Source organism: Saccoglossus kowalevskii, chromosome 8, assembly GCF_978046115.1.
Source record: "Saccoglossus kowalevskii chromosome 8, keSacKowa6.1, whole genome shotgun sequence".
NCBI classification, from domain to species: Eukaryota; Metazoa; Hemichordata; class Enteropneusta; family Harrimaniidae; genus Saccoglossus; species Saccoglossus kowalevskii.
In genome coordinates this window covers 39921670-40483043 of record NC_140648.1, presented here as the reverse complement: position 1 = coordinate 40483043, position 561374 = coordinate 39921670, and the positions used below count along the sequence as shown (strand labels likewise).

The window sequence follows — 561374 nt, the reverse complement described above, 5'->3', positions numbered from 1 at the left end:
GTAAGACTGTTTTGTAGTCCTACTAGGCTGTACAGTGTATGCCATGCAGTAAGACTGGTATGTAGCCCTACTGGGCTGTACAGTGTATGCCATGCAGTAAGACTGGTTTGACGCCCGACTGGGCTGTACAATGTATGCAATGCAGTAAGACTGGTTTGTAGCTCTACTGGGCAGTACAGTGTATGCCATGCAGTAAGATTGGTATGTAGCCCAACTGGGCTGTACAGCGTATGTCATGCAGTAAGACTGGTTTGTAGTCCTACTGGGCTGTACAGTGTATACCATGCAGTAAGACTAGTTTGTAGCCCAACTGGGCTGTACAGCGTTTGCCATGCAGTACGACCTACTGGGCTTTACAGTGTATGTCATGCTGTGAGACTGGTTTGTAGTCCTAGTGGGCTGTACAGTGTATGTCATGTAGTAAGACTAGTTTGTATCCCAACTGGAATGTACAGCGTATGCCATGAAGTAAGATTGGTATGTAGCCCAACTGGGCTGTACAGCGTATGTCATGCAGTAAGACTGGTTTGTAGTCCTACTGGGCTGTACAGTGTATACCATGCAGTAAGACTAGTTTGTAGCCCTACTGGGCTGTACAGTGTATTCCATGCAGTAAGCCTGGTATGTAGCCCTACTGGGCTGTACAGTGTATGCCATGCAGTAAGACAGGTTTGTAGCCCAACTGGGCTGTACAGTGTATGCCAAGCAGTAAAACTGATTTGTAGCCCTACTGGGCTGTACAGTGTATACCATGCAGTAAGACTAGTTTGTAGCCCAACTGGGCTGTACAGAGTATGCCATGCAGTAAGACTAGTTTGTAGCCCAACTGGGCTGTACATTGTATGCCATGCAGTAAGACTGTTTTGTAGTCCTACTGGGCTGTACAGTGTATGCCATGCAGTAAGACTGGTTTGTAGCCCTACTGGGCTGTACAGTGTATGCCATGCAGTGAGACTAGTTTGTAGCCCTACTGGGCTGTACAGTGTATGCCATGCAGTGAGACTGGTATGTAGCCCTGCTAGGCTGTACAGTGTATGCCATGCAGTAAGACTGTTTTGTAGTCCTACTAGGCTGTACAGTGTATGCCATGCAGTAAGACTGGTATGTAGCCCTACTGGGCTGTACAGTGTATGCCATGCAGTAAGACTGGTTTGTAGTCCTACGGGGTTATACAATGTATGCAATGCAGTAAGACTGGTTTGTAAGCCCTACTGGGCTGTACAGAGTATCCCATGCAGTAAGAATGGTTTATAGCCCAACTTGGATGTACCAAATATGTCGAACAGTTAGGTAAGGCCAGTTTGTAGCCCAACTGTGCTGTACAGTGTATACCATGCAGTACGACTAGTTTGTAGCCCAACTGGGCTGTACAGTGTATGCCATGCAGTAAGACTGGTGTGTAGCCCAACTGGGCTGTACAGTGTATGCCATGAGGTAGGACTGGTGTGTCGCACAACTGGGATGTACAGAGTATGCCATGCAGTAAGACTGGTGTGTAGCCCAACTGGGCTGTACAGTGTATTCCATGCAGTAAGACTGGTTTGTAGCCCTACTGGGCTGTACAGTGTATGCCATGCAGTTAGACTGGTTTGTAGCTCTACTGGGCAGTACAGTGTATACCATGCAGTAAGACTGATTTGTAGCTCTACTGGGCTGTACAGTGTATGCCATGCAGTGAGACTGGTTTTTAGCCCTACTGGGCTGTACAGATTATGCCATGCAGTAAAACTAGTTTGTAGCCGAACTGGGCTGTACTGAGTATGCCATGCAATAAGACTGTTTTGTAGCCATACTGGGCTGTACAGTGTATGCCATGCAGTAAAACTGGTTTGTAGTTCTACTGGGCTGTACAGTGTATGCCATGCAGTACGACTAGTTTGTAGCCCAACTGGGCTGTACAGTGTATGCCATGAGGTAAGACTGGTGTGTAGCCCAACTGGGCTGTACAGAGTATGCCATGCAGTATGACTGGTGTGTAACCCTACTGGGCTGTACAGTGTATACCATGCAGTAAGACTGGTTTGTAGCTCTACTGGGCAGTACAGTGTATGCCATGCAGTAAGACTGGTTTGTAGCTCTACTGGGCTGTACAGTGTATGCCATGCAGTAAGACTGGTTTTTAGCCATACTGGGCTGTACAGAGTATGCCATGCAGTAAGACTAGTTTGTAGCCATACTGGGCTGTACAGAGTATGCCATTCAGTAAGACTAGTTTGTAGCCCAACTGACTGTACAGTGTATGCCCTGCAGTAATATTGGTATGTAGCCCAACTGGGCTATACAGTGTATGCCACGCAGTAAGACTGGTTTGTAGCCCTACTTGGCTGTACAGTGTATGCCATGCAGTGAGACTAGTTTGTAGCCCAACTGGGCTGTACAGCGTTTGCCATGAAGTAAGACTGGTATGTAGCCCTACTGGGCTGTACAGAGTATGCCATGCAGTAAGACTGGTTTGTAGCCCTACTGGGCTGTACAGTGTATGCCATGCAGTGAGACTAGTTTGTAGCCCAACTGGGCTGTACAGCGTTTGCCATGAAGTAAGACTGGTATATAGCCCTTCTGGGCTGTACAGTGTATGCCATGCAGTACGACCTACTGGGCTCTACAGTGTATGTCATGCTGTGAGACTGGTTTGTAGTCCTAGTGGGCTATACAGTGTATGTCATGTAGTAAGACTAGTTTGAATCCCAACTGGAATGTACAGCGTATGCCATGAAGTAAGATTGGTATGTAGCCCAACTGGGCTGTACAGCGTATGTCATGCAGTAAGACTGGTTTGTAGTCCTACTGGGCTGTACAGTGTATACCATGCAGTAAGACTAGTTTGTAGCCCTACTGGGCTGTACAGTGTATTCCATGCAGTAAGCCTGGTATGTAGCCCTACTGGGCTGTACAGTGTATGCCATGCAGTAAGACAGGTTTGTAGCCCAACTGGGCTGTACAGTGTATGCCAAGCAGTAAAACTGATTTGTAGCCCTACTGGGCTGTACAGTGTATGCCATGCAGTAAGACTGGTTTGTAGCTCTACTGGGCAGTACAGTGTATGCCATGCAGTAAGACTGGTTTGACGCCCGACTGGGCTGTACAATGTATGCAATGCAGTAAGACTGGTTTGTAGCTCTACTGGGCAGTACAGTGTATGCCATGCAGTAAGACTGGTTTGTAGCCCTACTGGGCTGTACAGTGTATGCCATGCAGTGAGACTAGTTTGTAGCCCAACTGGGCTGTACAGCGTTTGCCATGAAGTAAGACTGGTATGTAGCCCTACTGGGCTGTACAGAGTATGCCATGCAGTAAGACTGGTTTGTAGCCCTACTGGGCTGTACAGTGTATGCCATGCAGTGAGACTAGTTTGTAGCCCAACTGGGCTGTACAGCGTTTGCCATGAAGTAAGACTGGTATATAGCCCTTCTGGGCTGTACAGTGTATGCCATGCAGTACGACCTACTGGGCTCTACAGTGTATGTCATGCTGTGAGACTGGTTTGTAGTCCTAGTGGGCTGTACAGTGTATGTCATGTAGTAAGACTAGTTTGTATCCCAACTGGAATGTACAGCGTATGCCATGAAGTAAGATTGGTATGTAGCCCAACTGGGCTGTACAGTGTATGCCATGCAGTAAGACTGGTTTGTAAGCCCTACTGGGCTGTACAGAGTATCCCATGCAGTAAGAATGGTTTATAGCCCAACTTGGATGTACCAAATATGTCGAACAGTTAGGTAAGGCCAGTTTGTAGCCCAACTGGGCTGTACAGTGTATACCATGCAGTACGACTAGTTTGTAGCCCAACTGGGCTGTACAGTGTATGCCATGCAGTAAGACTGGTGTGTAGCCCAACTGGGCTGTACAGTGTATGCCATGAGGTAGGACTGGTGTGTCGCACAACTGGGATGTACAGAGTATGCCATGCAGTAAGACTGGTGTGTAGCCCAACTGGGCTGTACAGTGTATTCCATGCAGTAAGACTGGTTTGTAGTCCTACTGGGCTGTACAGTGTATGCCATGCAGTAAGACTGATTTGTAGCCCTACTGGGCTGTACAGTGTATGCCATGCAGTTAGACTGGTTTGTAGCTCTACTGGGCAGTACAGTGTATACCATGCAGTAAGACTGATTTGTAGCTCTACTGGGCTGTACAGTGTATGCCATGCAGTGAGACTGGTTTTTAGCCCTACTGGGCTGTACAGATTATGCCATGCAGTAAGACTAGTTTGTAGCCGAACTGGGCTGTACTGAGTATGCCATGCAATAAGACTGTTTTGTAGCCATACTGGGCTGTACAGTGTATGCCATGCAGTAAAACTGGTTTGTAGTTCTACTGGGCTGTACAGTGTATGCCATGCAGTACGACTAGTTTGTAGCCCAACTGGGCTGTACAGTGTATGCCATGAGGTAAGACTGGTGTGTAGCCCAACTGGGCTGTACAGAGTATGCCATGCAGTAAGACTGGTGTGTAACCCTACTGGGCTGTACAGTGTATACCATGCAGTAAGACTGGTTTGTAGCTCTACTGGGCAGTACAGTGTATGCCATGCAGTAAGACTGGTTTGTAGCTCTACTGGGCTGTACAGTGTATGCCATGCAGTAAGACTGGTTTTTAGCCATACTGGGCTGTACAGAGTATGCCATGCAGTAAGACTAGTTTGTAGCCATACTGGGCTGTACAGAGTATGCCATGCAGTAAGACTAGTTTGTAGCCATACTGGGCTGTACAGAGTATGCCATGCAGTAAGACTAGTTTGTAGCCCAACTGACTGTACAGTGTATGCCCTGCAGTAATATTGGTATGTAGCCCAACTGGGCTTTACAGTGTATGCCACGCAGTAAGACTGGTTTGTAGCCCTACTTGGCTGTACAGTGTATGCCATGCAGTGAGACTAGTTTGTAGCCCAACTGGGCTGTACAGCGTTTGCCATGAAGTAAGACTGGTATGTAGCCCTACTGGGCTGTACAGAGTATGCCATGCAGTAAGACTGGTTTGTAGCCCTACTGGGCTGTACAGTGTATGCCATGCAGTGAGACTAGTTTGTAGCCCAACTGGGCTGTACAGCGTTTGCCATGAAGTAAGACTGGTATATAGCCCTTCTGGGCTGTACAGTGTATGCCATGCAGTACGACCTACTGGGCTGTACAGAGTATGCCATGCAGTAAGACTAGTTTGTAGCCATACTGGGCTGTACAGAGTATGCCATGCAGTAAGACTAGTTTGTAGCCCAACTGACTGTACAGTGTATGCCCTGCAGTAATATTGGTATGTAGCCCAACTGGGCTTTACAGTGTATGCCACGCAGTAAGATTGGTATGTAGCCCAACTGGGCTGTACAGCGTATGTCATGCAGTAAGACTGGTTTGTAGTCCTACTGGGCTGTACAGTGTATACCATGCAGTAAGACTAGTTTGTAGCCCTACTGGGCTGTACAGTGTATTCCATGCAGTAAGCCTGGTATGTAGCCCTACTGGGCTGTACAGTGTATGCCATGCAGTAAGACAGGTTTGTAGCCCAACTGGGCTGTACAGTGTATGCCAAGCAGTAAAACTGATTTGTAGCCCTACTGGGCTGTACAGTGTATGCCATGCAGTAAGACTGGTTTGTAGCTCTACTGGGCAGTACAGTGTATGCCATGCAGTAAGACTGGTTTGACGCCCGACTGGGCTGTACAATGTATGCAATGCAGTAAGACTGGTTTGTAGCTCTACTGGGCAGTACAGTGTATGCCATGCAGTAAGACTGGTTTGTAGCCCTACTGGGCTGTACAGTGTATGCCATGCAGTGAGACTAGTTTGTAGCCCAACTGGGCTGTACAGCGTTTGCCATGAAGTAAGACTGGTATGTAGCCCTACTGGGCTGTACAGAGTATGCCATGCAGTAAGACTGGTTTCTAGCCCTACTGGGCTGTACAGTGTATGCCATGCAGTGAGACTAGTTTGTAGCCCAACTGGGCTGTACAGCGTTTGCCATGAAGTAAGACTGGTATATAGCCCTTCTGGGCTGTACAGTGTATGCCATGCAGTACGACCTACTGGGCTCTACAGTGTATGTCATGCTGTGAGACTGGTTTGTAGTCCTAGTGGGCTGTACAGTGTATGTCATGTAGTAAGACTAGTTTGTATCCCAACTGGAATGTACAGCGTATGCCATGAAGTAAGATTGGTATGTAGCCCAACTGGGCTGTACAGTGTATGCCATGCAGTGAGACTAGTTTGTAGCCCAACTGGGCTGTACAGCGTTTGCCATGAAGTAAGACTGGTATGTAGCCCTACTGGGCTGTACAGAGTATGCCATGCAGTAAGACTGGTTTGTAGCCCTACTGGGCTGTACAGTGTATGCCATGCAGTGAGACTAGTTTGTAGCCCAACTGGGCTGTACAGCGTTTGCCATGAAGTAAGACTGGTATATAGCCCTTCTGGGCTGTACAGTGTATGCCATGCAGTACGACCTACTGGGCTCTACAGTGTATGTCATGCTGTGAGACTGGTTTGTAGTCCTAGTGGGCTGTACAGTGTATGTCATGTAGTAAGACTAGTTTGTATCCCAACTGGAATGTACAGCGTATGCCATGAAGTAAGATTGGTATGTAGCCCAACTGGGCTGTACAGCGTATGTCATGCAGTAAGACTGGTTTGTAGTCCTACTGGGCTGTACAGTGTATACCATGCAGTAAGACTAGTTTGTAGCCATACTGGGCTGTACAGTGTATTCCATGCAGTAAGCCTGGTATGTAGCCCTACTGGGCTGTACAGTGTATGCCATGCAGTAAGACAGGTTTGTAGCCCAACTGGGCTGTACAGTGTATGCCAAGCAGTAAAACTGATTTGTAGCCCTACTGGGCTGTACAGTGTATGCCATGCAGTAAGACTGGTTTGTAGCTCTACTGGGCAGTACAGTGTATGCCATGCAGTAAGACTGGTTTGACGCCCGACTGGGCTGTACAATGTATGCAATGCAGTAAGACTGGTTTGTAGCTCTACTGGGCAGTACAGTGTATGCAATGCAGTAAGACTGGTTTGTAAGCACTACTGGGCAGTACAGAATATCCCATGCTGTAAGAATGGTTTATAGCCCAACTTGGATGTACCAAATATGTCGAACAGTTAGGTAAGGCCATTTTGTAGCCCAACTGGGCTGTACAGTGTATACCATGCAGTACGACTAGTTTGTAGCCCAACTGGGCTGTACAGTGTATGCCATGCAGTAAGACTGGTGTGTAGCCCAACTGGGCTGTACAGTGTATGCCATGAGGTAGGACTGGTGTGTCGCACAACTGGGCTGTACAGAGTATGCCATGCAGTAAGACTGGTGTGTAGCCCAACTGGGCTGTACAGTGTATTCCATGCAGTAAGACTGGTTTGTAGCCCTACTGGGCTGTACAGTGTATGCCATGCAGTTAGACTGGTTTGTAGCTCTACTGGGCAGTACAGTGTATGCCATGCAGTAAGACTGATTTGTAGCTCTACTGAGCTGTACAGTGTATGCCATGCAGTGAGACTGGTTTTTAGCCCTACTGGGCTGTACAGATTATGCCATGCAGTAAGACTAGTTTGTAGCCGAACTGGGCTGTACTGAGTATGCCATGCAATAAGACTGTTTTGTAGCCATACTGGGCTGTACAGTGTATGCCATGCAGTAAAACTGGTTTGTAGTCCTACTGGGCTGTACAGTGTATGCCATGCAGTACGACTAGTTTGTAGCCCAACTGGGCTGTACAGTGTATGCCATGAGGTAAGACTGGTGTGTAGCCCAACTGGGCTGTACAGAGTATGCCATGCAGTAAGACTGGTGTGTAGCCCTACTGGGCTGTACAGTGTATACCATGCAGTAAGACTGGTTTGTAGCTCTACTGGGCAGTACAGTGTATGCCATGCAGTAAGACTGGTTTGTAGCTCTACTGGGCTGTACAGTGTATGCCATGCAGTAAGACTGGTTTTTAGCCATACTGGGCTGTACAGAGTATGCCATGCAGTAAGACTAGTTTGTAGCCATACTGGGCTGTACAGAGTATGCCATGCAGTAAGACTAATTTGTAGCCCAACTGACTGTACAGTGTATGCCCTGCAGTAATATTGGTATGTAGCCCAACTGGGCTATACAGTGTATGCCACGCAGTAAGACTGGTTTGTAGCCCAACTGGGCTGTACAGAGTTTGCCATGAAGTAAGACTGGTATGTAGCCCTACTGGGCTGTACAGAGTATGCCATGCAGTAAGACTGGTTTGTAGCCCTACTGGGCTGTACAGTGTATGCCATGCAGTGAGACTAGTTTGTAGCCCAACTGGGCTGTACAGCGTTTGCCATGAAGTAAGACTGGTATATAGCCCTTCTGGGCTGTACAGTGTATGCCATGCAGTACGACCTACTGGGCTCTACAGTGTATGTCATGCTGTGAGACTGGTTTGTAGTCCTAGTGGGCTGTACAGTGTATGCCATGTAGTAAGACTAGTTTGTATCCCAACTGGAATGTACAGCGTATGCCATGAAGTAAGATTGGTATGTAGCCCAACTGGGCTGTACAGCGTATGTCATGCAGTAAGACTGGTTTGTAGTCCTACTGGGCTGTACAGTGTATACCATGCAGTAAGACTAGTTTGTAGCCCTACTGGGCTGTACAGTGTATTCCATGCAGTAAGCCTGGTATGTAGCCCTACTGGGCTGTACAGTGTATCCCATGCAGTAAGACAGGTTTGTAGCCCAACTGGGCTGTACAGTGTATGCCAAGCAGTAAAACTGATTTGTAGCCCTACTGGGCTGTACAGTGTATGCCAAGCAGTAAAACTGATTTGTAGCCCTACTGGGCTGTACAGTGTATGCCATGTAGTAAGACTGGTTTGTAGCTCTACTGGGCAGTACAGTGTATGCCATGCAGTAAGACTGGTTTGACGCCCGACTGGGCTGTACAATGTATGCAATGCAGTAAGACTGGTTTGTAGCTCTACTGGGCAGTACAGTGTATGCCATGCAGTAAGACTGGTTTGTAGCCCTACTGGGCTGTACAGTGTATGCCATGCAGTGAGACTAGTTTGTAGCCCAACTGGGCTGTACAGCGTTTGCCATGAAGTAAGACTGGTATGTAGCCCTACTGGGCTGTACAGAGTATGCCATGCAGTAAGACTGGTTTGTAGCCCTACTGGGCTGTACAGTGTATGCCATGCAGTGAGACTAGTTTGTAGCCCAACTGGGCTGTACAGCGTTTGCCATGAAGTAAGACTGGTATATAGCCCTTCTGGGCTGTACAGTGTATGCCATGCAGTACGACCTACTGGGCTCTACAGTGTATGTCATGCTGTGAGACTGGTTTGTAGTCCTAGTGGGCTGTACAGTGTATGTCATGTAGTAAGACTAGTTTGTATCCCAACTGGAATGTACAGCGTATGCCATGAAGTAAGATTGGTATGTAGCCCAACTGGGCTGTACAGTGTATGCCATGCAGTGAGACTAGTTTGTAGCCCAACTGGGCTGTAGAGCGTTTGCCATGAAGTAAGACTGGTATGTAGCCCTACTGGGCTGTACTGAGTATGCCATGCAGTAAGACTGGTTTGTAGCCCTACTGGGCTGTACAGTGTATGCCATGCAGTGAGACTAGTTTGTAGCCCAACTGGGCTGTACAGCGTTTGCCATGAAGTAAGACTGGTATATAGCCCTTCTGGGCTGTACAGTGTATGCCATGCAGTACGACCTACTGGGCTCTACAGTGTATGTCATGCTGTGAGACTGGTTTGTAGTCCTAGTGGGCTGTACAGTGTATGTCATGTAGTAAGACTAGTTTGTATCCCAACTGGAATGTACAGCGTATGCCATGAAGTAAGATTGGTATGTAGCCCAACTGGGCTGTACAGCGTATGTCATGCAGTAAGACTGGTTTGTAGTCCTACTGGGCTGTACAGTGTATACCATACAGTAAGACTAGTTTGTAGCCATACTGGGCTGTACAGTGTATTCCATGCAGTACGCCTGGTATGTAGCCCTACTGGGCTGTACAGTGTATGCCATGCAGTAAGACTGGTTTGTAGCCCAACTGGGCTGTACAGTGTATGCCAAGCAGTAAAACTGATTTGTAGCCCTACTGGGCTGTACAGTGTATGCCATGCAGTAAGACTGGTTTGTAGCTCTACTGGGCAGTACAGTGTATGCCATGCAGTAAGACTAGTTTGTAGCCCAACTGTGCTGTACAGTGTATGCCATGCAGTAAGACTGGTTTGACGCCCGACTGGGCTGTACAATGTATGCAATGCAGTAAGACTGGTTTGTAGCTCTACTGGGCAGTACAGTGTATGTCATGCAGTAAGACTGGTTTGTAGCCCTACTGGGCTGTACAGTGTATGCCATGCAGTGAGACTAGTTTGTAGCCGAACTGGGCTGTACAGCGTTTGCCATGAAGTAAGACTGGTATGTAGCCCTACTGGGCTGTACAGAGTATGCCATGCAGTAAGACTGGTTTGTAGCCCTACTGGGCTGTACAGTGTATGCCATGCAGTGAGACTAGTTTGTAGCCCAACTGGGCTGTACAGCGTTTGCCATGAAGTAAGACTGGTATATAGCCCTTCTGGGCTGTACAGTGTATGCCATGCAGTACGACCTACTGGGCTCTACAGTGTATGTCATGCTGTGAGACTGGTTTGTAGTCCTAGTGGGCTGTACAGTGTATGTCATGTAGTAAGACTAGTTTGTATCCCAACTGGAATGTACAGCGTATGCCATGAAGTAAGATTGGTATGTAGCCCAACTGGGCTGTACAGCGTATGTCATGCAGTAAGACTGGTTTGTAGTCCTACTGGGCTGTACAGTGTATACCATGCAGTAAGACTAGTTTGTAGCCATACTGGGCTGTACAGTGTATTCCATGCAGTAAGCCTGGTATGTAGCCCTACTGGGCTGTACAGTGTATGCCATGCAGTAAGATAGGTTTGTAGCCCAACTGGGCTGTACAGTTTATGCCAAGCAGTAAAACTGATTTGTAGCCCTACTGGGCTGTACAGTGTATGCCATGCAGTAAGACTGGTTTGTAGCTCTACTGGACAGTACAGTGTATGCCATGCAGTAAGACTGGTTTGACGCCCGACTGGGCTGTACAATGTATGCAATGCAGTAAGACTGGTTTGTAGCTCGACTGGGCAGTACAGTGTATGCCATGCAGTAAGATTGGTATGTAGCCCAACTGGGCTGTACAGCGCATGTCATGCAGTAAGACTGGTTTGTAGTCCTACTTGGCTGTACAGTGTATACCATGCAGTAAGACTAGTTTGTAGCCCTACTGGGCTGTACAGTGTATTCCATGCAGTAAGCCTGGTATGTAGCCCTACTGGGCTGTACAGTGTATGCCATGCAGTAAGGCAGGTTTGTAGCCCAACTGGGCTGTACAGTGTATGCCAAGCAGTAAAACTGATTTGTAGCCCTTCTGGGCTGTACAGTGTATTCCATGCAGTAAGCCTGGTATGTAGCCCTACTGGGCTGTACAGTGTATGCCATGCAGTAAGACAGGTTTGTAGCCCAACTGGGCTGTACAGTGTATGCCAAGCAGTAAGACTGGTTTGTAGCTCTACTGGGCAGTACAGTGTATGCCATGCAGTAAGATTGGTATGTAGCCCAACTGGGCTGTACAGCGTATGTCATGCAGTAAGACTGGTTTGTAGTCCTACTGGGCTGTACAGTGTATACCATGCAGTAAGACTAGTTTGTAGCCCTACTGGGCTGTACAGTGTATTCCATGCAGTAAGCCTGGTATGTAGCCCTACTGGGCTGTACAGTGTATGCCATGCAGTAAGACAGGTTTGTAGCCCAACTGGGCTGTACAGTGTATGCCAAGCAGTAAAACTGATTTGTAGCCCTACTGGGCTGTACAGTGTATGCCATGCAGTAAGACTGGTTTGTAGCTCTACTGGACAGTACAGTATATGCCATGCAGTAAGACTGGTTTGTAGCTCTACTGGGCAGTACAGTGTATGCCATGCAGTAAGATTGGTATGTAGCCCAACTGGGCTGTACAGCGTATGTCATGCAGTAAGACTGGTTTGTAGTCCTACTGGGCTGTACAGTGTATACCATGCAGTAAGACTGGTTTGTAGCTCTACTGGGCAGTACAGTGTATGCCGACAGTAAGACTGGTTTGTAGCTCTACTGGGCTGTACAGTGTATGCCATGCAGTAAGACTGGTTTTTAGCCATACTGGGCTGTACAGAGTATGCCATGCAGTAAGACTAGTTTGTAGCCATACTGGGCTGTACAGAGTATGCCATGCAGTAAGACTAGTTTGTAGCCCAACTGACTGTACAGTGTATGCCCTGCAGTAATATTGGTTTGTAGCCCTACTGGGCTGTACAGTGTATTCCATGCAGTAAGCCTGGTATGTAGCCCTACTGGGCTGTACAGTGTATGCCATGCAGTAAGACAGGTTTGTAGCCCAACTGGGCTGTACAGTGTATGCCAAGCAGTAAAACTGATTTGTAGCCCTACTGGGCTGTACAGTGTATGCCATGCAGTAAGACTGGTTTGTAGCTCTACTGGACAGTACAGTATATGCCATGCAGTAAGACTGGTTTGTAGCTCTACTGGGCAGTACAGTGTATGCCATGCAGTAAGATTGGTATGTAGCCCAACTGGGCTGTACAGCGTATGTCATGCAGTAAGACTGGTTTGTAGTCCTACTGGGCTGTACAGTGTATACCATGCAGTAAGACTGGTTTGTAGCTCTACTGGGCAGTACAGTGTATGCCGACAGTAAGACTGGTTTGTAGCTCTACTGGGCTGTACAGTGTATGCCATGCAGTAAGACTGGTTTTTAGCCATACTGGGCTGTACAGAGTATGCCATGCAGTAAGACTGGTTTGTAGCCCTAATGGGCTGTACAGAGTATGCCATGCAGTAAGACTGGTTTGTAGCCCTACTGGGCTGTACAGTGTATGCCATGCAGTGAGACTAGTTTGTAGCCCAACTGGGCTGTACAGCGTTTGCCATGAAGTAAGACTGGTATATAGCCCTTCTGGGCTGTACAGTGTATGCCATGCAGTACGACCTACTGGGCTCTACAGTGTATGTCATGCTGTGAGACTGGTTTGTAGTCCTAGTGGGCTGTACAGTGTATGTCATGTAGTAAGACTAGTTTGTATCCCAACTGGAATGTACAGCGTATGCCATGAAGTAAGATTGGTATGTAGCCCAACTGGGCTGTACAGCGTATGTCATGCAGTAAGACTGGTTTGTAGTCCTACTTGGCTGTACAGTGTATACCATGCAGTAAGACTAGTTTGTAGCCCTACTGGGCTGTACAGTGTATTCCATGCAGTAAGCCTGGTATGTAGCCCTACTGGGCTGTACAGTGTATCCCATGCAGTAAGACAGGTTTGTAGCCCAACTGGGCTGTACAGTGTATGCCAAGCAGTAAAACTGATTTGTAGCCCTACTGGGCTGTACAGTGTATGCCAAGCAGTAAAACTGATTTGTAGCCCTACTGGGCTGTACAGTGTATGCAATGCAGTAAGACTGGTTTGTAGCTCTACTGGGCAGTACAGTGTATGCCATGCAGTAAGACTGGTTTGTAGCCCTACTGGGCTGTACAGTGTATGCCATGCAGTGAGACTAGTTTGTAGCCCAACTGGGCTGTACAGCGTTTGCCATGAAGTAAGACTGGTATGTAGCCCTACTGGGCTGTACAGAGTATGCCATGCAGTAAGACTGGTTTGTAGCCCTACTGGGCTGTGCAGTGTATGCCATGCAGTGAGACTAGTTTGTAGCCCAACTGGGCTGTACAGCGTTTGCCATGAAGTAAGACTGGTATATAGCCCTTCTGGGCTGTACAGTGTATGCCATGCAGTACGACCTACTGGGCTCTACAGTGTATGTCATGCTGTGAGACTGGTGTGTAGTCCTAGTGGGCTGTACAGTGTATGTCATGTAGTAAGACTAGTTTGTATCCCAACTGGAATGTACAGCGTATGCCATGAAGTAAGATTGGTATGTAGCCCAACTGGGCTGTACAGTGTATGCCATGCAGTGAGACTAGTTTGTAGCCCAACTGGGCTGTACAGCGTTTGCCATGAAGTAAGACTGGTATGTAGCCCTACTGGGCTGTACAGAGTATGCCATGCAGTAAGACTGGTTTGTAGCCCTACTGCGCTGTACAGTGTATGCCATGCAGTGAGACTAGTTTGTAGCCCAACTGGGCTGTACAGCGTTTGCCATGAAGTAAGACTGGTATATAGCCCTTCTGGGCTGTACAGTGTATGCCATGCAGTACGACCTACTGGGCTCTACAGTGTATGTCATGCTGTGAGACTGGTGTGTAGTCCTAGTGGGCTGTACAGTGTATGTCATGTAGTAAGACTAGTTTGTATCCCAACTGGAATGTACAGCGTATGCCATGAAGTAAGATTGGTATGTAGCCCAACTGGGCTGTACAGCGTATGTCATGCAGTAAGACTGGTTTGTAGTCCTACTGGGCTGTACAGTGTATACCATGCAGTAAGACTAGTTTGTAGCCCTACTGGGCTGTACAGTGTATTCCATGCAGTAAGCCTGGTATGTAGCCCTACTGGGCTGTACAGTGTATCCCATGCAGTAAGACAGGTTTGTAGCCCAACTGGGCTGTACAGTGTATGCCAAGCAGTAAAACTGATTTGTAGCCCTACTGGGCTGTACAGTGTATGCCAAGCAGTAAAACTGATTTGTAGCCCTACTGGGCTGTACAGTGTATGCAATGCAGTAAGACTGGTTTGTAGCCCTACTGGGCTGTACAGTGTATGCCATGCAGTGAGACTAGTTTGTAGCCGAACTGGGCTGTACAGCGTTTGCCATGAAGTAAGACTGGTATGTAGCCCTACTGGGCTGTACAGAGTATGCCATGCAGTAAGACTGGTTTGTAGCCCTACTGGGCTGTACAGTGTATGCCATGCAGTGAGACTAGTTTGTAGCCCAACTGGGCTGTACAGCGTTTGCCATGAAGTAAGACTGGTATATAGCCCTTCTGGGCTGTACAGTGTATGCCATGCAGTACGACCTACTGGGCTCTACAGTGTATGTCATGCTGTGAGACTGGTTTGTAGTCCTAGTGGGCTGTACAGTGTATGTCATGTAGTAAGACTAGTTTGTATCCCAACTGGAATGTACAGCGTATGCCATGAAGTAAGATTGGTATGTAGCCCAACTGGGCTGTACAGCGTATGTCATGCAGTAAGACTGGTATGTAGCCCTACTGGGCTGTACAGAGTATGCCATGCAGTAAGACTGGTTTGTAGCCCTACTGGGCTGTGCAGTGTATGCCATGCAGTAAAACTGCTTTAGTCCTACTGGGCTGTACAATGTATGCCATGCAGTGAGACAGGTATGTAGCCCTACTGGGCTGTACAGTGTATGCCAAGCAGTAAAACTGGTTTGTAGCCCTACTGGGCTGTACAGTGTATGCCATGCAGTAAGACTGGTTTGTAGCTCTACTGGGCAGTACAGTGTATACCATGCAGTGAGACTGGTATGTAGCCCTACTGGGCTGTACAGTGTATGCCAAGCAGTAAAACTGATTTGTAGCCCTACTGGGCTGTACAGTGTATGCCATGCAGTAAGACTGGTTTGTAGCTCTACTGGGCAGTACAGTGTATGCCATGCAGTAAGACTGGTTTGACGCCCGACTGGGCTGTACAATGTATGCAATGCAGTAAGACTGGTTTGTAGCTCTACTGGGCAGTACAGTGTATGCCATGCAGTAAGATTGGTATGTAGCCCAACTGGGCTGTACAGTGTATGCCAAGCAGTAAAACTGATTTGTAGCCCTACTGGGCTGTACAGTGTATGCCATGCAGTAAGACTGGTTTGTAGCTCTACTGGGCAGTACAGTGTATGCCATGCAGTAAGACTGGTTTGACGCCCGACTGGGCTGTACAGTGTATGCCAAGCAGTAAAACTGATTTGTAGCCCTACTGGGCTGTACAGTGTATGCCATGCAGTAAGACTGGTTTGTAGCTCTACTGGGCAGTACAGTGTATGCCATGCAGTAAGACTGGTTTGACGCCCGACTGGGCTGTACAATGTATGCAATGCAGTAAGACTGGTTTGTAGCCCTGCTGGGCTGTACAGTGTATGCCATGCAGTGAGACTAGTTTGTAGCCCAACTGGGCTGTACAGCGTTTGCCATGAAGTAAGACTGGTATGTAGCCCTATTGGGCTGTACAGTGTATGCCATGCAGTGAGACTAGTTTGTAGCCCAACTGGGCTGTACAGCGTTTGCCATGAAGTAAGACTGGTATATAGCCCTTCTGGGCTGTACAGTGTATGCCATGCAGTACGACCTACTGGGCTCTACAGTGTATGTCATGCTGTGAGACTTGTTTGTAGTCCTAGTGGGCTGTACAGTGTATGTCATGTAGTAAGACTAGTTTGTATCCCAACTGGAATGTACAGCGTATGCCATGAAGTAAGATTGGTATGTAGCCCAACTGGGCTGTACAGCGTATGTCATGCAGTAAGACTGGTTTGTAGTCCTACTGGGCTGTACAGAGTATGCCATGCAGTAAGACTGGTTTGTAGTCCTACTGGGCTGTACAGAGTATGCCATGCAGTAAGACTGATTTGTAGCCCTACTGGGCTGTACAGTGTATACCATGCAGTAAGACTAGTTTGTAGCCATACTGGGCTGTACAGTGTATTCCATGCAGTACGCCTGGTATGTAGCCCTACTGGGCTGTACAGTGTATGCCATGCAGTAAGATAGGTTTGTAGCCCAACTGGGCTGTACAGTTTATGCCAAGCAGTAAAACTGATTTGTAGCCCTACTGGGCTGTACAGTGTATGCCATGCAGTAAGACTGGTTTGTAGCTCTACTGGACAGTACAGTGTATGCCATGCAGTAAGACTGGTTTGACGCCCGACTGGGCTGTACAATGTATGCAATGCAGTAAGACTGGTTTGTAGCTCTACTGGGCAGTACAGTGTATGCCATGCAGTAAGATTGGTATGTAGCCCAACTGGGCTGTACAGCGCATGTCATGCAGTAAGACTGGTTTGTAGTCCTACTGGGCTGTACAGTGTATGCCATGCAGTAAGACAGGTTTGTAGCCCAACTGGGCTGTACAGTGTATGCCAAGCAGTAAAACTGATTTGTAGCCCTACTGGGCTGTACAGTGTATGCCATGCAGTAAGACTGGTTTGTAGCTCTACTGGGCAGTACAGTGTATGCCATGCAGTAAGACTGGTTTGACGCCCGACTGGGCTGTACAATGTATGCAATGCAGTAAGACTGGTTTGTAGCTCTACTGGGCAGTACAGTGTATGTCATGCAGTAAGACTGGTTTGTAGCCCTACTGGGCTGTACAGTGTATGCCATGCAGTGAGACTAGTTTGTAGCCGAACTGGGCTGTACAGCGTTTGCCATGAAGTAAGACTGGTATGTAGCCCTACTGTGCTGTACAGAGTATGCCATGCAGTAAGACTGGTTTGTAGCCCTACTGGGCTGTACAGTGTATGCCATGCAGTGAGACTAGTTTGTAGCCCAACTGGGCTGTACAGCGTTTGCCATGAAGTAAGACTGGTATATAGCCCTTCTGGGCTGTACAGTGTATGCCATGCAGTACGACCTACTGGGCTCTACAGTGTATGTCATGCTGTGAGACTGGTTTGTAGTCCTAGTGGGCTGTACAGTGTATGTCATGTAGTAAGACTAGTTTGAATCCCAACTGGAATGTACAGCGTATGCCATGAAGTAAGATTGGTATGTAGCCCAACTGGGCTGTACAGCGTATGTCATGCAGTAAGACTGGTATGTAGCCCTACTGGGCTGTACAGAGTATGCCATGCAGTAAGACTGGTTTGTAGCCCTAATGGGCTGTGCAGTGTATGCCATGCAGTAAAACTGCTTTAGTCCTACTGGGCTGTACAATGTATGCCATGCAGTAAGACTGGTTTGTAGCCCTACTGGGCTGTACAGTGTATGCCAAGCAGTAAAACTGATTTGTAGCCCTACTGGGCTGTACACTGTATGCCATGCAGTAAGACTGGTTTGTAGCTCTACTGGGCAGTACAGTGTATGCCATGCAGTAAGACTGGTTTGACGCCCGACTGGGCTGTACAATGTATGCAATGCAGTAAGACTGGTTTGTAGCTCTACTGGGCAGTACAGTGTATGCCATGCAGTAAGACTGGTTTGTAGCCCTGCTGGGCTGTACAGTGTATGCCATGCAGTGAGACTAGTTTGTAGCCCAACTGGGCTGTACAGCGTTTGCCATGAAGTAAGACTGGTATGTAGCCCTACTGGGCTGTACAGAGTATGCCATGCAGTAAGACTGGTTTCTAGCCCTACTGGGCTGTACAGTGTATGCCATGCAGTGAGACTAGTTTGTAGCCCAACTGGGCTGTACAGCGTTTGCCATGAAGTAAGACTGGTATATAGCCCTTCTGGGCTGTACAGTGTATGCCATGCAGTACGACCTACTGGGCTCTACAGTGTATGTCATGCTGTGAGACTGGTTTGTAGTCCTAGTGGGCTGTACAGTGTATGTCATGTAGTAAGACTAGTTTGTATCCCAACTGGAATGTACAGCGTATGCCATGAAGTAAGATTGGTATGTAGCCCAACTGGGCTGTACAGCGTATGTCATGCAGTAAGACTGGTTTGTAGTCCTACTGGGCTGTACAGTGTATACCATGCAGTAAGACTAGTTTGTAGCCATACTGGGCTGTACAGTGTATTCCATGCAGTAAGCCTGGTATGTAGCCCTACTGGGCTGTACAGTGTATGCCATGCAGTAAGATAGGTTTGTAGCCCAACTGGGCTGTACAGTTTATGCCAAGCAGTAAAACTGATTTGTAGCCCTACTGGGCTGTACAATGTATGCAATGCAGTAAGACTGGTTTGTAGCTCTACTGGGCAGTACAGTGTATGCCATGCAGTAAGATTGGTATGTAGCCCAACTGGGCTGTACAGCGCATGTCATGCAGTAAGACTGGTTTGTAGTCCTACTTGGCTGTACAGTGTATACCATGCAGTAAGACTAGTTTGTAGCCCTACTGGGCTGTACAGTGTATTCCATGCAGTAAGCCTGGTATGTAGCCCTACTGGGCTGTACAGTGTATGCCATGCAGTAAGGCAGGTTTGTAGCCCAACTGGGCGGTACAGTGTATGCCAAGCAGTAAAACTGATTTGTAGCCCTTCTGGGCTGTACAGTGTATTCCATGCAGTAAGCCTGGTATGTAGCCCTACTGGGCTGTACAGTGTATGCCATGCAGTAAGACAGGTTTGTAGCCCAACTGGGCTGTACAGTGTATGCCAAGCAGTAAAACTGATTTGTAGCCCTACTGGGCTGTACAGTGTATGCCATGCAGTAAGACTGGTTTGTAGCTCTACTGGACAGTACAGTATATGCCATGCAGTAAGACTGGTTTGTAGCTCTACTGGGCAGTACAGTGTATGCCATGCAGTAAGATTGGTATGTAGCCCAACTGGGCTGTACAGCGTATGTCATGCAGTAAGACTGGTTTGTAGTCCTACTGGGCTGTACAGTGTATACCATGCAGTAAGACTGGTTTGTAGCTCTACTGGGCAGTACAGTGTATGCCGACAGTAAGACTGGTTTGTAGCTCTACTGGGCTGTACAGTGTATGCCATGCAGTAAGACTGGTTTTTAGCCATACTGGGCTGTACAGAGTATGCCATGCAGTAAGACTAGTTTGTAGCCATACTGGGCTGTACAGAGTATGCCATGCAGTAAGACTAGTTTGTAGCCCAACTGACTGTACAGTGTATGCCCTGCAGTAATATTGGTATGTAGCCCAACTGGGCTATACAGTGTATGCCACGCAGTAAGACTGGTTTGTAGCCCCACTTGACTGTACAGTGTATGCCATGCAGTGAGACTAGTTTGTAGCCCAACTGGGCTGTACAGCGTTTGCCATGAAGTAAGACTGGTATGTAGCCCTACTGGGCTGTACAGAGTATGCCATGCAGTAAGACTGGTTTGTAGCCCTACTGGGCTGTACAGTGTATGCCATGCAGTGAGACTAGTTTGTAGCCCAACTGGGCTGTACAGCGTTTGCCATGAAGTAAGACTGGTATATAGCCCTTCTGGGCTGTACAGTGTATGCCATGCAGTACGACCTACTGGGCTCTACAGTGTATGTCATGCTGTGAGACTGGTTTGTAGTCCTAGTGGGCTGTACAGTGTATGTCATGTAGTAAGACTAGTTTGTATCCCAACTGGAATGTACAGCGTATGCCATGAAGTAAGATTGGTATGTAGCCCAACTGGGCTGTACAGCGTATGTCATGCAGTAAAACTGGTTTGTAGTCCTACTGGGCTGTACAGTGTATACCATGCAGTAAGACTAGTTTGTAGCCCTACTGGGCTGTACAGTGTATTCCATGCAGTAAGCCTGGTATGTAGTCCTACTGGGCTGTACAGTGTATCCCATGCAGTAAGACAGGTTTGTAGCCCAACTGGGCTGTACAGTGTATGCCAAGCAGTAAAACTGATTTGTAGCCCTACTGGGCTGTACAGTGTATGCCAAGCAGTAAAACTGATTTGTAGCCCTACTGGGCTGTACAGTGTATGCAATGCAGTAAGACTGGTTTGTAGCTCTACTGGGCAGTACAGTGTATGCCATGCAGTAAGACTGGTTTGTAGCCCTACTGGGCTGTACAGTGTATGCCATGCAGTGAGACTAGTTTGTAGCCCAACTGGGCTGTACAGCGTTTGCCATGAAGTAAGACTGGTATGTAGCCCTACTGGGCTGTACAGAGTATGCCATGCAGTAAGACTGGTTTGTAGCCCTACTGGGCTGTACAGTGTATGCCATGCAGTGAGACTAGTTTGTAGCCCAACTGGGCTGTACAGCGTTTGCCATGAAGTAAGACTGGTATATAGCCCTTCTGGGCTGTACAGTGTATGCCATGCAGTACGACCTACTGGGCTCTACAGTGTATGTCATGCTGTGAGACTGGTTTGTAGTCCTAGTGGGCTGTACAGTGTATGTCATGTAGTAAGACTAGTTTGTATCCCAACTGGAATGTACAGCGTATGCCATGAAGTAAGATTGGTATGTAGCCCAACTGGGCTGTACAGTGTATGCCATGCAGTGAGACTAGTTTGTAGCCCAACTGGGCTGTACAGCGTTTGCCATGAAGTAAGACTGGTATGTAGCCCTACTGGGCTGTACAGAGTATGCCATGCAGTAAGACTGGTTTGTAGCCCTACTGCGCTGTACAGTGTATGCCATACAGTGAGACTAGTTTGTAGCCCAACTGGGCTGTACAGCGTTTGCCATGAAGTAAGACTGGTATATAGCCCTTCTGGGCTGTACAGTGTATGCCATGCAGTACGACCTACTGGGCTCTACAGTGTATGTCATGCTGTGAGACTGGTTTGTAGTCCTAGTGGGCTGTACAGCGTATGTCATGTAGTAAGACTAGTTTGTATCCCAACTGGAATGTACAGCGTATGCCATGAAGTAAGATTGGTATGTAGCCCAACTGGGCTGTACAGCGTATGTCATGCAGTAAGACTGGTTTGTAGTCCTACTGGGCTGTACAGTGTATACCATGCAGTAAGACTAGTTTGTAGCCATACTGGGCTGTACAGTGTATTCCATGCAGTAAGCCTGGTATGTAGCCCTACTGGGCTGTACAGTGTATGCCATGCAGTAAGACAGGTTTGTAGCCCAACTGGGCTGTACAGTGTATGCCAAGCAGTAAAACTGATTTGTAGCCCTACTGGGCTGTACAGTGTATGCCATGCCGTAAGACTGGTTTGTAGCTCTACTGGGCAGTACAGTGTATGCCATGCAGTAAGACTGGTTTGACGCCCGACTGGGCTGTACAATGTATGCAATGCAGTAAGACTGGTTTGTAGCTCTACTGGGCAGTACAGTGTATGTCATGCAGTAAGACTGGTTTGTAGCCCTACTGGGCTGTACAGTGTATGCCATGCAGTGAGACTAGTTTGTAGCCCAACTGGGCTGTACAGCGTTTGCCATGAAGTAAGACTGGTATGTAGCCCTACTGGGCTGTACAGTGTATGCCATGCAGTGAGACTAGTTTGTAGCCCAACTGGGCTGTACAGCGTTTGCCATGAAGTAAGACTGGTATATAGCCCTTCTGGGCTGTACAGTGTATGCCATGCAGTACGACCTACTGGGCTCTACAGTGTATGTCATGCTGTGAGACTTGTTTGTAGTCCTAGTGGGCTGTACAGTGTATGTCATGTAGTAAGACTAGTTTGTATCCCAACTGGAATGTACAGCGTATGCCATGAAGTAAGATTGGTATGTAGCCCAACTGGGCTGTACAGCGTATGTCATGCAGTAAGACTGGTTTGTAGTCCTACTGGGCTGTACAGAGTATGCCATGCAGTAAGACTGGTTTGTAGTCCTACTGGGCTGTACAGAGTATGCCATGCAGTAAGACTGATTTGTAGCCCTACTGGGCTGTACAGTGTATACCATGCAGTAAGACTAGTTTGTAGCCATACTGGGCTGTACAGTGTATTCCATGCAGTACGCCTGGTATGTAGCCCTACTGGGCTGTACAGTGTATGCCATGCAGTAAGATAGGTTTGTAGCCCAACTGGGCTGTACAGTTTATGCCAAGCAGTAAAACTGATTTGTAGCCCTACTGGGCTGTACAGTGTATGCCATGCAGTAAGACTGGTTTGTAGCTCTACTGGACAGTACAGTGTATGCCATGCAGTAAGACTGGTTTGACGCCCGACTGGGCTGTACAATGTATGCAATGCAGTAAGACTGGTTTGTAGCTCTACTGGGCAGTACAGTGTATGCCATGCAGTAAGATTGGTATGTAGCCCAACTGGGCTGTACAGCGCATGTCATGCAGTAAGACTGGTTTGTAGTCCTACTGGGCTGTACAGTGTATGCCATGCAGTAAGACAGGTTTGTAGCCCAACTGGGCTGTACAGTGTATGCCAAGCAGTAAAACTGATTTGTAGCCCTACTGGGCTGTACAGTGTATGCCATGCAGTAAGACTGGTTTGTAGCTCTACTGGGCAGTACAGTGTATGCCATGCAGTAAGACTGGTTTGACGCCCGACTGGGCTGTACAATGTATGCAATGCAGTAAGACTGGTTTGTAGCTCTACTGGGCAGTACAGTGTATGTCATGCAGTAAGACTGGTTTGTAGCCCTACTGGGCTGTACAGTGTATGCCATGCAGTGAGACTAGTTTGTAGCCGAACTGGGCTGTACAGCGTTTGCCATGAAGTAAGACTGGTATGTAGCCCTACTGTGCTGTACAGAGTATGCCATGCAGTAAGACTGGTTTGTAGCCCTACTGGGCTGTACAGTGTATGCCATGCAGTGAGACTAGTTTGTAGCCCAACTGGGCTGTACAGCGTTTGCCATGAAGTAAGACTGGTATATAGCCCTTCTGGGCTGTACAGTGTATGCCATGCAGTACGACCTACTGGGCTCTACAGTGTATGTCATGCTGTGAGACTGGTTTGTAGTCCTAGTGGGCTGTACAGTGTATGTCATGTAGTAAGACTAGTTTGAATCCCAACTGGAATGTACAGCGTATGCCATGAAGTAAGATTGGTATGTAGCCCAACTGGGCTGTACAGCGTATGTCATGCAGTAAGACTGGTATGTAGCCCTACTGGGCTGTACAGAGTATGCCATGCAGTAAGACTGGTTTGTAGCCCTAATGGGCTGTGCAGTGTATGCCATGCAGTAAAACTGCTTTAGTCCTACTGGGCTGTACAATGTATGCCATGCAGTAAGACTGGTTTGTAGCCCTACTGGGCTGTACAGTGTATGCCAAGCAGTAAAACTGATTTGTAGCCCTACTGGGCTGTACACTGTATGCCATGCAGTAAGACTGGTTTGTAGCTCTACTGGGCAGTACAGTGTATGCCATGCAGTAAGACTGGTTTGACGCCCGACTGGGCTGTACAATGTATGCAATGCAGTAAGACTGGTTTGTAGCTCTACTGGGCAGTACAGTGTATGCCATGCAGTAAGACTGGTTTGTAGCCCTGCTGGGCTGTACAGTGTATGCCATGCAGTGAGACTAGTTTGTAGCCCAACTGGGCTGTACAGCGTTTGCCATGAAGTAAGACTGGTATGTAGCCCTACTGGGCTGTACAGAGTATGCCATGCAGTAAGACTGGTTTCTAGCCCTACTGGGCTGTACAGTGTATGCCATGCAGTGAGACTAGTTTGTAGCCCAACTGGGCTGTACAGCGTTTGCCATGAAGTAAGACTGGTATATAGCCCTTCTGGGCTGTACAGTGTATGCCATGCAGTACGACCTACTGGGCTCTACAGTGTATGTCATGCTGTGAGACTGGTTTGTAGTCCTAGTGGGCTGTACAGTGTATGTCATGTAGTAAGACTAGTTTGTATCCCAACTGGAATGTACAGCGTATGCCATGAAGTAAGATTGGTATGTAGCCCAACTGGGCTGTACAGCGTATGTCATGCAGTAAGACTGGTTTGTAGTCCTACTGGGCTGTACAGTGTATACCATGCAGTAAGACTAGTTTGTAGCCATACTGGGCTGTACAGTGTATTCCATGCAGTAAGCCTGGTATGTAGCCCTACTGGGCTGTACAGTGTATGCCATGCAGTAAGATAGGTTTGTAGCCCAACTGGGCTGTACAGTTTATGCCAAGCAGTAAAACTGATTTGTAGCCCTACTGGGCTGTACAATGTATGCAATGCAGTAAGACTGGTTTGTAGCTCTACTGGGCAGTACAGTGTATGCCATGCAGTAAGATTGGTATGTAGCCCAACTGGGCTGTACAGCGCATGTCATGCAGTAAGACTGGTTTGTAGTCCTACTTGGCTGTACAGTGTATACCATGCAGTAAGACTAGTTTGTAGCCCTACTGGGCTGTACAGTGTATTCCATGCAGTAAGCCTGGTATGTAGCCCTACTGGGCTGTACAGTGTATGCCATGCAGTAAGGCAGGTTTGTAGCCCAACTGGGCGGTACAGTGTATGCCAAGCAGTAAAACTGATTTGTAGCCCTTCTGGGCTGTACAGTGTATTCCATGCAGTAAGCCTGGTATGTAGCCCTACTGGGCTGTACAGTGTATGCCATGCAGTAAGACAGGTTTGTAGCCCAACTGGGCTGTACAGTGTATGCCAAGCAGTAAAACTGATTTGTAGCCCTACTGGGCTGTACAGTGTATGCCATGCAGTAAGACTGGTTTGTAGCTCTACTGGACAGTACAGTATATGCCATGCAGTAAGACTGGTTTGTAGCTCTACTGGGCAGTACAGTGTATGCCATGCAGTAAGATTGGTATGTAGCCCAACTGGGCTGTACAGCGTATGTCATGCAGTAAGACTGGTTTGTAGTCCTACTGGGCTGTACAGTGTATACCATGCAGTAAGACTGGTTTGTAGCTCTACTGGGCAGTACAGTGTATGCCGACAGTAAGACTGGTTTGTAGCTCTACTGGGCTGTACAGTGTATGCCATGCAGTAAGACTGGTTTTTAGCCATACTGGGCTGTACAGAGTATGCCATGCAGTAAGACTAGTTTGTAGCCATACTGGGCTGTACAGAGTATGCCATGCAGTAAGACTAGTTTGTAGCCCAACTGACTGTACAGTGTATGCCCTGCAGTAATATTGGTATGTAGCCCAACTGGGCTATACAGAGTATGCCACGCAGTAAGACTGGTTTGTAGCCCCACTTGACTGTACAGTGTATGCCATGCAGTGAGACTAGTTTGTAGCCCAACTGGGCTGTACAGCGTTTGCCATGAAGTAAGACTGGTATGTAGCCCTACTGGGCTGTACAGAGTATGCCATGCAGTAAGACTGGTTTGTAGCCCTACTGGGCTGTACAGTGTATGCCATGCAGTGAGACTAGTTTGTAGCCCAACTGGGCTGTACAGCGTTTGCCATGAAGTAAGACTGGTATATAGCCCTTCTGGGCTGTACAGTGTATGCCATGCAGTACGACCTACTGGGCTCTACAGTGTATGTCATGCTGTGAGACTGGTTTGTAGTCCTAGTGGGCTGTACAGTGTATGTCATGTAGTAAGACTAGTTTGTATCCCAACTGGAATGTACAGCGTATGCCATGAAGTAAGATTGGTATGTAGCCCAACTGGGCTGTACAGCGTATGTCATGCAGTAAAACTGGTTTGTAGTCCTACTGGGCTGTACAGTGTATACCATGCAGTAAGACTAGTTTGTAGCCCTACTGGGCTGTACAGTGTATTCCATGCAGTAAGCCTGGTATGTAGTCCTACTGGGCTGTACAGTGTATCCCATGCAGTAAGACAGGTTTGTAGCCCAACTGGGCTGTACAGTGTATGCCAAGCAGTAAAACTGATTTGTAGCCCTACTGGGCTGTACAGTGTATGCCAAGCAGTAAAACTGATTTGTAGCCCTACTGGGCTGTACAGTGTATGCAATGCAGTAAGACTGGTTTGTAGCTCTACTGGGCAGTACAGTGTATGCCATGCAGTAAGACTGGTTTGTAGCCCTACTGGGCTGTACAGTGTATGCCATGCAGTGAGACTAGTTTGTAGCCCAACTGGGCTGTACAGCGTTTGCCATGAAGTAAGACTGGTATGTAGCCCTACTGGGCTGTACAGAGTATGCCATGCAGTAAGACTGGTTTGTAGCCCTACTGGGCTGTACAGTGTATGCCATGCAGTGAGACTAGTTTGTAGCCCAACTGGGCTGTACAGCGTTTGCCATGAAGTAAGACTGGTATATAGCCCTTCTGGGCTGTACAGTGTATGCCATGCAGTACGACCTACTGGGCTCTACAGTGTATGTCATGCTGTGAGACTGGTTTGTAGTCCTAGTGGGCTGTACAGTGTATGTCATGTAGTAAGACTAGTTTGTATCCCAACTGGAATGTACAGCGTATGCCATGAAGTAAGATTGGTATGTAGCCCAACTGGGCTGTACAGTGTATGCCATGCAGTGAGACTAGTTTGTAGCCCAACTGGGCTGTACAGCGTTTGCCATGAAGTAAGACTGGTATGTAGCCCTACTGGGCTGTACAGAGTATGCCATGCAGTAAGACTGGTTTGTAGCCCTACTGCGCTGTACAGTGTATGCCATGCAGTGAGACTAGTTTGTAGCCCAACTGGGCTGTACAGCGTTTGCCATGAAGTAAGACTGGTATATAGCCCTTCTGGGCTGTACAGTGTATGCCATGCAGTACGACCTACTGGGCTCTACAGTGTATGTCATGCTGTGAGACTGGTTTGTAGTCCTAGTGGGCTGTACAGCGTATGTCATGTAGTAAGACTAGTTTGTATCCCAACTGGAATGTACAGCGTATGCCATGAAGTAAGATTGGTATGTAGCCCAACTGGGCTGTACAGCGTATGTCATGCAGTAAGACTGGTTTGTAGTCCTACTGGGCTGTACAGTGTATACCATGCAGTAAGACTAGTTTGTAGCCATACTGGGCTGTACAGTGTATTCCATGCAGTAAGCCTGGTATGTAGCCCTACTGGGCTGTACAGTGTATGCCATGCAGTAAGACAGGTTTGTAGCCCAACTGGGCTGTACAGTGTATGCCAAGCAGTAAAACTGATTTGTAGCCCTACTGGGCTGTACAGTGTATGCCATGCCGTAAGACTGGTTTGTAGCTCTACTGGGCAGTACAGTGTATGCCATGCAGTAAGACTGGTTTGACGCCCGACTGGGCTGTACAATGTATGCAATGCAATAAGACTGGTTTGTAGCTCTACTGGGCAGTACAGTGTATGTCATGCAGTAAGACTGGTTTGTAGCCCTACTGGGCTGTACAGTGTATGCCATGCAGTGAGACTAGTTTGTAGCCGAACTGGGCTGTACAGCGTTTGCCATGAAGTAAGACTGGTATGTAGCCCTACTGGGCTGTACAGAGTATGCCATGCAGTAAGACTGGTTTGTAGCCCTACTGGGCTGTACAGTGTATGCCATGCAGTGAGACTAGTTTGTAGCCCAACTGGGCTGTACAGCGTTTGCCATGAAGTAAGACTGGTATATAGCCCTTCTGGGCTGTACAGTGTATGCCATGCAGTACGACCTACTGGGCTCTACAGTGTATGTCATGCTGTGGAACTGGTTTGTAGTCCTAGTGGGCTGTACAGTGTATGTCATGTAGTAAGACTAGTTTGTATCCCAACTGGAATGTACAGCGTATGCCATGAAGTAAGATTGGTATGTAGCCCAACTGGGCTGTACAGCGTATGTCATGCAGTAAGACTGGTTTGTAGTCCTACTGGGCTGTACAGTGTATACCATGCAGTAAGACTAGTTTGTAGCCATACTGGGCTGTACAGTGTATTCCATGCAGTAAGCCTGGTATGTAGCCCTACTGGGCTGTACAGTGTATGCCATGCAGTAAGACAGGTTTGTAGCCCAACTGGGCTGTACAGTTTATGCCAAGCAGTAAAACTGATTTGTAGCCCTACTGGGCTGTACAGTGTATGCCATGCAGTAAGACTGGTTTGTAGCTCTACTGGACAGTACAGTGTATGCCATGCAGTAAGACTGGTTTGACGCCCGACTGGGCTGTACAATGTATGCAATGCAGTAAGACTGGTTTGTAGCTCTACTGGGCAGTACAGTGTATGCCATGCAGTAAGATTGGTATGTAGCCCAACTGGGCTGTACAGCGCATGTCATGCAGTAAGACTGGTTTGTAGTCCTACTTGGCTGTACAGTGTATACCATGCAGTAAGACTAGTTTGTAGCCCTACTGGGCTGTACAGTGTATTCCATGCAGTAAGCCTGGTATGTAGCCCTACTGGGCTGTACAGTGTATGCCATGCAGTAAGGCAGGTTTGTAGCCCAACTGGGCTGTACAGTGTATGCCAAGCAGTAAAACTGATTTGTAGCCCTACTGGGCTGTACAGTGTATTCCATGCAGTAAGCCTGGTATGTAGCCCTACTGGGCTGTACAGTGTATGCCATGCAGTAAGACAGGTTTGTAGCCCAACTGGGCTGTACAGTGTATGCCAAGCAGTAAGACTGGTTTGTAGCTCTACTGGGCAGTACAGTGTATGCCATGCAGTAAGATTGGTATGTAGCCCAACTGGGCTGTACAGCGTATGTCATGCAGTAAGACTGGTTTGTAGTCCTACTGGGCTGTACAGTGTATACCATGCAGTAAGACTAGTTTGTAGCCCTACTGGGCTGTACAGTGTATTCCATGCTGTAAGCCTGGTATGTAGCCCTACTGGGCTGTACAGTGTATGCCATGCAGTAAGACAGGTTTGTAGCCCAACTGGGCTGTACAGTGTATGCCAAGCAGTAAAACTGATTTGTAGCCCTACTGGGCTGTACAGTGTATGCCATGCAGTAAGACTGGTTTGTAGCTCTACTGGACAGTACAGTATATGCCATGCAGTAAGACTGGTTTGACGCCCGACTGGGCTGTACAATGTATGCAATGCAGTAAGACTGGTTTGTAGCTCTACTGGGCAGTACAGTGTATGCCATGCAGTAAGACTAGTTTGTAGCCCAACTGGGCTGTACAGCGTTTGCCATGAAGTAAGACTGGTATGTAGCCCTACTGGGCTGTACAGAGTATGCCATGTAGTAAGACTGGTTTGTAGCCCTACTGGGCTGTACAGTGTATGCCATGCAGTGAGACTAGTTTGTAGCCCAACTGGGCTGTACAGCGTTTGCCATGAAGTAAGACTGGTATGTAGCCCTTCTGGGCTGTACAGTGTATGCCATGCAGTACGACCTACTGGGCTTTACAGTGTATGTCATGCTGTGAGACTGGTTTGTAGTCCTAGTGGGCTGTACAGTGTATGTCATGTAGTAAGACTAGTTTGTATCCCAACTGGAATGTACAGCGTATGCCATGAAGTAAGATTGGTATGTAGCCCAACTGGGCTGTACAGCGTATGTCATGCAGTAAGACTGGTTTGTAGTCCTACTGGGCTGTACAGTGTATACCATGCAGTAAGACTAGTTTGTAGCCCTACTGGGCTGTACAGTGTATTCCATGCAGTAAGCCTGGTATGTAGCCCTACTGGGCTGTACAGTGTATGCCATGCAGTAAGACAGGTTTGTAGCCCAACTGGGCTGTACAGTGTATGCCAAGCAGTAAAACTGATTTGTAGCCCTACTGGGCTGTACAGTGTATACCATGCAGTAAGACTAGTTTGTAGCCCAACTGGGCTGTACAGAGTATGCCATGCAGTAAGACTAGTTTGTAGCCCAACTGGGCTGTACAGTGTATGCCAAGCAGTAAGACTGGTAGGTAGCCCTACTGGGCTGTACATAGTATGCCATGCAGTAAGACTGGTTTGTAGCCCTACTGGGCTGTACAGTGTATGCCATGCAGTAAGACTGGTTTGTTATCCTACTGGGCAGTACAGTGTATACCATGCAGTAAGACAAGTTTGTAGCCCTACTGGGCTGTACAGTGTATTCCATGCAGTAAGCCTGGTATGTAGCCCTACTGGGCTGTACAGTGTATGCCATGCAGTAAGACAGGTTTGTAGCCCAACTGGGCTATACAGTGTATGCCAAGCAGTAAAACTGATTTGTAGCCCTACTGGGCTGTACAGTGTATACCATGCAGTAAGACAGGTTTGTAGCCCAACTGGGCTGTACAGTGTATGCCAAGCAGTAAAACTGATTTGTAGCCCAACTGAGCTGTACAGTGTATGCCATAAAGTAAGACTGGTTTGTAGTCCTACTGGGCTGTACAGAGTATGCCATACAGTAAGACTGGTTTGTAGCCCAACTGAGCTGTACAGTGTATGCCATGCAGTAAGACTGGTTTGTAGTCCTACTGGGCTGTACAGAGTATGCCATACAGTAAGACTGGTTTGTAGCCCAACTGAGCTGTACAGTGTATGCCATGCAGTAAGACTGGTTTGTAGTTCTACTGCGCTGTACAGTGTATGCCATGCAGTAAAACTGGTTTGTAGTCCTACTGGGCTGTACAGAGTATGCCATGCAGTAAGACTGGTTTGTAGTCCTACTGGCGTGTACAGAGTATGCCATGCAGTAAGACTGGTTTGTAGTCCTACTGGGCTGTACAGTGTATGCCATGAGGTAAGACTGGTTTGTAGTCCTACTGGGCTGCACAGAGTATGCCATGCAGTAAGACTGGTTTGTAGCCCAACTGGGCTGTACAGAGTATGCTATGCAGTAAAACTGGTTTTAGTCCTACTGGGCTGTACAGTGTATGCCATGCAGTAAGACTGGTTTGTAGCTCTACTGGGCAGTACAGTGTATGCCATGCAGTAAGACTGGTTTGACGCCCGACTGGGCTGTACAATGTATGCAATGCAGTAAGACTGGTTTGTAGCTCTACTGGGCAGTACAGTGTATGCCATGCAGTAAGACTGGTTTGTAGCCCTACTGGGCTGTACAGTGTATGCCATGCAGTGAGACTAGTTTGTAGCCCAACTGGGCTGTACAGCGTTTGCCATGAAGTAAGACTGGTATGTAGCCCTACTGGGCTGTACAGAGTATGCCATGCAGTAAGACTGGTTTGTAGCCCTACTGGGCTGTGCAGTGTATGCCATGCAGTAAAACTGCTTTAGTCCTACTGGGCTGTACAATGTATGCCATGCAGTGAGACTGGTATGTAGCCCTACTGGGCTGTACAGTGTATGCCAAGCAGTAAAACTGATTTGTAGCCCTACTGGGCTGTACAGTGTATGCCATGCAGTAAAACTGATTTGTAGCCCTACTGGGCTGTACAGTGTATACCATGCAGTAAGACTAGTGTGTAGCCCAACTGGGCTGTACAGAGTATGCCATGCAGTAAGACTAGTTTGTAGCCCAACTGGGCTGTACAGTGTATGCCAAGCAGTAAGACTGGTAGGTAGCCCTACTGGGCTGTACATAGTATGCCATGCAGTAAGACTGGTTTGTAGCCCTACTGGGCTGTACAGTGTATGCCATGCAGTGAGACTAGTTTGTAGCCCAACTGGGCTGTACAGCGTTTGCCATGAAGTAAGACTGGTATGTAGCCCTTCTGGGCTGTACAGTGTATGCCATGCAGTACGACCTACTGGGCTTTACAGTGTATGTCATGCTGTGAGACTGGTTTGTAGTCCTACTGGGCTGTACAGTGTATGTCATGTAGTAAGACTAGTTTGTATCCCAACTGGAATGTACAGCGTATGCCATGAAGTAAGATTGGTATGTAGCCCAACTGGGCTGTACAGCGTATGTCATGCAGTAAGACTGGTTTGTTATCCTACTGGGCAGTACAGTGTATACCATGCAGTAAGACTAGTTTGTAGCCCTACTGGGCTGTACAGTGTATTCCATGCAGTAAGCCTGGTATGTAGCCCTACTGGGCTGTACAGTGTATGCCATGCAGTAAGACAGGTTTGTAGCCCAACTGGGCTGTACAGTGTATGCCAAGCAGTAAAACTGATTTGTAGCCCTACTGGGCTGTACAGTGTATACCATGCAGTAAGACAGGTTTGTAGCCCAACTGGGCTGTACAGTGTATGCCAAGCAGTAAAACTGATTTGTAGCCCAACTGAGCTGTACAGTGTATGCCATAAAGTAAGACTGGTTTGTAGTCCTACTGGGCTGTACAGAGTATGCCATACAGTAAGACTGGTTTGTAGCCCAACTGAGCTGTACAGTGTATGCCATGCAGTAAGACTGGTTTGTAGTCCTACTGGGCTGTACAGAGTATGCCATACAGTAAGACTGGTTTGTAGCCCAACTGAGCTGTACAGTGTATGCCATGCAGTAAGACTGGTTTGTAGTTCTACTGCGCTGTACAGTGTATGCCATGCAGTAAAACTGGTTTGTAGTCCTACTGGGCTGTACAGAGTATGCCATGCAGTAAGACTGGTTTGTAGTCCTACTGGGCTGTACAGAGTATGCCATGCAGTAAGACTGGTTTGTAGTCCTACTGGGCTGTACAGTGTATGCCATGAGGTAAGACTGGTTTGTAGTCCTACTGGGCTGTACAGAGTATGCCATGCAGTAAGACTGGTTTGTAGCCCAACTGGGCTGTACAGAGTATGCTATGCAGTAAAACTGGTTTTAGTCCTACTGGGCTGTACAGTGTATGCCATGCAGTAAGACTGGTTTGTAGCTCTACTGGGCAGTACAGTGTATGCCATGCAGTAAGACTGGTTTGACGCCCGACTGGGCTGTACAATGTATGCAATGCAGTAAGACTGGTTTGTAGCTCTACTGGACAGTACAGTGTATGTCATGCAGTAAGACTGGTTTGTAGCCCTACTGGGCTGTACAGTGTATGCCATGCAGTGAGACTAGTTTGTAGCCCAACTGGGCTGTACAGCGTTTGCCATGAAGTAAGACTGGTATGTAGCCCTACTGGGCTGTACAGAGTATGCCATGCAGTAAGACTGGTTTGTAGCCCTACTGGGCTGTGCAGTGTATGCCATGCAGTAAAACTGCTTTAGTCCTACTGGGCTGTACAATGTATGCCATGCAGTGAGACTGGTATGTAGCCCTACTGGGCTGTACAGTGTATGCCAAGCAGTAAAACTGATTTGTAGCCCTACTGGGCTGTACAGTGTATGCCATGCAGTAAGACTGGTTTGTAGCTCTACTGGGCAGTACAGTGTATGCCATGCAGTAAGACTGGTTTGACGCCCGACTGGGCTGTACAATGTATGCAATGCAGTAAGACTGGTTTGTAGCTCTACTGGGCAGTACAGTGTATGCCATGCAGTAAGACTGGTTTGTAGCCCTGCTGGGCTGTACAGTGTATGCCATGCAGTGAGACTAGTTTGTAGCCCAACTGGGCTGTACAGCGTTTGCCATGAAGTAAGACTGGTATGTAGCCCTACTGGGCTGTACAGAGTATGCCATGCAGTAAGACTGGTTTGTAGCCCTACTGGGCTGTACAGTGTATGCCATGCAGTGAGACTAGTTTGTAGCCCAACTGGGCTGTACAGCGTTTGCCATGAAGTAAGACTGGTATATAGCCCTTCTGGGCTGTACAGTGTATGCCATGCAGTACGACCTACTGGGCTCTACAGTGTATGTCATGCTGTGAGACTGGTTTGTAGTCCTAGTGGGCTGTACAGTGTATGTCATGTAGTAAGACTAGTTTGTATCCCAACTGGAATGTACAGCGTATGCCATGAAGTAAGATTGGTATGTAGCCCAACTGGGCTGTACAGCGTATGTCATGCAGTAAGACTGGTTTGTAGTCCTACTGGGCTGTACAGTGTATACCATGCAGTAAGACTAGTTTGTAGCCATACTGGGCTGTACAGTGTATTCCATGCAGTAAGCCAGGTATGTAGCCCTACTGGGCTGTACAGTGTATGCCATGCAGTAAGACAGGTTTGTAGCCCAACTGGGCTGTACAGTGTATGCCAAGCAGTAAAACTGATTTGTAGCCCTACTGGGCTGTACAGTGTACGCCATGCAGTAAGACTGGTTTGTAGCTCTACTGGGCAGTACAGTGTATGCCATGCAGTAAGACTGGTTTGACGCCCGACTGGGCTGTACAATGTATGCAATGCAGGAAGACTGGTTTGTAGCTCTACTGGGCAGTACAGTGTATGTCATGCAGTAAGACTGGTTTGTAGCCCTACTGGGCTGTACAGTGTATGCCATGCAGTTAGACTAGTTTGTAGCCCAACTGGGCTGTACAGCGTTTGCCATGAAGTAAGACTGGTATGTAGCCCTACTGGGCTGTACAGAGTATGCCATGCAGTAAGACTGGTTTGTAGCCCTACTGGGCTGTACAGTGTATGCCATGCAGTGAGACTAGTTTGTAGCCCAACTGGGCTGTACAGCGTTTGCCATGAAGTAAGACTGGTATATAGCCCTTCTGGGCTGTACAGTGTATGCCATGCAGTACGACCTACTGGGCTCTACAGTGTATGTCATGCTGTGAGACTGGTTAGTAGTCCTAGTGGGCTGTACAGTGTATGTCATGTTGTAAGACTAGTTTGTATCCCAACTGGAATGTACAGTGTATGCCATGCAGTAAGATTGGTATGTAGCCCAACTGGGCTGTACAGCGTATGTCATGCAGTAAGACTGGTTTGTAGTCCTACTTGGATGTACAGTGTATACCATGCAGTAAGACTAGTTTGTAGCCCTACTGGGCTGTACAGTGTATTCCATGCAGTAAGCCTGGTATGTAGCCCTACTGGGCTGTACAGTGTATGCCATGCAGTAAGACAGGTTTGTAGCCCAACTGGGCTGTACAGTGTATGCCAAGCAGTAAAACTGATTTGTAGCCCTACTGGGCTGTACAGTGTATGCCATGCCCTAAGACTGGTTTGTAGCTCTACTGGACAGTACAGTATATGCCATGCAGTAAGACTGGTTTGACGCCCGACTGGGCTGTACAATGTATGCAATGCAGTAAGACTGGTTTGTAGCTCTACTGGGCAGTACAGTGTATGCCATGCAGTAAGACTAGTTTGTAGCCCAACTGGGCTGTACAGCGTTTGCCATGAAGTAAGACTGGTATGTAGCCCTACTGGGCTGTACAGTGTATGCCATGCAGTACGACCTACTGGGCTCTACAGTGTATGTCATGCTGTGAGACTGGTTTGTAGTCCTAGTGGGCTGTACAGTGTATGTCATGTAGTAAGACTAGTTTGTATCCCAACTGGAATGTACAGCGTATGCCATGAAGTAAGATTGGTATGTAGCCCAACTGGGCTGTACAGCGTATGTCATGCAGTAAGACTGGTTTGTAGTCCTACTGGGCTGTACAGTGTATACCATGCAGTAAGACTAGTTTGTAGCCATACTGGGCTGTACAGTGTATTCCATGCAGTAAGCCAGGTATGTAGCCCTACTGGGCTGTACAGTGTATGCCATGCAGTAAGACAGGTTTGTAGCCCAACTGGGCTGTACAGTGTATGCCAAGCAGTAAAACTGATTTGTAGCCCTACTGGGCTGTACAGTGTACGCCATGCAGTAAGACTGGTTTGTAGCTCTACTGGGCAGTACAGTGTATGCCATGCAGTAAGACTGGTTTGACGCCCGACTGGGCTGTACAATGTATGCAATGCAGGAAGACTGGTTTGTAGCTCTACTGGGCAGTACAGTGTATGTCATGCAGTAAGACTGGTTTGTAGCCCTACTGGGCTGTACAGTGTATGCCATGCAGTGAGACTAGTTTGTAGCCCAACTGGGCTGTACAGCGTTTGCCATGAAGTAAGACTGGTATGTAGCCCTACTGGGCTGTACAGAGTATGCCATGCAGTAAGACTGGTTTGTAGCCCTACTGGGCTGTACAGTGTATGCCATGCAGTGAGACTAGTTTGTAGCCCAACTGGGCTGTACAGCGTTTGCCATGAAGTAAGACTGGTATATAGCCCTTCTGGGCTGTACAGTGTATGCCATGCAGTACGACCTACTGGGCTCTACAGTGTATGTCATGCTGTGAGACTGGTTAGTAGTCCTAGTGGGCTGTACAGTGTATGTCATGTTGTAAGACTAGTTTGTATCCCAACTGGAATGTACAGTGTATGCCATGCAGTAAGATTGGTATGTAGCCCAACTGGGCTGTACAGCGTATGTCATGCAGTAAGACTGGTTTGTAGTCCTACTTGGATGTACAGTGTATACCATGCAGTAAGACTAGTTTGTAGCCCTACTGGGCTGTACAGTGTATTCCATGCAGTAAGCCTGGTATGTAGCCCTACTGGGCTGTACAGTGTATGCCATGCAGTAAGACAGGTTTGTAGCCCAACTGGGCTGTACAGTGTATGCCAAGCAGTAAAACTGATTTGTAGCCCTACTGGGCTGTACAGTGTATGCCATGCCCTAAGACTGGTTTGTAGCTCTACTGGACAGTACAGTATATGCCATGCAGTAAGACTGGTTTGACGCCCGACTGGGCTGTACAATGTATGCAATGCAGTAAGACTGGTTTGTAGCTCTACTGGGCAGTACAGTGTATGCCATGCAGTAAGACTAGTTTGTAGCCCAACTGGGCTGTACAGCGTTTGCCATGAAGTAAGACTGGTATGTAGCCCTACTGGGCTGTACAGTGTATGCCATGCAGTACGACCTACTGGGCTCTACAGTGTATGTCATGCTGTGAGACTAGTTTGTAGCCCTACTGGGCTGTACAGTGTATTCCATGCAGTAAGCCTGGTATGTAGCCCTACTGGGCTGTACAGTGTATGCCATGCAGTAAGACTGGTTTGTAGTCCTACTTGGCTGTACAGTGTATACCATGCAGTAAGACTAGTTTGTAGCCCTACTGGGCTGTACAGTGTATTCCATGCAGTAAGCCTGGTATGTAGCCCTACTGGGCTGTACAGTGTATGCCATGCAGTAAGACAGGTTTGTAGCCCAACTGGGCTGTACAGTGTATGCCAAGCAGTAAAACTGATTTGTAGCCCTACTGGGCTGTACAGTGTATTCCATGCAGTAAGCCTGGTATGTAGCCCTACTGGGCTGTACAGTGTATGCCATGCAGTAAGACAGGTTTGTAGCCCAACTGGGCTGTACAGTGTATGCCAAGCAGTAAGACTGGTTTGTAGCTCTACTGGGCAGTACAGTGTATGCCATGCAGTAAGATTGGTATGTAGCCCTACTGGGCTGTACAGTGTATGTCATGCAGTAAAACTGATTTGTAGCCCTACTGGGCTGTACAGTGTATACCATGCAGTAAGACAGGTTTGTAGCCCTACTGGGCTGTACAGTGTATACCATGCAGTAAGACTGGTTTGTAGCCCAACTGGGCTGTACAGTGTATGCCAAGCAGTAAAACTGATTTGTAGCCCTACTGGGCTGTACAGTGTATGCAATGCAGTAAGACTGGTTTGTAGCCCAACTGGGCTGTACAGTGTATGCCAAGCAGTAAAACTGATTTGTAGCCCTACTGGGCTGTACAGTGTATACCATGCAGTAAGACAGGTTTGTAGCCCAACTGGGCTGTACAGTGTATGCCAAGCAGTAAAACTGATTTGTAGCCCAACTGAGCTGTACAGTGTATGCCATAAAGTAAGACTGGTTTGTAGTCCTACTGGGCTGTACAGAGTATGCCATACAGTAAGACTGGTTTGTAGCCCAACTGAGCTGTACAGTGTATGCCATGCAGTAAGACTGGTTTGTAGTCCTACTGGGCTGTACAGAGTATGCCATACAGTAAGACTGGTTTGTAGCCCAACTGAGCTGTACAGTGTATGCCATGCAGTAAGACTGGTTTGTAGTTCTACTGCGCTGTACAGTGTATGCCATGCAGTAAAACTGGTTTGTAGTCCTACTGGGCTGTACAGAGTATGCCATGCAGTAAGACTGGTTTGTAGTCATACTGGGCTGTACACAGTATGCCATGCAGTAAGACTGGTTTGTAGTCCTACTGGGCTGTACAGTGTATGCCATGAGGTAAGACTGGTTTGTAGTCCTACTGGGCTGTACAGAGTATGCCATGCAGTAAGACTGGTTTGTAGCCCAACTGGGCTGTACAGAGTATGCTATGCAGTAAAACTGGTTTTAGTCCTACTGGGCTGTACAGTGTATACCATGCAGTAAGACTGGTTTGTAGCCCAACTGGGCTGTACAGTGTATGCCATGCAGTAAGACTGGTTTGTAGCTCTACTGGGCAGTACAGTGTATGCCATGCAGTAAGACTGGTTTGACGCCCGACTGGGCTGTACAATGTATGCAATGCAGTAAGACTGGTTTGTAGCTCTACTGGGCAGTACAGTGTATGCCATGCAGTAAGACTGGTTTGTAGCCCTACTGGGCTGTACAGTGTATGCCATGCAGTGAGACTAGTTTGTAGCCCAACTGGGCTGTACAGCGTTTGCCATGAAGTAAGACTGGTATGTAGCCCTACTGGGCTGTACAGAGTATGCCATGCAGTAAGACTGGTTTGTAGCCCTACTGGGCTGTGCAGTGTATGCCATGCAGTAAAACTGCTTTAGTCCTACTGGGCTGTACAATGTATGCCATGCAGTAAGACTGGTATGTAGCCCTACTGGGCTGTACAGTGTATGCCAAGCAGTAAAACTGATTTGTAGCCCTACTGGGCTGTACAGTGTATGCCATGCAGTAAGACTGGTTTGTAGCTCTACTGGGCAGTACAGTGTATGCCATGCAGTAAGACTGGTTTGACGCCCGACTGGGCTGTACAATGTATGCAATGCAGTAAGACTGGTTTGTAGCTCTACTGGGCAGTACAGTGTATGCCATGCAGTAAGACTGGTTTGTAGCCCTGCTGGGCTGTACAGTGTATGCCATGCAGTGAGACTAGTTTGTAGCCCAACTGGGCTGTACAGCGTTTGCCATGAAGTAAGACTGGTATGTAGCCCTACTGGGCTGTACAGAGTATGCCATGCAGTAAGACTGGTTTGTAGCCCTACTGGGCTGTACAGTGTATGCCATGCAGTGAGACTAGTTTGTAGCCCAACTGGGCTGTACAGCGTTTGCCATGAAGTAAGACTGGTATATAGCCCTTCTGGGCTGTACAGTGTATGCCATGCAGTACGACCTACTGGGCTCTACAGTGTATGTCATGCTGTGAGACTGGTTTGTAGTCCTAGTGGGCTGTACAGTGTATGTCATGTAGTAAGACTAGTTTGTATCCCAACTGGAATGTACAGCGTATGCCATGAAGTAAGATTGGTATGTAGCCCAACTGGGCTGTACAGCGTATGTCATGCAGTAAGACTGGTTTGTAGTCCTACTGGGCTGCACAGTGTATACCATGCAGTAAGACTAGTTTGTAGCCATACTGGGCTGTACAGTGTATGCCATGCAGTAAGACTGGTTTGTAGCTCTACTGGGCAGTACAGTGTATGCCATGCAGTAAGACTGGTTTGACGCCCGACTGGGCTGTACAATGTATGCAATGCAGTAAGACTGGTTTGTAGCTCTACTGGGCAGTACAGTGTATGCCATGCAGTAAGACTGGTTTGTAGCCCTACTGGGCTGTACAGTGTATGCCATGCAGTGAGACTAGTTTGTAGCCCAACTGGGCTGTACAGCATTTGCCATGAAGTAACACTGGTATGTAGCCCTACTGGGCTGTACAGTGTATGCCATGCAGTACGACCTACTGGGCTCTACAGTGTATGTCATGCTGTGAGACTGGTTTGTAGTCCTAGTGGGCTGTACAGTGTATGTCATGTAGTAAGACTAGTTTGTATCCCAACAGGAATGTACAGCGTATGCCATGAAGTAAGATTGGTATGTAGCCCAACTGGGCTGTACAGTGTATGCCATGCAGTGAGACTAGTTTGTAGCCCAACTGGGCTGTACAGCGTTTGCCATGAAGTAAGACTGGTATGTAGCCCTACTGGGCTGTACAGAGTACGCCATGCAGTAAGACTGGTTTGTAGCCCTACTGGGCTGTACAGTGTATGCCATGCAGTGAGACTAGTTTGTAGCCCAACTGGGCTGTACAGCGTTTGCCATGAAGTAAGACTGGTATACAGCCCAACTGGGCTGTACAGCGTATGTCATGCAGTAAGACTGGTTTGTAGTCCTACTGGGCTGTACAGTGTATACCATGCAGTAAGACTAGTTTGTAGCCATACTGGGCTGTACAGTGTATTCCATGCAGTAAGCCAGGTATGTAGCCCTACTGGGCTGTACAGTGTATGCCATGCAGTAAGACAGGTTTGTAGCCCAACTGGGCTGTACAGTGTATGCCAAGCAGTAAAACTGATTTGTAGCCCTACTGGGCTGTACAGTGTATGCCATGCAGTAAGACTGGTTTGTAGCTCTACTGGGCAGTACAGTGTATGCCATGCAGTAAGACTGGTTTGACGCCCGACTGGGCTGTACAATGTATGCAATGCAGTAAGACTGGTTTGTAGCTCTACTGGGCAGTACAGTGTATGTCATGCAGTAAGACTGGTTTGTAGCCCTACTGGGCTGTACAGTGTATGCCATGCAGTGAGACTAGTTTGTAGCCCAACTGGGCTGTACAGCGTTTGCCATGAAGTAAGACTGGTATGTAGCCCTACTGGGCTGTACAGAGTATGCCATGCAGTAAGACTGGTTTGTAGCCCTACTGGGCTGTACAGTGTATGCCATGCAGTGAGACTAGTTTGTAGCCCAACTGGGCTGTACAGCGTTTACCATGAAGTAAGACTGGTATATAGCCCTTCTGGGCTGTACAGTGTATGCCATGCAGTACGACCTACTGGGCTCTACAGTGTATGTCATGCTGTGAGACTGGTTTGTAGTCCTAGTGGGCTGTACAGTGTATGTCATGTAGTAAGACTAGTTTGTATCCCAACTGGAATGTACAGCGTATGCCATGAAGTAAGATTGGTATGTAGCCCAACTGGGCTGTACAGCGTATGTCATGCAGTAAGACTGGTTTGTAGTCCTACTGGGCTGTACAGTGTATACCATGCAGTAAGACTAGTTTGTAGCCATACTGGGCTGTACAGTGTATTCCATGCAGTAAGCCTGGTATGTAGCCCTACTGGGCTGTACAGTGTATGCCATGCAGTAAGACAGGTTTGTAGCCCAACTGGGCTGTACAGTTTATGCCAAGCAGTAAAACTGATTTGTAGCCCTACTGGGCTGTACAGTGTATGCCATGCAGTAAGACTGGTTTGTAGCTCTACTGGACAGTACAGTGTATGCCGTGCAGTAAGACTGGTTTGACGCCCGACTGGGCTGTACAATGTATGCAATGAAGTAAGACTGGTTTGTAGCTCTACTGGGCAGTAGAGTGTATGCCATGCAGTAAGATTGGTATGTAGCCCAACTGGGCTGTACAGCGTATGTCATGCAGAAAGACTGGTTTGTAGTCCTACTTGGCTGTACAGTGTATACCATGCAGTAAGACTAGTTTGTAGCCCTACTGGGCTGTACAGTGTATCCCATGCAGTAAGCCTGGTATGTAGCCCTACTGGGCTGTACAGTGTATGCCATGCAGTAAGACAGGTTTATAGCCCAACTGGGCTGTACAGTGTATGCCAAGCAGTAAAACTGATTTGTAGCCCTACTGGGCTGTACAGTGTATTCCATGCAGTAAGCCTGGTATGTAGCCCTACTGGGCTGTACAGTGTATGCCATGCAGTAAGACAGGTTTGTAGCCCAACTGGGCTGTACAGTGTATGCCAAGCAGTAAGACTGGTTTGTAGCTCTACTGGGCAGTACAGTGTATGCCATGCAGTAAGATTGGTATGTAGCCCAACTGGGCTGTACAGCGTATGTCATGCAGTAAGACTGGTTTGTAGTCCTACTGGGCTGTACAGTGTATACCATGCAGTAAGACTAGTTTGTAGCCCTACTGGGCTGTACAGTGTATTCCATGCAGTAAGCCTGGTATGTAGCCCTACTGGGCTGTACAGTGTATGCCATGTAGTAAGACAGGTTTGTAGCCCAACTGGGCTGTACAGTGTATGCCAAGCAGTAAAACTGATTTGTAGCCCTACTGGGCTGTACAGTGTATGCCATGCCGTAAGACTGGTTTGTAGCTCTATTGGACAGTACAGTATATGCCATGCAGTAAGACTGGTTTGACGCCCGACTGGGCTGTACAATGTATGCAATGCAGTAAGACTGGTTTGTAGCTCTACTGGGCAGTACAGTGTATGCCATGCAGTAAGACTAGTTTGTAGCCCAACTGGGCTGTACAGCGTTTGCCATGAAGTAAGACTGGTATGTAGCCCAACTGGGCTGTACAGTGTATGCCATGCAGTACGACCTACTGGGCTCTACAGTGTATGTCATGCTGTGAGACTGGTTTGTAGTCCTAGTGGGCTGTACAGTGTATGTCATGTAGTAAGACTAGTTTGTATCCCAACAGGAATGTACAGCGTATGCCATGAAGTAAGATTGGTATGTAGCCCAACTGGGCTGTACAGTGTATGCCATGCAGTGAGACCAGTTTGTAGCCCAACTGGGCTGTACAGCGTTTGCCATGAAGTAAGACTGGTATGTAGCCCTACTGGGCTGTACAGAGTATGCCATGCAGTAAGACTGGTTTGTAGCCCTACTGGGCTGTACAGTGTATGCCATGCAGTGAGACTAGTTTGTAGCCCAACTGGGCTGTACAGCGTTTGCCATGAAGTAAGACTGGTATATAGCCCAACTGGGCTGTACAGCGTATGTCATGCAGTAAGACTGGTTTGTAGTCCTACTGGGCTGTACAGTGTATACCATGCAGTAAGACTAGTTTGTAGCCATACTGGGCTGTACAGTGTATTCCATGCAGTAAGCCAGGTATGTAGCCCTACTGGGCTGTACAGTGTATGCCATGCAGTAAGACAGGTTTGTAGCCCAACTGGGCTGTACAGTGTATGCCAAGCAGTAAAACTGATTTGTAGCCCTACTGGGCTGTACAGTGTATGCCATGCAGTAAGACAGGTTTGTAGCCCAACTGGGCTGTACAGTGTATGCCAAGCAGTAAGACTGGTTTGTAGCTCTACTGGGCAGTACAGTGTATGCCATGCAGTAAGATTGGTATGTAGCCCAACTGGGCTGTACAGCGTATGTCATGCAGTAAGACTGGTTTGTAGTCCTACTGGGCTGTACAGTGTATACCATGCAGTAAGACTAGTTTGTAGCCATACTGGGCTGTACAGTGTATTCCATGCAGTAAGCCTGGTATGTAGCCCTACTGGGCTGTACAGTGTATGTCATGCAGTAAGACAGGTTTGTAGCCCAACTGGGCTGTACAGTGTATGCCAAGCAGTAAAACTGATTTGTAGCCCTACTGGGCTGTACAGTGTATACCATGCAGTAAGACAGGTTTGTAGCCCAACTGGGCTGTACAGTGTATGCCAAGCAGTAAAACTGATTTGTAGCCCAACTGAGCTGTACAGTGTATGCCATAAAGTAAGACTGGTTTGTAGTCCTACTGGGCTGTACAGAGTATGCCATACAGTAAGACTGGTTTGTAGCCCAACTGAGCTGTACAGTGTATGCCATGCAGTAAGACTGGTTTGTAGTCCTACTGGGCTGTACAGAGTATGCCATACAGTAAGACTGGTTTGTAGCCCAACTGAGCTGTACAGTGTATGCCATGCAGTAAGACTGGTTTGTAGTTCTACTGCGCTGTACAGTGTATGCCATGCAGTAAAACTGGTTTGTAGTCCTACTGGGCTGTACAGAGTATGCCATGCAGTAAGACTGGTTTGTAGTCCTACTGGGCTGTACAGAGTATGCCATGCAGTAAGACTGGTTTGTAGTCCTACTGGGCTGTACAGTGTATGCCATGAGGTAAGACTGGTTTGTAGTCCTACTGGGCTGTACAGAGTATGCCATGCAGTAAGACTGGTTTGTAGCCCAACTGGGCTGTACAGAGTATGCTATGCAGTAAAACTGGTTTTAGTCCTACTGGGCTGTACAGTGTATGCCATGCAGTAAGACTGGTTTGTAGCTCTACTGGGCAGTACAGTGTATGCCATGCAGTAAGACTGGTTTGACGCCCTACTGGGCTGTACAATGTATGCAATGCAGTAAGACTGGTTTGTAGCTCTACTGGGCAGTACAGTGTATGCCATGCAGTAAGACTGGTTTGTAGCCCTACTGGGCTGTACAGTGTATGCCATGCAGTGAGACTAGTTTGTAGCCCAACTGGGCTGTACAGCGTTTGCCATGAAGTAAGACTGGTATGTAGCCCTACTGGGCTGTACAGAGTATGCCATGCAGTAAGACTGGTTTGTAGCCCTACTGGGCTGTGCAGTGTATGCCATGCAGTAAAACTGCTTTAGTCCTACTGGGCTGTACAATGTATGCCATGCAGTGAGACTGGTATGTAGCCCTACTGGGCTGTACAGTGTATGCCAAGCAGTAAAACTGATTTGTAGCCCTACTGGGCTGTACAGTGTATGCCATGCAGTAAGACTGGTTTGTAGCTCTACTGGGCAGTACAGTGTATGCCATGCAGTAAGACTGGTTTGACGCCCGACTGGGCTGTACAATGTATGCAATGCAGTAAGACTGGTTTGTAGCTCTACTGGGCAGTACAGTGTATGCCATGCAGTAAGACTGGTTTGTAGCCCTGCTGGGCTGTACAGTGTATGCCATGCAGTGAGACTAGTTTGTAGCCCAACTGGGCTGTACAGCGTTTGCCATGAAGTAAGACTGGTATGTAGCCCTACTGGGCTGTACAGAGTATGCCATGCAGTAAGACTGGTTTGTAGCCCTACTGGGCTGTACAGTGTATGCCATGCAGTGAGACTAGTTTGTAGCCCAACTGGGCTGTACAGCGTTTGCCATGAAGTAAGACTGGTATATAGCCCTTCTGGGCTGTACAGTGTATGCCATGCAGTACGACCTACTGGGCTCTACAGTGTATGTCATGCTGTGAGACTGGTTTGTAGTCCTAGTGGGCTGTACAGTGTATGTCATGTAGTAAGACTAGTTTGTATCCCAACTGGAATGTACAGCGTATGCCATGAAGTAAGATTGGTATGTAGCCCAACTGGGCTGTACAGCGTATGTCATGCAGTAAGACTGGTTTGTAGTCCTACTGGGCTGTACAGTGTATACCATGCAGTAAGACTAGTTTGTAGCCATACTGGGCTGTACAGTGTATTCCATGCAGTAAGCCTGGTATGTAGCCCTACTGGGCAGTACAGTGTATGCCATGCAGTAAGACAGGTTTGTAGCCCAACTGGGCTGTACAGTGTATGCCAAGCAGTAAAACTGATTTGTAGCCCTACTGGGCTGTACAGTGTATGCCATGCAGTAAGACTGGTTTGTAGCTCTACTGGGCAGTACAGTGTATGCCAAGCAGTAAGACTGGTTTGACGCCCGACTGGGCTGTACAATGTATGCAATGCAGTAAGACTGGTTTGTAGCTCTACTGGGCAGTACAGTGTATGCCATGCAGTAAGACTGGTTTGTAGCCCTACTGGGCTGTACAGTGTATGCCATGCAGTGAGACTAGTTTGTAGCCCAACTGGGCTGTACAGCGTTTGCCATGAAGTAACACTGGTATGTAGCCCTACTGGGCTGTACAGTGTATGCCATGCAGTACGACCTACTGGGCTCTACAGTGTATGTCATGCTGTGAGACTGGTTTGTAGTCCTAGTGGGCTGTACAGTGTATGTCATGTAGTAAGACTTGTTTGTATCCCAACAGGAATGTACAGCGTATGCCATGAAGTAAGATTGGTATGTAGCCCAACTGGGCTGTACAGTGTATGCCATGCAGTGAGACTAGTTTGTAGCCCAACTGGGCTGTACAGCGTTTGCCATGAAGTAAGACTGGTATGTAGCCCTACTGGGCTGTACAGAGTACGCCATGCAGTAAGACTGGTTTGTAGCCCTACTGGGCTGTACAGTGTATGCCATGCAGTGAGACTAGTTTGTAGCCCAACTGGGCTGTACAGCGTTTGCCATGAAGTAAGACTGGTATATAGCCCAACTGGGCTGTACAGCGTATGTCATGCAGTAAGACTGGTTTGTAGTCCTACTGGGCTGTACAGTGTATACCATGCAGTAAGACTAGTTTGTAGCCATACTGGGCTGTACAGTGTATTCCATGCAGTAAGCCAGGTATGTAGCCCTACTGGGCTGTACAGTGTATGCCATGCAGTAAGACAGGTTTGTAGCCCAACTGGGCTGTACAGTGTATGCCAAGCAGTAAAACTGATTTGTAGCCCTACTGGGCTGTACAGTGTATGCCATGCAGTAAGACTGGTTTGTAGCTCTACTGGGCAGTACAGTGTATGCCATGCAGTAAGACTGGTTTGACGCCCGACTGGGCTGTACAATGTATGCAATGCAGTAAGACTGGTTTGTAGCTCTACTGGGCAGTACAGTGTATGTCATGCAGTAAGACTGGTTTGTAGCCCTACTGGGCTGTACAGTGTATGCCATGCAGTGAGACTAGTTTGTATCCCAACTGGAATGTACAGCGTATGCCATGAAGTAAGATTGGTATGTAGCCCAACTGGGCTGAACAGCGTATGTCATGCAGTAAGACTGGTTTGTAGTCCTACTGGGCTGTACAGTGTATACCATGCAGTAAGACTAGTTTGTAGCCATACTGGGCTGTACAGTGTATTCCATGCAGTAAGCCTGGTATGTAGCCCTACTGGGCTGTACAGTGTATGCCATGCAGTAAGACAGGTTTGTAGCCCAACTGGGCTGTACAGTGTATGCCAAGCAGTAAAACTGATTTGTAGCCCTACTGGGCTGTACAGTGTATGCCATGCAGTAAGACTGGTTTGTAGCTCTACTGGGCAGTACAGTGTATGCCAAGCAGTAAGACTGGTTTGACGCCCGACTGGGCTGTACAATGTATGCAATGCAGTAAGACTGGTTTGTAGCTCTACTGGGCAGTACAGTGTATGCCATGCAGTAAGACTGGTTTGTAGCCCTACTGGGCTGTACAGTGTATGCCATGCAGTGAGACTAGTTTGTAGCCCAACTGGGCTGTACAGCGTTTGCCATGAAGTAACACTGGTATGTAGCCCTACTGGGCTGTACAGTGTATGCCATGCAGTACGACCTACTGGGCTCTACAGTGTATGTCATGCTGTGAGACTGGTTTGTAGTCCTAGTGGGCTGTACAGTGTATGTCATGTAGTAAGACTAGTTTGTATCCCAACAGGAATGTACAGCGTATGCCATGAAGTAAGATTGGTATGTAGCCCAACTGGGCTGTACAGTGTATGCCATGCAGTGAGACTAGTTTGTAGCCCAACTGGGCTGTACAGCGTTTGCCATGAAGTAAGACTGGTATGTAGCCCTACTGGGCTGTACAGAGTACGCCATGCAGTAAGACTGGTTTGTAGCCCTACTGGGCTGTACAGTGTATGCCATGCAGTGAGACTAGTTTGTAGCCCAACTGGGCTGTACAGCGTTTGCCATGAAGTAAGACTGGTATATAGCCCAACTGGGCTGTACAGCGTATGTCATGCAGTAAGACTAGTTTGTAGCCATACTGGGCTGTACAGTGTATTCCATGCAGTAAGCCAGGTATGTAGCCCTACTGGGCTGTACAGTGTATGCCATGCAGTAAGACAGGTTTGTAGCCCAACTGGGCTGTACAGTGTATGCCAAGCAGTAAAACTGATTTGTAGCCCTACTGGGCTGTACAGTGTATGCCATGCAGTAAGACTGGTTTGTAGCTCTACTGGGCAGTACAGTGTATGCCATGCAGTAAGACTGGTTTGACGCCCGACTGGGCTGTACAATGTATGCAATGCAGTAAGACTGGTTTGTAGCTCTACTGGGCAGTACAGTGTATGTCATGCAGTAAGACTGGTTTGTAGCCCTACTGGGCTGTACAGTGTATGCCATGCAGTGAGACTAGTTTGTAGCCCAACTGGGCTGTACAGCGTTTGCCATGAAGTAAGACTGGTAGGTAGCCCTACTGGGCTGTACAGAGTATGCCATGCAGTAAGACTGGTTTGTAGCCCTACTGGGCTGTACAGTGTATGCCATGCAGTGAGACTAGTTTGTAGCCCAACTGGGCTGTACAGCGTTTACCATGAAGTAAGACTGGTATATAGCCCTTCTGGGCTGTACAGTGTATGCCATGCAGTACGACCTACTGGGCTCTACAGTGTATGTCATGCTGTGAGACTGGTTTGTAGTCCTAGTGGGCTGTACAGTGTATGTCATGTAGTAAGACTAGTTTGTATCCCAACTGGAATGTACAGCGTATGCCATGAAGTAAGATTGGTATGTAGCCCAACTGGGCTGTACAGCGTATGTCATGCAGTAAGACTGGTTTGTAGTCCTACTGGGCTGTACAGTGTATACCATGCAGTAAGACTAGTTTGTAGCCATACTGGGCTGTACAGTGTATTCCATGCAGTAAGCCTGGTATGTAGCCCTACTGGGCTGTACAGTGTATGCCATGCAGTAAGACAGGTTTGTAGCCCAGCTGGGCTGTACAGTTTATGCCAAGCAGTAAAACTGATTTGTAGCCCTACTGGGCTGTACAGTGTATGCCATGCAGTAAGACTGGTTTGTAGCTCTACTGGACAGTACAGTGTATGCCGTGCAGTAAGACTGGTTTGACGCCCGACTGGGCTGTACAATGTATGCAATGCAGTAAGACTGGTTTGTAGCTCTACTGGGCAGTACAGTGTATGCCATGCAGTAAGATTGGTATGTAGCCCAACTGGGCTGTACAGCGTATGTCATGCAGTAAGACTGGTTTGTAGTCCTACTTGGCTGTACAGTGTATACCATGCAGTAAGACTAGTTTGTAGCCCTACTGGGCTGTACAGTGTATCCCATGCAGTAAGCCTGGTATGTAGCCCTACTGGGCTGTACAGTGTATGCCATGCAGTAAGACAGGTTTGTAGCCCAACTGGGCTGTACAGTGTATGCCAAGCAGTAAAACTGATTTGTAGCCCTACTGGGCTGTACAGTGTATGCCATGCAGTGAGACTAGTTTGTAGTCCTACTTGGCTGTACAGTGTATACCATGCAGTAAGACTAGTTTGTAGCCCTACTGGGCTGTACAGTGTATGCCATGCAGTAAGCCTGGTATGTAGCCCTACTGGGCTGTACAGTGTATGCCATGCAGTAAGACAGGTTTGTAGCCCAACTGGGCTGTACAGTGTATGCCAAGCAGTAAGACTGGTTTGTAGCTCTACTGGGCAGTACAGTGTACGCCATGCAGTAAGATTGGTATGTAGCCCAACTGGGCTGTACAGCGTATGTCATGCAGTAAGACTGGTTTGTAGTCCTACTGGGCTGTACAGTGTATACCATGCAGTAAGACTAGTTTGTAGCCCTACTGGGCTGTACAGTGTATTCCATGCAGTAAGCCTGGTATGTAGCCCTACTGGTCTGTACAGTGTATGCCATGTAGTAAGACAGGTTTGTAGCCCAACTGGGCTGTACAGTGTATGCCAAGCAGTAAAACTGATTTGTAGCCCTACTGGGCTGTACAGTGTATGCCATGCCGTAAGACTGGTTTGTAGCTCTACTGGACAGTACAGTATATGCCATGCAGTAAGACTGGTTTGACGCCCGACTGGGCTGTACAATGTATGCAATGCAGTAAGACTGGTTTGTAGCTCTACTGGGCAGTACAGTGTATGCCATGCAGTAAGACTAGTTTGTAGCCCAACTGGGCTGTACAGCGTTTGCCATGAAGTAAGACTGGTATGTAGCCCAACTGGGCTGTACAGTGTATGCCATGCAGTACGACCTACTGGGCTCTACAGTGTATGTCATGCTGTGAGACTGGTTTGTAGTCCTAGTGGGCTGTACAGTGTATGTCATGTAGTAAGACTAGTTTGTATCCCAACAGGAATGTACAGCGTATGCCATGAAGTAAGATTGGTATGTAGCCCAACTGGGCTGTACAGTGTATGCCATGCAGTGAGACCAGTTTGTAGCCCAACTGGGCTGTACAGCGTTTGCCATGAAGTAAGACTGGTATGTAGCCCTACTGGGCTGTACAGAGTATGCCATGCAGTAAGACTGGTTTGTAGCCCTACTGGGCTGTACAGTGTATGCCATGCAGTGAGACTAGTTTGTAGCCCAACTGGGCTGTACAGCGTTTGCCATGAAGTAAGACTGGTATATAGCCCAACTGGGCTGTACAGCGTATGTCATGCAGTAAGACTGGTTTGTAGTCCTACTGGGCTGTACAGTGTATACCATGCAGTAAGACTAGTTTGTAGCCATACTGGGCTGTACAGTGTATTCCATGCAGTAAGCCAGGTATGTAGCCCTACTGGGCTGTACAGTGTATGCCATGCAGTAAGACAGGTTTGTAGCCCAACTGGGCTGTACAGTGTATGCCAAGCAGTAAAACTGATTTGTAGCCCTACTGGGCTGTACAGTGTATGCCATGCAGTAAGACTGGTTTGACGCCCGACTGGGCTGTACAATGTATGCAATGCAGTAAGACTGGTTTGTAGCTCTACTGGGCAGTACAGTGTATGTCATGCAGTAAGACTGGTTTGTAGCCCTATTGGGCTGTACAGTGTATGCCATGCAGTGAGACTAGTTTGTAGCCGAACTGGGCTGTACAGCGTTTGCCATGAAGTAAGACTGGTATGTAGCCCTACTGGGCTGTACAGAGTATGCCATGCAGTAAGACTGGTTTGTAGCCCTACTGGGCTGTACAGTGTATGCCATGCAGTGAGACTAGTTTGTAGCCCAACTGGGCTGTACAGCGTTTGCCATGAAGTAAGACTGGTATATAGCCCTTCTGGGCTGTACAGTGTATGCCATGCAGTACGACCTACTGGGCTCTACAGTGTATGTCATGCTGTGAGACTGGTTTGTAGTCCTAGTGGGCTGTACAGTGTATGTCATGTAGTAAGACTAGTTTGTATCCCAACTGGAATGTACAGCGTATGCCATGAAGTAAGATTGGTATGTAGCCCAACTGGGCTGTACAGCGTATGTCATGCAGTAAGACTGGTTTGTAGTCCTACTGGGCTGTACAGTGTATACCATGCAGTAAGACTAGTTTGTAGCCATACTGGGCTGTACAGTGTATTCCATGCAGTAAGCCTGGTATGTAGCCCTACTGGGCTGTACAGTGTATGCCATGCAGTAAGACAGGTTTGTAGCCCAACTGGGCTGTACAGTTTATGCCAAGCAGTAAAACTGATTTGTAGCCCTACTGGGCTGTACAGTGTATGCCATGCAGTAAGACTGGTTTGTAGCTCTACTGGACAGTACAGTGTATGCCGTGCAGTAAGACTGGTTTGACGCCCGACTGGGCTGTACAATGTATGCAATGCAGTAAGACTGGTTTGTAGCTCTACTGGGCAGTACAGTGTATGCCATGCAGTAAGATTGGTATGTAGCCCAACTGGGCTGTACAGCGTATGTCATGCAGTAAGACTGGTTTGTAGTCCTACTTGGCTGTACAGTGTATACCATGCAGTAAGACTAGTTTGTAGCCCTACTGGGCTGTACAGTGTATTCCATGCAGTAAGCCTGGTATGTAGCCCTATTGGGCTGTACAGTGTATGCCATGCAGTAAGACAGGTTTGTAGCCCAACTGGGCTGTACAGTGTATGCCAAGCAGTAAAACTGATTTGTAGCCCTACTGGGCTGTACAGTGTATTCCATGCAGTAAGCCTGGTATGTAGCCCTACTGGGCTGTACAGTGTATGCCATGCAGTAAGACAGGTTTGTAGCCCAACTGGGCTGTACAGTGTATGCCAAGCAGTAAGACTGGTTTGTAGCTCTACTGGGCAGTACAGTGTATGCCATGCAGTAAGATTGGTATGTAGCCCAACTGGGCTGTACAGCGTATGTCATGCAGTAAGACTGGTTTGTAGTCCTACTGGGCTGTACAGTGTATACCATGCAGTAAGACTAGTTTGTAGCCCTACTGGGCTGTACAGTGTATTTCATGCAGTAAGCCTGGTATGTAGCCCTACTGGGCTGTACAGTGTATGCCATGCAGTAAGACAGGTTTGTAGCCCAACTGGGCTGTACAGTGTATGCCAAGCAGTAAAACTGATTTGTAGCCCTACTGGGCTGTACAGTGTATGCCATGCCGTAAGACTGGTTTGTATCTCTACTGGACAGTACAGTATATGCCATGCAGTAAGACTGGTTTGACGCCCGACTGGGCTGTACAATGTATGCAATGCAGTAAGACTGGTTTGTAGCTCTACTGGGCAGTACAGTGTATGCCATGCAGTAAGACTAGTTTGTAGCCCAACTGGGCTGTACAGCGTTTGCCATGAAGTAAGACTGGTATGTAGCCCAACTGGGCTGTACAGTGTATGCCATGCAGTACGACCTACTGGGCTCTACAGTGTATGTCATGCTGTGAGACTGGTTTGTAGTCCTAGTGGGCTGTACAGTGTATGTCATGTAGTAAGACTAGTTTGTATCCCAACAGGAATGTACAGCGTATGCCATGAAGTAAGATTGGTATGTAGCCCAACTGGGCTGTACAGTGTATGCCATGCAGTGAGACCAGTTTGTAGCCCAACTGGGCTGTACAGCGTTTGCCATGAAGTAAGACTGGTATGTAGCCCTACTGGGCTGTACAGAGTATGCCATGCAGTAAGACTGGTTTGTAGCCCTACTGGGCTGTACAGTGTATGCCATGCAGTGAGACTAGTTTGTAGCCCAACTGGGCTGTACAGCGTTTGCCATGAAGTAAGACTGGTATATAGCCCAACTGGGCTGTACAGCGTATGTCATGCAGTAAGACTGGTTTGTAGTCCTACTGGGCTGTACAGTGTATACCATGCAGTAAGACTAGTTTGTAGCCATACTGGGCTGTACAGTGTATTCCATGCAGTAAGCCAGGTATGTAGCCCTACTGGGCTGTACAGTGTATGCCATGCAGTAAGACAGGTTTGTAGCCCAACTGGGCTGTACAGTGTATGCCAAGCAGTAAAACTGATTTGTAGCCCTACTGGGCTGTACAGTGTATGCCATGCAGTAAGACTGGTTTGTAGCTCTACTGGGCAGTACAGTGTATGCCATGCAGTAAGACTGGTTTGACGCCCGACTGGGCTGTACAATGTATGCAATGCAGTAAGACTGGTTTGTAGCTCTACTGGGCAGTACAGTGTATGTCATGCAGTAAGACTGGTTTGTAGCCCTATTGGGCTGTACAGTGTATGCCATGCAGTGAGACTAGTTTGTAGCCGAACTGGGCTGTACAGCGTTTGCCATGAAGTAAGACTGGTATGTAGCCCTACTGGGCTGTACAGAGTATGCCATGCAGTAAGACTGGTTTGTAGCCCTACTGGGCTGTACAGTGTATGCCATGCAGTGAGACTAGTTTGTAGCCCAACTGGGCTGTACAGCGTTTGCCATGAAGTAAGACTGGTATATAGCCCTTCTGGGCTGTACAGTGTATGCCATGCAGTACGACCTACTGGGCTCTACAGTGTATGTCATGCTGTGAGACTGGTTTGTAGTCCTAGTGGGCTGTACAGTGTATGTCATGTAGTAAGACTAGTTTGTATCCCAACTGGAATGTACAGCGTATGCCATGAAGTAAGATTGGTATGTAGCCCAACTGGGCTGTACAGCGTATGTCATGCAGTAAGACTGGTTTGTAGTCCTACTGGGCTGTACAGTGTATACCATGCAGTAAGACTAGTTTGTAGCCATACTGGGCTGTACAGTGTATTCCATGCAGTAAGCCTGGTATGTAGCCCTACTGGGCTGTACAGTGTATGCCATGCAGTAAGACAGGTTTGTAGCCCAACTGGGCTGTACAGTTTATGCCAAGCAGTAAAACTGATTTGTAGCCCTACTGGGCTGTACAGTGTATGCCATGCAGTAAGACTGGTTTGTAGCTCTACTGGACAGTACAGTGTATGCCGTGCAGTAAGACTGGTTTGACGCCCGACTGGGCTGTACAATGTATGCAATGCAGTAAGACTGGTTTGTAGCTCTACTGGGCAGTACAGTGTATGCCATGCAGTAAGATTGGTATGTAGCCCAACTGGGCTGTACAGCGTATGTCATGCAGTAAGACTGGTTTGTAGTCCTACTTGGCTGTAAAGTGTATACCATGCAGTAAGACTAGTTTGTAGCCCTACTGGGCTGTACAGTGTATTCCATGCAGTAAGCCTGGTATGTAGCCCTATTGGGCTGTACAGTGTATGCCATGCAGTAAGACAGGTTTGTAGCCCAACTGGGCTGTACAGTGTATGCCAAGCAGTAAAACTGATTTGTAGCCCTACTGGGCTGTACAGTGTATTCCATGCAGTAAGCCTGGTATGTAGCCCTACTGGGCTGTACAGTGTATGCCATGCAGTAAGACAGGTTTGTAGCCCAACTGGGCTGTACAGTGTATGCCAAGCAGTAAGACTGGTTTGTAGCTCTACTGGGCAGTACAGTGTATGCCATGCAGTAAGATTGGTATGTAGCCCAACTGGGCTGTACAGCGTATGTCATGCAGTAAGACTGGTTTGTAGTCCTACTGGGCTGTACAGTGTATACCATGCAGTAAGACTAGTTTGTAGCCCTACTGGGCTGTACAGTGTATTCCATGCAGTAAGCCTGGTATGTAGCCCTACTGGGCTGTACAGTGTATGCCATGCAGTAAGACAGGTTTGTAGCCCAACTGGGCTGTACAGTGTATGCCAAGCAGTAAAACTGATTTGTAGCCCTACTGGGCTGTACAGTGTATGCCATGCCGTAAGACTGGTTTGTATCTCTACTGGACAGTACAGTATATGCCATGCAGTAAGACTGGTTTGACGCCCGACTGGGCTGTACAATGTATGCAATGCAGTAAGACTGGTTTGTAGCTCTACTGGGCAGTACAGTGTATGCCATGCAGTAAGACTAGTTTGTAGCCCAACTGGGCTGTACAGCGTTTGCATTGAAGTAAGACTGGTATGTAGCCCTACTGGGCTGTACAGAGTATGCCATGCAGTAAGACTGGTTTGTAGCCCTACTGGGCTGTACAGTGTATGCCATGCAGTGAGACTAGTTTGTAGCCCAACTGGGCTGTACAGCGTTTGCCATGAAGTAAGACTGGTATGTAGCCCTTCTGGGCTGTACAGTGTATGCCATGCAGTACGACCTACTGGGCTTTACAGTGTATGTCATGCTGTGAGACTGGTTTGTAGTCCTAGTGGGCTGTACAGTGTATGTCATGTAGTAAGACTAGTTTGTATCCCAACTGGAATGTACAGCGTATGCCATGAAGTAAGATTGGTATGTAGCCCAACTGGGCTGTACAGCGTATGTCATGCAGTAAGACTGGTTTGTAGTCCTACTGGGCTGTACAGTGTATACCATGCAGTAAGACTAGTTTGTAGCCCTACTGGGCTGTACAGTGTATTCCATGCAGTAAGCCTGGTATGTAGCCCTACTGGGCTGTACAGTGTATGCCATGCAGTGAGACTAGTTTGTAGCCCAACTGGGCTGTACAGTGTATGCCATGCAGTAAGACTAGTTTGTAGCCCTACTGGGCTGTACAGTGTATGCCATGCAGTGAGACTAGTTTGTAGCCCAACTGGGCTGTACAGTGTATACCATGCAGTAAGACTAGTTTGTAGCCCTACTGGGCTGTACAGTGTATTCCATGCAGTAAGCCTGGTATGTAGCTCTACTGGGCAGTACAGTGTATGCCATGCAGTAAGACAGGTTTGTAGCCCAACTGGGCTGTACAGTGTATGCCAAGCAGTAAAACTGATTTGTAGCCCTACTGGGCTGTACAGTGTATACCATGCAGTAAGACTGGTTTGTAGCCCTACTGGGCTGTACAGTGTATTCCATGCAGTAAGACTGGTTTGTAGCTCTACTGGGCAGTACAGTGTATGCCATGCAGTAAGACAGGTTTGTAGCCCAACTGGGCTGTACAGTGTATGCCAAGCAGTAAAACTGATTTGTAGCCCTACTGGGCTGTACAGTGTATACCATGCAGTAAGACTAGTTTGTAGCCCAACTGGGCTGTACAGAGTATGCCATGCAGTAAGACTAGTTTGTAGCCCAACTGGGCTGTACAGTGTATGCCAAGCAGTAAGACTGGTATGTAGCCCTACTGGGCTGTACAGAGTATGCCATGCAGTAAGACTGGTTTGTAGCCCTACTGGGCTGTACAGTGTATGCCATGCAGTGAGACTAGTTTGTAGCCCGACTGGGCTGTACAGCGTTTGCCATGAAGTAAGACTGGTATGTAGCCCTTCTGGGCTGTACAGTGTATGCTATGCAGTACGACCTACTGGGCTTTACAGTGTATGTCATGCTGTGAGACTGGTTTGTAGTCCTAGTGGGCTGTACAGTGTATGTCATGTAGTAAGACTAGTTTGTATCCCAACTGGAATGTACAGCGTATGCCATGAAGTAAGATTGGTATGTAGCCCAACTGGGCTGTACAGCGTATGTCATGCAGTAAGACTGGTTTGTAGTCCTACTGGGCTGTACAGTGTATACCATGCAGTAAGACTAGTTTGTAGCCCTACTGGGCTGTACAGTGTATTCCATGCAGTAAGCCTGGTATGTAGCCCTACTGGGCTGTACAGTGTATGCCATGCAGTAAGACATGTTTGTAGCCCAACTGGGCTGTACAGTGTATGCCAAGCAGTAAAACTGATTTGTAGCCCTACTGGGCTGTACAGTGTATACCATGCAGTAAGACAGGTTTGTAGCCCAACTGGGCTGTACAGTGTATGCCAAGCAGTAAAACTGGTTTGTAGCCCAACTGAGCTGTACAGTGTATGCCATAAAGTAAGACTGGTTTGTAGTCCTACTGGGCTGTACAGAGTATGCCATACAGTAAGACTGGTTTGTAGCCCAACTGAGCTGTACAGTTTATGCCATGCAGTAAGACTGGTTTGTAGTCCTACTGGGCTGTACAGAGTATGCCATGCAGTAAGACTGGTTTGTAGCCCTACTGGGCTGTACAGTGTATGCCATGCAGTGAGACTAGTTTGTAGCCCAACTGGGCTGTACAGCGTTTGCCATGAAGTAAGACTGGTATGTAGCCCTTCTGGGCTGTACAGTGTATGCCATGCAGTACGACCTACTGGGCTTTACAGTGTATGTCATGCTGTGAGACTGGTTTGTAGTCCTAGTGGGCTGTACAGTGTATGTCATGTAGTAAGACTAGTTTGTATCCCAACTGGAATGTACAGCGTATGCCATGAAGTAAGATTGGTATGTAGCCCAACTGGGCTGTACAGCGTATGTCATGCAGTAAGACTGGTTTGTAGTCCTACTGGGCTGTACAGTGTATACCATGCAGTAAGACTAGTTTGTAGCCCTACTGGGCTGTACAGTGTATTCCATGCAGTAAGCCTGGTATGTAGCCCTACTGGGCTGTACAGTGTATGCCATGCAGTAAGACAGGTTTGTAGCCCAACTGGGCTGTACAGTGTATGCCAAGCAGTAAAACTGATTTGTAGCCCTACTGGGCTGTACAGTGTATACCATGCAGTAAGACTAGTTTGTAGCCCAACTGGGCTGTACAGAGTATGCCATGCAGTAAGACTAGTTTGTAGCCCAACTGGGCTGTACAGTGTATGCCAAGCAGTAAGACTGGTATGTAGCCCTACTGGGCTGTACAGAGTATGCCATGCAGTAAGACTGGTTTGTAGCCCTACTGGGCTGTACAGTGTATGCCATGCAGTGAGACTAGTTTGTAGCCCGACTGGGCTGTACAGCGTTTGCCATGAAGTAAGACTGGTATGTAGCCCTTCTGGGCTGTACAGTGTATGCTATGCAGTACGACCTACTGGGCTTTACAGTGTATGTCATGCTGTGAGACTGGTTTGTAGTCCTAGTGGGCTGTACAGTGTATGTCATGTAGTAAGACTAGTTTGTTTCCCAACTGGAATGTACAGCGTATGCCATGAAGTAAGATTGGTATGTAGCCCAACTGGGCTGTACAGCGTATGTCATGCAGTAAGACTGGTTTGTAGTCCTACTGGGCTGTACAGTGTATACCATGCAGTAAGACTAGTTTGTAGCCCTACTGGGCTGTACAGTGTATTCCATGCAGTAAGCCTGGTATGTAGCCCTACTGGGCTGTACAGTGTATGCCATGCAGTAAGACAGGTTTGTAGCCCAACTGGGCTGTACAGTGTATGCCAAGCAGTAAAACTGATTTGTAGCCCTACTGGGCTGTACAGTGTATGCCATGCAGTATGACAGGTTTGTAGCCCAACTGGGCTGTACAGTGTATGCCAAGCAGTAAAACTGGTTTGTAGCCCAACTGAGCTGTACAGTGTATGCCATAAAGTAAGACTGGTTTGTAGTCCTACTGGGCTGTACAGAGTATGCCATACAGTAAGACTGGTTTGTAGCCCAACTGAGCTGTACAGTTTATGCCATGCAGTAAGACTGGTTTGTAGTCCTACTGGGCTGTACAGAGTATGCCATACAGTAAGACTGGTTTGTAGCCCAACTGAGCTGTACAGTGTATGCCATGCAGTAAGACTGGTTTGTAGTTCTACTGCGCTGTACAGTGTATGCCATGCAGTAAAACTGGTTTGTAGTCCTACTGGGCTGTACAGAGTTTGCCATGCAGTAAGACTGGTTTGTAGTCCTACTGGGCTGTACAGAGTATGCCATGCAGTAAGACTGGTTTGTAGTCCTACTGGGCTGTACAGAGTATGCCATGCAGTAAGACTGGTGTGTAGCCCAACTGGGCTGTACAGTGTATTCCATGCAGTAAGACTGGATTGTAGCCCTACTGGGCTGTACAGTGTATGCCATGCAGTTAGACTGGTTTGTAGCTCTACTGGGCTGTACAGTGTATGCCATGCAGTGAGACTGGTTTTTAGCCCTACTGGGCTGTACAGAGTATGCCATGCAGTAAGACTAGTTTGTAGCCGAACTGGGCTGTACAGTGTATGCCATGCAGTAAAACTGGTTTGTAGTCCTACTGGGCTGTACAGTGTATGCCATGCTGTACGACCTACTGGGCTGTACAGTGTATGTCATGCTGTAAGACTGGTTTGTAGTCCTAGTGGGCTGTACAGTGTATGTCATGTAGTAAGACTAGTTTGTATCCCAACTGGAATGTACAGCGTATGCCAAGAAGTAAGACTGGAATGTAGCCCAACTTGGCTGTACAGCGTATGCCATGCAGTAAGACTGGTTTGTAGTCCTACTGGGCTGTACAGTGTATACCATGCAGTAAGACTAGTTTGTAGCCCTACTGGGCTGTACAGTGTATTCCATGCAGTAAGCCTGGTATGTAGCCCTACTGGGCTGTACAGTGTATGCCATGCAGTAAGACCGGTTTGTAGCCCAACTGGGCTGTACAGTGTATGCCAAGCAGTGAAACTGATTTGTAGCCCTACTGGGCTGTACAGTGTATGCCAAGCAGTAAGACTGGTTTGTAGCTCTACTGGGCAGTACAGTGTATGCCATGCAGTAAGACTGGTTTGACGCCCGACTGGGCTGTACAATGTATGCAATGCAGTAAGACTGGTTTGTAAGCCCTACTGGGCAGTACAGAATATGCCATGCAGTAAGAATGGTTTATAGCCCAACTTGGATGTACTAAATATGTCGAACAGTTAGGTAAGGCCAGTTTGTAGCCCAACTGGGCTGTACAGTGTATACCATGCAGTACGACTAGTTTGTAGCCCAACTGGGCTGTACAGTGTATGCCATGAGGTAAGACTGGTGTGTAGCCCAACTGGGCTGTACAGAGTATGCCATGCAGTAAGACAGGTTTGTAGCCCAACTGGGCTGTACAGTGTATGCCAAGCAGTAAAACTGATTTGTAGCACTACTGGGCTGTACAGTGTATGCCATGCAGTAAGACTGGTTTGTAGCTCTACTGGACAGTACAGTGTATGCCATGCAGTAAGACTGGTTTGACGCCCGACTGGGCTGTACAATGTATGCAATGCAGTAAAACTGGTTTGTAGCTCTACTGGGCAGTACAGTGTATGCCATGCAGTAAGATTGGTATGTAGCCCAACTGGGCTGTACAGCGTATGTCATGCAGTAAGACTGGTTTGTAGTCCTACTGGGCTGTACAGTGTATACCATGCAGTAAGACTAGTTTGTAGCCCTACTGGGCTGTACAGTGTATTCCATGCAGTAAGCCTGGTATGTAGCCCTACTGGGCTGTACAGTGTATGCCATGCAGTAAGACAGGTTTGTAGCCCAACTGGGCTGTACAGTGTATGCCAAGAAGTAAAACTGATTTGTAGCCCTACTGGGCTGTACAGTGTATGCCATGCAGTAAGACTGGTTTGTAGCTCTACTGGACAGTACAGTGTATGCCATGCAGTAAGACTGGTTTGACGCCCGACTGGGCTGTACAATGTATGCAATGCAGTAAGACTGGTTTGTAGCTCTACTGGGCAGTACAGTGTGTGCCATGCAGTAAGATTGGTATGTAGCCCAACTGGGCTGTACAGCGTATGTCATGCAGTAAGACTGGTTTGTAGTCCTACTGGGCTGTACAGTGTATACCATGCAGTAAGACTAGTTTGTAGCCCTACTGGGCTGTACAGTGTATTCCATGCAGAAAGCCTGGTATGTAGCCCTACTGGGCTGTACAGTGTATGCCATGCAGTAAGACAGGTTTGTAGCCCAACTGGGCTGTACAGTGTATGCCATGCAGTAAGACTGGTTTGTAGCTCTACTGGACAGTACAGTGTATGCCATGCAGTAAGACTGGTTTGACGCCCGACTGGGCTGTACAATGTATGCAATGCAGTAAGACTGGTTTGTAGCTCTACTGGGCAGCACAGTGTATGCCATGCAGTAAGACTAGTTTGTAGCCCAACTGGGCTGTACAGCGTTTGCCATGAAGTAAGACTGGTATGTAGCCCTACTGGGCTGTACAGAGTATGCCATGCAGTAAGACTGGTTTGTAGCCCTACTGGGCTGTACAGTGTATGCCATGCAGTGAGACTAGTTTGTAGCCCAACTGGGCTGTACAGCGTTTGCCATGAAGTAAGACTGGTATGTAGCCCTTCTGGGCTGTACAGTGTATGCCATGCAGTACGACCTACTGGGCTTTACAGTGTATGTCATGCTGTGAGACTGGTTTGTAGTCCTAGTGGGCTGTACAGTGTATGTCATGTAGTAAGACTAGTTTGTATCCCAACTGGGCTGTACAGCGTATGTCATGCAGTAAGACTGGTTTGTAGTCCTACTGGGCTGTACAGTGTATACCATGCAGTAAGACTAGTTTGTAGCCCTACTGGGCTGTACAGTGCATTCCACGCAGTAAGCCTGGTATGTAGCCCTACTGGGCTGTACAGTGTATGCCATGCAGTAAGACTGGTTTGTAGCCCAACTGGGCTGTACAGTGTATTCCATGCAGTAAGACTGGTTTGTAGTCCTACTGGGCTGTACAGTGTATGCCATGCAGTAAGACAGGTTTGTAGCCCAACTGGGCTGTACAGTGTATGCCAAGCAGTAAAACTGATTTGTAGCCCTACTGGGCTGTACAGTGTATACCATGCAGTAAGACTAGTTTGTAGCCCAACTGGGCTGTACAGAGTATGCCATGCAGTAAGACTAGTTTGTAGCCCAACTGGGCTGTACATTGTATGCCATGCAGTAAGACTGTTTTGTAGTCCTACTGGGCTGTACAGTGTATGCCATGCAGTAAGACTGGTTTGTAGCCCTACTGGGCTGTACAGTGTATGCCATGCAGTGAGACTAGTTTGTAGCCCAACTGGGCTGTACAGCGTTTGCCATGAAGTAATGACTGGTATGTAGCCCTACTGGGCTGTACAGAGTATGCCATGCAGTAAGACTGGTTTGTAGCCCTACTGGGCTGTACAGTGTATGCCATGCAGTGAGACTAGTTTGTAGCCCAACTGGGCTGTACAGCGTTTGCCATGAAGTAAGACTGGTATGTAGCCCTTCTGGGCTGTACAGTGTATGCCATGCAGTACGACCTACTGGGCTTTACAGTGTATGTCATGCTGTGAGACTGGTTTGTAGTCCTAGTGGGCTGTACAGTGTATGTCATGTAGTAAGACTAGTTTGTATCCCAACTGGGCTGTACAGCGTATGTCATGCAGTAAGACTGGTTTGTAGTCCTACTGGGCTGTACAGTGTATACCATGCAGTAAGACTAGTTTGTAGCCCTACTGGGCTGTACAGTGCATTCCACGCAGTAAGCCTGGTATGTAGCCCTACTGGGCTGTACAGTGTATGCCATGCAGTAAGACTGGTTTGTAGCCCAACTGGGCTGTACAGTGTATTCCATGCAGTAAGACTGGTTTGTAGTCCTACTGGGCTGTACAGTGTATGCCATGCAGTAAGACAGGTTTGTAGCCCAATTGGGCTGTACAGTGTATGCCAAGCAGTAAAACTGATTTGTAGCCCTACTGGGCTGTACAGTGTATACCATGCAGTAAGACTAGTTTGTAGCCCAACTGGGCTGTACAGAGTATGCCATGCAGTAAGACTAGTTTGTAGCCCAACTGGGCTGTACATTGTATGCCATGCAGTAAGACTGTTTTGTAGTCCTACTGGGCTGTACAGTGTATGCCATGCAGTAAGACTGGTTTGTAGCCCTACTGGGCTGTACAGTGTATGCCATGCAGTGAGACTAGTTTGTAGCCCAACTGGGCTGTACAGCGTTTGCCATGAAGTAATGACTGGTATATAGCCCTACTGGGCTGTACAGAGCATGCCATGCAGTAAGACTGGTTTGTAGCCCTACTGGGCTGTACAGTGTATGCCATGCAGTAAAACTGGTTTAGTCCTACTGGGCTGTACAGTGTATGCCATGCAGTGAGACTGGTATGTAGCCCTGCTAGGCTGTACAGTGTATGCCATGCAGTAAGACTGTTTTGTAGTCCTACTAGGCTGTACAGTGTATGCCATGCAGTAAGACTGGTATGTAGCCCTACTGGGCTGTACAGTGTATGCCATGCAGTAAGACTGGTTTGACGCCCGACTGGGCTGTACAATGTATGCAATGCAGTAAGACTGGTTTGTAGCTCTACTGGGCAGTACAGTGTATGCCATGCAGTAAGATTGGTATGTAGCCCAACTGGGCTGTACAGCGTATGTCATGCAGTAAGACTGGTTTGTAGTCCTACTGGGCTGTACAGTGTATTCCATGCAGTAAGCCTGGTATGTAGCCCTACTGGGCTGTACAGTGTATGCCATGCAGTAAGACAGGTTTGTAGCCCAACTGGGCTGTACAGTGTATGCCAAGCAATAAAACTGATTTGTAGCCCTACTGGGCTGTACAGTGTATGCCATGCAGTAAGACTGGTTTGACGCCCGACTGGGCTGTACAATGTATGCAATGCAGTAAGACTGGTTTGTAGCTCTACTGGGCAGTACAGTGTATGCCATGCAGTAAGACTAGTTTGTTGCCCAACTGGGCTGTACAGCGTTTGCCATGAAGTAAGACTGGTATGTAGCCCTACTGGGCTGTACAGAGTATGCCATGCAGTAAGACTGGTTTGTAGCCCTACTGGGCTGTATAGTGTATGCCATGCAGTGAGACTAGTTTGTAGCCCAACTGGGCTGTACAGCGTTTGCCATGAAGTAAGACTGGTATGTAGCCCTTCTGGGCTGAACAGTGTATGCCATGCAGTACGACCTACTGGGCTTTACAGTGTATGTCATACTGTGAGACTGGTTTGTAGTCCTAGTGGGCTGTACAGTGTATGTCATGTAGTAAGACTAGTTTGTATCCCAACTGGAATGTACAGCGTATGCCATTAAGTAAGATTGGTATGTAGCCCAACTGGGCTGTACAGCGTATGTCATGCAGTAAGACTGGTTTGTAGTCTTACTGGGTGGGCTGTACAGTGTATACATGCAGTAAGACTAGTTTGTAGCCCTACTGGGCTGTACAGTGTATTCCATGCAGTAAGCCTGGTATGTAGCCCTACTGGGCTGTACAGTGTATGCCATGCAGTAAGACAGGTTTGTAGCCCAACTGGGCTGTACAGTGTATGCCAAGCAGTAAAACTGATTTGTAGCCCTACTGGGCTGTACAGTGTATACCATGCAGTAAGACTAGTTTGTAGCCCAACTGGGCTGTACAGAGTATGCCATGCAGTAAGACTTGTTTGTAGCCCAACTGGGCTGTACATTGTATGCCATGCAGTAAGACTGTTTTGTAGTCCTACTGGGCTGTACAGTGTATGCCATGCAGTAAGACTGGTTTGTAGCCCTACTGGGCTGTACAGTGTATGCCATGCAGTGAGACTAGTTTGTAGCACAACTGGGCTGTACAGCGTTTGCCATGAAGTAATGACTGGTATATAGCCCTACTGGGCTGTACAGAGCATGCCATGCAGTAAGACTGGTTTGTAGCCCTACTGGGCTGTACAGTGTATGCCATGCAGTAAAACTGGTTTAGTCCTACTGGGCTGTACAGTGTATGCCATGCAGTGAGACTGGTATGTAGCCCTGCTAGGCTGTACAGTGTATGCCATGCAGTAAGACTGTTTTGTAGTCCTACTAGGCTGTACAGTGTATGCCATGCAGTAAGAATGGTTTATAGCCCAACTTGGATGTACCAAATATGTCGAACAGTTAGGTAAGGCCAGTTTGTAGCCCAACTGGGCTGTACAGTGTATACCAAGCAGTAAGACTAGTTTGTAGCCCAACTGGGCTGTACAGAGTATGCCATGCAGTAAGACTAGTTTGTAGCCCAACTGGGCTGTACATTGTATGCCATGCAGTAAGACTGGTTTGTAGCCCTACGGGGCTATACAATGTATGCAATGCAGTAAGACTGGTTTGACGCCCTACTGGGCTGTACAATGTATGCAATGCAGTAAGACTGGTTTGTAAGCACTACTGGGCAGTACAGAATATCCCATGCTGTAAGAATGGTTTATAGCCCAACTTGGATGTACCAAATATGTCGAACAGTTAGGTAAGGCCATTTTGTAGCCCAACTGGGCTGTACAGTGTATACCATGCAGTACGACTAGTTTGTAGCCCAACTGGGCTGTACAGTGTATGCCATGCATTAAGACTGGTGTGTAGCCCAACTGGGCTGTACAGTGTATGCCATGAGGTAGGACTGGTGTGTCGCACAACTGGGCTGTACAGAGTATGCCATGCAGTAAGACTGGTGTGTAGCCCAACTGGGCTGTACAGTGTATTCCATGCAGTAAGACTGGTTTGTAGCCCTACTGGGCTGAACAGTGTATGCCATGCAGTTAGACTGGTTTGTAGCTCTACTGGGCAGTACAGTGTATACCATGCAGTAAGACTGATTTGTAGCTCTACTGGGCTGTACAGTGTATGCCATGCAGTGAGACTGGTTTTTAGCCCTACTGGGCTGTACAGATTATGCCATGCAGTAAGACTAGTTTGTAGCCGAACTGGGCTGTACTGAGTATGCCATGCAATAAAACTGGTTTGTAGTCCTACTGGGCTGTACAGTGTATGCGATGCAGTACGACTAGTTTGTAGCCCAACTGGGCTGTACAGTGTATGCCATGAGGTAAGACTGGTGTGTAGCCCAACTGGGCTGTACAGAGTATGCCATGCAGTAAGACTGGTGTGTAGCCCTACTGGGCTGTACAGTGTATACCATGCAGTAAGACTGGTTTGTAGCTCTACTGGGCAGTACAGTGTATGCCATGCAGTAAGACTGGTTTGTAGCTCTACTGGGCTGTACAGTGTATGCCATGCAGTAAGACTGGTTTTTAGCCATACTGGGCTGTACAGAGTATGCCATGCAGTAAGACTAGTTTGTAGCCATACTGGGCTGTACAGAGTATGCCATGCAGTAAGACTAGTTTGTAGCCCAACTGACTGTACAGTGTATGCCCTGCAGTAATATTGGTATGTAGCCCAACTGGGCTATACAGTGTATGCCACGCAGTAAGACTGGTTTTTAGCCATACTGGGCTGTACAGAGTATGCCATGCAGTAAGACTGGTTTTTAGCCATACTGGGCTGTACAGAGTATGCCATGCAGTAAGACTGGTTTGTAGCCCTACTTGGCTGTACAGTGTATGCCATGCAGTATGACAGGTTTGTAGCCCAACTGGGCTGTACAGTGTATGCCAAGCAGTAAAACTGATTTGTAGCCCTACTGGGCTGTACAGTGTATGCCATGCAGTAAGACTGGTTTGTAGCTCTACTGGACAGTACAGTGTATGCCATGCAGTAAGACTGGTTTGACGCCCGACTGGGCTGTACAATGTATGCAATGCAGTAAGACTGGTTTGTAGCTCTACTGGGCAGTACAGTGTATGCCATGCAGTAAGATTGGTATGTAGCCCAACTGGGCTGTACAGCGTATGTCATGCAGTAAGACTGGTTTGTAGTCCTACTGGGCTGTACAGTGTATACCATGCAGTAAGACTAGTTTGTAGCCCTACTGGGCTGTACAGTGTATTCCATGCAGTAAGCCTGGTATGTAGCCCTACTGGGCTGTACAGTGTATGCCATGCAGTAAGACAGGTTTGTAGCCCAACTGGGCTGTACAGTGTATGCCAAGCAGTAAAACTGATTTGTAGCCCTACTGGGCTGTACAGTGTATGCCATGCAGTAAGACTGGTTTCTAGCTCTACTGGACAGTACAGTGTATGCCATGCAGTAAGACTGGTTTGACGCCCGACTGGGCTGTACAATGTATGCAATGCAGTAAGACTGGTTTGTAGCTCTACTGGGCAGTACAGTGTATGCCATGCAGTAAGACTAGTTTGTAGCCCAACTGGGCTGTACAGCGTTTGCCATGAAGTAAGACTGGTTTGTAGCCCAACTGGGCTTTCCAGTGTATGTCATGCTGTAAGACTGGTTTGTAGCCCTACTGGGCTGTACAGAGCATGCCATGCAGTAAGACTGGTTTGTAGCCCAACTGGGCTGTACAGTGTATGTCATGAAGTAAGACTGGTATGTATCCCAACTGGGCTGTAAAGTGTATGCCATGCAGTAAGATTGGTTTGTAGTCCTACTGGCCTGTACAGTGTATTCCATGCAGTAAGCCTGGTATGTAGCCCTACTGGGCTGTACAGTGTATGCCATGCAGTAAGACTGGTTTGTAGCCCTGCTGGGCTGTACAGTGTATGCCATGCAGTAAGACTGGCTTGTAGCCCTACTGGGCTGTACAGTGTATGCCATGCAGTGAGACTAGTTTGTAGCCCAACTGTGCTGTACAGCGTTTGCCATGAAGTAAGACTGGTATGTAGCCCTACTGGGCTGTACAGAGTATGCCATGCAGTAAGACTGGTTTGTAGCCCTACTGGGCTGTACAGTGTATGCCATGCAGTGAGACTAGTTTGTAGCCCAACTGGGCTGTACAGCGTTTGCCATGAAGTAAGACTGGTATATAGCCCTTCTGGGCTGTACAGTGTATGCCATGCAGTACGACCTACTGGGCTCTACAGTGTATGTCATGCTGTGAGACTGGTTTGTAGTCCTAGTGGGCTGTACAGTGTATGTCATGTAGTAAGACTAGTTTGTATCCCAACTGGAATGTACAGCGTATGCCATGAAGTAAGATTGGTATGTAGCCCAACTGGGCTGTACAGCGTATGTCATGCAGTAAGACTGGTTTGTAGTCCTACTGGGCTGTACAGTGTATACCATGCAGTAAGACTAGTTTGTAGCCATACTGGGCTGTACAGTGTATTCCATGCAGTAAGCCTGGTATGTAGCCCTACTGGGCTGTACAGTGTATGCCATGCAGTAAGACAGGTTTGTTGCCCAACTGGGCTGTACAGTGTATGCCAAGCAGTAAAACTGATTTGTAGCCCTACTGGGCTGTACAGTGTATGCCATGCAGTAAGACTGGTTTGTAGCTCTACTGGGCAGTACAGTGTATGCCATGCAGTAAGACTGGTTTGACGCCCGACTGGGCTGTACAATGTATGCAATGCAGTAAGACTGGTTTGTAGCTCTACTGGGCAGTACAGTGTATGCCATGCAGTAAGACTGGTTTGTAGCCCTACTGGGCTGTACAGTGTATGCCATGCAGTGAGACTAGTTTGTAGCCCAACTGGGCTGTACAGCGTTTGCCATGAAGTAACACTGGTATGTAGCCCTACTGGGCTGTACAGAGTATGCCATGCAGTAAGACTGGTTTGTAGCCCTACTGGGCTGTACAGTGTATGCCATGCAGTGAGACTAGTTTGTAGCCCAACTGGGCTGTACAGCGTTTGCCATGAAGTAAGACTGGTATATAGCCCTTCTGGGCTGTACAGTGTATGCCATGCAGTACGACCTACTGGGCTCTGCAGTGTATGTCATGCTGTGAGACTGGTTTGTAGTCCTAGTGGGCTGTACAGTGTATGTCATGTAGTAAGACTAGTTTGTATCCCAACTGGAATGTACAGCGTATGCCATGAAGTAAGATTGGTATGTAGCCCAACTGGGCTGTACAGTGTATGCCATGCAGTGAGACTAGTTTGTAGCCCAACTGGGCTGTACAGCGTTTGCCATGAAGTAAGACTGGTATGTAGCCCTACTGGGCTGTACAGAGTATGCCATGCAGTAAGACTGGTTTGTAGCCCTACTGGGCTGTACAGTGTATGCCATGCAGTAAGACAGGTTTGTAGCCCAACTGGGCTGTACAGTGTATGCCAAGCAGTAAAACTGATTTGTAGCCCTACTGGGCCGTACAGTGTATGCCATGCAGTAAGACTGGTTTGTAGCTCTACTGGGCAGTACAGAGTATGTCATGCAGTAAGACTGGTTTGTAGCCCTACTGGGCTGTACAGTGTATGCCATGCAGTGAGACTAGTTTGTAGCCGAACTGGGCTGTACAGCGTTTGCCATGAAGTAAGACTGGTATGTAGCCCTACTGGGCTGTACAGAGTATGCCATGCAGTAAGACTGGTTTGTAGCCCTACTGGGCTGTACAGTATATGCCATGCAGTGAGACTAGTTTGCAGCCCAACTGGGCTGTACAGCGTTTGCCATGAAGTAAGACTGGTATATAGCCCTTCTGGGCTGTACAGTGTATGCCATGCAGTACGACCTACTGGGCTCTACAGTGTATGTCATGCTGTGAGACTGGTTTGTAGTCCTAGTGGGCTGTACAGTGTATGTCATGTAGTAAGACTAGTTTGTATCCCAACTGGAATGTACAGCGTATGTCATGCAGTAAGACTGGTTTGTAGTCCTACTGGGCTGTACAGTGTATACCATGCAGTAAGACTAGTTTGTAGCCATACTGGGCTGTACAGTTTATGCCAAGCAGTAAAACTGATTTGTAGCCCTACTGGGCTGTACAGTGTATGCCATGCAGTAAGACTGGTTTGTAGCTCTACTGGACAGTACAGTGTATGCCATGCAGTAAGACTGGTTTGACGCCCGACTGGGCTGTACAATGTATGCAATGCAGTAAGACTGGTTTGTAGCTCTACTGGGCAGTACAGTGTATGCCATGCAGTAAGATTGGTATGTAGCCCAACTGGGCTGTACAGCGTATGTCATGCAGTAAGACTGGTTTGTAGTCCTACTTGGCTGTACAGTGTATACCATGCAGTAAGACTAGTTTGTATCCCTACTGGGCTGTACAGTGTATTCCATGCAGTAAGCCTGGTATGTAGCCCTACTGGGCTGTACAGTGTATGCCATGCAGTAAGACAGGTTTGTAGCCCAACTGGGCTGTACAGTGTATGCCAAGCAGTAAAACTGATTTGTAGCCCTACTGGGCTGTACAGTGTATTCCATGCAGTAAGACTGGTATGTAGCCCTACTGGGCTGTACAGTGTATGCCATGCAGTAAGACAGGTTTGTAGCCCAACTGGGCTGTACAGTGTATGCCAAGCAGTAAGACTGGTTTGTAGCTCTACTGGGCAGTACAGTGTATGCCATGCAGTAAGATTGGTATGTAGCCCAACTGGGCTGTACAGCGTATGTCATGCAGTAAGACTGGTTTGTAGTCCTACTGGGCTGTACAGTGTATACCATGCAGTAAGACTAGTTTGTAGCCCTACTGGGCTGTACAGTGTATTCCATGCAGTAAGCCTGGTATGTAGCCCTACTGGGCTGTACAGTGTATGCCATGCAGTAAGACAGGTTTGTAGCCCAACTGGGCTGTACAGTGTATGCCAAGCAGTAAAACTGATTTGTAGCCCTACTGGGCTGTACAGTGTATGCCATGCAGTAAGACTGGTTTGTAGCTCTACTGGACAGTACAGTATATGCCATGCAGTAAGACTGGTTTGACGCCCGACAGGGCTGTACAATGTATGCAATGCAGTAAGACTGGTTTGTAGCTCTACTGGGCAGTACAGTGTATGCCATGCAGTAAGACTAGTTTGTAGCCCAACTGGGCTGTACAGCGTTTGCCATGAAGTAAGACTGGTATGTAGCCCTACTGGGCTGTACAGAGTATGCCATGCAGTAAGACTGGTTTGTAGCCCTACTGGGCTGTACAGTGTATGCCATGCAGTGAGACTAGTTTGTAGCCCAACTGGGCTGTACAGCGTTTGCCATGAAGTAAGACTGGTATGTAGCCCTTCTGGGCTGTACAGTGTATGCCATGCAGTACGACCTACTGGGCTTTACAGTGTATGTCATGCTGTGAGACTGGTTTGTAGTCCTAGTGGGCTGTACAGTGTATGTCATGTAGTAAGACTAGTTTGTATCCCAACTGGAATGTACAGCGTATGCCATGAAGTAAGATTGGTATGTAGCCCAACTGGGCTGTACAGCGTATGTCATGCAGTAAGACTGGTTTGTAGTCCTACTGGGCTGTACAGTGTATACCATGCAGTAAGACTAGTTTGTAGCCCTACTGGGCTGTACAGTGTATTCCATGCAGTAAGCCTGGTATGTAGCCCTACTGGGCTGTACAGTGTATGCCATGCAGTAAGACAGGTTTGTAGCCCAACTGGGCTGTACAGTGTATGCCAAGCAGTAAAACTGATTTGTAGCCCTACTGGGCTGTACAGTGTATACCATGCAGTAAGACTAGTTTGTAGCCCAACTGGGCTGTACAGAGTATGCCATGCAGTAAGACTAGTTTGTAGCCCAACTGGGCTGTACAGTGTATGCCAAGCAGTAAGACTGGTATGTAGCCCTACTGGGCTGTACAGAGTATGCCATGCAGTAAGACTGGTTTGTAGCCCTACTGGGCTGTACAGTGTATGCCATGCAGTGAGACTAGTTTGTAGCCCAACTGGGCTGTACAGCGTTTGCCATGAAGTAAGACTGGTATGTAGCCCTTCTGGGCTGTACAGTGTATGCCATGCAGTACGACCTACTGGGCTTTACAGTGTATGTCATGCTGTGAGACTGGTTTGTAGTCCTAGTGGGCTGTACAGTGTATGTCATGTAGTAAGACTAGTTTGTATCCCAACTGGAATGTACAGCGTATGCCATGAAGTAAGATTGGTATGTAGCCCAACTGGGCTGTACAGCGTATGTCATGCAGTAAGACTGGTTTGTAGTCCTACTGGGCTGTACAATGTATACCATGCAGTAAGACTAGTTTGTAGCCCTACTGGGCTGTACAGTGTATTCCATGCAGTAAGCCTGGTATGTAGCCCTACTGGGCTGTACAGTGTATGCCATGCAGTAAGACAGGTTTGTAGCCCAACTGGGCTGTACAGTGTATGCCAAGCAGTAAAACTGATTTGTAGCCCTACTGGGCTGTACAGTGTATACCATGCAGTAAGACAGGTTTGTAGCCCAACTGGGCTGTACAGTGTATGCCAAGCAGTAAAACTGATTTGTAGCCCAACTGAGCTGTACAGTGTATGCCATAAAGTAAGACTGGTTTGTAGTCCTACTGGGCTGTACAGAGTATGCCATACAGTAAGACTGGTTTGTAGCCCAACTGAGCTGTACAGTGTATGCCATGCAGTAAGACTGGTTTGTAGTCCTACTGGGCTGCACAGAGTATGCCATACAGTAAGACTGGTTTGTAGCCCAACTGAGCTGTACAGTGTATGCCATGCAGTAAGACTGGTTTGTAGTTCTACTGCGCTGTACAGTGTATGCCATGCAGTAAAACTGGTTTGTAGTCCTACTGGGCTGTACAGAGTATGCCATGCAGTAAGATTGGTTTGTAGTCCTACTGGGCTGTACAGAGTATGCCATGCAGTAAGACTGGTTTGTAGTCCTACTGGGCTGTACAGAGTATGCCATGCAGTAAGACTGGTGTGTAGCCCAACTGGGCTGTACAGTGTATTCCATGCAGTAAGACTGGTTTGTAGCCCTACTGGGCTGTACAGTGTATGCCATGCAGTTAGACTGGTTTGTAGCTCTACTGGGCTGTACAGTGTATGCCATGCAGTGAGACTGGTTTTTAGCCCTACTGGGCTGTACAGAGTATGCCATGCAGTAAGACTAGTTTGTAGCCGAACTGGGCTGTACAGTGTATGCCATGCACTAAAACTGGTTTGTAGTCCTACTGGGCTGTACAGTGTATGCCATGCAGTACGACCTACTGGGCTGTACAGTGTATGTCATGCTGTAAGACTGGTTTGTAGTCCTAGTGGGCTGTACAGTGTATGTCATGTAGTAAGACTAGTTTGTATCCCAACTGGAATGTACAGCGTATGCCATGAAGTAAGACTGGTATGTAGCCCAACTGGGCTGTACAGCGTATGCCATGCAGTAAGACTGGTTTGTAGTCCTACTGGGCTGTACAGTGTATACCATGCAGTAAGACTAGTTTGTAGCCCTACTGGGCTGTACAGTGTATTCCATGCAGTACGACTAGTTTGTAGCCCAACTGGGCTGTACAGTGTATGCCATGAGGTAAGACTGGTGTGTAGCCCAACTGGGCTGTACAGAGTATGCCATGCAGTAAGACAGGTTTGTAGCCCAACTGGGCTGTACAGTGTATGCCAAGCAGTAAAACTGATTTGTAGCCCTACTGGGCTGTACAGTGTATGCCATGCAGTAAGACTGGTTTGTAGCTCTACTGGACAGTACAGTGTATGCCATGCAGTAAGACTGGTTTGACGCCCGACTGGGCTGTACAATGTATGCAATGCAGTAAGACTGGTTTGTAGCTCTACTGGGCAGTACAGTGTATGCCATGCAGTAAGATTGGTATGTAGCCCAACTGGGCTGTACAGCGTATGTCATGCAGTAAGACTGGTTTGTAGTCCTACTGGGCTGTACAGTGTATACCATGCAGTAAGACTAGTTTGTAGCCCTACTGGGCTGTACAGTGTATTCCATGCAGTAAGCCTGGTATGTAGCCCTACTGGGCTGTACAGTGTATGCCATGCAGTAAGACAGGTTTGTAGCCCAACTGGGCTGTACAGTGTATGCCAAGCAATAAAACTGATTTGTAGCCCTACTGGGCTGTACAGTGTATGCCATGCAGTAAGACTGGTTTGACGCCCGACTGGGCTGTACAATGTATGCAATGCAGTAAGACTGGTTTGTAGCTCTACTGGGCAGTACAGTGTATGCCATGCAGTAAGACTAGTTTGTAGCCCAACTGGGCTGTACAGCGTTTGCCATGAAGTAAGACTGGTATGTAGCCCTACTGGGCTGTACAGAGTATGCCATGCAGTAAGACTGGTTTGTAGCCCTACTGGGCTGTACAGTGTATGCCATGCAGTGAGACTAGTTTGTAGCCCAACTGGGCTGTACAGCGTTTGCCATGAAGTAAGACTGGTATGTAGCCCTTCTGGGCTGTACAGTGTATGCCATGCAGTACGATCTACTGGGCTTTACAGTGTATGTCATGCTGTGAGACTGGTTTGTAGTCCTAGTGGGCTGTACAGTGTATGTCATGTAGTAAGACTAGTTTGTATCCCAACTGGAATGTACAGCGTATGCCATGAAGTAAGATTGGTATGTAGCCCAACTGGGCTGTACAGCGTATGTCATGCAGTAAGACTGGTTTGTAGTCCTACTGGGCTGTACAGTGTATACCATGCAGTAAGACTAGTTTGTAGCCCTACTGGGCTGTACAGTGTATTCCATGCAGTAAGCCTGGTATGTAGCCCTACTGGGCTGTACAGTGTATGCCATGCAGTAAGACAGGTTTGTAGCCCAACTGGGCTGTACAGTGTATGCCAAGCAGTAAAACTGATTTGTAGCCCTACTGGGCTGTACAGTGTATACCATGCAGTAAGACTAGTTTGTAGCCCAACTGGGCTGTACAGAGTATGCCATGCAGTAAGACTAGTTTGTAGCCCAACTGGGCTGTACATTGTATGCCATGCAGTAAGACTGTTTTGTAGTCCTACTAGGCTGTACAGTGTATGCCATGCAGTAAGACTGGTTTGTAGCCCTACTGGGCTGTACAGTGTATGCCATGCAGTGAGACTAGTTTGTAGCCCAACTGGGCTGTACAGCGTTTGCCATGAAGTAATGACTGGTATATAGCCCTACTGGGCTGTACAGAGCATGCCATGCAGTAAGACTGGTTTGTAGCCCTACTGGGCTGTACAGTGTATGCCATGCAGTAAAACTGGTTTAGTCCTACTGGGCTGTACAGTGTATGCCATGCAGTGACACTGGTATGTAGCCCTGCTAGGCTGTACAGTGTATGCCATGCAGTAAGACTGTTTTGTAGTCCTACTAGGCTGTACAGTGTATGCCATGCAGTAAGACTGGTATGTAGCCCTACTGGGCTGTACAGTGTATGCCATGCAGTAAGACTGGTTTGACGCCCGACTGGGCTGTACAATGTATGCAATGCAGTAAGACTGGTTTGTAGCTCTACTGGGCAGTACAGTGTATGCCATGCAGTAAGATTGGTATGTAGCCCAACTGGGCTGTACAGCGTATGTCATGCAGTAAGACTGGTTTGTAGTCCTACTGGGCTGTACAGTGTATACCATGCAGTAAGACTAGTTTGTAGCCCTACTGGGCTGTACAGTGTATTCCATGCAGAAAGCCTGGTATGTAGCCCTACTGGGCTGTACAGTGTATGCCATGCAGTAAGACAGGTTTGTAGCCCAACTGGGCTGTACAGTGTATGCCAAGCAATAAAACTGATTTGTAGCCCTACTGGGCTGTACAGTGTATGCCATGCAGTAAGACTGGTTTGACGCCCGACTGGGCTGTACAATGTATGCAATGCAGTGAGACTGGTTTGTAGCTCTACTGGGCAGTACAGTGTATGCCATGCAGTAAGACTAGTTTGTAGCCCAACTGGGCTGTACAGCGTTTGCCATGAAGTAAGACTGGTATGTAGCCCTACTGGGCTGTACAGAGTATGCCATGCAGTAAGACTGGTTTGTAGCCCTACTGGGCTGTACAGTGTATGCCATGCCGTGAGACTAGTTTGTAGCCCAACTGGGCTGTACAGCGTTTGCCATGAAGTAAGACTGGTATGTAGCCCTTCTGGGCTGTACAGTGTATGCCATGCAGTACGACCTACTGGGCTTTACAGTGTATGTCATGCTGTGAGACTGGTTTGTAGTCCTAGTGGGCTGTACAGTGTATGTCATGTAGTAAGACTAGTTTGTATCCCAACTGGAATGTACAGCGTATGCCATGAAGTAAGATTGGTATGTAGCCCAACTGGGCTGTACAGCGTATGTCATGCAGTAAGACTGGTTTGTAGTCCTACTGGGCTGTACAGTGTATACCATGCAGTAAGACTAGTTTGTAGCCCTACTGGGCTGTACAGTGTATTCCATGCAGTAAGCCTGGTATGTAGCCCTACTGGGCTGTACAGTGTATGCCATGCAGTAAGACAGGTTTGTAGCCCAACTGGGCTGTACAGTGTATGCCAAGCAGTAAAACTGATTTGTATCCCCACTGGGCTGTACAGTGTATACCATGCAGTAAGACTAGTTTGTAGCCCAACTGGGCTGTACAGAGTATGCCATGCAGTAAGACTAGTTTGTAGCCCAACTGGGCTGTACATTGTATGCCATGCAGTAAGACTGTTTTGTAGTCCTACTGGCCTGTACAGTGTATGCCATGCAGTAAGACTGGTTTGTAGCCCTACTGGGCTGTACAGTGTATGCCATGCAGTGAGACTAGTTTGTAGCCCAACTGGGCTGTACAGCGTTTGCCATGAAGTAATGACTGGTATATAGACCTACTGGGCTGTACAGTGTATGCCATGCAGTAAAACTGGTTTAGTCCTACTGGGCTGTACAGTGTATGCCATGCAGTGAGACTGGTATGTAGCCCTGCTAGGCTGTACAGTGTATGCCATGCAGTAAGACTGTTTTGTAGTCCTACTAGGCTGTACAGTGTATGCCATGCAGTAAGACTGGTATGTAGCCCTACTGGGCTGTACAGTGTATGCCATGCAGTAAGACTGAATTGTAGTCCTACGGGGTTATACAATGTATGCAATGCAGTAAGACTGGTTTGTAAGCCCTACTGGGCTGTACAGAGTATCCCATGCAGTAAGAATGGTTTATAGCCCAACTTGGATGTACCAAATATGTCGAACAGTTAGGTAAGGCCAGTTTGTAGCCCAACTGGGCTGTACAGTGTATACCAAGCAGTAAGACTAGTTTGTAGCCCAACTGGGCTGTACAGAGTATGCCATGCAGTAAGACTAGTTTGTAGCCCAACTGGGCTGTACATTGTATGCCATGCAGTAAGACTGGTTTGTAGCCCTACGGGGCTATACAATGTATGCAATGCAGTAAGACTGGTTTGACGCTCTACTGGGCTGTACAATGTATGCAATGCAGTAAGACTGGTTTGTAAGCACTACTGGGCAGTACAGAATATCCCATGCTGTAAGAATGGTTTATAGCCCAACTTGGATGTACCAAATATGTCGAACAGTTAGGTAAGGCCATTTTGTAGCCCAACTGGGCTGTACAGTGTATACCATGCAGTACGACTAGTTTGTAGCCCAACTGGGCTGTACAGTGTATGCCATGCAGTAAGACTGGTGTGTAGCCCAACTGGGCTGTACAGTGTATGCCATGAGGTAGGACTGGTGTGTCGCACAACTGGGCTGTACAGAGTATGCCATGCAGTAAGACTGGTGTGTAGCCCAACTGGGCTGTACAGTGTATTCCATGCAGTAAGACTGGTTTGTAGCCCTACTGGGCTGTACAGTGTATGCCATGCAGTTAGACTGGTTTGTAGCTCTACTGGGCAGTACAGTGTATACCATGCAGTAAGACTGATTTGTAGCTCTACTGGGCTGTACAGTGTATGCCATGCAGTGAGACTGGTTTTTAGCCCTACTGGGCTGTACAGATTATGCCATGCAGTAAGACTAGTTTGTAGCCGAACTGGGCTGTACTGAGTATGCCATGCAATAAGACTGTTTTGTAGCCATACTGGGCTGTACAGTGTATGCCATGCAGTAAAACTGGTTTGTAGTCCTACTGGGCTGTACAGTGTATGCCATGCAGTACGACTAGTTTGTAGCCCAACTGGGCTGTACAGTGTATGCCATGAGGTAAGACTGGTGTGTAGCCCAACTGGGCTGTACAGAGTATGCCATGCAGTAAGACTGGTGTGTAGCCCTACTGGGCTGTACAGTGTATACCATGCAGTAAGACTGGTTTGTAGCTCTACTGGGCAGTACAGTGTATGCCATGCAGTAAGACTGGTTTGTGGCTCTACTGGGCTGTACAGTGTATGCCATGCAGTAAGACTGGTTTTTAGCCATACTGGGCTGTACAGAGTATGCCATGCAGTAAGACTAGTTTGTAGCCATACTGGGCTGTACAGAGTATGCCATGCAGTAAGACTAGTTTGTAGCCCAACTGACTACAGTGTATGCCCTGCAGTAATATTGGTATGTAGCCCAACTGGGCTGTAAAGTGTATGCCATGCAGTAAGATTGGTTTGTAGTCCTACTGGCCTGTACAGTGTATTCCATGCAGTAAGCCTGGTATGTAGCCCTACTGGGCTGTACAGTGTATGCCATGCAGTAAGACCGGTTTGTAGTCCTACTGGGCTGTACAGTGTATACCATGCAGTAAGACTAGTTTGTAGCCCTACTGGGCTGTACAGTGTGTTCCATGCAGTAAGCCTGGTATGTAGCCCTACTGGGCTGTACAGTGTATGCCATGCAGTAAGACCGGTTTGTAGCCCAACTGGGCTGTACAGTGTATGCCAAGCAGTAAAACTGATTTGTAGCCCTACTGGGCTGTACAGTGTATGCCAAGCAGTAAGACTGGTTTGTAGCTCTACTGGGCAGTACAGTGTATGCCATGCAGTAAGACTGGTTTGACGCCCGACTGGGCTGTACAATGTATGCAATGCAGTAAGACTGGTTTGTAAGCCCTACTGGGCAGTACAGAATATGCCATGCAGTAAAACTGGTTTGTAGTCCTACTGGGCTGTACAGAGTATGCCATGCAGTAAAACTGGTTTGTAGTCCTACTGGGCTGTACAGAGTATGCCATGCAGTAAGACTGGTTTGTAGTCCTACTGGGCTGTACAGAGTATGCCATGCAGTAAAACTGGTTTGTAGTCCTACTGGGCTGTACAGAGTATGCCATGCAGTAAAACTGGTTTGTAGTACTACTGGGCTGTACAGAGTATGCCATGCAGTAAAACTGGTTTGTAGTCCTACTGGGCTGTACAGAGTATGCCATGCAGTAAGACTGGTTTGTAGTACTACTGGGCTGTAAAGTGTATGCCATGCAGTAAGACTGGTATGTAGTCCTACTAGGCTGTACAGTGTATGCCATGCAGTATGACTGGTTTGTAGCCCAACTAGGCTGTACAGAGTATGCCATGCAGTAAGACTGGTTTGTAGCCCAACTGAGCTGTACAGAGTATGCCATGCAGTAAGACTGGTTTGTAGTCCTACTGGGCTGTACAGAGTATGCCATGCAGTAAAACTGGTTTGTAGTCCTACTGGGCTGTACAGAGTATGTCATGCAGTAAGACTGGTTTGTAGTACTACTGGGCTGTACAGTATATGCCATGCAGTAAGACTGGTTTGTAGTCCTACTGGGCTGTACAGTGTATTCCATGCAGTAAGACTGGTTTGTAGTCCTACTGGGCTGTACAGTGTATTCCATGCAGTAAGACTGGTTTGTAGTCCTACTGGGCTGTACAGTGTATGCCATGCAGTAAGACTGATTTGTAGCCCTACTGGGCTGTACAGAGTATTCCATGCAGTAAGACTGGTTTGTAGCCCAACTGGGCTTTCCAGTGTATGTCATGCTGTAAGACTGGTTTGTAGCCCTACTGGGCTGTACAGAGCATGCCATGCAGTAAGACTGGTTTGTAGTCCTACTGGGCTGTACAGAGTATGCCATACAGTAAGACTGGTTTGTAGCCCAACTGAGCTGTACAGTGTATGCCATGCAGTAAGACTGGTTTGTAGTCCTACTGGGCTGTACAGAGTATGCCATACAGTAAGACTGGTTTGTAGCCCAACTGAGCTGTACAGAGTATGCCATACAGTAAGACTGGTTTGTAGCCCAACTGAGCTGTACAGTGTATGCCATGCAGTAAGACTGGTTTGTAGTTCTACTGCGCTGTACAGTGTATGCCATGCAGTAAGACTGGTTTGTAGTCCTACTGGGCTGTACAGAGTATGCCATGCAGTAAGACTGGCTTGTAGTCCTACTGGGCTGTACAGAGTATGCCATGCAGTAAGACTGGTTTGTAGTCCTACTGGGCTGTACAGAGTATGCCATGCAGTAATACTAGTTTGTAGCCCTACTGGGCTGTACAGTGTATGCCATACAGTAAGACTGGTTTGTAGCCCAACTGAGCTGTACAGAGTATGCCATACAGTAAGACTGGTTTGTAGCCCAACTGAGCTGTACAGTGTATGCCATGCAGTAAGACTGGTTTGTAGTTCTACTGCGCTGTACAGAGTATGCCATACAGTAAAACGGGTTTGTAGTCCTACTGGGCTGTACAGAGTATGCCATGCAGTAAGACTGGTTTGTAGTCCTACTGGGCTGTACAGAGTATGCCATGCAGTAAGACTGGTTTGTAGTCCTACTGGGCTGTACAGAGTATGCCATGCAGTAATACTAGTTTGTAGCCCTACTGGGCTGTACAGTGTATGCCATGCAGTAAGACTGGTTTGTAGTCCTACTGGGCTGTACAGAGTATGCCATGCAGTAAGACTGGTTTGTAGTCCTACTGGGCTGTACAGAGTATGCCATGCAGTAAGACTGGTTTGTAGTCCTACCGGGCTGTACAGAGTATGCCATGCAGTAAGACTGGTTTGTAGCCCTACTGGGCTGTACAGTGTATGCCATGCAGTAAGACTGGTTTGTAGTCCTACTGGGCTGTACAGAGTATGCCATGCAGTAAGACTGGTTTGTAGTCCTACTGGGCTGTACAGAGTATGCCATGCAGTAAGACTGGTTTGTAGTCCTACTGGGCTGTACAGAGTATGCCATACAGTAAGACTGGTTTGTAGCCCAACTGAGCTGTACAGTGTATGCCATGCAGTAAGACTGGTTTGTAGTTCTACTGGGCTGTACAGTGTATGCCATGCAGTAAAACTGGTTTGTAGTCCTACTGGGCTGTACAGAGTATGCCATGCAGTAAGACTGGTTTGTAGTCCTACTGGGCTGTACAGAGTATGCCATACAGTAAGACTGGTTTGTAGCCCAACTGAGCTGTACAGAGTATGCCATGCAGTAAGACTGGTTTGTAGTCCTACTGGGCTGTACAGTGTATGCCATGCAGTAAGACTGGTTTGTAGCCCAACTGGGCTGTACAGTGTATGACATGCAGTAAGACTAGTTTGTAGTCCTACTGGGCTGTACAGAGTATGCCATGCAGTAAGACTGGTTTGTAGTCCTACTGGGCTGTACAGAGTATGCCATGCAGTAAGACTGGTTTGTAGTCCTACTGGGCTGTACAGAGTATGCCATGCAGTAATACTAGTTTGTAGCCCTACTGGGCTGTACAGTGTATGCCATGCAGTAAGACTGGTTTGTAGTCCTACTGGGCTGTACAGAGTATGCCATGCAGTAAGACTGGTTTGTAGTCCTACTGGGCTGTACAGAGTATGCCATGCAGTAAGACTGGTTTGTAGTCCTACCGGGATGTACAGAGTATGCCATGCAGTAAGACTGGTTTGTAGCCCTACTGGGCTGTACAGTGTATGCCATGCAGTAAGACTGGTTTGTAGTCCTACTGGGCTGTACAGAGTATGCCATGCAGTAAGACTGGTTTGTAGTCCTACTGGGCTGTACAGAGTATGCCATGCAGTAAGACTGGTTTGTAGTCCTACTGGGCTGTACAGAGTATGCCATACAGTAAGACTGGTTTGTAGCCCAACTGAGCTGTACAGTGTATGCCATGCAGTAAGACTGGTTTGTAGTTCTACTGGGCTGTACAGTGTATGCCATGCAGTAAAACTGGTTTGTAGTCCTACTGGGCTGTACAGAGTATGCCATGCAGTAAGACTGGTTTGTAGTCCTACTGGGCTGTACAGAGTATGCCATACAGTAAGACTGGTTTGTAGCCCAACTGAGCTGTACAGAGTATGCCATGCAGTAAGACTGGTTTGTAGTCCTACTGGGCTGTACAGTGTATGCCATGCAGTAAGACTGGTTTGTAGCCCAACTGGGCTGTACAGTGTATGACATGCAGTAAGACTAGTTTGTAGTCCTACTGGGCTGTACAGAGTATGCCATGCAGTAAGACTGGTTTGTAGTCCTACTGGGCTGTACAGAGTATGCCATGCAGTAAGACTGGTTTGTAGCCCTACTGGGCTGTACAGTGTATGCCATGCAGTAAGACTGGTTTGTAGTCCTACTGGGCTGTACAGAGTATGCCATGCAGTAAAACTGGTTTGTAGTACTACTGGGCTGTACAGAGTATGCCATGCAGTAAAACGGGTTTGTAGTCCTACTGGGCTGTACAGAGTATGCCATGCAGTAAAACTGGTTTGTAGTCCTACTGGGCTGTACAGAGTATGCCATGCAGTAAGACTGGTTTGTAGTCCTACTGGGCTGTACAGAGTATGCCATGCAGTAATACTAGTTTGTAGCCCTACTGGGCTGTACAGTGTATGCCATACAGTAAGACTGGTTTGTAGCCCAACTGAGCTGTACAGAGTATGCCATACAGTAAGACTGGTTTGTAGCCCAACTGAGCTGTACAGTGTATGCCATGCAGTAAGACTGGTTTGTAGTTCTACTGCGCTGTACAGAGTATGCCATACAGTAAAACGGGTTTGTAGTCCTACTGGGCTGTACAGAGTATGCCATGCAGTAAGACTGGTTTGTAGTCCTACTGGGCTGTACAGAGTATGCCATGCAGTAAGACTGGTTTGTAGTCCTACTGGGCTGTACAGAGTATGCCATGCAGTAATACTAGTTTGTAGCCCTACTGGGCTGTACAGTGTATGCCATGCAGTAAGACTGGTTTGTAGTCCTACTGGGCTGTACAGAGTATGCCATGCAGTAAGACTGGTTTGTAGTCCTACTGGGCTGTACAGAGTATGCCATGCAGTAAGACTGGTTTGTAGTCCTACCGGGCTGTACAGAGTATGCCATGCAGTAAGACTGGTTTGTAGCCCTACTGGGCTGTACAGTGTATGCCATGCAGTAAGACTGGTTTGTAGTCCTACTGGGCTGTACAGAGTATGCCATGCAGTAAGACTGGTTTGTAGTCCTACTGGGCTGTACAGAGTATGCCATGCAGTAAGACTGGTTTGTAGTCCTACTGGGCTGTACAGAGTATGCCATACAGTAAGACTGGTTTGTAGCCCAACTGAGCTGTACAGTGTATGCCATGCAGTAAGACTGGTTTGTAGTTCTACTGGGCTGTACAGTGTATGCCATGCAGTAAAACTGGTTTGTAGTCCTACTGGGCTGTACAGAGTATGCCATGCAGTAAGACTGGTTTGTAGTCCTACTGGGCTGTACAGAGTATGCCATACAGTAAGACTGGTTTGTAGCCCAACTGAGCTGTACAGAGTATGCCATGCAGTAAGACTGGTTTGTAGTCCTACTGGGCTGTACAGTGTATGCCATGCAGTAAGACTGGTTTGTAGCCCAACTGGGCTGTACAGTGTATGACATGCAGTAAGACTAGTTTGTAGTCCTACTGGGCTGTACAGAGTATGCCATGCAGTAAGACTGGTTTGTAGTCCTACTGGGCTGTACAGAGTATGCCATGCAGTAAGACTGGTTTGTAGTCCTACTGGGCTGTACAGAGTATGCCATGCAGTAATACTAGTTTGTAGCCCTACTGGGCTGTACAGTGTATGCCATGCAGTAAGACTGGTTTGTAGTCCTACTGGGCTGTACAGAGTATGCCATGCAGTAAGACTGGTTTGTAGTCCTACTGGGCTGTACAGAGTATGCCATGCAGTAAGACTGGTTTGTAGTCCTACCGGGATGTACAGAGTATGCCATGCAGTAAGACTGGTTTGTAGCCCTACTGGGCTGTACAGTGTATGCCATGCAGTAAGACTGGTTTGTAGTCCTACTGGGCTGTACAGAGTATGCCATGCAGTAAGACTGGTTTGTAGTCCTACTGGGCTGTACAGAGTATGCCATGCAGTAAGACTGGTTTGTAGTCCTACTGGGCTGTACAGAGTATGCCATACAGTAAGACTGGTTTGTAGCCCAACTGAGCTGTACAGTGTATGCCATGCAGTAAGACTGGTTTGTAGTTCTACTGGGCTGTACAGTGTATGCCATGCAGTAAAACTGGTTTGTAGTCCTACTGGGCTGTACAGAGTATGCCATGCAGTAAGACTGGTTTGTAGTCCTACTGGGCTGTACAGAGTATGCCATACAGTAAGACTGGTTTGTAGCCCAACTGAGCTGTACAGAGTATGCCATGCAGTAAGACTGGTTTGTAGTCCTACTGGGCTGTACAGTGTATGCCATGCAGTAAGACTGGTTTGTAGCCCAACTGGGCTGTACAGTGTATGACATGCAGTAAGACTAGTTTGTAGTCCTACTGGGCTGTACAGAGTATGCCATGCAGTAAGACTGGTTTGTAGTCCTACTGGGCTGTACAGAGTATGCCATGCAGTAAGACTGGTTTGTAGCCCTACTGGGCTGTACAGTGTATGCCATGCAGTAAGACTGGTTTGTAGTCCTACTGGGCTGTACAGAGTATGCCATGCAGTAAAACTGGTTTGTAGTACTACTGGGCTGTACAGAGTATGCCATGCAGTAAAACGGGTTTGTAGTCCTACTGGGCTGTACAGAGTATGCCATGCAGTAAAACTGGTTTGTAGTCCTACTGGGCTGTACAGAGTATGCCATGCAGTAAGACTGGTTTGTAGTCCTACTGGGCTGTACAGAGTATGCCATGCAGTAAGACTGGTTTGTAGTCCTACTGGGCTGTACAGAGTATGCCATGCAGTAAGACTGGTTTGTAGCCCTACTGGGCTGTACAGTGTATGCCATGCAGTAAGACTGGTTTGTAGTCCTACTGGGCTGTACAGAGTATGCCATGCAGTAAAACTGGTTTGTAGTACTACTGGGCTGTACAGAGTATGCCATGCAGTAAAACTGGTTTGTAGTCCTACTGGGCTGTACAGAGTATGCCATGCAGTAAAACTGGTTTGTAGTCCTACTGGGCTGTACAGAGTATGCCATGCAGTAAGACTGGTTTGTATTACTACTGGGCTGTACAGAGTATGCCATGCAGTAAGACTGGTTTGTAGTCCTACTGGGCTGTACAGAGTATGCCATGCAGTAAAACTGGTTTGTAGTCCTACTGGGCTGTACAGAGTATGCCATGCAGTAAAACTGGTTTGTAGTACTACTGCGCTGTACAGAGTATGCCATGCAGTAAAACTGGTTTGTAGTCCTACTGGGCTGTACAGAGTATGCCATGCAGTAAAACTGGTTTGTAGTCCTACTGGGCTGTACAGAGTATGCCATGCAGTAAGACTGGTTTGTAGTACTACGGGGCTGTAAAGTGTATGCCATGCAGTAAGACTGGTATGTAGTCCTACTAGGCTGTACAGTGTATGCCAAGCAGTATGACAGGTTTGTAGTACTACTGGGCTGTACAGTGTATACCATGCAGTAAGACTGGTGTGTAGCCCAACTGGGCTGTACAGTGTATGCCATGAGGTAGGACTGGTGTGTCGCACAACTGGGCTGTACAGAGTATGCCATGCAGTAAGACTGGTGTGTAGCCCAACTGGGCTGTACAGTGTATTCCATGCAGTAAGACTGGTTTGTAGCCCTACTGGGCTGTACAGTGTATGCCATGCAGTTAGACTGGTTTGTAGCTCTACTGGGCAGTACAGTGTATACCATGCAGTAAGACTGATTTGTAGCTCTACTGGGCTGTACAGTGTATGCCATGCAGTGAGACTGGTTTTTAGCCCTACTGGGCTGTACAGAGTATGCCATGCAGTAAGACTAGTTTGTAGCCGAACTGGGCTGTACTGAGTATGCCATGCAATAAGACTGTTTTGTAGCCATACTGGGCTGTACAGTGTATACCATGCAGTAAAACTGGTTTGTAGTCCTACTGGGCTGTACAGTGTATGCCATGCAGTACGACTAGTTTGTAGCCCAACTGGGCTGTACAGTGTATGCCATGAGGTAAGACTGGTGTGTAGCCCAACTGGGCTGTACAGAGTATGCCATGCAGTAAGACTGGTGTGTAGCCCTACTGGGCTGTACAGTGTATACCATGCAGTAAGACTGGTTTGTAGCTCTACTGGGCAGTACAGTGTATGCCATGCAGTAAGACTGGTTTGTAGCTCTACTGGGCTGTACAGTGTATGCCATGCAGTAAGACTGGTTTTTAGCCATACTGGGCTGTACAGAGTATGCCATGCAGTAAGACTAGTTTGTAGCCATACTGGGCTGTACAGAGTATGCCATGCAGTAAGACTAGTTTGTAGCCCAACTGACTGTACAGTGTATGCCCTGCAGTAATATTGGTATGTAGCCCAACTGGGCTATACAGTGTATGCCACGCAGTAAGACTGGTTTGTAGCTCTACTGGGCTGTACAGTGTATGCCATGCAGTATGACAGGTTTGTAGCCCAACTGGGCTGTACAGTGTATGCCAAGCAGTAAAACTGATTTGTAGCCCTACTGGGCTGTACAGTGTATGCCATGCAGTAAGACTGGTTTGTAGCTCTACTGGACAGTACAGTGTATGCCATGCAGTAAGACTGGTTTGTAGCCCTACTTGGCTGTACAGTGTATGCCATGCAGTATGACAGGTTTGTAGCCCAACTGGGCTGTACAGTGTATGCCAAGCAGTAAAACTGATTTGTAGCCCTACTGGGCTGTACAGTGTATGCCATGCAGTAAGACTGGTTTGTAGCCCTACTTGGCTGTACAGTGTATGCCATGCAGTATGACAGGTTTGTAGCCCAACTGGGCTGTACAGTGTATGCCAAGCAGTAAAACTGATTTGTAGCCCTACTGGGCTGTACAGTGTATGCCATGCAGTAAGACTGGTTTGTAGCTCTACTGGACAGTACAGTGTATGCCATGCAGTAAGACTGGTTTGACGCCCGACTGGGCTGTACAATGTATGCAATGCAGTAAGACTGGTTTGTAGCTCTACTGGGCAGTACAGTGTATGCCATGCAGTAAGATTGGTATGTAGCCCAACTGGGCTGTACAGCGTATGTCATGCAGTAAGACTGGTTTGTAGTCCTACTGGGCTGTACAGTGTATACCATGCAGTAAGACTAGTTTGTAGCCCTACTGGGCTGTACAGTGTATTCCATGCAGTAAGCCTGGTATGTAGCCCTACTGGGCTGTACAGTGTATGCCATGCAGTAAGACAGGTTTGTAGCCCAACTGGGCTGTACAGTGTATGCCAAGCAGTAAAACTGATTTGTAGCCCTACTGGGCTGTACAGTGTATGCCATGCAGTAAGACTGGTTTCTAGCTCTACTGGACAGTACAGTGTATGCCATGCAGTAAGACTGGTTTGACGCCCGACTGGGCTGTACAATGTATGCAATGCAGTAAGACTGGTTTGTAGCTCTACTGGGCAGTACAGTGTATGCCATGAGGTAAGACTGGTGTGTAGCCCAACTGGGCTGTACAGAGTATGCCATGCAGTAAGACTGGTGTGCAGCCCTACTGGGCTGTACAGTGTATACCATGCAGTAAGACTGGTTTGTAGCTCTACTGGGCAGTACAGTGTATGCCATGCAGTAAGACTGGTTTGTAGCTCTACTGGGCTGTACAGTGTATGCCATGCAGTAAGACTGGTTTTTAGCCATACTGGGCTGTACAGAGTATGCCATGCAGTAAGACTAGTTTGTAGCCATACTGGGCTGTACAGAGTATGCCATGCAGTAAGACTAGTTTGTAGCCCAACTGACTGTACAGTGTATGCCCTGCAGTAATATTGGTATGTAGCCCAACTGGGCTATACAGTGTATGCCACGCAGTAAGACTGGTTTGTAGCTCTACTGGGCTGTACAGTGTATGCCATGCAGTATGACAGGTTTGTAGCCCAACTGGGCTGTACAGTGTATGCCAAGCAGTAAAACTGATTTGTAGCCCTACTGGGCTGTACAGTGTATGCCATGCAGTAAGACTGGTTTGTAGCTCTACTGGACAGTACAGTGTATGCCATGCAGTAAGACTGGTTTGTAGCCCTACTTGGCTGTACAGTGTATGCCATGCAGTATGACAGGTTTGTAGCCCAACTGGGCTGTACAGTGTATGCCAAGCAGTAAAACTGATTTGTAGCCCTACTGGGCTGTACAGTGTATGCCATGCAGTAAGACTGGTTTGTAGCCCTACTTGGCTGTACAGTGTATGCCATGCAGTATGACAGGTTTGTAGCCCAACTGGGCTGTACAGTGTATGCCAAGCAGTAAAACTGATTTGTAGCCCTACTGGGCTGTACAGTGTATGCCATGCAGTAAGACTGGTTTGTAGCTCTACTGGACAGTACAGTGTATGCCATGCAGTAAGACTGGTTTGACGCCCGACTGGGCTGTACAATGTATGCAATGCAGTAAGACTGGTTTGTAGCTCTACTGGGCAGTACAGTGTATGCCATGCAGTAAGATTGGTATGTAGCCCAACTGGGCTGTACAGCGTATGTCATGCAGTAAGACTGGTTTGTAGTCCTACTGGGCTGTACAGTGTATACCATGCAGTAAGACTAGTTTGTAGCCCTACTGGGCTGTACAGTGTATTCCATGCAGTAAGCCTGGTATGTAGCCCTACTGGGCTGTACAGTGTATGCCATGCAGTAAGACAGGTTTGTAGCCCAACTGGGCTGTACAGTGTATGCCAAGCAGTAAAACTGATTTGTAGCCCTACTGGGCTGTACAGTGTATGCCATGCAGTAAGACTGGTTTCTAGCTCTACTGGACAGTACAGTGTATGCCATGCAGTAAGACTGGTTTGACGCCCGACTGGGCTGTACAATGTATGCAATGCAGTAAGACTGGTTTGTAGCTCTACTGGGCAGTACAGTGTATGCCATGCAGTAAGACTAGTTTGTAGCCCAACTGGGCTGTACAGCGTTTGCCATGAAGTAAGACTGGTTTGTAGCCCAACTGGGCTTTCCAGTGTATGTCATGCTGTAAGACTGGTTTGTAGCCCTACTGGGCTGTACAGAGCATGCCATGCAGTAAGACTGGTTTGTAGTCCTACTGGGCTGTACAGAGTATGCCATACAGTAAGACTGGTTTGTAGCCCAACTGAGCTGTACAGTGTATGCCATGCAGTAAGACTGGTTTGTAGTCCTACTGGGCTGTACAGAGTATGCCATACAGTAAGACTGGTTTGTAGCCCAACTGAGCTGTACAGAGTATGCCATACAGTAAGACTGGTTTGTAGCCCAACTGAGCTGTACAGTGTATGCCATGCAGTAAGACTGGTTTGTAGTTCTACTGCGCTGTACAGTGTATGCCATACAGTAAAACGGGTTTGTAGTCCTACTGGGCTGTACAGAGTATGCCATGCAGTAAGACTGGTTTGTAGTCCTACTGGGCTGTACAGAGTATGCCATGCAGTAAGACTGGTTTGTAGTCCTACTGGGCTGTACAGAGTATGCCATGCAGTAATACTAGTTTGTAGCCCTACTGGGCTGTACAGTGTATGCCATGCAGTAAGACTGGTTTGTAGTCCTACTGGGCTGTACAGAGTATGCCATGCAGTAAGACTGGTTTGTAGTCCTACTGGGCTGTACAGAGTATGCCATGCAGTAAGACTGGTTTGTAGTCCTACTGGGCTGTACAGAGTATGCCATGCAGTAAGACTGGTTTGTAGCCCTACTGGGCTGTACAGTGTATGCCATGCAGTAAGACTGGTTTGTAGTCCTACTGGGCTGTACAGAGTATGCCATGCAGTAAGACTGGTTTGTAGTCCTACTGGGCTGTACAGAGTATGCCATGCAGTAAGACTGGTTTGTAGTCCTACTGGGCTGTACAGAGTATGCCATACAGTAAGACTGGTTTGTAGCCCAACTGAGCTGTACAGTGTATGCCATGCAGTAAGACTGGTTTGTAGTTCTACTGGGCTGTACAGTGTATGCCATGCAGTAAAACTGGTTTGTAGTCCTACTGGGCTGTACAGAGTATGCCATGCAGTAAGACTGGTTTGTAGTCCGACTGGGCTGTACAGAGTATGCCATACAGTAAGACTGGTTTGTAGCCCAACTGAGCTGTACAGAGTATGCCATGCAGTAAGACTGGTTTGTAGTCCTACTGGGCTGTACAGTGTATGCCATGCAGTAAGACTGGTTTGTAGCCCAACTGGGCTGTACAGTGTATGCCATGCAGTAAGACTGGTTTGGAGTTCTACTGCGCTGTACAGTGTATGCCATGCAGTAAAACTGGTTTGTAGTCCTACTGGGCTGTACAGAGTATGCCATGCAGTAAGACTGGTTTGTAGTCCTACTGGGCTGTACAGAGTATGCCATGCAGTAAGACTGGTTTGTAGTCCTACTGGGCTGTACAGAGTATGCCATGCAGTAAGACTGGTTTGTAGCCCTACTGGGCTGTACAGTGTATGCCATGCAGTAAGACTGGTTTGTAGTCCTACTGGGCTGTACAGAGTATGCCATGCAGTAAAACTGGTTTGTAGTACTACTGGGCTGTACAGAGTATGCCATGCAGTAAAACTGGTTTGTAGTCCTACTGGGCTGTACAGAGTATGCCATGCTGTAAAACTGGTTTGTAGTCCTACTGGGCTGTACAGAGTATGCCATGCAGTAAGACTGGTTTGTATTACTACTGGGCTGTACAGAGTATGCCATGCAGTAAGACTGGTTTGTAGTCCTACTGGGCTGTACAGAGTATGCCATGCAGTAAAACTGGTTTGTAGTCCTACTGGGCTGTACAGAGTATGCCATGCAGTAAAACTGGTTTGTAGTACTACTGGGCTGTACAGAGTATGCCATGCAGTAAAACTGGTTTGTAGTCCTACTGGGCTGTACAGAGTATGCCATGCAGTAAAACTGGTTTGTAGTCCTACTGGGCTGTACAGAGTATGCCATGCAGTAAGACTGGTTTGTAGTACTACTGGGCTGTAAAGTGTATGCCATGCAGTAAGACTGGTATGTAGTCCTACTAGGCTGTACAGTGTATGCCATGCAGTATGACTGGTTTGTAGTACTACTGGGCTGTACAGTGTATGCCATGCAGTACGACTAGTTTGTAGCCCAACTGGGCTGTACAGTGTATGCCATGAGGTAAGACTGGTGTGTAGCCCAACTGGGCTGTACAGAGTATGCCATGCAGTAAGACTGGTGTGTAGCCCTACTGGGCTGTACAGTGTATACCATGCAGTAAGACTGGTTTGTAGCTCTACTGGGCAGTACAGTGTATGCCATGCAGTAAGACTGGTTTGTAGCTCTACTGGGCTGTACAGTGTATGCCATGCAGTAAGACTGGTTTTTAGCCATACTGGGCTGTACAGAGTATGCCATGCAGTAAGACTAGTTTGTAGCCATACTGGGCTGTACAGAGTATGCCATGCAGTAAGACTAGTTTGTAGCCCAACTGACTGTACAGTGTATGCCCTGCAGTAATATTGGTATGTAGCCCAACTGGGCTATACAGTGTATGCCACGCAGTAAGACTGGTTTGTAGCCCTACTTGGCTGTACAGTGTATGCCATGCAGTATGACAGGTTTGTAGCCCAACTGAGCTGTACAGTGTATGCCAAGCAGTAAAACTGATTTGTAGCCCTACTGGGCTGTACAGTGTATGCCATGCAGTAAGACTGGTTTGTAGCTCTACTGGACAGTACAGTGTATGCCATGCAGTAAGACTGGTTTGACGCCCGACTGGGCTGTACAATGTATGCAATGCAGTAAGACTGGTTTGTAGCTCTACTGGGCAGTACAGTGTATGCCATGCAGTAAGATTGGTATGTAGCCCAACTGGGCTGTACAGCGTATGTCATGCAGTAAGACTGGTTTGTAGTCCTACTGGGCTGTACAGTGTATACCATGCAGTAAGACTAGTTTGTAGCCCTACTGGGCTGTACAGTGTATGCCATGCAGTAAGACAGGTTTGTAGCCCAACTGGGCTGTACAGTGTATACCAAGCAGTAAAACTGATTTGTAGCCCTACTGGGCTGTACAGTGTATGCCATGCAGTAAGACTGGTTTCTAGCTCTACTGGACAGTACAGTGTATGCCATGCAGTAAGACTGGTTTGACGCCCGACTGGGCTGTACAATGTATGCAATGCAGTAAGACTGGTTTGTAGCTCTACTGGGCAGTACAGTGTATGCCATGCAGTAAGACTAGTTTGTAGCCCAACTGGGCTGTACAGCGTTTGCCATGAAGTAAGACTGGTATGTAGCCCTACTGGGCTGTACAGAGTATGCCATGCAGTAAGACTGGTTTGTAGCCCTACTGGGCTGTACAGTGTATGCCATGCAGTGAGACTAGTTTGTAGCCCAACTGTGCTGTACAGCGTTTGCCATGAAGTAAGACTGGTATGTAGCCCTTCTGGGCTGTACAGTGTATGCCATGCAGTACGACCTACTGGGCTTTACAGTGTATGTCATGCTGTGAGACTGGTTTGTAGTCCTAGTGGGCTGTACAGTGTATGTCATGTAGTAAGACTAGTTTGTATCCCAACTGGAATGTACAGTGTATGCCATGAAGTAAGATTGGTATGTAGCCCAACGGGGCTGTACAGCGTATGTCATGCAGTAAGACTGGTTTGTAGTCCTACTGGGCTGTACAGTGTATACCATGCAGTAAGACTAGTTTGTAGCCCTACTGGGCTGTACAGTGTATTCCATGCAGTAAGCCTGGTATGTAGCCCTACTGGGCTGTACAGTGTATGCCATGCAGTAAGACAGGTTTGTAGCCCAACTGGGCTGTACAGTGTATGCCAAGCAGTAAAACTGATTTGTAGCCCTACTGGGCTGTACAGTGTATACCATGCAGTAAGACTAGTTTGTAGCCCTACTGGGCTGTACAGAGTATGCCATGCAGTAAGACTAGTTTGTAGCCCAACTGGGCTGTACATTGTATGCCATGCAGTAAGACTGTTTTGTAGTCCTACTGGGCTGTACAGTGTATGCCATGCAGTAAGACTGGTTTGTAGCCCTACTGGGCTGTACAGTGTATGCCATGCAGTGAGACTAGTTTGTAGCCCAACTGGGCTGTACAGCGTTTGCCATGAAGTAATGACTGGTATGTAGCCCTACTGGGCTGTACAGAGCATGCCATGCAGTAAGACTGGTTTGTAGCCCTACTGGGCTGTACAGTGTATGCCATGCAGTAAAACTGGTTTAGTCCTACTGGGCTGTACAGTGTATGCCATGCAGTAAGACTGGTATGTAGCCCTACTGGGCTGTACAGTGTATGCCATGCAGTAAGACTGGTTTGTAGTCCTACGGGGTTATACAATGTATGCAATGCAGTAAGACTGGTTTGTAAGCCCTACTGGGCTGTACAGAGTATCCCATGCAGTAAGAATGGTTTATAGCCCAACTTGGATGTACCAAATATGTCGAACAGTTAGGTAAGGCCAGTTTGTAGCCCAACTGGGCTGTACAGTGTATACCAAGCAGTAAGACTAGTTTGTAGCCCAACTGGGCTGTACAGTGTATGCCATGAGGTAGGACTGGTGTGTCGCACAACTGGGCTGTACAGAGTATGCCATGCAGTAAGACTGGTGTGTAGCCCAACTGGGCTGTACAGTGTATTCCATGCAGTAAGACTGGTTTGTAGCCCTACTGGGCTGTACAGTGTATGCCATGCAGTTAGACTGGTTTGTAGCTCTACTGGGCAGTACAGTGTATACCATGCAGTAAGACTGATTTGTAGCTCTACTGGGCTGTACAGTGTATGCCATGCAGTGAGACTGGTTTTTAGCCCTACTGGGCTGTACAGAGTATGCCATGCAGTAAGACTAGTTTGTAGCCGAACTGGGCTGTACTGAGTATGCCATGCAATAAGACTGTTTTGTAGCCATACTGGGCTGTACAGTGTATACCATGCAGTAAAACTGGTTTGTAGTCCTACTGGGCTGTACAGTGTATGCCATGCAGTACGACTAGTTTGTAGCCCAACTGGGCTGTACAGTGTATGCCATGAGGTAAGACTGGTATGTAGCCCAACTGGGCTATACAGAGTATGCCATGCAGTAAGACTGGTGTGTAGCCCTACTGGGCTGTACAGTGTATACCATGCAGTAAGACTGGTTTGTAGCTCTACTGGGCAGTACAGTGTATGCCATGCAGTAAGACTGGTTTGTAGCTCTACTGGGCTGTACAGTGTATGCCATGCAGTAAGACTGGTTTTTAGCCATACTGGGCTGTACAGAGTATGCCATGCAGTAAGACTAGTTTGTAGCCATACTTGGCTGTACAGTGTATGCCATGCAGTAAGACTAGTTTGTAGCCCAACTGACTGTACAGTGTATGCCCTGCAGTAATATTGGTATGTAGCCCAACTGGGCTATACAGTGTATGCCACGCAGTAAGACTGGTTTGTAGCCCTACTTGGCTGTACAGTGTATGCCATGCAGTATGACAGGTTTGTAGCCCAACTGGGCTGTACAGTGTATGCCAAGCAGTAAAACTGATTTGTAGCCCTACTGGGCTGTACAGTGTATGCCATGCAGTAAGACTGGTTTGTATCTCTACTGGACAGTACAGTGTATGCCATGCAGTAAGACTGGTTTGACGCCCGACTGGGCTGTACAATGTATGCAATGCAGTAAGACTGGTTTGTAGCTCTACTGGGCAGTACAGTGTATGCCATGCAGTAAGATTGGTATGTAGCCCAACTGGGCTGTACAGCGTATGTCATGCAGTAAGACTGGTTTGTAGTCCTACTGGGCTGTACAGTGTATACCATGCAGTAAGACTAGTTTGTAGCCCTACTGGGCTGTACAGTGTATTCCATGCAGTAAGCCTGGTATGTAGCCCTACTGGGCTGTACAGTGTATGCCATGCAGTAAGACAGGTTTGTAGCCCAACTGGGCTGTACAGTGTATGCCAAGCAGTAAAACTGATTTGTAGCCCTACTGGGCTGTACAGTGTATGCCATGCAGTAAGACTGGTTTCTAGCTCTACTGGACAGTACAGTGTATGCCATGCAGTAAGACTGGTTTGACGCCCGACTGGGCTGTACAATGTATGCAATGCAGTAAGACTGGTTTGTAGCTCTACTGGGCAGTACAGTGTATGCCATGCAGTAAGACTAGTTTGTAGCCCAACTGGGCTGTACAGCGTTTGCCATGAAGTAAGACTGGTATGTAGCCCTACTGGGCTGTACAGAGTATGCCATGCAGTAAGACTGGTTTGTAGCCCTACTGGGCTGTACAGTGTATGCCATGCAGTGAGACTAGTTTGTAGCCCAACTGTGCTGTACAGCGTTTGCCATGAAGTAAGACTGGTATGTAGCCCTTCTGGGCTGTACAGTGTATGCCATGCAGTACGACCTACTGGGCTTTACAGTGTATGTCATGCTGTGAGACTGGTTTGTAGTCCTAGTGGGCTGTACAGTGTATGTCATGTAGTAAGACTAGTTTGTATCCCAACTGGAATGTACAGTGTATGCCATGAAGTAAGATTGGTATGTAGCCCAACGGGGCTGTACAGCGTATGTCATGCAGTAAGACTGGTTTGTAGTCCTACTGGGCTGTACAGTGTATACCATGCAGTAAGACTAGTTTGTAGCCCTACTGGGCTGTACAGAGTATGCCATACAGTAAGACTGGTTTGTAGCCCAACTGAGCTGTACAGTGTATGCCATGCAGTAAGACTGGTTTGTAGTTCTACTGGGCTGTACAGTGTATGCCATGCAGTAAAACTGGTTTGTAGTCCTACTGGGCTGTACAGAGTATGCCATGCAGTAAGACTGGTTTGTAGTCCGACTGGGCTGTACAGAGTATGCCATACAGTAAGACTGGTTTGTAGCCCAACTGAGCTGTACAGAGTATGCCATGCAGTAAGACTGGTTTGTAGTCCTACTGGGCTGTACAGTGTATGCCATGCAGTAAGACTGGTTTGTAGCCCAACTGGGCTGTACAGTGTATGCCATGCAGTAAGACTGGTTTGGAGTTCTACTGCGCTGTACAGTGTATGCCATGCAGTAAAACTGGTTTGTAGTCCTACTGGGCTGTACAGAGTATGCCATGCAGTAAGACTGGTTTGTAGTCCTACTGGGCTGTACAGAGTATGCCATGCAGTAAGACTGGTTTGTAGTCCTACTGGGCTGTACAGAGTATGCCATGCAGTAAGACTGGTTTGTAGCCCTACTGGGCTGTACAGTGTATGCCATGCAGTAAGACTGGTTTGTAGTCCTACTGGGCTGTACAGAGTATGCCATGCAGTAAAACTGGTTTGTAGTACTACTGGGCTGTACAGAGTATGCCATGCAGTAAAACTGGTTTGTAGTCCTACTGGGCTGTACAGAGTATGCCATGCTGTAAAACTGGTTTGTAGTCCTACTGGGCTGTACAGAGTATGCCATGCAGTAAGACTGGTTTGTATTACTACTGGGCTGTACAGAGTATGCCATGCAGTAAGACTGGTTTGTAGTCCTACTGGGCTGTACAGAGTATGCCATGCAGTAAAACTGGTTTGTAGTCCTACTGGGCTGTACAGAGTATGCCATGCAGTAAAACTGGTTTGTAGTACTACTGGGCTGTACAGAGTATGCCATGCAGTAAAACTGGTTTGTAGTCCTACTGGGCTGTACAGAGTATGCCATGCAGTAAAACTGGTTTGTAGTCCTACTGGGCTGTACAGAGTATGCCATGCAGTAAGACTGGTTTGTAGTACTACTGGGCTGTAAAGTGTATGCCATGCAGTAAGACTGGTATGTAGTCCTACTAGGCTGTACAGTGTATGCCATGCAGTATGACTGGTTTGTAGTACTACTGGGCTGTACAGTGTATGCCATGCAGTACGACTAGTTTGTAGCCCAACTGGGCTGTACAGTGTATGCCATGAGGTAAGACTGGTGTGTAGCCCAACTGGGCTGTACAGAGTATGCCATGCAGTAAGACTGGTGTGTAGCCCTACTGGGCTGTACAGTGTATACCATGCAGTAAGACTGGTTTGTAGCTCTACTGGGCAGTACAGTGTATGCCATGCAGTAAGACTGGTTTGTAGCTCTACTGGGCTGTACAGTGTATGCCATGCAGTAAGACTGGTTTTTAGCCATACTGGGCTGTACAGAGTATGCCATGCAGTAAGACTAGTTTGTAGCCATACTGGGCTGTACAGAGTATGCCATGCAGTAAGACTAGTTTGTAGCCCAACTGACTGTACAGTGTATGCCCTGCAGTAATATTGGTATGTAGCCCAACTGGGCTATACAGTGTATGCCACGCAGTAAGACTGGTTTGTAGCCCTACTTGGCTGTACAGTGTATGCCATGCAGTATGACAGGTTTGTAGCCCAACTGAGCTGTACAGTGTATGCCAAGCAGTAAAACTGATTTGTAGCCCTACTGGGCTGTACAGTGTATGCCATGCAGTAAGACTGGTTTCTAGCTCTACTGGACAGTACAGTGTATGCCATGCAGTAAGACTGGTTTGACGCCCGACTGGGCTGTACAATGTATGCAATGCAGTAAGACTGGTTTGTAGCTCTACTGGGCAGTACAGTGTATGCCATGCAGTAAGACTAGTTTGTAGCCCAACTGGGCTGTACAGCGTTTGCCATGAAGTAAGACTGGTATGTAGCCCTACTGGGCTGTACAGAGTATGCCATGCAGTAAGACTGGTTTGTAGCCCTACTGGGCTGTACAGTGTATGCCATGCAGTGAGACTAGTTTGTAGCCCAACTGTGCTGTACAGCGTTTGCCATGAAGTAAGACTGGTATGTAGCCCTTCTGGGCTGTACAGTGTATGCCATGCAGTACGACCTACTGGGCTTTACAGTGTATGTCATGCTGTGAGACTGGTTTGTAGTCCTAGTGGGCTGTACAGTGTATGTCATGTAGTAAGACTAGTTTGTATCCCAACTGGAATGTACAGTGTATGCCATGAAGTAAGATTGGTATGTAGCCCAACGGGGCTGTACAGCGTATGTCATGCAGTAAGACTGGTTTGTAGTCCTACTGGGCTGTACAGTGTATACCATGCAGTAAGACTAGTTTGTAGCCCTACTGGGCTGTACAGTGTATTCCATGCAGTAAGCCTGGTATGTAGCCCTACTGGGCTGTACAGTGTATGCCATGCAGTAAGACAGGTTTGTAGCCCAACTGGGCTGTACAGTGTATGCCAAGCAGTAAAACTGATTTGTAGCCCTACTGGGCTGTACAGTGTATACCATGCAGTAAGACTAGTTTGTAGCCCTACTGGGCTGTACAGAGTATGCCATGCAGTAAGACTAGTTTGTAGCCCAACTGGGCTGTACATTGTATGCCATGCAGTAAGACTGTTTTGTAGTCCTACTGGGCTGTACAGTGTATGCCATGCAGTAAGACTGGTTTGTAGCCCTACTGGGCTGTACAGTGTATGCCATGCAGTGAGACTAGTTTGTAGCCCAACTGGGCTGTACAGCGTTTGCCATGAAGTAATGACTGGTATGTAGCCCTACTGGGCTGTACAGAGCATGCCATGCAGTAAGACTGGTTTGTAGCCCTACTGGGCTGTACAGTGTATGCCATGCAGTAAAACTGGTTTAGTCCTACTGGGCTGTACAGTGTATGCCATGCAGTAAGACTGGTATGTAGCCCTACTGGGCTGTACAGTGTATGCCATGCAGTAAGACTGGTTTGTAGTCCTACGGGGTTATACAATGTATGCAATGCAGTAAGACTGGTTTGTAAGCCCTACTGGGCTGTACAGAGTATCCCATGCAGTAAGAATGGTTTATAGCCCAACTTGGATGTACCAAATATGTCGAACAGTTAGGTAAGGCCAGTTTGTAGCCCAACTGGGCTGTACAGTGTATACCAAGCAGTAAGACTAGTTTGTAGCCCAACTGGGCTGTACAGTGTATGCCATGAGGTAGGACTGGTGTGTCGCACAACTGGGCTGTACAGAGTATGCCATGCAGTAAGACTGGTGTGTAGCCCAACTGGGCTGTACAGTGTATTCCATGCAGTAAGACTGGTTTGTAGCCCTACTGGGCTGTACAGTGTATGCCATGCAGTTAGACTGGTTTGTAGCTCTACTGGGCAGTACAGTGTATACCATGCAGTAAGACTGATTTGTAGCTCTACTGGGCTGTACAGTGTATGCCATGCAGTGAGACTGGTTTTTAGCCCTACTGGGCTGTACAGAGTATGCCATGCAGTAAGACTAGTTTGTAGCCGAACTGGGCTGTACTGAGTATGCCATGCAATAAGACTGTTTTGTAGCCATACTGGGCTGTACAGTGTATACCATGCAGTAAAACTGGTTTGTAGTCCTACTGGGCTGTACAGTGTATGCCATGCAGTACGACTAGTTTGTAGCCCAACTGGGCTGTACAGTGTATGCCATGAGGTAAGACTGGTGTGTAGCCCAACTGGGCTATACAGAGTATGCCATGCAGTAAGACTGGTGTGTAGCCCTACTGGGCTGTACAGTGTATACCATGCAGTAAGACTGGTTTGTAGCTCTACTGGGCAGTACAGTGTATGCCATGCAGTAAGACTGGTTTGTAGCTCTACTGGGCTGTACAGTGTATGCCATGCAGTAAGACTGGTTTTTAGCCATACTGGGCTGTACAGAGTATGCCATGCAGTAAGACTAGTTTGTAGCCATACTTGGCTGTACAGTGTATGCCATGCAGTAAGACTAGTTTGTAGCCCAACTGACTGTACAGTGTATGCCCTGCAGTAATATTGGTATGTAGCCCAACTGGGCTATACAGTGTATGCCACGCAGTAAGACTGGTTTGTAGCCCTACTTGGCTGTACAGTGTATGCCATGCAGTATGACAGGTTTGTAGCCCAACTGGGCTGTACAGTGTATGCCAAGCAGTAAAACTGATTTGTAGCCCTACTGGGCTGTACAGTGTATGCCATGCAGTAAGACTGGTTTGTATCTCTACTGGACAGTACAGTGTATGCCATGCAGTAAGACTGGTTTGACGCCCGACTGGGCTGTACAATGTATGCAATGCAGTAAGACTGGTTTGTAGCTCTACTGGGCAGTACAGTGTATGCCATGCAGTAAGATTGGTATGTAGCCCAACTGGGCTGTACAGCGTATGTCATGCAGTAAGACTGGTTTGTAGTCCTACTGGGCTGTACAGTGTATACCATGCAGTAAGACTAGTTTGTAGCCCTACTGGGCTGTACAGTGTATTCCATGCAGTAAGCCTGGTATGTAGCCCTACTGGGCTGTACAGTGTATGCCATGCAGTAAGACAGGTTTGTAGCCCAACTGGGCTGTACAGTGTATGCCAAGCAGTAAAACTGATTTGTAGCCCTACTGGGCTGTACAGTGTATGCCATGCAGTAAGACTGGTTTCTAGCTCTACTGGACAGTACAGTGTATGCCATGCAGTAAGACTGGTTTGACGCCCGACTGGGCTGTACAATGTATGCAATGCAGTAAGACTGGTTTGTAGCTCTACTGGGCAGTACAGTGTATGCCATGCAGTAAGACTAGTTTGTAGCCCAACTGGGCTGTACAGCGTTTGCCATGAAGTAAGACTGGTATGTAGCCCTACTGGGCTGTACAGAGTATGCCATGCAGTAAGACTGGTTTGTAGCCCTACTGGGCTGTACAGTGTATGCCATGCAGTGAGACTAGTTTGTAGCCCAACTGTGCTGTACAGCGTTTGCCATGAAGTAAGACTGGTATGTAGCCCTTCTGGGCTGTACAGTGTATGCCATGCAGTACGACCTACTGGGCTTTACAGTGTATGTCATGCTGTGAGACTGGTTTGTAGTCCTAGTGGGCTGTACAGTGTATGTCATGTAGTAAGACTAGTTTGTATCCCAACTGGAATGTACAGTGTATGCCATGAAGTAAGATTGGTATGTAGCCCAACGGGGCTGTACAGCGTATGTCATGCAGTAAGACTGGTTTGTAGTCCTACTGGGCTGTACAGTGTATACCATGCAGTAAGACTAGTTTGTAGCCCTACTGGGCTGTACAGTGTATTCCATGCAGTAAGCCTGGTATGTAGCCCTACTGGGCTGTACAGTGTATGCCATGCAGTAAGACAGGTTTGTAGCCCAACTGGGCTGTACAGTGTATGCCAAGCAGTAAAACTGATTTGTAGCCCTACTGGGCTGTACAGTGTATACCATGCAGTAAGACTAGTTTGTAGCCCAACTGGGCTGTACAGAGTATGCCATGCAGTAAGACTAGTTTGTAGCCCAACTGGGCTGTACATTGTATGCCATGCAGTAAGACTGTTTTGTAGTCCTACTGGGCTGTACAGTGTATGCCATGCAGTAAGACTGGTTTGTAGCCCTACTGGGCTGTACAGTGTATGCCATGCAGTGAGACTAGTTTGTAGCCCAACTGGGCTGTACAGCGTTTGCCATGAAGTAATGACTGGTATGTAGCCCTACTGGGCTGTACAGAGCATGCCATGCAGTAAGACTGGTTTGTAGCCCTACTGGGCTGTACAGTGTATGCCATGCAGTAAAACTGGTTTAGTCCTACTGGGCTGTACAGTGTATGCCATGCAGTGAGACTGGTATGTAGCCCTGCTGGGCTGTACAGTGTATGCCATGCAGTAAGACTGTTTTGTAGTCCTACTAGGCTGTACAGTGTATGCCATGCAGTAAGACTGGTATGTAGCCCTACTGGGCTGTACAGTGTATGCCATGCAGTAAGACTGGTTTGTAGTCCTACGGGGTTATACAATGTATGCAATGCAGTAAGACTGGTTTGTAAGCCCTACTGGGCTGTACAGAGTATCCCATGCAGTAAGAATGGTTTATAGCCCAACTTGGATGTACCAAATATGTCGAACAGTTAGGTAAGGCCAGTTTGTAGCCCAACTGGGCTGTACAGTGTATACCAAGCAGTAAGACTAGTTTGTAGCCCAACTGGGCTGTACAGCGTTTGCCATGAAGTAAGACTGGTATGTAGCCCTACTGGGCTGTACAGAGTATGCCATGCAGTAAGACTGGTTTGTAGCCCTACTGAGCTGTACAGTGTATGCCATGCAGTGAAACTAGTTTGTAGCCCAACTGGGCTGTACAGCGTTTGCCATGAAGTAAGACTGGTATGTAGCCCTTCTGGGCTGTACAGTGTATGCCATGCAGTACGACCTACTGGGCTTTACAGTGTATGTCATGCTGTGAGACTGGTTTGTAGTCCTAGTGGGCTGTACAGTGTATGTCATGTAGTAAGATTGGTATGTAGCCCTACTGGGCTGTACAGAGTATGCCATGCACTAAGACTGGTTTGTAGTCCTACTGGGCTGTACAGTGTATACCATGCAGTAAGACTAGTTTGTAGCCCTACTGGGCTGTACAGTGTATTCCATGCAGTAAGCCTGGTATGTAGCCCTACTGGGCTGTACAGTGTATGCCATGCAGTAAGACAGGTTTGTAGCCCAACTGGGCTGTACAGTGTATGCCAAGCAGTAAAACTGATTTGTAGCCATACTGGGCTGTACAGTGTATACCATACAGTAAGACTAGTTTGTAGCCCAACTGGGCTGTACAGAGTATGCCATGCAGTAAGACTAGTTTGTAGCCCAACTGGGCTGTACATTGTATGCCATGCAGTAAGACTGTTTTGTAGTCCTACTGGGCTGTACAGTGTATGCCATGCAGTAAGACTGGTTTGTAGCCCTACTGGGCTGTACAGTGTATGCCATGCAGTGAGACTAGTTTGTAGCCCAACTGGGCTGTACAGCGTTTGCCATGAAGTAATGACTGGTATGTAGCCCTACTTGGCTGTACAGTGTATGCCATGCAGTATGACAGGTTTGTAGCCCAACTGGGCTGTACAGTGTATGCCAAGCAGTAATATTGGTATGTAGCCCAACTGGGCTATACAGTGTATGCCAAGCAGTAAAACTGATTTGTAGCCCTACTGGGCTGTACAGTGTATGCCATGCAGTAAGACTGGTTTGTAGCTCTACTGGACAGTACAGTGTATGCCATGCAGTAAGACTGGTTTGACGCCCGACTGGGCTGTACAATGTATGCAATGCAGTAAGACTGGTTTGTAGCTCTACTGGGCAGTACAGTGTATGCCATGCAGTAAGATTGGTATGTAGCCCAACTGGGCTGTACAGCGTATGTCATGCAGTAAGACTGGTTTGTAGTCCTACTGGGCTGTACAGTGTATACCATGCAGTAAGACTAGTTTGTAGCCCTACTGGGCTGTACAGTGTATTCCATGCAGTAAGCCTGGTATGTAGCCCTACTGGGCTGTACAGTGTATGCCATGCAGTAAGACAGGTTTGTAGCCCAACTGGGCTGTACAGTGTATGCCAAGCAGTAAAACTGATTTGTAGCCCTACTGGGCTGTACAGTGTATGCCATGCAGTAAGACTGGTTTCTAGCTCTACTGGACAGTACAGTGTATGCCATGCAGTAAGACTGGTTTGACGCCCGACTGGGCTGTACAGTGTATGTCATGCTGTGAGACTGGTTTGTAGTCCTAGTGGGCTGTACAGTGTATGTCATGTAGTAAGACTAGTTTGTATCCCAACTGGAATGTACAGTGTATGCCATGAAGTAAGATTGGTATGTAGCCCAACGGGGCTGTACAGCGTATGTCATGCAGTAAGACTGGTTTGTAGTCCTACTGGGCTGTACAGTGTATACCATGCAGTAAGACTAGTTTGTAGCCCTACTGGGCTGTACAGTGTATTCCATGCAGTAAGCCTGGTATGTAGCCCTACTGGGCTGTACAGTGTATGCCATGCAGTAAGACAGGTTTGTAGCCCAACTGGGCTGTACAGTGTATGCCAAGCAGTAAAACTGATTTGTAGCCCTACTGGGCTGTACAGTGTATACCATGCAGTAAGACTAGTTTGTAGCCCAACTGGGCTGTACAGAGTATGCCATGCAGTAAGACTAGTTTGTAGCCCAACTGGGCTGTACATTGTATGCCATGCAGTAAGACTGTTTTGTAGTCCTACTGGGCTGTACAGTGTATGCCATGCAGTAAGACTGGTTTGTAGCCCTACTGGGCTGTACAGTGTATGCCATGCAGTGAGACTAGTTTGTAGCCCAACTGGGCTGTACAGCGTTTGCCATGAAGTAATGACTGGTATGTAGCCCTACTGGGCTGTACAGAGCATGCCATGCAGTAAGACTGGTTTGTAGCCCTACTGGGCTGTACAGTGTATGCCATGCAGTAAAACTGGTTTAGTCCTACTGGGCTGTACAGTGTATGCCATGCAGTGAGACTGGTATGTAGCCCTGCTGGGCTGTACAGTGTATGCCATGCAGTAAGACTGTTTTGTAGTTCTACTAGGCTGTACAGTGTATGCCATGCAGTAAGACTGGTATGTAGCCCTACTGGGCTGTACAGTGTATGCCATGCAGTAAGACTGGTTTGTAGTCCTACGGGGTTATACAATGTATGCAATGCAGTAAGACTGGTTTGTAAGCCCTACTGGGCTGTACAGAGTATCCCATGCAGTAAGAATGGTTTATAGCCCAACTTGGATGTACCAAATATGTCGAACAGTTAGGTAAGGCCAGTTTGTAGCCCAACTGGGCTGTACAGTGTATACCAAGCAGTAAGACTAGTTTGTAGCCCAACTGGGCTGTACAGTGTATGCCATGAGGTAGGACTGGTGTGTCGCACAACTGGGCTGTACAGAGTATGCCATGCAGTAAGACTGGTGTGTAGCCCAACTGGGCTGTACAGTGTATTCCATGCAGTAAGACTGGTTTGTAGCCCTACTGGGCTGTACAGTGTATGCCATGCAGTTAGACTGGTTTGTAGCTCTACTGGGCAGTACAGTGTATACCATGCAGTAAGACTGATTTGTAGCTCTACTGGGCTGTACAGTGTATGCCATGCAGTGAGACTGGTTTTTAGCCCTACTGGGCTGTACAGAGTATGCCATGCAGTAAGACTAGTTTGTAGCCGAACTGGGCTGTACTGAGTATGCCATGCAATAAGACTGTTTTGTAGCCATACTGGGCTGTACAGTGTATACCATGCAGTAAAACTGGTTTGTAGTCCTACTGGGCTGTACAGTGTATGCCATGCAGTAAGACTAGTTTGTAGCCCTACTGGGCTGTACAGTGTATTCCATGCAGTAAGCCTGGTATGTAGCCCTACTGGGCTGTACAGTGTATGCCATGCAGTAAGACAGGTTTGTAGCCCAACTGGGCTGTACAGTGTATGCCAAGCAGTAAAACTGATTTGTAGCCCTACTGGGCTGTACAGTGTATGCCATGCAGTAAGACTGGTTTCTAGCTCTACTGGACAGTACAGTGTATGCCATGCAGTAAGACTGGTTTGACGCCCGACTGGGCTGTACAGTGTATGTCATGCTGTGAGACTGGTTTGTAGTCCTAGTGGGCTGTACAGTGTATGTCATGTAGTAAGACTAGTTTGTATCCCAACTGGAATGTACAGTGTATGCCATGAAGTAAGATTGGTATGTAGCCCAACGGGGCTGTACAGCGTATGTCATGCAGTAAGACTGGTTTGTAGTCCTACTGGGCTGTACAGTGTATACCATGCAGTAAGACTAGTTTGTAGCCCTACTGGGCTGTACAGTGTATTCCATGCAGTAAGCCTGGTATGTAGCCCTACTGGGCTGTACAGTGTATGCCATGCAGTAAGACAGGTTTGTAGCCCAACTGGGCTGTACAGTGTATGCCAAGCAGTAAAACTGATTTGTAGCCCTACTGGGCTGTACAGTGTATACCATGCAGTAAGACTAGTTTGTAGCCCAACTGGGCTGTATAGAGTATGCCATGCAGTAAGACTAGTTTGTAGCCCAACTGGGCTGTACATTGTATGCCATGCAGTAAGACTGTTTTGTAGTCCTACTGGGCTGTACAGTGTATGCCATGCAGTAAGACTGGTTTGTAGCCCTACTGGGCTGTACAGTGTATGCCATGCAGTGAGACTAGTTTGTAGCCCAACTGGGCTGTACAGCGTTTGCCATGAAGTAATGACTGGTATGTAGCCCTACTGGGCTGTACAGAGCATGCCATGCAGTAAGACTGGTTTGTAGCCCTACTGGGCTGTACAGTGTATGCCATGCAGTAAAACTGGTTTAGTCCTACTGGGCTGTACAGTGTATGCCATGCAGTGAGACTGGTATGTAGCCCTGCTGGGCTGTACAGTGTATGCCATGCAGTAAGACTGTTTTGTAGTTCTACTAGGCTGTACAGTCTATGCCATGCAGTAAGACTGGTATGTAGCCCTACTGGGCTGTACAGTGTATGCCATGCAGTAAGACTGGTTTGTAGTCCTACGGGGTTATACAATGTATGCAATGCAGTAAGACTGGTTTGTAAGCCCTACTGGGCTGTACAGAGTATCCCATGCAGTAAGAATGGTTTATAGCCCAACTTGGATGTACCAAATATGTCGAACAGTTAGGTAAGGCCAGTTTGTAGCCCAACTGGGCTGTACAGTGTATACCAAGCAGTAAGACTAGTTTGTAGCCCAACTGGGCTGTACAGTGTATGCCATGAGGTAGGACTGGTGTGTCGCACAACTGGGCTGTACAGAGTATGCCATGCAGTAAGACTGGTGTGTAGCCCAACTGGGCTGTACAGTGTATTCCATGCAGTAAGACTGGTTTGTAGCCCTACTGGGCTGTACAGTGTATGCCATGCAGTTAGACTGGTTTGTAGCTCTACTGGGCAGTACAGTGTATACCATGCAGTAAGACTGATTTGTAGCTCTACTGGGCTGTACAGTGTATGCCATGCAGTGAGACTGGTTTTTAGCCCTACTGGGCTGTACAGAGTATGCCATGCAGTAAGACTAGTTTGTAGCCGAACTGGGCTGTACTGAGTATGCCATGCAATAAGACTGTTTTGTAGCCATACTGGGCTGTACAGTGTATACCATGCAGTAAAACTGGTTTGTAGTCCTACTGGGCTGTACAGTGTATGCCATGCAGTACGACTAGTTTGTAGCCCAACTGGGCTGTACAGTGTATGCCATGAGGTAAGACTGGTGTGTAGCCCAACTGGGCTGTACAGAGTATGCCATGCAGTAAGACTGGTGTGTAGCCCTACTGGGCTGTACAGTGTATACCATGCAGTAAGACTGGTTTGTAGCTCTACTGGGCAGTACAGTGTATGCCATGCAGTAAGACTGGTTTGTAGCTCTACTGGGCTGTACAGTGTATGCCATGCAGTAAGACTGGTTTTTAGCCATACTGGGCTGTACAGAGTATGCCATGCAGTAAGACTAGTTTGTAGCCATACTGGGCTGTACAGAGTATGCCATGCAGTAAGACTAGTTTGTAGCCCAACTGACTGTACAGTGTATGCCCTGCAGTAATATTGGTATGTAGCACAACTGGGCTATACAGTGTATGCCACGCAGTAAGACTGGTTTGTAGCCCTACTTGGCTGTACAGTGTATGCCATGCAGTATGACAGGTTTGTAGCCCAACTGGGCTGTACAGTGTATGCCAAGCAGTAAGACTGGTTTGTATCTCTACTGGACAGTACAGTGTATGCCATGCAGTAAGACTGGTTTGACGCCCGACTGGGCTGTACAATGTATGCAATGCAGTAAGACTGGTTTGTAGCTCTACTGGGCAGTACAGTGTATGCCATGCAGTAAGATTGGTATGTAGCCCAACTGGGCTGTACAGCGTATGTCATGCAGTAAGACTGGTTTGTAGTCCTACTGGGCTGTACAGTGTATACCATGCAGTAAGACTAGTTTGTAGCCCTACTGGGCTGTACAGTGTATTCCATGCAGTAAGCCTGGTATGTAGCCCTACTGGGCTGTACAGTGTATGCCATGCAGTAAGACAGGTTTGTAGCCCAACTGGGCTGTACAGTGTATGCCAAGCAGTAAAACTGATTTGTAGCCCTACTGGGCTGTACAGTGTATGCCATGCAGTAAGACTGGTTTGACGCCCGACTGGGCTGTACAATGTATGCAATGCAGTAAGACTGGTTTGTAGCTCTACTGGGCAGTACAGTGTATGCCATGCAGTAAGACTAGTTTGTAGCCCAACTGGGCTGTACAGCGTTTGCCATGAAGTAAGACTGGTATGTAGCCCTACTGGGCTGTACAGAATATGCCATGCAGTAAGACTGGTTTGTAGCCCTACTGGGCTGTACAGTGTATGCCATGCAGTGAGACTAGTTTGTAGCCCAACTGTGCTGTACAGCGTTTGCCATGAAGTAAGACTGGTATGTAGCCCTTCTGGGCTGTACAGTGTATGCCATGCAGTACGACCTACTGGGCTTTACAGTGTATGTCATGCTGTGAGACTGGTTTGTAGTCCTAGTGGGCTGTACAGTGTATGTCATGTAGTAAGACTAGTTTGTATCCCAACTGGAATGTACAGTGTATGCCATGAAGTAAGATTGGTATGTAGCCCAACGGGGCTGTACAGCGTATGTCATGCAGTAAGACTGGTTTGTAGTCCTACTGGGCTGTACAGTGTATACCATGCAGTAAGACTAGTTTGTAGCCCTACTGGGCTGTACAGTGTATTCCATGCAGTAAGCCTGGTATGTAGCCCTACTGGGCTGTACAGTGTATGCCATGCAGTAAGACAGGTTTGTAGCCCAACTGGGCTGTACAGTGTATGCCAAGCAGTAAAACTGATTTGTAGCCCTACTGGGCTGTACAGTGTATACCATGCAGTAAGACTAGTTTGTAGCCCAACTGGGCTGTACAGAGTATGCCATGCAGTAAGACTAGTTTGTAGCCCAACTGGGCTGTACATTGTATGCCATGCAGTAAGACTGTTTTGTAGTCCTACTGGGCTGTACAGTGTATGCCATGCAGTAAGACTGGTTTGTAGCCCTACTGGGCTGTACAGTGTATGCCATGCAGTGAGACTAGTTTGTAGCCCAACTGGGCTGTACAGCGTTTGCCATGAAGTAATGACTGGTATGTAGCCCTACTGGGCTGTACAGAGCATGCCATGCAGTAAGACTGGTTTGTAGCCCTACTGGGCTGAACAGTGTATGCCATGCAGTAAAACTGGTTTAGTCCTACTGGGCTGTACAGTGTATGCCATGCAGTGAGACTGGTATGTAGCCCTTCTGGGCTGTACAGTGTATGCCATGCAGTAAGACTGTTTTGTAGTCCTACTGGGCTGTACAGTGTATGCCATGCAGTGAGACTGGTATGTAGCCCTGCTGGGCTGTACAGTGTATGCCATGCAGTAAGACTGTTTTGTAGTCCTACTAGGCTGTACAGTGTATGCCATGCAGTAAGACTGGTATGTAGCCCTACTGGGCTGTACAGTGTATGCCATGCAGTAAGACTGGTTTGTAGTCCTACGGGGTTATACAATGTATGCAATGCAGTAAGACTGGTTTGTAAGCCCTACTGGGCTGTACAGAGTATCCCATGCAGTAAGAATGGTTTATAGCCCAACTTGGATGTACCAAATATGTCGAACAGTTAGGTAAGGCCAGTTTGTAGCCCAACTGGGCTGTACAGTGTATACCAAGCAGTAAGACTAGTTTGTAGCCCAACTGGGCTGTACAGCGTTTGCCATGAAGTAAGACTGGTATGTAGCCCTACTGGGTTGTACAGAGTATGCCATGCAGTAAGACTGGTTTGTAGCCCTACTGAGCTGTACAGTGTATGCCATGCAGTGAAACTAGTTTGTAGCCCAACTGGGCTGTACAGCGTTTGCCATGAAGTAAGACTGGTATGTAGCCCTTCTGGGCTGTACAGTGTATGCCATGCAGTACGACCTACTGGGCTTTACAGTGTATGTCATGCTGTGAGACTGGTTTGTAGTCCTAGTGGGCTGTACAGTGTATGTCATGTAGTATGACTAGTTTGTATCCCAACTGGAATGTACAGCGTATGCCATGAAGTAAGATTGGTATGTAGCCCTACTGGGCTGTACAGAGTATGCCATGCAGTAAGACTGGTTTGTAGTCCTACTGGGCTGTACAGTGTATACCATGCAGTAAGACTAGTTTGTAGCCCTACTGGGCTGTACAGTGTATTCCATGCAGTAAGACTGGTATGTAGCCCTACTGGGCTGTACAGTGTATGCCATGCAGTAAGACCGGTTTGTAGCCCAACTGGGCTGTACAGTGTATGCCAAGCAGTAAAACTGATTTGTAGCTCTACTGGGCTGTACAGTGTATGCCATGCAGTAAGACAGGTTTGTAGCCCAACTGGGCTGTACAGTGTATGCCATGCAGTAAAACTGATTTGTAGCCATACTGGGCTGTACAGTGTATACCATACAGTAAGACTAGTTTGTAGCCCAACTGGGCTGTACAGTGTATGCCATACAGTAAGACTGGTATGTAGCCCTACTGGGCTGTACAGTGTATGCCATGCAGTAAGACAGGTTTGTAGCCCAACAGGGCTGTACAGTGTATGCCATGCAGTAAAACTGATTTGTAGCCATACTGGGCTGTACAGTGTATACCATACAGTAAGACTAGTTTGTAGTCCTACTAGGCTGTACAGTGTATGCCATGCAGTGAGACTGGTATGTAGCCCTACTGGGCTGTACAGTGTATGCCATGCAGTAAGACAGGTTTGTAGCCCAACTGGGCTGTACAGTGTATGCCATGCAGTAAAACTGATTTGTAGCCATACTGGGCTGTACAGTGTATACCATACAGTAAGACTAGTTTGTAGCCCAACTGGGCTGTACAGAGTATGCCATCCAGTAAAACTGATTTGTAGCCATACTGGGCTGTACAGTGTATACCATACAGTAAGACTAGTTTGTAGCCCAACTGGGCTGTACAGAGTATGCCATGCAGTAAGACTAGTTTGTAGCCCAACTGGGCTGTACATTGTATGCCATGCAGTAAGACTGTTTTGTAGTCCTACTAGGCTGTACAGTGTATGCCATGCAGTGAGACTGGTATGTAGCCCTACTGGGCTGTACAGTGTATGCCATGCAGTAAGACAGGTTTGTAGCCCAACTGGGCTGTACAGTGTATGCCATGCAGTAAAACTGATTTGTAGCCATACTGGGCTGTACAGTGTATACCATACAGTAAGACTAGTTTGTAGCCCAACTGGGCTGTACAGAGTATGCCATGCAGTAAGACTAGTTTGTAGCCCAACTGGGCTGTACATTGTATGCCATGCAGTAAGACTGTTTTGTAGTCCTACTGGGCTGTACAGTGTATGCCATGCAGTGAGACTAGTTTGTAGCCCAACTGGGCTGTACAGTATATGCCATGCAGTAAGACTGTTTTGTAGTCCTACTGGGCTGTACAGTGTATGCCATGCAGTGAGACTAGTTTGTAGCCCAACTGGGCTGTACAGAGTATGCCATGCAGTAAGACTAGTTTGTAGCCCAACTGGGCTGTACATTGTATGCCATGCAGTAAGACTGTTTTGTAGTCCTACTGGGCTGTACAGTGTATGCCATGCAGTGAGACTAGTTTGTAGCCCAACTGGGCTGTACAGCGTTTGCCATGAAGTAATGACTGGTATGTAGCCCTACTTGGCTGTACAGTGTATGCCATGCAGTATGACAGGTTTGTAGCCCAACTGGGCTGTACAGTGTATGCCAAGCAGTAATATTGGTATGTAGCCCAACTGGGCTGTACAGTGTATGCCAAGCAGTAAAACTGATTTGTAGCCCTACTGGGCTGTACAGTGTATGCCATGCAGTAAGACTGGTTTGTAGCTCTACTGGACAGTACAGTGTATGCCATGCAGTAAGACTGGTTTGACGCCCGACTGGGCTGTACAATGTATGCAATGCAGTAAGACTGGTTTGTAGCTCTACTGGGCAGTACAGTGTATGCCATGCAGTAAGATTGGTATGTAGCCCAACTGGGCTGTACAGCGTATGTCATGCAGTAAGACTGGTTTGTAGTCCTACTGGGCTGTACAGTGTATACCATGCAGTAAGACTAGTTTGTAGCCCTACTGGGCTGTACAGTGTATTCCATGCAGTAAGCCTGGTATGTAGCCCTACTGGGCTGTACAGTGTATGCCATGCAGTAAGACAGGTTTGTAGCCCAACTGGGCTGTACAGTGTATGCCAAGCAGTAAAACTGATTTGTAGCCCTACTGGGCTGTACAGTGTATGCCATGCAGTAAGACTGGTTTCTAGCTCTACTGGACAGTACAGTGTATGCCATGCAGTAAGACTGGTTTGACGCCCGACTGGGCTGTACAATGTATGCAATGCAGTAAGACTGGTTTGTAGCTCTACTGGGCAGTACAGTGTATGCCATGCAGTAAGACTAGTTTGTAGCCCAACTGGGCTGTACAGCGTTTGCCATGAAGTAAGACTGGTATGTAGCCCTACTGGGCTGTACAGAGTATGCCATGCAGTAAGACTGGTTTGTAGCCCTACTGGGCTGTACAGTGTATGCCATGCAGTGAGACTAGTTTGTAGCCCAACTGTGCTGTACAGCGTTTGCCATGAAGTAAGACTGGTATGTAGCCCTTCTGGGCTGTACAGTGTATGCCATGCAGTACGACCTACTGGGCTTTACAGTGTATGTCATGCTGTGAGACTGGTTTGTAGTCCTAGTGGGCTGTACAGTGTATGTCATGTAGTAAGACTAGTTTGTATCCCAACTGGAATGTACAGTGTATGCCATGAAGTAAGATTGGTATGTAGCCCAACGGGGCTGTACAGCGTATGTCATGCAGTAAGACTGGTTTGTAGTCCTACTGGGCTGTACAGTGTATACCATGCAGTAAGACTAGTTTGTAGCCCTACTGGGCTGTACAGTGTATTCCATGCAGTAAGCCTGGTATGTAGCCCTACTGGGCTGTACAGTGTATGCCATGCAGTAAGACAGGTTTGTAGCCCAACTGGGCTGTACAGTGTATGCCAAGCAGTAAAACTGATTTGTAGCCCTACTGGGCTGTACAGTGTATACCATGCAGTAAGACTAGTTTGTAGCCCAACTGGGCTGTACAGAGTATGCCATGCAGTAAGACTAGTTTGTAGCCCAACTGGGCTGTACATTGTATGCCATGCAGTAAGACTGTTTTGTAGTCCTACTGGGCTGTACAGTGTATGCCATGCAGTAAGACTGGTTTGTAGCCCTACTGGGCTGTACAGTGTATGCCATGCAGTGAGACTAGTTTGTAGCCTAACTGGGCTGTACAGCGTTTGCCATGAAGTAATGACTGGTATGTAGCCCTACTGGGCTGTACAGAGCATGCCATGCAGTAAGACTGGTTTGTAGCCCTACTGGGCTGTACAGTGTATGCCATGCAGTAAAACTGGTTTAGTCCTACTGGGCTGTACAGTGTATGCCATGCAGTGAGACTGGTATGTAGCCCTGCTGGGCTGTACAGTGTATGCCATGCAGTAAGACTGGTATGTAGCCCTACTGGGCTGTACAGTGTATGCCATGCAGTAAGACTGGTTTGTAGTCCTACGGGGTTATACAATGTATGCAATGCAGTAAGACTGGTTTGTAAGCCCTACTGGGCTGTACAGAGTATCCCATGCAGTAAGAATGGTTTATAGCCCAACTTGGATGTACCAAATATGTCGAACAGTTAGGTAAGGCCAGTTTGTAGCCCAACTGGGCTGTACAGTGTATACCAAGCAGTAAGACTAGTTTGTAGCCCAACTGGGCTGTACAGCGTTTGCCATGAAGTAAGACTGGTATGTAGCCCTACTGGGCTGTACAGTGTATGCCATGCAGTAAGACTGGTTTGTAGCTCTACTGGGCTGTACAGTGTATACCATGCAGTAAGACTGGTTTGTAGTCCTACTGGGCTGTACAGCGTATGTCATGCAGTAAGACTGGTTTGTAGCTCTACTGGGCTGTACAGTGTATGCCATGCAGTAAGACTGGTTTGACGCCCGACTGGGCTGTACAATGTATGCAATGCAGTAAGACTGGTTTGTAGCTCTACTGGGCAGTACAGTGTATGCCATGCAGTAAGACTGGTATGTAGCCCTACTGGGCTGTACAGTGTATGCCATGCAGTAAGACTGGTTTGTAGTCCTACTGGGCTGTACAGTGTATGCCATGCAGTAAGACTAGTTTGTAGCCCTACTGGGCTGTACAGTGTATGCCATGCAGTGAGACTAGTTTGTAGCTCTACTGGGCAGTACAGTGTATGCCATGCAGTAAGACTGGTATGTAGCCCTACTGGGCTGTACAGTGTATGCCATGCAGTAAGACTGGTTTGTAGCTCTACTGGGCAGTACAGTGTATGCCATGCAGTAAGACTGGTATGTAGCCCTACTGGGCTGTACAGTGTATGCCATGCAGTAAGACTGGTTTGTAGTACTACTGGGCTGTACAGCGAATGTCATGCAGTAAGACTGGTTTGTAGTCCTACTGGGCTGTACAGCGTATGTCATGCAGTAAGACTGGTTTGTAGCTCTACTGGGCTGTACAGTGTATGCCATGCAGTAAGACTGGTTTGTAGTCCTACTGGGCTGTACAGCGTATGTCATGCAGTAAGACTGGTTTGTAGCTCTACTGGGCTGTACAGTGTATACCATGCAGTAAGACTGGTTTGTAGTCCTACTGGGCTGTACAGCGTATGTCATGCAGTAAGACTGGTTTGTAGCTCTACTGGGCTGTACAGTGTATGCCATGCAGTAAGACTAGTTTGTAGCTCTACTGGGCTGTACAGTGTATACCATGCAGTAAGACTGGTTTGTAGTCCTACTGGGCTGTACAGTGTATACCATGCAGTAAGACTAGTTTGTAGCCCTACTGGGCTGTACAGAGTATGCCATGCAGTAAGACTAGTTTGTAGCTCTACTGGGCTGTACAGTGTATTCCATGCAGTAAGCCTGGTATGTAGCCCTACTGGGCTGTACAGTGTATGCCATGCAGTAAGGCAGGTTTGTAGCCCAACTGGGCTGTACAGTGTATGCCAAGCAGTAAAACTGATTTGTAGCCCTACTGGGCTGTACAGTGTATTCCATGCAGTAAGCCTGGTATGTAGCCCTACTGAGCTGTACAGTGTATGCCATGCAGTAAGACAGGTTTGTAGCCCAACTGGGCTGTACAGTGTATGCCAAGCAGTAAGACTGGTTTGTAGCTCTACTGGGCAGTACAGTGTATGCCATGCAGTAAGAATGGTATGTAGCCCAACTGGGCTGTACAGCGTATGTCATGCAGTAAGACTGGTTTGTAGTCCTACTGGGCTGTACAGTGTATACCATGCAGTAAGACTAGTTTGTAGCCCTACTGGGCTGTACAGTGTATTCCATGCAGTAAGCCTGGTATGTAGCCCTACTGGGCTGTACAGTGTATGCCATGCAGTAAGACAGGTTTGTAGCCCAACTGGGCTGTACAGTGTATGCCAAGCAGTAAAACTGATTTGTAGCCCTACTGGGCTGTACAGTGTATGCCATGCAGTAAGACTGGTTTGTAGCTCTACTGGACAGTACAGTATATGCCATGCAGTAAGACTGGTTTGACGCCCGACTGGGCTGTACACTGTATGCAATGCAGTAAGACTGGTTTGTAGCTCTACTGGGCAGTACAGTGTATGCCATGCAGTAAGACTAGTTTGTAGCCCAACTGGGCTGTACAGCGTTTGCCATGAAGTAAGACTGGTATGTAGCCCTACTGGGCTGTACAGAGTATGCCATGTAGTAAGACTGGTTTGTAGCCCTACTGGGCTGTACAGTGTATGCCATGCAGTGAGACTAGTTTGTAGCCCAACTGGGCTGTACAGCGTTTGCCATGAAGTAAGACTGGTATGTAGCCCTTCTGGGCTGTACAGTGTATGCCATGCAGTACGACCTACTGGGCTTTACAGTGTATGTCATGCTGTGAGACTGGTTTGTAGTCCTAGTGGGCTGTACAGTGTATGTCATGTAGTAAGACTAGTTTGTATCCCAACTGGAATGTACAGCGTATGCCATGAAGTAAGATTGGTATGTAGCCCAACTGGGCTGTACAGCGTATGTCATGCAGTAAGACAGGTTTATAGTCCTACTGGGCTGTACAGTGTATGCCATGCAGTAAGACAGGTTTGTAGCCCTACTGGGCTGTACAGTGTATACCATGCAGTAAGACAGGTTTGTAGCCCAACTGGGCTGTACAGTGTATGCCAAGCAGTAAAACTGATTTGTAGCCCAACTGAGCTGTACAGTGTATGCCATAAAGTAAGACTGGTTTGTAGTCCTACTGGGCTGTACAGAGTATGCCATACAGTAAGACTGGTTTGTAGCCCAACTGAGCTGTACAGTGTATGCCATAAAGTAAGACTGGTTTGTAGTCCTACTGGGCTGTACAGAGTATGCCATACAGTAAGACTGGTTTGTAGCCCAACTGAGCTGTACAGTGTATGCCATGCAGTAAGACTGGTTTGTAGTCCTACTGGGCTGTACAGAGTATGCCATACAGTAAGACTAGTTTGTAGCCCAACTGAGCTGTACAGTGTATTCCATGCAGTAAGACTGGTTTGTAGTTCTACTGCGCTGTACAGTGTATGCCATGCAGTAAAACTGGTTTGTAGTCCTACTGGGCTGTACAGAGTATGCCATGCAGTAAGACTGGTTTGTAGTCCTACTGGGCTGTACAGAGTATGCCATGCAGTAAGACTGGTTTGTAGTCCTACTGGGCTGTACAGTGTATGCCATGAGGTAAGACTGGTTTGTAGTCCTACTGGGCTGTACAGAGTATGCCATGCAGTAAGACTGGTTTGTAGCCCAACTGGGCTGTACAGAGTATGCTATGCAGTAAAACTGGTTTTAGTCCTACTGGGCTGTACAGTGTATGCCATGCAGTAAGACTGGTTTGTAGCTCTACTGGGCAGTACAGTGTATGCCATGCAGTAAGACTGGTTTGACGCCCGACTGGGCTGTACAATGTATGCAATGCAGTAAGACTGGTTTGTAGCTCTACTGGGCAGTACAGTGTATGCCATGCAGTAAGACTGGTTTGTAGCCCTACTGGGCTGTACAGTGTATGCCATGCAGTGAGACTAGTTTGTAGCCCAACTGGGCTGTACAGCGTTTGCCATGAAGTAAGACTGGTATGTAGCCCTACTGGGCTGTACAGAGTATGCCATGCAGTAAGACTGGTTTGTAGCCCTACTGGGCTGTGCAGTGTATGCCATGCAGTAAAACTGCTTTAGTCCTACTGGGCTGTACAATGTATGCCATGCAGTGAGACTGGTATGTAGCCCTACTGGGCTGTACAGTGTATGCCAAGCAGTAAAACTGATTTGTAGCCCTACTGGGCTGTACAGTGTATGCCATGCAGTAAGACTGGTTTGTAGCTCTACTGGGCAGTACAGTGTATGCCATGCAGTAAGACTGGTTTGACGCCCGACTGGGCTGTACAATGTATGCAATGCAGTAAGACTGGTTTGTAGCTCTACTGGGCAGTACAGTGTATGCCATGCAGTAAGACTGGTTTGTAGCCCTGCTGGGCTGTACAGTGTATGCCATGCAGTGAGACTAGTTTGTAGCCCAACTGGGCTGTACAGCGTTTGCCATGAAGTAAGACTGGTATGTAGCCCTACTGGGCTGTACAGAGTATGCCATGCAGTAAGACTGGTTTGTAGCCCTACTGGGCTGTACAGTGTATGCTATGCAGTGAGACTAGTTTGTAGCCCAACTGGGCTGTACAGCGTTTGCCATGAAGTAAGACTGGTATATAGCCCTTCTGGGCTGTACAGTGTATGCCATGCAGTACGACCTACTGGGCTCTACAGTGTATGTCATGCTGTGAGACTGGTTTGTAGTCCTAGTGGGCTGTACAGTGTATGTCATGTAGTAAGACTAGTTTGTATCCCAACTGGAATGTACAGCGTATGCCATGAAGTAAGATTGGTATGTAGCCCAACTGGGCTGTACAGCATATGTCATGCAGTAAGACTGGTTTGTAGTCCTACTGGGCTGTACAGTGTATACCATGCAGTAAGACTAGTTTGTAGCCATACTGGGCTGTACAGTGTATTCCATGCAGTAAGCCTGGTATGTAGCCCTACTGGGCTGTACAGTGTATGCCATGCAGTAAGACAGGTTTGTAGCCCAACTGGGCTGTACAGTGTATGCCAAGCAGTAAAACTGATTTGTAGCCCTACTGGGCTGTACAGTGTATGCCATGCAGTAAGACTGGTTTGTAGCTCTACTGGGCAGTACAGTGTATGCCATGCAGTAAGACTGGTTTGACGCCCGACTGGGCTGTACAATGTATGCAATGCAGTAAGACTGGTTTGTAGCTCTACTGGGCAGTACAGTGTATGTCATGCAGTAAGACTGGTTTGTAGCCCTACTGGGCTGTACAGTGTATGCCATGCAGTGAGACTAGTTTGTAGCCCAACTGGGCTGTACAGCGTTTGCCATGAAGTAAGACTGGTATGTAGCCCTACTGGGCTGTACAGAGTATGCCATGCAGTAAGACTGGTTTGTAGCCCTACTGGGCTGTACAGTGTATGCCATGCAGTGAGACTAGTTTGTAGCCCAACTGGGCTGTACAGCGTTTGCCATGAAGTAAGACTGGTATATAGCCCTTCTGGGCTGTACAGTGTATGCCATGCAGTACGACCTACTGGGCTCTACAGTGTATGTCATGCTGTGAGACTGGTTTGTAGTCCTAGTGTGCTGTACAGTGTATGTCATGTAGTAAGACTAGTTTGTATCCCAACAGGAATGTACAGCGTATGCCATGAAGTAAGATTGGTATGTAGCCCAACTGGGCTGTACAGCGTATGTCATGCAGTAAGACTGGTTTGTAGTCCTACTGGGCTGTACAGTGTATACCATGCAGTAAGACTAGTTTGTAGCCCTACTGGGCTGTACAGTGTATTCCATGCAGTAAGCCTGGTATGTAGCCCTACTGGGCTGTACAGTGTATGCCATGCAGTAAGACAGGTTTGTAGCCCAACTGGGCTGTACAGTGTATGCCAAGCAGTAAAACTGATTTGTAGTCCTACTGGGCTGTACAGTGTATTCCATGCAGTAAGGCTGGTATGTAGCCCTACTGGGCTGTACAGTGTATGCCATGCAGTAAGACAGGTTTGTAGCCCAACTGGGCTGTACAGTGTATGCCAAGCAGTAAGACTGGTTTGTAGCTCTACTGGGCAGTACAGTGTATGCCATGCAGTAAGATTGGTATGTAGCCCAACTGGGCTGTACAGCGTATGTCATGCAGTAAGACTGGTTTGTAGTCCTACTGGGCTGTACAGTGTATACCATGCAGTAAGACTAGTTTGTAGCCCTACTGGGCTGTACAGTGTATTCCATGCAGTAAGCCTGGTATGTAGCCCTACTGGGCTGTACAGTGTATGCCATGCAGTAAGACAGGTTTGTAGCCCAACTGGGCTGTACAGTGTATGCCAAGCAGTAAAACTGATTTGTAGCCCTACTGGGCTGTACAGTGTATGCCATGCAGTAAGACTGGTTTGTAGCTCTACTGGACAGTACAGTATATGCCATGCACTAAGACTGGTTTGACGCCCGACTGGGCTGTACAATGTATGCAATGCAGTAAGACTGGTTTGTAGCTCTACTGGGCAGTACAGTGTATGCCATGCAGTAAGACTAGTTTGTAGCCCAACTGGGCTGTACAGCGTTTGCCATGAAGTAAGACTGGTATGTAGCCCTACTGGGCTGTACAGAGTATGCCATGCAGTAAGACTGGTTTGTAGCCCTACTGGGCTGTACAGTGTATGCCATGCAGTGAGACTAGTTTGTAGCCCAACTGGGCTGTACAGCGTTTGCCATGAAGTAAGACTGGTATGTACCCCTTCTGGGCTGTACAGTGTATGCCATGCAGTACGACCTACTGGGCTTTACAGTGTATGTCATGCTGTGAGACTGGTTTGTAGTCCTAGTGGGCTGTACAGTGTATGTCATGTAGTAAGACTAGTTTGTATCCCAACTGGAATGTACAGCGTATGCCATGAAGTAAGATTGGTATGTAGCCCAACTGGGCTGTACAGCGTATGTCATGCAGTAAGACTGGTTTGTAGTCCTACTGGGCTGTACAGTGTATACCATGCAGTAAGACTAGTTTGTAGCCCTACTGGGCTGTACAGTGTATTCCATGCAGTAAGCCTGGTATGTAGCCCTACTGGGCTGTACAGTGTATGTCATGCAGTAAGACAGGTTTGTAGCCCAACTGGGCTGTACAGTGTATGCCAAGCAGTAAAACTGATTTGTAGCCCTACTGGGCTGTACAGTGTATACCATGCAGTAAGACTAGTTTGTAGCCCAACTGGGCTGTACAGAGGATGCCATGCAGTAAGACTAGTTTGTAGCCCAACTGGGCTGTACAGTGTATGCCAAGCAGTAAGACTGGTATGTAGCCCTACTGGGCTGTACAGAGTATGCCATGCAGTAAGACTGGTTTGTAGCCCTACTGGGCTGTACAGTGTATGCCATGCAGTGAGACTAGTTTGTAGCCCGACTGGGCTGTACAGCGTTTGCCATGAAGTAAGACTGGTATGTAGCCCTTCTGGGCTGTACAGTGTATGCTATGCAGTACGACCTACTGGGCTTTACAGTGTATGTCATGCTGTGAGACTGGTTTGTAGTCCTAGTGGGCTGTACAGTGTATGTCATGTAGTAAGACTAGTTTGTATCCCAACTGGAATGTACAGCGTATGCCATGAAGTAAGATTGGTATGTAGCCCAACTGGGCTGTACAGCGTATGTCATGCAGTAAGACTGGTTTGTAGTCCTACTGGGCTGTACAGTGTATACCATGCAGTAAGACTAGTTTGTAGCCCTACTGGGCTGTACAGTGTATTCCATGCAGTAAGCCTGGTATGTAGCCCTACTGGGCTGTACAGTGTATGCCATGCAGTAAGACAGGTTTGTAGCCCAACTGGGCTGTACAGTGTATGCCAAGCAGTAAAACTGATTTGTAGCCCTACTGGGCTGTACAGTGTATACCATGCAGTAAGACAGGTTTGTAGCCCAACTGGGCTGTACAGTGTATGCCAAGCAGTAAAACTGATTTGTAGCCCAACTGAGCTGTACAGTGTATGCCATAAAGTAAGACTGGTTTGTAGTCCTACTGGGCTGTACAGAGTATGCCATACAGTAAGACTGGTTTGTAGCCCAACTGAGCTGTACAGTTTATGCCATGCAGTAAGACTGGTTTGTAGTCCTACTGGGCTGTACAGAGTATGCCATACAGTAAGACTGCTTTGTAGCCCAACTGAGCTGTACAGTGTATGCCATGCAGTAAGACTGGTTTGTAGTTCTACTGCGCTGTACAGTGTATGCCATTCAGTAAAACTGGTTTGTAGTCCTACTGGGCTGTACAGAGTATGCCATGCAGTAAGACTGGTTTGTAGTCCTACTGGGCTGTACAGAGTATGCCATGCAGTAAGACTGGTTTGTAGTCCTACTGGGCTGTACAGAGTATGCCATGCAGTAAGACTGGTGTGTAGCCCAACTGGGCTGTACAGTGTATTCCATGCAGTAAGACTGGTTTGTAGCCCTACTGGGCTGTACAGTGTATGCCATGCAGTTAGACTGGTTTGTAGCTCTACTGGGCTGTACAGTGTATGCCATGCAGTGAGACTGGTTTTTAGCCCTACTGGGCTGTACAGAGTATGCCATGCAGTAAGACTAGTTTGTAGCCGAACTGGGCTGTACAGTGTATGCCATGCAGTAAAACTGGTTTGTAGTCCTACTGGGCTGTACAGTGTATGCCATGCTGTACGACCTACTGGGCTGTACAGTGTATGTCATGCTGTAAGACTGGTTTGTAGTCCTAGTGGGCTGTACAGTGTATGTCATGTAGTAAGACTAGTTTGTATCCCAACTGGAATGTACAGCGTATGCCATGAAGTAAGACTGGAATGTAGCCCAACTGGGCTGTACAGCGTATGCCATGCAGTAAGACTGGTTTGTAGTCCTACTGGGCTGTACAGTGTATACCATGCAGTAAGACTAGTTTGTAGCCCTACTGGGCTGTACAGTGTATTCCATGCAGTAAACCTGGTATGTAGCCCTACTGGGCTGTACAGTGTATGCCATGCAGTAAAACTGATTTGTAGCCCTACTGGGCTGTACAGTGTATGCCAAGCAGTAAGACTGGTTTGTAGCTCTACTGGGCAGTACAGTGTATGCCATGCAGTAAGACTGGTTTGACGCCCGACTGGGCTGTACAATGTATGCAATGCAGTAAGACTGGTTTGTAAGCCCTACTGGGCAGTACAGAATATGCCATGCAGTAAGAATGGTTTATAGCCCAACTTGGATGTACCAAATATGTCGAACAGTTAGGTAAGGCCAGTTTGTAGCCCAACTGGGCTGTACAGTGTATACCATGCAGTACGACTAGTTTGTAGCCCAACTGGGCTGTACAGTGTATGCCATGCAGTAAGCCTGGTATGTAGCTCTACTGGGCTGTACAGTGTATGCCATGCAGTAAGACAGGTTTGTAGCCCAACTGGGCTGTACAGTGTATGCCAAGCAGTAAAACTGATTTGTAGCCCTACTGGGCTGTACAGTGTATGCCATGCAGTAAGACTGTTTTGTAGCTCTACTGGACAGTACAGTGTATGCCATGCAGTAAGACTGGTTTGACGCCCGACTGGGCTGTACAATGTATGCAATGCAGTAAGACTGGTTTGCAGCTCTACTGGGCAGTACAGTGTATGCCATGCAGTAAGATTGGTATGTAGCCCAACTGGGCTGTACAGCGTATGTCATGCAGTAAGACTGGTTTGTAGTCCTACTGGGCTGTACAGTGTATACCATGCAGTAAGACTAGTTTGTAGCCCTACTGGGCTGTACAGTGTATTCCATGCAGTAAGCCTGGTATGTAGCCCTACTGGGCTGTACAGTGTATGCCATGCAGTAAGACAGGTTTGTAGCCCAACTAGGCTGTACAGTGTATGCCAAGCAATAAAACTGATTTGTAGCCCTACTGGGCTGTACAGTGTATGCCATGCAGTAAGACTGGTTTGACGCCCGACTGGGCTGTACAATGTATGCAATGCAGTAAGACTGGTTTGTAGCTCTACTGGGCAGTACAGTGTATGCCATGCAGTAAGACTAGTTTGTAGCCCAACTGGGCAGTACAGCGTTTGCCATGAAGTAAGACTGGTATGTAGCCCTACTGGGCTGTACAGAGTATGCCATGCAGTAAGACTGGTTTGTAGCCCTACTGGGCTGTACAGTGTATGCCATGCAGTGAGACTAGTTTGTAGCCCAACTGGGCTGTACAGCGTTTGCCATGAAGTAAGACTGGTATGTAGCCCTTCTGGGCTGTACAGTGTATGCCATGTAGTACGACCTACTGGGCTTTACAGTGTATGTCATGCTGTGAGACTGGTTTGTAGTCCTAGTGGGCTGTACAGTGTATGTCATGTAGTAAGACTAGTTTGTATCCCAACTGGAATGTACAGCGTATGCCATGAAGTAAGATTGGTATGTAGCCCAACTGGGCTGTACAGCGTATGTCATGCAGTAAGACTGGTTTGTAGTCCTACTGGGCTGTACAGTGTATACCATGCAGTAAGACTAGTTTGTAGCCCTACTGGGCTGTACAGTGTATTCCATGCAGTAAGCCTGGTATGTAGCCCTACTGGGCTGTACAGTGTATGCCATGCAGTAAGACAGGTTTGTAGCCCAACTGGGCTGTACAGTGTATGCCAAGCAGTAAAACTGATTTGTAGCCCTACTGGGCTGTACAGTGTATACCATGCAGTAAGACTAGTTTGTAGCCCAACTGGGCTGTACAGAGTATGCCATGCAGTAAGACTAGTTTGTAGCCCTACTGGGCTGTACATTGTATGCCATGCAGTAAGACTGTTTTGTAGTCCTACTGGGCTGTACAGTGTATGCCATGCAGTAAGACTGGTTTGTAGCCCTACTGGGCTGTACAGTGTATGCCATGCAGTGAGACTAGTTTGTAGCCCAACTGGGCTGTACAGCGTTTGCCATGAAGTAATGACTGGTATATAGCCCTACTGGGCTGTACAGAGCATGCCATGCAGTAAGACTGGTTTGCAGCCCTACTGGGCTGTACAGTGTATGCCATGCAGTAAAACTGGTTTAGTCCTACTGGGCTGTACAGTGTATGCCATGCTGTGAGACTGGTATGTAGCCCTGCTAGGCTGTACAGTGTATGCCATGCAGTAAGACTGTTTTGTAGTCCTACTAGGCTGTACAGTGTATGCCATGCAGTAAGACTGGTATGTAGCCCTACTGGGCTGTACAGTGTATGCCATGCAGTAAGACTGGTTTGACGCCCGACTGGGCTGTACAATGTATGCAATGCAGTAAGACTGGTTTGTAGCTCTACTGGGCAGTACAGTGTATGCCATGCAGTAAGATTGGTATGTAGCCCAACTGGGCTGTACAGCGTATGTCATGCAGTAAGACTGGTTTGTAGTCCTACTGGGCTGTACAGTGTATACCATGCAGTAAGACTAGTTTGTAGCCCTACTGGGCTGTACAGTGTATTCCATGCAGTAAGCCTGGTATGTAGCCCTACTGGGCTGTACAGTGTATGCCATGCAGTAAGACAGGTTTGTAGCCCAACTGGGCTGTACAGTGTATGCCAAGCAATAAAACTGATTTGTAGCCCTACTGGGCTGTACAGTGTATGCCATGCAGTAAGACTGGTTTGACGCCCGACTGGGCTGTACAATGTATGCAATGCAGTAAGACTGGTTTGTAGCTCTACTGGGCAGTACAGTGTATGCCATGCAGTAAGACTAATTTGTAGCCCAACTGGGCTGTACAGCGTTTGCCATGAAGTAAGACTGGTATGTAGCCCTACTGGGCTGTACAGAGTATGCCATGCAGTAAGACTGGTTTGTAGCCCTACTGGGCTGTACAGTGTATGCCATGCAGTGAGACTAGTTTGTAGCCCAACTGGGCTGTACAGCGTTTGCCATGAAGTAAGACTGGTATGTAGCCCTTCTGGGCTGTACAGTGTATGCCATGCAGTACGACCTACTGGGCTTTACAGTGTATGTCATGCTGTGAGACTGGTTTGTAGTCCTAGTGGGCTGTACAGTGTATGTCATGTAGTAAGACTAGTTTGTATCCCAACTGGAATGTACAGCGTATGCCATGAAGTAAGATTGGTATGTAGCCCAACTGGGCTGTACAGCGTATGTCATGCAGTAAGACTGGTTTGTAGTCCTACTGGGCTGTACAGTGTATACCATGCAGTAAGACTAGTTTGTAGCCCTACTGGGCTGTACAGTGTTTTCCATGCAGTAAGCCTGGTATGTAGCCCTACTGGGCTGTACAGTGTATGCCATGCAGTAAGACAGGTTTGTAGCCCAACTGGGCTGTACAGTGTATGCCAAGCAGTAAAACTGATTTGTAGCCCTACTGGGCTGTACAGTGTATACCATGCAGTAAGACTAGTTTGTAGCCCAACTGGGCTGTACAGAGTATGTCATGCAGTAAGACTTGTTTGTAGCCCAACTGGGCTGTACATTGTATGCCATGCAGTAAGACTGTTTTGTAGTCCTACTGGGCTGTACAGTGTATGCCATGCAGTAAGACTGGTTTGTAGCCCTACTGGGCTGTACAGTGTATGCCATGCAGTGAGACTAGTTTGTAGCCCAACTGGGCTGTACAGCGTTTGCCATGAAGTAATGACTGGTATATAGCCCTACTGGGCTGTACAGAGCATGCCATGCAGTAAGACTGGTTTGTAGCCCTACTGGGCTGTACAGTGTATGCCATGCAGTAAAACTGGTTTAGTCCTACTGGGCTGTACAGTGTATGCCATGCAGTGAGACTGGTATGTAGCCCTGCTAGGCTGTACAGTGTATGCCATGCAGTAAGACTGTTTTGTAGTCCTACTAGGCTGTACAGTGTATGCCATGCAGTAAGAATGGTTTATAGCCCAACTTGGATGTACCAAATATGTCGAACAGTTAGGTAAGGCCAGTTTGTAGCCCAACTGGGCTGTACAGTGTATACCAAGCAGTAAGACTAGTTTGTAGCCCAACTGGGCTGTACAGAGTATGCCATGCAGTAAGACTAGTTTGTAGCCCAACTGGGCTGTACATTGTATGCCATGCAGTAAGACTGGTTTGTAGCCCTACGGGGCTATACAATGTATGCAATGCAGTAAGACTGGTTTGACGCCCTACTGGGCTGTACTATGTATGCAATGCAGTAAGACTGGTTTGTAAGCACTACTGGGCAGTACAGAATATCAGATGCTGTAAGAATGGTTTATAGCCCAACTTGGATGTACCAAATATGTCGAACAGTTAGGTAAGGCCATTTTGTAGCCCAACTGGGCTGTACAGTGTATACCATGCAGTACGACTAGTTTGTAGCCCAACTGGGCTGTACAGTGTATGCCATGCAGTAAGACTGGTGTGTAGCCCAACTGGGCTGTACAGTGTATGCCATGAGGTAGGACTGGTGTGTCGCACAACTGGGCTGTACAGAGTATGCCATGCAGTAAGACTGGTGTGTAGCCCAACTGGGCTGTACAGTGTATTCCATGCAGTAAGACTGGTTTGTAGCCCTACTGGGCTGTACAGTGTATGCCATGCAGTTAGACTGGTTTGTAGCTCTACTGGGCAGTACAGTGTATACCATGCAGTAAGACTGATTTGTAGCTCTACTGGGCTGTACAGTGTATGCCATGCAGTGAGACTGGTTTTTAGCCCTACTGGGCTGTACAGATTATGCCATGCAGTAAGACTAGTTTGTAGCCGAACTGGGCTGTACTGAGTATGCCATGCAATAAGACTGTTTTGTAGCCATACTGGGCTGTACAGTGTATGCCATGCAGTAAAACTGGTTTGTAGTCCTACTGGGCTGTACAGTGTATGCCATGCAGTACGACTAGTTTGTAGCCCAACTGGGCTGTACAGTGTATGCCATGAGGTAAGACTGGTGTGTAGCCCAACTGGGCTGTACAGAGTATGCCATGCAGTAAGACTGGTGTGTAGCCCTACTGGGCTGTACAGTGTATACCATGCAGTAAGACTGGTTTGTAGCTCTACTGGGCAGTACAGTGTATGCCATGCAGTAAGACTGGTTTGTAGCTCTACTGGGCTGTACAGTGTATGCCATGCAGTAAGACTGGTTTTTAGACATACTGGGCTGTACAGAGTATGCCATGCAGTAAGACTAGTTTGTAGTCATACTGGGCTGTACAGAGTATGCCATGCAGTAAGACTAGTTTGTAGCCCAACTGACTGTACAGTGTATGCCCTGCAGTAAGACTGGTATGTAGCCCAACTGGGCTATACAGTGTATGCCACGCAGTAAGACTGGTTTGTAGCCCTACTTGGCTGTACAGTGTATGCCATGCAGTATGACTGGTTTGTAGACCAACTGGGCTGTACAGTGTATGCCATGAAGTAAGACTGGTATGTATCCCAACTGGGCTGTAAAGTGTATGCCATGCAGTAAGATTGGTTTGTAGTCCTACTGGCCTGTAAAGTGTATTCCATGCAGTAAGCCTGGTATGTAGCCCTACTGGGCTGTACAGTGTATGCCATGCAGTAAGACTGGTTTGTAGCCCTACTGGGCTGTACAGTGTATGCCATGCAGTGAGACTAGTTTGTAGCCCAACTGGGCTGTACAGCGTTTGCCATGAAGTAAGACTGGTATGTAGCCCTACTGGGCTGTACAGAGTATGCCATGCAGTAAGACTGGTTTGTAGCCCTACTGGGCTGTACAGTGTATACCATGCAGTACGACTAGTTTGTAGCCCAACTGGGCTGTACAGTGTATGCCATGCAGTAAGACTGGTGTGTAGCCCAACTGGGCTGTACAGTGTATGCCATGAGGTAGGACTGGTGTGTCGCACAACTGGGCTGTACAGAGTATGCCATGCAGTAAGACTGGTGTGTAGCCCAACTGGGCTGTACAGTGTATTCCATGCAGTAAGACTGGTTTGTAGCCCTACTGGGCTGTACAGTGTATGCCATGCAGTTAGACTGGTTTGTAGCTCTACTGGGCAGTACAGTGTATACCATGCAGTAAGACTGATTTGTAGCTCTACTGGGCTGTACAGTGTATGCCATGCAGTGAGACTGGTTTTTAGCCCTACTGGGCTGTACAGATTATGCCATGCAGTAAGACTAGTTTGTAGCCGAACTGGGCTGTACTGAGTATGCCATGCAATAAGACTGTTTTGTAGCCATACTGGGCTGTACAGTGTATGCCATGCAGTAAAACTGGTTTGTAGTCCTACTGGGCTGTACAGTGTATGCCATGCAGTACGACTAGTTTGTAGCCCAACTGGGCTGTACAGTGTATGCCATGAGGTAAGACTGGTGTGTAGCCCAACTGGGCTGTACAGAGTATGCCATGCAGTAAGACTGGTGTGTAGCCCTACTGGGCTGTACAGTGTATACCATGCAGTAAGACTGGTTTGTAGCTCTACTGGGCAGTACAGTGTATGCCATGCAGTAAGACTGGTTTGTAGCTCTACTGGGCTGTACAGTGTATGCCATGCAGTAAGACTGGTTTTTAGACATACTGGGCTGTACAGAGTATGCCATGCAGTAAGACTAGTTTGTAGTCATACTGGGCTGTACAGAGTATGCCATGCAGTAAGACTAGTTTGTAGCCCAACTGACTGTACAGTGTATGCCCTGCAGTAAGACTGGTATGTAGCCCAACTGGGCTATACAGTGTATGCCACGCAGTAAGACTGGTTTGTAGCCCTACTTGGCTGTACAGTGTATGCCATGCAGTATGACTGGTTTGTAGACCAACTGGGCTGTACAGTGTATGCCATGAAGTAAGACTGGTATGTATCCCAACTGGGCTGTAAAGTGTATGCCATGCAGTAAGATTGGTTTGTAGTCCTACTGGCCTGTAAAGTGTATTCCATGCAGTAAGCCTGGTATGTAGCCCTACTGGGCTGTACAGTGTATGCCATGCAGTAAGACTGGTTTGTAGCCCTACTGGGCTGTACAGTGTATGCCATGCAGTGAGACTAGTTTGTAGCCCAACTGGGCTGTACAGCGTTTGCCATGAAGTAAGACTGGTATGTAGCCCTACTGGGCTGTACAGAGTATGCCATGCAGTAAGACTGGTTTGTAGCCCTACTGGGCTGTACAGTGTATGCCATGCAGTGAGACTAGTTTGTAGCCCAACTGGGCTGTACAGCGTTTGCCATGAAGTAAGACTGGTATATAGCCCTTCTGGGCTGTACAGTGTATGCCATGCAGTACGACCTACTGGGCTCTACAGTGTATGTCATGCTGTGAGACTGGTTTGTAGTCCTAGTGGGCTGTACAGTGTATGTCATGTAGTAAGACTAGTTTGTATCCCAACTGGAATGTACAGCGTATGCCATGAAGTAAGATTGGTATGTAGCCCAACTGGGCTGTACAGCGTATGTCATGCAGTAAGACTGGTTTGTAGTCCTACTGGGCTGTACAGTGTATGCCATGCAGTGAGACTGGTATGTAGCCCTGCTAGGCTGTACAGTGTATGCCATGCAGTAAGACTGTTTTGTAGTCCTACTAGGCTGTACAGTGTATGCCATGCAGTAAGACTGGTATGTAGCCCTACTGGGCTGTACAGTGTATGCCATGCAGTAAGACTGGTTTGACGCCCGACTGGGCTGTACAATGTATGCAATGCAGTAAGACTGGTTTGTAGCTCTACTGGGCAGTACAGTGTATGCCATGCAGTAAGATTGGTATGTAGCCCAACTGGGCTGTACAGCGTATGTCATGCAGTAAGACTGGTTTGTAGTCCTACTGGGCTGTACAGTGTATACCATGCAGTAAGATTAGTTTGTAGCCATACTGGGCTGTACAGTGTATTCCATGCAGTAAGCCTGGTATGTAGTCCTACTGGGCTGTACAGTGTATGCCATGCAGTAAGACAGGTTTGTAGCCCAACTGGGCTGTACAGTGTATGCCAAGCAGTAAAACTGATTTGTAGCCCTACTGGGCTGTACAGTGTATGCCATGCAGTAAGACTGGTTTGTAGCTCTACTGGGCAGTACAGTGTATGCCATGCAGTAAGACTGGTTTGACGCCCGACTGGGCTGTACAGCGTTTGCCATGAAGTAACACTGGTATGTAGCCCTACTGGGCTGTACAGAGTATGCCATGCAGTAAGACTGGTTTGTAGCCCTACTGGGCTGTACAGTGTATGCCATGCAGTGAGACTAGTTTGTAGCCCAACTGGGCTGTACAGCGTTTGCCATGAAGTAAGACTGGTATATAGCCCTTCTGGGCTGTACAGTGTATGCCATGCAGTACGACCTACTGGGCTCTACAGTGTATGTCATGCTGTGAGACTGGTTTGTAGTCCTAGTGGGCTGTACAGTGTATGTCATGTAGTAAGACTAGTTTGTATCCCAACTGGAATGTACAGCGTATGCCATGAAGTAAGATTGGTATGTAGCCCAACTGGGCTGTACAGTGTATGCCATGCAGTGAGACTAGTTTGTAGCCCAACTGGGCTGTACAGCGTTTGCCATGAAGTAAGACTGGTATGTAGCCCTACTGGGCTGTACAGAGTATGCCATGCAGTAAGACTGGTTTGTAGCCCTACTGGGCTGTACAGTGTATGCCATGCAGTGAGACTAGTTTGTAGCCCAACTGGGCTGTACAGCGTTTGCCATGAAGTAAGACTGGTATATAACCCTTCTGGGCTGTACAGTGTATGCCATGCAGTACGACCTACTGGGCTCTACAGTGTATGTCATGCTGTGAGACTTGTTTGTAGTCCTAGTGGGCTGTACAGTGTATGTCATGTAGTAAGACTAGTTTGTATCCCAACTGGAATGTACAGCGTATGCCATGAAGTAAGATTGGTATGTAGCCCAACTGGGCTGTACAGCGTATGTCATGCAGTAAGACTGGTTTGTAGTCCTACTGGGCTGTACAGTGTATACCATGCAGTAAGACTAGTTTGTAGCCATAGTGGGCTGTACAGTGTATTCCATGCAGTAAGCCTGATATGTAGCCCTACTGGGCTGTACAGTGTATGCCATGCAGTAAGACAGGTTTGTAGCCCAACTGGGCTGTACAGTGTATGCCAAGCAGTAAAACTGATTTGTAGCCCTACTGGGCTGTACAGTGTATGCCATGCAGTAAGACTGGTTTGTAGCTCTACTGGGCAGTACAGTGTATGCCATGCAGTAAGACTGGTTTGACGCCCGACTGGGCTGTACAATGTATGCAATGCAGTAAGACTGGTTTGTAGCTCTACTGGGCAGTACAGTGTATGTCATGCAGTAAGACTGGTTTGTAGCCCTACTGGGCTGTACAGTGTATGCCATGCAGTAAGATTGGTTTGTAGTCCTACTGGCCTGTACAGTGTATTCCATGCAGTAAGCCTGGTATGTAGCCCTACTGGGCTGTACAGTGTATGCCATGCAGTAAGACTGGTTTGTAGCCCTACTGGGCTGTACAGTGTATGCCATGCAGTGAGACTAGTTTGTAGCCCAACTGGGCTGTACAGCGTTTGCCATGAAGTAAGACTGGTATGTAGCCCTACTGGGCTGTACAGAGTATGCCATGCAGTAAGACTGGTTTGTAGCCCTACTGGGCTGTACAGTGTATGCCATGCAGTGAGACTAGTTTGTAGCCCAACTGGGCTGTACAGCGTTTGCCATGAAGTAAGACTGGTATATAGCCCTTCTGGGCTGTACAGTGTATGCCATGCAGTACGACCTACTGGGCTCTACAGTGTATGTCATGCTGTGAGACTGGTTTGTAGTCCTAGTGGGCTGTACAGTGTATGTCATGTAGTAAGACTAGTTTGTATCCCAACTGGAATGTACAGCGTATGCCATGAAGTAAGATTGGTATGTAGCCCAACTGGGCTGTACAGCGTATGTCATGCAGTAAGACTGGTTTGTAGTCCTACTGGGCTGTACAGTGTATACCATGCAGTAAGATTAGTTTGTAGCCATACTGGGCTGTACAGTGTATTCCATGCAGTAAGCCTGGTATGTAGCCCTACTGGGCTGTACAGTGTATGCCATGCAGTAAGACAGGTTTGTAGCCCAACTGGGCTGTACATTGTATGCCAAGCAGTAAAACTGATTTGTAGCCCTACTGGGCTGTACAGTGTATGCCATGCAGTAAGACTGGTTTGTAGCTCTACTGGGCAGTACAGTGTATGCCATGCAGTAAGACTGGTTTGACGCCCGACTGGGCTGTACAATGTATGCAATGCAGTAAGACTGGTTTGTAGCTCTACTGGGCAGTACAGTGTATGCCATGCAGTAAGACTGGTTTGTAGCCCTACTGGGCTGTACAGTGTATGCCATGCAGTGAGACTAGTTTGTAGCCCAACTGGGCTGTACAGCGTTTGCCATGAAGTAACACTGGTATGTAGCCCTACTGGGCTGTACAGAGTATGCCATGCAGTAAGACTGGTTTGTAGCCCTACTGGGCTGTACAGTGTATGCCATGCAGTGAGACTAGTTTGTAGCCCAACTGGGCTGTACAGCGTTTGCCATGAAGTAAGACTTGTATATAGCCCTTCTGGGCTGTACAGTGTATGCCATGCAGTACGACCTACTGGGCTCTACAGTGTATGTCATGCTGTGAGACTGGTTTGTAGTCCTAGTGGGCTGTACAGTGTATGTCATGTAGTAAGACTAGTTTGTATCCCAACTGGAATGTACAGCGTATGCCATGAAGTAAGATTGGTATGTAGCCCAACTGGGCTGTACAGTGTATGCCATGCAGTGAGACTAGTTTGTAGCCCAACTGGGCTGTACAGCGTTTGCCATGAAGTAAGACTGGTATGTAGCCCTACTGGGCTGTACAGAGTATGCCATGCAGTAAGACTGGTTTGTAGCCCTACTGGGCTGTACAGTGTATGCCATGCAGTGAGACTAGTTTGTAGCCCAACTGGGCTGTACAGCGTTTGCCATGAAGTAAGACTGGTATATAGCCCTTCTGGGCTGTACAGTGTATGCCATGCAGTACGACCTACTGGGCTCTACAGTGTATGTCATGCTGTGAGACTTGTTTGTAGTCCTAGTGGGCTGTACAGTGTATGTCATGTAGTAGACTAGTTTGTATCCCAACTGGAATGTACAGCGTATGCCATGAAGTAAGATTGGTATGTAGCCCAACTGGGCTGTACAGCGTATGTCATGCAGTAAGACTGGTTTGTAGTCCTACTGGGCTGTACAGTGTATACCATGCAGTAAGACTAGTTTGTAGCCATACTGGGCTGTACAGTGTATTCCATGCAGTAAGCCTGATATGTAGCCCTACTGGGCTGTACAGTGTATGCCATGCAGTAAGACAGGTTTGTAGCCCAACTGGGCTGTACAGTGTATGCCAAGCAGTAAAACTGATTTGTAGCCCTACTGGGCTGTACAGTGTATGCCATGCAGTAAGACTGGTTTGTAGCTCTACTGGGCAGTACAGTGTATGCCATGCAGTAAGACTGGTTTGACGCCCGACTGGGCTGTACAATGTATGCAATGCAGTAAGACTGGTTTGTAGGTCTACTGGGCAGTACAGTGTATGTCATGCAGTAAGACTGGTTTGTAGCCCTACTGGGCTGTACAGTGTATGCCATGCAGTAAGACTGGTTTGACGCCCGACTGGGCTGTACAATGTATGCAATGCAGTAAGACTGGTTTGTAGCTCTACTGGGCAGTACAGTGTATGCCATGCAGTAAGATTGGTATGTAGCCCAACTGGGCTGTACAACGTATGTCATGCAGTAAGACTGGTTTGTAGTCCTACTTGGCTGTACAGTGTATACCATGCAGTAAGACTAGTTTGTAGCCCTACTGGGCTGTACAGTGTATTCCATGCAGTAAGCCTGGTATGTAGCCCTACTGGGCTGTACAGTGTATGCCATGCAGTAAGACAGGTTTGTAGACCAACTGGGCTGTACAGTGTATGCCAAGCAGTAAAACTGATTTGTAGCCCTACTGGGCTGTACAGTGTATTCCATGCAGTAAGCCTGGTATGTAGCCCTACTGGGCTGTACAGTGTATGCCATGCAGTAAGACAGGTTTGTAGCCCAACTGGGCTGTACAGTGTATGCCAAGCAGTAAGACTGGTTTGTAGCTCTACTGGGCAATACAGTGTATGCCATGCAGTAAGATTGGTATGTAGCCCAACTGGGCTGTACAGCGTATGTCATGCAGTAAGACTGGTTTGTAGTCCTACTGGGCTGTACAGTGTATACCATGCAGTAAGACTAGTTTGTAGCCCTACTGGGCTGCACAGTGTATTCCATGCAGTAAGCCTGGTATGTAGCCCTACTGGGCTGTACAGTGTATGCCATGCAGTAAGACAGGTTTGTAGCCCAACTGGGCTGTACAGTGTATGCCAAGCAGTAAAACTGATTTGTAGCCCTACTGGGCTGTACAGTGTATGCCATGCAGTAAGACTGGTTTGTAGCTCTACTGGACAGTACAGTATATGCCATGCAGTAAGACTGGTTTGACGCCCGACTGGGCTGTACAATGTATGCAATGCAGTAAGACTGGTTTGTAGCTCTACTGGGCAGTACAGTGTATGCCATGCAGTAGACTAGTTTGTAGCCCAACTGGGCTGTACAGCGTTTGCCATGAAGTAAGACTGGTATGTAGCCCTACTGGGCTGTACAGAGTATGCCATGCAGTAAGACTGGTTTGTAGCCCTACTGGGCTGTACAGTGTATGCCATGCAGTGAGACTAGTTTGTAGCCCAACTGGGCTGTACAGCGTTTGCCATGAAGTAAGACTGGTATGTAGCCCTTCTGGGCTGTACAGTGTATGCCATGCAGTACGACCTACTGGGCTTTACAGTGTATGTCATGCTGTGAGACTGGTTTGTAGTCCTAGTGGGCTGTACAGTGTATGTCATGTAGTAAGACTAGTTTGTATCCCAACTGGAATGTACAGCGTATGCCATGAAGTAAGATTGGTATGTAGCCCAACTGGGCTGTACAGCGTATGTCATGCAGTAAGACTGGTTTGTAGTCCTACTGGGCTGTACAGTGTATACCATGCAGTAAGACTAGTTTGTAGCCCTACTGGGCTGTACAGTGTATTCCATGCAGTAAGCCTGGTATGTAGCCCTACTGGGCTGTACAGTGTATGCCATGCAGTAAGACAGGTTTGTAGCCCAACTGGGCTGTACAGTGTATGCCAAGCAGTAAAACTGATTTGTAGCCCTACTGGGCTGTACAGTGTATACCATGCAGTAAGACTAGTTAGTAGCCCAACTGGGCTGTACAGAGTATGCCATGCAGTAAGACTAGTTTGTAGCCCAACTGGGCTGTACAGAGTATGCCATGCAGTAAGACTGGTTTGTAGCCCTACTGGGCTGTACAGTGTATGCCATGCAGTGAGACTAGTTTGTAGCCCAACTGGGCTGTACAGCGTTTGCCATGAAGTAAGACTGGTATGTAGCCCTTCTGGGCTGTACAGTGTATGCCATGCAGTACGACCTACTGGGCTTTACAGTGTATGTCATGCTGTGAGACTGGTTTGTAGTCCTAGTGGGCTGTACAGTGTATGTCATGTAGTAAGACTAGTTTGTATCCCAACTGGAATGTACAGCGTATGCCATGAAGTAAGATTGGTATGTAGCCCAACTGGGCTGTACAGCGTATGTCATGCAGTAAGACTGGTTTGTAGTCCTACTGGGCTGTACAGTGTATACCATGCAGTAAGACTAGTTTGTAGCCCTACTGGGCTGTACAGTGTATTCCATGCAGTAAGCCTGGTATGTAGCCCTACTGGGCTGTACAGTGTATGCCATGCAGTAAGACAGGTTTGTAGCCCAACTGGGCTGTACAGTGTATGCCAAGCAGTAAAACTGATTTGTAGCCCTACTGGGCTGTACAGTGTATACCATGCAGTAAGACAGGTTTGTAGCCCAACTGGGCTGTACAGTGTATGCCAAGCAGTAAAACTGATTTGTAGCCCAACTGAGCTGTACAGTGTATGCCATAAAGTAAGACTGGTTTGTAGTCCTACTGGGCTGTACAGAGTATGTCATACAGTAAGACTGGTTTGTAGCCCAACTGAGCTGTACAGTGTATGTCATGCAGTAAGACTGGTTTGTAGTCCTACTGGGCTGTACAGAGTATGCCATACAGTAAGACTGGTTTGTAGCCCAACTGAGCTGTACAGTGTATGCCATGCAGTAAGACTAGTTTGTAGCCCAACTGGGCTGTACAGCGTTTGCCATGAAGTAAGACTGGTATGTAGCCCTTCTGGGCTGTACAGTGTATGCCATGCAGTACGACCTACTGGGCTTTACAGTGTATGTCATGCTGTGAGACTGGTTTGTAGTCCTAGTGGGCTGTACAGTGTATGTCATGTAGTAAGACTAGTTTGTATCCCAACTGGAATGTACAGCGTATGCCATGAAGTAAGATTGGTATGTAGCCCAACTGGGCTGTACAGCGTATGTCATGCAGTAAGACTGGTTTGTAGTCCTACTGGGCTGTACAGTGTATACCATGCAGTAAGACTAGTTTGTAGCCCTACTGGGCTGTACAGTGTATTCCATGCAGTAAGCCTGGTATGTAGTCCTACTGGGCTGTACAGTGTATGCCATGCAGTAAGACAGGTTTGTAGCCCAACTGGGCTGTACAGTGTATGCCAAGCAGTAAAACTGATTTGTAGCCCTACTGGGCTGTACAGTGTATACCATGCAGTAAGACAGGTTTGTAGCCCAACTGGGCTGTACAGTGTATGCCAAGCAGTAAAACTGATTTGTAGCCCAACTGAGCTGTACAGTGTATGCCATAAAGTAAGACTGGTTTGTAGTCCTACTGGGCTGTACAGAGTATGTCATACAGTAAGACTGGTTTGTAGCCCAACTGAGCTGTACAGTGTATGTCATGCAGTAAGACTGGTTTGTAGTCCTACTGGGCTGTACAGAGTATGCCATACAGTAAGACTGGTTTGTAGCCCAACTGAGCTGTACAGTGTATGCCATGCAGTAAGACTGGTTTGTAGTTCTACTGCGCTGTACAGTGTATGCCATGCAGTAAAACTGGTTTGTAGTCCTACTGGGCTGTACAGAGTATGCCATGCAGTAAGACTGGTTTGACGCCCGACTGGGCTGTACAATGTATGCAATGCAGTAAGACTGGTTTGTAGCTCTACTGGGCAGTACAGTGTATGCCATGCAGTAAGATTGGTATGTAGCCCAACTGGGCTGTACAACGTATGTCACGCAGTAAGACTGGTTTGTAGTCCTACTTGGCTGTACAGTGTATACCATGCAGTAAGACTAGTTTGTAGCCCTACTGGGCTGTACAGTGTATTCCATGCAGTAAGCCTGGTATGTAGCCCTACTGGGCTGTACAGTGTATGCCATGCAGTAAGACAGGTTTGTAGACCAACTGGGCTGTACAGTGTATGCCAAGCAGTAAAACTGATTTGTAGCCCTACTGGGCTGTACAGTGTATTCCATGCAGTAAGCCTGGTATGTAGCCCTACTGGGCTGTACAGTGTATGCCATGCAGTAAGACAGGTTTGTAGCCCAACTGGGCTGTACAGTGTATGCCAAGCAGTAAGACTGGTTTGTAGCTCTACTGGGCAATACAGTGTATGCCATGCAGTAAGATTGGTATGTAGCCCAACTGGGCTGTACAGCGTATGTCATGCAGTAAGACTGGTTTGTAGTCCTACTGGGCTGTACAGTGTATACCATGCAGTAAGACTAGTTTGTAGCCCTACTGGGCTGCACAGTGTATTCCATGCAGTAAGCCTGGTATGTAGCCCTACTGGGCTGTACAGTGTATGCCATGCAGTAAGACAGGTTTGTAGCCCAACTGGGCTGTACAGTGTATGCCAAGCAGTAAAACTGATTTGTAGCCCTACTGGGCTGTACAGTGTATGCCATGCAGTAAGACTGGTTTGTAGCTCTACTGGACAGTACAGTATATGCCATGCAGTAAGACTGGTTTGACGCCCGACTGGGCTGTACAATGTATGCAATGCAGTAAGACTGGTTTGTAGCTCTACTGGGCAGTACAGTGTATGCCATGCAGTAGACTAGTTTGTAGCCCAACTGGGCTGTACAGCGTTTGCCATGAAGTAAGACTGGTATGTAGCCCTACTGGGCTGTACAGAGTATGCCATGCAGTAAGACTGGTTTGTAGCCCTACTGGGCTGTACAGTGTATGCCATGCAGTGAGACTAGTTTGTAGCCCAACTGGGCTGTACAGCGTTTGCCATGAAGTAAGACTGGTATGTAGCCCTTCTGGGCTGTACAGTGTATGCCATGCAGTACGACCTACTGGGCTTTACAGTGTATGTCATGCTGTGAGACTGGTTTGTAGTCCTAGTGGGCTGTACAGTGTATGTCATGTAGTAAGACTAGTTTGTATCCCAACTGGAATGTACAGCGTATGCCATGAAGTAAGATTGGTATGTAGCCCAACTGGGCTGTACAGCGTATGTCATGCAGTAAGACTGGTTTGTAGTCCTACTGGGCTGTACAGTGTATACCATGCAGTAAGACTAGTTTGTAGCCCTACTGGGCTGTACAGTGTATTCCATGCAGTAAGCCTGGTATGTAGCCCTACTGGGCTGTACAGTGTATGCCATGCAGTAAGACAGGTTTGTAGCCCAACTGGGCTGTACAGTGTATGCCAAGCAGTAAAACTGATTTGTAGCCCTACTGGGCTGTACAGTGTATACCATGCAGTAAGACTAGTTTGTAGCCCAACTGGGCTGTACAGAGTATGCCATGCAGTAAGACTAGTTTGTAGCCCAACTGGGCTGTACAGAGTATGCCATGCAGTAAGACTGGTTTGTAGCCCTACTGGGCTGTACAGTGTATGCCATGCAGTGAGACTAGTTTGTAGCCCAACTGGGCTGTACAGCGTTTGCCATGAAGTAAGACTGGTATGTAGCCCTTCTGGGCTGTACAGTGTATGCCATGCAGTACGACCTACTGGGCTTTACAGTGTATGTCATGCTGTGAGACTGGTTTGTAGTCCTAGTGGGCTGTACAGTGTATGTCATGTAGTAAGACTAGTTTGTATCCCAACTGGAATGTACAGCGTATGCCATGAAGTAAGATTGGTATGTAGCCCAACTGGGCTGTACAGCGTATGTCATGCAGTAAGACTGGTTTGTAGTCCTACTGGGCTGTACAGTGTATACCATGCAGTAAGACTAGTTTGTAGCCCTACTGGGCTGTACAGTGTATTCCATGCAGTAAGCCTGGTATGTAGCCCTACTGGGCTGTACAGTGTATGCCATGCAGTAAGACAGGTTTGTAGCCCAACTGGGCTGTACAGTGTATGCCAAGCAGTAAAACTGATTTGTAGCCCTACTGGGCTGTACAGTGTATACCATGCAGTAAGACAGGTTTGTAGCCCAACTGGGCTGTACAGTGTATGCCAAGCAGTAAAACTGATTTGTAGCCCAACTGAGCTGTACAGTGTATGCCATAAAGTAAGACTGGTTTGTAGTCCTACTGGGCTGTACAGAGTATGTCATACAGTAAGACTGGTTTGTAGCCCAACTGAGCTGTACAGTGTATGTCATGCAGTAAGACTGGTTTGTAGTCCTACTGGGCTGTACAGAGTATGCCATACAGTAAGACTGGTTTGTAGCCCAACTGAGCTGTACAGTGTATGCCATGCAGTAAGACTAGTTTGTAGCCCAACTGGGCTGTACAGCGTTTGCCATGAAGTAAGACTGGTATGTAGCCCTTCTGGGCTGTACAGTGTATGCCATGCAGTACGACCTACTGGGCTTTACAGTGTATGTCATGCTGTGAGACTGGTTTGTAGTCCTAGTGGGCTGTACAGTGTATGTCATGTAGTAAGACTAGTTTGTATCCCAACTGGAATGTACAGCGTATGCCATGAAGTAAGATTGGTATGTAGCCCAACTGGGCTGTACAGCGTATGTCATGCAGTAAGACTGGTTTGTAGTCCTACTGGGCTGTACAGTGTATACCATGCAGTAAGACTAGTTTGTAGCCCTACTGGGCTGTACAGTGTATTCCATGCAGTAAGCCTGGTATGTAGTCCTACTGGGCTGTACAGTGTATGCCATGCAGTAAGACAGGTTTGTAGCCCAACTGGGCTGTACAGTGTATGCCAAGCAGTAAAACTGATTTGTAGCCCTACTGGGCTGTACAGTGTATACCATGCAGTAAGACAGGTTTGTAGCCCAACTGGGCTGTACAGTGTATGCCAAGCAGTAAAACTGATTTGTAGCCCAACTGAGCTGTACAGTGTATGCCATAAAGTAAGACTGGTTTGTAGTCCTACTGGGCTGTACAGAGTATGTCATACAGTAAGACTGGTTTGTAGCCCAACTGAGCTGTACAGTGTATGTCATGCAGTAAGACTGGTTTGTAGTCCTACTGGGCTGTACAGAGTATGCCATACAGTAAGACTGGTTTGTAGCCCAACTGAGCTGTACAGTGTATGCCATGCAGTAAGACTGGTTTGTAGTTCTACTGCGCTGTACAGTGTATGCCATGCAGTAAAACTGGTTTGTAGTCCTACTGGGCTGTACAGAGTATGCCATGCAGTAAGACTGGTTTGTAGTCCTACTGGGCTGTACAGAGTATGCCATGCAGTAAGACTGGTTTGTAGTCCTACTGGGCTGTACAGAGTATGCCATGCAGTAAGACTGGTGTGTAGCCCAACTGGGCTGTACAGTGTATTCCATGCAGTAAGACTGGTTTGTAGCCCTACTGGGCTGTACAGTGTATGCCATGCAGTTAGACTGGTTTGTAGCTCTACTGGGCTGTACAGTGTATGCCATGCAGTGAGACTGGTTTTTAGCCCTACTGGGCTGTACAGAGTATGCCATGCAGTAAGACTAGTTAGTAGCCGAACTGGGCTGTACAGTGTATGCCATGCACTAAAACTGGTTTGTAGTCCTACTGGGCTGTACAGTGTATGCCATGCAGTACGACCTACTGGGCTGTACAGTGTATGTCATGCTGTAAGACTGGTTTGTAGTCCTAGTGGGCTGTACAGTGTATGTCATGTAGTAAGACTAGTTTGTATCCCAACTGGAATGTACAGCGTATGCCATGAAGTAAGACTGGTATGTAGCCCAACTGGGCTGTACAGCGTATGCCATGCAGTAAGACTGGTTTGTAGTCCTACTGGGCTGTACAGTGTATACCATGCAGTAAGACTAGTTTGTAGCCCTACTGGGCTGTACAGTGTATTCCATGCAGTAAGCCTGGTATGTAGCCCTACTGGGCTGTACAGTGTATGCCATGCAGTAAGACCGGTTTGTAGCCCAACTGGGCTGTACAGTGTATGCCAAGCAGTAAAACTGATTTGTAGCCCTACTGGGCTGTACAGTGTATGCCAAGCAGTAAGACTGGTTTGTAGCTCTACTGGGCAGTACAGTGTATGCCATGCAGTAAGACTGGTTTGACGCCCGACTGGGCTGTACAATGTATGCAATGTAGTAAGACTGGTTTGTAAGCCCTACTGGGCAGTACAGAATATGCCATGCAGTAAGAATGGTTTATAGCCCAACTTGGATGTACCAAATATGTCGAACAGTTAGGTAAGGCCAGTTTGTAGCCCAACTGGGCTGTAAAGTGTATACCATGCAGTACGACTAGTTTGTAGCCCAACTGGGCTGTACAGTGTATGCCATGAGGTAAGACTGGTGTGTAGCCCAACTGGGCTGTACAGAGTATGCCATGCAGTAAGACAGGTTTGTAGCCCAACTGGGCTGTACAGTGTATGCCAAGCAGTAAAACTGATTTGTAGCCCTACTGGGCTGTACAGTGTATGCCATGCAGTAAGACTGGTTTGTAGCTCTACTGGACAGTACAGTGTATGCCATGCAGTAAGACTGGTTTGACGCCCGACTGGGCTGTACAATGTATGCAATGCAGTAAGACTGGTTTGTAGCTCTACTGGGCAGTACAGTGTATGCCATGCAGTAAGATTGGTATTTAGCCCAACTGGGCTGTACAGCGTATGTCATGCAGTAAGACTGGTTTGTAGTCCTACTGGGCTGTACAGTGTATACCATGCAGTAAGACTAGTTTGTAGCCCTACTGGGCTGTACAGTGTATTCCATGCAGTAAGCCTGGTATGTAGCCCTACTGGGCTGTACAGTGTATGCCATGCAGTAAGACAGGTTTGTAGCCCAACTGGGCTGTACAGTGTATGCCAAGCAGTAAAACTGATTTGTAGCCCTACTGGGCTGTACAGTGTATGCCATGCAGTAAGACTGCTTTGTAGCTCTACTGGACAGTACAGTGTATGCCATGCAGTAAGACTGGTTTGACGCCCGACTGGGCTGTACAATGTATGCAATGCAGTAAGACTGGTTTGTAGCTCTACTGGGCAGTACAGTGTATGCCATGCAGTAAGATTGGTATGTAGCCCAACTGGGCTGTACAGCGTATGTCATGCAGTAAGACTGGTTTGTAGTCCTACTGGGCTGTACAGTGTATACCATGCAGTAAGACTAGTTTGTAGCCCTACTGGGCTGTACAGTGTATTCCATGCAGTAAGCCTGGTATGTAGCCCTACTGGGCTGTACAGTGTATGCCATGCAGTAAGACAGGTTTGTAGCCCAACTGGGCTGTACAGTGTATGCCAAGCAATAAAACTGATTTGTAGCCCTACTGGGCTGTACAGTGTATGCCATGCAGTAAGACTGGTTTGACGCCCGACTGGGCTGTACAATGTATGCAATGCAGTAAGACTGGTTTGTAGCTCTATTGGGCAGTACAGTGTATGCCATGCAGTAAGACTAGTTTGTAGCCCAACTGGGCTGTACAGCGTTTGCCATGAAGTAAGACTGGTATGTAGCCCTACTGGGCTGTACAGAGTATGCCATGCAGTAAGACTGGTTTGTAGCCCTACTGGGCTGTACAGTGTATGCCATGCAGTGAGACTAGTTTGTAGCCCAACTGGGCTGTACAGCGTTTGCCATGAAGTAAGACTGGTATGTAGCCCTTCTGGGCTGTACAGTGTATGCCATGCAGTACGACCTACTGGGCTTTACAGTGTATGTCATGCTGTGAGACTGGTTTGTAGTCCTAGTGGGCTGTACAGTGTATGTCATGTAGTAAGACTAGTTTGTATCCCAACTGGAATGTACAGCGTATGCCATGAAGTAAGATTGGTATGTAGCCCAACTGGGCTGTACAGCGTATGTCATGCAGTAAGACTGGTATGTAGCCCTACTGGGCTGTACAGTGTATGCCATGCAGTAAGACAGGTTTGTAGCCCAACTGGGCTGTACAGTGTATGCCAAGCAGTAAGACTAGTTTGTAGCCCTACTGGGCTGTACAGTGTATTCCATGCAGTAAGCCTGGTATGTAGCCCTACTGGGCTGTACAGTGTATGCCATGCAGTAAGACAGGTTTGTAGCCCAACTGGGCTGTACAGTGTATGCCAAGCAGTAAAACTGATTTGTAGCCCTACTGGGCTGTACAGTGTATACCATGCAGTAAGACTAGTTTGTAGCCCAACTGGGCTGTACAGAGTATGCCATGCAGTAAGACTAGTTTGTAGCCCAACTGGGCTGTACATTGTATGCCATGCAGTAAGACTGTTTTGTAGTCCTACTGGGCTGTACAGTGTATGCCATGCAGTAAGACTGGTTTGTAGCCCTACTGGGCTGTACAGTGTATGCCATGCAGTGAGACTAGTTTGTAGCCCAACTGGGCTGTACAGCGTTTGCCATGAAGTAATGACTGGTATATAGCCCTACTGGGCTGTACAGAGCATGCCATGCAGTAAGACTGGTTTGTAGCCCTACTGGGCTGTACAGTGTATGCCATGCAGTAAAACTGGTTTAGTCCTACTGGGCTGTACAGTGTATGCCATGCAGTGACACTGGTATGTAGCCCTGCTAGGCTGTACAGTGTATGCCATGCAGTAAGACTGTTTTGTAGTCCTACTAGGCTGTACAGTGTATGCCATGCAGTAAGACTGGTATGTAGCCCTACTGGGCTGTACAGTGTATGCCATGCAGTAAGACTGGTTTGACGCCCGACTGGGCTGTACAATGTATGCAATGCAGTAAGACTGGTTTGTAGCTCTACTGGGCAGTACAGTGTATGCCATGCAGTAAGATTGGTATGTAGCCCAACTGGGCTGTACAGTGTATGTCATGCAGTAAGACTGGTTTGTAGTCCTACTGGGCTGTACAGTGTATACCATGCAGTAAGACTAGTTTGTAGCCCTACTGGGCTGTACAGTGTATTCCATGCAGAAAGCCTGGTATGTAGCCCTACTGGGCTGTACAGTGTATGCCATGCAGTAAGACAGATTTGTAGCCCAACTGGGCTGTACAGTGTATGCCAAGCAATAAAACTGATTTGTAGCCCTACTGGGCTGTACAGTGTATGCCATGCAGTAAGACTGGTTTGACGCCCGACTGGGCTGTACAATGTATGCAATGCAGTGAGACTGGTTTGTAGCTCTACTGGGCAGTACAGTGTATGCCATGCAGTAAGACTAGTTTGTAGCCCAACTGGGCTGTACAGCGTTTGCCATGAAGTAAGACTGGTATGTAGCCCTACTGGGCTGTACAGAGTATGCCATGCAGTAAGACTGGTTTGTAGCCCTACTGGGCTGTACAGTGTATGCCATGCAGTGAGACTAGTTTGTAGCCCAACTGGGCTGTACAGCGTTTGCCATGAAGTAAGACTGGTATGTAGCCCTTCTGGGCTGTACAGTGTATGCCATGCAGTACGACCTACTGGGCTTTACAGTGTATGTCATGCTGTGAGACTGGTTTGTAGTCCTAGTGGGCTGTACAGTGTATGCCATGCAGTGAGACTAGTTTGTAGCCCTACTGGGCTGTACAGTGTATTCCATGCAGTAAGCCTGGTATGTAGCCCTACTGGGCTGTACAGTGTATGCCATGCACTAAGACAGGTTTGTAGCCCAACTGGGCTGTACAGTGTATGCCAAGCAGTAAAACTGATTTGTATCCCCACTGGGCTGTACAGTGTATACCATGCAGTAAGACTAGTTTGTAGCCCAACTGGGCTGTACAGAGTATGCCATGCAGTAAGACTAGTTTGTAGCCCAACTGGGCTGTACATTGTATGCCATGCAGTAAGACTGTTTTGTAGTCCTACTGGGCTGTACAGTGTATGCCATGCAGTAAGACTGGTTTGTAGCCCTACTGGGCTGTACAGTGTATGCCATGCAGTGAGACTAGTTTGTAGCCCAACTGGGCTGTACAGCGTTTGCCATGAAGTAATGACTGGTATATAGCCCTACTGGGCTGTACAGTGTATGCCATGCAGTAAAACTGGTTTAGTCCTACTGGGCTGTACAGTGTATGCCATGCAGTGAGACTGGTATGTAGCCCTGCTAGGCTGTACAGTGTATGCCATGCAGTAAGACTGTTTTGTAGTCCTACTAGGCTGTACAGTGTATGCCATGCAGTAAGACTGGTATGTAGCCCTACTGGGCTGTACAGTGTATGCCATGCAGTAAGACTGGTTTGTAGTCCTACGGGGTTATACAATGTATGCAATGCAGTAAGACTGGTTTGTAAGCCCTACTGGGCTGTACAGAGTATCCCATGCAGTAAGAATGGTTTATAGCCCAACTTGGATGTACCAAATATGTCGAACAGTTAGGTAAGGCCAGTTTGTAGCCCAACTGGGCTGTACAGTGTATACCAAGCAGTAAGACTAGTTTGTAGCCCAACTGGGCTGTACAGAGTATGCCATGCAGTAAGACTAGTTTGTAGCCCAACTGGGCTGTACATTGTATGCCATGCAGTAAGACTGGTTTGTAGCCCTACGGGGCTATACAATGTATGCAATGCAGTAAGACTGGTTTGACGCCCTACTGGGCTGTACAATGTATGCAATGCAGTAAGACTGGTTTGTAAGCACTACTGGGCAGTACAGAATATCTCATGCTGTAAGAATGGTTTATAGCCCAACTTGGATGTACCAAATATGTCGAACAGTTAGGTAAGGCCATTTTGTAGCCCAACTGGGCTGTACAGTGTATACCATGCAGTACGACTAGTTTGTAGCCCAACTGGGCTGTACAGTGTATGCCATGCAGTAAGACTGGTGTGTAGCCCAACTGGGCTGTACAGTGTATGCCATGAGGTAGGACTGGTGTGTCGCACAACTGGGCTGTACAGAGTATGCCATGCAGTAAGACTGGTGTGTAGCCCAACTGGGCTGTACAGTGTATTCCATGCAGAAAGACTGGTTTGTAGCCCTACTGGGCTGTACAGTGTATGCTATGCAGTTAGACTGGTTTGTAGCTCTACTGGGCAGTACAGTGTATACCATGCAGTAAGACTGATTTGTAGCTCTACTGGGCTGTACAGTGTATGCCATGCAGTGAGACTGGTTTTTAGCCCTACTGGGCTGTACAGATTATGCCATGCAGTAAGACTAGTTTGTAGCCCAACTGGGCTGTACAGTGTATGCCATGAGGTAAGACTGGTGTGTAGCCCAACTGGGCTGTACAGAGTATGCCATGCAGTAAGACTGGTGTGTAGCCCTACTGGGCTGTACAGTGTATACCATGCAGTAAGACTGGTTTGTAGCTCTACTGGGCAGTACAGTGTATGCCATGCAGTAAGACTGGTTTGTAGCTCTACTGGGCTGTACAGTGTATGCCATGCAGTAAGACTGGTTTTTAGCCATACTGGGCTGTACAGAGTATGCCATGCAGTAAGACTAGTTTGTAGCCATACTGGGCTGTACAGAGTATGCCATGCAGTAAGACTGGTTTGTAGCCCAACTGACTGTGCAGTGTATGCCCTGCAGTAAGACTGGTTTGTAGCCCTACTTGGCTGTACAGTGTATGCCATGCAGTATGACTGGTATGTAGCCCTACTGGGCTGTACATAGTATGCCATGCAGTAAGACTGGTTTGTAGCCCTACTGAGCTGTACAGTGTATGCCATGCAGTGAGACTAGTTTGTAGCCCAACTGGGCTGTACAGCGTTTGCCATGAAGTAAGACTGGTATGTAGCCCTTCTGGGCTGTACAGTGTATGCCATGCAGTACGACCTACTGGGCTTTACAGTGTATGTCATGCTGTGAGACTGGTTTGTAGTCCTAGTGGGCTGTACAGTGTATGTCATGTAGTAAGACTAGTTTGTATCCCAACTGGAATGTACAGCGTATGCCATGAAGTAAGATTGGTATGTAGCCCAACTGGGCTGTACAGGGTATGTCATGCAGTAAGACTGGTTTGTAGTCCTACTGGGCTGTACAGTGTATACCATGCAGCAAGACTAGTTTGTAGCCCTACTGGGCTGTACAGTGTATTCCATGCAGTAAGCCTGGTATGTAGCCCTACTGGGCTGTACAGTGTATGCCATGCAGTAAGACAGGTTTGTAGCCCAACTGGGCTGTACAGTGTATGCCATGCAGTGAGACTAGTTTGTAGCCCAACTGGGCTGTACAGCGTTTGCCATGAAGTAATGACTGGTATGTAGCCCTACTGGGCTGTACAGTGTATGCCATGCAGTAAGACTGGTTTGTAGCCCTACTGGGCTGTACAGTGTATGCCATGCAGTGAGACTAGTTTGTAGCCCAACTGGGCTGTACAGCGTTTGCCATGAAGTAATGACTGGTATGTAGCCCTACTGGGCTGTACAGAGCATGCCATGCAGTAAGACTGGTTTGTAGCCCTACTGGGCTGTACAGTGTATGCCATGCAGTAAAACTGGTTTAGTCCTACTGGGCTGTACAGTGTATGCCATGCAGCGAGACTGGTATGTAGCCCTGCTGGGCTGTACAGTGTATGCCATGCAGTAAGACTGTTTTGTAGTCCTACTAGGCTGTACAGTGTATGCCATGCAGTAAGACTGGTATGTAGCCCTACTGGGCTGTACAGTGTATGCCATGCAGTAAGACTGGTTTGTAGTCCTACGGGGTTATACAATGTATGCAATGCAGTAAGACTGGTTTGTAAGCCCTACTGGGCTGTGCAGAGTATCCCATGCAGTAAGAATGGTTTATAGCCCAACTTGAATGTACCAAATATGTCGAACAGTTAGGTAAGGCCAGTTTGTAGCCCAACTGGGCTGTACAGTGTATACCAAGCAGTAAGACTAGTTTGTAGCCCAACTGGGCTGTACAGAGTATGCCATGCAGTAAGACTAGTTTGTAGCCCAACTGGGCTGTACATTGTATGCCATGCAGTAAGACTGGTTTGTAGCCCTACGGGGCTATACAATGTATGCAATGCAGTAAGACTGGTTTGACGCCCTACTGGGCTGTACAATGTATGCAATGCAGTAAGACTGGTTTGTAAGCACTACTGGGCAGTACAGAATATCCCATGCTGTAAGAATGGTTTATAGCCCAACTTCGATGTACCAAATATGTCGAACAGTTAGGTAAGGCCATTTTGTAGCCCAACTGGGCTGTACAGTGTATACCATGCAGTACGACTAGTTTGTAGCCCAACTGGGCTGTACAGTGTATGCCATGCAGTAAGACTGGTGTGTAGCCCAACTGGGCTGTACAGTGTATGCCATGAGGTAGGACTGGTGTGTCGCACAACTGGGCTGTACAGAGTATGCCATGCAGTAAGACTGGTGTGTAGCCCAACTAGGCTGTACAGTGTATGCCATGCAGTTAGACTGGTTTGTAGCTCTACTGGGCAGTACAGTGTATACCATGCAGTAAGACTGATTTGTAGCTCTACTGGGCTGTACAGTGTATGCCATGCAGTGAGACTGGTTTTTAGCCCTACTGGGCTGTACAGAGTATGCCATGCAGTAAGACTAGTTTGTAGCCGAACTGGGCTGTACTGAGTATGCCATGCAGTAAGACTGTTTTGTAGCCATACTGGGCTGTACAGTGTATGCCATGCAGTAAAACTGGTTTGTAGTCCTACTGGGCTGTACAGTGTATGCCATGCAGTACGACCTACTGGGCTGTACAGTGTATGCCATGCAGTAAGACTGGTTTGTAGTCCTAGTGGGCTGTACAGTGTATGCCATGCAGTAAAACTGGTTTGTAGTCCTACTGGGCTGTACAGTGTATGCCATGCAGTACGACCTACTGGGCTGTACAGTGTATGCCATGCAGTAAGACTGGTTTGTAGTCCTACTGGGCTGTACAGTGTATGCCATGCAGTACGACCTACTGGGCTGTACAGCGTATGTCATGCTGTAAGACTGGTTTGTAGTCCTAGTGGGCTGTACAGTGTATGTCATGTAGTAAGACTAGTTTGTATCCCAACTGGAATGTACAGCGTATGCCATGAAGTAAGACTGGTATGTAGCCCAACTGGGCTGTACAGCGTATGCCATGCAGTAAGACTGGTTTGTAGTCCTACTGGGCTGTACAGTGTATACCATGCAGTAAGACTAGTTTGTAGCCCTACTGGGCTGTACAGTGTATTCCATGCAGTAAGCCTGGTATGTAGCCCTACTGGGCTGTACAGTGTATGCCATGCAGTAAGACCGGTTTGTAGCCCAACTGGGCTGTACAGTGTATGCCAAGCAGTAAAACTGATTTGTAGCCCTACTGGGCTGTACAGTGTATGCCAAGCAGTAAGACTGGTTTGTAGCTCTACTGGGCAGTACAGTGTATGCCATGCAGTAAGACTGGTTTGACGCCCGACTGGGCTGTACAATGTATGCAATGCAGTAAGACTGGTTTGTAAGCCCTACTGGGCAGTACAGAATATGCCATGCAGTAAAACTGGTTTGTAGTCCTACTGGGCTGTACAGAGTATGCCATGCAGTAAAACTGGTTTGTAGTCCTACTGGGCTGTACAGAGTATGCCATGCAGTAAGACTGGTTTGTATTACTACTGGGCTGTACAGAGTATGCCATGTAGTAAGACTGGTTTGTAGTCCTACTGGGCTGTACAGAGTATGCCATGCAGTAAAACTGGTTTGTAGTCCTACTGGGCTGTACAGAGTATGCCATGCAGTAAAACTGGTTTGTAGTACTACTGGGCTGTACAGAGTATGCCATGCAGTAAGACTGGTTTGTAGTCCTACTGGGCTGTACAGAGTATGCCATGCAGTAAAACTGGTTTGTAGTCCTACTGGGCTGTACAGAGTATGTCATGCAGTAAGACTGGTTTGTAGTACTACTGGGCTGTACAGTGTATGCCATGCAGTAAGACTGGTTTGTAGCTCTACTGGACAGTACAGTGTATGCCATGCAGTAAAACGGGTTTGTAGTCCTACTGGGCTGTACAGTGTATTCCATGCAGTAAGACTGGTTTGTAGTCCTACTGGGCTGTACAGAGTATTCCATGCAGTAAGACTGGTTTGTAGCCCAACTGGGCTTTCCAGTGTATGTCATGCTGTAAGACTGGTTTGTAGCCCTACTGGGCTGTACAGAGCATGCCATGCAGTAAGACTGGTTTGTAGTCCTACTGGGCTGTACAGAGTATGCCATACAGTAAGACTGGTTTGTAGCCCAACTGAGCTGTACAGTGTATGCCATGCAGTAAGACTGGTTTGTAGTCCTACTGGGCTGTACAGAGTATGCCATACAGTAAAACGGGTTTGTAGTCCTACTGGGCTGTACAGAGTATGCCATGCAGTAAGACTGGTTTGTAGTCCTACTGGGCTGTACAGAGTATGCCATGCAGTAAGACTGGTTTGTAGTCCTACTGGGCTGTACAGAGTATGCCATGCAGTAAGACTGGTTTGTAGCCCTACTGGGCTGTACAGTGTATGTCATGCAGTAAGACTGGTTTGTAGTCCTACTGGGCTGTACAGAGTATGCCATGCAGTAAGACTGGTTTGTAGTCCTACTGGGCTGTACAGAGTATGCCATGCAGTAAGACTGGTTTGTAGTCCTACTGGGCTGTACAGAGTATGCCATGCAGTAAGACTGGTTTGTAGCCCTACTGGGCTGTACAGTGTATGCCATGCAGTAAGACTGGTTTGTAGTCCTACTGGGCTGTACAGAGTATGCCATGCAGTAAGACTGGTTTGTAGTCCTACTGGGCTGTACAGAGTATGCCATGCAGTAAGACTGGTTTGTAGTCCTACTGGGCTGTACAGAGTATGCCATACAGTAAGACTGGTTTGTAGCCCAACTGAGCTGTACAGTGTATGCCATGCAGTAAGACTGGTTTGTAGTTCTACTGGGCTGTACAGTGTATGCCATGCAGTAAGACTGGTTTGTAGCCCAACTGGGCTTTCCAGTGTATGTCATGCTGTAAGACTGGTTTGTAGCCCTACTGGGCTGTACAGAGCATGCCATGCAGTAAGACTGGTTTGTAGTCCTACTGGGCTGTACAGAGTATGCCATACAGTAAGACTGGTTTGTAGCCCAACTGAGCTGTACAGTGTATGCCATGCAGTAAGACTGGTTTGTAGTCCTACTGGGCTGTACAGAGTATGCCATACAGTAAGACTGGTTTGTAGCCCAAATAAGCTGTACAGTGTATGCCATGCAGTAAGACTGGTTTGTAGTTCTACTGCGCTGTACAGTGTATGCCATACAGTAAAACGGGTTTGTAGTCCTACTGGGCTGTACAGAGTATGCCATGCAGTAAGACTGGTTTGTAGTCCTACTGGGCTGTACAGAGTATGCCATGCAGTAAGACTGGTTTGTAGTCCTACTGGGCTGTACAGAGTATGCCATGCAGTAAAACTGGTTTGTAGTCCTACTGGGCTGTACAGAGTATGCCATGCAGTAAGACTGGTTTGTATTACTACTGGGCTGTACAGAGTATGCCATGTAGTAAGACTGGTTTGTAGTCCTACTGGGCTGTACAGAGTATGCCATGCAGTAAAACTGGTTTGTAGTCCTACTGGGCTGTACAGAGTATGCCATGCAGTAAAACTGGTTTGTAGTACTACTGGGCTGTACAGAGTATGCCATGCAGTAAGACTGGTTTGTAGTCCTACTGGGCTGTACAGAGTATGCCATGCAGTAAAACTGGTTTGTAGTCCTACTGGGCTGTACAGAGTATGTCATGCAGTAAGACTGGTTTGTAGTACTACTGGGCTGTACAGTGTATGCCATGCAGTAAGACTGGTTTGTAGCTCTACTGGACAGTACAGTGTATGCCATGCAGTAAAACGGGTTTGTAGTCCTACTGGGCTGTACAGTGTATTCCATGCAGTAAGACTGGTTTGTAGTCCTACTGGGCTGTACAGAGTATTCCATGCAGTAAGACTGGTTTGTAGCCCAACTGGGCTTTCCAGTGTATGTCATGCTGTAAGACTGGTTTGTAGCCCTACTGGGCTGTACAGAGCATGCCATGCAGTAAGACTGGTTTGTAGTCCTACTGGGCTGTACAGAGTATGCCATACAGTAAGACTGGTTTGTAGCCCAACTGAGCTGTACAGTGTATGCCATGCAGTAAGACTGGTTTGTAGTCCTACTGGGCTGTACAGAGTATGCCATACAGTAAGACTGGTTTGTAGCCCAAATAAGCTGTACAGTGTATGCCATGCAGTAAGACTGGTTTGTAGTTCTACTGCGCTGTACAGTGTATGCCATACAGTAAAACGGGTTTGTAGTCCTACTGGGCTGTACAGAGTATGCCATGCAGTAAGACTGGTTTGTAGTCCTACTGGGCTGTACAGAGTATGCCATGCAGTAAGACTGGTTTGTAGTCCTACTGGGCTGTACAGAGTATGCCATGCAGTAAGACTGGTTTGTAGCCCTACTGGGCTGTACAGTGTATGTCATGCAGTAAGACTGGTTTGTAGTCCTACTGGGCTGTACAGAGTATGCCATGCAGTAAGACTGGTTTGTAGTCCTACTGGGCTGTACAGAGTATGCCATGCAGTAAGACTGGTTTGTAGTCCTACTGGGCTGTACAGAGTATGCCATGCAGTAAGACTGGTTTGTAGCCCTACTGGGCTGTACAGTGTATGCCATGCAGTAAGACTGGTTTGTAGTCCTACTGGGCTGTACAGAGTATGCCATGCAGTAAGACTGGTTTGTAGTCCTACTGGGCTGTACAGAGTATGCCATGCAGTAAGACTGGTTTGTAGTCCTACTGGGCTGTACAGAGTATGCCATACAGTAAGACTGGTTTGTAGCCCAACTGAGCTGTACAGTGTATGCCATGCAGTAAGACTGGTTTGTAGTTCTACTGGGCTGTACAGTGTATGCCATGCAGTAAGACTGGTTTGTAGCCCAACTGGGCTTTCCAGTGTATGTCATGCTGTAAGACTGGTTTGTAGCCCTACTGGGCTGTACAGAGCATGCCATGCAGTAAGACTGGTTTGTAGTCCTACTGGGCTGTACAGAGTATGCCATACAGTAAGACTGGTTTGTAGCCCAACTGAGCTGTACAGTGTATGCCATGCAGTAAGACTGGTTTGTAGTCCTACTGGGCTGTACAGAGTATGCCATACAGTAAGACTGGTTTGTAGCCCAAATAAGCTGTACAGTGTATGCCATGCAGTAAGACTGGTTTGTAGTTCTACTGCGCTGTACAGTGTATGCCATACAGTAAAACGGGTTTGTAGTCCTACTGGGCTGTACAGAGTATGCCATGCAGTAAGACTGGTTTGTAGTCCTACTGGGCTGTACAGAGTATGCCATGCAGTAAGACTGGTTTGTAGTCCTACTGGGCTGTACAGAGTATGCCATGCAGTAAGACTGGTTTGTAGCCCTACTGGGCTGTACAGTGTATGTCATGCAGTAAGACTGGTTTGTAGTCCTACTGGGCTGTACAGAGTATGCCATGCAGTAAGACTGGTTTGTAGTCCTACTGGGCTGTACAGAGTATGCCATGCAGTAAGACTGGTTTGTAGTCCTACTGGGCTGTACAGAGTATGCCATGCAGTAAGACTGGTTTGTAGCCCTACTGGGCTGTACAGTGTATGCCATGCAGTAAGACTGGTTTGTAGTCCTACTGGGCTGTACAGAGTATGCCATGCAGTAAGACTGGTTTGTAGTCCTACTGGGCTGTACAGAGTATGCCATGCAGTAAGACTGGTTTGTAGTCCTACTGGGCTGTACAGAGTATGCCATACAGTAAGACTGGTTTGTAGCCCAACTGAGCTGTACAGTGTATGCCATGCAGTAAGACTGGTTTGTAGTTCTACTGGGCTGTACAGTGTATGCCATGCAGTAAAACTGGTTTGTAGTCCTACTGGGCTGTACAGAGTATGCCATGCAGTAAGACTGGTTTGTAGTCCTACTGGGCTGTACAGAGTATGCCATACAGCAAGACTGGTTTGTAGCCCAACTGAGCTGTACAGAGTATGCCATGCAGTAAGACTGGTTTGTAGTCCTACTGGGCTGTACAGTGTATGCCATGCAGTAAGACTGGTTTGTAGCCCAACTGGGCTGTACAGTGTATGCCATGCAGTAAGACAGGTTTGTAGTCCTACTGGGCTGTACAGAGTATGCCATGCAGTAAGACTGGTTTGTAGTTCTACTGGGCTGTACAGAGTATGCCATGCAGTAAGACTGGTTTGTAGTTCTACTGCGCTGTACAGTGTATGCCATGCAGTAAAACTGGTTTGTAGTCATACTGGGCTGTACAGAGTATGCCATGCAGTAAGACTGGTTTGTAGTTCTACTGGGCTGTACAGAGTATGCCATGCAGTAAGACTGGTTTGTAGTCCTACTGGGCTGTACAGAGTATGCCATGCAGTAAGACTGGTTTGTAGCCCTACTGGGCTGTACAGTGTATGCCATGCAGTAAGACTGGTTTGTAGTCCTACTGGGCTGTACAGAGTATGCCATGCAGTAAAACTGGTTTGTAGTACTACTGGGCTGTACAGAGTATGCCATGCAGTAAAACTGGTTTGTAGTCCTACTGGGCTGTACAGAGTATGCCATGCAGTAAAACTGGTTTGTAGTCCTACTGGGCTGTACAGAGTATGCCATGCAGTAAGACTGGTTTGTATTACTACTGGGCTGTACAGAGTATGCCATGCAGTAAGACTGGTTTGTAGTCCTACTGGGCTGTACAGAGTATGCCATGCAGTAAAACTGGTTTGTAGTCCTACTGGGCTGTACAGAGTATGCCATGCAGTAAGACTGGTGTGTAGCCCAACTGGGCTGTACAGTGTATTCCATGCAGTAAGACTGGTTTGTAGCCCTACTGGGCTGTACAGTGTATGCCATGCAGTTAGACTGGTTTGTAGCTCTACTGGGCAGTACAGTGTATACCATGCAGTAAGACTGATTTGTAGCTCTACTGGGCTGTACAGTGTATGCCATGCAGTGAGACTGGTTTTTAGCTCTACTGGGCTGTACAGAGTATGCCATGCAGTAAGACTAGTTTGTAGCCGAACTGGGCTGTACTGAGTATGCCATGCAATAAGACTGTTTTGTAGCCATACTGGGCTGTACAGTGTATACCATGCAGTAAAACTGGTTTGTAGTCCTACTGGGCTGTACAGTGTATGCCATGCAGTACGACTAGTTTGTAGCCCAACTGGGCTGTACAGTGTATGCCATGAGGTAAGACTGGTGTGTAGCCCAACTGGGCTGTACAGAGTATGCCATGCAGTAAGACTGGTGTGTAGCCCTACTGGGCTGTACAGTGTATACCATGCAGTAAGACTGGTTTGTAGCTCTACTGGGCAGTACAGTGTATGCCATGCAGTAAGACTGGTTTGTAGCTCTACTGGGCTGTATAGTGTATGCCATGCAGTAAGACTGGTTTTTAGCCATACTGGGCTGTACAGAGTATGCAATGCAGTAAGACTAGTTTGTAGCCATACTGGGCTGTACAGAGTATGCCATGCAGTAAGACTAGTTTGTAGCCCAACTGACTGTACAGTGTATGCCCTGCAGTAATATTGGTATGTAGCCCAACTGGGCTATACAGTGTATGCCACGCAGTAAGACTGGTTTGTAGCCCTACTTGGCTGTACAGTGTATGCCATGCAGTATGACAGGTTTGTAGCCCAACTGGGCTGTACAGTGTATGCCAAGCAGTAAAACTGATTTGTAGCCCTACTGGGCTGTACAGTGTATGCCATGCAGTAAGACTGGTTTGTAGCTCTACTGGACAGTACAGTGTATGCCATGCAGTAAGACTGGTTTGACGCCCGACTGGGCTGTACAATGTATGCAATGCAGTAAGACTGGTTTGTAGCCCAACTGGGCTGTACAGCGTATGTCATGCAGTAAGACTGGTTTGTAGTTCTACTGCGCTGTACAGTGTATGACATGCAGTAAAACTGGTTTGTAGTCCTACTGGGCTGAACAGAGTATGCCACGCAGTAAGACTGGTTTGTAGTCCTACTGGGCTGTACAGAGTATGCCATGCAGTAAGACTGGTTTGTAGTCCTACTGGGCTGTACAGAGTATGCCATGCAGTAAGACTGGTTTGTAGCCCTACTGGGCTGTACAGTGTATGCCATGCAGTAAGACTGGTTTGTAGTCCTACTGGGCTGTACAGAGTATGCCATGCAGTAAAACTGGTTTGTAGTACTACTGGGCTGTACAGAGTATGCCATGCAGTAAAACTGGTTTGTAGTCCTACTGGGCTGTACAGAGTATGCCATGCAGTAAAACTGGTTTGTAGTCCTACTGGGCTGTACAGAGTATGCCATGCAGTAAGACTGGTTTGTATTACTACTGGGCTGTACAGAGTATGCCATGCAGTAAGACTGGTTTGTAGTCCTACTGGGCTGTACAGAGTATGCCATGCAGTAAAACTGGTTTGTAGTCCTACTGGGCTGTACAGAGTATGCCATGCAGTAAAACTGGTTTGTAGTACTACTGGGCTGTACAGAGTATGCCATGCAGTAAAACTGGTTTGTAGTCCTACTGGGCTGTACAGAGTATGCCATGCAGTAAAACTGGTTTGTAGTCCTACTGGGCTGTACAGAGTATGCCATGCAGTAAGACTGGTTTGTAGTACTACTGGGCTGTAAAGTGTATGCCATGCAGTAAGACTGGTATGTAGTCCTACTAGGCTGTACAGTGTATGCCATGCAGTATGACTGGTTTGTAGTACTACTGGGCTGTACAGTGTATACCATGCAGTAAGACTGGTGTGTAGCCCAACTGGGCTGTACAGTGTATGCCATGAGGTAGGACTGGTGTGTCGCACAACTGGGCTGTACAGAGTATGCCATGCAGTTAGACTGGTTTGTAGCTCTACTGGGCAGTACAGTGTATACCATGCAGTAAGACTGATTTGTAGCTCTACTGGGCTGTACAGTGTATGCCATGCAGTGAGACTGGTTTTTAGCCCTACTGGGCTGTACAGAGTATGCCATGCAGTAAGACTAGTTTGTAGCCGAACTGGGCTGTACTGAGTATGCCATGCAATAAGACTGTTTTGTAGCCATACTGGGCTGTACAGTGTATACCATGCAGTAAAACTGGTTTGTAGTCCTACTGGGCTGTACAGTGTATGCCATGCAGTACGACTAGTTTGTAGCCCAACTGGGCTATACAGTGTATGCCATGAGGTAAGACTGGTGTGTAGCCCAACTGGGCTGTACAGAGTATGCCATGCAGTAAGACTGGTGTGTAGCCCTACTGGGCTGTACAGTGTATACCATGCAGTAAGACTGGTTTGTAGCTCTACTGGGCAGTACAGTGTATGCCATGCAGTAAGACTGGTTTGTAGCTCTACTGGGCTGTACAGTGTATGCCATGCAGTAAGACTGGTTTTTAGCCATACTGGGCTGTACAGAGTATGCCATGCAGTAAGACTAGTTTGTAGCCATACTGGGCTGTACAGAGTATGCCATGCAGTAAGACTAGTTTGTAGCCCAACTGACTGTACAGTGTATGCCCTGCAGTAATATTGGTATGTAGCCCAACTGGGCTATACAGTGTATGCCACGCAGTAAGACTGGTTTGTAGCCCTACTTGGCTGTACAGTGTATGCCATGCAGTATGACAGGTTTGTAGCCCAACTGGGCTGTACAGTGTATGCCAAGCAGTAAAACTGATTTGTAGCCCTACTGGGCTGTACAGTGTATGCCATGCAGTAAGACTGGTTTGTAGCTCTACTGGACAGTACAGTGTATGCCATGCAGTAAGACTGGTTTGACGCCCGACTGGGCTGTACAATGTATGCAATGCAGTAAGACTGGTTTGTAGCCCAACTGGGCTGTACAGCGTATGTCATGCAGTAAGACTGGTTTGTAGTCCTACTGGGCTGTACAGTGTATACCATGCAGTAAGACTAGTTTGTAGCCCTACTGGGCTGTACAGTGTATTCCATGCAGTAAGCCTGGTATGTAGCCCTACTGGGCTGTACAGTGTATGCCATGCAGTAAGACAGGTTTGTAGCCCAACTGGGCTGTACAGTGTATGCCAAGCAGTAAAACTGATTTGTAGCCCTACTGGGCTGTACAGTGTATGCCATGCAGTAAGACTGGTTTCTAGCTCTACTGGACAGTACAGTGTATGCCATGCAGTAAGACTGGTTTGACGCCCGACTGGGCTGTACAATGTATGCAATGCAGTAAGACTGGTTTGTAGCTCTACTGGGCAGTACAGTGTATGCCATGCAGTAAGACTAGTTTGTAGCCCAACTGGGCTGTACAGCGTTTGCCATGAAGTAAGACTGGTATGTAGCCCTACTGGGCTGTACAGAGTATGCCATGCAGTAAGACTGGTTTGTAGCCCTACTGGGCTGTACAGTGTATGCCATGCAGTGAGACTAGTTTGTAGCCCAACTGGGCTGTACAGCGTTTGCCATGAAGTAAGACTGGTATGTAGCCCTTCTGGGCTGTACAGTGTATGCCATGCAGTACGACCTACTGGGCTTTACAGTGTATGTCATGCTGTGAGACTGGTTTGTAGTCCTAGTGGGCTGTACAGTGTATGTCATGTAGTAAGACTAGTTTGTATCCCAACTGGAATGTACAGTGTATGCCATGAAGTAAGATTGGTATGTAGCCCAACGGGGCTGTACAGCGTATGTCATGCAGTAAGACTGGTTTGTAGTCCTACTGGGCTGTACAGTGTATACCATGCAGTAAGACTAGTTTGTAGCTCTACTGGGCTGTACAGTGTATTCCATGCAGTAAGCCTGGTATGTAGCCCTACTGGGCTGTACAGTGTATGCCATGCAGTAAGACAGGTTTGTAGCCCAACTGGGCTGTACAGTGTATGCCAAGCAGTAAAACTGATTTGTAGCCCTACTGGGCTGTACAGTGTATACCATGAAGTAAGACTAGTTTGTAGCCCAACTGGGCTGTACAGAGTATGCCATGCAGTAAGACTAGTTTGTAGCCCAACTGGGCTGTACATTGTATGCCATGCAGTAAGACTGTTTTGTAGTCCTACTGGGCTGTACAGTGTATGCCATGCAGTAAGACTGGTTTGTAGCCCTACTGGGCTGTACAGTGTATGCCATGCAGTGAGACTAGTTTGTAGCCCAACTGGGCTGTACAGCGTTTGCCATGAAGTAATGACTGGTATGTAGCCCTACTGGGCTGTACAGAGCATGCCATGCAGTAAGACTGGTTTGTAGCCCTACTGGGCTGTACAGTGTATGCCATGCAGTAAAACTGGTTTAGTCCTACTTGGCTGTACAGTGTATGCCATGCAGTAAGCCTGGTATGTAGCCCTACTGGGCTGTACAGTGTATGCCATGCAGTAAGACTGGTTTGTAGTCCTACGGGGTTATACAATGTATGCAATGCAGTAAGACTGGTTTGTAAGCCCTACTGGGCTGTACAGAGTATCCCATGCAGTAAGAATGGTTTATAGCCCAACTTGGATGTACCAAATATGTCGAACAGTTAGGTAAGGCCAGTTTGTAGCCCAACTGGGCTGTACAGTGTATACCAAGCAGTAAGACTAGTGTGTAGCCCAACTGGGCTGTACAGCGTTTGCCATGAAGTAAGACTGGTGTGTAGCCCTACTGGGCTGTACAGAGTATGCCATGCAGTAAGACTGGTTTGTAGCCCTACTGAGCTGTACAGTGTATGCCATGCAGTGAAACTAGTTTGTAGCCCAACTGGGCTGTACAGCGTTTGCCATGAAGTAAGACTGGTATGTAGCCCTTCTGGGCTGTACAGTGTATGCCATGCAGTACGACCTACTGGGCTTTACAGTGTATGTCATGCTGTGAGACTGGTTTGTAGTCCTAGTGGGCTGTACAGTGTATGTCATGTAGTATGACTAGTTTGTATCCCAACTGGAATGTACAGCGTATGCCATGAAGTAAGATTGGTATGTAGCCCAACTGGGCTGTACAGGGTATGTCATGCAGTAAGACTGGTTTGTATTCCTACTGGGCTGTACAGTGTATACCATGCAGTAAGACTAGTTTGTAGCCCTACTGGGCTGTACAGTGTATGCCATGCAGTAAGACAGGTTTGTAGCCCAACTGGGCTGTACAGTGTATGCCAAGCAGTAAAACTGATTTGTAGCCATACTGGGCTGTACAGTGTATACCATACAGTAAGACTAGTTTGTAGCCCAACTGGGCTGTACAGAGTATGCCATGCAGTAAGACTAGTTTGTAGCCCAACTGGGCTGTACATTGTATGCCATGCAGTAAGACTGTTTTGTAGTCCTACTGGGCTGTACAGTGTATGCCATGCAGTAAGACTGGTTTGTAGCCCTACTGGGCTGTACAGTGTATGCCATGCAGTAAGACTAGTTTGTAGCCCAACTGGGCTGTACAGAGTATGCCATGCAGTAAGACTAGTTTGTAGCCCAACTGGGCTGTACATTGTATGCCATGCAGTAAGACTGTTTTGTAGTCCTACTGGGCTGTACAGTGTATGCCATGCAGTAAGACTGGTTTGTAGCCCTACTGGGCTGTACAGTGTATGCCATGCAGTGAGACTAGTTTGTAGCCCAACTGGGCTGTACAGCGTTTGCCATGAAGTAATGACTGGTATGTAGCCCTACTGGGCTGTACAGCGCATGCCATGCAGTAAGACTGGTTTGTAGCCCTACTGGGCTGTACAGTGTATGCCATGCAGTAAAACTGGTTTAGTCCTACTGGGCTGTACAGTGTATGCCATGCAGTGAGACTGGTATGTAGCCCTGCTGGGCTGTACAGTGTATGCCATGCAGTAAGACTGTTTTGTAGTCCTACTAGGCTGTACAGTGTATGCCATGCAGTAAGACTGGTATGTAGCCCTACTGGGCTGTACAGTGTATGCCATGCAGTAAGACTGGTTTGTAGTCCTACGGGGTTATACAATGTATGCAATGCAGTAAGACTGGTTTGTAAGCCCTACTGGGCTGTACAGAGTATCCCATGCAGTAAGAATGGTTTATAGCCCAACTTGAATGTACCAAATATGTCGAACAGTTAGGTAAGGCCAGTTTGTAGCCCAACTGGGCTGTACAGTGTATACCAAGCAGTAAGACTAGTTTGTAGCCCAACTGGGCTGTACATTGTATGCCATGCAGTAAGACTGGTTTGTAGCCCTACGGGGCTATACAATGTATGCAATGCAGTAAGACTGGTTTGACGCCCTACTGGGCTGTACAATGTATGCAATGCAGTAAGACTGGTTTGTAAGCACTACTGGGCAGTACAGAATATCCCATGCTGTAAGAATGGTTTATAGCCCAACTTCGATGTACCAAATATGTCGAACAGTTAGCTAAGGCCATTTTGTAGCCCAACTGGGCTGTACAGTGTATACCATGCAGTACGACTAGTTTGTAGCCCAACTGGGCTGTACAGTGTATGCCATGCAGTAAGACTGGTGTGTAGCCCAACTGGGCTGTACAGTGTATGCCATGAGGTAGGACTGGTGTGTCGCACAACTGGGCTGTACAGAGTATGCCATGCAGTAAGACTGGTGTGTAGCCCAACTGGGCTGTACAGTGTATGCCATGCAGTTAGACTGGTTTGTAGCTCTACTGGGCAGTACAGTGTATACCATGCAGTAAGACTGATTTGTAGCTCTACTGGGCTGTACAGTGTATGCCATGCAGTGAGACTGGTTTTTAGCCCTACTGGGCTGTACAGAGTATGCCATGCAGTAAGACTAGTTTGTAGCCGAACTGGGCTGTACTGAGTATGCCATGCAGTAAGACTGTTTTGTAGCCATACTGGGCTGCACAGTGTATGCCATGCAGAAAAACTGGTTTGTAGTCCTACTGGGCTGTACAGTGTATGCCATGCAGTACGACCTACTGGGCTGTACAGTGTATGTCATGCTGTAAGACTGGTTTGTAGTCCTAGTGGGCTGTACAGTGTATGTCATGTAGTAAGACTAGTTTGTATCCCAACTGGAATGTACAGCGTATGCCATGAAGTAAGACTGGTATGTAGCCCAACTGGGCTGTACAGCGTATGCCATGCAGTAAGACTGGTTTGTAGTCCTACTGGGCTGTACAGTGTATACCATGCAGTAAGACTAGTTTGTAGCCCTACTGGGCTGTACAGTGTATTCCATGCAGTAAGCCTGGTATGTAGCCCTACTGGGCTGTACAGTGTATGCCATGCAGTAAGACCGGTTTGTAGCCCAACTGGGCTGTACAGTGTATGCCAAGCAGTAAAACTGATTTGTAGCCCTACTGGGCTGTACAGTGTATGCCAAGCAGTAAGACTGGTTTGTAGCTCTACTGGGCAGTACAGTGTATGCCATGCAGTAAGACTGGTTTGACGCCCGTCTGGGCTGTACAATGTATGCAGTGTATTCCATGCAGTAAGCCTGGTATGTAGCCCTACTGGGCTGTACAGTGTATGCCATGCAGTAAGACCGGTTTGTAGCCCAACTGGGCTGTACAGTGTATGCCAAGCAGTAAAACTGATTTGTAGCCCTACTGGGCTGTACAGTGTATGCCAAGCAGTAAGACTGGTTTGTAGCTCTACTGGGCAGTACAGTGTATGCCATGCAGTAAGACTGGTTTGACGCCCGACTGGGCTGTACAATGTATGCAATGCAGTAAGACTGGTTTGTAAGCCCTACTGGGCAGTACAGAATATGCCATGCAGTAAAACTGGTTTGTAGTCCTACTGGGCTGTACAGAGTATGCCATGCAGTAAAACTGGTTTGTAGTCCTACTGGGCTGTACAGAGTATGCCATGCAGTAAAACTGGTTTGTAGTACTACTGGGCTGTACAGAGTATGCCATGCAGTAAAACTGGTTTGTAGTCCTACTGGGCTGTACAGAGTATGCCATGCAGTAAAACTGGTTTGTAGTCCTACTGGGCTGTACAGAGTATGCCATGCAGTAAGACTGGTTTGTAGCCCAACTGGGCTGTACAGTGTATGCCATGCAGTAAGACTGGTGTGTAGCCCAACTGGGCTGTACAGTGTATGCCATGAGGTAGGACTGGTGTGTCGCACAACTGGGCTGTACAGAGTATGCCATGCAGTAAGACTGGTGTGTAGCCCAACTGGGCTGTACAGTGTATGCCATGCAGTTAGACTGGTTTGTAGCTCTACTGGGCAGTACAGTGTATACCATGCAGTAAGACTGATTTGTAGCCCTACTGGGCTGTACAGTGTATGCCATGCAGTGAGACTAGTTTGTAGCCCAACTGGGCTGTACAGCGTTTGCCATGAAGTAAGACTGGTATGTAGCCCTTCTGGGCTGTACAGTGTATGCCATGCAGTACGACCTACTGGGCTTTACAGTGTATGTCATGCTGTGAGACTGGTTTGTAGTCCTAGTGGGCTGTACAGTGTATGTCATGTAGTAAGACTAGTTTGTATCCCAACTGGAATGTACAGTGTATGCCATGAAGTAAGATTGGTATGTAGCCCAACGGGGCTGTACAGCGTATGTCATGCAGTAAGACTGGTTTGTAGTCCTACTGGGCTGTACAGTGTATATCATGCAGTAAGACTAGTTTGTAGCCCTACTGGGCTGTACAGTGTATTCCATGCAGTAAGCCTGGTATGTAGCCCTACTGGGCTGTACAGTGTATGCCATGCAGTAAGACAGGTTTGTAGCCCAACTGGGCTGTACAGTGTATGCCAAGCAGTAAAACTGATTTGTAGCCCTACTGGGCTGTACAGTGTATACCATGCAGTAAGACTAGTTTGTAGCCCAACTGGGCTGTACAGAGTATGCCATGCAGTAAGACTAGTTTGTAGCCCAACTGGGCTGTACATTGTATGCCATGCAGTAAGACTGTTTTGTAGTCCTACTGGGCTGTACAGTGTATGCCATGCAGTAAGACTGGTTTGTAGCCCTACTGGGCTGTACAGTGTATGCCATGCAGTGAGACTAGTTTGTAGCCCAACTGGGCTGTACAGCGTTTGCCATGAAGTAATGACTGGTATGTAGCCCTACTGGGCTGTACAGAGCATGCCATGCAGTAAGACTGGTTTGTAGCCCTACTGGGCTGTACAGTGTATGCCATGCAGTAAAACTGGTTTAGTCCTACTGGGCTGTACAGTGTATGCCATGCAGTGAGACTGGTATGTAGCCCTGCTGGGCTGTACAGTGTATGCCATGCAGTAAGACTGTTTTGTAGTCCTACTAGGCTGTACAGTGTATGCCATGCAGTAAGACTGGTATGTAGCCCTACTGGGCTGTACAGTGTATGCCATGCAGTAAGACTGGTTTGTAGTCCTACGGGGTTATACAATGTATGCAATGCAGTAAGACTGGTTTGTAAGCCCTACTGGGCTGTACAGAGTATCCCATGCAGTAAGAATGGTTTATAGCCCAACTTGGATGTACCAAATATGTCGAACAGTTAGGTAAGGCCAGTTTGTAGCCCAACTGGGCTGTACAGTGTATACCAAGCAGTAAGACTAGTTTGTAGCCCAACTGGGCTGTACAGCGTTTGCCATGAAGTAAGACTGGTATGTAGCCCTACTGGGCTGTACAGAGTATGCCATGCAGTAAGACTGGTTTGTAGCCCTACTGAGCTGTACAGTGTATGCCATGCAGTGAAACTAGTTTGTAGCCCAACTGGGCTGTACAGCGTTTGGCATGAAGTAAGACTGGTATGTAGCCCTTCTGGGCTGTACAGTGTATGCCATGCAGTACGACCTACTGGGCTTTACAGTGTATGTCATGCTGTGAGACTGGTTTGTAGTCCTAGTGGGCTGTACAGTGTATGTCATGTAGTATGACTAGTTTGTATCCCAACTGGAATGTACAGCGTATGCCATGAAGTAAGATTGGTATGTAGCCCAACTGGGCTGTACAGGGTATGTCATGCAGTAAGACTGGTTTGTAGTCCTACTGGGCTGTACAGTGTATACCATGCAGTAAGACTAGTTTGTAGCCCTACTGGGCTGTACAGTGTATTCCATGCAATAAGCCTGGTATGTAGCCCTACTGGGCTGTACAGTGTATGCCATGCAGTAAGACAGGTTTGTAGCCCAACTGAGCTGTACAGTGTATGCCAAGCAGTAAAACTGATTTGTAGCCATACTGGGCTGTACAGTGTATACCATACAGTAAGACTAGTTTGTAGCCCAACTGGGCTGTACAGAGTATGCCATGCAGTAAGACTAGTTTGTAGCCCAACTGGGCTGTACATTGTATGCCATGCAGTAAGACTGTTTTGTAGTCCTACTGGGCTGTACAGTGTATGCCATGCAGTAAGACTGGTTTGTAGCCCTACTGGGCTGTACAGTGTATGCCATGCAGTAAGACTAGTTTGTAGCCCAACTGGGCTGTACAGAGTATGCCATGCAGTAAGACTAGTTTGTAGCCCAACTGGGCTGTACATTGTATGCCATGCAGTAAGACTGTTTTGTAGTCCTACTGGGCTGTACAGTGTATGCCATGCAGTAAGACTGGTTTGTAGCCCTACTGGGCTGTACAGTGTATGCCATGCAGTGAGACTAGTTTGTAGCCCAACTGGGCTGTACAGCGTTTGCCATGAAGTAATGACTGGTATGTAGCCCTACTGGGCTGTACAGAGCATGCCATGCAGTAAGACTGGTTTGTAGCCCTACTGGGCTGTACAGTGTATGCCATGCAGTAAAACTGGTTTAGTCCTACTGGGCTGTACAGTGTATGCCATGCAGTGAGACTGGTATGTAGCCCTGCTGGGCTGTACAGTGTATGCCATGCAGTAAGACTGTTTTGTAGTCCTACTAGGCTGTACAGTGTATGCCATGCAGTAAGACTGGTATGTAGCCCTACTGGGCTGTACAGTGTATGCCATGCAGTAAGACTGGTTTGTAGTCCTACGGGGTTATACAATGTATGCAATGCAGTAAGACTGGTTTGTAAGCCCTACTGGGCTGTACAGAGTATCCCATGCAGTAAGAATGGTTTATAGCCCAACTTGAATGTACCAAATATGTCGAACAGTTAGGTAAGGCCAGTTTGTAGCCCAACTGGGCTGTACAGTGTATACCAAGCAGTAAGACTAGTTTGTAGCCCAACTGAGCTGTACAGAGTATGCCATGCAGTAATTCTAGTTTGTAGCCCAACTGGGCTGTACATTGTATGCCATGCAGTAAGACTGGTTTGTAGCCCTACGGGGCTATACAATGTATGCAATGCAGTAAGACTGGTTTGACGCCCTACTGGGCTGTACAATGTATGCAATGCAGTAAGACTGGTTTGTAAGCACTACTGGGCAGTACAGAATATCCCATGCTGTAAGAATGGTTTATAGCCCAACTTCGATGTACCAAATATGTCGAACAGTTAGCTAAGGCCATTTTGTAGCCCAACTGGGCTGTACAGTGTATACCATGCAGTACGACTAGTTTGTAGCCCAACTGGGCTGTACAGTGTATGCCATGCAGTAAGACTGGTGTGTAGCCCAACTGGGCCGTACAGTGTATGCCATGAGGTAGGACTGGTGTGTCGCACAACTGGGCTGTACAGAGTATGCCATGCAGTAAGACTGGTGTGTAGCCCAACTGGGCTGTACAGTGTATGCCATGCAGTTAGACTGGTTTGTAGCTCTACTGGGCAGTACAGTGTATACCATGCAGTAAGACTGATTTGTAGCTCTACTGGGCTGTACAGTGTATGCCATGCAGTGAGACTGGTTTTTAGCCCTACTGGGCTGTACAGAGTATGCCATGCAGTAAGACTAGTTTGTAGCCGAACTGGGCTGTACTGAGTATGCCATGCAGTAAGACTGTTTTGTAGCCATACTGGGCTGCACAGTGTATGCCATGCAGAAAAACTGGTTTGTAGTCCTACTGGGCTGTACAGTGTATGCCATGCAGTACGACCTACTGGGCTGTACAGTGTATGTCATGCTGTAAGACTGGTTTGTAGTCCTAGTGGGCTGTACAGTGTATGTCATGTAGTAAGACTAGTTTGTATCCCAACTGGAATGTACAGCGTATGCTATGAAGTAAGACTGGTATGTAGCCCAACTGGGCTGTACAGCGTATGCCATGCAGTAAGACTGGTTTGTAGTCCTACTGGGCTGTACAGTGTATACCATGCAGTAAGACCGGTTTGTAGCCCAACTGGGCTGTACAGTGTATGCCAAGCAGTAAAACTGATTTGTAGCCCTACTGGGCTGTACAGTGTATGCCAAGCAGTAAGACTGGTTTGTAGCTCTACTGGGCAGTACAGTGTATGCCATGCAGTAAGACTGGTTTGACGCCCGTCTGGGCTGTACAATGTATGCAGTGTATTCCATGCAGTAAGCCTGGTATGTAGCCCTACTGGGCTGTACAGTGTATGCCATGCAGTAAGACCGGTTTGTAGCCCAACTGGGCTGTACAGTGTATGCCAAGCAGTAAAACTGATTTGTAGCCCTACTGGGCTGTACAGTGTATGCCAAGCAGTAAGACTGGTTTGTAGCTCTACTGGGCAGTACAGTGTATGCCATGCAGTAAGACTGGTTTGACGCCCGACTGGGCTGTACAATGTATGCAATGCAGTAAGACTGGTTTGTAAGCCCTACTGGGCAGTACAGAATATGCCATGCAGTAAAACTGGTTTGTAGTCCTACTGGGCTGTACAGAGTATGCCATGCAGTAAAACTGGTTTGTAGTCCTACTGGGCTGTACAGAGTATGCCATGCAGTAAGACTGGTTTGTATTACTACTGGGCTGTACAGAGTATGCCATGCAGTAAGACTGGTTTGTAGTCCTACTGGGCTGTACAGAGTATGCCATGCAGTAAAACTGGTTTGTAGTCCTACTGGGCTGTACAGAGTATGCCATGCAGTAAAACTGGTTTGTAGTACTACTGGGCTGTACAGAGTATGCCATGCAGTAAAACTGGTTTGTAGTCCTACTGGGCTGTACAGAGTATGCCATGCAGTAAAACTGGTTTGTAGTCCTACTGGGCTGTACAGAGTATGCCATGCAGTAAGACTGGTTTGTAGCCCAACTGGGCTGTACAGTGTATGCCATGCAGTAAGACTGGTGTGTAGCCCAACTGGGCTGTACAGTGTATGCCATGAGGTAGGACTGGTGTGTCGCACAACTGGGCTGTACAGAGTATGCCATGCAGTAAGACTGGTGTGTAGCCCAACTGGGCTGTACAGTGTATGCCATGCAGTTAGACTGGTTTGTAGCTCTACTGGGCAGTACAGTGTATACCATGCAGTAAGACTGATTTGTAGCCCTACTGGGCTGTACAGTGTATGCCATGCAGTGAGACTAGTTTGTAGCCCAACTGGGCTGTACAGCGTTTGCCATGAAGTAAGACTGGTATGTAGCCCTTCTGGGCTGTACAGTGTATGCCATGCAGTACGACCTACTGGGCTTTACAGTGTATGTCATGCTGTGAGACTGGTTTGTAGTCCTAGTGGGCTGTACAGTGTATGTCATGTAGTAAGACTAGTTTGTATCCCAACTGGAATGTACAGTGTATGCCATGAAGTAAGATTGGTATGTAGCCCAACGGGGCTGTACAGCGTATGTCATGCAGTAAGACTGGTTTGTAGTCCTACTGGGCTGTACAGTGTATACCATGCAGTAAGACTAGTTTGTAGCCCTACTGGGCTGTACAGTGTATTCCATGCAGTAAGCCTGGTATGTAGCCCTACTGGGCTGTACAGTGTATGCCATGCAGTAAGACAGGTTTGTAGCCCAACTGGGCTGTACAGTGTATGCCAAGCAGTAAAACTGATTTGTAGCCCTACTGGGCTGTACAGTGTATACCATGCAGTAAGACTAGTTTGTAGCCCAACTGGGCTGTACAGAGTATGCCATGCAGTAAGACTAGTTTGTAGCCCAACTGGGCTGTACATTGTATGCCATGCAGTAAGACTGTTTTGTAGTCCTACTGGGCTGTACCGTGTATGCCATGCAGTAAGACTGGTTTGTAGCCCTACTGGGCTGTACAGTGTATGCCATGCAGTGAGACTAGTTTGTAGCCCAACTGGGCTGTACAGCGTTTGCCATGAAGTAATGACTGGTATGTAGCCCTACTGGGCTGTACAGAGCATGCCATGCAGTAAGACTGGTTTGTAGCCCTACTGGGCTGTACAGTGTATGCCATGCAGTAAAACTGGTTTAGTCCTACTGGGCTGTACAGTGTATGTCATGCAGCGAGACTGGTATGTAGCCCTGCTGGGCTGTACAGTGTATGCCATGCAGTAAGACTGTTTTGTAGTCCTACTAGGCTGTACAGTGTATGCCATGCAGTAAGACTGGTATGTAGCCCTACTGGGCTGTACAGTGTATGCCATGCAGTAAGACTGGTTTGTAGTCCTACGGGGTTATACAATGTATGCAATGCAGTAAGACTGGTTTGTAAGCCCTACTGGGCTGTACAGAGTATCCCATGCAGTAAGAATGGTTTATAGCCCAACTTGGATGTACCAAATATGTCGAACAGTTAGGTAAGGCCAGTTTGTAGCCCAACTGGGCTGTACAGTGTATACCAAGCAGTAAGACTAGTTTGTAGCCCAACTGGGCTGTACAGCGTTTGCCATGAAGTAAGACTGGTATGTAGCCCTACTGGGCTGTACAGAGTATGCCATGCAGTAAGACTGGTTTGTAGCCCTACTGAGCTGTACAGTGTATGCCATGCAGTGAAACTAGTTTGTAGCCCAACTGGGCTGTACAGCGTTTGCCATGAAGTAAGACTGGTATGTAGCCCTTCTGGGCTGTACAATGTATGCCATGCAGTACGACCTACTGGGCTTTACAGTGTATGTCATGCTGTGAGACTGGTTTGTAGTCCTAGTGGGCTGTACAGTGTATGCCATGCAGTACGACCTACTGGGCTTTACAGTGTATGTCATGCTGTGAGACTGGTTTGTAGTCCTAGTGGGCTGTACAGTGTATGTCATGTAGTATGACTAGTTTGTATCCCAACTGGAATGTACAGCGTATGCCATGAAGTAAGATTGGTATGTAGCCCAACTGGGCTGTACAGGGTATGTCATGCAGTAAGACTGGTTTGTAGTCCTACTGGGCTGTACAGTGTATACCATGCAGTAAGACTAGTTTGTAGCCCTACTGGGCTGTACAGTGTATTCCATGCAGTAAGCCTGGTATGTAGCCCTACTGGGCTGTACAGTGTATGCCATGCAGTAAGACAGGTTTGTAGCCCAACTGGGCTGTACAGTGTATGCCAAGCAGTAAAACTGATTTGTAGCCATACTGGGCTGTACAGTGTATACCATACAGTAAGACTAGTTTGTAGCCCAACTGGGCTGTACAGAGTATGCCATGCAGTAAGACTAGTTTGTAGCCCAACTGGGCTGTACATTGTATGCCATGCAGTAAGACTGTTTTGTAGTCCTACTGGGCTGTACAGTGTATGCCATGCAGTAAGACTGGTTTGTAGCCCTACTGGGCTGTACAGTGTATGCCATGCAGTAAGACTAGTTTGTAGCCCAACTGGGCTGTACAGAGTATGCCATGCAGTAAGACTAGTTTGTAGCCCAACTGGGCTGTACATTGTATGCCATGCAGTAAGACTGTTTTGTAGTCCTACTGGGCTGTACAGTGTATGCCATGCAGTAAGACTGGTTTGTAGCCCTACTGGGCTGTACAGTGTATGCCATGCAGTGAGACTAGTTTGTAGCCCAACTGGGCTGTACAGCGTTTGCCATGAAGTAATGACTGGTATGTAGCCCTACTGGGCTGTACAGAGCATGCCATGCAGTAAGACTGGGTTGTAGCCCTACTGGGCTGTACAGTGTATGCCATGCAGTAAAACTGGTTTAGTCCTACTGGGCTGTACAGTGTATGCCATGCAGTGAGACTGGTATGTAGCCCTGCTGGGCTGTACAGTGTATGCCATGCAGTAAGACTGGTTTGTAGTCCTACTAGGCTGTACAGTGTATGCCATGCAGTAAGACTGGTATGTAGCCCTACTGGGCTGTACAGTGTATGCCATGCAGTAAGACTGGTTTGTAGTCCTACGGGGTTATACAATGTATGCAATGCAGTAAGACTGGTTTGTAAGCCCTACTGGGCTGTACAGAGTATCCCATGCAGTAAGAATGGTTTATAGCCCAACTTGAATGTACCAAATATGTCGAACAGTTAGGTAAGGCCAGTTTGTAGCCCAACTGGGCTGTACAGTGTATACCAAGCAGTAAGACTAGTTTGTAGCCCAACTGAGCTGTACAGAGTATGCCATGCAGTAATTCTAGTTTGTAGCCCAACTGGGCTGTACATTGTATGCCATGCAGTAAGACTGGTTTGTAGCCCTACGGGGCTATACAATGTATGCAATGCAGTAAGACTGGTTTGACGCCCTACTGGGCTGTACAATGTATGCAATGCAGTAAGACTGGTTTGTAAGCACTACTGGGCAGTACAGAATATCCCATGCTGTAAGAATGGTTTATAGCCCAACTTCGATGTACCAAATATGTCGAACAGTTAGCTAAGGCCATTTTGTAGCCCAACTGGGCTGTACAGTGTATACCATGCAGTACGACTAGTTTGTAGCCCAACTGGGCTGTACAGTGTATGCCATGCAGTAAGACTGGTGTGTAGCCCAACTGGGCTGTACAGTGTATGCCATGAGGTAGGACTGGTGTGTCGCACAACTGGGCTGTACAGAGTATGCCATGCAGTAAGACTGGTGTGTAGCCCAACTGGGCTGTACAGTGTATGCCATGCAGTTAGACTGGTTTGTAGCTCTACTGGGCAGTACAGTGTATACCATGCAATAAGACTGATTTGTAGCTCTACTGGGCTGTACAGTGTATGCTATGCAGTGAGACTGGTTTGTAGTCCTACTGGGCTGTACAGAGTATGCCATGCAGTAAGACTAGTTTGTAGCCGAACTGGGCTGTACTGAGTATGCCATGCAGTAAGACTGTTTTGTAGCCATACTGGGCTGCACAGTGTATGCCATGCAGAAAAACTGGTTTGTAGTCCTACTGGGCTGTACAGTGTATGCCATGCAGTACGACCTACTGGGCTGTACAGTGTATGTCATGTACAGTGTATACCATGCAGTAAGACTAGTTTGTAGCCCTACTGGGCTGTACAGTGTATTCCATGCAGTAAGCCTGGTATGTAGCCCTACTGGGCTGTACAGTGTATGCCATGCAGTAAGACAGGTTTGTAGCCCAACTGGGCTGTACAGTGTATGCCAAGCAGTAAAACTGATTTGTAGCCCTACTGGGCTGTACAGTGTATTCCATGCAGTAAGCCTGGTATGTAGCCCTACTGGGCTGTACAGTGTATGCCATGCAGTAAGACCGGTTTGTAGCCCAACTGGGCTGTACAGTGTATGCCAAGCAGTAAAACTGATTTGTAGCCCTACTGGGCTGTACAGTGTATGCCAAGCAGTAAGACTGGTTTGTAGCTCTACTGGGCAGTACAGTGTATGCCATGCAGTAAGACTGGTTTGACGCCCGACTGGGCTGTACAATGTATGCAGTGTATTCCATGCAGTAAGCCTGGTATGTAGCCCTACTGGGCTGTACAGTGTATGCCATGCAGTAAGACCGGTTTGTAGCCCAACTGGGCTGTACAGTGTATGCCAAGCAGAAAAACGGATTTGTAGCCCTACTGGGCTGTACAGTGTATGTCATGCTGTGAGACTGGTTTGTAGTCCTAGTGGGCTGTACAGTGTATGTCATGTAGTAAGACTAGTTTGTATCCCAACTGGAATGTACAGCGTATGCCATGAAGTAAGACTGGTATGTAGCCCAACTGGGCTGTACAGCGTATGCCATGCAGTAAGACTGGTTTGTAGTCCTACTGGGCTGTACAGTGTATACCATGCAGTAAGACTAGTTTGTAGCCCTACTGGGCTGTACAGTGTATTCCATGCAGTAAGCCTGGTATGTAGCCCTACTGGGCTGTACAGTGTATGCCATGCAGTAAGACAGGTTTGTAGCCCAACTGGGCTGTACAGTGTATGCCAAGCAGTAAAACTGATTTGTAGTCCTACTGGGCTGTACAGTGTATACCATGCAGTAAGACTAGTTTGTAGCCCTACTGGGCTGTACAGTGTATTCCATGCAGTAAGCCTGGTATGTAGCCCTACTGGGCTGTACAGTGTATGCCATGCAGTAAGACCGGTTTGTAGCCCAACTGGGCTGTACAGTGTATGCCAAGCAGTAAAACTGATTTGTAGCCCTACTGGGCTGTACAGTGTATGCCAAGCAGTAAGACTGGTTTGTAGCTCTACTGGGCAGTACAGTGTATGCCATGCAGTAAGACTGGTTTGACGCCCGACTGGGCTGTACAATGTATGCAGTGTATTCCATGCAGTAAGCCTGGTATGTAGCCCTACTGGGCTGTACAGTGTATGCCATGCAGTAAGACCGGTTTGTAGCCCAACTGGGCTGTACAGTGTATGCCAAGCAGTAAAACTGATTTGTAGCCCTACTGGGCTGTACAGTGTATGCCAAGCAGTAAGACTGGTTTGTAGCTCTACTGGGCAGTACAGTGTATGCCATGCAGTAAGACTGGTTTGACGCCCGACTGGGCTGTACAATGTATGCAATGCAGTAAGACTGGTTTGTAAGCCCTACTGGGCAGTACAGAATATGCCATGCAGTAAAACTGGTTTGTAGTCCTACTGGGCTGTACAGAGTATGCCATGCAGTAAAACTGGTTTGTAGTCCTACTGGGCTGTACAGAGTATGCCATGCAGTAAGACTGGTTTGTATTACTACTGGGCTGTACAGAGTATGCCATGCAGTAAGACTGGTTTGTAGTCCTACTGGGCTGTACAGAGTATGCCATGCAGTAAAACTGGTTTGTAGTCCTACTGGGCTGTACAGAGTATGCCATGCAGTAAAACTGGTTTGTAGTACTACTGGGCTGTACAGAGTATGCCATGCAGTAAAACTGGTTTGTAGTCCTACTGGGCTGTACAGAGTATGCCATGCAGAAAAACTGGTTTGTAGTCCTACTGGGCTGTACAGAGTATACCATGCAGTAAGACTGGTTTGTAGTACTACAGGGCTGTAAAGTGTATGCCATGCAGTAAGACTGGTATGTAGTCCTACTAGGCTGTACAGTGTATGCCATGCAGTATGACTGGTTTGTAGCCCAACTGGGCTGTACAGAGTATGCCATGCAGTAAGACTGGTTTGTAGCCCAACTGAGCTGTACAGAGTATGCCATGCAGTAAGACTGGTTTGTAGTCCTACTGGGCTGTACAGAGTATGCCATGCAGTAAAACTGGTTTGTAGTCCTACTGGGCTGTACAGAGTATGTCATGCAGTAAGACTGGTTTGTAGTACTACTGGGCTGTACAGTGTATGCCATGCAGTAAGACTGGTTTGTAGTCCTACTGGGCTGTACAGAGTATGCCATGCAGTAAAACTGGTTTGTAGTCCTACTGGGCTGTACAGAGTATGCCATGCAGTAAGACTGGTTTGTAGTACTACTGGGCTGTAAAGTGTATGCCATGCAGTAAGACTGGTATGTAGTCCTACTAGGCTGTACAGTGTATGCCATGCAGTATGACTGGTTTGTAGCCCAACTGGGCTGTACAGTAAGACTGGTTTGTAGCCCAACTGAGCTGTACAGAGTATGCCATGCAGTAAGACTGGTTTGTAGTCCTACTGGGCTGTACAGAGTATGCCATGCAGTAAAACTGGTTTGTAGTCCTACTGGGCTGTACAGAGTATGTCATGCAGTAAGACTGGTTTGTAGTACTACTGGGCTGTACAGTGTATGCCATGCAGTAAGACTGGTTTGTAGTCCTACTGGGCTGTACAGTGTATTCCATGCAGTAAGACTGGTTTGTATTACTACTGCGCTGTACAGAGTATGCCATGCAGTAAGACTGGTTTGTAGTCCTACTGGGCTGTACAGAGTATGCCATGCAGTAAAACTGGTTTGTAGTCCTACTGGGCTGTACAGAGTATGCCATGCAGTAAGACTGGTTTGTAGTACTACTCGGCTGTACAGAGTATGCCATGCAGTAAAACTGGTTTGTAGTCCTACTGGGCTGTACAGAGTATGCCATGCAGTAAAACTGGTTTGTAGTCCTACTGGGCTGTACAGAGTATGCCATGCAGTAAGACTGGTTTGTAGTACTACTGGGCTGTAAAGTGTATGCCATGCAGTAAAACTGGTATGTAGTCCTACTAGGCTGTACAGTGTATGCCATGCAGTATGACTGGTTTGTAGCCCAACTGGGCTGTACAGAGTATGCCATGCTGTAAGACTGGTTTGTAGCCCAACTGAGCTGTACAGAGTATGCCATGCAGTAAGACTGGTTTGTAGTCCTACTGGGCTGTACAGAGTATGCCATGCAGTAAAACTGGTTTGTAGTACTACTGGGCTGTACAGTGTATGCCATGCAGTAAGACTGGTTTGTAGTCCTACTGGGCTGTACAGTGTATTCCATGCAGTAAGACTGGTTTGTAGTCCTACTGGGCTGTACAGTGTATTCCATGCAGTAAGACTGGTTTGTAGTCCTACTGGGCTGTACAGAGTATTCCATGCAGTAAGACTGGTTTGTAGCCCAACTGGGCTTTCCAGTGTATGTCATGCCGTAAGACTGGTTTGTAGCCCTACTGGGCTGTACAGAGCATGCCATGCAGTAAGACTGGTTTGTAGTCCTACTGGGCTGTACAGAGTATGCCATACAGTAAGACTGGTTTGTAGCCCAACTGAGCTGTACAGTGTATGCCATGCAGTAAGACTGGTTTGTAGTCCTACTGGGCTGTACAGAGTATGCCATACAGTAAGACTGGTTTGTAGCCCAACTGAGCTGTACAGTGTATGCCATGCAGTAAGACTGGTTTGTAGCCCAACTGAGCTGTACAGTGTATGCCATAAAGTAAGACTGGTTTGTAGTCCTACTGGGCTGTACAGAGTATACCATACAGTAAGACTGGTTTGTAGCCCAACTGAGCTGTACAGTGTATGCCATGCAGTAAGACTGGTTTGTAGTCCTACTGGGCTGTACAGAGTATGCCATACAGTAAGACTGGTTTGTAGCCCAACTGAGCTGTACAGTGTATGCCATGCAGTAAGACTGGTTTGTAGTTCTGCGCTGTACAGTGTATGCCATGCAGTAAAACTGGTTTGTAGTCCTACTGGGCTGTACAGAGTATGCCATGCAGTAAGACTGGTTTGTAGTCCTACTGGGCTGTACAGAGTATGCCATGCAGTAAGACTGGTTTGTAGCCCAACTGAGCTGTACAGAGTATGCCATGCAGTAAGACTGGTTTGTAGTCCTACTGGGCTGTACAGAGTATGCCATGCAGTAAAACTGGTTTGTAGTCCTACTGGGCTGTACAGAGTATGTCATGCAGTAAGACTGGTTTGTAGTACTACTGGGCTGTACAGTGTATGCCATGCAGTAAGACTGGTTTGTAGTCCTACTGGGCTGTACAGTGTATTCCATGCAGTAAGACTGGTTTGTATTACTACTGCGCTGTACAGAGTATGCCATGCAGTAAGACTGGTTTGTAGTCCTACTGGGCTGTACAGAGTATGCCATGCAGTAAAACTGGTTTGTAGTCCTACTGGGCTGTACAGAGTATGCCATGCAGTAAGACTGGTTTGTAGTACTACTCGGCTGTACAGAGTATGCCATGCAGTAAAACTGGTTTGTAGTCCTACTGGGCTGTACAGAGTATGCCATGCAGTAAAACTGGTTTGTAGTCCTACTGGGCTGTACAGAGTATGCCATGCAGTAAGACTGGTTTGTAGTACTACTGGGCTGTAAAGTGTATGCCATGCAGTAAAACTGGTATGTAGTCCTACTAGGCTGTACAGTGTATGCCATGCAGTATGACTGGTTTGTAGCCCAACTGGGCTGTACAGAGTATGCCATGCTGTAAGACTGGTTTGTAGCCCAACTGAGCTGTACAGAGTATGCCATGCAGTAAGACTGGTTTGTAGTCCTACTGGGCTGTACAGAGTATGCCATGCAGTAAAACTGGTTTGTAGTACTACTGGGCTGTACAGTGTATGCCATGCAGTAAGACTGGTTTGTAGTCCTACTGGGCTGTACAGTGTATTCCATGCAGTAAGACTGGTTTGTAGTCCTACTGGGCTGTACAGTGTATTCCATGCAGTAAGACTGGTTTGTAGTCCTACTGGGCTGTACAGAGTATTCCATGCAGTAAGACTGGTTTGTAGCCCAACTGGGCTTTCCAGTGTATGTCATGCCGTAAGACTGGTTTGTAGCCCTACTGGGCTGTACAGAGCATGCCATGCAGTAAGACTGGTTTGTAGTCCTACTGGGCTGTACAGAGTATGCCATACAGTAAGACTGGTTTGTAGCCCAACTGAGCTGTACAGTGTATGCCATGCAGTAAGACTGGTTTGTAGTCCTACTGGGCTGTACAGAGTATGCCATACAGTAAGACTGGTTTGTAGCCCAACTGAGCTGTACAGTGTATGCCATGCAGTAAGACTGGTTTGTAGCCCAACTGAGCTGTACAGTGTATGCCATAAAGTAAGACTGGTTTGTAGTCCTACTGGGCTGTACAGAGTATACCATACAGTAAGACTGGTTTGTAGCCCAACTGAGCTGTACAGTGTATGCCATGCAGTAAGACTGGTTTGTAGTCCTACTGGGCTGTACAGAGTATGCCATACAGTAAGACTGGTTTGTAGCCCAACTGAGCTGTACAGTGTATGCCATGCAGTAAGACTGGTTTGTAGTTCTGCGCTGTACAGTGTATGCCATGCAGTAAAACTGGTTTGTAGTCCTACTGGGCTGTACAGAGTATGCCATGCAGTAAGACTGGTTTGTAGTCCTACTGGGCTGTACAGAGTATGCCATGCAGTAAGACTGGTTTGTAGCCCAACTGAGCTGTACAGAGTATGCCATGCAGTAAGACTGGTTTGTAGTCCTACTGGGCTGTACAGAGTATGCCATGCAGTAAAACTGGTTTGTAGTCCTACTGGGCTGTACAGAGTATGTCATGCAGTAAGACTGGTTTGTAGTACTACTGGGCTGTACAGTGTATGCCATGCAGTAAGACTGGTTTGTAGTCCTACTGGGCTGTACAGAGTATGCCATGCAGTAAAACTGTTTTGTAGTCCTACTGGGCTGTACAGAGTATGCCATGCAGTAAGACTGGTTTGTAGTACTACTGGGCTGTAAAGTGTATGCCATGCAGTAAGACTGGTATGTAGTCCTACCAGGCTGTACAGTGTATGCCATGCAGTATGACTGGTTTGTAGCCCAACTGGGCTGTACAGAGTATGCCATGCAGTAAGACTGGTTTGTAGCCCAACTGAGCTGTACAGAGTATGCCATGCAGTAAGACTGGTTTGTAGTCCTACTGGGCTGTACAGAGTATGCCATGCAGTAAAACTGGTTTGTAGTCCTACTGGGCTGTACAGAGTATGTCATGCAGTAAGACTGGTTTGTAGTACTACTGGGCTGTACAGTGTATGCCATGCAGTAAGACTGGTTTGTAGTCCTACTGGGCTGTACAGTGTATTCCATGCAGTAAGACTGGTTTGTATTACTACTGGGCTGTACAGAGTATGCCATGCAGTAAGACTGGTTTGTAGTCCTACTGGGCTGTACAGAGTATGCCATGCAGTAAAACTGGTTTGTAGTCCTACTGGGCTGTACAGAGTATGCCATGCAGTAAAACTGGTTTGTAGTGCTACTGGGCTGCACAGAGTATGCCATGCAGTAAAACTGGTTTGTAGTCCTACTGGGCTGTACAGAGTATGCCATGCAGTAAAACTGGTTTGTAGTCCTACTGGGCTGTACAGAGTATGCCATGCAGTAAGACTGGTTTGTAGTACTACTGGGCTGTAAAGTGTATGCCATGCAGTAAGACTGGTATGTAGTCCTACTAGGCTGTACAGTGTATGCCATGCAGTATGACTGGTTTGTAGCCCAACTGGGCTGTACAGAGTATGCCATGCAGTAAGACTGGTTTGTAGCCCAACTGAGCTGTACAGAGTATGCCATGCAGTAAGACTGGTTTGTAGTCCTACAGGGCTGTACAGAGTATGCCATGCAGTAAAACTGGTTTGTAGTCCTACTGGGCTGTACAGAGTATGTCATGCAGTAAGACTGGTTTGTAGTACTACTGGGCTGTACAGTGTATGCCATGCAGTAAGACTGGTTTGTAGTCCTACTGGGCTGTACAGTGTATTCCATGCAGTAAGACTGGTTTGTAGTCCTACTGGGTTGTACAGTGTATTCCATGCAGTAAGACTGGTTTGTAGTCCTACTGGGCTGTACAGAGTATTCCATGCAGTAAGACTGGTTTGTAGCCCAACTGGGCTTTCCAGTGTATGTCATGCTGTAAGACTGGTTTGTAGCCCTACTGGGCTGTACAGAGCATGCCATGCAGTAAGACTGGTTTGTAGTCCTACTGGGCTGTACAGAGTATGCCATACAGTAAGACTGGTTTGTAGCCCAACTGAGCTGTACAGTGTATGCCATGCAGTAAGACTGGTTTGTAGTCCTACTGGGCTGTACAGAGTATACCATACAGTAAGACTGGTTTGTAGCCCAACTGAGCTGTACAGTGTATGCCATGCAGTAAGACTGGTTTGTAGCCCAACTGAGCTGTACAGTGTATGCCATGCAGTAAGACTGGTTTGTAGTCCTACTGGGCTGTACAGAGTATGCCATACAGTAAGACTGGTTTGTAGCCCAACTGAGCTGTACAGTGTATGCCATAAAGTAAGACTGGTTTGTAGTCCTACTGGGCTGTACAGAGTATGCCATACAGTAAGACTGGTTTGTAGCCCAACTGAGCTGTACAGTGTATGCCATGCAGTAAGACTGGTTTGTAGTCCTACTGGGCTGTACAGAGTATGCCATACAGTAAGACTGGTTTGTAGCCCAACTGAGCTGTACAGTGTATGCCATGCAGTAAGACTGGTTTGTAGTTCTACTGCGCTGTACAGTGTATGCCATGCAGTAAAACTGGTTTGTAGTCCTACTGGGCTGTACAGAGTATGCCATGCAGTAAGACTGGTTTGTAGTCCTACTGGGCTGTACAGAGTATGCCATGCAGTAAGACTGGTTTGTAGTCCTACTGGGCTGTACAGAGTATGCCATGCAGTAAGACTGGTTTGTAGCCCTACTGGGCTGTACAGTGTATGCCATGCAGTAAGACTGGTTTGTAGTCCTACTGGGCTGTACAGAGTATGCCATGCAGTAAGACTGGTTTATAGTCCTACTGGGCTGTACAGAGTATGCCATGCAGTAAGACTGGTTTGTAGTACTACTGGGCTGTACAGAGTATGCCATGCAGTAAGACTGGTTTGTAGCCCTACTGGGCTGTACAGTGTATGCCATGCAGTAAGACTGGTTTGTAGTCCTACTGGGCTGTACAGAGTATGCCATGCAGTAAGACTGGTTTGTAGTCCTACTGGGTTGTACAGTGTATTCCATGCAGTAAGACTGGTTTGTAGTCCTACTGGGCTGTACAGAGTATGCCATACAGTAAGACTGGTTTGTAGCCCAACTGAGCTGTACAGTGTATGTCATGCTGTAAGACTGGTTTGTAGCCCTACTGGGCTGTACAGAGCATGCCATGCAGTAAGACTGGTTTGTAGTCCTACTGGGCTGTACAGAGTATGCCATACAGTAAGACTGGTTTGTAGCCCAACTGAGCTGTACAGTGTATGCCATGCAGTAAGACTGGTTTGTAGTCCTACTGGGCTGTACAGAGTATACCATACAGTAAGACTGGTTTGTAGCCCAACTGAGCTGTACAGTGTATGCCATGCAGTAAGACTGGTTTGTAGCCCAACTGAGCTGTACAGTGTATGCCATGCAGTAAGACTGGTTTGTAGTCCTACTGGGCTGTACAGAGTATGCCATACAGTAAGACTGGTTTGTAGCCCAACTGAGCTGTACAGTGTATGCCATAAAGTAAGACTGGTTTGTAGTCCTACTGGGCTGTACAGAGTATGCCATACAGTAAGACTGGTTTGTAGCCCAACTGAGCTGTACAGTGTATGCCATGCAGTAAGACTGGTTTGTAGTCCTACTGGGCTGTACAGAGTATGCCATACAGTAAGACTGGTTTGTAGCCCAACTGAGCTGTACAGTGTATGCCATGCAGTAAGACTGGTTTGTAGTTCTACTGCGCTGTACAGTGTATGCCATGCAGTAAAACTGGTTTGTAGTCCTACTGGGCTGTACAGAGTATGCCATGCAGTAAGACTGGTTTGTAGTCCTACTGGGCTGTACAGAGTATGCCATGCAGTAAGACTGGTTTGTAGTCCTACTGGGCTGTACAGAGTATGCCATGCAGTAAGACTGGTTTGTAGCCCTACTGGGCTGTACAGTGTATGCCATGCAGTAAGACTGGTTTGTAGTCCTACTGGGCTGTACAGAGTATGCCATGCAGTAAGACTGGTTTATAGTCCTACTGGGCTGTACAGAGTATGCCATGCAGTAAGACTGGTTTGTAGTACTACTGGGCTGTACAGAGTATGCCATGCAGTAAGACTGGTTTGTAGCCCTACTGGGCTGTACAGTGTATGCCATGCAGTAAGACTGGTTTGTAGTCCTACTGGGCTGTACAGAGTATGCCATGCAGTAAGACTGGTTTGTAGTCCTACTGGGCTGTACAGAGTATGCCATGCAGTAAGACTGGTTTGTAGTCCTACTGGGCTGTACAGAGTATGCCATACAGTAAGACTGGTTTGTAGCCCAACTGAGCTGTACAGTGTATGCCATGCAGTAAAACTGGTTTGTAGTCCTACTGGGCTGTACAGAGTATGCCATGCAGTAAGACTGGTTTGTAGTCCTACTGGGCTGTACAGAGTATGCCATACAGTAAGACTGGTTTGTAGCCCAACTGAGCTGTACAGAGTATGCCATGCAGTAAGACTGGTTTGTAGTCCTACTGGGCTGTACAGTGTATGCCATGCAGTAAGACTGGTTTGTAGCCCAACTGGGCTGTACAGTGTATGCCATGCAGTAAGACTGGTTTGTAGCCCAACTGGGCTGTACAGTGTATGCCATGCAGTAAGACTGGTTTGTAGTTCTACTGCGCTGTACAGTGTATGCCATGCAGTAAAACTGGTTTGTAGTCCTACTGGGCTGTACAGAGTATGCCATGCAGTAAGACTGGTTTGTAGTCCTACTGGGCTGTACAGAGTATGCCATGCAGTAAGACTGGTTTGTAGCCCTACTGGGCTGTACAGTGTATGCCATGCAGTAAGACTGGTTTGTAGTCCTACTGGGCTGTACAGAGTATGCCATGCAGTAAAACTGGTTTGTAGTCCTACTGGGCTGTACAGAGTATGCCATGCAGTAAGACTGGTTTGTAGTCCTACTGGGCTGTACAGAGTATGCCATGCAGTAAAACTGGTTTGTAGTCCTACTGGGCTGTACAGAGTATGCCATGCAGTAAAACTGGTTTGTAGTACTACTGGGCAGTACAGAGTATGCCATGCAGTAAAACTGGTTTGTAGTCCTACTGGGCTGTACAGAGTATGCCATGCAGTAAAACTGGTTTGTAGTCCTACTGGGCTGTACAGAGTATGCCATGCAGTAAGACTGGTTTGTAGTACTACTGGGCTGTAAAGTGTATGCCATGCAGTAAGACTGGTATGTAGTCCTACTAGGCTGTACAGTGTATGCCATGCAGTATGACTGGTTTGTAGCCCAACTGGGCTGTACAGAGTATGCCATGCAGTAAGACTGGTTTGTAGTACTACTGGGCTGTACAGAGTACGCCATGCAGTAAAACTGGTTTGTAGTCCTACTGGGCTGTACAGAGTATGCCATGCAGTAAGACTGGTTTGTAGTCCTACTGGGCTGTACAGAGTATGCCATGCAGTAAGACTGGTTTGTAGTACTACTGGGCTGTAAAGTGTATGCCATGCAGTAAGACTGGTATGTAGTCCTACTAGGCTGTACAGTGTATTCCATGCAGTAAGACTGGTTTGTAGTCCTACTGGGCTGTACAGTGTATTCCATGCAGTAAGACTGGTTTGTAGTCCTACTGGGCTGTACAGTGTATGCCATGCAGTAAGACTGGTTTGTAGTCCTACTGGGCTGTACAGTGTATGCCATGCAGTAAGACTGGTTTGTAGCCCAACTGGGCTGTACAGTGTATGCCATGCAGTAAGACTGGTTTGTAGCCCAACTGGGCTGTACAGTGTATGCCATGCAGTAAGACTGGTTTGTAGTACTACTGAGCTGTACAGAGTATGCCATGCAGTAAGACTGGTTTGTAGTCCTACTGGGCTGTACAGTGTATGCCATGCAGTAAGACTGGTTTGTAGCCCAACTGAGCTGTACAGAGTATGCCATGCAGTAAGACTGGTTTGTAGTCCTACTGGGCTGTACAGAGTATGCCATGCAGTAAAACTGGTTTGTAGTCCTACTGGGCTGTACAGAGTATGTCATGCAGTAAGACTGGTTTGTAGTACTACTGGGCTGTACAGTGTATGCCATGCAGTAAGACTGGTTTGTAGTCCTACTGGGCTGTACAGAGTATGCCATGCAGTAAAACTGGTTTGTAGTCCTACTGGGCTGTACAGAGTATGCCATGCAGTAAGACTGGTTTGTAGTACTACTGGGCTGTAAAGTGTATGCCATGCAGTAAGACTGGTATGTAGTCCTACTAGGCTGTACAGTGTATGCCATGCAGTATGACTGGTTTGTAGCCCAACTGGGCTGTACAGAGTATGCCATGCAGTAAGACTGGTTTGTAGCCCAACTGAGCTGTACAGAGTATGCCATGCAGTAAGACTGGTTTGTAGTCCTACTGGGCTGTACAGAGTATGCCATGCAGTAAAACTGGTTTGTAGTCCTACTGGGCTGTACAGAGTATGTCATGCAGTAAGACTGGTTGTATTACTACTGGGCTGTACAGAGTATGCCATGCAGTAAGACTGGTTTGTAGTCCTACTGGGCTGTACAGAGTATGCCATGCAGTAAAACTGGTTTGTAGTCCTACTGGGCTGTACAGAGTATGCCATGCAGTAAAACTGGTTTGTAGTACTACTGGGCTGTACAGAGTATGCCATGCAGTAAAACTGGTTTGTAGTCCTACTGGGCTGTACAGAGTATGCCATGCAGTAAAACTGGTTTGTAGTCCTACTGGGCTGTACAGAGTATGCCATGCAGTAAGACTGGTTTGTAGTACTACTGGGCTGTAAAGTGTATGCCATGCAGTAAGACTGGTATGTAGTCCTACTAGGCTGTACAGTGTATGCCATGCAGTATGACTGGTTTGTAGCCCAACTGGGCTGTACAGAGTATGCCATGCAGTAAGACTGGTTTGTAGCCCAACTGAGCTGTACAGAGTATGCCATGCAGTAAGACTGGTTTGTAGTCCTACTAGGCTGTACAGAGTATGTCATGCAGTAAGACTGGTTTGTAGTACTACTGGGCTGTACAGTGTATGCCATACAGTAAGACTGGTTTGTAGCCCAACTGAGCTGTACAGAGTATGCCATGCAGTAAGACTGGTTTGTAGTCCTACTGGGCTGTACAGTGTATGCCATGCAGTAAGACTGGTTTGTAGCCCAACTGGGCTGTACAGTGTATGCCATGCAGTAAGACTGGTTTGTAGTTCTACTGCGCTGTACAGTGTATGCCATGCAGTAAAACTGGTTTGTAGTCCTACTGGGGTGTACAGAGTATGCCATGCAGTAAGACTGGTTTGTAGTCCTACTGGGCTGTACAGAGTATGCCATGCAGTAAAACTGGTTTGTAGTACTACTGGGCTGTACAGAGTATGCCATGCAGTAAAACTGGTTTGTAGTCCTACTGGGCTGTACAGAGTATGCCATGCAGTAAAACTGGTTTGTAGTCCTACTGGGCTGTACAGAGTATGCCATGCAGTAAGACTGGTTTGTAGTCCTACTGGGCTGTACAGAGTATGCCATGCAGTAAAACTGGTTTGTAGTCCTACTGGGCTGTACAGAGTATGCCATGCAGTAAAACTGGTTTGTAGTACTACTGGGCTGTACAGAGTATGCCATGCAGTAAAACTGGTTTGTAGTCCTACTGGGCTGTACAGAGTATGCCATGCAGTAAAACTGGTTTGTAGTCCTACTGGGCTGTACAGAGTATGCCATGCAGTAAGACTGGTTTGTAGTACTACTGGGCTGTAAAGTGTATGCCATGCAGTAAGACTGGTATGTAGTCCTACTAGGCTGTACAGTGTATGCCATGCAGTATGACTGGTTTGTAGCCCAACTGGGCTGTACAGAGTATGCCATGCAGTAAGACTGGTTTGTAGTACTACTGGGCTGTACAGAGTACGCCATGCAGTAAAACTGGTTTGTAGTCCTACTGGGCTGTACAGAGTATGCCATGCAGTAAGACTGGTTTGTAGTCCTACTGGGCTGTACAGAGTATGCCATGCAGTAAGACTGGTTTGTAGTACTACTGGGCTGTAAAGTGTATGCCATGCAGTAAGACTGGTATGTAGTCCTACTAGGCTGTACAGTGTATTCCATGCAGTAAGACTGGTTTGTAGTCCTACTGGGCTGTACAGTGTATTCCATGCAGTAAGACTGGTTTGTAGTCCTACTGGGCTGTACAGTGTATGCCATGCAGTAAGACTGGTTTGTAGTCCTACTGGGCTGTACAGTGTATGCCATGCAGTAAGACTGGTTTGTAGCCCAACTGGGCTGTACAGTGTATGCCATGCAGTAAGACTGGTTTGTAGCCCAACTGGGCTGTACAGTGTATGCCATGCAGTAAGACTGGTTTGTAGTACTACTGAGCTGTACAGAGTATGCCATGCAGTAAGACTGGTTTGTAGTCCTACTGGGTTGTACAGTGTATGCCATGCAGTAAGACTGGTTTGTAGCCCAACTGAGCTGTACAGAGTATGCCATGCAGTAAGACTGGTTTGTAGTCCTACTGGGCTGTACAGTGTATGCCATGCAGTAAGACTGGTTTGTAGCCCAACTGGGCTGTACAGTGTATGCCATGCAGTAAGACTGGTTTGTAGTTCTACTGCGCTGTACAGTGTATGCCATGCAGTAAAACTGGTTTGTAGTCCTACTGGGCTGTACAGAGTATGTCATGCAGTAAGACTAGTTTGTAGTACTACTGGGCTGTACAGTGTATGCCATGCAGTAAGACTGGTTTGTAGTCCTACTGGGCTGTACAGAGTATGCCATGCAGTAAAACTGGTTTGTAGTCCTACTGGGCTGTACAGAGTATGCCATGCAGTAAGACTGGTTTGTAGTACTACTGGGCTGTAAAGTGTATGCCATGCAGTAAGACTGGTATGTAGTCCTACTAGGCTGTACAGTGTATGCCATGCAGTATGACTGGTTTGTAGCCCAACTGGGCTGTACAGAGTATGCCATGCAGTAAGACTGGTTTGTAGCCCAACTGAGCTGTACAGAGTATGCCATGCAGTAAGACTGGTTTGTAGTCCTACTGGGCTGTACAGAGTATGCCATGCAGTAAAACTGGTTTGTAGTCCTACTGGGCTGTACAGAGTATGTCATGCAGTAAGACTGGTTTGTAGTACTACTGGGCTGTACAGTGTATTCCATGCAGTAAGACTGGTTTGTATTACTACTGGGCTGTACAGAGTATGCCATGCAGTAAAACTGGTTTGTAGTCCTACTGGGCTGTACAGAGTATGCCATGCAGTAAAACTGGTTTGTAGTACTACTGGGCTGTACAGAGTATGCCATGCAGTAAAACTGGTTTGTAGTCCTACTGGGCTGTACAGAGTATGCCATGCAGTAAAACTGGTTTGTAGTCCTACTGGGCTGTACAGAGTATGCCATGCAGTAAGACTGGTTTGTAGTACTACTGGGCTGTAAAGTGTATGCCATGCAGTAAGACTGGTATGTAGTCCTACTAGGCTGTACAGTGTATGCCATGCAGTATGACTGGTTTGTAGCCCAACTGGGCTGTACAGAGTATGCCATGCAGTAAGACTGGTTTGTAGCCCAACTGAGCTGTACAGAGTATGCCATGCAGTAAGACTGGTTTGTAGTCCTACTGGGCTGTACAGAGTATGCCATGCAGTAAAACTGGTTTGTAGTCCTACTGGGCTGTACAGAGTATGTCATGCAGTAAGACTGGTTTGTAGTACTACTGGGCTGTACAGTGTATGCCATGCAGTAAGACTGGTTTGTAGTCCTACTGGGCTGTACAGTGTATTCCATGCAGTAAGACTGGTTTGTAGTCCTACTGGGTTGTACAGTGTATTCCATGCAGTAAGACTGGTTTGTAGTCCTGGGCTGTACAGAGTATTCCATGCAGTAAGACTGGTTTGTAGCCCAACTGGGCTTTCCAGTGTATGTCATGCTGTAAGACTGGTTTGTAGCCCTACTGGGCTGTACAGAGCATGCCATGCAGTAAGACTGGTTTGTAGTCCTACTGGGCTGTACAGAGTATGCCATACAGTAAGACTGGTTTGTAGCCCAACTGAGCTGTACAGTGTATGCCATGCAGTAAGACTGGTTTGTAGTCCTACTGGGCTGTACAGTGTATGCCATACAGTAAGACTGGTTTGTAGCCCAACTGAGCTGTACAGAGTATGCCATGCAGTAAGACTGGTTTGTAGTCCTACTGGGCTGTACAGTGTATGCCATGCAGTAAGACTGGTTTGTAGCCCAACTGGGCTGTACAGTGTATGCCATGCAGTAAGACTGGTTTGTAGTTCTACTGCGCTGTACAGTGTATGCCATGCAGTAAAACTGGTTTGTAGTCCTACTGGGCTGTACAGAGTATGCCATGCAGTAAGACTGGTTTGTAGTCCTACTGGGCTGTACAGAGTATGCCATGCAGTAAGACTGGTTTGTAGCCCTACTGGGCTGTACAGTGTATGCCATGCAGTAAGACTGGTTTGTAGTCCTACTGGGCTGTACAGAGTATGCCATGCAGTAAAACTGGTTTGTAGTACTACTGGGCTGTACAGAGTATGCCATGCAGTAAAACTGGTTTGTAGTCCTACTGGGCAGTACAGAGTATGCCATGCAGTAAAACTGGTTTGTAGTCCTACTGGGCTGTACAGAGTATGCCATGCAGTAAGACTGGTTTGTAGTCCTACTGGGCTGTACAGAGTATGCCATGCAGTAAAACTGGTTTGTAGTCCTACTGGGCTGTACAGAGTATGCCATGCAGTAAAACTGGTTTGTAGTACTACTGGGCTGTACAGAGTATGCCATGCAGTAAAACTGGTTTGTAGTCCTACTGGGCTGTACAGAGTATGCCATGCAGTAAAACTGGTTTGTAGTCCTACTGGGCTGTACAGAGTATGCCATGCAGTAAGACTGGTTTGTAGTACTACTGGGCTGTAAAGTGTATGCCATGCAGTAAGACTGGTATGTAGTCCTACTAGGCTGTACAGTGTATGCCATGCAGTATGACTGGTTTGTAGCCCAACTGGGCTGTACAGAGTATGCCATGCAGTAAGACTGGTTTGTAGTACTACTGGGCTGTACAGAGTACGCCATGCAGTAAAACTGGTTTGTAGTCCTACTGGGCTGTACAGAGTATGCCATGCAGTAAGACTGGTTTGTAGTCCTACTGGGCTGTACAGAGTATGCCATGCAGTAAGACTGGTTTGTAGTACTACTGGGCTGTAAAGTGTATGCCATGCAGTAAGACTGGTATGTAGTCCTACTAGGCTGTACAGTGTATTCCATGCAGTAAGACTGGTTTGTAGTCCTACTGGGCTGTACAGTGTATTCCATGCAGTAAGACTGGTTTGTAGTCCTACTGGGCTGTACAGTGTATGCCATGCAGTAAGACTGGTTTGTAGTCCTACTGGGCTGTACAGTGTATGCCATGCAGTAAGACTGGTTTGTAGCCCAACTGGGCTGTACAGTGTATGCCATGCAGTAAGACTGGTTTGTAGCCCAACTGGGCTGTACAGTGTATGCCATGCAGTAAGACTGGTTTGTAGTACTACTGAGCTGTACAGAGTATGCCATGCAGTAAGACTGGTTTGTAGTCCTACTGGGTTGTACAGTGTATGCCATTCAGTAAGACTGGTTTGTAGCCCAACTGAGCTGTACAGAGTATGCCATGCAGTAAGACTGGTTTGTAGTCCTACTGGGCTGTACAGAGTATGCCATGCAGTAAAACTGGTTTGTAGTCCTACTGGGCTGTACAGAGTATGTCATGCAGTAAGACTGGTTTGTAGTACTACTGGGCTGTACAGTGTATGCCATGCAGTAAGACTGGTTTGTAGTCCTACTGGGCTGTACAGAGTATGCCATGCAGTAAAACTGGTTTGTAGTCCTACTGGGCTGTACAGAGTATGCCATGCAGTAAGACTGGTTTGTAGTACTACTGGGCTGTAAAGTGTATGCCATGCAGTAAGACTGGTATGTAGTCCTACTAGGCTGTACAGTGTATGCCATGCAGTATGACTGGTTTGTAGCCCAACTGGGCTGTACAGAGTATGCCATGCAGTAAGACTGGTTTGTAGCCCAACTGAGCTGTACAGAGTATGCCATGCAGTAAGACTGGTTTGTAGTCCTACTGGGCTGTACAGAGTATGCCATGCAGTAAAACTGGTTTGTAGTCCTACTGGGCTGTACAGAGTATGTCATGCAGTAAGACTGGTTTGTAGTACTACTGGGCTGTACAGTGTATTCCATGCAGTAAGACTGGTTTGTATTACTACTGGGCTGTACAGAGTATGCCATGCAGTAAAACTGGTTTGTAGTCCTACTGGGCTGTACAGAGTATGCCATGCAGTAAAACTGGTTTGTAGTACTACTGGGCTGTACAGAGTATGCCATGCAGTAAAACTGGTTTGTAGTCCTACTGGGCTGTACAGAGTATGCCATGCAGTAAAACTGGTTTGTAGTCCTACTGGGCTGTACAGAGTATGCCATGCAGTAAGACTGGTTTGTAGTACTACTGGGCTGTAAAGTGTATGCCATGCAGTAAGACTGGTATGTAGTCCTACTAGGCTGTACAGTGTATGCCATGCAGTATGACTGGTTTGTAGCCCAACTGGGCTGTACAGAGTATGCCATGCAGTAAGACTGGTTTGTAGCCCAACTGAGCTGTACAGAGTATGCCATGCAGTAAGACTGGTTTGTAGTCCTACTGGGCTGTACAGAGTATGCCATGCAGTAAAACTGGTTTGTAGTCCTACTGGGCTGTACAGAGTATGTCATGCAGTAAGACTGGTTTGTAGTACTACTGGGCTGTACAGTGTATGCCATGCAGTAAGACTGGTTTGTAGTCCTACTGGGCTGTACAGTGTATTCCATGCAGTAAGACTGGTTTGTAGTCCTACTGGGTTGTACAGTGTATTCCATGCAGTAAGACTGGTTTGTAGTCCTGGGCTGTACAGAGTATTCCATGCAGTAAGACTGGTTTGTAGCCCAACTGGGCTTTCCAGTGTATGTCATGCTGTAAGACTGGTTTGTAGCCCTACTGGGCTGTACAGAGCATGCCATGCAGTAAGACTGGTTTGTAGTCCTACTGGGCTGTACAGAGTATGCCATACAGTAAGACTGGTTTGTAGCCCAACTGAGCTGTACAGTGTATGCCATGCAGTAAGACTGGTTTGTAGTCCTACTGGGCTGTACAGAGTATGCCATACAGTAAGACTGGTTTGTAGCCCAACTGAGCTGTACAGTGTATGCCATGCAGTAAGACTGGTTTGTAGCCCAACTGAGCTGTACAGTGTATGCCATGCAGTAAGACTGGTTTGTAGTCCTACTGGGCTGTACAGAGTATGCCATACAGTAAGACTGGTTTGTAGCCCAACTGAGCTGTACAGTGTATGCCATAAAGTAAGACTGGTTTGTAGTCCTACTGGGCTGTACAGAGTATGCCATACAGTAAGACTGGTTTGTAGCCCAACTGAGCTGTACAGTGTATGCCATGCAGTAAGACTGGTTTGTAGTCCTACTGGGCTGTACAGAGTATGCCATACAGTAAGACTGGTTTGTAGCCCAACTGAGCTGTACAGTGTATGCCATGCAGTAAGACTGGTTTGTAGTTCTACTGCGCTGTACAGTGTATGCCAAGCAGTAAAACTGGTTTGTAGTCCTACTGGGCTGTACAGAGTATGCCATGCAGTAAGACTGGTTTGTAGTCCTACTGGGCTGTACAGAGTATGCCATGCAGTAAGACTGGTTTGTAGTCCTACTGGGCTGTACAGAGTATGCCATGCAGTAAGACTGGTTTGTAGCCCTACTGGGCTGTACAGTGTATGCCATGCAGTAAGACTGGTTTGTAGTCCTACTGGGCTGTACAGAGTATGCCATGCAGTAAGACTGGTTTATAGTCCTACTGGGCTGTACAGAGTATGCCATGCAGTAAGACTGGTTTGTAGTACTACTGGGCTGTACAGAGTATGCCATGCAGTAAGACTGGTTTGTAGCCCTACTGGGCTGTACAGTGTATGCCATGCAGTAAGACTGGTTTGTAGTCCTACTGGGCTGTACAGAGTATGCCATGCAGTAAGACTGGTTTGTAGTCCTACTGGGCTGTACAGAGTATGCCATGCAGTAAGACTGGTTTGTAGTCCCACTGGGCTGTACAGAGTATGCCATGCAGTAAGACTGGTTTGTAGTCCTACTGGGCTGTACAGAGTATGCCATACAGTAAGACTGGTTTGTAGCCCAACTGAGCTGTACAGTGTATGCCATGCAGTAAGACTGGTTTGTAGTTCTACTGGGCTGTACAGTGTATGCCATGCAGTAAAACTGGTTTGTAGTCCTACTGGGCTGTACAGAGTATGCCATGCAGTAAAACTGGTTTGTAGTCCTACTGGGCTGTACAGAGTATGCCATACAGTAAGACTGGTTTGTAGCCCAACTGAGCTGTACAGAGTATGCCATGCAGTAAGACTGGTTTGTAGTCCTACTGGGCTGTACAGTGTATGCCATGCAGTAAGACTGGTTTGTAGCCCAACTGGGCTGTACAGTGTATGCCATGCAGTAAGACTGGTTTGTAGTCCTACTGGGCTGTACAGTGTATACCATGCAGTAAGACTGGTTTGTAGTTCTACTGCGCTGTACAGTGTATGCCATGCAGTAAAACTGGTTTGTAGTCCTACTGGGCTGTACAGAGTATGCCATGCAGTAAGACTGGTTTGTAGTCCTACTGGGCTGTACAGTGTATGCCATGCAGTAAGACTGGTTTGTAGCCCAACTGGGCTGTACAGTGTATACCATGCAGTAAGACTAGTTTGTAGCCCTACTGGGCTGTACAGAGTATGCCATGCAGTAAGACTGGTTTGTAGTCCTACTGGGCTGTACAGAGTATGCCATGCAGTAAGACTGGTTTGTAGCCCTACTGGGCTGTACAGTGTATGCCATGCAGTAAGACTGGTTTGTAGTCCTACTGGGCTGTACAGAGTATGCCATGCAGTAAAACTGGTTTGTAATACTACTGGGCTGTACAGAGTATGCCATGCAGTAAAACTGGTTTGTAGTCCTACTGGGCTGTACAGAGTATGCCATGCAGTAAAACTGGTTTGTAGTCCTACTGGGCTGTACAGAGTATGCCATGCAGTAAGACTGGTTTGTAGTCCTACTGGGCTGTACAGAGTATGCCATGCAGTAAAACTGGTTTGTAGTCCTACTGGGCTGTACAGAGTATGCCATGCAGTAAAACTGGTTTGTAGTACTACTGGGCTGTACAGAGTATGCCATGCAGTAAAACTGGTTTGTAGTCCTACTGGGCTGTACAGAGTATGCCATGCAGTAAGACTGGTTTGTAGTACTACTGGGCTGTAAAGTGTATGCCATGCAGTAAGACTGGTATGTAGTCCTACTAGGCTGTACAGTGTATGCCATGCAGTATGACTGGTTTGTAGCCCAACTGGGCTGTACAGAGTATGCCATGCAGTAAGACTGGTTTGTAGTACTACTGGGCTGTACAGAGTACGCCATGCAGTAAAACTGGTTTGTAGTCCTACTGGGCTGTACAGAGTATGCCATGCAGTAAGACTGGTTTGTAGTCCTACTGGGCTGTACAGAGTATGCCATGCAGTAAGACTGGTTTGTAGTACTACTGGGCTGTAAAGTGTATGCCATGCAGTAAGACTGGTATGTAGTCCTACTAGGCTGTACAGTGTATTCCATGCAGTAAGACTGGTTTGTAGTCCTACTGGGCTGTACAGTGTATTCCATGCAGTAAGACTGGTTTGTAGTCCTACTGGGCTGTACAGTGTATGCCATGCAGTAAGACTGGTTTGTAGTCCTACTGGGCTGTACAGTGTATGCCATGCAGTAAGACTGGTTTGTAGCCCAACTGGGCTGTACAGTGTATGCCATGCAGTAAGACTGGTTTGTAGCCCAACTGGGCTGTACAGTGTATGCCATGCAGTATGACTGGTTTGTAGTACTACTGAGCTGTACAGAGTATGCCATGCAGTAAGACTGGTTTGTAGTCCTACTGGGCTGTACAGTGTATGCCATGCAGTAAGACTGGTTTGTAGCCCAACTGGGCTGTACAGTGTATGCCATGCAGTAAGACTGGTTTGTAGTTCTACTGCGCTGTACAGTGTATGCTATGCAGTAAAACAGGTTTGTAGTCCTACTGGGCTGTACAGAGTATGCCATGCAGTAAGACTGGTTTGTAGTCCTACTGGGCTGTACAGAGTATGCCATGCAGTAAGACTGGTTTGTAGCCCTACTGGGCTGTACAGTGTATGCCATGCAGTAAGACTGGTTTGTAGTCCTACTGGGCTGTACAGAGTATGCCATGCAGTAAAACTGGTTTGTAGTACTACTGGGCTGTACAGAGTATGCCATGCAGTAAAACTGGTTTGTAGTCCTACTGGGCTGTACAGAGTATGCCATGCAGTAAAACTGGTTTGTAGTCCTACTGGGCTGTACAGAGTATGCCATGCAGTAAGACTGGTTTGTAGTCCTACTGGGCTGTACAGAGTATGCCATGCAGTAAAACTGGTTTGTAGTCCTACTGGGCTGTACAGAGTATGCCATGCAGTAAAACTGGTTTGTAGTACTACTGGGCTGTACAGAGTATGCCATGCAGTAAAACTGGTTTGTAGTCCTACTGGGCTGTACAGAGTATGCCATGCAGTAAGACTGGTTTGTAGTCCTACTGGGCTGTACAGAGTATGCCATGCAGTAAGACTGGTTTGTAGTACTACTGGGCTGTAAAGTGTATGCCATGCAGTAAGACTGGTATGTAGTCCTACTAGGCTGTACAGTGTATTCCATGCAGTAAGACTGGTTTGTAGTCCTACTGGGCTGTACAGTGTATTCCATGCAGTAAGACTGGTTTGTAGTCCTACTGGGCTGTACAGTGTATGCCATGCAGTAAGACTGGTTTGTAGTCCTACTGGGCTGTACAGTGTATGCCATGCAGTAAGACTGGTTTGTAGCCCAACTGGGCTGTACAGTGTATGCCATGCAGTAAGACTGGTTTGTAGCCCAACTGGGCTGTACAGTGTATGCCATGCAGTAAGACTGGTTTGTAGTACTACTGAGCTGTACAGAGTATGCCATGCAGTAAGACTGGTTTGTAGCCCAACTGAGCTGTACAGAGTATGCCATGCAGTAAGACTGGTTTGTAGTACTACTGGGCTGTACAGTGTATGCCATGCAGTAAGACTGGTTTGTAGTCCTACTGGGCTGTACAGTGTATTCCATGCAGTAAGACTGGTTTGTAGTCCTACTGGGCTGTACAGTGTATGCCATGCAGTAAGACAGGTTTGTAGTCCTACTGGGCTGTACAGTGTATTCCATGCAGTAAGACTGGTTTGTAGTCCTACTGGGCAGTACAGTGTATGCCATGCAGTAAGACAGGTTTGTAGCCCTACTGGGCTGTACAGTGTATGCCATGCAGTAAGACTGGTTTGTAGTCCTACTGGGCTGTACATTGTATGCCATGCAGTAAGACTGATTTGTAGTCCTACTGGGCTGTACAGAGTATGCCATGCAGTAAGACTGGTTTGTAGCCCAACTGAGCTGTACAGAGTATGCCATGCAGTAAGACTGGTTTGTAGTACTACTGGGCTGTACAGTGTATGCCATGCAGTAAGACTGGTTTGTAGTCCTACTGGGCTGTACATTGTATGCCATGCAGTAAGACTGATTTGTAGTCCTACTGGGCTGTACAGTGTATGCCATGCAGTAAGACTGGTCTGTAGTCCTACTGGGCTGTACAGTGTATGCCATGCAGTAAGACAGGTTTGTAGCCCAACTGGGCTGTACAGCGTATGTCATGCAGTAAGACTGGTTTGTAGTCCTACTGGGCTGTACAGTGTATTCCATGCAGTAAGACTGGTTTGTAGCCCTACTGGGCTGTACAGTGTATGCCATGCAGTAAGACTGGTATGTAATATTTATTCATACTGCACCCTCTGAGTAGCTACATGTAATCTGATTTGGTCCTTACACACAATTTGAAATGGTGAAATATTTAATGACTAAACGATTTATTTTTTTTGAAAACTGTTTAAAATGAGCGATCTGAATATATTGATAGTTTCAGATAATCACCAAGATATGTTTTCGTTTTTAAATGACATTTAAAGATTTCACTGTTTCTAATTGTACCAACCTCACAGTGACAACAGAATTTGTTTTCTCCACTGAGCTGCCCACTACTGCTTGTCAATTTTCTGTAAAGATTTGGGAAGACCACTGATAGAAGATTAAAAATGTTGCCAATGTGTCTGTATAACAATACAATTCAAAATTAATTATTTGTTTAATGGCAGCTGATAAACTAATCACAAGACATGTTAAGAAAGTGCATTGCTGTATGCAAATGAGCAGATGTTTTTTTTCTGCTGGCAAAATATCTACAGTACTCATTTCGCCCAGCCTCCCGCCCGCTTCCGGATTTCGATCGCTTTTTTTTTCGCTCGCTTTGTTCAATTCGACCGCGCAATTTCCGCTTTTTTTTCGACCGCGCAAATCCGGAAGTATCCGCTCGCGCAATCGATCGCTCGCTCTCTCGCTCGCTCTCTCGCTCGCTCGCTCGCCTGACAGAGCAACCGCCCGCATTTACAGTTCATTACCTACTGTTTCATGTACAAGTGTGTCATTTTTGTTTTTATGATGTTAAAATAAGAATAAATACAATCAAAAATTTATAGAACGACCGTTGAAAAAATACGGTGGATCACACGGCCATATAAAATTTGTAATAATACATACGCGTAGCAATAATGTCCACCATAAACAAGATCGAACCAAACATGTGAAATCAAATACGACACTGACACAGACACAACTAATATGAAATAAAACCATTCAATTTTTGGTGGAGAGCTAAAAATGTCTACTGTAGAGTATGGTATTCATTGAGTAACCGTGTATAGGGTGACGGTTGTCATGCACGCATGGTTTGGGTCAAGTTGTAGATATGTAAATCTATGGCACCTATAACAATTGAAGAATATCTGCAGGAATAGTAAGACTGTGAAAAAAAACGACCAATCGATTGTTATAGAATGACAGCAGTGTACAATTTGTCAAACAAATACAATACTTGCAAATGTAATGTCGGCCAGCGCCCATCTTACTTGTCCGAAGTTGTCGAAGCCGACATCAATGGAGATCGCGTTTTTTAACTAGGCGGCTGGCAAGCGGACTAACACGTTACATAAACTTGTTGAATTACAAGTATGGTTTTTATTTTTGCGCCCAATGTCTCGTTATAAAATAAAGGATTCAAAGTTTGCAGGGTATTCCGTTTTTTGCGAACTATGGGCGAAATACTTTCATGAGCTGTACGTAGTTCACTTACAGCCAAAACAAAGTCAGCTAGGACATTAAGTTGTGAGACGCGACAAAACAAACACTGCCAGTGATAGATTACGTGAATAAAAAAAACAAAATAAACGCAATCAAAGGCGCCGACCACACGCTTTGGAAATAAATAGAACGCGTTGCTAAGAGGAATCGCACCTGCATCTCGACGACGTCTCCGGTCATGAGCAGGGTTTGCCGCGTCTTAGAAAAATTGAAAGTTAAAAAGGAATCTGTGTCGGGGAACCACTCACAATGTTTGCATGAAAAATCCCCCGCGAAAACCTTTTTTTTTTTCTGTTACAAACACTATGGTACCTGAATCCCGATTAATTCATAAATATGAATCGTTAAGGGTCAATTTCCTGCAGTCCTTCAAGATTAAATTTGCCTCCGATAATCTTTCTAACGATGACCTGGAAGATTGCCATGATTGAGTGCCACCATTTCTGTTCTAAGATTTATTCAGTATAATAATACAAATGTTCACCCCAACAGAGGTGGACATACACAGTTTTAGCGACCCGAAGAGCTCATTGTCAACCGAGGCGAAGCACTACGATAAAGACTTTCCGTTCCCAATAAATAATAATAACACAAAAAAAACTTCTCGTTCCCGACATTATGAAATTCTTTCGTTTTGGGGGAAAAACCCTGAAAAAAAAACTGATTTTGACAAGATAATTTAGAAATTGATATTAAGAATAATTCATAACGAAATGTATTCCATATGTACCCATAATTTTTTTCATAATTACTGATTACACACGAATATTACAGAAAAAAATAATTTGCTATATTATCTATATTTGTGCCTTTTATTTGTCTTGAATTGTGACTGAAAGGAGCTGGGTGAAATTACAAACTATGTAGTGTGTTCGACAACTCATGTATGAACAATAATTTTAATAAATATGATTTTACTTGGTAAAATTACTGTATTTTTCTACATAAAAACAAAATAATTTCACAATGTCTTTATTATCATAGCGTTGTTGGTAAAAGTTGAAAATGATACATCCACGTGAACCTGCTTATATGAGATCGAAGGAGTCTCTGTTTTCAACAGCCGTATACATCTAAAACTGTGTCAACGCTAAGTTTCCTTGGTGGACCACGAGCTCTGTTCCTTGTTTGCACGTTATCATGTTCACACAATCGCAGACATTATTTGTAAGGGTGCTCTTTGAAATGGCACATTTTCTCGATGTTTTAGCGAGTACTCCGCGGGTATATGGCTTGTTCTCACATCAGCATAATTTTTCTCGAATTCACTCATCGCTTTCCCACATGCACTTCTCGTTCTTTGCTGCTAGCTTTTTTGCACTCTAATATGTTGTTGTTTTTGTCTTTCTAAACATCGAGTTTATTTTTGACATTCAACGAGATCGCTTGAATTTTGAATTTGATGACGGTTCGAATTTATCCACTTTTACAGTGATCAACATTGCGTTCGAGTAGAGTTACTAGTAATTATAAGCCTGATTTACATTTTTCTTGCGGTGTTTTTCGTCAATGTATTAAATATAAGTGCTTTGGGAAATAACATAATTATATTGCGCGAGTAAAAGAGTTTGGTGAGACTGTCACAACATACTAAAACAAATGTTTTATTTATTTCCAACGCGCGTGGTCGGCGCCTCTGATTGCGTTTATTTTGTATTTTTGTTTTCAAAATGTATCACTAGCTGCGTTTGTTTTGTTTTCCTCAACAAAATAACTGTTCCGAGATCTCTTTCATTTTTCGTCCGGCTGCTGCCAATCCAATAATTCGTCGTCGCATGTAATCAGATAAGCGATTAATCGTCACAGTCATTATACTAGTAGTTTAAGTCCAATTGATTTGTAGAAATTCAGCTATGCGATAATTATATGTGCAGTTTTGTTTTGCGCATCCAGACACGAGCAAAAGTTAACCAATAGATTTTCTGAACTACAGCATTCGTATTACTTTTGCAAATTGAGTAAGAGTCATAGTGTGAGTTGCGTTCGCAAATAAGAAAGTGTCAAATTATTTTAAGCGCCGTTCGGAATAAATTTAGTCAAAATCACACAGAAACACACACACACACACACACACACACAACACACAAATACTAGTACTCAATAATATCGCGATTGACCAGTCATATAGCTGCTTGAACTACACACACAAGGACGTAAATATGTAAATACAGGTCACAGTTCGACTTGCGTAGCAAACGTTACAATGTGTCAAGTGATTTGAAGGCGTCTTCAGAGAAGCAATAGGCGTTGTATTTTGAATCGTCATTAAAACGTAAATTTATTACGAATAAAAACTTAAGTTTATACATACAATGTACGATCATTGTTACTCCAGCGGTCGGTTGGCAAGCGGACGGTGTTTCTGAAGCCAGTCATAGCAGGAGCGAGCGAGCGAACAAAAGCGAGCGAACAAAAGCGAACGCGAGCGAGCGGAAAAAAAGCGGTCGGTTTCCGGTCGGAAAGCAGCGAGCGGTCGGAAATTAAGCGATAAGCGGTCGAAAAAAAGCGATAAAAGCGGGAGGTTGGGCGGAATGAGTACTGTATATCCTATTATATCTTATTTATCACACATGTAATATCATTACTGTGTAGTATTATATTTATTAAACTTGTGTAATAATTTACAAATGCTCAGAACATATGAAAATTATTACACCAGTTTAATATATCTGATATTACACTCATTGGATATCCTCTATGTCTCTAAATTATTGCTTTACGTCAAGACAAAGTAATTTGTCATATCCCGAGAACTCATTACAATTTAATAATTCTGTGATAAAATTATATAAATGGATACACTTGTGATGCAAATTCAATATATAATTCAAGAAGCTACATTGAATTGTGAATTAGTTGCATGTGTCGAGATATTCTCCAAACATCTATGGATTGTCATTGGTGGTTGATTGTGTCATTCAAAATCAGTCACTGCCCCAGGTGACATCCAATTCCATGAGATCAAGCATTTTTTTCAAATACACAATATTATTATACATCTAACATGAAAAACAATAGAATTTATCCATCTATAGAATGCTGTATGGACATGTTTATAAACATTTTTGAATGTCTTCCTTATTTGGAAATTGTGCATCAGGTTCGAACACTGTTCATTGTTTGCTTCAGTGCTATCATTGGACAGTAAAAAAAAGAATCAAGTCACTGGATGCAAATATTGCCATTTCAGGTTGTCTCTCAGTAAATTATTACTACTAGCAGGTAAAAATGGATTATAATATGGTTATCGTGAGAATATCGCAAAGTATTCTCTGAGGCAGTACTGGTACATGTTAACCTCTGCTATTCATGGGTTAATACAAGCACAGTACTGCCTGAATGCATACTTTGTGGTATTCTCATGATAACTTCATATTATTCATAGTATTTTATGCAAAAACATGAAATGAAATAAAAATTCAGCAAATATGTGATTAGAAAAGTTAACATTGCCAAAGACAAAAAAAAGGAGACCTGTTCTTACATATTATGACATTTGACTGAAGCACAAAAAACAAACTTAAGCCAAATAAACTTTTTTTTTTTCATTAAATGACATTTGTCTTTCTTTGGCTATCAAACTGTTGAAGTACACATATTAGAAACAAACAAATATTCACCTTTGGCAGAGATTGATTAAATGCACTTAGTGGATACTTGGAGAATATAAACACTGAGGGCACTGTCACTAAAATCACCCTATACAATAAACTATACAATAAACTATTTTTGATACTGGAAATTATCAGTGATACTAAAATTAGACCATGCAAAAATCAATTTGTGAGCCACCACAGTTTAATTAAATATTACTTTGTTTTTAACTTGGTTGCAAATCAATCGTCTTTGGTATTTCACTCATAGCATAATACTGATGTTTAATTTCTTTGTCAAAAACCCTGACAACACGCAGACCTGATTTATCATCACCCAGTGGACAACCCATTGCTGAAGTCACCACTTCTTCCATATTTTGATAAAATCCACCAGCATTACGATGATAGTGACCACAGAATATTGTCTTCACACCTGAAAAAAAATTTACATTTTTATGTCAAGTTTAAAAGATGTTCTTTGACTAATTAACTACAATAATTAATGGCTACTAGAGTACATATAGCAACACACCATATCACACTGACAACTGCATTTTACTATGACAAATTGTGGGCATGGTGATGTTTATACTATCTGACATGGTGACATGTCTGCAATGTCAGACATTACATCTTCACACTTACAGACTATCAGATTCACTTGTGACTTTTTAGAGGGACCTTTCAATACAATGCTACAGTCTCTTCATGAAAGCACAATCCAGTTATACTATGGTGTTATTTTTTATCTGGCTATTACACAAACAAGAATTTAGGCACCATTCATGTTGTGTTGTTTGGGTACTTCCACCAAAGATGATTCCATAGGAACACTTATCAAAGGGCATAACATGGCTTGCATGCACCACAGTGCCACCTACTAAAATGTCCACCATCTTCTTTGTGTTTTTTTTTATATTACCACATGCATGCTACCATACTTCCACATACATACCACAATATTACCATAACAAATATGCACAATACCACATACATTGCCATATGCATATAGCCATATTACTATTTGCATATTACCACATGCATGTTACAATATGCATATAGCCATATCACTATTTGCATATTATCATATGCATGTTACCATATGCAGAAAGTCATATTATTATTTGCATGTTACCACATGCATTACCATATGCATATAGCCATATTCATATTTGCATATTACCACATGCATATTACAATATGCATATAGCCATAGTACTATTTGCATGTTACCACATGCATGTTACCACATGCATATAGCCATAGTACTATTTGCATGTTACCAAATGCAATACCATATGCATATAGCCATATCACTATTTGCATATTATCACATGCATGTTACCATATGCATATAGCCATATCACTATTTGCATGTTACCACATGCATTACCATATGCATATAGCCATATCAATATTTGCATATTACAATATGCATATAGCCTAATTACTATTTGCATGTTACCAAATGCAATACCATATGCATATAGCCATATTCATATTTGCATATTACCACATGCATATTACAATATGCATATAGCCATAGTACTATTTGCATGTTACCACATGCAATACCATATGCATATAGCCATATCACTATTTGCATATTATCACATGCATGTTACCATATGCAGAAAGTCATATTATTATTTGCATGTTACCACATGCATTACCATATGCATATAGCCATATTCATATTTGCATATTACCACATGCATATTACAATATGCATATAGCCATAGTACTATTTGCATGTTACCACATGCAATACCATATGCATATAACCATATCACTATTTGCATATTATCACATGCATGTTACCATATGCATATAGCCATATTACTATTTGCATATTACCACATGCATGTTACCATATGCATATAGCCATATCACTATTTGCATGTTACCACATGCATTACCATATGCATATAGCCATATTAATATTTGCATATTACAATATGCATATAGCCTAATTACTATTTGCATGTTACCAAATGCAATACCATATGCATATAGCCATATTCATATTTGCATATTACCACATGCATATTACAATATGCATATAGCCATAGTACTATTTGCATGTTACCACATGCAATACCATATGCATATAGCCATATCACTATTTGCATATTATCACATGCATGTTACCATATGCAGAAAGTCATATTATTATTTGCATGTTACCACATGCATTACCATATGCATATAACCACATGCATATTACAATATGCATATAGCCATAGTACTATTTGCATGTTACCACATGCAATACCATATGCATATAACCATATCACTATTTGCATATTATCACATGCATGTTACCATATGCATATAGCCATATTACTATTTGCATATTACCACATGCATGTTACCATATGCATATAGCCATATCACTATTTGCACGTTACCACATGCATTACCATATGCATGTAGCCATATTCATATTTGCATATTACCACATGCATATTACAATATGCATATAGCCTAATTACTATTTGCATGTTACCAAATGCAATACCATATGCATATAGCCATATCACTATTTGCATATTACCACATGCATGTTACCATATGCATATAGCCATAATACTATTTGCATATTATCACATGCATGTTACCATATGCATAAAGCCATATTACTATTTGCATATTACCACATGCATGTTACCATATGCATATAGCCATATTACTATTTGCATGTTACCACATGCATTACCATATGCATGTAGCCATATTCATATTTGCATATTACCACATGCATATTACAATATGCATATAGCCATAGTACTATTTGCATGTTACCACATGCAATACCATATGCATATAGCCATATTACTATTTGCATATTACCACATGCATTTTAGCATATGCATATAGCCATATTAATGTTTGCATATTACCACATGCATATTACAATATGCATATAGCCATAGTACTATTTGCATGTTACCACATGCAATACCATATGCATATAGCCATATTACTATTTGCATATTACCATATGCATATTACAATATGCATATAGCCTAATTACTATTTGCATGTTACCAAATGCAATACCATATGCATATAGCCATATCACTATTTGCACGTTACCACATGCATTACCATATGCATGTAGCCATATTCATATTTGCATATTACCACATGCATATTACAATATGCATATAGCCTAATTACTATTTGCATGTTACCAAATGCAATACCATATGCATATAGCCATATCACTATTTGCATATTACCACATGCATGTTACCATATGCATATAGCCATAATACTATTTGCATATTATCACATGCATGTTACCATATGCATAAAGCCATATTACTATTTGCATATTACCACATGCATGTTACCATATGCATATAGCCATATTACTATTTGCATGTTACCACATGCATTACCATATGCATGTAGCCATATTCATATTTGCATATTACCACATGCATATTACAATATGCATATAGCCATAGTACTATTTGCATGTTACCACATGCAATACCATATGCATATAGCCATATTACTATTTGCATATTACCACATGCATGTTAGCATATGCATATAGCCATATTAATGTTTGCATATTACCACATGCATATTACAATATGCATATAGCCATAGTACTATTTGCATGTTACCACATGCAATACCATATGCATATAGCCATATTACTATTTGCATATTACCATATGCATATTACAATATGCATATAGCCTAATTACTATTTGCATGTTACCAAATGCAATACCATATGCATATAGCCATATCACTATTTGCATATTACCACATGCATGTTACCATATGCATATAGCCATAATACTATTTGCATATTATCACATGCATGTTACCATATGCATAAAGCCATATTACTATTTGCATGTTACCACATGCATGTTACCATATGCATATAGCCATATTACTATTTGCATGTTACCATATGCATATAGCCATATGAATATAGCCATATTACTATTTGCATATTACCACATGCATGTTACCAAATGCATATAGCCATATGAATATAGCCATATTACTATTTACATATTACCAAATGCATTCTTCTTACCCGCTTTATGGAATTTATCCAGCATCCTCAATCGTAGATTCAACTCAATATTGAAATATTCTTTCTCTTCATTGGGATCTTTTAAAAACCATGGAATGTGTTGGAATATCACTAAATGTTTACAGCCTGAGGTTTGTGCATCTAGTAAAACAGTACATACATACATATTTAGACTTCTCTAATCTTAAATCAAGTATACTACACTATTTAAATATGACATCACACAATACAATATAATAAACTTAGGCAAGGTTTCTCTGAACCCTCCTATTCACATAGTTCATACCCACCCATAGACTCTGGTCAGTCAAAATGACTATTTTGAACTGTAGGCATTAATCAGCAATTCTGTCGGTGACAGAGAGATAGAATCTAGGTCAGGGAAAGCCAAATGACCCCAAGATTCTCTTTCTCTTACATCACGAACCAAGTGACCGAGACGATATGGCAGTGCCATAGATGGCTGTACAATCACTCTGGTTCCTTTCTCTCTGCATCGAGGACCTAGACCAATGCTACGGAAAGAGTGGGGTGGTTAGAGGGGACCCGTAGTCTATGGTGGGTATGAACTATGTGAATAGGCAGGTTCAGAGAACCCTCTCCTAAATTCACTACGTTCAATTACCCACCATAGACTCCGGTCAGTCAAAACGTCAATAGGTGGCGGGTTTTCCGAGCAAACAGAAAAGTGATGAAAAGTCTTTTCCTAGTCCGGGATGAAACACTCTACAATAATCTCTCAACACCCTAGTTAAGACCCAAAAAAGGGTGGTGTCTTACCTTGCATGTGCTGTCCCCAGAGCAAGAGGCCAAAATGCTGCTACGGTGACATGGGTCGGTGTGCCCGAGAAAGCTAGACCCCAACCCAATTCTGGGGGGTAGTAAGCTTTCGAAGTAAAGACCGAAACAGTTCTGCATGAGGGCATAGGCCGCAAAGCAGGACCTGGGAGCTTCCAGGGGAGTGCTGATGGTAGAGAAATCTGTCCGCATAAAATGCCAAGACTGACTTATTGCCCATGTGCAGGGACTCTAGTGGTCGTTCGGCTGGGTCAGCAAACCAAGACTGACCCGCTACGACGGGACCCAACCTAGAGAGACCCTTTTCAATGGATTCGGTGTCTCTTAGGTGGTAGTTAATAAAGACGTTCTGCGTTCTCCAGAAGCCTGCCTACATGTGTGCTCGAGGGAGGGCGCCTGATGCTAGCACTAATGAGTTAGCAATCGCACAGACCTCATGCGCTCGTACTTGGTGTCTCTGCAAGTATTATAGACCTCTAATACAGTTGCAGTAAACCACCTGTTATGGAAGTTGGGGAGGCAAGCCTATTCTGCCATAACACAAAGATATGTGCCTGGCACCCCGTCCCAAATCCTTAGTATGGTTTGGTGGCAACTCCATGCTCGAACCGGGCAGAGAAGCAATTCCTCCTGACCCTCCGGGCAGACAAAATTTGATAGCCGGGGGATGACGATCAGGTGAGGATCGTGTCCTTGGCTCCTGGAGTCAGCAGGAGTGTTATGTACGTCAGGAGCTTGGTGTTCCGGGGTGTGGCAAACCGGTCTAATCGTGGACCGTCAACAGCCGAAACAGCCTGGAGGCTACCCACTGGGGTATCAGCCACTCAGTGTTCTGAAGACAGAGCTGCCCTGAAAGGGCATCGCCAGACTGTTCCTTACCCCTGGAAGGTGGTGTGCGGTTAGTTCCACATTGTATTCCAGGCACCAAAGGAGGATTTGCTCCACTAGGACTGACAACGATGGGGAATGCCCCCCCCCCCTCCTTCTTGAAGGAGACCACCGCTGCGTTGCCTGTGCGGAGCAGGACTCTGTGGTCTCGAACTACGGGTAGAAAGCGTAGTAGTGCTAAGTACACTGCTCTCAGTTTGAGCCAGTTGATATGGTAGTCCCGTAACTAATGTGGGAGCCATATCCTTGGGCTTGTTCGTTCAATAGATGCGCTCCGCAACCCTGGGGGGAGGCATCTGTTACCAGAGTCATACCTGCGGCGAGCGGGTCCGAGGGGGCCCCTCTGCCCGAGGTTGGCCAGTGACGACCACCAGGGCAGGGCTTCCTTCACTTGGTCTGAGATCAAAACGCCTAGTTCCCATAGGAGAGCTTGGCTATATAACAAGCGTTATACCGGGCGGCTGCGTAGTGCGGTCTGGGGAACAGCCCTTCGAAAAGACGTCATCATTCCAATGATCCACATTAGTTCTCGGAGGAACACTGAGGGAACACAGACTAGGTATTTGGCTAGGCTGCCGAGCGCTAAGCAACACGCTTGAAATAGCTAAGCCAAGCTTACCTCTGTGTCAAAATTCCATGCCCAGGGACAACAACTGCGTGTTGGGTCGAGGTGGGACTTGTCGATTTACTAACGAGCCCAACTGGTGAAGTAAATTTTGTGTTAGCCTGGCTATTAACCCCTTGCCCGGGTTGTTGGTAACCAGTAGTCTGGGTACAGATTGAGGTGTACCGACATCTTGTGAAGCAGCAGCACTACCTGTTTCACCACATCATGCTAACCCGCATGGGGGGGCACCCGAAACTCGAATACTTGGCCCAGCTGGCGATTCGAAGGAGATGGCAACTCACTGGGTGCATCGGTATGTGCATGTAGGCCCCATATAAGTCTAGTGGGGCTAGCCAGTCAAAACAGTGGATGGAGAGAAGAACCCTAAATGGTGTCTCCATGTGGAACCGATCGAGGAGCACGTACTGATTCAGTCTGCCTAGGTCCAGAACTGGACGCCCGCCACTTGTAGATTTGGTACTACAAACACATTTGGGTAGAAGCCTGGACTTAGTTCCGGCTGATATACCCTGTGTATGGCACCTTTTCCAAGCAAACTGCTACTTCCTGTCTGATTGCTTCTGCTTTGCGGGAGTCCCCTGGCAGTGCCCAACAGGGGACACTGACGGGGGAAATGGAGATTTCAGCGATATCCCGTAACAGGCTATCATCACCTGGAATGATCCAGGGATCAGTCACCCGCTGTCTCCAAACCGGGCTACACCGGCGCAATCTGTGCATGACAGGGATATGTGGCCATGGGTTCGGCAGTTGCGAGGGGGGGTGCTCTCTCCTGAGTTCCCCAAGGCTTGAAGTAGTCACTAAGTTGTGACCTGGCCACTCGCCGAACACATGCCTGTCCCCCAGTTGCAGAGGTGAGCGTCAAACATGCTTAGACGTCCTGGGGGCACACGCCACTACTCTTCCCTCCAATGTAAGGGTATGAGCACTTGTCTTCTGGGTGACTCTGGCTAGCGAACGATGCCCTAAGGCATTGTGTTTTCTGTGCTTTGGGTGCCCTTCGCTTGCCCTTGGCAGGGCCAACTAGCTAGCGTATTCGATCTGAACCCTCTGGTCCATTGCAATTCGAAGCTCCGAGACTGTACGTACAATTCCCTGAACAAAGAGGGTGGAAGATGTTCAGTCTGCGTCACTGAGGTGGGAAGATACCCCCCCCCCCGACTCAGCTTGTCGGCGAAAACACGTGCGTCTAAGGCCGCGTCTCGTAGCACAGTAGTGGCCTTGGCCAAGAGAGCCAGGTGACACTAGGGGGTGTCGCACGTAGATGTGCGGTGGCCCACCAGTACAGGTGACGCCTAGTCTAGGAGGCTGGTACGTTCTGCCTCCAAGGTCTCCAGAGTCCTGGGTATGCGCAATAATGCGCTCAAGCAACTCTGCCCTCAGGGCTGGATGGGTCGTCTCCGATTTGCAAAAACACCCATGGAACGCGACTGTCCCCCTTTGCCTGGTTTGCCAAACGGAAATTCCTGGTACCAGGGTCTGGGGAAGGAGCCTTGGGATCCGGTTGGGGGCATTTTTGGTCTCATACCACGCTATGGGGTCTGATCCCGAAACTACACCAACCAGGTAGCGTTTGGTCCAGCAGGAAGTGTTGCCTAATGTTTTCCCCACCCAGGGGCCTTAATCATTACGTCCTCTGCGGCTGACCAACGTCCGCCCATCAACATAGTTTGCGTGCTCTGCGCCTCACTCTGCATTCGGATGAACAGGGAGAGACGTGCCAACAGGGTTGCTTTGGATCCCATAAGCGTTGAAGCAACCTTAGGTGGTCACCTTAGAATCAAGGATGGGGGTATTTACATAGTATCACTAGGATCGATGAGACTCCGCATCACCCCAAAAGTGTGGCTCACCGAGTCATTACAGACTCTGAGGGACCGCCCGGAGAACCGACTGTATCCGACACAAGCGAACTGTGTCTCCTTTCACTTTAAATAAATATGTGAGAGGGAGCGTGTTCAACTGTGCTTCTCATGACAGGGTCGGTTCCCTCTGGGGACGCCCGTGGGTTAGAAGGGAATAAAAACCCACAATGGAGACCGGACACAAGGATAAATTCGTTACCGTTGTACCATTACCGCGTGATGAACCCTAGCTGGCTGAAAGTATGGGGGTCAACGTGTGCCCTGCCCTGAAAGCCCTGTCCCAAGATTGGATGCTTGGCTGCCAGCACCCCGTTTGCATTCAGTGCCCGAGGCTCCAGAGGAGGCCTGGTGCAATTAGCCTCAGCCTCGGCCTCACCCAAAATTAGTGGGAGAGCTGCGGCTGGGAACGGGGGTTCCCCGAAAGAGACGTGTTTGAATGCAAACATGCTTTCGTGTTTCTTCCTGCTAGCCCGCCGAGTGACCGAAGTGGAGACAGCTCGCTCCGACTGCGTCTGATCTACCCGGCCTGCCAGGGACGCAATTGCCCCGACAGTCCTTCGACCAAAGCCCTCAACTCAGAGACAAACCCGGCGCCGTGTGAGGAAGGGTCCACAAAGGGACCCGCAATGGGTCCAATAGGAGGAAAGCCTCAATCGGGTAAACCATGGCCTAAAAAAACTGACTGTGAGGATGCCCTCCGATCAGCGAAGGGAGACCGAGAAAAATATCGGTACCTCCACCATCGGGCCTCCTACTCGACGTCCCGGTACACGAAGCACCGGTAGCCGAGTGTGAGGACTTTCCACTCATGCCAAACACGCAACTCACTTTAATCGATTTGTTTACTGGACGCGCGACCTTGCTGTGACGCGGTCAGTCTCAGCGATTCTGATGGCTCTGAAAGAAAATCTCAGGCCTCAGAACTCCAGTGAAAAAAACACACACCTTCACGCAAAAACCCCGAACCCTGCACGCAGCTACGACAAAGTATCTTGGATGTGGGTTCTATGCTGGTAGATTCTGAGTATAACCACTGCACAGTCGGACTTGAAACACGAGGAGACCAAAAAGAAAACGGCAACAAGCCATGGTGCTGTCATTACATCTATACATTGCTAAATACATTGTAAATAAAAGACGACATGCATGAGGAAAAAACGAAATACAGTTGTAAAAGGTGTCGCCGCAAAACCAACAAGTGGTTATGTAGTGGCGCCGGGTTTTAATTTCTTTGTTGTGAAAACGACATGAGGGTAAAAATGACAAAGAAAACTTATCCTACCAGCTACAATGTCAGATGCCGTGCTGCGGCAACAACCCAAGCTAGAAACCCGGACAGGGAAAAAGGCAGGCGATCCAGCAGAGCCGCTAAAACTTCATCCCTGTTGATGCGGTGAAAAAGAAAGAGTGATTGTACAGCCGTCTATGGCGCTGCCATATCGCCTCGGTCATGTGGTTCGTGACGTAAGGGAAGGAGAATCTTGGGGTCATGGGGCTTCCCCTGACCTAGATTCTATCTCTCCGTCACCGGCAGATTCGCTAATTAATGCTTACAGTTCAAAATAGTCATTTTGACTGACCGGAGTCTATGATGGGTAATTGACCGGAGTCTATGATGGGTAATTGAACGTAGTGAATATCCTTTACTTGCCGTAAAGTTTTTGTTATATCTCGGCCACCTAGTGAAACTTAAATAATGGCAAATAATATTGGTATTAATTGACTGCAAAAATATACAAATAAGATAACATAGTCCCTTTTGAAGTTTTCTTGATAGTTGATGCACAACCTGAATTGCTTTGGTGAATCTTGATGCATTGTTTAATTTTATAGTCATGCATTTTGTTTCTATACTGATCAGCAACTTAAAAACAAATCATGTAGCTTTTAAAGCACTGAAAACCTTGCTCTGAAACAAATCAAAATGTTTGAAAATATTGTATCACATCACACTCCATTACATTACACCCTAGTGCAATATATCACATCACACTCCATTAGATCACATCATAGCGCATTATATCACATTGCATTGCATTTGGTCACATCACACACTAGTACATTATATCACATCACACTCCATTACATCACACACTAGTACATTATATCACATCACACTCCATTACATTACACCCTAGTACATTATATCACATCACACTCCATTACATCACACCCTAATACATTATATCACATCACACTCCATTACATCACACACTAGTACATTATATCACATCACACTCCATTACATTACACCCTAGTACATTATATCACATCACACTCCATTACATCACACACTAGTACATTATATCACATCACACCCCATTACCTCACACCCTAGTACATTATATCACATCACACCCCATTACATTACACCCTAGTACATTATATCACATCACACCCCATTACATTACACCCTAGTACATTATATCACATCACACTCCATTACATCACACACTAGTACATTATATCACATCACACCCCATTACCTCACACCCTAGTACATTATATAACATCACACCCCATTACATTACACCCTAGTACATTATATCACATCACACCCCATTACCTGACACCATAGTGCATTATATCACATCACACTCCATTACATTACACCCTAGTACATTATATCACATCACACCCCATTACATCACATCCCATTGCATTACATCCTAGTACATTATATCACATCATAGTCCATTACATTACATCCTAGTACATTATATCACATCACACTCCATTACATCTCACACTAGTATATTTTATCACATCACACCCCATTACCTCACACCCTAGTACATTATATCACATCACACCCCATTACATTACACCCTAGTACATTATATCACATCACACCCCGTTACCTCACATCCTAGTGCATTATATCACATCACACTCCATTACATTACACCCTAGTACATTATATCACATCACACTCCATTACATCACACCCTAGTACATTATATCACATTACACCCCATTACATCACACCCCATTGCATTACATCCTAGTACATTATATCACATCATAGTCCATTACATTACACCCTAGTACATTATATCACATCACACTCCATTACATTACATCCTAGTATATCATATCACATCACACCCCATTACATTACACCCTAGTACATTATATCACATCATACTCCATTACATTACACCCTAGTACATTATATCACATCACACTCCATTGCATTACATCCTAGTACATATCACATCATACCCCATTACATTACACCCTAGTACATTATATCACATCATACTCCATTACATTACACCCTAGTACATTATATCACATCACACTCCATTACATTACATCCTAGTACATCATATCACATCATACTCCATTACAATACACCCTAGTACATTATATCACATCATACTCCATTACATTACTCCCTAGTACATTATATCACATCATACTCCATTACATTACACCCTAGTACATTATATCACATCATACTTCATTACATTACACCTTAGTACATTATATCACATCATACTCCATTACATTACACCCAAGTACATTATATCACATCATACTCCATTACCTCACACCCTAGTACATTATATCACATCACACCCCATTACATTACACCCTAGTACATTGTATCACATCAGACCCCATTACATTACACCCTAGTACATTATATCACATCATACTCCATTACATTACACCCTAGTACATGTACATTATATCACATCATACTTCATTACATTACACACTAGTACATTAAATCACATCATACTCCATTACATTACACCCTAGTACATTATATATCATCATACTCCATTACATTACACCCTAGTACATTATATCACATCATACTCCATTACATTACACCCTAGTACATTATATCACATCACATTGCATTTGGTCACATTACACCCCATAGCATTACATCAGATTTGTAATATTGTTGTAATATTAATTATATATTACATATACTGTACCTTCCAATTGCTGGTCCAACCATTTGTCTTGACTATCCTTCAGTTTCATCACTTCACTTGGATCTTCATACAGTTGTGAATTTAAAACTAAAAATTTTACCCCGCCAACCCAAAAACTAAAATAATCATCACCAAACTTTTCTACATAGTGAGCAATTGTCTGTCTTGTTGGAGTATTACCAATGTCATGGTTACCACAAACACAAACCAATGGTATTTCAGAGTTTAACAATTGAAGCTCTTTTTTTAGGTCTTCTTCCTGTGCATCTCTATCTTTGGTACCTGAAAAAAAACATAGTGTTACTATTACAACCTTGTCCATTGGGAATCTAGATTAAATAACAAAAAGATTTCAGAATGGATACAATGTTACACTGTATGCTGAAATAATGAGCAAGCAGTATGAGTCAATAATGAGGGCAAAAGTGTGATAATATCCAGTCTGCATCACAGCTAGTGTAACTCATGATCAGAAAACCCCAGTAATCACACCAATGGCTAAATGAAAGCTACAACCAGATACATATTGTATTGTTATAATAATCAAAGAAAGCTTAAAAAAAACTCCTGTGTGCTGAGAGTATTTGAGACAAATTAAAATTAATTCTGTGCATTGTCCTAGAGCATCTATGTACCAAGATTCATTGAAATGGAATAGTTAGCACTTAAGATATCATTGTGAAAGCTGAAAATTGTCTAATTATACAGATTAGGTAATTAATTATGCACAGATTTTAACCCCAAGACTAATCAGGTCTGTGCATTTTAGACCATCTATGTACCAAGTTTCATTGTTGATCAGTACGTGAGATATCAGTTGAAAACCTGAAAATTGACTAATTATTATTAATTATTATTAACCTGAAACCAATCAGGTCTGAATGGTCAGTAATTGAGAATGAATAATAGACTAAAATAGTATCAAGAAAAATCAGATTTATTAAATGACTTCTAAATTTGTGATCTAATATATTTTTATTTGCAATTTTTCATATTTATGAAATATTTGTATTCCAACTCAAGTAAAGTGCACGTCTTCAATACCATAGATGTTTGCCACATTATTTGTTAATGCGTTAAAGTTTTCATGGCGGGAAATTAAGGCACTTTACAATTTAATGAAAACAAAGCACAAGTCAAACATCAACATGCACCAAGTGACTAACATACATTGTATAAACATTTGATTACAACCTTCGGAAATATTCCTACAAATAAACATAGGCATGTATTATGATGAATGTAACAAAAATATGAGACTGTACATGGGTCTCAAAGATAAAAAGGAAGATAAAACATCATAAAACAAATCATCATGTACATTAATCATTATGCCTACAAGTCAAAGGGACTAAAAAGGATACCCCGGTAGCTCATATCTATTTATTTATGACACAATTGTACATAGGTGAAATGGATATATAGTATAGAGTATATGTTTAATATAGTTGTGAAACTAATTGTCACACTAGTATCCAAACATGTCAACAATACATTTTCTAAAAAACAATATGGCTACCACATCTTTGATCTGATTATGGAACAAACTGACATGAACATGTATGATGTATGTGCCAAATAAGAATGAAAATGGTACATAAGTTTTTGAGAAATAGTAGTACTGCCAAAAAGCAAGATGGCTGTGATCTTTGGTCCAATTGTAAAACAGACTGTCATGGACATGTATAATATATGTAACAAATTTGTACAAAAACTGACAAAGCCTGTCCAAGATACCACATGGCTGTCTGTCTGATCATGAAACCACTGCATGCGTATATGTCTCACATATTAAATATGACTTGAGATGGACGGATGAGCAGGCAGACGGAAACAGGATTATAAGACTCACTTTTTGAACTTTGTTCGAACAGAAACTAAAAAGTAAAGCTAATATATTATGTTGACTGACCTGGCATAGCATGTACAAGATCACCACACACAATGAAGAACTTGGGTTGTGGTTCCATCATATTTGCAGCAACTACTGCCTGTCGTGTCAATTCAATTTCTCTTTCCCATTTCATCAATCCCTCCACTTCAAAAAATTCAGCAATCATTCCATACTGTGTGTCTGCTCCCTGAATAAAACAGAATGGTCCCAGCCAGTCTCCCTCTTTTTCTGTTAAAAGAAAATTATTGCTCATTAGTTTTATATTCCAGCATACCGGTAGTTCTCATGTCAGTGAATTGGACCAGAAATCTTAGCCACATTTAGCTACAAACTCTGTGACATTGAGAACATGATTTACATGAGTATGGCTGTCTCCCTGTAAGCCTCACATACATGAGTATGGCTGTCTCCCTGTAAGCCTCACATACATGAGTATGGCTGTCTCCCTGTAAGCCTCACATACATGAGTATGGCTGTCTCCCTGTAAGCCTCACATACATGAGTATGGCTGTCTCCCTGTAAGCCTCACATACATGAGTATGGCTGTCTCCCTGTAAGCCTCACATACATGAGTATGGCTGTCTCCCTGTAAGCCTCACATACACGAGTATGGCAGTTTCCCTGTCATTTTCACATACATGAGTATGGCTGTTTCCCTGTTATTTTCACATACATGAGTATGGCTGTTTCCCTGTTATTTTCACATACATGAGTATGGCTGTTTCCCTGTCATTCTCACATACATGAGTATGGCTGTTTCCCCGTCATTCTCACATACATGAGTATGGCTGTTTCCCTGTCATTCTCACATACATGAGTATGGCTGTTTCCCTGTCATTCTCACATACATGGGTATGGCTGTTTCCCTGTCATTCTCATATACATGAGTATGGCTGTTTCCCTGTCAGTCTCACATACATGAGTATGGCTGTTTCCCTGTCAGTCTCACATACATGAGTATGGCTGTTTCCCTGTCATTCTCATATACATGGGGGTATGGCTGTTTCCCTGTCATTCTCACATACATGGGTATGGCTGTTTCCCTGTCAGTCTCACATACATGAGTATGGCTGTTTCCCTGTCAGTCTCACATACACGAGTATGGCTGTTTCCCTGTCAGTCTCACATACATGAGTATGGCTGTTTCCCTGTCATTCTCACTTACACGAGTATGGTTGTTTCCCCGTCATTCACATACATGAGTATGGCTGTTTCCCTGTCATTCTCACATACATGAGTATGGCTGTTTCCCTGTACGTCTCACATACACGAGTATGGCTGTTTTCCTGTCATTCTCACATACATGAGTATGGCTGTTTCCCTGTCAGTCTCACATACATGAATATGGCTGTTTCCCTGTCAGTCTCACATACACGAGTTGTCCTGTACTTTGTTTAGTAATTCGAACTTCCCAGTTTGTGTAAAAAAGGTGAGTTTCGCGATTTCGACATCATTATTTGCTAAGGGATGGCCACTTAGGTATGTGCTCTGTAACTTCAAATGAACCTAAACACTTTAGGTAATCAAACAAAAATGAACTTGTACTAAAGTACAAAAGGTACGTCCAAGGTCTGCATTTTTTCGTAGCATAAAAACAATTTACTCCCTCGCTTATTGTGACACCCTCAAATCAACTGATTTCCATTCCCCTCAAGGGTCAAAATGGTATGTGCCTCCATTTTTCCCCACAATTCGAAAAAGTTTTTTTTGCTTGACATGTTCATTTGCCTTCAACTGCGTTTCAGTGGCTGTCACAGTCGTGTTCTGAGTCTTGCCAATAACATTTTGGTTTAAATTCACGTAGATATCACAGAGAAAACTCAAATTTTCAACTAGAGCTAATTTGCATAACAATGTTTTTGCCCTTGGGTGCCATATTGGACACCGCATACAACTAGGGAAATTCACTCGCAGTAAATTGCATTCGCCATGATAGGCAAAAATGTATTTGCACTAAAGTACGTTCAAGATCTGCACTTTCTCAAAGCATAAACATGGTTTTTACCCTTGATTACTAAAATCAAGATATAATTGAGGCAGCTATCGCCGCGGTAAGTAGTTTCCCCCTTCTTGGTTATGATTGTTGTCCAAGTCAATCACGTCCCAAATTTTGGTTCCCGGGCACGCTAATAAATAAGCAATATTACCGCTGGGCTGAATCAATGATATATCACCCAAAAAATGGATGATTGGGGGAAAATTAGGCGAGGGTTGTCCGAACCCGCCAATCCACATAGTTCATACCCACCATAGACTCCGGTCAGTCAAAATGACTATTTTGAACTGTAGGCATTAATCAGCGATTCTGCCGGTGACGGAGAGATAGAATCCAGGTCAGGGGAAGCCCTATGACCTCAAGATTCTTTTACCCCTTACGTCACAAACCCACTGACCGAGGCCACCTGGCAGCGCCACAGGTAGCCGTCCATCACTCTGGTTCCTTTCTCTCCGCCTCAAGGACTTAGACCAATGCGACGGAAAGAGTGGAGAGGTTGGAAAGGACCCGGAGTCTATGGTGGGTATGAACTATGTGAATAGGCGGATTCGGAGAACCCTCGCCTAAATTCACTACGTTCAATTACCCACCATAGACTCCGGTCAGTCAAAATGACTATTTTGAACTGTAGGCAGAGTCAGACACCAATAGGTGGCAGGTTTTTCCGAGCAAACAGAAAAAAAAGACTTTTCCCCAGTCCGGGATGAAAACAAACCCAAAAACCTAAGTTAAGACCCAAGAAGGGTGGTGTCTTACCTTGTCTGTGCTGTCCCCGAAGCAAGAAGCCAATGCTGCTATGGTGAAAGCTAGACCCAAGCCGAATTCGGGAGTGATAAGCTTGAAGTAGACCGAAACAGTTCGCATGAGGGTGTAGGTCGACAGAAGCGAAACCTGGGAGCTTCCAGGAAGTGCTAGTGAAACAGACAATCTGCCCGAAAAATGCCGAGAATGACTTATCGCCTATGCGCAGAGGACCCTGCGGTCGTTCGGGCTGGGTCAGCAAACAAGGCCTGACCCGCTACGACGGGGCCTAACCTGAAGAGACCCTGCTCAATAGATTGGGTGTCTCTTAGGTAGTAGTTGATGAAGAAGTTCTACGTTCTCCAGAAGCCTGCCCTCAGAATGTGTATGAGGGGGCACCTGACGCTAGCGCTAGTGAGTTAGCAATCGCACGGATCTCATGTTCTCGTACTTGGTGTCTCTGCAAGGTCTGTGTTGAAGAGGATAGTGTATTATAGACCTCCAGTACAGTCGCAGTAATCCACCTGGAGATGGAAGTCGGGGAAGCCGGCATATCATGTTTGCCAGGGCCGAAACACAAAAACATGTGTTTGGTTCCCCGTCTGGAAAACCTGGTACGGTTCACGTAGCAACTCAGCGCTCGGACCGGGCAGAGAAGCAATTCCTCCTGATCTTCCGGGCCGACAATATTTGCCAGCCAGGGGATGACGATCGGTTGACGATCGTGTTCTGGGATTTGGCTCTTGGCGAGAAACCTGATTCGTGTCTTTAGTACAACTTGATCGTCCATAAAAGCGGCACAACCGTCCGCGAAGGACAGTGCGCCTAGCTCTGACCGGCGCCTACCTGAGGCAAGGGCCAGTAGGAAGACTATTTTCCACGTCAAAAATTTGAGTGGTGCTGATTGGAGAGGCTCAAAGGGCGTTCTGCTTAGAGCAGACAACACAGCCGACGAGTCCCAGTTGGGCAGCTCCCTTGTATGGGGTCTTGGCGTCTTGAAAGCAGTAAATAGTCTCCTAATAATAGGACAATCGACTAGTCTTGTTCCCGTACGTTCTGAGTGGTGGGGGACAAGACCGACCTGTAGCCAACACTTGCTGAATAGAACAAACCCACTTCGTCAAACAGGTGAACGAAGGAGCCTGCTACCTGGCCAATAGAGGGATGGTATGGATCAATCTCCCTTCCGCTACACCAATCAGGGTATGCTTGCAGCCTAGAAAAGTAGGCCGCGTAGGTGGAATCCCTGTTTGCCCTGGCCAGGACGTTGGCATCCCGCTCAGATAAGGCTTTTGTATGTGCGGGTCTACTGAGAGCCTCTATGCATGTAAGTGATACCTGCTGGGCTCGTTGGTAGTGCGCTGTCTGGTTGGGACGGCAGGTCCGGTAAGTCCGGAAGCACTGCTGGCACTTCGACTAGCATTTCCAACAGAAGTGGAAACTAGGCCTTGATTGGCCAATTGGGTGCAACCCATGATAATATGTGGGTGTACACCTGTCAAAGTTTTCTCCGGTGCCCGGTGAACTTGCGGGAAGGGAGGAAAGGCGTACACAACTAAGTGGGTCCACGGGACTAGCAAAGCGACCCTGGCCCAGGACCCTGGAGTCAGCAGGAGTGTTACGTACGTCGGGAGCTTGGCATTCCAGGGTGCGGCAAAACGGTCCAACATTGGACCGTCCCATGGCCGAAACAGCCTGGAGGCTACCTACTGGGGTATCAGCCACTCCGTGTTCTGGAGACGGAGCCGCCCTGAAAGGGCATCGCCAGACTTTTCCTCACCCCTGGAAGGTGGTGTGCGGTTAGCTCCACATTGTATTCCAGGCACCAAAGGAGGATTTTGCTCCGCTAAGACTGACAACGATGTGGAATGCGTCCCCCCCTCCTTCTTGAAGGAGACCACCGCTGCGTTGCCTGTGCATAGCAGGACTCTGTGGTCTCGAACTACGGGTAGAAAGCGTGGTAGTGCTAAGTACACTGCTCTCAGTTTGAGCCGGTTGATATGGTAGTCCCGAAACTAATGCGGAGGCCATATCCTTGGGCTTGTTGGCCCAATAGATGCGCTCCCCAAACCTGGGGGGAGGTATCTGTTACCAGAGTCATACCTGCGGTGAGCGGGCCCAAGGGGCTCCCCTGTCCGAGGTTGGCCAGTGACGACCACCAGGGCAGAGCTTCATTCACTTGGTCCAAGATCAAAACCCGCCTATCTAGTTCCCATAGGAGAGCTCGGCGTTATAACAAGCGTTATACCAGGCGACTGCATAGTGCGGCCTGGGGAACGACCCTTCGAACCGAGGTCATCATATCGATGATCCGCATTAGTTCACGGAGGGACACCGAGGAAACGCTGACTAGGCATTTGGCTAGGCTGCTTAGCGCTAAGCAATATGCTATAAATAGCTAAGCCAAGCTTACCTCTGTGTCAAAACTCCATGCCCAGGGACACCAACTGCGCGTTGGGTCGGGTGGGACTTGTTGATTTACCAATGAGCCCAACTGGTGAAGTAAATCCCGTGTTAGCCTGACGCGTTTGGCTATTACCCCTTGCCAGAGTTGTTGGTAACCGGAAGTCTGGGTACGGATTGAGGTGTACCGACATCTGGTGAAGCAGCAGCACTACCTGTTTCATCACTCTGGTGAACATGTAGGGCGCTGTGCCTAACCCGAACAGGGGGGCACCCGAAATTCGAAAACTTGGCCCAGCTGGGCTCCCTTCCCCCATGAGGTGAGTTCCCCAAGGCCTAAGTTGTGACCAGGCCATTCATCGAACACGCAGTGTTCTCCCCAGGCCTTTCAAGCACTGCGGGCCCGCGTCGCTTTTGTTTCGCCTGCGATCCTTGAAATCCTGCCCGCGATGCTTATTCACGTTGTATTGTTTACAAGTGTCAGCCTCGTCTAGCACATCTTTAAAACAATAACATGTATTGATCGAAAGGTAATCTCGCCTTTGTACATAGTTAGCCTTACAAAAACAGTGATAAAAACGGAAGTCTACAAGAAGTTACCAAGTCTATCAAGGGTGCGGAGCAGGCAAACCCAAAATACTAGGGTAGTAATAATTTGCCCATTGCGTCGGGATGGTCTATCCCGAGTTGCTGCACTGCGATTAATTGCGTTTTTACTACTTCATCGCCAGTGACACTAATTACCAAGAATTAAAAAAACAAGTGAAATTAAGTCGCATCGGGGAAAAAAAACTGTAAATAAATCGAAGTAAAAATTATTCAACTGCAGACGAGACGGACAAGGAAAAAACGAACCCTGACCTCTAGAAATACCTCATTCATAGTGCGTCATTACCGAGGAACGCCACCCTAAGGCGACATAACGCATGTAGTGACATCACAACCGATGCATGCTGGGTTACAGCGGAGATTTTGACTGAGGTAACAAAGATGGCGGCGCAGAGTGCATGTTTTTCCGCGATGTTTAAAAACAACATTTCGTTGGCGATTTTGATGTAATTTCTTAGTTAATCATCAATGAATCGTTTTAATTAAGCAAACATTCTAAGTTTGTGTATTTTTAAACAAAAAAGTCAGGGACCGATGATCGCAACAGCAGCGGTGAATACCTGTTCAACGCAATGCCGTCAGCTGACAATGTTACGGTGATCGTAGCGTTACACAAATAATAGATAGATCAATGAAAAATCGCTGACTTTAGTTTTGAAATGCCGTTGTAGAAAAAAAATGTCATTATTGATTTATTAATTTCTTCATACAGATTTTACAAATTTAACAAACAAATCCCCCCGTCGTATGAACTGACAGTAACATTGGCACTAAAACTGACTGTACTTGTACACAAAATAATGATGAACCAGTTACCTCCACGGATAAACAATATATTTACTGACTGGCTATAAGTATTGCCATTTCTTTCCTGTTCTATTTCAAACTTTATTTGACTTGATGCACACATAAAACACAATGAATGTAAATGATAAAAAATATATGAGATATGTATCAGTTCTTTATTTCAGTTAAAATGTTTGTTGGGGAAGCTAATTATTATGCAAACAAAATTATGCAAATAAGATGTATTGTTATGTAAATTAGCCGCGATGCTTGGCTTAGAGTCTGGGGAGAACACTGAACACGTGCCTACACTAGGGGGTGTCGCATGTAGATGTGTGGTGGCCCACCAGTAAAAATGTCGCCTGGTCTAGGAGGCTGGTGGATTCTGCCTCCAAGGTCTCCAGAGTGCTGGTCACGCATAATAATGTGCTCAAGCAGCTCTGCCCTCAGGGCTGGATGGGTAATCTTCAATTGGCAAAGACACCCATGGAACGCGGCTATCCCCCTTTGCCCGGTTTGCCAAACTCGTGGTACCGGGGTCTGGGGAAGGAGCCTTGGAATCCGGTTGGGGGAGTTTTGGTCTCATCCCACGCTATTGGGTCTGATCCCAAAACCACACCAACCGGGTAGCGTTTGGTCCAGCAGGAAGTGTTGCCTAATGTTTTCCCCACCCAGGGGCCTTAATCATTACATCCTCCACGGCTGACCAACGCCGCCCATCAACACCGTTTGCATGCTCTGCGCCCCAATCCGCACTAAGGAGGACAGGGAGAGACATGCCGACGGGGTTGCTTTGGATCCCGACGCCCCTGATCCCATAAGCGTTGAAGCAACCTTGAAGCGTTGAAGCAACCACCCAGGGGCCTCAATCATTACGTCCTCTGCGGCTGACCAACGTCCGCCCATCAACATAGTTTGCGTGCTCTGCGCCTCACTCTGCACTCGGATGGACAGGGAGAGACGTGCCAACAGGGTTGCTTTGGATCCCATAAGCGTTGAAGCAACCTTAGGTGGTCACCTTAGGATCAAGGGTGGGGGTATATACATCGTATCACTGGGATCGCTGATACTCCGCCTCACCCCAAAAGCGTGGCTCACCGAGTCATACAGATGGAAGACTCTGAGGGGCCGCCCGGAGTACCGGCTGTATCCAACGCGAGCGAACTGCGTCTCCTTTCACTTTAAATATGTGAGAGGGAGCGTGTTTGACTGTGCGTCTCATGACAGGGTCGGTTCCCTCTGGGGACGCCCGTGGATCGGTAAGAAAGGAGTCAAAACCCACAGCGAGGACCGGACACAAGGATAAATTTGTTACCATTGTACCGTTACTGCGTGACGAACCCTAGCTGGTTGAAAGTGGGGGGGTCAACGTGTGCCCTGCCCTGAAAGCCCTGCCCCGAGATCAGAGTCTTGGCTGCCAGCACCCCGTTGGCATTCAGTGCCCAAGGATCCAGAGAAGGACCGGTGCAATTAGCCTGAGCCTCGGCCACCCCTCAAAATAGTGGGAGAGCCGTGACTGGGAACGGGGGTTCCCGGAAGAGTCATGTTTGAATGCAAACATGCTTTCATGTCTCTTCCTGCTTGCCCACCGAGGGGACACAGTGGAGACAGCTCGCTCCGACTGCGTCTGATCTACCCAGCCTGCCAGGGACGCAATTGCCCCGACAGTCCTTCGACCAAAGCCCTCAACTCGGAGGCAAACCCAACGCCGTGCGAGGAAGGGTCCACAAAGAGACCCGCAACAGGCCCCATAGGAGGAAAGCCTCCAGGGGCACAGCCTCACTGCAGCCGGTAAAATCGGGTAAAACACTGCCTGAAAAAACAGACTGTGAGGATGCCCTCCGATCAGCCTGGGAGACCGAGAAAAATCTCGGTACCTCCACCGTCGGGCCTCTTACTCGATGTCCCGGTATGTGCCGCCATGAGGTGCCGCCATGAAAACCAACTGGTTACGTAGTGGCGCCGGATTTTAATTTCTTCATTGTGAAAAATACTACACACAAAAGGGAAAACGACACGAGGTTAAGAATGACAAGGAAAACTTATCCTACCCGCTACAATGTCGGATGCCGTGCAGCGGCAACAACCCAAGCTATAAATCCGGACAGGAAAAAAAAAGCAGGTGATCCAGCAGAGCTCGCTAGATTTCATCTCCACTCGAGGCGGAGAGAAAATCAGAGTGATAGACGGCTACCTGTGGCGCTGCCAGGTGGCCTCGGTCATGTGGGTTCGTGACGTAAGGGGTAAAAGAATCTTCAGGTCATGAGGCTTCCCCTGACCTGGATTCTATGTCTCCGTCACCGGCAGAATCGCTGATTAATGCCTACAGTTCAAAATAGTCATTTTGACTGACCGGAGTCTATGATGGGTAAATGAACATAGTGAATTTGTTTCTTTTTTATTTCTTTTTTTCTACCTCAACATTTTTCGCTTGGAAAGGTACAATGTATTCACACTAAATTTTGGATTTGGTAAATAATCTATTACCCTTTGGTTATTACACAGAGGCTATAGTTATTACAGGTATCACTGACTTTTTTTGGTTTTGCGGATGCCTCTATCCTATTTTTGGCCTCGACCTTTTTTCGCTCGAAAGGCAAAAACTATGTTTAGACTAGATTATCAAGGACACAGGTCATTTGGATCGGACGATTTCTTTTGTTTCCAATTCGTTGTATGCCTAGAAACATGGCAACATTGTTTTTGGTGAATATATAACATGTTCTGTTCCAATAAAGGATTTTGATATGCATAACAATTCCTTGATGAAACTTTTCCTGTACTCTCTAAAATTTGACAATGCCACTAGCCCAAGATGGACTTCCTGTTCAACACGTTGTTGAATGTTCACGTCACTGTACGTAAAAACACAGTCTCGAACCTGACAATTTTAAAGTTCAGAGCATTAAGCAAATATATGGAAATACCAGTTGCATCAATCATGAAGATTGATGATTCGACTGCTGACCGGGATAGCTGCATTTAGTGTTCTTTTCTATGCAATATAAAATCATAGCAATGCTGCGGGCGGCGAAGGGTGACAGATTGTTTTGATTCAACGGCTCTCAAGCACCGGGTCTCAAGCCCGGATCTCAAGGTCGGACTCTCAAGGCACAGCAACTGACATTTCCTGACCTATTTTTTTACTATTCTGACGTGTTCAGGGCTGTATATAACAGTCAGACACTGACAAGTGAGTACTAGTAAACAGTCCGGGACATAGTCAATACAAGCCAGTAGGCTGGTTGGCTATCCGCTCCGCTCAAAAATCAAGCAACATGCTTTTGACTGTTTCCATGGTAGGACATGAATGTGAAGCTAACGTCGGTTTATAACTAAATAGGCCCTATATACGAAGTTCGCAAAAAACATTCAGTCTTTAGAAGTCACTTAGTTTATCACTAGGACGTATTCTGCTGTTACATTTATTATTTCCAACCATTTCTAGCATGAAGGCAGCATTTACAGTTCATTTAAAGTTCAAAGTTGCGTTGGGGTTACGTGATACAGTGTAACAATGTCGGTGCCACAAAACGAAACGAAACGAAACCCTAACCTTAAATTTTGAACGACTTCAAACATGACCAGACAGCAATTTTGGAATTGTTGAACACTGAATGCACTATTCATTTCGTGTTTCACAGTGTGAAATTTTCTCAGATATTATTAGGCCAATGAAAAAAATGTGAGTTAGGGTTAGGGTTTCATTTCGTTTCGTGTAAAAGACTAAGCCAGAGCCAGTGATATCTTACCAGTGCGCAAAGTAGCCAATATAAAAAGCATGATCATTTGAACACTGCTATTACAAAACTGGTAGGAGGTAATGAATTTTTGGCGAAAGTATTCAAAAATCAGTTTTTGGCTGTTCCAATGGCAGTGGTGGGCCAGGATTTTTTTCCAATCAGCGACGGTACGACCTACCAGTCAAGTATGTACAAAATCAGCCAAGCCAAAAAAGAACTGTGTGTGTGCTGAGAGTATTAGAGACACAGTAAACATTAATTCAAAATTACTTGTACTTGAGATATTGAAAAGCTGAAAACTAATTATGCAAATCAGAAAATTAAAATGAACAGAGTGTAAAACTAATAAGATCTGCCGATGTAACAGATCATTTATGTACCAAATTTCATTGAAATGTGATCAGAACCAAAGAATTATGAAATTCATATGAACAGATTTTTACCCAAAACTGATCATATGTATCAACTGTACAAAGTTTCATTGAAATGTGATGATTAGTACTTGTACAGTGTGAAAGTTGAAAATGTATTAATTATGCAAATTAGGAGATTAATATGCATGAATATATACCAACAACTAATTGGCTCTCTGCATAGTTAGATTCATTTAAAGATGATGATTAGTACTCGAGATATCAGTGAAAATTTGAAAATTACATAATTATGCAAATAAGTTAATTAATATGCACAATTATTTACCCCAAAACAATCGATCTCCGCATAGTTCTTGAGTATCTATGTTTCATTGAAATTGAAGCATTAGCTTATTACTTGAAATATCAAAAGCTGAAAATAATTTATTATGCAAATTAGGTAATTAATATGTACTGATATTACCCTAAAAAACTACTGTGCAGTGTTCTATGACATCTAGGTACCAAGTTTCATTGAAACGTGATGATTAGTAGTTGAGATATCAGTGGAAAAGCCGAAAATGTACTAATCATTATGCAAATTAGGTAATTAATATGCACAGATTTTCACCCAAAACTAATCAAAACCTGGCATTAGTTAAAAGCATCTATGAACCAAGTTTCATCAAAAACCAATGCATGGTTTTTGAGATATCAGTGGAACAGACAGACACACACACACACACACACACACACACACACACAGACATACAGACATAACACACATACAGACAGGGTAACTGCAAAGTTTTTCCAACCGTGCCCCTCATCAGTGAATAGCCCACTTTCGAGATAAACAGCCGCTGGCGCGCCATCATATTACGTGACCAACAAGTTTCCCACAGTGGGGCCATATTGAAGTCAGCCTAGCCTGTGTATGTATTTACGTTACGACCTCATCAATCTAACCAACGCTAAAGGTATCATTTTAATCGGAAAACAGAACAAGACAACGCAACATGCACTGGCACCACTTCGTAAGTTCAAAATGTCACCCCAGTCAGTGACAGTAAATATTGAACAGAAAATCGCCGAAAACAAAAAAAAAACACCGTCACCAGTGTTAATATAAAACAATATAAATGTTAAAGATGACAACTTGAAGAAATAAATACCCAATTAAAATAATAACAAATGATGAAATACAGTACTCATTTCGACCAACCTTCTGCTTAATTTCCGACCGCACGGTCTTGTTCGACCGGAAACCGCATTTTAATCTTTTTTTTTCGCACGCTCATTGAAAACATTGGCCGCTCGCCCAAACACTGATTACTGATACATGAGTGGTCGAAATGGTGGTTTTGATAGTAAAGTGTGAAAATATTAACCAGTCGGCCATTTTGAATCTTATCTGAGAAACAAAATTATTTGCATCAAGGTCCCATAATGTCTAATGTATATACCAAGTTTGAACAAAATCCATCTGTAAACAGCCAAGAAATGGTTGATTTTTAGAATTTTTTTGGCACAAAAATGGCTGCCATTCAGCCATCTTGAATCAGATCTTGAAACAAAATGATGTGCATCAAGGTCCTATAATGTCTAATGTATATACCAAGTTTGAACAAAATCTATCAGTAAACAGCCGAGAAATGCTTGATTTTGATGATTTTTAGCACAAAAATGGCCGCCATTCGGCCATCTTGAATCAGATCGTGAAACAAATTGACGTGCATATGTATAATATCATGTATGATGTATGTGTGAAGTTTGATTGTGATTGGTCCAGGCATTTCTAAGATACAGGTCCGGACGCACGCACAGACGCACGCATGCACGCACACATGGAGGTCAAAACATAAGACTAAAAAGTATAGCTAACTCCTTTTGACAGAGTGGAGAAACGAGGAGAATATTAATGATTAATTCCAAAAATAATGATACCAAACCCTTGTTGCTCCAAAGGCGGTTGGTCTGGTAAAATTTGACATCCAATTTTCCAAATTAAGTCACGATCAGTTAATGAGCTTGACCTATGCGTACCATAAAATTATTTCCACAAAACTCTTTTCGAATAAAAATGGCCACAAGCCCTGAAAAATCGAACAGAACTTGACATGTATGAATTATTTATTTCAGAAAAAACGTGTCAAATTTAGTTATAGTCATAAATAATTGCTGACCAGTCAAGAACAATTCGAAAATCAGGATTCGCTCGGAAGTCCTTCAGGGCTGAAAATCATCGACCCTACTCTGGTTTACTTTATTTCACAACTTGGCAAGCAAAGAAAACTGATTTGCTGATTTCTTTTCTTTTTGAACTGAGGTCAAATCCCACCCGTTTGTCAAAATATACCGATTTTTTTCAGTAAATAATTTTGAAGGCTACCACAGCACAAAAAAACTATGTGAATCGACGACGGAGATTGGACGGTATGACAACCCTTCAACAAGCGTCAAATATGCTTTGTTACAACATCATTAATTGGCTGAAAGTCACCTGATCGGAGCACGACCTGGGTCACAGAACCATATTTGTCCTCCTCTCCCGCATGGTTTCCTTTTTACTTCCTCTGTCAATCCACGAGCGCGCGACCAGTTATCTCAAATTGACTAATAATGTGAATGAATCATGTGATAATAAGCAGAATAAACAGATTAATCAGAACAAATAATAGGTCACTCATCAATGTGACAAATAAACACTGGGCATGGCACAATACAATCAGAACTATTTTCTAAGCCGCATCACATGCGCTCCTTGATAGTGTAGAACTATTTCACAACGCAGCAACTTGTACATGTATGTACCATAATAACTCTATTAGGCTGATCAGTCATAAAACAATGTATCCACTATGTCTAGCTATCACAGAAATTACACATGGTTACATAGGTTACAATTTTTGCCTCACCATACATGTGATAAATACTATAAGACTTATCACCATGGATACACGAGTGTGAATCTCTCTAGGAATCAATGAAAACGTCCTTGCATTTGCAGCAATGCATTGCTGGTATTTTTACATTTGGTTTCCTTTAAAGCAGTACAATTGTGTCACGTTCTGCATTGACACTAAATCAATGTACTCCAAGTCAACAACAGTGCGCTGCAGAAAATTAACTTCGAATTCCAAGACCAGCAAAAAAAAACGTGCCAGGAAATAGCTGCAGTTCTGTAGCTCACTTGGTTTCGCTATCGGTTATTTCGTTTGTCGTGGTGTTAACGCAAAACCATTTCTTTTAACCTCCATGGTCCAGCGTAACCGGTAAGCTTATAAAACTATTGAACTGATCACTGCAGGACAGGTAACATACTAAAACACAGACACCCACGACTATTAGTTAACTAAAGTAGGTATTTGAAATGTATTATTGAAATATTACCTTTGTCAAAACCATGATATCCACGGTTCTTGGCCCTTTCAAATAACGGAACATCCGACATGATGGTCAGGTGACAGCGTCACTGTTCTTCTGTTTGACCTTTTACCCAGAGTTAGCGGGACCAGCACAATACAAACGTGACCTTGATAATAGGATTGTGTTCAAATAATAGAAGCTGACATTTTTGGACTAACATTATGTAAACTGAAACACAAAATACAAGTATTAGATGATTACAAAAGAGGCTATAGTTAATATGGGCAGATAATTTGCTGGAGCCATTGGTAAATTTATGTAATTGATTTTGCTGTGACAATGTATACATGTATGAACAATTATGTGAATATGGTGTTGTGTGTTATAGGAAGTAGGTGATGTCTTACGTCTTTTGGTTATGTCATTTGAATCAAGAGGGTTAAAGTACTTGATCGGAAAGAATGATTATATTTGTTCTTTGGCAGTGAATGGCTTATTTGTACTTGACTGTGACCCACCCACCACTCGATTGTAATTTGGCCAGCTGCTATTAGACATCACTCAGCATGACTAGTTGGAAGACAACCATGTAAAAATAGTGTGAATAGAATAAACGTCTGTAATGAACAAGGAAAAAATAAAGTTTTTATTTTTTATCTTAACCATCAATATACAACAAGTTTACAAAAAAATTCGAGTAAGAATAAAGTAAAAAGTTGAAACAATAGGAGATACAGGTGATGGTTGAATTATCTCGCCTGGAAGAAAATAAAAAAACAAGTGGTAAGGATTATATATTGTAATGAATGATTTGAGTAAGGTGTTGAGTAGAGGAATGTTCAATAGGAAGAACATTGTTGAAATGCTTTGGATATGATTGGACTTTCCATAAATTAAATCTTGAGGCACATTGTAAATAACTAGTGAGAGGATGCTGAAAGCACTACCGTGCATTCAAGCATCCTCTCAATGAAAACACAGGTTATGCACATTATAATGAGGTAATTAGTGTTGTAAACTGAGTGTCATGATTAAATCTGGTATGATGTGCATGGAACGACTCATGGTGCAAAAGCAGATAAGTGTCAACAGAAGACCCAAATGATAGGTATCACCACCGACCAATTTGGTAGTAGTCATATTGCAGAAAATACTATATCTTGTTGTTTTCAATAAGTATATGTGCAGCAACAATAAACTGTACAAAACCAGTGGTTAACTGTTTACAAGACAGTATTATAGACCCATATCATGCAAAGTTACAGGGTGTTGTACAAATATACCCCCTTACTTTTAGGCTATTGTATGTTCATCCAACTGTCCATTCAGAATGAATAAGAAATAAAGTAGGTGCAAAGAGACTATATGGAATGTAATTGTACTTCATAGAGTTATCAATGATGATATCAATTCCATCAGACTGATAGAACCGGTAAAAGTAATGAATTTATCGCATGGCAATGGTAATGTGTCATCTGACATATAACCGGAGTGAATTGACCATGTGCAAAAACAGCATTGTTGGTTTGCATAAGACAGCCCACACACATGCTATAAGGAGTAAACTTCTTGTATCACCAATGACAAGGCTGTAAATGAGTCAACATCAAACCAGAAACATAGAATGTAAATGCATGGACCTGTTTGTACAGAATCTCAGTTCATCCCTCATTATTTATGTGGATCATGTTAAAAAGATCTCAAACCATTATGAGGCCAATGAAAAACAAATTTGGTGTTTCCAGTATTAGAGTAAAAACTATTGGGTAGTTAGGCAGGGATTTTATTATTTTAGATTTATTTTCCCCCCAACATGTTCAGTCTATATCAAATACAATCATTTTAAACAATTTTTTTTACATGATGATATTACTATCAAATTTTGTTTATTTTAGAAAAAGGTAACTCATTTCCATAAAAATAGAATTAATAACAAATGACAACACATGTCATTGTTTAAGGTTGAGGTGAGTGGCATGAACTGTTGATCAGTGGCACCATTTCAAAAATGGCAGCTGGCAACAGAAAAACCTTCACTGATGTACATGTGTATGTAGTGAGCACAAGGAATTGGCCCCTATCAGTTTCTGCCTAATAAATGACAGTTATGTACATTCCTGCTGTGGCCATTTACCTACAGTAGCAACATCACAAGCATGATAAAAGCCCCCTGATGTACACATTGCAGCTCTTGCCGTTTCTTGCATGTGACAAAAATCCGCCTAAATCACAAGAAACTTGTAGTGAGCCAAACAATGATCATGAAAAAGTAAGAATGAATACAGCCAGCCATGCCAATGTGGTGAATCAAATGCAATTTCTTGCATGACTTTCTGCTCAATATTATAGTGTGTGGTAGCCTATGCCGAATAATCAATGGTGTGGTCACAAATGATCATGAAGATTAATCATGATCACATACTTCATATACATTATAACATTACATTAATGGGCAAAGACTATAAATCATATCCATGTCCCTAGACATGGCTACATCAGAGGTCATCATTTTGCCAATGCCATTCTTGCATGTCATTATTGCTGGTTGCATAGACTATTAATGTACAAGTAATTACACATATCGGCCTTAATTGGTTTTAGATGCTATTTTATTGAGAATCAGATGCATCGCGACAACTGTGGCGGTGGTAATTGTTACTAGTCGCACCGTGCACATACATCATATGAGTTCACAGGCCATAGGCCTAGTAAATCGCTGTCATCATTTATATACGATGCAATATTTATTTTTGGTCATTAGTTTCTCTGATTCATGACATCATGTGCCAATAAATCCTGAAAATTGGCTTTGCTAAGCGATGAGTCGTTTAGTACAAAACACTGAATGATCATAGCATGGTGTGCAGAGTTTTAGAGGTAAAGCAATTGTTAAGAATATATTAAAATTTGTGGAAAAGGGCAAAGGCTCTTACCTTAGTACAATGTCTGTACGGCGTCCTGGGCTGGCTGGCAAAATAATCACGTCATCGAAAGATGCGTGTACGTGTACTGTAGACAATTTCCATGACGCTGCATTGTATGCGTAGAGTCAACGTCACGGTTTCTGCGTATCAATTTTTCTCCGCCTTTTTCAACAAATAATTCACTTTTTTCTCATGGGAAAACGTCGTCAATCTTATTTTATTAGCCTGAACGTTGTCTTGACAGCGCAAATTATACCCAAATAAACGTCTTTGGATGATTTCTGGCACTCAAAATTGATTCTCGACTCAGTCCTAATTACGCGTTTAGGAATGACCTGGTGATCCAAAATTGACCTCGAATGAAAATACTGCCGCCTACGGCGGGTCCCGGGATCATTGCGTCTAGTAAATACGCCAACTGTGAGCTGTGTCGATACATGCTTTTGTTTTTTGGGGATGAGTGTAAACGTAATTCATGATCCAAAATATAGATAAAATATGATTCCCTAATTATGTGCAAGTATTCCAGATGGAATACTTGGATTTATCCAGTGGTTACGTCCCTAAACAGGAATATTATTTCCCTGGCGAAGAAATATCGTTAACTGGGTTACAACTATTACGGCGATATATTTGATGTCAACATTTCTATCAATTCCAAACCGAACGAGAGAGACCGTCCTTGTGTCATTTAATACGGAGTGTAAAAGCAATTATGGTTAAAATCATTATGAGCCATATAAAAATAAGGGGAGCAAGTAATATAATATTAACCCCTTTTTGACTTCTTACATATCGATTATTTAACGAGAGATAACAAAAAAAAACTACTATGATGATGCAGCATACCTTGAAAAATGTTCTTTTGAGGACGAAATAAAGAAAGTTGGTCTGTCAAATTTAGACTGAAGAAAAAAAATTGTCAGTTGTTCTCAGCTCCCCTCCAAATTTGTATGATTGTTAGGGGGTCTGGCCCTTTCCACATCACAAGTTTTTCACCTGCTCGTGAAATATTTTTATGAATTTTCCCTCTGTCCACAATTTGTTTTATAACATCCCATTGTTTTACACCATAGGCTGCACACTTTTGTGGGACTAAATTAAAAACGCAGTGGCTAAAACGCGTTTTCTAAAAATATGTTTTACCTCTAATTTTTAAAAAACTTGCACACAATTTCACCTGTCTTTAGAAAATTGCAAAAATCTCCAAGCCCCAAGTAATAAAAGAATCAGCTTTTTCGATAAATTAGCTCAGTCTACTGAGCACACAAAAGCGACAAGTAATTCTATTAACAATAAGTTCCCCTGTGCTGACAGCATGTTTCTGAAACAAAATTTACAGGAGAAATTCGGATGTTTTTTGGTCATTTTTATTTGATTGTCATCAAGTTTGCACAAATTTCCAAAAATAAAGCGTTTATCGTCACTTTTGTTTGGAAGTCAGTGTTTGTATAAGGTCATACGGCGGGATACACACGCACCATGGCTTCATTACAAAGTCTATAGAGGCGAAGGACGAAGCCTGTTTTGTCCACGCACCACTGTAATAATGTTCTTTGTATACTCAACAGAGGTTATTTAACTTTTAGGGGTCAATGTACTGCTAGTCGGACCCCTTTCTATTTTCATATACATTTACAATGTACTTAATTTAGTCTGCAATATGCAGCTTACCTGAATGTGAACGTCACGGCAACTTACACTAATTTTGTTGAGTTTCATGTACTGTGCTCGCGACTTCACAGAAGAACTCGTTTGTTGTATACGTTGAATTGGACCCACGCCATCACAATTCGTAGTGACGACAACATATGTTTGATGTAACTGAAACGCAATTCTTGAAACTATTGTACAATAGTTGATGTCTTTTAACAAAAATAATTTTGATTTTACTGAATATTGCGTACATTTCGTAAATTGATTGTTTTATTAAACGAATACTAATACAATAACACTATTGGGATGTATCGGGACAGCTATTAACAATCTGGTATGCAATAAATAGAGTTGATATATTGATGTATTGATTTATATTGTTATGAAATAATTTTTGTCGTAAACAAATAATTCAATTTTATAGAAAACAAACTAAATGTTATCACTAAAATGGCGATAACAAAGTCGAAGATTAACGAGCCGTGTTGGTGTGATACGGCACGTATTGTCAGATTACAGCATAGCCCGGCGTCACAATGGACTACCTATATGGTGTGGCTTGACGTGGTACAAACATCACAAGTAATTGAGGTAAGTAAACAGCTTATGATCCGAAATTTTAATTAAAATTGAGTAAAGTAGTCATTGTAGGATTTGTTGGTCTCATGAACATCTTTGGGGCGAGTTTATTTCGATTTACCGCCAGCTTTGAGCCGTCTACTCAGACTAGTGGCCGCCGATATAGACTAAATGGAGAAAAATGATATTGGTTTTAGAGATTACACCTTGTTTGTCTGCGTGCTGTATCTTGATTTGTTATTTGATTCATATATTTATCCATATATTAATATTAAATGCTAAGATATACACCGAAGTCCTGGTATATGAATTTGTATTTGTCTATTGTGTGATTGAATTGCTCAGTACATTTCGGTTCTTATAGGTCGTGGGTCATTGGCCTGATACCAGGTGTAACATTCATTGCATGTGTGACTGATAAATTATGTTTCTATGTAACAGAGATATGACGTCAACAGCCGATCGATATGGGGAGACATCGCTGGAGATGACAGAGCAGTTAATGAATAACAGAGAGTGTGATGTGTCTGACACTGATGTAACTGACACGGAAAGTGGGGATGATGGCGTGCTTATACGAGAGTTGAAGCCAATGCTGAATGACGTCACCCAAAATGGAGCATCTGAACAGAACAGGGTAAGTATCTACAATATTATATAATGTTCATGATGTCCCAAAGATAAACTTTTACAGATACTTACCAGCAGTATAATGGTACAAAGTTAAAACTTATGAAGTGTGTTTTACTTGTTTTGTCTTGGGGCACCAGATATTGGTATAATAATAATGGATCATACGTTATCTAAATAAAAATGTCAGCCACGCCTGGAAGGATCTTTTAACAAAAAGAATTGAAAATGTAGGTGGGGATATTGTTTTTAAATGTAACTTCAGCACTGAATTATTTGATATTAATTTGCCACCATGTTACATAGATTGTTTTAGTGCATGGTCAGAATAACCAAACTGATTTAGGTATTGATATGTACTTGTGGAATAATAAGGTAATTACGGTTGGAGGAAAGTCTATTTTCTATAGAATACTGCACAAATTTGGTATAAATTATGTATCAGATCTTTTCAGACAGAATGGCGATCTCATTCCGTGGGACGAATGGCAAACACGTGGGTTATCAGTCACATTTGGGAATTATGTTGTGGAATACTAGTAGTAAGCGCTATTCCAAATATTAAAGGAAATTTTAAAATTGACGATTTTGGACTACATATCAACAATAATTTTACCAAAGTTAACGAAATTGACAGTAGAAAAATACGCTTAGAATTAATCAACAAAGTTGCCACTCGTCCTACGAGTGAAAGAAAACTGTCAGAAATATTGAATTAGTGTACGGGCTTTGATTATTTTGGCTATAAACTTATTTTAATTTAATTTTTTATTATATTTGTTATTAATGCCTTTTTATTTTACTTTGATTTTGTGATTTTTTTAAATTCCGCCCTACCTACATCTGATCATATCTGATCATGTAAGTCCCGTTCAAATCTCGCGTAAGTAACAGCCAATCACAGTCTCCCTTTTATACAGGCTGTCGGTTGCTTACTTTTCAGTGTATACGGGCAATCTTTCTGTACATTATATTTTGCCCACTTGAATAAACCATTAATAGAAAATTGCTAGTATATTTTTATTTACAAAAGAAATTCCACAGCATTTTACAATTTTTGTCATAACATTGAATATTTTTTTCACTTCCAACAAATGTGTACACTTCCAGATACATCTTCGCCAGCCAAGGTTCGTTTATTCAGTCATCGCTTCAATTTCACATCAAACACTGAGGATAATTATCTAGAATGGAAGCAAAAAAATAAGTAAATCGTAATTATTAGAACACTGTAAACAGCTAAAGTAAACAATGCAAACTTTTTTTAAATTGTATAACGGTCACCGGCCCACGGCATCGACGCAGTAAATTGGAGCAAAAAAATATTTCCCGATCAATTGCGATGTGTTCCAAATAAAATATATTTTATTCCAGTCCAAATCAGCTCAATTACTTCAATAAAGAGTTATTGTATAATGTACAATACATATTATATATATTTACAGCTACGGCTTCAATACCGTAGACGATTTTGGCACGATCGTCAACAAAACATCATCCGTCTTCAGGGCAAGCGACTGGAAAAGGACACCGGTGTTCGGTCGAGCCGGTGGAAACAAAATCGTCGCTCCCAGAATAACTACGCAAAATAACGATCTAAACTCGAACCATTCGAGCCACAATATTAACATAAAAATGAATTTCGTTGCATTTGACAATGATAATCTTACCGAAAAGCCGTGTTATTCTCGGTCGCTAACGTCGGTATAATCCGCCATTTTATTTTGAGTGTGCTTGCCACCTGACTCTGTCCGGTTACGTCATCATGCGCGCAATAGAAGGAGGTCTGTGATTCGTTGACTAAAATCGTCAATAGTGGGTCTCGTTGAAACATTGGTATCGGGTCAGATGTATGTAGGGCGAAATTTAAAAAAAATCAAATCAAAATCAAGGTAAAATAATAATAACATAAAAAGGCATTATTAACAAAGTAATAAAAATAAAATTAAAATAAGTTTATAGCCAAAATAATTAAAGCCCGTAGTACACTACATCAGATTTTAATCAGATTGATATTGACCATACTAGTATTATTTTTTCAGATGTGTATAATTTGCCATTCACCACTAAAATTGATAATAGAACAAGAAATTTTCAATTTAAACTAAATCATAATATTCTCTATACAAACAAAGATTTATATTCCATGAACTCTAGCCTGGTTACATCACCAAAATGCAATTTCTGTGAAACGTATGATGAAACATTGATTCATCTATTCTGTGAGTGTATAGTTGTGAAGACTTTCTGGCAAACTATTTCGGTGCGTTACGCTCATCTGCCCGCCCTTAGTAATATGTCCAACCAAGATATTATTCTTGGGAACAAGGTGTTTTCGAATATAACAAATCATATTATTCTTCTAGCTAAACACCATATCTATTTTTCTAAAATGAGAAACGAAAAACCTTCTTTCCGTGGATGTCTATATCTCATTAGGCAAGTTTATAATTTTGAAAAAGAGATTGCAATAGGGGGAGGCAAATTAGCGAAGTACACTGAAAAAAATGGGAATCATTTAATATGCTGTGACGTTGACATACCCCCCTTTTTTTCTTTTTACTTTATATTTGTCACGGTATTCTTATCTCGTTGCCATATTTTTTTTTTGTAGAAATGTTACTCTTTTGATGGGATGAATTTATGTATTTATATATGTGGTTAACGTAAAAATAAAATAAAATATATATAAAAAAAATGTATTTTACGTTACGCAATTTCTTATGAATTAAATTGTATTTCCTCTCTCTTTGGTTTTGAAAAGCGTAAACGAATTGCGAACTTCATTTACCAAAATGGAATACAGCAAAAAGCAGAAAATCACGGTACACGGAATACACAGTCATTTGGTGATATCGAATTTGTTGGATTTGGACAGAATATTAAGAAGTCACCGGTAGGTAACATTTATCTTTGAAATTATTCATAATTTCACCCGAAAAGTACAAGACACTCGGGTAAATTACTATCTTTCATCCCATTTAATAATTTCAGTATATTCGTGTGGATAATAACACGGAACCAACACTCATATGGGATCTTCTTATTAATCAATGGAAGATGGATAAACCTAAGGTTTTAATATCAGTAACTGGTGGAGCCCATGATTATCACTTCAAATCAAGATTGAAAACCTTATTTAAGGAAGGGCTGATTAAGGCTGCAGTCAGTACAGGTATTTTTGATAAAACACTTAGGCTGATTTAATTTTTCAAGTTGATTGCGTCATTGTTGTTGTTTTTGAACACATTTATTTTGTGACTTATTCCACATAACAACCACAATTACTACATAGGTGCGTGGATTATAACACGTGGTATAGATGCTGGAGTCAGTAAAATAGTCGGTGAGGCAATCAAGGAGGAACACACAGAGATTATGGCGCTAGGAATGGCAGGCTGGGATAGCATCGACAACAATGCAGCCCTACATGGCCATGTGAGTACGAGCACAAACTATTCTACAGGCTATTCCATGTGTGAGGCAGGAGATCTTCATTCATTTTTTAGACTACGTTCGTACGCAGCCCGAAAACGAAAATGAATGGATCTTCACACACCCGCCCAGCCATCCACACCCGTTATCTTAAAAATGCTTGACCAAATACAAATTGTACACATACATTGTGTTTTTGTTTTTGTTTTTTTATATATATATTTCTCCTTGTACTTTGTGACCATTTTCTTTCCCTCCGGGGATTGTGTAAGAGTCAATAAGTCAATAAATAAATAAACATTATGGAAGACATGCGATATATTCGTCTAACGATGATCTAACTGGACTGCACTCAAAGCAGATGCCAAACTGCGCTAGATTTAAATTTCTTCAATATTCATATCGAAACTTAGAGCGACAGAAAATACAGAAACTTATACTAAAACATTTAGCTCAAAATTTAACCAGGTAATGCGCAATGCGCATCGATAATTGTCGATATATATCTACTTTAAATCACACAAATAGTTTGTGACGCATGTACTATGAATTATACCAATAATTCTCGACACATGCACTTTGAATCGTACCAATAATTCTCGACACATGCACTTTGAATCGTACCAATAATCTTGAAGCATGTGGGTTTGCATAGTTCGTTAAACTTATTGTGTTGATCATTCAATGTGCATTGATATTGACTTTATTGATAATATTGTCGTCAATTCAAGACGTCTGATGGTAAGTGGCCTGCCAAATATGGTGCAAGTGAACTGAGTCACGACAAGCCTGCATTGGACTGTAACCATACACATTTTATCTTAATGGATCATGGCAGAGAAGAGCTTGGTTACCAACTCGATGTCAGGGATAATTTAGAGCAATATATTTCAGAACTTCCTGTCAAAGATGGTGAAGAAAGTGAGTGTGCGTTACCTGATATATTAGACTAGACATTTATAATTGTATATATACTAACACTAGATTTTACACTAAGTATTCATTGTCGATAACAATTATTCTATTTACTAGAACTATATGTGTTTGGTCATGCACTAAATTAAAAAAAAAAACGCGTATTTTTCAATGCCACTCGTTTAACAGTGGAAACACATTTATGGTTTATTAATAAATAATAATAATATACTTTATTTTGAATAATACTCATATTAACATCACCAAAATTACAGAAAAATAAGAATAAATACCAATGAAATGTACATAATAAATATATTAAAAAACATGTAATGTAAAAAGAATGTTTGTAATCCGGGCCTCGTGGCAATATGGCAGGTAGTGGTACTGGTAGTATAATGTTCGCATCAATAATACCGTATAACACTAGGTATAGTAAAACAATGTGTATAAATTAGAGTGCTAATTGCAATACACAGTGACAGAGGACAATGACCCATGTTGTCAATTAATTAACTGGGAAGTAGATCAGAATAGCTCTACTACAACTAATTATGTTTATCATTTGTCTTAAGTAATCATAAGTACTAATTTGCATATCCTTGTTAACAAACGTTAGCCCTGATACTATTATTCACACGACAGCATTTTATCGGAGCCCTACGGCTCGAGCCGGCTCGAGCCAGCAAAAATGGCCGTGTGAACGCGTTCGGCTCGAGCCAAGTTCGGCTCCACTAAACCCTCGGGGTTGAACTCCGATAGGGTTGAGTCCCGGCATGGCTCCGATCGTGTAAACGCATCAGGGCCCAACTATCGGAGCCGAAATCACACCCTCAATCGTCTTCTCCCAGAAACCTATCATTTCAATTATGGCGGAGACAACATATTTCGTAATTTCACGCAATTTCCGGCTTGAAGAAGAGTTACGCGCCCTAATATACACTTGGCAGAGCAAAGAATTACTGCCAGATTGATTGATAGCTCGACGGAAAACGGGAAAATGGCGTACGACATTATGCAACAAAAACTTGAACGAACGACTGAACGGAAACTTTTTAAAGACAGCAAAGAAAAAATCGTAGAAGCGATCTAGTAAGTTTAGATTCTTCCGCAGTCCCTCTATGATATATAGAGGATAGAGGGACTGTGATTCTTCATAGTACTACATTGTAGTAGATATCACTAACGGTTGAATCATTACAAAATGGTAATTTTGCATGACAATAAATAATAGGTTGTAACACATTTTAGCTGGCGTGTTTCCTGTTTATTCGAGGTACTAGTACATGTACCCTCAGTATTACTAGTCTGAGATGTACCTAAATAATAACATTAGTCACAGTCCCTCTAGGGACTGTGCATTAGTGCATTGTCTTTTCTACCTCCATGTTCAGACTCGCGACTTTTTTTTTTCCTAGCCTATCAACATCGTGCCATGTAAATAAACAAGACAAACACGACACCAAAATCGATTTCAGTACAGTTTTTTCATACTCATTATTCGAGGGCACTGTTTGGCTCTGATCGAACTGAATCGAACTCTGGCAGATCTCGGCTCTCGTTCGGCTCCCGACCGTATGAACGCATTGTAGATAATCTCGTGTTAATCAGTGGGAGGAGCAGTAGTTCGGCTCCGATAGAATGCTGCCGTGTGAACATAGCAAATATAAGCTTAGATAAAGATGCCTTTCCCCACTGACTCATAAAAGTCACCCGCGGTACTCTCTGGGGCTTTGTTGTCCTGTAAAAACAACAATTTTCGCTGACAGTGGAAGTATCGAGATGTGTGACCTTTATTTGATGCAGATACAATGGCAGGAATTTTTTCAACTGAACTAAGCAGATGCATACAATTATCCGACGTCTGAGTTATCTCAAATCCCATCCACTCTGATGAACACAAACAAACAAACAAACATGTTCTGCACTTGATTTGTTTGAACAGTAAATCATATACCCGTGGTACTAGTTGTAATCGGAGGGGCTACAAAGACCATCGCAAAAGTATATAAATCATTGATGCCCGAAGATGGCCAAGCAATACCCGTGGTTGTTGTTGATGGTAGTGGCAGGGCAGCTGATCTTGTCGCTAAAGCACTGAGAATAACAGAGGACGAACCAGACGAACAAATTAGGTATGAACAGTGGCGGATCCAGCAAAATGTATTGGGGGGGGGGGTCCAAGCTACGCTTAAGTTATACGGAGCGTAAATCGCGGCAAAGAAGCTATGCGTAATCCAGATATTACGAATCGTCATGCGTTTGGGGGGCATGGCCCCCCTGCCCCCCTCTGGATCCGCCACTGGGTATGAACAATTAATCTTGGCATGCAACTAAAACAGTGGCGGCGGCACGGGGGAGGGGATCAGAGGGGCGATCGTCCCTTCGAAAAATGTTGGGGGGCGTAGTCGCCCCTCCAAAGTCAAGGGGTCTAGATTTCAAAATTTTCAAGGGATAGCATGCCCCGCCCCTAGTAAGTTCGCGCCTTCGGAGAAGGTTGGTGACCAGACACCCCCCCCATGCTAATTTTCGTGCCTCCGCCTCTGCGAAGAAAGTGAGTAATTCAGTAACGGGAATGGTCCGTGTTCGTATAGTGTCAAAATGCCCATTTTACTAGCAGAAAAAATCTACCCAAATAGTAACATTTTGTATAGGTCCAAGGGTAAATTACTCACAACTGTGAATTGAGGAATGTACTTTGCGTTATGTGTCATGAATTTTAAGGTGGTTAAACTACCAGAAATTGCTAATGAATCTATTTTACATTTTTCTTTATTATACATACGGTATATGTACAGAACGGCATTGATTGGTTCAGTAAGTTTTAGGGCTGATTGTAGCTGGTAGTAGTTAGCTAGTAGCTATTTGGAGGTATCATGGGATGCCATATAGCCGGGTTCTAGAGCCGATGTCAGTCGCTGTCAGGAGGGCAGGTTAAACAGATCACTGGACCTGGTCAGAACCAGTGTTAATCGCTTGATGTCAGATGATCGGTGATAATATGTATAACATTCTTATTAAATAAATGTGTTTCAGAGATATAATCAAAGATGAACTGGCAGAAGACATACGGAAAGTGCTTTTAAAACCAGATACTGCTTTGAATATTTCTGCTGTGAATAAATGCATTGACACGTTGGCCGAGATCGTCAATTCACAAAACAGAAGTATGGTGAGATATTGTTAATATCTTGGCAGTTGTTGTGTTTTCGTCTATCTGCGTTATTTTTTTTCTTTTATTTGAAACAACCGACAGTGTAGTTGAATAAGCACAGTCGTAACGCTGCATCATGTTCGACGCCCCGGGGTTCGACGCTATTGGATCAAAAGTCACGTACATAACCCGTGTACTGGAAAATTACGGTGGCCCATATATACAATCGGCCCGTTACTTGAAAATATTAATTGGTCCACAACTTGAAACAACACCCTGCTAATATAATATATGTTTCGTAGCCTCACCACAAGTGAAAATGTAAAAATAAGTAAATTTTTGATAATTTGCAAGAATGCTCAAAAACTAATCATATCATTTAGATATTAAAAGCTATGACAGAATCTCGATTGCCATATTCCAACAACCAGCTGTAGACCGGATATGATTAGATCAGATTGATACTTAACTACTAGATAAAATCAGGTTATATGACATCGTATACACTGTAGTAAAAATAAACCGTGGTTGAAGGTACTAAAGGTACTAAACACTCGCATAATAATTCAGTATACTTATAATTCCAAAATAATATCGATATGTATACCATTTTAAACTTGCAGACAGTTTGGTGTTTTTTAATAAAATGATATATTATGAGAGTGTATAAATGACGAAAGCTGGATTACCACGAAATAATGTTTTATTATTGAAAAAAATAAACAAGAGACTGTATGTAAGTCTAATTTAAAGTGATTAAAATAATAGCAAAAAATAGATATGCATCTTAGGTATTACTTATCAGCGCCGTTTGCTTTCCAGGGCACGACGCCAACGTGTCTTTGTTTGTTGAAGAGCTCCGTGTTTATGTCAATTCATTGCAAACATTTCCTTTCAGTTTTAAATATAGATCTAACAAATAACTGACACCCATGCCTCATCGTCAGCCAACTGCAAATTGTTGTTACCGTCACAGGAAACGAGTCATGTTTTTTTGTTTTCTTCGCGTTTGCCAATCGCAATCTAACTGGATGAACTCGAAGAAACCAGAAAATAACTAAAAAAGTAAAAAAAAAAAAAAAATATGCAAGTCTATGAAATACTAGTAAACCGAGTTTTTCAAAGCATTCTATTCAATTTCACTACAAGGTTTCGCTATCAAATAGTGATCACGTGTGCATCTTTATTTAAATACGTTGCCTTTAGTTTTGGTTATTACGACATGTAGTAATTATTGTCGAGGTATTACGTGTAAAACAGGACGTTTTTTTCTAACATCGTATAATACAAACAAACTCTAAGAAACGTACTAGCTTACTACATAATAGTGATTCTGAGAACTGCAATTTGTAAGCTTTGACTCGTGAGACATTTAAATTTATATTCTGTGCATAGAGGACACCGTCCTGCAGTGTCATTCAGTGCTTGACTGTCATCAAGACATCAAGATGTTGTACCTTCGAGTCATATCTGCAGGTCGAATGTTACCTCTGGCGTTTCTGTTTTTCAAGTAGACGTCCGATTTCGTTTAGCGTATCGTTTTTTTCAAGTAGCGGGCCGATTTTTATGTAGCAGACTAATTTTTTTCAAGTAGCGGACCGATTTACAAGTACTGAGGCAACGATTGTATACATGGGAGACCATATAAACATCGATAAACCCTGCTTGGACTTTTTTAAATGTTACTGGAGAAGATGTTCAAAATGTCTAGCTATTTTGAATAGTTACTCAAGACAACGATTACTATGGCATTAGTATGGTGTACTGCACAAAGTGTGTTTGCTTGAATGTGCACTGCACGATGTCAGTGACTGTTTCAAGTATTATATTATTATATCTTGTATTGTATTCCGCCTGTAGATGACAGTATTTGATATGCATACATCGTTCATCAAGGACATCGATAGAACTATTCTGTGTGGTTTATTGAAAGGTGGGCAGTAATTAACAGTGTTTTCAGAAAAGTCGTTTATAAAATTTACAGTTTATAAACATAAAACATTTATAAATTTTAAAACTGACGATCGTCGTGACGTCACCGAGAATGAACGCATATAAATAATATAAACGTATGGTATTAAAATATGTTATAAATTAGTAAACAATATGTAAACGGTTTTTCTAAAAACACTGCAGTGTATCAACGAATACCTTCCGTGAAACGACTTCTAGCAATGTTCACACGTGACATTTACGCCGCTATAGCACCGCCGTGATTTCAACGACGGTGTTCTTTTTACCATGTGACCAGCTTACGCCGGTGTAAAAATGGCGGATTTGCTTTACCTTCAAATTTAGTAACTCGAAATTTAGTTAACAGCTAACTGAACTTATTGGCAACATACTGCGTTAAACCATACAAAATATTTTCAGTTAGCTGTTAATTAAACATCGAATTATAATTTAGACGTGGTTTCAAAAATACGGGCGTGGTCATTTTTGTAAATCGATGTTTTCGTATCTCAAATAATTCAGCATCTCTATCAACTGTAACAATAAATTAACACAACCGTCACTGGAAGTCGTTTTACGCAGCTCAATTTGTTTTTTGTTTTTGGTGTATATATTTTTCTATATTTATAATTATCCAGTGCATAACCGTGAAAACATAAAATATTTTCAGCATTCTAAAATTATAATTCATATATAGTATTATCTATTCATAGTTTTTATGTTGTTAGTTTACAATAATAGTAATATTATTAATTGATATGATTGTTTTGAATTTTTGTTTTTCTCAACTTTAAAGCTAAACATGTGCGTGAAGATATAAAGTCACAGCTACATTTAGCCATGAGATTAAACCGATGTGACATCGCTGAGACAGAGATAATCACGGCTGATAGAAGAACAGAATGGAAGGTATTAGACCATTTTATTTACTTTATCAGCAAATATGACCCATGAAAAAAAATATGCTGTAGTAATGTGCTTCATTTTATTTTTTATTTTCACATAGAATTTACATTTCGAGGAACATATGGAGACTGCTTTAATTCAAAACAAAGTGGACTTCGTCACTCTGTTTTTGGAGCATGTAATCCAATTAGAAACATTCTTGACAATTGCCAGACTTCACGCTTTATACACGAAAGTGAGTATTTTAGATATTGGAATGTAACTAAATGCGATGCTATGCACTGCAAAATATCACTACTTGATTTTGGGTTACGTATAAAGCGCAGAACCGGAACCGGAATCGGAGGAACAACTCAGTTAAATTGCAATTTTATATAATTCTACTCCCTCAACTCCCAATCCTGTATCGAAATGCAATTTGCAATTAAATTTGACACAATACACTATTATGTGTGTTGGTATTAGGTTTAGGTTGATATACAGTATACGTATACAGTACTGTACTTGTATATCCTTTCACCATAATCATAATGCAAGGACATGTTTAAATTTGAATCTCATTGAATTAAAGATTAATTGAATTGCAGGCTTATATCAGGAGACAATTTAATTAAAGTTTAACATGTCTTGGCATTATGATTATGATGATTATGATGAGTATATACTGTGTATCAATCCACTGCTGATCAAATTCGACCGTATTCATCGTTGTTTATGCGTGGAAATCCCCTTGCATACGAATACGTCATCTACCTATGACAAGAAATAATATCCCCTTTGTTATTGTGTGAGTACCTTTCAACCTTTCCAAATAGGATTTTGTTTGTAATGACATAACAAAGATAAAGAATGTCATTACTCATATCTGATTTGAACATTTGATCGCCCGATAACGATAGATTAAATAGGACATTTAATAGGACGAATGCTCTAACAACATTAAACTATATTTCACACATAGAATAGTTTAAAATACAAGCATAGCATCGCTTACAAAAAGTTGTTATTCCGACGTGACACTGCAAAATGATAGAATCAATTTAAATTGTGATGTGAAACCTGGTCATGTATTATTTTGAACAACTAACCGTTTTATAGATAACCGCCACAATGCACAGTTCTCTTCCAGGTAACAATTACTTATCACTGTGAACTCGTTAGGTATAAAACAAATGAACAAAATGTAAATGAATGTAAATAAATCTTTTCTTGAATGAAATTGATCTCGTTATCTATCACACATACACTACCGTACACTAGAAACACATTTATTTAAAAACATACATGACAACTGTGGTAACAGAATTTTTTTATTTAAATATTCCGTTAATTTATGAATTTATAATTACATGGTTGGCGCTTCGGGAAATCTTATATTTCTTTTCCATACAGCCCTGTGTTTACATCAACTGTTCTGTTCTCTAGCAATGTCATCATACTCTTAAAATGTCTTCTCAAACTGATTGCATCAAATTTGCCCCATTAAAACCTTAGATAATAATCAGACGATAACACGTCACAGTGTTTTTAAAAGTACCCGGATTTTGTATAAATGTGCGCTGTTTATTAACTCGAATAATTACTGAATTCTTATTGATAATACCTCTGCCATAGACGCGTATATAAGGATGACAAATTTTAACACTCATAATTTAAGTTTATTAGTAAATATAAAAACACAAAAAAGTAGCGCCTTGACTTACACTTTAAATGTAAATGATAGAGGCGAGTCTATGGTCAAAATAAGAAAAATTAAAATGATTTTAATATAATGTAAAGTATATATGTTATTCCTTTTTGTAATCTTTGTCTCAAATACGGAGTTGTGTTTATGGTTCTTTGTACATAAGACCAGAAGTGAAGCTATGAAGCATTCCAATATTCATTCTCATTCTCAGATAGATTGTAGATCTGATATCGGCTTACTTTCTCAAGTTGAATTTTGAACTGAAAGATTTATCAACCACATTTATTACCGTTTGCAATCATGATTAGTCAACTTCTTCCAGAACATGTCAGCGAGGTAATGCACTTGACGCCACCGGCTTCTCAAATTTGGATTCTGGTGGTCTTGAATTGTACAAATCTTTTAGCGTTTTTTGAATTCTCCTGCGAATCATGGAAACAATCAATACAACAAAACTGTACTATACAATACACACTATTCTATAGATTTGTTAATTATTAGTAATTATGTTAATTATTAGTAATTATGTTAACTATTACTAATTATGTTAATTGCTACTTGTTATTCTTACAGATTATTAAAGCACGGTATGCAATTGCTGGCAGATTAAGTACAAAACACATTCTCAAACGGTTATTGGTAAGTACATGTGTTTTAAATATACTATGTTTAGATATACACTATACAAATAAAGATCCACAAATAATATTATTAAACCATGCTACTTTTGATTCAGTTAAACGAAACATCTTATTTTATAACTGCGATAAATCTTTTCACAGAAAGGAAAAGAAGACAAGGTATATCTGCAGGCAATTGGTCGATTGTGTCAGGAATTTCTAGAAGATGAGTTTGATGTTCTATATCAAGATGACAAGTACGTAGTTGATGACTCGATAGTGACGAGTCACGTGTCTAGATCCAAAAAGATAGATTTCCAACATTCTGATAAAGACCTCTTAATCTGGGCTGTATTAACTAATCGAAGAGGAATGGCAGAATTGTTTTGGAGAAGGCTGACAATTGGCAATATAGGTATGAAGCTTTTACTCCAATAATATGTTTTAACCCAACAACACACACCAGTAGTAAAAAATGAATTACCTTTAAATTAGCAGAAAATTTAACATAAAAATAATCATTTTAAATCTTCATTATACTTGCCAATCAAGGAATATTCAATCAACTATAGCCTATAGTGTATATATATTTAAAATAATATGAGATTATTACGAGGATACCTCAAAGCATACACGAAGACAGTACAGTGAATGTATCGACCGACGCGCAGCATACTTTGAGGTTCACTCGTAAATTACCTTATTATTATACATCTTTTGGGAATGCCGAAATCCAAAATGTTTAGAACAGAATCAGCGAACTTCTTTGTGTGGAGTCCGGGCAAACCCTGGTGGCAGCCATGTTTGTTTTTATTATTAGAGGACACTTACGCGCGTAATAATTCCATATTTGGAATTTGCATTTCCTAATATGGTAGGCTGAAAACACTCCGTAAAATACCACGAAATTACGGCACGCTGTAACTTATGGCGTTACGATGACAGGTGTATAATAATGTTGAGTATGTAGATCACGAAGATAACATATGACGCCAACAGTGAAGCTAGTATAAAAATCATGGTCTGAACATTGTAGCTAGTATGTAGATAATATCCCGATAGTACAGTATATAACCAATAAATATCAAATATTTGTTACATAAATAATGCAAGATAATAAATATAACTACTAGTGACTTTTCAAAACCACTTGTATGTTTATTGTGATGGGTTAGAATAATTGACAATGTATGTACCAAACAATGCATTATAATTTATATAATATCATAACTCTTGTCATATCCAGGTTCAGCTTTAATCGCTGCTAGAATATTGACGGCTCTTGCCAAAAAAGCCAATATTGAAGAGAGTACGTTAACCCATGACCTGGAAAACCATGCGGAGTATGTTATAAACTATTGGACTATAAAACACGAACTATCTCCTACCGACGTGTAACGTTGATTTTAATCGCCTATTTGAGGTTTTTGCTAAACATAATCATACATATCTGAGCTGTACTCATGACAAATAATACTTATTTGTTCAAAAATTAGTATTTAACTAATACCGACTTTTAAACACGTGTACATTTGCATTTATTCAAAGCGCATTTGTGAAGTTTGCCATAGGAGTCATCGACCAGTGTTACGAGGACAATAAGAGATGGGCACAGCTTACATTGGTTCGCAAATTGAGTGTGTGGGGAAACACAACTTGTTTATCTATTGCATATTCTGGCCAAAAAATGAATTTTCTGGAGCACGAGTGCTGCCAAACTAAGATGGAGCGTACCTGGAAAGGAATGATACAAATGAATCTGTTTGAACAGAAAGCAAAGGTAAGTCGTATACATTTATAAATACAAGACTTGAACATGTGATATGAAACATACAATCAGGAAAATGGATGATACAACTCCACACATCACCTGGCTAGGTATTGCCAATAAACATTAATTTATATTTCTTCCAGTTTTGGCTCGCGTTGTTTTGTCCTGTGTTCATTAGAAGAGTAACGTTCCACGCAATTGACTATAAGGAACTTCTACACAGACATAAACAAAGAGTTGTTCGAGGCCAAGTCAAGGAGAAGTCTGTAAAGAACATATTTTTTCGCTGGAAGTCAACGTATCCTAAGAACATCGAAAATAGGCGTATAGGTAGAGGTGTTGACGATGTTACATTATGGGAAGGCTTATGTTATTTGTACACAGCCCCTAAATCTAAGTTCGTATGGAATTTGGTAAGTTAGAATACAGGAACAAAGTGCATATTGGAAATATCTGTATCTATATATTATACACATTTTACAGAAGATTTACACGTCTTGTAGTTACATCACATACGCATCTTTGTTTATTTTGATTTAACATAAAATTTACTCTGCCGTGTATTCCGTTTTATTTATTTATATATTCATGTATACGATGTACATATAATGTATTTTCAACCATATCAGATGTTCTAACATTGTTTATGTAAGTTTTGATTAACTATTCAAAAATACAATTATCAGTGATAAACCGTTTTGGCACTTTTATATCCTCTCGTAGTGTGAGTGAATATATATATATATATATATATATATATATATATATATATATATATATATATATATATATATATATATATATATATATATATATATATATATATAAACCTCACATAGTATTGTATTATTGTATTTGTTGAAGGTTGCCTACATCGTGATGCTCTTAATGTTCAGCTGGTTTCTCCTGACTGATTTAAGACCATCTGGTCTGCCAAACTCACCCGGCGTCATAGAATATGTAGTCATGATATGGATTTCTACGTTGATTATCGAAGAATTGAGACAGGTTTGATATCTCCTTCTCTAACTCCACTGAGGATGCGTCCTGGAATCTCTATGTTGTGGTATATCAACTATACACACATATATTTGTGTTGGTTACGATTGTACACGCAGCTGCATATCTAATGAAAGTAACCATAGTCAGGATGTGCTCGTGTCCCCTAGTATAATATAATAAACATAATAAAAATGATCTTTATTATTCAAATGTATTAATAACAATAAACCGATATTTATCATGAAATAAATAAGTAGTGAAAGATATAGATATCAAAAGAAAAAAAAATAATTTGATAAAAGGAACTGAAAATATCTTAAACAGCTAATCTAGTCAGATCTTTTTGACTAGTACCAGTAATTAAAATTTGTATACAGCTCCAAACTAATGCACAGTATTACAACTGACAATGAAAGGTAGACACATAAATAACAAATACACGATAATAGTAATAAAATGAAATGCAAGAATGTTATATAGTTCAGGGAGGTTTATTTTGAGTGTATTTTTGAACATGTACTGTACTAGATTTGTCCTCGAACATGTGTACATGATGTATATTAAAAGTCGTTACAACTATACTCTTCCTACAACTACTGTAACACTAGTACATCTATCCTCGAATAGATGAGTGAATGGAAACATGATTGACAACATAGAATTATAACATGAGAAAATAACTCGCGAGAAACGTAATGGGATATATGAGAAATTCATGTGTGATTCGAACCAAATCGCCTAGCTGCACGCGAGTTATGTAATTAGAATGCCATGCAGACCATCAAGTTTTCCTTCATCTGTACATATATATAGTTTTTCGATTACTCACTTCTTGTTAGTTCACCATTGTACTACAACCGAATTATAAGCCCGGGGAGGGTTCTCTGAATAAAATATGGTACGCAAGCTGAAGTAAAAAAAACAAACGCGTAAAAAGGGTGTTATTTATTTGACGCGTATAGTAACACAGATTAGTGTGAAAAAAAGAATCTCATGAATCAATGTTACCTCAACTTGGAAACAGTATGATTTTAGTATGTATATAGGTTATCTATTTTAAGTTTCTGCACTTGAAATGGGGTATAATTTCACGAAAATAAGTACGTGTTCAAAGTTTTTTTTGAAAAGCTATACTTCAACATGGATACCAGGTCTGACTTGGAGTACCCCTACTATTCGGTGTGCTCTGTGCATTCAAGCATCCTTTTTCGGTGAGAGACAGAGGGAAACCACATTGACTCTATTTTATCAAAGGTTAATGACACTAGTTCATTGTTAATGAATGCTTCTCATTAATTCATGTTTTTGTTATACCAGGTGCTCGGACGTGAATCGAAGTCATTGAAGTACAAAATAATAAGTTGGTTTTCAGAACATTGGAACAAATTCGACATCGCCATGTTTGTTTTGTACATAGTAGCTGTTTGTCTACGATTCTTGATATCTGTGGAGAATTTTGAATATGCCAGAATAACGTACAGCATTTCATTGATGTTGTTTTATTTTCGACTTCTTCACATGGCCTTAGTTGCACAGAATATAGGACCAAAGATTATTATGATCTATAAAATGGTAAATATGAATAATCATAAATAAAATATGTTTTGTTTTTCAACGAGATATTATTTAAATACTCACCCTGTTCTGATGAATTTTGTTTCAGCTCAGAGATCTTTTACATTTCGTGGTTATATTAGTGATATTTCTATTGAGCTTTGGTTATGCTACTCAGGCCCTATTAACACCAAACCAAGACCCACATATATCTGTTCTCTGGACCTCACTTTATCGACCACACTGGCAACTTTATGGATGGCTATTCCTAGATGAAATTGAAGGTCAGTTCTTATTTCACAAATTGCCAACTCAAAACGATCTCTAATTCTGTTTTTGCTTTTTACATCGAAAAGAGAGAACTTATTAAGTAAATAAATAAAAAGAGAGCCTGGACATATTAAGTAAATAAATAAAGTCCCGTTTTTTCAGTTAAGTCAGTTACTGCCTTTATTTACACTCAAATTATCAATAATTAATTGAGATTCACCAATTTATATATTCAGACCAAGTGACCAATGAGACATGCTATTACAATGGGGAGCAGGTAAACGGTACATTCAATGGTACAGCGATGTGTGTGGATACACAAATGTACGGATGGGTTATCCCATTGTTAATTGCCATCTATTTGATGATTGCTAATATATTACTTATCAACCTATTAATTGCTATGTTCAGGTCAGTATATCTTAATGTATTGCTTGTCAGACGGACATTATTATAGATGAATAGAAACACATCGAACAATAATGCAAATAATTAAACGAATATTTGATTGATGAATTGAAGATAGACGTCATGCTTATAGGGAGTATACTGTACATTGGTGTAGGATTGTACCATTAACATAATATTACCGTATATTTTCAGTTACACCTTTCAGAATGTGCAAGATAATTCTATGACAATCTGGAGGTTTTTTCGCTGCCAGGTAATCGCTGAATATTTTGAGAGGCCGACACTGGCACCCCCTTTTATCATACTCAGTCATGTATATAGACTTGTCAAATTTGCATATCAAAAGATGAGACTACGATATAATCTGAAATGTGAGTATATTTCACATACTAATGGATACAAATATGGTAACTGCTGTTATCAAAACTTGTATGTAGAAAATAATGTTTTTGAAAATACTTTGTTTTTCTTTAAATGAGCTGATTGTTTTTGTAGATCCGGGAAATAGAACAAACCAAGAAATACGAAATGAAAATGATAAAAGACAATCACATGCACTGAGTGAGTATATGTCCATCATTTCAATTAGAAAATTCGTTTGGTTTTTATTTAATGTATTTTTGATATGGTTCAAATTTAGATGTGTGTTTGGATGAAAAAGAGGAACATTACATCAACAGTTTTGAGAAACGATGTATGGAGAAATACTTTTCTAAGTTACGACAAGAAGATATTCAGTCTATTGAAAATACTGTTTCATCTAATGCTGACAGGTTAGCAGGTTCTACTCTATCTATTTGAGACTGACTACATCTATCTCGTTGACATTAATTAACTTAGAACTAAGAATGTTAGTTTGACAGCTGATTTTGAAAAAAAAATTAATTACATACAATTAATTTTATTGTCAAAGTTTAACTGCAAAGTCGATTTGTTTGCTCTCGTATTCCAGCTTTTGGCTTTTATGTAATTGTGTTTCATGTCATTTGTAGCACCAATTGTGTTATAACCTCAATGATAACTATAGCTTTATTAACATCATTACAAGTCTTATATTTAATATTACCATTTTGTAGATTGGAAGAAGTAAAACAACAAGTAGAAGAATTGAAGGAAGCGATTGAAGACATTCCCATGGCAACAGAACTCCCTAGCAACAGTTCTACTATTTCAACACAGAATGAACGGACAGACACAGAAGAGAAATTATTACAATTTATGTCACAATTAAATGAAAGAATGGCCAAACTGGAAGAAAATATTGGCCATTCACATAGACTAGTATAAATGTGTTTTCTTTCAATAATGATTTTAAGCTTGTGTTTGCTGTTTTTTTTTTCAATTCAGTCATTAGTGTTTGTAATGTAACACATAAATTTGAATATTATGTGTATGAATTGCAGATATTGTTATTATGAATTAAGGAACCAATCATCAAAATTTAAAAAAATAGATTTGATATTATAATTAATTTGTCTTTTCATAGAAACTGTTGAAATAACAATAATTATAGGTTGAACAAACTTCTGCTGAGAGTGTGATAACCTACCAAACATATTTCTTTACAAATAAAAACATTCGCAATTATATCAGATTGATCAAATGTTGTTGATGGCATCTTAAATCATCTCTGAGATGAAAAAAGTTCAAGAATGGAACAAAAATTGATTTGTTACTTTTAGTTGCATATAGTAGTTTGTATCACGTGATGCATGTTTTGAAATGCATTGTTATTGTGTATTTATTGTTAGCAATATAAATGTATGTGTACATGTAGTGAATTCAATCAGTCCAGGTCAGTCAGATAAGTGAGTAAAGTAAAAGTAGAGTGAGGAGTGGTTGCTCCATGGCAGCGCATTATTAGGTAGCGGTGCACTAATAGCAATATTTCTTGTCCATGGGGGTTCATATGAACAGTTCTATGAATCTACACAGATTGCTCTAGAAGCGTCACTTTCTCTACAATCTTGTTGCAGACTCCGGATAAGCATTTGTGGTTTGTATACGACACTATGAACATCTACTGTTAAAGTACATGTAAGTGAATATATAACAGACAGCACGCAGTAATACAGTCTCAAGTAACCTTTATTTTAATACCTACAATAAAGATATAAAAAGAATATTACATTAATATACCGTATGTTTATATTGCAGTGTACAATGATATTTTTTAAGTTATATATACATGGAAGTTTGAGATTTGTTTTCACTGTTCAAAGTACTCACCTTTAAAACACCAAAAGACAAGTTAGACAATGAGAGGAATCATAGCCACCAAAGTTGACTATGTCTATCACCAGTCTGGTGTCTTTGCAGACACACTTAATTTTTTTTATCCATCTATGACTCAATTAGTATGTTTTCTAATAAAGATATAAGGCACACTATGTCTAACAATCAGTTTGTGTAGGAACATCACTGAGAATAACTATGTTAGGGCATTCATTTAAAGGTGCTAAATAGCACACAGACTTCATCAAGGTTGCTCACATCATCTAGACCCATGTGATTATTGTAGGCAACTTTTCAGCACACTCACGCAACATTAGACAGTGGTACTTGCTGATAGGTCAAGAAAACATTGCATTCTTTAAAACAAAATGGCCACCATTCCGCCACCATGAATTAAATTGTCATGATGAATGATATGAAGCAATTGCTATTGTCTCATGGAAAATCCCTGTCCCTACTGAAATGCCACCACGTACTCCATCCCCAATGCACAAGAAAGTCTTTTAGTTTTAGACACACACAGACAGCTAAAAATTCTCATTTTAGTGTAATGGATTTTGTATTTACAGGTACATGGAAATGAGGAGTAGTCAGTGAAAAAATGAAACATGTCACTTAGTGCATAGTGTGTCTTACAAACAAGCATCTACTCATGAGTTTTAATATGCGTTGTTATTGTTGCTTGGCACTGAATACTCATACGCACAAGTGACAACCCCTCAGCTGCAAATCAAATGACTGGAGAACCAAGTACATTTTAATTTTGAATTAACACACACAATTTGAGACACATTTTGATAAAATCAATATAATATTAAGCAAAATCTGGATTACACTTATATACAATATTGTTTAATATAAAGTGGAATGTGTGAAAAATTATTTGGAATACTTTTTTGCAGAAAAGAAAAAAAATTGTGATTCCAGTTATTATCGGTATATCAATAATTCATACAAAATCCATTACTGATGACATTTCAACTTGCAAGGTGGAACAAGTTTGAAAGTAAATTATTTTACATTGTAATTATCAAGTTTGTTATAAAAAAAATATAACTTTATTGTATTAAAATATCTGAATTAATGTTAGGTGAATTATAACATAAAATATGATATATTTATTAAAAATATAGCATATACAAATACAATGTATTGACATTTTACCAAATTTTGATAGATTGTATATGCACTGTGATAACAGCAACAAAGACATACATAGCTACTATTATACATCTGCCACTCTAACGCCATAAGATACAGCATGCCATAATTTTGCGGGTATTTTTGGGTATATTCATCCTACTATATAAGGAAATGCAAATTTCAAATATGGAATGATTACCTGCGTGAGTGTCCTCTAATAATAAAAAAAAACATGGCTGTCATCAGGGTTTGACCGGACTCTACACAAAGAAGTTCGCTGATTCTGTTCTAACCTTTTTGGATTCTGGCATTCCCATGATGTATCCTTGGAAGGAAAATTTTTAGATGTATAATAATAAGGTCATTATGAGAATACCTCAAAGTATGCACTCAGACAGTACGTCGCACATCGACCTCCACTGCGTGTTGGTCGATACTCCAGCTGTACTGTCTTCGTGCATACTTTGAGGTATTCTTGTAATATGAGGTAGTATAAGATAAGATAAGATAAGATAAGATAAGATAAGATAATTCTTTATTACAACCTTATAGAATAAATTACATATCTATTTTGGTTTATAAAATGTAATAAAAGTGTTAAAATAAACAAAACAAGTTAGATATCTAATATCTGTATATCTTACAACAGTAATATTATTACAGGCAATGTAAAAATGATTTACATCTGGTAGGTTTAAAATAAAATATCTGATTAAACAATGATTAAACAGATCTAATTATACTTTTATACTTTAGAATTTAACTGCCTTGTCCAAAAAATACCAAGGGAATAATATTGAACAGATGGACGGATTACAAAAACATTCTATGGTAGAAGAGCTTGTGAGTTCCCTTCTAAGATCTGTAACATTTTTTTCATGTCTGTTTCTATTTTCCCCATTTTCAATTCTAGACCTCCAATTCTGTCATTCATCTGACCCATTTGATGACTGACAAATGACATCTGAGGATCTTTGCTATCACCTCGCCTGTCTTGCTGTACATCTTTGCTCTCACCTCGACCATCTTGCTGTACATCTTTGCTATCACCTCGACCATCTTGCTGTACATCTTTCCTATCACTTCGACCATCTTGCTGTACATCTTTCCTATCACCTCGACCATCTTGCTGTACATCTTTCCTATCACCTCGACCATCTTGCTGTACATTTTTGCTATCGTAAAATGATTCCTTCATTTCTTCTACTTCATGCATTACTTTAACTAATCTAAAACAAATAAAAATATTGCCAATGAATCATACAATCTATACACTTTTGGTCATATGACCCTCAGCTCAGGCCAAATATTCACATACTAGCTATCTATCCTATGACATGTATTTAATATTTAACTACTAAACTGCTATAATAGTCCTGCTGGTATGTCACCAATACTGTCAATGAATGTAGTGATGTCATTTTTATAATTCTCACTGTTGTCACAGGGTTAAATATCCTGTGACCTGTTCAAAGACTTCATTGTGTACTATTATAGAGGTACTATGTATCTAGACTTGATGTGCCATACCTTGTGGACAACACCAATATCAAATATTGTCTGAGGGTTACCTTTCTCCAGTGGAAGACACAGTACTTTCCCAAGACTGAACATATTCTTGATTTATTTTGATGAAATAATTCCCCATGCATTTCCTTTCAAATGAATTCAAGTAATCTTCAAGTCTCTCATCTAAACACACTCCTGAACGTTGAATGATCAAAAGTAAATTAAATTAGTACTGATTTTGTGTCAATATGCAACAATCTACTATTATATATACAATCCCTGTAGTTCCTTCTTGCATACTTTGTGCCTTGTTATGTAAATTGTTATGTATTTTAGCCTAAATCTGTAAATGCATTTATTTAATTTCAAAACTTTGAAATATGAATGCAAGATAAAACCTGCCTTGTTTGCTTGTCACATGTACATTAATGACAAAATACAAATTTATGGACACAGTGACAACAGTACTTACTCAATGTATGTGATTGGTCTCTGTCAAATTTATTTTTAATTTCAGTTTTCTTCTTGTCTTTTTCTTCTTTTTTCTTGTTATGCATATTTTCAATTTCTGTGAAATAAACAGGAAAGTATTCATCAAACTTAAAACTTATTTAAAACAAGTCATTGAAAATGACACAGTCCTCGTTAAGTTCTCTTTGTGCTCGTCATATTAAAGCGGAGAGGGTTGTCGCGAGCGTGTCCTTGAAACGTGAGTTCCAAGTGGCGTATACAACAGATTGTTTATTTACATCAAAACACATGTTTCGTGTCATAGTAATATGGCCAAAATAAAAACAGCTGTTATTCAGCCATCTTTGATCTGATTATGAAACACACTGATATGTATGATGTATGTGCCAAATACGAATGAAAATGGTACATAAATTGTGGAAATATAGTTGTAAGGCCAAAAAGTCAGATGGCTGTCAATCGGCCATCCTTGACCAGATTTTGAAACAAATTGTCATGGACATGCATCCTAACATGTATAAAGTACATGTATGTGCCAAATTTGAATGAAAACTGACAGAGCACATCCAAGATACCGCATAAAAAAACAAAACAAGATGCCTGCCAGTCGACCATCTTTGATCCAATTGCGAAATAAATCATCATGGACATGTGTCCTAACATGTATAATCTATGTACCAAGTTTGAATGAAAACTGACAAAGCATGTCCAAAATACAACATTTTCAAAAAACAAGATGGCTGCCAGTCAGCCATTTTGAATCGAATCGCTAAACCACTTCATGTGCATATGTCCCACATAAAGTACTAGGCACATGCAAAGAATGAACGGAATCGGTCCAAGGGATTCTGAGATATGACTCCGGACGGACGCACGGACACCGAATTATAAGTCCCCGTTTTCGGACTTCGTCCGAACGGGGACTAATTATATAATACTCAAACAAGCCGTTTAGAGTATTATAAAGTCTGGGACTTCATGTCCTATTGAAAACCAACATTACTGGGAATTGGGACTATAGAAATTATTTTTTTAGATGCATTCTATGAATAACATGTGTCTCATTTTAAAACAAATTGCTTATTGGTTTTATTTTTTATGTTGCTTTTACCGCTAATAATATCATGTATTCAAAATATTGTCTTGTGGGTCAGCTTGTGTGAAATACAGTTTTACTAGAAGGCATCATGAGAAATTTTCTCTACCGTTTAATTCAACCTTGAGGTTTATTTGATGATAGAGATATCTAGCCATTCTGTAACCATGGTTGATGATAATCAGTGGTGGTGCTAGTGTTGGTCGGTCATGATACTCGCTGATTAATTCATAACGATAAAACCTCCAGATTGTCTCAGAATTGTCTTGAACTTTCTGAAATGTATAGCTGAAATGGGATAGAATAAATTAATATAACAACATTGAGTCAATGAAGTACAATACTAAACTGAGAACAATGGATGCCTTTCTGTTTGGGTGATCTATCTAGGTATCATCCAAGCCTTGTCAAATGTAACCCTCTCTTACACCGTCAGTGATCTATCTAGGCATCATTCCAAGCATTGTCAAATGTAACCCTCTCTTACACCATCAGTGATCTATCTCGGCATCATCCAAGCCTTGTCAAATGTAACCCTCTCTTACACCGTCAGTGATCTATCTAGGCACCATCCAAGCCTTGTCAAATGTAACCCTCTCTTACACCGTCAGTGATCTATCTAGGCATCATCCAAGCCTTGTCAATGTAACCTTCTCTTACACAGTCAGTGATCTATCTAGGCACCATCCAAGCTTTGTCAAATGTAACCCTCTCTTACACCGTCAGTGATCTATCTCGGCATCATCCAAGCCATGTCAAATATAACCCTCTCTTACACCGTCAGTGATCTATCTAGGCATCATCCAAGCCTTGTCAAATGTAACCCTCTCTTACACAGTCAGTGATCTATCTAGGCACCATCCAAACCTTGTCAAATGTAACCGTCTCTCACACTGTCAGTGATCTATCTAGGCATCATCCAAGCCTTGTCAAATGTAACCCTCTCTTACACCGTCAGTGATCTATCTCGGCATCATCCAAGCCATGTCAAATGTAACCCTCTCTTACACCGTCAGTGATCTATCTAGGCATCATCCAAGCCTTGTCAAATGTAACCCTCTCTTACACAGTCAGTGATCTATCTAGGCACCACCCAAACCTTGTCAAATGTAACCGTCTCTCACACTGTCAGTGATCTATCTAGGCATCATCCAAGCCTTGTCAAATGTAACCCTCTCTTACACCGTCAGTGATCTATCTAGGCACCATCCAAGCCTTGTTAAATGTAACTCTCTCTCACACTGTCAGATCTATCTAGGCACCATCCAAGCCTTGTCAAATGTAACCCTTTGTTACACCGTTAGTGATCTATCTAGGCATCATCAAGCCTTGTCAAATGTAACCCTCTCTTACACCGTCAGTGATCTATCTAGGTATCATCCAAGCCTTGTCAAATGTAACTCTCTCTTACACCGTCAGTGATCTATCTAGGCATCATCCAAGCCTTGTAAAATGTAACCCTCTCTTACACCGTCAGTGATCTATCTAGGCATCATCCAAGCCTTGTCAAATGTAACCCTCTCTTACACAGTCAGTGATCTACATGTATCTTGGCACCATCCAAGCCTTGTCAAATGTAACTCTCTCTTACACAGTCAGTGATCTATCTAGGTATCATCCAAGCCTTGTCAAATGTAACTCTCTCTTACACCGTCAGTGATCTATCTAGGCATCATCCAAGCCTTGTAAAATGTAACCCTCTCTTACACCGTCAGTGATCTATCTAGGCATCATCCAAGCCTTGTCAAATGTAACCCTCTCTTACACAGTCAGTGATCTATCTAGGCACCATCCAAACCTTGTCAAATGTAACCGTCTCTCACACTGTCAGTGATCTATCTAGGCATCATGCAAGCCTTGTCAAATGTAACCCTCTCTTACACCGTCAGTGATCTATCTCGGCATCATCCAAGCCATGTCAAATGTAACCCTCTCTTACACCGTCAGTGATCTATCTAGGCATCATCCAAGCCTTGTCAAATGTAACCCTCTCTTACACAGTCAGTGATCTATCTAGGCACCACCCAAACCTTGTCAAATGTAACCGTCTCTCACACTGTCAGTGATCTATCTAGGCATCATCCAAGCCTTGTCAAATGTAACCCTCTCTTACACCGTCAGTGATCTATCTAGCACCATCCAAGCCTTGTTAAATGTAACTCTCTCTCACACTGTCAGATCTATCTAGGCACCATCCAAGCCTTGTCAAATGTAACCCTTTGTTACACCGTCAGTGATCTATCTAGGCATCATCAAGCCTTGTCAAATGTAACCCTCTCTTACACCGTCAGTGATCTATCTAGGTATCATCCAAGCCTTGTCAAATGTAACTCTCTCTTACACCGTCAGTGATCTATCTAGGCATCATCCAAGCCTTGTAAAATGTAACCCTCTCTTACACCGTCAGTGATCTATCTAGGCATCATCCAAGCCTTGTCAAATGTAACCCTCTCTTACACAGTCAGTGATCTACATGTATCTTGGCACCATCCAAGCCTTGTCAAATGTAACTCTCTCTTACACAGTCAGTGATCTATCTAGGTATCATCCAAGCCTTGTCAAATGTAACTCTCTCTTACACCGTCAGTGATCTATCTAGGCATCATCCAAGCCTTGTAAAATGTAACCCTCTCTTACACCGTCAGTGATCTATCTAGGCATCATCCAAGCCTTGTCAAATGTAACCCTCTCTTACACAGTCAGTGATCTACATGTATCTTGGCACCATCCAAGCCTTGTCAAATGTAACTCTCTCTTACACAGTCAGTGATCTATCTAGGTATCATCCAAGCCTTGTCAAATGTAACCCTCTCTTACACCGTCAGTCATCTATCTAGGCACCATCCAAGCCTTGTCAAATGTAACCCTCTCTCACACTGTCAGTGATCTATCTCGGCATCATCCAAGCCTTGTCAAATGTAACCCTATCTTACACCATCAGTGATCTATCTAGGCATCATCCAAGCCTTGTCAAATGTAACTCTCTTTTATACTGTCAGTGATCTATCTAGGTATCATCCAAGCCTTGTCAAATGTAACCCTCTCTCACACTGTCAGTGATCTATCTAGGCATCATTCAAGCTTTGTCAAATGTAACCCTCTCTTACACTGTCAGTGATCTATCTAGGCACCAACCAAGCCTTGTCAAATGTAACTCTCTCTTACACTGTCAGTGATCTATCTAGGCATCATTCAAGCCTTGTCAAATGTAACCCTCTCTCACACTGTCAGTGATCTATCTAGGCATTATTCAAGCTTTGTCAAATGTAACCCTCTCTTACACTGTCAGTGATCTATCTAGGCACCAACCAAGCCTTGTCAAATGTAACTCTCTCTTACACTGTCAGTGATCTATCTAGGTATCATCCAAGCCTTGTCAAATGTAACCCTCTCTCACTGTCAGTGATCTATCTAGGCATCATTCAAGCCTTGTCAAATGTAACCCTCTCTTACACAGTCAGTGATCTATCTAGGTATCATCCAAGCCTTGTCAAATGTAACCCTCTCTTACACCATCAGTGATCTATCTCGGCATCATCCAAGCCTTGTCAAATGTAACCCTATCTTACACCGTCAGTGATCTATCTAGACATCATCCAAGCCTTGTCAAATGTAACCCTCTCTTACATCGTCAGTGATCTATCTAGGCACCATCCAAGCCTTGTCAAATGTAACCCTATCTTACACTGTCAGTGATCTATCTAGGCATCATCCAAGCCTTGTCAAATGTAACTCTCTCTTACACAGTCAGTGATCTATCTAGGTATCATCCAAGCCTTGTCAAATGTAACTCTCTCTTACACCGTCAGTGATCTATCTAGGCATCATCCAAGCCTTGTAAAATGTAACCCTCTCTTACACCGTCAGTGATCTATCTAGGCATCATCCAAGCCTTGTCAAATGTAACCCTCTCTTACACAGTCAGTGATCTACATGTATCTTGGCACCATCCAAGCCTTGTCAAATGTAACTCTCTCTTACACAGTCAGTGATCTATCTAGGTATCATCCAAGCCTTGTCAAATGTAACCCTCTCTTACACCGTCAGTCATCTATCTAGGCACCATCCAAGCCTTGTCAAATGTAACCCTCTCTCACACTGTCAGTGATCTATCTCGGCATCATCCAAGCCTTGTCAAATGTAACCCTATCTTACACCATCAGTGATCTATCTAGGCATCATCCAAGCCTTGTCAAATGTAACTCTCTTTTATACTGTCAGTGATCTATCTAGGTATCATCCAAGCCTTGTCAAATGTAACCCTCTCTCACACTGTCAGTGATCTATCTAGGCATCATTCAAGCTTTGTCAAATGTAACCCTCTCTTACACTGTCAGTGATCTATCTAGGCACCAACCAAGCCTTGTCAAATGTAACTCTCTCTTACACTGTCAGTGATCTATCTAGGCATCATTCAAGCCTTGTCAAATGTAACCCTCTCTCACACTGTCAGTGATCTATCTAGGCATTATTCAAGCTTTGTCAAATGTAACCCTCTCTTACACTGTCAGTGATCTATCTAGGCACCAACCAAGCCTTGTCAAATGTAACTCTCTCTTACACTGTCAGTGATCTATCTAGGTATCATCCAAGCCTTGTCAAATGTAACCCTCTCTCACTGTCAGTGATCTATCTAGGCATCATTCAAGCCTTGTCAAATGTAACCCTCTCTTACACAGTCAGTGATCTATCTAGGCACCATCCAAGCCTTGTCAAATGTAACCCTCTCTTACACCATCAGTGATCTATCTCGGCATCATCCAAGCCTTGTCAAATGTAACCCTATCTTACACCGTCAGTGATCTATCTAGACATCATCCAAGCCTTGTCAAATGTAACCCTCTCTTACATCGTCAGTGATCTATCTAGGCACCATCCAAGCCTTGTCAAATGTAACCCTATCTTACACTGTCAGTGATCTATCTAGGCATCATCCAAGCCTTGTCAAATGTAACTCTCTCTTACACCGTCAGTGATCTATCTAGGCACCATCCAAGCCTTGTCAAATGTAACCCTCTCTCACACTGTCAGTGATCTATCTAGGCACCATCCAAGCCTTGTCAAATGTAACTCTCTCTTACACCATCAGTGATCTATCTCGGCATCATCCAAGCCTTGTCAAATGTAACCCTCTCTTACACCGTCAGTGATCTATCTCGGCATCATCCAAGCCTTGTCAAATGTAACCCTCTCTTACACCGTCAGTGATCTATCTAGGCATCATCCAAGCCTTGTCAAATGTAACCCTATCTTACACTGTCAGTGATCTATCTAGGCATCATCCAAGCCTTGTCAAATGTAACCCTATCTTACACTGTCAGTGATCTATCAAGGCATCATTCAAGCCTTGTCAAATGCACCCTTCCTTACAATGTCAGGGTAAGTGGTAATTTACTAACCTGAACATGGCAATGAGTAGATTGATAAGTAATATATTTGATATTAACATATAAATCGCAGTTAATGTTGGTGCCACCCAGCGTATGTTATCTGGAACATCTGGGCACGTGTCCAAATATCTAGGATCAGTATGACATGTCTCATTATCAATCAAACCTAAACAGAAATAACAACAAATTAAGAATTGGATCAAGACTATGTATATATGTAATAACAAATCAAAGAACTCCTTGGGGGTATTGGGGGCAGATGTACAAATAAGAATACCATATTTACTACAGTAGAAGCACATCTCTAATACACATAAAACAAAAATTGTATTGCATGCACAATCATTGAGGAATGTCTTATTTTGACCGAAGACTTGGCTTTGTTATTTACATTCGAGCAGATGTGCTTCTAATAGAACAATTAAATAAAGCATTTAAAAATATAACTGTGAGCTGTGATCTGGGGGCTCCAAGTGGCTATGTTATAACAATTATAAATGTTTAATGAAATCATGACCATATATGACGACTTGATATTTTGGTCAATATATTGTCTGAAAACACAATTTTAGCAAAACACAATTTCAAGTTTCATGTCCCTATCTGCTATTGTATTTAAAATATTGCAGTTATGCATATTAATGAGGTCACTTGAGCATATATAGTCATATTTCTTGTCAAATACCTCCATTATAGCACTAGTTGCATGTTCTTATCTGCAACAATGCTTGAGAGATTTCAGTTATGCATAGTAATGAGGTTTACATGAATTACCAGGGTAATATGCATAGATTTCAACCCTGGAGTCATCAGATCTATGGATTATTCAAAAGCACCTAGTTTCATTAATATGCAAATTAGGTAAATAGAAAGCACAAAATTTACGCCTAAACAAGTATGTGGCTTATGCCAGAGTATTTACATGTATATACCAGATTTCATTCAAATCTTTTGAATGGTAATTGAGAAACAAGTGAAAATACAAATACAAATACAAATATATCCCAGATATATGGTGTCTGATTAAAGTCAAGAACCAGAATTTATCTCAAAATAGGTGTGTGGGTTTTGTTGCCATGGCAATTATGTATTTATATTACACAAAAAACACCTACATTCAACTTCTTCAAGAAACAGTTCCCCATAGAGCTGCCAGTACGGCTTGTAGAGTGATTTGAATATTACATATATTTGTGGTTCCATATTGGGATATAGTATGGCTTCTGTGGCAATACCAAAACTTAAAATGAATATCACCAAAATCACCACGAAATATACCAGATCTTTTAACTGAGAAAACAATAGAAATATTAATATCATACATGTGCATAGAATGTTTGTATTCATACAGACTAATTGGTCTCACAGTAACAAGAATGTATTAGAATGTCACTATTTAACATTTTCTAAGTTATTACAAACATGAACAAGACTACATGACTTTCATTTCATATAAAGTGTTTCATGAACTCTGTACAACGTATATATGTATGTCCTTTTAATCAACATAATAAAAAATACAACTCCAATTACTGTTGTTTGTCTGATTATGTTTTGAGGATTGACAACATTTCTGGGTTCTGAATCTTTGAGCCACTTACAAATTTATTTTGAAATTCTTATTCTATGTCTGTTCTGTAAAATAGCAATATATTTGCCAATCTCAGTTGACATCAGGATTTATTCCTACTGTGTTTCATTCACATTTGAAAACTGCTTCTAAACACAAATCAAGGAAAGCTTAGAAAGAACTCCTGTGTGCTGAGAGTATTGAAGACACATTAAAAATTAATTCAAAATTACTTGTACATGAGATATTAATGGAAAAGCTGAAAACTAATTATGTAAATCAGGTAACTAATATGAACAGAACAGAACAAAAAAATTACGAATTATTATGCTAATTAGAGAATATGAAAATTTTTTAACCCAAAATTAATCAGGCCTGTCTATTGTCCTAGAGCATTTATGTACCAAATTTTATTCAAATGTGATGATCAGTAATTGAGATATCAGTGTTAATTAATTATGTTAATTAGGTGATTAATAGGCATGAATATTTACCAAAAACTAATTTGGTCTCTGCATAGTTCTCTTTAAAAGTTTCATTAAAAACCAATTTGTGGTTCTTTATATATCAGTGGAACATTATGCAAATTAGGTAATTAATATCCAATTAAAATTAATCAGGTCTCTGCATAGTCCTAGAAGATCTATGTAGTAAGTCTCATTGAAATATTATATTTAGTACTTGAGATATCAGGCAAAAAGCTGAAAATTAACTAATAAGGTAATTAATAAGCACAAATATTTACCCAAAAACTAATCAGGGTTCTGCACAGTAATTATGTACCAAGTCTCATTGAAATGTGATGATTACTACATGTACTTGAAATATCAAAAGCTGAAAAATAATTAATTATGCAAATTAGGTAATTGATATGTACTCATATTACCCTAAAAACTATCAGGTCTGTGCAGTGTCCTATGACATCTATGTACCAAATTTCATTGAAATGTGATGATTACTACTTGAAATATCAAAAGCTGAAAATTAATTTATGCAAATTAGGTAATTAATATGTACTGATATTACCCTAAAAACTATCAGGTTTGTGCAGTGTCCTATGACATCTATGTACCAAGTTTTATTGAAATGTGATGATTAGTACTTGAGATATCAGTGGAAAAGCCGAAAAATGATTAATTATTATGCAAATTGGTAATTAATATTGCACAGATTTTTACCCAAAAGTAATCAAATAGTTTGGAGCATCTATGTGCCAAGTTTCATCAAAATCCAATGAGTGGTTCTTTAGATATCAGTGGAACAGCTAAAAATCAGCTAATTATCATGCAAATTAGGTAATCAATTAATATGCATGGATTTTTATCAAAACCTAATCAAATCTGCGCATTGGCCCAGAGCATCTATGCACCAAGTTTCATCAAAAACCAATGTATGGTTCTTGACATAGCAGTGGAACAGACGAACACACACACACACATACAGACACACAGACAGAACACTAACTGCAAAGACTCTATTTTTGTGCTTCGCACACGGGAGTCAAAAACAGTGTTTTTTGGCCTATTTAAACATGGCTTGTATAATTAAAACCCATACTTGACCAATCAGAATGATGTATTCAGGCAATTAAAATGCTGGTATAACATAATTACCATTTTGGTTATCATGATAATCTTGGGTCCAATGTCTTTCTGTACAAATCCCATATGCAGGAGGCGAAAGTAGAAGGTCATCAATGAAATGCAATAACATATTCTAGCAATTTCAAATGCCTCATCATATAATGTAAATCGAAGTGTAACTGAGAGAATATACCAAAGGAACATAATACAATCAAAGATATTCCATGCCTCGGAAGCCCAACTTTTTATTTTATATTTCAGTGACTTAGGATCTCTGACTCCAATCTATAATAAAAACAAGACATGAAATGTCACAGTCCCCGTTATTTGATTATAAAGTAGTACAAGGAACATCTGCAAACAGGTGAATAAATATGTACTCTTTGTAGGTACAACTCATCATAAAGTGATTTCCCATAATCTAGTTTTGTACTGACAACTAAAAACTTCCACTGACCCATGTTCAGAATCTCACAGTACAAAAGTGCAACAAAACTATTTGTCATACATGTATACTTGCTCAAGAAACTGCATTCATAAATCTGAGTGAACCTTGATGTACATGACTTCTTTGTTAATCAGGTCTTAGTATATTACCAGGACCTGAGTTTGTTTCAACATCACCACTGGGCATCAGAATCATTCTCATGTTGTCAAATACAATTTTTTATTAACACAGCAAGGTTTATTATTTAAAATGTATTCATTGTACATAGAACAACATCTGTTAATTTAAACAATTGTAAAAGCTAAGTTTTCAAAGCAAGTACATGTAATAATTAAGGAAGCCAGTAAAGGTTGATCTGCTCATAACCTTCAATGGAGAAGTAACAATAATTGTTTGAAGTCTTTTTAGTGCAGTGATATTATTGCATTTCAATCATTATTAATGGGTATAACTGTAATAACTGTATAATGGGTATACTGTAAACCATTTAATTTTCACTTCTAGATATATTAAGGATTTTATGAAATTTGTGTACAACATTTCAATAAAGTCCCTGACACTCCATGTTGTAGGAACCCAGAAGAAATTGCCTTGCGAAATTGAAGCAGTTCACAACACCACTGTAAAAAAAAAATAGTTTAAAATGAGTATAGTCAAAGATATACACATGTGGTTCATAATAATAATAACTTTATTACGCCGTATTGTGAAACCACATCTCAATTTTAGCTAATTGTAATAAAAGTATAACAAAAAGAAGTAACTAAATCACATAAAAGACACACTACTACTAGGTACAGCACTAAGAGAAGATCATTTTCATTGTGCTTGGAAGTTAGCATGTAAAGTATAAGATGATTTAAGATAGGTAATAACATGTTTAATGAGTTTTATTTCTGATGTATTCATGATATACTTAAATTTTTCAATATTACTGGCAGACTGGAAATCTGGAAATTGTTCAGTGAAGACCATATATAGTTTCTCACGATCTGTATTATAGAGTTTACAGGATGTAATGAAATGTATTTCATCTTCAAGTATGTTACACATCCTGCAAACTCTGTTGTCAACTGGTGTTTTTGGTCTCTTGTAACGTCCTAGCTCTATTTCTAATCTGTGGTTGCTAAGTCTCAGTTTAGACATAAGCTTAATTTTCTCTCTCTTATTCAACATGTATAAATAAGGTGATGTGCTAATGTCATCTTTTAATAAAGAATATGTTCTCATTTTTGAATCTGGTCTTTTGATGTCCTGAAGCCATAAATTTACATAATGATCTTTGGCCAACTGATAAAAAGTTTGTTTTTGTACAGACTGAATGTTAATTTTGTAAATTTTACTAATCTTAATTAGACTAGCTAGCCATGTATTTTTATAGCAGTTTTGTTGCAGTTCCTTAATAGCATGGTATGTAAAGCTGATAGGTCCATTGTTCAAAATATTTTGATAATATTTGATTGCCTGGTAATGGATTCTTGCAATTAAGGGTAATCTACCCATTTCCATCCTACAACCAATCACACTTGTTTTATTGTTGACACACAGAGTCTGACGACAAAAATTTAAGTGAAACTTCTCTGTGTCAGTCTTGTCCTATTTACCAGTCTCTAAAACAGCCCAAACTTCAGATCCATACAATAAAATTGGTAATTGCAATGAGTCAAACAGTTTGGATTTCAACTTAATATTGTTAAACTTTTCACTGTAGATGTTACCAATTGAATATTTGGTTTTCCTTGCCTTATCAGTAAGTCTCTGCATAGTTTTGTGGAGTGAACCATTAGTGTTAAAGGTAATGCCCAAGTATGTGAATTGATTGGTTTTTTCAAGAATTGTGTCACCATATTTAAGAGCAATGTTATCAGATCTGTGGCCATATTTTGTGAAGATCATGACTTTGGATTTGTCTGTATTTACTTTCAATCCCCACCTATTAGTATAGTCATGTAGATGATTAAGGGAAGACTGGAGTCCCTCTTTAGATGTTGAAGTGATAACTATATCATCAGCAAAGAGGAGGCTGGATATTGTTAGTCCATCTAATACTGGTTGATCAATGGCTGTACTGTCTAATAGTTCAACTAAGTCATTAATAAATAAACTAAAGAGAGTAGGACTAAGTGGACAGCCTTGCTTTACTCCGTTATCAGTCTGAAATGCTGGTGTCATCTTGTCATCCAGTTTAACGTAGAATTTAATGTTATTGTACATACTTTTGATGATGTTATAGAGAAGGCCATTAATGCAGTTGGCTTGCAATTTATACAGTAGTCCTGATCTCCAAACTGTATCAAAACATTTTTTCAGGTCAATGAAAGAGCAATAAAGTGGCTTATTCATTGATTGGTATTTTTTGACCATGGTATGCAGTGTTAAGATATGGTCTGTTGTCCTATGTTTTTTCCTGAAACCAGCTTGGTTCTTGTGAGTAATATCATTTTCATGTAGATACTGGTTTATTCTGTCATTTAGAATCATGCTGAAGATTTTTCTTATTGCACTGTTAGTTGATATCCCACGGTAGTTATTTGGATTTAGTGAATCATCTTTTTTGTGAACTGGTGTAATGGCATTAATGTTCCATATTTCGGGGTATTCTCCTTTCTCCATTACATGGTTGTATAATTTATGAAGGGCTGCAATAATATGTGGACTACTGAATTTAAGCATTTCAGCTGGTATGCCATCATAACCAGGTGATTTCCCTGTTTTTAGCTTCTTCAGAGTTGTCTTAATTTCAGACATAGAAATTTCTTTATTAATGCTGGAATTGAGATTGTCCAGATTTTCAAAATTGGTCAATACCTGGTGGATCTCAGCTTGTCTATTCTCTGGTATATTGGAATTATTACTGATTGACTGGAAATGATGTATCCACTTGTCATAGGGGATATTTGAAACTAGACTTGTACTTCTTGATTTTGTATATGTCTTGAGTAAATTCCAGAAATCACCTGTGTTAGTATTGGAATTCAACAAGTTAATTTTATCTTGGAAAGAGTTCCATTGCTGTCCTTGCATGGTTTTAATATGCTTTTTAAAGGCTTTCTTCTTAGTAAAATAAATGTTGCGCATATCAGTATCCCAGGGTTTGTGCTGTATGGATTTAGCTAATGTTCTAAGTTCTTGTTTGAGTATATTACAGTTTCTATCAGTATACATGTACTTATATGATTTCTTCCTGAGTTTTCTTCGTTTAAAGTGTTTACTCTTGTCAAATAAACAGTCATTTGCGAGTTGCTCAATGGTATGTTGGAATTGGCTGACAATATCATCGGATGAGTGATTTGAAAAATCTGTGTGTAAAAAGTTGTTAACAACACTTTCACCTTTTACAGTCTTAAGGTATAGCAAGTACAGATCTTTTGTTTCATTTGTCCACTTATAATAACTAGGAGAATTATCCAGGTGTTGATTTGGGTTGCTAGTTTTACCATGGATGGTTGGCAGTTTAAGTATGACAGATATTGCACAGTGATCTGATGCAATTGTGGGTTCATGTACTTTGAAGTTCATGACTTGGTGCTGTAGATTGGTATCAGTAATAGCATAATCAACTGTGCTAGCACCATTCCATTCATAGCAGGTAAACACACCTTGTCTATCACCTATACTTCTACCGTTCAGTATGATTAAACCATTAGCTTTGCATAGAGTAGTTAATTCTGTACCAAATGCATTTTTATGTGTATCCATGTTACCGGTATGTCGCATTTTAGTTCTAGTGTCACACTGGTAATTAACTGGTGCAAAGTTGAAATTATTCTCGTCATCTTCAATTATGTCCAGTAAGTCTGCTGTTTGGGCATTGAAGTCGCCTTGTAGAATAATGTCCCCTTTTTCTTTGTACATGGTGATTTCTTGTTGAAGAACTTTGAAAGGATCTTCACTGGTTCTATTGTAGTACGACGAATTTGCAGGAGGAATGTAAACTGTGCATAAAAAGATGTCTTTCTTTAACTTGAAGTAGTCTTTTTTTAATCTACACCACAGAGTGTAAACACTAGACTGTTCTTGTATTGTAACACCAGGTTTAAGTGTTTTCCTAACGTACAAACTAATTCCACCAGAACTTCTCCATGCCTTTTCAGATTACCTAGATTACCTAGATTATTCAGATTGCCTTTTCATATGACATATGTACCAATCTTAGTGGTTCTAGAGATTAGTATCACAAGATTTTACTCCCCGTGATTCAATATCAGCCCTATGTATAACGCTGTGTTGAGCAAGCGAACTAATTGACAATGGCCCTTACAGGTATCGCTATGCAATCACAGTAGTTTTGTAAAGGAACATGCATTCACAGCAGACGGAAATTCGTTTGAGATGTTACTGAATTTTTGTATTCAGTTTTCCATTTCAAACACCATCATCACTTAGTAAGCTGAGATCACGCATTGGGATACTGACTGTGCATAAATGCGCAGTGTAGTGCCACCAGAAGACCGATTGTTTGAGAATATTTTGCACCATTACGCCATTTCAAATATTATATTAATTCACAGACAACAAAATAAAGATTTTCAATAACATACAAGTTTTCCCACAGTTGATGATTGTATGGCAATTACATGGCTTCACCAGTTTTACTTTGGAAGAAGTTGGAAACAGATAACAGGAAGGGGCTACATGGCTACATCTTTTTATTTTGAATTTTAATCAAGCATGATTTTTAATTTTTTTCCCCCCACAAATGTCTATCTCAGGGCAACAGAAACAAAAAACAATAAATGTGTAGGTAGGCATTTTAACAATTGCACAATTAATATTGGATGAAAACGTCATTACCGATGTAAATCATAATTCTGTTCAAACAATTAAAACCTGTGGTTTAGGTGTCACACTCAGAGAATTAAGAGTAAAAGGCCTTTGGTTCATAGGTATTATGAAATGTTGGAATTGAATCCCCCAAAAAATTCACTTAATGTAATATGCATAATTTGTTTTATAATTTTGTTGATAACGAAAAGTAAAGTATGTTCTAAAAGAAGTTTTGAATAAATACAAACAATAATACATTGCTTAGTGGTTAGTACCCGGTCCTACTACTTAACGCGCGGACACGCGAGGGAGGGTCCGGGCACACGCGGAAGCAAACAGGGGGGAATACCTAACGCGCGGGGCAGCGGCAGCAATCCTTGTACTGTATAATATTCGTTTATGCTCAAAACTTGAAACACAGTGGCGAATTCGAGCAGCTATCCACACTATTTATGATCGACGACCCTTAGTACCGGTAGCAAACGATCACGGTAGCACAATCTGGTCATTCTGTGTTTCGCAAGTGAATAACTTACTTGTTTCAGTATTCAGTAATGATTATAATAACGCACAAACGAATTTTTATGAATTGGAAGTAATATTCAACTTAGTTTCATCGTGAACGAATGATTTCAGTTGAATGTAAATGCTCGATGTGATACAATATCCGCCATGTTTTCATTTACACGTGGCTCATTTAAATATGTTAATGGAGGTTCAGTGACCTCGTGGTGAACGCAACGCGGTAGTAGAGATTTACCGATGTTGTAGCAAGACATTTATGCTTTGATTTTGACGAGGGAAAACGGCATAATTTTTCTTTTAAATCAAAAAATTAGTCGTTTTCAAAAAACAAACTGAGCATTCAAAGGATAATTTAACATTGTTCAGAGAAATAGCTCATTGTTGAAACGAAGCTTACCAATTCAGGCTATTCACAATAGGTGTCAATGACTACGGTAAAATATAAATTAAACTCTTTTAGGCGCCGGAGTGAATGAAATATCCAAAATATTAAACAAGCAGCCTGTCGGCTGAGATAACTCCGCTGTTAGCAATGCACATTGCAATTAAAGAACAGAAGATATCATTAGAAAATGAACAATATGTATAGTATCAAAGCAACAGGACTTACTGTTTTCAACAAGAATTCAAAAATATCACTTTTCACCAAAAATACCGGTAATCATTAAAATTAGAAATATTCACCAAAATTAGAGAATTAAAGATATCATCACAAAATGAACAAATCTGAGAGAGGTCCACATGTAGTACCTATATATGTTATATCAAAGCAATTGGACTTGCAGTTTTTAACAAGAAGTCGAAAATATCACTTTTTACCAAAAATGACAAAAATATTCACCAAAATTAAAGAATTGGAGATATCATCATGAAATGAACAAATCTGAGAAAGGTCTACCCAAGGTACATATACACCAAGTATCAAAGCATTCAGGCTTGTAGTTTTCAAAAGGAAGTCGAAAAAGTAAAACATTGACACGGACGTACGACAACAACGGAGATGGACAATCACTCATATGATAAGCTTCGCTCGACAAAGTCAACAGCGAAGCTAAAAAAAATGCAGAAAAAATGCCGGGTGATTTCATGGTCCGTTGCAGACTACTCGACCGACCGTCCATACACGTGTTGTCACTGTACATCCGCCAAGTTGAATCGCACGAGATCGGCAGCATCTTCATTACAACTAACAGTTTAATGCTCACAACATAAAAAATACAAATATAATCATAGGCAACAGGGACAGGGACATTCTTTTCCCCCCCGAGTTGTGGATATTTTGGAAATCGCGACACAAGCAAAAGACCAAATAACGATTTACTTGAAAACTATGTCCCCATGAATTAATCGTTCGTGTACAATAATTTGACAGGGTATACAATTTACGAACTAGTTTTGTAGATTGGAGACAATTGTTTGCTTTTTTGCCTTTTCACAAGAATACAAGTCATTGAAAATGACACAGTCCCCGTTAAGTTCTCTTTGTGCTCGTCATATTAAAGCGGAGGGGTTGTCGCGAGCATGTCCTTGAAACTTGATTTCCAAGTGGCGTATACAACAGATTGTTTATTTACATCAAAACACGTGTTTCGTGTCATAGTAATATGGCCAAAATAAAAACAGTCGTTATTCAGCCATCTTTGATCTGATTATGAAACACACTGATATGTATGATGTATGTGCCAAATACGAATGAAAATGGTACATAAATTGTGGAAATATAGTAGTAAGGCCAAAAAGTCAGATGGCTGTCAATCGGCCATCCTTGACCAGATTTTGAAACGAATTGTCATGGACATGCATCCTAACATGTATAAAGTACATGTATGTACCAAATTTGAATGAAAACTGACAGAGCACGTCCAAGATACTGCATAAAAAAACAAAAACAAGATGCCTGCCAGTCGACCATCTTTGATCCAATTGTGAAATAAATCATCATGGACATGTATCCTAACATGTATAATCTATGTACCAAGTTTGAATGAAAACTGACAAAGCATGTCCAAAATACAACATTTTCAAAAAACAAGATGGCTGCCAGTCGGCCATTTTGAATAGAATCGCTAAACCACTGCATGTGCAAATGTCCCACATAAAGTACTAGGCACATGCAAAGAATGAATAGAATTGGTCCAAGGGGTTCTGAGATATGACTCCGGACGGACGCACGGACACACGGACGGACGGAGACCGAATTATAAGTCCCCGTTTTTGGACTTCGTCCGAACGGGGACTAATAAAGCTGGCAATCATCATAATATTCACATCTGTACGCCACAGAATGTACACCAATCGTACCCCAATATACATTCAATTTTGCTGAAACTGGAGAACTTACCTTTGCAAACACATCTCTTATGCCGCCTTCTTGAAGTTCTTGAAATCAAATAAGGTTACTAGTTCTTCTAGTAACTAGTGAATGAGACCACTGAGCCGAACAGAATACATGTATAAACAGTACTATAATAAATTGCACGCAATGGAGAAATCACTTGCTGTAGCGTTACTCACAGATCTAATCTACTGTAAAATATTTTATTTCAGCTGGATTATCATTCACTGAAAAGACTTTTTCTGGGTGTTTTGTAATGAATTTATTTTCATTGATTTTTGACAAGTTGACTGTAAAATATAGGAAAAAGGGTATATTCGCTGGATTTTATTTTAACTGAAACATTCCTTCAGCGAAAATAGCAAAAAATTGTTGCAAGCGAAAATAAAGTATTTTAAAGTAATTATTTTTTTCTGAGCATGCGCAGACATTCTGTTAATGTTGCCGGGAGAGGTAATTTTTGATGAAAATCGTGAAAAAGACCCACTTGGGATTTTCAGATCTGTAAAAAAAAATTACGTGCCTACTTGGCAAAATCAAGACTTGTTCATCAACCTCCCAAGTTACACTGATACCTGCTATAGAATTTCTGAGAAAATGTTGGAGACGGAAAATGGAAAAAGAACATTTGACATAACCTGAATTATAAAGTCCCCTTTTCAGGCTGCGCCTGAACGGGGATTAATATGGATATTATGTCATACACTCATACATGTATATCAAAATATAGCTGTATGAATTATATCTAGAACGGTTAGGAAAACGCTTATATTAAACATATGTAACAACAAGGATTTACATATACAGTTGTATGCAAGACAGATCTTGCAAAAACAAGCCATGCATGGCACAGTCCCCGTTAGTTATCGAATTTAAGATATATAATTTTGTTTATAGTAATATAGCTGGAATATAAACATGTCAGGAATATGATTATGATGATTGTTTAACATTTAAATGATTGACACTTTGTGAGATATTGGAACAGCATTAATTAAAACAAAATCAGCCATTTTGAGTACATGTATAATGAATATATCTAATTTGAACATAGTCAGTCAAAGCATGTCAGAGATAAGGCTGTAGAAGCCCATTCATTAAAACAAAATGGCCACTAGTCAGCCATTCTGAATCCGATCTAAAAAATAAAATAACGTGCATCAGGAACTCGTTATGTCTAATGAATGTACCAAGTTTGAACAAAATCCATCCATAAATGCTTGATATTTGATGATTTTTTAGCACAAAAATGGCCACCATTCCGCCATTTTTAATAGAATCGTCAAACCAATATATCTGTATATCTATGACATGATGTATAATGAATATTTAAAATTTGAACATAATCAGTCACAGCAAGTCAGATATATGGCACTAGAACCACATTCATTAAAACACATTCAATGGCCACCAGTTGGCCATTTTGAATCTTATCTGAAATCAAAATAATGCACATCAAGGTCCTATAATGTCCAACGTATATAACCAAGCTTGAACAAAATTCATCTGTAAACAGCTGAGAAATGCTTGATTTTGAGGATTTTTAGAACAAAATCGCCGCCATTCGGCCATCTTGAATTAGATTGTGCATATGTATAATATCATGTATGATGTATGTGTCAAGTTTGATTGTGATTGGTCGAGGCATTTCTAAGATACAGATATGGAAACGCATGGAAACACGGACGCACGGATGTACGGAGGTCAAAACATAAGCATCCGAACGAGGACTAAAAAAAATCTCATGATTTGCACACTTTAATTCTTGATAACAACAAATTGCTAAACCAGTGTGGGTTAACCCATACCTATATTGATATGACTAGTGTAGACTAACCTATACCTATATTAATATGACCAGTGTGGGCTAACCCATACCTATATTGATATGACCAGTGTGGGCTAACCCATACCTATATTGATATGACCAGTGTGGACTAACCCATACCTATATTAATATGACCAGTGTGGACTAACCCATACCTATATTGATATGACCAGTGTGGGCTAACCCATACCTATATTGATATGACCAGTGTGGACTAACCCATACCTATATTGATATGACCAGTGTGGGCTAACCCATACCTATATTGATATGACCAGTGTGGGCTAACCCATACCTATATTGATATGACCAGTGTGGACTAACCCATACCTATATTGATATGACCAGTGTGGGCTAAGCCATACCTATATTGATATGACCAGTGTGGACTAACCCATACCTATATTGATATGACCAGTGTGGGCTAACCCATACCTATATTGATATGACCAGTGTGAGCTAACCTATACCTATATTGATATGACCAGTGTGGGCTAAGCCATACCTATATTGATATGACCAGTGTGGACTAACCCATACCTATATTGATATGACCAGTGTGGGCTAACCCATACCTATATTGATATGACCAGTGGGGGCTAACCCATACCTATATTGATATGATCAGTAGGGGCTAACCCATACCTATATTGATATGACCAGTGTGGACTAACCCATACCTATATTGATATGACCAGTGGGGGCTAACCCATACCTATATTGATATGACCAGTGTGGGCTAACCCATACCAATATTGATATGACCAGTGTGGCTAACCCATACCTATATTGATATGACCAGTGTGGGCTAACCCATACCTATATTGATATGACCAGTGGGGGCTAACCCATACCTATATTGATATGACCAGTGTGGGCTAACCCATACCAATATTGATATGACCAGTGTGGCTAACCCATACCTATATTGATATGACCAGTGTGAGCGAACCCATACCTATATTGATATGACCAGTGTGGACTAACCCATACCTATATTAATATGACCAGTGTGGACTAACCTATACCTATATTAATATGACTAGTGGGGGCTAACCCATACCTATATTGATATGACCAGTGTGGACTAACCCATACCTATATTAATATGACCAGTGTGGCTAACCCATACCTATATTGATATGACCAGTGTGGACTAACCCATACCTATATTGATATGACCAGTGTGGACTAACCCATACCTATATTGATATGACCAGTGTGGACTAACCCATACCCATATTGATATGACCAGTGTGGACTAACCCATACCTATATTGATATGATCAGTGTGGGCTAACCCATACCTATATTGATATGACCAGTGGGGGCTAACCCATACCTATATTGATATGACCAGTGTGGACTAATCCATACCTATATTAATATGACCAGTGTGGCTAACCCATACCTATATTGATATGACCAGTGTGGACTAACCCATACCTATATTGATAAGACCAGTGTGGACTAACCCATACCAATATTGATATGACCAGTGTGAACTAACCCATACCTATATTGATATGACCAGTGTGGGCTAACCCATACCAATATTGATATGACCAGTGTGGACTAACCCATACCTATATTGATATGACCAGTGTGAACTAACCCATACCAATATTGATATGACCAGTGTGAACTAACCCATATCTATATTAATATGACCAGTGTGGCTAACCCATACCTATATTGATATGACCAGTGTGGACTAACCCATACCTATATTGATATGACCAGTGTGGACTAACCCATACCTATATTAATATGATCAGTGTGGGCTAACCCATACCTATATTAATATGACCAGAGCGGACTAACCCATACCTATATGGATATGACCAGTGTGGACAAACCTATACCTATATTAATATGACCAGTGTGGGCTAACCCATACCTATATTGATATGACCAGTGTGGACTAACCCATACCTATATTAATATGACCAGTGTGAACTAACCCATACCTATATGGATATGACCAGTGTGGACAAACCTATACCTATATTAATATGACCAGTGTGGGCTAACCCATACCTATATTGATATGACCAGTGTGGACTAACCCATACCTATATTAATATGACCAGTGTGGCTAACCCATACCTATATTGATATGACCAGTGTGGACTAACCCATACCTATATTGATATGACCAGTGTGGACTAACCAAAATAAATAATGACTCTGATAATGTTGACAGTCAAACCTGGTTTGAACATTTTAGGAAACTGAGTAAAGAAACAAGTAATACAATGAGCGAAAACTCATTGCAGCTACAACTAAAAAATCATGAATCACTCTCTCTACCTAAAGCCAACTTAGACAAGTACATCTCACAATTAGAAATCCAAAATGCTATAACTAAACTCAAAAATAAAAAAGCTCCAGGCGCAGATAAAATTACCAATGAAATGATCAAGGCCAGCAGGAACCCACTAATAAAACCACTACAAAAACTATTCAATTTAATCCTGCAGAGTGGATACATCCCTAATCGCTGGAATTTAGGTATGATCACTCCTATTTTCAAAAAAGGAGACAAAACAAATCCAAACAATTACAGAGGCATCACACTTCTTAATAGTGTCAGTAAACTTTTCACCTCCATTCTTAAGCAACGGCTTTTGAAACATCTAAAGGAAAACAACACAATTATCAGAGAACAAATAGGATTCATGCCAAACTGTAGCACCAAAGACCATTTATTTGTCCTCAAACAACTAACCACAAAATACCTGAGCAACAAAAAGACTTTGTTTGCTTGTTTCATTGACTTCCAGAAAGCCTTTGATTCCATCTGGCATCTAGGTCTCTTCTGGAAACTTATCCAAAGTGGTATTACAGGTAAATTCTACAACATCATAAAATCCATTTATCTGAACTCAACAGGATGTGTTAAACTTAAACAGTGTGTAACAGACAGCTTCACAATTAATAGAGGAATTAGACAAGGGGATGGACTCAGCCCACTCCTTTTCAATATCTATGTAAATGACATTAAAACATCATTAGACTTGGCTCATAATGACCCACCAAGTCTCCTAAACACAAGTCTCCCATGTCTGCTATATGCAGACGACCTTGTAGTATTATCCCAATCACATACTGGCTTACAAAATGCCATAAATTCTCTTGAAACTTACTGTCAGAAATGGAAACTCAATATTAATATCTCTAAGTCAAAAATCATCATGTTTAGTAGGTCAAAAAAATCACAGGACAAACTAAAATTCTATGTTGATGGAAAGGAACTTGAAAATACAAAAACCTACACATACCTCGGCATTAAACTACACAAATCAGGTAAATTCATCGGAGCACAAGAAGACCTCAGAGCTAGAGCAATGAAGGCATGTTTCAAAATGAAACAAATGCTATTCTCAGAAAAACTAACTCCAATCAAAACATACTTAAAAATGTTCGATGCAATTGTAAAACCAATTATGCTTTACTGCAGTGAAATTTGGACGAGCGAGAACATCAATAAATCGCATCTAATGGCAAATCTGTCAACACCAATGGAAAAAGTACAAATACATTTCTGCAAATACCTTCTAAAAGTAAATAGCAAAGCAAGTAATTTGGCAAGCCTACTAGAGTTGGGAAGATATCCTCTCCTAGCATCAAGCTTAAAATATATGATCAAATATTGGATCAAAATTAATAATTCTAACCCAAATTCGCTAGTACATGAAGCTTACAATCTTGGGATACATCTTGATAAAAAAGGAAAAGACAACTGGGTAACAGACATAAAACAAATTTTAGAAAATTTAAATATGGGAAATATTTGGGAAAACCATAAATCTCTTGATGAAAAACAAATCACTGAAACAGTAACGCGCAAACTAGAACAATCCTTTGAAATACATAGTACAGAAACATTACACGATGACAATAAAGGTAAAAACCATAAAAACAAGTTACGAACCTATAGGAAAATTAAAACAGAATTTGCATATGAAAAATATCTCACCACAATCAAAAATCCAAATCATAGAGCAGCTATGACAAAACTCAGAATAAGTGCTCATACCCTTCAAATCGAAAGGGGCAGATATAATAACATTTTAGCGGAGGACCGAATTTGCCCAGTTTGTGACAAACAGGAAATTGAAAACGAAAAACATTTTCTTCTCAATTGTGATTTATACAAGAAGGAACGAGAAATCATGATCAAGAATATTAAATACAATATAAGCAACTTGGGGACGGATGACGAAAAACTTACAAATATACTAAAAATTAAAAATGACAAAACAATCATTGAACTAGGAAAATTCATCCACACTTGTTTCAAATTACGACAAGAAAAAATCTTAAAATGCCAGTTGCCTCAACCAACCGCCAAATAATTTAATTTTATTTTTTATTTTCTATTGTCTTTGAATGTCTTGTGTTATTTTTTATCTTTTTTGTATTACTTTATTGTATTTTCAACTAAGATCCCACTCCGGGATACGGTTTCAATAAAGATTATTATTATTATTATGACCAGTGTGGGCTAACCCATACCTATATTGATATGACCAGTGTGGACTAACCCATACCTATATTAATATGATCAGTGTGGGCTAACCCATACCTATATTAATATGACCAGTGTGGGCTAACCCATACCTATATTAATATGACCAGTGAGGACTAACCCATACCTATATTGATATGACCAGTGTGGGCTAACCCATACCTATATTGATATGACCAGTGTGGGCTAACCCATACCTATATTGATATGACCAGTGTGGGCTAACCCATACCTATATTGATATGACCAGTGTGGACTAACCCATACCTATATTAATATGACCAGTGTGGCTAACCCATACCTATATTGATATGACCAGTGTGGACTAACCCATACCTATATTGATATGACCAGTATGGACTAACCCATACCTATATTGATATGACCAGTGTGGACTAACCCATACCCATATTGATATGACCAGTGTGGACTAACCCATACCTATATTGATATGATCAGTGTGGGCTAACCCATACCTATATTGATATGACCAGTGGGGGCTAACCCATACCTATATTGATATGACCAGTGTGGACTAATCCATACCTATATTAATATGACCAGTGTGGCTAACCCATACCTATATTGATATGACCAGTGTGGACTAACCCATACCTATATTGATAAGACCAGTGTGGACTAACCCATACCAATATTGATATGACCAGTGTGAACTAACCCATACCTATATTGATATGACCAGTGTGGGCTAACCCATACCAATATTGATATGACCAGTGTGGACTAACCCATACCTATATTGATATGACCAGTGTGAACTAACCCATACCAATATTGATATGACCAGTGTGAACTAACCCATATCTATATTAATATGACCAGTGTGGCTAACCCATACCTATATTGATATGACCAGTGTGGACTAACCCATACCTATATTGATATGACCAGTGTGGACTAACCCATACCTATATTAATATGATCAGTGTGGGCCAACACATACCTATATTAATATGACCAGTGAGGACTAACCCATACCTATATTAATATGACCAGTGAGGACTAACCCATACCTATATTGATATGACCAGTGTGGGCTAACCCATACCTATATTGATATGACCAGTGTGGGCTAACCCATACCTATATTGATATGACCAGTGTGGGCTAACCCATACCTATACACATATGACCAGTGTGAGCTAACCCATACCTATATTAATATGACCAGTGAGGACTAACCCATACCTATATTAATATGACCAGTGTGGGCTAACCCATACCTATATTAATATGACCAGTGAGGACTAACCCATACCTATATTGATATGACCAGTGTGGGCTAACCCATACCTATATTGATATGACCAGTGTGGGCTAACCCATACCTATATTGATATGACCAGTGTGGGCTAACCCATACCTATACACATATGACCAGTGTGAGCTAACCCATACCTATATTAATATGACCAGTGTGGGCCAACCCATACCTATATTGATATGTCCAGTGTGGGCCAACACATACCTATATTAATATGACCAGTGTGGACTAACCCATACCTATATGGATATGACCAGTGTGGACTAAACCATACCTATATTAATATGACCAGTGTGGAGTAACCCATACCTATATTGATATGACCAGTGTGGACTAACCCATACCTATATTAATATGACCAGTGTGGACTAACCCATACCTATATTGATATGACCAGTGTGAACTAACCCATACCTATATTGATATGACCAATGTGGGCTAACCCATATCTATATTAATATGACCAGTGAGGACTAACCCATACCTATATTAATATGACCAGTGTGGACTAACCCATACCTATATTGATATGACCAGTGTGGGCTAACCCATACCTATATTGATATGACCAGTGTGGACTAACCCATACCTATATTGATATGACCAGTGGGGGCTAACCCATACCTATATTGATATGACCAGTGTGGACTAATCCATACCTATATTAATATGACCAGTGTGGCTAACCCATACCTATATTGATATGACCAGTGTGGACTAACCCATACCTATATTGATATGACCAGTGTGGACTAACCCATACCAATATTGATATGACCAGTGTGAACTAACCCATACCTATATTGATATGACCAGTGTGGGCTAACCCATACCAATATTGATATGACCAGTGTGGACTAACCCATACCTATATTGATATGACCAGTGTGAACTAACCCATACCAATATTGATATGACCAGTGTGAACTAACCCATATCTATATTGATATGACCAGTGTGGCTAACCCATACCTATATTAATATGACCAGTGTGGACTAACCCATACCTATATTGATATGACCAGTGTGGACTAACCCATACCTATATTAATATGATCAGTGTGGGCTAACCCATACCTATATTAATATGACCAGTGCGGACTAACCCATACCTATATGGATATGACCAGTGTGGACAAACCTATACCTATATTAATATGACCAGTGTGGGCTAACCCATACCTATATTAATATGACCAGTGTGGACTAACCCATACCTATATTAATATGACCAGTGTGGGCTAACCCATACCTATATTGATATGACCAGTGTGGACTAACCCATACCTATATTAATATGATCAGTGTGGGCTAACCCATACCTATATTAATATGACCAGTGTGGGCTAACCCATACCTATATTAATATGACCAGTGAGGACTAACCCATACCTATATTGATATGACCAGTGTGGACTAACCCATACCTATATTGATATGACCAGTGTGGGCTAACCCATACCTATATTGATATGACCAGTGTGGGCTAACCCATACCTATATTGATATGACCAGTGTGGGCTAACCCATACCTATACACATATGACCAGTGTGAGCCAACCCATACCTATATTAATATGACCAGTGTGGGCCAACCCATACCTATATTGATATGTCCAGTGTGGGCCAACACATACCTATATTAATATGACCAGTGTGGACTAACCCATACCTATATGGATATGACCAGTGTGGACTAAACCATACCTATATTAATATGACCAGTGTGGACTAACCCATACCTATATTGATATGACCAGTGTGGACTAACCCATACCTATATTAATATGACCAGTGTGGACTAACCCATACCTATATTAATATGACCAGTGTGAACTAACCCATACCTATATTGATATGACCAATGTGGGCTAACCCATATCTATATTAATATGACCAGTGAGGACTAACCCATACCTATATTGATATGACCAGTGTGGACTAACCCATACCTATATTGATATGACCAGTGTGGGCTAACCCATACCTATATTGATATGACCAGTGTGGACTAACCCATACCTATATTAATATGATCAGTGTGGGCTAACCCATACCTATATTAATATGACCAGTGTGGGCTAACCCATACCTATATTGATATGACCAGTGAGGACTAACCCATACCTATATTGATATGACCAGTGTGGACTAACCCATACCTATATTGATATGACCAGTGTGGACTAACCCATACCTATATTGATATGACCAGTGTGGACTAACCCATACCTATATTGATATGATCAGTGTGGGCTAACCCATACCTATATTAATATGACCAGTGTGGGCTAACCCATACCTCTATTGATATGACCAGTGTGGACTAACCCATACCTATATTAATATGATCAGTGTGGGCTAACCCATACCTATATTAATATGATCAGTGCGGACTAACCCATACCTATATGGATATGACCAGTGTGGACAAACCTATACCTATATTAATATGACCAGTGTGGGCTAACCCATACCTATATTGATATGACCAGTGTGGACTAACCCATACCTATATTAATATGACCAGTGTGGGCTAACCCATACCTATATTGATATGACCAGTGTGGACTAACCCATACCTATATTAATATGATCAGTGTGGGCTAACCCATACCTATATTAATATGACCAGTGTGGGCTAACCCATACCTATATTAATATGACCAGTGAGGACTAACCCATACCTATATTGATATGACCAGTGTGGACTAACCCATACCTATATTGATATGACCAGTGTGGGCTAACCCATACCTATATTGATATGACCAGTGTGGGCTAACCCATACCTATATTGATATGACCAGTGTGGGCTAACCCATACCTATATTAATATGACCAGTGTGGGCTAACCCATACCTATATTGATATGACCAGTGTGGACTAACCCATACCTATATTAATATGATCAGTGTGGGCTAACCCATACCTATATTAATATGATCAGTGTGGGCTAACCCATACCTATATTAATATGACCAGTGAGGACTAACCCATACCTATATTGATATGACCAGTGTGGACTAACCCATACCTATATTGATATGACCAGTGTGGGCTAACCCATACCTATATTGATATGACCAGTGTGGGTTAACCCATACCTATATTGATATGACCAGTGTGGGCTAACCCATACCTATATTAATATGACCAGTGTGGGCCAACCCATACCTATATTGATATGACCAGTGTGGGCCAACACATACCTATATTAATATGACCAGTGTGGACTAACCCATACCTATATGGATATGACCAGTGTGGACTAAACCATACCTATATTAATATGACCAGTGTGGACTAACCCATACCTATATTGATATGACCAGTGTGGACTAACCCATACCTATATTGATATGACCAGTGTGAACTAACCCATACCTATATTGATATGACCAGTGTGAACTAACCCATACCTATATTGATATGACCAATGTGGGCTAACCCATACCTATATTAATATGACCAGTGTGGACTAACCCATACCTATATTGATATGACCAGTGTGGACTAACCCATACCTATATTGATATGACCAGTGTGGACTAACCCATACCTATATTAATATGATCAGTGTGGACTAACCCATACCTATATTAATATGATCAGTGTGGGCTAACCCATACCTATATTAATATGACCAGTGTGGACTAACCCATACCTATATTGATATGATCAGTGTGGACTAACCCATACCTATATTAATATGATCAGTGTGGGCTAACCCATACCTATATTAATATGACCAGTGTGGACAAACCTATACCTATATTGATATGACCAGTGTGGACTAACCCATACCTATATTGATATGACCAGTGTGGACAAACCTATACCTATATTAATATGACCAGTGTGGACTAACCCATACCTATATTAATATGACCAGTGTGGGCTAACCCATACCTATATTGATATGACCAGTGTGGACTAACCCATACCTATATTGATATGACCAGTGTGGACTAACCCATACCTATATTGATATGACCAGTGTGGACTAACCCATACCTATATTGATATGACCAGTGTGGGCTAACCCATACCTATATTGATATGACCAGTGTGGGCTAACCCATACCTATATTGATATGACCAGTGTGGGCTAACCCATACCTATATTAATATGACCAGTGTGGGCCAACCCATACCTATATTGATATGACCAGTGTGGGCCAACACATACCTATATTAATATGACCAGTGTGGACTAACCCATACCTATATGGATATGACCAGTGTGGACTAAACCATACCTATATTAATATGACCAGTGTGGACTAACCCATACCTATATTGATATGACCAGTGTGGACTAACCCATACCTATATTGATATGACCAGTGTGAACTAACCCATACCTATATTGATATGACCAGTGTGAACTAACCCATATCTATATTGATATGACCAATGTGGGCTAACCCATACCTATATTAATATGACCAGTGTGGACTAACCCATACCTATATTGATATGACCAGTGTGGACTAACCCATACCTATATTGATATGACCAGTGTGGACTAACCCATACCTATATTAATATGATCAGTGTGGACTAACCCATACCTATATTAATATGATCAGTGTGGGCTAACCCATACCTATATTAATATGACCAGTGTGGACTAACCCATACCTATATTGATATGATCAGTGTGGACTAACCCATACCTATATTAATATGATCAGTGTGGGCTAACCCATACCTATATTAATATGACCAGTGTGGACAAACCTATACCTATATGGATATGACCAGTGTGGACAAACCTATACCTATATTAATATGACCAGTGTGGACTAACCCATACCTATATTGATATGACCAGTGTGGGCTAACCCATACCTATATTGATATGACCAGTGTGGACTAACCCATACCTATATTGATATGACCAGTGTGGACTAACCCATACCTATATTAATATGATCAGTGTGGGCTAACCCATACCTATATTAATATGACCAGTGAGGACTAACCCATACCTATATTAATATGACCAGTGTGAACTAACCCATACCTATATTGATATGACCAGTGTGAACTAACCCATATCTATATTAATATGACCAATGTGGGCTAACCCATATCTATATTAATATGACCAGTGAGGACTAACCCATACCTATATTGATATGACCAGTGTGGACTAACCCATACCTATATTGATATGACCAGTGTGGGCTAACCCATACCTATATTGATATGACCAGTGTGGACTAACCCATACCTATATTAATATGATCAGTGTGGGCTAACCCATACCTATATTAATATGACCAGTGAGGACTAACCCATACCTATATTGATATGACCAGTGTGGACTAACCCATACCTATATTGATATGACCAGTGTGGACTAACCCATACCTATATTGATATGACCAGTGTGGACTAACCCATACCTATATTGATATGACCAGTGTGGACTAACCCATACCTATATTAATATGACCAGTGTGGGCTAACCCATACCTATATTGATATGACCAGTGTGGACTAACCCATACCTATATTGATATGATCAGTGTGGGCTAACCCATACCTATATTAATATGACCAGTGCGGGCTAACCCATACCTATATTAATATGACCAGTGTGGACAAACCTATACCTATATGGATATGACCAGTGTGGGCTAACCCATACCTATATTGATATGACCAGTGTGGGCTAACCCATACCTATATTGATATGACCAGTGTGGACTAACCCATACCTATATTAATATGACCAGTGTGGGCTAACCCATACCTATATTGATATGACCAGTGTGGACTAACCCATACCTATATTAATATGATCAGTGTGGGCTAACCCATACCTATATTAATGATCAGTGTGGGCTAACCCATACCTATATTGATATGACCAGTGTGGACAAACCCATACCTATATTAATATGATCAGTGTGGGCTAACCCATACCTATATTAATATGACCAGTGTGGGCTAACCCATACCTATATTAATATGACCAGTGAGGACTAACCCATACCTATATTGATATGACCAGTGTGGACTAACCCATACCTATATTGATATGACCAGTGTGGGCTAACCCATACCTATATTGATATGACCAGTGTGGGCTAACCCATACCTATATTGATATGACCAGTGTGGACTAACCCATACCTATATTAATATGACCAGTGTGGGCTAACCCATACCTATATTGATATGACCAGTGTGGACTAACCCATACCTATATTAATATGATCAGTGTGGGCTAACCCATACCTATATTAATATGACCAGTGTGGGCTAACCCATACCTATATTAATATGACTAGTGAGGACTAACCCATACCTATATTGATATGACCAGTGTGGACTAACCCATACCTATATTGATATGACCAGTGTGGGCTAACCCATACCTATATTGATATGACCAGTGTGGGCTAACCCATACCTATATTGATATGACCAGTGTGGGCTAACCCATACCTATACACATATGACCAGTGTGAGCCAACCCATACCTATATTAATATGACCAGTGTGGGCCAACCCATACCTATATTGATATGTCCAGTGTGGGCCAACACATACCTATATTAATATGACCAGTGTGGACTAACCCATACCTATATGGAAATGACCAGTGTGGACTAAACCATACCTATATTAATATGACCAGTGTGGACTAACCCATACCTATATTGATATGACCAGTGTGGACTAACCCATACCTATATTAATATGACCAGTGTGGACTAACCCATACCTATATTGATATGACCAGTGTGAACTAACCCATACCTATATTGATATGACCAATGTGGGCTAACCCATATCTATATTAATATGACCAGTGAGGACTAACCCATACCTATATTGATATGACCAGTGTGGACTAACCCATACCTATATTGATATGACCAGTGTGGGCTAACCCATACCTATATTGATATGACCAGTGTGGACTAACCCATACCTATATTAATATGATCAGTGTGGGCTAACCCATACCTATATTAATATGACCAGTGTGGGCTAACCCATACCTATATTGATATGACCAGTGTGGACTAACCCATACCTATATTAATATGATCAGTGTTGGCTAACCCATACCTATATTAATATGACCAGTGCGGACTAACCCATACCTATATGGATATGACCAGTGTGGACAAACCTATACCTATATTAATATGACCAGTGTGGGCTAACCCATACCTATATTGATATGACCAGTGTGGACTAACCCATACCTATATTAATATGACCAGTGTGGGCTAACCCATACCTATATTGATATGACCAGTGTGGACTAACCCATACCTATATTAATATGATCAGTGTGGGCTAACCCATACCTATATTAATATGACCAGTGTGGGCTAACCCATACCTATATTAATATGACCAGTGAGGACTAACCCATACCTATATTGATATGACCAGTGTGGACTAAACCATACCTATATTAATATGACCAGTGTGGACTAACCCATACCTATATTGATATGATCAGTGTGGACTAACCCATACCTATATTAATATGACCAGTGTGGACTAACCCATACCTATATTGATATGACCAGTGTGAACTAACCCATACCTATATTAATATGACCAATGTGGGCTAACCCATATCTATATTAATATGATCAGTGTGGGCTAACCCATACCTATATTAATATGACCAGTGTGGGCTAACCCATACCTATATTGATATGACCAGTGTGGACTAACCCATACCTATATTAATATGATTAGTGTGGGCTAACCCATACCTATATTAATATGACCAGTGCGGACTAACCCATACCTATATGGATATGACCAGTGTGGACTAACCCATACCTATATTGATATGACCAGTGTGGGCTAACCCATACCTATATTGATATGACCAGTGTGGGCTGACCCATACCTATATTGATATGACCAGTGTGGGCTAACCCATACCTATACACATATGACCAGTGTGAGCCAACCCATACCTATATTAATATGACCAGTGTGGGCCAACCCATACCTATATTGATATGTCCAGTGTGGGCCAACACATACCTATATTAATATGACCAGTGTGGACTAACCCATACCTATATGGATATGACCAGTGTGGACTAAACCATACCTATATTGATATGACCAGTGTGGACTAACCCATACCTATATTGATATGACCAGTGTGGACTAACCCATACCTATATTAATATGACCAGTGTGGACTAACCCATACCTATATTGATATGACCAGTGTGAACTAACCCATACCTATATTGATATGACCAATGTGGGCTAACCCATATCTATATTAATATGACCAGTGAGGACTAACCCATACCTATATTGACATGATCAGTGTGGACTAACCCATACCTATATTAATATGACCAGTGTGGACTAACCCATACCTATATTGATATGACCAGTGTGAACTAACCCATACCTATATTAATATGACCAGTGTGGACTAACCCATACCTATATTAATATGATCAGTGTGGGCTAACCCATACCTATATTAATATGACCAGTGTGGGCTAACCCATACCTATATTGATATGACCAGTGTGGACTAACCCATACCTATATTAATATGATTAGTGTGGGCTAACCCATACCTATATTAATATGACCAGTGCGGACTAACCCATACCTATATGGATATGACCAGTGTGGACTAACCCATACCTATATTGATATGACCAGTGTGGGCTAACCCATACCTATATTGATATGACCAGTGTGGGCTAACCCATACCTATACACATATGACCAGTGTGGACTAACCCATACCTATATTGATATGACCAGTGTGGGCTAACCCATACCTATATTGATATGACCAGTGTGGGCTAACCCATACCTATATTGATATGACCAGTGTGGGCTAACCCATACCTATATTGATATGACCAGTGTGGACTAACCCATACCTATATTAATATGACCAGTGTGGGCTAACCCATACCTATATTGATATGACCAGTGTGGACTAACCCATACCTATATTAATATGACCAGTGTGGACTAACACATACCTATATTGATATGACCAGTGTGGGCTGACCCATACCTATATTGATATGACCAGTGTGGGCTAACCCATACCTATACACATATGACCAGTGTGAGCCAACCCATACCTATATTAATATGACCAGTGTGGGCCAACCCATACCTATATTGATATGTCCAGTGTGGGCCAACACATACCTATATTAATATGACCAGTGTGGACTAACCCATACCTATATGGATATGACCAGTGTGGACTAAACCATACCTATATTGATATGACCAGTGTGGACTAACCCATACCTATATTGATATGACCAGTGTGGACTAACCCATACCTATATTAATATGACCAGTGTGGACTAACCCATACCTATATTGATATGACCAGTGTGAACTAACCCATACCTATATTGATATGACCAATGTGGGCTAACCCATATCTATATTAATATGACCAGTGAGGACTAACCCATACCTATATTGATATGACCAGTGTGGACTAACCCATACCTATATTGATATGACCAGTGTGGGCTAACCCATACCTATATTGATATGACCAGTGTGGACAAACCCATACCTATATTGATATGACCAGTGTGGACTAACCCATACCTATATTAATATGACCAGTGTGGGCTAACCCATACCTATATTGATATGACCAGTGTGGATTAACCCATACCTATATTAATATGATCAGTGTGGGCTAACCCATACCTATATTAATATGACCAGTGTGGGCTAACCCATACCTATATTAATATGACCAGTGAGTACTAACCCATACCTATATTGATATGACCAGTGTGGACTAACCCATACCTATATTGATATGACCAGTGTGGGCTAACCCATACCTATATTGATATGACCAGTGTGGGCTAACCCATACCTATATTGATATGACCAGTGTGGGCTAACCCATACCTATACACATATGACCAGTGTGAGCCAACCCATACCTATATTAATATGACCAGTGTGGGCCAACCCATACCTATATTGATATGTCCAGTGTGGGCCAACACATACCTATATTAATATGACCAGTGTGGACTAACCCATACCTATATGGATATGACCAGTGTGGACTAAACCATACCTATATTAATATGACCAGTGTGGACTAACCCATACCTATATTGATATGACCAGTGTGGACTAACCCATACCTATATTAATATGACCAGTGTGGACTAACCCATACCTATATTGATATGACCAGTGTAAACTAACCCATACCTATATTGATATGACCAATGTGGGCTAACCCATATCTATATTAATATGACCAGTGAGGACTAACCCATACCTATAATGATATGACCAGTGTGGACTAACCCATACCTATATTGATATGACCAGTGTGGGCTAACCCATACCTATATTGATATGACCAGTGTGAACTAACCCATACCTATATTAATATGATCAGTGTGGGCTAACCCATACCTATATTAATATAACCAGTGTGGGCTAACCCATACCTATATTGATATGACCAGTGTGGACTAACCCATACCTATATTAATATGATCAGTGTGGGCTAACCCATACCTATATTAATATGACCAGTGCGGACTAACCCATACCTATATGGATATGACCAGTGTGGACAAACCTATACCTATATTAATATGACCAGTGTGGGCTAACCCATACCTATATTGATATGACCAGTGTGGACTAACCCATACCTATATTAATATGACCAGTGTGGGCTAACCCATACCTATATTGATATGACCAGTGTGGACTAACCCATACCTATATTAATATGATCAGTGTGGGCTAACCCATACCTATATTAAATATGACCAGTGTGGGCTAACCCATATCTATATTAATATGACCAGTGAGGACTACCCCATACCAATATTGATATGACCAGTGTGGACTAACCCATACCTATATTGATATGACCAGTGTGGGCTAACCCATACCTATATTGATATGACCAGTGTGGACTAACCCATACCTATATTAATATGATCAGTGTGGGCTAACCCATACCTATATTAATATGACCAGTGTGGGCTAACCCATACCTATATTGATATGACCAGTGTGAACTAACCCATACCTATATTAATATGATCAGTGTGGGCCAACCCATACCTATATTGATATATCCAGTGTGGGCCAACACATACCTATATTAATATGACCAGTGTGGACTAACCCATACCTATATGGATATGACCAGTGTGGACTAAACCATACCTATATTAATATGACCAGTGTGGACTAACCCATACCTATATTGATATGACCAGTGTGGACTAACCCATACCTATATTAATATGACCAGTGTGGACTAACCCATATCTATATTGATATGACCAGTGTGAACTAACCCATACCTATATTGATATGACCAATGTGGGCTAACCCATATCTATATTAATATGACCAGTGAGGACTAACCCATACCTATATTGATATGACCAGTGTGGACTAACCCATACCTATATTGATATGACCAGTGTGGGCTAACCCATACCTATATTGATATGACCAGTGTGGACTAACCCATACCTATATTAATATGATCAGTGTGGGCTAACCCATACCTATATTAATATGACCAGTGTGGACTAACCCATACCTATATTGATATGACCAGTGTAAACTAACCCATACCTATATTGATATGACCAATGTGGGCTAACCCATATCTATATTAATATGACCAGTGAGGACTAACCCATACCTATAATGATATGACCAGTGTGGACTAACCCATACCTATATTGATATGACCAGTGTGGGCTAACCCATACCTATATTGATATGACCAGTGTGGACTAACCCATACCTATATTAATATGATCAGTGTGGGCTAACCCATACCTATATTAATATGACCAGTGTGGGCTAACCCATACCTATATTGATATGACCAGTGTGGACTAACCCATACCTATATTAATATGATCAGTGTGGGCTAACCCATACCTATATTAATATGACCAGTGCGGACTAACCCATACCTATATGGATATGACCAGTGTGGACAAACCTATACCTATATTAATATGACCAGTGTGGGCTAACCCATACCTATATTGATATGACCAGTGTGGACTAACCCATACCTATATTAATATGACCAGTGTGGGCTAACCCATACCTATATTGATATGACCAGTGTGGACTAACCCATACCTATATTAATATGATCAGTGTGGGCTAACCCATACCTATATTAAATATGACCAGTGTGGGCTAACCCATATCTATATTAATATGACCAGTGAGGACTACCCCATACCAATATTGATATGACCAGTGTGGACTAACCCATACCTATATTGATATGACCAGTGTGGGCTAACCCATACCTATATTGATATGACCAGTGTGGACTAACCCATACCTATATTAATATGATCAGTGTGGGCTAACCCATACCTATATTAATATGACCAGTGTGGGCTAACCCATACCTATATTGATATGACCAGTGTGGACTAACCCATACCTATATTAATATGATCAGTGTGGGCAAACCCATACCTATATTAATATGACCAGTGCGGACTAACCCATACCTATATTGATATGACCAGTGTGGGCTAACCCATACCTATATTGATATGACCAGTGTGGACTAACCCATACCTATATTGATATGACCAGTGTGGACTAACCCATACCTATATTAATATGATCAGTGTGGACTAACCCATACCTATATGGATATGACCAGTGTGGACAAACCTATACCTATATTAATATGACCAGTGTGGGCTAACCCATACCTATATTGATATGACCAGTGTGGACTAACCCATACCTATATTAATATGACCAGTGTGGGCTAACCCATACCTATATTGATATGACCAGTGTGGACTAACCCATACCTATATTAATATGATCAGTGTGGGCTAACCCATACCTATATTAATATGACCATAGTGGGCTAACCCATACCTATATTAATATGACCAGTGAGGACTAACCCATACCTATATTGATATGACCAGTGTGGACTAACCCATACCTATATTGATATGACCAGTGTGGGCTAACCCATACCTATATTGATATGACCAGTGTGGGCTAACCCATACCTATATTGATATGACCAGTGTGGGCTAACCCATACCTATACACATATGACCAGTGTGAGCCAACCCATACCTATATTAATATGACCAGTGTGGGCCAACCCATACCTATATTGATATGTCCAGTGTGGGCCAACACATACCTATATTAATATGACCAGTGTGGACTAACCCATACCTATATTGATATGACCAGTGTGGACTAACCCATACCTATATTAATATGATCAGTGTGGACTAACCCATACCTATATGGATATGACCAGTGTGGACAAACCTATACCTATATTAATATGACCAGTGTGGGCTAACCCATACCTATATTGATATGACCAGTGTGGACTAACCCATACCTATATTAATATGACCAGTGTGGGCTAACCCATACCTATATTGATATGACCAGTGTGGACTAACCCATACCTATATTAATATGATCAGTGTGGGCTAACCCATACCTATATTAATATGACCATAGTGGGCTAACCCATACCTATATTAATATGACCAGTGAGGACTAACCCATACCTATATTGATATGACCAGTGTGGGCTAACCCATACCTATATTAATATGACCAGTGTGGGCCAACCCATACCTATATTGATATGTCCAGTGTGGGCCAACACATACCTATATTAATATGACCAGTGTGGACTAACCCATACCTATATGGATATGACCAGTGTGGACTAAACCATACCTATATTAATATGACCAGTGTGGACTAACCCATACCTATATTAATATGACCAGTGTGGGCTAACCCATACCTATATTGATATGACCAGTGTGGACTAACCCATACCTATATTAATATGATCAGTGTGGGCTAACCCATACCTATATTAATATGACCATAGTGGGCTAACCCATACCTATATTAATATGACCAGTGTGGACTAACCCATACCTATATTGATATGACCAGTGTGGGCTAACCCATACCTATATTGATATGACCAGTGTGGGCTAACCCATACCTATATTGATATGACCAGTGTGGGCTAACCCATACCTATACACATATGACCAGTGTGAGCCAACCCATACCTATATTAATATGACCAGTGTGGGCCAACCCATACCTATATTGATATGTCCAGTGTGGGCCAACACATACCTATATTAATATGACCAGTGTGGACTAACCCATACCTATATGGATATGACCAGTGTGGACTAAACCATACCTATATTAATATGACCAGTGTGGACTAACCCATACCTATATTGATATGACCAGTGTGGACTAACCCATACCTATATTAATATGACCAGTGTGGACTAACCCATACCTATATTGATATGACCAGTGTGAACTAACCCATACCTATATTGATATGACCAATGTGGGCTAACCCATATCTATATTAATATGACCAGTGAGGACTAACCCATACCTATATTGATATGACCAGTGTGGACTAACCCATACCTATATTGATATGACCAGTGTGGGCTAACCCATACCTATATTGATATGACCAGTGTGGACTAACCCATACCTATATTAATATGATCAGTGTGGGCTAACCCATACCTATATTAATATGACCAGTGTGGGCTAACCCATACCTATATTGATATGACCAGTGAGGACTAACCCATACCTATATTGATATGACCAGTGTGGACTAACCCATACCTATATTAATATGACCAGTGTGGGCTAACCCATACCTATATTGATATGACCAGTGTGGACTAACCCATACCTATATTAATATGATCAGTGTGGGCTAACCCATACCTATATTAATATGACCAGTGCGGACTAACCCATACCTATATGGATATGACCAGTGTGGACAAACCTATACCTATATTAATATGACCAGTGTGGGCTAACCCATACCTATATTGATATGACCAGTGTGGACTAACCCATACCTATATTAATATGACCAGTGTGGGCTAACCCATACCTATATTGATATGACCAGTGTGGACTAACCCATACCTATATTAATATGATCAGTGTGGGCTAACCCATACATATATTAATATGACCAGTGTGGGCTAACCCATACCTATATTAATATGACCAGTGAGGACTAACCCATACCTATATTGATATGACCAGTGTGGACTAACCCATACCTATATTGATATGACCAGTGTGGGCTAACCCATACCTATATTGATATGACCAGTGTGGGCTAACCCATACCTATATTGATATGACCAGTGTGGACTAACCCATACCTATATTAATATGACCAGTGTGGGCTAACCCATACCTATATTGATATGACCAGTGTGGACAAACCTATACCTATATTAATATGACCAGTGTGGGCTAACCCATACCTATATTGATATGACCAGTGTGGACTAACCCATACCTATATTAATATGACCAGTGTGGGCTAACCCATACCTATATTGATATGACCAGTGTGGACTAACCCATATCTATATTAATATGATCAGTGTGGGCTAACCCATACCTATATTAATATGACCAGTGTGGGCTAACCCATACCTATATTAATATGACCAGTGAGGACTAACCCATACCTATATTGATATGACCAGTGTGGACTAACCCATACCTATATTGATATGACCAGTGTGGGCTAACCCATACCTATATTGATATGACCAGTGTGGACTAACCCATACCTATATTAATATGATCAGTGTGGGCTAACCCATACCTATATTAATATGACCAGTGTGGGCCAACCCATACCTATATTGATATGACCAGTGTGGCTAACCCATACCTATATTAATGTGTCCAGTGTGGGCTAACCCATACCTATATTAATGTGTCCAGTGTGGGCTAACCCATACCTATATTAATATGACCAGTGTGGACAAACCCATACCTATATTGATATGACCAGTGTGGACAAACCCATACCTATATTGATATGACCAGTGTGGACAAACCCATACCTATATTGATATGACCAGTGTGGACTAACCCATACCTATATTGATATGACCAGTGTGGACTAACCCATACCTATATTGATATGACCAGTGTGAACTAACCCATACCTATATTGATATGACCAGTGTGGACTAACCAATACCTATATTAATATGACCAGTGTGGACTAACCCATACCTATATTGATATGACCAGTGTGGGCTAACCCATACCTATATTGGTATGACCAGTGTGGGCTAACCCATACCTATATTAATATGACCAGTGTGGGCTAACCCATACCTATATTAATATGACCAGTGTGAACTAACCCATACCTATATTGATATGACCAGTGTGGACTAACCCATACCTATATTGATATGACCAGTGTGGGCTAACCCATACCTATATTGATATAACCAGTGTGGACTAACCCATACCTATATTGATATAACCAGTGTGGACTAACCCATACCTATATTGATATGACCAGTGTGGGCTAACCCATACCTATATTAATATGACCAGCGTGGACTAACCCATACCTATATTGATATGACCAGTGTGGGCTAACCCATACCTATATTAATATGACCAGTGTGGGCTAACCCATACCTATATTAATATGACCAGTGTGAACTAACCCATACCCATATTAATATGACCAGTGTGGCTAACCCATACCTATATTGATATGACCAGTGTGGACTAAACCATACCTATATTAATATGACCAGTGTTGGCTAACCCATACCTATATTGATATGACCAGTGTGGACTAAACCATACCAATAATGATATGACCAGTGTGGGCTAACCCATACCTATATTAATATGACCAGTGTGGGCTAACCCATACCTATATTAATATGACCAGTGTGAACTAACCCATACCCATATTAATATGACCAGTGTGGCTAACCCATACCTATATTGATATGACCAGTGTGGACTAAACCATACCTATATTAATATGACCAGTGTGGGCTAACCCATACCTATATTGATATGACCAGTGTGGACTAAACCATACCAATAATGATATGACCAATGTGGGCTAACCCATACCTATATTGATATGACCAGTGTGGCTAACCCATACCTATATTAATGTGTCCAGTGTGGGCTAACCCATACCTATATTAATGTGTCCAGTGTGGGCTAACCCATACCTATATTAATATGACCAGTGTGGGCTAACCCATACCTATATTAATATGACCAGTGTGAACTAACCCATATCTATATTGATATGACCAGTGTGGACTAACCCATACCTATATTGATATGACCAGTGTGGGCTAACCCATATCTATATTGATATGACCAGTGTGGACTAACCCATCCCTATATTGATATGACCAGTGTGGATTAACCCATACCTATATTGATATGACCAGTGTGGGCTAACCCATACCTATATTAATATGACCAGTGTGAACTAACCCATACCTATATTGATATGACCAGTGTGGGCTAACCCATACCTATATTGATATGAAAAGTGTGGACTAGCCCATACCTATATTGATATGACCAGTGTGGGCTAACCCATACCTATATTGATATGACCAGTGTGGGCTAACCCATACCTATACACATATGACCAGTGTGAGCCAACCCATACCTATATTAATATGACCAGTGTGGGCCAACCCATACCTATATTGATATGTCCAGTGTGGGCCAACACATACCTATATTAATATGACCAGTGTGGACTAACCCATACCTATATGGATATGACCAGTGTGGACTAAACCATACCTATATTAATATGACCAGTGTGGACTAACCCATACCTATATTAATATGACCAGTGTGGACTAACCCATACCTATATTGATATGACCAGTGTGGACTAACCCATACCTATATTGATATGACCAGTGTGGGCTAACCCATACCTATATTGATATGACCAGTGTGGGCTAACCCATACCTATATTGATATGACCAGTGTGGACTAACCCATACCTATATTAATATGACCAGTGTGGGCTAACCCATACCTATATTGATATGACCAGTGTGGACAAACCTATACCTATATTAATATGACCAGTGTGGGCTAACCCATACCTATATTGATATGACCAGTGTGGACTAACCCATACCTATATTAATATGACCAGTGTGGGCTAACCCATACCTATATTGATATGACCAGAGTGGACTAACCCATATCTATATTAATATGATCAGTGTGGGCTAACCCATACCTATATTAATATGACCAGTGTGGGCTAACCCATACCTATATTAATATGACCAGTGAGGACTAACCCATACCTATATTGATATGACCAGTGTGGACTAACCCATACCTATATTGATATGACCAGTGTGGGCTAACCCATACCTATATTGATATGACCAGTGTGGACTAACCCATACCTATATTAATATGATCAGTGTGGGCTAACCCATACCTATATTAATATGACCAGTGTGGGCCAACCCATACCTATATTGATATGACCAGTGTGGCTAACCCATACCTATATTAATGTGTCCAGTGTGGGCTAACCCATACCTATATTAATGTGTCCAGTGTGGGCTAACCCATACCTATATTAATATGACCAGTGTGGACAAACCCATACCTATATTGATATGACCAGTGTGGACAAACCCATACCTATATTGATATGACCAGTGTGGACAAACCCATACCTATATTGATATGACCAGTGTGGACTAACCCATACCTATATTGATATGACCAGTGTGAACTAACCCATACCTATATTGATATGACCAGTGTGGACTAACCAATACCTATATTAATATGACCAGTGTGGACTAACCCATACCTATATTGATATGACCAGTGTGGGCTAACCCATACCTATATTGATATGACCAGTGTGGGCTAACCCATACCTATATTGGTATGACCAGTGTGGGCTAACCCATACCTATATTAATATGACCAGTGTGGGCTAACCCATACCTATATTAATATGACCAGTGTGAACTAACCCATACCTATATTGATATGACCAGTGTGGACTAACCCATACCTATATTGATATGACCAGTGTGGGCTAACCCATACCTATATTGATATAACCAGTGTGGACTAACCCATACCTATATTGATATAACCAGTGTGGACTAACCCATACCTATATTGATATGACCAGTGTGGGCTAACCCATACCTATATTAATATGACCAGCGTGGACTAACCCATACCTATATTGATATGACCAGTGTGGGCTAACCCATACCTATATTAATATGACCAGTGTGGGCTAACCCATACCTATATTAATATGACCAGTGTGAACTAACCCATACCCATATTAATATGACCAGTGTGGCTAACCCATACCTATATTGATATGACCAGTGTGGACTAAACCATACCTATATTAATATGACCAGTGTTGGCTAACCCATACCTATATTGATATGACCAGTGTGGACTAAACCATACCAATAATGATATGACCAGTGTGGGCTAACCCATACCTATATTAATATGACCAGTGTGGGCTAACCCATACCTATATTAATATGACCAGTGTGAACTAACCCATACCCATATTAATATGACCAGTGTGGCTAACCCATACCTATATTGATATGACCAGTGTGGACTAAACCATACCTATATTAATATGACCAGTGTGGGCTAACCCATACCTATATTGATATGACCAGTGTGGACTAAACCATACCAATAATGATATGACCAATGTGGGCTAACCCATACCTATATTGATATGACCAGTGTGGCTAACCCATACCTATATTAATGTGTCCAGTGTGGGCTAACCCATACCTATATTAATGTGTCCAGTGTGGGCTAACCCATACCTATATTAATATGACCAGTGTGGGCTAACCCATACCTATATTAATATGACCAGTGTGAACTAACCCATATCTATATTGATATGACCAGTGTGGACTAACCCATACCTATATTGATATGACCAGTGTGGGCTAACCCATATCTATATTGATATGACCAGTGTGGACTAACCCATCCCTATATTGATATGACCAGTGTGGATTAACCCATACCTATATTGATATGACCAGTGTGGGCTAACCCATACCTATATTAATATGACCAGTGTGAACTAACCCATACCTATATTGATATGACCAGTGTGGGCTAACCCATACCTATATTGATATGAAAAGTGTGGACTAGCCCATACCTATATTGATATGACCAGTGTGGGCTAACCCATACCTATATTGATATGACCAGTGTGGGCTAACCCATACCTATACACATATGACCAGTGTGAGCCAACCCATACCTATATTAATATGACCAGTGTGGGCCAACCCATACCTATATTGATATGTCCAGTGTGGGCCAACACATACCTATATTAATATGACCAGTGTGGACTAACCCATACCTATATGGATATGACCAGTGTGGACTAAACCATACCTATATTAATATGACCAGTGTGGACTAACCCATACCTATATTGATATGACCAGTGTGGACTAACCCATACCTATATTAATATGACCAGTGTGGACTAACCCATACCTATATTGATATGACCAGTGTGAACTAACCCATACCTATATTGATATGACCAGTGTGGACTAACCCATACCTATATTGATATGACCAGTGTGGGCCAACCCATACCTATATTGATATGACCAGTGTGGACTAACCCATACCTATATTGATATGACCAGTGTGGGCTAACCCATACCTATATTAATATGACCAGTGTGGGCCAACCCATACCTATATTGATATGACCAGTGTGGACAAACCCATACCTATATTGATATGACCAGTGTGGACAAACCCATACCTATATTGATATGACCAGTGTGGACTAAACCATACCAATAATGATATGACCAGTGTGGGCTAACCCATACGTATATTGATATGACAAGTGTGGACAAACCCATACCTATATTGATATGACCAGTGTGGACTAAACCATACCAATAATGATATGACCAGTGTGGGCTAACCCATACCTATATTGATATGACCAGTGTGGACTAACCCATACCTATATTGATATGACCAGTGTGGGCTAACCCATACCTATATTTATATGACCAGTGTGGACTAAACCATACCTATATTAATATGACCAGTGTGGACTAACCCATACCTATATTTATATGACCAGTGTGGACTAACCCATACCTATATGGATATGATCAGTGTGGACTAACCCATACCTATATGGAAATGACCAGTGTGGACTAACCCATACCTATATTAATATGACCAGTGTGGACTAACCCATACCTATATTAATATGACCAGTGTGGACTAACCCATACCTATATTAATATGACCAGTGTGCGCTAACCCATACCAATATTAATATGACCAGTGTGGACTAACCCATACCTATATTGATATGACCAGTGTGGACTAACCCATACCTATATTGATATGACCAGTGTGGGCTAACCCATACCTATATTGATATGACCAGTGTGGGCTAACCCATACCTATATTGATATGACCAGTGTGGACTAGCCCATACCTATATTGATATGACCAGTGTGGGCTAACCCATACCTATATTGATATGACCAGTGTGGGCTAACCCATACCTATATTGATATGACCAGTGTGAGCTAACCCATACCTATATTGATATGACCAGTGTAGGCTAACCCATACCTATATTGATATGACCAGTGTGGGCTAACCCATACCTATATTGATATGACCAGTGTGGGCTAACCCATACCTATATTGATATGACCAGTGTGGGCTAACCCATACCTATATTGATATGACCAGTGTGGGCTAACCCATACCTATATTGATATGACCAGTGTGGGCTAACCCATACCTATATTGATATGACCAGTGTGGGCTAACCCATACCTATATTGATATGACCAGTGTGGGCTAACCCATACCTATATTGATATGACCAGTGTGGGCTAACCCATACCTATATTGATATGACCAGTGTGGGCTAACCCATACCTATATTGATATGACCAGTGTGGACTAACCCATACCTATATTGATATGACCAGTGTGGACTAACCCATACCTATATTGATATGACCAGTGTGGACTAACCCATAGTTATATTGATAATAACCAGAGTAGAATTGACAACACAATCACATTTCACTGATGTGTTGATTTAGCATGGGTACATAATGAGGGTACAAACCTGTCTTAATTCTTCAATGATCAAAGTTCCAACCCATCCCATAACAATCTTTTCAACAGTACCTGGTGAATTCTCCTCATTAGATGGTCTCAAGTCGGTCAAAATAAACCAACTGAACAACACTAATAATGTTATATATGAATACTGAAATGATACAAGTAAAATTTATCAACATAAAGTACATGTGTAATGTTAACAAGAATCACTCATTATTTAATATTGCAATTTATACTACATACTTTCATAATATCACAATAATGGCAGCCAATGGTTTAAACACCATCATTTCATCTCAAATTAAATCAGTGTAAAATGTCTACTTACAATATTCCATAAGAATTTAGTGATTGGGGCTTTATAATAGTAACCAATTCCTTCCCAAAAAGTCACGTCATCAAGCTGGCCCCCAATACGACGTGTCTCATAACCAGTGTTCGGAAATTCTGACTTCCATCGACAGAATAAATTCTTCATTTTCTCACCAAAGCTTGTTTTGACCTGATTACTGTGCAGTTGTTTTTGATTATTCTCTACACTCAAAACCTCCTTGTAGTCTTTGATGAGAAATGTCATTTTAGGAATCAGGAATGGAAATATCATTGCAGAGAAAAACTGAACAGAAAAAAATACAGTGTATGTTATTACATGAGTTTTACTATATTTTTGGAAAGCCAGACTTAGCACAGTGTATACAACCAATCAATTCACAGGTTGTAGCACTAGACAGAGGTATACAACAGATCACTAGACACAAGTATACAACCAACCACTTAAAGTTTGTAGCACTAGACAGAAGTATATAACCAATCAATTCACAGGTTGTAGCACTAGACAGAGGTATACAAACAATCACTTCCAGTTTCTAGCACTAGACATAAGATTACAGCCAATCACTTCAAGTTTGTAACACTAGACATAAGTATACAACCAATCACTAGACATAAGTATACAACCAATCACTAGACAGAAGTATACAATTAATCACTAGACATAAGTATACAACCAATCACTAGACAGAAGTATACAATCAAGCACTAGACAGAAGTGTACAACCAATCAATAGACAGAAGTATACAACCAATCACTAGACAGAAGTATACAATTAATCACTAGACATAAGTATACAATCAAGCACTATACAGAAGTGTACAAGCAATCACTAGACAGAAGTATACAAGCAATCACTAGACAGAAGTATACAAGCAATCACTAGACAGAAGTATACAACCAATCACTAGACAGAAGTATACAATTAATCACTAGACAGAAGTATACAATCAAGCACTAGACAGAAGTATACAATTAATCACTAGACATAAGTATACAATTAATCACTAGACAGAAGTGTACAATCAAGCACTAGACAGAAGTGTACAAGCAATCACTAGACAGAAGTATACAACCAATCACTAGACAGAGGTATACAACCAATCACTAGACAGAAGTATACAACCAATCACTAGACAGAGGTATACAACCAATCACTAGACAGAGGTATACAACCAATCACTAGACAGAAGTATACAATTAATCACTAGACATAAGTATACAATCAAGCACTAGACAGAAGTATACAATTAATCACTAGACATAAGTATACAATCAAGCACTAGACAGAAGTATACAATTAATCACTAGACATAAGTATACAATTAATCACTAGACAGAAGTGTACAATCAAGCACTAGGCAGAAGTGTACAAGCAATCACTAGACAGAAGTATACAACCAATCACTAGACAGAGGTATACAACCAATCACTAGACAGAGGTATACAACCAATCACTAGACAGAAGTATACAATTAATCACTAGACATAAGTATACAATCAAGCACTAGACAGAAGTATACAACCAATCACTAGACAGAAGTATACAATTAATCACTAGACAGAAGTGTACAAGCAATCACTAGACATAAGTATACAATTAATCACTAGACATAAGTATACAATCAAGCACTAGACAGAAGTATACAATTAATCACTAGACATAAGTATACAATTAATCACTAGACAGAAGTGTACAATCAAGCACTAGACAGAAGTGTACAAGCAATCACTAGACAGAAGTATACAACCAATCACTAGACAGAGGTATACAACCAATCACTAGACAGAGGTATACAACCAATCACTAGACAGAAGTATACAATTAATCACTAGACATAAGTATACAATCAAGCACTAGACAGAAGTATACAACCAATCACTAGACAGAAGTATACAATTAATCACTAGACAGAAGTGTACAAGCAATCACTAGACATAAGTATACAATTAATCACTAGACATAAGTATACAATCAAGCACTAGACAGAAGTATACAATTAATCACTAGACAGAAGTATACAATTAATCACTAGACATAAGTATACAATCAAGCACTAGACAGAAGTGTACAACCAATCACTAGACAGAAGTATACAATTAATCACTAGACATAAGTATACAATCAAGCACTAGACAGAAGTGTACATGCAATCACTAGACATAAGTATACAACCAATCACTAGACAGAAGTATACAATTAATCACTAGACATAAGTATACAATCAAGCACTAGACAGAAGTGTACAAGCAATCACTAGACAGAAGTATACAACCAATCACTAGACAGAAGTATACAATTAATCACTAGACATAAGTATACAATCAAGCATTAGACAGAAGTATACAACCAATCACTAGACAGAAGTATACAATTAATCACTAGACATAAGTATACAATCAAGCACTAGACAGAAGTATACAACCAATCACTAGACAGAGGTATACAACCAATCATTAGACAGAGGTATACAACCAATCACTAGACAGAAGTATACACTCAAGTACTAGACAGAAGTATACAACCAATCACTAGACAGAAGTATATAACCAATCAATTCACAGGTTGTAGCACTAGACGGAGGTATACAACCAATCACTTCAAGTTTGTAGCACTAGACAGAGGTATACAACCAATCACTAAACAGTAGTATACAACCAATCAATTCACAGTCTGTAGCACAAGACAGAAGTATACAACCAATCAATCCATAGGTTGTAGCACTGGAAAAAGGTATATAACCAATCACTAGACAGAAGTATACAACCAATCACTGAACAGAAGTATATAACCAATCACTAGACAGAAGCATACAAACAATCACTAGACAGAAGTATACAACCAATTACTTCTCTGTTTGTAGCACTAGACAGAGGCATACAAACAATCACTAGACAGAAGTATACAACCAATCACTAGACAGAAGTATACAACCAATCACTTCAAAGGTTGTAGCACTAGACACATTTATACAACCAATCACTAGACAGAAGTATATAACCAATCACTTCACTGTTTGTAGCACTAGACAGAAGTATACAACCAATCACTTCAAGTTTGTAACACTAGACAGAGGTATACAAACAATCACGAGACAGAAGTATACAACCAATCACTGGACCGAAGTATACAACCAATCAATTCATAGGTTGTAGCGCAAGACAGAAGTATACAGCCAATCACTTCAAGTTTGTAGCACTAGACAGAAGTATACAACCAATCACTGGACAGAAATATACAACCAATCAATTCATAGGTTGTAGCACTAGACAGAAGTATACAACCAATCACTGGACAGAAGTATATAACCAATCATTTCACTGTTTGTAGCACTAGACAGAAGTATACAACCAATCACTTCACAGGTTGTAGCACTAGACAAAGGTATACAACCAATCACTAGACAGAAGTATACAACCAATCACTGGACAGAAGTATATAACCAATCACTTCACTGTTTGTAGCACTAGACAGAGGCATACAAACAATCACTAGACAGAAGTATACAACCAATCACTTCACTGTTTGTAGCACTAGACAGAAGCATACAAACAATCACTAGACAGAAGTATACAACCAATCATTGGACAGAAGTATATAACCAATCACTAGACAGAGGCATACGAACAATCACTAGACAGAAGTATATAACCAATCACTTCACTGTTTGTAGCACTAGACAGAGGCATACAAACAATCACTAGACAGAAGTATACAACCAGTCACTTCACTGTTTGTAGCACTAGACAGAAGTATACAACCAATCACTTCACAGGTTGTAGCACTAGACAAAGGTATACAACCAATCACTAGACAGAAGTATACGAACAATCACTAGACAGAAGTATACAACCAATCACTTCACTGTTTGTAGCACTAGACAGAGGCATACAAACAATCACTAGACAGAAGTATACAACCAATCATTGGACAGAAGTATATAACCAATCACTAGACAGAGGCATACGAACAATCACTAGACAGAAGTATACAACCAATCACTTCACTGTTTGTAGCACTAGACAGAGGCATACAAACAATCACTAGACAGAAGTATACAACCAGTCACTTCACTGTTTGTAGCACTAGACAGAAGTATACAACCAATCACTTCACAGGTTGTAGCACTAGACAAAGGTATACAACCAATCACTAGACAGAAGTATATAACCAATCACTTCACTGTTTGTAGCACTAGACAGAGGTATACGAACAATCACTAGACAGAAGTATACAACCATTCACTAGACAGAAGTATACAACCAATCACTGGACCGAAGTACACAACCAATCAATTCATAGGTTGTAGCACAAGACAGAAGTATACAGCCAATCACTTCAAGTTTGTAGCACTAGACAGAAGTATACAACCAATCACTGGACAGAAGTATATAACCAATTATTTCACTGTTTGTAGCACTAGACAGAAGTATACAACCAATCACTTCACAGGTTGTAGCACTAGACAAAGGTATACAACCAATCACTAGACAGAAGTATACAACCAATCACTGGACAGAAGTATATAACCAATCACTAGACAGAAGTATATAACCAATCACTTCACTGTTTGTAGCACTAGACAGAAGTATACAACCAATCACTTCACAGGTTGTAGCACTAGACAAAGGTATACAACCAATCACTAGACAGAAGTATACAACCAATCACTAGACAGAAGTATATAACCAATCACTTCACTGTTTGTAGCACTAGACAGAATTATACAACCAATCACTTCAAGTTTGTAACACTAGACAGAGGTATACAAACAATCACTAGACAGAAGTATACAACCATTCACTAGACAGAAGTATACAACCAATCACTTCAAGTTTGTAGCACTAGACAGAAGTATACAACCAATCACTGGACCGAAGTATACAACCAATCACTTCAAGTTTGTAACACTAGACAGAGGTATACAACCAATCACTTCAAGTTTGTCGCACGAGACAGAAGTATACAACCAATCACTGGATCGAAGTATACAACCAATCACTGGACCGAAGTATACAACCAATCAATTCATAGGTTGTAGCACAAGACAGAAGAATACAACCAATCACTTCAAGTTTGTAGCACTAGACAGAAGTATACAACCAATCACTGGACCGAAGTATACAACCAATCAATTCATAGGTTGTAGCACTAGACAGAAGTATACAACCAATCACTGGACCGAAGTATACAACCAATCACTTCATAGGTTGTAGCACAAGACAGAAGTATACAACCACTCACTTCAAGTTTGTAGCACTAGACAGAAGTATACAACCAATCACTGGACCGAAGTATACAACCAATCAATTCATAGGTTGTAGCACAAGACAGAAGTATACAACCAATCACTAGACAGAAGTATACAGCCAATCAATTCATAGGTTGTAGCACTAGACAGGAGTATACAACCAATCACTTCAAAGTTCGTAACACTAGACAGAGGTATACAAACAAACACTAGACAGAAGTATACAACCAATTACTAGTCAGAAGTATACAACCAATCACTTCACAGTTTGTAGCACTAGACAGAGGTATACAACCAATCACTAGACAGAAGTATATAACCAATCACTTCACAGTTTGTAGCACTAGACATAAGTATACAACCAATCACTAGACAGCAGTATACAACAATCACTTCACAATTTGTAGCACTAGACATAAGTATACAACCAATCACTAGACATAAGTATACAATCAAGCACTAGACAGAAGTATACAACCAATCACTAGACAGAAGTATACAACCAATCACTAGACAGAAGTACACAATCAATCATTTTACAGTTTGTAGCACTAGACAGAAGTATACAACCAATCACTAGACAGAAGTATACAGCCAATCACTTCAAGTTTGTAGCACTAGACAGAAGTATACAACCAATCACTGGACAGAAATATACAACCAATCACTTCAAAGTTCGTAACACTAGACAGAGGTATACAAACAAACACTAGACATACGTATACAACCAATCACTAGACAGAAGTATACAACCAATCACTTCAAGTTTGTAACACTAGACAGAAATATACAACCAATCACTAGATAGAAGTACACAATCAATCATTTCACAGTTTGTAGCACTAGACAGAAGTATACAACCAATCACTAGACAGAAGTATACAACCAATCACTTCACAGTTTGTAGCACTAGACAGAAGTATATAACCAATCACTTCACAGTTTGTAGCACTAGACATACGTATACAACCAATCACTAGACAGAAGTATACAACCAATCACTTCAAGTTTGTAACACTAGACAGAAATATACAACCAATCACTAGATAGAAGTACACAATCAATCATTTCACAGTTTGTAGCACTAGACAGAAGTATACAATCAATCACTTCAAGTTTGTAACTGTGGACCAACCAATGTCAATAAATAAATAAGTAAATAAATTTAGTCAGACTATGATTAGAGCTGTCATGTTAATCATGAAAAGCAGATGAGATGTTTGTTTCACATTTTGAACTAGCAGCCTGTCGGCTGAGATAGCTCCGCTGTTAGCAATGCACATTTCGGTTAAAGAACTGAAGATATCATTAGAAAATGAACAATATGTATAGTAATAAAGCAATTGGATTTGCTGTTCGAAAATATTACTTTTTATCAAAAATATTCATTAAAATTAGATAATTGAAGAACAAAATCATCATGAAATGAACAAATCTAAGAGAGGTCTACCTGTAGTACCTATAGTAGTATATATAATATCAAAGCAATTAGACTTTAAATATAAATTGTTAATTCCGTAAAACAAGGGGTGAACGCAAAACCACAGTGATAACTTTCACTGTGATCGATAAGCGTTGAGTCTGATAAGAAAGCAATGTCACGATTTGACCTTTATGATGAAATACTAATAGTGATGTCATTCTTATCCAATCAGTAAAGCAGATGCATAAAGGTCAAGATGATTGCCAGAGTGTAAACAAAAGCATCGTGTGCCATCGCAGCAGAGCGACGCAATTTTTCTTGTCTCTTTTATATTGTGATTAGACATGAATGAAAAGTGCCAAGCTGACAGACTGCGAAATCCATGGAATAAAAGTGCTAAGACCAAATTGTGTGGGACGATATCGACGAACTTCAGGAAGAAGTTGTAGGGATTTTGTTTGACGGCTACAGTGACGCTGACTTGGACTTTGAGGGTTTTGAGTTTGACAAAAATGGCAATGAACGTACAAATAAAGTTCTGAAGTTTATTCAAACAGCTATGAATTTTTATAATTTTTACTGTGAAAATTTGTAAATTATTATTGATCTTGTATGACAGTTGATTCGTAATTTGTCAAGACCGGAAATCATTTTACGCAGTTTAACCCCTGACATTTTAATTCATTTTGAGTTCATGCGTATTGGGCGTGTTTGTCGGCGAGAAAATCCTAATTCAAATGATTCCTCACTGTCGAATTTTATTATTTCTGGTTTATTTGTCACATTATAAGCAATACATTATTTTTGTTCTACTTCTAATGTTGCACATTGTTCATTTATTTCTGTTGCATGTTTTCATTTGCTATCCCTGTCGCAGTTCGATCTGCGTGTTGTCAATTTTTGCGAATTTTCGTTTTTTTTCCCCGGGGATCTCCTGGCAAATGCCCACCCCTATTTTTTGGCAATTTTTCATGTTCAGGACCCTGGGCTTATACCTGGATAACCTAAAATGACAAAAATATTCACTATAAATAAGACAATTGAACATATTCACACGAAATGAAAAAATGTGAGAGAAAACCACCCAAAGTACCTTCCTAGAAAGTTTCACAACTATACAGTTTGTGGTTTTTAGGAAGAAGTCGAAAAATTGACGACAGCGACAACGACACCGACACCGACGATGAACAACGGACAATCAGTAACACTATAGGCTCCACTCTGACTTCGTCAACAGCGGAGCTAACAAAATGCAGTATAAAATAAAAATAATTTTGAAAACAAACTGTGATCATAATAACATGATCAGACAACACTGATCTTAAGTTATGTGAAAATTGTAACTCATTTGATGACCAATGGTTTGCAGTAAAATGATGGCCAATTCTGAGGTGAATGGATTTTTAATATAAACTACATGGCCACATTGAAATATATGGCCAAACATTGTCAATTGTTATGTAAATCGGATTGATCATGAATTACTATTGTTACGGACCATTATGAAAAAAAGACAAAACATACAATTTTGACACACAATTTGGATACAAAGTCATATCCAAGAAATGTATCCATAATTGACGGTCATCTTCTTTACCAAGGCACATATACATGTACATGTACATGTAGGAAACAAATTATTTTTATTATTACCATAGCAACTAATATCATTATTGGATTTGACTTACTAATGCCCACTGTCCAAGGGTATGTATCTGTGTGTTCCCTTTCCAAACTCGCTGCAGTTTTGTTTGACAACAGTCATGCTCCATAAACTTCATTTGTTCAGCTGCATATGCAATATCTAAACATGTTGTATCACCCCATTCAATCAATTTACGCACCAATGCCAGCTTAGCCATTTTCTTATCTGTCTCATAACAAATATCAAGTACTCCGATGGCTAAATCTTCAAATTCACTGAAACATACCCAACAAAAACATGAAACATACCCATCAGAGCTTTATCAATGATATCACAATGAGAAATACAGAAATTAGTGCATTTTAACGACCCAATTCAAAATGACAAATAAATAAATACAAATATTTTGTGAATATGCAAATATTCGAGACAAAAACAGTATCATGCAATCTACAAGACTTTAAATATAGGATATGTTCATCACATGTGAAATCAATTGCATAGCTTATCTTAAAAATCATTGGTTTTTTAAAGAATTTAACCATAATATCTCACGTTTCATATCTCAAACTTGGCCAATTATTTGCACCATCAAACAATATAACTAAACACATTTTGATACGGGTAAGAAGAAATTGTGAATTATTAACAGGACATAAATACTAGATTATGGGTATACACAAACCACAGTTAAAGTGGCAGTCAAGACAAACCACAGTTAAAGGGAGGAGTCAAAGCAAACCACAGTTAAAGGGAGGAGTCAAAGCAAACCACAGTTAAAGTGGAAGTCAAGGCAAACCACAGTTAAAGCGGAAGTCAAAGAAAACCACAGCTAAAGGGAGAAGTCAAGGCAAACCACAGTTAAAGGAAGGAGTCAAAGCAAACCACAGTTAAAGGGAGAAGTCAAAGCAAACCACAGTTAAAGGGAGGAGTCAAAGCAAACTACAGTTAAAGTGGAAGTCAAGGCAAACCACAGTTAAAGTGGAAGTCAAAGCAAACCACAGTAAAAGAGAGAATTCAGGGTAAACCACAGTTAAAGTGGAAGTAAAGGCAAACCACAGTTAAAGTGAAAGTCAAGGCAAACCACAGTTAAAGTGGAAGTCAAAGCAAACCACAGTTAAAGTGGAAGTAAAGGCAAACCACAGTTAAAGGGAGAAGTCAAAGCAAACCACAGTTAAAGTGGAAGTCAAGGCAAACCACAGTTAAAGTGGAAGTCAAGGCAAACCACAGTTAAAGGGAGGAGTCAAAGCAAACCACAGTTAAAGGGAGGAGTCAAAGCAAACTACAGTTAAAGTGGAAGTCAAAGCAAACCACAGTTAAAGTGGAAGTCAAAGCAAACCACAGTTAAAGTGGAAGTCAAAGCAAACCACAGTTAAAGTGGAAGTCAAAGCAAACCACAGTTAAAGTGGAAATCAAAGCAAACCACAGTTAAAGTGGAAGTCAAAGCAAACCACAGTTAAAGTGGAAGTCAAGGCAAACCACAGTTAAAGTGGAAGTCAAAGCAAACCACAGTTAAAAGGAGTCAAAGCAAACCACAGTTAAAATGGAAGTCAAAGCAAACCACAGTTAAAGTGGAAGTCAAAGCAAACCACAGTTAAAGTGGAAGTCAAGGCAAACCACAGTTAAAGTGGAAGTCAAGACAAACCACAGTTAAAGTGGAAGTCAAGGCAAACCACAGTTAAAGTGGAAGTCAAAGCAAACCACAGTTAAAAGGAGGAGTCAAAGCAAACCACAGTTAAAAGGAGGAGTCAAAGCAAACCACAGTTAAAGTGGAAGTCAAAGCAAACCACAGTTAAAGGGAGTAGTCAAAGCAAACTACAGTTAAAGTGGAAGTCAAGGCAAACTACAGTTAAAGTGGAAGTCTAGGCAAACCACAGTTAAAGTGGAAGTCAAGGCAAACCACAGTTAAAGTGGAAATCAAAGCAAACCACAGTTAAAGTGGAGTCAAAGCAAACCACAGTTAAAGGGAGGAGTCAAAGCAAACTACAGTTAAAGTGGAAGTCAAAGCAAACCACAGTTAAAGTGGAAGTCAAGGCAAACCACAGTTAAAGTGGAAGTCAAGGCAAACCACAGTTAAAGTGGAAGTCAAGGCAAACCACAGTTAAAGTGGAAGTCAAAGCAAACCACAGTTAAAGTGGAGTCAAAGCAAACCACAGTTAAAGGGAGGAGTCAAAGCAAACTACAGTTAAAGTGGAAGTCAAAGCAAACCACAGTTAAAGTGGAAGTCAAGGCAAACCACAGTTAAAGTGGAAGTCAAGGCAAACCACAGTTAAAGTGGAAGTCAAGGCAAACCACAGTTAAAGTGGAAGTCAAAGCAAACCACAGTTAAAGTGGAGTCAAAGCAAACCACAGTTAAAGGGAGGAGTCAAAGCAAACTACAGTTAAAGTGGAAGTCAAAGCAAACCACAGTTAAAGTGGAAGTCAAAGCAAACCACAGTTAAAGTGGAAGTCAAAGCAAACCACAGTTAAAGGGAGGAGTCAAAGCAAACCACAGTTAAAGTGGAAGTCAAGGCAAACCACAGGTAGAGTGGAAGTCAAGGCAAACCACAGTTAAATGAAGGAGTCAAAGCAAACCACAGTTAAAGGGAGAAGTCAAGGCAAACCACAGTTAAAGTGGAAGTCAAAGCAAGCCACAGTTAAAGGGAGAAGTCAAGACAAACCACAGTTAAAGGGAGGAGTCAAAGCAAACCACAGTTAAAGTGGAAGTCAAAGCAAACCACAGTTAAAGTGGAAGTCAAGACAATCCACAATTAAAGGGAGAAGTCAAGGCAAACCACAGTTAAAGTGGAAGTCAAAGCAAACCACAGTTAAAGTGGAAGTCAAAGCAAACCACAGTTAAAGGGAGGAGTCAAAGCAAACCACAGTTAAAGTGGAAGTCAAAGCAAACCACAGTTAAAGTGGAAGTCAAAGCAAACCACAGTTAAAAGGAGGAGTCAAAGCAAACCACAGTTAAAGTGGAAGTCAAAGCAAACCACAGTTAAAGTGGAAGTCAAAGCAAACCACAGTTAAAGGGAGAAGTCAAGGCAAACCACAGTTAAAGGGAGAAGTCAAGGCAAACCACAGTTAAAGAGAGGAGTCAAAGCAAACCATAGTCAAAGTGGAAGTCAAGGCAAACCACAGTTAAAGCGGAAGACAAAGAAAACCACAGCTAAAGGGAGAAGTCAAGGCAAACCACAGTTAAAGGAAGGAGTTAAAGCAAACCACAGTTAAAGGGAGAAGTCAAAGCAAACCACAGTTAAAGGGAGGAGTCAAAGCAAACTACAGTTAAAGTGGAAGTCAAAGCAAACCACAGTAAAAGAGAGAATTCAGGGTAAACCACAGTTAAAGTGGAAGTAAAGGCAAACCACAGTTAAAGTGGAAGTAAAGGCAAACCACAGTTAAAGTGGAAGTCAAAGCAAACCACAGTTAAAGTGGAAGTAAAGGCAAATCACAGTTAAAGGGAGAAGTCAAAGCAAACCACAGTTAAAGTGGAAGTCAAGGCAAACCACAGTTAAAGTGGAAGTCAAGGCAAACCACAGTTAAAGGGAGGAGTCAAGGCAAAATAACGGTTAAAGTGGAAGTCAAAGCAAAACACAGTTAAAGTGGAAGTGAAAGCAAACCACAGTTAAAGGGAGGAGTCAAAGCAAACCACAGTTAAAGGGAGGAGACAAAGCAAACTACAGTTAAAGTGGAAGTCTAGGCAAACCACAGTTAAAGTGGAAGTCAAAGCAAACCACAGTTAAAGTGGAAGTCAAAGCAAACCACAGTTAAAGTGGAAGTCAAAGCAAACCACAGTTAAAGTGGAAGTCAAAGCAAACCACAGTTAAAGTGGAAATCAAAGCAAACCACAGTTAAAGTGGAAGTCAAAGCAAACCACAGTTAAAGTGGAAGTCAAGGCAAACCACAGTTAAAGTGGAAGTCAAAGCAAACCACAGTTAAAAGGAGTCAAAGCAAACCACAGTTAAAATGGAAGTCAAAGCAAACCACAGTTAAAGTGGAAGTCAAAGCAAACCACAGTTAAAGTGGAAGTCAAGGCAAACCACAGTTAAAGTGGAAGTCAAGACAAACCACAGTTAAAGTGGAAGTCAAGGCAAACCACAGTTAAAGTGGAAGTCAAAGCAAACCACAGTTAAAAGGAGGAGTCAAAGCAAACCACAGTTAAAAGGAGGAGTCAAAGCAAACCACAGTTAAAGTGGAAGTCAAAGCAAACCACAGTTAAAGGGAGTAGTCAAAGCAAACTACAGTTAAAGTGGAAGTCAAGGCAAACTACAGTTAAAGTGGAAGTCTAGGCAAACCACAGTTAAAGTGGAAGTCAAGGCAAACCACAGTTAAAGTGGAAATCAAAGCAAACCACAGTTAAAGTGGAGTCAAAGCAAACCACAGTTAAAGGGAGGAGTCAAAGCAAACTACAGTTAAAGTGGAAGTCAAAGCAAACCACAGTTAAAGTGGAAGTCAAGGCAAACCACAGTTAAAGTGGAAGTCAAGGCAAACCACAGTTAAAGTGGAAGTCAAGGCAAACCACAGTTAAAGTGGAAGTCAAAGCAAACCACAGTTAAAGTGGAGTCAAAGCAAACCACAGTTAAAGGGAGGAGTCAAAGCAAACTACAGTTAAAGTGGAAGTCAAAGCAAACCACAGTTAAAGTGGAAGTCAAGGCAAACCACAGTTAAAGTGGAAGTCAAGGCAAACCACAGTTAAAGTGGAAGTCAAGGCAAACCACAGTTAAAGTGGAAGTCAAAGCAAACCACAGTTAAAGTGGAGTCAAAGCAAACCACAGTTAAAGGGAGGAGTCAAAGCAAACTACAGTTAAAGTGGAAGTCAAAGCAAACCACAGTTAAAGTGGAAGTCAAAGCAAACCACAGTTAAAGTGGAAGTCAAAGCAAACCACAGTTAAAGGGAGGAGTCAAAGCAAACCACAGTTAAAGTGGAAGTCAAGGCAAACCACAGGTAGAGTGGAAGTCAAGGCAAACCACAGTTAAATGAAGGAGTCAAAGCAAACCACAGTTAAAGGGAGAAGTCAAGGCAAACCACAGTTAAAGTGGAAGTCAAAGCAAGCCACAGTTAAAGGGAGAAGTCAAGACAAACCACAGTTAAAGGGAGGAGTAAAAGCAAACAACAGTTAAAGGGAGAAGTCAAGGCAAACCACAGTTGAAGTGGAAGTCAAAGCAAACCACAGTTAAAGGGAGAAGTCAAAGCAAACCACAGTTAAAGGGAGAAGTCGAGGCAAACCACAGTTAAAGGGAGAAGTCAAGGCAAACCACAGTTAAAGAGAGGAGTCAAAGCAAACCACAGTTAAAGTGGAAGTCAAGACAAACCACAGTTACAGTGGAAGTCAAGGCAAACCACAGTTAAATTGGAAGTCAAAGCAAACCACAGTTAAAGTGGAAGTCAAGGCAAACCACAGTTAAAGTGGAAGTCAAAGCAAACCACAGTTAAAGGGAGGAGTCAAAGCAAACCACAGTTAAAGTGGAAGTCAAAGCAAACCACAGTTAAAGTGGAAGTCAAGACAATCCACAATTAAAGGGAGAAGTCAAGGCAAACCACAGTTAAAGTGGAAGTCAAAGCAAACCACAGTTAAAGTGGAAGTCAAAGCAAACCACAGTTAAAAGGAGGAGTCAAAGCAAACCACAGTTAAAGTGGAAGTCAAAGCAAACCACAGTTAAAGTGGAAGTCAAAGCAAACCACAGTTAAAGGGAGAAGTCAAGGCAAACCACAGTTAAAGGGAGAAGTCAAGGCAAACCACAGTTAAAGAGAGGAGTCAAAGCAAACCATAGTCAAAGTGGAAGTCAAGGCAAACCACAGTTAAAGCGGAAGACAAAGAAAACCACAGCTAAAGGGAGAAGTCAAGGCAAACCACAGTTAAAGGAAGGAGTCAAAGCAAACCACAGTTAAAGGGAGAAGTCAAAGCAAACCACAGTTAAAGGGAGGAGTCAAAGCAAACTACAGTTAAAGTGGAAGTCAAAGCAAACCACAGTAAAAGAGAGAATTCAGGGTAAACCACAGTTAAAGTGGAAGTAAAGGCAAACCACAGTTAAAGTGGAAGTCAAAGCAAACCACAGTTAAAGTGGAAGTAAAGGCAAATCACAGTTAAAGGGAGAAGTCAAAGCAAACCACAGTTAAAGTGGAAGTCAAGGCAAACCACAGTTAATGTGGAAGTCAAGGCAAACCACAGTTAAAGGGAGGAGTCAAGGCAAAATAACGGTTAAAGTGGAAGTCAAAGCAAAACACAGTTAAAGTGGAAGTGAAAGCAAACCACAGTTAAAGGGAGGAGTCAAAGCAAACCACAGTTAAAGGGAGGAGACAAAGCAAACTACAGTTAAAGTGGAAGTCTAGGCAAACCGCAGTTAAAGTGGAAATCAAAGCAAACCACAGTTAAAGTGGAAGTCAAAGCAAACCACAGTTAAAGTGGAAGTCAAGGCAAACCACAGTTAAAGTGGAAGTCAAAGCAAACCACAGTTAAAAGGAGTCAAAGCAAACCACAGTTAAAATGGAAGTCAAAGCAAACCACAGTTAAAGTGGAAGTCAAGGCAAACCACAGTTAAAGTGGAAGTCAAGACAAACCACAGTTAAAGTGGAAGTCAAGGCAAACAACAGTTAAAGTGGAAGTCAAAGCAAACCACAGTTAAAAGGAGGAGTCAAAGCAAACCACAGTTAAAGTGGAAGTCAAAGCAAACCACAGTTAAAGTGGAAGTCAAGGCAAACTACAGTTAAAGTGGAAGTCTAGGCAAACCACAGTTAAAGTGGAAGTCAAGGCAAACCACAGTTAAAGTGGAAATCAAAGCAAACCACAGTTAAAGTGGAGTCAAAGCAAACCACAATTAAAGGGAGGAGTCAAAGCAAACTACAGTTAAAGTGGAAGTCAAAGCAAACCACAGTTAAAGTAGAAGTCAAGGCAAACCACAGTTAAAGTGGAAGTCAAGGCAAACCGCAGTTGAAGTGGAAGTCAAGGCAAACCACAGTTAAAGTGGAAGTCAAAGCAAACCACAGTTAAAGGGAGGAGTCAAAGCAAACCACAGTTAAAGTGGAAGTCAAGGCAAACCACAGTTAAAGTGGAAGTCAAGGCAAACCACAGTTACAGTGGAAGTCAAGGCAAACCACAGTTAAATTGGAAGTCAAAGCAAACCACAGTTAAAGTGGAAGTCAAGGCAAACCACAGTTAAAGTGGAAGTCAAAGCAAACCACAGTTAAAGGGAGGAGTCAAAGCAAACCACAGTTCAAGTGGAAGTCAAGACAATCCACAGTTAAAGGGAGAAGTCAAGGCAAACCACAGTTAAAGTGGAAGTCAAAGCAAACCACAGTTAAAGTGGAAGTCAAAGCAAACCACAGTTAAATAGAGGAGTCAAAGCAAACCACACTTAAAGTGGAAGTCAAAGCAAACCACAGTTAAAGTGGAAGTCAAAGCAAACCACAGGTAAAGGGAGAAGTCAAGGCAAACCACAGTTAAAGGGAGAAGTCAAGGCAAACCACAGTTAAAGTGGCAGTCAAGGCAAACTAAGGTTAAAAGGGAAGTCAAGGCAAACCACAGTAAAATGTGAATTCAGGGTAAACCCCAGTTAAAGAGAGAAGTCAAGGCAAACCACAGTTAAAGGGAGAATTCAGGATAAACCACAGTTAAAGGAAGAAGTCAAGGCAAACCAAAGTTAAAGGGATAAGTCAAGGCAAACCACAGTTAAAGTGGCAGTCAAGGCAAACCACAGTTAAAGGGGAAGTCAAGGCAAACCACAGTTAAAGGAGAAGTCAAGGCAATCCACAGTTAAAGGGAGAAGTCAAGGCAAACCACAGTTAAAGTGGCAGTCAAGGCAAACCACAGTTAAGGGGGAAGTCAAGGCAATCCACAGTTAAAAAGGAAGTCAAGGCAAACCACGGTTAAAGTGGAAGTCATGGCAAACTACAGTTAAAGGGGAAGTCAAGGCAAACCACAGTTAAAGTGGAAGTCAAGGCAAACCACAGTTAAAGTGAAAGTCAAAGCAAACCACAGTTAAAGGGAGGAGTCAAAGCAAACCACAGTTAAAGTGGAAGTCAAAGCAAACCACAGTTAAAGTGGAAGTCAAGGCAAACCACAGTTAAAGGGGAAGTCAAGGCAATCCACAGTTAAAGGGAGAAGTCAAGGCAAACCACAGTTAAAGTGGAAGTCAAAGCAAACCACAGTTAAAGTGGAAGTCAAGGCAAACCACAGTTAAAGGGGAAGTCAAGACAATCCACAGTTAAAGGGAGAAGTCAAGGCAAAGCACAGTTAAAGGGAGGAGTCAAAGCAAACCACAGTTAAATAGAGAAGTCAAAGCAAACCACAGTTAGGGGGAGGAGTCAAAGCAAACCACAGTTAGGGGGAGGAGTCAAAGCAAACCACAGTTAAAGTGGAAGTCAAAGCAAACCACAGTTAAAGTGGAAGTCAAGGCAAACCACAGTGAAAGGGGAAGTCAAGGCAATCCACAGTTAAAGGGAGAAGTCAAGGCAAACCACAGTTAAAGTGGAAGTCAAAGCAAACCACAGTTAAAGGGAGAAGTCAAGGCAAACCACAGTTAAAGTGGAAGTCAAAGCAAACCACAGTTAAAGTGGAAGTCAAAGAAAACCACAATAAAAGTGGAAGTCAAGGCAAACCACAGTTAAAGGGAGCAATCAAGGCAAACCACAGTTAAAGGAAGGAGTCAAAGCAAACCACAGTTAAAAGGAGGAGTCAAAGCAAACCACAGTTAAAGTGGAAGTCAAAGCAAACCACAATTAAAGGGAGGAGTCAAAGCAAACCACAGTTAAAGTGGAAGTCAAAGCAAACCACAGTTAAAGTGGAAGTCAAAGCAAACCACAGTTAAAGTGGAAGTCAAGGCAAACCACAGTTAAAGTGGAAGTCTAGGCAAACCACAGTTAAAGGGAGCAATCAAGGCAAACCACAGTTAACGGAAGGAGTCAAAGCAAACCACAGTTAAAGTGGAAGTCAAAGCAAGCCACAGTTAAAGGGAGAAGTCAAGACAAACCACAGTTAAAGGGAGGAGTCAAAGCAAACCACAGTTAAAGTGGAAGTCAAGGCAAACCACAGTTAAAGCGGAAGTCAAAGAAAACCACAGCTAAAGGGAGAAGTCAAGGCAAACCACAGTTAAAGGAAGGAGTCAAAGCAAACCACAGTTAAAGGGAGGAGTCAAAGCAAACCACAGTTAAAGTGGAAGTCAAGGCAAACCACAGTTAAAGCGGAAGTCAAAGAAAACCACAGCTAAAGGGAGAAGTCAAGGCAAACCACAGTTAAAGGAAGGAGTCAAAGCAAACCACAGTTAAAGGGAGAAGTCAAAGCAAACCACAGTTAAAGGGAGGAGTCAAAGCAAACTACAGTTAAAGTGGAAGTCAAGGCAAACCACAGTTAAAGTGGAAGTCAAAGCAAACCACAGTAAAAGAGAGAATTCAGGGTAAACCACAGTTAAAGTGGAAGTAAAGGCAAACCACAGTTAAAGTGGAAGTCAAAGCAAACCACAGTTAAAGTGGAGTCAAAGCAAACCACAATTAAAGGGAGGAGTCAAAGCAAACTACAGTTAAAGTGGAAGTCAAAGCAAACCACAGTTAAAGTGGAAGTCAAGGCAAACCACAGTTAAAGTGGAAGTCAAGGCAAACCGCAGTTGAAGTGGAAGTCAAGGCAAACCACAGTTAAAGTGGAAGTCAAAGCAAACCACAGTTAAAGGGAGGAGTCAAAGCAAACCACAGTTAAAGTGGAAGTCAAGGCAAACCACAGGTAGAGTGGAAGTCAAGGCAAACCACAGTTAAATGAAGGAGTCAACGTAAACCACAGTTAAAGGGAGAAGTCAAGGCAAACCACAGTTAAAGTGGAAGTCAAAGCAAACCACAGTAAAAGAGAGAATTCAGGGTAAACCACAGTTAAAGTGGAAGTAAAGGCAAACCACAGTTAAAGTGGAAGTCAAAGCAAACCACAGTTAAAGTGGAGTCAAAGCAAACCACAATTAAAGGGAGGAGTCAAAGCAAACTACAGTTAAAGTGGAAGTCAAAGCAAACCACAGTTAAAGTGGAAGTCAAGGCAAACCACAGTTAAAGTGGAAGTCAAGGCAAACCGCAGTTGAAGTGGAAGTCAAGGCAAACCACAGTTAAAGTGGAAGTCAAAGCAAACCACAGTTAAAGGGAGGAGTCAAAGCAAACCACAGTTAAAGTGGAAGTCAAGGCAAACCACAGGTAGAGTGGAAGTCAAGGCAAACCACAGTTAAATGAAGGAGTCAACGTAAACCACAGTTAAAGGGAGAAGTCAAGGCAAACCACAGTTAAAGTGGAAGTCAAAGCAAGCCACAGTTAAAGGGAGAAGTCAAGACAAACCACAGTTAAAGGGAGGAGTCAAAGCAAACCACAGTTAAAGTGGAAGTCAAGGCAAACCACAGTTAAAGCGGAAGTCAAAGAAAACCACAGCTAAAGGGAGAAGTCAAGGCAAACCACAGTTAAAGGAAGGAGTCAAAGCAAACCACAGTTAAAGGGAGAAGTCAAAGCAAACCACAGTTAAAGGGAGGAGTCAAAGCAAACTACAGTTAAAGTGGAAGTCAAGGCAAACCACAGTTAAAGTGGAAGTCAAAGCAAACCACAGTAAAAGAGAGAATTCAGGGTAAACCACAGTTAAAGTGGAAGTAAAGGCAAACCACAGTTAAAGTGGAAGTCAAAGCAAACCACAGTTAAAGTGGAGTCAAAGCAAACCACAATTAAAGGGAGGAGTCAAAGCAAACTACAGTTAAAGTGGAAGTCAAAGCAAACCACAGTTAAAGTGGAAGTCAAGGCAAACAACAGTTAAAGTGGAAGTCAAGGCAAACCGCAGTTGAAGTGGAAGTCAAGGCAAACCACAGTTAAAGTGGAAGTCAAAGCAAACCACAGTTAAAGGGAGGAGTCAAAGCAAACCACAGTTAAAGTGGAAGTCAAGGCAAACCACAGGTAGAGTGGAAGTCAAGGCAAACCACAGTTAAATGAAGGAGTCAACGTAAACAACAGTTAAAGGGAGAAGTCAAGGCAAACCACAGTTAAAGTGGAAGTCAAAGCAAGCCACAGTTAAAGGGAGAAGTCAAGACAAACCACAGTTAAAGGGAGGAGTCAAAGCAAACAACAGTTAAAGGGAGAAGTCAAGGCAAACCACAGTTGAAGTGGAAGTCAAAGCAAACCACAGTTAAAGGGAGAAGTCAAAGCAAACCACAGTTAAAGGGAGAAGTCGAGGCAAACCACAGTTAAAGGGAGAAGTCAAGGCAAACCACAGTTAAAGAGAGGAGTCAAAGCAAACCACAGTTAAAGTGGAAGTCAAGGCAAACCACAGTTAAAGAGAGGAGTCAAAGCAAACCACAGTTAAAGTGGAAGTCAAGGCAAACCACAGTTACAGTGGAAGTCAAGGCAAACCACAGTTAAATTGGAAGTCAAAGCAAACCACAGTTAAAGTGGAAGTCAAGGCAAACCACAGTTAAAGTGGAAGTCAAAGCAAACCACAGTTAAAGGGAGGAGTCAAAGCAAACCACAGTTCAAGTGGAAGTCAAGACAATCCACAGTTAAAGGGAGAAGTCAAGGCAAACCACAGTTAAAGTGGAAGTCAAAGCAAACCACAGTTAAAGTGGAAGTCAAAGCAAACCACAGTTAAAAGGAGGAGTCAAAGCAAACCACACTTAAAGTGGAAGTCAAAGCAAACCACAGTTAAAGTGGAAGTCAAAGCAAACCACAGGTAAAGGGAGAAGTCAAGGCAAACCACAGTTAAAGGGAGAAGTCAAGGCAAACCACAGTTAAAGTGGCAGTCAAGGCAAACTAAGGTTAAAAGGGAAGTCAAGGCAAACCACAGTAAAATGTGAATTCAGGGTAAACCCCAGTTAAAGAGAGAAGTCAAGGCAAACCACAGTTAAAGGGAGAATTCAGGATAAACCACAGTTAAAGGAAGAAGTCAAGGCAAACCAAAGTTAAAGGGATAAGTCAAGGCAAACCACAGTTAAAGTGGCAGTCAAGGCAAACCACAGTTAAAGGGGAAGTCAAGGCAAACCACAGTTAAAGGAGAAGTCAAGGCAATCCACAGTTAAAGGGAGAAGTCAAGGCAAACCACAGTTAAAGTGGCAGTCAAGGCAAACCACAGTTAAGGGGGAAGTCAAGGCAATCCACAGTTAAAAAGGAAGTCAAGGCAAACCACGGTTAAAGTGGAAGTCATGGCAAACTACAGTTAAAAGGGAAGTCAAGGCAAACCACAGTTAAAGTGGAAGTCAAGGCAAACCACAGGTAGAGTGGAAGTCAAGGCAAACCACAGTTAAATGAAGGAGTCAACGTAAACCACAGTTAAAGGGAGAAGTCAAGGCAAACCACAGTTAAAGTGGAAGTCAAAGCAAACCACAGTAAAAGAGAGAATTCAGGGTAAACCACAGTTAAAGTGGAAGTAAAGGCAAACCACAGTTAAAGTGGAAGTCAAAGCAAACCACAGTTAAAGTGGAGTCAAAGCAAACCACAATTAAAGGGAGGAGTCAAAGCAAACTACAGTTAAAGTGGAAGTCAAAGCAAACCACAGTTAAAGTGGAAGTCAAGGCAAACCACAGTTAAAGTGGAAGTCAAGGCAAACCGCAGTTGAAGTGGAAGTCAAGGCAAACCACAGTTAAAGTGGAAGTCAAAGCAAACCACAGTTAAAGGGAGGAGTCAAAGCAAACCACAGTTAAAGTGGAAGTCAAGGCAAACCACAGGTAGAGTGGAAGTCAAGGCAAACCACAGTTAAATGAAGGAGTCAACGTAAACCACAGTTAAAGGGAGAAGTCAAGGCAAACCACAGTTAAAGTGGAAGTCAAAGCAAGCCACAGTTAAAGGGAGAAGTCAAGACAAACCACAGTTAAAGGGAGGAGTCAAAGCAAACCACAGTTAAAGTGGAAGTCAAGGCAAACCACAGTTAAAGCAGAAGTCAAAGAAAACCACAGCTAAAGGGAGAAGTCAAGGCAAACCACAGTTAAAGGAAGGAGTCAAAGCAAACCACAGTTAAAGGGAGAAGTCAAAGCAAACCACAGTTAAAGGGAGGAGTCAAAGCAAACTACAGTTAAAGTGGAAGTCAAGGCAAACCACAGTTAAAGTGGAAGTCAAAGCAAACCACAGTAAAAGAGAGAATTCAGGGTAAACCACAGTTAAAGTGGAAGTAAAGGCAAACCACAGTTAAAGTGGAAGTCAAAGCAAACCACAGTTAAAGTGGAGTCAAAGCAAACCACAATTAAAGGGAGGAGTCAAAGCAAACTACAGTTAAAGTGGAAGTCAAGGCAAACCACAGTTAAAGTGGAAGTCAAGGCAAACCGCAGTTGAAGTGGAAGTCAAGGCAAACCACAGTTAAAGTGGAAGTCAAAGCAAACCACAGTTAAAGGGAGGAGTCAAAGCAAACCACAGTTAAAGTGGAAGTCAAGGCAAACCACAGGTAGAGTGGAAGTCAAGGCAAACCACAGTTAAATGAAGGAGTCAACGTAAACAACAGTTAAAGGGAGAAGTCAAGGCAAACCACAGTTAAAGTGGAAGTCAAAGCAAGCCACAGTTAAAGGGAGAAGTCAAGACAAACCACAGTTAAAGGGAGGAGTCAAAGCAAACAACAGTTAAAGGGAGAAGTCAAGGCAAACCACAGTTGAAGTGGAAGTCAAAGCAAACCACAGTTAAAGGGAGAAGTCAAAGCAAACCACAGTTAAAGGGAGAAGTCGAGGCAAACCACAGTTAAAGGGAGAAGTCAAGGCAAACCACAGTTAAAGAGAGGAGTCAAAGCAAACCACAGTTAAAGTGGAAGTCAAGGCAAACCACAGTTAAAGAGAGGAGTCAAAGCAAACCACAGTTAAAGTGGAAGTCAAGGCAAACCACAGTTACAGTGGAAGTCAAGGCAAACCACAGTTAAATTGGAAGTCAAAGCAAACCACAGTTAAAGTGGAAGTCAAGGCAAACCACAGTTAAAGTGGAAGTCAAAGCAAACCACAGTTAAAGGGAGAAGTCAAAGCAAACCACAGTTCAAGTGGAAGTCAAGACAATCCACAGTTAAAGGGAGAAGTCAAGGCAAACCACAGTTAAAGTGGAAGTCAAAGCAAACCACAGTTAAAGGGAGGAGTCAAAGCAAACCACAGTTCAAGTGGAAGTCAAGACAATCCACAGTTAAAGGGAGAAGTCAAGGCAAACCACAGTTAAAGTGGAAGTCAAAGCAAACCACAGTTAAAGTGGAAGTCAAAGCAAACCACAGTTAAAAGGAGGAGTCAAAGCAAACCACACTTAAAGTGGAAGTCAAAGCAAACCACAGTTAAAGTGGAAGTCAAAGCAAACCACAGGTAAAGGGAGAAGTCAAGGCAAACCGCAGTTGAAGTGGAAGTCAAGGCAAACCACAGTTAAAGTGGAAGTCAAAGCAAACCACAGTTAAAGGGAGGAGTCAAAGCAAACCACAGTTAAAGTGGAAGTCAAGGCAAACCACAGGTAGAGTGGAAGTCAAGGCAAACCACAGTTAAATGAAGGAGTCAACGTAAACCACAGTTAAAGGGAGAAGTCAAGGCAAACCACAGTTAAAGTGGAAGTCAAAGCAAGCCACAGTTAAAGGGAGAAGTCAAGACAAACCACAGTTAAAGGGAGGAGTCAAAGCAAACCACAGTTAAAGTGGAAGTCAAGGCAAACCACAGTTAAAGCGGAAGTCAAAGAAAACCACAGCTAAAGGGAGAAGTCAAGGCAAACCACAGTTAAAGGAAGGAGTCAAAGCAAACCACAGTTAAAGGGAGAAGTCAAAGCAAACCACAGTTAAAGGGAGGAGTCAAAGCAAACTACAGTTAAAGTGGAAGTCAAGGCAAACCACAGTTAAAGTGGAAGTCAAAGCAAACCACAGTAAAAGAGAGAATTCAGGGTAAACCACAGTTAAAGTGGAAGTAAAGGCAAACCACAGTTAAAGTGGAAGTCAAAGCAAACCACAGTTAAAGTGGAGTCAAAGCAAACCACAATTAAAGGGAGGAGTCAAAGCAAACTACAGTTAAAGTGGAAGTCAAAGCAAACCACAGTTAAAGTGGAAGTCAAGGCAAACCACAGTTAAAGTGGAAGTCAAGGCAAACCGCAGTTGAAGTGGAAGTCAAGGCAAACCACAGTTAAAGTGGAAGTCAAAGCAAACCACAATTAAAGGGAGGAGTCAAAGCAAACCACAGTTAAAGTGGAAGTCAAGGCAAACCACAGGTAGAGTGGAAGTCAAGGCAAACCACAGTTAAATGAAGGAGTCAACGTAAACAACAGTTAAAGGGAGAAGTCAAGGCAAACCACAGTTAAAGTGGAAGTCAAAGCAAGCCACAGTTAAAGGGAGAAGTCAAGACAAACCACAGTTAAAGGGAGGAGTCAAAGCAAACAACAGTTAAAGGGAGAAGTCAAGGCAAACCACAGTTGAAGTGGAAGTCAAAGCAAACCACAGTTAAAGGGAGAAGTCAAAGCAAACCACAGTTAAAGGGAGAAGTCGAGGCAAACCACAGTTAAAGGGAGAAGTCAAGGCAAACCACAGTTAAAGAGAGGAGTCAAAGCAAACCACAGTTAAAGTGGAAGTCAAGGCAAACCACAGTTAAAGAGAGGAGTCAAAGCAAACCACAGTTAAAGTGGAAGTCAAGGCAAACCACAGTTACAGTGGAAGTCAAGGCAAACCACAGTTAAATTGGAAGTCAAAGCAAACCACAGTTAAAGTGGAAGTCAAGGCAAACCACAGTTAAAGTGGAAGTCAAAGCAAACCACAGTTAAAGGGAGGAGTCAAAGCAAACCACAGTTCAAGTGGAAGTCAAGACAATCCACAGTTAAAGGGAGAAGTCAAGGCAAACCACAGTTAAAGTGGAAGTCAAAGCAAACCACAGTTAAAGTGGAAGTCAAAGCAAACCACAGTTAAAGTGGAAGTCAAAGCAAACCACAGGTAAAGGGAGAAGTCAAGGCAAACCACAGTTAAAGGGAGAAGTCAAGGCAAACCACAGTTAAAGTGGCAGTCAAGGCAAACTAAGGTTAAAAGGGAAGTCAAGGCAAACCACAGTAAAATGTGAATTCAGGGTAAACCCCAGTTAAAGAGAGAAGTCAAGGCAAACCACAGTTAAAGGGAGAATTCAGGATAAACCACAGTTAAAGGAAGAAGTCAAGGCAAACCAAAGTTAAAGGGATAAGTCAAGGCAAACCACAGTTAAAGTGGCAGTCAAGGCAAACCACAGTTAAAGGGGAAGTCAAGGCAAACCACAGTTAAAGGAGAAGTCAAGGCAATCCACAGTTAAAGGGAGAAGTCAAGGCAAACCACAGTTAAAGTGGCAGTCAAGGCAAACCACAGTTAAGGGGGAAGTCAAGGCAATCCACAGTTAAAAAGGAAGTCAAGGCAAACCACGGTTAAAGTGGAAGTCATGGCAAACTACAGTTAAAGGGGAAGTCAAGGCAAACCACAGTTAAAGTGGAAGTCAAGGCAAACCACAGTTAAAGTGAAAGTCAAAGCAAACCACAGTTAAAGGGAGGAGTCAAAGCAAACCACAGTTAAAGTGGAAGTCAAAGCAAACCACAGTTAAAGTGGAAGTCAAGGCAAACCACAGTTAAAGGGGAAGTCAAGGCAATCCACAGTTAAAGGGAGAAGTCAAGGCAAACCACAGTTAAAGTGGAAGTCAAAGCAAACCACAGTTAAAGTGGAAGTCAAGGCAAACCACAGTTAAAGGGGAAGTCAAGACAATCCACAGTTAAAGGGAGAAGTCAAGGCAAAGCACAGTTAAAGGGAGGAGTCAAAGCAAACCACAGTTAAATAGAGAAGTCAAAGCAAACCACAGTTAGGGGGAGGAGTCAAAGCAAACCACAGTTAGGGGGAGGAGTCAAAGCAAACCACAGTTAAAGTGGAAGTCAAAGCAAACCACAGTTAAAGTGGAAGTCAGAGCAAACCACAGTGAAAGGGGAAGTCAAGGCAATCCACAGTTAAAGGGAGAAGTCAAGGCAAACCACAGTTAAAGGGAGAAGTCAAGGCAAACCACAGTTAAAGTGGAAGTCAAAGCAAACCACAGTTAAAGGGAGAAGTCAAGGCAAACCACAGTTAAAGGGAGAAGTCAAGGCAAACCACAGTTAAAGTGGAAGTCAAGGCAAACCACAGTTAAAGGGGAAGTCAAGGCAATCCACAGTTAAAGGGAGAAGTCAAGGCAAACCACAGTTAAAGTGGAAGTCAAAGCAAACAACAGTTAAAGTGGAAGTCAAAGCAAACCACAGTTAAAAGGAGGAGTCAAAGCAAACCACAGTTAAAGTGGAAGTCAAAGCAAACCACAGTTAAAGTGGAAGTCAAAGAAAACCACAATAAAAGTGGAAGTCAAGGCAAACCACAGTTAAAGGGAGCAATCAAGGCAAACCACAGTTAAAGGAAGGAGTCAAAGCAAACCACAGTTAAAAGGAGGAGTCAAAGCAAACCACAGTTAAAGTGGAAGTCAAAGCAAACCACAATTAAAGGGAGGAGTCAAAGCAAACCACAGTTAAAGTGGAAGTCAAAGCAAACCACAGTTAAAGTGGAAGTCAAAGCAAACCACAGTTAAAGTGGAAGTCAAGGCAAACCACAGTTAAAGTGGAAGTCTAGGCAAACCACAGTTAAAGGGAGCAATCAAGGCAAACCACAGTTAACGGAAGGAGTCAAAGCAAGCCACAGTTAAAAGGAGGAGTCAAAGCAAACCACAATTAAAGGGAGGAGTCAAAGCAAACCACAGTTAAAGTGGAAGTCAAAGCAAACCACAGTTAAAGTGGAAGTCAAACCAAACCACAGTTAAAGTGGAAGTCAAGGCAAACTACAGTTAAAGTGGAAGTCTAGGCAAACCACAGTTAAAGTGGAAGTCAAAGCAAACCACAGTTAAAGGGAGCAGTCAAAGCAAACCACAGTTAAAGTGGAAGTCAAGGCAAACCACAATTACAGTGGAAGTCAAGGCAAACCACAGTTAAATTGGAAGTCAAAGCAAACCACAGTTAAAGTGGAAGTCAAGGCAAACCACAGTTAAAGTGGAAGTCAAAGCAAACCACAGTTAAAGGGAGGAGTCAAAGCAAACCACAGTTAAAGTGGAAGTCAAAGCAAACCACAGTTAAAGTGGAGGTCAAAGCAAACCACAGTTAAAGTGGAAGTCAATGCAAACCACATTTAAAGTGGAAGTCAAAGCAAACCACAGTTAAAGTGGAGGTCAAAGCAAACCACAGTTAAAGTGGAAGTCAATGCAAACCACAGTTAAAGTGGAAGTCAAAGCAAACCACAGTTAAAGTGGAAGTCAAGGCAAACCACAGTTAAAGTGGAAGTCAAGGTAAACCACAGTTATAGTGGAAGTCAAGGCAAACCAGAGTTAAAGTGGAAGTCAAGGCAAACCACAGTTAAAGTGGAAGTCAAGGCAAACCACAGTTGAAGTGGAAGTCAAAGCAAACCACAGTTAAAGGGAGGCGTCAAAACAAACTACAGTTAAAGTGGAAGTCAAAGCAAACCACAGTTAAAGTGGAAGTCAATGCAAACCACAGTTAAAGTGGAAGTCAAGGCAAATCACAGTTAAAGTGGAAGTCAAGGCAAACCACAGTTAAAGTGAAAGTCAAGGCAAACCACAGTTAAAGTGGAAGTCAAAGCAAACCACAGTTAAAGGGAGGAGTCAAAGCAAACCACAGTTAAAGTGGAAGTCAAAGCAAACCACAGTTAAAGTGGAAGTCAAGGCAAACCACAGTTAAAGGGGAAGTCAAAGCAATCAACAGTTAAAGGGAGAAGTCAAGGCAAAGCACAGTTAAAGGGGAAGTCAAAGCAAACCACAGTTAAAGGGAGAAGTCAAGGCAAACCACAGTTAAAGGGATAAGTCAAGGCAAACCACAGTTAAAGGAAGAAGACAAGGCAAACCACAGTTAAAGGGATAAGTCACGGCAAACCACAGTTAAAGTGGCAGTCAAGGCACACCAAAGTTAAAGGGGAAGTCAAGGAAATCCACAGTTAAAGGGAGAAGTCAAGGCAAAGCACAGTTAAAGGGGAAGTCAAGGCAATCCACAGTTAAAAGGAGAAGTAAAAAAACACAAAGTTAAAGGGGAAGTCAAGGCAAACCACAGTTAAAGGGAGAAGTCAAGGCAAACCACAGTTAAAGGGAGAAGTCAAGGCAAACCACAGTTAAAGGGGAAGTCAAGGCAAACCACAGTTAAAGGGAGGAGTCAAAGCAAACCACAGCTAAATAGAGAAGTCAAAGCAAACCACAGTTAGGGGGAGGAGTCAAAGCAAACCACAGTTAAAGTGGAAGTCAAGGCAAACCACAGTTAAAGGGGAAGTCAAGGCAATCCACAGTTAAAGGGAGAAGTCAAGGCAAACCACAGTTAAAGTGGAAGTCAAAGCAAACCACAGTTAAAGTGGAAGTCAAAGCAAACCACAGTTAAAAGGAGGAGTCAAAGCAAACCACAGTTAAAGTGGAAGTCAAAGCAAACCACAGTTAAAGTGGAAGTCAAAGCAAACCACAGTTAAAGTGGAAGTCAAAGCAAACCACAGTTAAAGGGAGAAGTCAAGGCAAACCACAGTTAAAGGGAGAAGTCAAGGCAAACCACAGTTAAAGAGAGGAGTCCAAGCAAACCATAGTTAAAATGGAAGTCAAAGCAAACTAAGGTTAAAGGGGAAGTCAAGGCAAACCACAGTAAAATGTGAATTCAGGGTAAACCCCAGTTAAAGAGAGAAGTCAAGGCAAACCACAGTTAAAGGGAGAATTCAGGATAAACCACAGTTAAAGGAAGACGTCAAGGCAAACCATAGTTAAAGGGATAAGTCAAGGCAAACCACAGTTAGGGGAGGAGTCAAAGCAAACCACGGTTAAAGTGGAAGTCAAAGCAAACCACAGTTAAAGTGGAAGTCAAGGCAAACCACAGTTAGAGTGGAAGTCAAGGCAAACCACAGTTAAAGGGAGCAATCAAGGCAAACCACAGTTAAATGAAGGAGTCAAAGCAAACCACAGTTAAAGTGGAAGTCAAAGCAAACCACAGTTATAGGGAGAAGTCAAGGCAAACCACAGTTAGGGGGAGGAGTCAAAGCAAACCACAGTTAAAGTGGAAGTCAAAGCAAACCACAGTTAAAGTGGAGGTCAAGGCAAACCACAGGTAGAGTGGAAGTCAAGGCAAACCACAGTTAAAGGGAGCAATCAAGGCAAACCACAGTTAAATGAAGGAGTCAAAGCAAACCACAGCTAAAGGGAGAAGTCAAGGCAAACCACAGTTAAAGTGGAAGTCAAAGCAAGCCACAGTTAAAGGGAGAAGTCAAGAAAAACCACAGTTAAAGGGAGGAGTCAAAGCAAACAACAGTTAAAGGGAGAAGTCAAGGCAAACCACAGTTAAAGGGAGAAGTCGAGGCAAACCACAGTTAAAGTGGAAGTCAAAGCAAACCACAGTTAAAGTGGAAGTCAAAGCAAACCACAGTTAAAGGGAGGAGTCAAAGCAAACCACAGTTAAAGTGGAAGTCAAGGCAAACCACAGTTAAAGTGGAAGTCAAAGCAAACCACAGTTAAAAGTGGGAGTCAAAGCAAACCACAGTTAAAAGGAGGAGTCAAAGCAAACCACAGTTAAAGTGGAAGTCAAAGCAAACCACAGTTAAAGTGGAAGTCAAAGCAAACCACAGTTAAAGTGGAAGTCAAGGCAAACCACAGTTAAAGTGGAAGTCAAAGCAAACCACAGTTAAAGGGAGGAGTCAAAGCAAACCACAGTTAAAGTGGAAGTCAAAGTAAACCACAGTTAAAGTGGAAGTCAAAGCAAACCACAGTTAAAGTGGAAGTCAAGGCAAATCACAGTTAAAGTGGAAGTCAAGGCAAACCACAGTTAAAAGGAGGAGTAAAAGCAAACCACAGTTAAAGTGGAAGTCAAAGCAAACCACAGTTAAAGTGGAAGTCAAGGCAAACCACAGTTAAAGGAAGGGAGCAATCAAGGCAAACCACAGTTAAAGGAAGGAGTCAAAGCAAACCACAGTTAAAGTGGAAGTCAAAGCAAACCACAGTTAAAAGGAGGAGTAAAAGCAAACCACAGTTAAAGTGGAAGTCAAAGCAAACCACAGTTAAAGTGGAAGTCAAGGCAAACCAGTTAAAGGGAGCAATCAAGGCAAACCACAGTTAAAAGAAGGGAGCAATCAAGGCAAACCACAGTTAAAGGAAGGAGTCAAAGCAAACCACAGTTAAAGTGGAAGTCAAAGCAAACCACAGTTAAAAGGAGGAGTCAAAGCAAACCAGAGTTAAAGTGGAAGTCAAAGCAAACCACAGTTAAAGTGGAAGTCAAACCAAACCACAGTTAAAGTGCAAGTCAAGGCAAACCACAGTTAAAGTGGACGTCTAGGTAAACCACAGTTAAAGTGGAAGTCAAAGCAAACCACAGTTAAAGGGAGGAGTCAAAGCAAACCACAGTTAAAGTGGAAGTCAAGGCAAACCACAGTTAAAGTGGACGTCTAGGTAAACCACAGTTAAAGTGGAAGTCAAAGCAAACCACAGTTAAAGGGAGGAGTCAAAGCAAACCAGAGTTAAAGTGGAAGTCAAGGCAAACCACAGTTATAGTGGAAGTCAAGGCAAACCACAGTTAAAGTGGAAGTCAAGGCAAACCACAGTTAAAGTGGAAGTCAAGGCAAACCACAGTTAAAGTGGAAGTCTAGGCAAACCACAGTTACAGTGGGAGTCAATGCAAACCACAGTTAAAGGGAGGAGTCAAAGCAAACCACAGTTAAAGTGGAAGCCAAAGCAAACCACAGTTAAAGTGGAAGTCAAGGCAAACCACAGTTAAAGTGGAAGTCAAATCAAACCACAGTTAAAGTGGAAGTCAAAGCAAACCACAGTTAAAGTGGAGTCAAAGCAAACCACAGTTAAACGGAAGAGTCAAAGCAAACTACAGTTAAATTGGAAGTCAAAGCAAACCACAGTTAACGTGGAAGTCAAAGCAAACACAGTTAAAGTGGAAGTCAAAGCAAACCACAGTTAAAGTGGAAGTCAAGGCAAACCACAGTTAAAGTGGAAGTCCAGGCAAACCGCAGTTGAAGTGGAAGTCCAGGCAAACCACAGTTAAAGTGGAAGTCAAAGCAAACCACAGTTAAAGGGAGGAGTCAAAGCAAACCACAGTTAAAGTGGAAGTCAAGGCAAACCACAGTTAAAGTGGAAGTCAAAGCAAACCACAGTTAAAAGTGGGAGTCAAAGCAAACCACAGTTAAAAGGAGGAGTCAAAGCAAACCACAGTTAAAGTGGAAGTCAAAGCAAACCACAGTTAAAGTGAAAGTCAAAGCAAACTACAGTTAAAGTGGAAGTCAAGGCAAACCACAGTTAAAGTGGAAGTCAAAGCAAACCACAGTTAAAGGGAGGAGTCAAAGCAAACCACAGTTAAAGTGGAAGTCAAAGCAAACCACAGTTCAAGTGGAAGTCAAAGCAAACCACAGTTAAAGTGGAAGTCAAGGCAAATCACAGTTAAAGTGGAAGTCAAGGCAAACCACAGTTAAAAGGAGGAGTAAAAGCAAACCACAGTTAAAGTGGAAGTCAAAGCAAACCACAGTTAAAGTGGAAGTCAAGGCAAACCACAGTTAAAGGAAGGGAGCAATCAAGGCAAACCACAGTTAAAGGAAGGAGTCAAAGCAAACCACAGTTAAAGTGGAAGTCAAAGCAAACCACAGTTAAAAGGAGGAGTCAAAGCAAACCACAGTTAAAGTAGAAGTCAAAGCAAACCACAGTTAAAGTGCAAGTCAAGGCAAACCACAGTTAAAGTGCAAGTCAAGGCAAACCACAGTTAAAGTGGACGTCTAGGCAAACCACAGTTAAAGTGCAAGTCAAGGCAAACCACAGTTAAAGTGGAAGTCAAAGCAAACCACAGTTAAAGTGCAAGTCAAGGCAAACCACAGTTAAAGTGGACGTCTAGGCAAACCACAGTTAAAGTGGAAGTCAAAGCAAACCACAGTTAAAGGGAGGAGTCAAAGCAAACCACAGTTAAAGTGGAAGTCAAGGCAAACCACAGTTATAGTGGAAGTCAAGGCAAACCACAGTTAAAGTGGAAGTCAAGGCAAACCACAGTTAAAGTGGAAGTCAAAGCAAACCACAGTTAAAGTGGAAGTCAAAGCAAACCACAGTTAAAGTGGAAGTCAAAGCAAACCACAGTTAAAGTGGAAGTCAAGGCAAATCACAGTTAAAGTGGAAGTCAAGGCAAACCACAGTTATAGTGGAAGTCAAGGCAAACCGCAGTTAAAGTGGAAGTCAAGGCAAACGACAGTTAAACGGAAGAGTCAAAGCAAACTACAGTTAAATTGGAAGTCAAAGCAAACCACAGTTAACGTGGAAGTCAAAGCAAACACAGTTAAAGTGGAAGTCAAAGCAAACCACAGTTAAAGTGGAAGTCAAGGCAAACCACAGTTAAAAGGAGGAGTAAAAGCAAACCACAGTTAAAGTGGAAGTCAAAGCAAACCACAGTTAAAGTGGAAGTCAAGGCAAACCACAGTTAAAGGGAGCAATGAAGGCAAACCACAGTTAAAGGAAGGGAGCAATCAAGGCAAACCACAGTTAAAGGAAGGAGTCAAAGCAAACCACAGTTAAAGTGGAAGTCAAAGCAAACCACAGTTAAAAGGAGGAGTCAAAGCAAACCAGAGTTAAAGTGGAAGTCAAAGCAAACCACAGTTAAAGTGGAAGTCAAAGCAAACCACAGTTAAAGTGCAAGTCAAGGCAAACCACAGTTAAAGTGCAAGTCAAAGCAAACCACAGTTATAGTGGAAGTCAAAGCAAACCACAGTTAAAGTGGAAGTCAAAGCAAACCACAGTTAAAGTGGAAGTCAAAGCAAACCACAGTTAAAGTGCAAGTCAAGGCAAACCACAGTTAAAGTGCAAGTCAAGGCAAACCACAGTTAAAGTGGACGTCTAGGCAAACCACAGTTAAAGTGGAAGTCAAGGCAAACCACAGTTAAAGTGGAAGTCAAAGCAAACCACAGTTAAAGGGAATAGTCAAAGCAAACCACAGTTAAAGTGGAAGTCAAGGCAAACCACAGTTATAGTGGAAGTCAAGGCAAACCACAGTTAAAGTGGAAGTCAAGGCAAACCACAGTTAAAGTGGAAGTCAAGGCAAACCACAGTTGAAGTGGAAGTCAAAGCAAAGCACACTTAAAGGGAGGAGTCAAAGCAAACCACAGTTAAAGTGGAAGTCAAGGCAAACCACAGTTAAAGTGGAAGTCTAGGCAAACCACAGTTACAGTGGGAGTCAAAGCAAACCACAGTTAAAGGGAGGAGTCAAAGCAAACCACAGTTAAAGTGGAAGTCAAAGCAAACCACAGTTAAAGTGGAAGTCAAGGCAAACTACAGTTAAAGTGGAAGTCAAGGCAAACCACAGTTAAAGTGGAATTCAAGGCAAACCACAGTTAAAGTGGAAGTCAAGGCAAACCACAGTTAAAGTGGAAGTCAAGGCAAACCACAGTTAAAGTGGAAGTCTAGGCAAACCACAGTTAAAGTGGAAGTCAAAGCAAACCACAGTTAAAGGGAGGAGTCAAAGCAAACCACAGTTAAAGTGGAAGTCAAAGCAAACCACAGTTAAAGTGGAAGTCAATGCAAACCACAGTTAAAGTGGAAGTCAAGGCAAATCACAGTTACAGTGGAAGTCAAGGCAAACCACAGTTAAATTGGAAGTCAAGGCAAACCACAGTTAAAGTGGAAGTCAAAGCAAACCACAGTTAAAGTGAAAGTCAAGGCAAACCACAGTTAAAGTGGAAGTCAAAGCAAACCACAGTTAAAGGGAGGAGTCAAAGCAAACCACAGTTAAAGTGGAAGTCAAAGCAAACCACAGTTAAAGGGGAAGTCAAAGCAATCAACAGTTAAAGGGAGAAGTCAAGGCAAAGCACAGTTAAAGGGGAAGTCAAAGCAAACCACAGTTAAAGGGAGAAGTCAAGGCAAACCACAGTTAAAAGGAGAATTCAGGGTAAACCCCAGTTAAAGAGAGAAGTCAAGGCAAACCACAGTTAAAGGAAGAAGACAAGGCAAACCACAGTTAAAGGGATAAGTCACGGCAAACCACAGTTAAAGTGGCAGTCAAGGCACACCAAAGTTAAAGGGGAAGTCAAGGAAATCCACAGTTAAAGGGAGAAGTCAAGGCAAAGCACAGTTAAAGGGGAAGTCAAGGCAATCCACAGTTAAAAGGAGAAGTAAAAAAACACAAAGTTAAAGGGGAAGTCAAGGCAAACCACAGTTAAAGGGAGAAGTCAAGGCAAACCACAGTTAAAGGGAGAAGTCAAGGCAAACCACAGTTAAAGGGGAAGTCAAGGCAAACCACAGTTAAAGGGAGGAGTCAAAGCAAACCACAGTTAAATAGAGAAGTCAAAGCAAACCACAGTTAGGGGGAGGAGTCAAAGCAAACCACAGTTAAAGTGGAAGTCAAGGCAAACCACAGTTAAAGGGGAAGTCAAGGCAATCCACAGTTAAAGGGAGAAGTCAAGGCAAACCACAGTTAAAGTGGAAGTCAAAGCAAACCACAGTTAAAGTGGAAGTCAAAGCAAACCACAGTTAAAAGGAGGAGTCAAAGCAAACCACAGTTAAAGTGGAAGTCAAAGCAAACCACAGTTAAAGTGGAAGTCAAAGCAAACCACAGTTAAAGGGAGAAGTCAAGGCAAACCACAGTTAAAGGGAGAAGTCAAGGCAAACCACAGTTAAAGAGAGGAGTCCAAGCAAACCATAGTTAAAATGGAAGTCAAAGCAAACTAAGGTTAAAGGGGAAGTCAAGGCAAACCACAGTAAAATGTGAATTCAGGGTAAACCCCAGTTAAAGAGAGAAGTCAAGGCAAACCACAGTTAAAGGGAGAATTCAGGATAAACCACAGTTAAAGGAAGACGTCAAGGCAAACCATAGTTAAAGGGATAAGTCAAGGCAAACCACAGTTAACGTGGCAGTCAAGGCAAACCACAGTTAAAGGGGAAGTCAAGGCAAACCACAGTTAAAGTGGAAGTCAAAGCAAACCACAGTTAAAAGGAGGAGTCAAAGCAAACCAGAGTTAAAGTGGAAGTCAAAGCAAACCACAGTTAAAGTGCAAGTCAAAGCAAACCACAGTTAAAGTGCAAGTCAAGGCAAACCACAGTTAAAGTGCAAGTCAAAGCAAACCACAGTTATAGTGGAAGTCAAGGCAAACCACAGTTAAAGTGGACGTCTAGGCAAACCACAGTTAAAGTGGAAGTCAAGGCAAACCACAGTTATAGTGGAAGTCAAGGCAAACCACAGTTAAAGTGGAAGTCAAGGCAAACCACAGTTAAAGTGGAAGTCAAGGCAAACCACAGTTGAAGTGGAAGTCAAAGCAAAGCACACTTAAAGGGAGGAGTCAAAGCAAACCACAGTTAAAGTGGAAGTCAAGGCAAACCACAGTTAAAGTGGAAGTCTAGGCAAACCACAGTTACAGTGGGAGTCAAAGCAAACCACAGTTAAAGGGAGGAGTCAAAGCAAACCACAGTTAAAGTGGAAGTCAAAGCAAACCACAGTTAAAGTGGAAGTCAAGGCAAACTACAGTTAAAGTGGAAGTCAAGGCAAACCACAGTTAAAGGGGAAGTCAAGGCAATCCACAGTTAAATTTGAACAAAATCTGTCCATGCATAACTGAGATCCGGGTCCGGAATGCTGAAAATGTGCGATTTTGATGCATTTTCGGCCTTAAAATGGCCGCTATTCGGCTATCGTTAATCGGATCATGAAAAAAATGCATGTGCATATGTCCCATATAATGTGTGATGTATGAGTGAAGTTTGAACTTAATCGGTCCATGCATGTTCGAGATACAGGTGATCACGGACGCACACACGCACACACGCACGCACGCACACAGGGCAAAACATAAATCCCCGTTTTCGGACTACGTCCGAACGGGGACTAACTAGGTTTTACAAATTTATAGAAAGCGTAACATACTTTGCATGATGTGACAAGTTACTGAACAAAGTGAGCTCCTCTTCCATCTCAGCATGTTCAGCAAGAGTTTTCAATATTCGGCCTCCAATCAATGCAGCACCTATAAGGTCAAAGGTCATGTTAAAAAAATCTTAAATGTTGGCTGGAAAGTTAAAAAAAAAAAATTAGTTGAAAAAAGATGGGTGAAAAGACCAAAAAGTTGCGTGTAAGGTGAAAAAAAAGATGGGTGCGAAGTCTGAGATAACTCCGCTGTTTAGCAATGCACATTTCAATAAAAGAACTGAAGATATCATTAGAAATATTCATCAAAATTAGAAAATTGTAGGTATCATGAAATAAACAAAATCTGAGAGTGGTCTACCTGAGGTACCTACATGTATAACATCAAAGCAGTCGAAAATATAACTTTTTACAAAAAATGACAAAAATAATCATCACAAGCTATGCATGGCACAGTCCACAGTCAACTGACGCACACGTGATAATAAAATAAATACGATATTTACTACATGAGGGCCGCCATCTTGAATGCAGCATACAACTAAATAAGAGACAAATTGTGAAACGCGTTTTTCATATTCCTACAAATCAGGACAAAAATACCGTAGGATTGTCAAACCAATATATCTGTTTATCTATGACATGATGTATAAAAAATATTTCAAATTTAAACATAATCAGTCACAGCAAGTCAGAGATATGACATGAGAACCACATTCATTAAAACAAAATGGCCGCCAGTCGGCCATTTTGAATCTTATCTGAAAAACAAAATGATGTGCATCAAGGTCCCATAATGTCCAATGTATATACCAAGTTTGAACAAAATCCATCTGTAAATAGCCAAGAAATGCTTGATTTTGATGAGTTTCAGAACAAAAATGGCTGCCAGTCGACCATCTTGAATCAGATCATGAAACAAATTGATATGCATATGTATAATATCATGTATGATGTATGTGTGAAGTTTGATTGCGCTTGGTCCAGGCACGCACGCACGCACGCACGCACGAAAACACAGACGCACGGAGGTCAAAACATAAGTCCCCGTTTCCGGACTGCGTCCAACTGGGACTAAAAATCAGAGAATCAAAGATATCATCATGATAAGAACAAATCTAAGAAAGGTCTGCCCAAGGTACATATACACCAAGTATCAGGGCAATAAGGTTTGTAGTTTTCAAGAAGTGAAAATGCCTAAAATTTGCTAATTATTATGTAAATTAGGTCATTAATATGCATGTATGTCTGTGTCCTGGAGCATCAACTGAATAGTACATGAGAAACAAGTCATTGAAAATGACACATTCCCGTTAATTTGTGAAAGTTCTCTTTGTGCTTGTCAATTAAAGTGGAGGGGTTGTCTCGGGAATGTCCTTGAAACTTGAGTCCCAACAGATTGTTTATTTACATCAAATTCAAACATGTGTTACGTGACGACCCCTCCGGTTTAAAACATAGCAAAGAATCAAAAAAAACCTTAGAAAGAACTCCTGTGTGCTGAGAGTATTAGAGACACAGTAAAAATTAATTCAAAATTACTTGTACTTGAGATATTGATGGAAAAGCTGAAAACTAATTATGCAAATCAGAAAGTAAAACTAATAAGGTCTGCACAATGTAACAAACCATCTATGTACCAAGTTTCATTGAAATATGATCAGAACCAATTATGAATTATTATGCTAATTAGGGAATTTATATGAACACACTTTAACCCAAAACCGATCATATTTGTACATTGTCCTCGAGCATCTATGTTCAAAGTTTCACTGAAATGTGATGATTAGTATTTGAGATATCAGTGTGAAAGTTGAAAATGTATCAATTATGCAAATTAGGTAATTAATATGCATAAACATATACCAACAACTAATTGGCTCTCTGCATAGTTTAGATTCATTTAAAGGTGATGATTAGTACTCGAGATATTAGTGAAAAAGCTGAAAATTAAATAATTATGCAAATAAGTTAATTAATATGCACAATTATTTACCCCCAAACTAATCAGATCTCTGCATAATCCTAGAGAATCTATGTGCCAAGTTTCATTCAAATGTAATGCTTACTACTTGAAATATTAAAAGATGAAAATTAATTAATTATGCAAATTAGGTAATTAACATGTACTGATATTACCCTAAAAACTACTAGGTCTGTGCAGCGTCCTATGACATCTGGGTACCAAGTTTCATTGAAATGTGATGATTAGTAGTTGAGATATCAGTGGAAAAGGCGAAAATTTACTTATCATTATGCAAATTAGGTAATTAATATGCACAGACTTTCACCCCAAACTAATCAAAACCTGGCAATAGTTCAGAGCATCAAATTCACCAAATTTGAATGAAAACTGACAAAGCATTTCCAAAATACATTTTCAAAAAACAAGATGGCTGCCAGTCGGCCATTTTGAATAACATTTCTAAACCACTGCATGTGTATATGTCCCACATAAAGTACTAGGCACATGCAAAGAATGAAATATGACTCCGGACGCACGGACGCACACACACACACGGACGGACGGAGACCGAATTATAAGTTCTTGTTTTTGGACTTCGTTGGCTAATTAATATGAAAATTATTTCAGTTAATTTACATGGAATTCAACCAAAAAATAATCAGGTCTTTGCAATATCCCAGGACATATGTATGTACCAGGTTTCATTGTAATGTAATGATTAGATATCAGTGGAAAAGCCAAAAATGAAAAATCACTATGCAAATTTGGTAATTAATATTCACAGATTTTTACCCCAAACTAACCAAGTCTATACATTGTCCCAGAGCATCTATGTACCAAGTTTCACCAAAATCCAAAGAATGGTTCTTCAAATATTAAAATATTAAGTCAAGGAACAGCTAAAATGTAGCTAATTATCATGCAAATTAGGCAATTAATATTACATGGATTTAATCCAAAACCTAATCAAATATGCGCATTAGCAAACACCAACATATGGTTCTTGAGATATCAGTGGAACATACAGACATACATACAGACATACTAAATCTTCACTTCACACACGATGAGTAAATCAAAAAAAGCTTAGAAAGAACTCTTGTGTGATGAGAGTATTGGGGACACATTAAAATTAATTCAAAATTTAAGATTTTATTTTCAAACAAGAAGCTTGGCAACTAATATTTGTCTGCTATTTGAGATGCATAACATAAAAACAATGTGATTCATATTATCAACATGTATAATATGTACAGAAAATTAATCTAATTAGTCTAATTAATTCCAGAGCACTTCTGTGATGATTTCAATTTAAATCTGTTTTTTTTTTTAGATATCAGAAATGAGCTAATAGTAGATAATCAACATGCATGTTTATCAACATCAAAATCAATTAACCAAATGAATTATTATACAAATTAAGCAATTATTATGCATAGATTTAGGTCTGTATATTGTTTCAGAACGCATATGTACAAAATTTAGTTATAATGTGCGATGTTTAATGTTTTAGTTAATCCTAACTAAATTGTGGAAAGCAGAAAAGTAAATTATTATGCAAATTAGGTATTTATTATAGATGTATATAAACCTAAAACTAATTAGATCATCACATTGTGTTAGAGTATATATGTACCATGATTCATTCAATTAAGATAAGTACTGACACAGACCATCTATGTATGAAGTGATTAGAACCAATAAATTATGAATTATTATACAAATTAGGTAATTAATATGATCTGATTTTAACCCTAAATTGAGGAGGTCTGTGCATTGTTCCTTATAAGCATCAATGTACCAAGTTTCAATGAAATGGAATAATTAGTACATGTGATATCAGTGTAAAAACTGGTAATTGGCTAATTATGCAAATTAGGCAATTAATGTGATCGGATTTTAACCCAAAACTAATCAAAACCTGGCATTAGTTCAGAGCATCTATGAATAAGTGGTTATTTAGATATCAGTGGAACGGTCATGGAACAGCTAAAAATTAGCTAATTATCATGCAAATTAGGTAATTAATATGTACGGATTTTTACTGAAAACTAATCAAATCTGTGCATAAGTTCAGACAGGTCTGTGCATTGTTCTGGAGCATCAGTGTACCAAGTTTCATTGAAATAGAATAATTAGTACATGTGATATCAGTGTAAAAGCTAAAAATTGGCAAATTATGCAAAAATTATGCAAATTAGGTAATTAATATGCACTGATTTTAACCCAAAAATAATCAGGTCTGTGCATTGTCCTAGAACATCTATGTACCAAGATTAGCCGAAGATTAACTAATTATGCAAATTAGTTGATTAATATGCACACATTTTTAACCCAAAACTAATCAGGTCTCTGCATTGTTCTAGAGCATCTATGTACCAAGTTTCAAGAAAATTTATTAATTATGCAAATTATGTAATTAATATTTTACATATCTGTATGTGCATTGTCCTATATATCTATGTAAGTTTCATTGAAATTGATGATTAGTCCTTGAGATATCAGTGGAAAAGCCAAAAATTGACTAATCATTATACAAATCAGGTTACTTATATGCATGGATTTTTACCCCAAACCTAATCAAATCTGCGCATTAGACAAACCAACCAACCATTAAAAACCAACGTAAGGATTTTGAGGTATCAGTGGAATGGACAGGCAAACACAAACACACACAATGATATACCGCAAAGACTCCCATTGTGTGCTTCGCACACGAGTCAAAAAGATGGCTGGAAATTTAAAATTGATTGTCTATTCTTGTTTGTGATAGGCCCTGGCAATTTTTTGGGAAATGTGATGTTGCTCTGTCTTTGAGAATAAATTTGTTACTTCATTTTCCCTTATTTCCCAGACAACGTTAGCGGGCTGACCATTTTAAATTAGTGAGTGGATTTGTATACATACCAATATTACCAATACAAGATCTCTTCCAAAACAACAGTGCCATATCTTGTCTGTTTAACAACAAAGCCCACAAATATAAATGCTGCTCAGGATGTTTAAAATAAATCTCATCTTCATTAGTCTGTTGTCTCTTTTCATCTACATTCACTTTACACTCTTTTGAATTTCTAACAATAAATTTATCATCTTGATAGAGTACATCATATTCATCTCTCATCAGTGCTTTACACATAAGACCAACAAGACACAATAAATGCTCCTGTTGATTTTGATTTTTCTGCAGAACATAAGAATACAGTGAGAATAAATTACATGTCAGTCTTCAAAATGTTCAAGTTGGAATTTTGTGTAAATATAACTACAAAGTACTTCTATATAAAGTTTATATTTCATGATGTTTACTCAAGAAACAACCAAACAAACAACCACCGCAGGTCAAAGCATACATGTACATACTAAAATCAATGGAAAAAACAGACATTAGTAGGCGCTGTGTCATGCATAGATTAATTTTAAACTTTTTTTACGATAAAAATGGCCACCAGTCAGTTAAGTTCTGTCAAAATCAAAAACCTTTGTACCAAATTTAAACAAAATCAGTCAAAAAATTACATAAATAGTTTCAACTCATATAAACACATTATTTTGTGACACAAATAAAACACACTGACCATAGTTAATGATATGCTAATTAGGTAATTATAGCACAACTGTAGAATACAAACAAGAATTGCCCAAAATTAATTATAAACTGTTATAATATGTTTAATGACATCAGCAGTTCCTTTAGCCTGACGGGATTGCATAAGTTGCATCTAAGCGGTACTCCAAACCCAATACACCTGACAGAACGATGTAGATTTTCACTTCCCCCAACGATTTTTTGTCGTTACCAATCAAATTACAGGAACGTCAGATAGTGAAAGCCATCAAAGAGTAGCCATTCATGGCAGAGTTTATTTGTTTAGTGACATATTGTGTGATAAGGTGCTTGATCTTGCTGATAAGACGTATTACACTATTCTGTCAGGTGTTAGTAAGGTCTGATGCAGTGCGGTCGACGAGGGCCTACACAAGCCTACATGTCAGGCTACAGTTCCCCAAACCATGTAGAATAAAAAAATAAACTTACATGTGGGATGTTTTCTAGTTTTGATTTGAGTATATCTCGAGTACTTGTTCTGCCATCTATTGGAGCATCAGAGAAAATACACTGGAAGTGAATCATACCAGAATGATAATAGCAGACATATGTATTATATACTAGTATAACTTGACATGTCAAGATTTGTCAAGACATTCAAAAAAGATCAATTACACATTATATTGATGTTTTGCTTCTGCAACCTGTTGACCTTTCACCCAGTCAACTTCTGTCAGCACTGCCAAAATTAATATATACCATATAGTATAATTCTAGACAATGTAAAACAATGCCTATTTTGACGAGAAATACACACATAACCAGACATGAAACTGAAAAAGCTTCTGTATGTAATTCAACCACTAACAAATTATGTCATGATCACAGGTTCAATAGTGAACAACACTGAAATGAGTCAGCCAATCATAACAAATTTTTGTCAATGAGTCAGCCAATCCTAACAAATTCTTGTCAATGTGTGACATAATAGTGAACAAAACTGAAATGAGTCAGCCAATCAGAATGAATTCTCGTCAATGTGTGACATAATAGTGAACAAAACTGAAATGAGTCACCCAAGCATAACAAATTCTTGTCAATGTGTGACATAATAGTGAGCAAAACTGAAATGAGTCAGCCAATCAGAATGAATTCTTATCAATCTGTGACATAATAGTGAACAAAACTGAAATGAGTCAGCCAATCAGAATGAATTCTTGTCAATGTGTGACATAATAGTGAATAAAACTGAAATGAGTCAGCCAATCATAACAAATTCTTATCAATCTGTGACATAATAGTGAACAAAACTGAAATGAGTCAGCCAATCAGAATGAATTCTTGTCAATGTGTGACATAATAGTGAATAAAACTGAAATGAGTCAGCCAATCATAACAAATTCTTATCAATCTGTGACATAATAATGAATAAAACTGAAATGAGTCAGCCAATCAGAATAAATTCTTGTCAATGTGTGACATAATAGTGAACAAAACTGAAATGAGTCAGCCAATCAGAATGAATTCTTGTCAATGTGTGACATAATAGTGAAAAAACAAAAACAAAACTGAAATGAGTCAGCCAACCATAACAAATTCTTGTCAATGTGTGACATAATAGTGAACAAAACTGAAATGAGTCAGCCAATCAGAATGAATTCTTGTCAATGTGTGACATAATAGTGAACAAAACTGAAATGAGTCAGCCAATCAGAATGAATTCTTGTTAATGTGTGACATAATAGTGAACAAAACTGAAATGAGTCAGCCAATCAGAATGAATTCTTGTCAATGTGTGACATAATAGTGAACAAAACTGAAATGAGTCAGCCAATCAGAATGAATTCTTGTTAATGTATGACACAATAGTGAATAAAACTGAAATGAGTCAGCCAATCAGAATAAATTCTTGTTAATGTGTGACATAATAGTGAACAAAACTGAAATGAGTCAGCCAATCAGAATAAATTCTTGTCAATGTGTGACATAATAGTGAACAAAAACTGAAATGAGTCAGCCAATCACAATGAATTCTTGTTAATGTGTGACACAATAGTGAATAAAACTGAAATGAGTCAGCCAATCAGAATGAATTCTTGTTAATGTGTGACATAATAGTGAACAAAACTGAAATGAGTCAGCCAATCACAATGAATTCTTGTTAATGTGTGACACAATAGTGAATAAAACTGAAATGAGTCAGCCAATCAGAATGAATTCTTGTCAATGTGCGACATAATAGTGAACAAAACTGAAATGAGTCAGCCAATCAGAATAAATTCTTGTCAATGTGTGACATAATAGTGAACAAAACTGAAATGAGTCAGCCAATCAGAATGAATTCTTGTCAATGTGTGACATAATAGTGAACAAAACTGAAATGAGTCAGCCAATCAGAATGAATTTTTGTCAATGTGTGACATAATAGTGAATAAAACTGAAATGAGTCAGCCAACCATAACAAATTCTTGTCAATGTGTGACATAATAGTGAACAAAACTGAAATGAGTCAGCCAATCAGAATGAATTCTTGTTAATGTGTGACATAATAGTGAACAAAACTGAAATGAGTCAGCCAATCAGAATGAATTCTTGTTAATGTATGACACAATAGTGAATAAAACTGAAATGAGTCAGCCAATCAGAATAAATTCTTGTTAATGTGTGACATAATAGTGAACAAAACTGAAATGAGTCAGCCAACCATAACAAATTCTTGTCAATGTGTGACATAATAGTGAACAAAACTGAAATGAGTCAGCCAATCAGAATGAATTCTTGTTAATGTGTGACATAATAGTGAACAAAACTGAAATGAGTCAGCCAATCAGAATGAATTCTTGTTAATGTGTGACATAATAGTGAACAAAACTGAAATGAGTCAGCCAATCAGAATGAATTCTTGTTAATATGTGACACAATAGTGAATAAAACTGAAATGAGTCAGCCAATCAGAATGAATTTTTGTTAATGTGTGACATAATAGTGAACAAAACTGAAATGAGTCAGCCGATCAGAATGAATTCTTGTCAATGTGCGACATAATAGTGAACAAAACTGAAATGAGTCAGCCAACCATAACAAATTCTTGTCAATGTGTGACATAATAGTGAACAAAACTGAAATGAGTCAGCCAATCAGAATGAATTCTTGTTAATGTGTGACATAATAGTGAACAAAACTGAAATGAGTCAGCCAATCAGAATGAATTCTTGTTAATGTGTGACACAATAGTGAATAAAACTGAAATGAGTCAGCCAATCAGAATAAATTCTTGTCAATGTGTGACATAATAGTGAACAAAACTGAAATGAGTCAGCCAATTAGAATAAATTCTTGTCAATGTGTGACATAATAGTGAACAAAACTGAAATGAGTCAGCCAATCAGAATGAATTCTTGTCAATGTGTGACATAATAGTGAACAAAACTGAAATGAGTCAGCCAATCAGAATGAATTCTTGTCAATGTGTGACATAATAGTGAATAAAACTGAAATGAGTCAGCCAATCAGAATGAATTCTTGTCAATGTGTGACATAATAGTGAACAAAACTGAAATGAGTCAGCCAATCAGAATGAATTCTTGTCAATGTGTGACATAATAGTGAACAAAACTGAAATGAGTCAGCCAATCAGAATGAATTCTTGTCAATGTGTGACATAATAGTGAACAAAACTGAAATGAGTCAGCCAATCAGAATGAATTCTTGTCAATGTGTGACATAATAGTGAACAAAACTGAAATGAGTCAGCCAACCATAACAAATTCTTGTCAATGTGTGACATAATATTGAACAAAACTGAAATGAGTCAGCCAATCAGAATGAATTCTTGTTAATGTGTGACATAATAGTGAACAAAACTGAAATGAGTCAGCCAATCAGAATGAATTCTTGTTAATGTGTGACACAATAGTGAATAAAACTGAAATGAGTCAGCCAATCAGAATAAATTCTTGTCAATGTGTGACATAATAGTGAAGAAAACTGAAATGAGTCAGCCAATCAGAATAAATTCTTGTCAATGTGTGACATAATAGTGAACAAAACTGAAATGAGTCAGCCAATCAGAATGAATTCTTGTCAATGTATGACACAATAGTGAATACAACTGAAATGAGTCAGCCAATCAGAATAAATTCTTGTTAATGTGTGACATAATAGTGAACAAAACTGAAATGAGTCAGCCAACCATAACAAATTCTTGTCAATGTGTGACATAATAGTGAACAAAACTGAAATGAGTCAGCCAATCAGAATGAATTCTTGTTAATGTGTGACATAATAGTGAACAAAACTGAAATGAGTCAGCCAATCAGAATGAATTCTTGTCAATGTGTGACATAATAGTGAACAAAACTGAAATGAGTCAGCCAATCAGAATGAATTCTTGTCAATGTGTGACATAATAGTGAACAAAACTGAAATGAGTCAGCCAATCAGAATGAATTCTTGTCAATGTGTGACATAATAGTGAACAAAACTGAAATGAGTCAGCCAATCAGAATGAATTCTTGTCAATGTGTGACATAATAGTGAACAAAACTGAAATGAGTCAGCCAACCATAACAAATTCTTGTCAATGTGTGACATAATAGTGAACAAAACTGAAATGAGTCAGCCAATCAGAATGAATTCTTGTTAATGTGTGACATAATAGTGAACAAAACTGAAATGAGTCAGCCAATCAGAATGAATTCTTGTTAATGTGTGACACAATAGTGAATAAAACTGAAATGAGTCAGCCAATCAGAATAAATTCTTGTCAATGTGTGACATAATAGTGAACAAAACTGAAATGAGTCAGCCAATCAGAATAAATTCTTGTCAATGTGTGACATAATAGTGAACAAAACTGAAATGAGTCAGCCAATCAGAATGAATTCTTGTCAATGTGTGACATAATAGTGAACAAAACTGAAATGAGTCAGCCAATCAGAATGAATTTTTGTTAATGTGTGACATAATAGTGAACAAAAGTGAAATGAGTCAGCCAATCAGAATGAATTCTTGTCAATGTGCGACATAATAGTGAACAAAAGTGAAATGAGTCAGCCAACCATAACAAATTCTTGTCAATGTGTGACATAATAGTGAACAAAACTGAAATGAGTCAGCCAATCAGAATGAATTCTTGTTAATGTGTGACATAATAGTGAACAAAACTGAAATGAGTCAGCCAATCAGAATGAATTCTTGTTAATGTGTGACACAATAGTGAATAAAACTGAAATGAGTCAGCCAATCAGAATAAATTCTTGTCAATGTGTGATATAATAGTGAACAAAACTGAAATGAGTCAGCCAATCAGAATAAATTCTTGTCAATGTGTGACATAATAGTGAACAAAACTGAAATGAGTCAGCCAATCAGAATGAATTCTTGTCAATGTGTGACATAATAGTGAACAAAACTGAAATGAGTCAGCCAATCAGAATGAATTCTTGTCAATGTGTGACATAATAGTGAATAAAACTGAAATGAGTCAGCCAATCAGAATGAATTCTTGTCAATGTGTGACATAATAGTGAACAAAACTGAAATGAGTCAGCCAATCAGAATGAATTCTTGTCAATGTGTGACATAATAGTGAACAAAACTGAAATGAGTCAGCCAATCAGAATGAATTCTTGTCAATGTGTGACATAATAGTGAACAAAACTGAAATGAGTCAGCCAATCAGAATGAATTCTTGTCAATGTGTGACATAATAGTGAACAAAACTGAAATGAGTCAGCCAACCATAACAAATTATTGTCAATGTGTGACATAATAGTGAACAAAACTGAAATGAGTCAGCCAATCAGAATGAATTCTTGTTAATGTGTGACATAATAGTGAACAAAACTGAAATGAGTCAGCCAATCAGAATGAATTCTTGTTAATGTGTGACACAATAGTGAATAAAACTGAAATGAGTCAGCCAATCAGAATGAATTTTTGTTAATGTGTGACATAATAGTGAACAAAACTGAAATGAGTCAGCCGATCAGAATGAATTCTTGTCAATGTGCGACATAATAGTGAACAAAACTGAAATGAGTCAGCCAACCATAACAAATTCTTGTCAATGTGTGACATAATAGTGAACAAATCTGAAATGAGTCAGCCAATCAGAATGAATTCTTGTTAATGTGTGACATAATAGTGAACAAAACTGAAATGAGTCAGCCAATCAGAATGAATTCTTGTTAATGTGTGACACAATAGTGAATAAAACTGAAATGAGTCAGCCAATCAGAATAAATTCTTGTCAATGTGTGACATAATAGTGAACAAAACTGAAATGAGTCAGCCAATCAGAATAAATTCTTGTCAATGTGTGACATAATAGTGAACAAAACTGAAATGAGTCAGCCAATCAGAATGAATTCTTGTCAATGTGTGACATAATAGTGAACAAAACTGAAATGAGTCAGCCAATCAGAATGAATTCTTGTCAATGTGTGACATAATAGTGAATAAAACTGAAATGAGTCAGCCAATCAGAATGAATTCTTGTCAATGTGTGACATAATAGTGAACAAAACTGAAATGCGTCAGCCAATCAGAATGAATTCTTGTCAATGTGTGACATAATAGTGAACAAAACTGAAATGAGTCAGCCAATCAGAATGAATTCTTGTCAATGTGTGACATAATAGTGAACAAAACTGAAATGAGTCAGCCAATCAGAATGAATTCTTGTCAATGTGTGACATAATAGTGAACAAAACTGAAATGAGTCAGCCAACCATAACAAATTCTTGTCAATGTGTGACATAATATTGAACAAAACTGAAATGAGTCAGCCAATCAGAATGAATTCTTGTTAATGTGTGACATAATAGTGAACAAAACTGAAATGAGTCAGCCAATCAGAATGAATTCTTGTTAATGTGTGACACAATAGTGAATAAAACTGAAATGAGTCAGCCAATCAGAATAAATTCTTGTCAATGTGTGACATAATAGTGAAGAAAACTGAAATGAGTCAGCCAATCAGAATAAATTCTTGTCAATGTGTGACATAATAGTGAACAAAACTGAAATGAGTCAGCCAATCAGAATGAATTCTTGTCAATGTATGACACAATAGTGAATAAAACTGAAATGAGTCAGCCAATCAGAATAAATTCTTGTTAATGTGTGACATAATAGTGAACAAAACTGAAATGAGTCAGCCAACCATAACAAATTCTTGTCAATGTGTGACATAATAGTGAACAAAACTGAAATGAGTCAGCCAATCAGAATGAATTCTTGTCAATGTGTGACATAATAGTGAACAAAACTGAAATGAGTCAGCCAATCAGAATGAATTCTTGTCAATGTGTGACATAATAGTGAATAAAACTGAAATGAGTCAGCCAATCAGAATGAATTCTTGTCAATGTGTGACATAATAGTGAACAAAACTGAAATGAGTCAGCCAATCAGAATGAATTCTTGTCAATGTGTGACATAATAGTGAACAAAACTGAAATGAGTCAGCCAATCAGAATGAATTCTTGTCAATGTGTGACATAATAGTGAACAAAACTGAAATGAGTCAGCCAACCATAACAAATTCTTGTCAATGTGTGACATAATAGTGAACAAAACTGAAATGAGTCAGCCAATCAGAATGAATTCTTGTTAATGTGTGACATAATAGTGAACAAAACTGAAATGAGTCAGCCAATCAGAATGAATTCTTGTTAATGTGTGACACAATAGTGAATAAAACTGAAATGAGTCAGCCAATCAGAATAAATTCTTGTCAATGTGTGACATAATAGTGAACAAAACTGAAATGAGTCAGCCAATCAGAATGAATTCTTGTCAATGTGTGACATAATAGTGAACAAAACTGAAATGAGTCAGCCAATCAGAATGAATTTTTGTTAATGTGTGACATAATAGTGAACAAAACTGAAATGAGTCAGCCAATCAGAATGAATTCTTGTCAATGTGCGACATAATAGTGAACAAAACTGAAATGAGTCAGCCAACCATAACAAATTCTTGTCAATGTGTGACATAATAGTGAACAAAACTGAAATGAGTCAGCCAATCAGAATGAATTCTTGTTAATGTGTGACATAATAGTGAACAAAACTGAAATGAGTCAGCCAATCAGAATGAATTCTTGTTAATGTGTGACACAATAGTGAATAAAACTGAAATGAGTCAGCCAATCAGAATAAATTCTTGTCAATGTGTGATATAATAGTGAACAAAACTGAAATGAGTCAGCCAATCAGAATAAATTCTTGTCAATGTGTGACATAATAGTGAACAAAACTGAAATGAGTCAGCCAATCAGAATGAATTCTTGTCAATGTGTGACATAATAGTGAACAAAACTGAAATGAGTCAGCCAATCAGAATGAATTCTTGTCAATGTGTGACATAATAGTGAATAAAACTGAAATGAGTCAGCCAATCAGAATGAATTCTTGTCAATGTGTGACATAATAGTGAACAAAACTGAAATGAGTCAGCCAATCAGAATGAATTCTTGTCAATGTGTGACATAATAGTGAACAAAACTGAAATGAGTCAGCCAATCAGAATGAATTCTTGTCAATGTGTGACATAATAGTGAACAAAACTGAAATGAGTCAGCCAATCAGAATGAATTCTTGTCAATGTGTGACATAATAGTGAACAAAACTGAAATGAGTCAGCCAACCATAACAAATTCTTGTCAATGTGTGACATAATAGTGAACAAAACTGAAATGAGTCAGCCAATCAGAATGAATTCTTGTTAATGTGTGACATAATAGTGAACAAAACTGAAATGAGTCAGCCAATCAGAATGAATTCTTGTTAATGTGTGACACAATAGTGAATAAAACTGAAATGAGTCAGCCAATCAGAATAAATTCTTGTCAATGTGTGACATAATAGTGAACAAAACTGAAATGAGTCAGCCAATCAGAATAAATTCTTGTCAATGTGTGACATAATAGTGAACAAAACTGAAATGAGTCAGCCAATCAGAATGAATTCTTGTCAATGTGTGACATAATAGTGAACAAAACTGAAATGAGTCAGCCAATCAGAATGAATTCTTGTTAATGTGTGACATAATAGTGAACAAAACTGAAATGAGTCAGCCAATCAGAATGAATTCTTGTCAATGTGTGACATAATAGTGAACAAAACTGAAATGAGTCAGCCAATCAGAATGAATTCTTGTTAATGTGTGACATAATGGTGTATATTGTAGTTGAAAAGTAAGATTGCAATCAGTCAAGTCAAATCAGGAACTCAGGAACAGCATTTGTTAGTGCAAAATTTCTGTTATTTGGCCATTTTGAATCTGATCTGAAAAACACTGTGGTCCTATTATGTTCAATGTATGTACCAAGTGTATGGCAAAAATGCATGATTTTGATGCATTTTCAGAATGTGATTATTACAAACAGTATGCATGTATCTAGTTTCAATCCAGTTGAGTAAACACTTAGGATACAAACAAAACAGTTAAAAATTGATAAAAACAGTTAATTAGCAAGTAAATGAACAGATCAATTAGAAAGTATCAGCCAACTATACAATTGATATGCATGTACACATTGTCAACTCCATGGAGCAAACTATAAGTATGATACAGAAGAAATAGTTAGATAGTATGCAAATCGGCTGATTAATATGCACAGAATAATGAGAAGCTGCAATCATGTAGCAAGTCTAAATGCATGTGTGCAAAGATACAAAGTGAACATGCTAAAACTGAGCAAGTTACAATTACCAGGCATGCAATTTCAACAAAATCTGTTAATTAGATTTGGTGTTCATGATATAGTAGCTGTGTTTCAGATTTCATTAAAATCCAACCAGTGGATTTTTTTCGCCCTTTGGAAATTGAAGAATATGATTTTACACACATAGACGTATAGACTTATAGACAGACAGACGTACAGACAGACGTATAGACATATAGGCAGACAGACGTACAGATAGACAGACAGATGTACAGACAGACATACAGACAGACGTATAGACATATAGGCAGACAGACGTACAGATAGACAGACAGATGTACAGACAGACATACAGACAGACGTACAGACAGACGTATAGACATAGAGGCAGACAGACGTACAGATAGACAGACAGACAGACGTACAGACAGACGTACAGATAGACAGACAGACGTACATACAGACGTATAGATAGACAGACAGATGTACAGACAGACGTACAGATAGACGCATAGATAAACATATAGACATATAGGCAGACAGACGTACAGATAGACGTACAGACATATAGACATATAGGCAGACAGATCGACGTACAGATAGACAGACAGACATACAGACAGACGTACAGATAGACAGACGTACAGACAGACGTACAGACAGACGTACAGATAGACAGACGTACAGACAGACGTACAGATAGACAGACAGACGTACAGACAGACGTATAGATAGACAGACAGATGTACAGACAGACGTACAGATAGACAGACAAACATACAGACAGACGTATAGATAGACAGACAGATCTACAGACAGATGTACAGACAGATGTACAGATAGACAGACAGACATACAGACAGACATACAGACAGACAGACGTACAGACAGACGTATAGACATATAGGCAGACAGATCGACGTACAGATAGACAGACAGACATATAGACAGACGTACAGACAGACGTACAGATAGACAGACAGACGTACAGACAGACGTACAGATAGACAGACAGATGTACAGACAGACGTACAGACAGACGTACAGACAGACGCACAAACGTACAGATAGACAGGCAGACAGGCAGACAGACTAATAGAAATGATGTAAAACTCAATATTTGATTTTTAGTGGACTAGATAATCAGTGATATTAAACCTTATAATCTGAATGGCGGCATACCCTGACATGACATGATGTGATGATCACTTACTTCTTTGTAGAGTCTGTGTAGATTGCTGATAGTCAGAAACTTATCCAGATGTATAACATGTTCCATGTATAGTTTCACAAAGGAGACTTGGTTTTGTATTAGTGCTGTCATCATGCTTTCTTCCAAGTCAGCTTTCTAAATGTATAGGCACATTAAATATGAGTGTTGTGATTGGGTGATTGTATAGGCACATTAAGAATGAGTGTTGTGATTGGGTGAATGTATAGGCACATTAAGTATGAGTGTTGTGATTGGGTGAATGTATAGACACATTAAGTATGAGTGTTGTGATTGGGTGAATGTACAGGCACATTAAGTATGAGTGTTGTGACTGGGTGATTGTATAGGCACATTAAGAATGAGTGTTGTGATTGGGTGAATGTATAGACACATCGGTACATTCTATCGGTACATTCTTGGTATCTCAAAAAATACACCAATCATGGCAATATATAGTGAATTGGGAAAATTACCTCTTGACTCTTTTATTAAGAAACAAATGATAAAATATGCCAATCGTATTGCAAATTCCACAAATACTCTACTTCAAGAAGCATACTATGTCAATAAAATTATTAAAAGTAAATGGTTTAAAAAACTTGATCTGATATTAAATAATATTAACCATTCTTATCTTTTAAATGAAACAAATATTATCTCATTATCAAAATTAAAAACAATTGATGAGAAATTAAAAGAAGAGTTTACAACTGAGTGGAAAAATGAAATAAATAATGACAATAGGAAAAAATCAAATTCTAAAAATAAACTAAGAACCTACAAACTTTTTAAAACCAAAATAGAACAAGAAAACTACTTAACAATTATGAAAAACAGTGAACTTCGCAAATCCTTAACAAAATTTAGACTTGGCAACCACTGTCTGAAAATTGAAACAGGCCGGCATACAGGATTGGATTTTAAAGACAGAGTCTGCAATATGTGCGACAATGACCATGTTGAAGATGAACAACATTTTGTCACAAATTGTCCTCATTACAATGAAATAAGATCAAAACTTTACATTGTAGCTAATAAACGTATACCAAATTTTGACAAATTTAGTAATGAAAATAAATTCATATCATTACTAAGTGACGAGAAAATGTCAATTCCTTTAGCGCAATATTTAAAAAACTGTTTTAATACAAGACAGCAGCACCTACATAAACTAAGCCAGTAATACATTCCTTGTATTCAACTTATTATCTTTTTTTTTTTTTTATGCCTTTTTGTTCCCTTACTCTTTATGTGGTTATTTTTCTTTTACTAATATCTGATTTGTAACCCTTTTCATCCCCTCCGAGGGATGTTGTGTGTTAATAAATAAATAAATAAATAAATAAATAAGAATGAGTGTTGTGATTGGGTGAATGTATAGGCACATTAAGTATGAGTGTTGTGATTGGATGAATGTATGGACACATTAAGAATGAGTGTTGTGATTAGGTGAATGTATAGACACATTAAGGTAGCGAGACTATTATTTGTGTTGAAAATTACGATTTTCACATTTATTTATTAATTGATGAAATGCACTATAAACTTTCATCTGATAAAGTCAACGTAACATAGAATGTCATGTAAGTTGGTTAAAATGTAGATTTTCTGAAGGGAAGCAAGGCAGCTTCAGTACTGTTTTCCAAAATCAACAACACAGGTTTAATTTGTGTGCCTATATGTTTCAAAGATTAACTCAAGACAAAGCAATGTTAGGATGTGTTATCAGTAGCTATCTGACACACAATGAGGGTTTCCAAACATTTGAGTGGTTTGTCTCCGCCCCTGTTTATTTCACAGATTAGTCATTTGCATAAGAATGTGTCAGACACAAGGTCACACAGCCACTGAAAAAAATCATTGATTTTGGTGTTTTCATATGCCGATTTTATCGAATTATAGCTATCCCATTCCTTTATTTTTTGGTTTCCAATAGCCTTACACATTTGGATGCCCCTACACATGGTAAAACAGACCTTGATGGGAAAACCAAATCGCTTGTGCAGATAAACAAGCTTGAAAATCTTTGCTGTGACTTCATCAACGTTTTCTAGGAGTTTATGTTTTTCAAAATACAAGGTCTTTAACAAAAAATAACGTATACTTATTGTCGTCGGATTAACACCAAATTTTCACAGCTTTAAGGTGACAATGAGAGGAACCTGAATGTGTCCAGACAAACTATTTCATGGATTATTTACCAATGTGCTGTGGTTTGAGTTGGGGGCAATGCGACTAAAACAGAAATTAAAATTCAGAACACTACTTTTCAAAACGCGTTGCTTGACTAAAAATGACCAGACACATTCAATTTACCAGACTATTGAACAACTAGGAAAAGTGAAAAAAAAACTTCTTATCACCAGCATAAATGCGTAATTATTTTTTTTACAAAAAAAGTAATTTTTCACTTTTGATTAAGTAATACACCGTAGAATGCAGATACGGACATGGCAAACACACATTTGAAAAGCTTGAAGTCTGGCGATTCCAAAAATATATACTTTCCTGGGTCTATTTGTAGTCATTTGGTCACAATTAGAAGATGAAAACAAGTATGCAAATAATAGTCCCGCTACCTTAAGTATGAGTGTTGTGATTGGGTGAATGTATAGACACATTAAGTCTGAGTGTTGTGATTGGGTGAATGTATAGGGACATTAAGAATGAGTGTTGTGATTGGGTGAATGTATAGACACATTAAGTATGAGTGTTGTGATTGGGTGAATGTATAGACACATTAATAATGAGTGTTGTGATTGGGTGAATGTATAGGCACATTAAGAATGAGTGTTGTGACTGGGTGAATGTATAGGCACATTAAATATGAATGTTGTGATTGCATGGGTGAATGTATAGACACATTAAGAATGAGTGTTGTGATTGGGTGAATGTATGGGCACATTATTAAGTATGAGTGTTGTGATTGGGTGATTGTACGGGCACATTATTAAGTATGAGTGTTGTGATTGGGTGAATGTATAGGCACATTATTAAGTATGAGTGTTATGATTGGGTGATTGTATAGGCACATTAAGTATGAGTGTTGTGATTGGGTGAATGTATAGAAACATTAATAATGAGTGTTGTGATTGGGTGATTGTATAGGCACATTAAGAATGAGTGTTGTGATTGGGTGAATGTATAGACACATTAAGAATGAGTGTTGTGATTGGGTGAATGTATAGGCACATTAAGTATGAGTGTTGTGATTGGGTGAATGTATAGGCACATTAAGAATGAGTGTTGTGATTGGGTGAATGTATAGACACATTAAGTATGAGTGTTGTGATTGGTTGAATGTATAGGCACATCAAGTATGTTTTGAAATATAAGGTAAATCCAAAGAATGTATCTTGCATTCTTTTGTGTGTTTTTTTCTGATTTGTTCTGGTTGTACAGATGACATGCACTGACATGTGACTGACATGTAGTACATATGTGGTTGACATACAGCTCTATTTGGTAAGTGTCATTCATTATATACCTGCCAATCATGTCTTCGTTCAGCAGTGATGATTTCTTCTCTTGCAATATCACAGCGGTTCCATGTCAAGGCCAAGTTTAACTGCATCTTAATATCAGCGGACAGCAACTCAGCTGAAAATAGAAGCAAACAACAATCAAGTCAAACAACAGATTCTTTCAAAATAAAAATTTTGCCCTTAACGTGTAGATCACATCAATCTACTGATTTCTGAGTTGAGATCACTTGGCACTAAACCGGATAAATATTGTACTCAATATAAAGTACCAAGTTGTTGTTTTAATATCATATTTTTTGTACATGGTAGTGAATTATTTATAAAACATATTTATGGTTGAGAGTCAATCATTAGAATCAATCAAAGTTTTTCATTCTGATTGTCTCCATGAATTACATCTTCATAACAGTGTCTCAGGTTACTAAATATTCTGATAGAGGCGCCTAGAAATGTCTTACCTTGCAGCAATCCATGTAGAATAGCTCTGTCAATATCTTTGAAGTTAGCCTCTTGCATTTGGAATACTGTTATCTGTGGAGTGTCATGAACAAATTATATTGTGAGTTGTTTTCTGGAACAACAATTACTTCCAGTGAACTACAGTTGTGTTTCCAGTGATTTCACCAGTGAACTAAAATTGTGTTTCCAGTGATTTCACCAGTGAACTAAAATTGTGTTTTCAGTGATTTCACCAGTGAACTAAAATTGTGTTTTCAGTGATTTCACCAGTGAACTAAAATTGTGTTTCCAGTGATTTCACCAGTGAACTACAATCGTGTTTCCAGTGATTTCACCAGTGAACTGAAATTGTGTTTCCAGCGATTTCACCAGTGAACTAAAATTGTGTTTCCAGCGATTTCACCAGTGAACTAAAATTGTGTTTCCAGTGATTTCACCAGTGAACTAAAATTGTGTTTCCAGCGATTTCACCAGTGAACTAAAATTGTGTTTTTAGTGATTTCACCAGTGAACTACAATTGTGTTTTCAGTGATTTCACCAGTGAACTACAATTGTGTTTTTAGTGATTTTACCAGTAAACTACAATTGTTTTTTCCAGTGATTTCACCAGTGAACTAAAATTGTTTTTTCAGTGATTTCACCAGTGAACTAAAATTGTTTTTTCAGTGATTTCACCAGTGAACTAAAATTGTTTTTACAGTGATTTCACCAGTGAACTAAAATTGTGTTTCCAGTGATTTCACCAGTGAACTAAAATTGTGTTTCCAGTGATTTCACCAGTGAACTACAAGTGTGTTTCCAGTGATTTCACCAGTGAACTACAATTGTGTTTCCAGTGATTTCACCAGTGAACTACAATTGTGTTTCCAGTGATTTCACCAGTAAACTAAAATTGTGTTTCCAGTGATTTCACCAGTGAACTACAATCGTGTTCCCAGTGATTTCACCAGTGAACTACAATTGTGTTTCCAGTGATTTCACCAGTGAACTAAAATTGTTTCCAGTGATTTCACCAGTGAACTAAAATTGTGTTTCCAGTGATTTCACCAGTGAACTAAAATTGTGTTTCCAGCAATTTCACCAGTGAACTACAATTGTGTTTTTAGTGATTTCACCAGTGAACTACAATTGTGTTTTCAGTGATTTCACCAGTAAACTAGAATTGTGTTTCCAGTGATTTCACCAGTCAACTAAAATTGTGTTTCCACTGATTTCACCAGTGAACTACAAGTGTGTTTCCAGTGATTTCACCAGTGAACTAAAATTGTGTTTTTAGTGATTTCACCAGTTAACTAAAATTGTTTTTCCAGTGATTTCACCAGTAAACTAAAATTGTGTTTCCAGTGATTTCACCAGTGAACTACAATCGTGTTTCCAGCGATTTCACCAGTGAACTAAAATTGTGTTTCCAGCGATTTCACCAGTGAACTAAAATTGTGTTTTTAGTGATTTCACCAGTGAACTACAATTGTGTTTTCAGTGATTTCACCAGTGAACTACAATTGTGTTTTTAGTGATTTTACCAGTAAACTACAATTGTTTTTTCCAGTGATTTCACCAGTGAACTAAAATTGTTTTTTCAGTGATTTCACCAGTGAACTAAAATTGTTTTTACAGTGATTTCACCAGTGAACTAAAATTGTGTTTCCAGTGATTTCACCAGTGAACTAAAATTGTGTTTCCAGTGATTTCACCAGTGAACTACAAGTGTGTTTCCAGTGATTTCACCAGTGAACTACAATTGTGTTTCCAGTGATTTCACCAGTGAACTACAATTGTGTTTCCAGTGATTTCACCAGTAAACTAAAATTGTGTTTCCAGTGATTTCACCAGTGAACTACAATCGTGTTCCCAGTGATTTCACCAGTGAACTACAATTGTGTTTCCAGTGATTTCACCAGTGAACTAAAATTGTTTCCAGTGATTTCACCAGTGAACTAAAATTGTGTTTCCAGTGATTTCACCAGTGAACTAAAATTGTGTTTCCAGCAATTTCACCAGTGAACTACAATTGTGTTTTTAGTGATTTCACCAGTGAACTACAATTGTGTTTTCAGTGATTTCACCAGTAAACTAGAATTGTGTTTCCAGTGATTTCACCAGTCAACTAAAATTGTGTTTCCACTGATTTCACCAGTGAACTACAAGTGTGTTTCCAGTGATTTCACCAGTGAACTAAAATTGTGTTTTTAGTGATTTCACCAGTTAACTAAAATTGTTTTTCCAGTGATTTCACCAGTAAACTAAAATTGTGTTTCCAGTGATTTCACCAGTGAACTACAATCGTGTTTCCAGCGATTTCACCAGTGAACTAAAATTGTGTTTCCAGCGATTTCACCAGTGAACTAAAATTGTGTTTCAGCGATTTCACCAGTAAACTAAAATTGTGTTTCCAGTGATTTCACCAGTTAACTACAATCGTGTTTCCAGTGATTTCACCAGTGAACTACAATTGTGTTTCCAGTGATTTCACCAGTGAACTAAAATTGTGTTTCAGCGATTTCACAAGTGAACTAAAATTGTGTTTCCAGTGATTTCACCAGTGAACTACAATCGTGTTTCCAGCGATTTCACCAGTGAACTAAAATTGTGTTTCAGCGATTTCACCAGTGAACTAAAATTGTGTTTTCAGTGATTTCACTAGTGAACTAAAATTGTGTTTTCAGTGATTTCACCAGTGAACTAAAATTGTGTATCCAGTGATTTCACCAGTGAACTAAAATTGTTTTTTCAGTGATTTCACCAGTGAACTAAAATTGTGTTTCCAGTGATTTCACCAGTGAACTAAAATTGTGTTTCCAGTGATTTCACCAGTGAACTAAAATTGTTTTTTCAGTGATTTCACCAGTAAACTAAAATTGTGTTTTCAGTGATTTCACCAGTAAACTAAAATTGTGTTTTCAGTGATTTCACCAGTGAACTAAAATTGTTTTTTCAGTGATTTCACCAGTGAACTAGAATTGTGTTTTCAGTGATTTCACCAGTGAACTACAATTGTGTTTTAGTGATTTCACCAGTGAACTACAATTGTGTTTCCAGTGATTTCACCAGTGAACTAAAATTGTGTTTTCAGCGATTTCACCAGTGAACTAAAATTGTTTTTTCAGTGATTTCACCAGTAAACTAAAATTGTGTTTTCAGTGATTTCACCAGTGAACTAAAATTGTGTTTTCAGTGATTTCACCAGTGAACTAAAATTGTTTTTTCAGTGATTTCACCAGTGAACTACAATTGTGTTTCCAGTGATTTCACCAGTGAACTAAAATTGTTTTTTCAGTGATTTCACCAGTGAACTAGAATTGTGTTTTCAGTGATTTCACCAGTGAACTACAATTGTGTTTAGTGATTTCACCAGTGAACTACAATTGTGTTTCCAGTGATTTCACCAGTGAACTAAAATTGTGTTTCCAGCTATTTCACCAGTGAACTAAAATTGTTTTTTCAGTGATTTCACCAGTGAACTAAAATTGTGTTTTTAGTGATTTCACCAGTGAACTAAAATTGTGTTTTCAATGATTTCACCAGTGAACTACAATTGTGTTTCCAGTGATTTCACCGGTGAACTAAAATTGTGTTTTCAGTGATTTCACCAGTGAACTAAAATTGTTTTTTCAGTGATTTCACCAATAAACTAGAATTGTGTTTCCTGTGATTTCACCATTGAACTACAATTGTTTTTTCAGTGATTTCACAAGTGAACTACAATTGTGTTTTCAGTGATTTCACCAGTAAACTAGAATTGTGTTTCCAGTGATTTCACCAGTGAACTACAATTGTGTTTCCAGTGATTTCACCAGTGAACTAAAATTGTTTTTTCAGTGATTTCACCAATAAACTAGAATTGTGTTTTCAGTGATTTCACCAGTGAACTAAAATTGTTTTTTCAGTGATTTCACCAATAAACTAGAATTGTGTTTCCTGTGATTTCACCAGTGAACTAAAATTGTTTTTTCAGTGATTTCACCAATAAACTAGAATTGTGTTTCCAGTGATTTCACCAGTGAACTACAATTGTGTTTCCAGTGATTTCACCAGTGAACTACAATTGTTTTTTCAGTGATTTCACCAGTGAACTACAATTGTGTTTCCAGTGATTTCACCAGTGAACTACAATTGTGTTTCCAGTGATTTCACCAGTGAACTACAATTGTGTTTCCAGTGATTTCACCAGTGAACTACAATTGTGTTTCCAGTGATTTCACCAATAAACTAAAATTGTTTTTTCAGTGATTTCACCAATAAACTAGAATTGTGTTTTCAGTGATTTCACCAGTGAACTAAAATTGTGTTTTCAGTGATTTCACCAGTGAACTATAATTGTTTTTTCAGTGATTTCACAAGTGAACTACAATTGTGTTTTCAGTGATTTCACCAGTGAACTACAATTGTGTTTCCAGTGATTTCACCAGTGAACTAAAATTGTTTTTTCAGTGATTTCACCAGTGAACTAAAATTGTTTTTTCAGTGATTTCACCAGTGAACTAAAATTGTTTTTACAGTGATTTCACCAGTAAACAAAAATTGTGTTTCCAGTGATTTCACCAGTGAACTACAATCGTGTTTCCAGTGATTTCATCAGTGAACTAAAATTGTGTTTCCAGTGATTTCACCAGTGAACTAAAATTGTGTTTCCAGTAATTTCACCAGTGAACTAAAATTGTGTTTCCAGCGATTTCACAAGTGAACTAAAATTGTGTTTCCAGTGATTTCACCAGTGAACTAAAATTGTGTTTCCAGTGATTTCACCAGTGAACTAAAATTGTTTTCAGTGATTTCCACCAGTGAACTACAATTGTTTCCAGTGATTTCACCAGTGAACTACAATTGTTTCCAGTGATTTCACCAGTGAACTACAATTGTTTCCAGTGATTTCACCAGTGAACTAAAATTGTTTCCAGTGATTTCACCAGTGAACTAAAATTGTGTTTATAATGATTTCAACAGAGACTATACAAAGAACCTCTTGTATGTGGATAAAAATGTAAAGTATTTTCATATTCACCAATAAAAACAAATTCATTCTATCATATAGATTAGTTAAAAATTCAGAATATTATTATTTACCATATTTCTGTGCGTCATGATGACTGCCAGCCAATCAAGAGTCTGCTTCATCTGATCATCTTTCAGTCTTACAAAGTTTTGGATTGATTCTTTCATGTTTTTTTCCAGGTTTTTTCTGAAATTAAAAATGTTTAGACATTATTTGAAGTATTAAATAATCTGAAATTCTAAAATATTTTGGGAATCAGAAAACATTCTAGAAAACAGTCTAATACTGCATCTACCACGATAACATGTCAGATTAAAACACTCACCGATAAGTTTTTTTTAGGTTCTCTTTGGAAACATCTTTGGTTTTTCTTAAACAGAGAGCAATGACATCAGCAGCTCTGCCACTGCCATCAACAACAACCACCGGCACTGACTGTTCATTTCCCTCACGAACCAATGATTCATACACAGTTTGAAATGTTCCATATCCACCTTCCACCACGACAAGTACCACAGGAATATGAACAGTTTCTATAAAAATATAATTTTGGAAATCAATCTCACAAAAATTGTGAATGTCTTGGATGCCCCACCTGAATATCTTGGATGCCACACCTGATTGTCTTGTATGCCCCACCTGAATACCTTGCATGCCCCACCTGAATACCTTGGATGCCCCACCTAAATACCTTGCATGCCACACCTGATTGTCTTGTATGCCCCACCTGAATGTCTTGGATGCCCCACCTGAATGTCTTGGATGCCCCACCTGAATGCCTTGGATGCCCCACCTGAATGCCTTGGATGCCCCACCTGAATGCCTTGGATGCCCTCCCTGAATACATTGGATGCCCCACCTGAATGCCTTGGATGCCTCACCTCAATGTCTTGGATGCCCCACCTCAATATCTTGTAAGCCCCACCTGAATGCCTTGGATGCCCCACCTGAATGCCTTGGATGCCCCACCTGAATACCTTGTAAGCCCCACCTGAATACCTTGTAAGCCTCACCTGAATACCTTGGATGCCCCACCCCAATGTCTTGGATGCCCCACCCCAATGTCTTAGATGCCCCACCCCAATGTCTTAGATGCCCCACCTGAATGTTATAGATGCCCCACCTTAAGGTCTTGGAGGCCCCACCTGAATACCTTGGATGCCCAACCTGAATGCCTTGGATGCCCCACCTGAATGTATTGCAAGCCCCACCTTTATGTATTTGATGCCCTATCTGAATGTCTTGTATTCCCCACCTGAATGCCTTGGATGCCCCATTTGAACATCTTGGATGCCCCACCTCAATGTCTTAGATGCCCCACCTTAATGTCTTGTATTCCCTACCTGAATATTATAGATGCCACACCTCAATGTCTTAGATTCCCCTTCTGAATGTCTTGGATGCACCATCTGAACGTCTTGGATGCCCCACAATGTCTTGGATGCCCCACCCCAATGTCTTGTATTCCCCACCTGAATGTCTTGTATTCCCCACCTGAATGTCTTGTATTCCCCACCTGAATATTATAGATGCCACACCTCAATGTCTTGGATGCCCCACCCCAATGTCTAAGATGCCCCACCCCAATGTCTTAGATGCCCCACCCCAATGTCTTAGATGCCCCACCTAAATGTCTTAGATGCCCCACCTGAATGTTATGGATGCCCCACCTCAATGTTTTGTATTCCCCATCTGAATGTCTTAGATGCCCCACCTGAATGTTATGGATGCCCCACCTGAATGTCTTAGATGCCTCACCTGAATGTTATGGATGCCCCACCTCAATGTCTTGTATTCCCCGCATCAATGTTTTGTATTCCCCACCTGAATGTCTTAGATGCCCCACCTGAATGTTATGGATGCCCCACCTCAATGTCTTGTATTCCCCATCTGAATGTCTTAGATGCCTCACCTGAATGTTATAGATGCCCCACCTCAATGTCTTAGATGCCCCACCTCAATGTCTTGTATTCCCCACCTCAATGTCTTAGATGCCCCACCTGAATGTTATGCATGCCCCACCTCAATGTTTTGTATTCCCCACCTGAATGTCTTAGATGCCCCACCTGAATGTCTTAGATGCCCCACCTGAATGTTATGGATGCCCCACCTCAATGTCTTGGATGCCCCACCTCAATGTCTTGTATTCCCCACCTGAATGTCTTAGATGCCCCACCTGAATATTATGGATGCCCCACCTCAATGTCTTGTATTCCCCACCTGAATGTCTTAGATGCCCCACCTGAATGTTATGGATGCCCCACCTCAATGTCTTGTGTTCCCCACCTGAATGTCCTAGATTCCCCACCTGAATGTTATGGATGCCCCACCTCAATGTTTTGTATTCCCCACCTGAATGTCTTAGATGCCCCACCTGAATGTCTTGGATGCCCCACCTGAATACCTTGGATGCCCCCCCCTCAATGTCTTGGATGCCCCACCTGAAGGTCTTGGATGTCCCACCTGAAGGTCTTGGATGCCCCTTCTGAATACCTTGGATGCCCCATCTGAATGTCTTGTATTCCCACCTGAATGCTTATGATGCCCCCACCTGGATACCTTGTAAGCCCCACCTGAATGTCTTGGATGCCCCACCTGAATACCTTGGATGCCTCAGCTGAATACCTTGTAAGCCCCACCTGAATGCCTTGGATGCCCCACCTGAATGCCTTGGATGCCCCACCTGAATGTCTTGGATGCCCCACCTGAATATCTTGTAAGCCCCACCTGAATGCCTTGGATGCCTCACCTGAATGTCTTGGATGCCCCACTTGAGTATCTTGTAAGCCCCACCTGAATACCTTGGATGCCCCACCTGAATACCTTGTAAGCCCCACCTGAATGTCTTGGATGCCCCACCTGAATACCTTGGATGCCCCACCTGAATGCCTTGGATGCCCCACCTGAATGTCTTGGATGCCCCACCTGAATATCTTGTACGCCCATCTGAATATCTTGTAAGCCCCACCTGAATATCTTGTAAGCCCCACCTGAATATCTTGTAAGCCCCACCTGAATGTCTTGGATGCCCCACCTGAATACCTTGGATGCCCCAGCGAATACCTTGTAAGCCCCACCTGAATGCCTTGGATGCCCCACCTGAATACCTTGTAAGCCCCACCTGAATGTCTTGGATGCCCCACCTGAATATCTTGTAAGCCCCACCTGAATATCTTGTAAGCCCCACCTGAATGCCTTGGATGCCCCACCTGAATGCCTTGGATGCCCCACCTGAATGTCTTGGATGCCCCAGCTGAATACCTTGTAAGCCCCACTTGAATGTCTTGGATGCCCCACCTGAATACCTTGTAAGCCCCACCTAAATGCCTTGGATGTCCCACCTGAATGCCTTGGATGCCCCACCTGAATACCTTGTAAGCCCCACCTGAATGTCTTGGATGCCCCACCTGAATATCTTGTAAGCCCCACCTGAATGCCTTGGATGCCCCACCTGAATACCTTGTAAGCCCCACCTGAATGTCTTGGATGCCCCACCTGAATATCTTGTAAGCCCCACCTGAATGCCTTGGATGCCCCAGCTGAATACCTTGTAAGCCCCAGCTGAATGCCTTGGATGCCCCACCTGAATGCCTTGGATGCCCCACCTGAATGTCTTGGATGCCCCACTTGAATAACTTGGATGCCCCACCTGAATACCTTGTAAGCCCCACCTGAATGCCTTGGATGCCCAACCTGAATACCTTGTAAGCCCCACTTGAATAACTTGGATGCCCCACCTGAATACCTTGTAAGCCCCACCTGAATGCCTTGGATGCCCCACCTGAATGCCTTGGATGTCCCACCTGAATGCCTTGGATGCCCCACCTGAATATCTTGTAAGCCCCAGCTGAATGCCTTGGATGCCCCACCCCAATGTCTTAGATGCCCCACCTGAATGCCTTGGATGCCCCACCTGAATGCCTTGGATGCCCCACCTGAATGCCTTGGATGCCCCACCTGAATGTCTTTGAAGAAATTTATTTTTGAAATTATAATTTATAGGTATGTATGATCAGAGGGAGGGAGATTTATTACTGCAAACAACTTGATTAAACCTACAACGGAATTTGATCAAACTGCCTCACCCACGTAGCTTTGACATTACGTTATTAAATTGTAACAACCTTAATTTAGTTACATTGAAGCTTAGTGGCCATCGAAGTCGATACAAATAATGTATAGAGAACACACTATCAACAGCCTCGTTGGTCATAAAAATGTATAGCTTATATTAAATCATAGAAGTATTACACTCCCGTGTTTTAATTTGTATCGAATGCAAGGTAATATTATTTCAAACATTATACATATAGACTTTAGTTTATCAACTCGCACATACACACATACAAATTATCAGACTTCTAAAAAAAAAAAGAGATTAAATAAACCTGAAAACGGTTGTTTAGTTTGAGTTGCCAAGCTGCACTTATTTGAAAAATCTATAGATTGGGATTCATATTTAAGTAGCCAGTTGCATTAAGGAATTCCTTTGTATCATGTGGTGTTATTTCGGAAAGTGCGTCATATACAGCAATAGGAAAGTTGTGCAATAATTCCCTGTAGTAGTCACGTTTAAGTGTGATTTTCAATTTGTTTAAGCAGTTTCCAGCAGGATTGAAATCTGGAGAATAAGTTGGAAGACAAGTCATTGTCAATGACACGTCCCCGTTCCGTTCATATTTGAGTGACATATACATTCAAAGCAGATCATGACCGAAATGCACCTGCATATGTACAACACATTGTGCTAAATCTGAACAAAATCCATCCATGCATGACTGAGATCCGGTTCTGGAATTGTGAAAATACGTGATTTTGATGCATTTTCGGCCTTAAAATGGCCATCATTCCACTATTGTTAAGCAGATCATGAAACAAATGCACATATCTATTTGTGACATGATGTACCATGTGTGTGTGAAGTTTGAACTTGATCAATCCAGACATGTCTTGGATACGGATCCAGAACTGAATTCTTTAACAAAATGGCCGCCAGTCGGCCATTTCGAACTTGATCCGAAAAAAAAAAGACGTGCATCAAGGGCCTATTATGTTTAATGTATGTACCAAATTTGAACAAAATCCATCCATGCATAACTGAGATACGGGTCCGGAATGGTGAAAATGTGCGATTTCAATGCATTTTCGGCCTTAAAATGGCCATCATTCCACTATTGTTAAGCAGATCATGAAACAAATGCACATACATATTTGTGACATGATGTACCTTGTGTGTGTGAAGTTTGAACTTGATCAATCCAAGCATGTCTCAGATACGGATCGAGAACTAAATTCTTTAAAACAAAATGGCCGCCGGTCGGCCATTTCGAACCCGATCAACAACAAAAAAATGACGTGCATCAAGGTCCTATTATGTTTAATGTATGTACCAAATTTGAACAAAATCCGTCCATGCATAACTGAGATCCGGGTCCGGAATGGTGAAAATGTGCGATTTTGATGCATTTTCGGCCTTAAAATGGCCGCTATTCGGCTATCGTTAATCAGATCATGAAAAATATGCATGTGCATATGTCCCATATAATGTGTGATGTATGAGTGAAGTTTGAACTTAATCAGTCCATGCATGTTCGAGATACAGGTGATCACAGACGCACGGACGGACGGACGGACGGACGGACGCATGGACGCACACAGGGCAAAACATAAGTCCCCGTTTTCGGACTGCGTCCGAACGGGGACTAATAAACTAATTCAATGCCAGTAAATTAAAAAGCAACCTTTCTGCCTCGTGGTGATGAATCGGGGCATTGTCCACAACAACTGTATCACCTGGTGTTAACACTGGTTTGCCGTCAATAGTGAATGTTTCCGTTGCTTCAGTGAAAAAAATAACAAATTGGTTTGCATTTGATGGACCCTGAATTACGGATGCAAACATAGAGGCATTCAGACCAACTATAAAATTGAGAGTGTGATTCAGTCCCGCAATATAACAACCGATTTCAGCGCACCAGACTCCTCTCTGTGAATGTCCATAAGCAGACTGTCCTGTGTTAATTTTCACTCCACACTCATCCATGAACTTCAATGTAGCAGGATTTTTCGTATGCAAATAATCTATGTATTCCATATTTTCATCATTAAATCTTGCTGCATGAGGAATTGTCATCTTTTTGTTTGTCCACGGCCCTCCGCCAAGTTTATCACGAACGGCACGTCCGATGCTACTGACATGAATGTCATCTATTTGGGAATACTGTAATAACCTATCTCTGATTTCTTGATACGTCATCGATGGACGTTCTTGTTTCAGTGTCTTTATGAAATCTATGTCTTGGTCAGATAATTTCCCTCTTCGGTCACCACCTTTTGGCATAGTTTCAATGTCTCAAGTTTCCCAATGTGTTTTCCAGATTCGACGAACAGTAGATTTGTCAACCCTGAGCTTGTCATCTATTTTTTTCACCATGCCTACCGGGTAATTTCCAGAATGCTCCCGAAAACACCATTTCCGTCACAATTAAACCACGGAGATCTTTGCTCAAAGCCTTGCCTCGACTGAAACTACGACCCTTTGCATTAGTTTCCATTTTGCAGATACAAATGGAATCTATATCGTGGCATTTTATTCCTGCCATATAAGCTGAAACATTGTTCCATTTGCATTTACCACTACGACATTGTCCTACGCTCACACATATAGTGCCATGCCCAGCTGATTTCAAAACTATGAATCCTAGAGTGTGAAACGCATTCGTGCATTTTTATTTTTGTCTTTTCCGAGAAATGTCATTGTTCAGAACGAGTATAATGTATTGCAGCAGAATATTTTTTTCTATTGCAGACTGCTCAGACCTACATGTACCCCATATAAGATCGGTCTCCATGGTGCGTTATTATTTGAACGTCCCCAACCCTTGACGTCACGCACAAGTTTGCAGATCTCTCGGCGTTTCCCCGCAGGTTTCCCAGTTCAATCAAAATGGATGTTACTGGGACACCTCAACGAAAGTCGCTGGAATGTTTTTTGAGATCGATAGATCTATCTCTTATGAAATATTATGCGGACTTTGAAAGGCTTGATTTTACATCAGAGATGTCACTAAAATTCTTCAAACCACGCGATTTCGACAAATTTGAAACCAGAAAAAGCTCAGTACACAGACGCATGGTTATCAACGCAGCCACCAAATTACAAACACCACAGTCAAAACTTGGACTGCAAAACTTAGATTCTGATGACAGTCCATCCGCTAGTGATGATCATAGTGCCATCAATCAACGAAATGGTAGCATCGCGAAAAGACTTTTTTGTTCCCAACAACCACCTTGTGACCATGGCGAAAGATACACAAGAAACGCTGCACTAGAAACAGAGATGACCTTACATGCGAGCATGAGAAAGACATCGAATGGGGTCAGTATCATTTCCAGTCGCCATTCGAATTATCGATTGAAGGTTTAGAAAACGAAATCGACATTTTGGAGAAGGAACTAACTGTTGCCAAACAAAAGCACGGTGATCTCCTGGAGTATTATTGCAACGAACCTAGGAGAGAGGTTGGTGAGAAAAAATGCACACGAAGTCATGACAAGCGCAACTGTCCATTTCCAGCGTGCGTTACGGCAGAACAGTGCGGTCTAGTTTCTGAACATGCCGAGCAACGAAAAGAAGTTCAATTGGCTAGTGAATTAGTCGGTAAACTTACTATTGAATTAAAAAAGAATATCAGTTTGGATGTGAAAAAACTGCTTATGAAACCACTAGTACATCATTCTACTCATGGATATACACACCGCTGGTGAATGTAAACCGGAGTAAATAATTCGAACTGCATCAGGTATTGTACCCCGTACGCCACTAATCGAAGCCGTTGCAGGGATCTTGGATAAAATACTACAACAGTAAAATAATAGAGAATCTCAGTGTCATGAGCAAGACATTTGTGAATATTATAGACAATTTCAATCTTAAACACAACAGAGCTGACAAATACCGTCCTGGTGCAAAAGTTCCCAACACAGTCAGAGAGATGGTAAAACAACGTAATGTGGTATTTCCTGAAACCGCACGCCGAGACGCTCGCCCACTCGAACATGTTGATGTGACGCCAGCGAGAACAACTGCGCGTCACCCAACTGCAACAGTAACCACCGGTAAATGTAGTACATTGCCAATACCTACCATAACTTCTGCTACAGTGGCCACCGGTAAATGTAGTACATTGCCAATACCTACCATAACTTCTGCTACAGTGGCCACCGGTAAATGTAGTACATTACCAATACCTACCATAACTTCTGCTACAGTGGCCACCGGTAAATGTAGTACATTACCAATACCTACCATAACTTCTGCTACAGTGGCCACCGATAAATGTAGTACATTGCCAATACCTACCATAACTTCTGCTACAGTAACCACCGGTAAATGTAGTACATTACCAATACCTACCATAACTTCTGCTTTAGTGGCCACCGGTAAATGTAGTACATTACCAATACCTACCATAACTTCTGCTACAGTAACCACCGGTAAATGTAGTACATTACCAATACCTACCATAACTTCTGCTACAGTGGCCACCGGTAAATGTAGTACATTACCAATACCTACCATAACTTCTGCTACAGTGGCCACCGGTAAATGTAGTACATTGCCAATACCTACCATAACTTCTGCTTTAGTGGCCATCGGTAAATGTAGTACATTACCAATACCTACCATAACTTCTGCTACAGTGGCCACCGATAAATGTAGTACATTACCAATACCTACCATAACTTCTGCTACAGTAACCACCGATAAATGTAGTACATTACCAATACCTACCATAACTTCTGCTACAGTGGCCACCGGTAAATGTAGTACATTACCAATACCTACCATAACTTCTGCTACAGTGGCCACCGGTAAATGTAGTACATTACCAATACCTACCATAACTTCTGCTACAGTAACCACCGATAAATGTAGTACATTACCAATACCTACCATAACTTCTGCTACAGTGGCCACCGGTAAATGTAGTACATTACCAATACCTACCATAACTTCTGCTACAGTGGCCACCGGTAAATGTAGTACATTACCAATACCTACCATAACTTCTGCTACAGTAACCACCGATAAATGTAGTACATTACCAATACCTACCATAACTTCTGCTACAGTGGCCACCGGTAAATGTAGTACATTACCAATACCTACCATAACTTCTGCTACAGTGGCCACCGGTAAATGTAGTACATTGCCAATACCTACCATAACTTCTGCTACAGTGGCCACCGGTAAATGTAGTACATTACCAATACCTACCATAACTTCTGCTACAGTGGCCACCGGTAAATGTAGTACATTACCAATACCTACCATAACTTCTGCTACAGTGGCCACCGGTAAATGTAGTACATTACCAATACCTACCATAACTTCTGCTACAGTGGCCACCGGTAAATGTAGTACATTACCAATACCTACCATAACTTCTGCTACAGTGGCCACCGGTAAATGTAGTACATTACCAATACCTACCATAACTTCTGCTACAGTGGCCACCGGTAAATGTAGTACATTGCCAATACCTACCATAACTTCTGCTACAGTGGCCACCGGTAAATGTAGTACATTACCAATACCTACCATAACTTCTGCTACAGTGGCCACCGGTAAATGTAGTACATTACCAATACCTACCATAACTTCTGCTACAGTGGCCACCGATAAATGTAGTACATTACCAATACCTACCATAACTTCTGCTACAGTAACCACCGGTAAATGTAGTACATTACCAATACCTACCATAACTTCTGCTACAGTGGCCACCGGTAAATGTAGTACATTGCCAATACCTACCATAACTTCTGCTACAGTGGCCACCGGTAAATGTAGTACATTACCAATACCTGCGGTATCTTGAAGCCGTGACTCCCCACTCCCCAAACACGTGTACGACAGACATTGCGTCTTCACATATAAACTTTCCATACAGCTACTTCGCTGCTCCTTATTATCAACCTGGCACTGACTATTTTCAATATTCACCGGGATACGGAAATATTTCTGACGCATCACAATTCGCTTATCCGTTTTCATTGTTGCCTGGCACATCATACCTGATGGCGCCACCAGTGCCCAATGTTGCTCACACATCACCACCACTTGCAACTGAAACCCAGCTGGTGACCAAACCAATTACACCCAATGTTGCACCCCAGTTGCCACCGGTGCCATCCACTGAACACTAGTAAACTAAAGTCTAAACTTCGTTTAAACTAGTTGCGAACGTTTATCTATAGGAAATAGTGAGTTATTCATTATATTACATTAACAATGTATTACTGATCGACATTTGTTATTTTATTAAATATTATAGTTTTTAAACATTCAATGTTACCGAGTTTTCATTTGGTATGCGTAATTTTCAATTAGTGTGTATGCCCAGATGTAAGAGCGCATATTTACAGCTGATGTTTGATTGCCCACTCATGTTTGTCTCCTAGTACTACAATAATATATACGTAGCCATACGTTACAGGAACGTCGAAAACCAACACAGACATGTATACAAATACGTAATATTACCAGCTACCGATTATTACGTACGTTAAGGGAAAGCATTGAGCTGACATGAATATCTAATATTTATATACGCGATCTTCCGACTTATTTATTTCAAAACAAACATACTTTTTACATTCTATCGGAGCCGAACTACTGCTCCTCCCACTGAATAACAGAAGATTATCTCCAATGCGTTCATACGGTCGTGAGCCGAACGAGAGCCGAGATCTGCCAGAGTTTGATTCAGTTTGATCAGAGCCAAACAGAACAGTGCCCTCGAATAATGAGTATGAAAAAACTGTACTGAAATCGATTGTGGTGTCTTGTTTGTCTTGTTTCTTTACATGGCACGATGCTGATGGGCTAGGAAAAAAAAAGTCGCGAGTCTGAGCATGGAGGTAGAAAAGACAAAGCACTAGCGTTATTATTTAGATACCTGCACTAGTACCTCGAATAAACAGAAACACGCCAGCTAAAATGTGTTACAACCTATTATTTATTGTCATGCAAAATTACCATTTTGTAATTATTCAACCGTTAGTGATATCTAAACTACCGGTACTAGTACTATGAAGAATCACAGTCCCTCTATCTTCTCTATATATCATAGAGGGACTACAGAAGAATCTAAACCTACTAGATCGCTTCTACGATTTTTTCTTTGCTGTCTTTAAAAAGTTTCCGGTCAGTCGTTCGTTCAAGTTTTTGTTGCATAATGTCGTACGTCATTTTTCCCGTTTCCCGTTGAGCTATCAATCTATCGCAGTAGCAGTAATTCTTTGCTCTGCCAAGTGTATATTAGGGTGCGTACCTCTTCTTCAAGCCGGAAATTGCGTGAAATTACGAAATATGTTGTCTTTGCCATAATTGAAATGATAGGTTACTTGAAGAAGATAATTGAGGGCGCGATTTCAGCCTCGATAGTTGAGCCATGTCGGGACTCAACCCTATCGGAGTACAACCCCGAGGGTTTAGTGAAGCCGAACTTGGCTCGAGCCCACACGGTCATTTTTGCTGGCTTGAACCGGCTCGAGCCGTAGGGCTCCGATAAAATGCTGTCGTGTGAACGTAGTAATTACCGGGACGTCACATTTCAATATGCGATCTTTGTGACGCATATTAAGGTAAACGTGAGAGGGCATCGGACAACTTGGCAAACTATTTCTAGAGTACGTATCAAAACGCAGTCAAATTTGCACTATTGCTTTTAAAACCGTTGGAGTGTGTTGAAAAACAACTAATCTTTGACAATCAGAAAACGTTTAGCTACATTATTGTATTAATATAATATACCGGTATTATTATTACGAGTAAGATAAAACAGTTTTCTAAGATATGTGTTTGTAAAGCCACAGACTCCGTTGTAGAGCAAGTTATTCTGTAGTTAATTTGTATCTAATTTAACAGCATTTACAGCGCTCTGTGTAGCTAAAGAGCATTGTTGCAATTGGATAAGATACCAATCTAGGTAAGTCGGTAAGGCAGCTTGATCGAATTCTGTTGTATTTATTGACAGTAGATGACTGGGAGAGTACATGTACTTATCTTTTTAAGAACAGTAAAGAAATATCCACTTGAACATGACTGGTTCCCCAGATTTAGCATTAAATTTCTGCTGTCAATTAACTTTCAATTACCTCTTTCTGTTTTCTCAGCAATATATTTCTCAAGGTTAGCTCTTAGTCTAATATCGGCCCCAAAAGTTTCTTTACCATGATCCACGAGTATAAAATGTGTATGGTTACTGTCTAAAGCTGACTTTTTCTCCTTTCCCAGATCTGACTCTTTGTATTGGGCTGGCCACAACCCACCACCACCCTGCAAGTGGAATCAATAGCAACAGATCATAAATTAGGTCATTAAAATATTAAACTAGGTGAATAAATGACTATTAAATAAATTATTGAATAAACAAATAAATAAATTGTATACACTAAGAAATAATCAAAGAAAACTCACAAAGAATACAAGTTGTGCTGAAGGTATTTGAGAAATGAAACAAATACAGAAAATATTTAAAATTAATTACACTTATTGAAAATTAATCACACATTTAAGATAAGCCTGTTCTTTAAATATCAACAATATGAAAGCAATCTTATATCAGTCAATTATATTTTATAACATCTATATTTTTTACTCCTGTGTGCGAAGCACAAAATGGGAGTCTTTGCAGTTAACTGTGTGTGTGTGTTTGTGTGTGTGGTACCAATGCTGTGATGACTTCAATTTAACTTTACATCTAATTGTGATGACAGGACCTACATTGTGACAACCCTCATTGTTTTCTTAATTTATATTAATGTTTAAGCCAAGTTAGCATAGCTTAATTTTAGTAAAGGAAGGTATGGTTCAATTTATATTAATATTAATATAATTGTACCATACCTACCCCATTTACTAACCCTTCGCTTCACAAATATTTCTATGTTCAGTCTTGACTTTTATTTAATTAAACTTAAAGCAGGAGGGATGTCACCTGCGCACACGCGGGAATTGAGTCACAAACAACGATAACAACACATGCTGAAAACTTAAAGGCTCATGGGTAGACGCATGTTTGTAAACAATGAGACGCTATGGCCATCTGATGCATACACAGGTGACAACTCCCTCGCTTCAATTAAAATGCAATTCTATGATGAATTGCATTGTAATTGAGTTTAATTAAACTCCAATTAAAAGGCAACCCTATATAGGAGCATGTTTTAATTGAGTTCATATCGCAACTAAAAGTTAATTCAACTATAATAAAAGTTAATCCAATGTGTCGTCATATTGATGGTACGACATGAATGGGTGTGTATGTGTTTGTTACCTGATATGCATGATAATTATCTGATTTTTAGCTGTCCTATGACTGTTCCACTGATATCTAATAAGCCATTCATTAGATTTGGATGAAACTTGGTACATAGATGCTCTTGACTAATGCGCAGATTAGATTAGTTTGGGGTAAAAATCCATGCATATTAATTACTTAATTTGCATAATGATTATTAAATTTGCGGTTTTCCCACTGATATCTAAAGTACTAATCATCACATTTCAATGAAACTTGGTACATATAATGTCATAGGACACTGCACAGACCTGATATGTGAAATATTAATTCTCTATTTTGCATAATCAATCAATTCTCATAAGTACTAATCATTACTTTTCAATGAAACTTGGTACATAGATGCTCTAGAACTATGTAGAGATCTGATATGTTTTGGGTAAAAATTTGTTCCAATTAATCAGCTAATTTGCATAATTAGTTATTTTTCGGCTTTTACACTGATATCGCAAATACTAATTATTTTATTTCAATGAAACTTGGTACATGGATGCTCTAAAACAATGGACAGACCTGCTCAGTTTGGGATTAAAATCAGATCATATTAATTACCTAATTAGTTTTGGGTTTATATGCATCTATAACCTAATTTGCATAATAATTACTTCTCTGCTTCCCACTAATTTAGTTAGGATTAATCATCACATTATAATGAAACTTTGTACATGTGCACCCTGAAACAATATACAGACCTAAATCTATGCATACTAATTGCTTAATTTGTAATCCACAGACATGATTAGTTTAATTTTGATAAACATGCATATTGATTATCTATTATTAGCCCATTGCTGATATCTAAAAAAAATCAGATTTAAATTGAATTCATCACAGAGGTGCTCTGGAATTAATTAGACTGAAAACCATGGATGAAAAATTAAATGTATTTTCTGTATATACTATAAATTTTGATAATGTGAATCACATTGTTTTTATGTTGTGCATCTCAAATAGCAGACAAATATTAGTTGCCAAGCTTCTCGTTTGAAAGGTAAATCTTAAATTAATTTTTAATATGTCTCCAATACCATCAGCAACACTGGCGTTCTTTTTAAGCTTTCTTGGATTATATTTATTTTTAGACTTGTTATTTTCTTAATTCTTAACTTGCTAGCAACATTGAGAGAAATTTGTATTTCTGAAGATGCAATAAAGGTAATATTTTCTTAGTATGTTCTTTTGATCTGCTGTTTTACAGTTCTAATGCCAGGTCTTACCTAAAGACCTGCGGCTAAAAGAAAGGATGACACAAAATGATAACCATACACACAAAACGTATCAAATCATAACCAACAATACGTAGAAAGTCTAAATTGATAACGCTTTTCTCAGCAGGTGCGCAGTGATATTAAGAACAATTTTCTGTATCTCTTGCAGACTTGGGTTTCCTGAATTTATCAACATGCTTTAGGGTGTCTTTGTTGACAAGACCAAGTTCTCTAACTACCACGGGTACGATCATTGTTTTTAATTATTATTATTATTATTATTATATTATTATTATTATGATATTTTAGCTACCTAAGAAAACAGTTATTGCATGCACATTCAATCACAATGTGTGAAACAAGATGGCTACAAATTGGCAATTTTGTATCAAATCACAAAATAAATGGATATACATCAGTGGTTCTACAACATGATTAGCATAATCATTTGAAGAATCATAGGCAATGTACATCAACAGCTTTATATAAATAGAGACCATGCAGTGCTTTCTAACAATAATCAACATCTGATTAGGTATATTATAAAAATAGTACTTACAGGCCTTCCTTCCAGTGCTTTCTTATTATCAATCATAGTCCATGTGGCAATTCCAAGTGCGACAACTTGCTTCTGATTGTCTGATGTTATTCCTTGACTTTCTTCCATGATGGCCTCACCAACTTTCTTCATGACTCCAACCGCTGTACCACCAGTGATGATCCAAGCACCTGAAACAGAATGAATGGTTACTGTAATCCATCCATCTGTAAATTTCACTGTGATATCCAGTCATTTGGAATGGAGGTGTAACCACGACTTCTGTTGAGTTGCGCCAATGGGTATTAGACCCATGGGGTTAATTTGTTGTCCTCAAAGGAGGATATTAGTGTAGGTAGGCCACACATGATTGGGTTAAAATCACCCAGAGTAGTTCATCTTGTATTGTGAACGAGACCCTCATTTTTATTATTTAGTCAGCATTGAGTTAGTTTTTGTTTTGAAAGTTTTTCTGGTGTCAAGAATAGTTTGCATAATTTATGTTGGTGACCTAGTTTTTGAGTTATTATATTTGTCTTGTATATTCCTAGGAGTAAGCAGTATTTCTTTTGTTCGTTATCATGCTATTTCGATAGGAAATTTTCTTGTGTTTTAAAATTTATGAGTGTGTTCTACTTTGACGCAGTATGGGCTGAACAGCACGACTTGTTGACAAGTTGGTCTTGGAAAGTTGCTATGTGAGTGACGTCATGATTTCAACACGCGTAGGGCATGACCAGTTGTTTTTTTATAGAGGGTTTTGCTGCTAATGACTTTGTATTGTGTCAGTGCGTTGTTTTTTTTGCTCCATAGGTTGTATTATTTTATAGTACTATTATAATTTTAGATGATATAAATTTCGTAGTTAAATATTTAGAGTTGCAGGGATTTTAGATTGGTCCCCCGGCCTTCTTGCAAATGGTACGAGCCTACCTAAGAGCGAGACGGAGGCAGTGGTTGTTATGGCAGATGTTGTGAGCTGACGTGCGACAAGAAGTCTCCGGAACATTTTGAATATTTCTAGATTTTTGACGAACTATATGCTCGGAAAGTCAATAATCAAGCTGCAGAGAAACTCAGCGTGGATGTGACAGAAATTCCGGATCATTTGAAGTTTTTCAAGTATCATTTGTTGTGCATGAAGTAATCAATAAATCCATAAAAAAACTTCAGTTGGACCCATTTCGATAGTGCCATATGTTTTATAATCCAAGGTTCCTTAGTAATTTCCTCATATGAGTTGTTTTTATTGAAGCGTATAATTTTAATTTTTGTTACGACATAGTGTATTTTATCATCCTTTGAATTTACCGCCCAATAGAGTACACTATCAGTAAAGAGTTTCGGGAGTACCGGATTCAATGAATAACTTGTTGTATTTATAGTCATTTTCTCTTGATTGTTCAATGAATCTGGCTACTTAGCGTTTATCGTGTGTTTTGACGTTTTCATTGTCTGTGCGACTGACGTATATTTGGCCTTTCCGTCGCACTATTCAGCGTACCGCGCGCTCAGTTTTGTGTTTTACATTTTTGGCCATTACGGCTAAAATTGTAGCTGTACGCTTAAGCGTTAGGGAGCATAAACCGTATTAATATTGCGTTTGTTACATATTCCTGTATTCAGAACTTAACATAGATTGTTTTGTGGTATATCTCACGTAGACCCCTTTAACTATTCTTATGTTTGGCCTATTTGTTAAAGGGCAAGTACTAAATTTTTATACTTTTTGAGTGGATTCCTGTTACTGATAGGAGAAATTGAATTGGGCATTTAGTATTTTCTATTTTGAATTTACTAAGTCTAGTGTATACCTTTTGCTGCTTTAGGCTAACCTATATTGATGTTGTGTATAGTTAGCCAGTGTGCAATTTGTTGTTGTTATTTATTAAATCATTTTCATTTCATGTGTGTTTGGTCATACACCTTCCTTGCACTGGTAAATATTGGTGAAGCTGTCCATGCCATAACCCGAACCTGTGAATTAGTCTGCTTCGAGTGCCTCTACTTTGATGGTAGGGAGACCTGTTGTCACTGGTTACAAGGGTCATTGGAGGGTCACTGAGAGAGGGCTTACAGAGGGTAACTTTTGGACCCACTTACGTCCAAATAAAATATTCAAGGATCCCACCTTTTATTTTGTTAGATTCATACACAATATGCATCAACACATTTGCACTTATTGCTACATTTACACTACAGCATTCTATCAGAGCCGAACTATTGCTCCAGAACAAAAGCTGAGATCCACATGGCTGAAAATGATTTGGGTGTTGTGCTTCCACAGAGCAAAGCATAATGCAAGTGACTGACAGTACCCTGACCTACAAGTGGAAAACAATTTGCCCCACATTAAAACGTCTGCTTCCCAGTCGGATGTAGTATCCTGCGTTAAAGCAACCCTTGGTGGTATCTATATTACATTGTGATGTACATACCTGTACTGACAGCAGCTTTAAATAATCCTTTGTTGAAGAGTAACTTTAGTCTATCTTTGAAAAAGAAGTCTTGTGCACCACCAGTGACTGATATCAACACTTTAGGTTTATCCATTTTCCACTGATTAATCAGAAGATCCCATAAAATGTGTGGTTCTGTTTCCATGTCAACACGAACATACTGCAAAAGAGAAAGATGCATGATGCCGCCCGACCTTGAAATGGGGGTCAGGATGAAATCTGTTTTTGTCATGTTACCTCAAACCCTGCAAATGGAAGTGTGCATGGAATCATGAGAAGAAACAGTGTGCATTATGATAACTGTCATAAAGGTGATTGACAGGTCATACTTGTTTTCAACTCTGGAAGGACAGTAGAATCTACCAAGTGTGCTTGTAATTTACATAACAAAGGGTGTTTACAACTTTGGAAGGAGAATTGGAATCTACCAGGTGTGCTGTTATTTGAATAATAAAGGATGTTTATGATTTACTGAGTTGCCTACGTGACACAGCTGCTAGCAAGATCACATTCTGATTGGCTCATGTGGAAACCCAGGTGGTGACACTGAATCATGCCTATAAATTGGACAGACTCAGGAGTCCATCATTTCAACTTGGTATCTAGTGTATGCTGCTACGATATTGTGTAACAAGTGATACAGGCTACAACCATCATTTTGTGAGACTTGTATGAACTGCGCTGCTCTGCGATCTCCTGCTTTCAGCGGTGCCCTCCAGAATACCAGCGTTCCTCTGCAAGCAAGACTCCTGTATATCTTTGTTGTGTTGTAGAAGCCATTGACTGTCGTCCATTATTACATCCTGAAACTGTGAGTTATCATCAATGCACATTTCCCTAAGCAATCCCCTGTTTTAGTGACTCTATTCATTGTATTTTTCTGTGCTTTATTTCTTGTAATTATTTTGAGAGGTATTAAAGCGAGGAGCTTTAACTCGATATTTTGGTATATGTGTATTTCACTTCCAGTACTATTGTATTGTCTACCCCATTCTAGCAGTAAAAGAACACCCTGTCCAGTGTGAGTTCTATGGGTAGCCCTCTCAATTGCAATAAGCAGGCCTTGCACTGTGACATCCAATGCCCCAACGAGGGACACAGTCTGCTAGTGGAGCGATAGTACAGTAACAGCTGTGGTAGCATAAAGCACATTTGTAACACAGCTTAAGTATGGTGACCAGCATGGTCACAAATTAAATGCAACACAAATATCACAAGTTCAGCACAATTTATGTATACTCAGCATAGTCAATATAGTGCAAGTGTCGTCATAGTCGCATGAGTGTCGTCATAGTCGCAAGAAACAGCATAATAACATAAGCTGGAAGGAAACAAGGAAATCCCACAGTGATAGCAAAGTAACAGCAGTGGCTGCCTACACATAGTAATTGTCACACTAATGGTAGCAGCACATAACAGCAGTCAAAGCACATATATACATGTAGCACATGCCAATGCAGTATAGTTATAGCAAAACTATTATACCATGTACTTACTGGTGACTTCTTATTATGTTGTCCGAATCCAATGAATTCTATCTCCCCATATGAATCAGCATCCACTTGTTTATCTGGACCATTTCTCTGTTTTATTTTATTTTCTTTCATGAATGAGGAAACGTCTGTATTCTGCAATGAATAACATAATAGTACTATACATCAAATTTGGCATTGAGGAGAGGTACATGTAGTCATGTATGCATTCAGGCATGAAATGGAAAACATATCAAAAAAATCCATAATTTACATTCATCTGAATTATTTTCACTATATGGATGAAAATAAATTCAAGTAAAGACATATTTTTGTAATTGTGTACATAGAATATATGAGAATTAGATGAAACAATTTAGGCTTCCAAAGAAGATCCCCATTAGTACACATCAACTGTTAAATTTGCTGAAATTCTCTTCTACTATGTATCTCATTATCAGCTATTGTGCCAACAAGAAGTTTAAAGTACGAACCCATTGTTGTTCTGATTTGTGTTCCAGTATTCCTAAACCGGCTCCCAAATTTTCTTCTTCATGCTGGACAACTAATACTTCCTGCACTGGTTCTCGTCGTTGTCTTCTTTCTTTTTGATTTTCATCATCACTGTGTTTTAATCCTCTTCTTGCTCTTCTAGATTCACTATGACGATAGGAAGGATTGTCGTAAACCTCCTTGTGAGGGCAGTCTTCAGAGGAGTCATGAACCTTGTTATTAGGAGAACGATATTTTCTCCTTTTTCTATGTTTTTCACGATGGCGTCTGTGCCCTCTGTCATCGTCATGATGCAGTTCATCTCTTTCCTGAGAATCAACCGATCCACTTCTCTTTCGCAACCTATCTGCTTTTCTCATTTCATATGACATTGAAGCCATGTTGTCTGAATGATAACAACTCAGTTGAAAGCTCTCTGGATCATTAGATAATACAGATACAGAAGCAATGTTCATAACTTGGTGAAACAGGTCTAGAAAATGGTGATTTCATTTTTTTTACAACATGCAGAGCTGTATCTATTAAAACAAATAAAACGAAACAGTTTAATAAAGAAATCAAAAATTAATATGAACCTTCATACATTGATGTCTATTTACCCATCAATTTTTGTTGAAATTTGAAGACATTCATAAAAGTCCTTATAAATAAATAATAATAATACCGTAACTTTATTGCCACCGCGTAAAATGATTTACATAGTATAAGTACAGAAAAAAAAGTTTAGAAATAATAACAAGATACATGTATATGTAAAAATATTATAAAAAGTATGTAACTAGTATTTAAATGTTAAATAAATCTTTGCTTGCGAGTATATTATGTAAATTGTGTGTTTTTATTTTTGGTTGAAAGTAGTATCATAATTTTTTGGATGAAGTATTTTCAGTGTGTGTTATATTTTGGGCACTTCAATAAAAAATGTTCTACATCTTCAATTGAATTTCTGTCAAAGATTGTGCATATTCTTTTGTTTATAGGTTTCGTAGGAATTGAATATCTGCCTCTATTACTAAGTTATGGTTACTAATTTGAAATTGTGTTAACATTTTCCTCTTGTACCGGTAAGTGTCAAGTTCATTCAAATATGGCTCAAAGATGTATTCTGTTTTAAATTTAGCATATGTTCTCAGTTTGCTATTTTCTTTGGAAATCAGTTCTTTCTAGAAACTTATTTTCAGGGTAAGTTTTTAAAATTTGATTAATTTAATTTTTTTGGTTTCATATAAATTTAAGTTTAATGTCTAGATTTCCTAAAAATACTTTGTTCATGATGTAAATTGATTTACCAGCTTTACCTGTTAACATGGCATCAACAAAACTCCCATTTGATTTTATTGTGATTCCTAGATGTGTATAACTGAGTGTTATCATTTTCAAAACAGAATTGGTATTTTTTCTCAATGTTGATGAACCGAAGATAACAACTTCAGTTTTTGAAAGGTTCACACTCAATTTTTTTTATTTATTTTATTTAATATGCAAAAATTACAATGACAAATTACAGACAAAACAATAATAGAAGAAAAAAGGAAAACAATTACAGATCATAATATTCAATAAAAGGCCCCCACTTCTTTAGAAACTTTGTTCTTCTGTTCTGAGCATTCGCAATGATACTTTCCAAATCAATGGTTTGTTTTACACAGGATTTGAAACCTACAATGTTTGGCATAATGTGTTGTAACTTGTACTTTAATATATAATAACGACCTATAAGTAGGACATAGTTAAGCATTGGATTATCATGCTCATCAATATCTCCCAGAATACATTTTAGAGCATTTAATGTGAAAATGAGTTCTGTGAACGAGGATAACCATTCCAAAAAATGTATATAAATCTACAATCCCAAAATAAGTGATAGTAATCTTCACAAAAAGAGCATAGTGGAGAATCTTTGAGATTCCATGCATACAGAAGTTGATTAGATAGCAAAAATTTCATAGTAAGCTTGTACTGGAAATTTCTAAGCTTTGTATTGGTTGTGATTTTATACGGGAGTGTACATACAGCTCCCCATGGTATTATAACATCCAGGATATCATGCCAGTAGTGCTGGATATGTCTTGGAATTTCATTGCTTAAAAAGGGTTTCAGCAGCACAGCATACAACTCTTTATTAATTTTATCCCCACTTAGCCATTTACAATTACGCATGTTTGGTTTACATACACGTAATTTTTTTTCCAGCACAACCAGCTATGAGATTTTTCCATTTTGAAGGAATGGCAGATTTTAACTGAAAAAATTTGTATCTGGTACATACATTCCCATATTGTAAAATAAACTGTTCAAATGCTAGAAAATTACAGTTCTCATCAAGAAGGTCATTAATAAAAACAATACCATACAACGTAAGACCCCTACCTCTCCATTTTTGTTTACTATTTTATAATTCCCATCACCAATTAGACAATGTCACAGCATTTTGGCTATTTTTTCAACAAATCCAAAATCACTCTCGACAATTTTTTTTTACTTTACATTTGTACTATGATTACATTTGAAGTTTTGATAATATTAATGGGTATACATATTTTAATGCATGCGTGTACACTCACAAAAATACCCAAATGACAAAAAAAGCAGTATTTTTCTTTTTCTCAATAATGCATTTTTTTTCGATCTGGGTAACTTGTGAAATCCTAATGAGATTTAAAGTTCAGTTTGACTGAAATGATGGTTTTGCAAAATTAGGGCTTGTCAACTTGTCCATGGAAGCTTCAAGATTTTTTTTTTTATAAATATTGTATTCACATTGACCATGAGGTCCAAAGTAATTCTTACTGATGTGACTGCAGTGACTGTGTAGTGTACTCGGCAGTTGTTTGTTTTGTGTTCTTGAAATTTTGTACAATACAACGGTAAATAGGTATATTATTTCCACTTTGCAGTATATCGTAGACAGTGCTTGTATACTTTGTTAAATATCGGATTGTTCGGAAGCATGAGATTGTAATGTAAATTTTGTTTTAAAGTCCCATGTTGACTATGTCCCAGCCCGTTTACTTACTTACTGTCAGTGTCTGACTGGTATATACAAAATGCGACCAAATAAACGTCAGAATAGTAAAAAAAAGTAACCTAAAAATTAGGTGCCCGTGTCGAGAGAGCCGCAGAACCAAAACAGTATATCAGTCGTCGCCGTCCACAGCAGTGATATGGTTTAAACGCATCGAAATTGAGAATAGACCTATTGCATAGAAATGAACACTACCGGTAAATACAGCTATCCCGGCCAGCAACCGAATCATCAGTCTTCATGAGTGATGTAACTGGTATTTCCATCAATTTGCTCCTATTCCCACTGTCCTAAAAGTGAATGTTGTAAACTTCGCAAGTTTGCGTATTTTCGTACAGCGTAAACATTGCTACAATCAAAGACGCACTGAATAGTAAGTCCATTCTGGACTAGTACCATTGTAAATTTTTGGAGAGTAAAGAACTATATACCCCCGGTATACAGAAAACGCTCCTGTAAGAAATTGTTAAAATTGCCCGATTGGCATTTCCAAATCCTGTATTGAAACGGAACATATTCTGTATTCACTAAAAAACATTGTTATGTTTCTAAACAAACTCGAAACAAAAGAAACCATGCGATCCAAACAACCTGCGCCCTTGATAATCGAGTCTTATCGCCCTTACGTTTCCGAGCAAAAATACGTCGATGCCAAAAATGACAGATTTTCGCCAAATCTTCTATTAGTGGTTAGATAGGTTATTTATTAGAGACGCTCGGGGAACCAAAATTGACGATGTAAATCACTCCGGCGGCAATAATAGTCAGGGGGTGAAGGACTGAATTTCAAAAACATATTTTATATATAGGGTATATAATTAATGTTATTTTTTTAAAGCTTATAGAATAGCCCTATACTCTCCATACCATGTCAAATGCTTTGGCAAAAGTTTTTATTTATTTTTTTATGTTTTTATTTATGATGGAACAAAAAACTTTACCAATACAACTTGAAACTGATATGCCCCTGAAATTTTGAAGGTCTAATTTGTCTCCTTTTTTATAAAGATGAGTGATGCAACTTAAATGCCAAATATCTGGGGAAAACTGAGCTACTCAAAACTAAGTTATACAATTGAGTGAGTGAATTAATAAGATAGTTTGAGCTGTATGTTAATATTTCTTTTCCACTAATAATCTCATCTAAGTTATTATTTACTATTCTTTCATTATATTTTCTTGGAAACTATTATCATCTTTTTCATTGTTTAATGTTGCATAATATTCCATGCTTTTAGTTGCTAATATTGGATTATCACTATTTTGAACCGTATTGTTTATGTATGTTAAGTGAGTATCATTTTACAGTATTATGCCAAGAGATCTCGCGCTTTCTCATGCGAATGCAGGGGTCGTATCTCCCGCCATTCAGATAGACTTGCCGGATTCTCTTTGAGGCAAATATTATCAGTTTTATTCATAATTAACAACCAAACATGTATAGAAAGTTTAATTATGAATAATCTACGCACTATGGGTACTCGGATGCAGAGTAGAAAACGCACAGCTGAGGAGAACGGGACGGAAATCGCGACTACTTCTGTAGTGTTGGAAACTCAACTGCCTAACCGCCCGAAAAAGAGGACGTCCCGCGGCTAGAACATCTCGAAATAGGAGAAATCTGGACTATAGTAATCCCGCTAATTGGACTAATGCTAAGTTAAGATTGGAATTGAAAGACATGGGCTTTAATTTACCGACTAATTTAGCCCGGAATTCCTATATACGCATATATGAAATGAATAGACCAAATCATCGTAGTTCGACCATCCAAACATCAACAGCAGACACGGGGCCATGCCAGAGGCGGCCGAGATCGACAGTCTGGACGATAACGAGGGACTGGGGAGATACGCAAACATCCTCAAATGTTCTATCCGGCGATGTTGTAGCAAGTATTCGCCGTGATATTTCTGACTTGAGGCAAACAGTAACCTCTTTAATTAACAATTCCAGTATGGCTAAAGGCGTATCGATTTCACCGTCGGCGACATCGGTGCCTGAACAGGAAGAGAGTCAAAGGTCAACAGCCGCAGTGCATTGTAGGGCGAGTGGTCACAACAATATGGCGGACCCAAGGTCAGCGGTGACATCAACGCTGCCGATAACTAGCCAATTACTTACCATTGACGGGTTTGCAACGCAAGGCAACTCTGTAAATAACCCGTCAATTAATTCGAACGTCTCCTTTGAATGAAGAAAATACGGAATAGCGGCGAAAAGTTTGCCAAGGATCGTTAACGTGTCACCGACGACAATGAGGGACATCATCATTACAGGTAGATATGTAAATCTTGCTGCTTTATTAATAATAATAATTTTATTACACTACTAAAAAACCTTCAGAGGGTTTTTGTATGGTAAGGAACATAAATACATACCTGCCCAGGAAATGTCCGACAATCGATGTATAATGGATGTTGATGGCAATGAAATAAAAATTAAAGGTAACAATGATCCACGCCTTAATAAATCCTTGACATTATCAGAATTCTGTGTGGCTTTTAACAGATATAAATCTGTCATGTGTAGTGCTCATCCAGAACGTCGGGAAGAACTGGATGAATATCAAGCAGACATTGTGGACATACATAATAGTTGGGGTTCAAGATTTTATGACTATCACGTACAATTTGCAATGACTGCTGCCACTTGGCTTCAGCTTGAAAAAATTAAAGTGGACTGGTCTGTAGTAAATCATTCTTTGCTCAATAAGGTTGTTGCAAACCAGAAGGCCGCTGCATGTATTATTTGTAGCAGCACACTGCACATGCAAGACTTCTGCCCTCAAAAGAGAGGTTTTGGGCCACCACACACCTACCAACAACAGGGATCTACAGACGGGAGAGGGAGCAAGAGGATTTTTCATAATGGAAAGGAAATCTGCAACAATTATAACACAGAAGAGGGATGTAGACGAAACCCATGCGAGTATACGCATGCATGCCCCACATGCAAAGGCGGCCACCCAGGCTGAAGGTGTACCAAATCTAATGCCAGTGGCACTTGCCCAGTGACAACAACCAGTGTTCGAAATTAACTGAAAATCGTAACAGGCCCGAAGGACCTATGTCAAATTAAAACTGTAGGTCCTTCTAGCTAACTGTAGGCCCTGATATTTAACAAAGACTAAACGGATAATACAAAACCTTTATTTACTAATTAATCAGATATATTATCTGCAGCCTCAAAGACGTCATCATCATTTCTTTCATCGTCACTAAACTCATCAAAATCTTCAGAAAAAACACTGTCATGATCACTGGCTGACTCTGAATCTGACATGCATTTTGCATCGTGTTCACAATCATTGGCGTCAGTCTCATCTTCTACAAGGATCAATTCTGCTGCACGATCCTCGACAAGGCCGGCAATACATCACCTTGTTATCAAACCTTGTTGTTGTTATCAAAAAGTAACCAGTCTTTGAACTCCGCCTGCCAGCTAACTTGGAATGTGCGTGGTTTACGCCTAGACCATTCGTATTCTTGCTGTTTGTCACGCCTTTCTTGTGTGGTTTTCACACGTTTAGCAGCAGGCTCCTGGCAGTTTAAATATTGCCACATACTTCGATGTAGACGTAACTCTGCAGCGTGTTCGATGCAAATCAAAGATGGCGGAACATAAAATGTATGCGCAAATTCTATTGGTTTGAATCGGAGGCTTGATCGGCCTACATCCAATCAGATCGTTTGTTACAGTTCCCACGTTCGGCGCATTTCGCGATCATTCGGCGAGCTTGAATTATGACTCGTATGGCATGCCCAGGTCGATGAGTGATGCCATTTGTTGACCAAACGTGCAAGAAAACTCAATTTTGAAACAATTCTGGAGTTACTATAGATATTTATTATATATTTGGTCTTACAATCATACTAAATAATGGAACATTTTTTTAAAATATAAATTTATGGTCGGTCACAAGGACTGATGGTTTTTCACAGCTCTAGGCCCTTTACACCCACTGTCGGCCTGAGGCCGACGGACCGACGTTAATTTCGAACACTGACAACAACTCATGGCTTGTACACCAATAAACATTGATAAATTGGAAGAACTTTTATTTGAACATCCAGATAAAACTTTTACATCCCAATTATGCTCAGGTCTAAGGGAGGGTTTTATGACAGGGATTGAAAATGTCCCAGCGCTTTCATATGAATGTACCAATAAATTAACAGCAAGGGCAGACCCAGCTTCTGTTAGCCTTTGTCAATTTCTGACTGCAAAAGTCTATGTGATAGGACCCTTCGATACACCGCCTTTTTCAGTTTTTCGTATAAGCCCCTTAGGTTTAGCTGAGGGCAAGTATTCGGGAAAGAAACGTCTTATTGTTGATCTTTCAGCCCCCCATGACAAACCAGGAGTTCCAATCCTTAACGAACTCATAGACAAGGAGGCTTTTTCAATGTCATACATACGTATTGATGATGCTACTGTGGAATTGAAAAGAGTGGGTAGCAGTGCATTTATGTGTAAATTTGATATCATGGATGCATTTAAACAAGTTCCACTTCACCCATCGGTCGTGCCCTGGCATGGGGTTAAATGGGAAGGAAAGTATTATTTTTTGTGTATGACTAGTATTTGGTTGCAGGTCAAGTCCAAAATTGTTTGACACACTTTCCCAAGCTATTTGTTAGATTGCGGAACACAAATATGGAATCAAATTTATTTTGCATCTTTTGGATGATTTTTTAACTGTAGATGATGGAGAATTTAATCATGACATTGATTTTTAATACTTTACGAATTCCTTTGGCGAATCATAAAACATTGGGTCCTGTCCAGGAATTGGAGTATTTAGGTATAATGCTTAACTCAAAAGAATTGATGGCCTTTCTACCAACAGACAAGAGAATCGGGATTTCAAAAAAATTATCTGAAGTGTTAGCAAAGAAAAGTGTTACCAAACAAGTCTTGTTATCTTTGTTAGGTCATCTGAGTTTTGCTGGAAGAGTAGTCTTGCCAGGTAGATCTTTTGTGTCTCATCTACTGCAGTTAGCCTCCATAGTACCAAAACTTCATTACCATGTAGCTATTAATAGTGACTGTCGCATGGAGCTAGCTATGTGGGATAGTTTCCTGCAATCATGGAATGGAGTTCATCTTTTCCTCAACAGTGAGGTCACCAGTGCTGCAGACTTGCAGATTTACACAGACGCTTCATCGACTGTTGGGTTTGGGGGATATTTTAGAGGCGAATGGTTTAACGACTGTCGGCCTGCAGAACTTAACATGAATAACCGGAGTGATCTATCTATGGCCCTTTTAGAATTATACCCTATTGTGGTTGCAGCTATGTTATGGGGAGGGAAATGGTCTCAAAAGCGCATCAGGTTTAATTGTGACAATGAGGCTACGGTACATATCATTAACAAAGGTAGAGCCTCTTCGAAGTGCCAAACTATAAATAAGTTAATTAGGCGACTCACCTTGTTGGCAATGCGCTATAATTTTATAATTCTTGCACGCTTTCTCCCAGGGGTTCATAACGGGATAGCTGATTCATTATCATGTTTCCATTTCCAGAAGTTCAGGCAGTTGGCTCCAGCCGCACAGCAGCTCAGAACGCAGTGTCCACTATATTGCGAAGTGACCCAGATCTAGCTGAGGAAGTGGAGGTACTATATAGTGCAGCGGTAGCCAAGAAAACCAAGCAGGCTTACAGTACCGCACTCTCACAGTTGTTAACCTTTGCTAGTGTGCACAATGTGCAATGCTCTATATCTAACCTATCTCCCATTTCAGAGAACCTGTTGATTTTATTTGTAACTTACTGTAGCAACAGTTTGCAGTTAAAGGGGTCCACAATTAGGTTATACTTAGCGGGCATCAGGTATGCATATCTAAAGGTCGGCTTTTCAAACCCCATGAAGTCGGCCTGTGGGGCCCCGTTAGAAAGGTTAAATTTGGTATTAAAGGGGCTGACACGCAAAATGGGCCAACACCGACAGCCCCGTCTCCCTTTTACTGCAAACATTGTTGCTAAAATGTGTTCAGCTCTAAGCAAAGGAATATTCACACCTTTTACAGATGTTTTGCTTCAAGCAGTAGTCTCAGTGGCCTTTATTGTCTTTTTGAGGTGTGGTGAGTTCACCACAGAGAACGCACAATTTGACAAAAATGTCAATTTATGTCTTGAGAATGTAAGTTTTTGTAGTTCAGATAAAGTTCTTCTGAAGTTAAAAAAAACAGATCTCACACTTTTTAAGAATAACTGTTTTTGTCCAGTTACTCCATTGCAGCAGTATATTGCTGCCCGTAAGCGTAGCAATTACCATAACGGACCAAGTGACCCTCTGTTTATTTCAGAAGACGGTCTACCTTTAACAAGCGCATGCTTTCTGCATTTATTACGCTCCTTACTAAACACAATAGGGGTAGACGCCTCTAAGTACTCAGATCACTCTTTCCGCATTGGTGCAGCCTCATCAGCAGCACATGCGGGAATTCAGGACCATATGATTAAAACTCTAGGTCGCTGGACCTTGGATACCTACAACAGGTATATCCGAGTAGCAGATGACTCAATCTACGGAGCACAATCCGTAATGTAATCCGAGTATTGGTTTTGACTTTCTCCCTCATTTTGTTTCCTTTAATTTATATTTTTATTGTAATACATCAGTTATCTATATTACTTTGTTAATAAACTATCGTACTTCATTTTTATTTATATCTTGGGTGTCATTCCACAATTTCATTAGTTTCATTTTGGGTACTTCGCTATTGCTATATGCTCGTATACCCCCAAGATATCTCCAGACATAATTTTTCTTTCAAGTATGTATTTTAATAACTTTTCAGTAACCTTGTCATCATTACTGGGTAGTTGCCAAGCTGAAACCTACCTATAATCAATTAAATAACTTCACGCGGTATCAACATCGCAATAAACAACCACATCGCTCTGGATGTTTCAAACAGTCGCAGTCACGCTGCCTCTGACATCTCATTACTAACTTCACAGCAGCGCAGCCTGCTATAACTTTTATACATTCTTTGTACTAACTCTGTTGTTTTGAATTTATTTCTAATCAGTCGTGTATTTTTCTATATCTTTGCAGTCGCATTATGGGGGCCGCACCAGGACCATAAATTAATATTGTATTGGCAGACAGCGCTGTGGTTTTGGTCGAGCCCCCCTTTTTTGCCAATAAATAAGCTTTAACGTATATGAGATCTCGTGTCATAAATATTTGTTAATAATTTTCCAAACTTCTGTTGTTTTTCCTTGTTGAAAAGTTTATTAAGATAGTTTTCTTGGATTCGTTTTTTCATTTGTTTTATTAGTTTCTTGAATCTTTTCTTTTGCATGTCTTAGTCTTAGTTGCATATCAAATGGTAATTTATTTATCAACTTTGCACAAGCCATTAGATCACATTTACTCTGGTTGCATTGTTTATCAAACTATCAGGGATTCGTTTTTTGTTAGTTTTTGTGAACAATTTAATTGCATTTGATTTTATTTATAATGCATGAAGCTAAATTTTCTAATAGCTGATTACATGTCTGGGTTTCTATATTCACATTATTATGACTTAAAATTGTCTTATTAAACTCTTCTATTTTATTCAGTATATCTTTTGATGCTAATCAATCATGGTATTTAAAAGCAGATAATTTATCCCACTTCCACTTCCTAGGCATTGGCTCTAATTTAGTGTGTTCATGTACATGTTGTGTAGTGTGCACATTAAGTAATATTGAAATGTAAAACTGTGGACTTTGAAATATTCAAATTTGTTGAGAAGGTCAGTTGTTGCTAAGCCATAGTCTACCATACTGTTACCATTCCAGTGATAACATGTAGTTTCCACAAATATCACCTGCTATGTGACCATTGGAATTCTCAAGTTACAATATTTACAAAGATCACATACCGTATTTCCCTGGGCAAGCGCCCACCCCCGTTTTCACAAAAGTTACATGTTGGGGACATCCTCGGTTAAACGCCCAGGGTGATTTTTAGCCAAGAACGGGGTCAACAATAAAGTTTTATTTGTTAAAAACGAACGCGTTTGATTTATTTAAATAGTGTGTTACGGTAGTTCTCTTTTTGGAGTGTGTGGTGGCCCTGAAAAAGGTCGTTTCGTTTGTATTTTTACGTAAAAACTCATTGGAACTTAACGACGTAAGATGAACCACGCAGCATGTGGCGCACACGTTCTGCTTTCTCTTCATTCACGATGAATCCATGGTGAGTGGTTTGAAGCACTTAGCTTTGGTTTCAAAACGTAGCACTTCGCTGACTGTGAATCCATAATGGGAGCTAGCACTTTTGAGACATCACGTTGTAAACTTGCTACTTTCTTTCCATCCTTCATCACAGCTAGAGATTATTTTCAGTCTGTTTTTTATGTATCGCCATTTGGATATGTTTATGTATTCACAATACCGGGTAGTTTGTAAACATTTCACATCAGTAATAAAAGGTTTATTTGTTTCATAGCCCTGTCTGCTATTCTTCAGTAATTACGATGCGATGTATCAATAGGTGCGTGAACAAAATTATGCTAATGAGGTCATCGCGGTAGTTTTTCCAGGCCGTTTCGACTTGCACTGATCACGGTTACTAAAAAAGTAACCGTGCATTGATTACAATACTTACCATACTTTGTAGCCATTTTCAGCGAGTAATACAACTTCATTCGCTGACATAAAACAAGTTTTATTCTTGAAATTCGACCCTGTGTCTTAGTGTCCCCACAGTTCTTGACCAAGTGCTCACGTTTATTGAAACCTCGCATAAATCAAGAAATAAGTACGTGTACAAAAGCATTCCTTTATTTGACCTTATCATACGATCACAAAAACAACTTTTTAAAATCTTTTTTGGGGTGGTCCTCGGGTAAGCGTCCACCCCCATTTTTCCCCGATTTTGTATGTTCAGGCCCCTGAGCGCGTGCCCGGGGTAATACGGTAATAGTTTTCCATAGCTGTTTGTGTTTTTATCAACTAAATTGCATCTAAATTGCATAATTGGTACAACACTATGCTCAGCAAGCAAGTGTCATACCAGTAAAATCTCTAGTACAGTCCGAAACAAGATGATTGAATTGATTAAGATATAATTGGAGGTTAACATTGTGCAGATGTCAATGCTGACAAATATATATCACTGTCACTGCAGCATGTATAGCCTTACTTGGGTACCACATGCAGTGCTAGTTGATGTTGAGACTGGTACCTTGTCCTCTGCCAGGGTTGCCATAGTGCCCACTAACACTTAGGTACAACGCCCGAGGTGCATTATATGGGAGGGGTTGCTATGACACCACCATGTGAGAGCCGAGACTCCTTCATCTTATCCACAATCTCTTGTGTCGATTTGATTTTATTCACCACTCATTCTTCTCCCACATCTCAGCAATGTTAACTGATATTTAGACAATATCTAACTATATCTATATTGTAATAGGCAGTGACTGATAGACAATGGAATAGCAATGGTATGACAAAATCAGTTCTTTGCTATGGAGTAGTTTTTAGTTTAATATTTAATGAATTCACTGACATTTTGTCATACACTAAAACAGTCTCTGAAAACAGCATGTATGATGACAATAAATCTAAAAATCATAAAAACAAACTTAGAACTTATAGATTACTGAAAAAGGATTACACCTATGAAAAATATCCAACAGTAGTTAAAAATCCCAACCATCGGTCAGCCCTAACAAAACTACGTACAAGTGCCCTTACCTTACAGATAGAAATGGGGCGGTACAAAAATATTGACATTGACCAAAGAAAATGCAAAGTCTGTGATCATGATGAAGTAGAAGACGAGAAACACTTTCTGCTAAAATGCTAACTACACCAAGAGGAGAGGATTAAACTGTTCACTGAACATAACTTATCCTCAGCTGGTATAGCCGAGGAAGAAATCAAGATAAAAATTCTCACCTCTACCGACAACAAAGAAATCACTGACTATGCAAAATACATTTTTAACTGCTTTAACCGCAGAGATATTACACTGAAAAAACCACCAGCTGCCCCAAAATAATCACTCAATTTTACATTTCTTGTTTTACTTATTGATGTAATTTTCTAATTGTTTACTTTATTTTAGCTAGCTGTTGTTTATTTAAACAACATTCTTTATTGTATTATTTTCAAGATCCCAATAAGGATACGAAATCAATAAAGTTATTTACTATACTTTACACTACAAACCATGCATGAAAACTAACTTTAGTGTTACCATGTAAACATGTATCTGAAGGATTGTGTTATAGGATAAATATAATATGATATCCCGTCAGACCCTTGCTGATGTGTACGATAACACTCAGATTGAACTTGGTAACTAGATGTTTATTTAGTGGCAGCCATTACTATATAACATACACTGTTGCATCATGGGTGAAGAGGTAAAAGGTGGTCAGGGGCATGACTTCTATGACTCAATACACTACATAGAATGCATCAAGGAATGTTGACAGCATGCAATAAACGGGGATTCCAGTGAGCCCATCTGAGGTTATTAATCTTATTAACTAACTAAACTTTTTTTATTACTTTATTGCTATAGACTAACAGAAGTGCCTGTGAAATGGCTGCTATTTTCACGCCTAAAATTATCAATTGATACATAATTATTATTAATTTTTATGTTTCTAAGCATGAATTATTTTTTTTAAGTGAAAAAATGTGTTTTAAACCCAGTCTACGGCAACTTTATTTTTGTGTATTTTAAAACGAGGCTCCTCATTAGCTTCTCATTTGCATACAGAAATTCCCCTTGTGACGTCAGAAGGGGAAGTCGCATGGCAGCTTGCATTGCCGATACGTGTAAATAAGGCAAATTTCTTGTGCAGTTTTCTCGTCTTTGACTATATTATCACTTATGTACTTGTTCGTCGACGAAGAATGGACCATAATGAACACATAGTATCAATCTTTGTTGCATGGGGTTGAGTTAGATGCGAAATATGTCCGTTCTGGTGTAGCTGGTCACCCTGATCGTCACCGACACCGGCGCACGTTTGTACACAGTTGCTGGACAAAATAGAATTATCTCGTTATTTAGCAGGTTACTAGGCACGTCACTACACTGTTTTATTTCATCGATCGTCTGAGTAAAACTTTCAAATTGAAATAAAAGAGAACATATTTTGACATTCTAAACATAGTGATCACTATAAAATAATTAAAAAAAACGACAAATCACAGTTACTAAATGAATGACAGCCGCGTGGAAATAAATTGACATTTTGTTGAAATAGGTGAACGCGAGGGCGGATGCGTTAAAAGCGGCGTTTAATTGGACAACAAAAATAATCGAGATCGACACACATACAGATAAATTCAGAGTGGATTCGAGTTACCTTGATCCATGGCGTGATTGTCATAATTATAACATCTATTAAAACTTTATTTGGTGGAAAGACATTGACCAAGCCCGGATTTTTATTTCATAAATTATTACGCAGATCAAGCTGCAAGCATGGAAGTAAAAAAGAACAGAGGTGTGAATTCGACATTCAACACCAATCACCAAACAATTCAGAAACTTTTAGCTTTCGAAAATGAAAACAGTTAGCAGTGTGTAAGGGCTGTGTAATTTCCTGTTTGTCCGACGCTTCGTTTTCGTTTCACTGTCAAAATTATTGCTACCTTTTACTTAACAGGGACTAAATGGTCTCTATAAAACGATAATCAGGATCGCAAAAAAAGTCAACTGATTTGAAACACTTGCCGGACGTCTCTCTCTCTTCTGAAATCCGCCTCGGTGATCATGGGCTGTCCGGAATCTATTTCTTTCAAAAGTGTTGCGCCAGGTTTACGTTGTCGGCGTTTCTCTTTAAACCTAGACAGTTGAATGAATCTAAGATTAAGTGATGTCGCACCTTCGGATCAATTAGAAACGTGTGAATACATACACTATGGCTATACGTTTCACTGCAACTGCCCACAACACAACATCTAAAAACTCTCTCAAAAAAAAAATAAATAAAATAGGCAAAAAGAAAAAAGAAAAAACGCCGACCGAAAAATGTATATCGTTTAAAAGTTTACTGAACGACCAGTGTTAAAAATGCTGTACCATTACTTTCACCATCCTACTACAGCCAGATCTGAAGGCCTTTGCCGCATTCTGGCCATGCTGTGTGGCGCGTATCGCGTGGACGGGTTTCACGTTCTCTGCACGTAATAAGCTCGGTTATTAAGCATCCTTTTTTGGGGATGCCCGGTGGCCGAGGGGAAGACGTGTAGTGGCGTGAAGCTAGGCGATTAGGTGCCGTACGCGAGCGCCGGTTCGAGTCACGCACGCAGTACGTATTTACTATAATTAGACATAGTCTTTACCTTGCCGTTTATTCGGTGTTATTTGCTTACTTTACTTCCTATATCGACAGCAACTATGAGTTTAAAAATTATTTCTCAGTACTTATTCACTGTTAAAAAATGCTGTACCATTACTTTCACCATCCTACTACAGCCAGATCTGAAGGCCTTTGCCGCATTCTGGCCATGCTGTGTGGCGCGTATCGCGTGGACGGGTTTCACGTTCTCTGCACGTAATAAGCTCGGTTATTAAGCATCCTTTTTTGGGGATGCCCGGTGGCCGAGGGGAAGACGTGTAGTGGCGTGAAGCTAGGCGATTAGGTGCCGTACGCGAGCGCCGGTTCGAGTCACGCACGCAGTACGTATTTACTATAATTAGACATAGTCTTTACCTTGCCGTTTATTCGGTGTTATTTGCTTACTTTACTTCCTATGTCGACAGCAACTATGAGTTTAAAAATTATTTCTCAGTACTTATTCACTGTTAAAAAATGCTGTACCATTACTTTCACCATCCTACTACAGCCAGATCTGAAGGCCTTTGCCGCATTCTGGCCATGCTGTGTGGCGCGTATCGCGTGGACGGGTTTCACGTTCTCTGCACGTAATAAGCTCGGTTATTAAGCATCCTTTTTTGGGGATGCCCGGTGGCCGAGGGGAAGACGTGTAGTGGCGTGAAGCTAGGCGATTAGGTGCCGTACGCGAGCGCCGGTTCGAGTCACGCACGCAGTACGTATTTACTATAATTAGACATAGTCTTTACCTTGCCGTTTATTCGGTGTTATTTGCTTATTTTATTACGGCTCAGGCGTATGAATTCCTCTCACATTTTGTCATTTGGTGGCACACTTTCGGCGAGAGTCGGAAATCCGGAAACAGGCGACCGTTTCATGATAGGTGGGCGTGGCTACAACACGAGAAATATCCCAAATTTACTTGGATACGAGTAATCATTTTCAGCCAAAAAATCAATAACTACCCTTTTCAGTGGGACACAGATCTAAAATGGGAAACGTGAGGGTGGGCATTGCACAGGCACTTTAAAGTGCCTGTGAAATGGCTGCTATTTTCACGCCTAAAATTATCTATTGATACATAAATATTATTAATTTTTATGTTTCTAAGCATAAATAATTTTTTTAAGTGAAAAAATGTGTTTTTAACCCAGTCTACGGAAATTTTATTTTTGTGTATTTTAAAACGAGGCTCCTCATTAGCTTCTCATTTGCATACAGAAATTCCCCTTGTGACGTCAGAAGGGGAAGTCGCATGGCAGCTTGCATTGCCGATACATGTAAATAAGGCAAATTTCTTGTGCTGTTTTCTCGTCTTTGACTAAATTGCCACTTATGTACTTGTTCGTCCAGGAAGAATGGACCATAATGAACACATAGTATCAAGTTTGTTGCATGGGGTTGAGTCAGATGCGAAATATGTCCGGTCTGGTGTCGCTAGTCACCGTGGTCGTCACCGTCACCGGAGCACGTTTGTACACTGTCGCTGGACTCCGGCATTGGACAAAATCGAATTTGACGGCTGAATCGTCTTGTTATTTAGCAGGTTACTAGACACTATTGATTTATAAAATAGAGAAATAATTTTTAAAAAACGACAAAACACAGTTACTGAATAAATGACTGCCGCGTTGTAATGGGTGAACGCGTCGGGTCATGAGGGGGACAAGTGCGTGAATGGCGGCGTTTAATTGGATAACAAATATTATTGAGAGCGACTCACATACAGACAAATTCAGAGTGGATTTAGCGTGATTTTCATGATTATGACATCATATTAAAAAAATACATTGACAGCTCAAGCCCGGATTCTTATTCCGTAAATTATTACGCTGATCAAGCTGCAAGTAAAGGCAACAAAGGTGTGAATTTGACATTCAACACCAATAACCGAACAATTCAGACACTTTTAGCCTGTGAAAATGAAAACAGCCTGAGGGCTGCGTAATTTCCTGTTTGTCCGACGCTTCGTTTTCGTGTCATTATCAAAATTACTGCTACCTTTTTACATAACACGGGTGGTCTCTATAAAGCGATAATCAGGATCGCAAAAAAATCAAATCATTTGAAACACATACTCGACGTCTCTCTTCCTTCTGAAATCAGTCTCAGTGATCATGGGCTGGTCCGGAATCTATTTTTTCGAAAACGTTTTGTATTGTCGGCGTTTCTCGTTAAAACCTAGTTGTTTTGTCATGGACAAGGACAGTTTTTCAAAAAAAAAAAGAATCTGAGGTGCAGAAGTGGACACTGCATATGACGCTGTTAGGAGGAAGTCCACCCCAACTTTTTCTCGTTATTTTCACGGCTTTCGTCCACCGATTTCGCACCTTCGGATCGATTGGAAACGTGTAAATACTTACACTATGACTATATGCATTACTGCAACCGCCCACAACACAACGTTTAACCATCATAAAAGTTTGTTGTGAAAACAACTTCTAAAAATTCGCTCTCTCAAAAATAAAATAAAATAGACAAAAGAAACGCCGATTAAAAAATGTACTTGTATATCGTTTAAAAGTACAGTTGTACGTTGAATGACACAGTGATATAAAAGTACGGCCCAGGGGTATGGCTTCCTCTCATATTTTTGCATTTGGTGGCGCACTTTCGGCGAGTGTCGGAAATCCGGAAACAGTCGACCGTTTCAGGATAGGCTACAGCACGGGAAATATCTCAAAATTTACTTGGATACGAGTAATCATTTTCAGCAAAAAAATCAATAATTGCCCACTTCAGTGGGGCACAGATCTAAAATGGGAAACGTGTGGGTGGGCATTGCACAGGCACTTTAACCTTAATGAATTCTCATAAGAGAGTATAAAAACATTTTTAATAGATTAATTACAGGAATACTAAACTATATTTTTGGATATCAGTAAAATTATATTTTTACTGCAGTTTACTGAAATAATTCAGTTATTATAAGAAGAGTGTACCCAAGAGTTGTTTAGAGTTTGCCTAATTTGCATATATTAAAACTTATCCTGTTTTGGATGCTAACATGACTTATTGCCACTTTTTCTTGATCAATTTAAATTAAAATTTAATTTCCCATTATATATCCAGTTTTGGCATTTTCAGTTGAGCAAAACACAATGAAATAAATCAGTATTACTCTCACCACAATCAGTTTGTTGTACATCCTTGGCTGACATGTATGTCAAACAGATACAACATAGGATGTAAATGAATGTACCATAGCCAGTCAGGCAAGCATAAACAATTGATAAATTGAATTCTAAATGTAAGTATAGATAAATAAAATTACATGCTGTTGTGTCATAAGATTATACACTTGGGCAAATGGAACACACAATGAAGTTGAATTTCATTTTGTTAAATAAATGCCTTTTTTATGAATTGAGCTTTGTACAATTTTTGTATACAAAAGAGATCCAAATATGGGATACTTCTCTCTATACAAAATTACATTTTTTGTACACTATTTGCATAGTATTTGCATACTTGTTGTATACAAATCTGTTCCAAATATAGGGTACTTCTTGTATACAAAAAATTATACATAAAATGTACAAATTTATTCGGAATTTGTATACTTTTTGCACACAAAGTATACATTTTGTTTTATGAATTTTAGTAAGGGGAATCTCATAAAACTGATGATTTAAACAATTGTGACTTCACAGAAATATCAGTAACATATGTATCTGGACCCTCTCCAATACTTGCTGTGTCACTGCAGTCGTATCTGTATCTATAACACACCCACCAAGGTACAAGTAGTTGTGCTGAGGTGAGGAAGGTCTCTTGCATTGATCTATTTGATTCCTCATGTAGATTACCAGTAACCTGTTCACCACCAATTTGCTCTTTTCATCACAAATTCACAAAATATAGTCTGCACTTTTCTGAAGAAGATTTTTTTTTTAGTTAAAACTGAATTTTGACTCAAATATTGTTTGTTAGCTCCAAAATTGGAGCTCATTTCCAGAAATATTGAAGAATATAAAAAAAAATGCAGATAAATTTACACAAAAATTTCTGGTGGTTAAACAATGGGTTGTGGTTAAAAAGCACTGCAGAGTGAAGTGTAGTAATCACCATTTTTACAATTAAGAAAACATGATTATTCTGTGCCGATCATATCTGCTCTAAGTCAGTGAAGTTACTTTCAACAGCTGTTTTCAAAGGAAATTGTGGTCCTGAAGTGCAGATTTAACAAAATCAACAAAACTAGGCACAGACATTAAGTCTTTAACATACAAGTATTATGAAACAACTATTAAGGACTACCACATTTATGGCTTCACTGAAACCTGGCTAGATGCTGAATCTGCTAATTTAATACCAACACCTGAGGGCTACTTTGTTTTCCACAAGTTTAGGAAAAAGCACATTAGAGCATGGGGTAATTCAATCACTTTTAATAACAAGCAGCCTCTCGGCTGAGATAGCTCCGCTGTTAGCAATGCACATTTCAATTAAAGAACAGAAGATATCATTAGAAAATGAACAATATGCATAGTATCAATGCTATGGGACTTGCTGTTTTCAACAAGAATTCAAAAATAACATTTTTCACCATAAATGCTTGTGGTTTTTAACAAGAAGTCAAAAATATCACTTTTTACCAAAAATGACAAAAATATTCACCAAAATTAGAGAATTGAAGATATGATCATGAAATGAACAAATCTGAGAGAGGTCAACCCAAGGTACATATACACCAAGTATCAAAGCATTCAGGCTCATAGTTTTCAAGAAGAAGTCGAAAAAGTAAAACATTGACACGAACGACAGACGACGGACAATCACTCATATGATAAGCTCCGTTCGACAAAGTCGACAGCTGAGCTAAAAAGGTATATTAAGGGAAAAATTTGTGTTCGGCTTTGTCATCGTCATTAATAATTATTATTGTGTGCACAATAACTTTACTATTTCTATTCCAAACTTCATCAAACTTGGTTACCTTATTCATCAGTATAAAGTCTTTCCTGAGTTTGAACAACAGATGTCCTGTATGAAAATATCATGCAAAAATTGAGAAAATCTGATAAAATATTTTGACTGTTTCTACTTGACTGATCACTGGTGATACACATCAAAGGTCACTGATCTCAGTGGAAATATGCATTGTTGTATGTGTTCAATGAAGCAAATCATTTATCTTGTAATACTATCCTTGGTAATGTACCCCCCAAATCCCATGGAAATACTGTACTGGGTTTCAAAACCAACTCGTGGAGAGATTTTTTCACAGTCTGATACACATTTGCAAACCTACCAATAAAATCCTTACAGAAAACAAGATGTCAGAAAATCAATATAAGCACTCTTATGAACTGGGTGCCAAACTTTGATCAAGATCTGAGGCTAATAGAAAGTCTGTTTAGTTCAAAGTTATCAAATCAAAAACAATACATAAAAAATACATAAAAAGCAAAACGTTGCATCCACATTTTGAAAAGAAAATTGTACTAAAATATATGTATTCTGTATTTGACAAACAGTTCATTCGACAAATGAAAACTCACAGGAATATGTTTCAGCTATTAGAACAGGATGATAGAGTTTATATAATACTAGTTTAAAAACGCACTTCGAAAACAAACATTGCAGTGTTTGAAGATGTAGGTTCTCAGGAGGCAACAGTATTGTTGACTTCTCTCCACTGGACACCAACTAACTAATTAAGTTGATCTGCATACAAAGCAGAGCTTGCAACATGATAGCTATTCATTGAGTTTTTTTTTTAAATAATATAGTAGTCACACAATGAATATAATAAGGCAGTTCATATTTGTCTCAGTGACTCATTAATTTTTGACAGACACCTGTACAAAATACTTGGACAAAAGCCAGCTAAGATTTTCTGTTATCTTGCATGTTTTATGAATCTATTCACGTCTAAATGCAGCACTTTTTTTCTGCGATGAGGCATTTGTTTTTATACTAAAATATCTGAATTACTTTGAATAAAGCTGGAAATTATGTCCCTTAAAATAAGGCACCAATGTTTTTGTAAGATATTTACATCTTTTAAGGACATTCGGTAGACTGATTCCCCACTGTTGGTTCAACCCCAAAACTTATTTGTATTTGAAATTAATTATGACAATGAATATTTATATTGAAACAAACTATGACAAAGGAAATATTATTATATAACAAAGGGCAAGGTCACCAGAGTTCAACTATGTTTTACTTATGGTGACATGACACTAAACCAAACCAAGTCATTCACATACTTAGGTGTGATATTAAGCAGCAATGGCTCCCTAAACAAAACTATGGAGAGACTCTCAGATAAGGCTAGAAAAACCACTGATGGTTAATATTTATGATTTATAACAATTTCAACAACTTTAATTTAAGACCAAACTTTTTGAAATGTTACAAGTACCTATTTTACTATATGCATCTGAGTTATGGGGTATATCGGTTAAGACAGAAAAGTGGGATACCACTGTTACTGAAAAATTTCACCTAAAATATTGCAGGCACATTTTGAATATTAATAACAGAAGTAGTACAAAAGACTGTAGGCTTGAAACTGGCAGGCTACCTTCAATTTCAAAGATTCAAATTCCAGCTGTCTGGTTCTACCAAAACATTAAAAACAATGGTCCAATTAATTTTAACTTCCATGCAGTTAAAGAACTTGAAAACAACTGTTATAAAGGATCATGGTTGAAAGACATTAACAAAATTAAAGACCTGTATAATATTGATCTCCTGACTGTTTCTAGTAAGGTACTCTACCAGAAAACTAAAAACTATTATACTAACATGTGGATTAATAATATCAAGAGACCAGATGCCAAACTCAGATCTTATAGTCTACTTAAAAGTGATATTAGTCCAGCTAAATACCTACAACTGTTAAATAATAGACAAGATATTAGATTACTGTCTCAATTGAGACTTAGTTGTCACAAACTCAAAATAGAAGTAGGCAGACATAAAAGACCTAAAATCCCACTGGAGAACAGGATTTGTGATAAGTGTAGGAGCGACAGTATTGAAGACGAAGTTCATTTTATCACTGTGACAGACTGTAGCTATTACACTGATAAAAGGGATATTATGTACACTGAATTTACCAAGGAAATCCCCACTTTCCAGTCTGAAAACAATATCAACAAGTTTATTATCATTATTAATACTAACAATCCTAAACTAATTAGACATGTGACACGGTATCTGAAAGTGTGTTTTGAAAAACACAAACTACATTAATTTTTTTACTACCTAATCTTATGTTATTTTAACTTTGTTTTTTACTTACCTTTTTACCTCACCTTTTATTACTTTCAGCCAAAAATTAATTTGTAATTTCATTACGGTGTAATAAATCTGTATTATTATTATATACATGTAGTCCCCATGTGTACTGAATGTGTGTGTTTCACAGAGTAAAATATGACCACGATATAGTTTTTCAACTCCCTAATACCCGCATAATTTGCATGCTCGTTATTCTAGCAGAAGCTGGTACGAGTTAGTTTTAAGATGATGGCAGTTTTATTTCAGGAGAACTTTTATGTTGCGAGTTGGAAACAGTGATGTTCGGTACACTGCGACTCTGCACGTTCAGAACGTTCAAATCTGTCCTACCTTCCGGTTTGTTGATTGTTGGTCATGCGAAAACGATAAACGTGCAAACCTTATCAATACGGGAACCGGGAATTATCGATGTTTGGAACGATAACAATTTTAATTGTAGTTCAATTCTTAAAATGTTATGACACAATATTGTATTCTAGCACTGTACATGTGCACTATAGAGTGTACTATAAACAATCACTCCTAGAAATGTTCATTATTGCAGGATTGTGAACACCAAATATCATGAAAGTCACTGACACTTTTTGATACAGGACATTTCTACTGCTATAAAACATTTTCCTGACGAAATAAACAAAATTTTTTGATTATTTTAGCTAAAAATCCAAAATGGTAATTACACTAATCAAACTTGTTATACTACATGCAAACACTCAATTTGATCAGTTGAAGTATTCGTAAGAAACAAATGCCTAAAAATTTTGCCCTTTTGGCTGGCAAACCATGTGGCTGATCAAAATTATATTTTTCCTGTAAGGGTTGGACCATTTGATTTTTGAGGGGGGTCAGCTCAAGAGGTTTGCTTGCAATTTTTTTTTTTTTTTTTGGAGTCCACCTTATCCAACATTTTGTTTTTTGGAATGGTGGGTGGTGAGTGGTGAGAATGAGATGGTATGTGTGAGCGAGGTTGGTAGTGATAGTGAAATGGTTGGTGAAAGTGAGGTGGGTGGTAAAAAAGAGATGGTAGGTGTGAGTGAGGTGGTGAGAGTGGAATGGTTGGTGAAAGTGAGGTACATGTAGGTGGTGATAGTCGGATTGTAGGTCAGAACAAGATTGCTCTGTAAGAGTGTGATGTAAAACATTTGCTGACAAAAATTGTTTCTCATTTATTTTAATATTTATTTTATTACATTTTATTCATTTTGTTTATTACTTGTTTAAGGTAGAGATGCAGGTTGGGAGACTATATTTCTAATTGCCTCTAATTACTGTAATTACATGAGTAAAATATACTTTTTACCAATCAAGTTATATATCATTTGAAAGAGTTTTATTTAAACTTTTGAGTTTTATGGTTTACAATAATGTACTATGATACCATATTAAGTGGTGTTGAGTTTGGGTTAAAATCATGCATTTTAGGTGAAAGTGCACTTAAAACTATTTAACTTTTGAATGCATACCCTGATTTTAATTTAAGAACACTTATTTAAAACTTCTGTTTACTAGGAACATAATGGCTTATTTATTAGTGCTTCCGTTGAAAAGTTTTTACACAGTACTCTTTGAAACATTCACATTTTATAAATCGTCCACAGTTAACAGAGCCGCTAATTGGCAGCTCTATTGTTTCTGTTCCAGTGGAGACAGTGAAACCATACGAAGCCATTTACTTAGGATAGACCTGAATAATGACCCCTGAAAATTTCATCGAAAACAAATGAACCGTCTAGAAGTTAAATAGTTTTAAAGTTGAAATTTGGAGTAAAAAAAAGTTTTAAAACGAATCATTCGCTTCATATGTGTAACAGAAACTCATAGAAATACACCATACACCGTAATTTCCCGATGTTAAATCGTCAGGTAAAAAAAATAAAATAAAAACATTTACAATTTGAGGGAAACAGGGGGGTTTCCGATTAAGGTAACCAAGATGGCATCGCAGAGTGCATGATTTTTCCGCGGTGTTTAAAAACAGCATCTCATTGCCGATTTTTCGGTAATTTCCAGGGTATTTTTTTTTATTTTTAATTAACCGAGCATTTTATGTTTGTGTATTTTGGCACTGAAAAGTTAGTTATCGATGACAGCAACAGCAGTGTTGTTTGTCAATTGCATCACAATTCTATCAGCACGATAATCATTACATCGAAACGAAAAATGTTTACTTCAGTTTTAAAATGCCGTTGGAGTAAAAATTTGTGGAAACATTTTTTAGTTTCGCCCACAAGAAAACAAGAAAAATTGTGGCCTTGTTTTGCGCGAAAATTAAATCGCCCTTTCGACGCTACCTCCTACATGAAAATAAATGAAAAACCAATTTATTTAAGGGTGAAAAAGTTTACTCATCAGTTACAAGTGTATGTTTTGTTTCATTCCGCTTGCATGCTGGAAGCGTCTACGTCTTGTCTGTTTTTTGTAGTTTGCTAGTTGATCGCGCTTGAGAGAGCCAGGACAGGAAGTCGCACACCGGCTGCTCCGTGCATGTACATGTGTGTGTGTGTGTGTGTGTGCGTGCGTGTGTGCGTGTGCGTCCGGACCTGTATCTCAGAAATGCCTGGACCAATCATAAACTTCACACATACATCGTACCTGATATTATACATATGCAAGATAGACGAATGGCAGCCATTTTTGTGCTAAAAAAATCATCAAAATCGAGCATTTCTCGGCTGTTTACAGATGGATTTTGTTCAAACTTGGTATATACATTAGACATTATGGGATCTTGATGCAAATAATTTTGTTTTTCAGATAAGATTCAAAATGGCCGACTGGCGGCCACTTTGTTTTTAATGAATGTGGTTCTCGTGCCATTAATCTGAGTTGTTTTGACTGATTATGTTCAAATTTTTAATATTCATTATACATCATGTCATAGATATACAGATATATTGGTTTGACGATCCTATTCAAAGTGGCCGAGTGGTGGCCATTTTTGTGCTAAAAAATCTTCAAATATCAAACGTTTATGGATGGATTTCGTGCAAACTTGGCATATACATTAGACATTACGGGTTCCTGATGCACGTCATTTTATTTTTCAAATCGGATTGAAAATGGCTGACATTTTGTTTTAATGATTGGGTTTCCAGAGCCATATCTCTGACATGCTTTGACTGATTATGTTCAAATTTTATGTATTCGTTATACATCATGTTATAGATATATATACATGTATTCAAAATGGCTGATTTTGTTTTAATTAATGCTGTTCCAGAGCAATTATCTCTCAATATGGACAATTACGTGTTTGACGATCAGATACAAATGGCAATCATTTTAATGTTAAACAATCATCATAATCATATTCCTGACATGGTTATATTCTAGCTATATTACTACAAACAAAACTATATATCTTAAATTTGATAACTAACGGGGACTGTGCCATGCTTGGCTTGTTTTTCCTGTTTTACCTGGAGTAAATTTTCTGCAAAATAAATTCCAGTGAAAATGCAGCTTTCTCTATACGTTGCATTGAGTCTTAATACAACATACATGTAGTGAAAATTAGGTCCACACTATGTTTCTGTTTTAGTGTGTAAAATTTATTTAAACTAAAACAGCTAAATTGTCAGAGATGTTGCATGCAATACCGCATTTGCTCTATTAGTAGCGCATGCTCTTATGTAAATAACAGAGGTGTTTCTATGGTCAAAATACATCATATTTTAATGAATCAGTATACAATCAATGCAATTGTTGCCGTACATGTGCTTCTATTGGAGATGCTCTTCTAATAGAGCATACCGTATTACCCCGGGCACGCGCCCAGGGGCCTGAACATACAAAATCGGGAAAACTTGGGGGTGGGCGCTTACCCGAGGACCACCCCAAAAAAGATTTTAAAAAGTTGTTCTTGTGATCGTATGATAAGGTCAAATAAAGGAATGCTTTCGTACACTTTGTACACATACTTATTTCTTGATTTATGCGAGGTTTCAATAAACGTGAGCACTCTGTCAAGAACTGTGGGAACACTAAGACACAGGGTCGAATTTCAAGAATAAAACTTTTTTTATGTCAGCTTTTTTAGTAACCGTGATCAGTGCAAGTCGAAACGGCCGGGAAAAACTACCACTTGTAATCCAAGATGGCGATGACCTCATTAGCATAATTTTGTTCACGCGTGTATAATTACTGAAGAATAGCAGACAGGGTTATGAAACAAATAAACCTTTTATTACTGATGTGAAATGTTTACAAACTATTATGAATACATAAACATATACAAATGACGATACATAAAAAAACAGACTGAAAATAAACTCTGGTCGACCTTATTAACATGATTTATTCACGCACCCACACACATGACAAAATTATGATGCAACAAGTTCCCATCGTCGGCATGCCTCATTATGGTTATCGTAATGGGCTTGAGGTCGGCAAAATGTTTTTTCTTCAACGACAGAAAAATAATCCACATGACCGTAATGCCATAGCTGTGATGAAGGATGGAAAGAAAGTAGCAAGTTTACGACGTGATGTCTCAAAAGTGCTAGCTCCCGTTCACAATCAGCTGGCATCGGTGTCGCTGGGTGTATGATAGAGGGAAGTTGTGCAACCAAATTTGCCGAGTTCGCAGTTTTTCGCCGATAAAAAAATAACTACGGCAAAAACTCACGGTTTTTCAGCATTTTTGTAATAAAGACATTATTCTCTATCAATAATCCGCCCAAAATAGGAACATTTCTACTAATTCTTGTGTTTTTTCGACGTTTTTCGAAAAACCTGCGATTAGGCTGCGAAAGTAGAACATTCCGGAGGAGGTGAAACGGAAGAGCATCGCCAGGCGATGGACGCGGGGCTTTTTGGCAACGACCGCAAACGTACAGTATCCGTGTCCAGCCATTGGTTGGCCACGAAGAGGTCAAAATACGCGTTCTATTTTTACGCGTTAAGTTTGCCAGCTGACTGTGCTCCCGTTATGAATTCACAGTCAGCGAAGTGCTACGTTTTGAAACCAAAGCTAAGTGCTTCAAACCACTCACCAAGGTATGGATTATTGTAATATTGGATTCATCGTGAATGAAGAGAAAGCAGAACGTGTGCGCCACATGCTGCGTGGTTCATCTTACGTCGTTAAGTTCCAATGAGTTTTTACGTAAAAACACAAACAAAACGGCCCTTTTCAGGGCCACCACACACTCCAAAAAGAGAACTACCGTAACAAACACACTATTTAAATAAATCAAACGCGTTTGTTTTTGACAAATAAAACTTTATTGTTGACCCCGTTCTTGGCTAAAAATCACCCTGGGCGTTTAACAGAGGATGTCCCAAACATGTAACTTTTGTGAAAACAGGGGGGTGGGCGCTTGCCCAGGGAGGGGCGCGTGCCCGGGGTAATACGGTATATGGTATACAATCTAAATGCAACCAGAGTGAATTTTTTTTTGAAATTAATATTGAAATGCAGATATTAATGTTCCCTCTGCTATTAATTATCGACAAACCAGAATCATAGACATCCATTTATATATGACTTAGTTTCTTCTTGTACTCTGTGCCCCCTTATCTTGGCAGGAAGAATTGGCATATTTTTATGATGCAGTAATTCAAGTGTTCAGAGATGACACGACAACAGCTGATGGAAACATTTTTTTCCCAGTCATATAGTGACAAATAATTCTTTTTACACTGGTGAAGCAACAATTTTTTTTTTTGAAGACCCCTTCACTTCGCAAATTTTTTTTTTTTAATTCTAACCCCCCCCTCTCAAAAATCAAAAGGTTCAACCCTAAAAACCAATGACCATACTTGTTATATACAGAATATCAAGTTGATTATGTGAAGCACCTATCATATGAGAAAAAAATGGCCCAAACTGTGATGACGAAAAAAATCATGTGACCAATCAGTATGGTAAGTGAAGGATAAGTAAATCTACTTCCTGTTTGAAAGATATCCAATATGACAGCTATATGTGACCAATGCCAAATAAATTCTCAAACTTTAAATTACTTTAAACCTTTACGTCGATATGTTCAGTGGTTCTGGAAAAGAAGCTTTTTAAGCAACATTTTTATAATATATTTGATTATTTGTGTTTAAGAATCAAAATTACAAATTACATTTAATGTAGAAAATGCTTTAAATGCTTACAAAAAATAAGATCTTTGTACAAATTATGGACGAATAATATAGCTGATTATGTTTTACACCTTGCCTATGTCTACGAATTTAAGTTTTTTATTTATTTAAATTACATTCTTACGAATATAAAAACAATTGATTACAGCTTACCAAATTACCCTTTGCTGATCCACACCTATGATATAGAACCCATTTAATTAGTGCTGAGAATTCCACACTTTATCTTTGCATATTACAAAAATGTGTAAAATACTTTATTTTTGCTTGGAATTAATTTTCGCTATTTTTGCTGAAGGAATGATTCAGTGAAAATAAAATCCAGCGAATATACCTATTTTCCGATATTTTACATTCAACTCGTCAAAAAATCAGTGAAATTAAATTCAATACAAAACACCAAAAAAGGCTTTTCAGTGAAAATTAATTCCAGCTTATTTCACCTTAGTGCATTTTCCTCACCATCTAATTTATTTGGGGGTTCAAAATACGCATGTTGTTTCTCAGTAAAGTTGCTGAATTAAGATAGAGATGCAGTTTACCTGACAGGTATTTTAATTAGTTAATTAAGAAACCAAGATGACCTCCCTTGTCCACAAAATTTTGTTAGTATTTTTTTTATGGACACTGTAGTTTGAAATATGGTCAAAAGTGATTTAAAAAAAAATTAGCTTCTAAACCATGCTTCTGTTTCCTGTCAAAATTGGTTTATGGGTACATCTGTTCACTATGATGAAAGTGTCATCTTGAAAACTGTCTACCAGTTGTCAATTTTGCAGGGTAGCAGCTCAAATTTGACTACTTCACCCAGGCTAGTTTTCTGTACGATTGTTGTAACACTGTTCAACCAAAAACAATGCCCGACGGCGCTTTGAAGATAAACACATAGTCAATCATTTGTGAACATTTCAAAACAAAAGGTCAAAGCGTCTAGGAGCTATTTTTTTTTAAAGTTCTAGGATGTGCACTAAAAAAAGAAGCTGAGATAATTGCCAATTTGCATAACAATTCACTCAGTAAGAAGTCTGCTAAAGCTGAAAACGTGAAAAAAAGAAATTATGCACTATATTTAACTTTTTACAAAACGATAATACATTTAAATTTAATAATAATACAATAATACATTTAAAATGGCTGTGCCATTTTACAGCAATTCCAGGCACTGATTTGACGCTGAAGTAGTGCTAGATGGTGATAACTTACTACAATAGGTTACACACTTTGTTTTCACATTTACATAAGTTGTTACAAATAATGCAGACAGCATGTCTGTAATTTGAAGCGCACCGGAAGAAAGCTTCACCCATAAAAGTGGCAGTACATTAGTTTTGAATTTCTCCTCCAATAAACGATCGAGGCTCTCAACTTAGTTTTGTACTTCAATTTGCGTCACATGTTATTTCAGTGAGAGGGCGCATACAGTGGTGGCACTGTAAAGAACGTTATTTTACAGAACCAGCTGACCGACTGATCATGACAGAATTATTGATCAAAGTGCATTCATTATTCCTACTTCGGAAATATACGTATCACGTCGATGTATATAACTGAAAACTGCCTGCAACAAATGTCCTATAAAGACTTCATCCAGTATATCAATAATGAAATTGAATACATAAGTAGAATGGGTGTTATTCGATTATTAGTTCTTGACGATGAGAACCAAAAGGTTGATGTGCCACCAAATAATCGTTTTAAAAAGCTTATCACTGGCAACACACAATCACACGTCCAGGGAGGGATGCAGCCATACACAAGTAGTTTTTGTCGAATTTCCCGTCCGTAAATGCGCGGTCGCAATGTTTTATAATATTCGACATAGTCTATAACGTTGTCAGTTTTCTGGCAGGATACTCTCGGTGGTAACAAACCGTTTGACGATATTATAAACTGTCTGCTTTGAAACACCATTTCATTCTCTAATCTCAGCAAATGACAGTCCACGAAAATACAAATCAACAACTCTTGTTCTCACTTCAACTGGTTTTTTGACTCTCCATCGTGGTGCTTAAATAACTTGGACGAATGCCGATTTGTAGACGCAAACTACACGATGACCGACCAAAAGTGAATGAAAGACAGACGCGCCTCAAAATCTAGGTGTACCTGACTTTGTAACAAAAATATCAATATCTGTCAATCATTCCTTTGATTTGCAGTCAATGTTTATATTTCTAGTTACAACTTCTGTAAATTTGAAAACAAAGTGTGTAACCTACTGTAGTAAGTTATCAACATCTAGCACTACTTCAGCGTCAAATCAGTGCCTGGAATTGCTGTAAAATGGCCATTTTAAATGTATTATTGTATTATTATTAAATTTAAATGTATTATCGTTTTGTAAAAAGTTAAATATAGTGCATAATTTCTTTTTTTCACGTTTCTTTTATTTATGTACAGCCTTGCTAAATCTTGCTAAGCATTCAAAAGAGAGAATGTTTGCACCTGTTATCTATATTTTAAAATCGTTTTTTTTAGTATGTTCCACTATTCACAATTCTACAAAATTTTAACAGTCTATAGCCAAGACTGTTTGGATAATAAAAAGCAAAAGAAAAAAATTTGCCCACAAACCTGCATCAACCTTAATACATATAGATTCTATGATTTAAAAAATAATACATTTCACTGGACATCCAGAATTCACTAACTCAAAATGACAGTCAATGTAAATTCACTGTGGTTCTTGTTTTGATTATACAAACACATAGAAGACCCTTTCACACTAGAGATAATACAAATGTATGGTACTAGACTGTTGACAGTCCTCGGGCCTAATGTAATTGTGTTTCCTAGACATTCGAACACCGTAGACGTTTGATAGGAAATGCGAAAAATTACATGATATGAATAATTCATAGTTGATGCTGACACCACGAAATAAATTATATTAACATAATGTATGCAAATGTATTCATGTTATCCACGTTATTTTCATCTAAGACAAGCCATGCATGGCACAGTCCCTGTTAGTTATCAAATTTAAGATATATAGTTTTGTTTATAGTAATATAGCTGGAATATAACCATGTCAGGAATATGATTTTTTACCATTAAAATGATTGACATTTGTATCTGATCGTCAAACAAGTACTTGTCCATATTGAGAGATATTGCTCTGGAACAGCATTCAAAATCAGCCATTTTGAATACATATATATATATAACATGATGTATAACGAATATATAAAACTTGAATATAATCAGTCAAAGCATTTATAAGATATGGCACTAGAAGCTCAAAAATGGCCGCCATTCGGCCATCTTGAATCAGATTGTGGAAGAAATTGATGTGCATATGTATAATAATCATGTATGATGTATGTGTGAAGTTTGATTGTGATTGGTCCAGGCATTTCTAAGATACAGGTCCAGACACACGCACAGACGCACGCACGGACACACGGAGGTCAAAACATAAGTCTCCGTTTTCGGACTGCGTTCGATTGAGGACTAAAAATGGCAACTGAAAGAGGGGGATCCTTGGTTTCGAAATGAGTACTTTTTGACAAGACGAATGACAACATGACATACTGACGTACACATCTCTACCCTCTGTGTACGTAGTTTGCGATAGTTTCTCGCTGGTATTCTTTGCAAAAAATATCCTGGTAGTCTAAACGTTCCAGCACTTTTATAAATAACTGCATTCCTCAAGATCTGTTTGTGTCATGATATCAAATAATGCCATGGAAAGTGTCCCGATTGCTTATAGTACAGTCAAAACAAACTTTGCGTAAGTCGTGGACGATCCTAGTAGCCAGCAACCCCTGACCCTTTTCACGATTGGCCATGATAAAATGATAGACATCTGCGCGACTATTTATTTGCATATGAAAGTACCCGTATCTGGTAAGAAATCTTACCAGTGAATTGCAGCACCAGACAGTCGGTCAGCACTTACGGCACTCCATAGTTCCTGTCCTGGCGTTGACAATTTATTCACACCTATTACGTTTATACACAATATTTATTAATAACATATTAATATTAGATACGAGCGACTGTCGACAGTCTAGTATGGTACCTGAAAACACAACAAACTTGTAATGCTGCTGGATTGCCTAATGATGAAGTTTTTGGTTGTGTGTCCTTTTTCTATTGCCAGTTTATGACAACTTGATCTGAATTTTAAAATTGTTTTAACATGTTTATTTTTTAATATGTTTATGTATTCCTCTTGTTCATTTTTGAAATTACTGTATGTATGTAATTTTGCATTTGTTTTTGTTTTTAATATTCCAGTTTTTCTTGTAATGTCTTTTGATTGATATTTTATTTCCGATTTTAATAAATTGTTGACATTTTGATGTTTATATAATTTAAAATTGTGTTTAAGAGTTGTTAACCATAACCCTGCTTGCGAATTCTTCTGCATGTCTTTGTAAGCAAAGAATGCTATGTTATGTTTGTCTATGTTCTCGAGGTATAAATACAGGTTTAATGTGTAATATTAAACCATGTTTATGACACAAATCTCATGCTTTCTCGTGGGATATTTTGATAGATCTTGCACTTTCTCACATGGCTCAACATCACAATCAGCTTGTTTCTGGCGCCATATTGGAAGTAGCTTGAAAGTGTTACGAAGCTCAAGCTATTCTCATTTTATTCACCCGCCACAATCCCCATTTTCCCCCATTAGGCTGGCATTAACAACAATTCGAGGGACTTCACTTATGGGATTAGCTAATACCCCCCCTACCCCCCACCCCACCCCAAGATTATTCATATTTTTCTTAGGTATATTTTGCTTGGGTTTTATTATTGTAAGTTTTATTAATAGTAATTATAATTCCTCATTTTAACGACTTCACAGGCAGCCCTCGCTGCGTCAACATCTAACCTCAGTAGTTGCAGCCCCCGCTGCCTCTACCCATAACATCCCAACTTCATGCAGCCCCTGCCGCTTAACCAGGGTGTAGCCGCAGCACTTGCTGCCTATACTTTCCAGTTGCAGTCATGCTACAATCTGCCATTCCATACTAACATCATGCAGCTATGCTGCACCAACCAACATATTTTCAGTCTTAGTCTAGTTTGTATTTTAATTTTGAAACTGTAAGCCAGCTAGTTTACACCTGCTTTGTTCTACATTTTGGGGGCGGCATCAAGGGACCATCTTATCAGTCTGTTATGCATTGTCTCACTTTTGTGTACGATGGTCTTGTGGTGTGCCCCCCTATTTGCCAAATACATTATTGGTTCATGTACATGCTCTTGTGTTTGTGTCATAAATAGTAGTTTATTGTCGATCTGTCGACTTTACCAATGAAAGGTTCTCTGCCAAGATTCTTTCTACATCCTATTTTCCTATGATTTGTTCCCTACGTTCAAAATTGAGCAACAAAATTTCAGGTGAAAAGTTTTTATTCTATGTTTTATACCAAGTTTTTTGGTTGAGAAAGATACCCCATATTTTTCATAATATTAGAAATTTCTCAATCCCATTTTGCTTAAAATCTGACCATTTACCTTTAAAGTTTATCATGAATATTTATACACATTTCGATTTGTGTTACCATGAAAATTTAAATGTTTCTTATTCAAAATATGTGTGGAACCCTGATAAAGCCGAACAATTTGTTAGTGATTTGTGTTCAGTAAATTCGTTATCTCGTTTGGATAATTTCATTGAGTATCCAAAATTTTCTATTGAGGATTTTGTCCTGTAATTTGGCGAATTATGTCGCAATGCTGCTACCAAATGTAACATGGTTAAAAATGTTGTTATCAGTTCTCACAATACTCATAGACAGCCTTCTTGGTTTGATGATGACTGTAAACAATTAAAGTCTTACAAATACAGTTTGCCGAGACAATTTCGAAAGTATGAGAATCAAAACCTTTTGATTGAATTTAGTGACGCTAAGAAACGTATTAAAGCAATGTGTCATCATAAAAAAAGAACATTTCTTGAAAATAAAAAAGCCAATTTAATAATTTCTTTAGCTAATCCTATAATATTTTGGTCAGCACTCAGAAACTATAGTTTTACGTCTATTTCCAGAGGCACTCAAATTTCCTCTGTTGAATGGTATGATTATTTAAGGATCTTTTTTCACAAAATGACAATTCGGGGGAAGTTATCCTCACGTGATCAAATAATTCCCTATTTAAATATTCTGTTTATAGATTGTTTGACAGTGGGATATTTCCAACACTTTGGTCTAAGGCCAATTTTTAGTCCCCGTTCAGACGTAGTCCGAAAACGGGGACTTATGTTTTGCCCTGTGTGCATCCGTGCATCCGTGCGTCCGTGATCACCTGTATCTCGAACATGCATGGACCGATTAAGTTCAAACTTCACTCATACATCACACATTATATGGGACATATGCACATGCATTTGTTTTATGATCTCATTAACGATAGCCAAATGGCGGCTGCTTTAAGGCCGAAAATGCATTGAAATCGCACATTTTCACCATTCCGTACCTGGATCTCAGTTATGCATGGACGGATTTTGTTCAAATTTGGTAAAAACATTAAACATAATAGGACCTTGATGCACGTCATTTTTTTTTTCGGATCAAGTTCGAAATGGCCGACTGGCGGCCATTTTGTTTTAAAGAATTCAGTTCTGGATCCGTATCTGAGACATGCCTGGATTGATTGAGTTCAAACTTCACACACACAAGGTACATCATGTCACAAATACATTTTGTAGATATGTGCATTTGTTTCATGATCCGCTTAACAATAGCTGAATGATGGCCATTTTAAGGCCGAAAATGCATCAAAATCACGTATTTTCACAATTCCGGAACCGGATCTCAGTCATGCATGGATGGATTTTGTTCAGATTTAGTACAATGTGTTGTACATATACAGGTGTATTTCGGTCATGATCTGCTTTGAATGTATATGTCACTCAAATATGAACGGAACGGGGATGTGTCATTGACAATGACTTGTTAAGAAGGGTTCCACAAACCATTCTGGGAATTATAGGGGGATTTTTATTTTCAGTAAAATTTTTACTTTTATTTTAAATAGTCGTCTTGTTTATTGGGCAAAAGTACTTAAGTGCAAGCTGGTTTTAGAAGGGGCTACTCCACTATTGATAATATTTTCATACTATAGACATTGATTCAGAAATATCTTACTATGAAAAAGGGAAAATTTTACTGTGCTTGTATTGATGTCTCCAAAGCCTTTGACACTGTAGAATGTCAAAGGCTTTGGTATGTCTTGTTAAAAGAGGGTGTTCATGGCAAAATGTTTAAAATGCTAAATAGCATATATAGTGATGTTAAATTGTGTGTAAAATCGTATGCTGGCAACACAGATTATTTTATCTGTCCCAAAGGCGCCCGTCAGGGGTGCATGCTGAGCTCTTTTCTGTTTACTTTCTTTATAAATGAACTACCACATAAATTACATAATACAGATCAAAAGGGTATTCAACTTGCACCTGATCTGACTGAACTATTATGTTTATTATTTGCCGATGATTTTGTCCTTTTTTTAAATAGTGTAACCAAAAATGCACCTAATGTCACTGTCTTGGGGGAATGTGGGCCTTACCCAATTTATTTGTTAACCGCAAAGAAATGTAATAAATAATATTGGGCCAAAGTGATTAATATGCATAGTCATCGTTTATAATATTGAATTTTCGCTGTATGTTTAAAACATACCTTGGTTAACGAGGTCAAAGAATTGTTATACTTATGTAACTTACATGATGCTTGGGAAACCACACAAGTCTGTAACATAGATGATTAGTAAGGAAGTATTGTTTTCTTAATGGTATTACAAAATCTCATCACTTGATAAATTGGTTAGTTAAATTATCGTAGTTTCAAAACCAGCCTAGAACCCGAAAGATAAATGTCACTTGTAAATATCCATTCTCACAGAGTAATGTTGTCATGTTTACTGAAAGACATGAACGGCTTTGCATCTTGTGTGATTCTAATGAAATTGAAGAGTACCATTTTGTTCTTGTCTGCCCTTTTTTCAAGACATTCAGATTTAAGTATTTACCCCATTATTACTTTCTGCCTCCATCAGTGCAAACATTTGTCCAATTAATGACCTCTGTAAATGCCACTCCACTCAAAAGATTGTCAGCTTTTTTATTTAATTCTTTAAAACTAAGATGAGATGTAAATAATGTAAATAGTAATTGACCAACTTTAGATTTGTATTTATTTTATTTATTATTTATGTATTTTGGGACACTGGCCTTATAGTACAAATAAAGACTGCATATAAATTTGAGGGATACCCCATATTTCACTATGTCATAAAAGTTTTTCTCTTATTTTAGCGATATTTGTTGATGTTGTGTATATTTATTATTGTATCATTACTACTTTGTGAGCTTTACATCAACCCTATCCGCTGTGAGTGTTATTGAACCATTAAAAAATAACTCCTCTTTTATTGTATCATGTTTACTTTGTAACCATTTAAAAATAACTCCTCTTTTATTGTATCATGTTTACTTTGTAACCATTTAAAAATAACTCCTCTTTTATTGTATCATGTTTACTTTGTAACCATATAAAAATAACTCCTCTTTTATTGTATCATGTTTACTTTGTAACCATTTAAAAATAACTCCTCTTTTATTGTATCATGTTTACTTTGTAACCATTTAAAAATAACTCCTCTTTTATTGTATCATGTTTACTTTGTAACCATTTAAAAATAACTCCTCTTTTATTGTATCATGTTTACTTTGTAACCATTTAAAAATAACTCCTCTTTGATTGTATCATTGCTATTTTGTAACCATTTAAAAATAACTCATAAATATTGTGATTAGCAACTATGTCCAAATGTGCACTTGGCCTAATATACGTTCAATCTGTCTGTCTGTCTAAAATGACTGAGGATAACACTTCACACAATTTCAGCAAACGCCTCCTAATGATATTGCACATGTATGTATAAACGGTTACCATGGTAACAACAGTAAACAACGATAATTGACAAGTAAAACGCTCCATTTTCATTCCATTCAGTGGCGACCATTACTTGTACACCTGAACGGTATCGACGTTCTTTGTAGATTTAGAAAAGCATGGATTCCAATATAACTCTACACTATACTAAACAAAGTAGACTTACCTTTGATGGAACTAGTATTATCAGAACGGGTATATATAACTGCCAATTCGCCCACTTCTATCACAATATAAAAAACATTCTCCAACTACCCAGGATAGAACGCATATATGTGGACTCCCTAGGTAGGCGTAAATATATCCAGAGGCAACATTCGGGCGCGTCCTACTAAGGTCAAGCACGACAGTCCCTCAAATTTGAGGAACTGTGGGTCAAGTAAAACCAGTTATAAATTTCAAATGGCGATTGAAAACAACTTGACCGCTCACTAAATAGAGTGGGTGAATATCGCCAATATAAAACTTCAGCGCGGTCAGTTACAGCGGGTACAAGATATTTACATTAACCTAACAGAAACTAAAGTTACATACCCGCCTACGTGACCAGGGTTTCAGATGGGTTCAACTATTACAACCTATTCCGTCAATCAAACATTTATCAAACGATGTTTTGTTCATTGTTGTCGTCGGACATTTCATGCATACATATGCTTAGTTTAGACTTGGCAACCACTGTCTCAGGCTGAAAATTGAAACAGGCCGGTGCATACTACTAGCCTGACAAGTTGGCGTAGGTGGCGCCCTGGAATTCTGCGATCCCCACCATGGGGGGGGGGGGGGTCGCAGCAGTCCAGGGCGCCACCTACGCCAACTTGTCAGGCTAGCATACTACGGACATGGATATTGAAGACAGGATCTGCAATATGTGCGACAATGACCATGTTGAAGATGAACATTTTGTCTTAAATTGTACTCTACAATGAAATAAAGTTAAAACTTTACATTGTAGCTAATAAATGTATACCAAATTCTGACAAACTTAGTAATGAAAATAAATTCATATCATTACTAAAAGTGATGAGAAAATGTCAATTCCTTTAGCACAATATTTTTTAAAGTGTTTTAATATTATCAACTTCAAATTCAGGTCTACAAAATGCATTGAATGCTTTAGAGAAATACTGTACAAAATGGCACATGAAAATTAATATATCAAAAACCATTGTTTTTAATAAATCAGGTAAAACTCTTAAAACAAAATTTATAGATAGGAAAGAGATAGAAAAAGTCTCTTCCTACACATACCTGGGCATTAAACTAAACTCAACAGGTAAATTAAATAAAGCCCAGGAAGATCTTAAAAACAGAACAACAAAAGCATGCTTTAAGCTAAAACAGCTGTTATTCTCGGAGACCAATATCCCAATAAAAGTATACTTTAAAATGTTTGACTCAATAGTCAAACCAATTATATTATACTGCAGTGAGATTTGGTCAAATGAAGGAATAACAGACTCATTGAATTTATTTAATCTTGCGCGCCCAATAGAGAAACTGCACAGCAAATACTGTAAATATCTACTGAAGGTTAACAGTAGAGCCTGACACAGATGGTAAAATACTGGCAAAACATCACTAAAAACCATGAAAACACACTGGTCAAGAAAGCCTACAACCTTGGTATCCAACTCGATACACAAGGTACCAACAACTGGGTTTCAAGGCTTGTACATATTCTAAAATTCTTGGGCATCAAATATACTTTGAATGATAAAAAGATTGAAAATACCTTTGTTGCAACTTTTGTGGAAAAATTAAAACAGTAATTTGAAGAACACAGTAACAATGTATTATTTGATGATAACAAGGGGGACAACCAGAAAAACAAATTAAGAACATACAGGCAACTAACAAAAATGTCTCATTTGAAAACTATTTGGAAATTATAAAAAAAAAACTCATCAAAGGTCAGCCTTAACTAAACTTAGGTTAAGTGCCCATAATCTCCACATTGAAACTGGCAGATATACTAATAAAGATGTGACTGACAGAAAATGCCAAATCTGTCAAAACAGTGAAATTGAAGATGAGAAACACTTTCTATTTCAATGTAGTCATTACACTGAATTAAGGAACACATTTTTTAACAAATTTAACATTGTTCCTATTATCTGTTCAGCAGAACAGCAATTTATCAAATTATTAAAAAGTACACATCAGGAAACCATTATTGAACTTGATCAACTTATCTACAGTTGTTTTCAAATGAGAAAACAAAGTTTGAATAAATAAATTTACCTGCTGTCTCATATCAGAACCATAAAAAAATAACATGTTATTGTAATATTACCATCTACGCAATGTACTTATTTTACTTATATCTCAACTGAATTTTCGGTCTTTACTTTTTTATTATCATGATTTTATTCTTTATTGTAATTTTATCTATATCTCAACAGAGATTCGATAACAATAAAGTTATTACTGTTACAACGCAATAAATCGTTGGGTTTTATTGAATTTCATCTCAGATCTGAAGGGCATTTGAAACTGGTATGGAGTTGAAACTAAAAGTAGAATATTTCAGGGAAAGATTGTCTGGGTGATGAGTGTTCTGGTAGACTGGCAGTGGGACATGCCATTATGCGAGAATGTAGAACGCCGGGGTAGAACGCGACACCCACAACGCTAATAGTATATTTTCTTCCAAGTTTTACACAGCAATCATTTTTTATCTACAAATCAAAGAAATAGTATAACTACACCGTCCCTCGCAGTGGTGGCGGCACGGAGGGGGAGGATTTTCAAGCTCGAACGTATTGTGTCAGCAAAATGTGCCCCTCAAAATGCAGGAAATAGCGTTACAGGGGGGTCTAGATTTCAGAGAGTGTTTGGGAATGTTGCAAAGTTCCTCGGTAATGCGGGAGTTAGATGTATGTAAATATTTTGACACCGTCGTCATGCAGCGCGTGTTCCAATTTCGTGTAATAACAAGAGAACTGGTGATGGTTGTGAACCATAACTGCCTCAGCACAAGGACTGTTATGTAATACGAGGAAAGGTAAAGGAAAAAGTATTGTAGCGTTACCTCCGTGTAATTTACAATATATCTGCATCAACTTCACTGTTAAGGACAATGTGGGAATAGAAGCAAGGCTGCGCAAATTTTGCGAAATAGTAGTTAGTTAGAATTACTAGACATTGTGGGATATCGAAATATGGATGATAAACAGCAAGTGATATTAACCCATGAAACATACTCACACATATTCGTACATATCATCCTATCTTATTGTGTGTAGGGCAAAGCTGTCATGTACACAATCATAATAACTGGACATGGTTTAAGAACGGAAAACTGTTTTATTACTGTAAATAATTACGAACAATGAAACTGAAATTTAGAAAAAAACTGTAAACAATAAATAATGAAAATCTGTGATTTGGTAAAGTTTGGTTACATAAGTCAAATTTTGTTTCAATACGCATACAAGCACCCGTATACATTTTGACAATAAACTCCTCTTTATCATTGTGCAAATACAAACAAGACATTTAACCTTCCTGACAGTAACATGTAAGTGTTGTATAAACCCAAATGAGAAGTCCGGAGTCACGGCGAATACTTCTAGCGAGTCACTCTTCAACTGGCCAAGGCTAATCACTAATGTGCGGGGTCATTAATTAAATAATAATAATTGTATTAATACTTACACATTCCCCGGAGGGATTGGCAATGGTTGCACGTTGTCGGAACCACAATCGAACTGCGGAAACCACAAAGAGATACGTTATGTACTTAAGTTAATTATTATTGAGTTAGTTGATTGGCTATTCAGTAACAAGTTACGTGAGCCCAAACTTCCGGCCACACTGTATGTATACTTTCAACACACGCTTTATTCGGCAGTAGCTGTATAGTATTCGTGTAGTCTATATCGTATAATAAAGTCTCTTTCCTTGACTTAATCGATCGTCTCCTTTATCCTGTAATTTCGATTCCCACATTTTTTGGTGCCGAGACCAGGATTCAAGGAAACGATCATGTCTGCCAGAGGAACTCGCCCAGCCTACCGAGGAAAGATGACCCAGCTACTCAAGAAAGCCGAAGATACGATTGTAAAATTCAACAGTGAAGACGACGTGGATTGGGACAATCTCTTGATCACAAAAGAACGCATCGAAGATAAGTTTAAGTTGTTAGAGAAACTCGACGCTGAAATTATTCAGTCAACTAACGAAGACCAGTTAAACGACGTTATTCTAGAAGCCGACAATTACATGGATGAAGTTTTCGCCAGAAAGTTCAAAATCTGTAAATTTATCAATCAACACGCTGCGACAAGGGAGATAACGGGATCGACGGTAAGAACAAACACCTCTTCTACTAGACAATCTACAACTTCCACTAGTAATACCGTCCACTTACCGAAGCTACAGCTTCCGACATTCAGTGGCGACTCCCTAAAATGGAAAGCATTTTATGATGTTTTTATTTCTGCTGTGGATAACGATCCAAGCTTCAGCGAAGTTCAGAAATTTCAATACCTCCGAGGTCAACTTTCCGGAGAAGCAGCGAGAACTATTGATGGTCTACCATTGACGAATACGAACTATCGACATGCTATTCAACTGCTGGAAAAACGATATGGCCAAACACATAAAATCGTCAATGCTTATATGAAATCTTTGTGGGATTTGCCCAAGCCAACTAGCGATATGAACAGTTTACGAAATTTCTATGACACTATAGAAACTAATGTACGCGGACTCGAGGCTCTCGGTAAAAAGGAAACGTCGTATGGTGATCTGTTAGTTCCGATCGTATTCGAGAAGTTACCAAGAGGCATACGGAAACAGATAACACGTGATCACGGCGACTGTGAGTGGAAATTATCGGAACTACGTGAATCACTTTACAAAGAAATACAGGCACTCGAAGTAAGTTCATTGATCAACGATAGTGCAGGTGAATACGAACAAGAAACACAACAAATGACTGCGGCTTTCTATACTGGTACGAAGACATCGGCAACACGTACATCGACACGCAATTTTCGACCCCGTAACGCACCAAAACCGAGAAAAACCTGCGCTTACTGTAAAGGACAGCATTTTCATAGTAATTGTGTCATCGTAACGGATAGAAATAAACGACATGATATCGTGAAGCGTGACAGGCTGTGCTTTAATTGTCTGGGAAGACACCAAGTTTCGGAGTGCAGATCGACCAATAAATGCCTTCGCTGTGGGAGAAAACATCACACATCACTCTGTACATTAGAACCACAAATGCGCGCCTCCTCAGACCAATCTAGTCGTGACACAACGTCAACATCACTCAACAAATCGACTCCGGCATGTGTTAACTTCGCTGCAGCTGCTCAAAGAAAAAACAACTACGATAATCAACCAGTTTTATTAAAAACTGTCGTAACAGAGATTTCTACTGACACTCAATCATTGACCGCTGTTCTGTTGTTTGATGAAGGAGCAACAAGAACATTCATCACTGAAGATTTGGCACAAAAACTGAATGTTAAACCATCTGGATCAGAGTTAATACAGTTGGCGACATTAAACGGATCCCGTAGTGTGTCGGCACTGATTGTTCCAACAATATCAACACCAATGAAGAATCTGATATCGAAATCTGTTTTAAATCTCCCGCATTTACGAGGCCTACGCCTGGCGCACCCTGCATCATCATCGGATTCCTTTGAAGTTTCCCTACTGATCGGCGCCGACTACTATTGGAACTTTGTGGGAGACGACATAATCCGAGGACCGGGACCAACAGCTGTAATGTCGGAATTTGGATATCTTCTATCCGGACCAACTGGAACCAGAATGAGAATCCCGACTAACACAACTATGTTACATATAGCTGCTAGTAACCAGAATGAGCAAATTAAACTCCAAGATTTCTGGAACTTGGAATCTATCGGAATAAGGGACGAAATACACGAACCGAAAGCGGATTTCTTCAAAGAATATTGTGACTCTAATTTACAGTTTGAAGAAGGGAAATACACCGCGAAGTTCCCATGGAAACCAGAACATCCGCCCCTACCAACGAACTATCAGTTAAGCGAGAAACGAACACGAAATTTGGTGCACCGCTTACCATCTGATATTTTGGAGTACTACAATAAGACCATTCACGATCAAATATCTCGGGACTTCGTAGAAGAAGTTCTTAATGACGACAACGAACGGGGACATTACTTACCACATCATGCCGTTAAGAAGGATTCACCGACCACACCCATCCGTGTAGTTTATGATTGTAGCAGTAAACAATCACCCATAATACCCAGCCTCAACGACTGCTTGGAAGTTGGGCCACAGTTATTGAATGACTTGACAGGAATTCTACTTAGATTTCGAGTACATCGTTACGCGTTTAGCAGCGACATCGAAAAAGCTTTTCTGAATGTACGTCTCCACGAAAGTGATCGCGACTACACAAAATTCCTGTGGCTAACTGACCCAACTAATCCTGATAGCGCATTTAAGACTTATCGATTCAAGTCAGTACCGTTCGGAGCAGCCTCTTCGCCTTTCATATTGAACGCCGTCTTGAAAACACACACAGAGAAAAACGCAACAAATGCAATTACATCGGATCTGAAACGCAATATCTATGTAGACAATATCATAAGTGGAACATCTGAAATCAAGGACGTGATAGAATACTATGAATTCTCGAAGGATCTTTTAAAATCTGGCGGGTTTAATCTTCGGTCATGGGCTTCTAACTGCGAACAATTACGTGATCTCGCTAAAGCTGACAATGTAGCTGATCTAAACACTGAGGTACACATACTCGGATTACGTTGGAAAACATTGTCGGATAAGCTTACCTACGCAAATAATATTTCAAATGACGAAACCATATTGCCAACTAAACGTGAAGTAAGTAGTGCAACGTCTAGCGTATACGATCCTTTCGGTTATTTAGCACCAGTGGTTATTAAAGCGAAGATATTTACACAAGAATTATGGAAACGAAAGCTCGACTGGGATGAACCTTTACCTTCCGATTTGACAAATGAATGGAACGCCATATTGACGGATTTGAAAACGGCTACGAACATTACAATGAATAGAGAATATTTCTCGGACGTTTATGACCGTAAAGACGACCACGAATTACATGTCTTTGTAGACGCAAGTACGAGGGCATATGGTGCCGCTGTTTATTTACGTAATAACAACACAGAACAAACATCTCTTGTTATGTCGAAAACCAGAGCAGCACCATTAAAGAAACAGACATTACCACGCCTGGAGCTCATGGGAGCAGTTATTGGCACCAGACTGATTCAATTTGTATCCGACGCACTAAAAGATACGGTGAACATTACGAAACACATAATATGGTCGGACAGCCAGATCGTTCTTCATTGGCTAAAGAGTGACAAGAAGTTGCCTTTGTTCGTCACTAACCGCGTTAACGAAATAAAGACTTTCCCCATGACAATGAAGTATTGTCCAACAAAGGACAATCCGGCAGATCTGGTTACACGCGGGATCTCGTCACACCGGCTACAACACTCAGAACTATGGTGGTGCGGTCCTACTTGGCTAAAGCAAGGCGATTGGCCAATATGTCCTGTATTTGATAGTACAGTCCTGCATACCTTTGTGGAAACCGATACCGCTCAAGATACTACCACTATGAACGAGACAACTAACGTCGGGATACAGCACATCATAGACGCCGACAGATTTAGCAGTTTAAACAAGCTATTACGTACAACAGCTCTTGTGCTAAGATTTGTATCTAATCTTCGAAATGACAAACATACATCTAGTACAGTATCCGCTGAGGAATTACGCAAAGCCGAAACCAAGTGGATAAGAGATATTCAACGTGAAGCGTTTAGCGCTGACGTCACCACTCATCGCCGAAAGCCAACCCTCACCAGACAACTTGGTTTATTCTTCGACAATGATACATTACTCCGCTGTGGGGGGAGGTTACATAATGCCCCTCTCGACTACAACACGAAATTTCCAATACTCCTACCATATGGACATCGATATACGATCCTCGTTGTGTTGGAATCCCACTCGCGCATGCTCCACTCAGGATTATTATCCACGGTCACAGATCTACGACAAACATACTGGATACCAAAGATCCGCCAACTCGTGAAAAGAATTATACGACAATGCGTGACTTGTAGAAAAATCACCGGGAAACCATATCAACAGCCCATACAAGCCCCACTACAACACTGTCGTGTAAATGATGCGCCACCGTTCACGGTTACTGGTGTCGATTTTACCGGTGCATTATACGTAAAGGGACAACACGACGGAAAGGACCAGAAAGTTTACATTTGTTTATTTTCTTGTGCTGTTACCAGAGCAATACATTTGGAAGTCGTGTCTGATTTATCTGCTGCAACTTTTTTACGCGCATTTCGACGATTCTCCGCACGACGCTCGTTGCCATCCGTGTTGATCTCCGACAATGCGTCTACGTATCTGTCAGCCGCCGATAAACTACAAGATCTGTTCAATTCTCCTGAAGTCACCAGATATTTAACCAACAAGCGAATGCAATGGAAATTCATTCCCAAACGCGCTCCATGGTATGGCGGTTTTTGGGAGCGTCTGGTTGGTATTACGAAAACCGCTATTAAGAAGGTACTTCAACGTTCATTCGTAACCTGTGATGAACTTAGCACAATTGTAGCGGAAATAGAAGCCGTCCTGAACAATAGGCCGATTACTTATGTTTCTGGAAACGCGGACGACTTGATAGCACTCACACCATCGCATTTAATAAATGGACGTCCGATCACGATGTTACCAAGTCAACCAGTCGACCCTGACGAATTACAGGACCCCACCTTCGGTGATAACCAAACCGAAATTCAACGAAGATATTTACGTCTGTCTGAGTTGATTCAGCAGTTTTGGCGTAGATGGATCTCCGAATATCTACCCGCTCTCCGCGAACGCCATATGCTCACTGGTAAATCAACAAATACCGTCAAAATCGGTGACATTGTTCTCGTCCATCATGACAACCAGAAGCGACTGCATTGGAATATGGCAAAAGTTGAGAGATTAAACTACGGAAGAGATGGACTAGTCCGATCTGTGGATATTAAAACACCACACGGACGAACCAATCGACCGATCAGTAAACTCTATCTGTTGTAGTTAAACGCTGCAGATGACATCGAATTACCTAACATTAACGGTATGAACACGGTACCAGACACTAACGGCATTGAAATAACCAGACCCCGTAGAAATGCGGCCGCCGTTGCTCGTTGCAGAATAACAGACTTAAACGAACTGAAATTGTGTTAGTTTTTGTGTGTGTGTGTGTGTGTGACAATTTGCCTATGTAAATGGATATTTATCTTTAGTTGAATTTGTTACATGCTAGTATTTGAAGATATTTTACGTAGAACTTGACATGATTGTAGCTACATCGTTGTATTAGTATAATGTCGTATTTTGTTTATGATCGATTCTTTACCCCAGTGTGTTTTTTTTTACACTTACTTTAGTATTTCTGTTTATATTTACTTCGAATTTAATCACTTGCGGGCCGGGAGTAATGTCGGAACCACAATCGAACTGCGGAAACCACAAAGAGATACGTTATGTACTTAAGTTAATTATTATTGAGTTAGTTGATTGGCTATTCAGTAACAAGTTACGTGAGCCCAAACTTCCGGCCACACTGTATGTATACTTTCAACACACGCTTTATTCGGCAGTAGCTGTATAGTATTCGTGTAGTCTATATCGTATAATAAAGTCTCTTTCCTTGACTTAATCGATCGTCTCCTTTATCCTGTAATTTCGATTCCCACACACGTTTAAGAAAGAATAAAAGGTTAAAAAAATCAATAAATAAAATAAAATAAAAATAAGCTAATACATTACAGAGAAATAAAATATTAAGACTAAATTATTATACTATAAAAAGATAGAAAAACAAAATTCAAAACTTAACTGTGAACGAACATTGTCACTGGGGTTGCTGTCTTATTTCAAAACACTTCTTTAGATACCTTGCTACAGGGAGTGTTGGACCACTGTTGTTTAGCAATGCTATGAATTGTGTCTTTGGTGAAAAATTTTGGATTTTGGTTTTTGCCATTTCAAATAAGACATTTCTATCGGGGGTATAGGTGGTACTTGTCTCATCTTCTACTTGATTCTGATCACAAAGGTTGCATAGTCTATTAGCAAGGGGTATTCCTTTGTGTCTACCAGTCTCAACTTTCAGGTTATGGTTTTTAATTCTCTGTGTGTTCTTAATTTATTGTTCTCATTTTGCTTTGATCGATTGTCGTTATGTAATTCACTTTTCCAGGTTGATATAAATGATGTTTGCATAATTTTTATTAATTTGTCCTAATTGCCTTGCTGTTAGAATTCCATTGTTTCGACCAGGTTAGACTGGTTGATGTTATTCAAAAGGGAGTCTATTTTAGTGTACCTCTTACTAATAATGTCTTTGTTTTCTTGGAAAGCTTGTAATAATGGATTTGACGAGATCTGTACACGATTAAAATATTATCATTTGTTTTCCGATAAAAGTCTCCAATGGGTAACGTCCAATTTTACCATAAAAAGCCCATTGTTGTGATGTTTTCGGATGTCCCCAGGAGAAAACGAAGATAATTTATATGTATATCTTCAATTGATGATTTTGGTGCAATTTCCCCCCACCCCCCCATACATCACTCCCATTTGTATATTGATAAATTATCAAGGTGTGGCTCGGCTAGTACAAGACGTAAAATGAAAAAACTCAAAAACATCGTAATGTTATTACTTCTACACCAAGAACACCTCTGGAAACCTACATCGATTTGTTGGCCAATGACATTGAACTTTGCTCTTCCATAAAGCAGCAATTTTCCTCTTCAAATAATCAAAAATACCCTTGATACCCTGGAGAAGTATGTCCATTGTTTCACAACTATGACTGTCCCAAGGGATTTTCGTCTTTTCAATTTATCAAGATAACCGTCCCAAGGTTGTTTTGTTTGCTAGAACGAAATATCCTTTGGCAGCATTACTTGTATTAATTTCAATTGCACCAAAAACAGCAAATACTGTTACATATATAGTTGGTGACAGCAGCTATGATGGATGTATTGTGACGTATTTTGACCCCGGGATTCTGACCTTGAATTCTGACCACATTTACTGCCCTTTCATACCCGTTCAATTTCCTTTCATGATATTTAAATCAACATTTATTTCAAAGTCACTCTAGTTTTCACTTTTCTTAAATGATTGTCCTGGTCAAAAGACTTTTCACTCCCTTCATGCAATCTCCCATAGTACTTCTGCAGACACAGCAGCGATCGCCAGCATAACTACAAATAACCTCGCTCTCAGGAGCTGAGGAATAACAACCTTTATTGATATCGTATCCCCATTGACGCTGCAGGTCGGCGTCTTCTACACCGATCTGACGCATATCGCACAAGGTGTGCGGGGAGTCAATCGTCGATTGCCATGTATTTTACGGATATATTAAATTGTTTCAGGAACCTGTTTACTAAATAATGATAAATGAAACTTAAAAAACTTGTAAGCACAAACTGGGCCCAAATTGCGCAAATTTGCAAAACGTTTACGATGCTAGTGTCTGGTTCGAAAGGAGTTCTACGCGTGATTTTATGGCGTTTAGGCCAGACTTTTATTATCTCTTGTTTCACGAACCCGCCGAATCATGATGAACAGGAGCCGAAAATGAAATAAAAATAAAATTTTATTTCAGCATAATTTCTCGCGCCCGCCGACGTGTAAGCGCAAAAAATGCTAAAAAAATATTATTTTTACCTTCATTGTTTTACCGCCCGCCGCATAACAAATCCAAGTTGCATTTTCGTGGGAGTATCATGATCAAAGTACCGAAGTCTCTCGCAGATGAGAAACAAGGTTATACATGGAATAACATTTTATTTCATTTCTTCTCTTCGATCAATGATCTCACTTACAATTCTTTGAGATTCACACAAATCTAAGGGAAAAAAGAATTAATTTTATTTTTTTCCACTCTCCTCAAAAAAATTGCCTTATAAAAACTAGTTGAAACTGGAAATTACGCAAGTACTTTCGAACTTCAAACACAAATTTGATTATCGTTATTATGTGCTAGTTTCTGTTGTTTCCAAGATTAAATTATTTATGACATTAATATTTCACTCACTAAACAATATTTCACTAAATTACGCGATTAAAAATCAACTTAAAATGGAAAAAAGATTATCAAGTTCTGTGTATAAACACCAGTGTAAAGGGGCGGCGGAGCGCTATTTTACCCCCAAATCGGCTAGTAAGGCATCATATGACACAGGTCTGTGCTGGGACAGCGCTTCCTGTGACGACACAACGACCGTATCCCCACTGGAATTCAGATTAAAATAATAATAATAGTCTTTATTGAAGTCGTATTCTAAAAACGATCTAAGTACAACAAAGCATGGTTGAATACAAGAAGAATATAATAAATAAAATATTATTAAATAAACTACTAAATAAGTATTAAATAAACTACTGGTAGGTATTTTACAAGCGTTGTATACGTTGCTAGGAGTCCCATATCAAATAGGGCGCGGTGCAACAACCATTATTTTTATGTGCCAAACAATAATGGTACCGTGACTACATTTATTTCAGGGAACGAATTACTGTGATTTCAAATGTTGTAAACAAATTTGACAGAGATCTATTTGTTGAGTCCAGTAAATCGAGGATTTTTGGGAATAAATTACAAATATTTTTAATTGTCCATAAAACAAATTCGGGCCTACTTTTTTCGGAGGCAGATAAAAGATTTGTGAAAAGAAGGGCCGGAAAATACAATGATAATCAAAGAAAGCTTAGAAAGAACTTCCATGTGCTGAGAGTAGTGGAGACACATAAATAAATAAATATATAAATACATAAATATAATTCGAAATTACTTGTACTTGAGATATTGATGGAAAAGCTGAAACATAATTATGCAAATCAGAAAATTAATATGAACAGATTTGAATGTAAAACTAATGAGGTCTGCGCAATGTAACAGAAAATTCACTTACCAAGTTTTATTGAAATGTGATTAGAACCAAAAAATTATGAATTATTATGCTAATTAGGGAATTAATATGAACAAATTTTTACCCCAAACTAATTAGGTTTGCACATTGTCCTAGAGCATCTTTGTACTAAGTTTCATTGAAATGGAATAATTAGTACTTTAGACATCAGTGTGATAGCTTAAAATTGGTTAATTATGCAAATTAGGTAATTAATATGTACAGATTTTAATCCCACAATTATCAAGGTATGTCTATTGTCCTACAGCATCCGTGTACACAAATTTATTGAAATGTGATGATTAGTACTTGAGATATCAGTGTGAAAGTTGGAAATTGGTTAACTATGCAAATTAGGTGATAAATAAGCATAAATATTTACCGAAAACTAAATGGGTCTCTGCATAGTTCTCGATTTATTGAAATGAGATGATTAACAGTCGAGATATCAGTGAAAAACCGAAAATTAATTAATTATGCAAATTAGGTAATTAATATGCACAATTATATACTCTGAAACAATCAATCTCTGCATAGTCCTCAAGTATATATGTACCAAGTTTGATTGAAATGTAATGCTCACTACTTGAAATGTCAAAATCTTAAGTTAATTAGTCCCCGTTCAGGCGCAGCCTGAAAAGGGGAGTTATAATTCAGGTTTTGTCCGGTTTCCGTCTCCAACATTTTCTCAGAAATTCTACAGCAGGTATCAGTGAAACTTGGCAGGTTGATGAACAAGTGTATTCCGAGTATGCACGTAATTTTTTTTTCAGATCTGAAAATCCCAAGTGGGTCTTTTTCACGATTTTTATCAAAAATTACCTCTCCCGGCAACATTGACAGAACGTCTGCGCATGCTCAGAATAAATTAATTACTGTAAAATACTTTATTTTTGCTTGCAACATTTTTTTGCTATTTTCGCTGAAGGAATGTTTCAGTTAAAATAAAATCCAGCGAATATTCCCTTTTTCCTATATTTTACAGTCAAACTTGTCAAAAATCAATGAAAATAAATTCAATACAAAAAACAGCCAGAAAAAGTCTTTTCAGCGAATGAAAATAAAAGCTGAAATAAGCTGAAATAAAATATTTTACAGTAGATTAGATCTGCGAGTAACGCTACAGCACGTGATTTCTTCATTGCGTGCAATTTATTATAGTACTGTTTATACATGTATTCTGTTTGGCTCAGTGGTCTCATTCACTCGTTACTAGAAGAACTAGTAACCTTATTTGATTTCAAGAACTTCAAGAAGGCGGCATAAGAGACGTGTTTGCAAAGGTAAGTTCTCCAGTTTCTACAAAATTGAATGTATTTTGGGGTGCGATTGGTGTACATTCCGTGACGTACGTACGGACGTGAATATTATGATGATTGCCAGCTTTATATTCTTGTGAAAAGCCAAAAAAGCAAACAATTGTCTCCAATCTACGAAACTAGTTTGTAAATTGTATACCCTGTCAAATTATTGTACACGGAGGATTAATTCATGGGGACATAGTTTCAAGTAAAATCCTTATCCGGTCTTTTGCTTGTGTCGCGATTTCCGAAATATCCACAACTCGGGGGGGGGGGGGGTGTCCCTGTGTCGATCAACTTATTCATTATACAAGTAACCTGTAGAATGCTGTGTGGGTAATATTTTTATGTTGATTTTTGTTGCATTTGCAGCAAATAGTTACCAAACAATGAGAAATCTATAGGATTGGATATACCTCTCAGTTGGCTTCACATGCATAGTTCAAGACTGCCTAACCGGTGCTTATACCAGGATTTAGTTGCAGCACTGTGGTCTGTGGTTACAGCTTCATTTTCCGAGTAATCACAAGAAATTGACATTACAATAGAAAATAAAAGACTGGCACAATTAATAGCAAGTGAAATTCCTGGAATTGAAACATAGATTTTGAAGTCACTGGTGTAGGCATTGAATAACTTCAAGTTGGCATAAAGACGAGGTAGTTTATTTAATCAGTGCTGAATTAGAGGTTGAAATTATAATTAAGTTCGTTGTCATATAATTTGTTTATTTAAATTTCTCATGAATTCAAATAGAATACACTGGTGAAAGGATGTTTTTGAGGTGTGGTTACATTGTGTATGGAGTGGTAGGGTTGGGTGTCATATATTTTTTTCATTTTCAACTCTCATGAAATCACACAGAATTTCACTTAATTTATTTTCGATGAAAAGTTTTCAAGCATACGATGTGAATAAAATTTTCACTGTGCTGTGTCAAGTCTCAATAGAGTATGAGGGAAATGGCATTTTCACTGGAATTTATTTTAGCGGAAAAATGTTCACAGTGAAAGGAAGTATTCCACATTATTACATATATACTGCAGTTTATTTTGATTCGTCCCTGAAATCAAAATCGGTACTTCCACACCCCATATGCAAATGAGGTCTGAGAGCGAATAAAGTAGTCCGTTCAAGAGTAGCGTTTTTCGAAACATAGCAGAAATAAACAATATTTAGAAGTACGATACTTTACGTTTGGGTACATGAATATATTTGCCGAGTGAAATGAAATTTGAACAACAGTAATGGTACTTCTAAGCAGTAACTTATTTTGACTAAAACTAATTTGCATATCACCCATGCAATGATGTTTTTGGTATTTTCACGGTCAATATGCAAATGAACATGGTATTGGCGATTCGCTCCACTTGGATTGCCCTTAAAATCACTTTAATTTTGTGTATCTGTGTGTGTGTGTGATTTCTAGTGTTTTCACGTATTAATTTCTTCTGTGATTTGTTTGGCTTGGCCGATTTCGCTCAAACTTAGCAGGTAGGTCACACCTTCACCCTAGTTATCAGGAAATGTATCTCCTACAAATGTTGGATACAACACCTCAGACATAGCTCATTTTGCTCAGCTTGAGTGTGGGCACAAAGTTACTATTGGTAAAATCTGAAAACAAATTCTGACCACCGTTTCCATGGAAACAGCCAACAACTGAATTGTTTAATACCTTCACGCCAAATGTATCACACCCTGCATTTCTATGATTAAAAAGCATGGACGTAGCTCATTCTAATCCGCTTGAGTGTGGGCAACAATTTACTGAGATTTTTTTGGGCTTGGCTAATTTTGTTTATAATTGACAGGCAGGTCGTACCGTCACTAATTGGCAAAACAATCCTGGTCCACAGCTACCATGGCAATAGCCAAAAACTGTTTTTTGAATACTTTCGACCCCAAATTTATTACCTCCCACTAGTCTTGTATTCATGCCTTTTATTTTGGCTACGTTGCACACCGGTAAGAGATCACCGACGCCGACATTGTTACACTGTATCAACGTAATCCCGACGCAACTTTGAATGAACTGTAAATGCTGCCTGCAATCTAGAAAATACTATCGGTTGGAAATAATAAATTTAAGGGATTGTTCAGTTACTCTGGCCTGGGGGGGGGGGTAGGCAGATTCCATTTTGTCAGCTGTAAATCTCAGTTGACCCACCTCTATCAACAACAAAAAGTGGGCGACCCCCTAACATTATATTTTAAAACATGCTGACCCCCCCCCGAAAAACAAAGAAACATTAACAGTTTTGGCTCTGACATGATTACAAAATGTATGATGTGCATTGAAAATATCGTGGTTTGCCGTAATTTTTAGTGTTTGCATTTAATAGACCAGTCACCTTAGGAGGGGAGGGGAAGCATAAAGCCAAAAAAACGACTACAGAAAAGGCTGCAGGAAGTAGGGAAATCTATGCTGCTAAAGATAGTAAATAAAAACAAAGCTGTGGAGTACTCACTTGATAAACGCCCTTATAAGATAGGAAAAGAGGATTTGAATCTAGGCGGTTTGAAAACTAATTTGGATTTAATATATCTTTCATATCTTATAGACCAGGAAAGCTTTACACCTGAAGCACAGTCTGTGCTTATGAAAACAAAGGACACTTTGATTTTTGTATAAATTTGTGTTGGATTTTGGTATTTTACAGAGCAAAATATGCATATTTAAAAGTTAAAAAAACAAAAAAAACTATTTATTTATATACATGAATCCATTTAACTTTTTTGATTTGCTGAACAAAACTGTCACTGCTCTTTGTACTAATTGCTGTGTTTTTCCGTCTCCAGCTACAATTGGATAAATCCAGTAAATATCTTATACAATGGTGACTTCAGACTTTAAATAAAATAATCTGATATCACATGGACTTGGGATGTGTTCAAAACTTAACTGTACAATTGCATGGGGCTCTGCCGCATTGCATAATCTGTTAGTTATTTGTCAACTTCAACCCCAAAATATTTAGCCTATAACATTTTTTGCATCAACAAATTTATAGGCAATATGGGTAATAGTTATTATTAAGAACACATTTGTACGATTAACTTTTTAATCTATTGTTCTGAAATAAAATTTAAAAAAATATATGCATAAGCGCGTGTGTGAATTGTAGAAAACAGGGTGACCCCTCCCATTCGCAAAATCAAAAACAGGGTAACCCCCCTACTGATCCACCCCCAGGCCGAAGTAACTGACCAATCCCTAACAACAGCATACGTCCTAGCAATAAAATAAAATGACTTCTAAGGACTGAATGTTTTTTTGCGAACTTTGTATACGGTGCCCGGTTTTAGTTATAAACCGACGTTAGCTTCACGTTCATGTCCTACCATGGCAACAGCCGAAAACATATTGCTAGTTTTTTTTTAGTGGAGTGGATCGCCAACCGGCATGTTTGGCATATTAGGTGTACATCACATGGACTACTACGATTGAGAGAACTTTATGTATGTTGAATGAGTTTTATAAACCCCGAAGGGCTCTTGGAAGATCCACCCGCAGTAAAATTAGCGATTGCCATGGAGGCGCAACCATCAACATCAAAATCCCAGGAGGTTTCTGCTGGCGACGTTACCCAGTTCCAAATAAAGATCAACAACGCCAAATAAGCAACATTTTAACCGGTAATCAAGATTAATTCAATCCACGGCTAACAAGCAACATCACAAGTCATGCTTGCGTGCCTTCACCATTGTATTCAAACGAATCACGTGGTGTGCCGTTCTCTTTCAAACCGGGATTCGATCAATAGGGGAGTTTCAGTAAAAAAACACATTGCAAATCATGCACATTCAACATTTTCAAACCAGTATACTAAAACAGAAATGCTCAGCGATGTAAAAGAAGGATAGATGTTACTTTTCATTATACACATCTCTGTTGATACAATCCCTCACATATTCTATTCCCAGTTATACCTGCGTAAATGGATTAGCCTCTTTTGATGTTGACATTCAGACTAAAATCACGTGACAGGCTGTTAAAATTGGCTGTTGCATACACTTTCGCCGGTCTGGAAAATGTGTTTAGTTAGCTCTCATTCAAGTAACAATGCAGATTTCCCAGTGGGAGTGAAACTATTCGACTCTGCCATTAAAAAATAGGGGTGTTTTGAGCAAAAAAACGAATAACCCTGGAGTGCACACAACACACTGAATTTCGGAACAAATCTTGCATTATTTACAGCAGCAGAATACCACAGAAATATCAGACGAAACATGGAAACACTATATATATGTATTTCGGCCTGAACCCTCTCTATTGCAATTCCAGGAATTACCCCCCATATGTGCAACCATTTTCCACCTTGGTACCACCCAAGCCTGAAAACAAAATCTTAATACCACGCTGAAGCGTTTGGTAATAATAGTAGGTTGCCTATGATTATATTCGTATTTTGATGTTGTGAGCATTAAACTGTTAGTTGTAATGACGATTTTGTCGATCTCGTGCGATTCAACATGGCCGATGTGCAGTGACAACATGTGTATGGACGGTCGGTCGAGTAGTCTGCAACGGACCATGAAATCGCCCGGCGTTTTTTCGGCATTTTTTAATAGTTTTAAAAAAAAATATTTTAGATACTTCATTCACTCCTGGCGCCTAAAAGAGTCTAATTTATATTGTACCATAGTAGTCATTGACACATATTGTGAACAGCCGGAATGGGGGTGACCACCGAACTCGGCCAGAATTCTACTCGGCCAGTGACCGATCACGGCCAGTGACCGTACTCGGCCAGCATATGTGTTAATGGGTTTGTCAAAGGGTGTCGATTTCAGTGACGCAGCAGTAAAATGTTTAAAAAAAATACATGGGCCCCAAGGGTTATCGATCTCAGTGATGCAATAGCGAGCGCGATTTCAGTGATGTCTATCGTGCTTTATTAATAAAAAAAGGGTTGTCGATCTCAGTGATGCAAGAGCGAGCGCTGTGTCTTTTGTCATATCACAGTAAAATGTTAAAAAAAATACACGGGCACCAAGGGTTGTCGATCTCAGTGATGCAATAGCGAGCGCTGTGTCTTTTGTCATATCACAGTAAAATGTTTAAAAAAAATACACGGGCACCAAGGGTTATCGATCTCAGTGATGCAATAGTGAGCGCTGTATTACAGACTGCCAGAGTCAAATCACAATACAATATAAAAAAATGTACAAACAACTAATTTTTTGATTAAAAAAAAAATCATGCCGTTTTCCCCGTCAAAATCAAAGCATAAAGATCTTGCCAGAACATCGGTAAATCTACTACCGCGTTGCGTTCACCACAAGGTAACTGAACCGTCATTAACATATTTAAATGAGCCACGTGTAAATGAGAACATGGCGGATATCGTATCTCTTCGAACATTTACATTCGACCGAAATCATTCGTTTACGATGAAACTAAGTTGAATATTACTTCCAATTTATATAAATTCAACGAATTAAATTTTTGTGCGTTTTTATAATCATTACTGAATAATAATCAACAATTGCAATACTTCGAAAACAAGTAAGTTATTCACTTGCGAAACACAGAATGACCAGATTGTGCTACCGTGATCATTCGCTACCGGTACTAACGACTGAGCAATGTATTCGTGTTTGTATTTATTCAAAACTTCTTTTAGAACATACTTTACTTTTTGTTATCAACAAGATTATAAAAAAATAATGCATATTACAGTATGTGAATTTTTTGGGGGGGATTCAATTCCAACATTTCGCGATGCCTATGAACCAAAGGCCTTTCACTCTTCTCTGAGTGTGACACCTAAACCAGAGGTTTTATGGTGTATAAACTGCCACTAAATGAAAAGGCCGTTGAACCTTATTAAAATTTATAAGTACATGTTATTATGCATTTCATTATGAAAACTGACTAAATTAAATGTGATCTTATTTTTAATTATGATTATGATTTATATCGGTAATGACGTTTTCATCCAATATTAATTGTGCAATTGTTAAAATGCCTACCTACACATTTTTTGTTTTTGTTTCTGTTGCCCTAAAATAGACATTTGTAAAAAAAAAAAAAAAAAAAAAAAAGTAAAAAAATCATGCTTGATTAAAATAAAAAAAAAAAGATGTAGTCATGTAGCCCCTTCCTGTTACTTGTTTTCAACTTCTTCCAAAGTAAAACTTGTAATTGCCATACAATCATCATTTGTGGGAAAACTTATATGTTATTGAAAATCTTTATTTTGTTGTCTGTGAATTAATATAATATTTGAAATGGCGTAATGGTGCAAAATCTTCTGATGACACTACACTGCACATTTATGCACAGTCAGTATCCCAATGCACGATCACAGCTTACTAAGTGATGATGGTGGTTGAAATGGAAAACTGAATACAAAAATCCAGTAATATCTCAAACGAATTTCCGTCTGCTGTGAATGCATGTTTCGTTGCATCAAATAAATAACCCAATTTTATGATAGAAGCTTGCAATCTTGTGCCATACTGGGTCAAGTGATTGAGCAATAACAAATGTGATTTTATGTATTAGGTCATTGAATGTATCCAAAAACATGGTACCAATGATCTGAAATTTCAGGAGTGTTCGCTGAAGGTTTATCAATCCTGCGTATTGTCTTGTTCTTTTTCAATCCTGCATTTCAGTTACTAGAATTCATACTAAAAAAATAGTTTCTGTTTTTCTTCTAATAATTCTGCCACTTTCAAAAACAAATATTTTTCCATGGTCGAAATGCAAGAAGAATACAAAACTACTGTGATTTCATAGCGATACCTGTAGGGCCATTGTCAATTAGTTCGCCTGATCAACACTGCGTTATACATAGGACTGATATTGAATCACGGAGAGTAAAATCTTGTGATACTAATCTCTAGAACCAACTCAGATTGGTACATATGTCTTATGAACCCACATGTGTATATCTTTGACTATACTCATTTTAAACTTTTTTTTTTACAGTGGTGCTGTGAACTGATTTTTTTCTGGGTTCCTACAACATGGAGTGTCAGGGACTTTATTGAAATGTTGTACACAAATTTCATAAAATCCTGAATATATCTAGAAGTCAAAATTAAATGGTTTATAGTATTTTATACCCATTAATAATTGAAATGCAATAATATCACTGCACTAAAAAGACTTCAAACAATTATTGTTACTTCTCCATTGAAGGTTATGAGCAAACCAACCTTTACTTGCTCTGAAAACATAGCTTTTACAGTTGTTTAAATTAACAGATGTTGTTCTATGTACAATGAATACATTTTAAATAATAAACCTTACTGTGTTAATAACAAATTGTATTTGACAACATGAGAATGATTCTGATGCCCAGTGATGATGTTCAAACAAACCCAGGTCCTGGTAATATACTAAGACCTGATTAACAAAGAAGTCATGTACATCAAGGTTCACTCAGATTTATGAATGCAGTTTCTTGAGCAATTATACATGTATGACAAATAGTTTTGTTGCACTTGTGTACTCTGAGATTCTGAACATGGGTCAGTGGAAGTTTTTAGTTGTCAGTACAACACTAGATCATCGGAAATCACTTTATGATGAGTTGTAACCACAAAGAGTACATATTTATTCACCTGTTTGCAGATGTTCTTTGTACAACTTTATAATCAAATAACGGGGACTGTGACATTTCATGTCTTGTTAATTATGCAAATTGGGCAATTAATATGTACTGATATTACTCTAAAAACTATCAGGTCTGTGCAGTGTCCTATGACATCTATGTACCAAGTTTCATTGAAATAACCAGGTTAGTACTTCCCTAAACCATTTTACATGGTTGCCTTCTATCCCGGGCCTTCTATACCATAATAATTTAGTTTTGCTAGTAAAATCTCATGGTTCAGTGTCAAATTCCTTCAATAAATCTAAGGCAACGATACCAACAACCTTGCCCTAAAACAGAGCATCATGCATGAATTCAGTGAGTCGGTGAAGGCTAGTTTGAGTAGAGAATTTCTTCTGAAACCCTGATTGAGCTTGTGATAAAATATTGTTGGTACTGAGAAATCCATATAGCTGTTTATGCACTACCTTTTCCATTAACTTTGATATTATAGGCAATACCGATATAGGTCTATAGTTTCCAACTTTGGCAGATTTCAACTCATTTGGCACCTGCCCGCTTTCAAGGGACTTATTAAATAAACGAATTAGATATAGCAGGTGCAGTAAGTTTGATTAATTTAGACTGATAGTTATCCACATTTATTATCAGATAATGATGAAATCAGTTTAGTTACTTCACTTACTGAGACCCGTGTGAACCTAAATGTACATCCGGGCTTCAACCTGGGTAAGTTTTTATGTACATATCCAAGTGAGGTTTTTTTAACAAATGCAATACGCGAAGTTCAACCTCAATATTCACAAAGAAATTATTGAAATGATTAGAAATATCTTTAGTGTTACATATGATTGATCCATTTACAATTAAATTTTGGATGCCAGATGTTTTACACTTTGGTAAAAGTTGATTAAGAACTTTCCATGTGAATTTTGGGTTCCCTTTGTTGTGTTCAATACTTGTTTTAAAATATTCAGCTTTTGCTTCACGAACAGTAGAAGTAATTTTATTTTTTAGACTTTTATAAATGTCCCAATGATGTTGATTTTGGGTTAATATAGCTCTGTTACGCTGAGAAACACGAACCTTTTTCATTTGATCAATAATATCCGAGTATCCCGTAAATAGGCTGCCACTGAATACAGATATTTCCCCCAAAATTGTACTGTGTGCGAGGCAATTTTTATTGTGATTATCATCATTTTTCGTGACAGAAAGTATCAACATTCACTCACATCTTTAGTCATTTTCCCGAAATAACATTGCGACCTCTTAAAGCGACGTGCTGCTTATGAAATCATAATAGTATATGCACTAGTAATATTTTATTGACAAACTAGTAACTTCGCGGTGAGTGGCTTTCGCGGTAAGTTTGTTTCGTATCTGGTGGGTTTCGCGGGGAGTAGGGCTTTGTCTCAGTAACTGGTCCTTTCATCCTTGTTGAGTTTTATGTTTCTTTATAACAACTGGCGCTATTCTGGGAATACCATCCTGGCAGAAGTTTCAAAATACGACCCATGCTCTGATAATACCTCTAGTTTCAAAGACCAATAAACATTACCATTATGATCTTATTGGTGTCGCAAAGGATAGTTGAATATTGTTTATTGAAATTAATAATCCCCATTTCCAATATAGATAAATTGTAGTACGCAACAAACTGAATAACTCAGTCTCAACAATAAAATAAAGGAATGTGATTCGTGGTACATAGTGGCCATTCCAGGGTGTAAACTCGTTCTTACAATTAAATAAATACAACATTAATATATTAAGGTAGCGAGACTATTATTTGTGTTGAAAATTACGATTTTCACATATATTTATTAATTGATGAAATGCACCATATACTTTCATATGATGAAGTCAATATAACATAGAATGTCATGTATGTTGGTTAAAATGTAGTTTTTCTGAAGGGAAGCAAGGCAGCCTCAGTAGTGTTTTCCAAAATCAACAACACAGGTTTAATCTGTGTGCCTATAAGTTTCAAAGATAAACTCAAGACAAAGCAATGGAATAGTTGGCCACTGTACGAATGCTCACACTCAGTAACGATGAGATTTCAGACTGAAATAGTTTGCCAATGTGCGAATAACCATGCTCAGTAACGATGAGATTTCAGCCAGAAATATTTTGCCACTATGCGAATGTTCACACTCAGTAACGATGAGATTTCAGCCTGAAATAGTTTGCCACTGTGCGAATGTCCGCACTCAGTAACGATGGGATTTCAGCCTGAAATAGTTTGCCACTATGCGAATGTTCACACTCAATAACGATGGGATTTCAGCCTGAAATAGTTTGCCACTGTGCAAATGTCCGCACTCAGTAACGATGAGATTTCAGCCTGAAATAGTTTGCCACTGTGCGAATGTTCACACTCAATAATGATGGGATTTCAGCCAGAAATTTTTTGCCACTATGCGAATGTTCACACTCAGTAACGATGAGATTTACGCCTGAAATAGTTTGCCACTGTGCGAATGTTCACACTCAGTAACGATATTTCAGCCTGAAATAGTTTGCCACTGTGCGAGTGTTCACACTCAGTAACTAAGAGATTTCAGCCTGAAATAGTTTGCCACTGTGCGAATGTTCACACTCAGTAACGATGGGATTTCAGCTTGGAATAGTTGGCCACTGTACGAATGCTCACACTCAGTAACGATGAGATTTCAGCCTGAAATAGTTTGCCAATGTGCGAATACACACACGCAGTAACAATGAGATTTCAGCCTGAAATAGTTTGCCACTGTGCGAATGACCATGCTCAGTAACGATGAGATTTCAGCCTGAAATAGTTTGCCACTGTGCGAATGTTCACACTCAGAAACGATGAGATTTCAGCCTTAAATAGTTTGCCACTGTGCGAATGTCCGCACTCAGTAACAATGAGATTTCAGCCAGAAATAGTTTGCCACTGTGCGAATGTTCACACTCAATAACGATGGGATTTCAGCCTGAAATAGTTGGCCACTGTATGAATGCTCACACTCAGTAACGATGAGATTTCAGCCTGAAATAGTTTGCCACTGTGCGAATGTTCACACTCAGTAATGATGAGATTTCAGCCTGAAATAGTTTGCCTATGTGCGAATACACACACGCAGTAACAATGAGATTTCAGCCTGAAATAGTTTGCGACTATGTGAATGTCCGCACTCTGTACCGCTGAGATTTCAGCCTGAAATAGTTTGCCACTGTGCGAATGTTCACACTCAGCAACAATGAGATTTTAGCCAGAAATATTTTGCCACTATGCGAATGTTCACACTCAGTAACGATGAGATTTCATCCTGAAATAGTTTTTGCACCTTGCGAATGTTCACACTCAGTAACGGTGAGATTTCAGCCTGAATTAGTTTACCACTGTGCTCAGTAACGATGAGATTTAAGCCTGAAATAGTTTGCGACTGTGCGGATGTTCACACTCAGTAACAATGAGATTTCAGCCAGAAATAGTTTGCCACTACGCGAATGTTCACAATCAGTAACGACGAGATTTCAGCCTGAAATAGTTTGCCACTGTGTGAATGTTCACACTCAGTAACTATATTTCAGCCTGAAATAGTTTGCCACTGTGCGAATGTTCACACTCAGTAACAATGAGATTTCAGCCAGAAATAGTTTGCCACTACGCGAATGTTCACAATCAGTAACGACGAGATTTCAGCCTGAAATAGTTTGCCACTGTGCGAATGTTCACACTCAGTAATGATGAGATTTCAGCCTGAAATAGTTTGCCAATGTGCGAATACACACACGCAGGAACGATGAGATTTCAGCCAGTAATATTTTGCCACTATGCGAATGTTCACACTCAGTAATGATGAGATTTCAGGCTGAAATAGTTTGCCACTGTGCGAATATTCAAACTCAGTAACAATGAGATTTCAGCCTGAAATAGTTTGTCACTGTGCGAATGTTCACACTCAATAACGACGGGATTTCAGCCTGAAATAGTTTGCCACTGTGCGAATGTTCACACTCAGTAATTATGAGATTTCAGCCTGAAATAGTTTGCCATTGTGCGAATGTTCACACTCAGTAACGATGAGATTTCAGCCTGAAATAGTTTGCCACTGTGCGAATGTTCACACTCAATAACGATGGGATTTCAGCCAGAAATATTTTGCCACTATGCGAATGTTCACACTCAGTAACGATGAGATTTCAGCCTGAAATAGTTTGCCACTGTGTGAATGTTCACACTCAGTAACGATATTTCAGCCTGAAATAGTTTGCCACTGTGCGAGTGTTCACACTCAGTAACGATGAGATTTCAGCCTGAAATAGTTTGCCACTGTGCAAATGTTCACACTCAGTAACGATGGGATTTCAGCTTGGAATAGTTGGCCACTGTACGAATGCTCACACTCAGTAACGATGAGATTTCAGCCTGAAATAGTTTGCCAATGTGCGAATACACACACGCAGTAACAATGAGATTTCAGCCTGAAATAGTTTGCCACTGTACGAATGACCATGCTCAGTAACGATGAGATTTCAGCCTGAAATAGTTTGCCACTGTGCGAGTGTTCACACTCAGTAACGATGAGATTTTAGCCTGAAATAGTTTGCCACTGTGCGAATGTTCACACTCAGTAACGATGAGATTTCAGCCTGAAATAGTTTGCCACTGTGCGAATGTTCACACTCAGTAATGATGAGATTTCAGCCTGAAATAGTTTGCCAATGTGCGAATACACACACGCAGGAACGATGAGATTTCAGCCAGTAATATTTTGCCACTATGCGAATGTTCACACTCAGTAATGATGAGATTTCAGGCTGAAATAGTTTGCCACTGTGCGAATATTCAAACTCAGTAACAATGAGATTTCAGCCTGAAATAGTTTGTCACTGTGCGAATGTTCACACTCAATAACGACGGGATTTCAGCCTGAAATAGTTTGCCACTGTGCGAATGTTCACACTCAGTAATTATGAGATTTCAGCCTGAAATAGTTTGCCATTGTGCGAATGTCCACACGCAGTAACAATGAGATTTCAGCCTGAAATAGTTTGCCAATGTGCGAATACACACACGCAGTAACAATGAGATTTCAGCCTGAATTAGTTTGCCACTGTGCGAATGACCATTCTCAGTAACAATGAGATTTCAGCCTGAAATAGTTTGCCACTGTGCGAATGTCCGCACTCAGTATTGATGAGATTTCAGCCTGAAATTGTTTGCCACTATGCGAATGTTCACACTCAGTAACGATGAGATTTACGCCTGAAATAGTTTGCCACTGTGCGAATGTTCACACTCAGTAACGATATTTCAGCCTGAAATAGTTTGCCACTGTGCGAATGTTCACACTCAATAACGATGGGATTTCAGCCAGAAATATTTTGCCACTATGCGAATGTTCACACTCAGTAACGATGAGATTTCAGCCTGAAATAGTTTGCCACTGTGTGAATGTTCACACTCAGTAACGATATTTCAGCCTGAAATAGTTTGCCACTGTGCGAGTGTTCACACTCAGTAACGATGAGATTTCAGCCTGAAATAGTTTGCCACTGTGCAAATGTTCACACTCAGTAACGATGGGATTTCAGCTTGGAATAGTTGGCCACTGTACGAATGCTCACACTCAGTAACGATGAGATTTCAGCCTGAAATAGTTTGCCAATGTGCGAATACACACACGCAGTAACAATGAGATTTCAGCCTGAAATAGTTTGCCACTGTACGAATGACCATGCTCAGTAACGATGAGATTTCAGCCTGAAATAGTTTGCCACTGTGCGAGTGTTCACACTCAGTAACGATGAGATTTTAGCCTGAAATAGTTTGCCACTGTGCGAATGTTCACACTCAGTAACGATGAGATTTCAGCCTGAAATAGTTTGCCACTGTGCGAATGTTCACACTCAGTAATGATGAGATTTCAGCCTGAAATAGTTTGCCAATGTGCGAATACACACACGCAGGAACGATGAGATTTCAGCCAGTAATATTTTGCCACTATGCGAATGTTCACACTCAGTAATGATGAGATTTCAGGCTGAAATAGTTTGCCACTGTGCGAATATTCAAACTCAGTAACAATGAGATTTCAGCCTGAAATAGTTTGTCACTGTGCGAATGTTCACACTCAATAACGACGGGATTTCAGCCTGAAATAGTTTGCCACTGTGCGAATGTTCACACTCAGTAATTATGAGATTTCAGCCTGAAATAGTTTGCCATTGTGCGAATGTCCACACGCAGTAACAATGAGATTTCAGCCTGAAATAGTTTGCCAATGTGCGAATACACACACGCAGTAACAATGAGATTTCAGCCTGAATTAGTTTGCCACTGTGCGAATGACCATTCTCAGTAACAATGAGATTTCAGCCTGAAATAGTTTGCCACTGTGCGAATGTCCGCACTCAGTATTGATGAGATTTCAGCCTGAAATTGTTTGCCACTATGCGAATGTTCACACTCAGTAACGATGAGATTTCAGCCTGAATTAGTTTGTCACAGTGTGAATGTTCACACTCAGTAACAATGATATTTCAGCCTGAAATAGTTTGCCACTGTGCGAGTGTTCACACTCAGTAACGATGAGATTTCAGCCTGAAATAGTTTGCCACTGTGCGAATGTTCACACTCAGTAACGATGAGATTTCAGCCTGAAATAGTTTGCCACTGTGCGAATGTTCACACTCAATAACGATGGGATTTCAGCCAGAAATATTTTGCCACTATGCGAATGTTCACACTCAGTAACGATGAGATTTCAGCCTGAAATAGTTTGCCACTGTGTGAATGTTCACACTCAGTAACGATATTTCAGCCTGAAATAGTTTGCCACTGTGCGAGTGTTCACACTCAGTAACGATGAGATTTCAGCCTGAAATAGTTTGCCACTGTGCAAATGTTCACACTCAGTAACGATGGGATTTCAGCTTGCAATAGTTGGCCACTGTACGAATGCTCACACTCAGTAACGATGAGATTTCAGCCTGAAATAGTTTGCCAATGTGCGAATACACACACGCAGTAACAATGAGATTTCAGCCTGAAATAGTTTGCCACTGTACGAATGACCATGCTCAGTAACGATGAGATTTCAGCCTGAAATAGTTTGCCACTGTGCGAGTGTTCACACTCAGTAACGATGAGATTTTAGCCTGAAATAGTTTGCCACTGTGCGAATGTTCACACTCAGTAACGATGAGATTTCAGCCTGAAATAGTTTGCCACTGTGCGAATGTTCACACTCAATAACGATGGGATTTCAGCCAGAAATATTTTGCCACTATGCGAATGTTCACACTCAGTAACGATGAGATTTCAGCCTGAAATAGTTTGCCACTGTGTGAATGTTCACACTCAGTAACGATATTTCAGCCTGAAATAGTTTGCCACTGTGCGAGTGTTCACACTCAGTAACGATGAGATTTCAGCCTGAAATAGTTTGCCACTGTGCGAATGTTCACACTCAGTAACGATGGGATTTCAGCTTGGAATAGTTGGCCACTGTGTGAATGTTCACACTCAGTAACGATGAGATTTCAGCCTGAATTAGTTTGTCACAGTGTGAATGTTCACACTCAGTAACAATATTTCAGTCTGAAATAGTTTGCCACTGTGCGAATGTTCACACTCAGTAATGATGAGATTTCAGCCTGAAATAGTTTGCCAATGTGCGAATACACACACGCAGTAACAATGAGATTTCAGCCTGAATTAGTTTGCCACTGTGCGAATGACCATTCTCAGTAACGATGAGATTTCAGCCTGAAATAGTTTGCCACTGTGCGAATGACCATTCTCAGTAACGATGAGATTTCAGCCTGAAACAGTTTGCCACTATGCAAATGTTCACACTCAGTAACGATGAGATTTCAGCCTGAAATAGTTTGCCACTGTGCGAATGTCCGCACTCAGTATTGATGAGATTTCAGCCTGAAATTGTTTGCCACTGTGCGAATGTTCACACTCAGTAACGATGAGATTTCAGCCTGAATTAGTTTGTCACAGTGTGAATGTTCACACTCAGTAACAATGATATTTCAGCCTGAAATAGTTTGCCACTGTGCGAGTGTTCACACTCAGTAACGATGAGATTTCAGCATGAAATAGTTTGCCACTGTGCGAATGTTCACACTCAGTAACGATGAGATTTCAGCCTGAAATAGTTTGCCACTGTGCGAATGTTCACACTCAGTAACGATGAGATTTCAGCCTGAAATAGTTTGCCACTGTGTGAATGTTCACACTCAGTAACGATATTTCAGCCTGAAATAGTTTGCCACTGTGCGAGTGTTCACACTCAGTAACGATGAGATTTCAGCCTGAAATAGTTTGCCACTGTGCGAATGTTCACACTCAGTGACGATGGGATTTCAGCTTGGAATAGTTGGCCACCGTACGAATGCTCACACTCAGTAACGATGAGATTTCAGCCTGAAATAGTTTGCCACTGTACGAATGACCATGCTCAGTAACGATGAGATTTCAGCCTGAAATAGTTTGCCACTGTGCGAATGTTCACACTCAGAAATGATGAGATTTCAGCCTTAAATATTTTGCTCCTGTGCGAATGTCCGCACTCAGTAACGATGAGATTTCAGCCTGAAATAGTTTGCCACTGTGCGAATGTCCGCACTCTGTATTGATGAGATTTCAGCCTGAAATAGTTTGCCACTGTGCGAATGTTCACACTCAGCAACAATGAGATTTCAGCCAGAAATATTTTGCCACTATGCAAATGTTCACACTCAGTAACGATGAGATTTCATCCTGAAATAGTTTTCCACTTTTCGAATGTTCACACTCAGTAACGGTGAGATTTCTGCCTGATTTAGTTTACCACTGTGCTCAGTAACGATGAGATTTAAGCCTGAAATAGTTTGCGAGTGTGCGAATGTCCGCACTCAGTAACGGTGAGATTTCAGGCTGAAATAGTTTGCGACTACGCGAATGTCTGCACTCAGTAACGGTGAGATTTCAGGCTGAAATAGTTTGCCACTGTGCGAATATTCAAACTCAGTAACAATGAGATTTCAGCCTGAAATAGTTTGCCACTGTGCAAATGTTCACACTCAGTAACGATGAGATTTCAGCCTGAAATAGTTTGCCACTGTGCGAATGTTCACACTCAGTAATGATGAGATTTCAGCCTGAAATAGTTTGCCAATGTGCGAATACACACACGCAGTAACAATGAGATTTCAGCCTGAATTAGTTTGCCAGTGTGCGAATGACCATTCTCAGTAACAATGAGATTTCAGCCTGAAATAGTTTGCCACTGTGCAAATGTTCACACTCAGTAACGATGAGATTTCAGCCTGAAATAGTTTGCCACTGTGCGAATGTCCGCACTCAGTATTGATGAGATTTCAGCCTGAAATTGTTTGCCACTGTGCGAATGTTCACACTCAGTAACGATGAGATTTCAGCCTGAATTAGTTTGTCACAGTGTGAATGTTCACACTCAGTAACAATGATATTTCAGTCTGAAATAGTTTGCCACTGTGCGAGTGTTCACACTCAGTAACGATGAGATTTCAGCCTGAAATAGTTTGCCACTGTGCAAATGTTCACACTCAGTAACGATGAGATTTCAGCCTGAAATAGTTTGCCACTGTGCGAATGTTCACACTCAGTAACGATGAGATTTCAGCCTGAAATAGTTTGCCACTATGCGAATGTCCGCACTCAGTAATGATGAGATTTCAGCCTGAAATAGTTTGCCACTGTGCGAATGTTCAAACTCAGTAACAATGAGATTTCAGCCAGAAATAGTTTACCACTATGCGAATGTCCGCACTCAGTAATGATGAGATTTCAGCCTGAAATAGTTTGCCACTGTGCGAATGTTCACACTCAGTAATGATGAGATTTCAGCCTGAAATAGTTTGCCACTGTGCGAATGTTCACACTCAGTAACGATGAGATTTCAGCTTGAAATAGTTTGCCACTGTGCGAATGTTCACACTCAGTAATGATGAGATTTCAGCCTGAAATAGTTTGCCACTATGCGAATGTCCACACTCAGTAATGATGAGATTTCAGCCTGAAATAGTTTGCCACTGTGCGAATGTTCACACTCAGTATTGATGAGATTTCAGCCTGAAATAGTTTGCCACTGTGGAATGTCCATGCTCAGTAACAATGAGATTTCAGCCTGAAATAGTTTGTCACAGTGTGAATGTTCACACTCAGTAACAATGAGATTTCAGCCTGAAATAGTTTGCCACTGTGCGAATGTTCACACTCAGTAACGATGAGATTTCAGCCCGAAATAATTTGCCACTGTGCGAATGTTCACACTCAGTAACAATGAGATTTCAGCCTGAATTCGTTTGCCACTGTGCGAATGTTCACACTCAGTAACAATGAGATTTCAGCCTGAAATAGTTTGCCACTGTGGAATGTCCATGCTCAGTAATGATGAGATTTCAGCATGAAATAGTTTGCCACTGTGGAATGTCCATGCTCAGTAACAATGAGATTTCAGCCTGAAATAGTTTGCCACTGTGGAATGTCCATGCTCAGTAACAATGATATTTCAGCCTGAAATAGTTTGCCACTGTGCGAATGTTCACACTCAGTAACAATGAGATTTCAGCCTGAAATAGTTTGCCACTGTGGAATGTCCATGCTCAGTAATGATGAGATTTCAGCCTGAAATAGTTTGCCACTGTGCGAATGTTCACACTCAGTAACAATGAGATTTCAACCTGAAATAGTTTGCCACTGTGTGAATGTTCACACTCAGTAACGATGAGATTTCAGCCTGAAATTGTTTGCCACTGTGCGAATGTTCACACTCAGTAACGATGAGATTTCAGCCTGAATTAGTTTGTCACAGTGTGAATGTTCACACTCAGTAACAATGATATTTCAGCCTGAAATAGTTTGCCACTGTGCGAGTGTTCACACTCAGTAACGATGAGATTTCAGCCTGAAATAGTTTGCCACTGTGCGAATGTTCACACTCAGTAACGATGAGATTTCAGCCTGAAATAGTTTGCCACTGTGCGAATGTTCACACTCAGTAACGATGAGATTTCAGCCTGAAATAGTTTGCCACTGTGTGAATGTTCACACTCAGTAACGATATTTCAGCCTGAAATAGTTTGCCACTGTGCGAGTGTTCACACTCAGTAACGATGAGATTTCAGCCTGAAATAGTTTGCCACTGTGCGAATGTTCACACTCAGTGACGATGGGATTTCAGCTTGGAATAGTTGGCCACCGTACGAATGCTCACACTCAGTAACGATGAGATTTCAGCCTGAAATAGTTTGCCACTGTACGAATGACCATGCTCAGTAACGATGAGATTTCAGCCTGAAATAGTTTGCCACTGTGCGAATGTTCACACTCAGAAATGATGAGATTTCAGCCTTAAATATTTTGCTCCTGTGCGAATGTCCGCACTCAGTAACGATGAGATTTCAGCCTGAAATAGTTTGCCACTGTGCGAATGTCCGCACTCTGTATTGATGAGATTTCAGCCTGAAATAGTTTGCCACTGTGCGAATGTTCACACTCAGCAACAATGAGATTTCAGCCAGAAATATTTTGCCACTATGCAAATGTTCACACTCAGTAACGATGAGATTTCATCCTGAAATAGTTTTCCACTTTTCGAATGTTCACACTCAGTAACGGTGAGATTTCTGCCTGAATTAGTTTACCACTGTGCTCAGTAACGATGAGATTTAAGCCTGAAATAGTTTGCGAGTGTGCGAATGTCCGCACTCAGTAACGGTGAGATTTCAGGCTGAAATAGTTTGCGACTACGCGAATGTCTGCACTCAGTAACGGTGAGATTTCAGGCTGAAATAGTTTGCCACTGTGCGAATATTCAAACTCAGTAACAATGAGATTTCAGCCTGAAATAGTTTGCCACTGTGCAAATGTTCACACTCAGTAACGATGAGATTTCAGCCTGAAATAGTTTGCCACTGTGCGAATGTTCACACTCAGTAATGATGAGATTTCAGCCTGAAATAGTTTGCCAATGTGCGAATACACACACGCAGTAACAATGAGATTTCAGCCTAAATTAGTTTGCCAGTGTGCGAATGACCATTCTCAGTAACAATGAGATTTCAGCCTGAAATAGTTTGCCACTGTGCAAATGTTCACACTCAGTAACGATGAGATTTCAGCCTGAAATAGTTTGCCACTGTGCGAATGTCCGCACTCAGTATTGATGAGATTTCAGCCTGAAATTGTTTGCCACTGTGCGAATGTTCACACTCAGTAACGATGAGATTTCAGCCTGAATTAGTTTGTCACAGTGTGAATGTTCACACTCAGTAACAATGATATTTCAGTCTGAAATAGTTTGCCACTGTGCGAGTGTTCACACTCAGTAACGATGAGATTTCAGCCTGAAATAGTTTGCCACTGTGCAAATGTTCACACTCAGTAACGATGAGATTTCAGCCTGAAATAGTTTGCCACTGTGCGAATGTTCACACTCAGTAACGATGAGATTTCAGCCTGAAATAGTTTGCCACTATGCGAATGTCCGCACTCAGTAATGATGAGATTTCAGCCTGAAATAGTTTGCCACTGTGCGAATGTTCAAACTCAGTAACAATGAGATTTCAGCCAGAAATAGTTTACCACTATGCGAATGTCCGCACTCAGTAATGATGAGATTTCAGCCTGAAATAGTTTGCCACTGTGCGAATGTTCACACTCAGTAATGATGAGATTTCAGCCTGAAATAGTTTGCCACTGTGCGAATGTTCACACTCAGTAACGATGAGATTTCAGCTTGAAATAGTTTGCCACTGTGCGAATGTTCACACTCAGTAATGATGAGATTTCAGCCTGAAATAGTTTGCCACTATGCGAATGTCCACACTCAGTAATGATGAGATTTCAGCCTGAAATAGTTTGCCACTGTGCGAATGTTCACACTCAGTATTGATGAGATTTCAGCCTGAAATAGTTTGCCACTGTGGAATGTCCATGCTCAGTAACAATGAGATTTCAGCCTGAAATAGTTTGTCACAGTGTGAATGTTCACACTCAGTAACAATGAGATTTCAGCCTGAAATAGTTTGCCACTGTGCGAATGTTCACACTCAGTAACGATGAGATTTCAGCCCGAAATAATTTGCCACTGTGCGAATGTTCACACTCAGTAACAATGAGATTTCAGCCTGAATTCGTTTGCCACTGTGCGAATGTTCACACTCAGTAACAATGAGATTTCAGCCTGAAATAGTTTGCCACTGTGGAATGTCCATGCTCAGTAATGATGAGATTTCAGCATGAAATAGTTTGCCACTGTGGAATGTCCATGCTCAGTAACAATGAGATTTCAGCCTGAAATAGTTTGCCACTGTGGAATGTCCATGCTCAGTAACAATGATATTTCAGCCTGAAATAGTTTGCCACTGTGCGAATGTTCACACTCAGTAACAATGAGATTTCAGCCTGAAATAGTTTGCCACTGTGGAATGTCCATGCTCAGTAATGATGAGATTTCAGCCTGAAATAGTTTGCCACTGTGCGAATGTTCACACTCAGTAACAATGAGATTTCAACCTGAAATAGTTTGCCACTGTGTGAATGTTCACACTCAGTAACGATGAGATTTCAGCCTGAAATAGTTTGCCAATGTGCGAATGACCATTCTCAGTAACGATGAGATTTCAGCCTGAATTAGTTTGCCACTGTGCGAATGACCATTCTCAGAAACGATGAGATTTCAGCCTGAAATAGTTTGCCACTGTGCAAATGTTCACACTCAGTAACGATGAGATTTCAGCCTGAAATAGTTTGCCACTGTGCGAATGTTCACACTCAGTAATGATGAGATTTCAGCCTGAAATAGTATGCCAATGTGCGAATACACACACGCAGTAACAATGAGATTTCAGCCTGAATTAGTTTGCCACTGTGCGAATGACCATTCTCAGTAACGATGAGATTTCAGCCTGAAATAGTTTGCCACTGTGCAAATGTTCACACTCAGTAACGATGAGATTTCAGCCTGAAATAGTTTGCCACTGTGCGAATGTCCACACTCAGTATTGATGAGATTTCAGCCTGAAATTGTTTGCCACTGTGCGAATGTTCACACTCAGTAACGATGAGATTTCAGCCTGAATTAGTTTGTCACAGTGTGAATGTTCACACTCAGTAACAATGATATTTCAGCCTGAAATAATTTGCCACTGTGCGAGTGTTCACACTCAGTAACGATGAGATTTCAGCCTGAAATAGTTTGCCACTGTGCAAATGTTCACACTCAGTAACGATGAGATTTCAGCCTGAAATAGTTTGCCACTGTGCGAATGTTCAAACTCAGTAACAATGAGATTTCAGCCTGAAATAGTTTGCCACTGTGCGAATGTTCACACTCAGAAACGATGAGATTTCAGCCTGAAATAGTTTGCCACTATGCGAATGTCCGCACTCAGTAATGATGAGATTTCAGCCTGAAATAGTTTGCCACTGTGCGAATGTTCAAACTCAGTAACAATGAGATTTCAGCCTGAAATAGTTTGCCACTATGCGAATGTCCGCACTCAGTAATGATGAGATTTCAGCCTGAAATAGTTTGCCACTGTGCGAATGTCCGCACTCAGTAATGATGAGATTTCAGCCTGAAAGTTTGCCACTGTGCGAATGTTCACACTCAGTAATGATGAGATTTCAGCCTGAAATAGTTTGCCACTGTGCGAATGTTCACACTCAGTAACGATGAGATTTCAGCTTGAAATAGTTTGCCACTGTGCGAATGCTCACACTCAGTAACGATGAGATTTCAGCCTGAAATAGTTTGTCACAGTGTGAATGTTCACACTCAGTAACAATGAGATTTCAGCCTGAAATAGTTTGCCACTGTGCGAATGTTCACACTCAGTAACGATGAGATTTCAGCCTGAATTAGTTTGTCACAGTGTGAATGTTCACACTCAGTAACAATGATATTTCAGCCTGAAATAGTTTGCCACTGTGCGAGTGTTCACACTCAGTAACGATGAGATTTCAGCCTGAAATAGTTTGCCACTGTGCAAATGTTCACACTCAGTAACGATGAGATTTCAGCCTGAAATAGTTTGCCACTGTGCGAATGTTCAAACTCAGTAACAATGAGATTTCAGCCTGAAATAGTTTGCCACTGTGCGAATGTTCACACTCAGAAACGATAAGATTTCAGCCTGAAATAGTTTGCCACTATGCGAATGTCCGCACTCAGTAATGATGAGATTTCAGCCTGAAATAGTTTGCCACTGTGCGAATGTTCAAACTCAGTAACAATGAGATTTCAGCCTGAAATAGTTTGCCACTATGCGAATGTCCGCACTCAGTAATGATGAGATTTCAGCCTGAAATAGTTTGCCACTGTGCGAATGTCCGCACTCAGTAATGATGAGATTTCAGCCTGAAATAGTTTGCCACTGTGCGAATGTTCACACTCAGTAATGATGAGATTTCAGCCTGAAATAGTTTGCCACTGTGCGAATGTTCACACTCAGTAACGATGAGATTTCAGCTTGAAATAGTTTGCCACTGTGCGAATGTTCACACTCAGTAATGATGAGATTTCAGCCTGAAATAGTTTGCCACTATGCGAATGTCCGCACTCAGTAATGATGAGATTTCAGCCTGAAATAGTTTGCCACTATGCGAATGTCCGCACTCAGTAATGATGAGATTTCAGCCTGAAATAGTTTGCCACTGTGCGAATGTTCACACTCAGTATTGATGAGATTTCAGCCTGAAATAGTTTGCCACTGTGGAATGTCCATGCTCAGTAACAATGAGATTTCAGCCTGAAATAGTTTGTCACAGTGTGAATGTTCACACTCAGTAACAATGAGATTTCAGCCTGAAATAGTTTGCCACTGTGCGAATGTTCACACTCAGTAACGATGAGATTTCAGCCCGAAATAATTTGCCACTGTGCAAATGTTCACACTCAGTAACAATGAGATTTCAGCCTGAATTCGTTTGCCACTGTGCGAATGTTCACACTCAGTAACAATGAGATTTCAGCCTGAAATAGTTTGCCACTGTGGAATGTCCATGCTCAGTAATGATGAGATTTCAGCCTGAAATAGTTTGCCACTGTGGAATGTCCATGCTCAGTAACAATGATATTTCAGCCTGAAATAGTTTGCCACTGTGGAATGTCCATGCTCAGTAATGATGAGATTTCAGCCTGAAATAGTTTGCCACTGTGGAATGTCCATGCTCAGTAACAATGATATTTCAGCCTGAAATAGTTTGCCACTGTGCGAATGTTCACACTCAGTAACGATGAGATTTACGCCTGAAATAGTTTGCCACTGTGCGAATGTTCACACTCAGTAACGATATTTCAGCCTGAAATAGTTTGCCACTGTGCGAGTGTTCACACTCAGTAACTAAGAGATTTCAGCCTGAAATAGTTTGCCACTGTGCGAATGTTCACACTCAGTAACGATGGGATTTCAGCTTGGAATAGTTGGCCACTGTACGAATGCTCACACTCAGTAACGATGAGATTTCAGCCTGAAATAGTTTGCCAATGTGCGAATACACACACGCAGTAACAATGAGATTTCAGCCTGAAATAGTTTGCCACTGTGCGAATGACCATGCTCAGTAACGATGAGATTTCAGCCTGAAATAGTTTGCCACTGTGCGAATGTTCACACTCAGAAACGATGAGATTTCAGCCTTAAATAGTTTGCCACTGTGCGAATTTCCGCACTCAGTAACAATGAGATTTCAGCCAGAAATAGTTTGCCACTGTGCGAATGTTCACACTCAATAACGATGGGATTTCAGCCTGAAATAGTTGGCCACTGTATGAATGCTCACACTCAGTAACGATGAGATTTCAGCCTGAAATAGTTTGCCACTGTGCGAATGTTCACACTCAGTAATGATGAGATTTCAGCCTGAAATAGTTTGCCTATGTGCGAATACACACACGCAGTAACAATGAGATTTCAGCCTGAAATAGTTTGCGACTATGTGAATGTCCGCACTCAGTACCGCTGAGATTTCAGCCTGAAATAGTTTGCCACTGTGCGAATGTTCACACTCAGCAACAATGAGATTTTAGCCAGAAATATTTTGCCACTATGCGAATGTTCACACTCATTAACGATGAGATTTCATCCTGAAATAGTTTTTGCACCTTGCGAATGTTCACACTCAGTAACGGTGAGATTTCAGCCTGAATTAGTCTACCACTGTGCTCAGTAACGATGAGATTTAAGCCTGAAATAGTTTGCGACTGTGCGGATGTTCACACTCAGTAACAATGAGATTTCAGCCAGAAATAGTTTGCCACTACGCGAATGTTCACAATCAGTAACGACGAGATTTCAGCCTGAAATAGTTTGCCACTGTGTGAATGTTCACACTCAGTAACTATATTTCAGCCTGAAATAGTTTGCCACTGTGCGAATGTTCACACTCAGTAACAATGAGATTTCAGCCAGAAATAGTTTGCCACTACGCGAATGTTCACAATCAGTAACGACGAGATTTCAGCCTGAAATAGTTTGCCACTGTGCGAATGTTCACACTCAGTAATGATGAGATTTCAGCCTGAAATAGTTTGCCAATGTGCGAATACACACACGCAGGAACGATGAGATTTCAGCCAGTAATATTTTGCCACTATGCGAATGTTCACACTCAGTAATGATGAGATTTCAGGCTGAAATAGTTTGCCACTGTGCGAATATTCAAACTCAGTAACAATGAGATTTCAGCCTGAAATAGTTTGTCACTGTGCGAATGTTCACACTCAATAACGACGGGATTTCAGCCTGAAATAGTTTGCCACTGTGCGAATGTTCACACTCAGTAATTATGAGATTTCAGCCTGAAATAGTTTGCCATTGTGCGAATGTCCACACGCAGTAACAATGAGATTTCAGCCTGAAATAGTTTGCCAATGTGCGAATACACACACGCAGTAACAATGAGATTTCAGCCTGAATTAGTTTGCCACTGTGCGAATGACCATTCTCAGTAACAATGAGATTTCAGCCTGAAATAGTTTGCCACTGTGCGAATGTCCGCACTCAGTATTGATGAGATTTCAGCCTGAAATTGTTTGCCACTATGCGAATGTTCACACTCAGTAACGATGAGATTTCAGCCTGAATTAGTTTGTCACAGTGTGAATGTTCACACTCAGTAACAATGATATTTCAGCCTGAAATAGTTTGCCACTGTGCGAGTGTTCACACTCAGTAACGATGAGATTTCAGCCTGAAATAGTTTGCCACTGTGCGAATGTTCACACTCAGTAACGATGAGATTTCAGCCTGAAATAGTTTGCCACTGTGCGAATGTTCGCACTCAGTAATGATGAGATTTCAGCCTGAAATAGTTTGCCACTGTGCGAATGTTCAAACTCAGTAACAATGAGATTTCAGCCTGAAATAGTTTGCCACTATGCGAATGTCCGCACTCAGTAATGATGAGATTTCAGCCTGAAATAGTTTGCCACTGTGCGAATGTCCGCACTCAGTAATGATGAGATTTCAGCCTGAAATAGTTTGCCACTGTGCGAATGTTCACACTCAGTAATGATGAGATTTCAGCCTGAAATAGTTTGCCACTGTGCGAATGTTCACACTCAGTAACGATGAGATTTCAGCTTGAAATAGTTTGCCACTGTGCGAATGTTCACACTCAGTAATGATGAGATTTCAGCCTGAAATAGTTTGCCACTATGCGAATGTCCGCACTCAGTAATGATGAGATTTCAGCCTGAAATAGTTTGCCACTGTGCGAATGTCCGCACTCAGTAATGATGAGATTTCAGCCTGAAATAGTTTGCCACTGTGCGAATGTTCACACTCAGTATTGATGAGATTTCAGCCTGAAATAGTTTGCCACTGTGGAATGTCCATGCTCAGTAACAATGAGATTTCAGCCTGAAATAGTTTGTCACAGTGTGAATGTTCACACTCAGTAACAATGAGATTTCAGCCTGAAATAGTTTGCCACTGTGCGAATGTTCACACTCAGTAACGATGAGATTTCAGCCCGAAATAATTTGCCACTGTGCAAATGTTCACACTCAGTAACAATGAGATTTCAGCCTGAATTCGTTTGCCACTGTGCGAATGTTCACACTCAGTAACAATGAGATTTCAGCCTGAAATAGTTTGCCACTGTGGAATGTCCATGCTCAGTAATGATGAGATTTCAGCCTGAAATAGTTTGCCACTGTGGAATGTCCATGCTCAGTAACAATGATATTTCAGCCTGAAATAGTTTGCCACTGTGGAATGTCCATGCTCAGTAATGATGAGATTTCAGCCTGAAATAGTTTGCCACTGTGGAATGTCCATGCTCAGTAACAATGATATTTCAGCCTGAAATAGTTTGCCACTGTGCGAATGTTCACACTCAGTAACGATGAGATTTACGCCTGAAATAGTTTGCCACTGTGCGAATGTTCACACTCAGTAACGATATTTCAGCCTGAAATAGTTTGCCACTGTGCGAGTGTTCACACTCAGTAACTAAGAGATTTCAGCCTGAAATAGTTTGCCACTGTGCGAATGTTCACACTCAGTAACGATGGGATTTCAGCTTGGAATAGTTGGCCACTGTACGAATGCTCACACTCAGTAACGATGAGATTTCAGCCTGAAATAGTTTGCCAATGTGCGAATACACACACGCAGTAACAATGAGATTTCAGCCTGAAATAGTTTGCCACTGTGCGAATGACCATGCTCAGTAACGATGAGATTTCAGCCTGAAATAGTTTGCCACTGTGCGAATGTTCACACTCAGAAACGATGAGATTTCAGCCTTAAATAGTTTGCCACTGTGCGAATTTCCGCACTCAGTAACAATGAGATTTCAGCCAGAAATAGTTTGCCACTGTGCGAATGTTCACACTCAATAACGATGGGATTTCAGCCTGAAATAGTTGGCCACTGTATGAATGCTCACACTCAGTAACGATGAGATTTCAGCCTGAAATAGTTTGCCACTGTGCGAATGTTCACACTCAGTAATGATGAGATTTCAGCCTGAAATAGTTTGCCTATGTGCGAATACACACACGCAGTAACAATGAGATTTCAGCCTGAAATAGTTTGCGACTATGTGAATGTCCGCACTCAGTACCGCTGAGATTTCAGCCTGAAATAGTTTGCCACTGTGCGAATGTTCACACTCAGCAACAATGAGATTTTAGCCAGAAATATTTTGCCACTATGCGAATGTTCACACTCAGTAACGATGAGATTTCATCCTGAAATAGTTTTTGCACCTTGCGAATGTTCACACTCAGTAACGGTGAGATTTCAGCCTGAATTAGTTTACCACTGTGCTCAGTAACGATGAGATTTAAGCCTGAAATAGTTTGCGACTGTGCGGATGTTCACACTCAGTAACAATGAGATTTCAGCCAGAAATAGTTTGCCACTACGCGAATGTTCACAATCAGTAACGACGAGATTTCAGCCTGAAATAGTTTGCCACTGTGTGAATGTTCACACTCAGTAACTATATTTCAGCCTGAAATAGTTTGCCACTGTGCGAATGTTCACACTCAGTAACAATGAGATTTCAGCCAGAAATAGTTTGCCACTACGCGAATGTTCACAATCAGTAACGACGAGATTTCAGCCTGAAATAGTTTGCCACTGTGCGAATGTTCACACTCAGTAATGATGAGATTTCAGCCTGAAATAGTTTGCCAATGTGCGAATACACACACGCAGGAACGATGAGATTTCAGCCAGTAATATTTTGCCACTATGCGAATGTTCACACTCAGTAACGGTGAGATTTCAGCCTGAATTAGTCTACCACTGTGCTCAGTAACGATGAGATTTAAGCCTGAAATAGTTTGCGACTGTGCGGATGTTCACACTCAGTAACAATGAGATTTCAGCCAGAAATAGTTTGCCACTACGCGAATGTTCACAATCAGTAACGACGAGATTTCAGCCTGAAATAGTTTGCCACTGTGTGAATGTTCACACTCAGTAACTATATTTCAGCCTGAAATAGTTTGCCACTGTGCGAATGTTCACACTCAGTAACAATGAGATTTCAGCCAGAAATAGTTTGCCACTACGCGAATGTTCACAATCAGTAACGACGAGATTTCAGCCTGAAATAGTTTGCCACTGTGCGAATGTTCACACTCAGTAATGATGAGATTTCAGCCTGAAATAGTTTGCCAATGTGCGAATACACACACGCAGGAACGATGAGATTTCAGCCAGTAATATTTTGCCACTATGCGAATGTTCACACTCAGTAATGATGAGATTTCAGGCTGAAATAGTTTGCCACTGTGCGAATATTCAAACTCAGTAACAATGAGATTTCAGCCTGAAATAGTTTGTCACTGTGCGAATGTTCACACTCAATAACGACGGGATTTCAGCCTGAAATAGTTTGCCACTGTGCGAATGTTCACACTCAGTAATTATGAGATTTCAGCCTGAAATAGTTTGCCATTGTGCGAATGTCCACACGCAGTAACAATGAGATTTCAGCCTGAAATAGTTTGCCAATGTGCGAATACACACACGCAGTAACAATGAGATTTCAGCCTGAATTAGTTTGCCACTGTGCGAATGACCATTCTCAGTAACAATGAGATTTCAGCCTGAAATAGTTTGCCACTGTGCGAATGTCCGCACTCAGTATTGATGAGATTTCAGCCTGAAATTGTTTGCCACTATGCGAATGTTCACACTCAGTAACGATGAGATTTCAGCCTGAATTAGTTTGTCACAGTGTGAATGTTCACACTCAGTAACAATGATATTTCAGCCTGAAATAGTTTGCCACTGTGCGAGTGTTCACACTCAGTAACGATGAGATTTCAGCCTGAAATAGTTTGCCACTGTGCGAATGTTCACACTCAGTAACGATGAGATTTCAGCCTGAAATAGTTTGCCACTGTGCGAATGTTCGCACTCAGTAATGATGAGATTTCAGCCTGAAATAGTTTGCCACTGTGCGAATGTTCAAACTCAGTAACAATGAGATTTCAGCCTGAAATAGTTTGCCACTATGCGAATGTCCGCACTCAGTAATGATGAGATTTCAGCCTGAAATAGTTTGCCACTGTGCGAATGTCCGCACTCAGTAATGATGAGATTTCAGCCTGAAATAGTTTGCCACTGTGCGAATGTTCACACTCAGTAATGATGAGATTTCAGCCTGAAATAGTTTGCCACTGTGCGAATGTTCACACTCAGTAACGATGAGATTTCAGCTTGAAATAGTTTGCCACTGTGCGAATGTTCACACTCAGTAATGATGAGATTTCAGCCTGAAATAGTTTGCCACTATGCGAATGTCCGCACTCAGTAATGATGAGATTTCAGCCTGAAATAGTTTGCCACTGTGCGAATGTCCGCACTCAGTAATGATGAGATTTCAGCCTGAAATAGTTTGCCACTGTGCGAATGTTCACACTCAGTATTGATGAGATTTCAGCCTGAAATAGTTTGCCACTGTGGAATGTCCATGCTCAGTAACAATGAGATTTCAGCCTGAAATAGTTTGTCACAGTGTGAATGTTCACACTCAGTAACAATGAGATTTCAGCCTGAAATAGTTTGCCACTGTGCGAATGTTCACACTCAGTAACGATGAGATTTCAGCCCGAAATAATTTGCCACTGTGCAAATGTTCACACTCAGTAACAATGAGATTTCAGCCTGAATTCGTTTGCCACTGTGCGAATGTTCACACTCAGTAACAATGAGATTTCAGCCTGAAATAGTTTGCCACTGTGGAATGTCCATGCTCAGTAATGATGAGATTTCAGCCTGAAATAGTTTGCCACTGTGGAATGTCCATGCTCAGTAACAATGATATTTCAGCCTGAAATAGTTTGCCACTGTGGAATGTCCATGCTCAGTAATGATGAGATTTCAGCCTGAAATAGTTTGCCACTGTGGAATGTCCATGCTCAGTAACAATGATATTTCAGCCTGAAATAGTTTGCCACTGTGCGAATGTTCACACTCAGTAACGATGAGATTTACGCCTGAAATAGTTTGCCACTGTGCGAATGTTCACACTCAGTAACGATATTTCAGCCTGAAATAGTTTGCCACTGTGCGAGTGTTCACACTCAGTAACTAAGAGATTTCAGCCTGAAATAGTTTGCCACTGTGCGAATGTTCACACTCAGTAACGATGGGATTTCAGCTTGGAATAGTTGGCCACTGTACGAATGCTCACACTCAGTAACGATGAGATTTCAGCCTGAAATAGTTTGCCAATGTGCGAATACACACACGCAGTAACAATGAGATTTCAGCCTGAAATAGTTTGCCACTGTGCGAATGACCATGCTCAGTAACGATGAGATTTCAGCCTGAAATAGTTTGCCACTGTGCGAATGTTCACACTCAGAAACGATGAGATTTCAGCCTTAAATAGTTTGCCACTGTGCGAATTTCCGCACTCAGTAACAATGAGATTTCAGCCAGAAATAGTTTGCCACTGTGCGAATGTTCACACTCAATAACGATGGGATTTCAGCCTGAAATAGTTGGCCACTGTATGAATGCTCACACTCAGTAACGATGAGATTTCAGCCTGAAATAGTTTGCCACTGTGCGAATGTTCACACTCAGTAATGATGAGATTTCAGCCTGAAATAGTTTGCCTATGTGCGAATACACACACGCAGTAACAATGAGATTTCAGCCTGAAATAGTTTGCGACTATGTGAATGTCCGCACTCAGTACCGCTGAGATTTCAGCCTGAAATAGTTTGCCACTGTGCGAATGTTCACACTCAGCAACAATGAGATTTTAGCCAGAAATATTTTGCCACTATGCGAATGTTCACACTCAGTAACGATGAGATTTCATCCTGAAATAGTTTTTGCACCTTGCGAATGTTCACACTCAGTAACGGTGAGATTTCAGCCTGAATTAGTTTACCACTGTGCTCAGTAACGATGAGATTTAAGCCTGAAATAGTTTGCGACTGTGCGGATGTTCACACTCAGTAACAATGAGATTTCAGCCAGAAATAGTTTGCCACTACGCGAATGTTCACAATCAGTAACGACGAGATTTCAGCCTGAAATAGTTTGCCACTGTGTGAATGTTCACACTCAGTAACTATATTTCAGCCTGAAATAGTTTGCCACTGTGCGAATGTTCACACTCAGTAACAATGAGATTTCAGCCAGAAATAGTTTGCCACTACGCGAATGTTCACAATCAGTAACGACGAGATTTCAGCCTGAAATAGTTTGCCACTGTGCGAATGTTCACACTCAGTAATGATGAGATTTCAGCCTGAAATAGTTTGCCAATGTGCGAATACACACACGCAGGAACGATGAGATTTCAGCCAGTAATATTTTGCCACTATGCGAATGTTCACACTCAGTAATGATGAGATTTCAGGCTGAAATAGTTTGCCACTGTGCGAATATTCAAACTCAGTAACAATGAGATTTCAGCCTGAAATAGTTTGTCACTGTGCGAATGTTCACACTCAATAACGACGGGATTTCAGCCTGAAATAGTTTGCCACTGTGCGAATGTTCACACTCAGTAATTATGAGATTTCAGCCTGAAATAGTTTGCCATTGTGCGAATGTCCACACGCAGTAACAATGAGATTTCAGCCTGAAATAGTTTGCCAATGTGCGAATACACACACGCAGTAACAATGAGATTTCAGCCTGAATTAGTTTGCCACTGTGCGAATGACCATTCTCAGTAACAATGAGATTTCAGCCTGAAATAGTTTGCCACTGTGCGAATGTCCGCACTCAGTATTGATGAGATTTCAGCCTGAAATTGTTTGCCACTATGCGAATGTTCACACTCAGTAACGATGAGATTTCAGCCTGAATTAGTTTGTCACAGTGTGAATGTTCACACTCAGTAACAATGATATTTCAGCCTGAAATAGTTTGCCACTGTGCGAGTGTTCACACTCAGTAACGATGAGATTTCAGCCTGAAATAGTTTGCCACTGTGCGAATGTTCACACTCAGTAACGATGAGATTTCAGCCTGAAATAGTTTGCCACTGTGCGAATGTTCACACTCAATAACGATGGGATTTCAGCCAGAAATATTTTGCCACTATGCGAATGTTCACACTCAGTAATGATGAGATTTCAGCCTGAAATAGTTTGCCACTGTGTGAATGTTCACACACAGTAACGATATTTCAGCCTGAAATAGTTTGCCACTGTGCGAGTGTTCACACTCAGTAACGATGAGATTTCAGCCTGAAATAGTTTGCCACTGTGCAAATGTTCACACTCAGTAACGATGGGATTTCAGCTTGGAATAGTTGGCCACTGTACGAATGCTCACACTCAGTAACGATGAGATTTCAGCCTGAAATAGTTTGCCAATGTGCGAATACACACACGCAGTAACAATGAGATTTCAGCCTGAAATAGTTTGCCACTGTGCGAATGTTCACACTCAGTAACGATGAGATTTCAGCCTGAAATAGTTTGCCACTGTGTGAATGTTCACACTCAGTAACGATATTTCAGCCTGAAATAGTTTGCCACTGTGCGAGTGTTCACACTCAGTAACGATGAGATTTCAGCCTGAAATAGTTTGCCACTGTGCGAATGTTCACACTCAGTAACGATGGGATTTCAGCTTGGAATAGTTGGCCACTGTGTGAATGTTCACACTCAGTAACGATGAGATTTCAGCCTGAATTAGTTTGTCACAGTGTGAATGTTCACACTCAGTAACAATATTTCAGTCTGAAATAGTTTGCCACTGTGCGAATGTTCACACTCAGTAATGATGAGATTTCAGCCTGAAATAGTTTGCCAATGTGCGAATACACACACGCAGTAACAATGAGATTTCAGCCTGAATTAGTTTGCCACTGTGCGAATGACCATTCTCAGTAACGATGAGATTTCAGCCTGAAATAGTTTGCCACTGTGCGAATGACCATTCTCAGTAACGATGAGATTTCAGCCTGAAACAGTTTGCCACTGTGCAAATGTTCACACTCAGTAACGATGAGATTTCAGCCTGAAATAGTTTGCCACTGTGCGAATGTCCGCACTCAGTATTGATGAGATTTCAGCCTGAAATTGTTTGCCACTGTGCGAATGTTCACACTCAGTAACGATGAGATTTCAGCCTGAATTAGTTTGTCACAGTGTGAATGTTCACACTCAGTAACAATGATATTTCAGCCTGAAATAGTTTGCCACTGTGCGAGTGTTCACACTCAGTAACGATGAGATTTCAGCCTGAAATAGTTTGCCACTGTGCGAATGTTCACACTCAGTAACGATGAGATTTCAGCCTGAAATAGTTTGCCACTGTGCGAATGTTCACACTCAGTAACGATGAGATTTCAGCCTGAAATAGTTTGCCACTGTGTGAATGTTCACACTCAGTAACGATATTTCAGCCTGAAATAGTTTGCCACTGTGCGAGTGTTCACACTCAGTAACGATGAGATTTCAGCCTGAAATAGTTTGCCACTGTGCGAATGTTCACACTCAGTGACGATGGGATTTCAGCTTGGAATAGTTGGCCACCGTACGAATGCTCACACTCAGTAACGATGAGATTTCAGCCTGAAATAGTTTGCCAATGTGTGAATACACACACGCAGTAACAATGAGATTTCAGCCTGAAATAGTTTGCCACTGTACGAATGACCATGCTCAGTAACGATGAGATTTCAGCCTGAAATAGTTTGCCACTGTGCGAATGTTCACACTCAGAAATGATGAGATTTCAGCCTTAAATATTTTGCTCCTGTGCGAATGTCCGCACTCAGTAACGATGAGATTTCAGCCTGAAATAGTTTGCCACTGTGCGAATGTCCGCACTCTGTATTGATGAGATTTCAGCCTGAAATAGTTTGCCACTGTGCGAATGTTCACACTCAGCAACAATGAGATTTCAGCCAGAAATATTTTGCCACTATGCAAATGTTCACACTCAGTAACGATGAGATTTCATCCTGAAATAGTTTTCCACTTTTCGAATGTTCACACTCAGTAACGGTGAGATTTCTGCCTGAATTAGTTTACCACTGTGCTCAGTAACGATGAGATTTAAGCCTGAAATAGTTTGCGAGTGTGCGAATGTCCGCACTCAGTAACGGTGAGATTTCAGGCTGAAATAGTTTGCGACTACGCGAATGTCTGCACTCAGTAACGGTGAGATTTCAGGCTGAAATAGTTTGCCACTGTGCGAATATTCAAACTCAGTAACAATGAGATTTCAGCCTGAAAGAGTTTGCCACTGTGCAAATGTTCACACTCAGTAACGATGAGATTTCAGCCTGAAATAGTTTGCCACTGTGCGAATGTTCACACTCAGTAATGATGAGATTTCAGCCTGAAATAGTTTGCCAATGTGCGAATACACACACGCAGTAACAATGAGATTTCAGCCTGAATTAGTTTGCCAGTGTGCGAATGACCATTCTCAGTAACAATGAGATTTCAGCCTGAAATAGTTTGCCACTGTGCAAATGTTCACACTCAGTAACGATGAGATTTCAGCCTGAAATAGTTTGCCACTGTGCGAATGTCCGCACTCAGTATTGATGAGATTTCAGCCTGAAATTGTTTGCCACTGTGCGAATGTTCACACTCAGTAACGATGAGATTTCAGCCTGAATTAGTTTGTCACAGTGTGAATGTTCACACTCAGTAACAATGATATTTCAGTCTGAAATAGTTTGCCACTGTGCGAGTGTTCACACTCAGTAACGATGAGATTTCAGCCTGAAATAGTTTGCCACTGTGCAAATGTTCACACTCAGTAACGATGAGATTTCAGCCTGAAATAGTTTGCCACTGTGCGAATGTTCACACTCAGTAACGATGAGATTTCAGCCTGAAATAGTTTGCCACTATGCGAATGTCCACACTCAGTAATGATGAGATTTCAGCCTGAAATAGTTTGCCACTGTGCGAATGTTCAAACTCAGTAACAATGAGATTTCAGCCTGAAATAGTTTACCACTATGCGAATGTCCGCACTCAGTAATGATGAGATTTCAGGCTGAAATAGTTTGCCACTGTGCGAATGTTCACACTCAGTAATGATGAGATTTCAGCCTGAAATAGTTTGCCACTGTGCGAATGTTCACACTCAGTAACGATGAGATTTCAGCCTGAAATAGTTTGCCAATGTGCGAATACACACACGCAGTAACAATGAGATTTCAGCCTGAAATAGTTTGCCACTGTGCGAATGACCATGCTCAGTAACGATGAGATTTCAGCCTGAAATAGTTTGCCACTGTGCGAATGTTCACACTCAGAAACGATGAGATTTCAGCCTTAAATAGTTTGCCACTGTGCGAATTTCCGCACTCAGTAACAATGAGATTTCAGCCAGAAATAGTTTGCCACTGTGCGAATGTTCACACTCAATAACGATGGGATTTCAGCCTGAAATAGTTGGCCACTGTATGAATGCTCACACTCAGTAACGATGAGATTTCAGCCTGAAATAGTTTGCCACTGTGCGAATGTTCACACTCAGTAATGATGAGATTTCAGCCTGAAATAGTTTGCCTATGTGCGAATACACACACGCAGTAACAATGAGATTTCAGCCTGAAATAGTTTGCGACTATGTGAATGTCCGCACTCAGTACCGCTGAGATTTCAGCCTGAAATAGTTTGCCACTGTGCGAATGTTCACACTCAGCAACAATGAGATTTTAGCCAGAAATATTTTGCCACTATGCGAATGTTCACACTCAGTAACGATGAGATTTCATCCTGAAATAGTTTTTGCACCTTGCGAATGTTCACACTCAGTAACGGTGAGATTTCAGCCTGAATTAGTTTACCACTGTGCTCAGTAACGATGAGATTTAAGCCTGAAATAGTTTGCGACTGTGCGGATGTTCACACTCAGTAACAATGAGATTTCAGCCAGAAATAGTTTGCCACTACGCGAATGTTCACAATCAGTAACGACGAGATTTCAGCCTGAAATAGTTTGCCACTGTGTGAATGTTCACACTCAGTAACTATATTTCAGCCTGAAATAGTTTGCCACTGTGCGAATGTTCACACTCAGTAACAATGAGATTTCAGCCAGAAATAGTTTGCCACTACGCGAATGTTCACAATCAGTAACGACGAGATTTCAGCCTGAAATAGTTTGCCACTGTGCGAATGTTCACACTCAGTAATGATGAGATTTCAGCCTGAAATAGTTTGCCAATGTGCGAATACACACACGCAGGAACGATGAGATTTCAGCCAGTAATATTTTGCCACTATGCGAATGTTCACACTCAGTAATGATGAGATTTCAGGCTGAAATAGTTTGCCACTGTGCGAATATTCAAACTCAGTAACAATGAGATTTCAGCCTGAAATAGTTTGTCACTGTGCGAATGTTCACACTCAATAACGACGGGATTTCAGCCTGAAATAGTTTGCCACTGTGCGAATGTTCACACTCAGTAATTATGAGATTTCAGCCTGAAATAGTTTGCCATTGTGCGAATGTCCACACGCAGTAACAATGAGATTTCAGCCTGAAATAGTTTGCCAATGTGCGAATACACACACGCAGTAACAATGAGATTTCAGCCTGAATTAGTTTGCCACTGTGCGAATGACCATTCTCAGTAACAATGAGATTTCAGCCTGAAATAGTTTGCCACTGTGCGAATGTCCGCACTCAGTATTGATGAGATTTCAGCCTGAAATTGTTTGCCACTATGCGAATGTTCACACTCAGTAACGATGAGATTTCAGCCTGAATTAGTTTGTCACAGTGTGAATGTTCACACTCAGTAACAATGATATTTCAGCCTGAAATAGTTTGCCACTGTGCGAGTGTTCACACTCAGTAACGATGAGATTTCAGCCTGAAATAGTTTGCCACTGTGCGAATGTTCACACTCAGTAACGATGAGATTTCAGCCTGAAATAGTTTGCCACTGTGCGAATGTTCACACTCAATAACGATGGGATTTCAGCCAGAAATATTTTGCCACTATGCGAATGTTCACACTCAGTAACGATGAGATTTCAGCCTGAAATAGTTTGCCACTGTGTGAATGTTCACACACAGTAACGATATTTCAGCCTGAAATAGTTTGCCACTGTGCGAGTGTTCACACTCAGTAACGATGAGATTTCAGCCTGAAATAGTTTGCCACTGTGCAAATGTTCACACTCAGTAACGATGGGATTTCAGCTTGGAATAGTTGGCCACTGTACGAATGCTCACACAAAGTAACGATGAGATTTCAGCCTGAAATAGTTTGCCAATGTGCGAATACACACACGCAGTAACAATGAGATTTCAGCCTGAAATAGTTTGCCACTGTGCGAATGTTCACACTCAATAACGATGGGATTTCAGCCAGAAATATTTTGCCACTATGCGAATGTTCACACTCAGTAACGATGAGATTTCAGCCTGAAATAGTTTGCCACTGTGTGAATGTTCACACTCAGTAACGATATTTCAGCCTGAAATAGTTTGCCACTGTGCGAGTGTTCACACTCAGTAACGATGAGATTTCAGCCTGAAATAGTTTGCCACTGTGCGAATGTTCACACTCAGTAACGATGGAATTTCAGCTTGGAATAGTTGGCCACTGTGTGAATGTTCACACTCAGTAACGATGAGATTTCAGCCTGAATTAGTTTGTCACAGTGTGAATGTTCACACTCAGTAACAATATTTCAGTCTGAAATAGTTTGCCACTGTGCGAATGTTCACACTCAGTAATGATGAGATTTCAGCCTGAAATAGTTTGCCAATGTGCGAATACACACACGCAGTAACAATGAGATTTCAGCCTGAATTAGTTTGCCACTGTGCGAATGACCATTCTCAGTAACGATGAGATTTCAGCCTGAAATAGTTTGCCACTGTGCGAATGACCATTCTCAGTAACGATGAGATTTCAGCCTGAAACAGTTTGCCACTGTGCAAATGTTCACACTCAGTAACGATGAGATTTCAGCCTGAAATAGTTTGCCACTGTGCGAATGTCCGCACTCAGTATTGATGAGATTTCAGCCTGAAATTGTTTGCCACTGTGCGAATGTTCACACTCAGTAACGATGAGATTTCAGCCTGAATTAGTTTGTCACAGTGTGAATGTTCACACTCAGTAACAATGATATTTCAGCCTGAAATAGTTTGCCACTGTGCGAGTGTTCACACTCAGTAACGATGAGATTTCAGCCTGAAATAGTTTGCCACTGTGCGAATGTTCACACTCAGTAACGATGAGATTTCAGCCTGAAATAGTTTGCCACTGTGCGAATGTTCACACTCAGTAACGATGAGATTTCAGCCTGAAATAGTTTGCCACTGTGTGAATGTTCACACTCAGTAACGATATTTCAGCCTGAAATAGTTTGCCACTGTGCGAGTGTTCACACTCAGTAACGATGAGATTTCAGCCTGAAATAGTTTGCCACTGTGCGAATGTTCACACTCAGTGACGATGGGATTTCAGCTTGGAATAGTTGGCCACCGTACGAATGCTCACACTCAGTAACGATGAGATTTCAGCCTGAAATAGTTTGCCAATGTGTGAATACACACACGCAGTAACAATGAGATTTCAGCCTGAAATAGTTTGCCACTGTACGAATGACCATGCTCAGTAACGATGAGATTTCAGCCTGAAATAGTTTGCCACTGTGCGAATGTTCACACTCAGAAATGATGAGATTTCAGCCTTAAATATTTTGCTCCTGTGCGAATGTCCGCACTCAGTAACGATGAGATTTCAGCCTGAAATAGTTTGCCACTGTGCGAATGTCCGCACTCTGTATTGATGAGATTTCAGCCTGAAATAGTTTGCCACTGTGCGAATGTTCACACTCAGCAACAATGAGATTTCAGCCAGAAATATTTTGCCACTATGCAAATGTTCACACTCAGTAACGATGAGATTTCATCCTGAAATAGTTTTCCACTTTTCGAATGTTCACACTCAGTAACGGTGAGATTTCTGCCTGAATTAGTTTACCACTGTGCTCAGTAACGATGAGATTTAAGCCTGAAATAGTTTGCGAGTGTGCGAATGTCCGCACTCAGTAACGGTGAGATTTCAGGCTGAAATAGTTTGCGACTACGCGAATGTCTGCACTCAGTAACGGTGAGATTTCAGGCTGAAATAGTTTGCCACTGTGCGAATATTCAAACTCAGTAACAATGAGATTTCAGCCTGAAAGAGTTTGCCACTGTGCAAATGTTCACACTCAGTAACGATGAGATTTCAGCCTGAAATAGTTTGCCACTGTGCGAATGTTCACACTCAGTAATGATGAGATTTCAGCCTGAAATAGTTTGCCAATGTGCGAATACACACACGCAGTAACAATGAGATTTCAGCCTGAATTAGTTTGCCAGTGTGCGAATGACCATTCTCAGTAACAATGAGATTTCAGCCTGAAATAGTTTGCCACTGTGCAAATGTTCACACTCAGTAACGATGAGATTTCAGCCTGAAATAGTTTGCCACTGTGCGAATGTCCGCACTCAGTATTGATGAGATTTCAGCCTGAAATTGTTTGCCACTGTGCGAATGTTCACACTCAGTAACGATGAGATTTCAGCCTGAATTAGTTTGTCACAGTGTGAATGTTCACACTCAGTAACAATGATATTTCAGTCTGAAATAGTTTGCCACTGTGCGAGTGTTCACACTCAGTAACGATGAGATTTCAGCCTGAAATAGTTTGCCACTGTGCGAATGTTCACACTCAGTAACGATGAGATTTCAGCCTGAAATAGTTTGCCACTATGCGAATGTCCGCACTCAGTAATGATGAGATTTCAGCCTGAAATAGTTTGCCACTGTGCGAATGTTCAAACTCAGTAACAATGAGATTTCAGCCTGAAATAGTTTACCACTATGCGAATGTCCGCACTCAGTAATGATGAGATTTCAGCCTGAAATAGTTTGCCACTGTGCGAATGTTCACACTCAGTAATGATGAGATTTCAGCCTGAAATAGTTTGCCACTGTGCGAATGTTCACACTCAGTAACGATGAGATTTCAGCTTGAAATAGTTTGCCACTGTGCGAATGTTCACACTCAGTAATGATGAGATTTCAGCCTGAAATAGTTTGCCACTATGCGAATGTCCACACTCAGTAATGATGAGATTTCAGCCTGAAATAGTTTGCCACTGTGCGAATGTTCACACTCAGTATTGATGAGATTTCAGCCTGAAATAGTTTGCCACTGTGGAATGTCCATGCTCAGTAACAATGAGATTTCAGCCTGAAATAGTTTGTCACAGTGTGAATGTTCACACTCAGTAACAATGAGATTTCAGCCTGAAATAGTTTGCCACTGTGCGAATGTTCACACTCAGTAACGATGAGATTTCAGCCCGAAATAATTTGCCACTGTGCGAATGTTCACACTCAGTAACAATGAGATTTCAGCCTGAATTCGTTTGCCACTGTGCGAATGTTCACACTCAGTAACAATGAGATTTCAGCCTGAAATAGTTTGCCACTGTGGAATGTCCATGCTCAGTAATGATGAGATTTCAGCATGAAATAGTTTGCCACTGTGGAATGTCCATGCTCAGTAACAATGAGATTTCAGCCTGAAATAGTTTGCCACTGTGGAATGTCCATGCTCAGTAACAATGATATTTCAGCCTGAAATAGTTTGCCACTGTGCGAATGTTCACACTCAGTAACAATGAGATTTCAGCCTGAAATAGTTTGCCACTGTGGAATGTCCATGCTCAGTAATGATGAGATTTCAGCCTGAAATAGTTTGCCACTGTGCGAATGTTCACACTCAGTAACAATGAGATTTCAACCTGAAATAGTTTGCCACTGTGTGAATGTTCACACTCAGTAACGATGAGATTTCAGCCTGAAATAGTTTGCCAATGTGCGAATGACCATTCTCAGTAACGATGAGATTTCAGCCTGAATTAGTTTGCCACTGTGCGAATGACCATTCTCAGTAACGATGAGATTTCAGCCTGAAATAGTTTGCCACTGTGCAAATGTTCACACTCAGTAACGATGAGATTTCAGCCTGAAATAGTTTGCCACTGTGCGAATGTTCACACTCAGTAATGATGAGATTTCAGCCTGAAATAGTATGCCAATGTGCGAATACACACACGCAGTAACAATGAGATTTCAGCCTGAATTAGTTTGCCACTGTGCGAATGACCATTCTCAGTAACGATGAGATTTCAGCCTGAAATAGTTTGCCACTGTGCAAATGTTCACACTCAGTAACGATGAGATTTCAGCCTGAAATAGTTTGCCACTGTGCGAATGTCCACACTCAGTATTGATGAGATTTCAGCCTGAAATTGTTTGCCACTGTGCGAATGTTCACACTCAGTAATGATGAGATTTCAGCCTGAATTAGTTTGTCACAGTGTGAATGTTCACACTCAGTAACAATGAGATTTCAGCCTGAAATAGATTGCCACTGTGCGAGTGTTCACACTCAGTAACGATGAGATTTCAGCCTGAAATAGTTTGCCACTGTGCAAATGTTCACACTCAGTAACGATGAGATTTCAGCCTGAAATAGTTTGCCACTGTGCGAATGTTCACACTCAGTAATGATGAGATTTCAGCCTGAAATAGTTTGCCAATGTGCGAATACACACACGCAGTAACAATGAGATTTCAGCCTGAATTAGTTTGCCACTGTGCGAATGACCATTCTCAGTAACGATGAGATTTCAGCCTGAAATAGTTTGCCACTGTGCAAATGTTCACACTCAGTAACGATGAGATTTCAGCCTGAAATAGTTTGCCACTGTGCGAATGTTCACACTCAGTAATGATGAGATTTCAGCCTGAAATAGTTTGCCAATGTGCGAATACACACACGCAGTAACAATGAGATTTCAGCCTGAATTAGTTTGCCACTGTGCGAATGACCATTCTCAGTAACGATGAGATTTCAGCCTGAAATAGTTTGCCACTGTGCAAATGTTCACACTCAGTAACGATGAGATTTCAGCCTGAAATAGTTTGCCACTGTGCGAATGTCCACACTCAGTATTGATGAGATTTCAGCCTGAAATTGTTTGCCACTGTGCGAATGTTCACACTCAGTAACGATGAGATTTCAGCCTGAATTAGTTTGTCACAGTGTGAATGTTCACACTCAGTAACAATGATATTTCAGCCTGAAATAGTTTGCCACTGTGCGAGTGTTCACACTCAGTAACGATGAGATTTCAGCCTGAAATAGTTTGCCACTGTGCAAATGTTCACACTCAGTAACGATGAGATTTCAGCCTGAAATAGTTTGCCACTGTGCGAATGTTCAAACTCAGTAACAATGAGATTTCAGCCTGAAATAGTTTGCCACTGTGCGAATGTTCACACTCAGAAACGATGAGATTTCAGCCTGAAATAGTTTGCCACTATGCGAATGTCCGCACTCAGTAATGATGAGATTTCAGCCTGAAATAGTTTGCCACTGTGCGAATGTTCAAACTCAGTAACAATGAGATTTCAGCCTGAAATAGTTTGCCACTATGCGAATGTCCGCACTCAGTAATGATGAGATTTCAGCCTGAAATATTTTGCTCCTGTGCGAATGTCCGCACTCAGTAACGATGAGATTTCAGCCTGAAATAGTTTGCCACTGTGCGAATGTCCGCACTCTGTATTGATGAGATTTCAGCCTGAAATAGTTTGCCACTGTGCGAATGTTCACACTCAGCAACAATGAGATTTCAGCCAGAAATATTTTGCCACTATGCAAATGTTCACACTCAGTAACGATGAGATTTCATCCTGAAATAGTTTTCCACTTTTCGAATGTTCACACTCAGTAACGGTGAGATTTCTGCCTGAATTAGTTTACCACTGTGCTCAGTAACGATGAGATTTAAGCCTGAAATAGTTTGCGAGTGTGCGAATGTCCGCACTCAGTAACGGTGAGATTTCAGGCTGAAATAGTTTGCGACTACGCGAATGTCTGCACTCAGTAACGGTGAGATTTCAGGCTGAAATAGTTTGCCACTGTGCGAATATTCAAACTCAGTAACAATGAGATTTCAGCCTGAAAGAGTTTGCCACTGTGCAAATGTTCACACTCAGTAACGATGAGATTTCAGCCTGAAATAGTTTGCCACTGTGCGAATGTTCACACTCAGTAATGATGAGATTTCAGCCTGAAATAGTTTGCCAATGTGCGAATACACACACGCAGTAACAATGAGATTTCAGCCTGAATTAGTTTGCCAGTGTGCGAATGACCATTCTCAGTAACAATGAGATTTCAGCCTGAAATAGTTTGCCACTGTGCAAATGTTCACACTCAGTAACGATGAGATTTCAGCCTGAAATAGTTTGCCACTGTGCGAATGTCCGCACTCAGTATTGATGAGATTTCAGCCTGAAATTGTTTGCCACTGTGCGAATGTTCACACTCAGTAACGATGAGATTTCAGCCTGAATTAGTTTGTCACAGTGTGAATGTTCACACTCAGTAACAATGATATTTCAGTCTGAAATAGTTTGCCACTGTGCGAGTGTTCACACTCAGTAACGATGAGATTTCAGCCTGAAATAGTTTGCCACTGTGCGAATGTTCACACTCAGTAACGATGAGATTTCAGCCTGAAATAGTTTGCCACTATGCGAATGTCCGCACTCAGTAATGATGAGATTTCAGCCTGAAATAGTTTGCCACTGTGCGAATGTTCAAACTCAGTAACAATGAGATTTCAGCCTGAAATAGTTTACCACTATGCGAATGTCCGCACTCAGTAATGATGAGATTTCAGCCTGAAATAGTTTGCCACTGTGCGAATGTTCACACTCAGTAATGATGAGATTTCAGCCTGAAATAGTTTGCCACTGTGCGAATGTTCACACTCAGTAACGATGAGATTTCAGCTTGAAATAGTTTGCCACTGTGCGAATGTTCACACTCAGTAATGATGAGATTTCAGCCTGAAATAGTTTGCCACTATGCGAATGTCCACACTCAGTAATGATGAGATTTCAGCCTGAAATAGTTTGCCACTGTGCGAATGTTCACACTCAGTATTGATGAGATTTCAGCCTGAAATAGTTTGCCACTGTGGAATGTCCATGCTCAGTAACAATGAGATTTCAGCCTGAAATAGTTTGTCACAGTGTGAATGTTCACACTCAGTAACAATGAGATTTCAGCCTGAAATAGTTTGCCACTGTGCGAATGTTCACACTCAGTAACGATGAGATTTCAGCCCGAAATAATTTGCCACTGTGCGAATGTTCACACTCAGTAACAATGAGATTTCAGCCTGAATTCGTTTGCCACTGTGCGAATGTTCACACTCAGTAACAATGAGATTTCAGCCTGAAATAGTTTGCCACTGTGGAATGTCCATGCTCAGTAATGATGAGATTTCAGCATGAAATAGTTTGCCACTGTGGAATGTCCATGCTCAGTAACAATGAGATTTCAGCCTGAAATAGTTTGCCACTGTGGAATGTCCATGCTCAGTAACAATGATATTTCAGCCTGAAATAGTTTGCCACTGTGCGAATGTTCACACTCAGTAACAATGAGATTTCAGCCTGAAATAGTTTGCCACTGTGGAATGTCCATGCTCAGTAATGATGAGATTTCAGCCTGAAATAGTTTGCCACTGTGCGAATGTTCACACTCAGTAACAATGAGATTTCAACCTGAAATAGTTTGCCACTGTGTGAATGTTCACACTCAGTAACGATGAGATTTCAGCCTGAAATAGTTTGCCAATGTGCGAATGACCATTCTCAGTAACGATGAGATTTCAGCCTGAATTAGTTTGCCACTGTGCGAATGACCATTCTCAGTAACGATGAGATTTCAGCCTGAAATAGTTTGCCACTGTGCAAATGTTCACACTCAGTAACGATGAGATTTCAGCCTGAAATAGTTTGCCACTGTGCGAATGTTCACACTCAGTAATGATGAGATTTCAGCCTGAAATAGTATGCCAATGTGCGAATACACACACGCAGTAACAATGAGATTTCAGCCTGAATTAGTTTGCCACTGTGCGAATGACCATTCTCAGTAACGATGAGATTTCAGCCTGAAATAGTTTGCCACTGTGCAAATGTTCACACTCAGTAACGATGAGATTTCAGCCTGAAATAGTTTGCCACTGTGCGAATGTCCACACTCAGTATTGATGAGATTTCAGCCTGAAATTGTTTGCCACTGTGCGAATGTTCACACTCAGTAATGATGAGATTTCAGCCTGAATTAGTTTGTCACAGTGTGAATGTTCACACTCAGTAACAATGAGATTTCAGCCTGAAATAGATTGCCACTGTGCGAGTGTTCACACTCAGTAACGATGAGATTTCAGCCTGAAATAGTTTGCCACTGTGCAAATGTTCACACTCAGTAACGATGAGATTTCAGCCTGAAATAGTTTGCCACTGTGCGAATGTTCACACTCAGTAATGATGAGATTTCAGCCTGAAATAGTTTGCCAATGTGCGAATACACACACGCAGTAACAATGAGATTTCAGCCTGAATTAGTTTGCCACTGTGCGAATGACCATTCTCAGTAACGATGAGATTTCAGCCTGAAATAGTTTGCCACTGTGCAAATGTTCACACTCAGTAACGATGAGATTTCAGCCTGAAATAGTTTGCCACTGTGCGAATGTTCACACTCAGTAATGATGAGATTTCAGCCTGAAATAGTTTGCCAATGTGCGAATACACACACGCAGTAACAATGAGATTTCAGCCTGAATTAGTTTGCCACTGTGCGAATGACCATTCTCAGTAACGATGAGATTTCAGCCTGAAATAGTTTGCCACTGTGCAAATGTTCACACTCAGTAACGATGAGATTTCAGCCTGAAATAGTTTGCCACTGTGCGAATGTCCACACTCAGTATTGATGAGATTTCAGCCTGAAATTGTTTGCCACTGTGCGAATGTTCACACTCAGTAACGATGAGATTTCAGCCTGAATTAGTTTGTCACAGTGTGAATGTTCACACTCAGTAACAATGATATTTCAGCCTGAAATAGTTTGCCACTGTGCGAGTGTTCACACTCAGTAACGATGAGATTTCAGCCTGAAATAGTTTGCCACTGTGCAAATGTTCACACTCAGTAACGATGAGATTTCAGCCTGAAATAGTTTGCCACTGTGCGAATGTTCAAACTCAGTAACAATGAGATTTCAGCCTGAAATAGTTTGCCACTGTGCGAATGTTCACACTCAGAAACGATGAGATTTCAGCCTGAAATAGTTTGCCACTATGCGAATGTCCGCACTCAGTAATGATGAGATTTCAGCCTGAAATAGTTTGCCACTGTGCGAATGTTCAAACTCAGTAACAATGAGATTTCAGCCTGAAATAGTTTGCCACTATGCGAATGTCCGCACTCAGTAATGATGAGATTTCAGCCTGAAATAGTTTGCCACTGTGCGAATGTCCGCACTCAGTAATGATGAGATTTCAGCCTGAAAGTTTGCCACTGTGCGAATGTTCACACTCAGTAATGATGAGATTTCAGCCTGAAATAGTTTGCCACTGTGCGAATGTTCACACTCAGTAACGATGAGATTTCAGCTTGAAATAGTTTGCCACTGTGCGAATGTTCACACTCAGCAACAATGAGATTTTAGCCAGAAATATTTTGCCACTATGCGAATGTTCACACTCAGTAACGATGAGATTTCATCCTGAAATAGTTTTTGCACCTTGCGAATGTTCACACTCAGTAACGGTGAGATTTCAGCCTGAATTAGTTTACCACTGTGCTCAGTAACGATGAGATTTAAGCCTGAAATAGTTTGCGACTGTGCGGATGTTCACACTCAGTAACAATGAGATTTCAGCCAGAAATAGTTTGCCACTACGCGAATGTTCACAATCAGTAACGACGAGATTTCAGCCTGAAATAGTTTGCCACTGTGTGAATGTTCACACTCAGTAACTATATTTCAGCCTGAAATAGTTTGCCACTGTGCGAATGTTCACACTCAGTAACAATGAGATTTCAGCCAGAAATAGTTTGCCACTACGCGAATGTTCACAATCAGTAACGACGAGATTTCAGCCTGAAATAGTTTGCCACTGTGCGAATGTTCACACTCAGTAATGATGAGATTTCAGCCTGAAATAGTTTGCCAATGTGCGAATACACACACGCAGGAACGATGAGATTTCAGCCAGTAATATTTTGCCACTATGCGAATGTTCACACTCAGTAATGATGAGATTTCAGGCTGAAATAGTTTGCCACTGTGCGAATATTCAAACTCAGTAACAATGAGATTTCAGCCTGAAATAGTTTGTCACTGTGCGAATGTTCACACTCAATAACGACGGGATTTCAGCCTGAAATAGTTTGCCACTGTGCGAATGTTCACACTCAGTAATTATGAGATTTCAGCCTGAAATAGTTTGCCATTGTGCGAATGTCCACACGCAGTAACAATGAGATTTCAGCCTGAAATAGTTTGCCAATGTGCGAATACACACACGCAGTAACAATGAGATTTCAGCCTGAATTAGTTTGCCACTGTGCGAATGACCATTCTCAGTAACAATGAGATTTCAGCCTGAAATAGTTTGCCACTGTGCGAATGTCCGCACTCAGTATTGATGAGATTTCAGCCTGAAATTGTTTGCCACTATGCGAATGTTCACACTCAGTAACGATGAGATTTCAGCCTGAATTAGTTTGTCACAGTGTGAATGTTCACACTCAGTAACAATGATATTTCAGCCTGAAATAGTTTGCCACTGTGCGAGTGTTCACACTCAGTAACGATGAGATTTCAGCCTGAAATAGTTTGCCACTGTGCGAATGTTCACACTCAGTAACGATGAGATTTCAGCCTGAAATAGTTTGCCACTGTGCGAATGTTCACACTCAATAACGATGGGATTTCAGCCAGAAATATTTTGCCACTATGCGAATGTTCACACTCAGTAACGATGAGATTTCAGCCTGAAATAGTTTGCCACTGTGTGAATGTTCACACTCAGTAACGATATTTCAGCCTGAAATAGTTTGCCACTGTGCGAGTGTTCACACTCAGTAACGATGAGATTTCAGCCTGAAATAGTTTGCCACTGTGCAAATGTTCACACTCAGTAACGATGGGATTTCAGCTTGGAATAGTTGGCCACTGTACGAATGCTCACACTCAGTAACGATGAGATTTCAGCCTGAAATAGTTTGCCAATGTGCGAATACACACACGCAGTAACAATGAGATTTCAGCCTGAAATAGTTTGCCACTGTGCGAATGTTCACACTCAATAACGATGGGATTTCAGCCAGAAATATTTTGCCACTATGCGAATGTTCACACTCAGTAACGATGAGATTTCAGCCTGAAATAGTTTGCCACTGTGTGAATGTTCACACTCAGTAACGATATTTCAGCCTGAAATAGTTTGCCACTGTGCGAGTGTTCACACTCAGTAACGATGAGATTTCAGCCTGAAATAGTTTGCCACTTTGCGAATGTTCACACTCAGTAACGATGGGATTTCAGCTTGGAATAGTTGGCCACTGTGTGAATGTTCACACTCAGTAACGATGAGATTTCAGCCTGAATTAGTTTGTCACAGTGTGAATGTTCACACTCAGTAACAATATTTCAGTCTGAAATAGTTTGCCACTGTGCGAATGTTCACACTCAGTAATGATGAGATTTCAGCCAGTAATATTTTGCCACTATGCGAATGTTCACACGCAGTAACAATGAGATTTCAGCCTGAATTAGTTTGCCACTGTGCGAATGACCATTCTCAGTAACGATGAGATTTCAGCCTGAAATAGTTTGCCACTGTGCGAATGACCATTCTCAGTAACGATGAGATTTCAGCCTGAAACAGTTTGCCACTGTGCAAATGTTCACACTCAGTAACGATGAGATTTCAGCCTGAAATAGTTTGCCACTGTGCGAATGTCCGCACTCAGTATTGATGAGATTTCAGCCTGAAATTGTTTGCCACTGTGCGAATGTTCACACTCAGTAACGATGAGATTTCAGCCTGAATTAGTTTGTCAGTGTGAATGTTCACACTCAGTAACAATGATATTTCAGCCTGAAATAGTTTGCCACTGTGCGAGTGTTCACACTCAGTAACGATGAGATTTCAGCCTGAAATAGTTTGCCACTGTGCGAATGTTCACACTCAGTAACGATGAGATTTCAGCCTGAAATAGTTTGCCACTGTGCGAATGTTCACACTCAGTAACGATGAGATTTCAGCCTGAAATAGTTTGCCACTGTGTGAATGTTCACACTCAGTAACGATATTTCAGCCTGAAATAGTTTGCCACTGTGCGAGTGTTCACACTCAGTAACGATGAGATTTCAGCCTGAAATAGTTTGCCACTGTGCGAATGTTCACACTCAGTGACGATGGGATTTCAGCTTGGAATAGTTGGCCACCGTACGAATGCTCACACTCAGTAACGATGAGATTTCAGCCTGAAATAGTTTGCCAATGTGTGAATACACACACGCAGTAACAATGAGATTTCAGCCTGAAATAGTTTGCCACTGTACGAATGACCATGCTCAGTAACGATGAGATTTCAGCCTGAAATAGTTTGCCACTGTGCGAATGTTCACACTCAGAAATGATGAGATTTCAGCCTTAAATATTTTGCTCCTGTGCGAATGTCCGCACTCAGTAACGATGAGATTTCAGCCTGAAATAGTTTGCCACTGTGCAAATGTCCGCACTCTGTATTGATGAGATTTCAGCCTGAAATAGTTTGCCACTGTGCGAATGTTCACACTCAGCAACAATGAGATTTCAGCCAGAAATATTTTGCCACTATGCAAATGTTCACACTCAGTAACGATGAGATTTCATCCTGAAATAGTTTTCCACTTTTCGAATATTCACACTCAGTAACGGTGAGATTTCTGCCTGAATTAGTTTACCACTGTGCTCAGTAACGATGAGATTTAAGCCTGAAATAGTTTGCGAGTGTGCGAATGTCCGCACTCAGTAACGGTGAGATTTCAGGCTGAAATAGTTTGCGACTACGCGAATGTCTGCACTCAGTAACGGTGAGATTTCAGGCTGAAATAGTTTGCCACTGTGCGAATATTCAAACTCAGTAACAATGAGATTTCAGCCTGAAATAGTTTGCCACTGTGCAAATGTTCACACTCAGTAACGATGAGATTTCAGCCTGAAATAGTTTGCCACTGTGCGAATGTTCACACTCAGTAACGATGAGATTTCAGCCTGAATTAGTTTGTCACAGTGTGAATGTTCACACTCAGTAACAATATTTCAGTCTGAAATAGTTTGCCACTGTGCGAATGTTCACACACAGTAATGATGAGATTTCAGCCTGAAATAGTTTGCCAATGTGCGAATACACACACGCAGTAACAATGAGATTTCAGCCTGAATTAGTTTGCCACTGTGCGAATGACCATTCTCAGTAACGATGAGATTTCAGCCTGAAATAGTTTGCCACTGTGCGAATGACCATTCTCAGTAACGATGAGATTTCAGCCTGAAACAGTTTGCCACTGTGCAAATGTTCACACTCAGTAACGATGAGATTTCAGCCTGAAATAGTTTGCCACTGTGCGAATGTCCGCACTCAGTATTGATGAGATTTCAGCCTGAAATTGTTTGCCACTGTGCGAATGTTCACACTCAGTAACGATGAGATTTCAGCCTGAATTAGTTTGTCACAGTGTGAATGTTCACACTCAGTAACAATGATATTTCAGCCTGAAATAGTTTGCCACTGTGCGAGTGTTCACACTCAGTAACGATGAGATTTCAGCCTGAAATAGTTTGCCACTGTGCGAATGTTCACACTCAGTAACGATGAGATTTCAGCCTGAAATAGTTTGCCACTGTGCGAATGTTCACACTCAGTAACGATGAGATTTCAGCCTGAAATAGTTTGCCACTGTGTGAATGTTCACACTCAGTAACGATATTTCAGCCTGAAATAGTTTGCCACTGTGCGAGTGTTCACACTCAGTAACGATGAGATTTCAGCCTGAAATAGTTTGCCACTGTGCGAATGTTCACACTCAGTGACGATGGGATTTCAGCTTGGAATAGTTGGCCACCGTACGAATGCTCACACTCAGTAACGATGAGATTTCAGCCTGAAATAGTTTGCCAATGTGTGAATACACACACGCAGTAACAATGAGATTTCAGCCTGAAATAGTTTGCCACTGTACGAATGACCATGCTCAGTAACGATGAGATTTCAGCCTGAAATAGTTTGCCACTGTGCGAATGTTCACACTCAGAAATGATGAGATTTCAGCCTTAAATATTTTGCTCGTGTGCGAATGTCCGCACTCAGTAACGATGAGATTTCAGCCTGAAATAGTTTGCCACTGTGCGAATGTCCGCACTCTGTATTGATGAGATTTCAGCCTGAAATAGTTTGCCACTGTGCGAATGTTCACACTCAGCAACAATGAGATTTCAGCCAGAAATATTTTGCCACTATGCAAATGTTCACACTCAGTAACGATGAGATTTCATCCTGAAATAGTTTTCCACTTTTCGAATATTCACACTCAGTAACGGTGAGATTTCTGCCTGAATTAGTTTACCACTGTGCTCAGTAACGATGAGATTTAAGCCTGAAATAGTTTGCGAGTGTGCGAATGTCCGCACTCAGTAACGGTGAGATTTCAGGCTGAAATAGTTTGCGACTACGCGAATGTCTGCACTCAGTAACGGTGAGATTTCAGGCTGAAATAGTTTGCCACTGTGCGAATATTCAAACTCAGTAACAATGAGATTTCAGCCTGAAATAGTTTGCCACTGTGCAAATGTTCACACTCAGTAACGATGAGATTTCAGCCTGAAATAGTTTGCCACTGTGCGAATGTTCACACTCAGTAATGATGAGATTTCAGCCTGAAATAGTTTGCCAATGTGCGAATACACACACGCAGTAACAATGAGATTTCAGCCTGAATTAGTTTGCCAGTGTGCGAATGACCATTCTCAGTAACAATGAGATTTCAGCCTGAAATAGTTTGCCACTGTGCAAATGTTCACACTCAGTAACGATGAGATTTCAGCCTGAAATAGTTTGCCACTGTGCGAATGTCCGCACTCAGTATTGATGAGATTTCAGCCTGAAATTGTTTGCCACTGTGCGAATGTTCACACTCAGTAACGATGAGATTTCAGCCTGAATTAGTTTGTCACAGTGTGAATGTTCACACTCAGTAACAATGATATTTCAGTCTGAAATAGTTTGCCACTGTGCGAGTGTTCACACTCAGTAACGATGAGATTTCAGCCTGAAATAGTTTGCCACTGTGCAAATGTTCACACTCAGTAACGATGAGATTTCAGCCTGAAATAGTTTGCCACTGTGCGAATGTTCACACTCAGTAACGATGAGATTTCAGCCTGAAATAGTTTGCCACTATGCGAATGTCCGCACTCAGTAATGATGAGATTTCAGCCTGAAATAGTTTGCCACTGTGCGAATGTTCAAACTCAGTAACAATGAGATTTCAGCCTGAAATAGTTTACCACTATGCGAATGTCCGCACTCAGTAATGATGAGATTTCAGCCTGAAATAGTTTGCCACTGTGCGAATGTTCACACTCAGTAATGATGAGATTTCAGCCTGAAATAGTTTGCCACTGTGCGAATGTTCACACTCAGTAACGATGAGATTTCAGCCTGAAATAGTTTGCCACTGTGGAATGTCCATGCTCAGTAATGATGAGATTTCAGCCTGAAATAGTTTGCCACTGTGGAATGTCCATGCTCAGTAACAATGAGATTTCAGCCTGAAATAGTTTGCCACTGTGGAATGTCCATGCTCAGTAACAATGATATTTCAGCCTGAAATAGTTTGCCACTGTGCGAATGTTCACACTCAGTAACAATGAGATTTCAGCCTGAAATAGTTTGCCACTGTGGAATGTCCATGCTCAGTAATGATGAGATTTCAGCCTGAAATAGTTTGCCACTGTGGAATGTCCATGCTCAGTAACAATGAGATTTCAGCCTGAAATAGTTTGCCACTGTGCGAATGTTCACACTCAGTAACAATGAGATTTCAACCTGAAATAGTTTGCCACTGTGTGAATGTTCACACTCAGTAACGATGAGATTTCAGCCCGAAATAATTTGCCACTGTGCAAATGTTCACACTCAGTAACAATGAGATTTCAGCCTGAATTCGTTTGCCACTGTGCGAAAGTTCACACTCAGTAACAATGAGATTTCAGCCTGAAATAGTTTGCCAATGTGCGAATGACCATTCTCAGTAACGATGAGATTTCAGCCTGAAATAGTTTGCCACTGTACAAATGTTCACACTCAGTAACGATGAGATTTCAGCCTGAAATAGTTTGCCACTGTGCGAATGTTCACACTCAGTAATGATGAGATTTCAGCCTGAAATAGTTTGCCAATGTGCGAATACACACATGCAGTAACAATGAGATTTCAGCCTGAATTAGTTTGCCACTGTGCGAATGACCATTCTCAGTAACGATGAGATTTCAGCCTGAAATAGTTTGCCATTGTGCGAGTGTTCACACTCAGTAACGATGAGATTTCAGCCTGAAATAGTTTGCCACTGTGCGAATGTCTGCACTCAGTATTGATGAGATTTCAGCCTGAAATTGTTTGCCACTGTGCGAATGTTCACACTCAGTAACGATGAGATTTCAGCCTGAAATAGTTTGCCACTGTGCGAATGTTCACACTCAATAACGATGGGATTTCAGCCAGAAATATTTTGCCACTATGCGAATGTCCATGCTCAGTAACGATGAGATTTCAGCCTGAAATAGTTTGCCACTGTGCGAATGTTCACACTCAGTAACAATGAGATTTCAGCCTGAAATAGTTTGTCACTGTGGAATGTCCATGCTCAGTAACAATGAGATTTCAGCCTGAAATAGTTTGTCACTGTGGAATGTCCATGCTCAGTAACGATGAGATTTCAGCCTGAAATAGTTTGTCACTGTGGAATGTCCATGCTCAGTAACGTGATTATATTTCCGCCATGCACTATAGTGCTTCTACTTCCAATTGAACAATTGCTAAATGTATACTTTCACGGTGATAGTTAGGATTATATTGATTATTAGTTATCACTAAATAAAGAATATCCCCGTAATAATCTTAAAACAACAACTTTCATTGTTATTTTACATGTTCACATAGATTTAATTTAGAAGACTTTACTTATAGCTAAATTGAAACCTAGTGCATAATAAATACTAAGTTCGGTATTGCACCTTCAGATGTACAAGGAGAATATTTTTTTATTGGGAACCAATTCTGTTTCAGTTGTTGATTGTGACTGACAAAGTTTTGGATTATCCTCATAAAAATTTATTGATAGCATCATCCCTGCTAAAAGTAAAAGTATGTTGATGAGAATAAGGGCATATAATTAAGGTCATATAAAGTAACCACACATCATAAAAAACAAGCTATGCATGGCACAGTCCCAGTTAGTTATCAAATTTCAGATAGTTTTGTTTATAGTAATATAGCTGGAATATAACCATGTCAGGAATATGATTTTTTAACATTAAAATAATTGAAATAATTGACATTTGTATCTGATCGTCAAACAAGTACTTGTCCATATTGAGAGATATTGCTCTGGAACAGCATTCAAAATCAGCCATTTTGAATACATGTATATATATATAACATGATGTATAACGAATATATAAAATTTGAATATAATCAGTCAAAGCATTTAGGAGATATGGCTCTAGAAGCCCAATCCTTCAAACAAAATGACCGCCAGTCAGCCATTTTGAATCCAAGCTGAATAATAAAATGACGTGCATCAGGAACCTGTAATGTCTAATGTATGTTATAAATTTGAAATGCTTGATATTTGAAGATTTTCTTAGCACAAAAATAGCCACCATTTGGCCACTTTAAAAAGGATCGTCAAACCAATATATCCGTATAACTATGATTAGAACATAATCAGTCAAAACAAGTCAGACATATGGGTCTGGAAACCCATTCATTAAAACAAAATGGCTGTGAGACAGCCATTTTGAATCTGATCTGAAAAATAAAATGATGTGCATCAGAAACCTATCTAATATATGTACCAAGTTTGAACGAAATCCATCCATAAATGCCAGAAACGCTTAATATTTGATGATTTTTTAGCACAGAAATGGCCACCATTTGGCCATTTTGAATAGGATCGTCAAACCAATATATATGTCTATCTATGACATGATGTATAATGAATATTTACATGCAGCCAATACACAGAAGATATCATTAGAAAATGAACAATATGTATAGTATCAAAAATATTCACCAAAATTAGAGAATTAAAGAAATCAGCATGAAATGAACAAATCTGAGAGAGGTCCACATGTAGTACCTATATATGTAATATCAAAGCAATTGGACTTGCGGTTTTAACAAGAAGTCAAAAATATCACTTTTTACCAAAAACTGACAAAAATATTCACCAAAATTAGAGAATTAAAGATATCATTACAAAATGAACAAATCTGAGAGAGGTCCACATGTAGTACCTATATTTGTAATATCAAAGCAATCGGACTTGCCGTTTTTAACAAGAAGTTAAAAATATCAAAATAACTAAAATATTCATCAAAACGAGAGAATTTGAGATTTTGACATGAAATGAACAAATCTGAGAAAGAACCATCCAAAGTACTTGCATATCAAATTTGAAAAAATTCTGACTTGCGGTTTCGGAGAAGAAGTTGAAATTGTAAAGTTGATGACGACGGACGCCTCAACGACGACGAACAATCAGAAATATGCTTTGTCGACAGCTGAGCTAAAAATTTGAACATAAGCATTGAAAGCAAGTCAGACATATGGCACGAGAACCACATTCATTAAAACAAAACGGCCGCCAGTTGGCAATTTTGAATCTAAACTGAAAAACAAAATTATTTGCATCAAGGTCCCATGATGTACATACCAAGTTTGAACAAAATCCATCTGTAAACAGCCGAGAAATGCTTGACTATTATGATTTTTTAGCACAAAAATGGGTGCCATTCGGCCATCTTGAATCAGATCGTAAAACAAAATGATGTGCATCAAGGTTCTATAATGTCCAACGTATATACAAGGTTTGAACAAAATCCATCTGTAAACAGCCGAAAAATGCTTGATTTTGATGATTTTTAGCACAAAACTGGCCGCCATTCGGCCATCTTGAATCAGATCGTGAAACAAATTGACGTGCATATGTATAATATCATGTATGATGTACGTGTGAAGTTTGATTGTGATTGGTCCAGGCATTTCTAAGATACAGGTCCGGACGCACGCACGCAGGCAGGCACGCACACACACACACACACACACACACACATGCGGTGGTCAAAACACAAGTCCCTGTTTTCGGACTGCGTTCGAACGGGGACTAATTAATTAATCTTTTTGTTTTTTTATATGTAGTACCAGGTATATGTACACCTGTATTAATCTTAATATTTCATACTGAATAATACCCGGTATAACAAAAAGCTAAATTTGGTGGTATCATGGTGAAATGTCTTCATTTGCACTCATTTAACAAATTATTATTTCAGCAAAATTTTCACCCACATCATTATTATACATGATAGTCACACCACAATTGAACTAAGTTATTTTCCCCAATACATGTAAGACATGCCTGTATTAAACAGATCCCACAGGATTTAATAAAATAGCAAATTTCACAAAAAGATTTCACTCTACATGAAGTACGGGCTATGATTTTAGCTAATCTCATATGTTTGAAAATCTAATTATGATTACTAGCACAGTAACAGGAAGGTATGATAAAAAGTGCAGATTGCAGAAGAGGAAGTATGGTAGCATTGTTTTGAGAAGAGTCTTGTTGCGAGTTCATTCTTTCTAGAGAACAATCTCCCTACGTGTGTTTTAGTTGATTGTCGTGTCGGAAATGACATATACTGAAATGAATATTTATGAATATACTGATAATAGTAAATCTTCAAAATGAACATTGAAAACATTGGCGTATCCGGACTGTGTCTTAAAAACAGCCAGATTTAATATGTACATTCACACAGGTTTTCTTTGACCTCTTAGCCCATGCTACAAACTATGCATTAACACTACTAATGAGACTATGAGGTGAAATAAATGTCTCTCAAAAACAGGATTATTGATGTACCACCACAGACCAAAAAAATATTGATGCTGTAAACAGTGTACCATACACAATGTTTACATCACATAGTTCTGTAGTCTCTGAAGTGGACAGTCTTAAGGACTATTAGCAATAGTGCAAATGATATATTTGCTAGAGTGTATATTAGGCTTTTTGCATTTAATTAATTCATATTTATACACATCATATCTAAATATGATATCAATTCTGATACATACTACAGATAAACTGCTATTGCCAAAATGCCTGGTTATGCATTAGGTGTTAATTCATGCTGATATCTACAGCTGGTACTTAGTCCAGGACAAAGTGGCCCGAAAACATGCATATTGCTTATTTTTATGTCAAAAGCGTCTTAACACTGGTAATGAATGTTTCATGATTTTTTTATTCCCACATGTCAAAATTTTATCCAGATTCAGGGCTGATGCAATGCAACAGAATAATATCAGTTGACAATTTATAGCAAAGACTCAATATGGGTTAGAATTACTATACAAACATATTACAACACAAAGACTCAATATGGGTTAGAATTACTATACAAACATATTACAACACAAAGACTCAATATGGGTTAGAATTACTATACAAACATATTACAACACAAAGACTCAATATGGGTTAGAATTACTATACAAACATATTACAACACAAAGACAGATAATAAATTTGCTCATTTATAATTAAATATCCATTCCAATGAAGGTATACTTTGATGTTCAATTAGAATTGACCATTGACGATCAATTAAATCTTGAGTAGTCTAAAGGCTCTAGCCATGGGTTTGAATCTTATGTTCAGCAAACTTGCTCAATATTGGAGGAAGAACTCATCAACTCTATAAGTCCAAAACTTTTTTTATCACATGCTCAACTTGGAGTACCACATAAACCGAAAAAATGCAATTTTATGCTAAGGCAGAACTTTTAAGCATGTCAGTTACAGTTGCTGACGGCTATCAATAATTGGCAGAAATATCATTATTTTCCCATCATGTCTGGGTATTTTGATCAGTAAAAAGCTGTGGTAATTCTCTCCTATCGCATCTGGATATTTTGATTTGTAAAAGGTTGTGGTAATTCAAGTCCTTCTTTGGCTTCAAAAAATGTGTAAGATAAAGTCAAAGTATCAATGTTCAACATCTTTGGATCTTCAGCAAAGTCTGGATCAATATAAAAAAACACTGGCATATCTACCTGTAAAAAAAAAAAGCATGTTGTAGAGATTTATGTACATTTTAGGCACTAAAATTAAGTTCGTGGCACACTCACCCATAGTAGGGATCAACTTTCCTTTGGTAACCCAAAATAGGATTTGAACTTGGGTTATCGATCATGGGCCTGATGCAACAACAACTACACTACCAGTGACCAGTTCTTGTACAAAAGTTTTTCTTGTAAGAGATATCTTTGTAAAGAGCTACTCTTTTATTTTGTCATCAATGGTTGATGATGAGATGCACTTCATACTAGAATGCAAGTTCTATGAAAATGTTAAAACAGTGCAACAACCCAAAAGTGAATAAATTTGTTACAATGTTAACAAATAATAACAGTCAAATGACAATCAAACTACAATGTACATCAAAAATACTACCAGCTGTCCCAAAGTAAATTAAATTTTTTGTTAGCATTTTCATGTATGCTTCTTTTTCGTTCTCCATTTCTATTGTATTTTTTTATCTTGAGTAAATTTCCAAAAAGAATACAATAATGCAAAGATTTTATTATTATTATTACATGTACATGTATATGCTATGGCCAATTAAGTTTAGAGATGGCAGATGCACTCCAACATGATTAGATCAAAAATGGCTATCTAATACATCCATTTTTCAATCTAATTTTGGGTCTATGATCAAACTCTCAGACTATTTCAATTAAACTCATAGATGATATAGTGCATTTCAAGTTAACACTTTCAGTGAAACTCATGTGTAATGCATATATATCATGTCGCCTACCTCTTCATGTGGATTAAGTATTTGTTCTTCAAAACAAAAACACTGTATTTTATTAAAATATTGACCAGCTTCAAATGGTAGTATATTGTAAGTGGCAATACCAATGATAGGTTTATCTGTTGGATTTTTAGCTTTATAAAAAGCTAATGCTGTTTCACCAGGATGCACCTGTAAAAATGAAATAAGCATGTGTATTTATCACATAATCACAACAAGACATGACATTTCATAGACCTCACTCAGAAAAAATTTAAAAACTTATATTGAACTGGGTTTGTGTCAGAGTGAATTAATTCATTATGAGCTGTATTACAATTCTGTTATTAATTGTTCAGAATTGATGTGTTACAATTTTAGGGGGGTGGGGTAAAAAAAAATATTCATTTGGCTTTTCTGACACAATTTATAACTTGTTAACCATATAATGCGATGTGCACTTGTAAACAATTATTACCTGTTCCTGTACCAACTTTGAACAAAACTGGATGACACATATCTGAGAAAAAGCTTGTTTTTTTTAGATTTTTAAGGAAAAAAATGGCTTCCAAGTCATAAAAATTCATTCAATCAAACAGGTCATGAATAACACTGCCTTCACTTGTTGTCATTTGAAAGTTGCAACATATAATTTGTCCAGTTTTTGGCATGGACATAAATTGGCAAACATGATTTCTATGGCATTTTCAAGTTTATAGCACTCTCCATGCTGGTCTCAGCAAGAACACCAGAGAGCAACAAACAAGTACAACAGGTAAAATGACATGTAAGTATACAAATCAGATCTGCAAATATGTTGAAGAGTCAGTGTTGTGTCTGTTTGAATAAACTTCATTGTACAACTGTATTCCTAATACAAGGACACTGTCAATCACAGAACTGTTCCAGCGAAAAACTTCTGATATGTTAGACAGTAACAGGGCAATGACACTGTTTGTCATACAAGTACTAGCACCAGATGAGGAACTGAGAAACTGCAATGATCCTTGGTGTACATTACAGTGCAAGAATCCAGAAAAATATTATCAAGTTTTTATTATCATACATTAATATTAACAAATTGTGTGAAATTGAACTTTTATGTACAGAGAAACACATATTTATGCTTTGGTTGACAGCACTTCTCAAAGTAAAAAAAGAGGACCTGCGAAACTTTATACAATTGTCAGACATGCAGCGAATAGTATGCTTTTGTAATATATGCAGTTTCAGTGGCTTTGCTTTCTGAGAAAAAAATTCTGCGCCTGAAAAAAAACATTTAGTCAAAAGTAAGCAGAGGTTGTAGCATATGTGCTCCCATTAGCTGTTAAATTTAATTAAAAAAGATATTTGTGCATCGTTTTTTCAGTGCGAAAACATATTACTTAATATATTTATACCAGCCAGAAAGAAATTGCAGTTTACACTGTGCAATTAGGAATATAAATGGACAACAATTGATGCATGTCTAGCAATATACTGTTTGAAAGGCCGCAAGATGTAATGAAATAGCAAACCAATCACTACTCGAGTCGGACTGGCTGGGAAACTGCACAATACATACAAAAATGTATGCAAATGATATATGAGCAGCTCCACCAAATTTAAAAATATTCTTTCCATAATTATGACTGTAATGTGAATGTGATTTTCCACTCCTTAGCAATACTAGTTTGTGTATTGTATTGTATTGTATCATACAAGTTTATTATGATTCTAAATGTGTTTGTAATATTATTTAGCTTTATTTAGCATTCTGTTTAGTTGGTTAACTTTACTGTATCTTAATGTAGTTTATTTTATTTTTATACGACCATAGAACAACTCACTGTAGTTTGTTTTAATGTTGAATATACATAAGGATGTACCGGGTGTAATATTTCGGGGAAAAAAAATTTACGACCATAAAAGCACAGTTTCTTGTCTTTGAAATTGACGAGACACAATTTTGTCCATATAAGCATTGCGCAAATAAAGATACAATTACGGGATACATTATCTTCACACAAAAATGACTGTGATTTCCACCGAGACGAGAACTGCGTATGCGTCATAAAAACTTGGATTTTCCAGCAGTTTTGAAGGAAAATGTTAAAAATCAAAGAAAAACACAGTGAAACTTTGAAGAATCGAAAAAATAACTTGATGTGCATAATAGCACCATCAATTTCTGTCTCTGTACCAACTCTAAACTGAATTGGATCACACATGTGTGAGAAAAAGCTGGTAACATGAAAATGTGCACACACGGATGCACAGACACGACCCAAATTAATACCCTCCGCCCAGATCCGACGGGGGCTACCGGTAATGATACTGGGAATCACACCGTGACATTCCTTCTGCTGGGAATCACACTGTGACATTCCTGCTGCTGGGAATCACACTGTGACATTCCTGCTGCTGGGAATCGCACTGTGACATTCCTTCTGAAACATCTCAAATATCACAAATATAATGTTTTTGAATAATGAATAGGGTTGTAAAAATCAAAATAAACATTTTTCATCTTACCCTGACTTCACCCATCTGTGGTTTGAAATTCCATCTCATACTGGATGCTAAATCTGCATTAAATTTTATCAGTATTTGTCTAGTAGCTACTTTTTCCATTGTTTCAACTTTCTCAGTATCATGACCTATTGTCGCTTGACCACCTAATCCAGTTGCCTGTACAAAGAACCAAATAAGGCATTTATAAACAATAATACCACATAATAATAATAAATGAAATAAGTCATTGTTGTTCAATAGTAAACTAAACTGAAATAATTTAGCCATTTAAATCAGAGCTGGAAACAATCCATGCCAAAATGTGTGCAATGGTAATGTCGGTAAAAAGTTTGATTGCAATCAGTCAAGGAATATAGCGCAGTATTTACAGGTAAATACAAAATGTTCATCAGTCAGCCATTTTGAATCCAATCAGAAAAACACAATTCATCAAGGTAATGTGAAATGGATAGATGTGCACATGTATCCCAAGACATATGTATCATGTATCTGCTCTGATAATTTCCTCATTTTACAATTTTAGACCTTTATTCAGCACACAAACTGTCAAACAGATTTGATTTATAGTGTGTCAAAGTTGCTTTCTGTTTCAAAAATCTTGACATTATCTTATGAGCAATATAATCTAACAATTGTTTAATGCACTGTTTATCAGGATGTCAAAACGAAAAATTCCCATGCCCTAATAGCAGTGTCACGGTTGATATCAGAAAGATGATTACCTCATCTGTATTACATGTTTCTTACCTGACAGAATAAAGTATAAAGTGGAACAGCTGCATAGGAAAGTCCAACTATAAGAACCGCTATTGACGTTATGTAAATCATGACTGTTTTATTCTTCTGTTGAAACTGGTGAGCCGAAATACGTGGGTGAACTTTCTTAAATCGAACAAACATTGTGTTGTACAAAACAGGAGGTGTAATGAGAGAACTGAGTGCAGAAGAGTTTTTACAGACGGGGAAAAGTCTGAAATAATGCTTAGTTGGTCCATTGAATTTATGAGTGTGTACATTGTGATGTGATGTTCTACAGATAGATGGAATTGAAGAAACCTCTGTTTTTTTCAACGCGTAGTTACAGTAAAATCTTAGGTTGGTAAATCTCCAGAACTCTAGATAGTTAGCTGAACTTGATGGAAATTTCAATGCCTACGGGTACAAACAAAATCTCAATGATAAGTAAAATCAGCTAATACAAATAAAAGTCAATGCTTCCCTGGCAAATTTGTGAACTAGAAACCCATTGAATTTACTCAAAAAGTGAAAATAAGTGGTTTTACAATAGTTGGTTTACACTTTTTTATCATATTTTCAGTTTTTAATGGGTGCATTATTGGAAATAACATTCTGTGGGTTTTGACAATTCCTCTGCGTAGTGTTTGGTACAGAGATATGTTATGAGATATAATAATAATAATGAATTTATTGCATCCTTAGAAATAATTTACATTGGTTGAACAGCAATAAAATGTTAGTAATAAAGTACAATACATATAAAACTAAACTAAAAGTAAAATGTCAGTTATTGTTATTTCTGATTTCAAATATTTTGTATAAGTATTCACCAACTTGTCTTATTGGGAAGGAAGCAGGGTCTTACTTGACATCTTAATGCCTGCTGTCAATTTAGTAATTTTATATTAGTTAGTATTATAGAGATCTTGTATTATTTAGTAATTTAGTGATTGTATTTGTTATTTAGTATATTGTGTTTTTTTGTTTTGTTTTTTATATATATTTTTCTCCTTGTACTTTGTGACAATTTTCTTTCCCTCCGGGGATTGTGTAAGATTCAATAAGTAAATAAATAAATAAAAAAATAAATAAATAAATTAAATATAATTATATAATTAAATATCTGGTCATCACTTTTCAATTCTTCTGCAATATTGATATTATTAAATAGCTTTTGTCTTTCTGTTTGGTACCTAAGACATTCCATGAAGAAATGTTCTTCATTTTCAAATTTGATCTGGGAACATTGCTTACAGATTCTGAGATGAATTCAAAACCAGTTTTTGTGACAACATGTATTGTAAGAAAGTTTCATGAGAAACTGCACATATGCCATGTTTCACAGTTGATTCGTCCTAATTCACATTCATCCCAAGACACTTTTTGTAGTCCATATTAGATCATCAAACAGCGAATCCTAGTAATAATAATTTTATTAAAACATCTAACAACCTTTGAAAAGAATAAGGGGCGAGTTTAACTTGTCCCGGCGTGACATAACCCCATTACTTGCCCATATCACGCCAGATTTCCTCATTGTTTTATGTACACTGTTACTAGTATTTTTGAGTGATTAACTACCCCCTTTCTTTCATTTCACACATTGTCTTCTAAATACGCATAGTTTTGAATTGTTTACCAGAAACACTAACCTGCTTAACAAGAGTAGCCATTTTGGAAAGATTGTTCGGTAATGCATTTCTCCACGATGTCAACTTCAAGTTCTGGAAAGTTTGCAAAAATGATTTTGTTTAATTTATGTAATATATCTAATGTAATTTTCGGGAACATTATATGCGTTTAACGTAGTCTGTGTTCATAAATACCACGGAACACATTCAATAGACCGTAAACCTCGTTTTGATGATCACATCCAATATGGCAGCTCACACGAAAGCGTGAGTCTCAAACACTTAAAGAGAACAAATACACGATTGTTGTTGTTGTTGTTGTTGTTGTTTGCCATCGGATAGAGGATAAAACATGGGGATCCTGGACAAGATTTCCGAAATCGAGAAGGAGATTGCTCGAACTCAGAAAAATAAAGGTAAGAACGTCGTTGATCATTAATTATATGGAGGTGTGTGTGTGTGGGGGGGGGGGGCAAAATATTATTTTGTTTTGGGATTTTTGCCAAGCTTATGGCCAAAATTAAGCCAACTGTCCTGTTTAGGACTTCAAATGTATGTTAAACTTATATTAACCTATCCCTTAATATGAGCTATCAACACAAATCAAAGCGAACGCAACGCATGTCAAATTCAATCGGCGATTGCCGGTTTGGCCGTGATATGCCGCTATTGGCACCTACCCTAGCATGACGTAGAAGAGGTCAGCTTACTATTTAACTAAATTTCGGCGTCCGCGGGAAAAGATTTTACGAAAAAAATAAAATTTACCGAAGCTCAAATTTAACGCGTCGTTTATCCAAAGCACGTGTTGTCTATGAGGGCCCACACAGGAAGTAGGACAGATGAACAGAAATGAAAAACGTGATTGTGAATTTGGCTATGGGAGCTCGAACTTCAATTCAAGCTTGTTGGAAAGTACGTGGAAAACACTATATATCGGTGGTAATTTTATCGTCTGCGGCCAAGTATTTTATTTTAAAATCATTTTCTTGTGAGCATTTTCTTGTGAGTTTTCGACATTACGAGAACCACATGCATACCTTGCTGAAAACCCGTCTGATTTCCATGACTCAAACTCAGACCTGTAGAACTGACGACGTTCTTCCGTAATTACTGTTACGCGCATGTTCAACGACCTTTGACGTCAACTGCGCAGAATTAAAAAATGATCGTTACACCTCAGGAAGGCGATGACGGCTGAATAATCAGTGTGACGGTAGCCGGCAGAAGTCATCATATGAAAATTTGTGCTTACAACTGGTTTTTAATCCATGTCGAAAATGTGCACAGAATGGTCGTTTTGTGCAAGTTTTCGACATGGCTTATCAGCCACCTCAAGTGCCAAATCCATGAAATAAACAACCAATGTCAATAGAGTATCCTAGGTGTTAAAAATGGATTAAGTACTGGTAAACCAACTTCTTCTAAACGCTTGCTTTTTGACTGATTTAGTCGTCTTTTTTGAACTCAGAAGCCCGCAAAACCTAATATTACATGTGAGAACGAAACAAATCCGTCGAGATTTCACGTTTCCCGTAAAAGGAATGCTGGCTGTTCCCTCTCTGGACTCCCTCCCCGCGTATACTAGTACTGGTACTACCATGAATTAGTACCTTCCATGGTACTACCAACTCTAACCATGTCCCCATTTGGTGACGCATGTCAAGCTATAAATGGGCATCAATACTCATTTCGCCCAATATTTCGCTTTTATAACATTTTAATCAACAGCATATCGCTTAATTTCTTTTTTTCTCACTCGCTTATTAAAAACACTGACCGCTTGTTCAAACACTGAACACTGGCACATGAGTTGTCGAAATGGTCGTTTTAGTACTGAAGTTTGAGGATTCAATGAGTATTAACCATTATTTAATTTTGAACGACACTTCCAAACCATCATACTTTGTTTCGTTCGCGAACGTAACTTGAACTATGACCTCTTGTTATGTGAACGTTCCACAACAAGCTGATAGAGCGGGACTGCGTTCGGTTTGAATCCAGGGCTGCTATCTCGTTTCAACAATATGATTATCGAGACAATTACGTGATACAGGCAATGCTAACTCCTTAGGGCAGAGAGCAGAGACACCAGGAACATATTGATGCTACGGCCATGTATTTAAAATGCGAGCATGCAGACGGGCAATATTTCTGGGTTCACGCGCTTGAAAAATTAAGCGAAAATTATTCAACATGCAGTTGCAAAAGCGAGTAAAAATAATGATCGAAAAGCAGAAGCGAGCAGGAGGTTGGGTGAAATTAGTGCTGTAAATTCAGGTCCATTGTTAACATACGATCAGCCAAGATCTATATCATTCTGTAGCACGCCAGAGACAGACAAAATGCTATCAGGTTAAGTTGTTGAAAAACGGTCATGATTCAATGCACTCCAGTAGCCAGCATCTGTGCATGCTATCCTGCCAGACATTTTTGCAAAAATAGGCCATAGTTATTAAACAGACTGTATCGACCACAGTTTTCACATTTTTTGCAATCTGTTCGCATACACACTTCATTACCACCATGGACAACAATTTCTCGTATAAAAAAAATCACTGTTTTATTTCAATACACAATTTTTACTGCCGTTAAGTAACGATGTTTTGCCCTTTGTACAGTCTCAATAAACACGTGTTAAACATTGAAATAAATATTGCTTAATTGAAAACACATTACAAGCAAGTACAAGGTCACTACATGAATGCAAGTTCGAAGTAAGAAGAAAAAAAACGCGCGAGTATGGGGATATTTGGGACATGTACGGGGGAAAACGTGTTTGACGTACTCGACCTGTCAGCGTACATTTCAAATTGCAACGTATATTCAATGACTTGAACTACATGTGTAACATATTACATTGTACTTTCCGTGACTTAACTGATGTTATATTCAAGCTAAGTCCACACTTACAACGTATATTTAACGACTCAAACTGAGACTAAAACGAACGAGAATGTAACTGCAACGACTTGATCGGGGTTACCTTCACACGGCAACGTATATTCACCGATTAACCAACTAAATATTTCAACGTACATGTATATTTAATGACTTGAAATAAAACGAACTTGCGAGAACGTAACTGCAGGGACTTGGCGTGTATATATACTCACGCAGAAACGTATTTCCACCGACTAGACCCGATGAACTATCCTGACATTAAAACGTATAAATACCGAGTGAGCATGAAACTAAATTAACGATAACGTATTTTCACCAACTCAAACTATTGTACAGTTTGTGACGCTGTAATAAGTCCCAAATTTATTTGTTGTATGCCTTTCTTAGTCGTCCACCCTGGCGGGCTGCTCCCATGCGTCTGCCTGATGTCGAGGGCTGCTCTTCCGTACTTTGTGTTTGTGTTCCCACGGTGCGTTTTCCCCTCAGTGCCATGTTGTTATGAAAAGCAGCGAAACATTCGCTCGCGTGAAGGTGAACTTTACAAATTGGGCATTCTTTCGATGTTTCTGATAATCAGCCACTCGCTGTTTTACTCCCATCCTTGCTGCACTGTTTACACGATTTTTGACGCCCGGATAGTCTGCATATTTCGTGCGAATCCATGTTTTCACTACGAATAAATGACGTGTTACTTGGAAGAGAGCCAACTTCTCTTATGGATTTTTGAATTCTACTCGAGTGTCCACCAATCAATTGTTTACCTGTGCGGATATTGAAGAATTTGTGCGTTACTTTAGTCGTGCGATTCAATGCCTTGAAACATTCTTAAGCATTGACCAATGCAACATCTATGAAATAACAGGCCATGTAGATCCACCAACGATTGTTTTTTCTGCCCGTGTGATAGTACCGGTATTTTCGCCTATGGTTAGAACGATCCACGCCACCCATGTGATGTCTGTAACATTGTAACGATACAGGCACGTGTCTCTCGGCATCTACTGCTTCTGCCGACGTAGCCAGTGGAGGATAGACTGTATTTAAAATCAATATTTGCGCGCTGTCTTCCTAGTATGCAGTAATATTGATAGTGTCGTCCGGTCTAGTTGCTGCTTTCATTTCACCAATTTTCAATTTCAGCTTCTTGCTTTTCCCCTCAGGAATTAATTGCGGCGGCATGGTTTTCCGATTTCGTCTGCTAAAACTACCGACCATGTACACTTTCTTGTCTTGTAATTCAAGGGCTGTGTTAACTGACGTAAAAAGCGAATCACAGAAAAGAATATGGTTTTTTTCTGTGAAGGGCTGTAGTATTTTGAAGCCATCACGGTAGGGTTTGTGGGGCAATCTCTGCTTAAACTTGGACCGTCCCTTGAATCTAATCGTACCCTCATCAATCGAAATTTCCTGTCCCATCTGGTAGTATCGCCGAAAATTTTCGAGTACGGGTTTCAGTCACGGGTTCATTTTATACAACAGGTTGGCCTCTGATCATTGACGACGACGTTCAATGTCAGGATCCCACCGTGGGTCATTTACTGGATCTGCTAAATGAAAATAACGCATTAGCATTTGAAATCTGATCCGAGTCATTACTGACGCAATTCCCATATTCTGCAGAAAGGGGTCACTCGACCAATAATCGTCGGTTGCTGATTTGTGATCAACACCCATACATTTCATCACACCAAAGAATGCTTGCATTTCACTGAAATTTGTATTACGCCAGCGGGCATTTAATTTTTTTGCAATGCATTTTTTATGATATTTGGCGTATTTATTAGTCTCGATGGAAGCCAGTTCTATCAGTTCTGGTGGGATAAATTTGTAGAAATATTCCACCTCACAAGCATATGAAGGCAGTTCGAAAGTTGGTCCAGGTTCGTGTTCAAAAACTGGAAGAGTAAATATATCGCCGTCTTCCTCCGTGGCCATTCTCCATTCACCAGTGCCGGAGGCAACATAATCGAATGTAACACCAATTTCTGTGTCGGATTCAATTTCAATGTCGCTATCGAGTATAGGTGGGTAACGTTGCTCTAAAAAATCGTCATTCTCAGCACGATCTTCATCGATTTCTGAATCTGTATCGTCGTCAGTTGCAACTATGAAGTAGCTCACCCGTTTTTTCGTCCAATACAAGTTCATCATCACGCGTGTCCATTGGCGATGCGTGTGCATACACAACACTTTTTTTAATAGTTTGTTTTTCGGGGAAACTCGCAAGTGTTGATTGTTCTGTATCGCATACATTTTCTTGTACCATTTCTTTGATGACATCGACGTTTTGTTGCGTACTCGTTGGGTCGATATGTTCAGGCCCCTGCTTTTCTGCGTTGGCAGTTGTGGCGGATGTCGACGGTTCCGAATCGCAAACATTGTCTTGCAAAAATTGTATCACATCTTCGACGGCATGTTGTATTTCAGTGTGACCAACTTCCATTTCTTCGGCATCTGCTTTGTCGGCGGCTGGCGATTCAACCACTTTACTGTTCGTCTTCGATTTACGTTTGCCTCCTGGTTTGCCCCCTGGTTTTCCCCTTGCAGTCCTTCAAACGGTTTTCTTCTGTAATCGCATGTTCATTGAGGATACAGTCTCCGACTTGCGTTTGTTCTTATTCTTTTTCTTGAGTGGACTATTATCACTGGTGTCCGTGGTACGTTTGGCTGGTAACTCACCGACGTCAAATGTTTCCTTTGCTGTGGATTTCTTTCTTTTTCCACACTTTGCTGGTGAAAAATCTGTCACGTCGATGTCAAACTTATCACTCCCCGTGCCACTGCACGATTGACGCGTTTTCTTCAGTTTCCTTCTTGCCTTCATAAAACACTTTCTATCTGTATAAGACGGCATATTAACGTACTTGTTGGAAAGCAGGCACACAGCGAGTCTGGGCTTTATCTCACTTTCTTCGGCCATATTTATACTAAACGACCAGATGTCCACAAGACTGCATCTCCCCACAATTTGAATATTTATTGTTATGTAAATAAATGTTATTTTTTCGAACACGGATTGGTTACAATTTGCATACACATAAAATGCTTATGCTAGCTCAGACGGTGAAATCACGTGGACTTGAATATTTCCCACCAGCTGTCCCGGTAATTTTACGTTGGTGATTGCCGACATTCCAAGCTCAGTCATTGGAATTCGTCATGCTATTCATTCTAAGTGCCGGGACTATTTGCCAAGCTGGTCAAAATAAGTTACTACCGTTATAATATACTCGTGAATCGTGTCGTTCAAATACGGTTGTAATGATGCAGTTTGCAATGTGGTCAAGGCGTTTTTGTTACGTCGTCGCAAACGTCGCGTTGTGACGGTAAAATAGTGAAATGAGCAGACAAGTGTATAGAATTACATTCTTTATTACTTGGTTAATTTATTTGATTTGACGGAATCGAAAACAAATTCTCTCCCTCCATAATTTCACAAGTGTAAAATATCAGGTTTCGTACAACGTATTATAAACGCTTGACCGTCTGAGCAACCTAAATAGCAGGCTGTTTTTCAACGACTTAACCAGTTAGCTAGCTGGAGTGGTAAATTCTAGCATACCCATATTGACGGCGGTTTTTCACCGACTTGACCGGAAAAGGGTTAAGCGATGATCGATTGAAACAGACTCGCTTTGCAATTTTTAACGGCTACGTTCTGCTGAAGATATAAGACTTCACTTTCGGAGTTATTACCGAAGATAATGTACGACAGCAAAAAAACAACATTCATGTAGGTCCAATCAGTACTGTTGTATCGTCTCGTTCGTCAACCGAACGTTACTACCCGGACCTGCTCGATTATTATTGCAAATGTCATTTCTTTCCAGAATCATTTGGGTATAAGTACGTTATTTTAGAATGATTTTCATTTGGTTTCACGTGATAGTTAATCTGATTTATCATATAGCATTACAAACAGGAAGTCCTCGGCATGGGTCAGAGTACTAGTATACCACTCCAGACCACTCGTTTTGATGAATGGTCTGGGTGTGGCTTGTGGGTAGGAATAGAAAATGAATTTCGGTGAGGTTGTGATTATTTGGATTTTTTAAGAACGGATTTTTACTATTGAAATGAAATTATCACGTCTAGGGGTGAATTGTTAATAGGTGAAGTGATGTTGAAAAACATAAGTAGTTCATCTTCTTGCGTACACCGCAACAACAAAGGTTTATTTTTCAACACAGATCTCCAGTCAAGAGGATGGCGTCTGGACGTCACCCCAGAGTTAAACCATAGACAATATTAGTAGGAAGAACAAGCAACTCCAGCGATTCTATTGTAGCAGGGTAGGCTGGAAAAAAGTTAGGCTGATTTAAACTAACAGTTAACATAAACTAAGTGTTTATTTCGATTTCTCGTTAAGGTAGAGATGCAGTTTATCTGACAGGTATTTTGATTAGTTAATTAGGCAACCAAGATGACCTCCCTTGTCCACAAAACTATATATTTTTGGAAAGCTTATTGTATGAATTTTAAATTTTGTAAGTATTTTTTTTTTATGGACACTGTAGTTTGAAATATGCACAAAAATGTGTATTTTTGGTCAAAAGTGATTTAAACAAAAATTAGCTTCTAAATTATGCTTCTGTTTCCTGTAAAAATTGGTTTACGGGAAAGTGCCGTCTTGAAAACTGTCTGTTTCTAGGCGGCGAGAGTCCTGAACTCTCGCGAAATGCGTAATTTCGTTGACGAGAGTCGCCTACGGTATTCCATGGGTATTCTAAATGGCCGTTGCTGATCCCGAGTTCCCGTATGTAGATGAATTACTCGATGTTTTTTTCCCGGATTTTGATGACGGTGGAAATGATAGTGAAGAAGATCCAAATGCAGTAGACACAGAAATTCATGTTAACAACTGTGTGTGTGTGATTCAGAGCCCGGGCATCAACATCGAAAATAGCGAAGATTTGCGTTTTCTTGATCGTCACGTAAAAGAAACCCTTTGAAACGCCAACAAAAAACCAAAAATAGTGAAAATAAAATAATAAAGACAATCGTGCCTCATTTTACACAAGTATTCGAGTTAAATTATTAATAAAAACAGGGTACAGTACAGTTCTCGCGGAAGCTTTGGCTTCACTTCAGCTTCACCTTCGCTTCAGCATCGCATCATTATGGCATTGTTATGGCTTCAGCATCGCTTCAATGTCGCGACATTAAAAAGTTAGGCGATTATCGCTTCGCTTCATTGTGGCCTCATTATGGCGACAATGTGGCATCAGCATCGCTTCATCAAACAAAGAAGTACTGTACTCATTTCCCCCAAACCTCTTGACCGCTTCCGCTTTTGACCGGTCAATTTCCGTTTTATTTTCGACCGTGCAAAAATTCGGACTACTAAAAATTTTCTGGTTTTCATAGATCACGGTTACTAGTTTAGTTTAGTAACCATGCATAGATGTTGAACAACCGTCAAAAGTTCAAATACTTTTTGTTTTAACTATCTATAATTATGTGCACGCAATCTGACCCTTTGACCTAGATTTGGCTGGGATTGAATATTTTATTTTAGACAATATTCCGACGTGACGCACTGCTACAAAATGTATTCAACAGAAGTACAACATGGTTGTGTGGGTTTCTTTTCCTGATTGTGTTGAGTTTACGATTTGTATAATTATTGTTGTTTTCCCCCAAGCAGAAGACAAGCCGAAGGACCATGAAGCTAAATAGAATTCCCACGCATGGACGTGGACTGAGTGACAGAAAATATTTCTAAGGCTAAAATAAAAATGACCTACTATTACACCTCTTTGTGTATTTGTCAATTTTGTATATATTTGGTATGACCGTATGATCGTAAATACCTAGAAAAATCTCGTCTTTCGTTAATAATTTCATTTGTTTGAAATGTCTACCGACCGTAATTTGTTTCTCCAAACGGTCCCGACGTCCGTCATTCAACACAACCAGCATTTATTTATCGCAATTCATGGGGATCATGTCCCGTAATTTGCGGGCTGTACAACCAAATAATTAAACAAGTACTACTTATTGTATTTTTGTTTTACCTCGCGAAACTACAACAGAGCGTAGAGTTGTCGCGGTTAAATAGTCGCCTTGAAATCGATGGAACTTCAACTACTAGTATCCATTTCTCACCTTGAAATAAAAAAAAATCGAAGAGCATCGGGGGATATATTATTAACCAGTCTTACGAATCGCTAACTTTATTTTATTCGAATTCATAAAATTCACGAGTTTTCGACATTTGTTGGCAACTTCCGCGCTAAAATGGTTGAAAATGTGGGTGTGGTTTTTTCGCAAAGTCCTGTTGATAATACGGACAAATATGGTTCTGTGACCCAGGTCGTGCTCCGATCAGGTGACTTTCAGCCAATCAATGATGTTGTAACAAAACATATTTAACGCAAACTGAAGGGTCGTCGTACCATCCAATCTCCATCGTCGATTCACAAAGTTTTGTTTGTGCTGTGACAGGCTTCGCAATTATTCACTGAAAAACATCGGTATATTTTGACAAACGGATGTGATTTTACCTCAGTTCAAAAAAAGAAAGAAAAAAAACAGGGCTGAGATACAAATCAGTTTTGCAAGTTGGGAAATAAGGTAAACCAGACTGGGGTCGATAATTTTCAGTATCGAAGGACTTCCGTGTGAATCATGATTTTCAAATTGTTCATCGGCTGGTCACCAAATATTTACGGCCACACTAAATGGACACGTTTTTTTTCTGAAGCCCAATAAATTATTTCTGCATGTCAAGCGCTATTCGATTTTTTACAGGGCATGTGGCTCGTTTTCATTCGAAAATATGTTTGTGAGAATACTTTTAAAGTACATATAGATCGAGCTCAGATCACTGATCGTGACTTAATTTTGAGAATTGTTTGTCAAATTTTACCAGACCGACGCCACTACAACCATCCAATCATATGTTGAAAATGTACGCACTTGTTTTGGAACTTTGTATCAAGATGACTGGCGACGACGCCGACGCTCCAGGCGGCATACGCTTGTATTGCATGTTTTAGTAGTCCGGGCATGGGGTCGGACTCGGCTAAAACTAAACGAAACACAGAAAAATACCACCGAAATGAGGAATCCGAATCTGCTCTTCTAGCAGCAAATAAAATGATTGAAAAAAGGTAAATTTATAACAAGAACAGTTTCACTTCGTATACAGCAAATTGTGTTGTATCAGAACGACGATTGCATCGTGTGATTTGAATTTATCACGATTTTCCTTCTAGTCAATATGGAACTCGTCACCTTGCCGATTGTAATGTACTTCGCAAAGTTTTTGGTGCCCAATACTCGCAACACTAAAATAATTAAACAAGATATCTTTTTAAAATGTCATTTTACTCTTGATCATATTATTTTATTCGCCTTGAATTTCAAATCGATTACATATCGAACTTCTGTACATGTTTTTGTTTACTGCCCTTCTGCGTGCAAATAACGAGGTCATACTCATGTCACAATAAGTTGAAGCTGATGCCATGTTGATGCCATGAGACTGCGAAGCTGAGGCCACGATGATGCCACAAAATAGCGAGGCGAACATAGCTTCAATTTTCAATGACGCGAAGCTGATGCCACAATGATGCGATGCTGAGGCGACAATGAAGCCATGCGTAGGCGACAATGATGCCACAAAAGCCAAAGCTTCCGCGAGAACTGTACTGTATAACGTAAGTAGACAGGGTATAACGTGGTATAACGTAAGTAGACGTGCATTCAGGCTGAAATACTGGACAAGTCAATGCGGTGACAGACGTGAAAACGGAAGACGGAATGAAAGTCTATTAAAAAAAGTGCGAGACAGAGAACAACAAAAAACAAGTGTACCGGTAGTCGGTGAAAATAAAAAAAAAATTGAAGATTCATGCATCATGAAAACAATAATATTTGTGTGTTTTGTCGAATACGGGGTACAAACTTACACATGCATTCCGTTTGAAAGAGTGTAAATAGGTAGTCAAGATGACGACAGACATGAAAACGGACGGATTGAAAGTTAATTTCAAAAAAAGTGCAAGACAGAGAACAACAAAAAACGAGCACAGTCGGTGGAAAATAACATAATAAGAAGATTCATGCATCATGAAAACTAAAATATTCGAGTATTTTGTCGAAAACAGGGTACAACCTCAGACATGAATTCCGGTTGAAAGAGTGTGAGCTATAGTCAAGATGGTGACAGACGGGAGAACATACGAATTCAAAGTTTGTTTGAAAAAAATGCGTGGCAGAGAACAATAAAAAACGAGCATAGTCGGTAAACAATAACATAATAAGAAGATTCATGCATCATGAAAACAAAAATATTTTATCGAAAACGGGGTACAGACTGAATATAGCATGTACGGAAACATTACTGCCGTCTGAAACTAACTTTTAATTTTATTCAATTAAACAGGAACATATATATTAAAAGTCATATTTACGAGTGAACCACGTTCACGAGAACATCTGATAACTATTGTGTGTTCGAAAAATGCGTATTGCGGAAAAAAAACGACTCAATTGGGGAAAGATACTTGTAGTTTGATACGAAAGTAGTGACATCACATCAAAGTAAATATGATGTCATTGTTTACTTGCTCATCATAATATTCCAGCCCAGCTTACGTTGGGCATACGGCGTTTGACATTGGTGTTACTATACTACTATACTGTCTATGGTTAAACAGGGCCCAAATTGAGAGGGAGTAAAACACGAAAGTGGAAGAGCTGTCCATGCATTGACCAATCACGCAAGAGCTCACAAACACCAATGAAATATTTGTTGTTGTACTTAACAAAGGGGTTTGGCACTAAAAACAATGGAACATTTATTGGCTTAACGTTGGATTTAGATCGTGTTATAATCCAAATCCCCTAGAAAGAGTTGTAAGCACCAATTTTCATATGAACGACATGAAAGGCGCATAAACACAAAGGAATAATCAGCTTAAAACAAAAGACTCAAGTAGGATTAAAACCCGTTCAGTCTCCTTTTTTTTAGCTCCATGGTTTTGACTAAAGAAAACAAGAGATCCCGGCACCAAAACAAACCCGGCACCACAATGTATGAGAGAACCCGGCACCAAACGAAACAGCACCAATTTGAACGGACACGCATTTGTGTTGGATTTATGTCGATTTAAACAAACATTTTTATTTTATCGTACCTGGTTTTTTGGTTGTTGATTTTGCGAAAATGTAGATTGTTGATTTTGTGTTCGTTTGTTGGTTGCACGTTCAATGGAGGTACCTCCGTGCGTGTACCGATATTTAGTAAATGTATTTATTATAGTTCTTAATTTAAATACGATATGACAAGAATATAAATTACAAGATGTTTAAACCATATCTTGTGGATGAGTTTGAACGTACCATGGGCAAAGCATTGAGGTAAAAAAGACTAACTAGTCACCACTTATAAATTTTGAACTTTTCCTGGAATATAAAGAAAATGTATTATATTATTTAAAAAATTCTATGATACAAATAATTAGGCACTAAAATGATTACAATTATGTACATTTCACAACTACATTTTAAAAAAAAACATTGAAGCAAACACAAATAATAATAAAAACAACAAATAAAATGATTACAATTATGTACAATTTATTAATACACATATATATTTTGCAGTTTGACTATTTTTATTTTACTTAAGGTAGCGAGAAGGGAAATTTTCACTTTTTTCTTGATTTTTCAAAAATTGATAAAACGGTTACTTTAGACCTTGATACATCATCCCAGGTTTACAAAAGTTCGAAATTGCGAAATAACGTTGCTTAAATTAGTGTTTTAAAATGCTAGCAGAAAAGACTACAACTGCCGTTTCGTGGATATTTGCATAATGTTTATCTTTGGAACGGTTTAAATGATAACATCTTATCTGTATACTACTGTTGTTGATGATTCCGATATAACTGGTGATAAGCTTCCCGTCGCAAACAATGCGTGTTTATCTAACGTCCATTGTCAGCATTATTGTCAGTCGAGACTTCGTCGGAGAAACATGGTCATACAGTCCGGGCATACAGTACTCATTTCGCCCAACCTTCTGCTTTTACATCGACCGCTTAACGCTTAATTTCCAACCATGCGGTCTTGTCTGACAGGAAACCGTCCGCATTTTAACCGTGTTTTTTTTTCGCTCGCTCGCTCATTGAAACACCGACCGCTCGCCCAAACACTGATCATTGGCATATGAGTGGTCGAAATGGTGGTTTTGATAGTAAAGTGTGAACATACAAATAGTATTAACTATTATTAAATTCTGAACGACACTTCAAATCTAATAGTTGTATGACACTTGTATCGTGAAAGCAACTGAACTGGGACCTCTTGTTACGTGTTTTGGGTGCTTGTTCTAGATGTAATATTTTAAATTATATTAATGAGACAGTTATGTGTAAAAAGCATAGGTAACTCATTTTGACAGATCAGAGAAACGAGGAAATGTTAATGATTATTTCCAAAAATAGCGATACCACTGAATCCATGTAGGTCTGTCTGGTAAAATTTGACATTCAATTTTCAAAAATAAGTCATGATCATTGAATGAGTTCAGTCTATACCGTAAAAGTGTTCCCACAAAAAATATTTTCGACTGAAAACGACCACATGCCCTGAAAAAATCGAACAGAGCTTGACATGTATGAATAATTTATTGGGCTTAAAAAAACGTGTCAAATTTAGTTATAGCCATAAATATTTGGTGGCCAGTCGATGAACAATTCGAAACTCCAGGGCTGAAAATCATCGACCCCACTCTGGTTTACTTTATTTCCCAACTTGCAGAGAAAACTGATTCGCTAATGTATCTCAGCCTAGTATTTTGTTTTTGAACTGAGGTCAAATTCCATCCGTTTGTCAAAATATACTGATGTTTTTCAGCTAATAATTTTGAAGCCTGTCACAGCACAAAAACACAAAAATGTGAATCAACGCCGGAAATTGGATGGTACGACGACTCTTCACTTAGCGTCAAATATGCTTTGTTACAAAATCATTGATTGGCTGAAAGTCACATGATCGGAGCACGACCTGGGTCACAGAACCATATTTGTTCGTATTACCAACAGGACCTCGCAAAAGAACCACACCCACATTTTCAATCTTTTTTAGCGCGGGAGTTGCCGAATTCGAATAAAATAAAATAACGCAAGCGATTGATAAGAATGATTATTAATATTTTCCCCGATGCTCTTCGAATTTTAATTTTTTTTATTTCAAGGTGAGAAATGGCTAGTTGAAGTTGCATCATCTTCAATGCGGATGTTTCACCGCGAATAACTCTAGCTCTGTTTTATTAGATCTCTTATCAGAGACACTTGAAGGATTAGCTTGTTTGTAAACTGTCAGCGTGTACAGTGGGACAGTAATGTTTGTCAGAGGATTATCCCTCGTTGTTCGTTTACATAACAATGGAAACCTGAATGTTCCTGGAGTACGGACTCAAATGCCAGCAGTTTTCTTCATTTTTCATGCTCGAGCTTGAAATTATTCATTATCTGACACTCTTTATGAGTTCTATGATATCAGTGGTTAATATGTTTGACCATCTTTAGTGTATATTTATAATAATGCAGCAAATCTACAGTGTTTTATTAACCAGAACTGTTTTTTGCGTTTTTCTCGAGTTGAAGTTTTGATTGAGTACGACTCATTGGGACCGCCGCCAAATCAAGTGGGTTCGAACTATGACATTTATACTCGCAGTTATCGTTCAAAAGATAATGATGGTGCAAAATATGTCTGGGTTTTTAAAGAAAATGCTTTGTCAAAGAATAATAGTCTGTTAAAGGTGCCAAGTATGAAATAATTTGGGGACAAAAAAACAAATGCTGCATAGAAATAGGAATAATAGGTCTTTTGATTACCATGGACACATTTCAATGAACTTGATTACGGACAATGCATGACGTAAATTATACCAGAAAATTCCGCAGTGTGCTCTCGCAATCGCGGACTTGGTCATTTTTACAAGGTTCGCCATTTTTGATGTCACGTGATAATTATGTAAACAATGACTGTCCAGTTTGTGCGAACTTGTACTTAGTCTTTTGAAATATATAAGCTAAATTAAATTACTGTTCTGAACGAGACAACAGACAGAGAATGTTTTATTCAAAAACGTCACAAAACCCTTCTCGCTACCTTAAAGTAAAACAAACGCTATATTAGTATTAAAAACATATACCGGTATTCCAAATGAACACAAATTGAAAAAAAAAATAGAAGAGAACATGATAATCAGGTACTAAATTTATTACACAAATTAATATTAAAAAAAATCAGTTTGGTTCAAGACTCTTGCCTTGCCTTTCTTTTCTACCATTCAAGTGACAGGGACTTATACAGTAAGATTAGTTTCATTTGCTCAAGTGCCGGGATTGTTTTGGTGCCGGGATCTCTTGTATTCTGACTAAACAGTTGGCTTTTGAATCTCGCTGGTGCCGACCTGTGGTCGAATCCACTCTGGGCCAGTCTATATTGCATTAGGGGACATAGAATGATTTTACGTAACCTGGTACATGTACATGTCTGGATCCCCCTGAATGTGTTAATTCGTCTGAGATTTGCTGTAACAAAAAGGTGTTCAAGATGGCTGCTTTTAAAGGGCAAGTTTATTAGCCAAGCAATTTGTAAAAATAGAACTGACGTAAGCATATAAAGTGAAGTGTGTGAATTACTGAAATTGAGGATAAGTTCCATGCAAGTAAAGTGGGATTCAAGATTCATGCCGCTGATCAAAATAACTTGAAACACATACTATTCAAGTTAAAACTACTTTTAGTCCATTGCCAGAAAACGATTACCCTATAATTAAACAACATTCTGAAGATGTTTTATTATGAATGAGCTGTCTCTCTTCACAGAATTTGTGAAACGACAAACAAAAGAAGTGCATTTTCAATCTCTTAGGGTATATAGATGTCTTCTATACTCTTCTGTTATCTATAGAGCTCGCTTTGCAAGCGTATGTCAGAAATGTGGATGTTAGTACCTGAGTTGAGAACAATTAAGATTATGGCATGTACATCTCTTTGTCGCTGCTGCTTACAATCAGTTGAAACAAACAGTTAAAGTTGAACTTGTTATTTAACAACATTTCTGAAGATGCTTTATCAAAAAAATAAAGTATTCTACATTCTGATTATGGGAAATATCATTTTTGTGGATCACTTTATTATAAGAAATTTTTATTTTTTAATTTATATATTTTTTGGTTGTCATTTCTGAGACAACACAATTAGTTGACCAATGTTTTTATATCACATCATGCATTTTGACTGACAAGAACCTGATCATTGTTGCAATTTGTCGCCCATGATTTGCGTGAAATCTACATTATTGGCCACAGCATCTTTGCCTTATTTACTTTAGTTTGGGGGGGGGGTTGACCTCAAAAAGTTTCCATCCCACAAAAACGATTTTATTTTTTATTAAAAAACCTTGGAGTATTTGCAGTTCGTTTTTTTTTTTCTATCCAATCATAGACAAAAATAACAGAAAATGAAAAAAAACACATCCAAGACGAGAAAATGGTTTGGTCCGAGTATAAATATGTGCGTCAAATGAGGTCCATTTCAGGTCATGGACCTAGAGCATGCGCAGAACCTGAAACGCATGCGTATATTTCGCTTCATTATTACAACCAACTGCTATGCCATACTACTGTCTGATTATCAATTTGTATTTAATGGTGAATGCAGTCTGACGCCATGATCAATATTTATCAATTAAGTTTCAGTGGGGGGTTTTGGGAAAAAACTAAAAGAATTAAGTTTTTTATCCGACATCGATCTTTTGACGTCATCCCTTAGTGAGTGACATTATTTGTACGGCAATTAGTTATTGATACAACAACACAACTGAAACCAATGTATATGAATAATTATTTTGCTATCTCCCAAAATTTACAATTGTATAAAAACAAAGGGACAAGCACAACACAGTACAACAGTCAATTCAGAGAGAAGGGGATAGATGGATAGTCATTTAGCAATGAAATCCTGATCTAGTAATAAATCGTATACTGAGAATATGAATAATAACAACTTTTTAGTCCCCGTTTGGACGCAGTCCGAAAACGGGGACTTATGTTTTGACCCTTGCCTGGACGAATCATAATCAAACTTCACACATACATCATACATGATACTGTGGAATACTTTATTTTCACTGGAATTAATTTTTGCTGAAAAGGCTTTTTGGGCATTCTTTGTGGAATTTATTTTCACTGATTTTTGATGAGTTGAATGTGAAATATAGGAAAAAAAGTATATTCGCTGGATTTTATTTTCACGGAGTCATCCCTTCAGCGAAAATAGCGAAAATAAATTCCAAGTGAAAAATAAAGTATTCTACAGTATTATACATATCCACATCAATTTGTTTCACGATCTGATTCAAGATGGCCGAATGGCGGCCATTTTTGTGCTAAAAAATCATCATAATCAAGCATTTTTCAGCTGTTTACAGATGGATTTTGTTCAAACTTGGTATATACATTAGACATTATGGGACCTTGATGCAAACAATTTTATTTTTCAAATCGGTTTCAAAATGGCTGACTGGCAGCCATTTTGTTTTAATGAATGGGCTTCTAGACCCATACTTCTGACTTGCTTTGACTGATTATGTTCAAATTTTTAATATTCATTATACATCATGTCATAGATTTACAGATATATTGGTTTGACAATCCTATTCAAAATGGCCGAATGGTGGCCATTTTTGTGCTAAAAAATCATCAAATATCAAGCATTTCTGGCATTTATGGATGGATTTCGTTCAAACTTAGTACATACATTAGAAATTACAGGTTCCTGATTCACATCATTTTATTTTTCAGATCGGATTCAAAATGGCTGATTAGCAGCCATTTTGTTTTAATGATTGGGCTTCTAGAGCCATATCTCTAACATGCTTTGACTGATTATGTTCAAATTTTGTGTATTTGTTATACATCATGTTATAGATATATATACATGTATTCAAAATGGCTGATTTTGTTTTAATTAATGCTGTTCCAGATGAATATCTCCCAATACTTGTTTGACGATCAGATACAAATGTCAATCATTTTAATGTTGAACAATCATAATAATCATATTCCTGACATGGTTATATTCCAGCTATATTACTATAAACAAAACTATACATCTTAAATTTGATAACTAACAGGGACTGTGCCATGCATGGCTTGTTATTTTTACCTTGCCCATATCATTAGGTGAAGATAAGGTCGGTATGACGAAAATGTCCGTTCTCCTCATTGTTGTCCCTGTCATAAAACATGACTAGCATGTAATGGCTATCGAGATATTTATGAAATTTAATGTAAAATGCTGAAATGACGACATTTACACTTCTAATACTAAAACAGATGTCAGTAACATACTCCACCCAATTTGTTACTTATATTGTGTTCATATATTTTAAAAACAGATTGTAGTGCATAAAAAATGAATGTGAACACTTTATGCTAGTATAAATATGGCAAGGTTAATCTTTTTACCACAAGTTCCATTTTTTTGTCACAAATTCACAAAATAGTTCCTTTTATAGACTGCACAAAGATTGGGATATAGATTGGAACAAAGATAGCCAAATTTTTGAGTAAAAACTAAACTGTTAACACTGATTTAAACAAAAAAAAACGGTGATTTTTTTTGCCTAAAAGCTGTTGATTTGCAATTTGCGAATGGTAAGCTGAGGGTGGAGGAAGTATTTAAACCTTTCAGTCACCAACAAGTCATGTTGAAGAATAGTTTACTCGTTCACACAGTCACACCCCATTCACGATAGTCTTAATGGACATAATTATTCGGAAAAGTAAAACTATATGATTTCACAACTTGACGATCACATTTTTGGCGTTTTGAAAGCTGCTCCTGAAGTTTTCGCATGAAAGCAGAAACCATACTACCGTACCAATCACAGTCTTTATGCAATGAAACTGACATATTACATGCATATTTTAATAAATGTTGTTGATGCCCGGTAAAAACACTTGGGGGCGGATCTATGATTCTGGAATGGGGGGGGGGGTAAGTTGACGCGAAAACAGGGACTTATAATTCGGTCTCCGTGTGTCCGTGAATCTGTGCGTCCGTGCGTCCGTCCGGAGTCATATCTCAGAATCCCTTGGACCGATTTCGTTCATTCTTTGCATGTGCCTAGTACTTTATGTGGGACATATGCACATGCAGTGGTTTAGCGATTCGATTCAAAATGGCCGACTGGCAGCCATCTTGTTTTTTGAAAATGTTGTATTTTGGACATGCTTTGTCAGTTTTCATTCAAACTTGATCCATAGATTATACATGTTAGGATACATGTCCATGATGATTTATTTCACAATTGGATCAAAGATGGCCGACTGGCAGCCATCTTGTTTTTTGAAAATGTTGTATTTTGGACATGCTTTGTCAGTTTTCATTCAAATTTAGTACATAGATCATACATGTTAGGATACATGTCCCCTACCGTCCGTGAGTTCCTGAGTCTGTCCGTCCGACCGTCCGTGTGTCCGTCCGTGCGTAAGTCTATCCAACGTCATATTTCAGAATCCTATGGACTGATTCCGTTCATTCTTTGCATGTGTCTAGTACCTTATGTGGGACATATGCACATGCAGTGGTTTAGCGATTCGATTCAAAATGGCCGACTGGCAGCCATCTTGTTTTTTTGAAAATGTTGTATTTCGGACATGCTTTGTCAGTTGTCATTCAAACTTGGTACATAGATTATACATGTTAGGTTACATGTCCATGACGATTTATTTCGCAATTGGATCAAAGATGGTCGACTGGCAGGCATCTTGTTTTTGTTTTTTTATGCGGTATCTTGGACGTGCTGTGTCCGTTTTCATTCAAATTTGGCACATACATGTACTTTATACATGTTAGGATGCATGTCCATGACAATTTGTTGTATTTTGGACATGCTTTGTCAGTTGTCATTCAAACTTTGTACATAGATTATACATGTCCATGACGATTTATTTTTCACATTATTCTAGTTTATTCATAGTTCGCTATATACTGAAGAAATTACCTCAAACATGCTAATTATTATGCAAGTGTACCCATGATTCCTAGTCTTGATGGATATGGCGTCCACGTTTGAATTTTGTTCATAGTTTCTCAGTTATTCTCTTCTTTGCCCCCATCAAGGGCACTCACAGTTTTAATACAGAAGTTTGTACTACTGATGTAATTACTGGTTGAAATGTTCAGCATTCTACCCATGAATAAAGAAGTCATTACAACTTTCTTTTCAGCTCAATCACTTGAGTCTACTGCATGTTCTGTGGAGATATATTAAACGTGGCGATTTATTCAAACCAAATTCCCACAGCCACAATACTGTGGGATGCCCTCAACTTGTTAAATGTCTAAAAACAGGGGTGTGCTTATACTTGGGGAGGGGCTTATGATCAGGAAAGTACGGTATATTATTCTATAAGGAACCTTGTGATTAATAAAGAACTTGTACTATTAAAAGAACAAAATGTTAGGATAAATCTATTAATCCTTGATTTATATGCTCATGCATTCAAATATTCACTTATTCACCAGTCTTGTAAATGTGAGATTTTTAACTTCTTAAAACTGGCTATCTTGGTTTTCTTATTGAAAACAGCTTGCCTGATTGCCTTGATATTTTATATATAAGTACTTTGGGTTGACTCAAATTTGTTGATTTTCATGACGATATTTTTAGTTTAGATTTTGGTGAATATAATCGCTCGTTACATCTTTTTGAATACCACCAACCTAATTGTTCTGATATTTTATATGTAGATACCTTAGATGGATCTCTGTTACATTGATTTGATTCCTTCCTCTGTCTGATTAATTTATTTAGCGACAATAACAACAATTTATCATTTTAATGAATACCGATATTCTTGTTATCTTCAAAATGGCTAGATTGATTTGATATTTTTTTTTCATTATGCATCTGGAACAGCGGAGCTACATTGTATATCAGCCAACAAGCTGCTTGTTTACGATCTGCATTGAGGAATGTGATAAATATCAAATGTTTGTTTGTTTTTCATGTTTATTCAGCAACTGAGTATCATCTTGGCCTTTTGAAAGCAAAACTTGCCAGATATCGCCAACAGTTACTGGAACCACAGGGAAAAAGTGGACCCAAGGTAAATGATTGTGTTATCAGTGTTATTGAACACAGGTAGGTTGGTCTGCAGAAATATTGTCTTCATCAGTGTTATTGAACACAAGTTGGTCAGTCTGCAAAAATATTGTCTTCATCAGTGTTATTGAACACAAGTTGGTCAATCTGCAGACATATTTATTGTCTTCATCAGTGTTATATAACACAAGTTGGTCAATCTGCAGAAATATTGTCTTCATCAGTGTTATTGAACACAAGTGGTCAGTCTGCAGAAATATTGTCTTCATCAGTGTTATTGAACACAAGTTGGTCTGTCTGCAGAAATATTGTCTTCATCAGTGTTAATGAACACAAGTTGGTCTGTCTGCAGAAATATTGTCTTCATCAGTGTTATTGAACACAAGTGGTCAGTCTGCAGAAATATTGTCTTCATCAGTGTTATTGAACACAAGTTGGTCAGTCTGCAGAAATATTGTCTTCATCAGTGTTATTGAACACAAGTTGGTCTGTCTGCAGAAATATTGTCTTCATCAGTGTTATTGAACACAAGTTGGTCTGTCTGCAGAAATATTGTCTTCATCAGTGTTATTGAACACAAGTTGGTCTGTCTGCAGAAATATTGTCTTCATCAGTGTTAATGAACACAAGTTGGTCTGTCTGCAGAAATATTGTCTTCATCAGTGTTAATGAATACAAGTTGGTCTGTCTGCAGAAATATTGTCTTCATCAGTGTTATTGAACACAAGTGGTCAGTCTGCAGAAATATTGTCTTCATCAGTGTTATTGAACACAAGTGGTCAGTCTGCAGAAATATTGTCTTCATCAGTGTTATTGAACACAAGTGGTCAGTCTGCAGAAATATTGTCTTCATCAGTGTTAATGAACACAAGTTGGTCTGTCTGCAGAAATATTGTCTTCATCAGTGTTATTGAACACAAGTAGGTTGGTCTGCAGAAATATTGTCTTCATCAGTGTTATTGAACACAAGTGGTCAGTCTGCAGAAATATTGTCTTCATCAGTGTTAATGAACACAAGTTGGTCTGTCTGCAGAAATATTGTCTTCATCAGTGTTATTGAACACAAGTAGGTTGGTCTGCAGAAATATTGTCTTCATCAGTGTTATTGAACACAAGTTGGTCTGTCTGCAGAAATATTGTCTTCATCAGTGTTATTGAACACAAGTAGGTTGGTCTGCAGAAATATTGTCTTCATCAGTGTTATTGAACACAAGTGGTCAGTCTGCAGAAATATTGTCTTCATCAGTGTTATTGAACACAAGTTGGTCTGTCTGCAGAAATATTGTCTTCATCAGTGTTATTGAACACAAGTAGGTTGGTCTGCAGAAATATTGTCTTCATCAGTGTTATTGAACACAAGTGGTCAGTCTGCAGAAATATTGTCTTCATCAGTGTTAATGAACACAAGTTGGTCTGTCTGCAGAAATATTGTCTTCATCAGTGCTATTGAACACAAGTTGGTCTGTCTGCAGAAATATTGTCTTCATCAGTGTTATTGAGCACAAGTTGGTCAGTCTGCAGAAATATTGTCTTCATCAGTGTTATTGAACACAAGTTGGTCTGTCTGCAGAAATATTGTCTTCATCAGTGTTATTGAACACAAGTTGGTCTGTCTGCAGAAATATTGTCTTCATCAGTGTTATTGAACACAAGTTGGTCTGTCTGCAGAAATATTGTCTTCATCAGTGTTATTGAACACAAGTTGGTCAGTCTGCAGAAATATTGTCTTCATCAGTGTTATTGAACACAAGTTGGTCTGTCTGCAGAAATATTGTCTTCATCAGTGTTATTGAGCACAAGTTGGTCAGTCTGCAGAAATATTGTCTTCATCAGTGTTATTGAACACAAGTTGGTCAATCTGCAGAAATATTGGCCTTATCAGTGTTATTGAACACAAGTTGGTCAATCTGCAGAAATATTGGCCTTATCAGTGTTATTGAACACAGGTAGGTCAGTCTGCAGAAAATTCGGGTGTTCAGTAAATATATATGTAGATGACATGGTAAGTCACATATTAACCAGGTTTGTATAATTTGTGCATTACAGGGTGAAGGGTTCGATGTAATGAAATCAGGAGATGCTAGAGTGGCTTTGATTGGATTCCCATCAGTTGGAAAGGTATGGTAACATTGTTATTGTACTGCAATGCAGTAAAACAGTGTGGTATATGTTGTGGATGTATTGCAATGCAGTAAAACAGTGTGGTACATGTTGTGGATGTATTGCAATGCAGTAAAACAGTGTGGTACATGTTGTGGATGTATTGCAATGCAGTAAAACAGTGTGGTACATGTTGTGGATGTATTGCAATGCAGTAAAACAGTGTGGTACATGTTGTGGATGTATTGCAATGCAGTAAAACAGTGTGGTACATGTTGTGGATGTATTGCAATGCAGTAAAACAGTGTGGTACATGTTGTGGATGTATTGCAATGCAGTAAAACAGTATGGTTGGTTCCCGCCTCAAGTGTCATGGTGTACCAAGCCACAAGAGGCCGGTAACTAGTAACGGATCCGGCATTCTGATTGGTCCATCACTTTCTCGCTGCTTGCTCCATTTCCCTTGGTTACCTAACGTCAGCGCTTACACTCGTGGCCGTTCAAGGTTTCCTTTTACTTTCGAAAGTTGGGTGAATAAAAAAACTGTTTCTTTTGTTATAAATTTGCACAGAAACAGTGAGGAATGTCAGAAACATCTCAAATATGTAAATCTAAGCAGGCAGTACATGTATGTATGAGCATGGCTTTATTGTAGTATTACAAAGACGATTACGCTGAACGAAACTTAGAATGTTTTCAAATTATGTCACTCAGTCATGTGCCTTCCGGCCAGAAAACTGGCCCAAATGGAACAATATGACGATTACTACCGTACTTGACTGCGTTTGCGCCCAGGGGCCTCAACTCAGAAAATCATGATTTATTAGGGGTGGGCGCTTACCCGAGCACCCCCCTCGAAAAAGAGTGCAAATGAAAAATTTGATTCATTAAGTGACAGATTACGTCTTTGAGGGAAAATCAAATTACGAAATTAGTTGAGTCGTCATTGATTTTTCACAATGAAGAAACAGAAATGATCACAAAAAGTATGCATTTTATTACAATATTAATTATGTACCACCAGAATTTACAAAATTAAAAACATTTGAGTCTGTTGGAACACAGTCAAAGTCAAAATTGTCATATTAACTCCACTGACGAAGGTGTTGGATTGTAGGCAAACTTTCGATGAAAATCACTTTCCGCCATGATGCATTTGCAGATTTGACCTGCAGCAGCGTCCTTTGACCCAATGGGTCAAGTTGGTTATTACCAATCAGAATGCTGTGTTGTACTGGCGAAAGACTTTCCGGTAACGCAATGTGGAAGTGAATTATTGATGTCGAAGTACAATCTATTGGAATTGATTTCAGCGAATAAACCACATGGTTTTTCCAAAAAACTAGTAACTAGCCATTTTTGAGAGGTAAACTGAATATTGCATGAAATATTCACCACATTTTACTTGTAATATCAGGTCATTGTCGAAGCATAGTTTACGCACAGTTACTCTTGTTCTACCATGGACGTACTAGTACGTCCATGGTTCTATGCATTCACAACATGTTTACAGTGATTGATATCCACGCTGTATCATATAAAAACGATTACCAAGATTCGTTACGCAAGACCAAGTTTTAAATTAGTTTTTGAAATTTTGTTGGGGTGGACGCTTTGCCGAATGTGACTCCAAATATAAAAATTACACAAAAGTGGGGGGTGGGCGCTTGCCCGGGCATGGGCGCCAACGCGGTAGAGTACGATAGTTACCTGCGTCTTACTTGCTATTTGCAAAGGACACTGGGAACCAGCGAATAAAACAGTGTGGTACATGGAATGTATTGCAATGCAGTAAAACAGTGTGGTACATCACAGTCCCTCCACAACCGGTTATGAAACGGTCAGATATCTATTGTTACAATGCATGTTTCGGTTAATCTGTTGCTTTTTTAACAGCTTAATCGTTGTTTATTTTGCTAGCGGTAAAATACAGACGTTCTGCCATCTTTCCCCAACATTAACATAAAATTAGCATATCCGATGATGTAATTTCTCCCACAAAGCATTGCGTTTCTTTAGTGCGCATGCATACTTTCAATGTTTTCATTCGTGTCAACATAGTCTTTACCGTGATCGCTCTAAAATATTACTGTAATGTGGAAATTTTACGATGATTTCGTCGATTTTGACGATGAAAATGTCGATTGGGCATCAGATTTAGAGGAGGAAAGCCGTGATGTGGAGTCTGATTTAGATTACGAGCCAACAGTGGATGAAGCAATGACGGGCGGAAATACAAAATCGCTGTCGTTTCAGGAAACAATATACACAAAATAAGAATAAATGTGAACAGAAAACTAGCATTACTGTCTATCAGTAAGTATTGATGAATATATGTATATAATCAGCGCCGAAATCACGTTTTCAAAAATGAAACCGATCTCCCGAGTGGCAGCCATTTTGTTTTACACACAAAAAAACAAACTAGTTGCGAAATAAACGATTTCAATTTTAATATATGTCCTATAACGCAATAAACTGAATTAACCTGGTAAAATCCTATTCAATTTTAAGATAATTCGAAAAATTATCATTATATATTCGATAAAGTGTCAACAATTTGGGTCAAACCTACCGACATCGTCATAACACCATTGCAATGACCGATTCTAAAACTGCCCCTGAAGTTCCCAGTCACAAATCATTTGATACCACGGATAAAAACGACATACACGACCTAATATTCACTCAAGATGTTCCTGACAACTAAATAAACTCAAATAATAGCGTCAATTACGAAATATATTTGAAGAAACTATTACACTATGTTGGTTTCTCCGACTCGACCAACGACCGACTTCAGTGTGAGCGCTTTAGTGTGAACTATGACGTCATCACTTCAGCTGGGAGGCTGAAACATGCATTGTTTCTCGATCTAAGCTCGTTCACACCTTTCGACAATAGCGTTTCATAACCGGTTCTGGAGGGACTGTGGGTACATGGATGTATTGCAATGCAGTAAAACACTGTGGTACATGGATGTATTGCAATGCAGTAAAACAGTGTGGTACATGGATGTATTGCAATGCAGTAAAACACTGTGGTACATGGATGTATTGCAATGCAGTAAAACACTGTGGTACATGTTGTGGATGTATTGCAATGCAGTAAAACACTGTGGTACATGGATGTATTGCAATGCAGTAAAACAGTGTGGTACATGGATGTATTGCAATGCAGTAAAATAGTGTGGTACATGTTGTGGATGTATTGCAATGCAGTAAAACAGTGTGGTACATGTTGTGGATGTATTGCAATACAGTAAAACAGTGTGGTACATGTTGTGGATGTATTGCAATGCAGTAAAACAGTGTGGTACATGTTGTGGATGTATTACAATGCAGTAAAATAGTGTGGTACATGTTGTGGATGTATTGCAATGCAGTAAAATAGTGTGGTACATGTTGTGGATGTATTGCAATGCAGTAAAACAGTGTGGTACATGGATGTATTGCAATGCAGTAAAATAGTGTGGTACATGTTGTGGATGTATTGCAATGCAGTAAAACAGTGTGGTACATGTTGTGGATGTATTGCAATGCAGTAAAATAGTGTGGTACATGTTGTGGATGTATTGCAATGCAGTAAAACATTGTGGTACATGTTGTGGATGTATTGCAATGCAGTAAAACAGTGTGGTACATGTTGTGGATGTATTGCAATGCAGTAAAACAGTGTGGTACATGTTGTGGATGTATTGCAATGCAGTAAAACAGTGTGGTACATGTTGTGGATGTATTGCAATGCAGTAAAATAGTGTGGTACATGTTGTGGATGTATTGCAATGCAGTAAAACAGTGTGGTACATGTTGTGGATGTATTGCAATGCAGTAAAACAGTGTGGTACATGTTGTGGATGTATTGCAATGCAGTAAAACATTGTGGTATATGTTGTGGATGTATTGCAATGCAGTAAAACAGTGTGGTACATGTTGTGGATGTATTGCAATACAGTAAAACAGTGTGGTACATGTTGTGGATGTATTGCAATGCAGTAAAACAGTGTGGTACATGTTGTGGATGTATTACAATGCAGTAAAATAGTGTGGTACATGTTGTGGATGTATTGCAATGCAGTAAAATAGTGTGGTACATGTTGTGGATGTATTGCAATGCAGTAAAACAGTGTGGTACATGGATGTATTGCAATGCAGTAAAACAGTGTGGTACATGGATGTATTGCAATGCAGTAAAATAGTGTGGTACATGGATGTATTGCAATGCAGTAAAACAGTGTGGTACATGGATGTATTGCAATGCAGTAAAATAGTGTGGTACATGTTGTGGATGTATTGCAATGCAGTAAAACAGTGTGGTACATGTTGTGGATGTATTGCAATACAGTAAAACAGTGTGGTACATGTTGTGGATGTATTGCAATGCAGTAAAACAGTGTGGTACATGTTGTGGATGTATTACAATGCAGTAAAATAGTGTGGTACATGTTGTGGATGTATTGCAATGCAGTAAAATAGTGTGGTACATGTTGTGGATGTATTGCAATGCAGTAAAACAGTGTGGTACATGGATGTATTGCAATGCAGTAAAATAGTGTGGTACATGTTGTGGATGTATTGCAATGCAGTAAAACAGTGTGGTACATGTTGTGGATGTATTGCAATGCAGTAAAATAGTGTGGTACATGTTGTGGATGTATTGCAATGCAGTAAAACAGTGTGGTACATGTTGTGGATGTATTACAATGCAGTAAAATAGTCTGGTACATGTTGTGGATGTATTGCAATGCAGTAAAACAGTGTGGTACATGTTGTGAATGTATTGCAATGCAGTAAAACATTGTGGTACATGTTGTGGATGTATTGCAATGCAGTAAAACAGTGTGGTACATGTTGTGGATGTATTGCAATGCAGTAAAACAGTGTGGTACATGGATGTATTGCAATGCAGTAAAACACTGTGGTACATGTTGTGGATGTATTGCAATGCAGTAAAACAGTGTGGTACATGTTGTGGATGTATTGCAATGCAGTAAAACAGTGTGGTACATGTTGTGGATGTATTGCAATGCAGTAAAATAGTGTGGTACATGTTGTGGATGTATTGCAATGCAGTAAAACAGTGTGGTACATGTTGTGGATGTATTGCAATGCAGTAAAACAGTGTGGTACATGTTGTGGATGTATTGCAATGCAGTAAAACATTGTGGTATATGTTGTGGATGTATTGCAATGCAGTAAAACAGTGTGGTACATGTTGTGGATGTATTGCAATACAGTAAAACAGTGTGGTACATGTTGTGGATGTATTGCAATGCAGTAAAACAGTGTGGTACATGTTGTGGATGTATTGCAATGCAGTAAAATAGTGTGGTACATGTTGTGGATGTATTGCAATGCAGTAAAACAGTGTGGTACATGGATGTATTGCAATGCAGTAAAACGGTGTGGTACATGTTGTGGATGTATTGCAATGCAGTAAAACAGTGTGGTACATGGATGTATTGCAATGCAGTAAAACGGTGTGGTACATGTTGTGGATGTATTGCAATGCAGTAAAACAGTGTGGTACATGTTGTGAATGTATTGCAATGCAGTAAAACAGTGTGGTACATGTTGTGGATGTATTGCAATGCAGTAAAATAGTGTGGTACATGTTGTGGATGTATTGCAATGCAGTAAAATAGTGTGGTACATGTTGTGGATGTATTGCAATGCAGTAAAATAGTGTGGTACATGTTGTGGATGTATTGCAATGCAGTAAAATAGTGTGGTACATGTTGTGGATGTATTGCAATGCAGTAAAACAGTGTGGTACATGTTAATGTGGATGTATTGCAATGCAGTAAAATAGTGTGGTACATGTTGTGGATGTATTGCAATGCAGTAAAACAGTGTGGTACATGTATTGCAATGCAGTAAAATAGTGTGGTACATGTTGTGGATGTATTGCAATGCAGTAAAACAGTGTGGTACATGTTGTGGATGTATTGCAATGCAGTAAAATAGTGTGGTACATGTTGTGGATGTATTGCAATGCAGTAAAACAGTGTGGTACATGGATGTATTGCAATGCAGTAAAACACTGTGGTACATGGATGTATTGCAATGCAGTAAAACAGTGTGGTACATGTTGTGGATGTATTGCAATGCAGTAAAACACTGGTACATGTTGTGGATGTATTGCAATGCAGTAAAACACTGTGGTACATGGATGTATTGCAATGCAGTAAAACAGTGTGGTACATGGATGTATTGCAATGCAGTAAAACGGTGTGGTACATGTTGTGGATGTATTGCAATGCAGTAAAACAGTGTGGTACATGTTGTGGATGTATTGCAATGCAGTAAAACAGTGTGGTACATGTTGTGGATGTATTGCAATGCAGTAAAACAGTGTGGTACATGTTGTGGATGTATTGCAATGCAGTAAAACAGTGTGGTACATGTTGTGGATGTATTGCAATGCAGTAAAACAGTGTGGTACATGTTGTGGATGTATTACAATGCAGTAAAATAGTGTGGTACATGTTGTGGATGTATTGCAATGCAGTAAAACAGTAGTACATGGATGTATTGCAATGCAGTAAAATAGTGTGGTACATGTTGTGGATGTATTGCAATGCAGTAAAACAGTGTGGTACATGTTGTGGATGTATTGCAATGCAGTAAAACAGTGTGGTACATGTTGTGGATGTATTGCAATGCAGTAAAACAGTGTGGTACATGTTGTGGATGTATTGCAATGCAGTAAAATAGTGTGGTACATGTTGTGGATGTATTGCAATGCAGTAAAACAGTGTGGTACATGTTGTGGATGTATTGCAATGCAGTAAAACAGTGGTACATGGATGTATTGCAATGCAGTAAAATAGTGTGGTACATGTTGTGGATGTATTGCAATGCAGTAAAACAGTGTGGTACATGTTGTGGATGTATTGCAATGCAGTAAAACAGTGTGGTACATGTTGTGGATGTATTGCAATGCAGTAAAACAGTGTAGTATATGTTGTGAATGTATTGCAATGCAGTAAAACAGTGTGGTACATGTTGTGGATGTATTGCAATGCAGTAAAACAGTGTGGTACATGTTGTGAATGTATTGCAATGCAGTAAAACATTGTGGTACATGTTGTGGATGTATTGCAATGCAGTAAAACAGTGTGGTACATGTTGTGGATGTATTGCAATGCAGTAAAACAGTGTGGTACATGTTGTGGATGTATTGTAATGCAGTAAAACAGTATGGTACATGTTGTGGATGTATTGCAATGCAGTAAAACAGTGTGGTACATGTTGTGGATGTATTGCAATGCAGTAAAACATTGTGGTACATGTGGATGTATTGCAATGCAGTAAAACAGTGTGGTACATGTTGTGGATGTATTGCAATGCAGTAAAATAGTGTGGTACATGTTGTGGATGTATTGCAATGCAGTAAAATAGTGTGGTACATGTTGTGGATGTATTGCAATGCAGTAAAACAGTGTGGTACATGTTGTGGATGTATTGCAATGCAGTAAAATAGTGTGGTACATGTTGTGGATGTATTGCAATGCAGTAAAACAGTGTGGTACATGTTGTGGATGTATTGCAATGCAGTAAAACATTGTGGTACATGTGGATGTATTGCAATGCAGTAAAACAGTGTGGTACATGTTGTGGATGTATTGCAATGCAGTAAAACAGTGTGGTACATGCTGTGGATGTATTGCAATGCAGTAAAATAGTGTGGTACATGTTGTGGATGTATTGCAATGCAGTAAAACATTGTGGTACATGTTGTGGATGTATTGCAATGCAGTAAAACATTGTGGTATATGTTGTGGATGTATTGCAATGCAGTAAAATAGTGTGGTACATGTTCTGGATGTATTGCAATGCAGTAAAACAGTATGGTACATGTTGTGGATGTATTGCAATGCAGTAAAATAGTGTGGTACATGTTGTGGATGTATTGCAATGCAGTAAAACATTGTGGTACATGTTGTGGATGTATTGCAATGCAGTAAAACATTGTGGTACATGTTGTGGATGTATTGCAATGCAGTAAAATAGTGTGGTACATGTTGTGGATGTATTGCAATGCAGTAAAACAGTGTGGTACATGTTGTGGATGTATTGCAATGCAGTAAAACATTGTGGTACATGTTGTGGATGTATTGCAATGCAGTAAAACATTGTGGTATATGTTGTGGATGTATTGCAATGCAGTAAAATAGTGTGGTACATGTTCTGGATGTATTGCAATGCAGTAAAACAGTATGGTACATGTTGTGGATGTATTGCAATGCAGTAAAATAGTGTGGTACATGTTGTGGATGTATTGCAATGCAGTAAAACAGTGTGGTACATGTTGTGGATGTATTGCAATGCAGTAAAACAGTGTGGTGCATGTTGTGGATGTATTGCAATGCAGTAAAACAGTGTGGTACATGTTGTGGATGTATTGCAATGCAGTAAAACAGTGTGGTACATGTTGTGGATGTATTGCAATGCAGTAAAACAGTGGTACATGTTGTGGATGTATTGCAATGCAGTAAAACATTGTGGTACATGCTGTGGATGTATTGCAATGCAGTAAAATAGTGTGGTACATGTTGTGGATGTATTGCAATGCAGTAAAATAGTGTGGTACATGTTGTGGATGTATTGCAATGCAGTAAAACAGTGTGGTACATGTTGTGGATGTATTGCAATGCAGTAAAATAGTGTGGTACATGTTGTGGATGTATTGCAATGCAGTAAAACAGTGTGGTACATGTTGTGGATGTATTACAATGCAGTAAAACAGTGTGGTACATGTTGTGGATGTATTGCAATGCAGTAAAATAGTGTGGTACATGTTGTGGATGTATTGCAATGCAGTAAAACAGTGTGGTACATGTTGTGGATGTATTACAATGCAGTAAAACAGTGTGGTACATGTTGTGGATGTATTGCAATGCAGTAAAATAGTGTGGTACATGTTGTGGATGTATTGCAATGCAGTAAAATAGTGTGGTACATGTTGTGGATGTATTGCAATGCAGTAAAACAGTGTGGTACATGTTGTGGATGTATTGCAATGCAGTAAAATAGTGTGGTACATGTTGTGGATGTATTGCAATGCAGTAAAACAGTGTGGTACATGTTGTGGATGTATTGCAATGCAGTAAAACAGTGTGGTACATGTATTGCAATGCAGTAAAATAGTGTGGTACATGTTGTGGATGTATTGCAATGCAGTAAAATAGTGTGGTACATGTTGTGGATGTATTGCAATGCAGTAAAATAGTGTGGTACATGTTGTGGATGTATTGCAATGCAGTAAAACATTGTGGTACATGTTGTTGATGTATTGCAATGCAGTCACATAGTGTGCTACATGTTGTGGATGTATTGCAATGCAGTAAAACAGTGTGGTACATGTTGTGGATGTATTGCAATGCAGTAAAACAGTATGGTACATGGATGTATTGCAATGCAGTAAAACAGTGTGGTACATGTTGTGGATGTATTGCAATGCAGTAAAATAGTCTGGTACATGTTGTGGATGTATTGCAATGCAGTAAAACAGTGTGGTACATGTTGTGGATGTATTGCAATGCAGTAAAACAGTGTGGTACATGTTGTGGATGTATTGCAATGCAGTAAAACAGTGTGGTACATGTTGTGGATGTATTGCAATGCAGTAAAATAGTGTGGTACATGTTGTGGATGTATTGCTATGCAGTAAAATAGTGTGGTACATGTTGTGGATGTATTGCAATGCAGTAAAATAGTGTGGACATGTTGTGGATGTATTGCAATGCAGTAAAACAGTATGGTGCATCGATGTATTGCAATGCAGTAAAACAGTGTGGTACATGGATGTATTGCAATGCAGTAAAATAGTGTGGTACATGTTGTGGATGTATTGCAATGCAGTAAAATAGTGTGGTACATGTTGTGGATGTATTGCAATGCAGTAAAATAGTCTGGTACATGTTGTGGATGTATTGCAATGCAGTAAAACAGTGTGGTACATGTTGTGGATGTATTGCAATGCAGTAAAACATTGTGGTACATGTTGTGGATGTATTGCAATGCAGTAAAACAGTGTGGTACATGTGGATGTATTGCAATGCAGTAAAACAGTGTGGTACATGTTGTGGATGTATTGCAATGCAGTAAAATAGTGTGGTACATGTTGTGGATGTATTGCAATGCAGTAAAATAGTGTGGTACATGTTGTGGATGTATTGCAATGCAGTAAAATAGTGTGGTACATGTTGTGGATGTATTGCAATGCAGTAAAATAGTGTGGTACATGTTCTGGATGTATTGCAATGCAGTAAAATAGTGTGGTACATGTTGTGGATGTATTGCTATGCAGTAAAATAGTGTGGTACATGTTGTGGATGTATTGCAATGCAGTAAAATAGTGTGGACATGTTGTGGATGTATTGCAATGCAGTAAAACAGTATGGTGCATGGATGTATTGCAATGCAGTAAAACAGTGTGGTACATGGATGTATTGCAATGCAGTAAAATAGTGTGGTACATGTTGTGGATGTATTGCAATGCAGTAAAATAGTGTGGTACATGTTGTGGATGTATTGCAATGCAGTAAAACACTGTGGTACATGGATGTATTGCAATGCAGTAAAACATTGTGGTACATGTTGTGGATGTATTGCAATGCAGTAAAATAGTGTGGTACATGGATGTATTGCAATGCAGTAAAACATTGTGGTACATGTTGTGGATGTATTGCAATGCAGTAAAACAGTGTGGTACATGTTGTGGATGTATTGCAATGCAGTAAAATAGTGTGGTACATGTTGTGGATGTATTGCAATGCAGTAAAATAGTGTGGTACATGTTGTGGATGTATTGCTATGCAGTAAAACAGTGTGGTACATGTTGTGGATGTATTGCAATGCAGTAAAACAGTGTGGTACATGTTGTGGATGTATTGCAATGCAGTAAAATAGTGTGGTACATGTTGTGGATGTATTGCAATGCAGTAAAACAGTGTGGTACATGTTGTGGATGTATTGCAATGCAGTAAAACAGTGTGGTACATGTTGTGGATGTATTGCAATGCAGTAAAACAGTGTGGTACATGGATGTATTGCAATGCTGTAAAACACTGTGGTACATGGATGTATTGCAATGCAGTAAAACAGTGTGGTACATGTTGTGGATGTATTGCAATGCAGTAAAACACTGGTACATGTTGTGGATGTATTGCAATGCAGTAAAACACTGTGGTACATGGATGTATTGCAATGCAGTAAAACAGTGTGGTACATGGATGTATTGCAATGCAGTAAAACGGTGTGGTACATGTTGTGGATGTATTGCAATGCAGTAAAACACTGTGGTACATGGATGTATTGCAATGCAGTAAAACATTGTGGTACATGTTGTGGATGTATTGCAATGCAGTAAAATAGTGTGGTACATGGATGTATTGCAATGCAGTAAAACATTGTGGTACATGTTGTGGATGTATTGCAATGCAGTAAAACAGTGTGGTACATGTTGTGGATGTATTGCAATGCAGTAAAATAGTGTGGTACATGTTGTGGATGTATTGCAATGCAGTAAAATAGTGTGGTACATGTTGTGGATGTATTGCTATGCAGTAAAACAGTGTGGTACATGTTGTGGATGTATTGCAATGCAGTAAAACAGTGTGGTACATGTTGTGGATGTATTGCAATGCAGTAAAACACTGGTACATGTTGTGGATGTATTGCAATGCAGTAAAACACTGTGGTACATGGATGTATTGCAATGCAGTAAAACAGTGTGGTACATGGATGTATTGCAATGCAGTAAAACGGTGTGGTACATGTTGTGGATGTATTGCAATGCAGTAAAACACTGTGGTACATGGATGTATTGCAATGCAGTAAAACATTGTGGTACATGTTGTGGATGTATTGCAATGCAGTAAAATAGTGTGGTACATGGATGTATTGCAATGCAGTAAAACATTGTGGTACATGTTGTGGATGTATTGCAATGCAGTAAAACAGTGTGGTACATGTTGTGGATGTATTGCAATGCAGTAAAATAGTGTGGTACATGTTGTGGATGTATTGCAATGCAGTAAAATAGTGTGGTACATGTTGTGGATGTATTGCTATGCAGTAAAACAGTGTGGTACATGTTGTGGATGTATTGCAATGCAGTAAAACAGTGTGGTACATGTTGTGGATGTATTGCAATGCAGTAAAACACTGGTACATGTTGTGGATGTATTGCAATGCAGTAAAACACTGTGGTACATGGATGTATTGCAATGCAGTAAAACAGTGTGGTACATGGATGTATTGCAATGCAGTAAAACGGTGTGGTACATGTTGTGGATGTATTGCAATGCAGTAAAACACTGTGGTACATGGATGTATTGCAATGCAGTAAAACATTGTGGTACATGTTGTGGATGTATTGCAATGCAGTAAAATAGTGTGGTACATGGATGTATTGCAATGCAGTAAAACATTGTGGTACATGTTGTGGATGTATTGCAATGCAGTAAAACAGTGTGGTACATGTTGTGGATGTATTGCAATGCAGTAAAATAGTGTGGTACATGTTGTGGATGTATTGCAATGCAGTAAAATAGTGTGGTACATGTTGTGGATGTATTGCTATGCAGTAAAACAGTGTGGTACATGTTGTGGATGTATTGCAATGCAGTAAAACAGTGTGGTACATGTTGTGGATGTATTGCAATGCAGTAAAATAGTGTGGTACATGTTGTGGATGTATTGCAATGCAGTAAAACAGTGTGGTACATGTTGTGGATGTATTGCAATGCAGTAAAACAGTGTGGTACATGTTGTGGATGTATTGCAATGCAGTAAAACAGTATGGTACATGGATGTATTGCAATGCTGTAAAACAGTGTTGACATTTGAATTTATAATTTTGGTCTTGATGAAGCCAATTTGGACTTAAATAATTGTAAATTTTTTGTCAATTTATTGAAATGTCATTTGTGTATATTTTTTTGTCCATAGTCAACGTTATTGAACACAATAACACATACGCACAGTGAGTCTGCTTCCTATGAGTTCACGACCTTGACATGTATACCTGGTGTCATCTCGGTAAGTACATCTACCATATATGGGTTTTTGTAAGGCTTTCTTGACCTTCAAAATCAAAGATTACATTGATATCATTTAAAATGGGTTGCAAGCGTAATTCGCCGCCAATGGACAAATATTGTGTTATATCACAAGTTTTATGTTCAATATTATTATGTTCATAAGTTGCTGCTTTGTTATTATACATATGCACATCAATTTGTTTCATGATCTGATTCAAGATGGCCGAATGGTGGCCATTTTTGTGCTAAAAATCATCAAAATCATGGATTTGTTTTAAAATTGGTGCATACATTGGACATTATGGGATTTGATGCACGTCATTTTATTTTTCAGATCGGATTCAGGCCATTTTGTTTTAATGAATGCAGTTCTAGTGCCTTATCTCTGCCATGCTATGACTGTTTATGTTTAAATTTTATATATTCATTATACATCATGTCATAGATAAACAGATATATTGGTTCGACGATCATATTCAAAATGGCCAAATGGTGGTCATTTTTGTGCTAAAAAATCATCAAATATCAAGCATTTCTGGCATTTATGGATGGATTTCAGTCAAACTTGGTACATACATTAGACATTACTGGTTCCTGATGCACGTCATTTTATTTTTCAGATTGGATTCAAAATAGCTGACTGGCGGCCATTTTGTTTTAATGATTGGGCTTCTAGAGCCATGTCTCTTAAATGCTTTGACTGATTATATTCAAATTTTATATATTCGTTATAAATCATGTTATATATATACATGTATTCAAAATGGCTGATTTTGAATGCTGTTCCAGAGCAATATCTCTCAATATGGACAAGTACTTGTTTGACGATCAGATACAAATGTCAATTATTTTAATGTTAAAAAAATCATATTTCTGACATGGTTATATTCCAGCTATATTACTATAAACAAAACTATATATCTTAAATTTGATAACTAACGGGGACTGTGCCATGCATGGCTTGTTTTTGGATGTGTCACAGACGGTGTATAGAACGGTCGCAGATGTGTGCGTTGTTTTCGTTGCTAAGTAGGCCAACTTATGCAAATTAGGTCAAAGCGGATTATCCTGAAATCAAAGTAAGCGGTCTGCTGTTATAAACAAATATCCTAAATTTTTTTTGTTAAAAATGCTTTTTTTGGGTGTACTGGTTACTATTTTGAGTGGGAAGCACATCCATTACATGCAGATAGACAAATGCCACCAAAATAGACAATAAACAAAAAATGTATAAAATAGTGACTGTTAAGTCTACTACATCCTTAATGAATGCAGTTCTAGTGCCATATCTCTGCCATGCTTTGACTGATTATGTTCAAATTTTATTTATTCCTTTTACATCATGTTATAGATATATAGATGTATTCAAAATGGAGGACTGGTGGCCATTTTGTTTTAATTAATGCTGTTCCAGAGCAATATTTCTCAATATGGACAAGTTCTGTTTGACGATAAGATACATGATGTCGGTCATTTTAAGGATGTAGTAGACTTTCGTGGTGATTTTTTTCTTAATTTTTTTTTCTTTTATTAAATGGTGACTTGTACCTATAGGCAGCCATATACCTTGCTTTTTTATTAAATTACGTTTTTATATCAAGAAAAAAACGGCTTTTTAAAAAATAAAAAATAATTTACAATTAACGGAAACCCCGGGAATGTGCACTTCAGCTAAGCCCCTCTGAGCCAAAACAATAACATTTGTAATTAGCTTAATCCCGCAAATAAACATTGGATCGCTTTTCTCTACTATATATTACTGTTCATTTATTTTGTTTTGACCAAGTTTATTTTGGAAAAAGAGTGTTCCAATGACAGGCGAAACCTGCAAGTTTCTGAATAGCAGAAACCGTATTTTTTAACTACGAAACACAGTCCCATTATGGAACAAAGTCGAACGAGTCGACAACAGACAAGTCGAGTGAAAACCCAAGTGACATCTGCTCCACCACACTGGAGACTGAAGACACCACCGTAACTACCTTGAATGCTGACGATGAGGACACCACTATACTGTCACTGGAGGCTGATGACACAACTTCAACATACAGGATGAACATGATGTCGAAAAGAAAAATATTGCCAACGAATTCTGCAGTATCTGGTAATACTTGCGGTGAAGCGAATAACACGAGGCTTGTCGACCTGGATATATTGATTTCGAATCTGGCTGACCACTGTAAATGTTCTCAGTGTAAAAAGGGAAAAATAAATTTCCATGAAGAATCTCGTTATGGATGGGAATCTCACTTTAGTTTCCGGTGCACATGCGGCCTTTCGAACATAGCATATGCACGCGGATTGACTAAGAATACTAGGTGGTCAATAATAGACTAATCAGGTCCATTGTGTCATGTGGGACGACAGACAGACTTTCAAATTTCAGTGACGCATCGGTGGTTCGTAGACAAAGCAGTTACTCATACATTCTTAGCTCATGGAAATGAAAACTGTTTTGTGCTGGTAATAATTGTATAACAATCGTACTGCAAGTCGACAAAACTGAACTAAACGAAACTCCGATTGTAAAGAGTTATAGAGCAAAAACGACAACCTGTAATTCACGGCAGTACTGCCGGCAAGATTGACTGACTTGCTTCCAAGCGGATTCAGTCAGCAAATAGTAGGCCCTTTTTTTACTTCAATTACGATTTTTAATTGATATTCAACAACAAAAGTGTCATCGCCGATATTTAGTAAACATAAAAAGCGTAGCTTTACCGAGTACTCGCGTCTCATTATGTAGTTCTGCTCTGATGACATTTTCGCTTGGTTCAGGTGCCAAGTCTTACGAGAAAGTTGCGAGAAAAGGAGCGTTAGACACGACAGTGTTCAAGTTTAACGGTCACATATCACGTTTTGTACATAAACAATTGCCAAGTTTGTTGTGATATGGGATAACACTCGAAACTAAGCTTGTCAAGCAAATAAACTTAAATTGATAACGGGATTACACTGTTTATTCAAGGGCGGCCATGCTTCGTTTTCACGTTGCTTTTTTCAAATTATCGATTTTTTCATAACTTTATCGGCCATGTACCAAACGTGTTCTTCTGATTTTTATAAAACCAACACAATAGCTATCTTAAACATCAAAAAATAACTGAATACGATGCGCTGAACAGAAAATATCCTCTCGACTGTGCTACTTTTGGTTTTTGAGTCTTTTCAGCCATTTAGCAGTAAAAATAGCAGAACAATCTATTTTGTTTATTTAGCAGTCACGTGATGTACTTAATGTTGACATTAGTGTTATCATAATTTTTTGATAGTGTTGCAAGGGCTACAATAACATGTAAAAATTGTTAGTCATTTTATTTATTATTTTTATCAAGCTTTTTCTGTTTTGCCCAACGAAAGTCTACTACATCCTTAATGTTGAAAAATCATCATAATCAAGCATCATCTTTGGGATCCATACTTCTGAGATGTTTATGTTCCAACTATATTACTATAAACAAAACTATCTTAAATTTGATAACTAACGGGGACTGTGCCATGCATGGCTTGTTTTTTTTTATTTAGCATAAAGGTGCCAATATTCAACTCCTTGATCTGCCTGGTATCATAGAAGGAGCATCTCAAGGTAAGGAATGTATTTACCAACTTGGGTGTTTGACAGTGCATCACCTTGTTGCATCAGGGTCTTAGACGTCTTCGGTCTGCTCTCCCCTCTCCCATCCTACTGATCACTCACCAGTGTAAATTAAAATATATTCTACCCTGACCTAAACATGCGGTATTAGGTTTGGAACGATACCATCTTATCAGATGTAGATGATAAAATCTGTCAGCTACATGTGCTGTTTCTGTCTTCAGTGCACTTTAAATACCTTGTGCATCCTCATCCCGAAAAAGGAGTGTGAGATGATGATTCTTTTCTTGTAACACATACAAGTAATTAGATTTTTGCCTGTTCTTTATTTAGTAATTATAAATGTATAAATCTCTAGGAACATGTATTACCACATTCTTGAAATTGTTTAGTGAATTTTGAAATTCACAATACACAAGTATATAATTCAATTTTGTAATTCACAATACACAAATATATAATTCAATTTTGTAATTGTTCCTTAGGTAAGGGTAGAGGTCGTCAAGTCATTGCTGTAGCTCGAACCGCTGATTTGGTTGTTATGATGTTAGATGCAGGAAAGGGAGATGTACAAAAGTAAGTGAGGCATATCATTATTTTGATATTTGTATTTGGACAGAAAAAAACATTCCTTGTAATAATCAGAAAATGTGTGAATCACAAAAACTGTGACCAGAGACTGTGCCTAAGGAGTTGACCGTTGGTGGGACGAGATCCTGAATACAAATTTACAACAATATATCATCCTGTCAACAAATCTAGCTTAAAACAAAGGGGAAGAAAAATTTGACTTTAGAACGCTTGATTTTTTGTTTTTTTCACAATATGTATAGTATTTTCTTTTGCTGTCACTGTTATTGTATATGTTTTGTATTGATATTTAACTTCGCTGTGTATGAAAACCAATGTATTTGTGGTGTAAATCCAACACACTTTGATTCAACCACTGTACATGACTTTCAGTCACATCAGCAAAACACTGGATACAATGTATGTGATAAATAATTTTATGTTTTATAGAGTTTTGTTAGAAAAAGAACTTGAATCGGTTGGCCTGAGACTGAATAAGGACAGACCCAATATTTACTTTAAGGTAAATGACATCTGTATACATGTATATCACTTCTGTGCACTTGTATATGTTTACTGTGTAAACTCTTATACCTGTATATTAGTCAGATGGTTCAACAACACAAAGTACAGTGAGAGAGATTTAAAATATGTACTTGAACCCCAACAATTCTAAGTATATCAGTTTGTTTTTTGCAGCAAAAAAAAGGAGGTGGCGTTTCCTTCAACTCAACGCTTACCCTAACAAAATGTAGTGAAAAGATGGTTCAACTAATTCTTCATGAATACAGTATCCTTACATACTAAATGTATAAGAAACATTGTAAAACCCTCAATTGAGAGTCTCTTGTATCTTTCATTAACAGTCATCAATCGTTTTGTTAATAATGATTCTGATATATTTCCTGATGTATTGCAGTAATAAGGAAAGTATTTTTCCTGACTTGATATGTTTAAATGACTGTTTAAAACCTGTTTCTCCATGCAATAGTTAAACATTATACCAGCATTTTTATTGCCTGAATATGTCAAGCCAAGGTTAAATGGAGTTAAACATGTATAATACAAAGTATTGGTAAATCCTGTCATCAAATTAAATTGGCAAAAGGAATATTTTGCGCTGTGAAGAACTTCCGGGGTTCAAAGACAATGCATAAGCAAATAACACCTAAAGATGATTGTCATCTGCATTTGGCTAGCTTGTGAAACTGGAAGTTTTGTCACACGTACGACACAATTCAGAATTAATTGACATATATCAACAAAGTCGCTAACGAGAAATTTCACAAATAAAATTTGGAAATCTGAAATATGGGTGCAAATTGGGTTTATAATTGCTGAATTCTAGTTTTGGGGTCATTTTCATTTAAATCATGCTTGCAAATAGAAATTTTTAATGCTGCATCACATTTGTACATGGAATTTAATGCTGTAGAGTAATTTTCATGTCTCAGAATTACATTTGAAAATATGTTAATATACATGTAATCAGAGCTACATTACTTGGGGTTTGCAACTACGGTGACATGATACCAAGATCCTGTTTCAATCTCGCTCTCACTTTCCAACTCAGAAAAATGTGAATGCGCATACCCGAGGTAACTAGGATACTGGGTTGTCCAGGTGGATCAAAATAGCTGATCACGTTATGACTATGAACTATATATTCTGTACATTTTCGATGTATTACATTTTTTCACTATGATAGTGGTGAGACATGTTTTATTGTAAACCTTGAACATTGATATACATTGTATGTCATGTTAGAAGGTCGTAGCATCAGTCTCGCTATCTACGAGATGAGACTTGAATGGGATCTTGGCATGATGTTACCATACAATACTATGTGTGTTGCAAACCCCAAGTAATGTACCTCTGATGTAATATAATAGTAATAAACCATCTGTATTAGTTTGAAAGTCATGGCCATGGTTTTCAAAATGAACCTTATAACAAACTTGTCCTTCAGTCTTGTGGTTCTTTACTAGATTCTAATTAAAAAAATAATTGTTGAATTTATTATGCATATACTTGCTGTATTATATTGAGGGGAAGAAAGAAGGGGGTCATAACAAGGTTAATATTTTAACAATATATTCAGAAATATTTAACGCTGAGGTTTTATTTCGTGAAGACTGCACAGCAGAAGAATTCATTGATGTTGTCGTTGGCAAAAGAGTTTATTTACCATGTATATATGTAAGTAATTTATTCCATACTTGATTTATACTGGTACATATATATTGGATTTGTATATCTAAAAAAATGAGAATATATAGATGAATATTGTGTGTATTCTAGGTTACTGTTGGCTATTACACTTCATCGAACAATCTTTAGTGCAGAGTTAAAATCCTTACCCCTGGGAAAGTGCAGGTTTTAAAAAAAAGTTACTACATTTGTATTACAGGTTTTAATGATTTGTAATGATCCTCACAGTGTGAATATTGCCATTAATGCCTCTATCTTGTTGTTTGAATAAATGTTTAACTTGACTGATAAAACCTTGTTTATTTTGGGCCTTATTTTGTGGGCCTTCAAATATGACTATTTAGATACCAACCTTATGTTTAGGTGCTTTTTCACATTCAAAATGATTCAACCTGCGATTTCCGTAAAACATTACAGTATTTCGCAGGCTGGTGAGCAGGTAGTAGGTGGTTTGGCAGCTGCGTGCGTGAATGTGATCCTTCGTTTTTTTCACATATATTTGAAGACCACTTATTGGTTTTCCATGAAATTTAGTAAAAACACAATTAGTTTGGGGTTGAATTATTAATTACCTAATGGGCTTAATAATTAATAAATTTTTCCTTGGTATGTAAGTGCCTGAGAACAATGTAATTCTCACATTTTTAAGAAACTTGGAATACAGATGCAGAATTGATAATTCTTCTATGATAATTCTTTGACATGATTAATGTTAAAAAACATGCATAACTTTTATTAGCTAATTTTTGATATCTTCAAAAAATCAGATTTAAATTGAACTAGAACAGGTGCTCTGGAATATATCAGGCAGCAAACCACAGATGTACATATACATACAAATAATAAACATTATTTTCATGTTGTGCATCTCAAATAATAAACATTATTTTCATGTTGTGCATCTCAAATAATAAACATTATTTTCATGTTGTGCATCTCAAATAATAAACATTATTTTCATGTTGTGCATCTCAAATAATAAACATTATTTTCATGTTGTGCATCTCAAATAATAAACATTATTTTCATGTTGTGCATCTCAAATAATAAACATTATTTTCATGTTGTGCATCTCAAATAATAAACATTATTTTCATGTTGTGCATCTCAAATAATAAACATTATTTTCATGTTGTGCATCTCAAATAATAAACATTATTTTCATGTTGTGCATCTCAAATAATAAACATTATTTTCATGTTGTGCATCTCAAATAATAAACATTATTTTCATGTTGTGCATCTCAAATAATAAACATTATTTTCATGTTGTGCATCTCAAATAATAGACATTATTTTCATGTTGTGCATCTCAAATAATAAACATTATTTTCATGTTGTGCATCTCAAATAATAAACATTATTTTCATGTTGTGCATCTCAAATAATAAACATTATTTTCATGTTGTGCATCTCAAATAATAAACATTATTTTCATGTTGTGCATCTCAAATAATAAACATTATTTTCATGTTGTGCATCTCAAATAATAAACATTATTTTCATGTTGTGCATCTCAAATAATAAACATTATTTTCATGTTGTGCATCTCAAATAATAGACCTATAGTAGTCATAAAGCTTTTTGTTTGAAAGACTAATCTTAAATTTTAATTTACCAATAATTTTAAATATGCCTTCAGTACTGCAAGCTGTCTTTGATTTAAATGTTTAAAGAGAAATGTTTTCAAGCCCAGTAATTCACTACTACATGTAGTTAACCCAGTCCCAGTCACAATCATATTTCTCATTATCTTGTTATTCATAAGTATAAATTTGTAACATGTGTCACTATCATAGTAGATTTAATGGGGGTCCCAGTGGCATAGTTATTTATAAAACATAGACAAAGTGCAGTGACAACTAAACATGTATGATTTGTTCTCTTATTGCAGCAAAATAAAGCCTTGTGCATGTTGCCAATGACATGTTAGCAAATCTTTTTTTGTAAATATACCAATGATGAGATAATCAATAATCAACTGTTCAACAGCATTCACTGACTGTTTACAAATAAGCTACAGTTCATCTGATAAAACAAAATAAACAATATGCCTTTCTTCTAAGCCTTTCTAAAGGCAAACAATATGCAAAAAATATAGCAGTCGTAGCATTCACACACATCTCCTTAGCAAGGGCCATGTTATACCTCCATGCATGGGCTAAGAGGTCAAATACCGATACCTTTATAGCCAGTGCCAAGAAAACGTGTATGAATGCTTAATGTAGGCTAACAAATGCTAAGTAAAAATTAAATCTGGCCTGTTTTAATACCCGGTTCAGTTTCAGCTAACAATCGTGTGCGTGAACACTTAGCCCAAGCTATGGAGGTAAAAAGAGACTCTTTTTACCTCCATGCCCAGGCTAAGCACCCAAAACGCCATTGTATTCAATATTCATTCGGATAATTTACTATTATATTAAAAATTACTCATTTCATCATGCCATTTCTATCATGACAATCAACACGATTTTTGTATATTCTTAACAAGTTTAGGAAGCACCATCCAAGCAGAATTCAGATTTTTTAAACTGGTTATACAAATGTAGTTACCGGTACTCATGTTTCTTTTTCTCTGTACCTCAATAGGTTTACAACAAAGTGGATCAGATTTCCATAGAAGAAGTTGACAGAATAGCACATCAACCACACTGCATTGTTACTAGCTGTGAGATGAAACTCAATCTAGATTATTTTATTGATGTCGTGTGGGAATATTTGGCACTTATACGAGTATATACGAAGAAACGCTCAGGTTAGTTTACATTGTATGTTAATCCATAGTTCATTCATCTGTGTGTATAGTTGTATATGATATCACAAGGATGTATGCAATATATCGCAAGCCTGTATATGATATCATGTATATGTTTATATAACACATCTAAAATACTTCATTTTCGCTTGGAATTCAGGGAAAATAAAATCCTGTGAATATACCTTTTTAGCTCCGCTCTCGACTTTGTCGAGCGGAGCTTATCATATGAGTGATTGTCAATGTTTTACTTATTCGACTTCTTCTTGAAAACTACAAGCCTGAATGCTTTGATATTACATATATACCGGTAGGTACTACATGTGCACCTCTCTCAGATTTGTTCATTTCGTGTAATATCTTCAATTCTCTAATTTTGATGAATATTTTTGTCCTTTTTGGTAAAAAGTGATATTTTTGACGAGTCTGTTTGCTTTGACATTACATATATAAGTACTACATGTGGACCGCTCTCAGATTTGTTCATCTTGTGATGATATCTTCAATTCTCTAATTTTTGTGAATATTTTTTGTAATTTCTGATAAAAAGTGATATTTTTGACTTGTTAAAAACGGCAAGTCCAATTGCTTTTATATTACATATATAGGTACTACATGTGGACCTGTCTCAGATTTGTTCATTTTGTAATGATATCTTTAATTCTCTAATTTTAGTGAATATTTTTGTCATTTTTGATAAAAAGTGATATTTTCGACTTGTTAAAAACCGCAAGTCCAATTGCTTTTATATTACATATATAGGTACTACATGTGGACCTCTCTCAGATTTGTTAGTCCCCGTTCGGACGGTCTCCGTCCGTCCACGCGTCCATCCGGAGTCGTATCTCAGAATCCCTTGGACCGATTCCGTTCATTCTTTGCATGTGCCTAGTACTTTATCTGGGACATATGCACATGCAGTGGTTTAGCGATTCGATTCAAAATGCCCGACTGGCAGTCATTTTGTTTTTTGAAAATGTTGTATTTTGGACATGCTTTGTCAGTTTTCATTCAAATGTGGTACATAGATTATACATGTTAGGATACGTGTCCATGACGATTTATTTCACAATTGGATCAAAGATGGCCGACTGGCAGCCATCTTGTTATTTGAAAATGTTGTATTTTGGACATGCTTTGTCAGTTTTCATTCAAATTTAGTACATCGATCATACATGTTAGGATACATGTCCATGACCATCCGTGAGTTCCTGAGTCTGTCCGTCTGTCCGTCCGTCCGTCTGTCCGTCCGCCCGCCCGTTCGTCCGTACGTACGTTCGTTCGTCCGTTCGTTCGTTCGTTCGTCCGTTCGTCCGTTCGTCCGTTCGTCCGTTCGTCCGTTCGTTCGTTCGTCCGTTCGTTCGACCGTTCGTTCGTGCATCAGTCTGTCAATAGTAATATTTCAGAATCCTGTGGACAGATTCTGTTCATTCTTTGCATGTGCCTAGTACCGTAAAAACTCAATCAATTCGGCCATGTAAAAATAAATATTTTTGGGGGTGGGCCAATTGACTGAATAAATATAGAAAATATGTTTCCGAAGTGGTCGATTTGTTTGAATAATTTTTCAACGTTTTAAAACTGGGTTTGAAGTATGTATCACCGGTAACTGAATAAATATATCGTTTTCCCGAGATTAGAGTAAAGGTGTAGTACTAGTCTGAGACTTGACCCAATTTTAAAACAAACTACAAGCGCGTTCAAGAAATCTGACGCAACCAGGCCACCTGCTGTTTTGTTGCCGTGGAGATGACAGTTTTATGTCACGCTCCCGTAAATGTAAACAAACATGGTTACGTGAAAAACTCACTGGAATAGAATTATGCTTTATTGCTAATTGCTGTACTATTTTTTTGAAATTATCTACAATTAAACTATACATACAATACAATAATATATTTTAAATAAACTACAATAAATAACACTGAAAAACATAATACGAGACGACACACTGATATTTTGTTACGGTATCTCTTTTTGGAGGATGTGGTGGCGGGGCGGGGCGGGTGGTGTTGTCCGGTACATAGAAGCAGGTACAGCTGGGACCTCGGCAGTTGCCTTAGTAAAAAATGAATCGAATTGAGACATGGCTAGCGAGCGACAAAATAAGTACTAATAGCTTGTAGGAAAACTAAAAGTGAGTGTCTTTCCCCAGAGAAATCGCCACTTTTATAGCATGATACTCTGACCAGCCACAACATTATCACATATTCTTTTGAAATTAAAAGATGTACATCAGTCAGTACTCAGTCTGACGTACAATGTCGAAATGATAGGCCCAGGATTCACACCTCACGTCGTCTCGTGTGCCACTGTACCGTAACCACGCACCGCTACTGAAACCGCTTCTATGAGAGCGCAGTGTTCACTTCACGGTTTTACCCACAGTTAAGACAAAACAAAAAATCCACCCGACTTTTAAACGAACAACGTTGCAAGAGGAAGTTTAGAACATAACTGGGACGACTGTGTCAAAACAATCTAGCCGGTGATTTTATTTGGGTCAACCAAAAAAAAAGAAGATATTTTGACGTGCTGCGTGACTGTGTAAACAAAACTACGTCCAATAATAATGACGCTTTCACGTAACACAATTGCGACTTTGTATGTATTGCTTGAAATTCCAAAGACGAGAGTCAAGTGTCGACCTGAATTTTGTTGTCCCTAAACCATGGAGCTTCGTTTCGTCAGTAATTGCTAGCAATGACTTAAAGTATTTGTTCGTTGTCGATATTTTTGGCGTTGTGATGAGAATTTTCTTAGCGATTATTTACAACTGATGTACTGGGTAATTTGTAATGACAATCAACAGAGTATATTTCACCATGGACGTACTAGAGATTTCACACGTCTTTTGTACAACCACGGTTGACACCATGACTGCACATCTGGCGGATATCCCGATTGCTTATACCATGGATGTAAATGCTTATACATGTACATTGTATTTACGTGATAGTTGTGTGAAAATATACCTTTGTTGAGAGAGTGACGTAAAAATCGGACAGTGTCATCACCGGGCGAACTAATTGAATACAAACAATAGACTGACTGGACAGATGGCTGAACTAAACGGATACATTTTAAAATTAACCATGACGCAAAAAATAGGTGGCCGAACTATTTGAGTGGCCGAATTGATTGAGCTTTTACGGTACCTTATGTGGGACATATGCACATGCAGTGGTTTAGCGATTCCATTAAAAATGGCCGACTGGCAGCCATCTTGTTTTTTGAAAATGTTGTATTTTGGACATGCTTTGTCAGTTGTCATTCAAACTTGGTACATAGATTATACATGTTAGGATACATGTCCATGACGATTTATTTCGCAATTGGATCAAAGATGGTCGATTTGCAGGCATCTTGTTTTTTTTTTTATGCGGTATCTTGGACTTGCTCTGTCAGTTTTCATTCAAATTTGGCACATACTTTATACATGTTAGGATGCATGTCCATGACAATTTGTTTCAAAATCTGGTCAAGGATGGCCGATTGACAGCAATCTGACTTTTTGGCCTTACTACTATATTTCCACAATTTATGTACCATTTTCATTCGTATTTGGCACATACATCATATATATCAGTGTGTTTCATTATCAGATCAAAGATGGCCGAATAACGGCTGTTTTTATTTTTGGCCATATTACTATGACACGAAACACGTGTTTTGATGTAAATAAACAATCTGTTGTATACGCCAATTGGAACTCAAGTTTCAAGGACACGTTCGCGACATACACCCCCCCCCCTGCTTTAATACGACAGCACAAAGAGAACTTTCAAAAATTTAACGGGGACTGTGTCATTTTCAATGACTTGTTCATTTTGTAATGATATCTTCAATTCTCGAATTTTGGTGAATAATTTTGTCATTTTTGGTAAAAAGTGATATTTTCGACTTCTTGTTAAAAACCGCAAGTCTAATTGCTTTTATATTACATATATAGGTACTACACGTGGACCACTCTCAAATTTGTTCATTTTGTAATGATATCGTCAATTCTCTAATTTTGGTGAATAATTTTGTCATTTTTGGTAAAAAGTGATATTTTCGACTTCTTGTTAAAATCGCAAGTCTAATTGCTTTTATATTACATATATAGGTACTACCTGTGAACCTCTCTCAGATTTGTTCATTTTGTCATGATATCTTTAATGCTTTAATTTTAGTGAATATTTTTGTCATTTTTGGTAAAAAGTGATATTTTCAACTTCTTGTTAAAAACAGCAAGTCCAATTGCTTTGATATTACATATATAGGTACTACATGTGGACCTCTCTCAGATTTGTTCATTTTGTAATGATATCTTTAATTCTCGAATTTTGGTGAATATTTTTGTCATTTTTGGTAAAAAGTTATATTTTCGACTTCTTGTTAAAAACCGCAACTCCAATTGCTTTGATATTACATATATAGGTACTACATGTGGACCTCTTTCAGATTTGTTAATTTTGTTGTGAAATCTTCAATTATTCAATTTTGATGATTATTTTTGTCATTTTTGGTGAAAAGTGATATTTTTGACTTCTTGTTGAAAACCGCAAGTCTGATTGCTTTTATATTACATATATACGTACTATGTGTGGACTTCTTTCAGATTTATCCCGTTGCTTTTTATATATATATTGTTCATTTTCTAATGATATCTTCAGTTCTTTAATTGTAATGTGCATTGCTAACAGTGGAGCTATCTCAGCCGAGAGGCTGCTTGTTTATGGTATTATTGATATATACATGATTTGACAAACCTGTGTATAATACATACTATGTACAACTCACTGTTATCACTTTTATGTTACATTGCAGAATTTCCTGACCTGGAAGGTGGTTTAATTCTAAGAAAAGGTTGTACAGTGGAGCATGTGGTAAGAAGATATTTATGATGATATCATTTTATCCTGAATAATAATATTGACAGTTTAATTCATATATGGAGCATACTAATAACAACCTTTTATTATGTTTTCAGTGCCATGCAATACACAGGACTATGGTGAATACATTTAAATATGCATTAGTGTATGTAAGTATCTTCTTGTCAAAGCAATTAACTACTCTCATGCATGTTTGAATCAGTTGATTTGTCTTTGTTCTTTTACTTGGAATGTTGCTGTGAATAATATATTATGTGTTGTAGTGTTTTAGGAGTAGTGCGCCCTCTATTCTGTATAATAAACCAAGTCAACATTGTGGGGACAATATTAACATTGCATTATTTTTACCTTGCTCTTTCATTTGTCTCCGGTGCACATTTTTTATTACAATACCTCAAACCATTTTTATCTGAACTTGTTCCAGCCCTAGAGTTTTATTAATCTCAATAATATTGATCAATTTTGGCAAAAGTTGTATGCATATTTTCAAGAAATTTGAGAAACCTCAGTTGACTATCGGATACTCTAGGGTAGTGACATATTTGTATTGGGGAAAATTCTGGAAAAACACACTGTAAGGATCAATACCAGAAAAAAAAACAGAAAAAAAATATTTCACACATTGCAAAAAAAAAGTTGTGGACTGGAGTGTTGTCCTGCAGGAGGAGGATACCTTTGCTGATCTTGCCCCGCCTCTTGATTTTGATAGTCTCTCTTAATTTCATCAAAAGTGAAGCGTAATAGGCTTCTGTAATTGGTGGTACCCTTTGTCGGGAAATCTGTCATCACTACTCCGTTCTGGTCCCAGTGAGTATGACCTTGCCAGCGGAGGGCTGCACCCTTGCCTTCTTTGGAGGTGGCGAGTCCAAGTGCTTCCACTGCTTTGACTGGGCTTTGGCACATCTTAAAATTCATCCTTGAGCACTCAACGCGTTCTTGCTTCTAGAAATGTGTGAGCAACATAGGAATCCATCTAGCAGACACCTTATGCATATGCAAATGGTCATGAATGATAGTTTTCACAGACACTGTACTAATCTTGACCTCTTGGGCTATTTGGTGAACAGTAATGCGTTGATCTTCCAAAATGGCTGCCTCAACTTGACGGACAGATGCCTCATCAATGGCAGAAGAAGGATGACCATGTCTGGGAGCTTTTTCCACAGACTTCCGGCCATGTTTGAATTGACGATGCCAGCGTTTTTCAAGGTCATATAGTGGGGCATCATCACAACAAGTTTCTTTCATTTCATCAAAAGTCTTGTTTGGTGTGCGTCCTTTCAAATACAAAAACCGGATCACTGCGCAACACTCAACTGGCTCCTTTTCACACCTGACTCAGTTCCAATGTAGTGTACGGGCTTTAATTGTTTTGGCTATAAACTTATTTTAATTTTATTTTTTATTATATTTGTTATTAATGCCCTTTTATTTTATATTTTACTTTGATTTTGATTTTGTGTTAATTCCGTCCTACCTACATCTGATCCGACGCCTATGTAAGTCCCGTTCAAATCTCACGTAAGTAACAGCCAATCGCAGCCTCCCCCTTTTACACAGGCTGTCGATTGCTTACTTTTCAGTGTATACGGGCAATCTTTCTGTACATTATATTTTGCCCACTTGAATAAACCATTAATAGAAAATTGCTAGTATATTTTTATTTGCAAAAGAAATTCCACAGCATTTTACAATTTTTGTCATTACATTGAATATTTTTTGCACTTCCAACAAATGTGTACACTTCCAGATACATCTTCGCCAGCCAAGGTTCGTTCGTTCATTCAGTCACCGCTTCAATTTTACATCACTGAGCATAATTATCTAGAATGGAAGCAAAAAAATAAGTAAATCGTAATGATTAGAACACTGTAAACAGCTATAGTAAACATGGCATCGACGCAGTAAATTGGAGCAAAAAAATATTTCCCGATCAATTGCGATGTGTTCCAAATAAAAAATATTTTATTCCAGTCTAAATCAGCTCAATTACTTTAATAAAGAGTTAATGTATAATGTACAAAATGTTGATACAATTTGATGAATATTTACAGCTTCAATACCGTAGACGATTTTGGCCCGATCGTCAACAAACATCACCCGTCTCCAGGGCAGGCGACTGGGAAAAGACACTGGTGTTCGATCGAACCGGTGGAAACAAAATCGTCACTCCCAGAATAACTATGGGAAATAACGATCTAAAATCGAACCATTCTAGCCACAATATTAACATAAAAATGACTTTCGTTGCATTTGACAATGATAAACTTAATACCGAAAAGCCGTGTTAGTCACGGTCGCTAACGCCGGTATAATCCGCCATTTTATTTGAGTGTGTTTGCCACTTGACTCTGCCCGGTGACGTCATCATGTGCGCTATTGAAGGAGGTCTGTGATTCGTTGACTAAAATCGTCGATAGTGGGTCTCGTTGAAATCTCGTTACATAGGCATTGGGTCAGATGTAGGTAGGGCGGAATTAAAAAAAAATCACAAAATCAAAATCAAAGTAAAATAATGAAATAAAAGAGCATTAATAACAAAAGTAATAAAAAATAAAATTAAAATAAGTTTATAGCCAAAATAATTAAAGCCTGTACACTACATCAGATTGACCCAGTTCAAACACCTGTAAATCAGAAACCACAATTAGTTCAGAGCTGTTTTTTGCAACATAACCCATAGAGATGAAGTGGATCAGGGGTATTACTTATTGAACGCTTTCCAGGATTTGTTATTCAGAAAGTAACATGTATGTTTAAAATCTGATTCAAATTGGCTGACATGTGGTCATTTTGTTTTAATAAATGTCGTTCTATATAGTCATATCTGTGTTATGATTTGACAGATATAATCATGTCACATACATGCACAAATGTTTGTTTCACAATCCATTTCAAGATAGCCAAATGAAACCCATTTTAAAACTAACAAATCATCAAAATCATGGATGTCTGCCATTTCAGAATCAAATCCCAGACATTTATTGTCAGATATGGTGTACATAATAATACATTGTATGTCATTTTGTTATTTAGATCGAATTCAAAATGGCTGACCAATAGCCATTTTGTTTCAACAAATGCTCTTGCAGGGACATACCTCTGACATGCCTTTGTAAATCATGTTCAAACTTTTCAAATACATATCATACATCATGCCACACAGATGCATGTGCATTTGTTCTGTGACCAAATTTAAGATGGCCGAATATAACCTTACATTGAAAACTTCAGAGGCTGTCATGCCATGACTTTTTACTTCTAGTTGGTGGAATTTGAGTGATTATAGCTGCACAATGGGAAGATGCAATATTACCAAAACTACTCAGTTGAACTGAAATGTGTATTATATATATGATCTTGGGTACTTAATAATGGTATAAAGGAACTTGTATCATATGTGAAAGGAACTTGATGGTTGTATAGCATTCCTCTTTGTTTGGCTGAACATCACTGAGTGAAGACATGCTGAAATATGTGATAAACATCAGGTCTAGTTACTACAAGACTGGTCCTGAATATCTGTGCTGCGTGTGAGTTAGGTGACCTGATTATGATGTTATTGTCCCTGGCTTTCCATTCAACCTGTCCTTGAGAGGGTCAAGTGAGTTGTCATGGTGTATTGTAATCATGTAACTAGCCATTGCACTACCTTGCAGTCAAAGGACAATTCTCAACCTCATTATTGTCAAATTACTATCATTATGTTTCCTACTTGTGTGTTTATGTAATCATTTATATATTTATTTCTACATTTCAGGGAACCAGTGTTAAATACAGTCCACAGAGAGTTGGTTTACATCACATCATGCATGATGAAGACGTTATTCAGATTATCAACAAATAAGATATTACTTTGTATTCTCTCTTTTCTCTCAGTGACCCAACTATCAATATCAAATGAAAATTTTCAATCCACAAAGAAGTTGTGATTAAATCTATTTATAAATGATGCTTGTCCCGTTTTTATGATATGCAATTTAAAAATTTGTTTTGCATATCAGGTGGGTTCCAGAATGTTAATTTACCACTGTATCAAAAAAAAACAAAGTGTTAGATTCAAAACTTACTGGAAATTATGCTGAATCAATTCGAAAATAATTAACTTTGTGTAATTGCATATTGATACCTGTTAATTTAAATACTGATACATCTTAAAAGAACACCACCCAGCCATGCCATGCTTGAAACTCACACGTTTGTATTAATAAGGCCCAAAAAAAGAATATGTTTAGGCTAATCTAAATCAACATTGAATGCATGTATTCAAAAGCATCCAGGACTAGTCTTGTAGTAACTAGACCTGATAAATGTGAAATGTTGAACATTACCAGCATATGTTTGACTCCCATGTGCGAAGCACAAAAAGGGAGTTTTTGCAGTTAGTATGTCTGTATGTGTGTTTGTGTGTCCGTCTGTTCCACTGATATCTCAAGAACCATACATCTGTTTTTGATGAAACTTGGTGCATAGATGCTCTGGGCCAATGCGCAGATTTGATTAGGTTTTGGTAAAAATCCTTGCATATTAATTACCTAATTTGCATGATAATTAGCTGATTTTCAGCTGTTCCATGACTGTTCCACTGATACCTAAAGAACCACTCATTGGATTTTGATGAAACTTGGCACACAGATGCTCCAAACTAATGCGCAGATTTGATTAGTTTTGGGTGAAAATCTGTGCAATATTAATTACCTAATTTGCATAATGATTAATCAATTTTCGGCTTTTCCACTGATATCTCAAGTACTAATCATCACTTTCAATAAAACTTCGTACATAGATGTCATATGACACTGCACAAACCTGATAGTTTTTAGGGTAATACGAGTATATATTAATTTGCATAATTAATTAATTTTCAGCTTTTGATATTTCAAGTAGAAATCATCACATTTCAATGAAATTTGATACATAGATGTCATAGGACACTGCACAGACCTGATAGTTTTTAGGGTAATATGAGTACATATTAATTACCTAATTTACATAATTAATTAATTTTCAGCTTTTGATATATCAAGTAGTAATCATATTTCAATGAGACTTGCTACATAGATCTTCTAGGATTATGCAGACACCTGATTAGTTTTAATTGGATATTATTTACCTAATTTGCATAATGTTCCACTGATATATAAAGAACCACAAATTGGATTGTAATGGAACTTTTAAAGAGAACTATGCAGAAACCCAATTAGTTTTTGGTAAATATTTATGCTTATTAATCACCTAATTAACATAATTAACACTGATATCTCAATTACTGATCATCACATTTGAATAAAATTTGGTACATAAATGCTCTAGGACAATAGACAGGCCTGATTAATTTTGATTAATATTAATTCTCTAATTAGCATAATAATTCATAATTTTTTTGTTCTGTTCTGTTCATATTAGTTACCTGATTTACATAATTAGTTTTCAGCTTTTCCATCAATATCTCATGTACAAGTAATTTTGAATTAATTTTTAATGTGTCTTCAATACTCTCAGCACACGGGAGTTCTTTCTAAGCTTTCTTTGATTTTGTTTTAGTATTGAATAACCTCAAAACAGTTAAACCTAGGACAAAATGTGTGGGCCTTTCTTGGCCTATAAATGTGAATACCAGAAATGTTGTTTGCACTAATTGTAATCTTGACTTCTGTGCAAGCTGTCTATCAAAATGCCATGCCACATTTTGATGAATGTTTATGATTACACTCTAAGGACACGTTCGTCTCTTAGTACTGCCACCCAACTCATCCCTTCTTCTGTAAGCACAAGCTGTTTTGCATTATGAGCAAAAGCGGGTTGAGAAAAGATTGTAATATAAATTGCCCCCTGAGTATTTTTATTGGAGTTTTTGAGGTATGCATGAAATATTCAAATATTTGATGAATCAAAAGGATAAATTTTTAATGAAATTTGAATCAATTGTCATTTGGATTTGCTAAAAATCATTTCTATTTGAATATTCATGACACTTTTTCCTCAAATTCATACTCTCAGAGTATGATGCATTTCATCTGTGATATTAAAATGTTTTATTCATACATTCACAAGTCTTGCAAAATACTTCTTTCATTAGTGTCTGAGAGATATAATTAATAAAATATTGAAGGATAATCAACCTCATTTTTGTCATTATTTGACTCCTATATACAAACACACAAATGTAATCTTTGTTTTCTTATCTGTCATTATGTGTCAGTGTTAAATTGATGTCTTCAGAACCATCCTTTACATTTTAATGAAATATAGAATACCTGGGTTAATGCACTTATCCAATTACCGGTAGTCTAGATCTCAAATCACTGCATATTATTTGCATAAATTAAACTGCTTTCAGATATTTATGAATAAACTCTTCAAATTTTAAGGAAACTTAGTATATAGATTGTGTGATGACTGAAAGTGTTGGTTCACCATATAGATTGTGTGATGACTGAAAGTGTTGGTTCACCATATAGATTGTGTGATGACTGAAAGTGTTGGTTCACCATATAGATTGTGTGATGACTGAAAGTGTTGGTTCACTATATAGATTGTGTGATGACTGAAAGTGTTGGTTCACCATATAGATTGTGTGATGACTGAAAGTGTTGGTTCACCATATAAAATAATTGTTGGCAAGAACCAAACTTGACTCCTATGGTAAAAGCTGAACAATAGTTTTGCTGTTCTTTTTTGTTGATATTCAACTAATGTATTGCTATGCATTGAATGAATACAGTGGTTCTACATGGCCATTGTCCATTACGCCCATTACTGCCCTGCCCTGCCCTGCATTCCAACTTGAACCAAAATATAGTGCCTTCAGTGTATTTAATTCAGTGTTTAAAAGTCCATGTAATTTAAATATAATAATTTGAAATAAATAGGCAATACATTGTACATACATATTTCAATCGAAAACACAGACATGCATAGATTGTTTTGCATATGACTCATAATACATGGGTCTTTAATCAATTATACCCATACATAACTGCTTTGTGAACATGGTTTTACCAATTACATCTATATTTATGCATATACTTGCAGTATATGTACAAGGCCTCAGAAAAGTACTGAGACTGGAAGGATCTGGGACAATCTTTTTTGAAAGAGGCTATCCGTCTTATAGTATTTATTTGTTGCAACTATTTGGAATCAGAGGATCATTTTTTGAATACAAACAAAAGAGTTGCACAAGTTACAAATCAAATGTGTCATACAAATTCGATCAAAGGATAGTATTGAGGGCAAAAACACAAAAAAGTACAATACAACACTAATGTTTACCTGTAATATGTTAAAATATCTGCACTTGGAATATGACCTGACTAGAAGTAAATCCATATATCATGAATCAAAGAAATCACATTACTGACGTATGCAATACATCAGTTATATCCCATTTCCAATGGCATTTCAAGTAGAAAATAAGATGTTAATTTAATATCAATGTCTGCTTATTATTTTCTTTACTTCTGTTCTTTATTACATTACCAGTATTAATCCTTTATAATAAACAATTTTGACAAGCACAGTGAGTTGAGCCAGATTCAGTATAATTGTGTGTGTTTCTTACAGAGGTATACCTTATGTTCTGTTATTTGTTTTTCAGTAGTTTAGTCGCATTTGATACATTACCGCAAACACTCAATACAGAGTGTCCATGTATAGTTAGGTACCAAACACAAATGAAATGACGTCATTGCATACTGCGTTATTCAAGTTGGACTAGCTGATTCTACTGTGTCATTGAAATTGATAAAAATTACGAAAATAGGTTTATTGTATCGAACAGAATAATACTTGTTTGATAGATGTAGAAGCAAACTTTTTCAATAACTTACATGTACTTCAAGAATCCCAATTAGAGAAAGCAGTTCTGACTAATGACTATAATCTTTCATTTCAACATCGTGTTTAGATAGGCTTGATGACAATATTCCACAAATACAGGAGTAAACATTTTTCATGTTCTGCAAATGTTGGTTAAACGTTAATAAATATTTTGACAATATTATGGAATTTTGGGTCTGCTATAATTTACCTGAAAAGCCAAACAATATTATAAAATAAAAATATTAGATATTTTATTTGACACAAAATTCAGTGTGAAGGAAACGTACAATAAATCAATGATCAACAAAAACAACTAAAGTTTGAAAATAAAACAATCTGGCTATTTTAAAATAAGTAAGGTATGACATTCATCACAGACAGCATGTTTATTTCATTACGAGTCTGTGACAATTCTTCTCTGAGTTATGTGTTTTGTCATTTGAATATATTATACCTCCATGTTAAAGTGTATTTAGTGACATCTGTCTTATCGTTTGCGTCGTGTACGTTGGTATTCTCAGAAATTGTTCTTTCAATCTTCTTCTGAAGGCCAGTCGATTGACTAAAAACAATTCAATGTAAAGATTCCGTGGTTGTGTAGTTTATTGGATTGTTCACAAATATCCAAATAGTACCACAACACCGTGGCTTTTCATTGTATGAACTATTCTTTTTATTTTCCTTGTTTTAATTATATACTACATTGACTATTTCCTATTAATGGTTGATTAGGTTGAAATACATGTAATTGTTTTGCAGCTGTATTATTGATAGAGAAGATATGTCTTTCTGCAACTTCTTAAAATCGGAAGGCATACAGTTATAATATGGATACATGTACGTATAAATTATGTCTATTAGAACATGAGTCACATCTGGGAAGAAAACCATTACAAGCATGAAAAGCTGCCTAAATCAGTACCTGAAAAGCTTGCAGCCAACTTTCAAACATACTGATTAGATTCAATGTATGATGATAATAAGGGAACAAAACATCAGAATAAACTCCGCATATACAGACATCTAAAAACAAAATTCACTTTTGAAAAATATTTAGAAACTGTGCAAAATCCCTTACACATGACAAACTAAGAATTAGTGCTCATGTGTTAGGAATAGAAACTGGAAGACATAAAAACATTGACATTTCAAAAAGAAAATGTCAGTTTTGTCAATTAAACGAAATAAAAAATTAAGAGCACTTCTTTCTTTAATGCGGTCTCTATAAAAAAAGAAAGAAATTAGATTCTCAAAAATTTGCTGCTACCTCCCAAACTTCCTGAGAAAGAAAAAATAGTTGCAATACTAAACAATGGTAGTAAAAAATTAGTTCCTTAAATTGCTAAACATGATTGTTTTAAAATCCGAGAGAAAAACTTGAAAAAAGAACTACCAGCTGCCTCAAAATGAATAAAAACATTTACTTCAATTTATTATATTTTATTAATAACTTTTTTTTATACTTTTTTAATCTCATTTTTTTTTCATTGCTAAACCTTTATTGTATTTTATAATCAAAGTCCCATAGAGGATACGTTAACAATAAAGATAATTATTATTATTAAACGTAAGTCAACAAACCTATTTTATAACTATTATTAAAATAAATATATACACTGCCCAAACTATTTTTCATTTGAAAATTAGTCTTCATTCAATTCCAAACAAAATGACTAGAATGATTTGGCAGCCGTCTCTCTCCATTCCGCAAAGCACACAATGAGAGTCACAAGCTCACATACAATGAGTAACCATTTGGGTTTATAATAATAATACTATTTTCAAATAAATAAATATACTTTACATGCTTGTTAATAATAAAAAAAAATAAGAAAGAGGATTCAAAAATTAGTAGTCTGAAAAGCTACTATTGTCACCACATATAAACGTGAGGTAACTGTTATTTGACCAAAAAGTGTCGGTCAATCAAATTGTGGTTGTGCGTGTAAACATGTAACCAAGGATTTATCTTATAAATCGTTTATGTAACTTAATTTGTCGCGTATTCAGAGTTGTCGGTACTTTGATTTCATGTAATATGTCCTAACTAGAACGTATCATATAACAACAGCAATTAAGAATGCTCATTCTTCACTTCAAGCCGTAGAATTATATGATATTGTGAAGTAAATATCACACTATATATAATAAAATTGTTGCAATAAATAATATAACAATAACACCAACTTAAATTCCCCAAATCCCACTGTCCTACAGTTGAAAGCACGGTAGGAGAGATGGGGTTGGCAAACAGACGAAAGATACCGCCACGGATAACTTATATAATAATATAATACGATGAGTCTTCAATCATTGTGTACAATTTTGTGATGGGCCACTAAACATGTAAAGGGTTCCACTCAATAAAGTAATTATATTGTACGCTGAATACAAAATCAGTTGACATAACTATAAACACTAATGAACGGGTGTTGTCTAATTTTAATTAAATACAGATTTTTAGTCTATTTTATCGAACAATTTCAAAATAGTTCATATTTGTTATATAATAACGCAAGGTCACATCGAAGAAAAGATCATAGTTTCTTTTCCAGTGTGTTTATTTAACTACGTCGAATGGGTACGGTGGCTCCGCCCTAGCTCAGTGAACTTTCTGAATACATAGGCGAACAATATACTGACAAATTACAACGCCCCACGC

The 561374-nt window shown here is 41.1% G+C and overlaps 6 protein-coding genes and 1 long non-coding RNA gene across 8 annotated transcripts; 3 read left to right on the top strand and 4 right to left on the bottom strand.

Moving 5' to 3' along the window:
• Positions 1-194839: 194839 nt before the first annotated feature.
• LOC100371309 (serine/threonine-protein phosphatase CPPED1-like) lies at positions 194840-230922 on the bottom strand. Of its 2 annotated transcripts, XM_085502608.1 has the most exons (7): positions 230538-230922; positions 228012-228362; positions 227629-227832; positions 213623-213832; positions 211711-211992; positions 203576-203716; positions 194840-199939 (listed from the first exon to the last, which is right to left on the bottom strand). In XM_085502608.1, exons 3-7 carry the CDS (start codon positions 227687-227689, stop codon positions 199731-199733), a joined length of 903 nt encoding a protein of 300 aa, XP_085358734.1. In that variant the 5' UTR covers positions 227690-227832; positions 228012-228362; positions 230538-230922; the 3' UTR covers positions 194840-199730. The 2 variants fall into 2 exon arrangements, with proteins under 2 accessions (XP_085358734.1, XP_085358735.1); XM_085502609.1 differs by lacking the exon at positions 228012-228362.
• A 1772-nt stretch (positions 230923-232694) lies between these two features.
• LOC100371154 (transient receptor potential cation channel subfamily M member-like 2) lies at positions 232695-253205 on the top strand. Its single transcript, XM_085502607.1, has 24 exons — positions 232695-232775; positions 233205-233400; positions 236158-236289; positions 236388-236568; positions 236689-236831; positions 237560-237749; positions 239689-239878; positions 240780-240915; positions 242758-242830; positions 243647-243759; positions 243857-243991; positions 246017-246082; positions 246226-246478; positions 247310-247406; positions 247612-247843; positions 247978-248247; positions 248699-248842; positions 250154-250408; positions 250500-250674; positions 250897-251071; positions 251264-251442; positions 251567-251632; positions 251712-251844; positions 252148-253205. Exons 2-24 carry the CDS (start codon positions 233209-233211, stop codon positions 252356-252358), a joined length of 3741 nt encoding a protein of 1246 aa, XP_085358733.1. The 5' UTR covers positions 232695-232775; positions 233205-233208; the 3' UTR covers positions 252359-253205.
• On the bottom strand, positions 234397-235163 carry LOC144352216 (uncharacterized). Its single transcript, XR_013420562.1, has 2 exons — positions 235064-235163; positions 234397-234577 (listed from the first exon to the last, which is right to left on the bottom strand). It is a non-coding gene; the product is annotated as an uncharacterized LOC144352216 (long non-coding RNA).
• Positions 253142-422156, bottom strand: LOC102807340 (transient receptor potential cation channel subfamily M member-like 2). Its single transcript, XM_085502863.1, has 25 exons — positions 422019-422156; positions 384220-384653; positions 383750-383881; positions 382233-382413; positions 379816-379985; positions 376844-377024; positions 365000-365208; positions 364962-364966; positions 364747-364861; positions 359681-359753; positions 359225-359337; positions 355738-355872; positions 345338-345418; positions 344206-344482; positions 339333-339432; positions 312606-312837; positions 304240-304527; positions 303916-304059; positions 266099-266353; positions 264031-264205; positions 262925-263081; positions 257635-257813; positions 256431-256526; positions 256021-256153; positions 253142-255678 (listed from the first exon to the last, which is right to left on the bottom strand). The coding sequence occupies exons 2-25, from the start codon at positions 384616-384618 to the stop codon at positions 255276-255278; spliced, it is 4233 nt and encodes a 1410-aa protein (XP_085358989.1). The 5' UTR covers positions 384619-384653; positions 422019-422156; the 3' UTR covers positions 253142-255275.
• A 3683-nt stretch (positions 422157-425839) lies between these two features.
• On the top strand, positions 425840-430978 carry LOC102807089 (uncharacterized). Its single transcript, XM_006812829.2, has one exon. The coding sequence runs from the start codon at positions 425840-425842 to the stop codon at positions 430976-430978; it is 5139 nt and encodes a 1712-aa protein (XP_006812892.2).
• Positions 430979-493340: 62362 nt separating this feature from the next.
• LOC100375271 (cytochrome c oxidase assembly protein ctaG-like) lies at positions 493341-500734 on the bottom strand. The gene is made up of 5 exons (XM_002734821.4): positions 500701-500734; positions 499058-499462; positions 498311-498466; positions 495821-495988; positions 493341-495053 (listed from the first exon to the last, which is right to left on the bottom strand). Exons 1-5 carry the CDS (start codon positions 500719-500721, stop codon positions 494895-494897), a joined length of 909 nt encoding a protein of 302 aa, XP_002734867.1. The 5' UTR covers positions 500722-500734; the 3' UTR covers positions 493341-494894.
• Positions 500735-500908: 174 nt separating this feature from the next.
• On the top strand, positions 500909-557263 carry LOC102808300 (developmentally-regulated GTP-binding protein 2-like). The gene is made up of 13 exons (XM_085502606.1): positions 500909-501095; positions 521643-521731; positions 523774-523845; positions 536787-536876; positions 540404-540464; positions 540959-541049; positions 541494-541566; positions 541743-541833; positions 543145-543242; positions 545843-546008; positions 550821-550879; positions 550984-551037; positions 554649-557263. The coding sequence occupies exons 1-13, from the start codon at positions 501032-501034 to the stop codon at positions 554733-554735; spliced, it is 1095 nt and encodes a 364-aa protein (XP_085358732.1). The 5' UTR covers positions 500909-501031; the 3' UTR covers positions 554736-557263.
• Positions 557264-561374: the final 4111 nt, after the last annotated feature.

What these genes read in the sequence shown, in the direction of transcription:
- LOC100371309 (XM_085502608.1), bottom strand. Translation starts at nt 227,689, where the DNA reads ATGTCGGATGTTCCGTTATTTGAAAGGGCCAAGAACCGTGGATATCAT. An exon ending in ATATCATGGTTTTGACAAAG is followed by an intron (nt 213,833 to 227,628) that starts GTAATATTTCAA and finishes TTCTTTTAACAG; the next exon opens with AAAAAGAGGGAGACTGGCTG. An exon ending in GTTGGACCAGCAATTGGAAG is followed by an intron (nt 203,717 to 211,710) that starts GTACAGTATATG and finishes CTGTTTTACTAG; the next exon opens with ATGCACAAACCTCAGGCTGT.
- LOC100371154 (XM_085502607.1), top strand. Translation starts at nt 233,209, where the DNA reads ATGACGTCAACAGCCGATCGATATGGGGAGACATCGCTGGAGATGACA. An exon ending in GCTGACAATTGGCAATATAG is followed by an intron (nt 246,479 to 247,309) that starts GTATGAAGCTTT and finishes TGTCATATCCAG; the next exon opens with GTTCAGCTTTAATCGCTGCT. An exon ending in AAGACAATCACATGCACTGA is followed by an intron (nt 251,633 to 251,711) that starts GTGAGTATATGT and finishes GTTCAAATTTAG; the next exon opens with ATGTGTGTTTGGATGAAAAA.
- LOC102807340 (XM_085502863.1), bottom strand. Translation starts at nt 384,618, where the DNA reads ATGGCTTCAATGTCATATGAAATGAGAAAAGCAGATAGGTTGCGAAAG. An exon ending in AACGAAGACATGATTGGCAG is followed by an intron (nt 355,873 to 359,224) that starts GTATATAATGAA and finishes CTATACATTTAG; the next exon opens with AAAGCTGACTTGGAAGAAAG. An exon ending in TCATTGAAGAATTAAGACAG is followed by an intron (nt 266,354 to 303,915) that starts GTTTGTACCCTC and finishes TTTTTATTATAG; the next exon opens with ATTGGAGTCAGAGATCCTAA.
- LOC102807089 (XM_006812829.2), top strand. Translation starts at nt 425,840, where the DNA reads ATGTCTGCCAGAGGAACTCGCCCAGCCTACCGAGGAAAGATGACCCAG.
- LOC100375271 (XM_002734821.4), bottom strand. Translation starts at nt 500,721, where the DNA reads ATGGCTACTCTTGTTAAGCAG. An exon ending in CACAGATGGGTGAAGTCAGG is followed by an intron (nt 495,989 to 498,310) that starts GTAAGATGAAAA and finishes TCATTTTTACAG; the next exon opens with GTGCATCCTGGTGAAACAGC. An exon ending in TACTTAATCCACATGAAGAG is followed by an intron (nt 495,054 to 495,820) that starts GTAGGCGACATG and finishes TTTTTTTTACAG; the next exon opens with GTAGATATGCCAGTGTTTTT.
- LOC102808300 (XM_085502606.1), top strand. Translation starts at nt 501,032, where the DNA reads ATGGGGATCCTGGACAAGATTTCCGAAATCGAGAAGGAGATTGCTCGA. An exon ending in TCGAACTCAGAAAAATAAAG is followed by an intron (nt 501,096 to 521,642) that starts GTAAGAACGTCG and finishes ATGTTTATTCAG; the next exon opens with CAACTGAGTATCATCTTGGC. An exon ending in GGAAAGGGAGATGTACAAAA is followed by an intron (nt 541,050 to 541,493) that starts GTAAGTGAGGCA and finishes TATGTTTTATAG; the next exon opens with AGTTTTGTTAGAAAAAGAAC.